The sequence below is a fragment of the Corvus cornix genome, chromosome 3, assembly GCF_000738735.6.
Source record: "Corvus cornix cornix isolate S_Up_H32 chromosome 3, ASM73873v5, whole genome shotgun sequence".
Lineage (NCBI taxonomy): Eukaryota > Metazoa > Chordata > Aves > Passeriformes > Corvidae > Corvus > Corvus cornix.
The window spans coordinates 36,186,821-36,638,412 of NC_047056.1; the positions used below are offsets into that span (position 1 = coordinate 36,186,821).

The 451,592-nt window shown below is 38.7% G+C and overlaps 3 protein-coding genes and 2 long non-coding RNA genes across 22 annotated transcripts; 4 read left to right on the forward strand and 1 right to left on the reverse strand.

The window, feature by feature from the left end:
• The first annotated feature begins 18,627 nt into the window (after positions 1-18,627).
• TTC27 (tetratricopeptide repeat domain 27) lies at positions 18,628-132,720 on the forward strand. 2 transcript variants are annotated; one of them, XM_039569466.1, is made up of 20 exons: positions 18,628-18,856; positions 21,604-21,781; positions 27,188-27,317; positions 34,985-35,125; positions 37,814-37,916; positions 40,200-40,364; positions 44,446-44,582; positions 48,916-49,028; positions 53,209-53,275; positions 78,966-79,079; positions 101,003-101,098; positions 103,198-103,320; positions 109,550-109,777; positions 112,984-113,082; positions 114,703-114,755; positions 118,780-118,945; positions 125,009-125,206; positions 128,618-128,729; positions 129,328-129,428; positions 132,473-132,720. In XM_039569466.1, the coding sequence occupies exons 1-20, from the start codon at positions 18,769-18,771 to the stop codon at positions 132,593-132,595; spliced, it is 2,535 nt and encodes an 844-aa protein (XP_039425400.1). In that variant the 5' UTR covers positions 18,628-18,768; the 3' UTR covers positions 132,596-132,720. The 2 variants fall into 2 exon arrangements, with proteins under 2 accessions (XP_039425400.1, XP_010389997.2); XM_010391695.4 differs by lacking the exon at positions 18,628-18,856 and adding an exon at positions 20,867-20,887.
• Positions 132,721-157,717: 24,997 nt separating this feature from the next.
• Positions 157,718-179,531, forward strand: LOC104684366. Its single transcript, XR_002043723.1, has 3 exons — positions 157,718-158,176; positions 164,672-164,751; positions 178,696-179,531. It is a non-coding gene; the product is annotated as an uncharacterized LOC104684366 (long non-coding RNA).
• Positions 179,532-182,940: 3,409 nt separating this feature from the next.
• Positions 182,941-374,933, forward strand: LTBP1 (latent transforming growth factor beta binding protein 1). Of its 7 annotated transcripts, none has more exons than XM_039568825.1 (33): positions 182,941-183,937; positions 184,340-184,410; positions 198,705-198,993; positions 232,369-232,544; positions 251,239-251,406; positions 268,949-269,173; positions 272,456-272,733; positions 283,708-283,810; positions 289,804-289,875; positions 304,355-304,477; positions 306,055-306,219; positions 309,139-309,372; positions 310,263-310,285; positions 311,284-311,386; positions 311,967-312,062; positions 314,114-314,239; positions 315,376-315,501; positions 316,151-316,273; positions 319,000-319,119; positions 323,263-323,385; positions 325,410-325,532; positions 330,258-330,380; positions 332,893-333,018; positions 339,452-339,577; positions 341,780-341,923; positions 351,636-351,818; positions 353,128-353,214; positions 355,550-355,678; positions 357,000-357,140; positions 359,468-359,638; positions 369,085-369,207; positions 372,474-372,623; positions 373,897-374,933. In XM_039568825.1, exons 1-33 carry the CDS (start codon positions 183,477-183,479, stop codon positions 374,064-374,066), a joined length of 5,001 nt encoding a protein of 1,666 aa, XP_039424759.1. In that variant the 5' UTR covers positions 182,941-183,476; the 3' UTR covers positions 374,067-374,933. The 7 variants fall into 7 exon arrangements, with proteins under 7 accessions (XP_039424759.1, XP_039424761.1, XP_039424762.1 ...); XM_039568827.1 differs by having other exon boundaries at positions 309,304-309,372; positions 311,964-312,062; XM_039568828.1 differs by having other exon boundaries at positions 272,687-272,733; positions 311,964-312,062.
• LOC109143543 lies at positions 351,303-376,079 on the reverse strand. Its single transcript, XR_002043790.1, has 4 exons — positions 376,027-376,079; positions 366,619-366,706; positions 351,995-352,028; positions 351,303-351,475 (listed from the first exon to the last, which is right to left on the reverse strand). It is a non-coding gene; the product is annotated as an uncharacterized LOC109143543 (long non-coding RNA).
• Positions 376,080-388,317: 12,238 nt separating this feature from the next.
• On the forward strand, positions 388,318-444,521 carry RASGRP3 (RAS guanyl releasing protein 3). 11 transcript variants are annotated; one of them, XM_010391674.4, is made up of 20 exons: positions 388,318-388,511; positions 407,359-407,421; positions 408,086-408,245; positions 408,358-408,455; positions 415,696-415,888; positions 417,372-417,474; positions 418,116-418,178; positions 419,346-419,477; positions 420,472-420,619; positions 422,156-422,329; positions 422,749-422,865; positions 423,152-423,427; positions 429,092-429,169; positions 432,967-433,083; positions 435,267-435,382; positions 436,158-436,305; positions 439,800-439,836; positions 442,275-442,400; positions 442,912-443,276; positions 443,779-444,521. In XM_010391674.4, exons 5-20 carry the CDS (start codon positions 415,819-415,821, stop codon positions 443,785-443,787), a joined length of 2,079 nt encoding a protein of 692 aa, XP_010389976.1. In that variant the 5' UTR covers positions 388,318-388,511; positions 407,359-407,421; positions 408,086-408,245; positions 408,358-408,455; positions 415,696-415,818; the 3' UTR covers positions 443,788-444,521. The 11 variants fall into 11 exon arrangements, with proteins under 11 accessions (XP_010389976.1, XP_010389978.1, XP_010389982.1 ...); XM_019281306.3 differs by lacking the exon at positions 388,318-388,511 and adding an exon at positions 395,338-395,475; XM_010391675.4 differs by lacking the exon at positions 388,318-388,511 and adding an exon at positions 400,007-400,108.
• The last annotated feature ends 7,071 nt before the right edge of the window (positions 444,522-451,592 follow it).

The window sequence follows — 451,592 nt, forward strand, 5'->3', positions numbered from 1 at the left end:
AGCACAATTTTTGAAACTCAGGGCTTCATGTTCACCATTTGTACAGGCACATAGAGTTGAACACATAAATTCTTTAAACTGAAATTAGCTTTGCATCTCATTTGGCTGTGTGCATAAGAATCTTCAAACAATGAAGCAGTAGTACAAAAGAGAAATAGAATTTTACTTCTTCCCCTCCAAAAGCAAGCAACCTTGTCTGAATTACAGCCTATACCTTAACCAAAATGCAACCGTTTTCTGATATCCTGCAGCAGCCTGGTAGAACAAATATATGTATATGGCATCATGGAAAAGGGAAGGATTGGGACCAAACCTAGAAGTCAAAGCTCTCACTCCCCATTTCTCTCTGTAAGACTTCAAGTCAAGCTCTGGAAGAAATTACCAATTTTGGTTTGGCTCAAACTTTTTTTTTTTTTTCTATTTGCTCTTTTTTATTTCTTTGGTGAAAACATGAACAACAAACTGGGGAAACAGCTGAAAATCTGTTTCACTGAGCTTTAATACCTCCTCCTTGCTGTAGCCACGTAGCCATGTATAACCACAGCCCTGCTGGGTGAGGCAGAGCAGTTCTCTTTCCACACAGCTGATCTAATCCAAGGTGTGCAACAGCCCACACAGAACAGCTGCAATGAAAAAGCAAGTCCCCTTTAAAACATCTATTTCCTGTACAGATAAAATGGAAGGTTGGATATCCCCTCAGCATTTATCCTGTTCTTAAAATGGGTCCCACAGGGCTGTGGCTCTTTCAGCTTCCCAGTCAGCAACTTTAAAGCCAGGTTTTTGTACGTAAGACTTTTATATCTTAACTCAGAAATCAGACACCCTGAAGAAACAAATACCATCATGCAGAACACCTACTTTGGGCAAAAGAGAATTAACACTCAAAAGTATGGATTTGTTCATTATTTGTTTCTTTTCATGTTCAAATTATGCTTCAATGCCTGACTCTAAAGCAGAAGCAATTTTTTGGGGCAGTTTATTTCTGTAAAATGTAAAATTTCTGTACAATGTTAAGCACAATGGTTAACACAAATGTTTTAATTACCCATTTCATCCTGAAGCAGAGCACACAGCCATGTGACGTGGCCTGACTTGACCTAGCTTCCACTGGGGTGGTCTCCAGCACTCCAGAGCTGAGCTGCCAGCTGAGCTCTGGTGCTCATCTGACGCTGCCATCGCTGCGACAGTGTCGTCCTCAACCTGACAGGAAGCTGCCTGAACAAAGAGACACCTGTCAGGAACTGCAGCCTCCAAGGAATGCACAGGGCAGTGTGGATGGAAGCAAGGCAGGAGGGTAGGGTGTTGAGACCTCTCATTTTCAGAGGCAGTGACCTGTTCGGCCAGCTCAGCTGCTCATGTAAGTGAAGCCTCAGCTCTTCTGCCTGGCCAGTTTTCAAACTTACCTCATAACTTTCAGTTTCCTTCTCTGTTTAAAAAAAAAAAGAATTAAAAATCTGTGTATATATTTTAATAGATCCTTAAACTAATTTGATTTATTACAGAAAGACAGTTTCTTGGTGAATTCAACCTAATTCTTTTACCAGTCATGTTTATTGATTTTTATTCAGCTTGATTAGCTCACCAATTTTAAATTCCTCTAGATGGACTCTGAAATACATTTTTGGGGTAAGGCATATCATTAGCATGGCCCTGCACCGGGAAAACCTCAGTACACAGTATAGGGAAAAAAAAACCCCAAACCAAAACCAAACCAAAACCAACCAACCAACCAACCAAAAAAACCCCAAAATCAAACAAATATCACCAGTAAAGCCTCCTGAATACACACAGAAAATAAACAAAAATCTTTTTCCATACTTCTGCATGCTGTCCAGGAATCCTACTGCCTCCCACATCACACATCAAAATAAAAACCAACCACCTTGGGGACAATAAATCTTATTTTCCCCTTTTCCTTCTGTTCTCACCCTCATAAAGGGAGACTGTATTTCCATAGTAGTACTTGCGTGCCAGCTCACTGATCATGACAGGAAAGCAAAATCAAATGAAATAACCCTGCCTTGTTCTGATAAGTATGACACAGTCTCTAGTCTTCTGATGAGCTTCATTAATTTGTCAATACTGATACAGGGGAAAGAAAATAGATTCCTGTGCAGTGTCAAGGGGTTAATCTATAGCTGCATACTGGTTCCCTGGCATCTTGGAGGATGCCACCTTAAATGAGAACAATCCTTGGCAGCAATCAGTCAGGATCTGGGTGGTATAATCTATACCTCTGACTCTCAAGAGATTCAAAATAGAATCAGATATAAAAAAAAAATTGACTCAATTATGAATTCCTCCCACTAAAGCATTTTAAACTCAAACACTGTATTCTCAAGTGCTGTTTCCCTGCATGACTCCCTTTATCAACTCATAGACTTATCCCATTCACTTATCTTGCTCTCACTGCAAAAACTACTATCATCTTTTCCAAAGTTTGCATTGTTCTTTCCCTTCTATATTCTCCCTGCTCATGCAATGCTTGACTTCTGTCTTTTAAAAAATGCTCTCTTCTGGTAATGTGAGGCCCTTCATTCCAGGCTATTTAATTAGTGTTTAGGACCAAACTTATATTTGGATGCCCAATTCTCTTAACTCATACAGGATTTCCTAGGTTAACAGTAAAATCTTCACCATTTTTTCCTAAAATGGCACCCTAAATGTGTTCCATCTGCATTATTATTCAAGATCTTCACCTTTCTGCCCCTTTTAAGAAGAAAATATAAAATGGAGTTCAGTAACTGAAACAATTATTTGATTCAGCAATATGTTAATGTCACATTTAAATGTTAATGACAGCAGTAACATAAATGAAGAAAAATGTATGCACACATTCTCCATATTGCATTGAGCGTAGGAACAGACTGTAGCTGTCAACTTTGTGTTTAGTTTAAGAAAACTGAGTAGTCAAACTTTTGTACTCCTTGACGTTGATAAAGGTGGTATGGGTTTTAAAGTAATACTGAGGCCTCTTACCCTCTAAACTCATGCTAAAAGCTGACAAATTAAACCTGCCAGCTATGGATATATTGAATTCCCTCTAATTCCCTCAACCTACTACATGCAGAAATCAATTACGTTTATTTTTTTAAATCTTTGTATATATGTCTCTCTCTAATAATTTCTGCCAGGTGCACTACCATAAGCCAAAGAGTAACATTAAGCAATTTGCAACTGTTCTATGCAGCATTTGCTGAAGTAAAATTTCTCTTTTCTCTGTTTTTGACATCCCAGTGACTGCACTGCAGAATTGCTCTAACCACTGCACTTAGAGGTGACAACATGCCGAGATCTTATTTAAGTTCTGCAAGGGCACCATCTGCCCTGGTTTTGAGCTATGAGGCTGAAATGCTCTTTATTCCAAGACAAATAGGAGGTGTTTTAGGGAAAAGGATGTAAATTTTGTGAGGGAAGAAGGAACATAGACTAGGTTTCGTTTGCTTGAAAAATTCTATTGCACTCCAAAGAAATAAAGCAGACTTCAAAGGAGTGTTTTGGTCAACCACTGAACCTGTTGTCCCAGTACTTAACCTCTACCAGCAGAGCTGCCACAATTTACATGGAGGTTCTTCCCAAATGTGATTCTCAGCATAAAATGCTACCTTTAATATTTGTTTTCCTTGTCCGTAACAGCAGTGTATCAGACCTTTTATATGTCCACCTTTTCCCCTTATTCATCACCTCCGGAACAAGGCACTAGAGTTTTTAATACACATGTAGGTAAACTGGTACTGCAACATTCATTTCCATTGCCTGTTTACCTTTTCCTCCACAAACACATTCATCTATCTTTCACACTGCATTATGGACAAACTAAAACAAAAGCCTTCCAGGCTTGTCTGCAATGCCACTTCTCAGCACTCTTCTTTTCATCCTTTTCCAGGATCTACCATGACAGCTCCTGCAATGTCCTGATTGTAAATACATGGAGGGTTTGCAGCAATTTCCGATATTTATGTAGCACTCAGATCTTTTCATTAAAAAGATAAAATCTGACAAGATGCAGCTGTTTACACAGCTGACTTATGAAAAGATTGTTTTCTCTGCCTTTTACTACATCAGCTCTCCACAGCATCTCCAAGTGTATCTTGTAACAACTCTTGCCACCTTAAACACTTAAAGAGCTCCCATCAGGACCCCCGGTGCACTGATAGGCCTTGGCCTGAACAAGCCTGACAGCCCCACCTGGGGCTTCCATATACCCCTCTTCCTGCAGGCTCAGAAGCAGTATTTAAACCCAGCCAACACAGCCTGGGACTATTACTCTTGAGCTGAGCTGAGTTAGTGTTGGTTTCTGGCTGTGTTACAGCCATGGGTTCTGTTGAACTGACCCCCTGGGCTGGCTTGACCTTGGACCTGGTGAGTTTTTGTAATGATCTTGACTTGGTTGGACTTGTCTGTGGGTCTGCCTTGCTCAGCCACTGTGGGCAGTGGGCCCTGGCTGTGGGGGACATGGCCCAGCCCTGCCAGCTCTGTCCCCAGCATCTCCTTTCCCACCTCACCAGCCTTAAGGAACAGCCAGCACTTACTGCTGCCTGCCAGCCCCATAGCAAGGACTGCTACCCAAGTCTTCTGTTGTGGTTAAGATTTCTGGTCCTTATTTTAATATGGGTCATTAAAAATTATGAAATTACTTCCCAAGCAATGAGTTAGCAAAGCAGTTTGATTGCAGAGCTGAAATCAGACTTTCCCTGGAACTGACAAACCTCTATGCTGTGTTTGCACACTGAGTGGAATAGCAGGATCTATCAGAGGCACAACCCTAATATGAACAAATAACAACACAGCTTTGGAAATTCAAAAAGAAAGGACCACATCCTTCATTCATACGGGCTTAAAAATTGAGCTCACGCTGGTGGCACTGAACTGCACTGTCAACATCAGAGAAAAAACTGTCACTGTCTTCTTACATGGACTGAATGCAGATGAATCACATTTAAGATAAATCATTCTTGGTTTTATTTCATCCTGTGGCTTCATCCAAGCTGCTCACAGCTTGAAGATTATCCTGTGCTGAACTTGCCAAATTTCTCACATTTGAATCTACTGGCTGCCACAATTATACGTAAAACCAGTGTCCTGCACCATGAGCAGTATTTGTCAGAGACATCTTTTGCCTCTTAACTAGTCATTTCAATAATAAGGATGAGGTTCATTTGCAAAAACCATAAGAGAATTCAAAGGCAGATATTCTACCTGAGAAATCTGTAAAATGTTCCAAGAGCAGGTATCTAACTACAATAGAACTGGAGCATGAAGTGTTCCAGTTCTCCATGAAGTGCACTGGAGTGCTGAAAAAAACCCCTGCAGGCTGCTGCTGCATTAGCCTTAACATTGGTTTTATTTAAACTGCGATTATATTTTACTCCATCTTCTTGAAAAAGTTACAAATTACAGAAGCAGTGAATTCACTCATGTCTAGGGAAACTATGAAGACTGCAGAAGTACTGGGAGGTCATTATTTCCAAGAGCTGATCCTTTCTCTGTGTCTCAGACTATTCTTCTCTCTTGAATTAGATTCCCTGCTCATATATGTATTTGAATGTATCTTGCTTTTATTTTTAGTGTCTAGATAAACTCATTAGGATGACAAAAAAACCAAAAGAGGGATATCTGGGTTTGGGTTTTTTTGAAAAAAGAAAAACAAGTCACCTAACTCACATTTTAGTCATATTTTGCAAATGGTTTTTCTATGAAGCCTCAAGAGACTGTGGAGTTTTCCACAGTATATCTTTTTTTGCAGTTATTTTTGGCCATGGTTGATGCTTTTTACTGTACAAAGGACAAGGAAAAGAAAAGCCTGGCTGGCCCCAAGTTCTTGGTGGGCTCTTTCAGAAGTACTCAGTGTCACCTAGAATCATTCTTGCCAGCTACAAACTGATTTAGGAGTTGTGCAAGTTTTGCAGCTGAAGAGTGGCAACATCTTATGCTTTATAATTTGCTTTAGGGGGGTTTTTACAGAAAAGCAACAACACAAAATATTTTATACTTGAATTCCACTATCACCATAGCTCTGATGCCTGGGAGAAAGTTTTGTAAATAAATGTTTGAAGGAAAATCCTTTAAACGTGGTTATTTCTGATTGGCTTTAATCTGTTACCATTGCTTCTAAAAAGAAAATTCTAACCTGAGTCATTCAGAGACTGAAGCCTTGCTCTCTCCATCAGCATTTTAAAAACTGTGACTTGTTACATAGTGAGAAACAGGAATGCCTTTCTTAAAGAAGCTCTGTTCCAGGATTTCACAGCTGTGTTTCTGGGTCCAAACGAAGCATTAAATGTGAGAGGGAAGCAGCCAGTGCTGTTGCAACTGGGAACTGCCATGAAGGTGCCCCTGTGGTAGCACTAAATTTTGATTTCATTGAAATATACAGAACTTAATGGCAATATCCAGCTGTCCTTTGCAGAGGCAGGTGTCGTGAGGGTGTTTTATGGGACTATTTCATTTTTTCCCAATTTTTTATTTAAATGATAAACTGCAAGATCACAGATAATGCTACATGTCTTACTCATACACCCCTATTAAGTCCTGTTGCCAATCAATAGTATTTCAGTAATAATATATTGCATCCCCAGTGAAATTAAAAGATGCCGAAAGAAAATCATTGTCAACTTTGCAATCTAAAGATTTTGGCAAATCTGACTCAACAGATAAAATGTCAAGCCTTTCTCTTTCATCTCTCCCTCTCACATTTTCACTTTAGCTAGTATTTTTTTAGAATTTTTTTTTTAGGACTGTGATAGTAACCTGTAGCAAAGCATTCCCCATGTTAGAATGCTTGGAGTGTATTGACAGTGATTAACACCACAGCCACGAAGACAGGAGAACTTTACAAAGAAAATCACTGTACACCAGAATCATCTTCCTCTTCTTCCCCAGAAAACATCAGCATGAGTTATAGAAACAAATTCTGGTTTAGAACTGGAATGTGGCTATTTTAAGCTGCACATTTTTATTGATGAAAAGAAGACTTACATGTAAGCTGGTTGTGAAATAAAGTCATATCACTAACTGCAATGCAGGACAATGAATGATGACAGTGGCTTGCGTTGCCACTGGCAGCAGAATTTAGCTGAGATGTAACATGGATGCCATGACACAGGAAAAACAGTGATAGGTCTAAGGATAAAAAGCCCCTGTGTTATGCAAAGAGAATTTAAGAGACAGAAAAATTTACTGGGAAAAGTAAACAGTTTCCAAGTTTGTGTGCTGTAAGCAGTAATGTAAAGGATAATGGTGACACAACTAAAACAGGAGTTTTGCATACTGAAGGGTTGGTGAGGCGTGGCCTCCAACTGATTTGTGCCTCAGCTGACTGCAGACTACAACTGAAGCTTTTTCTGCTCTTAGGGCATTTAATGTTCCCCTCTCCCACACCCCTCATACCCTCCCAAGGCTGAGTTCTCTATTACATAATAATACAAAAGTTTTCATGCAGGATCAAAACTATGACTGTTATCTTTCTCTTCTCCTTATCTATCCAGCTTTTTCACAAACCTAGAAAAAACTTAATAATCTCAGAGACAAGTTATGCCTCTGTTTGTGTTTGGCTGAACGATGCCAGTGCCTTCTGAGTGTATTAACGGAGGGCAGTCACTGAGACAAGGCTGCATAGACTGGTTTTCCCTAGGAAATCAGGCTAATAAGGACAGTACTAAAGGGGTTGGAGAACTTCTTTTGCCCCCTTATGTAAAGTGTTCTGTTTATTTTCAGTCACGTGTAGGAGTAAGATGTTGGTATTATCCCATTATTAGGGTTGGTTAATATATTTTTATGTGTCACCATCATCCAATAGACTCTGAAGTCTACTGCCTATTTATTTAGGCAGTGAGTCTGAACACTCTTAGTACAAGCTTCTGGCAGAACTTTTTCCTGGAGGCTAAATGGCATCTTTCCAAATTGGATGCTGGCAGAGATTTTGGCTGTGCTTAGACCTGTGGGATTTACTTCTTTTTGTATTTCTAAGTCATTAAGCAACAATAAAATCTTTATGATATCTAATGTATTGAATTTTACAACCATTGTTCTAGTAGTATGATGATAAAATTAATTTCTAATGTCTTTTAAATTTTGCTATCATGTGCTGTATTAGCTTCCAATTTATGCATCAACAATCACCCGGCTTTATACAGTGACAACAGGTCCTCTGTACATTCTGGGTGTGGGACTGTCCAAATTCAACAAATAATGCTAGGGAAAAAGAATTACATTTACAGGTGACAAAAAATTAAATTTTCAGTCCCAGAGTTCAAAAGCCAGCTAGTGAAATAAGCTTCTCATCTTCCTCTCCCCAGTGCCACTTGTGCAAGTCTGGAGCAGTTTAAAAGATTCTGCATTTGGAATTTGTCTGAAGTTACTTTAAAATGTTTTAAAATGAACTATTTAAATTAACTATTTTACATATCTAAATCAGATATGTACTATATAATAAACATGAAGCTTCCCTGTGCTTAGGCCTATGCACTTCAGTGCAGAGACAGAATGCAGAGTTTGGAATCTCTGAACACTCAGCCATTAAAGAAAACAGGGGACACATTCAGAACTCGGTTCATTTGTCAACCTGACAGCAGATGGAAGATTTCGGCACACGAAATATAGGAGCATCTGGCTATGAAGGATATTTAAGACCTTACCTATTGATCTCTTTCATCTGTTTAAATTAATTCAAGATGCCAAAAAATGGTGATTAAAGATCCCATGCGTATAAAGCTCAAATCCCAATAAGCAGTAAGAAGATAATATAAATACTACAAAACAAAACCAGCAGCAGAGCTCCCAGCTAAGTGATTATAAACCTGGAAACACCAGAAACTTGACTGCCAGAAATGGAGGACAGTATGGCTTATTAACTGAGAGAGACACACACACAGAAAATGCATTTTGTTACTTTGCCAAGAAGGTCTTTAAGGAAAAAAATCATTGCAAGGAAAGGTAAGGAACTAGAAGAAGGGGGAAAACACAATTAAAACCAAAAAGAGACAATATTGCTTACAAATACAGGCAGGTGTAACTTCTCTAACAAGGACCAGTAGGCTCTGCAAAACTCAAGTTGCACGTAATAAATACCTGTAGCAGATTCCTTTAAGTTCAGAAATTTAGCAAGTAATTCATTTAAATAAGAAATGTTCAAGACCAGATTGGATGGGGTCCTGAGCAACCTGGTCTAGTGCAAGATGTCCCTGCCTGTGGTCATGGGGTTTAAACTCAATGATCTTTAAGGTCCTTTCCAACACAAACCATTCTAAGTTAGAAATTGGAGGGCTTCACAACATAACAAACACATATTGCTACACTAACTAGGTGACTTAGAGATAAAACCCTTATCTTACCCTTATTTATTTTTAAGAGAGTGGGACAAAAGTCAAGTCCCCAACACCACCTCTGTTCTTCCAGAAACAACTGAACTATAGCAAGGGCATTATCTTTATCCTGTGCCTTTGTTACCTTTTTGGTACTAGCAGGAATTTTGTGGCTTGAAAATGAGATGTAAATAGAACTAGCTATTATTCTATGTCAGGAGCAGAGAGATGACATTAGAGGAGAATCCATCCACACTAGAAGCCAGACTAAATTAAGTCCTGACCTGTAACACACTGTGATGCTATCAGAATCTGGCTCCATACCAGCCAGTCTCAATGTTGACTCCGCAAACTAAATTCAACTATTAAAAAGTGTATTTATCTACAGAAAAGAAGGAAAGCAACACACAATGGTTGCTTACATTGCTAAGTTTATAGAAGAGTAATAAAGCATTATTTCAGTGGATGAAACACCATTAAGATTGAATAATACATAACTGTGAAAAAAAACCACCGAGAAAAAGCAGCAGCCATTTCCAATCAAAGCTTTAATTCTGCCTGGTCTTTCTAAGGTCATGGAGGTGTCATTCCCACAATGAGACTTACTACTCATTTTAGGGCTCTGCCTGGTTGCAGAGAGGGGACTGAGATAACAAGCTAAAACAGCAGAGGAAGATGAGCAGGAAAGGTTCATTTTTGTTGTTGGGGTCTTTTTGTGAAGCATTTGACTAAATGCTTTGAATAATTTTTCTAAAAACATTAAAAAGGCTTACAGTATGATTGAGCAGCACTGCAAATGGGACACAGTTTTAAGTCTATTTATCAGATCACAACCATCCACGACAGATCTTGTTCCCCTTTTCGTGACTACAACTTCAATGGAGCAGACCAGGAAAGGTCTGTACTGATGGAAGTTATGCCAGCAGATTCTGTACAACATGTATTTCATCGTCATAAAATATGAATGCAGCCATCTCATATCATGGGGATTCATGGCTCAAAGAAAAACTTCAGAGGAGACAAAATCACAAGGAAAAACCTTCATTCGGAGATCACTTAGGCAAAGCTTGCAGCTTCAGAAGACCACAAAAGTCCGAGTGTGTGCTGAACATTGTGTGTCTTTTTTATAGCAACTTTTACAAATGGGAAGATTATTATGAATTCCTCTAAGACTTCTCTTTATTGACTCAACACCATCATAACTCTTTTTTTTCACAAGCTAGTTCATAAAGAAAATATCAGAATTTGACGAAGAAAAGAGAGAACCTGAGAGTTACTGATTAACAGGAAAGAAATAAGCTAAGAAATGTAAGAGAACCTTCTGTTTCCCTAACTCTTTATCCATTGTCAGAAAAACACCAAAACAAATACACCTGTTCCTAAGGGTCAAGAAATCGAAATTTATTTGTTTCTGAGCACAGATCCTGTGATGACACATTAACTGGAAATTTCCTCAATGAAATTATCATACTTCATTTCAGCAATTAAAAAAATTAATCATTAAAATGTAATGCATAAATGAAAAATATATTTCATCACTTCAACAAAGCTCTGTGTGAAAGAGAATTTACAAATAGATTCTAAAAAGGATTATTTGACAATAAAGGAAAAATTATCTGCATTGAAGGTTGAAAAGACATGTGAGCATCCAGCATGGGAATGATGAATCTATAGCTCAGCCTTAGAATTACTGCCAACTCCAAAGGAAAATTTGAATAAAATAACCTAAGCTTCAATTTCCTGGGTAAGAAGAGTCAAGGCATGGCTTCATTAAGTTGAAAAGGTCTGGACAGGAAGGTCTAAGAACACTGCCAAGACACAGGTAGCTGCAGAGACCCAACACATATTTCTAAGAAAGGATGCTTTTATTCAGGAGGGCACTTGATTATGCCTCTCTGCCCTGACCTCTCCTCAACTTGTGAGGGCTTATCAATTTTCAGAAGCAAATCCTGTAGGACTTTTGCCAGACATTAAGTCATATGCTCTTAGCCCAAGTGTGCTGACAAGAATTTGGCGGTAATACTAACATTCACCTGAAAAGTCCTTCTGAAAAATGCAGCGAGTGACAATTCTAGTGACTTTGTGGAAGGACAGATCACCCACTATGTCACCAAGGTTATAGAGGATGACAAGCATATGAAGAGGGGGAAAAAATCATCACAATTTCTGGAAAAAGGATGTATTGAGTTCCCTTCCCCCTGCCCTCAGCATAAATTTGGAGATCTGCCCTGAAAACACAGTGCCTCATCCACATCCAGAGAGATTAGAAGGACATACAGTCAGTGAAGGATCTACTCTTTGTGTGCCACTCCTGGTTCACTTAATCTAGGACTGATGTATGGTGGCAAAAATCACAGAATATGTATCAGTTCATCCCAGGCTGGATAGTTCTGATCTGAGTGGAACTCAATAAAAAGAATTCATAGCACTGACTGATCATCTTATTTTAGAAAGGCTTTTCTTTTGGTGGCTGTATGCAAGATTGTTTTATAAGGATTAGCATCTTTATTCTAAAGGGTTTAGATGTTACATCTGTAAAGGGCAGGCACGTACAAACAGTTCAAATCGCCATTCTGCTTGTGTTATCCTCTTGTGTGTTGACATTGGAAGGAATTCAGCTATAGCAAAGACCCCAGAAGTAGTAGGTAGGATTTTATATTCCTTTTCCATTTGGAGGAGCGAATACTTGCTTCTAATAGAGCAATAAATGACCTACTGCACCTGCAAAACAGCGCCTGTCTTCTTGAAGAAGGGAAGCTCCACTGTAGATGTCTGTTAGGACAAAAACTTCATTGGGAGGAGAAAACAAAAATGTGCCAACCGAAATTGCTACAAGGGAGAGACAGCAGTTCTTTCCCAGCTGGGATGTCAGGATGCAATGAGAATGAGTCATTATGATGCAGTTCTGTGATTCAGACAATTCAAAGCCACTCTGGGATGTCAGGCCACCAACATATTTGTGCTCTGTGTGAATCCATATAAAGATAAAAGTATCCTCCAGCTCTTAATAGAGTCTCTACTCCTACGTCTCTAGCAACTTTCTCATAAGTTTTTTTTACATTTTCTTTTCTAAATTTGTTACCACAAATCTGGACTTACACAACTTTTGCGCCTTAGTAAAATATCTGTATTTGTTTTACATCACTCTTTATCAGGAAACCTAGAGGTACTATACAGTGTAAAAGAGCCTTAGGCAATTCAGACAAATAGCCTAAGACTCAGAGCAGATAAGGACTAAAAACCAGAACTGTCTTGTTGTTAATAATTTTTTTTACTCATAAAGCTGAACAAGAAGAGCTCTTCCTCTGAGATACAACATAAATCTAAAGCAAGTGCTTTTCTTTCAGGTGAACAGGTTGAATATTTTCCTTACCCTCCTGCTCTAGCATGATCATAACATCCTGCAGCTTATTTTGTGGCAGAACAAAATTAACCTGTAGACATGGGCTAATCCCTTACTATTATCTATTTTCATTAATGATTGCTACAGTCAGTCTTTGAACAGAATGGATGTATAAATAGATCAGCAGAGTTCAGGCACACAGTAGGTATAAAAAGTGCTTTCTCATCATACGCATTTCTAGTCTGCTCTCTTGTCATAAGCCTTCCAGAATGTTCCTAAACTCACAATATCAGAAAGAAGAAAGAATTTCCTGCAGCCACAAAAATAAGGCATAATTCTGCTGCTCAAAACAGTTGGAAAACCTACAGGAATTTATTTTCATCCTACTAGCCACAAGAAACCTGGAAGAGGATTGGAATATGATACCACTCACTTTACCATAGGATCTGAAAGATTGTACAGAAGTTACCAGTGAAAGTCAAAGCCTGATTTTATTGATACCAAGAGTTTTGCCAGTGGAAAGTAAGAGATTGTGAATGACACAGATTTCCTAATGTTTGTGGAGTCTAATGATTAACAACTGCAAGATGAATGAAAAATAACTTGAGTGCTGGTAGTACACAGAAAATTTGTTAGACTTGAAGAATCCTTTGGACAACTTCAAGGACTGTAAAAGAATGGATTGATTTCTTCCAGCTCTCTGGAAGCCTGCTCAGAACACGTCAGAGTTTCTCCTTTGGGCAGTCAGGAGAAGTAAAGAGCTCAGCAGAAGCAGTTCATGAAGGACAGGGAAATGAGTCATCCTAATCCACTGAAATGATCTCATCAATCCTTCACTGTGTCAAGTTATAAATATATAGTAAATATTGACAAGCGTGTTGAGGCAGGTTTTGAAAGAGAACATTTATCTTATTGTTGTTCTTGCCAGGACAGATAATCCTCAAAGAAGCTAGTAATTTCAAAGATTTAGGGAGAAACTCATTATGGAGAATATGAGAAATCATTTCAGGGAAGATTTTTGGTTGCTGAAGGACATTGAGATCTACTGTAGTTTTAAGTGTGAATATTCTTTTTCCATCTACTTCCCCTCCACCATAATCTAGTTATTTATTTTACTAGAACCTTTTTCTTTGCAACTTCTAACATTTGCAGTCAGTTTTGCCTACCTCAAACTTTGGAGGACCAACAGCATCCACAGTGATGTCCTGTATTGTCCAATTTTATATTTGAAATTACCATAAAACATTAACTTCTCATAAATATTGCACAAGTGATTATCTAGATTAAATTCACTACAACAATTGGATTTCTGTCTTTTCCAGGCAATTCCAGAATTTGAGGCCTCCTGCCTTAACACTTGGTTCTCAGAAGTTCTATTCCTCTATTATTGTAATTCTATCACACTGCAGAGCTATAATGAATTTTTACTTATACAAATTCAAGCTGTGATGGCAAAAAGTACTTCTCTGACATACAGGGCACCACACTCCCAATCACTAAACACCTCCTCATCCAAAATACGCATTTCAGAAAAGTGCAGAAAATACAGGAACAAACATTTTTGTGCCTGTATTCACAAAAAGAGAAATTGCACCTCGTTTGCTTAGAAGTCCAAGCTAAGGGACATTTTCCAAATAGAAAACATCAAACTTGGTACTTGTGCTCTTTGGCAAAGCTGTAAGTAAAGGGAAGTTTTTAGGGTAATACTCTTCTCATCAAGCAGAATGTTCTTTGTTATGTTACTCTCATTACAAATTACCACAGAGTATTTAAGCTAATACCACTGTTAAAGTTAAATCCTTCATGCTAATTACTTAGAAGAATTGTACTGGAAGGTACATTGTAACATCTAAGTTTGGTGACTATTCTGTAGATCTAAAAGAATCCTGGAATCCAATTTGCATAAAATGCATTAGTGTCTAATCATGTAACAACTGAGCTCATGTTTTTAACAATCTAAGACAGAAAGATGAAGAGAATTGCTTGCTATATTCTTATAAAAATAGTTACAAACCCATAGCTGGTATTTTCTGCTGAAACGCATGGAATATTCTGTAATTAACATGACATCCCATATTTCATCCACAGAACTCACCAAATCTTACATATAAACCAGGAATGACCAATGGCCCTTATTCCCTAAGTCATGCACCAAATGTTACTGAAGTCAAAAGTCACAGAGATGCCCCAAATTTTGGAGGCCCAACATAAAAAGCATCACTGTGAGTGATTTTCAAGCACAATTGGAGCTGACTATCCAAGAGCTTCACTGTTCCCTGGTGAAAGACAATACATTAAGGATTCAGCTGGGATCTCCAGATACGGAACTCATCACCCCTCCACTGTTTGCTGCCTGTCACCATCAGTGTTTCTGATGAACCCACCACTCTCATGCCAACACGGTCCCACAGGGATGTCCCAGCAGGAGCCACCATGACCGGTTGTGACACAAATGCATTCCAAGAGCCAGAACTATCCACTCTTTTATTCAATGCGAGATAATCTCAAAAACATATTTCTGCTTACAGCTAACCAAGCACACTCTATGTTCAAAAATATAACCATGTTTGTGGGTGCACTGAAGAGATTAAAATTATCATGGAGCTTCAATAAAATATTCTATCAGTTTCAGCTAAAATTTCTGTTCAGTGTAGTGTGGCTGGAAGCAATTTTGTTTGGCTTTCTTTCTCCGGACTAACAAAGAGAATCCAATTAATGAGAGCCATTTAATATTTTTTTAAATCTCATTTTAAATCCTTCTCTCCTTTTGAAGCTAGCAAAGACAGAAAATGTTGCTTTAAAAAAAATAAGACATCATAAGATAATGATTCTGTATGAGCTCATATAAGAAGGGATTAAATACTTTGCAAACTTGGGCAGATATTACATGCTTATTTAATGAAAGAGTAATTTCCGAATTCTTTTGTTGAACAGTAAATTGAATTATTTCCACATAAGCTTTGGTTTCTTCATCTGCAAACTCACAGATATTATGTAGTTGAGGCAGAGCAAATTTCTGCTAACCAAGTAATCAGTTTTTAAAAGCTCAGATGAGATATGTTCTGATGTGACAAAAAAGGAGAAAAAAGAAGGAACAGAACAACATTTGCAAAATGGTCAGCAGATATTTATTCACGGACATCAGGAATGACAATAGATTTTCTACTAAATGGCTAAATTTTAGAAAAACTAACCTATTAAGAGTGGGAAGACTGCACCTCAAATATTACAGCTGTATTTTACAGACAGTATATATTTACGGGAGACGTACTTCCTCTTTGTCTAGTCATTTACTGATCCTGGATACCATACAAAAAGAGATACAGTAATATTAATAGGTAGTATTTTCCAAATCATTAATGAAGATTAATGTCAGCTTCTAGAAGAGTTGCCACAATACTAGAGAAGAGCTGTCCTGGGTTATTTACAACTGGCCATGTTCTTTGTTGTACATTCCCAAAGAGTGGTTGGAATCACTCTTTCTTTTCTTGTTGTGCAGTGGCCTACACTAACTCTCCCTGTTACTGCTTTATAAAGTTGTAAGTAAGAGAAGAATTTCCTGGCCTCTATTATTTTAGCACATTTGAAGAGCAGCTTTTCTACCTCCACTTCACTGACTGTCCAGTGACTGCATTCTTTGGGGTTTGGTGAAGAAAGAGCATAAGTTGGCCAAGTGGTCAGAGAGACTCAAGGGATGCAGAGCTGCTTGATGAGTGCAGTGAAGCAACTACAGTCCATGTCAAGCGTCACATCCGTCCCTGTGCCTGAGATATCCTGCTAGGAGGTTGTAACAGCTGTGTAATAATTGCCATTCTTCTGCCCTTGTCACCCTGAGACTACAAGTCTAAGTTTATTTTTAAATTGCAAATGTAACTGGAAAAGCAGTAGATATGCTGGGAGCCTTCTGAGGGACCCCATCCTCCTTACAGTGAGGGCCTGGTATTAACTCTCAGCAAAAGTCAAGAACATAGTTTGAACATTTAGCTGATGTCTGTTGGGAGCCACCAAGCTTCCAAGGAACTTGAAGTTTCTGATACTGTAACTAAGATGATGTAACCTTAAATATGATGAATCATGAAGAGGTTAGTGGGATATAGCTTGACTGAACTTACAGACCCCAAGCAAGAAAAACTGATAGAATTCCCTAATACAAGTCCTGCATCTCCCCTCTTCTCACCAGATGCATCAAATATGCTCCTTAGAATTGCAGAAGTTTGGTTGCACAATCCTGCAAATTTTCATCCTGGTATACCAATGAGCCGGATTTTCTTCGACAATTCCTCCCCTTTCCCCACTCCTCAAATAGCAAATCAACTATGGCTCAAAAATGGCACACAACACAATTGATTCTTTCCTCAGCAGTACCAGAGACCCGGCAAACAGAATTGAGGTTCCGTTTAAAAATCAGGTAACAGCAGCTTTTACAAACAGCAGCTCACAAATCTATGTTATTATTAATTATTTGAAGCTTACAGAATCTTTTTTTTTACAGGTAGCAGGGTTTTTTGGTAGTCCACAAGGAGATCATCTGTTTCAAAATGCTTTAGGAAAAAAACCCCTGCAACAGAAGACAAATACTGCATCAATACAGCAGCACAGGTATCTTGTAAGGTGATATTAAATATGCTAGCTCAGATACCACGGTAGCACGCTTCATATGGACAGTTTTCTTACACTCTCAGAAAAAAGTTAATGCTGAAGGTTATTCTCTGAAAACTCTTGTAACAGAAATTTTGATTATCTACTTCCTGCTTTGAAATAATAAGCAGCATTATGCTAAAATCTTGAATATGCACTACACAGCCCTGCAAAGACTTTTTTCCCCTTGAGCCATCTGGCAGAAGATATCCTTAGATGCAAACAAAACATACTGGTTTTTTTGAGAAATAAATGCATCTTCTTCAAATAATTTAGGGAAGCAAACTTAAGCAGCAGATTTCAGCAAGTCTGTGGCAATGGACAAACATCCCAAACTATCTTTTACATCAGCAGTAACAATCAGTCCAGTGCCAGGGAGGAGTGCACTAATTCCTGCCAGGGGTACTCCTGCCACATACCTTCTGCAGCTTCTAGATGCTCCTAGAACTGAACTGCAAGGGTAAAACCCCGCACATTGGGGGAACCAGCAGAGGTGAGAAAGACAGCAAAATATTCCTTCCTTTTAATAAGGAATTGTATTTAGCAACTATTTATTCACAGAAAATGTTACTTTACTGGTTTTCCTGAAAATAAGAAGCACAAAATCTCATAATAGGAATTTTAATTTTAATATTATCAACATTGTGTTCGGACAAGTGCTGAAATTGATGCGGGATAGACCAAAGCATGGTCCTGACCTGCCTGCCCTGAGGGCTGGGCACCTCAGCCTGCACCTCCCCGGGATCCCAGAGGGTTCTCCACAGAGGACATACACATATCTGAAGAGTGGCACCGGAAAGTGCCAAGAGGATGGAGCCAGGCTGTGCTCGGAGGTGCTGAGCCGCAATAGGACAGAAGGCAATGGGCAGAAACTGATGCACAGGAAGCTCCACCTGAACATGAGGAAGAACTTCTTTACTGTGTGGGCACTGGAACAAATTCCCCAGAGAGGCTGTGGAGTCTCCCTGACTGGAGCTATTCCAGAACCGTCCGGATGCAATCCTGTGCCATGTGCTTTGGGATGACCCTGCTCGAGCAAGGAGGTCGGACGATGGAGGTTGGACCAGCTGATACACTGTGGTCCCTTCTAACCTGACCCCTTCGATGATTTTCCACAGGCAATCGCCCAGACAGACTCCATATGGATACGTACGCGTGCCTGCGTCTATAACCCCACTACTTTACAAGCTGTTGCCGGGGGGTGAGCGCCTGCCCCGGAGCACGAAGAGATCTCCCCGGCCGTGCCCGCCCTGGCCGCGCTCCGGCTCCCCTCACGCCATCGGCGGCACCCGGCGGGGCGGGGCCAGCGCGGGCTCCCGGCGTGCCCCGCGCTGCTGTCATGGCGGCTCCCTGCGGCCGCTGCCCGCACATGGGCTGAGGGCTCGCGCCGGCAGCGCGCGCGTCTCTGTGGGCGCGGGGGTCGCGGCCCCGAGCGAGGCGGCGGCGGTGGCTGTGGGGAGCGGGGCGGGCCCGGGCGGCGGGACCATGCTGGCCCTGGAGCGCGCCCTGCTGAGGGGCTTCCTCAGCGCCGCGGAGTCCCTGGAGTGGAAGCAGGGCGAAGTCGCGGCCGCAGGTGAGGGGAGGTCCCCGCTCGTTGTGCGTGTCCGGAGCCACCGCACTGAGCCGGGGCCGCGGCTGACGGCTCACTCCCCTCGCGGGCGTGTTCATCCTTGGCGCCTTGTCTGCTCCTCACCGAACTCGCGGGGGAGGCCGTGGGCTTGTCAGGCTGGAGGAGCGGGAGCGGCACTGCCGGCAGGGCTGAGGCGACAGGAGCGGCCGGGGCTCCGCAGGGTTCCGTGGTCGCTCTCGGTGCGAGCGGCGGAGGCTGCGGCCGCAGCGGTGCCCGTGCCGGCAGCCGCCCCGCCGCCCGCCTCATGCGGCACTCGGGAGGCTCGGGAGCACCGGGCTCCCTCCGGCTGCCTCTCGTGTGAAGGGCTGCCTGCCTGCTGGAACCTGGCAGTGAGGTGAAACGCGCCCTTGGAGCAAAACATGGGAAGGAAGAGTCTGGCATGAGCTGCTTGTTCTATATTTATTAGTTATGCGGTCACAGTTGCTTGAGGGATCAATGGAAAATAGTCTCTTGAGGGGACTTGGTTAGACCCAGCTTTCCTGCAGGGGAACGCAGCAGCTTTTAAAATGTAAACTTTGTCATGTGAAGGTACTTCCATATTTCAGGCAGGCTGAAAAGTACAGTTGTGCTCAAGTCATGTGCCATGTTGTAGCATATTGAAAATCTCATTTATTCTTACCTAAGCACATACTGAATTTTGGAAAAGAACCATACAGTGCTAATCAGCTCTTATTTCCTTATGTGACATTTCATTTGACCTTAATCATTGTACTGCCCAGGAATGATAGCTGATGTGACTGACATCTGTCACATCTGTCTTTTCAACGAGAGTTGTGTATGCTGTTTGTGTTGTGGGGTTTTGCTGATTGCTTTTTTTTGTCGGGTTGTTTTTTTAGGTTTGGTTTGTTTTGAGGCACTTTAAGTAGTGTGCTGCTATAAGATGTGGGGGAAACTTGTTGAGGAAAGGCATCTTGCGGTAGAGATGGAAAAGGGTGGGGTTTGTGATGATTCTTAGTCATCATTTACATGGGCCCTTCCTATTGATGATCCTGAAAATAAATTTAAAAGCTGTGTCCTATAAAAAGCTATACACAGAATCAAAAGCAGATTTTATGTGCTTACAGTTATGTTACTGGAAACAGAAGAACCTCAATATTCTTCATTCATCATCACGTGTCCTCACAGCCCATAGTTATTCTACCAATTACAGCATTGCCTGTCTGGCTAATTATAATCCAATATAAAGAAGTTGTCATTTGGTGAGAGAAAGTGTCTCCAAAGTATAGATTGGAGAAAGTCTCTTGTTATTTCTATTCTCTGTGAGGGTATGATGTCAGCAGCATTGTGGAACAACTGCTATTCTTTTGTATATGTCATTCCAGGTACAGCTTACAGTGTTTTTTAAATAATACACAGCACACATTATTTCTTATATCATTCAGTAGATCATTGTGGAGAACAGAAGTAAACCTTGGTTGACAGCGTGGTGCAGAGACATTAGAATGAATGAGTCTCTGTCACCTATTCCTACAGTCATCCATTGCTGTTAGTGAAGCAATGTTCACTTGTTCACCCTCGGTGTTCCTGTATTTCTGAAATTTAAAATACTTGTTTAGCTGGATGAGCTTGGGGTTGGTATTCAGATCACTTCTTTGCACAGCTGCTGCTTGTGTGGATTCATGGCTGTGCCAGTGTTAAATTGGCTATCTCGGCTACTGATATTAGTGCAGCTACAGTAACACTGTAACAGGGAGCTGCAGCCCCAGGTGGAATCACACATTAATAGTAAGGCACTTATCCTATGCATTTCCTCAGCTGCACCATTACCCACACCTGCATCATCTAGTCAGAGACCAGTTTAGTACATCTGCATGAGTTGCAGCCACAGCTGCAGGGTAGGCAGATAATGGTTTTGCTCAAGAATAGCAGGTTTTAACATGGTCAGATTGTTCCAACAGCTGCTGTATTGATTGCATGGTAGCATATCTGAAGATAGCTCCTGTGAATAAAGTTGTAGCCCGGGTCAAGAACTTGGTGAGTCTGAAGCTTCTTAGAAATAAGTGTATAGCATTTCTTGTGTTCCCTTTGTCTTGAAATGAGGCTTAAGTCATGGGTCTAAATCCATCTTAGTAGTTACTCCTTAGAATCTGCTCCATATGCAGGCTTTTCATTGAGATAATATAGTCGCCATAGGAAATAATGCTTCTGTAAAGATAAAATCTCATTGCCCATTGTTTGTGGGTATTTTAAACATGTAAATAAAGGACTGAGCAGTTTCTGCAGTTTTGCATAAGACTTTATTCACTGAATTCTGCAAATACTGAATCACTTTTATGTGTTTCATTTCCCCCAGATCGGTTCTCTAGTCTGTGAAATTTTTGTCTTATCTATAGGATTTACTGTTCATTTAAAATGTTTTGGAGGAAGAAAACCCTCTTGTTATAATTGATGTATTTTGAAAGGCCATCCATTTATTTTTCCTGAAATTTCAGTGCAAGTTTTTGTTCTACATTCATCTGGTCATTTGTGTTTTACTGTAACTTTAATACAGATTATTTTGAATGGACACCTGCTAGTGCTGCTCTTGAGTTTCAGTGCAACTGTACTTTCCCTGCAGTGTAAATGAAGATGCATTCTTTAAAAGGGGAGTGGCATATATTTTTGTTTGAATAGGTGTAATAGGTCTTGAAAGACAAAATTGTTTCAAAGTTGACACTCATTTCTGTGTTGGTTTTTTTTTTCTCTTCCAGAAAGTGGATCATTATTGCAGTTGATGTTTGATGGGAAATACGAGGCAATATTTTCAAATTCAGCCATTCAGAATGTTTTCAGTGCATCTCCTGTGACGGAAGAGAACATTGACACTTATTTGGAGAAACAGATTCTAGCATACCTGGATTGTTCTGCAGAGATTGATAACGTGGAAAGGTGGAAATTATTATTTATTATATGGAAGATTAATAGAGGCCATGTTTGATTTTTACAAAAAGCACTTAAAAATGTATAATTTGTGTAGGGCCTTCAAAATCCTTGCACTGACAGGAAAGCAGAAAACAAATTTCTTGGGTTATCCCCCCCCAATCCCTTGGGCATCTATTCATTACTATCCAGTGAAAGAAACAATGATGTTGTGATATGGGGGTTTATTGAAAACATTAGCTTTATTTACAGTGATTACCTCAGAAGCTGCTGGTATAAAGGAGCCACAAATGTAAATTCATGTTGCCATATATCATCAAACAATTAACAATTTTCTCTCTGAAATGTTGTATTACATTTATGTGGCTACTTGAAGTACTACATAATGTTACTGTCCAAGCAATGCCTGTATTTCTAAGTCTGACTTATAATAAGTTCTACTCCTGTTAATGTAAAAACGAGTAAGGTGTTACTCATGGGTGCTGTTCATCAATTAATTATTTTCTTCCCAAGACTTTCTCTGATAGAGTCTCTCTTAATTGTACTGTATATGCTAATTTTTGCTGTTAAGGAGCCTGAATTTACTGTTTACAGTTTGCTGTGTAAGTGATGAACAGACTGAAATCTGACATGCTAGGGAGAGTAGAAGCAGAAAACTATATGTGTGTTGTGTATATATATATTGATACTGCAAAAGGTGAAAAAGTTTTGCCAAAAGAAGACTAAAAGATAAGAGATGATAAAGGTTAAAAAATAAAAGTAAGAGGAAAGTAATTGGTACCAGTTAGTGTTGGCAGAGTACAAATATGTGTTTTGGTATGACAGACATAAACTTAAGAGTTTTTGCTAAAATATCAGAGTAAAAAAATAGTTGGCATGTTTGAAAAACTGAGCTGAGATTTGTTCGTGATCATAGTGTGTCAAAAACTCATCTTGTGGTGTGGTACACAATACAGTGCACTCCTGCTTTCTGAGTTGGAGTGTTCAGAGGTTTTCCCTGTGCATGGTTTTCACTAGGTGTTTCTTGTTTGGTTGTTTTTTTTTTCCCCCCTTACTTTGTTGTGCTATTACTGTTAAATACTAGCTGGAGAAATTTTTCAATATTTCTATATTCTGTCACCTTGCAGTAGTTTGAATAATGTGACAAGGAAAGAAAAATCAGGACTTGAAACAGACTCAGTCATGATCTTAATTACTGCTTCAAATATGTGTTGCTGCCTTTATAAGCCACTGAGCTTCTTGAAGGTAATCATAATCTATATCAGTGGAACTTTATACGTATCCTGTTAGAGTGCACTCCCACTGCACACAGCAAAGGAATTTGTTTCTTGGCTGCTCACGCTCCAGCTCTTTGGTCTGAGGTTTTTCTTGTTCACTCTGCAGCTTTGGGCTGCATTAGAAGCCCCCTTGCCAGAAGATATGGAGGCAGATCTGCAATATTTAGCCTTTCAGAAGTTGACAGAGGGCTTTCTGCCCAAAATTACAGACTGAAGTTTTATTCAAAATAAAAGCAGAGTCTTCAAAACCTATCAGTGTCTGCCAGAAACAGTTTTATTTGCAGCAGTCAAGTGAATTTTTCAAGCTCCATTAGTAATAATTTAAGAAGTTTTGGGGGCTGAGGGAAGTAAGTTGTGACTTTCTCTTGCAGAAAAATCTCTACTGAAGTTGCTTGTCTGAAAGACAGATCATTCCCTGTTTTAGGTAGGCGCTGCACAGCACTTTGATCTGTACTCTCTTGGTCTCTGGTGACTTCCTGAGTTAAAATGTGTCACAGTTATTTTTCCTACCTGCAGGCCCTGTGTCCTGTGAAGGCCTTATGGAAGGAACAAATGTAACTTTTGCATCCAGACTTTGCATTGCTTATGATGAAACTGCTTGGTTTTTTTTTTTTTTTTGATGCCTAAAATGTAATTTTCTTTTTCCACTGAGTGATTCAAAGGGAGTACAGCAAACCTTTCAAGTTCTAGCCCAGAAAATTCAGTAAGACACTGATTTTCTCGTGACTTTTTGTAGATGGGATAAATTAAAATAATTTTTTTTCTTGAACTGAAAGTTGTAATTCTGGAGATTTAAAAACACAGTAGGAATTGAATTCAATTGGAAACAGAAAGTTGGATAATGTGAATCTTATTCTTTTTGCACAATATAAACAGTGCAAAGTATGTTTTTTTGATAGTGTTAAAAGAACTCTTAAGGAGTTCTTTTTCTGACGCTAAAACTGAGCAGCTTGAGGGCAAAACAGCTCAAAATTTGAATCTAGACTGTAATTTCTTTGGACATAGCCTGTAACTTTTTCCACTTTCAAATCCATGGTTCTGTAAGGAAAATGATTTAGCATCATTTTAAAATTTGGTGCTACTTTTTATATCCTTTTAACTGATTGACTTCTTTTCCTTGCCCCAGACACGTTTTCGCTATGGCACTTTTAGCCTTTATGGCTTAAAACTTAAGCATCCTTATAATAAATGTGTTGGATAGGAGATCTTTTCTTTTGCTTTTTTCCTGCTATTGCTACTCAGTTCAATGCTTAACAGCTATTTTCTGTAGAAAATGTAGCTTCATGGCTGTATTTTAATCAGCAAAATTTGGAGGATGAAGCAATAGGATATGTGTTAACCATGTAGAGGGGAAATGCCTTTTTTGTTTTTTTCCTGAGCCCCGTATGAAGGAGGTGCATTCCTTGCCTGACCTACAGTTTGCTTCAAAAGACTGGAAGGAGATAATGTGCAGGTTCCAAAACCTAAAGAAATAAGGAAATGAGCTCTAACATTTTGGTTTTTGTTGAGCATGTATTTACTACTTTTACCTTATTCAACATATAAATGAATACCAAACTTGTCAAGAGAAATCCATACAATAAAACTTGTTATGATTTCCCAACCTGAGCACTGTATGGTATTTCTGGTATTTCTCATGGAGCATCTGATGGTTGGTTAACTGGTGTGCTATATGTAATGAAAAATGAAAATGAAGAAATTCTTGCTGTGTCTGCAGCTTGCTTTGGTGTTTGTGAATTGAAAAAAATAGCAAAGTTAGACTTTGAATAGCTTTGGCTATTCTTCTGTAATTTCTGGCATCACTAAAAAGAACAGAAACCTGTAACCTCTAAAGCATAAGCTGGTTATTGAATATTTTTTTCTTTTATTTTGTTTGTAAATGCTAGATTATATGCACATCTCTTTTTTTTTTTTTTTTAAATACAAATGCACCATTATTCTTTATTTTTGAGGAAGATTTGATACAGCAATAAGAGTATTAGAGTATATATAAGCACATGATTCTGCATCATGAAGAACAATTAGACTCGGTGTAAAAAGTGTTAAAAAAAAGGGAGCAAAACCCCCATTCACATAGAGGAAGGAAAAACAAGATGAGTGGATACAGACATATATCTAAGGATAAATGCAAAATAAATTACATAGGTCACCATAGCAAGGGGAATATTTGCAGCAGTCTCTGTTGCTTTTCAGGGAGCCTTTGGGAGGTGAGCATCTGCAGGTCTGCATTGTAAGTGTGAAGGGCAGTCAGGGAGGCAGAATTAATTTTCTTGGAAAAAAGAATAGGGGATAGGCAAGGAAGGGTCAGCATTTGTGGGGATTACAGCTTGAAATTGGTTTTCTGATACAGAGTGAGTGATAAGGAGACTGGGAGTTGGTCATGAATCTGAAAATGGGGGGAAAAAAAATTTGGTGGTGACAAATTGAACAGTGGAAAAACAGTATCCCAGCCAAAGTAATGGATTTGGTTATCAGTTGTTCCAGAGTCGTTCTGCATGGATAAAACTGTGTCTCTTCAAGCAAGTTTGCCTACAGATAGATACCAGTAATATTAAAATAAATAAATAAAATGTTACTAGCAGGAACAGTGTAAATGATAAAATAATGAAAATTATCTTCAAAAGACTAGAGTACATGTATCAAACCACAGTGCTTGATTGACTGTTCTGTGTTACCTTTCAGAAGCTTTGAAGCATAATTTATCATGGGAGAAAAATTAGGAAATATATACCAATGTGGATATTTTGCGTGTAATGGTAATAATTTTGTATACGATAATTGTTAGTGCTTTGTGTTCTTGAGTTATTTGGAAGTTTAATGGTAATCTTGGATATATTTTCATATTTCCTAGTAGATAGTTACTGGCTGAATAATGATAGCCAGTAAGTGTTACCTTGTTTTGTTTGACAAGAACTCTTTATGCCAGTCCTTGTTCTCTAACTCCCCTGAAGGATGATTTTGGTTTTTTGGTTTTTTTTCTTTTCAATTAAATGTTCCCCACCCCTGCTTTCTTATTGTTCTACATCTTTTGTCGCATTCTTGCCCACCAGCTGCTTGTTTGTGTGTGGCTTTTCTATTTTACTTTGGTTTTTAAGGGGTTGTGTAACAATTCATCCTTTTGTTTCAATTGGAAGGCTCTTCCATCTCTAAGTTTCTGTTTTACAGAAAGAAATGACTAGGTTTTTCTGTTTCAGTTATGCTCCTTAACATACCAGTGTTTATATCAAAGCTGCACAATAAAAATGCTAACTTTTTGTAGTTAGGAGGCCTGTTCTCTATGTGATAGGGCCGTTGTCGATAAGGTTCTAAGTCATTAAGGTATTATAAAACAAACCAGAAGTTTGTATATAAATCTTAAAAGTCTACACCTGTTAAATGGACCATTAAATTCTGAGAGATTGTGCCCTGCCTTCTTGGAGACCACATAGATTATTTGTGTGCTAAAGAAATCATAGTAATGTAAAATGAGCTTAGTCTTGTAGATAAAGAAAATTTTGCCATACCTGGTTTCAGAAATGAAACAAAGTCTCTTAATTTCATCTTTCAATAAATTACTATTATTTAAAATAAAAACCATGATAAAATAGGTATTATTTACTGCCAAAGTATCTGAACCAACTTGGAGGTAGTATTCTGAACTTTTTTGATTTCAATTGATTTTTTTATCAGAGGGAGTGAAAATAAACAAGTATGTTGAAACAAAAATAAGCTTGCTCTTTTGGAACATATACTAATGTGGTATTTTTTCTGTGAAAATGCTGAGATTTAGATGTATTATAAGAAAATAAAATAACCATGCAATAGGCAAATATTGGATTACCTGCATCCTTTGCTGATCTTCTGATCTCTGATAGTTATGTACAGCCTTAAATTGTGAAATATGTGAACTAAATCTGCTTCCAGAATGTTTGGCATTAGTTACAACCTTTATAAACAAACATGTTTCCAAGACTTCTAGTTTCCCATGGGCATTCTTGAATATTCCATTCATTGTATCTTCCTCACAGAAGAGTGATTTTTTTTTTTCTTTCTTTAAAGCTGAGGGTTTTGAGCTAGCACAAGATTTAATCAGCTCTTGTAGCCTTAAGTGAAAATATAATATGTTGCTAATTGCTGTTCTTATCTATCTACATTGCAGGCAGAGGCTGATGTTTCTGCTTGGTGTGGGCAGTTTGCAGCTCTTTGTTCAAAGCAATTGGACTGGGCCTCCTGTTCAGTTAAAGCTTCAGGATTTTTTGCCACCTGCATTGTTACAGAAATTCCATGAGGTACGTTTGGATTCTAATAAGCCGTCCTTTTATTGTCACTGCTTTTCACAAATAGCCATAACACGCGTGTCAGAGAAGGCACATCTGCAAGGTGGGGTGCTAGAAGGAATTGCCTTAATCATCGATCCTACTGGCCGCTATTGCAACATCTTCAGTTATATCAGCAGTGTCCTAAAAGTAGTTACTGTTTCTCTACCTGAGATATTTCCTGCTGGAAATGTTGGGTTTGAATGGAGAAGATATCTTTAATATAGGCGAGCATTTACTCAAAGGGCATTTGCAATCAATAAACTTTTTATGTGTTTATTTTGGGATGCATTCTTAGCTGGATCAAAGAAAGATGTTTATAAATGGCTTAGAAATTTCCCTCCTTAGGGAAAGGTAGAAGTTGCATATCTTACAAATAGCAGAGTGTTTGGCAGATGCTAACAGTAGATTTGGATGCTCAGTATCCTGTTAGGCTCCTGAATGCCAAGTGAGCTGAGGTAATATTAGTACAAAAATGCTAATTTAAATAGAGCTTTTGGAAGCAGAAGGGAATGTAGGAGATGAAACTGAGGACTGTCAGTTTTATTTATTTTGTCATTGTTTTATGTAGATGACTAGTTAACACCCTAACGTCTTTTAGTGAGATGTGTGTATTGTTTCTCATGGCAGTACCGAAGTCCAGAGTCTCATCACCTGTGGTTCAGCACAGCTTCCTGACTTTTCTTTCAGGGTTAAAGCTGTGGTAAAATACTGACTACTGCAGCATGTCAGTGAAGAATGTATCAGTAGTCTCTGCTAATGCTAAATCTGTACACGAGTTTGAATTTAGAATTTCCCTAAGAATAAGGTATGGACCATGAGCAATGTAAATGCTGTAAACTGTGAAATGAGGGAAAGTTTGAGTATATGAAAAGTTCCATGTAAAACTGTTGGCTCTGCTGCCTAATTGTGGCATGTTTTCCACAATTCATTAAGTCCTGCCTTAGGTTCATTTGCAAGGTTGTATTTCTGAATAACTAATTCAGATACAGTATTGCTCCTGGTTTTTAAATAGATATTTATAAATTTGTTTTATCTTTTATACACAGTGTGTATATATAGGCTTCTTTTTCTCTTGATTTTTGATACTTGAAATACAAATCTCATCTTCTGATGACTAAATAAGTAACAGTGGAAATCAAGTGTACTAAACCTTCTAGGGTGTGAAATGAGTTAGCAGGAATTTTGAAGTGTGCTACCTCTGAGGAGAAAAGGAGTTCATTTTGCCTTTATATATAGTAAAAATAATAAAACCTAATATCATTCATTCTCTTTATATTTTTTTATAATATTTAATATTACAATATTGAAATATTCTTACAAATTTTGGGTTCTGTTTATTGGAGAATTCTATATTCTATGTTAGTGTGTATGCAGAGGTTGCAGTCTAATGCAGTCTGCAGCCCAAGGTGATGCTCATAGGATTGCTGTCACTGACAGAGTTCAGAGACCTGGAAAATACTGTGTTCATAATTTCTATTAACCATTTAATAAAATCATAAAATGGTTTTGCTTGGATGGGACTTCAAAGATCACCCAGTTCCAACCCCGTGGCCATGGGCAGGGACATCTTCCACTAGACCAGGTTGTTCAGAGTGCCATTCAACCTGGCCTTGAACATTTCCAGGGATGGGGTATCCACAGCTTCTCTGGGCAACCTGCTCCAGTGCCACACCACTCTCACATCAAAGAATTTCTTTGCCTAAACCTACTCCCTGTCTGTTTTAAGCCACTCTCCCTTGTCCTGTCACTACATGCCCTTGTAAATAGTCTTGCTCCATCTTTCTTGTAGGTCCCCTTCAGGTACTGGAAGGCCACAATTAGGTCGCCCTGAATCCTTCTTTTTTCCAGGCAATTTCATGTATTGTCTGGAAGAATGAGATACTAATTCCCTGTTGAGTAAGGAAATACATGATCTCCTGTTTAGTTTCTGTTATATTTCTGCAGTGGCTGTGAATGTGATGCTTTGAAATATGTTTGCTTATGCAGGGGTGGTATTGCAGAAACTAAACTGGCAAGAGGTTGTAAAGGAAAACAGACTTGAACATACTTTATTTCTAATGAGTGCTCCATCAGACTTCCATATTGCTTCAAGGTTTAGCTATTTATGTATTCAGGGAGAAGTTTGCCTTTATTTCTATTACTGCTATTTGTATTGTCTTCTGGCATGTTAATGTTTTGGTTTTTTTTTTTCCAAGAGCACTACGTGCTTATGTGCTAAAATACAATATCCAGTTCTCTTCTTTATTAGTCTTAATTCAAAAGGTTTTGAATGATGTTTTGAATTATCTTTATGTACTTTTCATTCCAAGGATTCTTGGTATATAAACACTGTAAAAATGAACATCTCAAAAAAGTGACGTTTCTGTGATTTTTTTCAATCCAACTTTCCTCTCTTGCATATGCAGATATTCAGAAAAAGTGGGTTAAAAATGGAATTCTTAACTTTCTCCATCTGTTGTAACCTTCCATATTCTGTCATCAAGACCGATACAATCCATTTTTAAACAGATCTTCCATTTTTCAGGTTTTCAGACGGAAACGATTTTTTCCCACATCAACATTAAAAAAGTTAGGTCTTTCTGTTTCTTTTAGCCTGCTCTAAGTAATGTCACTAAATTTCAGCATTACAATGTCTCATGTATTTCAGAAATATTTAAAAAACTGTTACTCTTATTTTCAGAACACTTTATTGGATTAGTCTTTGTTTTCAGGGTATGTAACTGCTGCCATTTCTGTCCTTGGAAAGTTTCACCTCTGGATCAGTGATCTGCTCCCAGATAACTTCTTTTCTTGCAAGTGCAGTAAGGCTGCATGAGACTATAATTAGTTCTAGTGAAGAATAAATAAAATAGCCTCTTTAAGATGAGTTGCTAGTAGGGGGCCTCTTGGATGTCTTCCATGAATAATATTTATGACTATGTGTGTATTATTTCCCTTTCCTCAGATTGATTCCCGCCTTCTCTCTAAATTATGGTTGCATTCATGTACTCTATTAAGATTTAGTTTCATGTCCTGCAGAACTGGCTTGTGATTTTCAGAGTTCACTCAAAAGCATTTTAGTTATTAGATGTATTTCACTTTTCTAAAATAACTGTGAGACTTTACCACACCAGTTAATAGTCTGATTGATACTACACTGAGTTTTTTTAATGAGTGAATGTGGTGAAGGAAGATTAAAAATTACTGAATTCTGGTTAAAATGGATTAGCAGTTCTTGTTTTGAACTTGCTGGGGTTAGACTAAAACGTTACTAATAAGCTCAGTGCTTATAATAAGTGGCTTATAGGAATGGGCTCCTTGTGTCTTAAAAGAATTGTCTCCTTGCATGTAAGGGAATAAAAGGTACAAAACTGTTGAAGTTGGAGCATATTTATTCTGCCTTAGGTTTCAGAGTTTCTATGTATTACTTCATACAATTGAGCTTAGTATTTTCAGTGGATGAACTGGAAAAAAATGTGTAGTACTACTAATGAAGACCACTGATGATTAAGAATGTTGTGAGGACAAGCTGCTTGTTGCTTTATTTATCTGATTTCATATTCACAAGTGGAGTATATCTGGTAACAGTGAGAAACTCCATCTGGAAGATCTCAATCTGTTATTTGATAATACATGTAAATAACGGGTAGGAATCCTCCAAATGCATGTATCAACAGTTCCTGCTCTTCTTTTTGTAGCTTCCAGGCTGATCCCAAAGGATAAGTTTTGGAATGCATTTGAATAATTTGTTTTCCTTATGTTTTTATTACTCCTTCTTTTATGCATTATTTGATCCTTTTCTGGAAGAGACTGAAATATTGCCACATTTCCATTGGCATCTATAGCCATGTTCATAATTAATATGAAAAACACCAGTGCACTATGTAGCACTACTGTCTCAAATCCAGTATGTTTCCTTGGTCTTGTTAATTCAATCTGTTGTGAATTCCTTTTTTCAGGCCCAGATGCTTGACTTCCATTAGCATGAACTAGCTAGGAAGAAAAAACTCTGTGCTTGACCAGAAAGATATAGGTATTGAAAATTATGCAGATTTCTCCCTCTTGTGGGGAATGTAAGGATGGATGATAAAGGCTAAATATGGAGGCAGAGTCTTGTAAGCAAAGATAGTCTGCTAAAGTAGCCTCCAGTCTTGTCCTGCATTCCCTTTCTATGAATATAGAAAAGAAGGGGGAATCTTAATGCAGTCACTTGAAAAATCCTCTCTTAATAGCGAAGCAAAGTCACTCTTGTAGCGTATATGAACAAGAGTTTTCATAACCAAAGTACTTCTACATGTAGCGCTCTCAGGCAAGACTTGCTTGCACTCGCTCACCTTGATTATCTTCAGTCTGGACCTCAGCTCTCCATAGGTTACCTGTTGCTGATTTGGTTTGTAAAACTGGAGACAGCTTCCTCTGTAACCTTACCTCCTTTGCAGAAAGTGGAAGAGAAAAGCAGTTACAAACAAAAGCAGTTCTTCCATCACCTTAAAGTCTAAAGAGTGAATTCTGTTTTCAAGGACCAAACCCTTGGCAGATAACCTCAGTAGATCCGCTGTTAATCTGGAAGATACATCACCTTAGCTTTGCTAAATGACAAATTGTTGTGCAGTAGTCTTTTGTATTTTTTTAAATATTAGAAGCCCAGTATATATGGCTTAGCAGCCGCATGCAGCAGCTTCCCAAAGTGATAATTTGTTTGTCCCCACCCCACCTTCGCTTCCATTTAATCAAGTCTTCCTGAGCCTTTAATCTGGCTTTGTCTACTTCTTTATGTCTGCACTTAGCTTTTTATATATAGAGGAAGGACCCCCAAGACAGAAGGAGTTGATGAAATGCTACAAAGGCCAGAGTGGTTCTCAATACAAAAGTAAAAGCCTGCTGAATGCTCACTTTGCTTCTAGTCAATATCATTAGCAAGAAAAGAACAGTAATTCCCTAAACTAAAATTCTCATACAATCTATTTTTAAGCTATTGAATGTGAATGCAGAAACTTTTTTCTGATTTTTGTCATTACTCAGGTGGCACCAGTTTTGCTGGGAAATACTTTTGAAATACTGTGAAAATTGAAATACCCAAGGGTACTGTCCAGCTTGCAGTTGATTTAGGGCTTTAGTAGTAGTAACTTAAAAGTAGCCATTAAATTACTGTTTGGAAGTTGAATACAGAAACAGCTGTGCTTCAGAGATTAAAAAATATGGAACTAGGGTGAATTGAGCTTCATGTGTGTATTCAGTCAATGGATGGTCAAACAGAACCCTTGCAGGTCCAGCAGAAACTGGATGACTACAGTGATTGCTCTGCATATGTTCACAAAGTAGTTATCTAGTATATGTTTCTGTGCTATAAGAAAATTACTTCTGAATAAAATAATTATACTTTTTGATGTCAACTTTGATGAAGAATAGAAAGACTCAGGTCTCCAGTAACCCAGGTTTACTAGGTCAGGAGCATTACCTTAGCAAGTCTTGGGTTGTGGCTGTTTTGAGATACGTGAAATTTTTGAGCTACAAGATAGGTTCAACCCATTATATATTTAGGTGTTTAAACACAAGAACACAAGCTCAGAATTTCTTTTTGCTCTTAGCCAATGTTCTAAAGATTTTGGTGGACTTTGATTCTTAACTTTGCAGTCCTTGAAGCTGTAACACTTAGACGTCTACCTCTTACTTGTAGCTGTTCTCTCATCTTAAAGATTACCTCAGGGCAGTGAATTCTGCATGGATAATGCAGTCTTAGAGCATAAGCTGCAAAAATGTGTATGTTGGTTTAGACTTTCTCAGCTGAAGGTAAAGGATGTCTGCTTTTCTGTGTGGGATTTGTTTCATGAGAAAGGACATGGATTTGTTAAAATAGAAGATAGCAGTTTTTTGGCTCTGAGACTTTTTGGCTTCTTTTCAAGGCTGTAATATGTCATCAACTTTCCCTTCTTCCTCCCTCATTATTTGTTAATGTTACATTAGCAGGACTGGGTTTTGTAGTGAAAGGACTTGAAATGTGAAGTTGAGATTAATTTGTTTCTACAGTGCTTAAACAAGTATAGATAACTAAAGCATTGCAAGGCTGTTCTTGAAAAAGGTTTTAAAACGAATCTCCTTTGCTTTCCCATTTAGTATTTTAAGTGTGGTCTACTTTGATTATAGAAAGAATCAAAAACATGCAGATGGCGAAAAAGTTTACATTAAACTGAGAATTGTATTGAGTGTCCCACTATGTGTGTGTATGTGTGTATTTGAAAAATTAATCTTTAGAAGTACTGATTGATGACTTTCCCCTCTCAGAGTCACAGATGTTGATAAGGGTCTTCCTTTCTGAATGGCCAGAGATGCGACAGATCTGGTATATTTCCAGCTGGCAGTTTCTTTCCTTTATTCTCAAGTGGTTTGTCAGACTGTTATGATCATCGCTTTCCACAGTGCGATTGAAATGACTGCAGTGATGTCATACAAGAATTCCCCTTTGTCCCAAAACATTGTCTGCAAAGTAGATATATTTTCAATGCTAATGCAAACTAAAAAATCCCTTGGTAAACCAGAATAAACTTGAAGATTACTCTGTTATTAAAAAGCAATCTAGGGGATTCATGTAGCTTAACAATTTTTGTCTTCAGTGTAACCTGTTGATACAGGTATTGCAAAGAGTTTCAAATAACTCAGGAATTATGTTATTTGTTTAGTTTAAAAAGCTGAAATATGACTCAAATAATTTACATCTTGGTTGTGTAGACTGATTAAGAATCTTCCGCAGGCAAGTGACTTCAATGCAAGCTGTCATTTAACTTTCTCTTCTGCTTTTTCCCTTCCATTCCCTTTTATTGCCCCTTTTATACCAACTGAAAACTAAAACCCTGGGGTTTTGTTCACTAAAGAAATCTGCCATATGAGAACCAGGAGTAGACTGATGAATGGATATCTCCCTGAGCCTGAAGATAAACTGCTTGAATGCTTTCATTGCAGTAAAAGGGAGGGGAGAATAGGTGACTGTCAGATGACAGTCACCACTGAGAGAGTCCCTGGAGAGCTACCTCAAGGCTCTTAAGTAAAAGAGTTAGTATAGAGAACATCATATGGGAGTATATCCAAAGCAGGGAGAGGTTTTTATTTGTCAGACAAAGGGAATAATGGCTCTAATATTGCTGCTCTGATGCCACTCCAACAGGAAGCTCCCTCTGGGGAAAGAAAATGATAACACATACTGACATCACTGCAGGAATATCTAGTGTATTTCGGTGCTGCAGGATTAATTTAATTATAAAATTGTTTTGTTTCTGTAACTGCAAATTGAATGGCATGGATTTACCAGAAGCTTTTCTCCTTAGATCACGGGAAGGATTATATTACTGGAATGTGGGGATAGTTGACTGGATGACACATTCATTTCAGGTGGGAGGAAATCAGTGTCTTGCAGATCATGTTGATGTGGTGTATCAGGACAGCAAGAAACAGTGCAGAATTTACCATGATTTGCTAAAAGGTTGAGGCTCCAAGAGACTGAGGTTTTGGCTTTATTTTGGTTTTGTTTTTTGGTTTTTTTTTTTTTTTTTAATGTTTTGAGCAGACTTTTTCCTTAGATATTTTTCTTGTTCTATATTACATTATTTTTTAATAAACTTAAGTTTCCTGAAACTTGTCTTCTTTTCTTTTTTTCCTTTTTTTAGTCAAAAATGCTGCATGCAACTATTCTGAAGATGCTGGTTCTAGATGGTGAATCAGTCTATACCTTGACTTCTCATCCTATTTTGCTGCTTTTAGCCAGGGTAATTCTTGTGAATTCAAGACACAAACTCACATCTCTCCAGGTAAGAAATATGTGACTAGTGACTGACTACCAGCTACTCCTTAATTGGTTCTCTCATTCTTTTCTTCATACCTCATTGAATGATTCTAACTTCCATTTCTTTTTCTATAGCTCTGAGGTTCTTCTCTCTAAGAAACAGTTAGGACAAAAGGATTGCAATTATTCACAAGTATCTTCTTCTTAAAGATAAGCTATACTCACTGTCTTCCCCAAAAGAGAGGAAAAGTGTCTTCATTAGCTGGAAAATTAGAAAATTTAATACAACCAGCTTTTTAAAGATACGTACTTTGTGGTATTTGTCAGGGGGTAGCTGGGAATGCTCTATAATGCAGCTTACATATCCTATATCCTTTTTAACAAGCTTTTGGGTACTGTTAACCATTACTGTATGAATTCTAAGTCTAAATCTCTGTTGTGTATGCGTGTTAAAAATAAGAAGACATGATGAAGTGCTTCTTAGAGGGTCTCTACCTCCCAGTTCAGCAGCAGCATGGTTGGTAGCAGGGCTCTCTGGAAGTGGGGGACTTTTAACAGCAGCAACTTCTCTTTATTGAATTCCAGCTGAACAGAATTTGGCTAGAGATCAAAATGCCACATGGCCTCTCTTTATGCTTGGCTGACAACATCCATTCCCAGCTGGGTCTTTGTATGAGTGATGAATTAAACTGTGTGGGAGATGCTGGCTGTACTGCATTTCTGGAAGCCAAGTTCTTCCATCGTTTTCCCTGTTATTCACAGATGAGTGCTGTTGAATTTCAGCAACTGGGTCAGTCAGGGAAACAGAAAATGTACCTGGTGTAGAGAATTCCCCTGCTACCTCCCCTGAGAATGTCATAATGGGGGGCTTTATTCTACGCAATTGAGGTTCAATTATTTGTGGCTACATAAAGTTTGAATAGTAGTTCAAAGGTAACAAGTGATAGCAACTACTTTCATCAACAGGTTGGTGTAGCAATTAAAGCTTGCCATTCTTTTTGCTTTCAGGTTGATTCAAAGGTGGCCTCTTAATACTTTGGCTGCTTTAATAGTAGTGCATATAAATTTAAAACAAGGTAAAATACTTCAAAATATATTATCTAAAGCATTAATAAAGCCCGGTATGCTATTTTACATGGAAGAGTAAATGCTTAAAAATCATCCGCAAGTTTTCAACTTGGCTCCCAAAACACTGCTGATAGAATATTGTACACAGCTCAGGTGGCTTATCTGAAACTTTAAAAATACATTCTCACTGATTCTAGCATTTCTGAGTGGTAAGCATAAGGCCTCAGGAAATTGTATAATTAAACTGGATACTCAGTTGTGTGGGAAAATTAATACTTCGTGGTATAAAGCTAAAGTCAAGTAACTTGAAACTTCTTATTTAAATTGCCTTTAGGTTTCTAAATAAATGATAAAATGTTGGGATCTGACCTCTTTCACAAAGCCTGTGTGCCTTACTCTGTCCAGCTTGATATCAAAAGTCATCTTTCATTGCTCTTAGAAATTGATGCTATTATTCTTTTTGATGGCTCCTTTCTAGGGACATTAGAGTCAGCTCCATGTAATTGTTTTAGATGTTTGTGCTTGAATACTGCACAGCCCTTAGGTCAGTCTGATGGAAGGATACCTGCATAAAAAGTTCAGAAGATGGGTGCCTCTAAAGCACTCAAACATCTTTCATAGAAAGTGATTGGTGTGCTAGCAGCACCAGAATAAATAGCAATCGTTAGAGCCTCTGTAGAGGTGTGCTCTACATTCACGGTTTATTATCTTAAGTATAATTTTGAGACTAGAGTATTAAAATTAACTTTTTCACATATTTTCACCTGTTGCAGTTAGAGAGAGGGCTAAGAGACTGGGAAACTTACTCTGTGTGTACATGGCTTTCTAAAATCAGGTATTTCCTGGGCTGTGGTTCAGCTCTACCTGCTGTAGAGTGAATGTTTAGTTCAGTAACATCTTTGCCCTTCTGACGTTCAACATACAGACATTAGGACTTTCAATTGTGATTGTAATGTGTTCTCAAGAGCAATTCTGCTCCTATTCTGCCTCTCTCAGGCTCCTATATACTGCCACCTGAAGAAATAAAAAAGGTCAAACAGAACAGGAAAAAATGCATAGAAGGGTGACGATGGATGGTCAGAAATACTGAATGGCTTCCATACAAATCGTAACTAAATAGTTTAGGACTCTTCAGGCCAGAAAGTTTGCTGAAGAATGAGATCATAGCTTTCTATTAAAATAATCTATGTGACACAAAAGAAGATAAGTAGGAAACAGCTGGACTTTGGGTTTTGGTTTTATTTTGGTCCTTTTCTGTTAAAAGAGTTAGGAGCTATGAAATCAAAGTAGCAAGTGGCTGCTCCAAAGTAAGTGCATGCAAGTATTGTTTTTTTCTGCTGTTCACAGCATTTCTTACCAGATGGTGGTACTAAAGATTTGCAGGGTTCAAAGAGCAGTTAGCGAAATTAACAGGGAGAAAATCCATCAAACTCTTGGAGCACTGTAGAGCTGCCTGGATATGTTCGTCTTTATGCTAGGTTATGGTTGTTTTTTTAATAAAACAGCTATTTTGGACAGGCTTGTACTTTTTAGACTCTAGAATTGAAAATTCTAGACTACAAAATCTGTATTTTAAAGCCACTTTCCTTTTTTTCTTAATGCTCTGTACTTGTTACGAACTTGAAGCATCTATATTTTCTTTTAGACGTTACCTTGGTGGACTCTAAGATGTGTAAATATTCACCAGCAGTTGTTGGAGGAGAGATCACCTGAGCTATTTACTCTGGCCCAGACCTGTATAAAACAAGGTATATTTCTAATTACTTGTTTTATTGGCTTGCAGCATCACTTTTAAGATAGCACAGGGGAGAGGCATTTGTAGTCATAACTGCTATAATGCTTATCAGACACTCAAATAACTGCAAAGACTAGAGAGGGAACAGAATTTCACTTAAGTTGGCATGGACTTGTAAGGCACATGCTATTTTTCAGCCTCTAAGATGAAAATGTGAGCGTGGACAAAGTTTTTTTTGACAGTGACTTGTTTTGAGATTCTTGGATATGGTTCTCAGAAATAGATGATGTAAAGTACACCTGAATCTGTAGTGAGTTTTTTTCTGGCAGTTTTTGCTGCCTGGTGCCTCTTAACAGTTTGTTTATTTTCTCATTGAGGCCATCTGGTATTTCAAACAAGTACCTTCATATTCCATAAAATAAATACTTTTAAACCTTTTAAATTGTCTTTGAGTAGGGCTTGAGTAACCCACTTGTCTACATCAAGTTCTCAAGAAAACTTTGTGTTAGTTACTAGAGAAGAAGACCTTCAAATTCAGGAAAAATTGCATTTTTCTCAAGTGTTAGGTCAATATCATCACTTGAATAGAAGACAGCTGCAGTGATTCCCTGCTGTTCTGTGGCAGCCATTATGCAAAACCAATGGGACTCAGTGCAGTTTCCCATCCATTTGGCTGTGTACCAAGCATGGTACGGGGTGCCAGAAGGATGTCATAAGTTTGGGACATCAGTGCTTCTGGACCGCTATGTCAGTACTAGTAATGATGTGAGGCTTTTCCCCAAAGGTCCTTGAAGTCTCAAAGTGCCTAAGCTTATCAAGCACTGTGAGTAAATGATATTTAGGTAGTGGTAACACCGCTTCTCAATGTGTCACTTGAGTTCATCATATGGCTTTAGCACAAGTAATCTTGTATTCAGCTCATTGAAACTTGTTAGCTATGGAAAAATCAAGTTGTAATGCACAATTGAAGACTATAACCTGATTTATTTTTTCCTTTGAAACTGTATCAGTGTCACTCAGATCAAAAGTTGCATTTTTGTGTGTTTTCCAAGTGTAACTGCATGTCCAGTATTTTGTAGGCTTGAATATTTTTAAGTTACTAGTTTGTAGTTTTCTTTAAAAAATCTCTAAATCTCATCTTTGAAAAAGTTGTTGCTAGGCAAGATTTATCTAAGCAAATTTTGATTTAGTGAAGTAAAAAATTTGTGTAAAAACTATGTTCAGACTTAGCAGCTTTCTGTATTAAGTGAAAGGTTTTGAGGATTAACAAGCACTGACAAAAAAAAAAAGCCTAGGAGGTTTAAACAGTAAAGTCTATTCGTGCTAGAGCTGACAGCCAGTCTCTAAATTCGAGTCAGAGAAAGTGTTTAAAAAATCCTTGATGATACCACTTTTTCATATAGTAAGACTTTTTAACACCATTAATAAAGCTTATTTGAGAAATTAAGCATCCATTAAGGAACACAGCATCAGTGCTATAACTGGGTAACCAGTCCTTTTTAAGTACTGTGATGCTGTGAGCTTTTTTGGAATTCTTATTATCTAAATATTTTTGCAAAATGCAGAAATAAAGCGTGAAGCAAAAAACCCACTTCCATTTAAGAATGATCGGCATGAACCATTTTCAATGTAATAGTCTGTATTTGCAGGAATGTTCTCTGTAACTTACTGTACTTTGATAGAACTTAAATACATAAGAAATAAAAATGCTTTTATGCTGAGTGAAAAAATGTCAAGTCTTCTTTCCTGAAGGCTTCAGATCTGTTCACAAAAGTATTTTCTCCTGTTCAGATGGAGAACGTGATCTTTATCATTCAGCAAATCAGTAATTATTTAAAAAAACACACAAAAACTCAACACGCAAACAAAAAGCAACCAAACAGAAAATGTCGTAAGAATCCTAAAGCACCATTCAATACTCGATCTGCTGTTGAAACTTCCATTTGAAGCTTACTATTTAAGGGGTGGGCATTAGCTCAATATTTTGTTCTTATGTTCCTTAGAAGGTCCAATACAATCATAGTTGTTTCTTCTCTGCAGAAGTGATATTTCCCAGTTCAGCTTTGCTGTAAAATGTAAGCAAAGACTGACCTTTTCTTTATTCTAGTAGCAATCCTTAGGTCTAAAACTTGCAAAACGCTTTAAATCACATACATCTTTTATATACTGTCAGTGAATTTTTAAATGTGTGAAGTGTAAAGAACAACAGACTTTCCCTCATGATATTTTAAATGTATTTTTAAAATACCATTCTCCTGGACTACAGTCTCATTTTTTTCTTTTTCTTAATTTGCAGTGACAGAAGCAGAAGCATTGTTCACAGGTGGTGAAAGCTGGCACTTAGCAGTTCAGTTCCATCTTGAGTCTGCCTATACATTTTTGTTTTACTATGAATATAAAAAAGCTAAACACTGTTTCAATATGGCTAAAGACATAACAAAACTGCAGATTAACCTTACAGGTAAGTTTTGCTTGTAAAGTCTACGAGGATGATTGGTTGGACGAAACTAACCTATGGCTTGTTGGGGGTGTTTTTGACATATCCAAGTAATAAAAAACTGTACTTTGCAAAAGCTTGGTGTTTAACAGGTAGGTCTTATTTGTCTTGCAGGAATTAGTATTGCTTGGAAGAGAAGTATGACATCAAGTTAAAAAATTATTCCTAAATGGGTATTTGAGGAGTTGGGGCATTATAATCCTTCTTTCTTGTGTTTCATGTCAAATTCTAGGTCTAGTTGCATCTGCTGGTGTCATGATGAATATTTTTTGTTTTGTTTTGTTTGCTTGGAGACACTTATAAAAGAGTCTGCATGATGATTTGATGCAGTCTTTCCCCTTTTGTGCCACTAGCCTAGATCTACTCTGTGGAAATAGCTTTAAGAAGTCACTCCTAGGACTGGTATTACCACAGGAAATAAGAAGGGAAGTCAAATTTCTGATGAACAGAAATCCCAGGGATTCAATCCCTATGGAGACTTTATAATTATCCTTTCAGAACCTGTTCGTTGGCATCAGGAAGATCAGATTGCTGCACTTACAACTATACATGGATAGATATGGATCTATGGTCTAGCTGGTCCTGCTAGGTAATCAAAATGACATAAAATCACACCTTTTCTGTGTGAGAACTTATGATTGTACCTGAGTAGAAATGCAAAAAATCTTTATCTAGTTTTTTTTCTGTAGACTTATTAGTGGAAAGCGCTAAGGAACTGAAACTTACAGCTTCCTTACTTGTTAACATCACTGTATTTCACAAGGCTCATGTTCCTTCATACCTAGGTTGGAGCTGCAGCTAATCCTGTTCATACCATTAATCAGTTTAATAATTTATTAAAAAATGCCTAAGACATCAGCAGCAAAAAAACCCCCTAAAACACACAAAAACCCAAACAAAAACCCAAAGAAACACAAACTCTTAACAAATTATGTGGAACTCCATGCTCATTTATTCAAAGCTTACTTTGAAAGATCTGTAATGGAAATCTTGTGGCCTAATGCTTTTGTTTAACTATGATTGATTATATTCAATGGTATCTACTTAAAACATGGTAGTTTATATCTGAAGGAAATCTATACATTTCAATTGGTCCTACCCTTTTTTTCCTGTATGCAACACAATCTGTGCATGTGGTGTGTTCCAAGTGTGGCCTTTATAGCCAACTTGGTATTATAAAGTACTTCTCTTTAAAATTAGTCAAAATTGTTCTTGTTTTTTTAATAAAAACATCAATATCTATGATGGTACTCTAGCTATAAAAATGCAATTAACTGAGAACAAGTAAAATCAAAGAGACAGGTGGTTGGTTATGCACTGATAGTCTTCATGTTGGATTTTTTTTTTTCCTTTAAAGGAGATCTTCAGATTTTGGATTAATAATTTCCTTAAATCTAATTTAGAAAAAACCCTTCTTGTTTGGAGGAGAAAAAAAAAAAGATTGGATGCAGTAGAATTATTTATATTTTTTATTGCCAAGAGGTTATGATAGTCCCAGAGAAAGATTGTGGTGATACAGCATCTCAGAAAAAAACCCCAATGTTTTGTTCCTAAATGTTCTGTGGTTTATCTCCATAAATCTATTAGCATAGCTATGTCTAACCTGAAGGCAAATGAACTGAACGTGTGGGAATTGTTGGCATTCTAGACAAACTCATTTGACGTGCATGTTTGGGCTAAATGGGAGGAATGTTACATCATCAAAAAAGACTTCAGTTTAATGTAAAAATTCAATCTCTAGCAAAGACATTTTTAAGGCTTTTGGGAGGAATTTCCTTTTTAGGAAAGGATTTTGAGAGGTTTATGTGCATTAATGTTTGTAATCCTTACTAGCTGAGTATTGTATTACAGCATGGAAATAGATATTGTTCTTAAAACAGATTTTAGGACCAATGTTTTCCAAAGTTATTTCAGTAATGTGTGACAAAATTATACTTGGTTTGTGTACTTTTTTTAAGTCCCATTAATCCAAGTATGTATTGTGTTCATCTTTTATTAAAAAGCATCATTATGTCCCTCACAATGAGTCATAACCATCAATAACTCTACAAAACGATTTCCAGTAAAAGAGAACACCGTGATCCTTCTTGCATATAAATTTAGTGAATTGAAGGGTAGTAATCCAAAATAAGTTTAAGATCAACAGATCTAGAGGATTAATAATGCTGAACTCTGAGATCTGTTTATTCTTTTCATGCCCAGTAACGTATCTCCGGGAACTTTTGATATGAAACAGAAAGTTTTTGTGTAGATTCCTTTTACTTTGTGAGGATATACCATGGAACCACAGAATGTTAAGGGTTGAAAGGGACAACCTTAAAGATCAAGGACAGTGACACTTCCCAGTACAGCAGGTTTCTCAAGGCCTTATCCAGCCTGGCCTTGAACACTGCCATACATGGTGATATAAACCAACCAAATTTTTTCTCAGCTTTAACACATGTGATACATATTTTTCAAGTAAAAATAGTGTTTTGTCCCTGTAATAGTAAGGAATTCTTAGGTTTAAAAATGGGATGGGAGGTGTGTGCATATGAGAGCATAAACAAATCACAATTTCTGAGTGGTAGTAAGCAATTTTTTGGAATCCAGAATAAGTTTGCAGTGTTTCCTTCAGCTGTTTAGGCAGTAAGACATAACAGGAAGTGAATTACAGCATAGTGATTTTCAGGCAATATTAAAATAGAGAATTGAAGGCTACTATGTAAAATTAGTATGAATCTTTAGCCAGTATTTCTCTCTGTGTCTCTTCTCTGCAGTGTGCTGTGTGATTTTTAAAGTGATATTTTTAGAACCTTTTTCATTTCTTCATAAACTCTTAATACAGGGCTTTTCCACTAAAAGGGGTAATTGGCAGAAAAGGAGAAATCAGTTTAATTTCTGGCTTCCCTACTCATCTCTTTCCACTTTCAGGAGGAAAAATGGGTGACTGCTATTTCAGTGCCTCTGCCGGATGATCCTTACGGACAGTGGCCTCATCTTCAGGCCTTTGTCACATGAGCACTCAATCATCTTTACTTCAAAGATTTTATATACTGAAAGTTTTTCAAAATTATCATGAAAATAAGACCTTTACGTGATCTTAATTAGTTCTGCAAAAGCAGCAGTGGATTATCTCTCTTCCATTTCACACTGTCTGAGCATTGTATCACAGTAATAATGAACAAGCAAACCTCCAAATTTTATAGAGTAATCTTTAGCTCCATAATCTTTAGCTCCTCTGGTTAGGATTCTGTTATTTAAAGTTACTGTCCTGAAATTAAGTTTTTATTTCTCTGATTGCATTTTGCAAACAAGTTGCTAACAGAGGAAGAACAGACACGTTTTTCCTTACAATTTGGTATAAATGTCAGTTACCCCTTTAAAAACTAATCGAAATTGCCAGTGAGTACCATAAAGAACTGAAGAAACAACACTGAGAGGAATTTCATGTTGGGCATTCTGAATATTGGTTAATTCATTATACAGCCTTCACTGGTTTGCGGTGTCACTCACTCCCAATATAACTTTTACAGTATCTTACATGCTGTATTCTGGTAACATCATGTCCGTGATCCTTCTTTAAAGACCTAACTCCTCAAATGAAGATTTGAAATATTTAAAATGATGGCCTGTAAGATATTATGGGGTTTTCATTTGCCTAAATGTCTCCGTGTAGTCACTAACTTCTAGCAGGCGAATTGAACAATTGTTTCTGGTTTATTGCTTGGGAATAAGCAGGGAACTGATGAAACTTGATGACTATGAGTTTTCAGTATGCTGGGTTATGGGGAATTTAACTAAAATCAGCTTTGCAAGACCTATATAGCTGTGTTTGTGTGTTTGTAACGTGTATTACTTTGTATGTCTCAGCTGGCAGTGAGAACACATGTAGTTCACTGCAAAGAGATCAAGCAGAGTTAAACCACTGCTAAATTTCATAGGTTAATTCTCAATGTATTTCTTCATTTTGTCTGTTTGTTTTTTTTTTTTTTTTAGCAGCTCTCTAGTATGTGATTTGATTACTGGTTTTTAGTGTTCATTAATATAAACATATTTTCTGTAGGTGCTTTGGGGAAGAGAACTCGATTTCAAGAAAAATACATTGCACAGCTTATTTTGGATGTCCAAAGACCAGATGAATTCCTCCTTCCTCACAGTGAACTAAGTCCAGCTCCAACACCTCTAGAAAGCTTAACAATAGTATGTATCTTAGAAGAATTGCTTTAATTTTTTAAAATGAAAGTGTTCTGAAGCTTTTGTTGGGTGTTTGCTAGGGAAAAGTGTGTTGTGCCTAGAGAAACTTAGCTGAGGTTTTTGAAAGTTTTTGGAAGAGCTGTGGGGCAGTAATTTGCCTAATATTAAAGGGCATGGGGTAGAACAACATATGAATGTCTGCAAGACAGATGTGGCTACTCAACTAAGAACATGTTTGCAAATATGATCTTCTACAGTTCATGCATTCATTTTTAGTGACTAAGAATGATGGAGCTAGGAAAACAGGTGAGAGGCAGATTTTCAAAATAGCCTGCAAGGCATCACAGGATTGCACAAGGATTGCACAGATTCCTACAGACTGACAGACGTATTCAGTTACAGTGCAAAGATAGGAAATTACTCTACTTATTCCTATGGCATGAATGATATGAGTTGGTCCTACTGATCTTAAGGGTGTGCATGATGACTTCAATTATAAATTGCTGGAGAATCACTGAATTGACTTGGAATGATATTTTTCCTTCCTAAGGAGATATAAAGTTATTTGAACTTGCTAAAGAAGCCAGAGATAAATTGAGGCATGAAGTATAAACTTTCGATCATAAAGTAGGAAAGCCTTTATTAAAAAATGTTGTGCCTTGATAGACTTCCTGGTCAAGCAGGGATCTTAAGCAAAAAAATTGTCACTACTTCTCTATTTCTAAATTGAATGCATAAATATCTTTAATAAAAAAAAATCTAGACTAATCTAGATTTTTTTTTTTGTCTGCCTGTTAGCATGTCCTTGGTGTTGCATTTGATTTGATGAAATGAGATTGATTACACGTGTCACGACTTAGGCTTGTGATAGCACTACATACACCAACCCTTATAGGATAGTGAGAGCTCAGGGAGGCTGCCTGGTGAATGTCACAGTTAGTTATAGTCTTCAGTTACAACTTATTTAGAACTAAATGATGGCATGCACTGTTCTCAGAGTTCCTAACTGGGATATTGTATGAGTGTTTTTTCCCAGTTATTCACAACTTTCTGAAGCATTTGCCTTTCTAGTCTATTTCTGATAAGGACTTTAGTTTGGAATAAAATTATTTCATCATTTCAATAAAAATGGCTACACTGGCTTAGGCTGTAGGTATAACTCAGAATTAAATATTTTATCCTTGCTAATCAAATACTACTCATATGTGCTTTCAGTGAACAGACACAGAGCTTCTCATGTAAGTTTAGCAGAGAATTTAGAAAGAAATAAGGGTAATTAAAACCTTTAAAAATCAGGCAGTCAGGCTTGATGTGATCCATACTGTCCTACTAAAATTTTACTGAGTGTAGCTTGAAAATAGTGCTAGAGAAAGTAAACATATCTATGCTTTTGGAAAAGTAGAAAGGTGATGCTAGAAACAAGAGGTTTTGGCTACAGGGAAGGAGTTGTGTTTTGTGCAAATCTGAGTGCCTGTGTCATGTAATTCTGTAGTAAGTTACTCAGGCTCCTCATTAAAGAAAGTGAGGCTTTCTGTCCCCACAGTCTACTTCTCAAAAAAAAAAAAAAAATTTAAAAAATCAGTACTTTTTATTTCTGCATCTTCTCTGTGTCAAATTTTAGAAAATCTTGTAGTAAAACCATGTGCTGCTTTGAGGAAAACCGGAGGTATTTCAAGTTCAGACATTTTATTAATTTGTGTGAGTGTTCTGCTACAGGTATTAGACCAGGTTTGACTAAGTATATTCTTCAATTTGTGTGTGCATTGAATTACAAGTTAAAGGGTTTTGGCTTTTTTCTCTTTTCCAAGCATGTTTTTATTGATAATGTGGTATCAAAATACAACTTAGTAATGTAGTTTGTCAGTGCAATGTAATTAACTTTAGCAGTGAATCCTAGTGATTCTTTTGCCAGGTCTGGTTTCAAATTTGTTGGCTTTGAGTGTATCTTGAAGTTATTTTAGCTAAAATTGGAGTTAATGCTATTTTTCTTCTGCCAAAAACTACCAATGACATCCCTGCATCCCTGTCTAAGTTTAGGGAGGATACTTGTTGTATCTTGTATACTTTTAAAAGACTATCCATGGCAAATACATAGAAGTTAAGTCTTCAAGAGGTGCTGAGAATCTCCACAGAATTAACATATGCATATGGAAAGCTAAATTGTAATAGGGAATTTCTCTTCCAGTTCTCTCCTGAGTTGTTATTTTACATTTGCCATTTGCAGATAAAGGAAAATGCTCCATTTGTCTCAAGATAGGATTTATCCTGGATGAGCAGAAAATTTCCTAAGAAAATTATAAATTCTGACAGTTTGGATAAAGGCCAATTTGAGACTGCTCCCGCCTAATGTTCATCTCCTGTTTTGGGGTGCTTACTTCTATGATATTAGAGTTTTCCCCTTAGTCTTGTTCAGTAGGAAGACTGAACAAGTTATTTTGCAATTAAGCAGAGAGTAATTTAATTCAATTAAAATAGAATCAAAATAATAATGTGTCTGACAGTTGGATTGGTAGCTGTGCTGGTTTCTGGTCAAGGGCTTCATCTTTCCCTCTGGTGCTGAGCAATTATGTTATCTCAGGTGGCGCTAGAGGCAAAACTATTCACATTTCAAAATAAGTATTTAAGGCTGTAAATTCAAAACGTTGCTCCCAGGTCAGTTTCTATGAAAGGAAAGCCTCAGGCTTGAGGTCATGCATAAAGACCCTTGATATGAAGTGATATGTTTAAATAGTTTGATTAGTTTTTAAAAATTCAGAGCTGTTTTTATATTTTGGGGGAATGTGGAAGTTCTTTTTATATCTAGGAATGGAAGTCATGCTTTAAAGCTCTGGCGTATGGTTGCAGTACAGTTCAGTTGATCAATATTCACAGTGAAGCTAAAGTAATTAGTACTATTTATACAAGTTAGATTTTAAAAATTATGTAGGCCTGAAGGTGGAAATTTTAACTAATTGCCATATTAATTAATTTGTAATTTATGTTACACATAATGAAGTATCATTATACTAGTTCTAAAATAATTTTCCACTGAAGTGGTAGATAATCCTTGCATAGTCTAATGTAGGAAGAGAAGAAAATTATGGTATTGAGTTTGACTTTAAAACTGCGAATATATTCTTTATCCACTTCAAATAAAAAAAGCTTGTTTTCTTCACATTCTCTGTCAAATCAGTTTCCTTTCATTTATGTAGTGATAAAATACTGGTGATGAATGCAGATAACCCACTTCAAAGCATTCCTGTTTGCTCTTTGTTCTTCTGTGGACCTTCATTTTGACCTTGCCAACGGAAGATATGAATGAGAAACAGCTACTACTGGGACACTGAAGGGAAATTAATAGGAAATTTGAAAAACTGTTAATATAAATCCATTATCTGTTTTTAATAGATTGTAAATACTACTACTGGTAACTAAGAACCAGTGGTATGATAATTGGTTTCAGGACCAATTGTTTTGGTTTGGGTTTGTTTTTCAAGGGAAGAAGTAGTATTACAGCTTTGCTTACAGCCAAGGAAATCTTTTGTTGTTTTCAAACAAACAAAAATTCTATGCACATAGTAATTTACATGTCTCAGCCATAGATTATATTTTCATCTTCAAGTTAAATGGTGGACAGTGAGCTCTTTAAATAAAAAAAATTTAAAAAAAATTTTTTTAAAAATGGACTCTTTAAATAAAAAGCATGTTCCAGAGGAAATGTTATGGAAAATCACAAGTAGTTGTCTGGGAACAAACGTTTTCAGAATGTGCTGGCTCAGTGAAGTCTTTCCAGTCTGCGTTTTTTTTGGGTTTTTTTTCAATTTACCAAGCTCCTTTTACCAAAAAAAAAAAAAGTCCCTGTAAGGAATTTACCTTTACTGCCAGAAGTCATACTTTACATGGTTGGGTTTTGCTGCTACTTAAACAGAAATCCATAAATTCCCAGAGGTCTAAGGTGCCTAGCCTGAGCACTGCATTAGTGACCATAACACTAATCTGTTTCAGTTGTCTGTATGTGTGTAAGAGAGGATGAAATGGTTCATAATTCTATGAGCAACAATTTGAAAAGGGAAGCTGCCTTCAGCCCTTATTTAAATAGGAAGTTGATATTAGGTAGCCTTAAAGTTGCTCTGAATGCTGTTTCTCATGCACAAGAAACTATATTTGTAGCAAAAGTGTTTTGGGTGATAATTCCTTGTACTGTCTTCATTAGTTAGTTATTCTGTCGTAACGGTAAATTGCTTTCCATGGTGAGTTTCTGTAATGGTAGTATTATCCTTTTCTGAAGAACTCTATATTTTTTCCTATTTTGAAGGCATAATTCTATCTACTTTAAAATATTCTTTTTCTCTTCCCACAGAATTATGATTTAAATGATGACACAGTGCTTAATGAGATAAAATTAGCAGATGCTGATCAGTACCAGGTACCTGATTTGTGCGCAGAAGAGCTTGCTGTAATCCTTGGAATATGGTGAGTTAGCTTATGGTTACTTCAAAAAAAACCCCAAACAAGCAACTGTATGAATCACTGTGACAATGAAATAATGAAATGGTGAGTTGATGGGACTTTTTTCCTTCTTTATTATATAGTCTGGCTAAAAGGCTAAAAGATTTGCATTATACACAGATAGCATTTCAATTATTTCAGAGTGAACATTAGTGTCCAGTTCAAAATTTCAGCAATATTTCTTTAATAGCTGTGTTGTTTTATCTTTAAAAAGCTTTATACTCCTTGTGCTTCAGGTTAATTACATTTCAAGTGTCAGCTGGCATAAGCTATCATGCAGTGATAGCACTTTGGTAAATTTTGGAAGCATACTTCAGAATCTGCAATTGCCAGCTGTCTGTGGGGATCAACCATCAGGCAATACACTGCTCTGCTATTCAGTGACATGGGAATACTTGTCCGTTGGTAGCTAAAAGCTATAGTATGAAGTCCTTGTGGTTTTGCACCTCATTTTTTTTCCCCCCAGCTTTTAGAAATTATTTGCTACATGGGTTTTGGAAATAGCGTAGAAGAACAAAAATCAGCTTGAAATCTAAGGATCAGAAGGTATGGCATGTGGAAGTATAGTATAGTCAGTTGGTGAGTTTGATGCAGTGTTCATCACTCACTCTCAAAGTGCTTTTCTGGTCTGTGAGTTGCAAAATGATGGAATCTATTTGATCCAGTTTGAGGACCATATAGCGAACAATGGGTTGACATAAATTCTTAGCTCACTCACTTTTAGTCTTTCACACACTGCCTCAAGCAAAGGAAAGCTTTTCCCTTCCTGAGGACCATTTTTGTGAGGACTTCATTTCTTAACACAGCGTCGTCTTAGGTTCAGATTATATAATCCTTCCTGTTCCCTCCATTCTGAAGGAAATTTTAAATTGCCTATTGCTCTTTTTTCTTTTCTTTTTTTTTTTAAGCGTGCAGTTTGAGTTCTACATTGGCTGGCTGCACAGTAGGTTTCTTGATCACAGTGTTTGACTTTGAAATCACCACTGTCATGTTCTGAACAGTGGCTAGGAACCATATTGGCTGCCAGTTGTGTGTATATATGAGTTTGGCAGGATTCAAGGCAAGACAAAACTAAAGACAGCTGACTAAACAAAATTCAGTGTTGCTTCCCTATAGGAATGGCAAATGCCATTCAGTGGGTGGGATAACATTAATCATCTGAAGCTGTCTTGGTCAGCGACAGAGACAAGATTTGATATCCAGCCACTGCAGAAAGGATGATGTAGTAGGATGCCAGCTTTGAGAATTATTCTTCTTGTAACCGAGTAGAGTTTAGGCTTGGATTGTTGGCTGTACCCTTGGTGTCCATACCACCTATTGGTATGTCAGTTTGTGGGAAGCATAGACATGTTAAATTTATCATTGGCTTTTAAGCTAAACGTTCTTCTCAAGCCTTGGCTATAGCAGATTTTGTGGTTTTCTTTCATGCATGAGGACTGCAGTTCTGGAGGGTAAATGTTTCATTTCATAATTATTAAGTTAGCTGTAGAATTCCTGTAAGCTGTTTTATTTTTAATAGCTTTAGTGATGTTCTTTAACAATTTTCAGCTTTCAAAATCAGTTCTTGAAACAGAAGTAGGTAGTCATAATCCAAAAAGCGATACTTTGTTTTGCCACTAATTGTACTGTTTCAAATATGGCTCACTGAGTCCCAAAGTATACAACTCGTTAGTTAAGCTGGATACTTTATCTATTAAGCTGTCAAGGTAGACCTGATTAATCAGATTTAAGAATTGATTGTAATCTATTGACAACTAACTTCTGCTGATTTACTAGACAATACTTTTTTCTGGCGCACAGTACATCTTACTCCAAGGTTCTGTTTTATCTGTCTAAAGAATGTCTGTTTCTCATTGTTTTCTTTCCCTCTTTTGTTTCAATAAACTTCTTAAGACAAGATTCAAGAGTGGACAGAAAATACATCACAAAACTGAATGATGTGATGATTAGTGACTTCTCTTCATATTGTTATGAAAAGATCCCTCATCATAGGTCTTACACAGTAGATCCTGAATTCCTCTCAGATTTCAGCTCCTGAAATTCTCTGGGATGAACCAGTTAATCTGTCCTTGAAACCAGAACAGATACAGGTCATAGAAATGAAATTTCCATAAAGTAGTCTGACAAGAACTAACACTGTCATTAGAAATGCTTAAAACCAGGGTATAACTCGATTCTAGATTCAGATTCAAATTATAGCTTTAAATTTGATTTGATTCAGTATGGAAAATAATTAAAACAATTTACTTGTTCTCCTGTCTTTCAAGACTTACATTTCTGTACTTATTTGTCTTCAAGCTTTGTAAATGGATGTGGCAGAAATGGAAATCAGAGATCTATTTTAGCACTGTTTTGATCTGGAAGAGCTGCATCTATGTGCTTCAAAAAGCTGTGACAAAAATTGATCTAGAGTAAGAAGAGGATTAATCTTTTCTGCTTGAATCAATGTATTTTTAGGATGATGAAAAATAAGTTCCACTTTTGTCAAAATTTAACTGTGCCTTGGTTAACCTGTGCTTTTCAAAAGCCGTGGTCATGTCATTTAGCATTCTGGTTGCCTGACTGCTGTTGAGTTGATACAATACTAGAACTTTTCTTGCTGCCTTTTTTTCCTCTTTGTTTTTGGTCGTCTCCCTCCCCCCATTGCTATTGTTTACCTGAAGTCACATTTGTATTAGTGACCAGTGTTTAGTGACTTGCCTTGACTACATCAAGCCAACTAGAAGTCTTTCTGCTAGCAGCTGACATTAGATATGGAAAAAAGTAACTGAAGCAGTGAAATCCTTTATTACTTTCCTGTTTGCATGAAAATGTTCACAAGGAAGGGAAGAAACAGTGACATATATATATATATATAAAGAATGTCTTTCCTAGCCATGTTGTCTAAACCTTTGAAAACACCAACAGCATAGCGGTTTGGGTTTTTTTTTTTAATGTGGGGAGGTGAGGGAAAATATATTGAAGCAATAGTTAATAAACTTTTCTTTATGTCCTTATGGCCATACTCATATAGCTTGCTGAAATATCAGCATAAATGGTGTGAAGTGTGTATGGAACCTCCATCATGGGAACAGACTACATAACCATCTGTCTGAAGTTAGAGGTTTGTAGTGCAGGAAGAAGAGTTGGAAGACTCTCAAGTCTTCTTCTAGAAATTGTTTTGAGTAGTCTGTGTGCATTCAAGTAGAAGAAATCATGCGTGAATAACGAGGCAAAGTCTTGTCTCCAAAGTAAGTTACGTAATGTAGAGAGCGTAATTTCAGTCTGTAACCTATTACCACAGTAAGTATCTTTGCAATTTTAGCCTAGAATATGAAGCCTGCTGCAGAATTTAGTGTGATAAATTTGGGCTTATGTATACAGCCATTATATGGGTTTGGTGATGATCCATCATCTGTGGTACAGTTTAGGATATATTTTCACTTGGTATCTTTGGTTTTAACAGGGAGCTTGAATTACAGCTTTTCTTGGTTTTTGTGCAATTTGGTGCTGTCTCTTTGTAGTATGTTTGAAAGTGTTGGGGAGCTGTTGTCTAAGGAGAACATGCATCCACACAGAGTTGTAAGCCATATTTCTTTATCATCTCTGTAAGCATATCCAACTCTGAATAAAATAATTTTAATTCTCACCTCTGCGTATTCTTCTGGTTTTCCCCCTGTGAATACTTCAAGGTCATGGTAATGCTGGTCAGTGAGAGATGGACTAATGTGATCATATGTCTTGAGTGACTAGAAAGAGGGTGTTTGTCTGAGATTACCCTTCAGCACTTCTTGAGCATTAGTAGTTTTTTGCTTTGCAGAATCTGCATTCAATTAGTTATAGGATTTAAACTTGAAACAGATCTCTGTAAAAACAAACAATGGATTTAAAACTTTTTAGGATTTGTGAAATTGTTATTCCCATAAGCTTAAACCAAGTAAGACATTTCACTTGAGGATGGTATTGCAAAGGTTCTTATAAAATACTTGGTCCCCTAAACAGTTCTTTATTTCTGTGACTGTTTCTAGGTCTAGGTCATTTTCTGCACATACCATACTCCCATTTTTCATTTCCAGAAGATTTCTGCAAGTTTGAAAAATGTGTTCTGAATAATGTAATTCTAACGATGAAATCAGCATTGTTTTATTTTTTTTTCTCTTTACAGTATAGACTTCCAAAAGAACAATCCAATACACAAATTAACTGAAGAGGAACTTCTGGCTTTTACTTCAGTAAGTAACTTACCTGGCATTCTTAGTAAACATGTTTTCACGTAATATTTAAGTACCAAGCAGTAACCTGTCAGTCACACTAACCAGGAAATTTCACCACAAAACACACAGAAATTTTTGCGTTTTTAAGCTTTATTCACTGTGTGAATTATAACGTAATATGCAACTGTATAATTCTACAGCAAACTCCTCTTGGGACACTAGTGGTAAAAGTGTTTCTCTTTAAAAAATGTTCAAGAGGAGTTCTAAAGAAATTTCAGCTTTATACTCTCCGATTTATTCAGTCTGTATCAGATGTTCTGCTTTTACACGTTTCTTCCCAATTCGGTGGCTGATTTGCTCCAGAACAAATCTGTAACTTCAAATGAAGCTTTGAAAATTCTCAGTATTTTTTTATGTAATTTTTTTTTTTACTTAAGACTAAACACAATTTGCTTCTTCCTTGATCTTTTCTGCTTTTGTGGGGTTTTTAACATTAATTTAGGTGGGAGGGTGTAGGATGAAAGGCTTGTCATTATGTTCTCTTTCTTGCTTACTTTCCGCAATGTTAGGCTTAAGTTCAGGTTCAGTAAAGACAGCTTGCTCTCCTACCCAAGCCTTGCAGTCCGAGACTGTGTTGCTGTAGTAGTGTCATCTGAAAAAGTACGTTGTCGGATCTCAGCAAAAACCCCTTTGATTTCACTTGAGCTAGAATCTTGAGCTGGACTAAGAACAGTAACCTAAGGTTAACTATGGTAATGTTTAGCTGAGGGTTTTTTGTAAAAGGAGATTCTATCTGTAAAAAAGATAATCCTAATCTTACTAGACAAATGTGAAATAGGTTGGTTTAAAAGTAATGTTTGTTTAGGTCCCTCTGCTAATACAGTACGTGTAAGAGGGCATGCATGAGGGAACTGAGTGAATTGCTGTAAAACAGTTTGGGTTTTGTAGGTTTTCTCTTCGTTACTACAATGATTATAGTGATACAATTTCTCATTTTGTGAAGTATTTTGTTTTGAACTACAGTTTTGTTCTGGCCTTGGGCATTTTTTTTGTCTCCCAAAAGGTAGGAATAGAGAATAGAAAAAAGTTGAAATGTAGAAAAAATGAGGCTGTCCACTCTCCTTTCTTATTGTAGTCATTGAAGTATCCAGTAAGAATATTAAAGAATGATGACCATTAAAGGAGAACAAAAGATTACAGAAATAATAAATACATGCAAAGTAAGGAAATATACACATAGAAAAAGCCTGCAGCAGTGACACCAAACTGATGTACTGAGTACTATAAGCTTTTTTTAAAAATGCTGAAACTATGAGAGTACAATTTTTCCCGCAAAAGTAACGTTAATACAAATGTATGAAGTTTCAAGATGTGCATGTAATTTCATTAAAACAAACCCTGCCATTTTGTTGTTAAAATAATGTTAAAGCAGCCTATAAAACTGTAGAAATAGGGTTTTCTGTGAAAACTCAGAATCTTCCTTCTCTTATTTCCAAACTCCTTGGACTATTTTGTATAGCCTTTGCTTCAGTCTCCTCACTACCCACTATTGTTCACATCATTCTTGAGTGGAAAAGCAGCCATTATATATCTGAATCTTGCAAGTTCTCCATATATTCTATCATTTTAATATTAAATGGAGTGATATTCTGATAATAGAACATCTTTAACAAAATTGACCCAACTCCTTTAGAGGTGTCCTTTCTAGAATAATGAAAGTAGGTGTGAGGTTTAACTTTTAACACGTGAGTTTTCCAACATTTAAGTATTTTTAAAGTTTTACAGCAGGTTAGAAGAAGTCAAGGTAGCTTGTGCACTAGGGAAGAAAGATAATCAGCCTTCCTGTCATCCTTTATCTGACATTGCTTGACAGATAATATTACCTGTTACATCAGATGTAAGCGATCTGTTGGGTGGATTCTTCATCATGATGGGAAAATTAAACTGCATTTTTCTGCCATCTAGTGGCTGATCCCTCAAAAATCACAGGACAGCTGATTAACTTATTCTTTAATTATTTTACTGCATTGACTATGGGGAGCTTATGTTTTCATTCATTTATTTATTTATATTTTTATAGACTTATTAAGTCAGCTGTGGCTTGCTTCACACTTGTAAGATCAGCAGCCACTATCAGGTTAGATCTCCAGAGAAACAGCTGAGAGATCTGTGTAGGCTTCCCTATCACTTTGTGCTCAGAGTAGTAAAAAAGAAGATGGCAATATGATGGCAATAGATGAACAGAAATGTAGATCTCACTGCAATCCAAAATTTATTGAACAGCAGTGACATAAAGAAGTAGCTGGTAGTCTAAACATTAGAGTAAATAATAATAATTTTTGGTATCAGAGTAGTGTTCTTTAAACTTTTGCTTAATGTTTCCAAGTTAATTGGATGTAGGGACATAGTTGAATCTTAGAATTATTTTGACCTATGCTCCCAAGACATAAACAAGAACAAGTATGAACTGTAATAACACCATCCCAGATCTTTCCTGGAAGCCAAAACCAGGAATCAAGATATTAGCTTACATGAGTTCTTTTCAATAAATGTACCTTTTGTGGTATTTGCATCTGACCTAAAATTGTGAATAGTCACTGCAGAATTTCATGATGAAATCTCTGAGCTCTTTTGTATCTTAGATCTGAGTCACTGAGGCAAATCCATCACTGCTCCCTGGCAGTAGGAATGTTCTGTGTCCATGTTAACACAGGCTTAGTTCCTACAGTGACTGCTAGGAACTAATTTAGTGAGTAAATTAAATGGCACCGTAGCTGTTATCACTTGTATTTAAGGTATTTACCAAGCTTTGGTGCTGCCAAAACAGTAGGCAAATGAGCACTATATCAATGCTGCTCTAGTAATTTCTTTAGCATCAAACTGCTCTGTGTGTGTGTGTGTGTGTGAGCAGGCATCTTCTCAGCCTACATGTGGATTCCTAAATCTGCAGGCTGGTTAGATGGTTGTCATGCATTCATCTGATATCTTCTGAAATTCTTGTTTCCTCAAAAAAGCACGGCATTTCAAGTTATCTTAGGAAACTTGAAAAATTACAAGGCATTTTTAATTAATCTGTGGATCATCAAGAGATCCTCTTGCTTTGGACACCGCAAAATAAATGCGTGTGACATGCAGTTTCTCTTGAGCAGAGAGAATAAAGATCTAGGTAGTATGAGAGGGAGAGGATGATCAATTTGAACTCAAGTAGATGATGTTGTCCTGCCTTGTACTAGGTGCAGTTTGGAAAACTGACATTCTAAACTCCCTTTTATATCTGTAAAAGTTGAAAATTACTGGATCTGTAAGAGATATCTGTATATCTATATCTGTATCTATTAACATAGCTTATAATACTAAAAATAACACTATTAATTCACTGCTTGGCAACTGCAGTCAATTACAAAAGGATTGCTGCTTTTCATTTACTAAAGTCACTTGGAAATAGTTGCTATTGTCCTAAAAGCACCATCTTTTGTAACTAAGAGTTGCTTTCTTAGTTGTGAGGTGTGTATGTAGTTCCATTGGCTGGGATAGCAGCTCTTGTAACAAGAATTTGGACTTAAATTTTGAGGTATTCTAGTCAAATCTCTTTACCCATCAGCATAATATTTCAACTTTTGAGATGTTTATCCTTAAGTGAAATTAGATGCACTTGATTTTTTTTTCTGCTTATAGTTCAGTTGTTGATGCAGTACCTTTACATGAGAAGTAATGTAGCTTGCATTCTACATTATAGCATAAGACTAAAGACAAAATAAAGCATTACTTTTTGAGGGGGATTAAATGTTATTTTACTCATGCTTAATAGTGTAGGGAAAAAATCATAATTTTTAAAAATTAATTTTATTATGGTAAGCACTTGGTCTCCGAAGAAAGCTAAGATATTTTTTAGAAATCAAGCATCACAAAATTCTCTTCGGAGACACAGTTATACAGTTGGTCTTTGGTGAACTTTCTGATTACCTAACTGAATATTGCATTCGAAAGCCATTTTTAAGAGAGGGAAGGTAGGACAGTAAACCAGTAGTGAGATTCAGTGCTTCTCTGGTAAAATTGCTGGTTTCTTCCTTTCGGTAAAACTTTCCCCCAGAGCTTTCTGTAGGATGTAGGAACTAGACAATGCAAGAAACCAAAGAACTAAATCAATGCTGCTTTTACATTGAGATTTTGTTGCTTAGTTTTCTCCCAGGTCCCCAAGTTAGTTTTACAATGCCTAATGTGCTTCCTTGCCTTCTTTAATTTCAGTGGTTTGTTTTCAATGTAAAAATACAATTGTGAAGTTCTGCTGTATTTTATATTGGTCAGCAGTTTTTCCCTAGAACTACACAAGTACTTCACTGAGCTGTAAATCAGTGGCCAAAATACTTCTTTTAGAAAAAAAATCCTTTTAGGAAATGAGCAAAAGTAAGCCTTAAAATAATTTCCATTAAATATTTGGGTTTTGCATTATTTCTAATAGGTAATACAGTTCAGACAGTATACCAAAGAGGAGATGAAATGAGCAACAGTGCTATGTAAGTGTACATGATATTTAAAAAAAAAAAAATTACACTTAAAGCTTTATAAAGATGTTTGTGATGTGAACATAAATTTTAGAACAGGGGACTGCAAACACATGAAACATTTGTTTAAGAACTGATAAATATTCCTTTATGTTATAATTTTAATATTACACAGTTCTTGCAGAGAAATAGGGGAAATATTAAATACTGGATGGTGTTGCATTTTTCTGTTTCCTTTTTTTAAAAAAAGACTAATAAGATTAGACTGCAAAACAAATTCTTAGAGCTTCATAGAAAGCTTATGCTATAGCTTGTATTTTACATACTGGGGAAACAGTTCATTGTTTCGTAGTCTAATATGACACTCCAACAAATATCCAAGGTTAAGGAGCTGCATCTGGTCCTTAAAATTACCCATTCCATCTGTCAAAGCCATTGAACAGTCCAGGAGAAATTTTTTTTGTGGTAAATGTGCAGTTAGCCCACTGTGGGAGAATATTACTTTTTTCCTTTATTAGTGTGTTATGATCAAGGGACATTGAGTGGCAGCAACAGTACTAACCTGTAGGGGACTGAGAAGAGAAAGTATCCAGAAACTGTGAAGGAGAAGCCTTGCTTTCTGCATCCCATATCTTAGCCCCATGTTTGTATCCTTTGGAATCTGTGGAAGATTAGAAGGAAGATAAAAGGGACCATGGAAAATTTAGTTGCTTTGGTTTTTTATAATTCTAAGGCTTCACAGGATTTATGGAGAGTAGAACAGTCAGTTTTTTTATTAAGTGGTGAAAGAGGGAAAAGGAAGCTCTCGCAATTCTTCGGTCTGTGGACACTTTGAACAGGTGAGGATATCTTTCTTAAAGAGGGAAAAACCCCAGTGTAGTAACTTGTATTTTGCTTGGACCACAAAAGTGAAGTTATTTACCCTCTTCTAACAGAAATAATGTATCATTCTGAAATTGTTCCAGTAATACTGTGAGGGATACCAAGGTCTGATCGAGGACTTGGAGAATGTGTAAGGAGTCTGCAAAATCTAAGGAATACTATGTATTCCAAAGATAAACCAGATGGGAATGCTTTTCCCCCGTGTTGAGCTACTGATTCCATAAGAGACTGTTCTTACTAAGGAATTTTAGAGTGGTTGGATATATATTTTTTTTTTCCTGAGGTGGGCATTAATTGAGTGCAATAGAAGCTAATGTTGTATGGTACCTTTGAAAATCACAGTGAAGAACTACAGTGCACATTTTATTGAGTGTGTGTGTGTATGAATATGCATATATGAATACTTTTTCTGCTTTTCACTGTTCGAAGGGGGCTTTGGGAGGAGGGAGTGGAAGGTGGAAATGGAAATGCTTTGTTTTTCTCATCTTTTCTATGGCATTTGCGATATTAATGTGTAACTAGGGAGCAATCAAATCACGGCATACAATATTTTTAATGTTAAGCCTTCCTATCAAAACTCTATAAAACTAACATGCCAATTTGGTTTCTAAAGAGAAGTTGTTTATATAGCTTAAATAAGAGCAGTGCATTTTTCTCTGCTGAGAAAATGGCTGCAGTTTTTTCATGTTATATAAGCAGCAAGAGTATTGAAAAGCTCATTAAGAGTGCCATGTGTCTCTACTGCTGTAACTTTTGTGGCTTTATAAAAAGTTTCTTTCACTTCTTTTCTAAGCTGTGTTGCCCATTTTGAATAGCCTCTGTTGGTTACAAGATTATAACACTGTAAAGGCTTTATCTCGGCAAAGCCCTGCTAGTTACTAGTGAGACTTTTTTTTAAGTAAATGAATTCAAAGCTATTCTTTTTTTTTCTTTCATTTTTTTTTTCTTCTAAAGACTTTTATTCAAAAGTCTGAATCATTTTGCAGGAATGTCAGGATCTAAAGACTTGCTAATTTAACGCATGTATGTGTTCTGGCCCATCACACAGTACTGGCGAATCAGATTGAGTGTAGCAAAAGAGAAGCTGCCTCTTTCTGCTGCATGTGCAAAGATTCGACTGGATCTCTTGGAAGCTTATTCACAGAGTGTCTGGTACTTGGGTTTGCAATGTTTTGTGGGTAGGAGACTGGCCTGCTGTTGTCAATTATGTTTGCTGCTGTTGTGTGCGTTTAGAAGTGTTAGGGTAAAGTAACCGTGTGCTGTAGTACATGTGTTGCAGGGCAGGGGTGAAGCTTGCATTCCATTCCAAAACTGGGATTAAGTAACAGTCTGTCTGAAGTTGGTTTATTTTACAAAGTATCAGATTTCAACATAATTGACACTTTTATCCCTTTCAACTTTGTTCTCCTCTGTGGTCTGCATTCTTCCCTCAGTCCATGGGATCCACAGCTCTGCTTGCATCATATCTTGCAAGAGATGATTCCTGATTTATTGTGTGCCTTTCTGAGCAAGAAATTTGGGATAGCCTTTCCTTTCGAGCATAGTGTGCTCTTTTGTATAATCTGTACAGAATTACTCAAGAAATAGATTTTAGTGGGCTCACTGAAACTGCAGTGGTAAAAGAACATGAAAATCATGTTTAAATATTGATAGATTTTTTTGCCTGTCTAAGGGTTTGAGAAGTTAAGCAGGCAAATTTGATGACAGTTAATAACATTTTTTCCCACAGCAGCCTTTCTTCTCCCCCTCCTCTTTCCTCTTTATCTATCAGCAGCTCACTTATTTTTTTCTAGCAGCCTCTCTGACAGCCAGTTGACATGTCCCAGGCTTCCCTTCCCCCTCTCATGTCCTTCACCAGTTATAACTATTATAATTTACTTCAGCAAGAAAGATTTCATTGCAACAAGAAGGTGAAATTAAACCCCCTATTCAACAAAATGCTGTCTGAGGTATCATCTGAAGGAAATAAGACGTTCTCGCTACTCTGTCTGATGCTTAGTAACCCCTTTTTGATGATGTTATGATGATTAGTTCACATGTTATCAGTACTAGCAGTCACTTTCTTTAGTGACTTATATTCTGATCTGACTGTTTGGCTGGACAAGGCGCTGATGAACTAAACAAGGAGTAGAGCCAAACCTCCCTTTTTCAAAGTAAATTTTTTGTTGTTTTACAGTATATGAGGAAGAATTATTCTTAAAATTTATATAGCTATTGTAATGTCTTGCCCTCATCTTCTCTACCTACCTAAATATCATCCCTTCATTTGTTTTCTTCCAAACCCAGTACTTCAAATATTACTCAAATCTTGCTTGTTTCATAGCATCTGAAAAAATAAAGGTGGTTGAATTCTAGTTTGCTAGTGTCTAAGCAGCTTGAGTTTAATTTTCTCTGATGATATCATGTCTGTGTTTCAGCTGGAAGTAGGACATTTTTCGTATCAGTACACCAAACAATCTTTATGGTCTATGTTAAAGATGAAATACAGAACAAGTAATGATTTTTTTGACTTAGTACACCTTAGGATAGGTTTGACTACAATGTTATAGTTGTTGATTGCAGTCATGAAATACGTGTTTTTTCTTCCCTCCCGAGGTGTCTGAAATGTGCAAATCTGATACTCATTGATTCATTTCTCATGAGTAAAATGTCTCTGTCCTGTTGTTCTTGGTTTTTTTGGATGTCAGTTCTGGCTATTCTATTCTAGCTGCTTTGGGAAAAGTATATATGAACTTGATAAGCAATAAATCTATCTTACCCCATTTCTGCACGACTTTCTTTTTCTATTTCCCCAAAATGGCTCCAATGATTCTTCCTTTCTTTAATTTTTTTTTCTCTTTGGTCTTCTGTCCTTTTGAAGTTTTAGGTAGCCAATCTATGGAAAGGATTTCTAATTAGTATTTTCTTTTGTACATTTATTGACAGACAGTTCAAGGTTTTTGAGGAAAAAAATGTTTAATCAAGTTCTAAGTCTATAAACCATGGACTTTTGAAAGGAGATGTAATTGAGAAAGATTTGGAGTAACTATTTTTGAAAAACTTTCCAAAGAAACACTTACAGCTTAGATTCATGGAAATACTCCTTTACTTGCTTAGCTGTCCTCATTTGAGTAAATCCTGTTGTGTTAAGCAGTGATCCTGGTTATGGTTTTGTACATTGTCCTGCCCTTGTATGAGGAATTAGTTGGCTTCAGTATGTTGTGGAAAAACACGGTGTCCTCTAGGTTGCAGAATGACCAAGATTAAGCAGCTCTGATTCTGGTATTTCTACAATATTTCCTTTCCTTCCTTTTATCAGAAGCAGCACATTTAAATAGAAAAATGGAATTTTAATGTGCTGTTGGCCAGAAAGTAAGATGTTATGGTTAAATTAATCTGTGAAACATTTAAATACATCTGTATGGAGGGTGTATGTACATTTATTTTACATGTATTTATAGAATGCTTGAATTAAAGTACTGATCACATATTATATGGCTAAAGGGGGGAAGCTTTTATTCTTGCCAGTAGAGCCCCATTACTCAGCTGTTGGTTTTTTGGTTTTTTTTCCAGAAATAGATTTTTATTGGTATAATTTACATGCCAGTAAAGCAAAGTGTTCTTTTTAGTACTTATTTGTAACATCAAATATGCAGGAAAACTTTGTAAGGTAATTCACATGAAGTGTTTGTGACCCTTATGAAAAGTAATTTCCAGTTATGCAAATACATGAATAAGAGAGGTTCATATTCTGTTCATGAAGGTTAGCCCGTTGCATCAGGAAATAGAAGCAATGCCAGTTCATTTAGTGGACTGTTCAAGCAATGTGTGATCATAAATGAATCTCATGATTACTGTGAGAACTTTCAGACTTTTTTTCTGGTATAATTTATATGCCTAGCATATGGCATATATGATAATATGGTATAACAAATACTTTTGACATGTTTGGATTGGCTGCATTAATCATAGCAAGTAGAGCTGTTAGTTATGAAGACTATTCAAATAAAGGCCAATAAAATGTTTAAAAGCATCATGTTCTGCATGTTTCAATTTGCAAAAATGTTTTAAAATATTTATGCTATTTAATGTTTTTCTCTCTGAGAAGCTGAGATTTGAGGCCTTTTCTGAACTGAAATAAAATCATCACTAGGTATTAGTTGACATATTTTGACATTTTGAGATTTTGCTGTCTTGTCTATATTATCCTTAAGCATGTCTCGCATTAATTAAATTGGAACTTGGGCTTTTTTCTTTCTTGAAAGACTTCATGTCTTGTGTCAGCTAGATTTTCTTAAGTACATTTGTCAGAATACATGGGCCAACACATTCTCCAATGAATTCTGTCTAGTCTAGACAGAAGATGAGAGAGAAGATACTTTTTACAGATTTCTATAAATAGACTGTGAAAGATTTTTCTGTGCTGTAAGATTAGATGTTTGATTTCATCATTGCAACACTAGGAGAGGGAAAGCATATGCATTGGGTATTGTACCTAATTTGGTTTTTTTATTGTTTGCTAGAAATGATGTTTTCTTTGCTTATTAGTTTAATACATATCTGTCAAAGCCTTACAGTTTTGGAATAAAGGGATGAAATATGTTTAGAAAATTGTTTTGTTTTTGAACAGCTTGCATGGTCTGAAGCTCTTAATAGCTAAGTAGTGAGAGTCAAAAAGCAAGCAGGACATTTAGTGGCTGGGGTAAGGATACAGTTCTCATCTTACAGCTTATTGTGCAAGAACTGCAGTGTGTGTCTTTGTGTCTGTATATTCTGTGTCTTTTCCTTATCTATAGTAGGCACGTGTTTATTTCTGTATGTTGTAGCTCTAATAAAGCTGGGAAGATGCAAACCATAGAGGTACATAACTAAAAAGATTGGCTCTTTTGTTTGTCAAAGTAAAATGTCTTGTAGCTTCTTCAGACTAGATACAAGGTGGAAATTTTTTGTGAAGATGGTGGTGAAGCACTGGAACAAGTTGCCCAGAGATGTGGTAGATGCCCCATCCCTGGAAGCATTCAAGGTGAGATTGAATGAGGCTGTGGCCAACCTGATCGAGTTGAAGATATCCCTGATCATTGCAGGGAGATTGGACTAGATGGCCTTTAAGAGTCACTGCCAACCCAACCCATTCTATGATTCTTCATCCAAATTTCGTAGTGATTTTAATAACTGGTGTGGTTTCTGTGCATAATACAACTGATCAAACGCTAGACTATTGTGTTTGAGTCTTAATCCATTACAGCTCATGCTTCTAACTTCTTTCAAGTCAAAGCACATCCCAGACATTGCCATTTGTCTCGAATAAATATTCAGATTATAGCTTCTCTCTGCACAACTCTGTCAGATTTAGGAATGTTATTCGCTTTTGCCCACCAAGACAGGATTTTCTTTTGTGCTCTCCAGCAGTCTCTCACTCTTCCCCCCCACTAGTATTAGTCACTAGTGCTTGTGTCAGCTTCCCTTTTTGTTTACTCATCCATGCCATGTTCCTCTCAGCCCTTCTTTGTCAGCGCTTGCCTCTTGTTTATCTTTCACTCTTGCTCTCATCTTCCCTAATTCCTTTCTTGCTAATGTATTGGTGACTATTTTTATTCCATTCTTTCCTCACTTTTGGTTACTGCTTAAGGAGTGAGTTGTCTTTCAGGACTATTGTGTCTTCAGTCTCTGAAAGGAAGGTGGCAGCTTTGTTTTGCTCCTGGAAACTAAACTTTGGCACATAAGGTTTAAAGCCAGGGTGCCGGTGGCCTCCAGCATCTTGATGCTTTTGCATGTGAGAGCAGTAGCTCTTTAAAGAGACAAAATATTTCTGCTGGTGAAGTCAGGAAGGAATTGAATGAAACCAGAAATCAAGTGTCTTTTAATGAGCATTGAGACTTGCTAATATGCTCTTTCTGGGGAAACTAGTGAGGCCATCCTAGGAGTTTCACTGAAATTGTCAAACTCCAGCCATCTCCTAGCCCCTTAGCCCACCAAGCAGTAAGTGAGGCATGCCTCTTGCATTATCACGTTACATTACCTGTGAACACCAAGTATTGCGGTATGTAGGCTGCTGAACCATGGAGACCATGGTAGGCAGAATTCCTGTGGTGGATGCTGGCATCCAAAACGGGGGAAAACCAGGTAGAGACACTCTCTGTAGACCCCTGCCTGGCATTGTGTGGTTTTTTCTTTTGCTGTGTCTGACTGTTCTACAGACAGCTGTTCTTACAGACTGAAGGTTGGGAGGGTGTTTTATAGAAAATCTGTAATTTGTTATGACATAGGTGAATAATAAAGTCAGTGACAGCCTTACTATAAATCACTGGTCTAGACATGTAATTATTCCTGAATTTTTTTGACTGTTCCTGTTACAGAAAATAATGTGGTAGCTGATTTTTACTAATGAATATCATTATAGGATGGCTTCACAAATGGAACATATGCATTTTACAATGTAAATCTGTATGCAACTGTTATTCTTCTCGTGCCATTGACTAATGTTAAACTTAAGAAATTATGAAAACATTTAAATTGGTTCTTTCCAGGAAGATAATCATTTGTTGCCTTTTAGTGAGGCTGTGAAGGGCACTTTTTTTTGAGGCTTCATTGTTTTGTGTAATTTTTATGGTTGTACTCCAAATCTGTCTGAGAATGAGTATTTTTTCTACCCTATATTCTCTTCCTGCAAAAGATTCTCAGTCAAGGTATTTAAAGGATAATTATTGTAAATGGATATTTGTCCTGAAGTTATCATTGTAGAATTAAAGATAAAAGTTGCTGTCAGAGTACAAGTCTATGTGGCATCAGATAACAACAGTATATAAAGCAGCATTCTTCCAGAGGCTGTTGATAGACCAGATAAACAGGACGTATCACTGGCAATGTATGAGAAAAACACGTAGTGGTGAGCTCATAAATGCAAGTAGGCAGGCAGAACAGACTAATCCCACCACCCTTGGTCAGTTGCATAAGGATGCAGGATCTGTCATTTCCAGTGGTCCAGAGTTTTGGAAGCAGTGAATTTGCCCTGAAAACTTAACACAAGCAAAGTAGAAAAAAGCAAATGGGTATCTTAATGTGTAGTTTTACCTGGATTTTGCTGAGTAAGAACTACTACTTGGAAAAAAAAAAAAAAAATTGACCAATCTGAAGAAAGTATTGAAAAGTCGTGGATTTTGTTTGTAGCCACAGGCAGCAGTAACAAATGGAAACATTAAAAGTCATAACTGTCTCCTGGAAGAATAAATTTCTATCAGCAGAGGATGAGTTAACCTATAGCACTGTCTGTTCCAAAAATGCGCTTTGTCAGAGGAGAGGCAAGGCTGAAGGGGGGTAGAGCATGAAGGGCAGAGGATTTAAGAGCCTACTGTGGTAGTTTGCAAGGGGAGTACGACATATTTCTTCTCCCACATGGCCAATTCCAACAAGTTAGAAAATATCCTCCACTGACACAGTTTTTCTAAATTTCAGCCTTTTTTTCAGTCATTTGCTTTGTTTGTCTTGAGACTAAATAGATTGCAAGTCCTCAGATAGTGTGTACCACTGCATACAGTCCTGAAATTATCTATTTTTAATATATGATATCTGACTGTTGTCAAACCAGATTCACTGTTTTACTACCTGTGCAGAGGAAAAAAAAAAAAAAAGAAAGGTGCTGTTCTCTGTTTTCAGGATATAACCTCAAAATCACATGATGTGTTGAGAATCTTGGCACAAATGGTGAAATTCCCGAGGCTTAGCAGTTAAAATGAGAAATTTGCTGTTGTTTAATAACTAGGGAAATCCTTATCATTGGTACCAAAGAATTAAAGTCTAGTCTTTTGTATCCAAAATTGTGATTTATTGCTATTGAGATTGGGCCTTAGGAAATGAATGCAGTACATTGATGTGGTGTGGAAGTCTGTACTTATGCTGTTTCAGGAGTAAGTCCAAACCACAGACCTGAAAAAAACAATGCTACTACAGTCAAATCTGGCTGAAGTTGTTTTCAGCATAACACAGAATAAGTGATGTGTTTGGCACAACAGAACAAGTGTCAGTTGTATGGCTGGGCTCCATTCTAAGTGAAAATAGGAGCCATATCTTATGTGGTTTACCTTTCACTAGTCCTTGAAAGCTGATTCCTTCAAATAAAACAGTATCTTCTTTTTTTCATGACGTTTCCTTTTCTTCTCTATTTTCTTCCTTCTGCTAAAAAAACAATTGAGAACCTCCAAGGAAAGCTCACTTCTGAACTTAAATAGTCTCTTAAAATGAAAAGAAAAAAGCAAACCAAAATACAACCCAAAAAACAGATTAGGCAACAGCATAAAAAATATTCTTCTTCTATATCTTCCATGAGGATACAATATGTATACCACTTGGAGTCATAAGAGAGTGTTAAGCTCTTAAAAGCCAACTAAATATCAGCCCACCAATGCCTGTTAATGTGGAAGAAAACTTATATAATTCTGTACATCCAGGATACATCTGCAATTTGGTTGTATAAGTAGAACTGAACTAATTTGATTGATAATATCTTTGTACTGTTATTAGAAAGTAGAAAATCCTAAGGGGAGAAAAGTATTGAAATCTAGCCAGACCTGATCCAAGTTGATTTTTTCATTGTGTCGAAAATGGCGTTAATTTGTAATATTTGTTTCTTCCATACCTTTCTCTGCAAGTTACGTACCTGCATGAATGCAAGTTAAGTCACAGACTGCATTATATAGAAGCAAAGAATCATGTTTATAGCTTACTATAAGTTTCCATACTTTTTATTACATTTTTATTCCATGCAGGCGAATATGAGCTTGCTTTTTTGTGTTTGTTACATTAAAATCCATGCGAAGCTTCGAGTCTTTCGTTTCCACTGAAAATTCTCCAGTAAGCGTAAATCTTGTACTCCTCTCACACAGCTCTTTTTGTGGAACATATGAGACTTCCTGTGAAAGGGAAGATTTCTCTAGTGCTCTAGTTTTCTTTGACCTTCTTCCCTGTGAATTTTATCACAGGGGGGACACTGGGCTGTCATTTCACTTTTATCTGCAGATCTACATTTAGAGCTAGTTGGAAAGACAATCATCACGTGCTTGTGTTTCATCTACTTCTGACTAGAGATCTGTTTCCAGTATCCCAATGTCCATGTCAGAGGACCCCCCTATCATTTAATTTTTTTACTACGCACAATATTTTGGTGTTTCTTAGTTGCAAGGTTATGGCATGAGATGGATTTTTCAAGAGAAAACTTAGGAACATCCAACTTAAAAGCTGAAGAAGCTCTTGATGTGTATTCAGAAAATGTAAAGACTATAACAGGAAGAAGGAACAGCTATGGCAGTTCATATGTTTGGATATGAACCTTGTTCTAACAGTGCTTAACCATTTCCCTTTATAGTTCTGAACAGTGTAGTTGGGGAGAAGGAGACTGAGTTGTTTTGATTGGTATTCTGCATGTGAGGAAGTGTACATGGAAGCAGAGGGAGGGAAAAATAAAGATGCAACCTTTCATGGAACAACATATTTAGATCAGTTAGTAAAAGCAGCACATATAGACCTTTTGTAGGATTCTTTTTGCTCCATTTCTTCAAAAATAAAATTCACTGAAGAGGCAAAATGGACTAGAGATGATTCAGGTTTCAAATGTGATGGTGATGGAAAATGCAAAGATGAGTTGGATATTCTCCTGACAAATGTTACTTAGAAGAACTGAGACCAAGGGTAAGGCAGCCTCATTTTACCTGAATATTGCCTATGTTTCCTTTGTTAAAGAAAACAAATAGAACAAGCTGTAAAGTCTGAGGATATTTTCTCTTGGGAAGTTATCCTTTTTCCCCATCAATTCTTTCAACTGTATTGTCAGCTGACAGTGCTGAATTTGAGTATTGACAACAAAGGAAAAGGTTGCTGGTGAATATGAAGCAGTGTTGATCTATTGCTGAGAAGAGACTGTGTTGGGTTTTTCCAGCCACAATTGCTTTCTTTTAAGGGGAGGTAGAAGAGATGGCTAAAGAAAGATAATGAAGTGTATTGCTATTTCTAATAGATAGTAACAAGTATCTTTGAGCAGATAGTAGAACTAGCTTCCAAGCTTTCCTGCCTGTTTGTTTTTTTTTTATTTCTTGAAATTATAGATACTACAGAAGTGGTACAATAGCCAGCACAGTTTCCAAGCTGATCTAGCATACATAATTGCCTAGAAGCAATTGTCCCTTTGCAAGGTAGATATCAGAAGGAGTAAGAGTTACTGCTTAAAATGAGTGCCATGGAGGGGAAATATATTTAGAATGATCTATTTAGAATATGATGATACCTGTGGGTGGATGTTATCAAGACCTACCCATTTGCTACAGAACACTATTTGAGTGGGGTAGAAAAAGCTGTGGAAAATACAGTTGAAGTGAAATTACGTTAGTCTTCATGTATTGGGATAGTTTTTAAGTCTTCTGAGAAGAAAATTTGTTCCAGTCTTGCCTTCGAACTTTTGAATTGATTGAGCCAGCTACAAAATAACTCTTATATTGTATTTAATGTACCTTCAGATGTGATAAATTCCAGATACGATAAATTTCAGAGAGAGAGTCTGTCACTTGCAGACTAAGATTAAATGAGACACTTGAGAACATTAAATTGCCTTTTGGTAAGTGTGATATAATTGCCACTCTATTGAGTTTAGCATTCATTTCTAGATCAGAGTAGTATAGTGTAAATAAGTAACTGTTTACCTAAGAGGTTTCTAGCATTTTGCCTTATAAAGTGTGTATGGACAATAGGAAAACTGAAAAAAGTAACCAGTATGTGTGTGTGTACACATATGTTTTCTTTTAAAGCACTCATAATTAATATTTTACTCCAATTCCATTAAATGATCCAAGCTTCTGAAATTACGTATATGGAAAAATCTCAAGCACATTGAAGTATGTAGCAATGCAAGAAAAAAATAAAAATACTTTCTTCTTGTTTTAGTAGTCCAAGTCAACAAAAGGTACTCTGTATTTACAATGATGTAATGTTATAATTTGAGTGCTGAGGCTAGCAGACAAGACTAGACAAAGTGAATTTTAAAAATGCCATTCTAATTAAACTAGTCCCTTGTGCAGATCACTGATGGTGTTTTGGCCTTGCTCTTGACTTTTTAACACCAAGAGGTATTTCTAATGGCTATGGTTAAGAGCTTTAAGCCCAGCTCTGCTAATGATCAGCTAACACCTGTTGTGGTGAAAAGCTATTTTAGTTGAACAGTCCCAGGATTAGTTTTATAGACCAAAATAAACCCCTGTCATATAGTTGAGTGAATAGCTTTAGATTTTGGGAAAAATATGCTGAATGTGTGGTCTAAACCTACTGAAATATATGGAATATTAAAGCAGTACCGGAAAATGGCACCGTGCAAATGCTGATGTCTCGGCCAGTGCAGGAAAGTAAATTGTCTCCTCTGTCACTTTAATACTTTCAGGATTTCTGCCTGTCTCTCTGGTTTCCCTAACTGACTGTCAGACAATTTTATAAATCCTGGTAACTTGAAGAGGCCTTAAAAAAAACACAGGTGATCACATGATTGACTCTGTAGCATGCTGTCATGATGTAACAACTCACTGAAACACTGAGAGACCTAATAAACAAAAATACAGAACTTCTGCTAATGCACTTCTTACAGGCTCAAGCATTGCTTTCTTTTTTTGTTGTTACAGTGCAAAGGTCTTGGCATAATGCTCTAAAGGTGCCATGTAGAATTTATATTAGATGCTGTTAGGCAAGAAAGTATTTAAGACCCAACCAAGTAATAACACATTCTCCTCATGCAACACTGAAAAAGAAACACTAACACAGGACTTGGAATAATGCCTTATAAATGAAAATGTGTAGTTTACGGGTGGGTTCGGTTGGGACGGAGACGGAGACGAGAGATCTCTATAGGCAGGTCTTGGGACACATGGGGTTTATTGTAAAAGGCGTGGGTATTGGGGCACTGCTCAGAGCTGCCAGACTCAGCTCTGAGCAGGCCCAAGAGAGCAAGAGAATAAACGGGTGAGAGAGAGAGAGAGAGAGTGTAAGAGTAGAAGTGGAAGTAGAAGTGAGGAAGGAATGGAATGGAATTGTCTGAAGTCCTGGTTACAATACAATAAATCATCTTCTGTACTGAATATTCTAATTGTCACTAACCAATCTAATACAAGATACAAATCCTATAGCATTTACATACAGCCTATAAGAGTTCTTATATTACCATAGAGTGTTACATCTTAACTTCTAAAAACTACTCTTTGGACCCCTTCTGCTGAGCTAGTAGGGTCTGCTCTGACCCTTGGACCTGCTTGCAAGCAGAGGGTATTGTTCAATCAAGAGGGGATTACCTTCAGTCGGCCATACCATTGTTTTCCAGTTGTTCAGTAACTAAGACTTGGTATTTCAAAAGTGGCTTTCATTTCAATGTTGCCTGTAGTTTTCATATTCCCAAAATCTTTTGTCAGGCAATCATATTTACAAGGCTTTCCTGTTTCATCTTCCCCAACAAAAATGTAATGGAAATATAATTAATTTGAAGTGTATAATGCAAGTTGTCACGTTTGCAAAGAAAAAAATGTAAATTATCCTTGTCTTGCTAGTTTTGCCCTCAGACTGTTAAATCAGTAGTAATCTATAACTCCAAAGACTTTGCATATTGTTGGTTTTTAAGTTATAGTTGTCAAAGTCATATGGAAAAAGATGCTTTTGATTGCTACCTAAAGTTACTGTCCATTTCACAGAAAAAGGCAGAAATTTTTAAGACAGTTGCTCATATGTTGATGTAGATACACTTCTAATTTGCAGGATTAGTTGATAATATTTTGATTTTTTCTGGTCCAAAACTCTGTTACAATGACTGGAAGTGTAGGACAGATTTCCATGTTTAGTGAAAGTATGAAATTAAACAGATGTGTCAAGGCATATACAGCACAGGTTTTGATAGTTGTTAAAACATACCAACAGGGCCTTTGATGTTTGTTTGATATCTGAGCAATTCTTTTTACCTTTAGGAGGAAAGATGTAGTACAAAAGGAGTACAGTACACACTGATGTGAATACTCCTTCCATTTAGATTTTTTTTTTTAAATAGGAAAAAAAAACAACCAAAAACCAGCCTGCAAAGTCTGTTGGCTAGTCCATGCTAGGAAGTAGATTTTCTGCATAAATTAGACTATCTTTTCTTCTCTCCCTTTCTGCTTGCCACTGAGCATATCCATTGTCATAGTATTTATGGAAGCCTTGCATTCTTAAGGTATAAAAATATTATTGTCCTTGTTTGTGTCCCGTATCTTGTTTGTGTTGCTCTTCAAGGACATAATTATGCCAAATAGGGTTAGAATTCATCAGATTGAAACAAGAATCATCTGGAGTGAAATCCTAATGTAATTTTTTTCTTGTTGGGCCTTAGAAAATATGAAGGTGTTCATAGCTAATAAAATGAGACTGGAGAATATACAGCCTAATCGCTTGTGCCTAAAGCAATCCTAATGTTTCTAGAAATTATTTATCTGAAGGTTTGCTGTCAAGCAAATTAACAGATGCCCCAAATTTGTTTTTTTCACATTAGTATGTGGTATCCAATTACTGACACATGCAATCAAATATTTCTTGTTCATAATACTTAGAAAGGTGAGGAATTTATAGGTGCTCAAATTGCCATCCTGTGCAGTGGTGCAGATTCCAAAATTATTATTTGGGAATGTTGTCTGCAATGCCAGTGATTATGGATGACAGAAGCTGAAAAGAGAGGATGGTTTGAAATAATTTACTTCATCATCCTATTTCTTTGTTCCCAAGTTAACCACTGTTGTTTGTTTAGAGCTATCATGTACTCATGATGTTTTGTACAAATCAGGGATTGTACTGCAGATTCCATGAGGAGAAGCAATAAAGTCAGTAGGCTTGAATTCAATATGTTGTGTTTTGTTGCTACTGCTTCCAATTTACTGTCCAAGAGGAAATCTTTGTCTGTCAGATTATATTTTAATTTTGAACCTAAAGTGAAGTTGTCATGCATTAAGGTGATACTCTCAGAGAAATGAAAAATACTTTTAAAATATTTATTTATTTATTTATTTAAGTATGGAAGAATGGAGTTGTTTCTGTCTGAACTTCAGATTATTCAGTTTCAATAAAATGATTTATGAAAACACTGGAGGAGCTCCCCTTTTAGTATGAAAAAAACAACCTCTCTGAGCTAAGCCTTTGGGATGAATCAGATGGGTGTTTACAGATGCACATTTTAGTTTAAGGGTTCCATTTCAATGCAATTACATAAAAATACATATAGAGGTTTACATACAATAATTATATATCATTGCACATAACAGGGAAGTCTTGGGGCTAGCATTGAACTAAGGATAGTGGTGTATCAAAGACAAAAAACTTTTTATTGTAATTATTATTCAATGTCCTGCAATTTTGAATGCATTTTTAGATTTATTGGAAATTTCATTTCTGAGTATAAAGAGCATATGTACTGTGATAATTGCAAAATACAAACTTTTAATTTAAATATAGATACAAGGAGATAATAATTCCTTTAGCTGGTTGCTAAGCAGTTTTTTGCATTAAAATATTTATATTCGCCAGTAAAACAGCATTCTGTGCTTAAAAGCAATCCTTTGACACATACATTAAATCAGCTTAAACATCAAATACTACTTCTTGTCCATTAAATATGCCTATTTAGAAAACAGTAATGAATTTTAGTTGTTTATTTGTTTGAGGGTTTGTGTATATGCATAGTTATTACAGTTTCCTCTTAATTTGTGGTCACCGAAGGATTGGTAAACTGTTGAGTGTTGTAATAAGAATAAAAGCACTGCTAGGATGAATTTAAGCTCTGTGAAACCTCAGTGTCGTACGTTTGCTAGTAATGCTATATAATCAAATATTCTTTTGATTCCTATTTATTTTAAAATCTTTGGGATGGGCATGTACAGGAGGATAGGTATGTATACTTGATTTGAACAGAGCTGCTTGATCTGTTTGAGCAAACAGGAAATTTTTACATGTTTCTACACTAAGCAGAAAAGCCAAAAGTGGTTATACTGACTGGCTTGTTTTGTTGCCAAGCCATGGTTCTGCTGCTTAATTGCAACTAGAAATTTAGTATTTTTCTTGCCCTCTTGATACTTGCGCTTTTCACTAAAACATAAAAAGTGCACTGGTGTTGGAAACCACTTAGTCACAAATGTACTTTATTTTACCTTATAGGGTTCTAACAGAATTATTGTTTAAAGTTACAAATCCCATTTCTACCAGATGCTGCCAGTACTACTGCAAATCATCTGTGTTCGAGCTTGATTAGTAGAGGAGTTAATATTTTAAGGACTTTGCTCAAAATTTCTATAATTTTTGTTTCCCTCTGGACATTGGATTGCCTTAATCTTTCTTAGGCAATTAAAAATAGTTTCATAAAGTTCATGTAGCTACTTTCCAGGGCAGAGATTTCTGTACATACTTTTTTCCATAAATGCAAGGAGTATGTTTTATGAAATGCTATTCTGTTGAAAATACGTAGATTTAATGTAAGGAAATTTTTCCACAATAACGTGGCATCTTTCAGGTTTGATTATTTTTAATTTTATTTCATTTTGCTTTTTTGGTAACCAGTTTAGTGCTAGGACAAATTTCCAAAAAAATTCCAATTAAAGAAATGTCATTTGAACATGACTTTTTAGAAGAAAAGCATTACTTATACAGAAACTTGAAAGATTATTTGGATGAGAATAACATGTGGAAAACAAATCACATTCTCCCTAGTATCATACTGATTCTCTCCTCTTGTTCTCAGGACTGAATTCCACAGAAGTTTTTATGTCAATGAATTCTTTGCTGTGTACATAAAAACAAATTAAGCACTTGTTAAGTTAGCTTTTGGTAATACAGTCCTTCACCAGAGATTAACAGATATGTATACAGGGCAAATGCACCTTTTCCTATTCATGCCTCAGTCACATCTCCAGTTAGTGGGTTTTTTATGTACTCACCGGACTATTCTGCAGGATATAGAATGTGGAAAAGAGGCCATGGTATTGCCTCATTTTACAGAGAAGAATGAGTTATAAGGTTGCCATTTTGCCTTTGGATGTGTTGAAAAATAAGGGTTTCATGTTAATTGTCTGAATGAATTACTGAAAATCATCAAATAAAGATATACGTGGTTATATGAAGCAAGACTACTGATAAGTAGACATGAAGTAATCCACCTGAGTAATTTGAAAATCTTAACGTGTGGTTTTTTGGAAAAGCAAACAACAAAGCTCCTGAAGTATGTTAACTGAAATGGATAATATAAGGGAACTAAAGAGGAGTATTTTTTCTTTTTTTTCCTCTAAATCTCCCCCAGTGTTTTGTGCTTGTTTGTTTGTAACTTAAAATATGTTAGCAAATAACCTGAGCTGGATCTAAACTAAGGGTCATATCTTTGGAGGGATGACAGAGAAACAGAGCAATCCTCAGGGTGCCTCATGCCTGTGACTTCAGTTAAGTAATTTCACCACATCCTGGCAATTTGGCCAATAAGCAGAATATTTTTGGTTCACTGATGGACTGATGTGCAAATTCTTGGGAATTCCACAACTGGTTGCAATTAAAATTGCTCAGTTTGCAAGTCCACTTTCAGATGATAGCTCCATCATAGCAGTCATAGTACTCTGCTAGGCTACTGATAGTTTATCAGTGAGCAAGCTTCAGGAGTAAAAGAATAGGCTTACTGCCTAGATGTATCATAAGGAAAAATAAGAAAACATCAAAATTATTTAGAGAAATTATTTAGAGCTGCAGTTAACAAGAATCATCTTTACCTGGTCCAGGTTTTCTAGCATGTCTAATAAGCCTAGGTAAGGTCTTCCTGACTTCAGTGTTGGGAAGAATTCTTATAGGAATTCCAACTTCTTAAAATAGTAGATGTAGAAAGGTGGAAGAGTCGCTCTGACCAATCTATACCTTCTATAAGTCATGACCTACTGATACAATTCTTTCTCTGTTTGCCTGACAGAAAGCTGTAAGAGTGATCAGTGTGTGTTTCACACTTAGGTTAAATTCTGAATAATGAGGCTGAATCATTCATTAATGGTACCTGATTTTTGGGTTTGACAGAAATCTGTGGCTGAGTTTGATCTGGGTGTCATTACTACTGTGCACCTATCTGTCTCACAATTCAGGTGTTACTTGGAATCATAGAATGGTTTGGGTTGATAGGGACCTTAAAGGCCATCTTGTTCCAACTGCCCAGCCATGGGCAGGGACACCTTCCACTAGGCCAGGTTGCTCAAAGCCTCTTCCAACTTGGCCTGGAATACATCCAGGGACAGGGCATCGATAACTTCATTGAGCAATCTGGAACGGGTTGACTGGAGAAGAAGTTTTGTTCTTACATAGTTATGGGGATACTCTAAGTGTTGTACAATAATGGACTACTTTGTTAAGACTTGCAGCATCATCTTGTTTCATTTGAATATCATATAAGGAAGATATATTGAATTAAGTGTTCTGGTTTGTATAATACTTTGGTCATCTCCTTTTTTACATGTTGATATGATGGGAGAGGATGATATTGTTTGTAGGAAAAAATGTGTGGAAGAATTGGAGAAATGAGTTTTCCCATGTGAAAATATTCTATTCTGTGCAGAACATATTGCATAACCTTATTTCCTTTCATTTCTTCTCACCCTGTCTAATCTTCCTGTGTTTCTTTCCCTTTATTTTATTGTTCTTGCCCTAAAGTAAGAACAAAGATGAGTTGTGAAGATTTTCCATAGTGGTTTTGTTTCAGAATTATTTTGTTAATTTTCTTAGCTGCCTTTGGTGCAATATAATGAACTTTCAAGTATGTTCGCAAAACCTGCATGATCTTGATTACCTTTTTTTTTTGCCCCAGTTGTTTTATTTTAACCTATAATCCTATTAATAGAGTCTAGATTTAGCTCCAGGTGAAAATATAAAGCTTTGGATCTTATGAGAAAGTATTTATTACCTGGAGTATTTGGACATTTTGGGTACAAGATTAAAGCTTGCTTAATAGTTATGGTTACATATTCTGAAACTATTCTTTACAGCCTTTAAGTATAAACAATTGTGCCCTTTATGCATGTATTATTTTGTTTCTGTAGTGCTTTAAACGTTGTAATTAGGCAATGAAAAGGTGAGCATTTGAATTCTGGCACAGGACTGTGAGCTCTGTACAAGTATACAATTACATATGCTTCTTAAATAAAAACTAGGTCTGCTTCTCATTGTCTTGTGCATTTGCAATGCTTTTTTTGTATCAATAAAACTGTTGGAACTTTTAAATTTTTCTTCTGTAATTTTACAGCAGGTATACCTTTCATTTTGTTTCATGAATACCTTTAAAAAGCAGGATCATTATTCAAAATACGACTTGTCATTACTCCTGCAGAGGAGTGAAATGTAATTACCTCTGCTTGTCTTCCATCCTGTTTCTCTTTGGATTGCCTCCCTCCCTCCCTCCCTAGGAGACTTTATACACAGCTCATGCAGCATGCTCGCTTCAGTCACTGCTTAGGTGGTGGTGTGGGAGGTACACACAGAGACAGAGGAGAGGCTCTCTTGGGCCACCAGTTCTCCTGCAGAGCTGGATGGTGTGGACACAGAAGCTTCATGCTCTGCCCTCTTTGGGCCACTTGCTAAGGTGAACCAATGAGAGGACAAGGACTCTGCTGCTGGACAAGGGCAGTAATTGGACCTGAAAATATCTTTAGGAGCGTTATTAACCAAGGCTTTTAGTTGTCATTGTTCTTTTGCAAAATAAATACTAGTATCTACCACCAGGTAGCACAGAAAAAAACCCCTTGAAGTAAAAAATTAAATAGTATGACAGAAAACTAATAGTGGAGAAAATGGGGGAAAGGGTAACCTTTTGGACACCAATGTCCTGTGCTAGGCATGCCTTGCTTTTTGTGTTTGTCTTAAGACCAAACAAAAATAGATATTTGACTGAAGTTTGATGAAACAGGAGAGATGAGCTCTTGGAACTAGGACATATATTAGTTAACAGATTTAGTGATTATGGATGGTAAAAGGGCACTTGAAAGTCTAGGGAATAGAGAACATTGTGATTGTGTTCCCTGATTCCAGGTCCTCAGAACGTAGAGGACAGTATAGAAGCCTTTGGTTGCCTCTTAATCTAATACTGAGTAGCAGTCAGGAAAGAGTTGGTGCAGAGATTCTTGGCCACAAAGAGTGGGATTAGTTGAAGTGTTTGGCTGTAAGGCATTCATACTGCCTTCATTTATGTTTTTATTTGCTGTTGCCTCTCTTCCTATTGTAGTTTTGTTTGGAGGAAATTTTTTTTAGATAGCTTCTTTCTGCTTCCTTTCCTTTGAAAACACTAGGGAAAACAAAAACAGATTACAACATGACAGAAACTTGTCAGGCATTAAACACAAACCACGAGCAAAGTATGCTTTTTAATGCTTTGGGAGATCTTTGAGAGGAAAGAACAAAACTACTGGGGCTTTTTTTTCAGTCTACAAATATCTATGGACAAATATATTTTCTCAGAGAAGATGGATTGTATTTTCAGTGTCAATAAAATTAGCAAGGAAGCTTTCCTGCTGTCTCACTTTTCAGAAATGGTATATTCTGTCTAAAACCATACTGGAAAGAGTCCAGGCAGTCTGTAAATTATTAAGAGATATCAAAACTGTTTTGGCTGCATGTCTTCTATTGGACTTCCCTGAAAATCAGTGGTTGGAGACTGGCCCTGTGTTCCTGGCATCAGTGCAGCATGTTCCAAATGACAACTTAAAATGATTTTAGGAAAGCTGCTTACATAGATTATTCCATATTCTCTATACATCTTCTGAAGTCAAAAATTCTTCCTGCTATTCTCAAGTCACGGCAAGTTCTCGATTAATTAATATTCTTCAGATTCTTAGCAAATTCAACATTTTTCATGTGGAAGTGCTGTTAACGTGAGCATCAGGGCACCTTGCATATGAGAAGAGGCCAAGAGAGAACTGTATTTGTTCAGCCTTGAGAAGTAGGATCCCTGCTGCTGTCTACAACTACCCAGTATGCAGGTGTGGAGAGGGCTGAGCCAGTCAGCCCAGGATCAAATTCTTTGTTTTCCTTTGATTCTGAGTAGCCATTTTATTTGTGCAGTTTGGTCAATGCACCATATGGATGCATAGCTGAGAAGGAGAAAGTGGTTTTGAAGGCCACTTTTTATGTTGAAAATAGATTAAGGTAATTTGTACAGCCCTCAGTTCATCAAATAAGTCCTACAGCCACATATTTGACTTTCAGACTAGGAAACAGCATTCATGCTTGAGACCACTGTTAAAAACTTTACTGTCTTCAGTGTCTTTAAAAGTGAAGTAATGACAAAATGTTCTTTTTCTCTGCAGTGCTTGCTCTCCCAGCCAAAGTTCTGGGCCATTCAGACATCAGCGTTACTCCTTCGGACCAAACTGGAGAGAGGAAGTACTCGCAGAATGGAACGGGCAATGAAGCAGACTCAGGTAAGATTTCTGAGCTGCTGTATTATGTATAATGTGTGTGTGTGTGTGTGTGTGTGTATATATATAATCAAATACAAACAGGCAGGAGTTAGGAGGTTCTGCAGTTCCTCCCTGCAAACTGTACAAGATAATTTTCTAATTTTTTCTCTAAATTAGATGTATAAACCACAAATCCTTCTGTATCTGCTAGTCCTGAGATAAGCTTATTACATACAAGTAATGAATCATCACTTTCAAAAACATAACAAGTTTTGGAAGATTGAAATTAAAATCTGGTTTTGTACCTCGACTTTCTGACTTACAGTCTGAGGAGTATATGTAGATGTTCCTGAATATCAAGCTGCTACTGCTATCAAATTTTTTAGTATTTTTTTTCTCAAGTAAATCATCTCTATTAAACACTGAAACTTGTAAGTAGTCATTGGTATTGTGAGAACAGGAAAACACATTTGTGAATAAAGCAGCAATTTCAATTTACCATTTTGATGTGACATTTGGTAATTAGTATTTTTATTGCAAGTTTGAGGCAGTGATTAAATAATCTCACTCCAGACAAAGAGAAGACTGTTTTTTCAAATACAAAAGAAGAAATGTTAAAATCCTGAAATGCACCATCTAATAAGATTTCTTTTAAAAATAAATTTTTCAAAAGAAAGGTCCGTAGGCTACATCAAGATTCTTGTAGATTCTTTTTTACCTTCATCTTACAGTTTTGTTAGCCCTTTGTCATCTTCGTACAACTAAGTCTTGTTGTCACGCATGAACAGCAGGCATTTGTTTGTGTCCGTCAGGCAACAGTCCTGCTGGCTAAAACAGCCAGGAATGTAAAAAATTATTATTATGCTGCTATGTATTTAAATCCTGAAAAGCTGATATTTCATTTAAAATCATTATGACACATGGGTCTTTGAAGGAGTACATCTTGGATGCACTGCTGCATTTTTCTTTTGCTGATGAAGACATGGAGTTGCTGTAGTGGAATTTCCTGTGGTCATTAGGAGACTGTCAGGGAAGCCAGGATTCCAAATCTGGGAGATGTAGAATCTGACAGCACTTGGGAAGCGATCTCAGGATCCCTGATGCCCCAAGCCATAAAACAGTTGGAGTGCCTCCAACATTTTTGTCTAGCTTGATTAAACCTGAGTACTGGGAATTGTTATATTAGACAGTTTGACAGTCTCATGACAGAAGCCTTCATGAAGGGGTTCTCTTAGCAAGAACATTCTCTTAGAAAGACTTCTTGTGCTGTAACTGCAGTAATGCAAAGGATTTGATTAGCATGGGCTGTGATATTTTGGGAGATGACCCCACAGTAGACATAGACTCTGAGGTTTTAAATACTACCTTTCATCTTAGTATGTTTATATTTTCTTTCATTAAACTTTCTAGTTATTTGGATATAATTGCATATTTGTGTTGATCTGATGGTAACAAGCTCAGTTTCCAAAAATAGTTAAAAGTTGTTTAATGATTTATACATCCTAAATTAATCAAATAACTTGAATAACTTTCCATTTAAGGTTTTCATTCCTGAGTTCCATCAGATCAGAATTTTTTTAATGTCATTGTCTCTAACAGTTCTAAGAAGGCATCAGAAAGCATATGATGAATTATGCTATTTTCATACATAGCACAAGTCATTTTTGATATATCATTTTCATGAAGATGCTGATGTATAATTTTCATTAAGATGCCAAAGAATGAGTGAATTCTGCAGCTGTTTATCAGTAGAAAATGGAGTTCAAACCCACAGAATTTTCATACAAATGGATTTGATAGGTCCTTGTTTTACAATTTCGTTATTTACTAGTTCAGGTTGCTGTAGTTACGGAAGATTAAGGGAGGAGGTGTTAAATGCAATTGCAATATCAATCTTTTTAAGGAATTACAAAAATTCTTGTAAAACATCTTGAGTAAGACATGGTAAACTAAATCTTCTACGTTACTTGAGAGTTGTTTGAAAAGTGCATGAGCCATTATAGGCTCTGACTTAGTGATGCTGGGACTCTCCTGTCTTATTCTACTGTAATTTTTCTTCCTTTCCCCATTTCCACCCTCACCTGCTTCTGTGCTGGCTCTGCAGCTGATAAACATCTTTTTTAATGAATGTTGCTGAGTAGGCATATGCTGCTTTTCAGCTCTATAGCAAACCCAGCTACACTGTTGGTTTGTCAAAGAAAGCATTTTTCAGCTGTCTTTTTTTGTAGGACTGGCTATGTCTGTTTACATTATTTTAATTACTTGAAAATATTTGTAGCTCTTTTTGAAATGAGGGCATATTGGTTAAATTTAACTGCCAGACTCCAAATATTAAATATATCCCTACTTTATGCCAAACAGTTTTTATAAATTTTTTAAGTCTTTTTTTTTTCTAATTGGAAGACTTCAAGAGGAATTGAAATGATCATTTTCAAACCTTTTTCTGATTATTTTAAAAATCTGAACTATAGATAATGTAGTCTTTGGAACAATTTTTAAAATTATCATTCTGGGTACTCTGGATTGTAGTTTAGCTAGTAGCTAACTGCAAGTGAGGAGGAGATGCTTCTTTCCTTAACTTTTTTCTGGATGCTGCAGGTTGTCTCTGTCCAGTTTTTGCTTAAATGATGTTTGGATCTGCAAAACTAAGGTTAAAGATTTCTAAAGCCAGTACTTTTTTCAACCATTTTTCTAAGAAAAGGAAACAGTGTTTGAAAGCGAAACCGGTTATTTTACATTCCACTAGAATATTTAGTCATGACCAGTGTAACATATAGAGAAGTGCAGATCAAGGTACTGCCAACTAAAATGTGTCTCTGGATACAATATGATTTTTTTAAAGTTGTGTGATTGTTTTTCTTCCATTTGGTTGAAGGTCAAGAAGGGTGAGAAGTACTAGGGTGGAAAGAAAAGTGGGAGGGAGAAAACAGGAACAAATGGGGGTAGGTTTTTGATAAATAGCTTTCCTCATAACCAGAAACCTGCTATTTCTCCATCAGTTTGGGGATCTTCACCTACCTTTTATTGTAAGAAAGTAATTCAGAAACTATTAATAGTGGAAAATGGGTTGGACTAAGCTGTTAAGCCACAAATTACTACTGAAAGTGCAGTCAGAGCTCAAGTAACAGGATGGGAGAGAAAAAAAGGAAGTTTGAGTGGTCTAGGAGCTATGAAAAAAAGAGAAAAGTGAGGGGTGATCTAAGAAAGAACCCATAAGAATAAAAACAACCACCCACAACCAAACACACCAGTTCAAAACACAGGGAGTATCATCCCACTGTAGTTTCTTGATCTATGAAATAAGTTTACTCTTCCATTTCGGCGGATTTGAAAATGTTTTTAAGAATGAAGCAAAATGAATTCAAATGCCATCCTTTGCACAAAGGATGGTGGGGTAGAAACACGACCATCATTTACTGCTGTATTATGCCAGCGGTGAAAGATGTGAAGCTGCCATGTGCCTGGTACTCCAGCAGCCTGCTCAGGTTTATCCTACCTGGGATATCCTGGGTGTATCCTACCCTAACCTGGGTGGTTACACTGGCTACCTCTACATTTGCAGCTGTTACCAGCTTGTTATGGGCCCCTTTTCTGACTGTGTTTTCTGCTGCTCGTTACACCTGGTGACAGCATGCCTGCAAGCTGATGGCTTGGCTTTCCTAGCACGTCGTACAACATGTGCAGTATTTCATATGGTTCCCTCTTGCTTGCTTTTCTTGGCAGTAAAGGAATTTGCCTGTTGGGGCAGAGAAATGTGTCTTGAAAAGGGTGTTTTAATAAGACTTCAGGAGAGCTGGGAGCAGACTAGTAATATTATAGGCTAATCATTATGCCTAAGATTGAAAGGTCACATGAGATCTTGTTTTATATCCTTAGTCATACACAGATGTATGTGGTTGGGAATTCTGTCAACTACCCTTTAATTTGCACTTAAATAATACTTCAGAGTGTCATTTTCTCTCTAATGGTTTTCTGTGTGTATGAAAAAGGGAAATAATTTTTTTTTGTTTAAATTGTTCATACTATAGAAACATGCTAGTTGGTCTTAAGTTCTTCCAAATCTGAAAAAAAGTTATGTACATCTGTAGAAAGGAAAGACTGATAGAGGTCCAACAGAGCTTGTGTCTTAAGCTCTATAGCTTGAACACAAATTTGCTGGTTTTTTATTTTCACATTGATGGTCTTTGAATGGTTATGCAAGAAAGTTTTGTCATTTATCATAGAAATATATCCTTTTTATTTTCAAAACTAAACGGTCACTTCCTTGCCAAATAGCTTGCTCTGCTTTTCTATACTTGGTGGTTGTTCTACATTGGACAAATTCAACATTTAAGTTAAGAGTTCAAAAAGGAGAGGGGAGCAGTCTTCCTCCCAAAAGGCTCATCTAGAGAGGTTTGAGGTGAACAGATTTTTCCCTGTTCTTTTGCTTCTCAAGTCATACATCTTTCTGATCAGGCCTCTCAAACCACAGTCGGAGCAATAGAGAGAGACATGTAGCATAACCAAGGGAATGACAGCACCTGTCTGTTCAGCAAAACCATTAGATCCCTGTACTAGGAGTTCCTGTTTCTGTTCTTTAACCCCCTCTTGTACTCTAGGAGTACATTAAATAAGATTTTAATAGTTGCTTTTAGTTGTGGATGGAATGGGGGAGGGGAGGAAAGAGGAGAAAAATTGTTATTAAATTTGTTTCACAGGAAGTTGAAAGTTCTAGTGGAAAGTTACTGGGATATGAGGTATACTGGAGAACTGAGGGAGATATAAATCACTTCCTTCAGGAGGGTAGTAAGTGGATGACAGCCCTCTTCTATCCTGTGGAGATCCTGCACTGATATCCCAGTAGTTCTTAACAAATATGAATTGTATTTATTATTAGAACACATGTTCCAAAAAGTGTTTAAAAAGATGAGAAAAGCCAGGTGTCTTATAAAACCATTCCTTTCTGAATTCTATACAAGATCACAAAGGTCTCCAGAACACTAGAAATAAACCTTATTACTTCAGAAAGCAATCTCAAAAGAGAGTGACCTCTTGGTGATAGTTACGGTTTCAGTCTCAAGGCACACATTTCCAGAACATACTTCATTTTGCTTAAGCAGATGATATATTTGACAGAAGATGTTACATGACACAACTGAGTCTGGGGATACACCAAACTCGTTAGCACACTTCAAAATAATTAATGTGGTGGTGCTTGACTCCTTCTGTTTTTCTTCCTCTATGCAATTATGAGTTGGAAGGGACAGGGAGGAAGGAGAGCCAGAGATCCAGTGTCCAAGAGTTATTCAGGAGTAACTGAAGGGGTTTTGTACCACTGGCAAAAAAGAGAATATTGAGTAGTTTAATTTTCCAGGTAATGATTTCTGGCTAGAAGTTTTCTACTGCATTCTTGGTTTTGCCAGTTTGGATCAGTGCTGTCAGCTAGTATGGGGAAAAGAATGAAACCATTCTTTCTGTGCTAAAGTTTCTTCATATTTTCTCAACTACTTTTGAGGTACAAACCTTTTTGCTTATTTGACGATTATGTTCAACACCTGAGCTGTTCCACTTCTAGTGTCGATGCACTTTCTGAAAGAAGCCAAAAATACAAAGCCTCCATTTTTTCCCAGATGTTTCCCATTGAGTCTTAGTTCTGAAGACTTTTCTCCCTTCAGACTGTCTTCACTCAGTATGACGACATGTTGAAAGGTGGTGATAGGAGAATCCTTAAGCCATATTGAGCAGTAATACTACACTTTTTTTATAGACAAAGTGAAGACAGGAAGTTGCAAAAAAAATACGAATACCAGGACAAATACCAGGATTCACATCATTCTGCCTAAGCTTTGCTCTGGAAGGCATAAACATTATAAGCTCCACTTCAACAAACTAAACAATTAAAACAATTAGTTCTATAGAGCGGATGGCCTGAAGGAGACACTATTCCTATCTATTGCTAAATTGAATAGATGAAGACATACAGCTGTTGCTAAATTTGAATAGCTGAATCTTTACAGCTTTATGTCATAAGTATCATTACAGATCTGGAGACAGGTATCTCAAGGTGAGCTAACAAATCATATTTTGCCCTGTACTGGCAGACTGACTGACTGTCCAGCACATGTGCCAGGTACTACAAACCAGACTCTGCCTTATCTCAAGGCAGTTGTCTGCTTCTCCATATTGTAATTCAACTTGAATTTAACGGTGATAGTTGTTCTTCTTACTTCTTTCTCCATTCTTGTCCTTACTTTCCCCTTTAGTGAAAAACAGAAAGCAGAGCTGATGCAAGAGGTCTTTGGATCTATTTTTCAGCGCTGACTGCTGTTGTGTCTTCCCCCAGAGCAAACTGATTTGGGAAATACAAAAGCAGTGTAACCACAACAGCTTGGAACTTAACCACAGGCGTACTATTTTGAAGCATATGCAGTTCCTCTGTGGGTTTTGCACCCTATGCAAAGTGTTTTATACCTGCTGTTCATCAGTGGCAGTACAACACTAGGTAGCTGCTACAAGTTATATATACAAGCTGCGGTTGTCTTCCATGGGGACCCTCACCTATGATTGCATGAAACACGTGTCTACTGTTTTCGGGGCAGATGGATACAGCTATATTGACCTGTGACAACAATGTCATGTCAACTGATAGGGAGGGAAGGGGGAACCTGCAATGCAGATCTCCATGAGAGAGGGACTACAGTTACTTCTCCTGTTCATGACTGATACAAAGACAGTTTAAAGCTGAAGTCAGCCAGATGTATTTGGCATTTGAGACTGCAGAGTAAGAAAGATTATGATGCTGCACTGCCGGCAAATAACCTGCAATACCAAAAAAAGGGGCAAGATGCATGTCTGAAAATGAGGATGTTTTTCTCCAGGGGCCAAATAGTCGAGCCTGTATCTGGACTAATTTTTAATGTAGTGCTATTATGTTGGATGATATCAGTATTCTTGCTTTTGCAACAGAAAGTGAGTGGTCTGGTTTTAAATCCACCCTTCATCAAGTAAACTTGTAAATCTGGCTTCTTCTACAGACTTTAGGGTAAGTTCTGCTTACATCTTTTGATAAATTGTAAAAGTTAATGTAGTCAACAGGTGAAACAGCTTTTTCTTTGAAAACAAAAACATCCAAGAAGGTATACTTGCTTGATAAGGATAATGCAATAACTATAAAATTATATTTCATGTAAGTAACATACATAAAAAATAAGTGTAAATGGCATAAAGAAGATAAAATATACCTAGTACTTTTCTGAAGATTTTGTGCTCTCTAAGTGGAGGCTTAAGTCATTAACATTGAAACCCATATCCTGAGCACTGGCACTCAGTAACTTTGGGTTCAATATTTGTCCAGAAATCATCATTTTGAAAGTCAGTAATGCTGCTGTGCTGCTGGAGACCTCATGTGTTTTGCCATGCTTCTTTAGGTGGTAGTGTTTGATAGTGTTTGACTACAGTAAAACGTTTCAAATGGCAGTTGCATCAGGATGCTCGAATTGCCTGGTATGCTGCTTGGCTTTCTGTTTCAAACAAAAAGGAAGTCTTACGTCAGATGGTCATGAATCCAGTTATCTCCTGCCCATGACCTTGACCTCTTTTGTGCTAATTTTGATATCAAAATGCTTTGTGTTTCATTTGGGATTGTTCAACTCATTTCCTCTTATGTGCTTTTCTTCCCCACCCACTGCAAGAGCCCTATTATAAAGAAATTGAAGGGTTTTTTTAGTAAAATGACTGTGAACAACCAAAGTGAATACTGTTTCTTAGTTGGCTTGTATTGTTTTCAAAGTGAAACACACATTGGCAGGATCTGATACAGTGAACCAAAACATGTACATAAAAAATCTACTGTGTGACTCACTTCAGAAAAAATACCAATATGCACAGTTCCTGCATGCTAATCAACTCCTGCCCCGGCATACTTCCTTAAAACCACCGACATCATCTTGCATCTTAAAAGTTCACCTTGAGTTAGGCAAAAAAAAAGTTTTATTGGTCATCCAGTGCCTGAAGTTCTGTATAGAAGCCTTACAAGTTTTTTGCCTTCTCTCTTTCCTGCCATCAGAGTGATTGTATAGGTAAAACAGGTACATTAGATTCAAGAGCTAATCTCTTCCTCAATAGTTTTTAAATTTGAAGCAACTGGGATGTGAGTAACTTTGGGTGTTGATCTTGCTTAAACATGTAGGGGATATTTAGGGAATAAGTTTAAAGTGAAGAATTAATTTGTTTGCCTGGAGACAAGGTAGTAATGGGTGGGGAAGAATGAATTACCAGAATATCATAAAGAAAAAGGATTGGGAAAGGTGGTATAGGCAGTAGTTTTCCAGTCTTCCGCCATATAAAATAGAAAAATTATACAGCTTTAACTGGTATACCAAAGAATCAGACTGAAAAACCTCTTAGATAAAAGGTCTGCTAGAGATAGACAGTTAAACAAGTGTAATTTTTCTAAATGCTTACCTTTGGAAAGAAGATTAACAAGAAGTGATAAATGTTTTTTTTTCTTATAGACTAGGAAGTCTAGTCTAGCTGAATTGTTAAATGTTGAATGCTTAAAAATGTTAGTATCTTTATTCAATATCTCTATTGATGGTGCAGTCATTACCTGTAGAACAGCAAAGTTTAAAGTTCAAGTGATAACACTGTTAGAACTAGAGTAAGAAAACCTGATATATTCAATTAATATTTATATATTTCATTACAAAATGTTTTAAACTACAGTTATAATCAGTAATCTCAACTAATATACCAGCAGGACACGTTTAGATGCTGAGGTTAAAGGACAATAGTATGCATGATCTGGTAAAAATCTGGAGTATCTGGAATTGAGAGTATGTTGAAAGAGCAAACCAGCCTTCAGTAGCTGCCAGGCAGGTGCAAAGGTGTTTTTTCTTTCATAGCTTAAGACCTAATTCATTCAGAATTGAGAAACTCCTGGGAGCTGATAGGACAAAAAGGCATGTTTTTTGTGTTTACCCTATAAAATTAGGACTAAAACCCTAAGATATATTACTTTTAATGTGTAATCAGAACCTAAGATACCTATAAGAAAAGGGAAAATTGTAAATGCAAAACTCATTTTGATAGTTGTCTTTTCGTTACAAGGCCTGTAATTTTGTTTCATTTGGATTGTAATGTACATTTGCTTTATTTGCTAATCACACTTCCATTTCCATCTAAAAAAAGTCTTAAAACAGTGGCAAGTTAACTTCTTTATTTAGGACATTAGAAATGCCAGTCATCATACTCTTAACATTTAAACCTAAAAAAAACAAACAGGAATTCTATGCTAAAGATAGAGTTGTCTTAAACATCTTTACATTGAATCCTTCTGGACTAAAAGAAATATAGAAATAAGGCTATGTATAATTGAAGGACAGTCTGATTCTCATTGCTGATGAAAATTCATCCTTCTTTTAAAGGAAGATAAGATGCAAATTAAAAAACAAACCAAACCAACCAAACAACAACAGAACCCAGATAAATGAAACAAACAAAACCCCACCAAAACACTAAGTGCATTGGTTATTGTGGTTCCAGAAGTTCCAGGACCATGGTGAACTGTACTGAAAAACAGAGGATGAATTCAGTCTTTAATTCAGAATCATGCATGTAGTAGATAGCGGCTTCTTCTTTAATGAAATAATGTGAAGATGTGCAACAACAATTACTGGGAAATAACACAATAACAATGAGACAAATGTTATTGATAGAAGTGTTTGTGTCTGTGTATATTTTAATATTTTGAAAGTGATCCAGCATTGTTCTGAAAAATCCTTTCATTAGAAGGGATTTTAGTGCTGCTTTACCCATTGCAGGAAATGAGACTAGAGACTGCTTTTAGTTTTAAAAGAATTAAAAGTGAATGAATATAGAAATACTGGTTCTCTAATATTTGCAAAAGTCGGACTAGGTAATGAGTCAAAGCCAACTTAGTAAGTCCCAATAACTAGTGGTCCTTGGTCCTGCCCATATATATTCACTCAGTAAAGAAGGAATGAACAGTCTGTCCATAGGACTTTTCGTTTCTCTGGATACAGAAAAAGTATTTTACTTCCTCAGGTCAGCATACAAGCTGTGATTTTAAGGGAAGCCAATGCATTTATTGCCAAAGGAGATTTTCAGTGGGAAATCTGATAAAAACTGAAAAGAATTACTCTCAGGTGTTGAGGGGCAAGAAAGTGTTTGTAGAGACAAACAAGGGTAGAGTTTCAGCACAGTACATCAGAAACATTTTACTTTTGTTATGCAGTCAACACCCAGGATAATCAAGGAGAATTCTTTAGAAAATTTGTTTCTTGTACACCATTAAGAGTAAGATATCAGCAGATCAGTTCCTGCAGCAAAACTATGATGTATGAGATGTAGAGATCTGTAATTTTTGACCTAGAGAATATGAATTCACAGGAAGTGGGATGAAGGGATTTGTAAAAAAGGTCATTAAACTGGTGACAAATCTGTGTGAGATAACTACAGAAATAGTGATGGAAAATAATACTTGAGGAAAAGATAGAGTAGAAAAGAATGGACTATTGTGTAATTAATAAGGGGAAATGTTATTTTTCTGGTTTAGGTTAAATGATTGTATCATTTACAAAAATAAGAACTAGTTTCATGTGAAATGAAAGTGTTGATGCATTTAAATTAGTTTGTAACTGTGATGGAGTAGTGGAGAGTGAGGACTGCTTTTTCTGATAGATGTTTCTGCTGAAAGAATTTCCATCATGCTGAGGGCTTCACTTTCCAGTAAGTTACAAGGAGGGTTGGGTTGTTAAAAAACCTTTTTAATATGGTGTTTCCTGTGGTTTCTAAATGTTTGGATATAGAAAATCTGGAGAATCTAGTGTGTAAAGAATCAATTGATTGGAAACTATTATATTAGAGACAAACTTTGCAGCAGTGTGTGCTAGATGTAGCTTCTAACCAGAGAACTGATTTTTCTGGCCTAATTCAACTCATTTAGTTCCTCTTACAGTTTTAGTTATGAATTGAGGAATATATTTGGCTTCTGAACTTTGAAACTGATACAAGGACCATTGATTCAAATAATCACTCAAGACTGGTATATGGAGAGTTTTATAATCACAGAATCACAGACTATGCTGAGTTGGAAGGGACCCACAAGGATCATCAAGTCCCACTCCTGGACCATCCCCAAGAGTTGCACCATGTGCCCTAGAGCATTGTCCAAGTGCTTCTTGAACTCTGCCAGGCTTGGTGCTGAGACCACTTCCCTGGGGGGCCCAGTCTGGTGTCCAGCCACCCTCTGAGTATGATAAGATAATGGTTCTTTTCAATATTTCTATTTACTTTTGCAGTTACCCATTTTCTTCACAGTATTGCTGTCTTGTCTGAATATTGTAAATGATAGCACTGTGATTTTGTGATAAGACTTGGGCATTTTGACAGATGTGGAAATGTTTTTGTAAGCAGTATGACCTTCCATGCCAGAACTAGATTTTTAAATGGCATAAATACTATTGTTTGTAGCTGTTATGCACATTGCCGTGCTATACCTGCCCATTTTTCCAGATACAGGTTTGTGAAAACATTGAAGTTGCCTAGAAATAGAAACACGTAGTAAATGATTCTACCACAAAACACTTCTGCTTTTTTTCTGTTTTCCCCTGTGTGAAATGCAGGCAGGCCAAGGTCATTAATAATGTGGCAGGTTCAGACACTTAAAAGGTCAAAAATGCCAAATTATAGTGTGATCTTTAACTATTTCAGGAGCTCCCAAGCTGCACGTTGCCATTTTCTCTGGTCTTCCCTCTGGCTCTCCAGAAAGGGTATGGGCTGAGGGTTGAATGAATGGCCAGAAGCCCAGCAGACTCCTGGGCTTATGTTCTTCTCTCCCCTGGAAAAAATATGGTAGCAGGAAGTAGGTGGTGGGAGCTGCTGGTGAAAGAGTTAATTTGTCCTTCAGTACTCTGCCTCTGGCTCAGGTTAGGGTATCTCAAGTAAAACAGGGGTAGCTCAAAGCGAAGTGCATCTGTTCCTTTGGCAGCAACGTGCTATCCCTTCTGCAGATGTGCAAGAAAATTGCCTCCAGTGCAAGAGTGGTACCAGTAGAACTTGCAGCTGATGGTCCTCAGTTAAGCAATTGAAGGCTGTTAACAGATTAAAGGATGTACATGTTATACTGGCTGTCCGTTTGTTTCTACAGTCCATGGCTTTGTTGGGCAAGGTTTTTTGTATGGTAAGTCCAGTTGCTCTTCTGTGAAGTAACAGAAGATTCTTTGTTGTCCAGTCTCTATCCATCAACCAGTTTGGTGTGAGTGACCAGGACAGACCATAAAACTTTGTCCAGCTGACTGAAAATTTTTGATTTGGTCTAGTTTTTTTGATTGGTTGTGTGCCAAACAGGTTATATAGTTGTGGAAAGAACTGTGATTTTGTGGATTCTTCTATTTGAATATGTCATACAATCAGGCATGGAACATTTAATGCATTTAGAGTGTTTTCATTTTCACTGGAAATTGAACTCATTTCAAACCAGTTGTTACTGAAGATGTTTATTTTTCCTCTTTGGTGAGTAGATCAGTCACTAGCAGAGAGTGATAGGGGGTTTGTTTGCTTTTCCCTGATGTATAGAGAGCTTTCCAGGAGCATGTGAAGAACTGGATTGGATGTCTTTCATGAAAATACATATATTGAAAACAGATTTCTTTACATGTGACTGCTTTCTTTGGGATAGCTAAAGTTTAAACGCTTTGCCCATGTGTCATATTTCTAATGTACTTACCATCATACACTGTATGGTTGCTGGGTCAGGCTCAGCTACTGGAAGAATGTTTATTTCCTGCCAAGTAATTTTTCAACAGAAACTACTGGGTATCAGTCAAGGTTTCACTGTATAGGGAAGCTATTCTTAGGAAAATTTTCTTTTTTTCTTGTAAGAAGGGAAAACAATGGGTGTCCTGAGATATTGTCTGAGACATTCTGGCTTGATTCAGGACAAAAGAGGCTGAACTTCTTGTCTGTCTTTTCCCTTAATACTCCTGTCCCGTCCACCAAATAAGTAAAGATGTTCTTGAAGTTTTGAAATGAGTGAAAACACTTGAAAAACAGATAACTGTGAAAGAGCACTTTGTGGGTGGAAAAAACCCCATGATAAATTGGCTGTTTCTATTACTGAAAAAAGAGCATCTGGCAGTCAGAGCAGCAGAATTTCTATGATTTCAGGTTATGGGTATCTAGATAAGACTAGACATTGTTTTCTTTCCTCTTTCCAGGTATCTTAGTACCATGAAAGAATTACTCTTGGTGCGACTTCACCAAAAACAAATGCACATGCACCAAAACAGTTACATGAATACACTGCATTTTATTTTGTGCTGTGTTTTTTCCTTTTGTTATTCTATAGAAATAGTTATTTCTATTTGTGTAGCAGAATACCATCCAGTCTCTACCTTGGGTAGGAGGAAGCTATAAATGTTTGCACGCTTGCAATTAGTAACAAGGCCTTAAGAACTTTTCCTCTGAAATTCTTTTTTTTAAGTATTTGTTGTTTCAGAAATGACCATCTAATTCCTAAGTTCTAGATTTTTTTGGCCATATATAAATGGTTTTTTTTGATATTTATTTCTAGTATGTTTACTTATGTTTTATATTAAAGCTTGAGTGAGGCTTTTTTTTGCTATTTACAGACACTTCTTTTTTAATTGCTTGTGTATAAATACATTATTGCACAATTTACTATAAGCAAAATGCAAATATCTTCTGTATGGTAGGTAAACTCAAGTCTACCAGAAATAGAAAAGTACAGGATATTTCTGATAGATTATTCTTTGTGAGCAGGGTGTTCCAGTTGGAATACAGGTTAGATCAAATGGGTCATAGTTATGTAAGTTTATTATTATACCCAAACTAACAATTATATACTGCATAGAGAAATTATTAAATTAAAGGGTTTAGCTTGACTATCCCCTTCCTTTCCTGGCTTTTCTGAGGAACAACTGCATCTCTCAAAGAATGTATCTGTTGTATATTACAAAACACAAGTGTTTGATGTAACTAACTCTCTATAACAATGTATTGTAATGCCTGATGGGGGTGGGGAGGAAAAATTTCACCAAAACAGAGGTTTCTGGTGCAAGAACAGTCAGATCTTTATTAAAGGCTACAAGCAAGTTCCTTCTTCGCCGCAAAATTGACACAAGCTTTGTTTAAAAACAAAAAAAGTTTATTTGCTTATGCTTTTAAAAGGAATAACAACCTTAAATGCATCAAACTTGAATCATGTTAGGAAATTCTCTAGGTGTAATCTGTCTTGGAGAGAATACTGCCTTATTCTCAGGTTGATATCAAGTGCTGACAGCGAAATCAACCCTGTGTACAGATGTCACAGAGAAAGCTGTCCTGAAAAAGCTTCTATTGGCAGTCCTCTCAGCCTAGAAACTTTAAGCTTTTAAGTATTTGATGAGGAATTGTTGGTGCCAAGGAGTGTCTTTAGCTGTTTAAGTGGGGAGAAGGAAAAAGGAGATAGCAAAGGAGAACCCATGTTCCTTATGCATACTCAGTACTATTGGTACTTACGCCTTTGAGAGCTGGAGCATCTTAATTGAAGAATCCATCAAAATAAGCTAATAGAACATTACTGTGGGGTGGATCCAGTACCAGAAGACCTTTTGTTTTTACAGATCAAAGAGATTTCTCCATTTAGTCTATGGTGGGAGGGAGAAATAAGTGAAGTATTAGTTGGGGAATTAGTCTGCTGTTTAAAAAGGGATTACTCTAATTTAAGAGAACATGCTTAGAAAATTTTTGTTTTCATTTCAGTTAAAGGAAATCAGTGTTTTTCCTTCTGCGTGTAAAGCTGCTAGAAACTGGGACCATTTTCAATTTGTGGACCCAGGAATAACCTGGGTCAGTGAACACTGTGTTTTCTTTTAATGTAGTGATTGCATACTATCAAGAATGATTTTACCAAATCATTGAGCAAAGTAGTTAAAACACTTCCTTCAATGCAAACAGACTTAATTTGTAAACATGCATCCTAAAGTCTTCTACTTGAACATTTCAGTTAATTTTGTTTCAAGTTGCATTACCTTGTTAGTAGTTTCTCTCTGTGAAGCATCCTGACATCTTGGCAGTTTCTGTGTTCCAGACACCCTGTAGCCTTTCATTTGCAATACAAAGTAGGCAGTCAGTGCTATACAACATGGTAAAGTTAGCTTTCACAAATTTTAAACCAATTATTAGTTCCTAGGGAGTGGTGTGATACACAGTCATCTAGTTGGTTTAAATATATGCACCCGTTGAGGTCAATCCTAACAAGCAATAGTTTGACTGGAAGAATGACTGAGAGGGTGAATTTGCAGAGTGAGCAAAACCACAAGTCTTCAAGGCTACAAGATTTTAATGAATCCAAGACTTGTATTTTAATGAGGTGTAAAAAAGAGGCAATATCTTTGTCCTTTTAAGCACTGAACTTCTGCAGACTTCTCACAGAACATTTTTATACTCCTGAGAATGTGAATAATATGAAATCTCCAGTAAGTCGTGGTCTTCAGTTTAGCATCTTTGCACAGTGTAAGAAGCAGTCTTTTTTGAGTTTCCATGAATTACAAATCACAATTTATAATAGTGATCACTGTCATAAATTTTCTTCGAGTATTTAATGTCATAATTCCACTTGGAAAATTAGATAAATGAGTGGGAGGTTTCTTCTGGATGTTGAAATGCATCCTTGCTTAATGGTTTTTGCTGTGTTTTGATGCCTTAGTTCTTAACTATTCAGAGATTGTTTGTTTAACAGAAATACACAATTTGTGAGCTTTGAAAAGGATAGCTCATTATTTCCTTTAAGTCATTTTAGTTTCCAAGCAACGAAGTTCTGTCTGAACTGTCAAAATGCTGTTTTGAATAATGGTTGAATGTAACATGACCCAATGATGTGGTTTTATATCTATTTCTCTAGTGATAAAATTGGCAATCAATAAAGTAATCACTATTTTGTCATAGTCTCTGTCATGAAGTTTGGACTAGACCAGAAATTATTCTCTCCTATTAAGCAAAACTTTACTGCATTGTTATATGAAAACTTGGAATAGTTTCATCATTTCTGGCATTGCTTCACTGGTAGTTTAAGTTTGACCATTGGATTTTAGAAGTCTGCATATGTCTCAGTTTGTCTTGGTGGTCTTGGTTACAGGAGCTTTTGGGTTGACAAAGAGCTGTTGAAATAAGAGTGTTGTTTGAAATGGAAATAGGGGGTTAATGCTTTTTTAAAGTAAGATTATCAAAGGAGTGTAACTCAAGATCTAATTACATGTCCACAAGGTACTAAAATAGTTATGGTACTAGAAAAGCTTGGAATACCTAATTCAGAGGAAAGAAAATTTCAAAAATTCTAATTATTTTGCATATTTACTTATCTCTATTTGTCACCTGTTTTCTAACATGTATACAGTTTCTAAATTTTAGATACCAAATATATGTATGTTCTTCAGGGAGAATGCAGCTTTTATTAGTAATGTTCTGTATTTATGTTTTATTGTGTACACTATTGTGGAACAAGGCTGCAACAGTTACTGCTGTAATACATCCCAAATTACTTTGACTGTAGTTCTTTCTTATGCAGCATTTTTCAGGCTTCATTGTTAGAAAATGTGATTTGGTAGAGGACAAGTTGAAAAACAATAAAGCAAATTAATGTTTTGAAACTTCAAGAATTACGTAGGTTTTCTGTTAAACAAGTATTTTAACATCATTGCCTCCAAAAATAAATATTATAAAGCATTTAGAATTAAGTCTTAAATTGTGCGAAAGTTGGAATTAATTTATCAGTGAATCTCTGGAAGTTTTATGGAAGTCTGTACATATTACAGGGTCCACAAGAACTTAGTGTTCCATAAGCTTAAAAAAATGACCACTTTTTGTTTCATAAAATCTAAGCAGTAGAAAAAGTTTGTGAGACCGACTTCCGTGGTAGGAAATCAAAGGAGCTTTTTGATGATGAATTTTCCTATTCATTCATAACGTTTGAAGTAAGCTTATGAATAAATAAGAACTATGTAATTCCACAATCAGAGTTACACATGTAGGTGCTGTTATTTTTACAAAGCTTTCCTTTGTAAAGGATATTAAATTTCCTATGTAAATAACATAGGTGAGCTCAGTTCAGTTTCAGCTATACACCTGCTAAGTTCTTAGAAACCATAGTAGTGATGAGATAGCAGGATTGTTTTCCTTGCAGATGTACTTCCGTGTCTTGCCCCCTTTGTGTCCAGACACCTTTCTTCCAAGCAGCTGAACAATTCCAAATGTGTCATCGTGCCATCAGGCACTTCTGTGCCTGACACAAAGCCATGATCCACCAGGCAGTCCCACAGCTCGTGTCCATACTTTGGTACTTTAAAAGGTGTATAGGTAGCTAAGGGAACAGCTAGAATACAGGAGCAGTAGAGTTGTGACATCAACTTGCTGCTTGTAAATCATCCAGAGGTAATGTACAGAAGTGGAAGAAGCACAAGTAAAATGGAAGTGATTATCTAAGCAGAGCATGGAGAGGTCAGGGCAATTTATGGGATTTTCAGGAGTCTTCAGGTTTGGGAGAAATTGAAGAAAAAGAACCCTAGAATTACAAGAACATAATGAAAAGCGTGTCTGGAGTTTCTCTGTTAGAAAAGACTAAAAGGCACTTTCCCATTCATCCAATCAAGCTAAATCCAAGTCAAATATGATGAAAACATGTGAGAAGCTTAGAGGTGTTAGAGAAGGGACAAGATAATGCCACAGTCGTGGCCGGGATTAGGTGACGAACAAACATTGTGGTTTATGGCTGGGGTGAGCATTCACGTAGAGAGGACTTCATGGGTGGACCATCACCACTGGAGTCCTAGAGGTATTAACTAGGGATTGATTCTGGCAGTCTGACAAGATTTCTAGACTGAGAAGCAGAAGTCTAGGAAAAACTTATCTAATGTTCCTGCCTATAAAATCATAAATAAAGAGGAATATCAAGTGTACCAGAATAAATCAAAGGGTATGAGGGAATATAAGAAGGGTGGAGATAGCAGTACTGATAAATGCATAGCAAATAGTCAAGTACTAACATTGTAAAGACTAACTTTTTTGAATAGGGTGTGGTTGGTGGAAAACAGCTGGATGACTGGTTAGCAGTGGGACAAGACAGGAAAGCAAAATAAACAAGCTGTGGCGATTAACACTGTCTGTGAAGCAAGCTGTTGCACAGATGAAGGAAATCTGGTGGAACAATTGTGACTGGAATGCTAAAACTGGAAATGGTCTTGTTGGAAAAGATAGGTAAAGGAAAAAGTGGTGCCGTCGCACTGTGTGATACTGATATAAAAACTTGGGAAGAAGTGAGATGAAATTGCATGGATAAAATGGAGATGTTTTATTTGGGCCAGCAATATTAAATTTGGATATGAATAGTTGTATCTGCAGTGCTTTGAGGTGGGAGATCCAGATGGAATTAAGTAGTTGCTGCACAAACAAGGTGTTACGCTGTTTCCAGTAAGTTTTTGACAAGTATTGAATATCCTGCTCTTTTCAAAGGACAGGAATTTAAGGCTTTTTAGTTTGGTTGCAGGGGGATTTTTCGCCTAAGTAAGCTTGGATCAGGACATCCTTCAGGTGGAATGGATGGGAAAAAATGTTTGCATATAGGTAGTATTACATAGTACGAGGCATTTTTAAAAGCAAGTAAACTATTTAATCTGGAATAGAGAGGTTAAGAATAAAAAGAAGGTTTTCCATTTATTTACTTTAGATGCAAAAAGATATCTGAAGATTATATTTTAACAAAAGGAACAAATCTTTGAGGGAGGGATTTCAGACGAGTTGGATGAATAACAAATTTAAAAGCTGTACTGTAAGTAGGCTGAGAAATCAAACAGCATAATGTTGTGGAAAAATGACAACTCAGAAACTGTAAGGGTGTAATAGTATTTCCAGAGATCAGTCACGGAGATAAGGTCTGGCTAAAAAGAAAGAAATCTCTAACTCAGCCATTGAAGATAAGGACGGTAAAACATGTGGAGTGGATGAAGAGACTGAAATTTGGTCGGGCTCAAAGATCAAAGCTGATATTTTATCATGAGGACTTTAGTGATGTTGCACATATGTTGAACATAGAAGCAAAGCTAGAATATACGATGGGAATGAACATAGGAAAATGATGTCCAGGGTGGGAAAAGTCCTTTACAAGCTTCATGTACTCGAGTCATGGATAATTACCAGCTGAGATTGATTAGAAAAGTGATTAGACTGAGGTTGATAAGTAAAGTAATAAAAGCTCTACTGTGATCATTTCAAATTAACATAATGTGCTCATCCCAAACAGGCTACTTATTGTACTACTTAATCTCAGAGCAGAGACTGGGGTGTGAGGTGGGGAGAATGAATTGTAGTTTCTAGAGCTGTCTTTTCCTGCTGTCATGTGGCAATAGTGTCATCTTTGCTCATGATATGAAATTCCATCAAAATTATCTGGTTTTGTTGTTTCCAGACTGGATTAATGTGTCTCTGGACTGTGTTTTTTGACTTTAGAACTCACTGCTATGACAGCTCTAGCCTTGGGAAAAGGATGTGTTATGTGGCGGGAGAGTAACCTGTTAACGTTTTTAAATGTGGGCTGTGAAAGAACTCACATAATTTAGAATTATGAATTTTAATTGGTTTCTGCTCTATTTATATTTAACAACTTCCAAGGCAGGAATTTGAGTCTCAAGTTAAAATAAGGCCCAAAATCTTGAATCTGACTGTCTTGCAAGTATTCTGTGTTTACATAGGTTTTTTTATTACAGCGTATTTATGTTGAAGGTTATTCATGAGATAGAGTGCTCACTTGACAGTGCACACTTATTGATTTTATTGATTTCTTGTTCTATGATCTGATATCTATTAGATATTAGCTGTGCAATAGTGTTGGGATTCTCATTTTCTTGCTGTTATACAACCCAAATTTTCTTTCTTCTGGCATTATTCAGAAACATAGAATTCAAAGTTGGAGTAACTTATTTTCTGTACTTCAGTAGTAGGCAGAACTATCAGAGCTTATTTTTCCAATGTATTAAAGAATGCATTAACCGTGGGGTTTTAGGACTTTTAAGTTCATTGCCATTTACTCTTCTTAAGGAATATGTAATTTTCATGTGCTCTACCTACATTTTCAGTTTTTGTTAGAACTCTGAACCAAGTACAGTATTGGTTTTGGGAAGGGGGAGAATTCTACTTGTTAACAATCATATGCTCCTCTAACATGTCACTTACATTAGGTTTTTCTGCTTGTGAAGTGTAGAAAAGATATGGCCACACATTTTAAAATAAAATATGTTCTTCTGAAAAAATATTTTCCTATGTATTTCAGTTTTTCTCTTGGAACAATAGAAATTAAAAAGGGGTGACAAAAATCTAAAAAAAGAAAAAAACTATTTTGATTCACTTAAAACATTTCTTGCCTTTCGTCTCCTGTTCTCAAAAGAATTATTTTGCAGGGCATATTTAGGATTTTCATGCTTTGCTAAGGCTTAGAGCAATTATTATTTTTAAGTTTTTCAACTGTATTTTACTACTGTGTCTGGTATTGTAAAATGAGTACCCAAGGAATTGGGCAATTTTTTGGTTTAATTTTTATTACAACAGAGTATAGAAAAATGTGCTTCAGCATTGCATTAGAACATTTCAGCAGAACTAAAACAGCAAATAGAATTTGTTGTATAGTTTATGTTCAAGTAAATTCTAAAATTAAATAATACTACTTTAAAAGCTTTATTTTCATCTGACTCTTTTGGATTGCCTGAAACTGTGTAAAGGAATGCAGTTTTATTAGTCTGTCATTTTCCTTACTACAAATACACCTCAGCCATTTGCTTGGCACAGATGTCTGGATAATCTGTAGGAACAGGCCTCTGGAGAAAATTTTATGAAAAAGAATGTGAATAAGATGAAATATTAGTATTTAAAATTAAGAGGTTAAGCATCAACTTAGAGCCTAAATTATTGCTGCATGTTGTGATTTCTTTTCTTATTAAAAGAATGAAGCCACTTAGTAAATCCCATTAACATCAATAGCAGTTACAAGATGCTTAGCAGTTTGAATCACAGAATTGATTTTATGCAGCTGTCAGTTGCATTATTAATACAGATTGGGTAACCAACAGATGGGTTTAGAAAGAGAGAGAAAGAAGTGATCCTATCCATTTTTTCCTTTTGAGTTCATTTTCAGAAAGCTGAAAAAATTCTGACCTGCATTGCGCCTTGTGTAAATCTTTGACTGAGTTACAAGTGAGACTTCAATAGGTGAATCATGTGAAAACAAGTAATTTAGTATTCCCTTATATATACTCTGGCCTTAAATTTGCTACTTAATGGTGACTGGCATTTGAAGAGAGTTTATCCCTTATCTTAAAACTTGTAATGACCTTTTTGTCTATAGCCTCTTTTAATATTGTATTTTTCTTGCTATTGAATTTTGATTTAAATAACTTTGTAGTGGATTTTCAGAGAAAAAAATGGTGTAGTTTTTCTCTGTGAAAGTTACCATTCTCTTTCAAAGGGCTTCAGAAGAAAATATTTCAACAATCCAAAGCTGCACCAAAAGAAAAAGATAAATAGCCTGAATTGAATTGTATGCCAAGTCACAATAATTTATTCTGTATTAGAACTGTTTCCAAAACCATGGTCCACTATAATATGTTTGTCTTTCTCTTTTTAATAAGAAATGTCATGCCTAAAGCACATCAATTCTGTCTTAGAGGAGAAAACTGGCTAAGGACTGAAATGCATTAGGCAGAGTCACTTTAATAGTTGGTGCAGTTTTACTCTGCAAGTGTTCGCTTGGGATTGTAAATTTGATTCTTATTCCTGGTATTGATTATAATTTCTCCATTATGCCAAAAATGCCTTAAAGTCTGAATGCTTTGAATTTATGGGGGGTTTAGGTTGATTGAGTCTAAGTAAATACTAAATCCAGATATACTTTGCACTTACAGGCGCTTGCAGACCAGTTTGAAAATGCAAATACATCAGTATCTGAACGCATGAAGATTTTCTACTGTTGTCAGGTGCCTCCACATTGGGCCATACAGGTATGAAACAATTCCATTTCAATCTTTACTTAAAAGTCTGTGGTGGTTATTTTTGATGTTGCATCACTCCATAGTCAAGTGAGTGTGATGTGACCTGGAGTTGAAACACTGTAGAAATAAAGACATAACCTGACATACGCCAGGTTTTTCTGGAGAGAAGTCAAGTTCTACAGTGCTTTGCTTTCAGATGTCTTGTTCTGTCATGGACAGGAGTAATTGCTTATTAGTGCAATTCTTCTTTACTTTCCTTTTTCCTCCAGTAAAAAGCAGACTAAAGTTTGCAAGCTTCAAACATATGTCCTATTAAAATAAACTTCCTGCTGTCTTACTTTTTATTACTGGTTTGCTTATGCTACTGTTACTTGCATCTTTCTTGTCTTTTAAAGTTCACTTTGGGAAGTTGATCATGGTGAAATCAGCCAGGTTGGGAATCAACAGCACACTGAAGAGCTGAGAAAGCTTTTCTTTTGAGACTCTTTTACTAGTACTGACAGGATTTTTTTTACTAGTACTGACAGGATTTTTTTTTTATACCCATAACTGCACTGTTCATCTTGATTTTCTACAACAGAAATCTACACACTAAAGTCTTATGATGCTGTATTTAAAAAACTTGAAAAAATTGTTTACATTGCATACTCCAAAGGTATTCATGTTGGTTTACTTTTAATGGTGTTTTACTCCTTTTTGATTTCTAGTTTCACTGCATGTTGTTTTAACCAACCATATCTTCTTCGAGCATTCTCAAGTTTTTTCTACATAACCTTTCAACAGGCAGTATAACTATCAAGTGTGGTTTTCATTTCCAGTTGTCAGAGTGGCATTTTCAATCCAAGCCAGTTTTCTAAGCCAAAGATAGAAATGCTTAAATAGGGATTTGTAATGAAAGATGACTGCAATCTTCTAGTCGTAGTAGTGAAGACACATTGCATATATAAATTTTACCAAATATAACTGAGCAAATTTAATTAAACATTAATGAGATTTAGTTTTAGACAATGGCAAATGTTTTTTTCCTAAGTGATTAGCATCAAGCTAACAAAGAGGTTTTCAGAGTTTGTTGCATATTTATTTATATCAAAGAGTTGTAGCCAGATGTTAATATTTTTTTTACTACTAGTCTATTCCCCTCTAGTAACTCCTTGGATTTGTAACCGATACTGAACCCAAACCAATAAAGATAGGTTCATGACATAGGTAGAAAATTTCAGGGGGTCCATTCAGGATCACCAAGCCCACTGCAGAGGTTAACTGTATGGGGTCTTACAGCATAAGTTGCTGTCTTTACACAGAATGCTCCTGTTTATTTTTGCAAACCTAACTCTCTCACACATGGTAAGTTACCCTTTCTTCAAAGGTTTAAACCTATTCGCAATTTTAGTCTTCTCTTAAAAAATACAGACCAAAGATAACTTTTCAAAGTCATGAAAACATGCAGTGTTTGTTTTTGACTTGAACATATTGCTCTTTTATTCTCATTAGTACACTGAAATAATAGCTGAATTTGAAATAACAAAGAGGCTGACTGAACTGTGAGGAAAACTCAACTAGGGAGTTGAACCTAAACTCAAATCCAATATTGATTTGGGTGAAAACTAACACCCTTTTGCAGTCGCTGTTTGGGACAGCGATTTCTCACAACTACTGAATAGAATTGTATCAGAGCCTTTCTCTCTATCTTTGTTTCTCCACAGGTACAGATTACTGTGACAAATCATTGCTAGAAGGGGCTTTAATTCCCTGCTTTGGCCTCTGTTTCCCACTCGGTATTCCCAACATCCTGCTGCAGCTGTTCTCCAGCCGCATGGGCCTCATTTAAGGGCTGGAAATTCATCTCTGTCGATTCGTTCTTGCCATGTCCATTTCTATTTTTGTATTATATTGTTAAATTGTTCAAAGCACAACAACTGTTATTTAGTTGGTGGGGGTTTTTTGAGGTGTATATACTGTTTGAGGTTCCAACCTGAAGTTTCAGGAGAATAATTGCATATTATCTCTCTGCTTCTTGTTGGTGTCAGAAATGCCTCTTACATATTTTTAACATGTAGACATTATTTGCTTACCTACTTTCAATTACCTGGAATTTTTTGTTTTTCCAGCGTCAGCTTGCAAACTTACTCTTTGAGCTGGGGTGCACCAGCTCTGCCTTACAAATATTTGAGGAGCTGGAAATGTGGGAAGATGCAGTAATCTGCTATGAAAGAGCAGGACAACATGGAAAGGTAAGAAAAATGTTTTATATAGCTGAGATCCCATCTTGAAATAGGATCTGAAGGGGGAAGGACTGTCTGTCTTTAGCTGGCAAATCACTAATGACACTCACTTTTACATGGGTGTCATCACAGCTAAGTCTACTGAAGAAAAATGGATACATGGCATAAGAGCTTGCCATAACCTGTGAATGCTAAAAAAATTGACTTCGAGTAAAATAGCCACATGAAATAGAAGTTGGTAAATAAGAAGCACCTTGAGATGCAAGAAGGTTGTGATAGTGATTCTTGAAAATATTCAAGGATAATTAAATTAACTTCTATGGATAGACAGCAAGGTGTAATGTGGCATTTCAAGAAAGCTGTAGCAGTTTTTCATGATGAAGTCCTGAAACTGTCTGGAGGGGATATTAATTTTCTTTCCCACTTGATTTTAAACTTTTAGCTGTAGTTTTTTTAAAACACTTTAAATAGAGTAACATCAGTGTTTGATGTATTTAATTACTAATGTTAACATATTCAAATTACAGAATCAAACACTTGAAACAAGAAGTGGTGTAAGATTAAAAGGCTTTGCTTGTTAACTCTGTGTTGATGTTTTCCTAACTTCTCCATCATTTCTTTAGCGCTGCTACCACTGTGTGTGATCAGCTCCAAAGACAATTAAAAGCCATCACCTAACTCTGTGTATCAGTGACATAACTTTTCAAAATTGCTGATAACAGGCTACATTAGCCTTCCTATTGTTGATTATTTTGCTTTTACTATTAGAGCAATGGTAGGAAGAATTTAGAAAATCGTATGTGGAAGCAATGCCTACTTGTATGTAACTTTAGATGGGTTCTCTTTCTGGTGCAAACTCTCACACAGGCTGTAACAGGAACTTACGCTATCAAGCAGTGTTTTCAGAATTTATATAGATTTCAGAAGTATTCCATTTCAGACAAAAATAGGTTTTTTTTCTTTTCTTCCCTTCCTTCCCCTCTGTTTGGTATATGGTAGCGTTAAATATATGAATGTACATGTGCCTTTACAACACCATAAGCACAAAGACTATGCTCTAACATAATTTAAGCTTAATGAATAGAGATATATAGTTTCAACTGATGGAAAAAAACCAGAATGTCTCATACTTCCATGTTTTTTTCTAATTGTCATGCACCAAAGCCTAGATTTTGTTCATTATAATCTGACAGATATGTCTTGCTCGCAAATTCTGTGCCACATTATGCATGCCTTGGGGGTAGTATGCTAATATCACAATCTTCTCAGTACAGTGGAGAAATAGAGGTCAGTATTTTCCATTTCCTGGAAATGCATTCTGTCCTAGTTACATTCACAACCTGCCCTTGGGGAGTTATGAAAATGGCACTCAGAGAATAGGACAGGATATCTGACACAGGAAACTGCTTAGAAATGCTTTCAGAATGAGGGATTGTGCTGTGCTTTGAAAAACAGAAAATGCTGTGTAAGTATGAAATAACAGTAGTGCTGGAAAAAAGCTAGCTTTGGACCAAAAAAGACAGAAAATTAGAAACATGTAGTTGTGCACCAAGGGGAATGAATATTTCTGCTCTTTATTGTAAAATGTTCTGAGTGTGAACTGCTTATATTTACCAAAAGTGTTCTGATGTTTTTAAACATGGTAGTTGTTCTTGTAGTAATGCATGAAAATCTACCAGAGTATGTATGTATGCATGTATGTATGTTGGCCACTGGATAATCATGTCATTAATGATCTTAGCATATATCTGTGCAAAACAACAAACTTCTGTGTGTTTTTCAGTCACAAATGCTTTTATATAGAAAACCTGAATTTAAATCCTGAAAAATCTAATAAAACTGCCAAATATCAGTAATACCAATGTGTTTGATGAGTACTTGCACATCAAAGTAATACCTTCTTTCATCCTACTTTGGAATTATCTGCTGATAAAGAAACAGAGCATGTAGATAAGACCATGTGAAGGTCCACATTATGCTGTTAGAAAATACATAATCCATTTGGTTATAACTGGGCCATGTAGCTGTAGATATTTTGCAGAGTAAGATGTTACTAACATTTAACAAACTTTTTTTGAGGATTTGTTACTGTTACTAGATATGGCTCTACATTTGTTTTATAAGCTGAACAAAATTAGTAGAAATTAGTATTATAATATGAGTCAACAGAAGAGTAATAGACTGCCAAGCAGTGAGCCAAATGGCGCAGAACAAGGAGAAAAAGGTATTATAAAACCTGAATGCAGTATGCTGATAGTTGCTGTGGCTTTCTCACTGAAGTGTTTTACTCACTGTATTGCTTTAACAGACTTGGTTGCAAAAGGAGGCATCTCCATGTATGTAGTGAGAACTGGTGTTGAAAAGTGTCCTTCTCCCTTCATTTAACTGTGAGAAGGACCCAGAAATCTCAAGAGTATTATTAACATCAGACAACCTTATCTGGTTAAGGTGTAAGATGTCTCTTCCACCTAAAAATGGTACTATTTCCATGCTAAAAGAAAGAGTGAACCAGAGATGTGACTTTCCAGTTTTTCCACTCGGAAGTGTGGCCTTTCTCCCTTGCAAGAACTCTACAGCACAGTAGCTGCTGATCTTTGATAGATTATAATGAGATCTGCCATTTGGCATCAGATGGGTATTCCATTTTACAGCAACCTGTTTTCAGCCCTATCTCTGTTCCATCATCTCATCAGAGAATAAAGCATGATACAGAGTCTGGTTTTAGACCGACATACCCCAGCAATCCACGTTCTACAGGGTTATTTTTCTTGTCATGGCATGACACAGATACCTCAAAACATTTGAGTGAGGAAACACAATTATGGTGAAAAAGCCCAACTTAAAAGTCAGGTATGGCTTCCCAGATGTGAAGCAGTACTGTACTGATTAGTGCACGAGCTCATTCGAGAACTTGATTCAATTCCGTTATATATAGTAACAGCTGTAGAAGGCAGGTGAGCACTCCTGCATGTGGTTACTAAGCTAAGAAAGAGGAGTAAATGTCTCGCCCAAGGTCTTGCATGAAATTACAGGGAAGATGAAATGAAAAGCAAAGAGCTTTCCATTTCTCTTAATGCCTTTTTCCATGCTCCTCTGTTCTGCTTTTTCATGCTACTTCTCTGGTAGCCAAGCAAATTATGTGCAAGCAGAAAAATGAAGACTTTTTAGGAAATAGTTTGAGCTAGCAAAGGAATGAATTGTAAAATAATAGAACTGGTAGATCAGTGAAAAGTGAGGGTAATAGGATCTTTTTGGAAATAGATAAATTAAGAGCATGGGAATGGCAAGTGGAAGTTTAGTGTTGGGAAGAGATGCAGAATGAATCTTAAACTTGGTTTCCAGGAATCTGTGTAGTGAGTAATGCAAAGGCACCACCTTTTGTTTAAACCAGACCTCCCTTTACTGATTGGGGATTTTTGTGACATGTTGCCTGTTTAATTTAATCCCATACCACCCATAGTAGTCCAGAAGGCAAGATAAGAGCCTAAATCTTTCTTGTGTTTAAATCAGCTGACTTTTGAGATGAGTATTGAATTCCATCCCTTCTGGTGCAGACTGTGCTGTGAAAAAGCAGTGTTGTTATAAATGCACCTGATTCAGTCAATGAGGGTTATACAGCTTCTTTTTTTTAGTTATAATTTAATTAATAATTTTCATATCAAATCTTATTAAATTTAGATATAACTTTTAGTTATAAAACATGCAAATTAATAATTAATATCTATTTAATGGGTAAGAATAAATCTCTAGTGGCTGTATTTCTTTTACATATATTATGTCCACTGTGTGAAAAATGTTTCTTGATAATACTTGTTGTTAAGAAAAGACTTGTTTTTGCAGAAGCAGGGTTCTTATGAAAGATTAAATGTGGTTTTTTGAAAATATTTTACCACAAAGTTAGGAGAAAGGATTCTTCTTTTTCTTTCTTCCCCCCCCCCAAATCCTAGGCAAAATGAGAAATCCAGTTTTAAAGTATTTTCTGGTTTTGTAGAAGACAGATATTTTGATAACACAGGGGTTTTCTTTTAGTTTGATCTTTGTACTAGACTTTAAAGATTTAAGCAATAAAAATGTTTGCAACATGCTAGAGAGGTGATCAGATAGCTGGTCAGATGAAGAAAAAGTCAGACTTCTGCTTATTTAATTCTCTCTTTTATCTGCTTATTTAATTCTCTCTTTTATCTGTGTGCTGAAATACTTACATTTGCAGTGAATTCTTGTAAGCTTAGACCAGAACATGATGCTTTTATGCTCTTAAATGTGAAATACCATTAGTGAGTGGTTGTCTTTCTAATCTAAGCATTGCCACAGGATAGCAGTCTGAGCTTGGGAGTGCCCTGCAGAGGAAGTGGTGAAGAAGCAGCTTGCAATGCACTTTTCACTCTACATCTCCTTACACAGCTACATTTCAATCTTCTTTCTTTATCTGAACAGGAAAAAAACCCCACCTTATCTCTTGGTGTCTGATGTGGTTACTGCAAAAATGAAACACTCAGCTCTCTCTGCTCTAGAAGAGAAAAATCTTCTTTAATATCTTAGTATGTTACAGCAACTAATGGAGGCGGTTAAGTGGAAGTAAACTGCACTTTAACCAAATCCCTGGAAGCCAGGCTGGCTAGGGTTTTTATTAACCTGGTCTCATGGAAGGCGTCCCTGCTTGAGACAAGGGGGCTGGAACTAGATGATATTCAAATTCCATTCCAAACTAAACCATTCTATGATTCTGTAAGTACGGTCTTCTAGTTAGGCAAGATTTTTCTAGTGCTTTGGCTGGGCTAATTCTAATTGTTAAAGAAAGTTTCTTTGGCTTTTTTTAGAGAACTGTTCCACAGGCACTTAAAAACTCTTGCCATCAAGTTATTTTCCTAATATTTAGTCACCAATTTTCTTCTTAATGGGATTCTGTTTTTGCTAATTTTAAGATTCTTCTAGAAATCTAAACCCTTCTTCTTTGAAGAACTTTTGCACTTCAAATATTTGTAGACTTTACTGTTACTTTACAAAAATAATAGCAAGAATGAGATGCTGAAATTGCTATGCATTAGATATTTCGAAACAAGGTAAACCAGCCATTTTTCTAAAGATGATTTTCAGATAGGTTTGATGAATTTTACTGATTGGAGTAAAAAACTTTTCTTCTCTAAAGATCATCTGAAGGTCACAATAAGCAATTCTTACACAAGAAAAGCAGTAATAATTTAAATGCAGAGATGATGTCAGGGTTCCTTTTAGGTAAACGAGCTATGATAGAAGAATGACTAGAGTTACAATGTCAAACTTTAACTCTGTGCAAGGCTGTGCTGGATCTTTCTTGATTCAGATGGTTCAAGTAGGTCTTTTCTAAGAGAAAAATTATACTGATCTGAATTGTGTATGTTGCATTTTTGCAGTGAGGGACCTAGGTAACAGTTCAGTCTGAACAACAGATCGTATGTCCAGTGTATTTATCTTTTCAAAAAGCCCCAAAAAGCAGACTATCTCATGTTTAAGCAAGAGACAATAATTTTATTGTTAGAGCAAAGATAGTGGCCCTGAGAAAAATAGCTTTTGAAAGTTAGTTACAGCCTATAATAGATGTCTGGGAGACACAGCTTGTGTCTTCTTTTTCATAAAGCTGTATATATTTTGAATATATTTTATTTCAAACATTTATATAAATTTATAATTTCTGCATCTTATGTAAAAGCATAGCATTTCCACAACCAACAGTATGAAAGTCAATGTGTCTTCAGATGTAATAGAGTGGAAATCACTGTTTTCAGAAAAGAGCAATTAGAGAAAAGGGAGTGAGAGTCATTGCAAGAGTACTTACTAGGACATGTAAAACATTACAAACTTCTAGGATTGCAGATACCTTAATGGTGCTGCTACTGCATTGCTGGGAATTAGGTGTTGGTTTGATGTCCAGGACTGATGTTTGTTCTTGGGACAGAATACATACCTAAGACATGAAAAAAGGAGTAAGCTGCTTCTTGTTTTCATGGTTTAATTTTCTTTGGTGTGTTAAACCAAAAGCCACCATATTATGTTGAAGTATATTTTTTTAAAAAATCAGTTTGGAACTAGATTCTTTCTAGACTTTATCTTTGATGCTGTGTTGGATGAAGATACCGTTTCTTCACTAGCCCTGGTTCTTAATCTTCAGCTGATGATTGCAAGGTGCTAAAGCAGTGTTTGTTTAGGTAGGTAATTAACTGAAAATAAATAGTCTTCTTATGTGTTGGTTGCTCTTTAACAGGCGGAAGAAATACTCAGGCGGGAGTTAGAGAAGAAGGAAACACCATCATTATACTGTTTGCTTGGTGATGTTCTTAAAGACCACCAGTATTACGACAAGGCCTGGGAGCTCTCCAGGCACCGCAGCGCCCGCGCCCAGCGCTCCAAAGGCCTCCTCCATCTCCGCAACCGGGAATTCAGGGAATGTGTGGAGTGCTTTGAACGTTCAGTACAGATCAACCCTATGCAGGTTGGGAAATTATGCACATACGCTTTGGTTTTAGTTCGTGTGTTCAGTTTTGAATGATGATGCTTTTTAAAAAGACAGTTCTGGGCACAGTTGTCAAAATAACAGTTTATTAGTATTTGTAGCAAATTTTTCACCATGTACTTGGAAGCCTGGCTAAAAATGGTAGCATGAAATGAAGACATCCTTTTGCATCCAGGTCCTTGCATGCAGCTATATCTTTGCCTGTAGAGGTCTTTTATTTCAAAGAGATGAAGCCACTACAAAGAAGTAAGTACCATCAAATAAATGAGGAACAAGGTATAAAGCAAAACAGTTACAAGAAGAATGCAGATTTAATGAAAGTATCCCTTTGCCCTGTCTGAGTTTGCCCTGGCTTTTAGTTACAAACTCTGATCTCTGTATTTCACAGAAATGTTTTTCGAGTGTTCTGCTCTGTCCTGTTCTGGAGTCACTGAGAAGCACTGTGTTACACTTGTGATGACAGTAGCTCCTATTACAACAATGCATCAAAACTGAAACCACATTGAAAACAGTTCTCTTGATGAGGCTGGTTTCTCTTGCTGATCTTTCTGCAGACAACTTTTGCAATCTTGTTTCAGTTTCTCAGCCATTATATCCCATCCCAATAAGGTTCACCCTGTGGAAGGTCTTGAGAAGTTAAAACAGCTTTGTGGTTGTTTATAAATTGTGCTCCTCATAGCCATTTCTAGGTCCATGTAAAAGCAGGGTATTCCTCCTTCCTGCCCCCCAACAAACACTGCTGAAGTTCCACATGACTAGCTGGGCTTTTGCTTTAAAAAAATTTTAAAGGCCTCCAGCCTTTCAACTCATTTATCATGAAGCTTTTTTTGTATTTTGCTGACTTATTTTATTCCAATGAATCAGAGTCCTATTCTTATTCAAATGAGCTCCAGATAACTTATAAACATCTTTAGAATGGAAAATAAAATGACCAAAAATGCCAGCAAAATATATATTACTTAGATAGGAATTTTATTGAAACAAAGAGGATTTCCAGGTAATAAAGGGTTTCAGGAGATGGCCTGTAGGGCTCAAAACTGAGAAATATTCTGCTGAAATGCTTTTTTATTTTGTATCCTATCCAAAGGAAGTTTAGAATAAAAGGAAATCCAAGAAAAATAGGCCAGTCCATATAGGAAAGTGAACATTTCCTCCTCTTGTTGCTTAGGAAGCACTTTTTAAGATTCAGTTGAATTGTTTCAAACAAACAGATTGAACAGATAGGTGGTACAGATTGACATAACTTCTAAATTCTGTCTGTATTCTATGACTACAGAAATGAATTGTTTCCTATTCCAGGGTGTCTGTGGGTAAAAAGCAGAATGGAAATTGATTCTAAATGCAAGGAAAATATTAATTAATTAATTAACTTGTTCCCAGAATTGTGAATAATTTATCAGGTAAACAAGACTCCCTGTTACAAAGAAATTCTAATTTTTTTGTGGTTATTAGAAACCTTTTTGAAGGGAGAGATTTTTAGACTGCAGCAAGTGATTCCCCAAAATTTGTAATGAATAAAACCATTCTCTCTCAACCCTCCTTAAATCTCGTGTTCTTTTTAGCCATCTGGTCAAATTTGGTTGAGACCTCTGGGGTAGGTGTTTGCTGTATAAGCCAATCACTGAATTAGTCTTTGGGGAATCCACAAATAAAAGAAAGCCTTGCAGTTCAAATGTACCTGAAACTCGTGTTCATTAGCACTGCTGCTCACAGAATTACTTGTTCTAGTACACAACTAGTGGATGACAGATGCACCTCTCTTGTACTTTCACTTTGAGCATCTTTCAAGGCTTGACAGACAATTTTAGAGATCAAAGAGCTCACAGAGTCAGTTCTCCAGTGGACAAAGTCCGCACAAATTCAGAAGTGAGACTGTGCTGCTGTTACTCATCAGAGTTATAAGACATGCAGTGATTGTTTTACTCTCACCCTTTACAGAAGCACTGTTTAACTTGTATTCTGGGCTATATTATGGGAACTAACCCTCAATTTCATAAAGTTAAAGCACATTGTTAAGGGCATTGTCCACATGCCTATTAAACACTCGACAGCCTTGGGGCTTCAACCACCTCTAGGAAGACTTGTTCCAGTGTCTGAGAAACCTCTAGGTAAAGGAAAGCTTTCTAATGTCCAATCTAAACCTCAACTGGTGCAGCTTTCTACCATTCCCACACATCACACCACTGGACAGCAGTGAGCCCTGGAAGCCAAGAGGGCAGCACATCCTGGGATGCATCAAACACAGCAAAACCAGCAGCTCAAAAGAGGTGATTATCCTGCTGTCTGCAGTTCTCACCTTGAGCACTGCGTGCAGTTCTGAGCCCCACATTTTAAGAAGGATGTGAAGGTTCTTGAAAGCATCCAAAGGAGGGCTGCAAAGCTGGAGAAAGGGCTGACTGGAAGGAACATCCTGAGAGGAGCAGCTGAGGACTTTAAGCTTGTCTAATTTGGAGAAAAGGAATTTGAGGCATGACCTTATTGCTCTCTGCATCTCCCTGAGGAGTGGAGAAGGGAAGTGCTGAGCTCTCCTCCCTGGTTGAATCTGTATGGATGAGTGGTACTTGGTTGTAACAACTAAAGACTTTAAATGCAAGATTACTGAACTGGTGAAGTTCTGGTCTCTGTGCAAAGCATTATTTAAGTACATTTTTATGTCTAAACATTGTGATAGAAACTCGAGAAGGTTGATATTCTGGCAAGTAGAAAGAGTTGGAATTTTGAATTGTTCATGCTTCGGTCATTTGAGATGGTTTTCATGATGTTTTTTGTGAAAATGTGATTACCTTGAAAAACATTTTCTAGTGTTTATCATTTGACCTAATTGTAATAGTATAAAGTGAATGTGGATTTTTCACAAGTTAAAGCAAAATATGCAAACCTCTAAATAGCTATCCCCTTCTTCTGTGAATGAAAATGGACTGTTAAAAAGCACTTCACAAATGGTTAAGTGGTCTTCATGTAGTCAACACCTTTGTTTATCCATATTTATTAAAACATTGAACCTACAGTTTTTCTCTAATCAGCATATAGGATATTATTTTTTCCAGTACAATACTATTATAGCTGAAGACAGGTAAAAATTGACAAGAGTTGTGTGTTTGTTCATCCAGGCCAATTTTTTTTTTTTTTTTTTTTTGCGCCAAAATATCCATGTTTATATGTAACCATTCATTTTTTCTCTCCAGCTAGGGGTATGGTTTTCCTTGGGCTGTGCATACATTGCTTTAGAAGGCTACGAAGGTGCTGCCAAAGCATTTCAGCGCTGTGTGACATTGGAACCAGATGTATGTACTTTTGAACAAATGATTCAGATGGCTTATCTAAAAGCAGCATGGATGTTTTCATTATAAACAAGCAAAGCAATAATGAAAAACTTGTTTAACCTTAGCCCTTTGAATAAATTAAACTTGTGCATGAAGGCTATATTTTTGTTGTGAGGCATCATAAAAATACTTACCCAGTACTTAACTTTGTCCAAATGTGAGTGTGTGAATATTAAAATAAATTTGAAAAATTTCTTTATGCTAGATTGTGAGGAGAACTAAAAAGAGATAAAACAAAAATTAAATTAAAATATTTAGTCCTCTAAGTAATCGAATTCTCCTGAAAAAAAAAGAAAGTCAAGTTCATGTATGACAAGTACATTTGTAACGGTGTAGTTCAGGAGCACAGGGAGAATGGAGCTTAGCCATTTTTTCAGGATGCAGGGCATGCATGTGTACAATACTGTTGTTTGAATGTGCATTGAGGCAGTGGAGCTGAATTACCTGAGGAATACACTGACAATACTTTTGCCAGAAGGCCTGACTGTCAGATTGTTGCTTGCTTAGAGTTAATGCCATCTACTCAATAGAAACTATTGTTATTAATTCTTTTCTCTGGGGGAAAAGAATGAGAAAGCAATGAGAGGTGACAGAGGATTCTTTTTTCTTTTGTAATAAAAGGCAATAACTTCCTTGGGAAAAAAAATGTTTATAACAGACAACCTTGTATTTAAATGGAATTCTTACTTTATATATTGGGTTTTTGTTGTTGTTCAGTACAGTAAATTTACTTCCAAGTAGATACTAAAACTGGGTTCACTTATCTCTCTAGGGCCTGTATTTAATTGTATTTATATGACCAAGCCACCTGACTTCTCAATGGGTTACGTGGTGGGTTTTTTATGAGTAAAAGGCACTGGACTGGCTCTCAGTTGGAGACAAAACCTATCTTTATACATGTGCAGCTGTAGCAATGTAGTGACCATTTTCATGAATTAAGTCTCAGAAAGGTTTCCCAGCATGAGTTAAACGCTCCTTAAGCCTGAGAATAGCCTCAGTACCACAGTACATTTCATTGCAGTGCTCAGATCCTGTTCTTCAAATCATTTCTAGTTGTCACTTTGCTGAATTCAGTGGTGGGGCTTCACATTTACAGCAGTGTCAGGCAAAGGGCAGGAATCATCTCTGCACATCTCTGCTGGTTTTACCTGTGGTGCTTTAGGGGACATCAGATCCTTTCTGTCCAGTAACAGAGAGTGGTGCAGGTTAAGTAGCTTCCAACTAGTGAGAAGTGATGAGCTGCTGGGAACACTGACCTTTCCAGCCATCCCAGCTAGGTCCTAGAAGGCAATGCTGAGACTGAAGGCAAGAGCTGACTTAGTGTATTGCAACCACAAGGCAATTAATTGGTATTTGTATACCTGGTTGTTGCTGATTTAGTCAAATATTTATGTATTTCAATTTTAATATAATAATTTCTATTTCAATGTAATATTTTAACTGCCATGTAGAACATATGTTTCAATATGTCTGATTAGCAAAATCAATGATGTTTGGCAGTAGTTTCACCTATGCATTTTTATCAAGTAAGCACAATGTAAGTGAATAAATTTTTTGGTACTTCTCCTTTTATCATTCCAGAATGCTGAGGCCTGGAACAATTTATCAACTGCTTATATCAGATTAAAACAGAAGTAAGTACTTCAAAAGAATTAGAAGATATTTCTTCCAAAACAAATAATTGTGATTTCCTTTTTTTTGACATTGAGGTTTTTATTATTATAATGTGCTTAACTCAGATTTTATAATCCTTAGCCCTTCAGTTCTCTCTCCCAGGTTGCATCACTGGGAACTATTTATTTTATTTTACAGGAAATAATTTTGTAACCTTTATACAAGTAGCAGCCTCTCTCTACACTTTTTTCTTCTTGGACGCATTTTTGATGTAGTAAGTACTATCAGTGCAAAACATTCATAATAAAGATGAATAATAAAAACTACTTTGACCATGAAGTTAAGAACATAGGTCCATTTCAAGCAAACAATGTATTCAGACCTATGTAATTTCATAGTATATTATCCTTGGTAGATCTAAGGGAAAACCAGACAGTTTGGTTTTTATATACCAAAGCAGGTGGAAATCTGCACACATGCTAGCTACCTTGTTCTTTTCCCTCAAAACTAATTCATACAAGAAGCTTTGACCTAAGTGGACCGCCACTCTTATTTTGTATTTCGTATTTCAACTCAATGTAATAAAAGTTTACCTGGAAGAATTTAATATTTAAGAATTTTCACATTATAACTTATCACCAAAGAATGAAACAGAATAAGAATGAAAAAGAAGATAATTTATTTTTAAAAACCTTTCTCAAAATTTGGCATCAGTTTATATGGTTACATAGTCAGGAGGCAAAGTGAAAAAAGGGAGAAAGAATAATAAACTTGCACAAAAGTAGAAATTTATAAACATACATGGGAAAAGTGGGAAGTAATATAGACTCAGGAGATTGATATGGCAATGGGAACAGGAGGGAGGAGAAGATAAAAGTGTTAAAATAACTACACAGGGCTAAAAAGTAATAGAAATCAAGAGCTGGTTTTAGCTTTTCAGTAGTTCCTTCAATCTTCAGCAGTGCCTTGAGTATGCGCAATTCATGTTAGAGTTGCTCTTTCTTTTCCATACAGTTCAAAATGTCAGATGCTCAGTGTACTGGCTTACGCTTGTTTCATAAAAGCATTTTTAGTCAAAATAATTTTCTGTCTGTTAATCTGCTACAAAGCTGAGAAACTACTGAGTGATTCGTTCCAGTTTACTGGTTGAATTTTATAATTGTTAATCTACTCTTGCAATCTAATACGCTAAGTACATACAAAACTTGTAACTTATTTGATATGGTAGTAAAAGCAATAAATGGGGGCATGTTTCTGAGCTTTTTTCCCCACAGGAATCATGTGAGATAGGACTCTATGTACAGTAAATTTTAAATGAATATTATGTGCTGATAGCCAAGTGTGGCCTGTACTTGCTGTGGAATAGCAACTTCTTTGATTATTTGTGTAGTCACTTATAGATCAAGACTGTGTGTGAGCTAGTTTAGCTCTCTGTTAAAACAGAAAATATCTATAGCAGTACACTTTAGAATAATTTGTGTGGGGATACATAAATTCTTATTTTTTAAGCCTGCCAGAAGAAAAAAAAATTAAATGGAGTGAGGATTTTAAAAAAGGAAAACAAAAGATATTTAAGTAAATAGTTTTCTTTCACACCCTCAAAAAAAGATCCAGCTTTACTCCAACCAGGCTTTTAATTCAGGCCCACTCATAGATTGTGCATTTGGCCAAGGCTTGGCAGGGTCTCACACAACAGACAAATAAAACATGAGTACATTTTTTTGAAAAGGGTATGCAAGCAACTTGCTAACACCCAAAGGACAGGGGGTTTGTAGGTTTTTGGGGTTGTTTGCTTTTTAAGACTCCACAAGTTTTATATATTCTGAATTTCCTCCAGAAAAATTAATTGTGATGAAAACAGACTCTATGCTTTGGTTTACCAGAAAACTACTCTGTGTGCCAGGAGGTCTTTGAAGTCTAGGTTTTAGATTTCTCAGAACAAGCTGGGACTGGCCCTCTGTCCTTTGTATGAAAGACTCCTGGTTTCCAAGACCAGATAACACATTGATACTGCCTGCTGTTTCCTGTCTGGGAATGAATTGACTTAACTGGTTAAGGATACTCCATTGTTACATGATTGGTTAAATACACTGGGGATTTGTTTTGAGAATCTAGAGGATTTTATTACATAGCAAGAGTGGTGATTTGTGGAATACTATTTCTATCCCATCCTTTTGGTATCTTGACTACATTTCACATTTCCATCTTATTGGCATCTGCCCTCCTGGTAACTTCCTAATTTTCAGGAAGATGGGGGAGATGATAGAGACTAACCTTAGAGATGTTGAAGAGCAGTTGTGGAAACAATACGTGGGTCAGGCAGAGCATCTTCCAGCCTGTCAGAGAGCTGTGGCAGATCCCAACTTCCATTGTAGCAAAATCCACAGAAGGAACAGGACTGTGTCCTTTGCTAATTTAATCTAGCAAAACCAGGGTCTGAAATCCCTTAGTGAGATTGTTAACAGTGGAGGAAACTCAACTGTTGGTACATTTGCCCACCAGCATCACATCTATCAATATATCAGAAGACGGAGGAAAGGGGAGTGGACATGGGAAGCTCCTTCATGTGGAGTGTTCTGCTGTAGCTATGCCAAATGACCTGTTCTCCTTAAATAATTTTGCTCTATCAGTCCACTCTCTTTGTGTGTATTTGATAACTCTTTTAATATCATGGCCTTAGATTGGCAGTTGTTCACATTTTTCCCTGACCAAGCTATTTCAGACTTTTAATGGCCTGATCAACTATTTAGATATTACAATGTCTTTGCTGGGATATTTACACTCTCTTGGACTCTCTTTTTGAAACTCAACCAACAATTTCTTTGGGCTGTCTTTCTTTAGAGAAAGCACTTTTAACAACTTACTCAAGCAAAAGAGAGGAAGTGAATTGCAAATTTTGGTACCAGGCCACCTTTATATGGTATTTATTAAGAAGAGATGTATTGTCATGTCTTCCCAAAGAAGATTTTTTTACCAGCCTAGGAAAGCTCTGTTTCAAGTCTTAATTTAAATAAATCCATTCCTTTGTGTTTTTTTTACATATCATGACTGTCCAACTGAGAGTACACTTCAGTCTCTTAGAAAGAACTGTATCATTCCAATTCTCTAGCAGAGCTATTTTGAAGTTTCAAATTTATTGCAACTTCTGGTAGTATGTTTAAGGCTTTAAACAGTAAGCTCACAAACCTTACCAACATATTCTTCAGATGGCATTTTCTTATCAGAGGATGCCATTACTGCTCTCCTTTGGTGAGGGAATAGTCAAGAATTGCCTGCACTGGATGAATATGAAAAAATGAAAATGCTTTGTAACTTGATGATGATTTTATAGGAATTGTGCTGTCCACCTTTATTCCATAACACTTTCTCCAGTCACTCTGAGGTGGGTCCTCGGGCAGCATCTTTGAAGAAGGACCCTAGTAGTGTTTGGGGCCGCTCTGACACATTTTTACTGAGCAGCACAGCGTCAGGGAGCAGAGAGTAAACCTTCCAGCTGATCTAAGGACAAAACTGGTTGAAAATGATGGGTTTCTGTGCCCTGGATATGCATGTTTGCCGTGTACAAATGTTTAAAGTAAATCACAAAAAGCTGTCAAGTAACCTTCCTCTTGTGTGATTAAATAAGTTAAAACCATTCTGCATCTGTCATGAACTCAGTGATTTTTAATTTTTTAATGTATGTTACAACTGCAGCATGAGTAAGATTGTTTTCTCATGGTTCCAGTTAAAAATTTGGAAAGGACAATAGTGACAGAGATGGTACAATTATGATAAATTTTTGTAAAAAAAACCAGTTACGAGAGCTAAGAAAAGTTACCTAGTTCAAACTACAGAGCATACTGTTGTGTATGAACTAATACAAAATAGTTTGCAAGAGAGATTAAGGGATTATCAGCATTGTAAATTACCAACAATAGCTTTTACATCGCACTGTGTTCTAAATGTGATTTTTTAAATAAGCAGGTTTTTAGTTGATACCATGCCAACTGATTTAATGTAGAAATCTTCTGTAACAATTTCTATTATTCTTTTATTATTGATTAGGGTCAAAGCATTTCGAACCCTCCAAGAGGCTCTCAAGTGCAACTATGAGCACTGGCAAATATGGGAGAACTATCTTCTCACCAGTACAGATGTTGGAGAGTTTTCAGAAGCAATTAAAGCTTATCACCGGCTCATGGACTTAAGAGAAAAGTACAAGGATACACAGGTAGGGAAGTTTTCATATTTAGTCATCCTATACGTTCACTGATTTTTCTTCTGAGACAGAGAAATTGCTGATAGCTGCTGGTAGTGGTATCAGTAATCATAGTGCACATGGCAATGAAGTTATAGAGGCAAGTGATTTAAGTTTTGGCGATTTGGACTGTCAGAATAAATATTTAAAATGAAACTGGACAAAGCTGAAAACCTTTGCATCCATATTGCATCAGTCTTTGTGAAAGGACACACATGAGCCTTGCAGTTTTAAGACCTATTTTTATATAAAATGCAGTGCATAACCCCATCTTTCTGTATTGTTCCTGCATAGCTTGGTATCAGAAATAATATAAATTATGTAGTTTAAAGAAAGGGAAGCTTTTATCATGTGTTGGAAAATGCTACAAATGAGCCTTTGAAAGTAAATTGAATGCATTATAGTCATAATATTGATTCTTAATAAACCAGACCAAAGAAAAATAAAAGAGGTATTTTGCTCATGTCTCACTGAAGTTCAGTTAAGTTCAGTTAAATTTTGTGTTTGTAAATGTGTGCTCTGGACAAAAACTAGAGAAGCTGCCTTAACAGCTTCAGCTAGGATGTTACCTTGCCTGAAACCAGTTTCTGATCCAGGCAGGGTTCTGTACACTCAGTGAAAATAGCAAGGTGAATCTGAAAGGCAAGCCAAAGAATCTCTCAAGGGGAGCAGTAAAACACCTCCAAGAGCCTTTGCAAAATTAGCAGATCTGGTTGAAGAGCTTATGAGCTCTTCGGGAGATTGTGTAGTACCAGGGTAAGAGGAACCAGCTGCTGCTGCTCACGTGTCCCAGGAGTATGTTTCGTTTCTTGTCCCATAAAAAGATAAAAAGTAGCTTTCCTGGATCTCGGGAATTTAAGTCCATTGGTGAGGAGAGAGAGCAGATAGAATTAGTTATGATTGTGGAAACATCTCATGTTCATGGGGGGCAGGAATGTTAAATACTTTTTTCACATTACTTTTTAATAACAGATTGTACGTGAGTGCAATGCTTATTACTAGTAAAGCCAGTCATGCACAGGATAACATTCTGTATTAATAAATTCTTTTAGATTTGATATAGCTAAACATCAAAAGGTCTCAAACTCTCTCGGCACTTAAGAGTGTCTATGGAAAATTGTGTTATATGTGGTAAAGATTAGTGTGTTTGGAAGCTAGAATATTGTAGTACTGGTGGGGCCTGTCATGGAGCATCTTGTAGATGGTTGGCTTTTTTCAATGAATTTTTTTCTCAATTGCAACTTAAAATAGCATTTTTAGGGGTGGTCTACTGTATTGTTTTAAACAGAATGACAGCTGACCAGGAATAGAAGTTTCTATGTATATTTGCCCATTTGAGATGTGTGGAGATGATACAGACTCCTATTACTGTTATTTGTCAAATTTTATGTAGTATATTTATATATATTTATAGCATTTGGGGATATTGCTTGTATTAAATTTCTATTTTTTTGCATAACTTCTTTCATCTTGTTCTCATACAACTTTTATAACTTTTACAGATGTATATATGCTATCTTCCTTTAATTCTTTTTGCATCTTAATTTTAACTTTGGCTTCTGATATGTGAAGTGTTTTATGGTTTCATTGTAACTTCTAATACAGTTGCCTCAATTAGAAGGATTTTACTAGTTGCCAAGAAAAACCTCAGAGCCTGATTAAAGAGTTCAGGCTTGAAACAATTATCTTACAAGGAAGAGAAGAGTATTTCTGTAGCAAAACAAAAAAGCAGATAGAAATAAAAGCTTCTGCTGAAATTGTTTACAAAGTTCACCATTAATTGGTGAGCCTCTCCTTTTTTCCAGCTGGACTGTTTTAAATAGGGATGATCTATAACCATCTTGTGCAATTGTATTTTAACAATGTGAAATCATGAACATGAGTGAATGAAAACATACACCATTGTTTCCATTCAACATAGTATGATCTTCTCTCAGGTTATATTTAGTATTTATAGTCATTGTAGATTTTAATTGATAGACTACTAAGCTACATGTCATAGTGGTGAGAAACAAGGTAGGAATTAAAAAAAAAAATGCACAGGACTGGAAGAAACAAGCTGAGTCATTGATTCCATTCTTTGTGAAAACCATCTGCTTTTAGCATAATCATTGTTGCAGAATACCCCTTGTGAGACTGAACGTATCGATTACAAGTATGCAATTGAATATACAATTTGAAATGCCCTTGATTTCTGTAGTTACATCAGACTTCTAAATTTTATTTCAGAATAGTATGAAGTCATATTTTTAAATCACTGATTTCTTCTAATAATAGTAAAGCATTCAGATTCTTCTTGGTGATTTCTGTTAGTCCATTGTTGTCCTTTGTGCCAGTCTTCTGAGTATAGAACACAGATTTGGGAAATTTTGCTTCTGTTCTTTTCTAGTTATTTAATGATGTCATCCCTGTGGCAAAGGTTCTGAGATCATGATATCATGAAGCTTGAAGATATGTATGCACAGATTCTGCAGATATAACTGAACCAGGAAGAGCTAAAGGGCTTTTTATAAATGAGCAACAATGCAGTAAAAGATAACAGCAAAGGGCAGTTTAAAAAGTCTCAGTTTGCTAGCGTTTGTATGTAAATGTTGAAAGCATACGTTCTTACTTTCCCTCCTGGTTCTTAAGATTCTTCACATTTCCATGCATCTTTTAATGTTCACAAAGCTGAGAAATATACCTGGAAAACCTTTGATATACGTGTTATGTAATAAAATATAAAGGCTCACTGAATTATCCATAGTTTCCACTAGTAAATCAGTCACTAAAAGGTATCCAAGGAGAAAGCCTAACCTTTTATAATCATTAATTTGGTCTCTGAATTATTGTATGACCTAGTAAATGTACCTGGAACTGCTGATTGTACTACTTTCCATCGCATGCGTGCTCATGGAGGCAATCAACCTTTTTTACTTGGAATGTTGTGGTCTTTTGAATGACAAAGGTATTTTGTGGTTGGAAAAGCTGTTTAGATACACTGTTTCCAGAAACCCTATCTTCATTATGTGCTGTCAAAGATTATGAATACAGAAGTATGGAAAAAGGGTTCCACTTTGCAGTTCTGTGCTATTGAGATTCTAGCAAAGTTTTTCTGGTACCCTTTCCATCAAGTAACATCCTCATTTCAGCAGTTCGTGTTGCCAGACCATTTCTAACAAAAGGCCACAAGGGCATGTTCCAAGGGGATTTTGAAAAGTGAGGTTAGGAATTAATAATTTCTGGAGCTCTACTTCAATTAAGTAGCTCACTAATGACAATTGTCTTAAAATCCTAAATTTGGAAGGGGAATAGGGAGAGCTCACAGACTGCAGATTCGTCATTTTGGATCTGGTATCTGAGGGTTCTCTTCTTTCTTGAGCACTGTCAAATTTGATTAGTATTAGTGAAGCATCTGAAAATGGTTTGACCAAGAGAATTTTTATATGAAAAGAGTTGTTTGGAGAACAATTGTGAAATGAGATTAACTGATGAAAATCGCAGCATTTATAAATTACTTGGTTTATTTCTAAGGTTTTGTCTCACGGTGTCTTTTGTTCAGTTTGTGGTAAACACATTATTCACAAAAGCAATGGAGAAGGAGGAATGCAGATGGTGTGATGTCATACTAAACATGAACTCTGTTCATATGGAGCCTAGTTCATTAAAAGAGGCATGAAAAAAACCAACCAACCAACCAACCAACCAACCAAAAAAATCCTCTACTGCTTGTTTGGGATCTTGGATCAACAGAGCATTGCTGTAGTAGTTTAGTATGTGTGGCAGTTTAAAATCTCTCAAAGATACAAATTTTAACACTTATGGTAACCTAAAATGCAAAGCTCTGCTACACTGCTAATACTTTTTGATAATTAGCACAATTCACTTGCAGTTTGAAATAACTTTATTTAACAAGTGTACACAACCAAGTAGCATTAATGATTCATTACTGTTTAATGGACCCTTTAATCCAGGTCTTGATGCTAGTTTCATTTTACAAAGTTTACATGATGGATTACAAAAAAAGGAAATTGATTATTATGATAAAAGTATAAGCAAACCAGGACTCTATGGGAATAGGGGTAATTTTACAGTTGCTACATCCTACTGACTAAGTAAACTTTTTTTCATCTACAAACAAAATGTTATTGGCTTTAAAATTTTGATGATTATATCTGATATTCACATGAACTAACATTTTGGACTTCAAGTAACAGTTTTGTTACACTGAGAAATCGATTGAGAAGTCATACATGTATGTATGAATCCTTAGGACCAATTCTAGTTCCTTGTCAAAAGCGAACATAGTTTAGTGTTTCTTCTTGCACCTCTTAGTTTTTTTGTTACAGTGCTTTAGTAATGGAAGTATCAACTCTTGCTGGTGCTTTTCTAGCAAATCTTTATGGAAGACCTGGTTAATGATGGCCTTTGATGCCTTATATTCCAAATCATGGATATAACATGAATTTCAGAATTTTCAGACTATTAATAGTTGATCATATTTTCTGGTGTCTTAAGTGACTCTTAAGAGATCTTGGAAAGAAGGAACTGACAGTTTGTCATACCATTTTATAAGGAATATAAGCTACTGCTATGGTTTTGGGGCAGACAAGAGGGGAGCTGTTTAACTTATGTTCGGATGTTACTATGATATCATTAATTCTGAAAAGATACCAGGTAAGAGTATATTTGTTTTTGCTTCTTCTGTTACTTAGATTTATTTAATAAAATTATCAGCCATTTTAATTGATTTGGGTTGTTCTGCTAAAAATTTTCTGTATCTGATAAAACTCATTATTTTTTGGGATGCATTTTAATTGAGTTATTCACTATAAGAAAAGTTATTTTAGGAAAGCGACATATCACTAATGCTAAACTGGGTGTGGTTTTATTCTAAATGTAATATACTTTGATACTGTCATAATTTTTGCATTAATTTCTGCATCTTGATTTGTGAGGATGCATCCCATTCTACGTTTAGTAGAGCAGTGATGTATTTGTAATGTTTGTAGCTATTCACAAGTCATCTTTGAAGTTAGCTTTATTACTATCTTGATACTAATACTGCTATGAGTGTGGTTTCATTGTAAGTGTTAGTTTCACATGGGCAAAAATGTTGAAGCATTGAGGTTGCCAAATGACAGGCCACAAGTTAGGAAGTACCAGCATGAAGGTGTTTGTGCGACAACTGGCCTGTCTTGAATGCAAGCCTTATGAAACTTCCATTTTGTTTTCATCCTTTTTTCTTCCCCAGTCTCTGTCTCATGCACTGCACAGAACAGGTATTACTCTCTTGATAATCCACAGCTTTTCTGGGGTTTATTTTCTTCTAATTTATCATATGATATACTGCCTTGATTTACATTTGCTGTTTCTCATTTTGCTGAAGAGAAACTGAGGCAAAATGACACTATTTTCTAGCTTTCAGTGTCCAGTTTGGGACAAAAAGACTGGTATGATATAGCATTTCTTACATGCAAAACCAAGCTCCCACCAGCAGCTGCACATGCTCAGCATTTCTGCAGGTCAGATCCCACATTCTCAAGCCAGTGATTCGAAAAGCATGGCCACTAATGAGTACTTGTAGAAGAGTTTGATGGAATTGATTTGACTAGTAATTCACCAGAAGTGCATTAAAAACAGAGATTCCCAAGGTGGTATTCCAGTGCCTTCCAGTTTCCATCTTATGCACTGTACATCTTTCTGCGGGTTGTTAAATAGAGGTCCTGTAACAACTGTGTCTTCCATTACCTGAATTTATTTGGCTCAGCCTTTTTACTGATCTTTTTATAACTGTATTATAAGGTGAAAATACCTGTAAGATACTGCCACAGTTTCCTTTACCCAGATTTCTCTCCTAGATTTTTGGCCTTCTTACGTTTATCAACATAGAATCTTATAGATGAGGTTTAAATCAGTTGAATTACTCCATGTATTTCTTAGTAAATTCTGTACTTGTCATATGGTACAATCATTAATAGAGATCAGGTATTACACATAACATTATATATACTGACATTGATTTGAGCTGAAATAAAAACTCTTTGCTTTTATAAGGTGCTGGCTATTCTAGTCAGAGCAGTAGTGGATGGTCTGGCAGATCGTGCTGGAGAGGTATCAAGTGGATTGAAGGGGAAGCTGCAAGAGCTCTTGGGCAGAGTCACCTCACGAGTGACAAATGATGGGGCAATCTGGAGACTTTATGCCCAACTTTATGGAAATGGAGAGAATGACAGTGGTGAAGATATTGAAAAGGTAAAAACTATAGTGCTACAGTAGAACATGCCCTTGTTCCAGACCTGTTTTGCTTTAGTGTTTTTATAAGCTCTTTGTCTTTTCTTCATGTTTCTACAGCACACATTTTTGTTACAACAGGAGCAAGATGTTTTATGTCAGTTTTCTTGGACTTGAAAAAAAAAATCTCTTTTTTTTACCAGTGTTTCCTTTTAAAACATCCTATCACAGCATATATGTATTGTCCTGAATTTGTATTCTGAAACTTTTCTTGGCAACAATCTAATGTCTATAATCAAATGGTGGTGTGGGTTTTGGCTTTGTTTTTAATTGAAATCTTTGCTTCTGAAGATAGGATATTGCAGCTTCTGAAAAAAAATTCATCTTGAAGGCATGATCCAGTAGTGGCATAAGCCATCTATGTTCTTTGCAATCACTAAGGGAAAATGCACTTAAAATAATCTATACCGCAGTCAGAGTACCCAGAGTAGAAATGTTTTGTCCTTAATTAGCTTAAAATGAAATCGAATAATGCTATTTAATTCTTAGTCTGTTGAACCATTGGTTTCTCTTCACTTGTCACTTGTTTTGCTATGTTAACTTCCATTTCTTGTCCTTATCACTTCCCAAGGAATTAAGTTGATTGCATTTCCAGAATAACCATTCTGCACTGCTAGAAGTGTTTACTTTGTTGGATGCTGGAGTGTGCTTTGCATTTGATATTAGATTTCAAAAAGTTCAAATAGCCATGCACACTTCAAAAATAGTTATGGGTTATCATCTTCACCGAAGTTGAAAATACACAAGGTCAGCATTCAGTATGTGTTCGCTAATGGGGGTGTGCCTTTGGCCTGGGCAAAAAATTCCTGTCTGGAGGATTGCTTGATGTCAAGTAAGGAAGATGGTTAGGCCTACAAATTGTATTCCTGTGCGCTTAAATTTATAATCATTTGTGCCTTGCTCATTGTCTCCTTGTGCTCTGCCCTGTGAAGAGCCTTGTTTAGTCATTGCTGGTGTTCAATATACCTCCAATGCCTCCCTTTTGTCTTCCTTATTTTTCTTTGCAGCTGAACAGTAAAAGGGATTTGGCCTATTTAGAATGCAGAAATACAGACACTGCAATATCCTGTATTATATCCTCAAATTCTTACTCAGACATGCAAAGCAGCAGAGGCCCTGTCTATACTATGAATGTAATTATTTCAGAATCTGGTTACAGCACGGTATTTTTTACTAACCCAGTTAAAAACATGGTTTCAATTTGTAGAGTAGACAGTACTTTAACTGTGTTTCTTCATCAGACTGGTTATGGAACACACTTACAGTCTAGCTTGCCCTGCAAGATGGAATGATCTTTATAAATACTTAAGGTATGCTTACATGTGTATCCAAATATCTTGGTATGACAGTACCATAGATACAGATCATAAAAGAGCGAAACTGCCTACAGCCACAGCATATATTAATTGACACGGTAAAAATTAATTTGCAATACACCAAATAATCACTGATTTCTGATATCATATTATGAAGTAAAAATGATAAAATCAGTATTTATTGGCTTTACTGCCACAAGCACCATCACGGGTCAGTCAGATATTCAGTGAATATAGCTGTATGCATAGAAAAATTCTAGATGTATAGTTTCCCACCCACAGTTACTAGGCAAAAGGTCAATGAGTTCTAAAAGGGCATTATTTACTATACTGTGGCATCAAAGGGCAAAGAGATGGGAACAGACCTTTAAAAGTATCACATACCTCCTTACAAATGTAGGGTTTGACCATTACTCCATATTCTTCCATTCCACACCTTATTTAATGCAGGTTTAATTATATGTAACCAATTTTGTTCCTAACATTGCATTTGAAAGAACAATCTTGTATGTCTGGCTATTGTTAAAGGGTGGCTTGGTTGCTGGGGTTTTTTTACTTTTCTGTTCTGCTGATACATCTGATGCCACATGAATCACTAGAGTCTACAGTTATAATTCACAACAGTGCTTTGTGAATTGAATCAAAGTCAGACAAGGTTTGCAAGTTAGGAGTGTAAAACTACTGAAGTGTTGGGTTTGTGGTTCTGTTTTGGGTTTTTTTTCTTTAGCTTAGCATATATTTACTCTCACACTTCAATATATCTGAACTGCCACCTCATTCAGTACTTCCTTCTTCCCTATACTGAATGCAGTCCAGTTCACAACTTTCCCTCTGAGGAATCTTTCCAGCCTTCAAGTTTCCTGCTGATCCATCCCAGGCTATGAATCCCTTCTGTTCCTTGACTTTCCCCAGCTCATAACTGTTTCCTTTGAGGATAAATCCAGGTTCCAGAAGTGCAAACAAACAGCCCACAAGACTTTGAATTCTTTCCCCTCCTTGACATCTGTCAGCAAAACCCCCCTAATTTGCTGCTGTGACTCAGACACATGCAGACTGAAATCAGACTGCTGTAAAAACTGTTGTTCCTTCTCTTGGAAATTCTTGCCTGTGCTTGCCAGAACTACTACCAGTTATAACCTAGGTTATTATGAAAAAAAAATTAATTAATTCTGGTTTGACTTAAGATCCCTTTACTGCCGTTTACAGCAGCATGAGCAGTTCAGACACCTGTGCCATAGTGATTGGAACTCTGGTGGGAGAGAGAAGGTGGAAGTTTCTGGGGTGACAACCCCCAAATTGAGAAGTCTTTACTGTGCTCATGTATATGTACCACACTGAAATTTTTAAATTCTTTTATATAATACTTAAACTCTTTAAAAAGATAACTGGAGAGTTGTCATTGAACCAAGCCATGTAACTTCTGGCATGTGTTTGTTTCATGTTTTTGATGCTGTAGAAAGAAAACAAAATTCAAAAGCAAGAACTCATTTCTTCTGATAAAATTTTCTTTCTTCTTTTTTTTTTTTCCCTTAATGGGACCCTCCTTCCATATTGTCTACATTTTTTTCTTGTTCACACTGAGAACCAGAGCAGTACGGCGACTAATAGCTACATCTGTAAAATGCGTATTTCCCAAGATTACATATACAAGAAGAAAGCTTTCATGTATTCAGTTACAATATTTTTTTAGATACAAAATTTGCTGTTCGAAGTGTGAATGCAAGTATTTTTCTCTTTTTCATGTGCATTTAATTGTGATGACTTGGCAAACATGGGTCACATCCATCAGTCTAGACAGATTTTTAAAAGATAAAAATTACACACGTGTTACTTTATATGCTTCTCATACTTGAGCTGCAAGTGAAGTGAAGAACATCTGTGTTACAGCTGGCGCTTACCATTGCAGAGAAGGACACTACTCCAACTCACAGGAAATCAAGTATAGTAAAGATAGATTCATTTTCTGGATTGACCACTAATTTCATAGATACTTAAAACTAAATTAGTTTCCTAGTTGGTTTTCTGACATACTAACAATTTTTTTTCCTTCTTGCAGTCACTGCAGTATCTCACTAAGGCACATAAATGTGAAATTCAGTCAAGTGATTGGGAAAAAGATGTTTCTTCTTTTAAGGAAGTGGTGAAAGGAGCCATAGAGATTGCACATGGTATGTTCTACCTGAAAAGAACCTTTATTTTTCATGAAGAGCATAACAAATATTTATTAAGCTTAGTGGCAAAATAATATTCTACTTTACCTATTGTATTTATTCCTACTACTAGGAGTCCTGTAAGAGAGTATCATCCTGATACTGCATACAAAAATATACTTGGAATGAGGCAGAAATTGTGTAGGGTGAGTCAGTAAATGTATGACTGGTAAACATGGAATCAATTAATTTCATGATCTAGCAACTTCATAATGCAAGTGAAAATGCATCTGCAGTTCATCTCAGTCCTGAGATCATCACATACATTGTTTGATTGAGTGTGCCAGTCAGGGAATGAATGAAACTTAGTAAGATTATTCCCTGTTCTGTGATATTTATGTTATATTTATTAAGAGGAATACAGATACCTGTTGAGTTTAGAGTTACCTTCTCAAAATTACTTGGCTTTGTTTTTTCTTTGTGTTTCTTTCTGGGGATATTACATTTAAAATTGTGGAGGGTATCAAGATCTTTAATTAAATGTTTTTTGTTCAAAGATTATTGCTGGAGTGGTAATGCTTTTTTGTTTTGGGGTCCTTCTGTGTTTGGATTCTAGTGGCTATAAAATGCAGCAAGAACAAATCTAATCATCAGGAAGCTTTGCAGATACTTTCTTCAGCTCGGCTCAACTTACGTGGCTTGTCATCCAAGGCAAAGGTAGGAATGTTTGAAAGGTAGGGAATTTTGTTTGAAAGCTAGGAATCTTTGTTCTGTTGCCAGAATTTCTCTGTTTTGAATCAATTATAGATCAAATAATACCTGCCTGTCTCACTGCATCATCAGGTAGATATTCATCTCTATGCTGTTAAGGATTCGTTTTAAGTAAACTTTTATTTCCTTTCTTCCTGCTAGGCTTTGATTGCAATACTAGTCTAAGAGCCAGCACTGACATTTTGGAGTAAGGTAGAATTTTACTTGAAATGTTGGGCAAACAGATTTGAATGTTTGAAAGCAGTCAGTCATTTCAAAGACCTGTTTTTAATGTGAGTAGTCATGGGAGAAACTGGGCAGTTTCAGAAAGAATAGATCTAAACCTGCAGAAAGGACCAAAATGTGTCAGGATTGCTTTGCATCACTTGGAGTGTTTTCAAAAGAGTTATTTATTAACAGACAGAACTAATTTTTAATCTGGTTTTTTTTTTTGTGGATACCCTACCAATCCAGATATTAATTACTTGAAAAAGTCATCATATATGAATCACACATTTTCTCTTAAAATATACATCTTGGCTTAAAGAGGGATTCTTCCTGCCTGTGAAGGGGAGTTAGCAATTGTGAATCACAGAGCTTAAGTTTTATAATGTGTGCTTGTGCTACAAAGTGTTGATTCATCATCAGTATGCTGAACTTGGCTCACTTAAGTCCTTTAATTTTAAGGATAAAAGCCTAGGAAAGTTGCATAAGCAAACACAAGCTGGATCTGTAACTCTGCATTTAGATACAGGCATAGGGAAGACTTCGGAATGTGTTGAAAAAAGGGACAATATATGTTTTGCTGTTAGCCACAAAATATGATTTTTTCCCTTTAAAAACGGTGCATAGACTGAGTATTGCTGTAGAGAAAGCACTAAATGGCATAAATTATATGAATACGAGTACAGGTAGTTTATATTATGAAAGATCATGCAATATGTGAAAAATTAAGAATGTATTAGTCTAGTAAACTATATTTTCATTTCCAAAGGCATTAATTAAATGAACATCTATATTATTGGCAGCTAATGGTTTTACGATACTTCTGAAAAAACAATCATATTAGCAGTGAAGCATTTTATGTGAACTCACTGGTTTTGCATCCCTTCCAAGATGCTGTCTTATTTTTAATTTGAAGTCATATTGAATTTTCAAAGTGTGTTGTAGTTTAAAAACTCAGTCATCTTCTGTCGGATCCTATGCACAAACAGTTTAGCACTGTTTATACCTGTCCAAGCTTGACTACATCTCATTTTGCTGCTCTGTGAGTCATTATTAGTGTGGGATTCTTTTTTTCATTTTTAATTTCAACTGAAAAAAGCACTTTAAAAGTGGCCTAAGAGCACACTCACTAGTTAAGATTTCAGAAGGAATAAAAGATCAGTGAAAATGACTTTTAAAAGATAAAATTCCAAAATTTCGTAGTCAGGACATGCAATTGGAACAACTAAGTAGAACAGGTGAAACAATGTCTGGGATCTCCATCTCTTGATGCTTGAGCTCCTGTGTTGTGCCAGACTCACTAAGCACCCACAATCTGCTGAAGACTGCAGCTCAGAGATGCGCTGCTACTGGGCTCTTTTCTGTACAGAGCCTGGTGGGCAGTCACATACTATGGCAAATAGCACAGTGGGCTCTCTTCTGCTCCTTGCCCCAATGCCTCATTCAGATCTGGAAGGTAGGGTCTGAAAAAGAGAAATGTTCTGGAGATGCATTGTAAAAGCATGAAATATGAGCACTGTTTTGGGGAAGCATGGGACACAAAGCCCAAAGAATGATGGTGCTTGAAACTTCCCCATGCTGTCTCTAGTTGAATAGATTTCTCTAATTGTGTGTGGGAAAAAAAAAAAAAAGAGTGAGCAAATAATTATATCATCCTGATTTATTTAGCTGTCTTACCAGAAAGAACCAAACGTTTCTGTCACTCTCCCACTGTGATGTTTTTGGGCTGGAAGTCAGAGAAGTTTCTGTACTTGTGGCATGAACATGTTCCTATTTTTGTGTAAGATGCTCTTTATTTCAGTGACAACATTGTTTTGAGGCACACTGAATACCTTGGTTCAAGCCTTTTAAGTACATTTTTGTTTATATACATATCTGTATTGTCCCATTTTGTTTTATGATATAATGATGTACAGATGTACTCCAGAGCAACTTTTGTTTTCTCAGTTTGTTTTTGTCTCTAAATGTAGGCTTTGTGTTTGTGTCAAATGAAGTGTGAATCACTCTCCCATTACATAATGAAGGGAAAACATATGTTTGGGTGTCCCCCCTTCCCCATATTTCTGTGTAGTGGTACCTCACACAGCCTCAGCATTAAATAGATGAAGATTATGATTGCTCACGAGTTAGCTGCGCTTTTTTGTTTGTTTCTGGTAATGTCTTAAGGTCTTTAAGAACAATCTATTGTTATTACTCTGTAGTGTTTTGTTTTCTCTGGTATAACTTAATTACAGGTGAATGCCTCCATCCATGCATGTCTTGACATCAAATGTTAAAAAATATTTATTTGAGGTTTTGGAGAAAATGAAGCAACAGAATATGACACTGGGGAAAATGGCCATTCAAATTCACAACTAATTTATCAGCAGGTGGGCTTATAAACTGCAGTGACAGAATGTGAGATGCTCTTCTAATTTGAGTTTCGTGAAACAGCCCTTTACTTTCAATGGAATTGGGAGTCAGCGTAGGCAGGCAGGTCAGAGCAGAAACCCCACGTCCACAGGAGGATTTGACCCTTTTGGCACAATATCATGTGTGTGGCACAGATTTCAGGTCTATATGCAGGATATGTGTCTATATGTGTATGTGCATAACTTCTGCTTATTAGCCACAGAATGGCCTTTTCTTAGAGAGAGATACTATTATAGTTTACAAAAATATGAAAAGCAGTATAGAGATCATGAGCTTCCTGTATTTTGTCTTGATCCTGAAACAGAGAAACTGTATGTATCTTTTAAAGGTATTTATTTATAAAGTACTTACAATTATTTCTTTTTGTTATGCAGCAACTTTTCATAGATGTGACAAGTAATGAGGTTCACAGTGAGATAGCTGATGAGGTGACAGCTATGGACAACATGATTGCTGAACTTCAGGAGCTGAGCAACCAGCTGAGAGACCAGTGTTGACATATGGACCAAATTTCGGGACAGGATGACAATAATGACATGTTTCTTTTGCCACCGCTTTTGCTGATGAAATGGTAACAATTCTCAGGCAACAATACTCTCAATAAACACTTTTCTGTACAGTGCTGTTCTTGTGGTCAGCTTTTTTCAGAGTTCAGGCTGCCTTTTAAGATTCTTTCTTACCTGGTCCCGCTGTCTTACAAAGTTGCGTGTTTTGGTTCTTCAGCCCCAGATTTTCTGGAAGAGATGTTTGTAAGGTGATTATGGAGGATTAGTTCTGCCTGCTTGCATCCACCTTAGTGCTGGGATGCTGGAAGATGCCCCACCCAGGTGGGGGAGCAGGGGATGTGCTGCTCTGGAGGAGATGGAGAAGCAGGCAGCAGAGGTGGGAGCTGAGCCCAGCCTATTTCCCATTTTAACTCAGTGTTAATTGCTTACAGGGTGGGAGTGAGGTCCTGAGAGCAAGAATTTAGTATTTTTTGTTCTTCAGGTAATACAGTTAAAGTAGAAGGCTGTTTGTTGCATTAGGATATGCAAACAGTTATTACTTAAAGCAGTATTGGTTTATCCCATATACATAACTTGTGTCCCATGGGCAATAGACTGGTACTTAATTTGGGCCTTTTATAGGCAAGGGGATTTCCCTCACCGAGGCAGCAATAAAGCTGCAGTCTAATCTAAAGTGCTTACATCTGACTAGACCAGGTGAGTTATTTTCATCTAGACTATTTTGCATGGTTTTCTTTTTCAGCATCTTTGCTACTGCTCTTCTTAAAGTAAGATTTTTTTCAGGGATTTCCAAAAACCTGTGTGAAATAATTCCCTCACTTATGGTGAGGTTTTGGCTTGCTCTTCCCTATGAGAATGATGTGGTTATCTGTGTTCTGGGTTTGTACAGTCTGTGGTATGATCTATTGCTGAATGGTAAGAATTTTCTCCCTGAAGAGAAAAGCCAGAAGGTACAAGTAGACCAAACAATTATTTAGATTTGAAGCAGCAGTACCTGCACATTATTTTGGTGCATGAAGCGGTAAACCATCTTGACACCTTTGTAAAGCTGCATATCTTTGTAAAGCTTCTTGGAATGGAGAATAAATTATTTGGTGACAGTATTTAAACATGAGGTTCCCACAGAAATTGCCATCTTAGCAATCGGTTTACCTGCTAGTGAAGCTGGCTCCAAAACACCTCTTTGCTGAAATTCCCCAGAAAGAGAGGAGACATTAAAGTTTTTGCAGAGGGAATTTGCTTTAGCTGCTCCCATTTTCCTCATACAGGACTCCTCAGGTGGAGGAGTCCACCTGACTGAAAGAAAAAAAAAGGCTGAGAGTTTTGTGATAGAATAGCACCACTACCATCTCTTTGACATGCCATTATGTTTTGATATGACTTAACCTTATTCACTAAGGAGAAGAAAATATCTTTAAAACTATTATTTTGTTCCTAGCACTAAGTTTTATTAGGAAGAAAGGGTTTAGGTGTTGAATAGTTTAGTGGCAGAAAAATCTTCAATTTTTATAGTAATCTTATGGCAAATTTTAAACCAGAATTATATCCCATGATTACCTTGAAAACATGAGATTTGAATTCTGTTGTCTTGATTTAAAAGACAATAATTCTGTTGAGTCTACCTGAGACACATTCATAGCTGCAGTTTGGCAGTGCAGAACATGAAGCCAGATTCATTTTTGTGTAACAGTTTCTGCCTAGCTTTTAAAAAAGATAGATGGGAAGTTAACACTTCATGTGGAATATTAGAAAAGTCTGTGAAAAAGCCTTTAAGTCCTTTTCCCTTTGATTTTGTTCTTTTGAAAATTCTTTTTGTTTCTATGCCTAAGCTGGTCAAGTGAAAAAGTCATTCTGCTCTTTCAGTGTCTCTTCCTTACAGTGCTTCGCCACAGATCTTTTCTCCATTTGAGCCTCCCTGTTTTAGCAGATGCATGGAATGTAAGCAGCTTTGTCTTTCACCTAATACAGGGAAAGCCTAGTGTCCACAGACAGGGTGTTCCTGAAGAGTGGGATAATTAGTGTTATGACAGAACATCAGTTTTCCTGTTGAAATTAATGTAAGAGAGGGCAGATGTCTGCAGAGACTTATAAATACACAAATATGTACAGGCAAGATACATGGTGTGGAAGATGGCAAGGCAGGAGCTGATGCATCATGAAGGTGTCTGGCTTTTCAGAGCAGATAATGATGCCAGAAGACCTCAGCCACTTTATCCATGAGGCCAAACACCTGATGTAAACCTCTCTACCAGATATGTACTTGCTACCTCTTTTTTTGTATTGGTGGTGTTTTCATCTTCCTCAGGTACAAGGTGAGCCCATACTGTTTCTTTGGAGATCATGACAGGCCTTTTAAAACTTTCCATACACAAAAACCATGTCAGTTTTGTATGGTACTGATTTTCTGTGTTCATGCCAGGAGCATTTGCTTCAGACTAGCTTTAGGAGACCATTTGTCATGAAGACAATACTTCTATAAAAGCTCTGGCTGTCAAAGAAAACTGGCTAGTATTGAAAGGGAAAGAATCATTTCCTAAACAGACTTCAGACTTTTCAGATCTCCATCTTATGGGGAGTGTCTGTCCTCTTACTTGGATCACTCTCATGACAACTGCAGAATCCCTGAGAGTTTAGCAAAACCGGACAGTGCTTTCCTTATACAGTTGTCGCATCTGCAAAAACCTCTGTAACACCTCTGTTATTTTCAAGAGCTCTATGTACAGCACATGCTACAGATTATTAATCAGTGTAGCATGGACTTGATTAGGCAGTATGTTGCAGGAATGGCTTACAGTTCACAGCAGAACTTAAGGTACTTTCTGATCTTTTTTGTCTTTTTGACTTTAGAAATGTTGGTGTTTCCCCCTTTTGACATCTGTCTGCCATTAGAGTTAATTTGGTGTGACATGGAGGTAAAACAGATGAGTCTCTACCAACCCAGACAGGGAAAGCAACTGTCTCAGAGTTTTGAAGATGAGTATAAAGCCAGGAAGTATGACGTATGAAAAAGAATTAATTTCTGTGGCCTAAAAGGGTGTGTTATTATGTCTTTGACCTAATATGGTTCAGCCTATGATGTATTTTCAGCCCCCAGTGGTTAGAACCCAGGAAAGATCTTCTGATTCACCCAGAGGGACATGTTGGGCTGGGTGTGGTATTAAAAGGTTTTTTGGGGTTGGGACATTACTCATGAGCTGAAGTGAATGTTCTTAGGGCTGGTGAGGCCACACTGACTCAGGCAGGTCACCCCTAGTACAGGCCAGTAAATGTGTTCCATGTCACATTGTCCTCGGTGTTCCTTCCACCACACTGACCGGTACATTCAGAAGGGCAGGCAGCTCTCATCCCATCATTCATGCAGAGCTCTGTATTAAAACTAACTTTGGAAAGAAATAAAGCTTTGAATAATTTTTCAGTTCTAAAAATGATGTATGGTTTATATCAAATATTTGCAAGTTCGGCTTTCGGATGTGTATGTACATTGGTTAAAACTACGCCTCTTCTTTTCAAAGTAAATTAGACAAAAAAAAACCCAGGTATTAATTTTATTCTGCTTTAGAGAAACTGTAAAGTCTCTTTGAAATTATTTTGACTTAGGTCTTCTGTTCAGTAATTTTGTCTCAGTATCAGTGACTGACAGTACAGATGGACATAATGTATTTCAAGAGATAAAAGGAAGCTAAACAAACTCATGCTATTTCCAGAGGGATACAAATTAAAATAATACACAACTACCTAATTTTTTCTTCATCTGTGTTCATGCAGAGCTCTGTACCAGAAGTACAAAATAGGGAGAAGGTAACAGCTGATAGGGCACAACTTGGATTCTCTGAACTTAAAAATAAACTGGAATTTGATAGGAAATACCTTACTCTAAAAAAGAAAAAATTGCCATCAACAATTGTATGGAGTTGTTTTCAGTGTGATTACTCAAACCAAGTGCTTTGTGTTTCAAAAATTATTTCAAGAAATTAATTTAATTATTTTTGTTTATATTCTGTCTATATATTTGTAGGCACATATTTATACATGTATAAACATGCACATATACATGTATGTAGAATCTTGTGTCTGACACAGAAACAGTTGTTAGTTCTGAAGGTGTAAGAGGTACAATTACAAAAAGGTACATTTCATGAAAGCTGTATGCATTACAGAGACTGAAAATCAGACCAGATGTAGGAAAGCCATTCCTGTACATTTTACATTACGTGTTTCAGGCATAAGACTGGCAAGTAAGGTGAATTTCACAAGTGAATGGCAATAAAATATTCATGTTTATACAAAACCCGTTTTAATACTGCAGTAGGGAAAGTTTTTGCAGCATTCAGGAGTACTTAAAAATAGATAGATTTCAATCAACCCCGTAGCTTATTCAGGCATGTGCTCAAATATAGTAGCTGCATTCATTAGACAAACATTTCTACTAATCCTTCAGCCACACTAATAAAAGAGTTATCCTTTATGGGCTGAGTGTAGTAGCACAGGGTTCTCTTTTTAACTATTAACATCCTTCAAAGACCAAGGTCTGATCATTATTAGTGACAGTATTTGGTTTTCAGCAAATGAGTTGAAACTCCGTAACTCTTAACAGCATGTTGTACTGAAAATGGAGACAACCTTGCTTTTGGGAGCAGCTTATATACTGTAGTTGAAGTGGATTGGTTTCTGCTCTTTAAACAAAGAAAGCCATCAGAGAGCAGCAGCTGTCTTGTTGGGCATTTTGGTTTGGTTTGTTTTACTATTTTTATAGCATTTGTCCTTTCACTCACACTTTTGCACTTTTCACTTTCTTTTGCACTTTTGATTCCATTATTAAAGCAAGAAAAGTAAGTTTGTGGATGCAGGCTCTCTTCACTGAACAACGCAAGGATGCCAAGTCAAGTAATCGCTGCTCTTCTCTGCTGGGTTAGATGAAAGACCTATTACAAATTTAATCCGCTAATACTGATATAAACCTAAAATGGGCCTCTGCAACAACAGAGTGGTTTAGGATGAAAAATCTGTGTTAAGTAACTCTGCTTTCTTTATAGAACTGTTTTCCAAGTTAACCTAAGTATGAATGTTCATTTTTCTGTTTCCAGTTTACTCTGACCTGAATGTTTTCTCAGAACACACCAAGAACCTTTTAATCACCAGTGATGTCATATGTCCCCTCTCAATTTTTTTTCCTATTTATTTTAAACTTCAGTGACCTGTGAGTCAACTACAAGAGTTCTTGGCCAAAAATGAGTGTAACAAACCAGGCAAAGAAGTACCAGCCAAGAGCCATGCAATGAAAAACTGGGATTAACAGCATGAAGATCTTCAAAACTGCAGGTTAGCCTATTAATGACATCACTGCTGAAGTGAAGCAGCTACATTTTTTAAGTTGCTTTTAGAAGTTAACCCCTACAATTCAGCTCTTTTCCACTGTCATCTCCAAGTGAGCATCATATTCTTTCTGTGTTAAGTGCAATCATTCCATCCACTTCCAAGGATTTTTCCTGCTTAGTTTTCAGTTTCTGCTCACTGGAATGGTGATTTACAAGCACAGAAACTACCTTTGTGTTTCTTTCTCCACCCTCTCTGGCACAGACTTGACTTGCCCATCTTTGTGATTTCTCAGCCCTCTGCCAGTTTTGTGACCTTTGGTCCCTAGAAAAGCACCCCTAATTTTTATAGTTCCTTGTGTGCTTCTGCCTCACAGCAATTTCATTTTGTCCCTTTCCAGCAGTACTATCCCACCATCCCCTCCCTGTAATCTCTCTTCCCTGCTTCTTTAAGGTTTGTCTATGAGGACTTGACAGCAAAGATGCTAGCAAGGACCTTAAGATTGCAACTAGGGTCAAGAGTAGCTGGCAACAGCATGAAAAATTGAATTTGTAGCGAGATGAGAGTTATTTGAAGAAGTGGGAAAAGGGCATTTTCCCCTCTGTCTTGGCTGAGCCCCTTGGGGATGAGACAGAAGGCAAGGACCTTTCTGTTACAGGGAGTAATGAGCACCTTGAGTGTTTGCCAGAAAACTCAGACTGTAGAGGAAGAACAGCAGCCCAGGGATGGTGATGATCGTCCCTGTGGAACTGCTGAAATGAGGAAAAAAAGATTAGCACTCTTGATCAGACAGGAAGGCACAAGTCTTTCCTTAGCAAAAGTTGGAGCAGTAAATAGGCAGACCATACACTGCCAGAGGGAGATGGCAGACCAACCAGAAGTGACAGATGCTGCTGGAGAGAAGAGTAAGCCACGGTTTGGCAATAGCCCAAAGTTAAAAGAACCAACTTTCAGGCACAAATACCAGCGTACTGCAGGACTTGTAACAGCCCATGTGGTCTGAGGGATTGTCTGTTTGGGAATGCTCCAGAGGTACCTGCAATTTTTTTACTTGGTTTTTTTTGTAGCAGTCCATCTTCCATGGTTCAGGTTTTGCTATCGGCAATGCTATCACCTCATGTTCATAGAGATTTTTAATTTGACTGTAAATTCTATGCAGTCCTAAAGCCAGACATAGTGAACACAGTGTCAATCAGTCTGCATTTTCTGTTTGCATGTGAAAAACAGGCAAGTAGTTCACAAGCCGGACAAGCTACGGGAATCAGATGATTTTTTGTAAGCTTAACTTACTGTCATGCTAAGCAGAGGGGGGGTTTTTGTAGCTGAAGTATGTCTTGCATTTGGTCTGTACTTCACAAGGGCTTTTACTGCTGTAGTAATCTCTAAGAAAGCTGGTACGTGAGCAAAGCCAGTTGTAAAGAATCGATGTAGAATAACTTACACAGTTTCAAATAGAACTTTAAATTGAGTCCTATGGAGTTTATAAATTAATGGAGGAATGAGAAGAAAGTAACTGGCCTGTGGAAACAATGTGAGAAGTGAAGTCCATAAAATGAAATGAAGCAGTGATAGTACCGAGGATGCACAGTGTTGTGACACCGTTCAGAGGTGGCACAGGCAGTGAGATGCTTGCTGCTGCCTTCACGTGCTGCTTCACTGCAGAAAGAGTTATCAAATGTAATTCAGATTCTGGTATGTTCCTGATCAGAACTGTAGCAAACTTCTGGCAAGCTATTCATCAGGAAGATTGGCAACTGAGGTAAGTAGTATTTTTCCAAGTTCCCTGAACATCTTGGACAAAGATTCAATCTCCTGAGGTTAAGCCTTTGCTTATCCTGTTTCCTCAGTATCTTGTGTCTATTACACTCTTGAGTGCCTCACACTCTTGGACAAAACCAAGAGTTTTCTGCTTTGATTGGGTTACTACAACTACCTAACTTACTGCAGGTATTGCAGACCACTCTTTGAACACAAAAGTACACACGTTTCTTATTTGTTAGTGGTCCTCCCTCCACCTTGAGGCAAAGCAAAGCAATCTGGAATGTTCTGCTTCCCGAGGTGACATGTCTGGAACTGTGGAGGTTTTTTTTCCTAGTTTATCATTTGTGCATGTGAATGCTCCCACCTGCTCATGCAGTGTTTGTGTGCCTGCTGCATAATATCACTGACTATAACCAAGTCTCTTGTGGATATCATGGGAGCTTTTGATTTATGCTCTTTCAAGCATTCTGCCTGAGGCTAAATTTTAGTTTCTGGTTAAGGTTTTATTATTTCCATGAGGTTTAACTGAATGAAAAAGATACCAGTTTTGTGAATACCGTGGTGAGGTGATTTGTTCGTCGGTTTGGTTTCTAAAAGGAAAGTTTTGCAATTTTTTTTTTTCTAAAAGCAGTTGAACCCTATGTTGTTTTGCTGGCAATGCCTTTAGGTGAGTGATCACTTTGATGCTATGTGGGGAAGCTCAGGGAGCTGAGCCAAGGAACTTTGGAAGGTATTTAAATCTTTTCTGGTCATTTTCTTATACATTCATACTAGAACTTATTTTGCACATTGCAAATGATTTTTGTTTTTCATACAAGTCTATTTCTTGTGAAAGTATTGGGAAAGCAGTGAAGGTAGCTTACTGTGACAACAGTGAACACAACTGGGATACGTTGTCACATCCTGCCTGCACGTGTTTTGGATATAGTGCAGATATGCTCACCTTCCAAGTCATAAATCCAAAGGAAAACCTGATATCCTCCTTTATGCTGCTGCTCTAATGATATTTCTACAACAAGTTTCTGCATCAGTGAAAACAAATGGGGTTTGTATTATGGGATGGCAAGGTAGTATCTGTGCAGACAAGCAATTGCATTTGAGTTGTTTCAAGCATTCATGCCTTGATTTATTGTCACTGAAATTTAATCTAGGGTGTTTTGGTTTTTTTCTTTGGACTTTCTCTGTGAGAGTTCTAGTGAAAATATTGCATCACCACTTCAGGAATGGACCAGCAGTGTTATTTTGATCTGTCAAATGCAGAGGCCATGAACTTCCCCTGAGAAACTCAGTGAAACAGCCTTTCTACTCACTTCAGGATTTATAGTGTAAAGAATGCTTCCTAAAACTGAGGCCTCACAGTTTAAAACAGTAGCTCTCACAACTTGTTCCGCATGTGAGCCTGATTTGTTTGCATATTCTTGTTGGATGCAGTGGAGAAAAGTTACCTCTGTGTGTAGATTTATCAGGACAAATCCCAGCAGTATAGTAAGAATAGTATCCTTGAAAAAGTAATGGTTCTTCAAATTTTTTTAAACGTAGTCTTGTCAGACCCTAAACATGCCTTTCTGCAGGTTTAAATGTGTTAAGGCTTTGTGAGTATTTCAAAACCTGTTTGGAAAAATAATTAAAAATAAAAAGTAGAGATTTAAGAGGAAAATATCTGAAATAATACTGGACATTTTAAACATATAAAATCCCCACACCAGTCATGTGTCTATTTGACAGAAGCTTAAAAATAACGTTGGCTCTAATGCTTGGCAAAATAGTGTATGTGTGAGGGCACGTATGTGTGCGGGTTTGTGCCTTTTAAAGGCAAACAATGCTAACGTGTCTTTACAAATTACTGTCCTGTTTGCACTTGGTACCATCAGTGATCTCAGAACAACTCTGGAGATGGTATTTAATTGTGGCAGAATGAGGGCATGGGTATAAAATAGTTTTGTAAGTCTCACTGTAGCAAATACTGATTGTAGTGCAGCCATGGGGTGGCAGGGCTTAGGAAATGGGGGTTGGAAGATCTCAGGGCTCAGCTCTGTGCCTGGGGTTGGAAGGGATGATATAGCAATGCTCTCACTAAGAATCCCAGTTAAGAGAGATTTGAATTATTCTTCTGATTTTTCTCATTTATGAACAAAATCTAGGTAAGAATATGCACACACTCTCCTTGTCCCTATTTGCTTTTTTTGCCTCTAAGCCACAGTAGCAGTAAAATCTCCATGGGCTATTGTCAGAACCATGCAAGGAACAAGATGCCCACCTTTCCAGGCATCAGTCTTTTCCTTTGCCTCCCAGCACTTTGATGCCCAAGAAAGGCATCAAGCTATAAGTGTGTGTTGTTGACAGCAGGGGACATGCAGAGCTGTTCTTGCTTTTCTTTGCTCTTTCTTTTACTTGTGGCTTTTGCCACCAAATTCTTCCTTCTAAGGACCCATAAGAGACAGATGATGGCCTCCCGTTTTCCTATTTATCTTTTCTTCTCTTCCCTGGACTCTGAGAGGGGCCTTATAGGAAGGAATAACAGCTTTATCTGCAGTCACAGGAAGGGGATCTTTGACACCCTGCTCCCTCCAGCATCATGGGAACACCCTCTGAGTAGTGCAAGTTTTGCAGCTGCTGTTTCTGTTGCTTCTTCCTTGCCTTCAGTCAGCACCTCACACATTATTAGCCTTCCTTGCTGCAACTCATTAACAGCTATCTTGTTTTCAGGATGCTCCTTGAGAGGCTGTGTACCTCCCCAGAACCCTCCTTTCTCCCACAGCATGGATTTTCTGGAATCAGGCTCTCTCCAGGTCCTAGTGCTCCAGCGTAGTCTCTTAAGAGGAACCCAGAGGTTTCACAGGCCGGGTTTGGACAGAAAGTCCCTGGCAGACTTGGCCACTCCCTGTTAACTCTTGAGTTAGCAAAGGTAATACAAATGGCTCAAGGAAGAGAATGGGAGTGCAGAGACTTCTGATTCTTTCTCTTGGCTTCTCTCAAATGAAAGGGAGATTGGAATTGGGTTTTCTCCTTGAAGTGTAAAGTGAAGTGCCTCTGTGCCTTAAGGGATACTCAAGCAATGTGAAGGGGGAAAAAAGGCAATATTTCCTTATGCACTCATAAAATCTTAGAAATGGAAAAATACAGCTGTTGTTTAGTCACTGAGGTTCAGGCAGCAAGCTGAGATCTCACTCATGGCTGGGATCCCCCAGGGATGGGCACTGCACACATCCAAAGCAGTCCCTGTTGCAAGAGCTGGGAATTAGAGTAACGTGTGGTAGGATGTCAGCCTGCTCCATGAGGGCATGGCAGAGCTCATGTCCACACAGAGAAACACTTCTCTCTCCCAAACAAGATGGGACTCAACTGCCTATTGAGAATGGTCAATGGCCCATCTTAATGTCCAAACTTGAACTGTGCCTACATAATGCTTGGAAGAGAGCTAGCTGGCCTCAGCCAAAACCATGCCAGAGGCCATTCAACCAATTCAGCTGGGTGGGTGACTGGGGTGGGTCTGTGCTCAGACACTGTTAGTTTGACCAGTCTAGACACAGCTGAAGAATACACTTCCTACTCCAGGAAAATCACAGCCCAAGGATTGCCAAATAGACAGAGGAATAAGAACGTTGGTCTCTAGTACATTCATTTTATGCACAGATTTACTGTGAACTCCTGCGAGCAGCTGGAGGAGATGTGAGGTAAGGCCTTGTAAAAAGCAAAGGGCTTTGGAGGTGACCTCAGAGCCATTGGTTTTAAATGTAGTTATACATATGGAAGGTGTCCCACAAGTGACCTTGGGGAGCTGACAAAGAGAAGCTTGTTGCCCTGACAGAAAAATAAGCCACAGATGGAAGAAGTAGTAGATAACAGCAGTCTTGGCAAGAAAACATAAAAGAGGACAAGACTGAATTAAGCCAGACTTGAAGGTTTTAGTCTTCAAATGACTGATAAGGGAGAATAATTAAACAGGAGAGGGTAAATAGATGGGAACCATAAAATAATCAAACTTGCTAGTGAGCAGTAACCACTGAAATTAACTACTTTCTTCTGCCCCTGAAGAAGGATTTTTTATCTTCTGCATTCATTTAGTCAGCTCCTATCTCCACCTTAGTTATTTTTATATATTGCACTTTCTGAGAATATAGCAGATGGTGAATATAGCAGATGTAACTTCTATATACAGTCAAAGAACATGCATATATCTATGCAGCTGCACAGAACATATATTAATGGCTCAAATATCTTTAGAGAAATATAACCGTAAAAGGGTTTAATTTGTAGGAAGAAATAGAATTCCAAAATTCATGCATGCCTGCAGTCCCCCATGTGCTATATTCCAGCTGCAGCTGACAGCACTGATGGGACAGCCAGGCCATAGCTGTCTGCTTTGTAAAGAACCTGCAAATTTAACAGCAGATGGACCCATCCTATGGCTGACTGGCAAGGGAAGGTATAGCTGTTGTTTTCTGTAACCCCATTTTATGTGTCCCTGGTCATGGAGCAAAACCTTGTGATGGGCACGCTGCCACTGTTTCTGTCAGTCTGTCCACATCCGTACACAGAAATGAAGAGGTATGTAAACTTTGACCCTCTGGAATATTTCCCTGTCTCCCCCTTGACACTGGCATATTACTGTCTGAGCTATAGGAAAGGTGTTGGGAAATAAATCCCAGTCCCTACTCTTAGCTGCATCTAGTGGGGCACTTTCAACACCACGTGGAAGATTTCATTTTAACTGACCTTCAGGCATGACTTATTTTTGTGCTCTAAGTATTTTTAAGATGGGCCCAGAGGAACTAACTCCTAAATAATTCAAGTGATGAGAGTGGAGGAGGACACATGCTGTTGCCGTTTCCAATAGCTTTGAAGGGTTTGGAAAGTCCCTGTGTGGAGTTTTCAGCTTGGGAGAGAATTTTCTAAATGTAGAAGGCCTGAGCCATGAAGTAGTCTTTGTTGCCAAAGACTGAGTGAGAGAAAGAGATTGGATTTTGGCATGTCACACCTTCCCTGTCCAACCTCGTGCAGCTGATGGCACCCAGCAAGGGTCACTGTAACTCAGGTGTGGTGCACTCTGGCTTCCAGAGCTACAGGGAGTTTGTGTGTGTTGTTTGTGGCCATGCACTGGGGGTGAGAGCCTGTATGGGAAGATAGAAAACAGTCAACTTCCCACTTTAAGTATGGTGATACTTGCAAATAAACTGGAGTGTAGGCTCCACTGTAGGCTGGAGCAGGTTTTTTGGTGGCACCAGGGTCCCTCCATCCCAGCTGAGAAGTGGAAGCTCCAGGCTAGAAGCGTGACCGAGCAGGTGCTTCTCTGCCATGGCTGTGTGCGCGGCAGGTCACCTGCCCTGGAGCTGCTCAGTCGGAACAGTCAAGCTGGGGAAGCTGCTCTTCACCTCTTCCCACATGGTGTCTCTGGTGTTTCTTCTGTGTAGGTTGGCCATCCATGTCACACATAGAAAGGATGCAGACGCTCACGAATGCTGAATGTCTTCCGGCAGCCTGCTCTCAGTGGGATTATGCTTGGAGCAATTGCATAAGGGAGGGCTACGAGACTGAATAGTTTGGATAGTCTCCAAATCTGACTAGTCTCAAGCTAGTAAGCAAAATAAATATACTCCAGAAGTCACCCTCTTGGCTTTTTTCTTTCTGGGGAGTAAGGAAAGGATCTGAATCAGGGCTCTATGGTGCATGGGCAGGGTATTTAAATGATGTTTCTCCTCTCAGTAGGAGTGTGGGAGGTTAAGCTTTCTTGGAGAAAAAGCAGCAAAATAATAAAGACAAGGACTGCTGGGTAAATTGATAACTGGTAGTGGCTACAACCTAATTACTGTGTCTACATATCTAATTAGCTCTTTTCATCTTTTTTTCTGAGTTTTTTTTGCTTAATCACTGCTATTACTTGTAAACAATAATTTTATAAGGTGTGAAATTCCTATACTGCTGTGTTTATCATGATTCCTGACCTTACACCCCAGGGGAAGGGTGTAGTCAGCTTGGTATAAGCAATCCTGTGCCAGATGCGGGGTGGTTCATAATAAGAAATGTTATTTACAGAGATGGGAGGAGAGGGGGGAATCAGAGGATCAAGGTCCCAGATAGGCTGGAATGTGCAGGATCAGATATCTGCATTAGAGCACTTAATGCCTTAATTCGTGTTTCACGGGATGCCGGACTCTTGTGGATCATTCCTGTTTTCAATGAGTATGTGCCTACATATAGCTATTTCCATGCCAGTCATAGCCCTTGTTTATGTCACTAACAGACCTCATCACATTTGACTGTGTTATTTTTACATAACAACTAAATCAGTGGAGGACCATGGAATATGCACTGTACAAATTCTGAAATCAGCTTGAATGTATGCATCAACATGATTTTAAAAATAGTGAAGGGACCTAGAGTAGTGATACTTAGTTGCCGCAGAGTTTAGGTGGTGAGGACTCTGGTGTTAGTTAACCATTTAAAAGCACAGAATCATTTAGGTTGGAAAAGACCCTTAAGATCATCGAGTCCAACCATTAATCCAGCACTGCCAAGTCCACCACTAAATCATGTCCCTAATAAATGCCCTGTCTGCACATCTATTAAATACCTCCAGGGCTGGTGACTCAACCACTGAGCTACAGACAAAGATTGATTAGGGAACATATCAATGAAATTCACAGAAGGTACTAGAAAAAGGAAACAATGTAAAATAATTGCAAAATGGCTTGATGCATGATCTGTAAACACTGAAGAGAGGCATGTATATATCATCTCAGAATCTGTAATTGTCTGGGATTCAAGAGAGCCATGGTAAAATCCCTTATCTAAACATCTCCATTCAATGGAAAATTGCATTTAATTGAAGCAGTACCAGTCAGCTCTGCACAGGACATGGAAACTTTCTCGTGGGGCAGAGCATTCTGTGAGGCAGAGAATAGTTATGGCATGCCAAGCTGGAATAAATAAGCAGGTATTTATTTCATTAGAGAATGCTCATTGTCTTCCTACTATCAGTGTTTCTCGTAGCTCATCTGGTGCTCTGTTACCTCCTGCATTCTGTTACTGCTTCAGTCACTTAAAACCTGGGTGGAGAGAACTGAAAGTTGGATATGAAAAAGTTGTGTCAAGACATACAAAGCAGCTCTCATGGTAAGGGAATAAACTGGAAATGGTGGAGGTAGCAAACTGAATCAACTTTCAAGGTGCAAAGAGAAAGATTATGGGGATTTTACTTAAAAAGGGACAGGAGAAACAAAGAGGATTTAAAAGAGTAAAGAGAAAGACTTTATTTGAGTGAGGCTTAAGAAGGGTAAGGAAAATATTAATCTACAGAAGTTTTAATCTGGCTACAGCCATGAAGTGTTTTCCTGTCAACCTACTACTGGGAACAACATAGACAAGGGACTAAACTGAGGAACTTTTGATCCATATTTATGTGACTGCAGACCTTCACAGTCTATACTTTCTTTGTGAAGAAAAATGAAAAAGTATAAGAAAGAGATGAAAAAATAAGAGGTGTGAGAAAATTAGTAAATCTTTCAAGCAATTGCTCTCCAGAGCAGTGGATGGATCTCTCTCCATTTCATGTGTGGGACTGTGGTCACATTCACCCTCTCTGTTTTCTGAGGCTTTTGAGCTGGAGTCCGGTGAGGTTTATGGTGGTTGTCCGCTAGGTCTGAGGTGAATTTGGGTTGTTTTTCTTCAAAGTCTGTAGCTTGCTTCCTGAAACAGACCTGAAAATTGTAAACCAGTATATATCCATACTAACAGACTGCCAGGGAAGAAGGCATCTGAACCTTACTTTTTCAGACTGGTGACACTGGAGAGCAGAAAAGATTCAATTCTTTGACCCTGGCCCAAGTCTCCAGGTTGTTTTTGAGAATGCTGGTGCAATCACAATAGCAGAAAATTTCCAGGATGTTGAGGGTATTTTGTGTGTGTGTATGTGTGAAATCCAGAATTTGAAGGAGAGATTATTACAGTTTTGTAACTTGCTTTAATGTTTGAAGAGTGCCGATTATCAAGAATACAGAGGGAGTTTTGTGACTAAATTTCCTTCTCTCCCAAAGTGAGAATTTCAAGAAGCAAAAAAAGTATACTCACAGCCCTTGATTAGAAGTAAAATTGTTAAAGATTTTGTATACCTCATTTCTGACTTGACCAGCTATGAGACATCAAAATAGACTTGTGGGTTTTTATCTGTGTTTTCAAAGTTTGCTCTCTGATAATTAATCTTGTTTCAGATGTTTTGGCATGCAAAACCACTGCTGAAAATTTAGGACACTATATTCTGCTAAAAAGAAAATTCTGAACAGCTTGCTTCCCACTGGCCCTCCCCTCCCCCACCCATGTTCTGCTAAGATTTACTTGTTAAAAATCAGGCATTATGTGTTGGAAAAGTAGGCAAGTAGTTTAAATTGTTCATTCTTTGTTTTTTCTCAGTAGATTTGTGTCATGGTTTGTTTGTGCAAATATTTGCTCAACTCCTGTGTGTTTCATAGGTCACCAGTTTGTCTTGCTATTGATGGCAGTGAGACTGTACATTTTGGTGAGTTAGGTACACAACTTATAGCTTAATAAACAGAAGCACTTAGTGAAAAAGGAAAAAAAATCCAGACTTGCACATGCCTACAGTACAGTGCTTTTCTTCAGAAATCCTGGAATAGCCATTTTGTTAAACAAGTAATTTTGTGGCAGCAGAACTAATGAAGCCTGGTTTCCTATAGTTTTTTGTCTCATGGGTGATTGACTTTCACTATCTAAGAGGATGTGAGCCCCAGGCAAAGCTTTTCCCATCAGTGGGGTGTTTATATAAGGGCTTTCTCCCATGAGGCTTCTCTCATATCTTGAACTCACAACTGCAAGTTTTCTCAGAGCCAGGACTCTGATAGCATCTCTACCCATCTGTCTATTTTCAGGAAGAAAAAGGAGGAATTTGGCTATCTTTCATGAGTCTACCAGTGTTAGAAGCTGGTTGGAAATATATTTAAGAAATTAGTGGAATGAATATGCAGGTGAACACAAAATGAATGATCACATAGCCTCCAATTTTGTAGGAAATTCTATGGAAAATGACTTGGGCATAACAAGATGCAGTACTGCAGTGACTATCGGAGATATTTTGTGTGCTTGAAAACCCTGGTTCAAAGTTTTTCCCATAAGAAAACGCAGATTTGATGATTTATTTCCAGGTTTTCAATGTTGTGTGCACAACAGCAGATGTGTAGTGTGCTTCCAAAATTGTGCTTTTGTCTTTTTCTTTTGGTGAGTCCATACAGCTACCACCATCAGCTGTTGATTAACTATGCTCTTTAATCCAAATTTCATAGTTTTTCACTTCAGAACAGAAGATTTTCATTTCTACTACAAAAGCCTGTGCTGGCAAATGTTAAGTCTAATCTTTCAGTTTTCACGACTGCACACTCATTCATAATTGTGTAAGTAATTAACCAGTCAAATGCAAAGTATGCACTATTATTTTTTTAAGAACTATGTTCTTCAGTGCAGTCCACTGAAACAACTTCTAGCACTTCATGTATATATTTGGATGGTAAAGGCAAAGTCATAAAGAGATAGCCCTAGTGCAGCCAGGATACAGCAATGCCTATATTAAACTCAGTGAAGTAAAATTCTAGTGTGTATCCTTTGATGCTCTGCCTCAGTGATGCAATACAAATGTACATTTTAATGGTGCTTTTATAGTACTTGAACTCTTGGCTATATTGAAATGCAGTTTTTCAATCTTGATGTTTTTGGAACATGTTGAGATGTAATATGCGTGGTTTTTATAGATCCCAGAGAGACCTCCCTCAAACTTTTCTTTTACCCACTCACAAAAAATCGTCCCTTGTTTGGGTGCTAGGGAACCCTTGTGAATTAGTCACAGGCAGTGAGGTAAGAAGTGGAGTTTGAGCTAGCTGTCTATATTTTAACTAAATGAGAAACTCCGGATTCTCACTAGACAGATTCTTAGGTTTGGAATTTACTTCTTCTTAGAGTCTGAACTGCCGGAAATTTCCTGACTTCTTTTAAATTACTTGTATTTTTGTGAGAGGGTCCCATGCAATTTTAAGAACTGCTGGGGAAATAAACTGCTTACAGTATCTAGAACTTTTTGGTCATCCATTTCCAGAGACTTCAGAGAGGTATTACTAGCACCATTTCACATATGGGGAACCTGAGGCACAGAGAATTGAAGTGACTTGCCCCAGATCATGGAGCAAGTAAGAAACAGAACTGGAGTTAGAGACTTGTGCTTCTGCATTGTGCCACATCCATTCAGACACATACTGCAGCCATCAGGAGAGAAGAAGACATGTCACATGCTAGCAGTGAATAGCAGAGATTTTGACCTTCAGAAATGGCAAGCACTTCACCTGTGTGGTTCATAAAACAGAGTGTCTGAAGAGTAGACAGAGCTGGAGATTGGCACCTTATGAAATTCAGACAGCTTGCACCAGTGTGCTGGCAAGGGGAAGCTGGTATGTCTGCCTGTACTAGGAGGAGACACTCATGGCTGAGTCAGTCTTCATGTGATTTCTTCTCTCACTCAATGAAAGAATACTTTTCAGGGTACAGAATGTGGTTGTACTGTTTTCTTCAGTCCTCAGCTGTGATGGTGGCTCTCATGAGAGAAGTAATTACCCTTCCTTTCCTTCTGTGCAGACACCTCATATTTTGTTAGATACTGTCTGGTCTCATATTTTACTAGATGAGCCATCTCGTCATCTTAATCAGAACCTAAACAAGCTCATTTTGTCCATGTGTACCACAGTAGGAGCCTGGGCAGGACATACCAAATTTTGGACTTCTGCCCTGTCTTACCTGTGTAACCAGAGGTGGAGAAGTATTTGTGCTCTTCTTCCTACCTCCAATGCCTCAAATCACAGCTTTTCAGCAGCTAGAGGGTGAACATATCTGATAGTTTTCTTGCCTCACTCACAGGCTTCCTCAGACAGAGAGGGAGGCAAGCAGCAGAATAACAGCTTTACATATTCTTCTGCAAAAGGGTAGGAACAGCCAGAAACTATAGTGGGGAATGATGAGAAACTCCAGACAGAGAAACTCAATTCTGGTATATTTTTAAGTGATTCTTTTTTGCTTAGGGCATTCAGAATGCTGGTGGCACCCATTATATAACACGGTCACAGCATAGGAACTGAAATGTGAACTCCAAACAAACAGTAGAGGAGGAGATCTGTTTACATCTGTTTTAAAGGAGAGCACTGTAAACATAACACTGAAATCTTCCTGTGGAATTTTCTTAACATCAGTGAAGGGTAAGTCTGTATAAGGAATGTTGCCCAACAACAGCTCCTACTTTAACATGTCCCCAAGTCCTAAAGCTGTGTACCATTGTTTTGTGCTGGTGAACCATCTTGTCTGTGTACTCTATTCTTTTTTTCCACTAACAACCCAAACTGTGGGCCATGGGAGATCAAGACGAGGTTTTCATTTCATTCAGAACTCTGGAATCCAGCCCACTGGAACTTGTATCTTTTGAAGCTCTAATAATTAACATGCCTGCATTCCTTAAGCTGCAGCACTCACCAAAATGTACTTCCTGCAGAGCTGAATGAAGGCAAGGACATTGTCTGACCAGCAGGCAGAAAAACATGGCAAACCTTCCTGGAAGGATTCCTGCTGGTTTGGGGTTGATTGAAGAAGAGGATTCACCTGAGCTGGGAATGGCCAGACGGCTCCTGGCTCCTTTACAAATACAGGAGGTATGTGTGATGTGGCTCTCTTTAGTCCTCTTTTTTTAACTTATCTAAGAAACTGGCTATTTCTCACCCCAGGGCTCTGCTTACTGTAGAGATGCTCTGTGTCCCTGTTAATCCAAATTTGGAAGCAGATTTAAGAGATTTCTCTTGGTCCCCCCAAAAAGCTGTGATTTCTACCAACTCTTGTGAGGATATGACTTCTTTTCCCAGACCCCTTCCTCTGTCATGGGAAAGGAGGCCAAGTGAGGCCCTAACAGTGACCTAACAAAGACTGGCTTCTGAATCAGCTCCTGGATCAGCAGAAATCACTTGGAAATTGCAAAGGGAAGTGAGTGTCAATAGGTAATGTTTCACACACAATATGTGGCTGAAAGAAGTACCCGCAGTCCTCTGCTGAAGTGCCAAGGAATCCATTTGGCCTTTCAGTACGGCACAATCCTTGCTGACTATCATCCACATGTGATGTCTTGGGGTCTGTAGTGTGACCATGACACACAGTTTACCTCATTTAGACTTTTCTCAAACTATGATCTCAGAAAAGTTACGAAGTCCACTCCCTGTCCCAAGGAAGGATCAGTTAAACCAACATCACTTTGTCATAGAGATCTGTCTGGTCTGTTCTTAAATACCGCCCATAATGAGCTCTCCAGACAAACTCACCGATGTTTTGTTTCCTTTTTTGTTGGAGGACTCCTTTCCCCAAATTTCTTGTACTGCAAATGAGCTTATTGCTTCTTATCCTGTCTACACTGGACCTGGAAAATAGTTAGTTCCTCTCCTTTTCTTTTTGCAGCCTTACACACCAAAGATTTTTCTCAAGTTATCAGCCCTTTTCTCTAAACAACTTGTTTATTCTGTCTTTCCCTGTATGTCAGGTTTTCTGAACCTCAGCTCAGTTTCCATTGCTCCCCTCAGGGCTATCTCCATTTGGCTCCATCTGTGAAGTGCGGAGTCCAAATGGGGCAGAGTACTTCAGCTGAGCTCTTTCCCATGCTGAGAAGGGAAAGCATCTAACCTTTCTATGTGTTTCACAGTCCTACCAGCATTTGCCATTCCATCACTTAGGCCAACAAATATTCCCCAATTTGAGGGTGAAGCAGAAATCTCTAACCCATAAGCAAAGTAGGTACTCAAACATCACATTTTGGATACTGTTGGCTCCAGGTGGACTGGTAGCTGAATCCACAGAGGGCTCTTACTTGGCTCCCCTTCTTTCTTTTCTGTCTGCTCAGAAAGGGTGACAAGGTGTGGCTTGCCAGGGCAGGCTGCCAACAGCTGAAATTTCCTGTACAGCTGTAGAAATAAATAACTATTGAGCATGCCTGGTTCCCATCACACCCTTTCCCTGGCTCTGCTTTGCCCTTTCTAGCTGAAGTATCCTGCTCTGCCTATCTGCTTGTGCAGGGAGGCACCTAGGATTGCAGAGTACACTCCTGGTCTCTTCCATCTCTCTTCTCATGCCCCCCTTTGTTTTTGGAAGGACACAGATCACATCTGTGGGATGTTTGGTGCTGTATGGCTAGTGCCCCCCACTCTTGATATGCTGGGCTTTTTCTGGGATGACCTGCTCAGAACCACAAAAGCTGTGGCTCGGCTACATCTATGGGGCTTCACAACACCAGAGGTGGCCTTTCCCCTGTCATCTTAACTAATTAAAACCATAAGGAAAGTGATGGAACAATTGCCTGTCCATGCTGTAGATGCTATCAGAGACGAATTCCATAGCAACTGATTGCAAATATCCAGTGACTGATGATGCAAATATGCCATGATTTACTCTCACCATGGGCTTTATTTAGGTACCTAATGTCAGTCTGTGGTACCCTACACAATCTTTGAAAAGCAACTTTTATAACTATTCTTTGCTGTAATGAAAACCAGAATTCTTTCAGGAACTGAACAATAAAATTGTTGGGAATTTGTTTTTCTAGCTAAACTTCCAGTGACAAAATATTTAAGGCATATAGTGCAATTGGCTTTCATCTGAGAGATGGCATGGATGATGTCAGGGTATAAAGTGTACATTATTCTTTCTATATACAATTTTGTATTATATAAGTAAACATCTTTTAAAATATATATTAGGAAGTCTTTCAGTCAAAACAAATACTCTGTTCTGTGTGTTTGCAGAATCTAAGGATCTACTCTTTCTGCCTTTTTATTTTAAATCTCTGTGGCTTGAACTTGATTTTCTAAGTTTCCGTAAGACTGTCCAAATTGGTTTGCTCTTAGAGCCATATTTTAAAGTTTATTTTCAATTTCTCTTGCAGTCTATCTAGTATTTATCAGTTCCAGGAAAAATCTTGACAGAGAGACTGGGTCATTTTTCAATTCAGTGTGTTTTTAGTGGCTTTTTAGTCCTTATAGATACAGCATAATTCTATATTGTTTAGTTTGCAGATGAGAACTTCACTTACAAGAAAAGAAGGTAGAGACACAGAATTCCAACAGCAAACCAAAGCCATAACAATGTAATGAAATAATGTGAATATAATTGTAATGAAGTTACTGCATGAGATTTATGGCATGTGTGATTAGCTGTCCAGCTCTTTTTAGGAGGCAGAGCTGGAGACCCATTGTGGGACCTGCTCACAGGACATGACATAGGGATAATGGCTTCTGGGTTGAAGTGCCTGGCAGTAGTAGAACTCCAGGCCCTCTCCTTAATTAGTGTGCGAGTGGAAATGGCAGCAGTGGTTCTCAGGAGGCAAAGGCAATATTTTCTATGGAATTAGCAGGCAGCCTGCATGGCACCTGCAGGCGGCCATTTGGTGTGTAGCGGGTTGGGACTACACAAACACTTCCATCTTAAAAAAATTTTTTTAAATATATCAGTCACTCTACAGAAAATAGTTCTGGGCAGCAATGTTACTGAGGTCTAATACATAGCTTTATGTCTTGTGGGTAGATCTTGTCGAATCTACAATGCAAAAGCCAACCGAACCTGTCCCAGACCTAGGATTCTCACAAAGTTTTGCATTCACTGATGTCTAAAACTGTTGTCATTTTCCAGTGGAGCTTCTCCTCATTTCAGTTTAACAGCCTTGTGGAATTGAATACATTTGACATCCCTGTTCCTTTAAAAGGTGATTGAAGTTGGCTGTGTCCATAGAAGTTATTAGGGGAAGACACATATCATGATTACACCTTTTCAGCATCTTAGGAAACTAGGCCAAGAATAATAATGATTTGAGATTGCTGAATAAAATACTGAATCACATCAGGATCTTTTTGGATATGAACTCTCCAGGTTTGCCAGGATCTTGTTTGGAAAATGAATTATGCATTTTAGGGGTTCTCTGTAAAGTCAGTTGTCTGCAGATTCCTTCATTGGACAGATCTTTACCTTCTGCTCTTCCCCATATGAAGGACAGGTGATGAAAAAAGATATGCATTAACTTGTTTAGATTGTAGGAAGTCAAAGGGGAAATGGGTTCAGATGGTTTATCTGCATCGAGCATTATATAACAGAATGTTTTATGTCCCATGTCAGAGAGCTGATTCACTATTTGTAAAATTAACTGTAGGATTTTACTTTTTCAAATACTAAGTAAATCCTTAACACAGTAAGCAATGCCTGCAGACATGTTTAGCACATGCTCCCCTTGAAGTATCTGTTAATTGCTGAAATAAGTCACCCGAATATCTTTGGAAAAAGATGCTTAATTGCCTTTCAGAATAAAACCAAAGTTAAGCAATTAAAAAATTCTTTGTACTATCTTACAATGAATGCATAAAAACCTGGGTTGCATCTGAAGTAGACAAAAATATGTAGTAGTTTAAGCAGATCTTTTGGGGAAAGTTAGTTTTTTTTTTATTTCATGTCCTTCCCTCTCTTCCCTCACTCTGCCCCCTCTCCCCCCTAAAAAAATCCCCATAAAGTCAAGAAAATAGAAAGTGGAACAAATACTAAAAAACAGGAGCATGTTTTCAAAATTACAAAATTTTAATAGTCTGAAAACAATAGGTTGGAGAACTCTTCCAAATAGCTTTCTGGCACTCTGATCACAGGTCAAAGAACTAGGAGATTTTAAAGCCAGGAGAGGCTTTATAAATATTATAAATATTCATCTCTTTCAGCTTTCATTATAGGACAAACCATAGAATTTCACCCTGAAGTACTTGGTTTGTGCCTAGAACATTTGAGCCAGGTGTGAAAAATTTCAGTATTGACACAAAGTTGAAGTAAATGCTGCATTTCCTCACAGTAGAAATTTGTGTGCTTTACCATTTGAACTTATCTAAATTTGTTTTGTAGCCATGGGATCTTGTTATGTCATTATGTCCAGCATTAAAGCATCTGTGTTTATAATGTGAACACCAGTGCCTGCACTGAGGTGAGGATATCAGCTCAGCAAAATGAGATTAACACCAAAATGTGTGTCACAAGTTCAGAGTGCATGAACATTTTTCCAAAAGCTAAAGTATCTCATGAATCCTGCAAGTGGGGGATCTGTTGAGTTACCAGCAACAGAGGTGAAAGATCACGTTTTAGTACCAATTACTGATTTCCCATGTGCCTCTCCTTAATGATAATATTCCATGAGAGACTGTGATTTAACATAGCCACCACAACTGACACGTAAGAGCTACATCTAAGGAGAGAGAAAACAGGGGTTCAGCTGTTTGTCTCCTCTCTCCAGAGATGAGAGAGCTGACAGAGACCAAGTATGTCTGGTCACTTCTATCACCAGAAACATGATCTGCCATTTTTGCCGGGGTTATGAAGGTAACTAACATGATTCTGTATCTTCCATGGTTGAAAATATGTTTTGAAAAATATGCTTGATATTTCTTTTCTCCCTTCTAGCATACAGAGTCAGCATAAATGTGAAGTCTTAGATAAGCAACAAAGTTTGGTGAAAATTCTCCTTCTAGAAAGAGGGAAAAGGCAGAAAAATATTCAAGAAATAATTATAGTGACATTTTGATTTTAAAGCTTAGGATATCGGAGGACATCAATGATTTTCAAATACTGCAATTAAAAACTTTTGGCACACAGAATTCATTAATATTTTCTTTGTGAAGCCTCCAGTTGATTGTCTCTAGTACTTTGCCATTTTAATTTTCATGGTGTGCTTCTTGGGGCTGTCCTGTGCAGGACCAAGAGCTGGACTTGATGAATCCTTGTGGATCTCTTCCAACTCAGAACATTCTGTGATTCTGTAATTTGTACTGTTTGTATTATAAACAGGAATGTAAGGTACTTTTCAGATGAAAAAGCAGAATCTGTGCCCTAAAGGCATGGTTTGACAGGTTTTCACCAAACATTCACAGAGTTGTTGCTAAGCTTCTCTGAAGGTGAGTATTTACTGGTAAACAGTGTTTGCTGAATACTACTGTCTTCCATGTTCAGGCGAGTTCATTCCATGAACTGAACCCCCATTATAAATAGTAGAAAAATAATAGTAGAAATGGCAGCCTTCAAAAGACAGAATATTTAAATTATATGCATCTTTTACCTTCCTCTCATCCTTCCATCAAACTCTAAGTACACATATTCATTTTCTTTTGTCTTAAATACTCTCATGAAACACAGTTAGTCTTTACAGAATAATTGCTGTGTTTGTTTGGGTTTTATTCATAGATGTGATGCAGTGGCAGTCATGTCAGTAAAAAAGCATCAAAATTTCCTACTGCAGGCAGAGACCCGCACACAGTGACTAAACTGGATTTGTCCAAACTTCTGCCTTTTCATTCTTTCTCAAATGCTTTGTGGGGAAGTTGTTTGTGCTCTGACAAGCAAACTATTGTGTTTGTTTGTTTGTTTGTTTGCTTTTAAGCGTTAGGTATTTTAAAAAGTTCATTTTTTATGCTCCAGTGACTACCCAAATTGCTACTATCCGTTAGTATTTGCCTGGAGGATTAGGACAAACATTTAGAATAAAGTGCCCAGTGTATCTCTTTGATTATTACAGAACTACCACATGAAGTATTATTTGGTGGCAATTTTATGATGTGCCTAAGTGGAATAAAATGTCAATTTTATTAAAAAAAGAATGCACCCAAGGACAGTGCAATGGGACCCTGATACAAAGGTTTTGCAATAGGACACATTCTCATGAAGTGATTTAGTGTCTCAGCTGGGACTTAACTCCCAAGGAGAATTCCAGAATTGTCACTTACTGACACTGGTTTATTTTCAGTGGAGAATGCTGACTTCTCAGAAAAGGAGGAGGGGCAAGAACCATCTCATTTGTTTTATCCCTGTGTTTGGTGGGTCAGGGCAAAGTTATTTGGGGGCAATTGTGCTGCATTCCTTGTCAGATACTCATTCCTCAAGTGCTGAGCAGGGCATTTTAGTGCTTTCACTTAGGCTAGTTAAAAATAATAAATTGTATCAGAGGCTAGGACATGCATTTTATATGTCTCTTGTAAACCTTGCAGTCAAAAATCTCCATGAGCTGTGCAAATGTGCTGCAATCCTGTTAACATCTGGCAAGCAGCAAACGGGGAAAAAAAAACAGTTGAAAAAGAAAAAATCTTTACCATAATATTGCAAGGCAAGTTTTTAACTAGCTAGGGGTTTTTTTTCCCCCCTTATTTTGTATAGACCTGAAGTGACCAGCAATTTCTTAGAAAATATGCTGCTTCCACTGACAATTGTGGTTACAGTGTAACTTCAACTACTGGACTGTCTTGTTTGAAATGAATTGTCATTGCTGCATTTTGGAAAACAGCTCTTGAGCCTGATGGGAGAGGTGCAAGCTTGCAGCACTGTGTGTGTACATGTCTGCAGTCAGCACGTGACAGTAGAAGATGTAAAGATGAATGACTCCTTGAATTTCAAGCAACATGGAATGTAAATCAGGTAAGTCACAGGCAGAAACACTCATTTCTTGAGAGCCATGTCAAAACTGGAAACCATTTGAGTTCTAATTAATGAAATGAGAATAGCCACTTTCGGCATTATTTTCCCAGAGGAAGATGTTTTAAATGATAAAACATGTGTTATGGCTGCTGTTCCTGTCCATGTATACACATACATAGGCACAGAGGAAACTGATCCATTTCTTCTGTTTTTAAGTCATACTTAAGAAAAATACAAATTCTAATTTATAAACCAGGCAAGTTTCTTTATGATAAATCAAACTTAGAGTTAAAACATACTTTGAAATTTTTCAATTTTATCTTTTTGAGAGAAGATATCCATGCTTCATGCTCAGAAAATTCAGATATCATTGAAGTGCACTTTCTCCTATGATAGAAAAGACTTTCCAGGTGGATGATCCATTGCTTCTCAGGAGCTCTGAAGATTGTCAGTACCTATTTTACTTACATGTGTTTGTCTCCCTGGTACCCAGAACTACCCAATCCTTTCTTTTCAGTTAATTAATGTTTAACTTTAAGCTCAGCATGAGTATGGCAGGGCTCAGGCTGGACACTTCTTGAGGCCTGTGCACACCCCCATGTGTGGTAACACACTGACTCTAACAGGAGTGCAGGTGGGTATTGCTGGCATCCTAACTCACCTATCAGTGTGTAAAGTCTATGACAATTTCTTTTTATATAGCAGTACTTTCTCATGATTTTGAAAGAATTTACTAACAACATGGAGATCAATTAATAGCATTTTAAAAGTAATAAAATTGCTAAAAGTGACGGGCAAGATGTTTCTTGCATCATTACTTGAAGGGGGTCCACAGAATGGGGGATGATTTTGGTTTCTCCATCTGCATTGTCTTCCCTTTTCAGCCCAGCAGACAGACTCTCTTGCTGCACAGGGATGGCAGAACTCATGAATTTTGGGGGGGAGTGCAGGAAAGTTTGGGCAGAAGGGCAAAAGAAGAAGGAATGGAGACTGAAAGAGAGTGAGCATTATTTCCACTGCCTCAATGCTCCGTGAGACAGGAGCTGTTTTGAGAGGATCCAAGGTCCTTGAAGATGTCTGACTTCTCTAAAGGCTGCTGAGAAAGAAAGGCAGAAATAGAGAAGACCTGCACATCCCTACCTAATGGAATGTCTGACACTGATGTTGGGGGAATGTCTCAATTTCGAGTCTCCCTTAGCTTTAAAACCCTAGAAACTCCAGTTGAGGGGCATTAGGGTTTATGGCTTTTGGTGCAGGTAAGCTCCAAACTAAACTCCAACTAAGTAAGCCACTTGGGTATGTAAATGAGATCCTTCTTCCTTGAAGGTGAACATGTAACTAAACACTGATGAATCAGGAGCTAAATTATCATAAAATTAGTCAGTGATGCTCTTGTTTCACTGGAATGGCATGTGGTATGAGCAGTTTGATGTATATTGTGATACCCTGAGTGACCCAGGGACCGGAACTGTTTGGAGTCAAGTCCTTAGAGTCAACTGCAGAGCTTAAAGTAGCAAAGTGCAACAAAAGCATTTGGGAGTTGCAGTTCTTGGAAGAAAGCACTCTCCAGTGTGTCTGTGCTTAGGCAGTTTCTTCTTTCTTTTCCCTCACCATCCACTGGGTTCTGCTGTGATAACTGTGAGGCATCACTGTCCTTCATTGCCTGCTGCCTCTGCAGAGCTTTCTGAGCACTGAGATCAGGCAGGTATATCTGTGTCAAGTTGCAAAATATGGGGGAGTTAAATCAGGACATTCTAAAGATCTTAACAGATGCCAAGCAGCCATACTCAGAATTGCCAACACCTTTATTTTTATCTTACTCAGTTTGTTTTCAAGCTTGAACATTTGTGTACACTAAGATTAGAACTATTTGCATGCCGGGTTCCAGAGTTCAGTTATTTTTGAGTTAACTCCATAATTTTTTTTTTTTAAAGTGTGTGGCATTTGATCAGGAGAAGAAAGGGGGATGATTTTATTTTAAGCAGAAATAAAAGACACTTTTTCTTTCAAAATGGTTAATTAAACAAAGAAAAGGCAAAGCTATGCATGGACATCAAGCACAAAAAAGAAGGTGGTATTCTCTGGTGACTTCCTCTCTTCTCCAAAGGTAAAAATTAATCTAATTTCTAGATCCATGACAGCTAGTCCTTATAGCCACTATGGGATGTCTGCTATACAAAGAACCTGCAGCGCTTCAAGGGAAGTTATGGCCTAATGCAACTAGTGCCCCATGCTTGTATACCACCATTTATCTATTTTTTTTTCTAGTTTTCCAGTTCCCAGATAGATTGAAGTACATTTGAATCAAATATCCTACCAAACTCTTCTGATATGTAAGATATTTAAGGGGTAGATTCCATATGTCTTGCAGTTAACATCTGCTTGCAGATGTAGGTTATGTGTTTGTGCATGTGAAAACAGGGCTTTCCACTCAACTAATAGATTGCTTAATAAGACTACTGATGGCATAATCTATCTTTATAAAGTCCAGTGGCTATGAATTCTTCTTAGGGCTAATCCTGAATTTATAGCGTTTTTATGTATGAAAGTCAGAAATGGGAAGAAATGTTCTGCAGTTTCAGGAGAGCAGTACAGCCACTCACTGTGGCTGCTACTGTGTTAGGCTGGCTGCAGTTACAGCCAAGCCACTGCAGAAAAGGGGCTCTGTTTCTATTTGATTATTAAAAGCAGTGGTCCAGATGCAACATCTGGCTCAGGAAATCCCTAAACTCCTGATTGTCGGAAACACAGAGGATATTAAGGGAGGGGGGGGTGTGGAGAGGGAATCACTCTGCATGCACCCTGTTCTTATATTCTTTTCCTAAGCATCTGCCTTTGTCTGCTGTCAAAGGCAGGATATTGGGCTGGATGGACCTTTCATCTACCCTGGGATGGCAGTTTTCCCTGTTTGGGGGGTGGAGTGGGCTGTGGCTGTGAAAACCCATCATCCAGGATCTGACAATCCCAAACGTGACTTTCCTCTCCTGCCTAAACCTTTATGGCTGTAGTGCTTCATCTGCTTTCCCCAAATCCTGCTCAGAGCAGTAGTGCAGCATAGAAGGAGGGAAAGAGCTGGCCCCCTCCTCAAGGGCTGTGTATTATTATGTATTTATTTTGGCTTGGATGGAGATTTTTTTTTTCATTTCCTCTCTGAACAGGGAATTCAGAAAAGTGACATCATTTTTAATCCCTGACAGTTTATGGGCTTTGAAAAAGATTCTGGATAATACTGAGCAATTAAGATGCCATTTTAATAGTTCTTTCAAGTGAAATCAAGTGAGTAATTAAATAAAATTGAATGAGGACCATGTCAGGCCACCCACAAGCTCTCATATCCGCTACAAATAGATGAATAAGTTAGAGTGTGGGACAAATGCTGTGTCTAAGTGGTCCTATTTATGCGTTATTGGATGACTCTAGGAATGAGGCTTTAAGCTGGAAGATTTGTTTCCTTTGAACAATGTTTCCAAGCAAGAACATGCAAGATTGTCAATTGCTATTCAAACAGCAGTAACTTTCCCATCTTTTTAAATTTTTTTGTGGTAGTGTTAATGCCATTGTTTTGTATCAATGGTCTGCAATAAAAGTCACAGAACATAAACAGGATTTTTTGCATTAAATGCTGGATTAGAATTTCTGCTGCCTAGTTATTAGTATGATGATATATGAATGCTTTTTGAAAGTTGCTTTAGACTGCAAGCATGGGGTATGGCATTAAGCATGGTTTGCATTCATTCTACACAGATAAAAAAAGCAAAGTGCAGACAAAGGGAAAATAAGTACTTTTGAGATATACAGTACAGTAACTAAGTAGGTACTGAAAAATGGTATCTCTCAGTTGTAGATCAGTTCATTTTCTTAGGGTGAAAAAACCTTTTAGGCTTTTCCAATCTTACATGTTAAATTTTGTGCTAGGATTTCTGACCATAATTAGAATTATTAACTGTAAACTGTATTTCTGAAGTCTATTCTTTGTACTGTGACTGGGATACCTAACCCTGTCTTAGATCTACACAAAATATTGAAATTTTAAATTAAGACAGATATTAATATCATGACATATGATAAGAGCCTTGAAAATTGAGTTGCATCTACAGCATTGTTTTTACTGAAATGCACATGGGGGAGGCAGCGGTTTAAAACAACAGCCAAAATAATCCCATTGTATTTCACATACAGATTCACAGAAAAACTCATCTTTTTCCTAAAGAATTTCCTCTGTAGGATACCTTCTGAGCACAGCTGATGGAGTGGGTACCAGATAGCATTCCATATTCACCCCACATGAACTTGTTTTCCCTTCATCTCAGGGCATGGGTCATTACTCCATGTCTGTAGGTGCTACTCTGGTACAAATCATACTTGCTGTTTTCTTTCTCTCCTAAAACATGCTTTTCTGGTTTTACTTTAAGTTTGGGACAATACAGGCCCCCTCTGGTGGTCAAAATATCTTCTGTACATTTCTCCAGTATTTCACTCTAAAGATGTTTTGCTGAGGGGCCAAAATGTCTGCTTTACATTTTAAAGTAATACGACCATTGTTAGTTCATTTTTCTAAGAAAACCACCGGAATGAGCCAAAACTGGAGGAGAAAAATGCGTAGGAGAGGTGTTCCAGTGTGTGTCAGGTCCCAGGAATGTGGTCAGTGACACTGATGGGCGCACACAGAGAGTAGCTGCAAAGTTCATTGCACCAACTCTCCCCGCCCAGCTGGCGCTCGGGAGTAGGGATGGTGCTGGAATGCCAGGGCTGGGTCTGCTGCTGGAGGCAAGACAGTGCCTTAGGGAGAAATGGGAAACCAAATGTTACTGCTGAGGAAAAATACCTGTTTAATTTCACTGGCTGCTCTTTCTCTGATCACTGGAAACCACAGGCATACTGGATGTGGCATGCTGAGGTACAAAATATAGGTACAATGTTGAGGTACAATATATAGGTTGATTTACTAGTTTCAATGGCTCCCCTTAATTTGGTAGAGTTGCACTAAAAACATTTGGACTTACAAGAGGGTTATGATATGCAACATTTAAATTTAGAGGAAGACTCTTCTAATCACTAATATGTTTGCATGTGAAAAAGTGGTATTTCCTTTTGCTGTTGTGTTGGTGTTGTCCTCTGTGGCAAGGTATTTCAGCAGCATCTGATTTCCTGGAGGCTGAGACAGTTTCTGAAACTGCTGGGGAAATCAAACAATGTTTGAAATCACGATGGCATCTTTAAAAGCAACTATCATCTGTGTCATCAGGAAGATAATCCCAATGGCTATCCCAAATCAGGCTCAACAGACACTAGACAGGGCTTCTCCTTCCCTTCTGAATCTGGCTGATTCTCACACATTGCACAAGCTTCCACTGGCATTTCTTAGCCTGTTCCCTAAGCCCTGGACTTGACTTTCTGTCTGCTGCCTCCCAGCAGCCACACATACCATCCGCCACTCAAAGGATAAAAGAGTCCTGTCAACACAACAGCTGACCAAGAAAAGGAGTAATTCACCAATGTGTTTATTCACTGAAGAACACTCGATCAATTCTATCAATGGTGACAAGGAGGATTTAACAGGAACATACAATAATTCTGTTGTTGTTTTAAAATCCCACTAGCCACAATAATGGCTGCTGAAGCACTTATCATTCTCGTGTGATTCCTATTAGCCTATTCTTAAGGAAGCCAAGGAAGAGGGATTGTGCTGTTTCATAAAAATACATTTAATGCAAGTGTTGGTTCCCAGAATCCCCTGCTTTTCTTCATCTGCTAGTAGCTCTTCTGCATACCTCTGGACTGCAAAAAAATCACTCTGTGCTTTAATCCACTGTGATGTTTTAAAACTGCTAGCAGGGGTCATCCTGGCCAAAGGCTTCTGAATGGGGAGGTGGGGGTGGTTCTGTACTAAGTCTGAAGGCCCTGCACAATTTGCTAGTAGGTTCGTACTGTCAGTAGCTGTGTGCTGCCATCAGAAAAGAGATGAGCTGCCAGAGTAGCTGGACTGCTTAGAGTTTCAGGTATGGGGTTTTTATTCAGGTTTATTAATTCCTATGTCATAAATAGATATTTCCCAAGTAGAAAGTTAGAAATGGGCATGAAATTTTTTATTAGTTCTTTTCAATGTAGGATTAAGAAAATAATATTTTTAATGAGATTTCTCTTAGTTATACAGCTACAGCCGTTTACCATATGAATAAGCAATACTTGCTCACAGGGTTGTGAGGAGGATAATCACTTTAAGAAACAAAATGAAAATGAGTTTATAGCTGCTTTGAACTTTCTTTTTCAAAATTTCAAATGCTGGATTACATTCAAAAATTGTTTTTTCACCTTAAGAAATGAAGACACTATTCATATTCAACCTTCAGAGTCCTTCTCCTTTACTGAATTGAAACAGTTGTTATCAAAGTCTTGTTCCTGTATTAAACTCTGAATTCAGTCCTTGACCTTCTTTTTGATGAGTGAAATAGTCAGAATTCATGGGCTTTCTCATAGCTGATGTTTATTTTCCAGGGAACTAATTAGCAGTGCTCGAGCTACATGAAATGGAAGTGTTAAGGTGCAACTCAGGACTGTGCATGGTTATAGAAAAGGTGAGTGACCAACCCATCTTCTATCATGGTCTTCTTTCATCTTCCATGCGGTGAGCAGTGGGACTCCTGGGGCACCAATTTTGTGTTCTACTGACTGTTCCTGGAATTCCCCTTTGCTGGCTTTTGTTCAAACAGTGATTTTGGTACAGGGTTTATAGGATAAGGAAGATTGGTCATGTCCACGTTAAATGCTCTTGTGGCTTTTCTCTGAAGTTACTATAATTTATCAGCATCCCTTTTGAACTGCAGGCACTAGGCCAGGACAGTATTCCAGCAGTATTTGCTCCGGTCGGCGTGCAGACATACGATATCCGTCCTACTGGATACGTCCCTGGGTATCTGCTCATGTATCCAAGAACAGCATTGTCTCTTTTAGCAGCATGTCACACTGGGAGCTCCTGTTCAGCTGACAAAGCAGCATGACTCCAGTATGTTTCCAGCGACCTACGGCTCATGAAAGAGATCCCTTTTTTTCCTAACTTCAGTTAATCATGAAGGGAAACAAGATTACATTGAGGTCTTTTTAACCTTTTTTTTTTTCCCTGGGGACTAGCTTCATTCCTGTGCCCCAGAAACAAAGACCTTAGGTATGAATGGCTAGATGGCTGAAAAGATCCATTCTCTTTCTTTGTTCAGGCAATATACAACAGATGCCAGCAAAGGTATTGAAAGAACTTTTGGTATGGGCATATGCATTCCTCTGAGTGGGTGCTTGCATGCAAGAAAGTTTATATAATTATGATAGTAAAAGCTGATATTGCATACTATCCTTGCTGCAAACTACTAATTAAAGATGAACAGGACTACCCTATTTATCCTATTGCTGGTACTGAGAGCTGCTCCAAAATACTATTCCAAAGATCAGTGAAAAAAAATGCTAAGAAAAATACAGTATGCAAGTGAGTAGTGGGCAGGCATAAAGAGTGTGTATATCCAAGCTGCTGTGAGGTTCCTAATTACTGTAAGACAGTGTGTTCATGTGACAGAATCCGGCTGGGATTCTCCATCCATCTTCCTCATTACTACTGTTGGCAGCTCCCCAGGCTCCTGCCAGGGAAATCCAGCCCCAAGGTGCTGTGTGCAACCTGAACATCAGAGGCTGCTAAGGATGGCAGGTCACAATCAAGGGACAGAAAGAATTAAGTAAGGAATTTCACAGCCACACATGAGGGTGGTGCTGAGGAAGAGGGGATAGAGACAAAAAGGATTTTTCAATAGAAGTGCCCAGTTTACTAGCAAGATGAGCTGAGGGCAGAAAATGAAGTTGAGTTGAGCTGGTAGATCTAAACAAAACAAGGCAGGAGCTGGGCTGTGACATAGGCATGAACCTCCATAGCAGCAAGCAAACGAAGGCAGAAGCATGCGCAGGCTTCATTGCTTTATTGCTTCGTAGTGCTGTGTACTTGGCAAGCTCCTGACTCACCCTCTGCCAGAGGATTTTCCTGGCTAAAACAGTCTGCTGGCAGATGCTCCCCCACCTCAGACCCAGAGATACCATCTCCCAAACAGCCCTGTGACTAAGAGGAGGCTGACTGTATTATTGTTAGGGTATCCTGAAAAATATAGATAGGAACGCTGGTTGCAGGAAGAGCTTTGAACGTTGCCATGCTCGCAGGAACAGAGTGCTTTAGTGTGTGAGGTCACTCACAGTGAGATTTGCCCTTAAAGATGGGGCTTACTTCAAACCATCAATCTGTAATACCAAGGTAGGAAAAAGTAAAACAAAACTCCCTATTAAAGCAACATTTGGAAAGCATCCTCTTCAAGGCCTTCATGGGCTCAGGACACTGCAGGCTGCAGTACCCCAGCTGTGGTGTGCACTGGTGGGCACTCAGAGACATTGTATGTGGCTTTTCAGGCCAGGCAGAACCCCTGCCTTGGTAGAGACAGCTTTTCCCAGCCAAAATGGCAGGACTGCTCTCTTTCTGTCTGCCTGTCCCATATTTCAGGGCACTGGAATATCATATGGTACTAAGGGGATTATGTCATGTCTTCCCCCTTCCTCCTGCCTGCTTCCTACCCTTAAGTTCACTTGATTAATATTTCTATTGTATATTTTAATCAGTACAATCCTGGCTGCAGGCTACCTTCCCCTGTTCCTGGCCTCTTTAAATCACAGCCGTTTATATAATCTATATTATTTTAAAATGTTCATTGTGCAAGGACATTTTAGGATTTGTAATGTTTAGCTTGCTGTGATGTTTGCACAGGACCTGCCCGTGACATACATTCAGCATATACCAGTTTGTGGTGGCAGGCTGCCAAAACTACCCTGCCTCTTATCACCTCTTCCCCTTACAGTTTGTTAGATTCCTGGCAAATGCTGCCACAGGTGTTAATGCAGTGAGAACCTACCTGTATCTGTTCCTTAACACCTATCCTGTGCTGTGCCAAACATGGCACAGCAGAATCTGAGAATACTGACTAGCCCAGTGAACTGGAGTAGAGGTTTCCATCTCTCAGGAGGGGTGCAAAGAGGGGCTCATGTACCCAGAGGGGTTTGCCAGCCACTCAAGGCGAGAAGTGCCTCCAGCGACTCTCTGCTGCTATAAACTCTGAACTTCTACAGCAGCCTGAGCCATACTGGTGGGTGCAGGCTTTAGCAAGCCCACTGACCAAGTTCACTCTGCTCTTGACTATCTGTAATGCAAGTACCTATGGAGAGGTACCAGCGGTAAAGCAATCATGACAATTATGTCATTTCACAGTGTCAACCTAAGCATGCAGTGACAGAGGCAGATCTCAAAAGAGAGTGACCTCTGGCAGTGAAAAAAAGAAAAAGCAACAGTGAGCAGCTGGGAGGGTGCCCAGAAGCTTCAGTCTCTGACCCAGTTCAGCTGTAGATACAGCAACACACCCAGGCAAAGCCTCATTACCATCTTTATAAATTTCTGCAATATCTGGGTGTTATCTGAAGGTTTGCCTTGAGCATGCCCATGAAGTCTGAGCCTCAGCTGAGTTGGGCTGTAGAATATACAGGGGAAAGTAACAATGCTTCTTTTTAAGAAACCGATATCAGCATCTGAAATAAGTCACTGTGCTTGGCTTAGCCAAACCAAATTCCTGGTGTCTGGAGTTTTGTCTCTCTGGTTGATAGCAGGATTAGATACAATATGCATGAATATACTGCGCAACCATGCAAAACCAAATAGTGCCGCAAAGTTAATTGTGGTTTAATTAATACAGTCTGCTGCTCCATGCTCCACCAAGTTTTTGATTATTTGTCCATCTTTAGATTTTCAACAAAGCATTCCTGCACTGTTGGATGCCTTCAGAAAAAGAAGAGAAAAATGTATCTTCCTTTCTATTTTGGAAGTTTGGCTTGTTTTCAAGCCATTTTATTCAATAAAATAAATTTTTTTGGTTTATTAACAACACATTTGGCATGTCCATTTTTCAGGACTTTTTTAAGATTCTAAATTTTTGTGAATTTCAAAGTGAAGAACATGAAATATTTTTTACACGTGGCATAAAAAATTAAAGCCATTTCAAACCATGTTTTAGTTAAGGACATAAACATGTTCCTGAAATATTAAATTTACTTGTAAATTGAACAATTTCAATTTCATGTCTCAAACTCCAGCTTTTAAAAACATATCTATCTTAACTACAAGGGGGTACTTCTGCCCACTCGCAACATTTGACACTGGGTATTTTTTTCTTCATGGTTATTTGGTGTAAAAGGCTAAAAATAAAAGCATATTGTTCTGAGCATTGTGGACAACTTTTCCAGACAGGGAAAACTGAGGGTTTTATGACTTAGGAAAGCAGTGTTCCCAGAGGGCTGGTCTGCTTTTTTTTCCACTCTTCCCTTTAGGATTTTCTGAAAACATTTCACTTACTGTTGGCTCTGCAGTACATTTATAGTCTCATATTTTTAGGTTTACCACGCACAGAGAGGTGCCACAGCACACTCCTGTACGATCACCCACTCAGACGTGACCAAAGATTCAAACTGGTGGAGGGGCCTGGTTTTGGTTTTCCCCTTCCCAACCACTAGGAACAAATTTGCTCTGTGCTTAGAATGGGTTGAGTGTTCAGTCCCATGAAGGGGCAGCAGCCCTGGCAAGAAGAGGAGCCCATGGAGGTGCCTGCTCCAGCCCGGGCTGTCCTCTCGTCCAGCTCCCAGGGCTATGCCCCAGCCAAAAGCCCGCGCCCTCCCATCATTTCCCAAAGCAAAAGCTAAGCAGAAGCAGTGCAGTAAGGTTTGAAAGGGTGAAACACGCCTTTGTCTGCTCCCTTGTCATCCTGAACAGCTGGGTTAGAGCTGCACACAGCCCACGGCCATGAATGGCAATATTAACTTTAAAAAGAAAATCCTCGTTTTGATTGGCTGAGCCAGCTGTCTGATGGCACAGCTTTCCAGCAACTTAGAATTTCTTTGTAATTAGGGAATTATTGCAAAATAGGGAACAATAACATTATTTGAAGACTGATACTTAAACTGGGATAGCCAAATTTACCTTCTAGTTGTATCTAAATTAATAATCTAATTTTGAAAGGAAATCAGAACCTAACAGCTGTTGGTGACTTTTCTTAAACTGTTTTAGAAAGAGTCAGATTATGATTCTTTTGAGCATTTGGACACTTGATAGCCTATTCTTAGAGTATACTTCTGTTCGTTGTTAATTTTAATTTTTTTACCTGGCAGTTTAACTAGTAAATGTACAAATGACTTAAAACTTAAGCCACATAAAAAGTATTTTGTTTTCAACAGAGGAGTCCAGTGTGAATTTCATGTTCAACACATGAGCCAGGATGTGACTAATTGTCAAGTAACTCTATGTCAATATTTCATGGGTTTTTTAACTGATAAGCTTCACTGTCAGACTAAACATTCTAGTATTTGGTGTTTTCTAAAATGTTATTGAAGTGTGTTTTCTCTAGTACATCTAGTTATTAAAGTCTTAATTCCACATTATTTAAATATTTTGTTAAGGCTATGTTATTTAAATGGCTTTGTAAGGCTAAAGCTTATTTATTTAACTGATAAATCTATTCATGTAGTTAATAATTCTTAAACATCCCACCTTTTTTAGTGGTTTAGACATTGTCTACACCTCTGCAAAAGAAATTTATATTAACAATCACAAGGTATTAGGAAGTACACTGGATATAAAGTCCTGTATAAACATAGAAGTTGTTGTTAATCCGTAAGTGATGTGCTAATAGACTTGCAGGTAACTTGACATACATGTTATCCACTCAGGACAAGCCTGAACTTTGCTAAGGTGGAAAGAAAATTCTCACAGAGAAAGCACGGAGTCGGTACAAAGTGGTGGTGCATAAATGGAGGCTGGAAATTAAAAGAGCGTGTCAGCTTTACAAAGAAGTGGTGGGGCAATGAAAATGAGGCTATGAAAATGACATTGGTATGCCTGTGCCCCATGGCTGACTGGGTTGCTCCTAACAGTAAGGACTGCACTGCTGGCTGCCTCACCCTGGGATCTTGCTTTATGGTCCATCATGTTCTTGTGTAATGAAAGGGGCTGGCTTCCTGTCCTGTTAAGCTTCCATTTACCTGGGCATGGTACTCAGGAGAACTGGACTATAATTCTGTGAATGTTTCCAGCACAGGGCAGGAAAACAGACAGACATAAGAGTGGAAAAGTGTTAAGACTGCAAAGCTCAGGCATCTTCGTATTCCACCTCCTCGAATTTAAAAGGATGCCTAAGCAATGCTTATGTTCTTTGCTGGATCAAAACTTCCATGTACGAGGTGCAGCGTGTCCCTCCTCTTCTTCCCTGAATGTATTTTCACTGTCCTGGAAGTTTCTGCTATGTTTCCCCTTCTCCTTTCACAGTTTCCCCTTCACGTTCCCTCTGATCTCATGCCACCAACATTTCCAAGGCTGCGTGTCTCTCCCCTCTGTGTTTCTGCTGCTCCCTGTAAGATGGGAGCAGGCTGTGTTTGGGTGCAGAAGATGCGCTGTGCCTGGGGCTGTGGCAGAGGGGGGCTCCCACATTTCAGGCTGAGCCCCCACCCCCAAAACACGACCAGTCATGCCTGTGAGACACAGGAACCCTGTGGGGCCTTCAGCCCTGTAAATGGCTGCACACTTGAAGTCCACTGTGTCTAATTAAACCCTTTTCCAGCACACCAGAGGATAAAAACAAGTAATATCCATCATCCTTTTGCCACCCAAACTGCTGTGTGCATTAGAAAGTCCAGTGTTGGCCTTGCTTTCCTTGACTTTTCCCCTGTGTAAAACGGGGGTACAGCTGTGCCAGTGTTTTGAAGTCTATAAATTAAAAGTGTTGCGTAGGTGTGAGTATTATTAGCTGCTTAATAGAACTAGACAGTGTTACAAATGAACCTGAGACAATGAGCCATGGCAGTGTCAGCTTAAACCCAGATAAGCTGACATTTTTGCTGAGAACTACTGAAGTACAAGAAAAAAAAATTGCCATAGCATTCCTGTAACTCCATTAAAATTCCTGTCTACCTGAGTCAAATGCAGCAGAGACCAAGGCTGAAAAGATCGCTTTTTGTCTCGCATTTTTTCAATGTCTCTTTCCAAAAAATGTAATTTTGAACAGCTAAGCACCTTTTCTTTGTCTTTGAGCCTCACAGAGATTTCCTGACAGGTTAGTGCATCCTAGCATACTACTGGCAGCTGTGTACTCAGTGCCTTTGTCCCACACAGGTGCTTTCCTTGAGTCAGGATGACAAAATCAGTTTTGGACACCAGGAAAGCAGAAGTATGATTTGCCATCAAGAAATAATCTTGGAATGAATGCGTCACCAAAATCTTTCTGTCTCACAACTGCTCACTGAGAGTTGCCATATGCAAAAGTGACTGGACCGTGATCCATGCAGAGTTATGGAGGGGAAATTTGTGAGGAAAAGCTGGGAAAACATGTGGGATTTTCCAAATGACCTTTTCTGGGTTCAGGAGCACCGAGCTGTGCGTGTTTATACAGTGTACATCACAACTGCAACCAGCACAGGGAACTGTCTTCTAACAGGGACAAAGGTAGGGGTTTTTCTTCGCTACTTTGCACTGTTACTTTTTGGTACCGTCCCCCGACCTCTTTTCCTCTGACTCAACACCTCATAAGGTGCTTGGTTGACTTGCTGGTTTATGACAATGAAACTGGTATATATAATTGAGAGATTTTTCTTAGCCTTTTTTATTTTTTTGTCTGTGTTCCACCTGCCACTTCTGAATTCACAGGCTACTACAGCATTTCCACTGAATTTCAAAGATTTTTCCCCACGTGCCAGTTAGTTGTGCCTAAGATTTAATTTGAAGATTTTTTTTTTTGAGTATAATAAGTTAACAGCTAATTAATAAATAATACACTGAATACGTTTCTATTGTATCTAGAGAGGTAATGTGGTATAAAAAAAAACCCCAACTGTACTGATTTTTCCTAAAGAACTTGGAAACAAAACAGTGTAGCCATTGTATTTCAAATATTAGAGTAATTGTTCAGTACGTGTGGTGCAACCCTGAATTTCTATGTCAGAACATGGTGCCAACTCTGAGTTTATGTAAATTGTGGTACTATGGGCATGCACATGTTTAAACAAGTGCTTTCCTATCTCCAGGTTATACAGGCATATTTCTGTATATGGTTTGGAAAAGCCAGACAACACTCTAAAGTGATAAAAGGGAACCTAAACCATGTGCTCGGCTTTCACACCATTGTACTTTTCAAACAAAGCAAAACCTGCTATGGGACTTGGATTTTTCCTCTAAGTACATTAGCATGTCTTATATATAAATCCTAATGAAGTTTATTCTTGTATACTTTAAAACATGTAGGTAGAAGAGACCTAGTAAAACAAGGAGATAAACAGAGAATAATTAATTGCCTGCAGTTGAAAGTGTTTTGTGCCATAGTTTCTGTTACTTCAGTATGCTCATAATCCTGTGACTTTAAGCATCTCTAAATTACAGGTTTATGCAGCCAAAATATTAGTGTAACTCCTTTTGGACTCAACAGGCTACCTTGTGGCTTAACCTACTACTGAAGGTCAGGAGAGTATCATTCATCTTCCACAACGCCTAGACATCGCCAGCTACACTTCTGGACGTATCCTGGAAAATGAAACTGTGAAAACATTCCAAGCAGTTCAATGGGATTATTATCTTTGACAAGATTCTCTTGACAATACACAAACCTTTGTGCACATATCACCATAATATGCAATAAAACTCAAAGGTCCCCCTTGGGACTGCTTTGCTTGCTGTGCACGGTATTTTGGATGGGCTGGCAATATGGGATTCAACACTACAGGGAAAACTAATTCATGGGTTTTCACCCACACTTGCAGTTTAAGCATTCATTGTTATTTTGAACGTTATTGTCTTACTTTTGAAGAAAGGTTTCTCATGTACCCTCCTAACATAACACCTAGCCCTGGAAGATTCTAATTACTGTACTGTACATCCCTGTTTGGATCAAATAGATTATTCTCTGAGTCAGTGCTTCTGGTTTAGTAAGTCACAAAAGTAAAAACATTTTCTTATTTATAGTTCTTGCTGGAATTATGCTGTGGAAACAATGGTTGTATATAATAGTTAAGATGCTGTGCAAGACTAGTTGATTACAAGATCAGACAGTACGCTCAGACCATTAGGTTTTCCCCAATATAAGAACCCTTAGTCAAATTAGAAGTGGACCTTAACAGGCAGTGCTAGTCCTTGAAACCAGGTTCTGTGTCCTCCACCACACTGCTGCTGGTTTGTGTCTAAGCCTTGTACCCTGGAGTGCTGCGAGGAATGACCACATGCCAATGGCATAATTTCATGACTGAGACACGATCAGAAAGTATAAGAAAAGAAGAGCATCTCACTGACTGAAAAACATCAGGATGATTAGGGGCTGCTTTAGAAATCAACAATGTGAGAAGGTAAGCATGATGTTTTGATCAGAGAACCAGACCTAGGAAAAACAGCAAGAAGAATAAGAGAGTAAAGAAAACTGCAGAAGGAAAGGAGAAGAAAGTTTGGTTTGTTACTGCATAGGGCTTTTATTCTCATTAGTATTAGGGGTTAGTATTGTTTTCAGCTATGAAGGATAATTTAGATTATGCTGATCTTGTATCACTGAGACAAGGAGCTGGACAGATTCTGCAGAAGAGATGTGTGTGACTCATGGAAAGAGTAACTAGTGAAGAACTTGCTCAACTTGAACTCTTGCTTACAGGGATTTTATTTACCCCTGGGGGAGGGTGAAGTTTTCCAGTTTGGCATAGAGCTAAACTACTTTACCAGTGAGAGAGAACTTGAAGCCTCCTTTGCTGAGAAGATAAGCTTTCATGATACAGCCTAACATGTACTGATGATTATTGCACAACCAGAGAGGAAAAAGATGCCTTAAAGCACGGGGTTTTTAGCTGTGAAAACTAGCTAATGGAGTATTCAACACGTGTACCTAACTAGATGGTCACATTAACTTTTTCATTCAATACATGAGACAAATCATCCAACATTTATTTACAGCAGGCACACTTAACAAAAAAGAAGGAAAAATGCTCCCTGCTTTAAGGATCCCTAGTAGCTCTTTCAACAATATGATACCCATATTCTCCTTCACAAAATGCTCCTTAGAGAATTCACTGAAAACTATTTTTTGATTTTTATTTGTAATGTGAATAGTAATCTACCTGCCTGGTGACATCATTATGGGCACTTTAAAAAAATTAGCTGTGGAAACATTTGGGAAGAGTTATATTTAAGAAAATTACTTGCTAAAGAGGTTTGTTTAGTTTAAACACAAATTCAGCCTTAGCTCATCTGTACAAACAAGTTTTAAAAGAAAGGAGAAAAAAAACCCACTTCCCTGATGTGCTGATCAGAACTCTTAATAGCAACCTTAAACATGCATAAGTTAAGAAAACTCCCCAGTTTCTCCAGAACAGGGCAGAACTTAATCCTCAGGCACAGCCTGCCTGAAAACTTGGAGACCACAGAGATGAGATGAGATTTGGATGCGGATTCCAAACAAACACTTTTAATAGGTGAGTTATAAATATGGATCCTCTTCTTTTTTTCCCCTTTACAAACCCTACATCAAATTGTGAGGAAATACTTAAACTGCTTTTGTGAATATTTTGTTCAGCATAACTATTTGTAAAAAGACTTCGTTCTACCTATTGGTGTTGTCAAGTCACTGAGATACTCTCTGCAATAAAAACAAATCTTAAATTCTTTCAGAAGGAAAAAGCCCACCTCACTTTAAGACTAAGAAAGCCTAAGAAAAGGTAGCAGGTGTGAAAGTTCAATTTATCGGCCCTATCTTTGAGAAGAGCTAAATCAATTAGTATAAATCTGTTTTAGTCTTTGAAAGATACATGATAACAGATGACAAGAGAAGACTGAAGAACTGTATAATTTTGGCTTGGAAAAGCTGCTTTAAATACTGAAACACTGAAGATGAAAATGTCAGTACTTGATGAGCTGAACTGTAAAGAATCACAAGAGATTCCTGCAGACCTGAAAACATTATGTATTGTATCTTTCACGAAACTGGCAAACACTCAAAAAAACCACTGGTGCTTTTGCCAGTCAGTGCTAAGGACTTACATATGGTCTTCGTTCAGGTTTTCTTGACTGGAGAGGCTTTCTCTCAATTTAAATTGTTGGCAGTCATAATTTCTGATTTTCATAATTGCAGTTGCCTTTAAATCAACTCTGGAAATCATCAAACTTTCAGTCCTGGAGCAGAATCCTGATCCTTGTCAGCCATGGCTACAACCCCACAGAAAATGAGGGGCAACACTGGCTAGTTCAGCTCTGAAGGAGTATAGGTACCACTTGATTTTAGGTCAGAGATGGACATCAATGTGCTTTGAAAAGGAGCAGACAAGAAGCTTATGTGCAGAGGTGGATCATTCCCTTTGTCTTCAGATTACATCTTTTCAGTTCAAGATTGTACATACACTGATTAGTCAAAACTGTGGTCCTAGAAAATGCTACACTTGTTTTGGAAGAAAAGGATAGGAATCTGCTTATTTTTCTTTTTCCTTTTTTTTTTCCCCCAGAAAATTTTAAACTTTAATATGAACAAAGCTAGCAAATTCATCTACACTAGGATCCTGAATCTAGAGAACTTTAATTTTTTGTATGCTGCTGGCTAAAAGTTGACAGAAGGAAAATGAGAAAATGAGAAAACGAGGCTACATGACCTGAAACTTCATGCTCCAAATGCCTGCTTTCCTGGATGACCCTGTTCTGGACAGATAATGGTTCTACTCTCTCCAGTCCAACTACATGTGACTCAAACAAGAATCACTCACAGACAGGCTATTTAGCACTGAGGCACATCCTCCAGACTTTTTTTTCAGCTAGGAATGCTGATGTGTAGAGCTGACAGACTCTCTGCTTGCTGCTCGTATGCGCTGCCTGTGACACTATGCTGCCCTGCAGATGTGTGTATTCTAACAAACCAGCCTGCAGATGTGCAGCGTTGGGGCCCGCTTGCCTTTGGGCGCTAAAGGCTTGCGAAGAAGAGACATCAGCCGAGACAGGGAGACAGCGCCGGGCCGGAGCCCCGCTGGGAGAAGCAGGGGAGCGGCCGCCTGGAGCAGGGAGTGAAGGCTGCCCCTCAGGTGGGCTCCGGTGCCAGCAGAGGAGCTGCGGTCCGTGACTCAGCGGCTGGCCCGCACGGGAATGTCTGCGAGCAGCACGGTGGCGTGCCCATGCTGGGGACGCACCACAAGCCCTCTACTGTTTAGATTCATCTGCTACTGCTTTAGGGAAGCGTGGTAAACTACGATGGCAGGTTTGAAACAATCTGACAGTCATAGAGGCTTATTTTAAATACAGCTATTAAGGGAGGATAAAAAGTTATGATTTTCATAATCATGCTTTTTTTTTTCTTAGGCTCAGGTGAACGCTGCAGAACTGACTACAATCTGAGAAAGATTGTATTCAAGTAGTCACTCACATCACCTTGATTTGGCTAATTAGAGACCATGTTTTGATTATCTGGTGCCGTCAGCCCCTACCAGGCCCTCCTCGGCTAAGCCTCTTTGCTATAAGGCCAGACTGAATCTGTATTTTCTAAATACAGGTGCTGGGCTGATGTGTCCCTCTACAGTACTATTATGTTACAGCCTGCCTGGTGGCAAGATCTGTTCAGACTGTGCCTGGTGTCATCTGTGAGCCCAGGTGTTTAGCCTTTTCCTGGGGTCTGCTTCATCCCTTCTGGCATATCCTAGCTCTTCCAGCCCTCAATCTCCTTCCCACGTGTAGCCTACACCAGGAAGTCGTCTACATTATTACCCTGCAGGCTTGCTTTCTTGAAACGGGTTTCTGACCCACCCAAAATGGGCAGCAGCTGTGCCTGTTTCCACCTGAGGCTGCTTGTTAGGCATGATGCCACACCTCATCACAGATGCATATGGTAACTGAGGGCAGAGGGGACCCTCAGAGGTCCTCCTGCTCAGACCAGGGTCAGTGTGCAAGCATCCTGATGAATAACACAGACACACTGCAGACTGACATTAAACATCTCTGCAGACACATTTAGCTATTGGAGGAAAAGTGATGGAAATGAAAGCCCAGCATGTTATTGCCTACCTACTTTAAAAACTAAAAAAAAAAAAAAAAAAAAAAAAAAAAAAAAAAAAGCTTGTAATTTTCATTCCATCACCTTCCACCACAAACCTTGAAAGAGCAGCAGACAGAGAACCTATACACACACTCCCCACCTATAACATTGGTGTGCTGGGAGCTGCTCCAAGCGCATCATTAGAAGTAGTATTCTGCCCTTTTTTAAATTCAGAGACGCAGGGTCTGCTGCTCCGGGTGCCCAGCTGGTCTTGAAACAATTGTTTACCTTGACAGTCAAGCTCAGGTACTAAGTAGGGCTCAGTACTTTGTGACAGGCAAAGGAAGGTTAAACTGGACAGTAGATACCCAAGCTGTCCACCCAACATCATCCCAAGCTATGGCTAAAGGGGGAGACCAAACACAGACAAGGCTGTGAAAACATTACCTTTCAGGTTATTCAGCAGCTGCTGCAGGGGTAATCATGGCTGGTGTTCCCATGAGCCAGGGCTCCTCTTTTCATAGTTACCACTTTTGTCTGCTTCACTTCCACTTATGCTGATTTGCTGGTCTGCCTAGATTATGCACAATTATGAAAACTTTAAGACATTCAGAAGCAGCTTTATTTTACGCAGACTCTCTTTCCTTCAGCTTTCATAAGTCTGAGCAGCACACAGTGCAGGGTCCACTGCTGAAGTTTATTTTTGTATAGGTTAGTATTCTTGGCATACGACATAGTCACGCTGTGAGAGTTTTCAAATATCAGTTATAATATTTACTTTGCTTTTGTGAAGAATATGTTAGTTTAAACATGTCTTCTCCTAAGGTAAAGTGAAATAATTGTATGTAATTTCTTATTTTTGTGGTCCTTTCCACCTAATTTCCTCTGCAGTTTATTTATTTTCAGTGTACACGGGATTGTAAAAAGAAACAAACAATTGCAAGGAATGGTGTAATAAAAAAGTTCCATAGATATTTTAATTGTTTTGTAGACAAGATATATTTATTTCCTTGAGGGGAAGAATAATTGCAACAGCACAGTGTGGAGATTTTCATATCTTGAAAAAAATCTTGTATTTCTGAATCAGTTATTTTCTGTATGTGAGGATGACTGTGAAACTGCCAAATATTCTAGAAGGGATTTCTGCTTGTTCGGAAAAATGGAATTCAGGACTATAAAAATCCACACAACTTCTTTTACCACAGCTACTGTCAGCAACTTATAAAGAAGTCTACTCCTACTTGCCTTAAGTGTATTTTGCTGGATATGGTGGTGGTCAGTAGCGACAGACTGGCCTCAGGCTTTTGCCAAACGGATCCAGCTTTCAGTGTGACTTAATGCAAGAAAAAAGAGTCCTAATCTCATTTGGTAGCAGTACGAGTGGGAATGATGACCCCTACTCCCACTATCATTACTTTGTTTTCTTTTCCCATCCAGACTTGTGGCTTTGGAATATCTGCATGCTCATCTGTCTGCTTCAGAAACTGAGTGCCACACAGGATCTGTACTGCTCCAAGATACGAATTCACATCATGGACCAAGCTTATCATAAAAGTTCCTTTGCCCCTGAAAAGCTAGTCTGCTTCAGGACCGCATGACTCCAGTCAGAAGAGCCGTCAGGATTTATCACCCAGCCTGTGTGTACAGTGCTAATGCAGCAGAGCCCTGATTCCAGTGGCAGTGGGAGAGTGGCTTTGGGAGATCTTTCAGAGAACGTGCTGGGGAAGGCACATTCATGCATCTTGGATTCAGCAAATCCAAGGAGGGGGAGGCAGAAAGCTGGTTACCCAAGGTAACATAGTGTGAGTCTGGAATTACTGGGATGTGCCAAGTATGGTCATTAGAGATCTCCAAATCACAAGGAAGGTCACCAGCAGCAAATGGGTACAGCAAAGCTAAGCTGCTTCCCCCCAAAGCCTCACACATCCATCCAGACCTAGTCTGACTGAGTTCCTTGGAAGTGGATGTAAGTGCCTGCATGAATAGAGTGAGCAAGACTTGTCCTTTTGTGAAATATTATTGATGATATTTATACTCTGGTAATACTCAGGAACAGCTGAGGCCTCAGGATATTAGTGCAAACTGTAGAGTAATTACAGTTTCTGCCTGAAAGAACAAACAACAATCAGGGTTCTGTTCTGAAAAACAGCATGCAGAAATGATGCTGGTATCTACATGGTCTTACTTGGCAAATCAGGTATGTATTCAGAGTCACGTGTGCCATATACTTTAGTGACATAATAAACACCAATTACTTCTTTTTCCTACTCTGATCACAGTGAGACTAAGCTGTTACGTTTTGTTCAAAAGAAATACTCTTCAAATTAGTGTCATGTTACCTGTACAGAGCTATGGCTAAAGGTATAATTTAGCCTGCAAAATACAGGACTTTTTTGCAGATGATTGCATAGTACAGAAAAGGAAAAGAGCAAATACAGCTCTCCAGCTGATTCTCATCTTACAGGAAATTATAGACTGCTTTTCCTCCTTTAGCTCAAAAGAAGTTTGGAGTAATATTACTGAAGCTAATGGAGCTACAGTACTGTAAAAGTTCTCTTCTATAGCCAAAATTGAGGTTAAACACAGCATTCAGCATTGTCAAATTCTAATGTTAAATGGGAGCTCCCAACCCAGCTTTCCTTACAGGCCAAGGCTTGCTGCCTGGTGGATCTACAAGATCACCAGAGCCATTTACTGGCCCTGCAGCTGGACACATCAGGCACTGCCAATCATCAACTTACTGCCTGGCTAATGAGGACATTGTGCCACAGGGAGATATGGTGGCACTGTGATGCATAAGGCTGGCTCGGTGATCACCGTGCTCAGATGACTTCACCCTCAGCATAACTGTACATCCTCACTGAAGGTCCTGCAAAGGTCCCAGTGTTGCCCTGTGAGCCTACGCCCCAAACATATCCTCCATGTGACACGGGGTAACAGTCATTTGATGAAAAGAATGGTGGAGATCTGAGTGCTGCCAGCTTTGACAGCTCAAAACAACAGTCCTTCCTCATTCAACTCATAGGAGCGACCCCAAAGTCATAAGTCTTGAGCAAAAACATACACAGCAGTTTAGTTCTTCCTTTTATTTTGGTTTAAATAATGCTATTTTGGTTCTTCTTGTAGATACGCTCTCAAACTGGCTTCTCCCCTATCCATTAAGCCTTTAAACCTTGAAGCAATCCTGCCATCTCATCAGGCAGCAATTCTGCCTCCTGCATCTGTCCTGCTCCCAGTCTTCTAGCGAGTTCTGCCCTTCTCAGCCTCACCCTCACCCTTACAGCAGAGCATCCAGAGGTCTGCCCCTCTGGTGGGTGGTGTACAGACTAAGGAGCTTTATATTTCCTTACGTCCACCCTTTAGTCACAAACCACAGGGGACAAGAACAGAAACAGTGCAAACTGCTTTCCCAACTCTTCTTCAAAAGAGAGGTGTGCCTGAAAGGGGGTGTGAGATATTAATTCCTGTTTGTCACTGCTAACTCAAATCAGAGTCTTTTCCACAGGAGGTGGGGAGACAGCCAGAGCAGGTTCCCCACAAGCAGTGACACCATTTACTAAAGAATCCTCAGAACTTTAGTAGCCACCTGACTTGATTTTAAAAGGCCAGCATCTGGCTGTTTGGTGCTGGATGCACTTTTTGTCCTTTGGAAGCAGAAACTTCTACATGTGAAGAAATTTTGAGCTGAGCTTTAGTCTGCAATGGTGGTTCACTGAAGTTCTCTTTTAGCTGTTAAAACTTCTGTGGCCAACCTGATGTGTTACTGCAGCCAAACCTGGTCCCTAACATCCGAGACCCTCCAGACTTGTGGAGGAGGAGGAGGGGGAGGGACGGAGGAACCAAAACCAGATAGCAGACAAATGGAAAAGCGTGGATTTCCTTCCTGGAGGGAAAAAAAAAAAAGAGAGAACACTGAAAATCAGATCTGCCATGTAAATTTGTGAGGAGTGCTTGACCTCTAGCAATTAATTTCATTTTTCAATTTTTCAAGAATGTTTTTATACCTTGATGATTCTGTGCAAGGCATCCACCTTTGTGAATATATTTCCCTTGAGGTTCCTTACCATTTGCTGTACAGTAGCCAGTAAAACACCACATTTGCCCCCTGCTTGACATGACTTAAACCTCACGTTTCTTAAAAGCAACTGGCTTCTGCTGTGGAATGATGCAGTTTTTGCCCTCTGTTCAACAAACCCAGCCACACACGGAGTTGTGATCTCATTCTGGAAAACTTCTGAAGGAGAGCAGCCTTGTGCAGAGCAACAATCCTGAGTAGCACATCAGTTTCTCTCTACTTACTCAGTCCTCACCTCCCCACACTGGTTTCAAGGTATTTTTCTGTTCCCTAAATACTGTAAAAACACTTAGCATAGTTGGAATTCACAATAATTAGCCTTTGGAAGGCTGAACAGTTCACTTGCTGGGAAAGCCTTCCAAGTTAAAAAGACAATAGATGTATATGTTTGCTACGAGAAGAGACAGTGGTCTCACATTTAACTTACCAGTTAACTTCAAACTGGGGCTCTGAAACTTTTAGGCTTTATCTCAGTTTTTCTCTGAAGCATCAAAGAGTTTCATTCTCATTTAACCCTCTGTGGATTTAGAATACCCAACTACTTGTGGCATTTTCTTTTCAAGCTCTGGGTTTTAATTCAGACCCCTGGAGGCACAAAAAGCAGAAGCCTTTAACATTGATGTGGATCCCTTACAATGTAGCTATAGCAAGCTCCAATCTCTCATCTATTTAAAACATCTATGTATTTTTGAGCAGTTTTAAATAGATGAGAACTAAGGAGGAAGGGACCATTGTGCTCCTTGCTTACACATAGCTCTTGCCTAGAATTGAGTCAATGTAAAACCCTCCTGCACCCCTTGCCGGCTGTATAGCTGTGCCAAGAGCATTGAAGAGCAAAATCTCGTCAGTTTGGAGCCAGGGTCAGTGTCCTTAACGCTTTGGAAAAGAGCAGAGAAGAACCCTGGGAGGAAGACCTGAATTCCAAGCTATTGGATTTGCAAACTGATTCTCCACGAAGTTTCTTGGAAAGAACTCGGACACATCAGCTTCTGAGTGTTTTAAAAGATGTAACCTTTGGGTTATTTTGTGAACTTTGTTTTTTTGTTTACAGTGCTAGAGGGTGAGATTGGTTAAGACCCACTGGAGAAAAATGTGGGAAGTTTTGCTTATATGTTAATTACCAGTGTACAATTGTGGTTTGTATTTCATTCTTTAATAATATATACTGCTTTACGAACATAAAGAAAAACAATGAAGAACATGGTCCCTCCTAATCCTGCTTTCTGCTAAGAGCAACCTCTGGCTCTCATTAGGCTGAGACGGTGGAATGTGCTTTCCTCGAGTTCCCACCTACAGAGTGAAGCACGTATACTACGCTTTTGGGGCTTTAAAGCCTCACCTCTATTAAAGTAGAACAGAAAGGCTCAGCTATTATCAAAGTACAGGTACGCTGCCCGAACCGCTCGGGCAGCTCTGCGGGCTGGGTCCCTGGCAGAAGGCAAGCCGGCGCCCCTAGCTTCAAACAGGTATTTTCGAGGCTCCCTTAGGGGCGCAGGCTCCGAGGCCGGGACGCCGCGGCCGCCCCGCGCCCCGTCCGCGGTCACCTGGCCCCGGCCGGGCCCCCTCCCCGCGCCCGGGAGCGCCCCTGACGTCACGGCGGCCCCAGATTGGCTGCGCGGGGCCGGCACCGGGGCAGGGGCTCCCTCCGCCCGCCCCCTCCCCTCCGCACACGCTCGCTCGCAGGGAAACCCTTAAAGAGGGGCTTCGGAGCAGCCCGCACCGACTCAAGGGCCATTTCCTACACACGCACGCAGACCCCTGGCAGCTCCGGCAACCGAGACATCTGCTCTCCATTGCGACCACCCCCCTCCAGCAAACACCCTTCCCCTGCTGCTCCTCCTCCCTTCCCGCTCCGGCTCGCAGCTCGGCTCGCACCCGCCGCTTCCTTTCTTCCAACAATGTTTTCCTGCTCCACGGGGCGAAGTGTTTGCTGAACTTTCCTAACAGTTTGGGGGGTGGGCGGGAGGATCCTGAGGCTTTTTTTCCTTCTTCCCCCCGCCCGGACCAGGTTGGGGGGCAGCGAGCGGAGGAGGGATCCGCGCCCCGGGCGCAGGTCGCACACACGCGCGTCCTTTGGCGGAGAGGAAGCCCTTGCACCACGGGTCCGCGAACTTCTCCGGCTGCAGGGGCTCCCGCTCTGGAAATGGGTCGGATCAGACGGTGCTTCCTCCTCCTCCTCCTCCTCGCTGCCTGTGCACTTTTGTCACCAGGGCTCGCAGCCTCCGAAAAGGGCAGGCTAAGGAGGATCACGTACGTCCTGCAGCCCGGCCGGGGGGGCTCCTCTGGCAGCCGGCAGCAGCGCCCGACCCTCCTCGGGGGGGAGCAGCAGCAGCAGCGCACGTTCAATGTGCAGCTGAACACGCGCTACGGCGGCGGCAGCGGCCCCCTGGAGCGGACCCGGCGGATGAGCAAGCCGGGCAGCGCGGGCGTCCAGCTCCGCTTGGGCCCCTCCGGCCAGGTCCACCCCAACTCCGCCGCTCACGCCTCCTCCTTCGTCAAGCCGGCCCGCTTCGGCCCGCGGCCCAAAGCGCCGCCGGGCCCCCACGGCAACAGCAGCGCCGCCCTGCCCCTCCGCCAGAAGCACCAGCTGCCGCCGCTGCCGGGGTAAGGCGCCCTCCCATCCCGCACGCCCCCGCTGTACCACCGCAGCTCCCGAGCACCTCCAGCATCTCCGTCGCGGCCGCTGTTGTCCCCTCGGGGGGGGGGGGGGGGGCGGGCTCCGGGGGCACCGCGGCGTTACCTGCCCGGTCCCGGTACCCGACTGGACGCACCCCCGCCGCGGGCACCGAACGCCCGCGGTTCTTCGCCGTCTCCCCGCGGCACCTGAGGCCGGGCCCGGGGCCAGCTCCCCCCCATCCCAGGAGTCGCGGCGGGCCCCGCGCCCGGCGAGGCGTCGAGTTTAATCGGGAGGTTTAATTCTTCCCGCCTTTTGTCTCCCTGGCCTGGCTCGGGATGGGGAGCGGGGATACCCCGCCGGACACTGGTCCTTGTTTGCTGTTCCCGCAGGGTCAATGTGTGCGGGGGACAGTGCTGCCACGGCTGGAGCAAGGCCACGGGCTCCCAGCGGTGCATCAAACGTGAGTAGCCGTGCGGTCCGGGAGGGGGGTGTGGTAGAAGATGTGGTGGGACCCGAGGGGACCGCGCTGGCACCTGGTGGTGGATGCTGCGTTCGTCTGTGGGCAAAGAGGTGCTGGCTGAGCTACGGAACCCACAGGACAGATCTAACACTCTTTCCGTCCTTAAATCCCTCCTTCCTAACCTTAACCTTCGGTAAAAGATGAATAGTGCCTCATATTTATTCTCGGCGCAGGTGGTGACATTTTTGGAGAGAGCTTTGTGGAGCCATTGTGTGTGTGAACATCCCCTCCCCATCAGTGCTTGGTTTTTAGGAGTTTTTAGAATGGAGGACTTAACAGGGTAAAGAGTCTACCAGAGGAGCACAGGTGGGGAGCAAGGAATCGCCGTTTACTCAAACTCTCCCTTCACCACGTAGCCCATGTGAGTGATCCCATGCTTAGGGCATAGAATTTTTGAACCACTGAACAACGTGAAAGAAGTTGGTTTGGTGACAGTGCTGTAGAGTGATGTACCTTTACTGGGATAATTAGAAACACAAAGTATGTGCATAAAATAACACTCATCGAGTCAATCCTGCTATACGCTGGTTGTCCTTTGTAATGGGAAAGTGGAAGAATTTCTGCTACTTTAGGCAAGATTCGGTATGATTGCAAATGGCTAAACTGGAGTGATGTCATGAGGTCAGGAAAGACTGGAGTGGCATAGCTCTTCAGGAAACCCCTGTGAGTATCAGTGAGATTGGGCAGATCTTGGAATATTGCTGTAGTTCAGCAGGACAGATTACTGCCCCTGAGAGAGTTGGAGTTAAACAATGCTTTCAAGAGTTTTTTTTTTTTAGTGGCTTTTGTCCCTGTGTGGGATTTTTCACAATAGGGAGAGCAATCACTTTTGTAATCATGACTAAGGTCAAGTACCTTTGACCTGCATGGACCTGTTGCTAAGAAGCAAAGACTTTATGACAGTAGTTAAAGACAAAACTTCACGATTTCCCTACCAACCTAGATGTGTATTTAACGTACTCTCATAAGTTAACATTTTCAAATACATGCTGCTGTGTTAGGTTAGTCACTTTTTATACTTAACACCTTACAAGTACTAGAATGATTTCCTTCAGTTTACAGTGGTATTTTGAGGCTAATTGCAGAGCTTAATAAACACCTACCTTAGCTTAAAGCCTAATCAAAATGAAAAAAACCTCTTAGTAATTTCAGGAGATTAAGTGAAAAATGTATTGTAATTGTGCTTTTTTCAACCAATTTTATTTTCACTATTTTGAACAAATCCCAAATAATGTTCGTTTTTTATGGCTTTTTCTCTGTCTTCTAGTGACTTTCATTTCCAGGTTAGTTTTCTGTTTGTAAATTAAGTAATTTTCTTTGCTTTTTGTCCTTTAAGTTTTGTCGTCTTCACTTTTCTGATTATCATTCATCTTACCTTCAGTAAGGACTAAGACAATTGGAGTTTTGTGGGTTAGCTTTGTTGAATTTAATTTAAATCCATAAATTACTTGGTTAGCTCATACAGTTACTGTAGGAATGGAGTAGCAGAGACAGAGTTAAAGAAAGGTCAGGGAGAAAATCCCCCCACCTTTCTCATTTTGTGCCTCTGATATTAGGCTCTTCTAAATATTTTTACTCCCTGCTCTGATGCTTCTCTGATTCCTTCTAGCAGTGGAGGAATACACTTGGCTTGGATTTTCTCAGTTTCACCCCTCTCTTGGCAGGCCAAGGGAAGCACTAAATGTATTGAAGTTGTCTGTTTTGTAACTTAGGCTAAACCATGAGATAGCATTGACTTGATTCAGCTATGGAAGATTAGTCTCACAGTCATAAAAGCCAGATAACACCTTTTCTGGAAGTTCCTGATGTTCCTTTCAGAAGAAAAGAAACCCTATAACTGAACAACAGTTAACCCCTTTGTTTCCTGTAAAATTAAGTGATTTTTTAAAATTCAGATAGGGGGCTCCGTTGGTTTTGAGTTGCTGTTGCAGCAGTGGATTAACTGTGCCACAGATGCTGGCACACCTGAGCTGACTTGATACAAAGTCACTTTGGTTGTGTCAGGCTTTATTAGCTCAGGCTCAGTGTCACTTTAATAAGCTATTTAGTCTCTAGGGCCAGATTCTATCCTTTTGCATGGTGCAAAGCCTGAGCTAATAAACCCCAGACCCATACTGCCTCTTTCCAGAGCCAACTTCCATTTGTCTGCATCGTGCTTCCAGAACCAGAGTGCTGAGAGCCAGCTCTGATCAGCGAGCTTTATTAGCTCAGGTGTAAGCCCAGGCTGGAACAAGCAGCATGTGTTTCTGCTCTGCTGCACCTGTGTGAATAAGCCTGCCTGGAACCCGCAGGCAGAGAGGTGAAGGGCAGAGGTATGGCCTTGCAGCCAGGCTGCCTTCCCTTCCCTTTGCCCTGCGTGGTGGTGGTTGCTAGCCCTGCTTTCTCGCGCCTGAGGCTGCCGTTCCCTCGGGTGGCTTCCGTGCGGGCGGGGGGCGGTCTGGCTGGGAGCAGTGGCAGCCACGTCGCTTTCCTCTCAGTAGCAGCAACAGCGGGTGTTTGAAGTGGGTCAGAGGGCAGCATCTGTACAGAGGAGGCAAGGGAACTTTTTCAAGTCCTTTTTTAAAAATTTTAGTCTGAAGCTGAACTGCCTGTTGTGTTTACATTTATTTATATTGTCTTGGAAGCCTGATAGTCCTCAGAAGGTGAGCTTCTGTCTCTCTGTAAACTGTATGAGAGTGCCTACCATATCCAATTTAGGCACGTAGGGTTTTCCCCACTTTGTCCCTAATATTTCAGTTTTATATTGTAAAGTTTTAAGAACTTTTTCAGACTCAGTGTGACTTAAATTATGCAGAGCTGCATCATTCTAATTAAAAAGATGAAGTGATAACACTCAGTGTAAAAGTATTCAGAATTGCTTTATGCTGGCCATATGATGCCTAACAATCAAAACCAACCTTTTTGAAGCTTTCAGAACCTCCACCTTTGGGTAAAGACAGAGGTGGGAAAAATTGAACCACAGCAGTAAACATATTGGAAAGTTAGAAGCACGTGAAAGGGTTTAGGACAAGGATTGTCTTCCAGTCATAGTTATCATAGGTTATAATCTGTGCAAGTGCAGTAATAAGATACCACCAAGGCTGGAGACAGCCTTGTTAGTACTTGTTGCATAACAGAGCTTTATAGAAACATTAATTAGCGCTGTAACATGTCTGTAAGGCAAGTAAAGCTGAGAGTGTGGGGTTTTTATTATTTCATTTATGGAAATTAAACCATAGGTTAAATGTGGTCTTGGACAAGTTATAACAACTGTCAGGAAGGCCTGTGCTGGAAATCACGAGTTCCCACCACCCAACAGCGTGTTCATCCCATTGAAATACTACTAAATTTCTGTTAGTTTAAACTACTTCTACAAAATATACTCTGCTGTTTGTTTTGTTTTGGTTTGCCTAATGGTACAAGGAGCTGTTTTTCATGTTGGGAATGTAAGAGAAAATTACCTATTGTATGTAGAATCTGATATCTTAAAAAGATAAGTGAGAAGAACTGCCTTGTAATATAAACCCCATGTAAAATGCATAATATGTTTTGTCTGGAGTATTAATAGCAGTTGTTTGTGAGTGTTCTCAATGTAAACTGGGTGGTTAAAAAAATGGGAAGGAGACAGCTGGCAGTTTTTAATGGCATGAGCTCCTTACTACGAAGATGTAAGAAAGGCTCACAGTGCAAAGAGGTGAGGAAGTGGATTTTGCAGGAACACATTTAGAGTAAATTTCCTATAGAGAGAGAAATTGCTGTCTGTGTAGAATCCAGGTATGCCATCATTGTCAATTAAGATAAAAATGGTCTTAAGTCTTTCTTAGCTGAAGGTGTTGTGTGTGTGCATGCAAGTATTCCATGCATAGGCGTAGGAGTAGTATTTTGGTGATGGAACTGGACTGAATTCTAGGAGTTTGGTCACATATGAACTGTCATGTGCTTGGGCACCTTGGGAAGGTCATTAGAAATGAGAAAACAGTCTGTTTTCTTTTTTCTTTGTATTAAAAGATTATTTTGCTAATTCTCTTTTAAAAAAGCGTGCCTGACTTAACATTAAATAAAGATGTTATTGAGGGTTAATTTATCTTTCAGAATAAGAAAATACACAGCAGTAGATGCTTGCTACTGTAGAGGCAGGAGACCAGAAAGCTGTGTAAATACTTGCCCTGAGGAAGGGTCCCCTTTGTTCATTTTATGAATCTGCTTGTCCTCTGCTTGTGTACTGCTGTTCAGTTTGAGCCACCTCCTTTCTAAACTTTCAGAGCTCTAGTTCTTGCTGTGACTGAGTTAGTATGCTACAGCTCTGTGTCTCCTTCAGGACATGGGCACTTGACAGCATGACCAGTGATTCTAGATCACCTGGATGGAGTGTGCCCCAGGTTGCTTCCAGCTTGCACTTCTGAATTTCTTGGGGAAGGTGAGAGAAAGGTTGCATGTTTAGGCCTTGTTCTGAAATAGGGTTAGGATCCAGATCTGGAAACTTAGAAGCATACATGAGTCCTCCAGTTTAGACATAAAACTCCATATCACTAAATGCTGTAGTATTGGTTGCTCAGAATCTACTCTTTTTCTGTCTTCTGTTCAGCTCTTAGAAATGGTGGTATCCAGGAGGGCTGTACTTTTGATCATTGGAACTGAGCACTTCAAATGTTTGCAGCTGTGCTTCTTGGAGGTTTTCTGGTCACAACCAGTTCCTGAGGCTTGTGCTTAAACCGTTTTGTGCCTTTGAGTTTTACCAAATTCTATTTATTTACATAGTGTATACAAAGCCTAACTATAACATACTGTCCCCAAATGTTGTTTCTTTTCATTCTAAGACCATAATCTCAGTAAAAGCAGTATCAATCTCCTTCAAATTATGTCTAAATCAAAATTTAATGTCAGAATTTTAAAGGGACAAACTGCTTTGACCCCATGTGACTGACCTATACATTAGTCCTTTTTAATCTCTCCTTTGATGTGGTTTTTAAACAATTCAGAATTGAAAAACTGAAAGCTTGAGAAGCTTGGTTTTGCCTTTGCTGTGCTTGCTACTGTAATATGTAAATAAAACTTTCGAATTTCATGTACAGGAAATAGATGGGCTTTTGTAGTGGGAAAGGACTCTTGTTAGCCCTTGATGGTAATTCTACTCTGCTTTATTTTTCACTTACTGCCCTTGGGAGGGGGGTAGAATGACAGGGTCCAAATTCTTGTTGTCTTTGTCTGCATTAGCAAGCAGCGTGGAGCTGATCTATAGACAAAACCCTTTGGGTCTGATGACCTGAGGCCCACGGTATGTGTGTTTCAGGGCTTAGTGTTTTATTTTGGACAAGGTGTAGTCTGGTCTTGTGGAATGAGTGCCAGTATGAGGCTGAGTGCTTCTTGGAGTGCTCATGTTTTGAGTTTAGCTTTTTATTACTTAGACATATTTTTTTTCTTTACATCTCAAAAGAAATAGAGTGCACATACCTAAAGATGGTCCGACAACACAAACCAAACCTCTGTAAGTGCAACTGGCATGACAGCTTCAAGAGAGGCTGACCTGAATCAGCAGTAATGCAGACTTTGAGCACAATGTCTGTCCCCTGGCCATGGTTGGCAGCCAACCTCCCTCCTGTGAGATGAGGCTGTAAAAGAGCTGTGAGAAGATGGGGGAGCTGTTAACTGCTGCCTGCTGTACACATGTGACCATGCCATGTGCCATTCCCTCATTTTGGTGAGGAAACTTAAGTCCACAATTAGTATGAAGTGAAACCTACCCAGCCTTTTCTTTGTGAGACACTTGGGACTTCACTGGAAACAAGCTTAAAATGGTACATAGTCTGTTTCATACAAATATTGCAAGTGTGTATAGAATTAAGACAGAACAAAATAAAAAAATGAGAACCTTAAAAGAAGCTTGTCAAGATGTTGTGCTCCCACACTGGAGCAGATGACAGATTGATAGTGAACTTGTTCAGCTCACTGTGGCAGTTAGTGTTAACAAAAGAAGCAGGACCTGCAGTAAAGTTGTTGTAAATCTACAGTGGATGAAAAGTCCTGAATGCTTCCCTTCTAAATAGAGAATCAGAAGGAACACAGAAAACGGAGGTGTTTGGGGTTCTTTTCCTCCTCCCTTTCAGTTTGTTGGCTGGTTTTTTTCAGTGTGTAATGTGGAAGTGGAGTAGAAAGCTGTGTAGGTGCCAGGGAAAGCTGTGGTTCATCCATCAATTGTGCACTGTCTGGTTCTGCACATGTGCAGGAACAAAATTTTGTACTGACAGTGAAGTGATACTTTACAGTACTAGTCTTGCACCTCTCTTCTTATGGCCACTCTTCCTGAGCATGGAGAGGGGAATAGCTGGGAGGGGGCATGCTCCCATCTCCTTCCTCTCCTGTGAAGTGAGAGAGCAGGGAAAAGTGTGTGTATGGGATCAGTGGGCTTCCCAACCTTTGGAAAAGTGGGGCTGTAATGAGGGGTGGGGTTCTGCTCCATGAGGCCTTGAGAAGAAGAGTGCAGCCTTCACCATGAAGGGCTGCTTGTGCTGACTGATCCTGCCTTAAAGCAAGCTTGGATTGCCTGGGAGCTATAGGAGTTGTGGAGGGTGGATGAAGAGAGGCACACACCTCCTTCAGCTGCCTCCTTGCTCAAATTCTGCAGTACTGGGTGTTAGCAGATTATTGATGGTTCAGGTTGTCAAGTCAGTCCCTGTTCTGTAACTGATATGTAAGTTGTTAGACCGATACTGGGTTGGGTTTGAAGTTTCTTTTTTAGTTGAATTTTTGTTTTGCCTGTAAAAGCAGCAGTACTTGTGTAGCCTAATTTATTCCTAGAAAATAAATCCTGTGCATTGACTATAGAAAGAAAGCAAATCTTTTGCATTTCTCCACATCTGTGACTGCACACAGAGGGGGAACAAGCATTTTACATGTTAGTAAGGCAAGATGTTCATTTAAATACAGAGCTAAAAATAGGGCTGCTTGGGCATGTTCTTTTTTTTTGTGAAGTGCAGATAGTAATCCCTGCATACAGGGAGTTTTTTGTGTCCTATGGCAAGATTTGCTTTTTTTTATAATTTAGATCAGGTTTTTATTATCTCTAGGTGGCAGTTTAGGCCTGGGTTTTCAGAGAAGCTCAACCGAATTGTGAGCGATTATTGAGAGTTGGTTAGATTTAGGGAAAACTTTATTGTACTTAGTGTTTTGCTTACTCTATTGTGATTAATAGTTTTTTCTCCAGTCTTTCTCTTTTTTGTAACACTTCAGTTGTCTGAATCCTGCATCCAGTTAAGTATTTCCAGTTGCCTTTTTACTGAGCTTGTCTTAGTTTGTTCAGTGTCCTGCATATTTATTATGATAACAAAATGAGTAAGCACTGTACTGATAAATGTTAAGAGAATTAAAAGGAGTGCATACTTGAGTGCTAACCACTCCATCAGAGAAAATAGTGTGTATCATGTGAATCTGGTGGTTTCCTTGGCTTTGTCCATTCTGTAGTGAATGATTTTTATCTTTATTTGTTGGCACTGGAATGATAAAGGGATTTGTAGCATGTGAAATGTTTGTATTGTCAGAATATGCGTAGTTATGGTCTGCTATAATTAAATACTTTAAAATGTCTCTCAGATTGTATAGTCTTAACTATTTATATTATGTAAACTCCAGTAAACACAACATGACTGAAAATGCCAAGTATCATACAGTGTGTTATATTCTTGTTACTGATAGAATAATGCATCCTTTTGCTGAAGCTAAGCTTTTGAAGTGTTTGAGTACAGCAGCTATTCAATTCTGGTGAGTCTTGGCATTTAGAGATTATACTATGAAGATACATAGAAAATAATATTAATAAAGTACTTTATGTTGCCATTAGGCTAGGAGAGAAACTGGGGTTTTTTGTGTGTTTGTTTTAAAAGAAGTAAGTATGCTAAAAGCATTGTGTTTTGTTTCCCTCCCTTCCTGGAGGTCATGTTTACATGCCAGTGTGGGAACGAATCTGATGGTTTGAAGTGGACAGCAAAGAATTCCAACACATGCTTTCATTGGAAGCATATTTAGGGAAAGAATTCCTTAAGACCATATAGTTACGATAAAAAAAAGTTCCTGTGTAGAAAGACACAGATGGTTGTAATACTACCTCCATTAGTAGTGTAGAGGACACACAGGTTTTCTGCAGTTAATGTAATTTCTTAGGATTATATAAGGTAATTTCTTTTTTTTTTTTTTTTTTTTTTTTTTAAATGGAATGGTCTTACAACAAGGTTGTATCACCCTTGGTTGCAAATTCCTCTCTTCCCCTTCTCAGTGAATATTTAGAATTATTGGATGTATTTCTGTTAAACTTTTCAATTTTTGAAACCTCTTTGGTGTGAGATACTCAGAGAACTAGCTTCCCAGAAAAGCATTAGCTTCAGTTAGCTTTTGCTGTTGCATCCTCAGTCTGGACAATGACTTAATACTTAAAATGGTATCCAGAATAAAAGCATAAAATTAAGTTGTGAGCTAAGCAGTAGGGTAATTTGTAGAACAGGAAATTCTAAAAAACATTGCTCTTCTTCAGGATGTCAGCACCATATTCAGATTTTTCCGAGGGAAGCTGGAATATGCCTCCTTCCTTTCAGAACCCACAGCTTGTTGCCTTCCAAGGAAAGCACTTCACTGCTTTTCTTCTGGAATCGGTGGGGGATCATCACTCTGTCTTTCAACCCAGCAGGAGTTAAAGGTGCCTTTGTATGACAGCTTTTTGTTTAGGATGCGCACTCAACCAAGATGAGCTTTGGTTTCCTTGTGTGCTTGAGGAATAAAAATCTTGAATTAATGAAATAAAGCAGTATTTGTTATGCCTTTAACAGTATTCCTATGTTGCATGTAAAGGAAGTTGAACATTGCACCCTCAGCACAGATGTATCTATGTCATGGTGTTGGTTTTTCCCCTTTCTGTAAATTGATGCCTGCATCATTTCTCAACCGTTTTATGCTGGAATCTGAAACAGCTCTATACTTAAAATCCTCTTTCCAACTGCTGTATTTTCTATTATTTGCCCTCCAGCATGTATTGTGCCCAACAGGATTTATGCACTCCTGTGGGAGAAGTTTATATACTGTGCCAATGTGCACTGTGATGAAATTTGTCGGAAGTCAGTGCATTCTGTTTAAACTGGTGCTGGACTACTATGTGTGCTCAAGAGGAGGAAAAAAAAGATAAATTTGAGGTGGAAAAAGAAAGAAATCAGGTGGATGGGTGCATTAGAAATAGCATAATACAACACTGTTGTAGTGTAATTGTGTCGAAGTATTAGAAATGCAGGAATGACATTGAAAAATGTTTGTGGACATTTAAGTACAAACCAACAGCAGTTGCTTGTTAAAGGAAATGCTTAATGGTGGAGCCAGGGCTAAAAGGCTAGAAACTTGGGTGCAGGAAACTTCTGGGACATTCAAATTCTTTTACTGTGAGTTTCTCACTGCAAAATACATTTTTGTGAATTTCTATTATCCACAGGGAAATAAACTTGTAAATAAGGTGTTACTTTTGAAGAAGTTAAAATAAGTGATTAGCATAGGAATGAGATTGTAATGATCTTAATCCAAGAATTAGCATTAGTTTAATATTAATTTATTACACACATTTTTAGGACAAGTGGAGTCAGTTATATTTGTGTTTTGATTCATTTGAAGGGACAAAAGAGAAGTTTTAATCTAAACTCCTTCCATGCATGACAATGTTTTATGCTTACTGATTCCAGATAATAAATTATGCTGAATTTATAAAGTATTAAAACAAATACATTCTGTATATATAGAAGTTTTAAAATATTTATGTGTTTTGAAATTATTATGAACTTTTTATTTTAGGTCTTGCTTCTGCAAATATTTCTGTACACTTTAACTGTAATGACATGAACACATGGACTGAAAAGTGTGTATGTATAGATCAGTCCCAAACCAACATAGGATGTTTTGGAAGGGGTGTGTTTAAACCTAGTGGTAATATTAATTTACCCTTGCTTTCTGAAAGAATGTCACAAATACAACCATACCAGGCCTGATATGCATTTGTCAAACCCAGTAGTAGTCTGCCTGAGAGAGTGGTGAGCAGTAGTTGATTAGGGAAAGATGCATCAAAAGGATGAGCATTTTGTGATGGGCTTTTTGTGATTTAAGTACTTCCAAAGCAAATGTGTCACTGTGGCTTTATTTTTAGTAGATACAGATTGCATGGTCTTAAAACACAAAACTGATGCAAAAGAATTCTTGTTCCTTCCTCTCTGTGTTGGGTCTGGCTGAGCTGGAGCTCCTTTTCCCATTGGAGCCCTCAGAGCGCTGTGCTTTGCGTTGGTACCTAGAAAGGTGTTGGTAACACTCCAGGGTTTTGGCTATTGCTGAGCAGTGCTGGCACAGCACCAGTGATGTCTCTCAACATTCCCCCCCTCCATCAATAGGCTGGGGGTGGGCAAGATCCTGGGAGGGAACACAACTGGGACAGCTGATCCAAAGTGTCCAAAGGGATATTCCATACCATATGACATCAGGTCAGATAGAAAAGCTAAGGAAAGGTGAAGAAACAGAGGGCATTTGTTACTTACAGTATTTGCCTTCTGGTGCACCCCCTACACACGTTGAAGCCCCGCTTCCTGGGAAGTGGCTGAACATGGCTTGCTGATGGGAAGTAAAGAATAAACCTGTTTTTTTTTCTTCTCTTTACTTGTGCGCATGCAAGCTTTTGCTTTAGTAAACTGCCTTATCTCAACCTACGAGTTGTTTTCAATCTTATTTTCTTTCCCCTGTCTATCTGGGGACTGATAGAACAGCATAGTGAACATCTGGCATCCAGCCAAGGTCAAGCTCACCATAAATCACACTTCTGGAAAATGAGGGAAGGTTGGTTATATTGTCTGTGCCTGGCCTTTCAGTGTGGCCAACTTCCATGGCACAGTAAGTTTTGGATGTTGAAGCGAAGTGGCTCAAAGAGCAGATCATTCAACCTCTGACAGAAAAATCTATTGAGACTTACTAAATGCAAAACCAGCACTCCTGCTCAGGAAGTTGCTGAGCCTCTAATTCTTAAAAGCTGTAGTGATATAAACTTCTATTGTGTCTCACCCTGTCCTTAAACATCCACTTTAGTAATGGAGGGGGAAGACTGTTCTAAGTGGATCTTTAATCTGACCACAAAGCTTAGTCTCATTATTTTGCATCTTTGCCAAGCTCCGTTTTGAATTTCCAGTCATGACCTCCTCGAATTGAATAGGACCAAGGCAATTGCCTTTAACAGCAGTATATTGGCCTGCTTTTCAGTTTTGTACTTAATACTTCCACGCTTCAGTTTTTGGAAGCGTAGCTTTATGGAAAATACTGGTGTTTTCAGTTTTATGGGCCATTATTGTTGTCTTCAAACAAAATAATTAGGTCATTCATTTGGCACACTACAGCTGTCTTGGACATTTTAGAAACTAAACTGCTGTATTATGGCAATTAAAATGTTCATTTTAATTCTTTCCTAAAAACGTGATCTTTTATCCAGTTTTGTGATCTTCTATTACGCAACGTTGATGAAGGACTTCAGTCAAAGGGTTCCTTGCTGTGAAGATCTAATGGATGGGGTTTTCAACCTGTTGTCACCGTTGTTTTATAACTTAAGTGCTGGATCTCCTGAGGTTTGTTTTGTTAAAGGCCAGTTAGAGTAAGGCAGTTTGTTTTGCTGCAGAGCATTTGCTTCATGTACATGTAATATGTGTACAAACTTCCAGGGTTTACGTTGCTGTCAGTGAAGTAAGAATATTCAAGTCTGTGTGGGCAAAAAAGGTGAGGTAATTTCGAAACAGGTTCTGTTTTCAGCTTTATAGTTTTAAATTCACTGCTACCTTCTCTTTAATAAGTAGAAACTCAAGCTTTCATAGGCTTCTGAAGCACAACTTTGGTTCTTAACTACAGGAAAAAGAGTTGCAGATTTTTCAGGGTTGTCTTTTGTGTATGTATACATTGTTACGTCACTTTTGGTAGGAGGTATGCTGTGATCAGCGTCCTAGTAGAGTGGATATTTTGTCATACTGACTTTCGGTGTGGTCTTGTTAGCTTTCTTCTGTGTTGAGTCATCAGTTTTTAAATAACTTCTCGAGAAACTTAGTGGTTACTACAGGTGCATGTCCATAAACCTCCAGAAATACATTTTCAGTATGAATGTTTTTTTAATGTAAAAATGGGACTTCTGAAAGCCTTGCTTTTTTTTTTAAGAATTTTTTTGAGATGCTTTTCTAAAGCACTCTCAGCTGTGCCCAAATTCTTTACTGTGATTTTTGCACATTTCCTACAGATGACCCAGGTGATGGCATCACTCTTCTGGTCTTAAGAGTCTCTCCAAAGCCAGTGAAATTCAATTAGAATTTTAGGCTCCTGAATTTATTTGCCAAGATATTATTTATTTCAGTCATGTGCATATAAATGAGCTTTCACTGTTTCTAGCAAAATCTAAGTTTTAGAAATAAGGCACAACGAAGACTTGGCTCGTATATTACAGCACATGCTTGTTGCAAATTCCTTCTCAAGTTTACAGTGAAAATGGTCTTCAGTCTTCCAGCAGTCAAAGACAAGACCGAGTCTCAAAAATAAACAAATAGAAGTGAGCAAATGATTATTTTTGTGTTGTCAGGGAGATGCATAATATGCAAATAAGGTAGCCTAGCTAAGTTTTATTGAAAAGAAGGTAAGTTTCACATGGAGGGGAAAGTATATGTGAGAAAAACCCCATGGAAAACTCAGGTTTAAGTTGTAGGGCAATTCTGGTGCCTTGTGCAGTTGGTGTATATGATACATCTGCCAGCTGACAAACTAGTCCTCCAAACTAACACAGTCCCATCCTAATGAGTTAATTAATATATAGTCTTGGGCATTTAATTTATTTTTATGTATAGAAGTATGTATTAGAACTTGACTGAAGTGTCAAGTACTCTAATTTATTTGGACAAGGGTTGTGGACTGACTTTAAATAATATAGTTGTGCAGTTGGATGTATCTGTATATGGTGCAGAATCCCGTGTTATAGTTTAAAATATGATCTTACCTATTCTAGTAAAAAAATTATCACCTGGCATATAATTTTGTCAATTTTAAAGGATCTTTAACAATATTAAAAATATGCTTAGTTTGTAGGAGCAAAGTAGCTCAGCCGTGGGTTTTTTTTTTTTTTATACATGCTTCATTGTGTGCCATCTTTAATGTGATTAATGAAGAATTTATTTTGTTGGCTATCCCAGAATCCTATTTTAATGTTAAATTCTGTCCTTTGGATTAGAGAATTAATTTGTTTTGCCATCTTTGTGATGTAAATTTAAGCATCCAGAATAAATCCTCAAATCAGACATGCCTTTGCAGTATTGTGTATATATATGATCAGCAATTGCTTTTGCTTTTTTCCCCCCCTCCATTTTTTTGATGGCATATGCTGCTTCTCCAAGTTTCTTGTTCATTCAGAGTGGAATTGATCCTGCAGTACTAGGTCTACAAGCTGGGTGTTGAAGCTAGGCTGGTTATTCAGACTCCCTCTGTAGTCACTAGATAGAGCAACACAAAGCAGTGTAATAAATCCTCTCTGAAGGCAAATTGTATTTTGAAGAATCTGATCCCTTTTTACTGATGATACAAAGAACGTATGGAAGCTGGTCTGGGATAATCACAAGCACTTGTTTGTTTCTTCCTAGGTGTAGCAATGTCTTTGTAGCAGCAGTTCACGTCTCTTGCGTTGTTACAGTGGGGCTGCTGCAGGGAGTGTCATTTGGGTTTTAGATGGGGAAGAGTTGAATTGCTTCATGCTTCTCTGCATCATTTTGGTGATCTATAATGTGACAGTAGGGATTCATTCTAGGTACCTATGCAGCATATGTACATTTTACTACTGTAAAATGAATCCCAGCCTGGATCTGTACAATTCTATAATCTGTGTAATACTGTTTCATTGGATGCAGTTTGGGTGGTTAAAGTATGAGGAGGAGGAATACTGAGAAGAAAGGAGGAAGATTTGAAATAATGCTATATTTCTTGATTTAACTAGTGCATTTCCTATTGTTTAGGTTGAACATTTTACTTTTTGAAGCTGTTCAAATGTTGTACATGTCTGTTGTGCAAGAAATCAGTAAAAGCTATACCAATTTGCATATTATCTTTTGTGGAGCTTAGCAATATTGCTTTCTCGTACTCCAATTAACATTAACAATTAATACCTTTTTTTATTGTGGGGAGGGTTTGCATTTTCCTTTACGCTTTGTTTCAAAGGTACTTTTTAAAATGTCTTTTCTTAGCTAACTGTGCACCGCCGTGCCAAAATGGAGGGATGTGCCTGCGACCTCAGCTTTGTGTGTGTAAACCAGGAACAAAAGGTAATTCCTGTGAGGATACAGTTGTGCAAGACACATCTTCCACTGGAGGCCGGAGCCCTGTTGTTCCCCCATGGCCCATACCCCAGCAGGCTGCCCAGCAGTCCTTCTCTCAGAAGGTGCAGGTCCCACCAAAGGTTGGCCCTATGACTCAGATGGCATTCACAATCAAGCAGAAGCCTCCTGTTGGGTTAACTCAGCAAATGCAACCACAGTAAGTGTTTTCTTTATTTTCAAAGAAGTCCAGTATGTTAGATTTATAAAAAGTTGTTCCTTGCAAGTGTTTTGAAAAAATTGTATTTGGAAACTTTCAGAGATTTTTTTAAAACAGCTTCTTGTTTTCACAGTAAGATTTCAGTGGATGTTTAGACTTCTATTACTTATGAGCTGGATTTCCTTACCTGAACAGAATATCCCATAATATCAGTCAACTTCTGTTTTCCTTAGAGTATTACTGCTGTACTAATTTTGGAGGAATTATTCTTAATTTACACTGGTCACCTTTTGAGTTTAGCCTAGAACAGAGTCTGACATGTATTGAATGAGCTTTGGCGGATCGATGTTTGTCCCTGCTGGGTCCCTCATGGACACGCTCAGGTGGCTCTGCCAGCACCTGCGCGTGCACACGATGTCACCTTCACAGGTGGTTGTGCACAGCCGCTCACACCCACAGTCTGTGCATGAACTGGAGACAGAGAGGCGAGAGGGGCTCTCTGATTGCAATTCCGAGGTGTTTAATGGCAACACACCTGAAGGGTGGCAGAGGTGAGAAGAACCCAGAACTGAAAGCCCGCACTGGTTTTATCCCAAGAGCTCCCAAAGGTGGGCAGAGCATCCAAAACCAATGGTCTGAGGGCTAGGGGGCAGAGGCAAGGTTGAGTGAGTTAACAGGGGCCAATGGGAAAAGGAATGGGAGGGGGAGAGGGCCAGAAGGATCTAGACAAAGGGAGAACTTTCTAGCACAGTGTTGTAGGGAGAGACCACTTTTAGGGTAACTTGGGAGGCGTAAAGTGGACTTAGCCACCACAACGTCTCCCCCTAATTTACTCTAGAAGAAGGCCTCCCCCTATTACTTGGAACTAACTAAGGTGAGAACTGTTCTTCCCCTTTCTATGAGCAAGGAAAGGATATTTTGGTTTTAACAGTGGCGGTCCAGGGTTGTGGCAGTATTTCAAACAATGAACGGATGGCAGAACATCCAGAAACACCTGCAAAGCCTCTGGAGGGAGGCAACCCCTCCCCTGAGTTCCCAATGTCCCAACAAGTCCCGAGTTCCTTCAGCGGTGCTGGGTGCGGTGGGCCTTTCTGGGCTACTGAGGCTGCTATTTCCATGCTCTTATCAGCCACAGCATCCATAGCCACAGCAGTCTCTCTGTGTAGTTGCTCAGGTTAAGGACATCTAGGAGACGGCAGGGTGACAGGTGTCAGGTTCCATGGGGGAGTTGGGGCTGGTGTCTCTGTAAGGGTCTCAAGCAAAGTTGTTAAGGATCATGGCAAGATTACTGAAAGGTCAAATCACTCGAGAATACCTGAAACTGGAAAAGTTCATTCTCCCTTTATCAATTTCCCTTTTCCATCCCCCTTTTCAAAACAGGAAGGTACATATGGGGTATAGGAAGAGTAAGGGATTGTTTGGGCGGGGAAACCATAAGGGAAGGGGTCAGAGGGATTCAGGGGGATTTTAAACCGAAACAGTCTGGAGGGGCTGCAAATTAGATGTTCGGTTGCCTGTCACTTTGTGTTGATGTCGCCTCCAGGCGGCACTAGTCTCATCTTTGGCTGATTCAGTGTCAGGGTTATCTGCATTTTTTTCATGTATCTTCAGGGGCTGTTGGTGGTGGTCCAAGGTAGGGCTTGATATTCTTTCCCGGCACCCATTTCAAACCTGCAACAGACATGGAATTCTGACACCTTGAGTAACTGAGGAGAGTAAGATTTGGTGCTTGTGTTCTGTTCTGGTTTCTTGTATTTGCATTATGTTTTCTCTTTTAATATAAGTATGCATGGCTGTGCTACTTCTGCTTGTTTGTGTTTGAGGTTCAGGATTGTATCTGACTGCTATAAGCAGCAAGGAAACACCCATCTTGTTGGAGAATTTTTTCTCTGTCTCTTTAGTAGCTGGTGACTTAGCCAGTCTTTGATATTCTTTCTCTGAGCTTTAAGTACTTAATGTGAGTCTGAAATTTCTCTAATTCTACTCTTGTTTTTATTGATGGGTCCAACCTTAGTTTGTTTCAAGACCCCATTTGATATGGGGGGAAGGAGGTGCACAGCAGGGTGTCAATCAAGTTGAATGTGAAGTTTTAGGTGTTTGCAGCTACTGCTGTCCTTCCACTTTCAGGTGAAGTCAGTGACAAAAAGTGTTTCTGTCCTGTTACAGGTGTTGCTTTTGGAGAGCTGTAAGGAGGGTGTAGTCTGTCTTGCTTCTAGTCTCCAGAGCAAGATAATCAGGGCTAGGAAATAAATTGTGTTTTCCTGTGTTCGAACCTGTAAAAATGAATGTGGAAGGGTGTTGTGTGATTATAGAGTTCTGCACCTGAGTAGTCATACTCCAACAACAAAGTTCATCCTGCCACTTCCTTTCCAAAGCTGCATCTGAGAACAGAGATCATTGGATATTGCCAATGCTACTATTTGTTGTCTCATAACATCTTTATCAGGTTTTTTCCCTCCTAAACCCTTCTAATTCTTTGTACTGTTGTCCTTGTTCATCTAACTGTGGATCCACAAGCTAAACTAGGTTCCTACGTGTCTTGTGTAATAAGAAGAGAAGTTAACCTGAGTTCCCTTGGAGTGCTAAGCCCTAAGCCAGTATGTTCTTTGAGAAAGATAGAAGGTAGAGCAGTGGGGGCTTTAGGTACAAATACATCCACAGTCTTGAAGGACAGAGAAATTGCTACACAATTTTAGTATTTCATAGTACTCTGAGTCCAGTTTCATTCCTATCAGCAAAGCAAGGGTTATTGGAGTGACTAATATGAAGGGGAAATTTCCAGTAAAATCATCGGGCTTTTTTCATCTTCCTTCCTACTATGACAGTTGTTGGGCTATGATGCTCAAAGTATTTCTAGAGGATACCTACAGCATTTCATGCTTCACGAAAATTTCTTTACCTGCTTGCATGAGATATCATCACAGATGTAGAGGAAGCAACTTCAGACTGACAAGACCAGTCATCTGTTATGTGCTATCCAAAGTGCCTCTGCATGCTTCCATATGCAGTGGGCTTTGTTGTTCCTGTGGCCCTTCTCAGCCTAAGGATTTTCTCCTAACTCTGTAGAGAGACTTTTTCAGGTAGATATAACTGTTATTCTGTGAGATCACATTAAGGTAAATCTATTTCAGTCAGCTTAATATTGGCATGGGAAAATGGAAAACTGAGTCTCTGGATTCATGAGAATGCCTGCCTACAACCTTGGCAGGAGCCAGGTGTAGGAGCTGGAGATGGAAAGGACATGGACTGTTTCACAAACCAAAGCAGTTGTATCAAGTGCAGCAGAAGGTGGATGTTTAGATACAGCTGTTGAAATGAGTGCCACTGATAGTTCCCATGGATGACTATTAGGACAATTTACAGGGCTGGAAGATCCTTCTGAGGTCACGTCTCTAACATTGACAGGGAGTAGACAGGCTAGTTCCTGTTTCATTTCCTCTTTGAATACCTTGTATCTTGTATGTTGTGTGAGGCTGCCCAGATGCTTTTGGAATTGCTTTTTCTTTTACCACGCCTAGAAGGTGGAGTCATCCATTGTCAGTGTAGTTGGTGTGCCGATCTGGACACTGCTGCTGTGCAGTCAAGGACTGAACTGGTGAGATCTGGGTCAGAACCCAACCTGGGACACCTAAATTAGCTCCTAGAGGGAGCTTGCCTATACAGAGCTTCTGTTTTGCCATCCTCTATCAATTTTTTTCTGTTTTGTATAGGAATGCAACTTTTCCAACTTCAGTCATCAAGATGTGTTCATCCATGTTTTCTTAGGATCATGGTGGCGATGGTATTTAGGACAGCAGGGAATTAATTTATTTCTTTCCAGGTATCTTTTTTTTGAAGAATAAGGTGCTGAACAGAAGGAAAGCTGAAGAGAGATTAATTTCCTGGAATATCCTGAGTTCAGCAAGTCTGTCATAGCTCTGCTCTGAAGATGGATATACCGTCAGGTACAAGGTCTCATCTCGGAAAAACGTTAGCAGAAGGTATAGATGGCTGTAATTGAAAACAAGTGGTGTTTCAGAAACAAAAATCTGCTTCTTACTGGAACCTGTAGGGAATTCTGATCTCAGTAACAGGCATGCTTTGTGGGCCTGAATTCCTGTGATAGCTCTCCAGTAACTCTGGGTGTTCCTTTCACATCTCGTGTTCTTACTTGTTGGCAACAGGATAGCTCCAACAGCTTGATTTTGTGCATTTACCATCTGTGTGAGTAGAACTTTTTTTTTTTAAAGGGACCTTTCTAGTACAGTTTTGGAAGTGGTCACCAGAAGGAGTACAGCATCAACCAGCTGGAGCTCAATAATACACTGAAGTGTCACAGCATTGCTTCTTCAGCCTCTTTTGGAGGCAGCTGGTGATGAAATGTGGAAGTCTGCTTTAATGTTGGACAAAGCAAAGCTCATCAAAGGAGTGGCGAACACACAGACTTCAGGTGACATATTTGGACTTACTGGTGTGTCTTATGTGCCCAGAAATCTTTGCTGAGAGGTCCCCTCCAAACCTATGTTCCTGGTTCACTGGGTCTAGTCTCATGCTATTACAGGCAGATGTATTGCCTGCTAATTTTAGTAAACCTATCAACTGGTGTCTTAAAGCTGTTTTTAACTTCTGTTCAAAGATATAGTTTAAACTGGAAAAAATACTACTTTTTCCCAATTTTAACTAGTTGGTGGCATATCAGTGTGAATTAGACTGAAAAAAAATGTGCCTGAGAGAAGAACTGGACATGCTGTTGTGACCCTACTGAAACTGACAATATTGGACAGTCATAACTGAAAATAGAATACATTCTTTGTATAATATATAATAGTAAGTTAAATGTTTACATATATATTTAAAATCTATAGAGATTATTGACTTTCTATTGTACAAACTCCTGTGGGCTGAGGATTACTGTAAAGTATAAGAGACTGCTCTTTTGGCTATTTCCTGTCTTGCATACTAGTTCTTTTTTGTACCTTTGACTGCGTGTAATTTATTTTTTTGAACTTCTGGTTGTAAGATTGGTTAATATGATGATGTGTCAGGTGATAGTCTAAAAAAGGTTGTAGACAGGCTTTTTGAAGGTTAGTAGCTAGTGCAAAAGTCTAGAGGACATATTTTTTTACCACTGTTATGACAGTTTTGTACTAAAGATTTACAGAGCAAGTGAAACTCTCTACTTACAAGAGCCCTGCACTTGAACTTAATTGTGAGGTCTGTTTGAAAATACTTTATGGAAGCTCTTGATAATATTGAACTTTTGTCCAAAAAGATTTTGACTTTTTTTTTTAAGGAAGCTTTTTAAGGAAAGGAGGGATAAAACTTAGGTTGAAAGTATAAAGCAATCTGGTCCAACCCTTCGCTTATAGCAGGATCACTATAAGAGGCTGCTCTGGGCTTTGTGTGGTTGAGCTTTGAATACTTTCAAGATTGCAAGGTTGGAGATCTCCGGTATTTGTGCACTTCTGTTGCAGTGTTTGACCACCCTCAGGAAAAAAAGAGTATTGAAATTTCCACTGTTGCACGTTTATTGTTACCCTGTGTTTTTTTGCTGTATGCCTCTTAAGAAGCCTGGCTCAGTCTCCTCTACAGGTTCTCAAGAGGCAGTTGTAGGTAGCAATATCATCCCCTTGAGCTGTGGTTTTTTTTTTTAGAGCTGGGAAGTCTTTCTCCTCATATGCTGTGTGTTCCAGTCCCTGACAATCTTGGTGGCCCTCTGCTGGCCTTGCTCCACTGTGCTGGTGTCTTTCTTGATTTGGGGAGTCCAAAACTGGTCACCATGTTTGAGATGCAGTCTCACAGGTGCCTGATGGAGGGAGTAATCATTCTCTTGACCTGTATGGCTATGCTGCTGCTAACGCAGCCCTGTCTATGACTGGCATTCTTCACATGCAGATACGCTGCCTGACATGTGTTCACCTCATCCACTAGGACCCCCACATTTTGTAGGGCTGCTTTCCAGCCATTTTGGTGCCAAATCTACACTCTTGCACAGAGTTGCTGTATTGCTCTTTGTGTTCGCCTTTGAACTCTGCAAGCCCATTTCTCTGGCCTGTCAAAATTCCTCAGGCTTCAGTGTAACAACCATTCCTCCATATTGGAAGTGTGTATACTTGCTAAGACTGTATTTTTCCCCTTCTCCAGGTCATCAAGCAAGTCATTGAACAATATTGATCCAGTATTGATCTCTAAGAAAAAAAATAGTCACTTAATCTCCTATGAATTGGATTTCCTATCACTGAATACCACCTATTCAGACACAGTTTTTGCACCCAGTTGTAGTGGTCCATATTTCATCAGCTTTTACATAAAGAGACGACTGTGTCAAACACCTCACTTAAAATCCAGGTTAAAAAGATTGATCATGCTCCTTCATGCACTGAGCTAGTCATCTCATCATAAAAGTCAAACAAAATCCAACAAACAAACCAAAAATCTTTAATTCAATCTAAAAACTAGAAAGCATTTGACTTCCTGGCTGCTGAAACTTTTAGTTCAGTTGGTTTTCTGTTGGTGATGCTCTTTCCCTTCGAAGCCAGGAACTTGTGTGATACACTGCATTCTTTCTTCAGGAGAGGAAATCATATGTTCTCTTGGTCTACACAGAGGAGCTGGAAGCAACTGGAGTGTAGTTCCAGTGATGATATCTTGGAAAGTATTACTTTCGATTCTAGGCTAAATATTCCATATTAGTATTTTTAAATCTGATTTTTCCTTTTCTTAGGCACATGCATGTATTTTTGCTCAGAGCCAATACACCTAAGTACTTTGTGTACTTGAGGGTGTTGAGCCAGCCATGACTATGCTATTAAGATACAACCATGGATTGTTACCTGGTGCTTCAGAGCTTTGGTCTGTAAGTCATGGACTAGTATTTCTGCCCGTCTAGAGCCCAGTGACATAGATGTTTGAGCTTGTATTAGCACCATGTGCTTCGCAACACTGGGGTGTTGACTGTTCACAGACTTAAAAATTTAGCTGCAGTGGTCAGAGGTGAGATTTTTCCAGCAGTTCTTGAGCTTACTGCTTTGTGTCAGGGAGATGAAAAACTGGCATTCTGTCTGCAGGTTACGCTGATGACTGCATCCCTTCAGTATAGATTTCTAACTTGTAATGAGCTCAGGGTATGCTTGTTTTAGGTTTGCTAGTGGAAGGTGGCTCCAGGGAGAATCAGGAAAACAACTTTCCCATTGTGAGCTATTTGGGGTGGATTCTGAGATGCCTTTTGCACACTGCTTTCAGTGAGAGACTTGTTGCAAGGTAACAGTGTACCCTATTAGCCATCAGGTTATTCATGTTCTTCCTAATAGACTTGTAAAGAGTTTCTGCAGACCAGTTATCCATATGATCCTGTAAGGCACATTCCTCTTGAGAATGTCAACATACACTTCCCTCTCACAATCCCAGGAACATCAATAAACTCCATGAGGTAAAGTTAACTTTTAATTAACTTGTCATTAAGTTTGAGGGTTTTTTGAGTGCTACTGGAATATGCTTATGCTCCTGTATGTCAGTACAGCAAAAAGAGACAGTGATTTAGGCATATTCCATGTGTGTGGAAATAATCATCTTGCTTTCAAGGCACTGCTTTTCAGGAAAGAAAATCGCCTCCAAACTGTACTGGTGCTGTTAGCTTAGTTGAAAAGCAGACAGTAAGCCATCATTTCAAGTGGTAGCATTTTTAAGGTTTTTTTTTTTAGCTTGAAAACGTGTGCCTGACCATTCAGTTCACAGTGTTTCAATGAGTAGGGAGGCTTTGAATGCTTTAATGATGCTTTAACATTTGTTACTGTTTTGCAATGTGCTATATTCTCTTCCAAAGTGGCTTTTTCAGGTTGTGGTTTGTTTTTTTGGTTTGGTTTGCTTTTTTTCTCTGTAACTATTGGAACTTTTACTATTTATCATCAAACAATTCTTTCAGGAGATGTTGGGAAACTATCGGAAGAACTTCTTTCCAGGGGCTTGCTGGGGCTGAAGGAGAACAGCTTTTCTTGGAAAGCATGACAGTGTGTTTTCACTTTCACAGAGATACATTTGTATTGTTGAAGTTTGGTTTGATATATTGCTGTTGTGTCATTCAGAACCTTGCTATTAAAACGGTTTCTCTGTTAGCAAGTGTTTTTGATTGTAAAACAATTATGCAGCAATTTTATATTTAACTGAGTCTTTTTAGCCAAACAGATAAAAGTAACCCATTCAGGTTACTCTAAACAAACTACTGTGCAACAGTAATGATTATGGGATGTGGCTGAAATCAAAACAACGTTGCAAATAGCTATTTTCCTTGCAGAAAATGGGAATAGTTTTCATGTGATTTTTCATTCCCTTCTTTAGAGCTGTGAATAGATCTCAGTAACTTGATCTGGAAAACTGTCTCGTGTCAGTTTCAGTCCTGTCAAATCCAGTACCTTTAACTTTCAAAGGAAGAAAAGCAAAGAATAGGTTTTATTACTGATTTCGGGTATAAAAATGTGATTTAGCAATATTCTGTCTTTATAAAAATCTGTGTGTCTTGGTTTAATGTTGTAATGATCAAATGATAACTGAACCAGGGACATTTTCCTCTGTTTCAGGTATTTTGAACTTGAAAATGTATGTAGATGTCTTTGGTCACTGTGTCAGAAATCTTGCTGAATATTGGATCTAAAGTCCTGTAAAATAATACTAGCTGCACCTATTAGCTGATTTTTGTGTCTTGCGTATCAATATAACTTTTGGTATTGTCTTAATTTCCAGTTGCTATTGAGTCTCCATTGTTAGTAACCTTATTAAATAGATAACAAAGACACAAAGAACCCCTTTTCAGGGGATTTACTTGGTCTTAACATTTTGCTAGTGTAGCAGATAACTAGATGGACTAAGAATCTTCATTAAGATGATGTGGACTGGCCTTAGATAAAGGCAGATGTATCTTCAGGGTTGGGCCTGTCAGATTAATTACAAATGCCTCACTGATTTCATTGTTACAAATAGCCTGTTCTGTTCATGATTTAGGGACCCTAAGAGACATATTTCATCTCCAGTGAGCTTACTTTCTTCAGTGCTAGAGTCCAAGTACTTCACTGAGAAGCAGTTTCCACTTTACCTGAGCTCCATAATGGTTGTATGCTGTGTATCCTTGTACTTTGATCAATTTTGCCCAGGAATCCAAAATTACTGTTTTATACAATGTGTAATCAGTTGCTGATCTAACCACTTCTAAGGTTTATTACTCACATCATCTTGTGCTAAAGTTTAGAGTTTACTGTTCATCAATATCTGTTGAGACTGATAGTTCTTTTTGTGTGAATGTAACTGGTGAAGAACACTAGGCAAATGGAGAAGGTGGGCTCTTCTCCTGATGTTATTGTTCAAATATATATTGAGACTTTGTAACCAGCCAGCACTCTATTAGAGGGCCTCTGCAGTAAATCCTTGTTTCCCTCTTTATCAAGTTTTCCCTAAATTATCCCATAGCCTTAGAGAGCAGGGCTGGAGGACGGGAAGGTGAACTGTCGGCTAACTGCAGTGTGCAGCATGGTGGTGTTTCTCAAGAAGAGTGTGCAGGTGTGCTCAAAAGTTTTGGAGGTGATTGAATCATGACTACTTGACTTTGAGTTAAGCAACTTCCTACACTAAGCAAAGGACCTACTTTTATTCAGAAATGACTTTTCTTATGTGATATATTAGGAAAATAAATATTATTTGGAGTAATAGCTCAACTAAGCATTGTAATTACTGAAGAGAATTTCTCTGTGCTTGAAAACATAACAAAGCATCATTTCTGACGCTGAGACATGGAGCTTGTAGAACAAATAAAGTATCTGCAATAAGCCAGTGTTTGCTACAGCCCTATTTTTTTACTAAGGTAATCTATAGCTTTGAAAATATCTCCTTCAGATATGTACAGGAAAAAAATATTTTCTGATAGGCTTTATCTATTGTAATAATTTTTTTTTTAAGTACTGTCTTTAAAACTTACCATGCGGCTGGGGGGACAGACTTTATTAAAGTCTCTAACCCCACTGGAGGATATTAAAAGGAATTCTTTGTTTGGATGCTATAAGAAATGATGTTTCAGGCTTGTCAGGGATTTTATAAGTGTTCTTATAGAAAAGACTGCTTTTGGATGTTCCATGGGCTGGTTTTGTATTTTTTGTTTCATTAAAAAAACAACTGAAGATGCAGTTCTGTACGTTCTATGTCAAGAAAAGGGATTCTGTTAAAAGGAGATAGGCAATATTAGTACATACTATTATGTCATTGGGCAGTAGGTGGCAAGCTTTGCTTTTCCTTCTACTTAGGGTTTATTTTAGTTTTGCAGAATGCCAGAATTTTTAGAGGAGTGGTTTAAATTCACTGGATTATGTCATTTATTGGCAGCACATTTTTTTTTAACAATCTCTTTTGTTCATTGTGGATAATTGTCTTGCTGTTGAATACTGAAGGAAAGCTTCTTTTCAAATGACAGAGGGATGCAAATCAAGAAATGTGAGCTCTGTTGTATTGTCTCATGACTTCTGTGGGCAGATTACTAATACACATTATAAAAATGAGGTGAAGTCACAGGCAACCTGAAATTATTTGGGATCTTCCTGTTCAACTTCTGTTGTGGACCACAGTATAGCTAGGGGCAAGGGGGGACAACACCGTCTTTTAACACAGTATTTTCCCATATTATCTCTATCCCTGTAGCTAATAAATCTAAAGAAAAAAATAATAGAATAGTTATTTGTCTTTCTTATGATGTGTCATATCCTATTCTGGTCTGTGTGCTCACATCCTCCCCTCCATTCCCCCATGAATTGCTGTAGCTGTCCTCACAAACTCAGCCTGCTCCGCTGATGTGTAGCCTTCAGCACGGGGACAATAAAACAGCAGCAGCAAATTGTCCAGCTGAAACTAAGGTTGTGTAGAGAGGGCAATGCTTGAGTGCTTGCCTTTAGAAACTTTCTGTTGGGGGTGACTGTTAATAACCCTTCTCTGCTCAGACTTCTTGTCCAGAGCAAATGACCTGGCAGCTGATGAATTAGTGATCAGCTCTGTACTTTACCAAGGATACCAGGGTTGTAGAACCTCTACTCCTTTGCAGTTCATCTCAGCTGTTTTCCAGCTTAGACATTCTCTGCCGTTCTCTAGAACAATTTTTACCCATTAGCCAAGTTAATTCTTTGAGTTTCCTCATAATGAATGTGTTAGAGTTCTTCTTGCTTTGCTATTGAAGTTTTGGGCAAGTTTGTTCTGGATTAAAAAATTTTCACGTCTCTCATTCTCAGTCACTCCATCCTGTGTGCACTTTATAATAATTTCTCTGAGGAAGATCAGCTGTCTTGGATATCCTTGATCCCAAACATCAGCATATTCATTCAATTATGTCATTCTAGAAATTCTGAAACAGAAATTAACATTTTCTCCGTACTATGTCAGGGCATTCTGCATAGGGGGGTCTCCTTATGTACATAGAGGCTCCATATGAATTTACATTTTCACTGGTGAAGCTTTCTGTCCTCACACAATTCCTAATGAAGATCAGAAGTGTTGTGGGACTGGTAATGCAGATCTGAGGTGTCAGTTGAAGGCATGGTTAATTTCATTGCTGCAGGAACACTAGGCTAAAAGGATCTTTGGCATCAATTATTGGTAAATTGAGACCAGTGTTTTGAGATTCTGATACTGTGGTTAGCTCTCACTTCTGTAGTCTTTGGCAGTGCTGTGATCTATGTGTGCTAGAACAAAAACTGGTTCAAAGGTAGTTACTCATCTCTTTGTGCTGCCAGGCACTGAGTCAGCCCTCAAGAACACCTCTATTCATCATTCTAGGGAAATGTAGTCATCAGGCTGCAGGAGCTGAAGTCACTGCTTATTTCAAAGGGCTGGTCTCCCTCAGGATTGGGATCATTTGTGTTGGCAGCAAAGACGATGATTTTTTGATGGCAATAGTGTCAGTCTTGGTGTCCTTTTTGAACACTGCTGGTGTACACTTCAGTGCTAATCCATTAAGCTAACAGATAATTTGTAGTTACCTCTGTTGGATTGAGTGCTTGATATTAATTGGGTTGTAGTAGACCTGGGTCTAAAGACCATGGCCTTAAGTGTGGTGTGAAAGGCAAAAACCCTGTGACTATTACAAAACGGGCTAATCGTTTTATTGATCTTGTTAGCTCTCAGTGGTGTGAGGAGTGGGCAGATCGTTATGGCAAACTGCCTTGAGTGAAGCCTTTGGTGTTCTGGTGGACAAAGTCCAGTCTGTTCTAATGACTTGTTTGTAAGACCTTTAAAATGTGAACATTTGCGATTTCTACTACACCTGTTTGAGTTGAAATCTTTGGGGTTGCAAGTATCCACTTTACTTCTGTTGAGAGTCCCACACAGATTCTTTCAATGGACTGAACCCAGATGGCATCCGGCCATGTCAAGTACTGTGCATATGCTGTAAACTTGTGTCCACCAGAAAAGCAGAGATATCTTGGAAAGAATGTTAAAACTATAAAGTATCACCACTGGAGCTGCAGTCCTATACCTCAAATTATTGTTGTTCCTGACATGATGTAGACTACCTTTGCGTGAACATCTTGTTTTATCCACACTTTAGCTATCCTCTAGGTAAGTGACCATGTCACAAACAGCTGTTACAGGATATTCAGGGTTTTCATTAGTATCTTTGACAGGAAAAGTATTCTCAGAAATTAAATCTTTTTGATACAGAGACTTAAATTATAGGGAGCCAACAGGGGTCTCAAGCCAGTCAGAACTTACTCCAGACAAGAGAAAACTATTCTGTGTGATGGCAACAGCCAGTTGGCTGATGGGTTTTTTGTGGCTATGTGACATCGCTTTCCTGAGTAAAGCTTTGGTGCAAGAAAAGGGTGGTCACTGTTGGAGTACTAGCAGGGAAACTGTCACCTGGCTATGTTGTACAATTTCCACTACTAATTTCATCTTGAGTGTGAGGGAAGGATCAATGAAATGCTTGTAGGAGAATCCTCCACCCCTTCCCCTGTCATTCATGACTCATCTGTCAGGAAGCCAAAACAGACAACCTTCATTGCAGTAAGAGAGAGAAAACGGCTCTGTCAAGGTTACAGTCCCTCTCTAAGAGCTTACTGTGTTTGATTAACCTCTCCAGGCACTGTGCATGAATTGTAAACTATGCAGAAAACCTGTGTTCCACATGAATAGTAAGGAAAGTTAATGCACATCTAATTTTGGTGTAATTTTGTTGTTGTTGAAAGTTACTGTATTCTTCTCTATTGGGTTTTGTTCTGCCCAGAGTACTAGAAAATAGGTAGAATCTTGTTTAACTTCTACAAGTTTTGTGTCAGAATTATCTGGTCTAATCACCTATTAGTGTTGCCTGACTGTCTGTTTTGCCACCTTCTCTTGTGCTTCAATCTGAAACAGATCCTGAGAATCCCTCATGGAGAAAGTCATAAGGACCTTTTTAAGTGCGTTTTTGAGCTTAGATGAGAAGAATTAATTGGGACCATCTTCTTTGGTCTTTTCTTCTGTGTGCATTCCTTTAATACACTTCTTAATTGGGTCTAAAGACTTTTGGATAGTTTTTCAGTTCATTAACTTTTTTAAACTAGCTTCCGTTTTATCTTCATTCTTCTGTTTTGGAGCTATAAACTGCTGTAGAGAATATTTGGCTTTTTTCCTCATCAACGGTGATAACTCTGTTTTGCTCACTCTTGAAGCATCTCTTCAGTGGTAGTATCTGAATTGGATCCTGTACACAGGTTAGGCCAAACCAACATTTTATTTTCTTCTTCTGCATTCCTGAATGAGCTGATCCCTGAAGATGATGTTAATTACATCTAAAAATTTTGGTTTAGTGTTGTCCTGTTGCTTTGGGAGGTAACTGAAACTTCATACTTTCTACCTTTAGTGATACGATAGCTGTCACCATCTTAGCAACTAATAACATAGTCCTAATGCTGTGTTTTCTCTCCTTTTTATTGAAATTACAGATCACAGAGATGCTCTCTTAGTGACTGATATGGTTAACTTGCTGATATAATTTGACAGGCTACTCTTTGAGAAGTAGCATCACTCCTTCACAAGGTGATCTGTTTCATATCCAGGATAGTACATGGATTTTTCCCAGTCCTACCATTAGTTTTGCTTTCCTGAGATATGAATGGTTCCTTCCTGGTAAGTCTGGTCATTCTTTCTCAGTTCTATTTCTTGAACTTATAATGCTTCATGTAGAAGCACAGATACTTCTGATTCAGTTGCCTCCTCTGTTAAAAAGCACACTGTTTTAAAAGCTTTCAGTTTTTTCTGTTTCTCACTGTTACTTGTTTGTTACCAACTCTTGCTTTGTTTACTTGAGTGTGCTGACTTGACTAAAAGTTGACTGCATCATTCAGAGCTGTATACTTTCCTTCCCAATTTCTGATTTAAAAATTCTCCTATGGTACTTGTCAGTTCCATCAAGCTTTAAATGGAGTTTTGTCTTCCATAGAGTATTCTCTGTTCCAGTTTCTGACAACTCTGAAGTCCCCTATGTTTATACCATTTTCTGAGCCGTGCACTGAAACTGTCAACCTCTCTGGCACCTTGTTTGTGCAGGCTTAGCAAAAAGTGTTAAATTTTAGTGCATGAGACAAATGTGCTGTCATTTGGCACTTTCCCAGAATCCCAGAACGGTTTGGTTTGCAAGGGGCCTCTAAAGACCGTCTTCTTCCAACTTCCCTGTCATAGACAGGGAGGCTTTCACTAGAACAGGTTGCTCAAAGCCCTGGCCTTGAACTCTTCTAGAAATGGGGCATCCACAACTTTTCTGGGCAACCAGTTATGCTGCCTCACCACCCTCGTCATAAAAAGTTGTTCTTTATGTCCCTCTTGCAGTTCAGTTGCCCCCTGCCCTTTCAATAGCTAAGATCGTGATAACCCGTAAGAAGTAAATGCCTCTATATAATATACATGATTCCAAAATATTTTATAACACAATGTGTTACAAATATCAGGTTCTTAAGAAGCAGTCTAAAGTCGTGGTAGGGGGAACAGTCAACCAAGATCTAAACTTACATGCTGCAGTCAGTACTTCTGTTTTTACATCAGCTTCCTAGTTATAAAATATACAGTCTTAATATGTTTGCTTTTTTTGAAAAAAATTGCACTGTGATTTTACACGTTCCCAACAGGATACTGCTCAACTGCTTTCTGAACCACACTCCCAGATTGCTTTGGAGTAAAGTTAATATGTTGGTAATCTTCAGCAATTGCCTCTGGACAGCAATATCTGAGTCTAGAATCCCTTTAGCTTTAATCACTTTTTAAAGTACTTTTAGGATGTAACAGTTTTTGGGAGCTTAAAGTTCTTACCTTTGTGTGGGTTTTACATTGGGAGAGCTCTTTCCTTGGACCATTTTGTATTTTATAACCTTTGTGTGCTTCTGGAAAAGGTAGCAAACAGATGTAAACTGTGTTAAACTGATGAATAATCTGATCTTAAATCCTACTATGATATGGATTCTGGTGTAGTTTCAGCATGGTGGACAAGGATAGTTGTAGAATTGATGCCACTGCCAAATTAATAACAACAGTGAGGCAGAACTATGTATATTTATATACTGGAGTAAAAGCTCTGGTGTCTGTCTTGCTTCCTAAACTGGAACCTCAAAGCTCCAAAGTAAAGGACAACTGCTGGTCACCATAGTCCCAGCTGTGCCTCCTCACTGCTTCGAACAGCTTCTGTTGTTATTATATAATGCCTGTTCGGGTATTCCAGCTGTTGCACACATGCAGATCCTTAAGAAGAAGCCAACTCCCCCTCATTTCCCCTTTTGCTATTCCAGTGGCTTATAGCGGCTTTTCACTACAGAGTACTCTTTGCATGCTGAAGAATTTTCCTTCAGTTGTACCCTGGAGGGCTGTATCTATAAACTTTTTTTGTTCTGATGTTCTATTTAGAAATCCAGTGAATTCCTAAATTGGATTGTCTTTTGATGTGCTTCTGGAAGTGATATTAGAAATAAATATAACCCACAGCTGTACACTCAGAACATTTGTAATGGGAATTCAGGTGAGGAAGACTGAAGAGCTTGAGATTGTAAAAGGAAAAACAGGTGTATAAATTCAGCGATGTAATTATTTTTTTCCCTTTCCCTTTTTCCTTTCCTCCCATTCATTACCAATTTCCACTATAAGTGAAAGAGTAGAGGAGAACTGGTAATTCTATGTGCTCCTGGTAAAGGAGATCATTTTGGGGCAATTCTAGAGTAGTCATTTTGTTAGTCCGTTCTATAACAGTCTCCTTGAAGGGATGGCATCACATATGTTTTTCAGGGTCCCATTAGAGAAGGGAGACACACAGTCTTCCTATTCAGCCAAGTGAGAGGAAGTCTCACCCAGGCTTACTCTCCCTGAGGTGAATTGAAGTCGATGGAAACCCTGAGTTCTGTTAAGTTACGCACTATCGGGGTTGCTCTGTACAGGGTAGCAGCAGTTGTCATGTGTTGTCGTGTACTGTGATGCTTTTTCTATATGGTGCATAGTTTATTCATACCAGGATGAGACTCTATATCTGCTATCTGCTTAATTGATATTTACTGGTATTGTGTTGACATTGTTGAAAATGAAGCAAATACTTACAAAAATTACTTGGGGGAGTTCTGGTGACAAATTTCCACTTTGAGGTGTTTGTTACGCTCTTGGAGCTCCTCTTCTTTAATTCCCACTGTTTGTAGTGACCATGTGACCTGTATGATCCTTGCACTGTAATTTTTACATTGCTGGGTATTTCTGAAGTGTTTCCCATGGCAAGATTGGAATCCAGGTTGAGATGTCTAAGGCTTATACTCTGTTACAAGTAATATAATGAAAAAGGTAAGTGCATTATCTACTGTTCTTTTTTATTTTAACACTACCTGTCTTTTAAAAAAGTTTAAAGCAGCAGCTGCTGCTGATTACTGTACTTTTTTCTAACTACTTTTAAGCAGCTCTTTCTGAGAACAGCCATTTTAAAGTTATTCATGGTAAACAAGGTCGTTCTAAGAAATGATAAGAGCTTACAATTGTTTAAAAAGTAGCTATGGAAACTAGATGATTCTCAATTTAATACGAACATTCAGTGCTTTCATTGGCTGTGTTCCCTTCTTAAAACTGACATGCTTCACAGGCACTCTACAACATTCCTAATTAATTTAATTTTCTTTAAATGGACAAAATATTCATCCTGATTAAGATATGCTAGAGTTTTAAAACATAAGACTGCTGTTTGCTTAGCTTTTTGTTTGTTTTTTTAAGTCATAAATAGAATCTTTTTTCTCTTTTAAGCTGGAAATATCTGGTTAAAGAAACTTTTCTTTTTGGAACAAGGCTGAGAGTGCCAAATTACAGCTTTAAGCCATTTAAGACAAAAGACTTGTCTCATGTATGTTACAAAACATGTCCTGAAGGCTACAGGAGTTGTGTACCTAGACTTGAAGGTGCAGAGTTTAGTGGGCATAACTTCCAGTTTCTTAGATTACATTATTTACATTGCATCTCTAACACAAATGGTTAAACAGTACAATTTTACTTAGATAATGGTATTTTAAAAAATACTTGAGTAGTTATTTTCTCATTAAAGAGAGGGGACAGGGGGAGATTTTTCCAATTTAAAAGTCTGAAACCAAAGAGTCAATAAAAGCTGCTGATTGCCACACATTTCTCTGTTAAGTCTGTGGCAGCTGCGCTGTTCTAGATAGAAAATACTGTGGGAAGGCTTGTTAAATGTTTCTGTTTCTATGAGTTAGTTTTTGATGCTGAGAGGGGTAGATCATAAGCTCTGTGCATATTTGTTGTCAGGTTTATTGACATGTCGGATTTGGTGTGGCTCTCCTAGGTTTGTGTCTCTTGATTATATTTGTGAAGTTCTAAAATACCAGTGACTCACATCAGAAGGAGTTGCTGTTCTGATTCAACATCCTCCCGGTGCATAGGGTTGTAGTCATTGAAAATGGTTTTATTAACTTTCCTAACTGTTTAGAAAACAGTATGCATGTGTTCTTAAAATCTTCTTGGCATGGTAGTGCTTGCTAGAAGAGGCTTATTTGTCAACTTTTAACATGCTTGACACAAGCTTCCGGAACTATTTCTGCTGTACTCTTAAACACACGCTATGAGGAGCCATAGCTGGTTTTGGCTGGGGCTATAAAACTCACATAGTTTTAGCTTGTTGAACTACTAATTGCAGTGATTGTCTTCTGAAAAGATATATAATTTTAATTGTCAGACTTGTTACAGAGAATTGAAGAAGTAATATGTGCCTCTATTGTAAAATACAAATGTCAGCTCTTGGCTTTTCTGATCCTTTCTGCTTCTCTTCCTCCCATCCCCTCCTATGTTACTGGGGGAAAAACCAAATGAAACAAAGAAAACCCAGTATCCTGTATAGTTTAAATCCATTGTAGTTGTTGTGCGCTATATTTATTGCAGTTGTTTTTTAAGTTGTTTTCTTATTTAGTAAAATTTTTGTAGTTTGCATGCAGTACTCTGTGTGTCAGCTTCATACAGAATGTTTTGGCATTCACAGGAGCTGTAGTTAAAAACACAAGTTCTTAAGTCTACTAGGCAGGAAAAGTAGATGTGGCTGGAAGTGAAGCCGAAATTTTACCCTTTGGCATGTTGTTATAAAATACTGTTCTTTTTATCACTGTGTGTTATTTCAGAGTTTTTAATAATATGCAGAGCCTCATACAGCACAGAACAAGAGCAACTTGTAAGAATTACAGCAATTCGTGGTGTGAGCTACAGAACAGAGAACATGAACAAATTTAAGGGTACTTTGAAAATCAAAATATTCTCAACATCCAGCTGATTAATTGTAGTAAGTTGTTGCTGTGTGTCCTGTAGTTTGAAAATGGGTGTTTTTTCAGGTGCTTGGTGGATTTTATCTTCATGTCTTTCAAGGAAGAGAGTTGAGATATTTCTTGGCTAATTGTTAAGTACATTTGTGCTGTATCAAGAGTTCAGCTGAACTGAAAAAAGCTGCTCTTTGAGAACAAGTATGCACAGGAGATATTTTGGTGTAACTAGATTGCTTTAATTGTGAAAACAAGACTTTACTATAACAGTTTCTATTTCCATGTATGTAGAACTATGTGTATGAGATAAAACTTTGCAGAAACTAAGAAAAGCAGCAGGCTGTAAGGATTATAAAAGATCAGCTAGTCAGCTCTGCTCGTGAACATCCAAAGCCAAATAACAGATGTATACCCTGGCTCCTGTGTGGGGTTTTTTTGCTTTTTTTCCCCCCTCCCAACCTCGTGTTTCACTTCCAGCCCTCAGTTCCAGTTTATTCTGTTGTGAGGCTAATACTGGCACCAGAGGATCGTCATCTGCCTACTAATAGTATCTGTAGTTGCCTATCATTATCCTGAGTGGGGTAGTTGGGCAAACCATCTCTGTGTGTAGGATGCTCCTGGTATCTCCCCATTGCTGGAGGAAGTGGACTCTTGTACCAATCCGTTTCTGGGTATCTCCCCTGGAATGCAGGCTGCGGGTTTAGAAAGCGCCTGTGGGTGAGTCAGCCATGTCCCACCTAAGAATGGGAGCCAATCTCAACGTGTCAGGCTGCAGGAGAGATTGCAGGACTTTGGTCACTTCTAGTCAGCTGGAAGGGCAGAACCAGGGCCTTGATCATTCCAGCCTCTTGTCTGTGGCTGTGCATAGTGGAGCTGAGTGTTTGCTGGTTGGTCATGTATGTGATCAGCCAAGAGAATGAAGGCATTTGAACAAGCTGAGTCCAAAGTAGAGTTTAAAGTACTGGAGATGAGTAGTAACTGCTCCATCTTTCACTCTTTGTTCAAAAGTAGTGTGTGAAGCCCAGGGATTCCAAACAGCTATGTCTTCATCATTAAGTCCTGTATAGGAGTAGGTATCGATGGTATTTATTGCTGGAGTTTCTAAAAGTAGCACTGAGCAGTAAGTCCTGCCAAAGAGCTCAAAAAGTGTTGAGAAATACTAGGCAATTACAGGAACATTCAAGTGCTGGAAACAGGAAGAATGTGCTCAGCATCATCGTGATTCAAATTAGTGAAGTGGCCTGGGAATGTGTAGTGTCGGTTTTGTAGCAGTATCCAGCGTTTTTTGGAATTCTGGTTGCTTTACCAAGGTAGAGCCTCATACAGCACAGAACAAGAGCAGCTTGTAAGAATTACAGTAACTCATGGTATGAGCTACAGAACAGAGAGCATGAACAAATTTAAGGGTACTTTGAAAATCAAAATATTTTCAACATCCAGCCGATCATGCAGAAGCAACATGTCTCTTTGGCAGGAATGCCAGTTTCCAAAAGTTCAGAGGAACAAGTTCAGCCAGGCTGCTGAGGTTGTGTGATTCACAAACCAGCTGGCACCAAAAAATAGGATGTTTCCAAAACACAGGCTATTATCAGTGGTCCTGAGATGGTACTATTTTACTTTTATTCCTACCACGACAAATTACCTCAGTAGATCTTGTTTGCAAGTTGTCTATATTTTAGTATGTTCATAAGGTGGTTCGATTAGTTTTGTGATTCAGCATGCATTAGCCTATGTAAATACTGTGAACAGTATTTCTGTTTGGTTTGGCAGGAAGTTGTCCCTGTCAATCATAGTATTTGAAAATAGAAGTTCTGATCTGGTTTATAATTAAGATACCTCATTTAGTAACAGAATAATTTTATCGTTTTCTATAGAGCCCAAAATATGGCCACATTAAGGACGGTTTTTCAGTTTGGTTAAAACCATGTTTTAATGTTCAGAATTTTGTAATAGAATTTTACAGGGTGATGCTGTACTTAAATTTTTCAAGTTAATAAACCTAGATATAACACCTGGTCTTTCAAATTATACCACAAACCAAAGAGTTTTTAGAGGTGAATTGTACATATGAACTTTTTCTTCATGAAAGGTGCATAACTGCTTGCCTTTTTCTTTTATTTGCCCCCTAGAAGAATAAAAAGCATAAATAGTATGTAATGAAAACATTTTTTAAAAATAATTAGGAAATAGTTACTTTCAGTTTTTAAATTTATTTTTATGTTTCTGTGTTACTGTGATGATTTAGCAGCTTTAACAAATTCAAATATTATGAAATATATATTGATGGTATACTTTAATTAGATGTGCTTATTTTGTAGTTCATTATGCATTCAGTTCCCTAGCTAAATAGTGTATTATTTCCAGAAGTGGAAAAAGCAGTCTGCTTTTTCTGGTTTGCTGAGCAGTCACTGGATGTTTTAAGATAATTTAAATTAGTTTAATATATTTAGGAGTTCAAGCATGTATTTCTTTGAAGTCATTAACGAGGAAAGAAAAAGAACTTTAGCAGACAATTTCAATAACGAAGCACGCAAATCAAAAGAATGTGAGGAGAAGATTCTAAATTGAGCCCTAAGGATGCAATTTCAAACACTTCACAACCTGTCCTTTTTATAGTTTAGACTTGTTGGAATGACAGTATTCAGCGTATGTTTAAAAACTGTCCCTTATGCAACAGGGAGAAAAAGGAGTAAGTATTGTGAAATGTGGTTTACTGTTATGCCTGTGTATAACATGAGCCTCTAAGTCACAAGCTTCAGCAAGTTAAAATATATGCCTAGTGTATTGTACCAAAACTGAGGACTGGGACAGTATCAGAAAGAAGGAATGTATTGAATTACATTTTCTCAAAATTTACTCTGAAAAAAATTTCATATAAAAAAGCCTGCAGCTTAGTTCTAAGGAGATCAAAATTTTACATGTAGAGAAAGAAGCAAAGTGAATTTTTGAGGAGAAATCGGAGACATCCTTAAAAACCAGAGGAATGCTTCACAGACTTCAAATTTACCAACTGCAAATAGGAAAACAAGCTATTCCTAGACCTCTGGAATGTAGTCTGGGCTTTTGGTCACAGTATTTTATTTTATTTAAAAGTAGGCAAAGTGGTTTGGAGTAGGAGATCCAAGTTCCTCCAGACATTGTTGGTTCAGCCGTATGTCAGAAATTCTTCATAGCTGCTTTCTTGCGAGCTGAATTTGAATTGTAGGTGGACTTACTTTTATAATAATGAATTAGATTGCTTTCACATACTTCATCCCTGTGTTGATCATGGGCTGAAGTCCAGGATACAGTGTTCTTTAAGTTGTTTGCATTTCACTGCCTTCCAGGGTGACAAATGTGGGTTTCAGGAGCTAGAGTTAGGAACCACAAGGAATCTCTACTTTGGCATTCCGAGGCAGGGTAAAGACCACTGAAAGTCCACGATGCAAAGTTGTGTTTCACAAGTAACGAAGCCCTGGAACGGCCAGTAATGAAATAAATGAGGGTTCTGCTGTTGACTTCAGTGAAATCAGGATTTTATGCTAGTGTCTGGGAAAACAGCTTGTAGGAAAACCAGTTTAACTGTTTGGTTTTCTTTTGCTGATGTACCAAGCAGTGTACCAACCTTTCATTGTTAAAAACTTGGCAGTATCTTATTAGGCGGTCATGTAGATCTTTGTTCCAGATAGGGAAGTGGAGAAAAGAAAAAATGTGTGCCTACTCTATGCAAACTTCTCTGTCTCTGGAGCAAGCTGTATGGCTCAGTAGAGCAGTATCAGTAGGAAAATTGAGAATTTAATGCAGTTTAACTTTTGTCCTTGACCTCAGTGCACTAGGAAATCTTACCTTTTACTTAATTATTTTAGAAATAAAGCTAGGGCATAATTATGATATTAATTATAATTACAGCATTTGTTGGGCTCATTAGCAGTGGAGGGGTGAGGCACTACTGAATTGAAATCTACACTCACTTTTCGCCCTGTAATTTTTGCTGAAAATCATGAACATTTCTCAGACAAAAATATTACTGTCTTTGTATTATCTAGGTTTGCTTTCTGAAAAATTATTTTAACACAGTTTTCAAGCAACCAGTCTTTTTATAGCAGGATTAAATTAAGCAAGTAAATGAGGAAAACCAGCCTATTTTTAAATCTAGATTCCTTGCATGTTGTTTTTAGATTTTCTAGCTGTATGAAATGTTGTAGTGATCTATATATGCCAAGAGTTACTGTTGATGTACTAAGCTTATTTTTTCTTTCTTTAATGTCTGAAAGTAAAAGGTATATATTGTATCTCTCCTGATTCTGGGACACTAAGCCAATGTAGAAATATTCCTAAAGTGCTCCTATTAAGCCTTAAAGTGATTGCTCATGTAACTAAAATTTACCATAGCTGGTCTCCGTTATTGAACAAGCTTGATAATCTGATAAACAGCATTGTGGTGGAGGTTGATTATTTTTATGATATCTGTAATGGAAGTATAAATAAAGCATGTTGATTTTTGTTAATCTGTTGTCAAGGTTCTTTGTCAAGGTTCTCTCTGCAGAGGAATTTCTTAGGTTACAACAGTGAATAAATGCTTTATTAGTTCTGTTAGCTTTAGTCTGTTCTTTGGCTTTGCTGAAGTGACCCTTTTACATCAGGAATCTTGTACTGACACAAAAAGAATGTAGACACAAACATGCTGTTTCTCTGGATGTTATTTTTCTGAAAATGCATGATGATTGGACACATAGTTATAATGCATGCGTTTACTATCTTAATTAATTAGAAAATACTTTTCTGTGTAATGTTATGTTCAAATTATTTGTGTATATATGTCACAAGATTTTGGAAGCTCCTTAGCTCCATAATTAGACTCCTGGTAAGTGTAACTGCTTGCTGCTGTCCCCCCTTTCTCTGGTTCTGCCCACAAATGGAAGCATTCCATTTTGGTGATGACTTAATATGAAGGACAGTCTTTATTGCTCAATTTTGTGGTATGAAGAAATAGATCATATGATTTTTTTAATCTAGTTCAGCTAAGAAGGTAATCATACATTTAAAAACTTAAATGTTAAAAGTATTCTTGGCCTAATGCAAATACTATTTCTACATCCAAAACTTTTCACCACTCATCTTTTCACCCTCTGGGGTACAGCACAACATGTACTTCTGTCCTTGTCATGCATCACTTCCAGACTTCCCAGATCTGGCAAGAAGCATGCTATTGTTTCACCACTTCAATTTAGGTGACTGCTGTGGAGAACTTGGGTAAACTTTGGGGTTTGGGTTTTTTCTGACCCTCCATTGCTAAATTTTGTGGTGTAACTTAGGAAGAGCAGTCCCCAGGGTGTTTCAGGGAGTGTACCCTGTAGCCAGTACAGACGGTCAGAGTTTCTTGCTGCTCATTTCATATACCAGAAGGAGCTTCTGCTGATGAATACACATACTGAAGTTGGAGTCTGGGTTTAATCTTGAAATTTTAAAGGCTTGCTCATCCTAAATTATGGTTCATGTCAAGTAAATTTAGAAAGCCTTCAGTAGATATGTTTAAGCTTCTGAATGTGCAGCAACCATTTTCCCATTCAAACACGAACACATAATTTGTTCTCCTGTGAGCACTTCTTGTGTATAGTACTTGGGCAAAGTCAGTATTGTATACATCTGCTAGTAATTGCTTATGTAAGAAATCAGTATGTGTTATTGAGGGATAAAGCGCTCCAACTTGCACACCTGCCACTTCCTTAGCAGGAGAAAAATAAGGTCTGTTTGCATTTTTTATGATATTAGGAAACTGATATCCTTAAGCATGAGGATTTCTGACTTTTCAGTGATCTCAGTCAAATTTGAGGTGTGCTCATCAACTGTTTACACTGGGATTCTTGAGAGCAATAATGATCAATTATATCTTGTCATAGTTCTGATTATTGAGAGCAATAATGATCAATTATATCTTGTCATAGTTCTGATTATGCAATATGTGGAAAAAGTATTTATTTTTTTAGCTTAGAACTTACTGCAGTTAATTTTTAATTTAGAGTTAGTTTGTGTTTTTCTGTCATATATTCCCTAAGGAGTTTCCTCTGGAACCAGAGTTTGGTTTTCCCCTGCCTGGGTGCTTTCTGGAGACTCATAGCTTTGTGAATATTAGTGCCTTTAAAAGCTTTCCTTGTTATTTTCCCTCAGCTCTTTGCACCTCAGTAATGCTTTGAGTTTTATCTTTTAATCCAATTTTGTTCGCTGGCAACTTTCACGGGCCGATGTGAGATGAGAGTCTCTTGGTTGTTTGGCTGCAGTTGGCATAGACATCAGTTATGTGTGTGACACGTTGTGGTTGCTTGTGATGCACATTTTCATGTTTATCAGTGCTCAATTTCACCTCCAGTCCAGGTACTCAGAGTCCTTGTCTCTTCCTGTCTAGCCACCATTAATTTTCTTGGGGTTTTGTGTCTTTTCCTACTTGTACATAGGTCTAATTTATAAAAAAGTTGTAAACCTATGATGTATTCTTTTATATCTGGCTCCTTCTGAGAAACTCTGTCTATATCAGCAAGATCATACTTCTAAAACATTTTCTAGACATAGCAAGCAGTAGTGAGAAAACGTTTTTTGCTAATCCGTCTGCATCTTTGCAAAAACTTGATGGGGTAGTTACTTGCTCTTTCCATTTATGTTTTTCATGAATTAATCTGTCAGGATACCAAGGATAGGCCAAGGTTTTTGGTTCTTTACTAGCATTTTTACTTTTATTTAGGTATTATATTCCTAAATTACAGATTTCTGCTTAATTCAGCCAAGGGCGTAAGTGTATTCCCAGAGAGAATTTATCCTGTGTAAATATATAATTGCTAGTCTGGAAGACAAAATAATAACTGAGGGTTTTCTGAACTACTGTAACAAAATTACATATATTTTTAAATTACTTGTTTGCCTGAAGTGAGGTATTATCAAACCATGTATATGTTAGTAGACTTCAAAAAGATACAATTAATTTATATTCAAGAAAATGAATCTGTTATGTTCCAGATATTTGCCCATTCTAAGTTTGCAACACTATTTTATAATTTAAGATTTCTTAGTAGTCTCTTGTAATACAAATCTTCAAAGCTTTTTTTCAAATTTCAAATAAATTACATCAACCTACTGGGCTCTTTGTCTCCTGTTTTTTTTAACATGCTCAAGAATTTAAGTAGATTAGTAATGCGTGGTTTTGCTTTGCAGCAGCTGTGCTCGCTTGCCTTTATTGTATAACATCCATTGTGGGAGTTTGTTTCTATTTTTAGTTGTCATTTCAGCATGCTTTTCTAATACCAAAGTCTGTCTCATGGGTCGACAGATTAGAAATGATCACTAGTTAATATGTCTTTATCTGAGTAATTTTTTTTATTATGCAGTGTCAGTGTAACATGCCACTAGTACTATGGAAACAAAAGCAATTTTTCTGTAGAAAATGTAATGTAAAAAAGGAAAGGGAAAAACATACATGAATTTACTGAAGATGATGTATTGAACTGACACAGTGCTGTGGTTAAGTAAATCTGCTACTAACTAGTGAATTTCATCTTGACTCAGTGGTGCAATATGTAGTGGATGCTTAAAGGTCAATTTCTTAATGCAAGTGTTGGTGATATTAGCAGCCACTCTTTAAAAGCTGAGTTTGATCCTGACAAAATATCTTACCTGACTGTAGTATTATCAATGTAGCATCCTGGAAAACAACAACAAGGAACCACAAAACAAAGAGTTAACCAATAAAAGTAGAGGAACAAGAACAAGTCAGCCACACATATAGGTTTTCTGTTGTGGAGATTTTTCTTTTTTTGCCTCCTTGAACTTTACTGGTAAGAGGTGTCTGGAAAGTTGAAGATGTATGTATAGCTGGAAATCTATATAAAATAATCCAGATGTCAAATTAGTTAATCTGGATTTGTGAAAAGCTTAATTGGTTAAGTGTTAGTGAAAGTATGCATGAGGTAACAAATAATTTGTAACTCCTAGTTGTTCATTTGGTGCATGGTGAAAAGGGAGGTTTGTGAATTGCTGTTACTGTGAGACTTAGGCGCAGCTGGTTTGTGTTCATCATTGCCTCAGATTTTTCTAGCCTTCATGCATACTGTTTCTTTAATGGTGGTTTAGGATACTTGAAGAATACTTAAGACAGTATAAGAAGGTTTTTAAAAATTTGCATAACTTGTATCTTGAAGGCACTCTGGGAATAGGGTGGGGTACACTTTCTGTGCTTAAATTAATGAAAAGATGTAGTAGGCAAGCTTTCCTTTTTTTCACTGCTATAATTACTATTTATAATTTAAGTATTTTACAGAAGGAATATTCTTCAAATTTAATCTTTGAATGCTGTATTACATGAGGAATGCTTGCCTGCTCTTGCATAACTTGCAAGAATTGTAGCTTCCTTCAGGTTGTGTGACTGAGAACCTGTATTGTTGCTCTGTATCTGAATATTTAGCCAACAGATACATTTCTTTTGCCTTAAGAGATCTTTGTGCTTTTTGACATCTAGGAAACGAATCACTGCTTATGATTCTGAAAAACTCAGTATTTCTTTAGAAATCTGGAATAATGTTCGTAATTTACGCGTTTCAGTTTGTGCTGTTTGTGAAAGATGAAATGTATCAATGGAGTCATAGTTGTGCTGTTTTCAGATGGTTTTGTTTCACAGAGCTCTAGTTCAGCTCTTACACCAGGTTATGATGGCGAATTCAGTTGAGTCTGCAAATACAGGGCTGTCTTTATTAGCAAATACTTAAGAGTTAGATAATCCCTGAAAGTGTCTTGGACAGGGCTGTTACCACAGAAATTATATATAAGATGGGCAAAACTGGTACTTGTGGATAAAAGTTAACGTTTCACATTTCTGTGTGAACCTTTATAAACAGCTTTGAATTCCTTTTGCCCTTTTTTATCTTGGTGTAGATTAAATATTTCTTTATTAAGATTTGTATTTGTTGTATTACCTTATTTACAAACCAAATCAACTTGATGATCAAATAAGATTTTTTCTATATTATAAATAACATTCTAACTCTTTAAGGTGGTAAAAAAAGTAGGAATTAATAACTTGATGGTGTTATTTGAAAACTAATTAATCTTACCAAGCTACTGTCTTTGCAAAATTTGCCTTGGGATAAATGTAGTGCAAAGATATAAATCAAGGCAGTTTTATAATGAAGATATTAATGCAACATTGTGGGGTTGTTATTATAGGATGTGCAGGTCTCAGTGCTTGTTTTGCAGTGTTTGCACTGTGTTTCAGGGACAGGACTTTGAAATATGCATTAAAAATATATATTTGCTCGTAAAATCAATTTTGTGCAGAACTTTTGCAATGATGAAAATAAAGAAAAGCTGAATGCTTCTCTTTCATCTCTTGCTACTGATAGGACTTTGTGAAATAGGCCATCCTTGCTTAATGATGGGTATGATCATGTAAAGGCCTTTGGAGAGATCCCATCTGTTCATCATCAGCTGAGAAGTTAAACTTTTTCATGTACCTTTAAAAAAAAAAAAATCTATCAGAAGCAGTGGAAGGAGGAAACAGCTGGTAAAGGTCAGGCTGAACTAGCAACTGAATTTTGACAATTTATGTGGTGGGGGGTAGGGGTTAGTTCTATTCTAATGCCTTTTGAACTGGCCTGCATATTTCCTTTACTATCTCATGGTTCTAGAAAATACTGGTTTTCTTCTTCTCATTTTGATTTTTCATTGTGACTTTGGGAGGAGGTAATGAAGGAGTTAATTTGTACTCTTGCATGAAGCAACAGTGTTAACAATTCATATTTTCTCAAGTGTTGTTAGCTAGGAGCCAAGCATGGGAGCATCAGACTTAAAGAAAATAAAATAAAGAAAGCAACCTGCGTGAGATTTGTCTTAGTTTAGTCTAGACAGTACTTTTCATGCCAAATGTTGTCGATATCGTTTCTGCTTGCCAGAGTTACTCTGATACATCACATTCTTTTGTTGGTTTATCAAGCAAGAGAGCTTTCTTTTGCATGATAGTTGGCTGAAAATGTTTCTTCCTCCTCTGTAGTGCTCTTGTAACCTTATTAGCATGTATCATATTGTTTGTTTGTTGAAGGTGCAGTTAGACATTTGTTTATCTGCCTGGTGTACACTTCAGCAGTGGAAAAGTTTTGTCAAGTTTATTAGGTTAATGGCAGTTATACACCAAGATGATCAAAACTGAGCATAAGTATGTAAGAAAAAGGGTCTAGACGAGTCTTAACTTTGATTTCGTGTGATTATTGTAAGCATATACCTTGGTGATATAGATTAGGTGATTTAGTCTGCATTGAAACAAAAATTATCAACTTGCACATCACAAGGAGGTGTTTCCTTTTAAAGAACTGGTTTGCTAAAGTTTACAGCTGTCCTGTGTAGTATTGAGTAAACCACTCTTGGAAAACAAAGCTGTCTTAGCACTAATTCATTAACATTAATATTTAACGCAAACTAAATTAAGGAAGAGAATTATAATACCTGAGAAGGAAGGGGCAACTTTTGTAAATTCTAGTGGTTAAGCTTTCAGTCTCCAATGTATGGCATTCATAATTTTGGTATGGCATGGTGTGGTGTTGGGTTTTTTAAATGATTTTTAAAATTTTTATTGTAATTTCAAGTGTTACAATGGACTTTTGTAGGCTAACAGTTGGGCTTCAGTGTGGCTGGATGTGTGGCAATATAAAAGGTAATAATAAAAGTAAAAGGATCTAATACTAACAAAGTAGGCCTTGTTGAACACGTGGAGGTTGGGGCAGCCTTGGCTACAGTGACCATGAGATTGTGCAGTTCAGTATCTTTCATGAATGAAGAGAAGCAGCAATTAAGATTGCAACCGTGTGGATTTCCAGAGAGCTAACTTTAGCCTATTCAGGGACTTTCTTGGATGAATATCATTGGAATGTGCCTGAAAGGAAGAAGGATCCAAGACAGCTGGTTAATATTCAAGGATGACTTTTTTCAGGCTCAAAAATGATGCATCCTGATGAGCATACAGTTGAGCAAAGTGGGCAAGAGGCCTGCGTGGATTAACACAGAACTCCTGTCAATACTCAAGCACAAGTGAGAGATACACAGGAGAAGGAAGCAGGGACAGAAGACTTAAAACATAGAGATGTTGTCCGAGTGTGCAGAAATGCAACAAGGAAGGCTGAGGCCCATCTGGAGTTAAAAACCTGGCCAAGGATATCAAGTACAGCAAGTAGCTACATCAATAACAAATGGAAAATGAAGGAAAATCTGGGCCTGTTATTAAATGGAGTGGGGACTCTGGTAACAGAGAATGCAAAGAAGGCAGAATTACTGAATGCCTTCTGTCCATCAGTCTTCACTGACAAGACCAGCACTTAGGAATGTCTGACCTAGGAGACCAAGGAAAAGGAATGGTGGAAGGAAGATTTTTGCTTCATCAAGGAGGATTGGGTTAGAGATCACCTAGGCAAATTTGAGATCTGCAAGTCCATGGGCTGTGATGGGATGCATCCATGAGGGCTGAGAGAGATGGCAGACATCATAGCTAGGCCACTCATGGTCATCTTTGAAAGGTCATGGCAGTCAGAAGAGGTGCTTGAGGACTAGAGGAAAGCAAAATGTCACCCCAGTCTTCAAAAAGGGCAAGAAGGAGTACCCAGGCAACTACTGCCTCACCTCTATTTCTGGAAATTGAGGCTTGTTCTGGAGGCCATCTTCAAGTGGAAGACCAGAAAGTGACCAGGAATAGTCAGCATGGATTCACCAAAGGTAAATCATGCTCTACCAACCCAATTGTCTTCTAAAGTGACAAAACTACCTGGATGCATGAGGGGAGAAGAGTGAATGTTTTCTACCTTGATTTCACCATGCCCTTTGACAGTGTCTCTCACAGCATCCTTGTAGGCAAACATGGGATGTGCAGACTGGAGGAGTGGACAGTGAGGTGCTTTGAGAACTGGCTGAACGGCAGAAGACTTGACCAGGTCTCTCATATTGCTCACTCATTCATCAGTGACTTGGATGAAGGGGCAGATGCCTCCTCAGCAAGTTCACTGATGACACAAAGCTGGGAGGAGCAGCTGATACCCCAGAGTGCTGTGCAGAAGGATCTTGACAGGTTGGAGGATGAGCAGAGAGAAGAACTGTCTGAAGTTCAACAAAGGCAAATGCAGGGTCCTGCACCAGCACAGGCTGGGGACCAGTCTGCTGTGAAGCAGCTCTGGGAAGAAGGGCCTGGGGGTCCTGGTGGACAGCAAGGCATCCATGAGCCAGTAGTGTGTCCTGGTGGCCAAGAAGGTCTGTGGTGTCCTGGACTGTGTTAGGAAGAGCATTTCCAGCCCCTCTACTCTTCCCTGGTGAGGCACATCTGGAATGCTGTGTCCAGTTGTGGGCTACTCAGGAGAAGAGAGACATGGAGCTCCTGGGAGTGGGTCTACTAATCAGAGATCATTATGAAGACCCTGCTTGAGCAGAGGGGTTGACCCCACCAGTGGTCCCTTCCAATCTTGAGCATTCTGGGATTCTGTAATGCTTTACAACTTGTTATAACCTTAACAAAAAACAGTCAGCCACTTAAATGGCAGCATTTGTATCTAGTATTTTGATCTCTGTTGTATATTCAGTATAGACACTCTTTTATGGCCAAAACGAGAAGTGGATGTCCTTATGGATAGGCATCAAATGAGGTCTGTTAGAAAAAAGAGGTTGTGCAGGAGTGATTGCAGTGACTCCTCAAAGACAGGAAATTCATATGTAAGCAGTTGTGAAGGCAATGACTTCAGCTTTATCTCAGGCTGAGGGTTTCCTGGCGATACTTCTTATCAAACTGTGTTGAGTTCCAAGCCTGACCTCCAATGCCAGTGAAGCCTCTCTTTTGATCTTCTTGTAGGAACTCTAAAAACAATGTAGAAAATACAGTATTCTCTCTTAGTCTGGCAAAAGGACTTTTACGGAATGTAATGAGACTGTGTAAGTGCTGTATTAGAAAAATCGACTTGGAGACAGCCTGAGCAGTTATGTTTCTGTTCTACATAGGAGGCTTAGAATGTCACTATTAATGAATGCTTTTGTTAACTTGGATCAATTTGAGAAAAAGAGCATCTGTGTGGGACAAAACTCCATTGTTTGTTCTAACCACAAATCCATTGGCTACAGCAGTTACTAAGCATCTTGAATAACATGACCAAGGAGTTAGGCATTGCTTTGGAGATAGGGGCTGGCTCAGGCTCCACATATCAGAGAACAATGCAGTAGTCATACAAGTTCTCAGCTGAAGCTCTGCAGTCTCACCACTGTGGGGAAGTGCTGCTCAGCTCTCCTTTATGATATAGGGTTCATGACTTATTCTCAGAGGACAGTTATTTACCCTGCAGAACTGTGGCTCCAAGGGATGATTGTTACGAATCCCGTAACTTTTTCTCCCATTTTTTCCATTTTTGAAGGCTGAACTAGTTACTTTATTCTCAGCTGAGAATAAAGTGAGAGAGGCTTGCAGCATCCCACTCTATATGCCTTAATTTGAGCAAAGGACAATGTAGTCCTGATAGCCACTGCTATTAGGTTAGTAATTGATACTACTCTTCATGGAGTGTGTCTCTTTACAGTCTGATCTGCAGTAGCTACAACTACCACATTATTAGTAGGTTTGTTACTTGAAAATGTGCTATTACTTGCTATGCAGTGAGATTTTCCAGCCTCAGGGCCCCAAAGAACCTTGCAGTTTCATTGCATGTAGCTAAGAGCTGCCCAGTCTGCCGCCTTGTTTATTGCTGGAAGAGTGAAGGCCGGTTTGTTAATGAAGAAATGATTCCTGATGGTCACTGAATAACCATGGGCTTTTTGATAGGGATGGGAGGGAATTGTTATTGAAACTTGGCAAGGCCTTGTGCAGTGAGAAGCTGAGGTCATAGGGAAGAACCAACCATATGAGGAAGAACTAGCAGTGAGTGAATCTGTGAACTTGAAGGAATCTTCTTGTTTGACAGGAGGGGAAATAGTTTTACTGTTAAGGGAAGCCATGTGGTTATGGGACGTTTGTCAGAGATGTTCAGTAGTGCAGGAAAAGAGAAAGTGGGTGGGCAAAGTAATGCAACTCTGGGACATAAAACTTGTAAGGAGGTGGGAAACAGGCTGAAAAAGGGGAAGAGGAGCAGTGCTTTGCTCTGTAGCTAGAGGAATATGGTTAAGAAGGAAATGGTTTCTGGGACTAGAGGGGGAAAATCAGCTGGGTTTTGGTTCTACTTAATATACCTTGTACAAAATGACAGTTGTAAGAAATGGAATAAGGTTTGAATGCATCACTGCTTCTCTGACCAGTCTGGAAAGCTCTGTGTGTTAAGAAATTTGATCTTCAACTGATGATTTTGATCAGGGCTTTTCCCTGTTCCTCCCTGTTTTCTGAGCTGTCCATGATATTTCTCTTTCCATGTCAAAAACAAAGTTGTGTAATCTCTGTAGTCTTTCTTTGTTAGGAGTTTGTTGAGCTGACACGACAGTGAGGGTGCTAAATGCATGGAAAATCAGGTGCTTACTTGTAAGGTAGTAGGTTTCCCAAACTGTATTTTGAGAATTTGGAGTACAGTTGAATTTATCTTCAATCTTTTTACAAGTAGTTTCTAAGTCTAATTTATTAATTCTTACATTATTCTGTCTTTTCCATCTCTTTCCAAAACAGGATGATACCCCTTTCATCTCAGACACTAATGATGAATCTTCATCATGGCCAAACACAGGAATATGTGATTAAGCCCAAATACTATCCAGTAAAAAAAGTGATTTCTGGAGAGCAGTCCACTGAGGGCTCATTACCACTGAGACTGGGCCAGGATCAACCTGCGTCACCTTTGCGATGTGAGTACAACTACAAAAAACATAACTCCTTCTCTCCCCTCACAAAGCCCCCACTCCCCTGTTTTTAAGATCTTGAAATTCTCTGCAGTAACACTTGAAGACAGAGAAAGCTTAAAATAACTATACATGAGAATTCTTAGATTAGCAAATGCTCCAATATTCTGCATTTTGTGGAGAAGCAAAACAGATTTCCTGGATGAAAAAAATATTGAACCTGATTCACTGTTGAAAATTCTGCATTTCTAGGTAATAGTTTTTTCTTCAGAAAAGGGTGCTTTTTGAATGCTTTGCTAGAATGGGCACAACTGTGAGTGTAGTCAGTGTCAGTATGATGGATACACTTTTTGGAAAGCTGGAGTTCAGGATTGTGGTCTCACTGGTGACTGTTTTTCTCTATATTTAATTTATTATGTGTTTATGAACTTCTGCACAGTATGGAGGCTGCCTGAGAGTTTCTGCTTCATATTTATAAAAAAAGATTGTGTAGGTGCCCAGCTTGTGGCCTTGGCTCATGCCCCATTGTGTGCAGAGCTTGAGGACAAGTTTTGGCTTAGAAGATGAAGAGCTTGATGAATTATGGGTTAGGTATTACAGAACGTCTGCTGGCTTGATTTGGAGAAAAGTTCCTGCAGTTGAATAATGGACTGATTAACATTGAGACTTTAAGGTACTTGCAGTCTCCTGACAGACTTCCTTTGCTGTAGCACAAAGAATTATGTTCTGCTGAGGTTTTAGGGAAGAGCCTTTCCTTCTAAATCTTTAAATAGAATTCCTTTGTGTATCTTTGCATTTCTACATTGCACATCTTTATGGTCTGTCAATTTATACTTAAATACAACTCCCTGCTTGCTTTTCTTCAAGTGTAAGTTTGTGGATGGTAAATGAGACTATTGGCTGTAATGGGAACAACAGTGGGCAGCTGGAGGTCTTATCAATTAACACTTTTAGAGTGGTGAAGTATACTCCTTGCAAAGCTCTATCTCCCTTTCTTAGAAGTCTCAGAAAGATTTGGTTTTCTTTTTGTCACACTGTCAACATCAACCAGTAGTCTCTTTTGTAAATAAGATAATACTGCTTTTTTTTCCAGTCAGCCCTCATTTTCCTTCAAATAAAATATTAATGGCCACTGGGACTGGATTGTGTCCCTCTCTTCTGACTCTTACTAGTCAAAGAGTGTACAAGTTCCAGGTTGTATAGTTCTCCAGTATTTGGAGTGACTGTTCCAGGTTGGATGGCAGCCAAAAAAGTCTTTCCTCTTACCCCCATTTTTCAGGCTGTTTGAGTCATTCTCTGTTCAATACGCTTGGTATTACTTACAAGTATCAAGCTGCCAGTAAATGGATGGATTCTGTGAGTTGGTTTTTTTTTTTTCTATGGTAGCATAAGGAGATGACTCTATGCAGCTGCAAGACAAAGGAGCCAGTGCTTCTAGCTCTTTCTAGCTTATTTGAGCTCCCCCTGTTAATTACAGTGCTCGGAGGGACATGACTAGGAGAAGGAAAACCAAGAGCTGAAGACAAGAGTGTTTTTTATCAAATTCTAAGAAGCCCCTTAGTGAGCAGTACATTAGTAAAACATTGTACCCTAATTGAAAAGCTTATGATTCCTGAAACAGCCAGAGGACAAGTAGTAAAAAGAGTTTTTATGGCCTGATAAGGTCAGCCATGACTTAAGTGTTGACACAGAGGTAAAATGAAGGCTATTTGGATGGTGTCTAAATTTCTGATTCTGAGCTCTCTGGCAGCCTCAAAAACAGTCCCATTACCTGTTTTGTCTCTTTTCTACATCTGTGAGGTGGGAGTCAGTGATAGCAACTTCTGATGAAGCAGTTTAGATATGTGCTAGTACAGAGCTGTATGTTGTTAGAGTCTAGGATTGTGTATTTGTAGCTTGAACAGGAGACCTACAGCTTGGCCAGCCGTATCTGTTTGGGGTTTCTGGTTTCTGGAGGTGCTGGAATGAACTTGAAGGTTAGAAGACAACTTGTTTTCATAAAAATTGAGTGCTAAATTTCAAGTGTCAGTATTTTAATGTTAGGGATGTTTGAATTAACTACAGTGAGGTAAGATTAGGATGTGAAGCTTCATGTCAGGTGTTCTGTGATAACCACAAATATGCAGTTCCTAGTCCTTTTTTGAACAGAGATGGACTCTGGGAATTAGTTCATGCTTATGGCAAGGTTGGAGTTCATTGTCTAGTTAATTTATGACAGTGGCTGATGACCTCATGGTATTTTGTTATTGCTCTTAAATGTATAATCTTAATGGGAGAGCCTCTTACTTCATTGAACAAAGGAATTGGTAGTGGCCATGTGGAGATACTTGAAAAGGAAGAGGGAGAAAATGTAGGAGTTTTATTAAAAAGCAAAAACCAGAAAGTTAGTACCGAATGCTTCACATTTGTTTTATGCTAACATTAAATAACATTTTTTACAGATGAGAAGAAATATTAGCTGGGTAAAACTTGGTAGCATTGCCCAAGAGTTCATAGTTATCAATTAACATGGAGTGCAAAGCTACTCATTTTATTGGGTTTTTATGGGTTTTCTATGCATTTTACTTCAAAGTATTAACCCTGTGCCAGAGTTTAGCAACCGTGAAAAATGTACTCCATAGAATAAACTTATTTCTCTAGCTGTGGCTGCAATTGGTTTTGATTTTTTTGGACTTGTATAGATTGTTTCAATCCAGTGACATGAAATGGGTAGTCTTGAAACTGGAAAAAGTGTTAGTCTTTTGTTACCTTTAGAGACAGGTCTGTCCTGGCAGCAACAAATGAGATGTGGGGGACTGGTACACTGGGAAGAAAACTGCCAAACTTGACCAGGTGCTTCTGAGCATCTTCTGATTTATGGAAAGTCAGTCATGTTTAAATGCCCCATTGCAGTGTTGTCAGATGAGCTTTTGGAGATACTGACATAAAAACCATTAAGTTAAATCACATTAAACATTTTTCTTTTAAAATTAATTCAAGATTCCTTCTGGAATGTTTACTCTGGTGTACTTGTAAGCCATTCATTTCTCTGATAATGTTCAGAACATGCAGTATAGAGCTCTTATTAAAGACAGCAAATAGTCTATTATTTTTTGGCTTTTAAGCTGAATTTTACTGTAAGGTTATATATCACATCATCAGAGCTTGAAAATTCAGTAAGCCATTGGGGTTGCAATAATAGCATTTAAAGTCACCCTGGAATGTGAAATTGAGTTACCTGCCAGTAGCCACTTATACAACCAAGTGTTTTGAACTTTTGTCCTGTGGGATACAAGCCATCTCCCAAGTCTAGATAGTGTAAGGAGTCATAAAGCTTGCATAAAAATTGTAATTTCTTAGTGCTAAATTTGTGATTCTCATTTATTGTGCCTAATAGCTGAGGCAGTTAAAATTGTTCAGAGTGATTTTTAAGAAATCTTGTTTTTTTCTAAAAACAAATCAAAGCAAAACCCCACCCTGAAAACAATGTTAAAGGTCTTAGACGTTGTTTTGCATTCACTGACTCATTCACATTTTCAGAATAGTCACAGTTTTATGCCATAATTCTATCTCCTTAAGACTTGCATTGTAATACAGTTTAATTTATATATCTGTATATTGCTTTTTTTCAAAGGAATCATACCACATTCAGTATAGGAGAGAAAAATCAGGACCCATAAATATGGTGGTGTGTACCTTTAATGTGCTTGGTTTTAGAGCTGAAATGCTACTCTGCATGCTTCTAAATCATCTGTTAAAGATATTACACTGTAAAGCATCTCTCTGATTCTATTTAATCAATATGCTGTTATATTTAAGCTACTGCAAATTAGTCTTCGGCTATCTTTGTGTTGTATTAGCAAATACTTAAGGAAAAGGCTTTGGACATTCAGAGCCTTCTCAAGCAAATGGAAATATCTCCTGTTGGATAGGCTGACAGCTGCAGACCAATTATAAATATGGTTTTGTACCAGTAGGAGGACTGAATATATAGTGATAAAAATAAGCTTGCAGTGGAATTGATACGATCAGCAAATAAAAACTGAAACTAATGACATGATGTGAATCTCAACATTTGTCATGTAAACATCAAAAATACCTTAACATGTAGGTGAGGGCAGCCAAATGTGACTCTTATAAGCCGATATATGTCTTATATAAGCTCACCATGAACTCTGAGTGATTCTCAAGGGATGCCTTGCTTGCTTAAAAATACATACTGTCACACTTGACCTATAATCTGCCAAAATATTTAGAACCTCAGAGTTAAAAATTCTCTAATAGTATTAATGGCACCAGCAGAGAAATTTCAACTATGCAATTCTGTTTGCAACCTGGTAGTCTATAAAACAGTAGGAAGATCTTTTTAGTAATTCAGGTACATCTACCTCAGACATTTCCCACTACTGTCTTAATGGGACTGTTAAATAGTAACCACTAGTCATCTGAGCATGAATCCTCTAAATGAGTGCTTATCTCCCTGGCTTTGTAAATGCAGTGCTGAAGAAAATTAGTTAAAGGAATTCTGTGCTGTTTCTATTGGTCCAAAATGTATATGATAAGAATTCTTAACAGAGTGTAGTCTTTCTGGAATTCCTTTCAACACAGTTATTGTGAGAACTGCTTATTAGAGCAGCAAAGGCTAGGAAGTTCTCCGTTTCACTCTAGCCACTTCTGGTGCAATGTGCACTTAAATACACACTTCATTTTCCAGCCTGAGATAGCTGAGGGCTAGTGTTTAGTGGCATTGCGCATTTTGCCCATTGAGCTGAAAATAGTGAAATTTCTGTTTCTGAAATTAGTTGTCTGGTGTTGCCTGCATGTGTAGGACTATTCTGTACACCCTCTCACCAGGCTACAGTTCCCCCTAAGTGCAATGATGATGCCACCAATTCCCTGTTCTAGAGGCACACTGAGAAAATGTATTAATTAATGTGTGAGGTGACCACAGAATGCACTGAAAGCAGAAGAAAAACTCAAGAGTGCTTTACCTACAACTAGAATGGTATTATGTGACGTAAATAAGGCATGTGTTTGTATAATGAAGTCATCCCGAGAAGGAAGAAGGGAGGATAATGAAGAAGGGAGGATAAGAAAGAAACTGAGACTCATCTCTCTATTCAGGAAGATATGAGAAGTAATGTGAATTTTGCAATTGAAGTTACATGTTAAGTTGATAAAGTCAAGTATTACGGAAAACTTCTTTCTTTTAGGTAGATGGGGTTTTTTTGGTCTTCACCAAAATTCTTTATAAAATTCATTAAGGAGAACTTGTCTCTCTATTTTAGGTAGTAAATGAGAACATGTCTTGAATTTAAGTAGTACAGGTTATATAAGGTTTAGTGAAATCGGGCTTGCAGCACCCTACTGTGGCTTAGTTGTGTGTGTTGTAGCTAGAAGTTGGACAAATATGCGTGCATGGCTTTTGGACTCTTAGGATCTGCACATGGTTCTGTGGACAGCTCTTAAATTCATGTGTAAAGATGAAGATGAAAGAATATGAAAGTCATGTAACTTCTCTAACTATGGATACATTGTATTGCATAATATTTTACATAAGTTTATGCACATGAAATAAGCTTAATGTGGAAGAAAATGTCCCAGCACTTAGCGCTGTGATGTGCAGAATACTCTGTTACAAATTTGAGGTAACAATAGCTTTCCTATATTGGCAGCACAATACAGTGGTAATTTAGTGAAGCCCTCTGTAGCTTATATGTAACTACACATGCTGGCTTCACCGATGACTTCATAGGTTGATTTGAGCAAAACCCAGGTGTCACTTTGAAACTCCAATTTAAACTATTTTTGTGGAATTGCACCATTTTGACTTCACTAAGTGACACTTACTTCATAATAATAGTATTTCCCCACCAGGAAGTATGGGTAAACAGCTGTAAAAGCCATAAATGTTTTAACTGCTTAAAAAAGTGCACACAGAAATGTGACGTGTTCCATATAAATGCATCTGTATGATTTGACATGCTACCCAAGAGGAACTTTAGAGGAAAGTCGCTCTCAGGTCTTCACTGGGTCAGATACTCTTTCCTCCATTCTTGACATTTCTTTGTGGAACTTCCTTCATGAACAGCAAAATAATTCTCTCACTGGCTTGTCTTAACTAGATCATTGCATTGTGATCCTTGTAACTTCTGCCTATCAATGTATTTATGGATATTAGAGTTAAACAGTGGTAATGTTCCCAACTAGAAGTTTTGGGAAATTTGGAGATAAGGGAGGATGTTAAGGCTACACTCCGTAGAAAGTATAGCCAGCAGAATGAGGTGGGTGAAAACTGAATGAACAGTTAGAAGACTAAGAGTAAGAAATAACTGAAAAATTACAACATACTCTATTTGGAGGGAATGTAGAGTCAAATTCGCTTTAGTGACTCATGGCAACTCCATTCATGTGTTGATGCTAAAATTGCACATAATCAAATGCAGGGGAATGGGGTAAGTGTATAAATGTTGGGGACTTTTTTGTTTTGTGTTCTCAAATGCACGTGTGTTCAAAGCCTGTGCTCCCATTCAAGAGGCAGAAGGGATTTTTCAGGGACATTCTAAAAAGTTTAAGAAAAAATTTTGGTGCTGTCAGCATCAGTGTCGAACAGCACTGGGGCTTTTTTGAAGAACAATTTTAGTGTGAATCATCCTTTTCCTCTCTCCCATTTAAGAGCATTATTCTTCCTGCTATTGAACAGCATGGCAATTCATAACAGCCATTTAAAGTTTACTTTTGATTCCAGCAGGACTTGGAAGTAACAGGCTAAATTTTAGGTGTAGATTAAGTGGGTTACCTAGATTCACATTAATGCAGCTAACTCTACCAAACCAAGCAGCACATTTACTTTGCCTCAAATAATAGAGTGACAAATTCTGAAAAAGTAACTAACAAATGAATGCAGTTTATTTAGCAATTATAAAAGACCATGGAGTTCTTTGAAAACCTCGGAGATGGAATAGCTCTGTATAAATACAAACTATTTCACTCAATATACTGTTGCTGTAAGCATTCTAACAATACCCGTGCTAAGCTGTCTTCGTGATTGTTTACATGTCCATAAAGGGCTCACAACTGAGGGGCCAGAAAATCAGCACCCCCCCCCAAAATGTACTGTATCTTTCTCTTTGGCCTCTGAAAAGATTTTATGGCACTGAGCTCACCAGAAAATAAATGTCTGCCTGACAGGCAAAGGCTGCTGGTGCTTTTGTAGAAACTATTTTAAATGTTGCATTCACCTAAAAATGAGTTATCATCTCCATGCTTTAAAATACGGAGACAGAGACTGATATACAGCAGAATGAGGAAGAATGTTGGAAAAACCAATTGGTGATCTGGCAAACTGAATTAAAATCAGTTCAAAGCATGTAATTGCTGGGGGAAAATGCAGACTGAGACAGATGCATCTCAACTTCTGTGATGAAAGAGTATTGGCTCCAAAACCAAAAATTTCTCAAGAAGAAAAGAAGAGGCTTTCCAGAAAATTCTGTAGGGAAAAGCCTCTGTGATGTTTAAAATATGTTCATTTAGGTGGATATAGAGACCTACTGAACCCACACAATTAAACATTAGAAGTCCCTTAGCCTGGCTAACTCCAGAGTTGCTGTGATACAAGTCTTTGATACCAAGAATTGATTCTGATTGTTCCAAGCAGCTGAGTCTGGTTTTCTTCATAGGAGATGTGAAAGTGCTCTTCTGTCAGTGCCATTGCCTATGGCAGAAGGAATGAACCAATGTTGACAAATAAAATTACTGCAAGAAGGTTCATACCCTGTGAAACGGAGATTTCAGAATCAGTTATATCCTTATGTCTGTTGTCATTTTTTCCCCTCTTCAGAAAATTAGAAGAAAAAAAGAGATCTTGGCTTCATGTGCTGCTGAGAGAGATGATTTTTAATGGTGATTCAGCATGCAGAGGCGGCTGTATTCATTTATAACTTAATTCCATGATGTCCTGTCCTTTGTCACTGTTTACAGTTTGTTGACTTCCTGAGTGCTTTTTGGTTGTTTCCTTTTGGGAAATTAAATGTCAAGTGGATATACTTTAGTAAGGTAATATTAATTTAATTTTTATTCCGTATTCTTCCTAGAAATGATAAACATTGACTCTTGCAGTTTAGACTTTTTTCTCATTTGAGGGAGTTGCATATGTTGGGAGGGGGAAATGCTATTTATTTTCTCGAGAAGTAATGTTCTTCCAACTTAAGACTTGTAATACTATTGTCTAATATTTGTATTATTATTGTGAAAGAAGCCTAAATAATAACCTTAGGCAAAAGGCATAATTTCAGATGAATACATAATTTCAGGTGGGAATGAGTCTCATTCCCAGTATATAAAGACCAAATTCAGACCTTCTTGTGAAAAGAGTGAAAAAGTCCTGTTGAGAAAGTGGACAGTGGCATTGTATTTAGCTGATAATACTAAAGCTCCTGTATGGCTGTAAGTTTGTGTAAAATGTTGACTTCATTATCAGAGTGTGCCAGCTTCCATCAGTGGAAAATTGCTTGTGGTGGGCTGTGAAGTTACTGCTGCTTCACTTACAGCCAAGATGAGGATTGTGTTGAATAACTGTGCCTTAGATGTATGTTCGTGTCAAAATGCATCTCTTGGGCCTTTGTTACCATGTCCCTCAAGTGAGAGATCCAGGTATGCTTAGGTACCTAAGAAGCTGGATAATTTGAATGGAAGCTTAAAAAGGCTTGTTCACCTGAATGCTGTGATGGATTGCTTACAGCTGGAGTAGCATCCAGCCCCAAACCTGAAGCACAGATGTGAACTCAAGCATGAGACACTTGAAGAGCTTGAAGTTCTGTTTCAGGACAAGTGCTTCACTCTGAAAAACACAGGCCATCTGGGTTCTAATATTTTGCACAATTCATGTTTGAAATTGAAGCTGAAGTGCTGAAGCACTTGATTGAAATTGAAGCTGAAGTGCTGAAGCACTTGACTGCCTTAGAAGTACTATCCTTAGAAGTACAGCCAGCTAAACTCCTGCAGGATTAAGCTCCCCAAGGACGGCTGAGGCAGTAGTAGTGGTGTCTGGAACCCAGCTGTTGTGAAGTCACACCGTTCTTCAAAGAAATGTGTCTGAGCCCTAAACTAAGCAGTCTTGAACTAAGGGTTTGAACTAAGCAGTCTTAGGACATCAGCATTACCTCTGAATGGGTTGGGCACGCTCCTGTTCAGTGTGCTGGTTAGGCTGCTTGCTCCATGCAATTAACTTCTCTCATCTCTCGGAAAAGAGACCTAGGACCGATAAGTGGTATAACTCGAGGCTAAAGTTCAGCTCTTTAGCATCATAACCATTTGTGGATCTAGTTTAAATGTAATATCTTTAAACCAAATAAATTCAATACAGAGTAAAAGAACTAACAGCCCAATAAGTTTATTGAAATGAGCTGAGGCCCTTCCATCAGACATCAAACCACACTGCAGTCTCTAATTTGTTTGGGTTGGTACCTTTTTCTGGATCATTCTCAACTATGTAAAGGGGATTGATAGTTACATTTGTCATTGCCATGGAGAATGGCTGTAGTTTAAGATAGGATGCTCATTGCCTGAGGACTGCATATAAAGAATCTTGGTAGTGATAAAAAAAGATAAGGAAGACAAAAGGTGATTGTTAAAACCTGCTGACAGAGATCTCAGATTTCAAATCTGTGCCTGATTTGTATGTTATGGGTTTCCACAGGACAGAAATGATTGTAATTTCTGTGAATTCCTCTGACTTGCTCTAAAAAGGCTGTGCCAGTGAGAGAATTTATCAGCAAAGGGCTTGTGGCATGTAAACATAGCTCATTTTAAACAATCTCAGCAGTCATGCCTGCATATGCTCCTTTGGCACTTTTAAGTGAAGCCATCCATAGAAAACACAAGAAACCTGTGTTGCAGACAGTAGAGAGCTTGTTGGAATTTGTCAAAATTAATAAAGGAAACCTACTTGAATGAAACAAGTGTTGCTATAGTAAATGACTTCAAACAGTACATTGTTCACACTCCTCTCTATTTTAAACTGAGATTATCAGAATTGAAGAGTGGGTTATTTGCCTCTCCTAGAATATACTACTAAAAATTTTAGTATGTTTTGGAGGGTGGTGGAGGTGGTGATGAGAAAGACAGTGGAATTCTCTCTGTTCAATTCTGTGACAGGGAGCAAGGAAGAGATTGTATCCCTGTGATAATTAGGAAGGAAAAAGACTTTTCCAGATATCTTCTTTTAAGTTACCTTCTTCTGTATCCTGGAAGCATCAAATTTTCTGGATGATTTATTTTCCTGTTTGTCAAGTGTGGTGAAGAAGCAAGTAGGGCTTAAAAAGAGGATAGAGAAACAGGAGCACAATAGAAGCAGGAAGTCTGAGAGCTCAGTTCTGACTGCAGGGAGCAGATTGTGGTAGGAGCTTCTAAGCAAGAGAGAAGGGGGAAATGATGTGAAGATGTGGTAACATGGCTAATCAGAAATAGGTGTATAGAGAAGTGTTTGTAATAGCAATAGTGGCAATAAGAATGGCAACAAAAATATCAATACATATCCCCCTTCAGTTACTGTCATTGGGTAGTTGGAACATGTTTTGCTTTTTTGGAAGCATTTTAGTCTGCATCAAGACAGTAGAACTGCGTACTTGAAAAGTGATGAAATATCAGAGGTTAAGCTGCATTAACTAATGAAATACATGTAACATCATACAAATGCAAGAAATAACAAAAATAACAAAAAGTAGAAGGAGTGCTAAAGTAATTATATTTCAATAATGTGTTCCTAGCTGTCTAGACATGTTAAATCAAGTACAGCTTGCCATACTGTCATCTTGCTCAAAATGTTTGACTGGGTGGATGTGCACACGTACACCTTGCCTCATGCAGAGCTGGGGGGGTGTACTTTTAAGCATTAGAGAAGATGTTGGGTCTCAGATGAAATAAATCTGGATCATCTTACTTTTTATTTTGTCGGCATGTCTAATTTCTCCCAATGCTTGTGAAAAGAGAGCTGGGTGTGAGGTGTACTAGGGAACAGTAACAAAGTTTCTGGAAAGAGCAAAGATGCACTGCCTTACCTGAAGGTAGGCATTGTATATTGAAGCCAAAAATCAAATTACTCAGCAGCTGTGCCTTGCCTTTATTGAATCCATGTAGTTCTCAGACTTGTTTGTGCTTGTGGCTGTTACAGAAAGAATAAGACTCATATTCTGCATGATTTTTAGATGGGCGAGGTTTGAATCTAGGAGATTTTACTCCTATGCTCAGAGCAGAGTAAGGGCTGAATTCAGTCCTGCTAAGGTTGTGCAGAGGGTGTTCCAGATTTGTTTTACTGGGATGATATCTGTATCAACAGATCAGGAAGGGATTTGGGAGATGTCTGCCCCTTTGGCCTAGCCTGCAGATTGGTTCTGGGTATGAAGTATCAGTTAGTGCACTGTTGGGAGAGGAAAATAAATTAAACTCATAGAAGCATTTTATGTAAAGCTGTATTAAGTAATTCTGCTGCTTTCCCACCATTGATCAGACCTCAGCTGCAGTATAGTGTGGTTTTGGACAGGGTGTTTGAAGGAAGATGAGGACCAAGTGAGTGGTATCAAAAGAAAAACAAAGAAGATGGAGATCTGCAAAATACGGCCTGTTTGACTGAAAATGTTTAGATGATTTTGGTCTGGCTGAAATGAGACTGAGGGAGATTGATGGCAGTGGTCTTCAAGTATGTTAGAAAATGATGGCAGTGGTCTTCAAGTATGTTAGAAAATGACCCACAGAGGAATAATATTTTGTTAAAGTTTGCTGTAGATAAAGCAGGGCAGTAGTTCGCTTAAGTTGCTACAGGGGAAATGTAGGTTGAGTATTAGGAATACTTTTATAATAAGAGAGGCTGAAGTGCTGGAATAAATTCTTCAGGGAGGCTGTGAAATCTGCATAATAGAAGGGGTTTGAGGATAGTCTGGACAAACCTTTTGTTTGATGTTGCTGTTTTATCCTGGGAAGATGAAGAGAGAGGAGATTAAGTGATCTCTCAGAATCTCTTTCAGCCCTTTCTGTGCCTTGTAAAGCCTGTATTTCTCTCAATCTGTAATCAAAAATTTAGGGAAGATCTGCCTCTGGCCTAGATGTCAATCTAGTGTGTCTTTATATCTCTTTTTTGTTTTCTTTTTTCCTGTCTTTTTTTTCCCTTTTTTTTCTTTTCTTCTTTAGCTCCTAGCAATTTAAATCTTCTAGGTGGTGCTGTTTCTAAGTTGTATGACAGCTAAGTTCAACTTGTTCTGATCTTTGGGAACTAGGTTTTTGTGTTGATTGGTTGGTTGGGGTTTTTTTTTCTTTTGTTTTAAATCGATGACTAAGTGATGACAAGACAACTTCCTCAGATATTGTCAAAAGTGTAAAAAGGTCATTTGACAATAGTTCTAAGAGCTTAACTATCTTACTTGTGTGGTTGATTTTCATACAATGTCATCTTTCCTTTTAGCTGAACAAGCATATCTAGTGTAAGGATTGAACCAGGTGGACTGGTAAAATAACTGGGAGACTTTTTTTTTAGGAAATAAGTCATTTCCTTCTGCTTCTTTCCTTTTTTTTGTGTGTGTGTCAGCATTTAGCTAAGAAAAAAAGAGGACGTTGGTCATCTGAGAATTTAAAATGTTGAATCTATTAGCTGTTTAAAAGCTAACTGGGTTTGATTTGAGAAGATCTAATTTTAAATGCTCTCCCCCCATGCATTATGGTTATAATTTGAAAATGTGAAATAGCCTGAGATAATCTGTTCTCATTGGGGAGAGAATGTAATTTAAAAATAGAATCTTCAGGTCTGATGACACTCTGTAGATACACATCTGAAAACACACTAGGATCATTGCAGAAGTAGATTGTCATGAAAAGAAAGTAATGTATATCATTAGTGGAGGTACTAATGGAATGTCTATAGTTCTGTTAGTTCTGTTTCCTCAGGAGATTTGCCTCAGGATATATGTCATAAATGAAGGTATTGGGAAAAAAAAAAGCAAAACAACGAGAACAACAACAACCTCCCAAAACTGGCCTCTTAAAATAGTTCTAGAAATGTTTGTACGAGGAATATGGGAGACGTACGCATAAGCTACACTGTGTACTCAGCTGGTAGAAGCCACTGCTTGTTTGTTTTTTTATTTATTGTGAATCCTTTTGATTAGATCACTGTGAAGCACAAAACCATCACCCAATAACATTAATATTTTTGACACATTAAAATATTTTATTCTCTTTGCCCTGCTTGACCTCTGTAGTTATCTATTTAACTGAATACCAGTCCTGCTTTCACTAGTGTTGCTAGCCCATTGTCTTCCCACAAAACAGGGACATACCACAAATCATCTGAGCTCCACTGCAGCTATTGAATACTGTCAGAATGTTCTGCTGTGAGAGCAGCCATAAACCCAAGGAAAAAAAGCGTGTTTATAGAAATTCTTCTAGAAAGAAACAAAGTCTGAGTTGCATTACACAGGGACTCGGGAGGTTGAGGAGGAATCCTTCCCCTCATACAATTCTTTCCAGGCATGGCTGTGTAAGCTATTGTGACCACCTGGACATAAAATGTGCCACCTGCTGTCTTGACTAATTCACCTTTTTTGCTAATGCAGGGGAAAAAAAAAAATTGTCGTAATGAACAGTGGGGACAGAAAGGGTTCTGTGAAGAAATCCTTTTGCTTACATTTTCCATTTCTCCTGCAGTTGTTGCTAAATCATAAATTTATCACAGCAGGAGTTTTCTGTGTTTGTGATATTATATCATAGTGACTTACGGAGATGGAAAGAAAATCACATACATAGAGTGCCAACTTTTAACTAAAATCTCATCACTTTACCCAGACATCTTTCTTTTTTTAATCTGGCTCAAGAGTTTTATAGATTTTGGAAATTATGGGTACATTCTTCCGCTGATCTCTTTTGACAAATGTATCATGGAGTTCTTAAGTGTAAGTGAGCCTGGACTATGAGGCAGGATGATGGTGCTGTTGGCTGAATCTCATTGTGAATTTGCTGTCTAGCTGAGGGATGAAGCTTTATCCAGTATTAGTCATCTTGATTGTCCTGTCTTTATTAAAACAACAATCTGAATCTATCTCTAGTTTGGCCATTTTTTTCAGTAACTTTGCTATTTATTTGGTGTTTGCATCTTCTACTTTTGTTTTTTTTCATTAGGCTCATTTGTTTATCTGGTCTCATATTTGTATTTCTTCAGTCTGGTGTTATACTTAGGAGCATAGTGAGGTGTTTCATTTCCACGTTTAAAATTGGTCTAGAAGAGTTTGATATATTTCTGTCTATGTATAGGAAAAAATTATTCCAGGTGTGTTGCTGTAGCACTATCAGTTTTTTTCCAAATATGAATTTGAGGTAATCCAAGTTGCAGATTTTGTCATGCCTATGTCACAGTGGCATCATCAGTAGAGGTTCTGGAGTTTAAAGCAAATACTCTGTATGCCTCCTTAAAAATATGCTGTCCTTTAATATGAGCTAGTCCAAAGTCAAAAGAGGTCAAGGCTATGGCAGTATTGGTCTTTTCCTAGCATGAAATTGTGGGCTTTAGCATTAATACTGCAAAATCAGGTACTGAAGAACAATTTCTTATTTAGACTTGAATTTTCCTCTTTGGAGAAGAGGAGGGAAAAAAAATACCGAAGAGGAGATTCAAGGAAGTCCAAGGGTCTAAACTTGAAGTTTCTGCTAAAATCTTCCTTTCAGGAGAAGAGCTTGTGGTCGTTTTTTCAATTTGAATCTGCATGTATTAAGCTCACTGTTAAGGTCCCTAAGCCTCAGAATCTGTGAAGATAGTACTGTCTACTTCTCTGCAACTGCAGAAAAGAATGAGTAACATCTCTGTGTTGAGTCACCTCCTCAAACACTGATCAGTTTTTAGCTCAGAGGCTCAGAGCTTTGTATCCATCCTAAATGTCTCCAGAAGAATTGAAGTTAAAAGCTGTGGCACGCTAGGGAAGGAGAACAAACTAAGTGTGGTTATAGTTTTCATAAACCTAAGAAAGATGGAGAAAATCTTCCTATGAAGATTTTCTAAAGAATATGAAGATGTCTTATTTCTGTCTCTTTGCAACTATCAAAATAGGAATATGTGAGAATTTATTTTATAGCAAAATAACTAGCATACAGCTAGATAAACACATCATGTGATGGTTGACCAACCAGCTGGCAGGTCAAGCACAAAGGGTTGTAGTAAATGAGGTTAGATCAGGCTGGTGATGGGTCACTAGTGGGTGTCTATAGGGCTACATTCTAGGGTCAGTGCTCTTCAATGCAGTTTTGGGTGCCACAGTATAAGAAGCCAATAGAGCTATTGAACAATGTCCAAAGAAGGGCTATGAAAATAGGAGCGGCCTTGAGGGGAAGCCATTAGAAGAGTGGCTGAGGTCACTTGGTCTGTTCAGACTGGAGAAGAGGAGACTGAGGGCAGACCCCCAAGCAGACCCCCAAGCAGACCCCCATGCAACTTCCTCATGAGGGGAAGGAGAAGGGGCAGGCACTGATCTCTGCTCTATGGTGACCAGTGACAGGACGTGAGGGAATGGCCTGCAGTTGTGCCAGGGGAGGTTTAGGTTGGATATTAGGAAAAGCCCAGAGGGTGGTTGGGTCCTGGAACAGGCTCCCCAGGTAAGTGGTCACGGCATCAAGCCTGACAGAGCTCGGGAAGTGTTTGGACAGTGCTCTCAGGGCCCATGGTGTGGCACTTGGGTTGGTCCTGTGTGGGACCAGGAGTTGGACTCTGTGTAAATACCTTCTAACTCAGGATATTCTATGAAAAACTTTGGTGAATAATGATTTGAATATTTGTAGGGGTAGAGCTTGCGTCATGTTTTTAAGACTTCTTCCCTGAAAAGTTTAATTTAAATATTCCTTCAGGGATACTCTTTAGCTCTTTGGATACTGATCTGTGTTTTTGAAAGTACTTCTAGACCACTATTACTCCCAAACTTAGATATACTAATATTTTCTCATCCAAAAGTGTTGAAAGGCAAATTTTACAATTTCTGTTGAGTCTCATACTAAGGCATCTCTTTTACTGAAATAATTGTGCTACAGGATTTTCTGGTAAAATCTAAACTATGTGATAAAAATTATTTTTAAGTTTTTGTTGTGAACGTTATGCACAAGATTTACTGCAGCTCAGCACTCAACAACATAGTACAGAATACTGTGAGGGAGAATTAAACAATTGTTTAGTTTCATCTTTACTGACTGTTTCAAAAGCATTACTATGGGTCTGATGCTGGGTGTGCAAATAATCTATTGCACTTTAAGTTGGGTCATGTTCAGAAGAGCCGCTCGGGCTCACGAACAGCACGATTTATTGAATGCAACGCATATGGATGGTTCTTTTGGATTGCTGGTGCCAAATGCATTAACTGCAGAGTAGCTGTATGTAACACTAACAACACTATTGTATTCATGAGCTTCATGTCCCGGGTCAACACTCAGCAGAGCTGAGGACACAAGACTTACCAAAAAGTGTCCCTTCATGGGGGGTGAGGACAACAAACCTGTCGCTCCCTCCTTGCACAGTTTCACGTCAAATTCTCACCTCCTGGGTAGATAGAAAATTGGGGTGCTTTTTATAACTTATTAGTCACTGTTGTGCCAGCTGCTGTGGTGGGACTATGGTCAAACTTTCTGCTCTTGCTGGACACATTGTACAGACTATTTCTTGGTAGGAAGTGTATTTGGTTTGTACGGAACATCTCTGGGTGTCAGGTGGAAGAATCAGACCACATGGCCTCCGCTTTTGCTTTTCTCCATGTTCCTGCCCGATGCCAGGGCAACACAAACCATGTGACCTCCATCCAGTTTCAGTATTTGCATTGTGAGCTGCATCACATATTGTGCTCTGCATTTTCTTCATTTCCAACACTGACAAAGTCAAATTATTTATTTTTTTTAGCTAAGCCAAAAAGCTTGTCTGGATCCCCCAATACTCATTTCTATAGTGTAGGCAGAACCAACTTTAGTGACTCGACTACCATGTTTTTTTAATTAGATCACATCCTAAAGGAAAAATATTGCTAAAATGTCTGAAAATATAAAATGGACTCTTTTCTAGGAAAAAATATATATAAAACTATGCAAGTAATATGCAAAGATGGCAGTATTGCTTGTGAAGCTGTGCTTAAAAAAAGCAAAGCTTAGAAGTTCTACCCTCAGCAGTTCACAGGTCACTTATACCTGTTTATTCGTTAAGGTGTATTCATTTTTGTAAGAAATGCTTGGCATCCAAGAATCCAAGATGTCTTCTAAATCCCCTAAAATTGCAATATTAGCCTTTGATGGAAATAATTTTATTCTTGTCTGGGCTCTGCCTTTTCTAATAATTGTTTAGGGAGAATAAGGTGGGAGCATCTGTACTACAGCTGCTGTTCAAATAGAGCAATGCCTGTACTGTAGACAAAACAATTGGCACAATTGCTTTAATTTACTTCTTTATGAAGAGCCAGAAATAAGGAGGCCTTATATTCTTTCGATATTGGAAGATTTTTGAGATTTTCTTGATATTTTCAAAAAAAAGTTCATCTGGAGGGTGTTTCATGAACTAGGTTAGGCAACTGTCCAGCAACTTTTTTATTTCTATGACATGAGGAAGAAGGAGATTCTTCTCTTTTTGTGCGTCATTTCTTGGCATTGTTAGGTTTGATATGAAAGTATTTATTAATAGTTTCCACAAAGATGCTATGATGTATTTACAAGAACTTGCTGAATTTATTAGTAGTATGCAGAAAACAAATTGTTTTCTTTTTAAATAATTGTAAATGGAATCTGTTCTTTTCCCTGTTTTTCCCTAATAAGTAGTTTTAATACAATTTTTGTCTTCAACTGTTAGATATAGAATCAAATACATCTGGTTTTAAATACAATTCTGTAACAAGAAATTCTTACAACTAGCTTAATTTCAAATTTGTGCTTGTGCAGTCTTTATTGCATGCAAATTTTTTAAAATGACTACAGGGAAGTATATAAAAAAAGAGAATCCAGCAATTTTTTTGTCTTTGATCTCAGTGTTTTAAAGCACTGATAATTCCTCACCCTTTTCTCTGAGCGTTTTATTACTAAAACAAAGGCTGACAGCAGAGCTCAGTCTATAATATGTAAATTCTTGTGGAAAAATAGTGCCAAAAAACTGTGAAGAAAAAATGGGTCCAGGTGTCTGCGTCACAAGGTTTGACCACTTCAGACTGGGGTGCCAGGAGATTTGAGACAGATGTTTTCAGACATGCCGCATGCCTAAAACATTTCCAGGGGTCGAGCTACAAATAGTGACTTAATAAGTTCAGAAACAGGAAAAGTATGTAGGAGTACACAAGAGTTTATTCACCTCTAGGTGCACACCCAGCCTCTTTACATTGCATCTGCCTGTCAGGGTTGGCTATTTAAGCTGTCATGCCCTTGGTATTGCTCTTTGTCTGCCTGTGAATAAAGTGCAGCATTGTGATTACTAATCCCACTCCAGTGACTTGACTTTAAATGTGGTTTTGGAGCGGATCCCGGAGTTCTGTTTGCTAAGCTTCCTACTCCTGTTTCAGAGACACCACTGGAGATCTATGAGAGAGAGCACTGCAGACTGCCCTCCTCCTGTAGACCTGTCGCCTTCCCCCCCCCCCCCCGCGCCTTTTTTTTTTCCCAAAAACTTTTTGAAGGAAATCAATGGATACCAAAGTGATCTGTTTATTTTTCTTTTTTTCTTTGCCTCCGCTGACAGTGGGAAATCACACTGGTCGCATCAAGGTGGTCTTTACACCCAGCATCTGTAAAGTAACTTGTACCAAAGGCAACTGTCAGAACAACTGTGAGAAGGGAAATACAACCACCCTCATCAGTGAAAACGGCCATGCTGCTGACACTCTGACAGCCACTAACTTCCGAGTAGGTAAGTACCCTGAAACTGCATTTGTCCTTAGCTGTCCTCTCTTGACTAACAGAGGGAGGAGATGTTTTGTTATTAATACCAGTTGTGCATCTGTTACTCTTTGTTTGGAGGGCTCTGCTGAGCAGGAACCATTTTGTTAGACAAGCTTTCTGGTGTCCTTCGGAAATGTTCCCAAAAGTTCCTTTTGTGTCAGAGAAAAAAAGCTCCCATATTTTTCATGTGAATTTTCAGCTGCAGGGATGCAGCTTAAATTTTTGGTAAAATTCCTCCCTCAAAGTTTGTGTTAATAAACAGGGAAAATGACAGATTACACAAAAAGTTGTGTTTCCTCTTTTTTACTTGTTTAATATGTATCAAATGCACGTAAAATCTAGGGAACAGCTAACAGTGACTCGGTCTTCAAAAATTTGTTCGGCAGTTCCTTGGAGCTACAATCCTTTTTAAGCATGCATCAGCTTAAAACTTTTCTTACTGCTGAAAGTAAATGAGATTTCATATTTGGCATTTTTAGAAAATGAAATAATGTTAAGTCTAATTAAAGTTATAGAAGCCAGTAATGTCTTTGTTAATGTTTGTTCTTTCTGCTTGCTCAGTAAGAGTATCAACAGTATGCCAAACTAAACCCTGCAACTGTTTGTTGAAACAAATCCTGAAAGCTACCTAGGATAATGATTAGCATATTTTAACTGTATACTATATAGGCATTTGTGTGCAAGTATTTGCCTTGTTAGTTAAGATGTACAGATGTATGGGTACATACCTAAGCACTTCAAATTTGTCATTTCACATTATGATACCCTGAACTGCTCTTGGAAAGTAATTTTGTAGTTATCCTGAAAATATCATAGTACTGTTTTCTGAAAAAAGAACCTTAATTATTTTGCAGATTTCTAGTCAAAGAATGCCAAATATGAACACTGTAATTTTAGTCTCTGTCTAGAATAAACCCAGAGTTCAGGCAGTGCTGAGGCTGGCCAATATTGCCGTTTTTCAAGTGCAGTGTATTTCATGCTCTGAGGGTGAGGGGGAAAAGCCGTTCCAAATTATTTTTCTTTTCTTCTGGACAGATGATACATAGAGTTCCCTCTTTTAACACTCCTACTAGACTGTCAGACTCTGTGTGAAAGCCCTTGAAGTTACTAACTCATTCCTTCATAGTATGCATGTTTGTAAAAATGTATGTTTTGGACTAATAGTAAAACCAGTGTTTTAAAACAAGAATAGAGCAAATTTTGGAGTTGGTTTGTGGTTGTTTGGAGGCACAAAAAAAAAGAAAAGTATTTTGTAAGGGAATGGTAAATCTAATACTTTAAAATCTGTGTTCACTGCCAATGCAGATTTTTACCAATGTTTTGGCAAGAACCCCAGCTAAGTAAGTTTTTTGCGTAATTTTCTGACTAGCATGAAAGGATAGGGTTATTCTTCCCCCCTTTCATTTGACCTAATTTTTCTATTGAAATTATGAAATGCTGAGAACGGGCAGTCATGTAATTTGTCTGCTATGTAAATCTGTGCTGTAACATGACCTTCTCTCGAATACTTGAAAACTTGGAGAGTGGAAATTGACCTGTGAAGACGTGTTCCACACCTTCCTTCCTGGCCTCAGTCCACGCAGCTCTGATTCACTGGGTACAGTGGGCTGCTAGAAACATTCAACAAAAGCAGCCTGTAATAGTATTTGATGGAAAGATAAGGGAGTGTTATGTTTAAAAATGTATAAAAGCAAGTTGCTACACATGGATAAGGATTTTTAACCTGCCTGTTAGCTATCTTCACTACTACATTTAAAAGACACAAAGCATTTACCACAGCTCTAGGTATTGTTGTTTTCAAAGAAGAGTAAGAAGGTCTGAACTAGCACTTAAAGGCTCTCCAATTAAAAACAAAAATGCTGGGTGAACTTCTTAATAACTAGAGAAGAGGGATCCTACACCTGTAAATCAAATTCTTTCACCAGTCACAGTTTTCAGGAGCTTCGAAATCAGAAATTAAAATATATATTACTGAAATAATTTTTTATATCTGTTCTCTAGTGCCTTTCACTAGCTTAGACTTGTCCTGATGTCTCCTGCTACATAAAGCAGAAGTAATTTGTCTCTTCCAAGATCATTAATTTTTGTTATATTTTTAACAACTGAATTATGTTTAACTTGTGCTTTTTGCTTTCAAGTCCCTGCTTTAGCTTCTTTACTTACTGTTAATCCAAAATGTGTGGAAATTCTTATGTAGATGACTTGATATTTAGAAATGCAACCATGAAACAGAATGTCATGTCACAAAATATGTATTTAAAGCAATAAGCAGCACTTTTTCAGCATGTTTTTTAAAAATATTTTCTCTTCCTAAAACCAGAGGAGATAGTCACATGCCCTATTTGGAAAAGTTTTAAATAGATTTTTGTAGCAGGAACAGCATTCTAGTACACGAGGCTGAATTTAGGTTCTCAGAGACAGATTAGTTAGAAATCACTTTACTTTGTTCTTAATAATAAATTATTTCTAATAATGACCCAGAGTAAATTTTTTTTGTTTCTTTTCAATTTTGTGCTGAATTTTGTAAACACTGCATTTTCAAAGAGAATAAATCGCAATACCTGCATTACAGTTACTCAAGCTTTGTCATTGATTATTTCAGATTCTTAAAAAGTGCTCAGTTTGTCAATTCAGCTGAAGCTTGATAGCAGTGAGCTCAGGCAAGGAACAGATCCGATTTCCTGAAAATTTTATACAATATGGATAAGCCATTAAAAATAAAAACCCACAACAAGGGACAGACTGGGGGGAATGGTGCTTTTCAGGTAGCTGAGATCTTTGGCTGTGGTGAGGAATAGCTCCTAGCACACCAGTTGAAGGTGATGAAAGCTTGGTATTTAAAAGGAAGGACCTCTTTGACTGCCAGGCTGCTTCAGTGAAACTTTGGGGATTTTTGCAGTTTCATTTTGTGAATGGGATGTGTTGCAGTTAAACTAACCAACCTCTAATATTTCATTGGCTTGGAGAATGAAAGCATTTAATCTGAGTGGAAACTTCTGCTGAATAGATGAATCTCATTATTCTGTTGGATTGATGCATGTGCAGTTTGTATGGTATTTCAGTCCTGATATATCTACAGAGGCTTGTAAAACAGGGTTGATACGGGTGCATGGGAAAGGATGGGAACAGAGTAGCACAGAAGGTTTCCGTCTCTTTCACTGTTGAAGTTACTCAGTGAAGTGTCCTGTTTCTACTCAAAATTAGTCCATTTTCCAATTTTGAAATGAATTATCTTCCTGTTAAGAGTGGGAGGACAATGACTAATTTGTAACTGTAAAATGAAGCAATAAGGAATCAGTAAATGCCCAAATTAATATTTTAATGCTTTTCTATTTTTCTTCCACTACTGTATATATATATTTAATTATAGATTTACATTCTATTGTTTCCCATGGAATCTGTGCGTCATTAATTCAACAGGAATGACAGAACTTAGTAAAGGAAGCAGTCATTTAATACTTAGGTTCATATTCACTGTTCATTTGCAGCTCCACATCTCATTTAAAGTGGTTCATTCAAACAGTTATAAATGAGAAGTCAAAGTTCCATGCTAGTCAGTGAAAGTGCATATCTTTCTGTAGAAATTTTGTGTCTGAGCACTTGGCAGTATCTGTGTCAAATAAGGAAACAGAATGGTAGAATTATAGAAAGGTTTGGCTTGGAAGGGACCTTAAAGATGATTTACTTCCAACCCGCAGCCATGGGCAGGGACACCTTCTTCTAGACCAGGTTGCTTAGAGCCCCATCCAGCCTGGACTTGAGCACCTCCAGGGTTGGGGCATCTACAGCTTCTCTGGGCAACCTGTGCCAGTGCCTCACCACCCTCACAGTAAAGAATTTCTTCCCCATATCTAATCTAAATCTACGCTCTTTCAGTTTAAAGCCCCTCCCCCCCTTGTCCTGTCCATGCCCATGTAAAATGTCCCTCGCCAGCTTTCTTGCAGGCCCCCTTTAGGGGAGGCTGGAAGGCTGCTATAAGGTCACCTTGGAGCCTTCTCCAGGTGAACGTGGTGTCTTAAGTAAAAATGTATCTGATCCTTCTTATTTAATCATAAATTTTGAAATTTTCAGCATGGATCACAGTGACCTGGATATTCTGTACCCTGTTACAATAATGCTGAAATTATGTTGCCTCTTGAATTTTGGCACTTTTCCTACTGGAATTTTCTATCAAAAATTTTTCCAGCTTTACTGTGTTGACTCTGTATAAATGTTTTTAGATAATTGAGGTTGTCCAGAAGTTTCCAATTACGTATAGACAGAAACTTCCAAGAAGCAGCAGAAGCATTTTGCTCAAATTTTATTTGGTCTTCTTCTGAAAGCAATGAAAATTTGACCAATATATTTTAAAACAATAGGTTATTCAAAGGAAATTTAGTAAGAAGACTCACTATGTAATTATTATTCTAGCATAATTTCCTATCTAGCAAAGAGTTTAGAAAGCATAACTATTTAGAATTGCAAAAATTTAAGGCAGTTATTTTACAAAATGTGGATAGAATTCCTGAACCTATGTGACCATGAATTACTGTTAGTGTTGTAGGAGTTAGCATTGCTTTTTATTCAAGCACTTCAGGTATTATCAAAGAAGAGTGTTGGTTAAAAATGTCAATTACCTGCAAGCAAGGCAGCCTGTTGGCAAGCCAGCCAACTGCCTTTATCTGTAGATTACGTATGAAGTCCAAGAGAAGTGATTGGTGTTTCCTTGCTACCATTTAGTATGTATTAAAGCTGTCATTTCTTTGCTCCCTATGATACATTCTGCACATGTCCTACCACATTGGTGAGGAACTGTAAGACTATGACATTTGAGGTGGATTTTTTAGTAACCTTTTGATGAACAGGCATGTAAATAGTATTGGTGACATGATGGCATGTAAAGGCATATAAAAGACCAACATCTTGTGGAGTATTTGTGTAGATTTTTAAGACTTTACAGTCACAGTCTCTTCTGGCAGCTTGTGAGGTACATACTGTACAGTTTTTTACCCATTATATTTTACCCTTTTGTTTTACTGGGTTTAGTAAGAGTTGCTAGAAAGGTAACATGTTAGAAGAGATGCTTTCTTCTCTGTTTTGAAGTGGTGTTTGCTATTTGGTTAATGGTGTCAGCCTGTGTAGGTAACCCATCATGTATGACCTATGTAACTCTGCCCAGAACACTATTCCTGTGGCTCCATCTGAGACTTAGCAGATGAACACGTGGAGGATTTAAAATAATTGCTAGCACATGTCACGCAGAGATTTTTTAAATTCTTTTTGGTAACATAAGTGAGAAGTGATTTTATTTTAATGTTTTAAAAAAATCTCTGCTTTTCAACTTTATATGTTCCATCAGACAACCTAATTGAAGAGAAGCTTATTTCTGGAATAACTACTTAGCTCAAGAACAGCATATGGTAATTCACAGTTTGCTTTTAGTAGTATATTCTCTGTGGGTAAGAATGAAGTGTTACTTTGAAATAGCCTTGCGTTTTGCGCTTGAACTTGCAAATATGAAGAAGCTGTGATGCAAGAACCTTGCTATTCCTTTAGTATTATCACTTTTGTCCTTTTCTGTCCTTCTCTGGTAGTTACCTTGCAGCCTTATTTGGTAAAAGATTTGTTCTTGTAGTAATTATAATTTGTGCATTGTCAGACTTCGTTGGTTTATGCTTTTTTGCTGCCAAATGAAATATTATTTCCTTTAACAGACACGTGAAAATTTCAGAATTCTTGGACAACTTGGCTAAAATAATAACTTTTTAAACTTTCTGCAACAGTAGTTCAAAGAAGTTGGTCAGTCTGTCAGTGTGTGTGTCTCAGGAAAAAATACTAAGAAAAGGACATTGGGATTTATCCACTGCTTTATCTGGTAATTTGAAATTTAATCTGTACAGATGATGACTATGATAGAAATATTCATGCAGCAACATCATAATAGCTGTAGCAAAATGAAGGCCAAGTATTTTTCCTCAGACAGTGAACTGAGTAGCTAAAATAAAAAGGACAGATAACAGCAGGACTATTATTATGAATTCTTCTTTGCCGTATGGAAGATACTGGGGAAAAAAGGTATTTCCTAGCCTGAAGAGCCAATGCAAAATGATTTGGGAGGAACCACTTATGACCATCAATTCAAAAGACATTTCTTTCTTCCAGTCCCCCTTTCTTCTATAAATAAATTTGAGCTGACAGCAGGATGAATTAATTTACTTACAGTCCAGGTAGTGTAGTATAGGCTTTTCTAATCTGAAATACTAGTGGACTACAATTTCATCCTGTAATGTAAGTGTACAATTCTATAGACTGAGCAAAGATCAGGGTTTTAATGCATTTTCAATTATGGGCCTCCAATGCTCAAATTACAAAGAAAAATTGTATTTTAAGGATTTTGTTAGTTTTGATATCCACATCTGTTCAGAAAGAATGATTTCTTTCCCCCATGTATTTATCAGAACTTGCCATCAACAAATAGTTCTGGTTTCTACCATGGAGCTTACAGCATCTGTGAGCTGTTTCTTCATAATCTTAAAATAATTATTCAAAATTGACATCTTTACCTCAGATTCCAGTGGAGGCCAGACGCTAATTTAAAAAAAAGAGATTGTTCAGTCACATGATTTTAATGAGGTTGAACTCATACAAACCTGTTAGCAACTCATTTCCACTCCCTTGCTCACCTTAAAGACTTCAGACCATCACCATGAAGCAAAAGTCCATCTGCTCTCAAAGTACTCCCCAAACCGTCTGTTACAGAGAACACAGTTTTTGGATGTGCAGTCATAGGAAAAACCACAAATGGAAATGGTACAAAATCCACACCTGCAGTCATTCAAAAACACATGGAGTATGTTTCTCTCAAAGTTAAAGCAAAACAGAACACAAAGTTAAAATGCATAATGTTTTATTTTACTGTATATGGTTTTAATTTATAGGGATTAGTTTATGTACATCTGACTTGAAGTACTGTAAAAAGAGAACTGAGAGTGCATTTATTTGAATGATTACATTGTTGCATATTCAAATAAACACAATACCTTGTACAGCTGTAATTTTGTTATTGCTAAACTAAATGTCTTTGCACATACCTCACTGAAGATCAAGTGTATACCAACTTTGGCTTAGAAAAGACGTTGCCTCTAAAGAGTAAGAAAGAGCAAGAAAAAAGTTGCCTCTAAAGAAGAAGAAAGAGTCTGAAAATTTTCTCTACATGTTGAAATATGGCATATATCATTAATAGATTTCTTAGCAAATGGGTTTGTATTTAATGTGTCCTTCTGGGCCTAGCACAGTCAAAAGGAAGCAAGCAGCTACCACTGCTCTGTTGATCACAGTCTTTCCCCATTCAGCCTTTCTACTGTTTGTTCTGGTTTTTTATTCTGCTCCAGATAATTCTCATCCTGTGTAGTCTGTATAGCCTTCATCTATCCATTCCACCTGTAATTAGCTCTTAGATTTGAGTATCACTGTAATTGAGAGTCCTGTTTTGTAGTGTAGAGGCTCTGGGATTCCTGGATTTTTCTTTTGGAACATGAACTTTATCTTTGTTATGTAGGCACTTAAATTCAGTGAGTTTTCTATGTGTCCATAAAAACCTGTTAAGAGGGTGAACCATGAACTTTCAACCAGGGATTTATGAATGTGAATCAAATTGAAGTCTATGGGAGCTGTAAACTTTTTTTCTGTTAATCTCTTGCAAAGTCTTGAGGGATGCTAGTCAATGAATAGAAGGAAAATTAGGTATTTGCTGATTGCACAGGAAGAGGATTGAGTTTTAAGAAACCGAACAGAGTATTTCTCATCTGTATTTTACTCATCCAAATAATTTATTCATTTCTCATTTTGGTTGTATTTTCAGTTTAATTTAAAGAGAATAAGATGAGCTATTAAATCAAAATTTTATATTGGATGTTACTCAGATATTTCAAGTTTAGGGAAACTTTTAGCAACTGTTCATCTCATAATTTAGGAATGAGTTCTTTGACTTCTCCCTGAGAGGGACTGCCTTTATCAATAGGATGTATAGGGCAGTGGTCTCCAAACTTTTTTGATTGCACATTCCTATCAATAAAATACTTTTGAACACTCTCCCTCATGTATATATTTATAAATTACATACACGTACTACTGTATGTATCATCTGTTTGTACATTATAAACCATAGACAAAATAGAAAGTAAAAATGCATGAGAAAAAGACTAAGTGAACTCTATTGAAAATTTATTTTATTTATTAATGGTACAGAACATATTTCTTTCCTGCATCCCAGTACATTTTCTGGCACACTGTGTGGGATGAGCACACCCTGCTTTGGAAACTGCTGGTATAGGTAACCAGGGGAGACCAGCTTCATAACATACGCTGTAATACTACCTTTCTATAGTTAATATGAGTCCATTGCATCTCTCTTATTTATTATTTGAATATCTTAAACTCAGCCTGTTAGATGCTATATATGTAGTGCTAGAACACCTTACTCAGACCAGCATTGTCATGTGAAGCTTCTCAATGAGGTTGTACACAGCTCAGGGGAATTTGGTGCATGGTTAAGTTGCTTGGAACTGGACACGACCAGGCAGAGCATTGATTGTGTTTTAGGTTTACAAAGCTTGTGCAACAATTTATACAGCTATTATGGTTATAAGAACCACCATGTGTGGTGAAGTTGTGTATTTTTAATGAATTTCCAACTGTACATTCTCTGCGGAGTAATCTTTATTCTTCCTATTCACTAGCAGTGATTCTGCTCCTTTCCTCCTTCAGAACTCCAGGATTTGAGTTTCTAGGTTTTCACTGGTCTCCTATGACCTAATTTATTACTCAAACTCTGAACAACATCCATCCCATTCTCACATTGTGTCACCTCCTCAAGGTCAACTCCCTAGAAAACTTTCCAATTTCTTGTGATGTAGTCAGTGCCAGCAAATCATAGCATATGTTTTTTAACTATTCCATGAACATTTGGATTATGAGCTATTATCTGTATGTTAATGAATATCCAATTTAAAGAATCTAGTCCTACTTTGTTCTTCTTGTAGATGTTTTTACTCCAAAAAGAGCACTGCAGTAATGTTACAATAATGAGAGAGCAGTCTCCTGATGTTTGGAAATTTTTGTCATGACTACAGTTTCTGTGGCTTTTCTTTTTCTATTTTAAACATCATTTTATCATTCGAGGATGTCTTGTGGTATGATGGGATGCAGTAGATCAATGTTTATAGACCATTTGGATCTAAGTTTGGGTGTTCATCTGGCTCACGAAATCATACTGAGATACCTCAGTCAAGAACCTAGTAGTAAATGGGTGATGAGATGCACCCATATGGCAAGTTGGCCTGTGGATGTCCTTACTGGCCTGCTGGGTGAGCCTCTCTTCAGTGACAGACCAGAAAACCTCAGGTAACAGCACTCCTAACTTGTGTTGTTCAAGCAGGCACAAAAGGTTAAATGGGAATGAATCTCAGCTGTTGTGGTTTAACCCCAGCCGGCAATTACCATGCAGCCTCTCACTTCCTCATCAGCAGGACTGGGGAGAGAATGGGGACGATAAAAGTGGGAAAACTCATGGGTTGAGATAGAGACAATTTAATAGAGAAAGCAAAAAGCCATGCATGCAAGCAAAGTAAAACTAGGAATTAATTCAGTGCTTCCCATGGGCAGGGAGGTGTTCAGCCATTCCCAGGAGATCAAGGCCCCATCACATGTAGTGGTGACTTGGGAAGATGAACACCATCACTGAGAATGTCCCTCCCTTCCTCCTTCTTCCCCCCCAGCTTTATATAATGAGCATGATGTCCTATGGTCTGGAATACCCCTTTGGTCAGCTGGGGTCACCTTTCCTGGCTCTGTCTCCTCTTGATTTCCTGTGCATCCCCAGCCTCTTTGCCAGTGTGGAAGTGCACAAAGAAGAAAAGGCCTTGGCTCTGTGTAAGCCCTGCTCAGCAACAACAAAAACCTCTCTACGTTATCAGCACTGTGTTCAGCACAAACCCAAAACACAGCTGCATACCAGCCACTGTGAAGAAGATTAAGTCTACCCCAGCTGAAACCAGCACATCATCTTAAATATCTATTATTCAGTTGCCAGAAACAGTAAGGATGCTGATGTCCCTGGCCAGTGTCAGCTTTATTACTTCTGTGGTCTTCACAGCCTTTGCATAACAGAGGCATGCCCAATGGCTTAAACGTTTCTCAGAACATTCTGCTGCTTTATCTGATGTAACCAAGTAGTTAGATGTCTATGCTAGTGGGTGTTACTCTATGCAAGAGTCCAGTACGTTTTCTGGAAATAGCCTAATAGCAGAACAGGTGTCAGAGCAGAGAATCAGTTCACTGACTTCTTCAGATTGTAACAGTGCATGAGCAATGACAGCCTAGTGTGATTGTGGTCAAATTACTCATTAATCCTGTTGTCCTGAAAGGTGGGTAGGGCTCCTCAGCTGGCACCTGAAGGGAAGAGTATAGTCTGGAAGGATCCTGTAGCAATAAAGATGCTTGCTTTTCATTGTTACCTGTCCTTCTGTTGAATTCTTGTTCTATTGAAGGCAGGTATGTTTCAATAACATTAATAAATACTTGTTAGCATTACATGTGCTCAGGCACATGAAACACTATACAGAAGGGTAAGTCTTAAAAAAGCTGGGAACATAGGAAGGTAGTTTTTGTCTGACACTGTACATCTTGACTTCACCATTCCCACTTTGATGAGGGCAATTAAGAAGTTATTCAGGACTGCTTAAATTGATACCTATAATGTCTTTCTTTATACTGCAGCATGCTTGTTTTAAACAAGGGTGTTAATTTGTTGCACTTACAAAGCCAGCTTTTCCTAGTTATTTTATTTCAGAGGAAAATAAATATCAATGCACTAGAAATCCAAAGAAATGTCTGGAGTAGCTTTTTTGTATGTGTTAGCATTGTTATCAGAGGTCTGACACTGGCCATTTGTAAGGCATTAATTCCCGATAAACAGTAAAAGGTGGGTTTTTGTTTTTTGTGGTATACTGAGTCTAAGCCTAACTGTTGTGGTATACTCAGTATATCAGGGCGATAAATTCAAATAAAGTCAATAGATTCGCCACCTACGATCAGGGTAGGAGTGACTCAGATGATTCCTTACCTAGCTTCCAAAAATAGTGTCTGAATCATCTCAGATATTGAGAATATTAGAAGCAGAGTTAGCAAAGATTGACTATGCATCATATCTGTTAGTAAAAATCCTCCTGTCAATCATTTTGCAGCTACCATAACTTTTACTATACCCTTTCTATATTGACTAAGCACAGCATTAGGTGACTTTCCATGGCACAGCATACACTTTATTTTTCTGATAGCATTTGAATATTCTGTTTCTCATCCATCCTGTTCTTTCCAGATTGTAACACTAGGAGTTTTATTGGCAGCTGTTGGTCAGATGGTGCTCATTTAAGTCACGTACACACAGACGTATGTTGCATTTGGCATGTCTGAGGATAGGTGACTTATCACATGAGTTTGGAAGGATGTGATACAGGGCCAATGAGACTCCCATCCCACTGGGAACCACAATGAGAGATGAGTGAAATACCTGGGGACATGTTTGATGTCTCTTGGTTGACTCTGTGTACGCATCTTCGAGTTGTCAACATCCAGCTTTTCTTCCTGAGCTGTTTTAAAGTACTGAGTTTAAAACTGAGGAAAACAGATGATTAGTACAGTGAAATAATCTAGTGCATGTTCATTCTGGATTTCTTGCTGATCATGATGCTCGCTCAACAAATATATATTTCTCTGTAACATATTGAAGCCTTGCCCTTTATGATCTGAACTTGCTACCCCCAAATTTCAGTATCAGGATGTTCCATAGCTGACAGTGTAGCCTCCAATAGCTCCAGAAAACATGCATGATCCAGACGGGAATAACACCACAAAGCTTGCTTATTTTGGCTGTAATTTGGTTTGCTTAGCTGGTTAAATAGCGATATTTACGATCCCATTCCCAAGTGGGGGTGCATTTAAAGATCCCTTGATAATAATAGTTTAAAAATATAAGGCAAATTCTAATGAAGTCAGTAACCATGTTAAATTACAATAGCTGAGAGCCCAATTTAGTAGCTGCATATTTTTTTATCATAGGTTTAGGTTTTGAGCTAGGTTCCTGTTTGAAAATTTTCCCTGCAGTGTTGCAGATTTTACCTCTTTCCAGAAGAAACATCTCAAGTGCCTTCACTAACATGTTCACATAAGTAGGCCAGTCACAGGAGCTGGGTGTCACTTCACTGTTTTCAGTGATGAGCAGAAAAAATCACTCTTACATCTGGTGCTGGAGCTCTTGCTATCAGATCTACTTTTTAAAATTGTGTTTTGTTGTTGCAATGGAATATTTATATTAAAAGTTGTCAAAATACAAACATTAGGATAAATTCAGAGGTGGATGCAGAGGTATTATACTATTAACACCACTTAAAGATTTTATTTTCTCCCTTTGCTTCCCAAAGCACAAGTTTGCGATATCAAGATTATCTGAATGTTACTAAAGTAACCAAATAGTTAATTTATTTTTTTGTTTGCAACTTCTTTACATATTTACATATTTTTTACATTGCAACTTCTTCTGAATTGCAGCCAGGAATCTGAAGAGAAAAGAGTTTAGGATGAATTAGTTAGAAAGTTGAGGTGCCACAAGTAAGATGTAGGGGAAAAAAAGTAGGGAAGAGTCTAAACCAGAGGGATAGCATCACTACTGTAGTTCATGCTTCTGTGCCTTTTATAAGTTACTGTTAGAGTTTCTGCAATTAGAATGTAGAAATAAGTCTAGAGCAATTGTGCAGATCCATGTGTGCCACCTCTGGGTTTCAGCTTTTACCTAAAACGTGTGGTGTTTCAGAGCACTATATTAAAAGAATATTGCATATGGCAGTGCATGTGCATTCAGCACAGTGAATGCCATCCCTGCTTTCCTGTGACAGTTTGTGCTTGGTAGATCTGCGTGCTAGTCCCTGTGCTTTCTGTGTGCTTAGTAACAGGGTGGATGAAAGATGCCCAAACAGCTGGGGGGCATGTAGTAATGCTGGATAACTATAGTAACTCAGAGACAAAATTAATCTGCTCTTTGTGATGCATCCAGTGGAAATACTGTTATCTAAATGAGCAGTTCAAGGTTTTCCTTGGCAAGTCTGTTGGTGTAATTGAATAGTGCTTACGCTTGAATTGTTGATAGTACCTGAGTAGAAAAGGCAAAGAGTGGTGAGGGAAACTCAAATGTTCCCTGAGGTGTAAAAGAAAAGGAATTTGGAGACTCAGATGAGGAACATTTCAAAACCCATCTTCGTTTTCTCTAACACTGGTTACAGGAAGGGAGTTTCCATCCATCCTAAGGGTTTTGTTTGGGTAAGCATGGGCTATTTTTTGAGGATTAAGAGGATTGAGGTGCTTGGAATTTGTTTTGTTACACATGGTTTTGATTAAATGAAAACATTTGGACTTGATTAAATTAGTTTATCTGGAGCTGTTCAAGGTTGTTTGAGTATTGGAAACAAATTAGATTATGTAATTACATGAACAAACTGTATTTATCAGTGGTTTCCTAGCTGCTTTGTTGATGATTTCATGCCCTGTACTAGTGTTTCCAACCCATAGCTGTGGCAGCTTTATTGGACTTCATCTTGCAAATGTTCTTTTTCTATGCATTGAGCTTTTCAGAGACTCCCTGTGGGGGCATCTTGATGCACCTCTCTGCTTACCTCATTTCTGTGATACCCACCGAGCTCTGCCAGACTGGGAAGTGTTAAGGCTTTTGAATGCCAGAGGAATCAAAGCTTGTTATTACCAGTTAAATGCCCAAGGATGGGAAGAATACTTAAAATGTTTGTATTTTCTTACATCTGTCTCCACATTTCTAAAGGATGTGTGTTCATTTATAGTAAAAAATAATTAGGTTTGTTCAATCATATATTGGCTGTTCCTTAAGAAACCATTGAGAGATTTAGTTTGCAGTAGACCCGAGTGAGGAATTCGTTGCCTTTCTCAGATCCATTAATACTTTCTTTGCTTTGTTTGTAAGATACCCACACATGTGAACTGAAATTTCTTCTAATCTTACACAGACCTATCTTCACATTTTTATCGAGGTCTGAGCCAGAGGGTTTCACTCCACAATGGATTTTGTTTCTTTTATTTTTTCTTCTCATAGGAAATGGTAACAGCCCAATGAGAATCAGGCTCCAGTGCACACTTTTTCTGAATGCCAGTTGAGAACTTAAGTGCAAACCCAGCATCTTCAAATGGTCTCTCCCAAAAAGCATGGATCTGTTTTTTGTCAGGAATGTCCCCTATGCCTCTGGCAGTATTCTACCATTCTGTTTAGGTTCTTCAGCCTCAATGACAAAACAAAGCAAAAAACTTACATGAGAGGTTGAGCTGTTTAAACATACCCTGGCTTTATGTCCTGTTTCTGTCTTAAGTGGTCATTTCCCCAGGGCTCCTTGGTCTTTGTTAAACAGAAGTTCCCAGAACCTTTGTCAAGGAAAAGCAGTGTTTCCTTCCTCTGCCTTTTTGAAGGCTTACGCTCCTCCAGCTCACTTTTCTCAAATGGTCTGTGTGTAATTCCAGTTCTGATGAAGTTGTGGGCCTGTGATTTCCAGCACCAGTGTCATAATCAAATGCAGCCTCTACTCTTGGCCATAAACTACCTGAGGAAATAATGCAACAAGAGTATGGGCTGCTTACACCTATTTAAAATAATCAGGAATTTTATTTCAATGTGGTGTGGGGTTTTTTCTTTATCTTTTATTTGTGTTTTGTTTTGAGGGGGTTTTTCTAAGTTCTCATAATATTTGCCATTTGAGATTGTCAAGTTTTCAGTTTAGCCTGGAGATTGCATCCTATTTGTTTTTACATGGCTGAGTTGAACTTACAGTTGTATATTTCACAATTTAAAATTTTTATTACAGAACTTTATATTCTCAGAATAGATTTCATGTATTCTCACTTAAACTTCCTTCCTCATACATTAGGCCAGAGATGTAAATCAGTTGCCAGTTAACTGAGTGATTTGCACCACATGATAATATGTGAAGCTTGGAATTGTTATTTCCTGTTATGTTTAAATACTGAGGCATTAAAAATTCTTAATTATTTACCTCATACTAGACCTTTTAGTGTCATTTGTTTACACTTATTTGCACAAGTTATTTGTGTGGATGTCCAAAGCAAACAGTTATGAGAAGGAACATGAACTACTTCTTATCTATTGGCATCTTCCTTCCCAGTATTTTTAGCACAAACTTTTTGCTTGAAAACAAAGCTTTTCACGTGCCCATTCATTCATTACCTACCAGATTCCTGCAGGAGAGGAACACGTGAAAAGTGCCTGGTGGTGCAGCTACCCATGGAACTTGGCCTTCTGCATGTCAATTGCTTTATAGGAACAGTAGCATAGAAAAAAAAAATTATTTTGGTGGAAATACTGGATATATTTATGTTGTTTAAAAGGTGGATTTTGCACATTACCTTGTTGCCTTAACCCTGGAGATAGGGGGAAGAAAATCTATAAGATAGATGTCTTGCACTCAAGGAATTCCACAGTAAAACTGTTTTTGTTTGCCTTTGTTTCACTGTATTTCTTTCAAACACCAAACTACTCCCCCCTTAATGCTATTTCACACTGTTTCATTGTGTGATTTTACTTTGCAAGAAAACCACCTTAGTGTTCAGCCTTGCTCAGGCACATCTTTAAAAGCACTAAAATTCTTTCTATGTTTTCTGTATTACAGTGCAGTCAGTTGTTTGTGGCTGCTCAGGAAGAAACGGTACCAGAGAGAGAGACAGATGTTTGTCATGTTTTAGTTACTGCTGTGGTCAACCCCCCTTCATTTTGCTCTGAAGTAACAGCAGTTCTGTAAGGATGTCTTTTATACACTCAGATGAAGTCCCAACAAAGGTTAAGACCCAAAAAAAATAAGCTTGTGCTGTCACGAGTAGCCTTCCAAGGTTGACTAGGACCACTAGCACAATGCTACAGCTTGAAGTACTTTCAGTCAGTTTATATTAAATGAAAATATAAGATAAGACAAGAAAAATATTAAATATACTTTTGCAGAGCACAGTGAAAAAACAGTTCTGGCAGTTTGCATTGTGCGTGGACCTATCCGGCAATCAGGCTTTGGCATTCCAGACCCTGTCCGTGCAGTGTGAGGGTGCTCTGTGACGAGCTGGGCTGAGTGCATTGTTTCTTGAGCGTGTTTCCTGGGCCAAGGGAATTACACAGCTGAGTTGGAACTCCTTGGGCTGCTGAGTGTCTTACTTTGTGCATCACACAACACACGGGTTCCTTTTCCAACACTGGCCTTCTATGGTATTCATAATAGTAATAGCCTGTGGTTGTCCAGAGGTCACAGCAATTTGAATAATGAGCTTTACGTTCTTAATTACCTTGCATTATCTACAGTTTGTCATTTTTATTGTAATTCATTACAGACCAAGCAATGCCAATCCAGGAAAATGCCATGATTATGTGAAGGTTTTTATTTTTTTAAGTCAGAATCTTATCCTAAATCTGACAAATGGATACTGAACACTACTTGTCAAATACTATTTGATTCCTGACAAAAACGACCTTTGTTTGTCTTGAACTGAAACTTACGGAATTTTTCCTGTTGTTTTCACATCATTTAGTTCTTGAAAATTCTGACAGCTCATTTACATTGTGAATGATTATAAAATCCTACATCTTTAGAAAGTGCTGAACCATGCCTATTACTGCATGTATCTCTGAATTGAGAAATATTTTTCATTTGATGTTGACATTTTTCATGTTTCATCTGATAATTTATATTGCTGTACACGTGCAAGCGCTACCTGGCACAGAAATAATTACCCTTGTCTTTATATTGGAGTTACAAGGTTTTAATGCTTTGGAGTTTGTCTATGAAATTATTTCAGTAGAATCTCTTGATATTTTTATCATCTTCATGGGTGGATACATACTAGCTTCTTTTATCTGAGAAATAAATGTTGAGCAAAAATCTAGGTCCTCTGCAAGAAATAGTTTTCTAGAGAACAACCAAGGCTTAAAGTCAAAATGAAATATTTGTCCCCACTACTTTCTATTCTCTTGTGAGTTTTTTCCCAGTCTCCCAGGGAAGGGTAAGTGGTCCAGGATTTTCGGAAACAGGAGGCTGACAAATAACAGTATCTATACCAAAGTGTGAATAAGAAGTGGAGCCAGACACCATATTAATTAAGAGTCTTGCTTAATAGCATAATGAAATAAAATGGCTGGGATATCTAAGGGAAGAATGTGCTTACTGTGTTTGTCATGGAGAGAAGATGTGAACGAGGCAAAGGTCAGAGATCACAAGGAGGGAAAGGAAAGTGGTTCTACCACAAGGTGGTTGAAAGTGCATGTCAGATGGATAGTCAGTCCTCGGATGTCCAAATGAAGGACAAAGCTCTCCAGCCCTATTCCTTTCCTCTTCAACTTGTGTGTGATATGTGGCCAGATAATACTGAAGTCATTAACAAAATGTTTATTTCTGTTTTCATTTCAGTTATTTGCCACCTTCCATGCATGAATGGAGGCCAGTGTAGTTCTAGAGATAAATGCCAGTGCCCTCCTAATTACACTGGTAAACTTTGTCAGATTCCCGTGCAGACTGCTGGTTCTCCAAAGCTCTACCATCACCCGCAACAGGTGAACAAGGCTGTAGGATCTCAAGTTATCCACTCCACTCATACTTTACCACTGACAATGTCTGGACAGCAAGGTGTAAAAGGTAACGTCTTTCTTGATAGATATTTTTAACTTGTTGATTTTAACAAACTATTTTGGGTATTCAACCAGTAATAATAGTGCTACATCTACATGTATCAAATATTGACACCACAACTTGAATGTCACCAGAATGTCTAGAACATATTTTGCTCAATATCTGAAATAATAAGAAATAACAGTGTTATTGAAAAGACTTTATAGGTAAATTTACTTTGCTTTATGGCGGAATTTAAGGCAGATTGCAGAGTCGAGGGATAATGCAGGGGGTTTCTTCCAGAAGTGTAGACCTGTTCAAAAAGATAACAGTTGTGGTTGAACAGATTCCATAAATTGCAGTATACCTAGACAGAGAGTTGCAAGTGATTCCATGGTTACTAGTGGAGGGAAGAGACCATGCTTTTCAACATTAAAAAAAAAATAAATCTAATATAAAACTAAAAATACAAGCCATGTTTATCTTACACGATTTGGTGGAGTCTTATAAGTTAATTTTGTGGTGAACTTTTAGTGTAGATAGGCCATGGTGTGATTCACTTAAATAGACTTCTCTTAAGGAATTCACTTAAATTCCTTCCAGGTCAAATAACAGTATCATTAAGAAAAAGAATTTTAAAAAGTAAAGTAGGGTTTTCCTACTGCCAATGCTGTGAAGAGGACAGAGGATAAGAAGAAAGGAAACCTGTAAAGTTAATCAAATTTTCCCAGTCAAAGAAAGTTTATTCAGCTTCAGATCTCTGTTTCCCCTAATACTTTTGTTGTGAGGTGAAAACTTCTGATGACTTTGAAGAGAAGTGTTGAATTTATTTCTTATGTGTCCTATGACTCTAGCTAGGATTTTATCTGGGTGAGGTCTTGTCTATATGGAGTGACCCCTGCAATTCAGATTCTCAACACATGACCTAATGTGAATTTTGTTTGCTTGTTTGAATTGCCAGATTGATTTTTGGTCAAGGGTAATTTTACAGTTATCTCTCCAAGGTTGGTATCTCTGAATAAAAAGAAAATATATAGGGGAAGGTGTGAGGAGGCTCAGTTTCTGGCAAAGAGTTTCTGAATAACTTTGCTAAAACAGGCCGAACTATTTAGATATTTGCGATAAATATAATCTAAGGTAGTAATTCTGTATTCAGAAAGGGACATAGCTGTGAAGGAACTGTTGACAGTATCCTGGAAATGCAGTATTTTGTTAGTACTTTTGAGTATCTCTTCCATCTGAAGAAGAGGATATAATTACCTAAACATTTAGCAGAGCAGCAGTTTATTTCTGTGCCTATGTAATTCCAGATGAAATAATTATAGATGATACAGTGGACCACCACCCCCAAATTTATAAGACACAGTTATTCTTCAGATTTAGAGTTCCTCTCTTAAAGTGCACAATAGGTTTCCCATTGCTAAAGAGTCTGACCTCTTGAATATTTTTTTCCTGACCTTCAAATCCTCATAGGAATCATTAGCAGTCACAATGCCTTTTCTTCTCTTTCCATGTCCAAATGAGGATGTTGGATGTTGAGAGACGAATATTTCATTTCTTTAAAGGAAAGAATAAAACAATTCATCCTGAAATGGCTGGCAGGAATAAAAATGAGCACATCTTGGCAGTGATCCAAGACCTGGAGAGGATTGTGATAATAGTACTGCATGGGAGAATCCAGCCTAAATTTTACACTTTCAGCATCTGAACATCTCTGGATGGACTGAGACACTAAAGCAGAGCAATTCAGTGATTTCTTTTGAAAACTAAGAATTTTTTTAGATTTAGCAGCTAGAGAAACTAGTTGAAGGGGTCCCTCTTCATACATAAAAATGCTGGGGTGAGTTTTGTTCTTTTTACAGACAGACTGTGCAGTCTTGTCTTGGGCTGCAAACCCAGTCCAACAGCCTGAGAAGGACCTTAACTGCTTCTGCTTGTAACACTGAATCTTTCCTCTGTGGGTTTGCCTTTAGCAGACCTCACATAGCATACATTTTGGTTGTAGATTGTTCAGCTACAGGCAACATCTTGGCCCTGCAGCCATAATTTGCTGACTTTCTACCATTTTATTCCTGATGTTTCTGTCTGAGTATGAAATGCAGTCAGTGTAAAAATAAGTCTATTTCTTTTAAGGAATTCCTATATGAGACCAGTTAATATTGATAATGTGCCTAGAGAAATGAAAATAATGTCAAAAACCAAAAGCACTTTCTCCAAAATATTATAATTTTAAAGTAGCTCAAATAAATGAAATACGCCTCCTGAGCAGTGGAGCTGAAAATGCCTAATCAAGTTCCAAAGAATAGGTCAAACTCCGGGAGACAAAGAGACAATCCAGAAGTCTCAACAATCCAGTGTGCATCATAGAGAAAGCTGTGTCAAAAGATACTTGTTGGTTCTTGGTGTTTGGAAGGGGTCTTACCTCTGATGGATTGTCTGGCCTCAAGTAGCCTGTGCACTACTCGCTGACAAGAGAGGCCCAGCTAGACAAAGCAAATGCTAACTTAGTTATGCAGCTTACAAACTGTACAGCTTGTTACACACCTCTCCTCCCTGCCCACCCCAATAATAATAATTTATGTCTTCAAAGGGCGTTTTGTGTTCCAGTGAAAAGTGGCTTAAGGGTCACAAGCAGTTCTGTGCAGATTGCGTTGGCTGGAGGATCTCAGTCTACATACCCAGACTTAAAGCTACAACCATATTTAAAAACGGAAGTGTCTGAATATCATTTCCTCCCTCTTTATCTGCCAAACCCTGAATTCAAAGTTCAACAAAGGGAGTGGTGATTTTAGATGGTTGAGATGCTGGCAACTCTTGCAGGGGCAAACTTAGGACTTGGCAGGTATATAAAGGTCAAGGGATGAAATCTGAAGCTTTTTCTGTGTTCCAGAGAAAGATGATGGATCTGAAAAAGAAAATGAAGCTTAATATATATCCAAAAATAACCCAGTAGAGTTTGAGTTCTGGATCTTTGAATGGGATTCTTATTACACAGTATGACCACAAATATTAATGTCATACCAGCCAATTTGGACATCCATGTTTATCTAGCAGTCTTTACAATCCTATAATGTTGTTCTTTCCTACATGAAGATTTTTCATTTTCTTGCTTTGTTAATGAGACTCTATGTGTTCTTTAAGCCTTCCCTCTAACCCCCAAATTTGGGCCTCATTTATATTTCAGTCACTTTAAGGCACTCTGTAAAAATTCTATGTACGAAAAAGAAATGTTTTAGAGGTGCCTAAGATATCTTTTTCACATATTTTATTACCAATTTCTCTTATGTGTTTTTCCTTCAATTATTTTAGTGAAGTTCCCTCCTAACATAGTGAATATCCATGTGAAACATCCCCCTGAAGCCTCAGTTCAGATCCATCAAGTGTCGAGAATTGACAGCACAGCAACAGGACAAAAAGCGAAAGTACCTCAGCCAGTACATCCACAGGTCTCTTACCAAGGTCTTCCGTATCAGAAGACCCAGAAGGGACATACAACTTACACAAATCAACAACCCATTCCTCATATGTTTCCTGTTTCAGTTAAAACTCAGCTTGGGCGCTGCTTTCAGGAGACTGTTGGGACACAGGTAAGAAATGTTTGCTAAGGCTTGTGAGACAGGTAGCTTTAAAAAAAAATTTAAAATCCAACAATTGGAGGGAAAGGACATATTCGACATTCTTTTCTGCAAAAAAATTACTTTGAGAATGTAAAATTTTTATAAAATAACATTTCTCTGAACCTCTTTGTCCTTCAAGCTAATGTCTTTATTTTCAATGGACCTGGGTACCTGAAATTTTGATTTCAATTAATTTATCCATAGCTTTTTTTTTCCTCATGGAAATTCCTATGCCACAGCTTTGTGTTATACAGTACTTTAGGCTAATGTTTTGAATCTGTTGTAATGTGACCACTGAATGGGGTAGAAAAATCATGAAAGCCAACTGAGTGTTGGCTAGAAACCTTAGTTCAGTTAAAAATAATATGTTCACATCATGTTTTACATATGATTATTCAGAATTATGTATCTTCTTTCAATCCTAAAAGCATTTTAATAGCAACACATTTTTATATTTGCATATACCCAGACTTGATAAGGATATGTGAAAAGATTGTTAAGAAGTCAGTAAAACCCTGTTATTTATTGCTTATTACCCTTCTGAAATTTGACTTTTCAGATCAAATGTCTTTAAGGTGAATGCATGTCTCAGACTGAAATACTGTTTGAGGTTTCAGGAGAAATCACTCATTTTGGGATGTGATGTTAGAGAATAAGTATGTTGTTTTTCAGGCTAAAAAATACTTAATAACTCTATCACTGAAGATTTGAATTTCAAGTTTATCACAAAGGCTGCTTTGCTTCTGGTCCTTCCAGTAATACGTGCTCAAAGTTAGCCAATTTTCAAGCATCAAAAATTGTATATATTTCCAGTATATTTCACAAATGCTTGTTAGATGTTGGCAGCAAAATTATCCAAAGATGTCTCCAGCACAGAGCATGGTCTGCCTTCCCCTCAAAGGGACATCACCCATCATTACCGAGATGCAGGACTGGAGAAAAATTCCCTTTACAAGTGTTTCTTCTGGCCATTTCTTCCAGCTGTCAGTGAATTTTTTAAAGGCTCTGTGTGCAACCCCTGCCTTCCCCCCCCCATAGTTGTCAGATCCTAAGGTACTGAACTCCTCCTGTCATGGGCAGAATGTTGAACTTGAAATCAAAGTGCCTTAGTCTCAGTCACCTGCCATCTCTAAGGAATTGACATGAGGATGCTTAAAAGTAATTCATTCTGAAAAATGTAAGGGAAGAAGTTAATTTAAATGTCATCACACGCCAAGAGAAGACCAGGGTTAAGTTTCAATGTGGAACATTAGAGGCTAGGATTCACAAATTGTTGAATGGTTGATTTGGGATCTACAGTCTAATTTACACTGGTGAGTTCTTCGTGCTTGTCTGTGTCAAGAATAGTAAAACCTTCAATGCTTTTTTCAACAAGTGTTGAAGCACATGGTCAAATGAAAGGTCATGGATTTTACATGAAAAAATTAAGCGGGGCCTGTGCCAAACAACCATTTCTCTCTATTTCCTAAAAATGAGTAATATAAAAAGCATTGCATCATAATGTGCAATCCTAAAAATCTGGAAATAAGTGTGATAATAATAGTTGTTTATTATTTTTTTGTATTTCTCTTTGTACTCATATATAAAGGAATACAAAATTAATTTCTTGGTCTTAGACCTGGCAGTGAGTGCTCTTTTATCTCCTACCTCTCATGCTTAATCAGTTTCCTGTGTGTTCTTTCTGCCACATTCATGAGTGAGGTATTTTGAAAGACATACTGAGACTTTGTGTCCTATGCATGCCCCTCACATTACAATGATTTTAAATCTAAAGGTTACTCATTGCTCTCTGGAAGACAGTAATGTGCTCCTTTTAAGGGGGGAGAAAAGGGAACATAAGCTTGCATTACCCTCATGTCTGACTTGGAATCCTACTAAATGCTTAATCACCAATTTTTATAACTTTTTTTTTCAGTATTGCCCTTGAAAAATGTGTCTTTGCAGTGCTCTCAAGAAAGGGTAGTGCCTCCTAGTTCAGAATAGTGTGTGTTCTCAGTTTTTACAGATTTCATTGATCAGTGTCAATCCTGAAGAAGAGCATAGTAAGGATTTCAGAGGCCTTCTGTTAATTGTTCAATTTAATTGGAGTTGTAGAAGGCATTTTGTAGAGCATTCTTTTAAGGCTTTGCCATAAATATAGATCTAAGTGACTCATTCACCTTTCAAATTTGAATCTGAAATGTTATTTTTTTTCCTGCAGTCAGTCAATGCATATTCTTTCTTTTTATGGTAAATATGCCTTAAACTGCGAAAGACAGCTTTTTTTTTAAACTGCTTAATAGATCTATTCTAAAAGAATTAGCGTTTCAGTTTCTTTCATATTTGCTTTGCTATATCTGGGGATTCTCTTTATTTGTTCAGATGAGATACTAAAATGAGCTTTCCCGATTAGTAGCAATGTGTAGCTATTAGTAGCAAGTCCTTTCTGGAATTGAATGCTGCATAATTTTGATATCCATACTTCATTAAACAATCATCAGTGTTTATACATTTTTTTGCAGGGTGGACTGTGTATTTGGCTTCAGAAATGTTTTATTAAATATCCTGGGATCCTGAGATGACTTTACTGTCTGTAGAGCAGATTGGTGGAAGGATTTGTGTGTGGCCTCTTGTAGACAAGTCAACTAAGTTAATAAGGCTTTGCTGAACATACTTTTGGTCCACGCTAAAATTAGCAGACAGGATTAAAACAGTATCAGACTCTCTTTTGTGGTTTTGTGTGCATGTGTAACCTCTACCATTCTATGTTTCTCTCCATCCCTTGTTCTCTTCTTCTTCTTCCTTGAATTTCAACTGCTCTTCAATTACAGGTCTTTTGATTTTAGTGCTTTGAGGTTTTTTTCATACTTTTCTGTGGAATACTTTTCATCTCCCAGCACATTCTTCCTTGCCTCACCTTAGTTAAATTCCCTTAATGTATCTCATTCAAAAACAGTAGGATACTCAAATTCCAGGGCAGAGAGAGTGCGTTTTCTGCAGTGAATTTCCAAGCGAGTGCATACTGTTTCAGTTAGCAACTGGAGCCACCTTGAACTGAAGCTCAGAGGACATTGTGGCACTGATAGTTGAAGAACCTGGTCATATTGTCAGGCCTACAATCACTTTTCATTAATGACATATGAATTCTTTCAGACCACCTCTTCTCTTAGGTGCCTATAGTAACATAAGTGACTGTAACCACAGGCAGCAACTGTGAGGACAGGCTAGTAAAAGGTGTATGAAAATATGTCAGTCCACCAGCTCAGGACAGGGGGAGTGAGAGGGGCAAGAGGAATGAATTTTCGTAGTTTAATAAGACTAGATAAACAAAGGCATACATTTTCATAAATACATTTACACATGTATGTATATGTTGCTTAACTGTGGTTGTTTTCTGAAGTGTCCTCAGCACTGTGAAGTGGAAAGATAACTACAAGAGTAGTATTACTGTTTGAATTTTTAAATAGTATTATAGGGAGCAAACAGTGTTTTGGATGGCTCTGTTTTGTTCTCAAGTCAATTCACTTTTCCTGGCTGCCTCTCTTTTCTCTGAGTGGAACGCTTAGCAATTATTTCTCCTCTGGGAGATGTTAATGGTGGTTGCTCCAGGACAGCTTATCACGTTACATGATAGCTCACTAGGATACGTCCCATGCAAAAGTTGTGGTTCATCATACTCCTTCCTAGTACCACAAGGATTTTTGCAGAGTATGTCATAAACCAAACAGTTAATCTGCAGGCCAGAAACTTGCTATTGACATAAAGATATAGGAAACAAACCTTTACCTAAACTTGCAGATTGCTATATAGAAAATTACATGGAGGAAATAGAGACTTGAAGTTGGGAAATAGACATAATGGAAGCAGTAGGATAAAATTCCAATTAAGATGCAGAACAGTAAATTTCTGGAGACTACTCTATGTTACGATGCCTTCAAAAGCTGGAGACTGGGCATAGTGTCCTGCAAAATATTTTACAGCCATGTCGTCCTTTATTTCTGAAATCCAAGGAGTTGGTCATCTTAGACCACTGATTCACTAAGTCCTAGTCAGAAAGCAAGCAAATAAGGAAGATTTTGTTTCTCTTCTTTAATTCCTCCTCTTCAGATGATTTTCATTTTAATTCTAATAAAAATGCCTTTATTATGACACAGAATATCTTGTTATTTCCCAAAATACTTTACAGCGTCAGTGGTGTACCTAGTAAAGATTGTGTTGGTATTCTTGAGTCCTGTTGATCTTGCATATAATTTCTTTGCATTTAAATCAAGAAAAGAATGCACTTATCTACTGTCTGTCAAAATTCATATAAAGGTAATTAAGCACTACTTTTTCCACCCCTTAGGATCACTTTGAAGTGTTTACTAAGTATATTCAAGTGTTTTCCTATGGTTACTGCATTGCAGTATTATCGCTTGAAAAAGTGGGGGTTTTTTCCCAAAATTGTTTGGATCTCTTCTTCCCTTCAATAAAAATTGTGGTATTTTTTGCAAAACAGTAAGAAATTGGAGAAGCTGATATTTCAAAAAATTCATCTAAATCATGCTCTTTCTGTCTAGATTCACATGTAATGCTGTTCTCTTCAGCAGCTATTTTTGGGTGCTAGATTTACCGAAGGAGACTTCTAGTGATCTCAGCATCTGTAGTTTAAAAACAAAAAAAAGAGTTGTTATTCTGTAGAGAGATACTGAAGTTGCTTACCTTAATGAAGGGAACACATCGCAAAATGTCCAGAAGAGAAGCTGGCTATGAAGTCCTGTCTGCCTATGTTTGTTCATTCCTCCTCATGTAACTGCTGAGAGGATCATCTCTGAAATGATCACTGCAAGAATTTTAGAAATACTGTCTTCTGATCCCCCCTTTTTCTTGTGGTATTTTAAATTCAAGTCAGTACCAGGTTGCCATATTGGGTATACATTCTGTTCCTCACTTGTCAGTGGTTTGCTATATGATGCTTTGTGCTTCCCTTGCAAAATGCTTAAAAAGGTGTGGCACAAAAGATCCATACTTGTTACAGCTCTGTTCAAAAGGATGCCTGAATTGGGGCTGTTTTGGTATTGTGAAGTGAAATTTGGTGGATTATAATGATACTTTGGAAAATCATATTGAAGAAAATCACAATATTACATCTATAGCAAACAATAGAAGCATATTTTGATAGATGAATGGTTTTAATTGAGCTAAATAACATTAATGGTGAACACTAGGAAAGATTTTTGAAAATTATAAGGGTTGTCCATATTTCAGTGCAATCAAAACTCTCACGTATGTGTTCAAATGTGTTTCAAATGCCGCTTAGTATGTCTGATCAACAGATATTAGTTAATCAACGTCTTGAGCGGGATACATTTGGAGATAGTTTATTTAATACTTTGTTTCAGTAATGTCTTTTACAGGAAACACTTGTTTTGGTTTGAGCAACACCCTGTCAAACAAACTGCTGTCAAACTTACTAGAATACAAAATAAAGCCAAGTGATAGGTGGCAGCTGGAAAAGGTCAGAAATTATCAACATCATATCATGGTCAAGATTCTGACTGCAAATCATTAAGCATTTACTTCATTCAGACAAGTGCACACACTGATCAGCTACTTAACTTTGAGAATATACATAAAGTTTTTAGAAACTGGACTTAGATAATTGGTGAGTTTTTCATGATGGGAAATATTAAACAAATGCATCAAAGTTTTTGAGTTAGAAATCAGAACGGCAAAATATGTTGATTGCCCTTAATGCCTAACCTAACATATTGATACTACTGTATGCAATATGATCATAGTGTGTGTAGTGTGGAGGTGATGACAGTAGTAACATGCCTGTTGAAGTTATTCATTCAACTGTATAAGCATCCCTGTCGAACTTCGTATTTAAGAAAACATTTCCTGTGGAGGTAAATTTCAGGTATTTTCTTTTTTTGACAGCTGTATGAAATGAACTTCGTATTTATCTTCTTTAGGCAGGAGAAATGATACAATTTTGTGCTTCATCTGGTACTTTTTCTCTTAGAGCACTTTTAAAACCTCTTTTCTTTAGAATAGTCTTAAAAATACCATCTCATAAAATAAAATAACTGTCTGGAATTCCTTGAAGCTCATGGTTTGGCTTCTGAAGTTCTTAAACAAATAGACTGTCAGAAATTGGTGTGGATTCATTTCCAGGATTAATGCTTCATTCGCAATAGTTTCTTTGCAAGATCAATACTCTGAAATATCAGAAGATTAAAAATGTATCAGATACCAAAAACACCAAACATTGTTTTAATTACTCAAATAGAAGAAAGCTGGATAATTTTTACTTGCTTATGAAGAATGTTCTGCTTAAGCCAAAACAAATTCTTTACCAGTTCTTCTAGAAAGTCTGGAAGTATTTAAGTTTCTCTCTTCTGCTTATGAGACAATGCCTGTTAGTGAGCCAGTGCTACATGGGATAACACTCTTCATTTGTAACAACCTGTCATTCAGCTGGTCAGTGAGCTAATTAAGTATGTCTGTTAATTGTTTCTGTAATACAGTTTATTAAGTTTGAGGTTTCTTGCTCTGTTTGTCGTGCCTATAGGAAAAAAAAGAAGCAACAATCCAAGGTCTGTGCCTGTTGAATGGTTTACAGAAAGTTAAACAGTGTATCCATTCACTTCTGCTATTGTGGTATGTGAAATGCAGTCTTTTGAGCTGAATCCCAGAGTCATTAGCTATTAGCTCAGGCAAAGCACCTATCAATTTCAATCATAGTTAATCATGTGACACTCCTTTATTTATGCCTGTACTGTGGTTTTAGCTAACAGCTTGTGACAGGGATTTGTAGATGGGTCATGCAGGAGTGGGAGTCCCAGGAAACCTTGTGGTCCCTTGGTCAGAATCCTCTGCGGCTGCCCTGAGAGTAATTGCTCCCTACTGCACTTTATAGGGAGCGGAATAAATTCCCCCTACTGTCTTAGCAGATGAATTTCAAGGATATAATCCTTCCTTTTCCTTGGCATTGGAAAACACATGAAGCGGTGGTGGCAATACACAGTTTAGCACTCCAGGACTGTGGAGATCGGGCAGAGGCTTGAGTCTGGACAAAGTAACAAAGAGGTGATGTGGCTTGGGGTGGCTTTTGTGCACCAGCACAGGGTCAGCCAGAATTTCAGTCTTCCAGTGGGAATATTCAGTACTTCCTTCAGTTATATAAAATATTGGCATAGGAGCCCAGGCACGCATGGGGAAAAATATGTGGATTCGAAACAATACTTTCAGTGTCTCTGAGTGCTTTACCCAGGAAGGACTTTGTTTTATAGCAGTACCATGTGTGCATCATACTGCTGCTACTGCTGAGCCTCTTTCAGCACAGTTGAGCTCTTTTATACCAAACCTTCATGACTTCTTTGCCTTCTGAACCAGTAAGACTTATTTCCATATTATAAGCTCATGACAGAGATATCATTCATGAAAATCTGTACTCTTTTCCAGGAGCCCTCAGGAATACAGACTAGATTAGTTAAAAATATGTGTAGATGATGGATAGGAAAGTGTAAACCTAAGCTTAGGGAATGGCATTATCTTCATGCACAGTCAAGCATGCCTGTGTTTAGCTTTCCTGCTTATTTTAGGCTCATGTGTGTATGTGTTAGAGTTGTGTTGAATGGTGAAACAAACTAAAAAATAGTTATGAATTCCTCCAAGTGACTTTTCCAGTCACTTGTGACTCAGAGGCTGAAAAAAACTATCTGAAGTTCAACTAATGAGTTCTTCTTGGTAGTAAGATGCGGGTAAGACTTTTGAAGTGGAGAGGAATTACCTACCTGTAGAAATAGAGCTTCAGTTCATCGATGCTTAAGGTTGCAGAAAGAAGGGAGCATCTTAAGAAAATGTAGCTGGCTAGGGAACAGTTTGTGCAGTGCCATGAATGTTTAGAGTATCTGAAGCACTGCTTCAGATACTGCTCTGAAGTACCAGAGAAATCAGGGTTTAGTAGCCACAGAAGAACTCTGTTTCTGCTTGAATTAGGACTTTGCAGAGCAGTCATGTTTTGTGATGAATAGCTCCAAAATTACACAGATCTTCAGGCAATAGGAGCCCCATGTGGGAGTTGCTTTTTCTTGTTGCCCAGTTTCTACAATGATCTGGATGTTAACCAAATTATCATTGATTCTTCAAGCTTTAATTCGCCATAGAGGCAGAGGGAGCAGCAGCTTTAATCATTGCCAGTTTTTACTGACGGGACTGCAAACCACAGTTGCCAGATGACTCAGATTTTGGCATCCTTATTTTTGCTCATGGTTTTTATATGGAAATTTGAAAAAGTTACGACCACAGAGATCATGATTTTCAGTAGAGTGCAAATGCTGTAGCACCACACCTAAACTATAAGCAGGCTTTAGTCCATCTTCCTCCTTCTTGCCTCCTTGCTTTTTTGCCTTCTTGTTTTTTAGCTTGTTACTATTAAATGACACCTTTTCTATTTTGGGGAAAAAGGAAAAAAAAAAAGGGGGCCAGTTCATGATGGCATGTTGGCTCTCATGTTAGTGGAATCTTGCCTTGACACACGCGAGCTCCTGGGATGTGTCCTTGAGGTTTTGACCTTGAAGAGAAACAGTGGGTGTTAGGTAATATGCCTCACTGCCCAAATGCTCCATTTCTGAGATCATAAGGGGAGGTGCAACACCAGCTTTGATTCCTCCCATTTCTCTTCAGAGAGTGGAGAGTTGTAAAACCAAGGTACAGTGTGGGGAGAAGAGTTGAGTGCAAAATGCAGCAGCTGACTCTTGATAACAGCCACAGCATATGACTTTAGTGAGTGGCTTCTCTGTCTTTGAAGAAGCTCTAGGAAAGAGGTTAAGCATCTGTGACTATAAAGCAAAACTTGGTAGCTGTGGTTATAAAGTCAAATGGTCCTTCCTGGAGCATGCCTGCCTGGGATGCAGGTTGAGAAAACCAGCATTGTATAAAGGTGTAACATGAACTCTCTAAGGTTTTAGAGTAGCCACATGGAGGAGGCATTATGAGTACTCTCCAGTTGGAAGATTTTGTTAGCTTCTGGGAACTGCAGCACAATCTATGTATCCTCTAGCTAGGGGCAGTTGAAAGAGCTTATTTTGGTTTTGAAAACAGCTGAGCTGCTACAGCAGAATTAAATGCCCATTTATGCATCTTGATGGTATCTCTGAAGTATCAGGCTGGGAGTTGCTTAAGGAAGCACAACTCAGCGGACTCTGATCAGGAATAGTCAGCCTTGTGCTAATCCTACCAGTGCCTAAGCCAGGGGAGTGCAAGACAGCTGAAAGACATGCATTCACCTAGGGTAAGCCTGGGCCTGTATCTAAAAGGTGGGACTTGCTGAGATACCTCAGTGTTTTAACACAGCCAAATACCATCCAGGCAAGGACTATTTCTCATCTCTTGCAACATAGGAAAATTTGTCACCAGGCCCACTCCAGACAGTAATGTGGAAGTAGATTCCTAAAGTTGCACAATAATGGAGCAGTTTGTTTGAACCTGTTTGGCCACTCTGTTCTTTTTGCTGTTCATGTGTCACACCAAACTGAGGCTCAAAGCACAGGGGGTGCTAACCTGTATATGGGTGGTGTGTGGAGGCACACCATAGCCATGCCAAGTTGCCCTGGTGCTAGAAACTTGGATGTATGTGGCTGGCTGTCACCAATCTGGAGGACGCTTCGGACTTCCCACACATCCCTTGACATAGATCTAAGCTTCAGGTGCTGCAAGTGCTGAGCTGTTGCAGGTTGCACGTTACAGTCTGGTGTTTAAATAGTGAACTGCTGCTGCTGCTTTTAATTTGTTGAGATACTTCAGGAGGTGTCTGGGGAGTATCTGTGAAAAAGGGACAGAGAAAATGTCTGGGATCATGCCTTGCTGGCCCTCCCCGTGTAGAGAGGACCCTCTGATGAGTCAGAACCCTTGTGGGGTAGCTTGCTATCCTGTTAGTAGTCACACTGTAAAGCTACACAGGGTAACTCTACTTTAGAAATATCATTGGCTCATGTGTCACAGTATGATTAAGAGCACATTGGAAAAATTTTGGGAAAGTTGGAGGAAGCTGTCAGTGCCTGTGCATTCAGCATGCAGTTGCACTGCGGAGTGACTGGGTTACCAGCTAAGTGAAAGCAACCACAGGGCCGCAGCCTGTGGCATAGGACGAGCCAGCTGTCTTGAGCTGAAAGCTATGTGGCAGTGAACATTTGGGTCAGAGGTTTATACTCTGTCAGAACACAGAGTTAGATTAGGGGAAGTCTATTCACGCCATACTGAGGATTCACACTTCAGCACATTTGAATTGTTTGCTGCAGTACCTATTTATATCACATTTGCTTTGAAAGTCTTACTAAGTACAGCTGTTGTGAACTTCTCCTGTGCTTTGTACATTCCACTTGATACTTAACTGGCAGGTTTAGATGTTTGGGGGTTTTTTTAGTATCTGCATCTCAAATACATTTAAGCTTTCTTTACCATTTAAAATGGAAGAAAATTGCAAAAGTCAAGAATATAACTAATATGTTGTAAGCTTCCAAATATTGCTATTCATATTATTATATTGCACAGTAAGTATGTTATTGATTGGGGGGAAATGAAAATTGACCTCAGAAATTATAAGGTGTTTGAGATAATTCATATAGCTTTTGAAAAAGTGGACAAGCATGTTTTTATGATGAAAAAGATAGGTGCCAATGGTGAGTTACTACCTTAGAAATATACTCACTCATTCCTATGACAAACTGTTTTCTTCTGGCTTTTTCTACTTCTTTTCAATTAAACATGGGGGAAGATAATACTGTCACTTAATTTACTCATGCCTGTCTAGAGAGCCTCAGCAATGAGTGGGTACCATTTAAGTTCAGTTAAGAGTTCCATTGAATCTTCAGTGTCTCAGCAAGGGGTTGATCCAAAACGACTGAAAAAGAACGTTGTACTGGAAGTGAGTGTTGTACAATATCACTAACCAGAGTATTTTTTACCTGACTATTTCAGTGTGGCAAAGCACTTCCTGGTCTTTCCAAACAAGAAGACTGCTGTGGAACTGTGGGTACTTCCTGGGGTTTTAACAAATGCCAGAAATGTCCCAAGAAGCCATGTAAGTGCTATTTTATTGTTATTCTCGTGGCTTTTTCCCCTCAAGTAGTGTTTTCCCTTTTCTCAGAGGGGAAAAAAAGCAAAAAACCAAAGGAACCTAGCAGAACAAATGTGCTATGATTTGATTAGGGATAGGTTGTAGAAACTGGAATTCCCCCACATGCCAGCAGAGTTACAATATGCAGGCACTTGGTGCAGCCAGCAAAGTTGACGTCGCTGGGTTTTTTCCCCTGTTTCTTCCTCCTTTGAGTCAGTGATGGACTGTTGCATTTACTCAGTTCAGGAAGAGTAATCACATTGAATCATCTTGCCTTTTCCAGTTGGACTTACTTTTTTTTTAAGTTTGCACAGAAATCTTAAATTATAGAGGCGCCAGTTTCTGCTTGGAGAGAATGCAATGACCTCTCGGGACTGCAGATGAAATTTCAAGTTTGGAGCCAAGGTCTTCCAAGCTCTAAACTGTCAGTTGGTTTTTTTTCCTCTGCTTTTGAAATATCTCCCCCAATGATTAGACAACAAAGACTTTCTTCACCATTTTATTATGATTTGACATCATATTATAATGAGAAAGGAATTTTGAATTATTTGCATGATCGGTGAGGATGATCTCTTAAACTTTTTGTGAATGACATTATTGTTGCACAGGAATAGTAATACTTCTGTGTCATGTCGTATTTTCGGCATTAAATGAAAGATGGGAAAAGATAATGTAATCTCTGTTTTGCAGATGGAGTGGACCGGCATTTACTGGGCCAAAAATAGGTCATTAAATTGCAGCCATTCTTACCTAGTTCTTCTAGGACCCTGTTATTCAGATAGCAGTGCTGGAAACATGTTCAGTGTTTGATTTTTTGGAAATATGCATTTCTCTGCTAGTCTTAATGTGGATGTAAATACAATTCCAGCAGAAAATCTGCTATTACTCCTATTTCTCGACTTCTCCTTCCATAGGAGACTGATATAAATTTATGCTGACTCAGTGTGATTTGCTAGTTTCTGAAACAATTTGTGCATTGGAGTATGTTTATCTTCTGATGTGCTTTAGAAGGAGAGCCTCCTTCGGTGTTCGAAGGTCATAGTTAATAAGACTGAGGTATCTGTTTTATTCCTGTAGCATGTAAACACAATTTCTAAAAGGAGCATACGTTCCAACCATATGAAATCTAACAAAGGCAAGTGCCAGATTCTGCATCTGGCCCTGGCCAGCCCAGGATGTATGCACAGACTGGGGAGTGAGAGGCTGGAGAGCGATGCCAGTCAGAAGGCTGACCATGAGCCAGCAGTGCCCTGGCAGCCAGGAGGGCCAACCCTGTCCTGGGGGGCATCAAGCACAGCATTGCCAGCTGGGCAAGGGAGGGGATTGTCCTGCTCTGCTCTGCACTGGGGCAGCCTCACCTCAAGTGCTGGGGGCAGCTTTGTGCGACACAAAGTAAGAAATATAAAGCTCTTAGAGAGTGTCCAAAGGAGGGCAATGAGGATGGTGAAGGGCCTTGAGGGGAAGCTGTATGAGGAGCAGCTGAGGGCACTTGGTTTGCTCATCCTGGAGAAGAGGAGATCTCATTGAGGTGAGATCTCCTTGCAGTTACAACTTCCTCGTAAGGGGAAGAGGAGGGGCACGTGCTGATCTCTTCTCTCTGTGGTGACCAGTGACAGGACCTGAGGGAATGGCCTGAAGTTGTGTCAGGGAGATTTAGGCTGGATGTTAGGAAGAGGTTCTTCACCCAGGATGAAGATGGATGGCTGGGCACCGGAACAGGCTCCCCAGGGAAGTGGTCACAGCACCAGCCTGACAGAGTTCAGGAAGTGTTCGGACAATGCAGTTGAATTACAACTGAAAGTCTAGTTCATCAGAAGCATATTGACAAGTGAAGTGTTGCTTTTTTGAATGTAGGCATGCTATGAGAAAAATCACAAAAAAGCCTGAAATGTGCTTCAGCCGAAAATTGGGTGGAACTACTAATACAAATTTTTGGTGCCTGGTTTGAAGGGAAGCTCACTTGTTAGTTCTTCATAGTTCAGGTAAAATACTGATTGTCTCAGCCTGGAATCCACAGATATGTAGATCAGGCAGCTGCTTAATGTTACAGTGCTCAGCACAGTGTTACGAGCAAGCAAACAGGGAAGCTGTGACAAACCATGTCTGAAATTCTGATCCATAGATGCTTCCTAAGCAGGTGCAGAGAAACGCTTGAACTCACCTAAAAACCTCTCCTGAAAGGAAGTCCACCACCCTTTTCTCAAAGCACTGAGTAGAAATAATTTATTTAAATGTTAATGAGGTGAGCAGTGTCGTTTTGTTGTAAAGGCTTAATGGCTAGCACACTTGCTCAAGATGGGACACTTCAGAGGTCCTTTGTCTGCCAGAATAATTTCTAATCTACATTTTATACCTATGAGGAGATGCCCTAACCCATAAAATGTAGAAACAATTCTTGGAACAGTTCTAGGAACCCAGTCTCTTTCCCAGATTCCTTAATTACTTACAGTATGAGTCATGCTCACTCCCGCTTTCTGGCTCAATTTGGAGTTGTTTTCTGGAATGTAACTGCACGATTTCAGGAAGAGACAGAGAATGGTGCCACTTGGAATATTCCTCTCCTTCTGATTAAAGCATTCCTGGAAAGTAAGGATTTGTGTCTCCTAGACGTAATAGGATACATTTCTCATCTTTCTAGGTGGGAGTTCTCACTTTACATTAGTGTTTTATGAAAGGAGGAGGAGAAGGATGCACTATCTGTTTTATCCAGATTAAAATACAGTGTCATTATATCAAGAGTGTGATTTGGTAGGTGTATGCTTCAAGAGTATTCATTGGATCTGTCAAGAAGCTTTAGTAGCAGTGTATGTATTTTCTCTAGGCTACATTTGATTTAGGAATGATTCTAAGTATGATGCTATTTAATCAGGCCATGTCTTATGGCAATTCTGCATGGATAGAAATGGTGAATTTTTAGATTTTTTAAGAACTGAATGTAATACATTTGGTGTGTTGCACATGTTTAAGTGATCTTACAGCATCTTAAAATTTTATAGATGTTCAGTTTGAACTTAGGCACAAAACTTGAACCCCCAAAATCTGTTCTGGATCTGGGTCAAAGTATCTTTTGGGCATAGGTGTCAAACTAAGCCAAACTAAGCCTGACAGTATCAAAGTGTTATGGTTCTGTAGAGTAAACAATTTCCAAATATAAATGTAAATTTATTAGAAGATTTAATGAAAGTCTGGAATGGAAGCTGAAGGATTTATATTCATCAAGTATTTTTATTTTTACAACACTGGGAATGCTTCAGTGGTAAAAAGAGTATGCATATGTATTTATATATATAAATTTATATGATACTGGATGGAAAAACTTGGGAGTTGAGTAGATAATTAGTAAGTTGTCAGTTAAGTGATATCTGTGCTGGTGTCTCAACAGGTGAAGTTAGTCCCACATTCTTATATAATTTTGACATGTTCTGATATTTCACTAAATTAGTATTACCCTTTTTATTGTAGTTGTTTTGGAAGCAAACAGACCTCCTTTTGCTTGTATGGTTTTATGCCTCGTAAACTTAAGGTGGACCTGTTTTTATAATAATATGTAATCAGGTCGTGATCTTCTGCATAACCCACTTCAGCAAAATATTTAAGCATATACTTCAGTGTCACTAGGAGGCACTTCTCTCTTCAATCAACTACTTAAGGACATGAATAAGTTTGTGTATGTCTTGCTCCCATTGTCTTACAGAGGGCTCAGTCATCTTTGTAAAGACTTGAGTGTTTTGGGTAACAGCCACTGCTCAGTCAGGGCTTCTGCCCTGTTGCAAATGTAAGTGCCTTGGCCTGAGACAGCTGCCATGTCTGTAAGTTTGTGGGTTATTCAGTATTACTGAAAACCAAAAGAAGTTTTGGAACAGATCAACATTTGTGAGGGCTTCTAACAGAAGACAACTTTGAAGAAGAAGGGTCTTTCAGTGTTATGTGGGAAATGTTGTGATTGGTCAGGCTTCTCGCTAACTTAGTAATTACAAACAGGTTGTTTAGGTGAGTAAAGGGTAAGTAATGCCAGACTCCATCCAGCTCCCACATGGATCACAAGCCATCACTGAACAAGCTGCTTCTCTACTGTAACTTGCTTACATTTCTGCTCTTTGTAAAAGGAAGAAAACAGCTGCTAGTAAGCTGCCATTTCCTGTTCCTTGTGGGAGTAGGAGGATGAGGAAGGAGGGAGAGGTTAAAATCTCTGACCTCAGTCCACCACTGCACTTTCTAGAGCAGCTGAGTCACCCTGGAAGGGAAAATGTGTTGCAGCACTGGAAAAGACCTGGCATAGGTTATGGGCTGGTCTCCATCTACAACTGGAAGTTGTTTTCATTCAGCAGGCTGCACTGCAGGGTACCATTCCTGCCCACAGAAAGTTACAGAGACTCTCTTGGTTTTAGTGTGAATGAAATCAGGTCAGTAATGGCAAACACAGATCAGATGGGACATAATGAGTGCATTATGAGTTTGATTCTGCCAACATGAGTACTAGTAGTTTCATTGACACTTTTCGGGATCAGAAGTAGACTAATGCATTGTGCTTTTGAAAGTCTCTTTAAATTTCAGCTGGTTTTAATATTAACATTGTGAAAAGACTGAAAAATCTGCCTTGGAAGCTAAATGTGTAGCTGCCACTTTATTAGAGAGACAAAATTTCAAGTTGTAATTTGTGTTAAAATGGTTGTAGTCAGTGTAAAGATGGAGAAGTATGTGTTCAGAGCTGTAATAACATTGTTGCTGTATTTTTACTGTGTTTAACCATTTTTCCCATTATGCAATGTCTAAGGAGAATCTTAATGTTTTATTTAAGCATTTATTTTAAATAATTCACTGAAATTTGAAATAAAACTATCTCGCTCCAAAGCCTGCTACTCAAGTTCAACACTTAAATTTTTCCAAATAATAGGCAAAGCTTTACAACTAGTTAAAATAATTATCTTGTTTTCTTTTTTTTTTTCCCCCCACCATTACAGTCAACCAGGTGCCAGTTTTAAACTAAGCTGCAGGGATAAATTTGCGAATCAGGCATTATTTGAAGTGAAGCCAATCAACAGCAGTATGTTATTCAGTTGTTCTGTCTTATTTGACAGTTTACATACAGTAAAGATGGAAACTCATGAATCTGGTGGGTTTTGGGGGTGATTTTTGTCTGTTGAACATTTGGAACGCTTTTTAGATGAAACAAAAGATCTGACAAAATACAAGCTATCTCCGTTGTAACACTCAAATTATGAAAAACTCTCTTGACTCTTATTAAAAGCTTTTATGTGATCATAGTGCCAAAAATTTAGTCCTATATGCTTAACAAAGTACTGGGCTTTGCCAAGAAATTAGCTTTTAGTGCATAACCATACAATGAAGTTACTGCTCTCATTTATGATAAAGAGTTTTCTGTAGTCTGAAAAGCAACCTTAAGTGGAGGAAAAAACAATTAATAGAAATAAAGAGCTAGTTAATCGAACTCTTTCTAGTTTGGCAAAATTCAATTCAGTCTTTATTTTGCAGTGTTGTTATATCTGTGACTGTTTACACTGATCAGCCAGTAAGTGAAGTGAAGCTTAGTATTCTAAAATTCAACAGCTCTGTTAGGGAAATCCCAAATGTTTCCATAATGAATCTTCAACTTTATCTTTTTCAAATGTGGTATTTATAGCTGGTTTGCAAGAGTAAATATCTGAATATTTCAGAACATACAGGATGAAAGATGTCCTGATTTCAACAATTTGTTTTGTTTTGTTTTTTAACACAAATTTGACTGGATAACCAAAGACTTAAGTGGTACACACATTGAAAGAGATGGAACTAAGGTTACCTGCACAATCTTTAATTTTAATTTCTTTGTCTTTTTTGCTTAACCATTCATCACAAAACCTTATAATTTTTTTAATATAGTTCTATAATAATTTTGCTGTCAGGCTCTGTAAGCATGTGAATTAGCAGTATTTAACTGATGTAAATTTTTTTTTCAGCTTACCATGGATACGGTCCTATGATGGAATGCCCACAAGGCTACAAGAGGATCAATGCTACATTTTGTCAAGGTATGATAGTACCCACAATTGATTGTGTTTATTTTGAGTACTGGCATTCTGTGACAATTTCTTTGATATTGATGATTTAGATGAATCAGTCCAGTTCATTTATTTATATTTGGGAAAAAATCTTGAGACTACTTTTGACTCTTTCCAAATATTGGCAACTCTGTAAGAGTGGCTCTTTTCCTCCAGGGAAAATAACTTCTGAAACTTTTATGTATACTCTCCTTTTCTTTGATGATTTATAAAGATGACTTCATACGGATTCTTTTACTTGGTTTTTGTGTAGAAATACATTGTTTTGTCAGTTTTTTTGCTAAACAGTGAATCTGCAGACATATTCAGTTAAGTCAGATGAAACTAGCAATACAGAATAATTTTTGTAATCATGAAAGTGTAGAGCAATCAGAGAACAATTTTTTTGGACTCAAGAGGTTAGGCACAACAGTACTGAGAAAAGCCAGGTAATGTCCCTGGCAAGTGGAGATGAAAAGCATGAATAACTGGCTGCTGTGTAAAGAAGTGACCCACCTACTTCCAGAATGTGCATAGTGCAGGTGAGGATGTATGGAGTTAGACACGGCCTGGTTGTGTTACTCCGAGATTATTATCGCCTGGCAATAAATATAGAAGTTATCAAAACATACAGGACTGTGGGGTCTGCATGACCATGCAGCTACAAAGCAAGGCTTGGGACATTTGGATTCTCCTGGTCTATAGCATCTCTGACAAAGCTGAAGAGATGACCACAGGCAAATGCTCATTCTTTCTGTGTATCTTGGAGCACTGCACAGAGGTGCCAGATGAGGATATAGCAGAAAGCCTAATTGCTTGTCTGACTTGTTTGGCACAGCACAAGTAAACAAGAAAAAGGAACTCTGAGAAGATGTAAGCAATCTTGCAGTAGTGTTCTGGAGAGGGATTTGGGAAGGAAGGGAAAAACGAGTTCAAGTGAAGCTGATACTGCTGTGGCCAGGTTTCTTAATCACTGTTGTTATTTCAAAGGTAAAAGAGGTCCCAAAAAACAGTAGTGGTGGTGGAGAGCTGGATAAAATGAAAGAATAATTCATGTTAAAGGATAAATGTAGGCATTTTAGACATAAATTTAATCTTATTTAACTAAAAACTTTCACTTTGCATGTTAATGAGGGAATGTACAATAGCCAGTTGCATAAAGAAATTATTTACCCACCAAAATAATAAAGTTCGTTGAGCACTAAACACAAACATCATGCTGGTTCACTGCTGAGGGAGATGTGAGCTGCTGTCTGCAAGTTTAGCCACCTGAGCCTATCTGCTGCTCAGGTCTCTACCTAGTGGTTTACTAGCTTGCAGGGTAGGGGCGTTTGGAGGACTGGATGGCTTAAAAAAGTAAATGGAGGAGAGCTGCCAATTGCACCTCAAGAGCTTGTTCCCTGATCTACAGTGAAAGACTGTAGAGTCCTTTTAATAAATAAAAGGGATGGGGAGATGTTGATGGCAATTTACTAATGAGGACTGCAAGGTGAAAAGGTGAGGGAGGTACGTGTGAGATGTCAATGGGCAGCCTTTTTATGCCTCAAACATGCAGGTGATGTATGTATTTCAACAAGATGGTTCCAGCTGTTTTGAAAGAGATTGTCTTTTTCCACATATCAGTCATGAGGTTTTTCAGAGTCTGCAAAAGAGAGGTTTTCTAACTTTCAGCACAGAAGTGTCTAGAAGATGCTATAATGTGTTAGTGCCATCATGCATCCCTCTGAGCTTGATCCAGAAGAGACAGGAGCTTTTGATATCTTCAGCAGTTTTGTGTATACCCCACAGAATACACAATGGTTTCAGACAGCAGCAACCCAGCACGCATTTAAAGGCGAGTAGGGCATTCAGTTCAAGAGGTTGAACCCAGGTGTTGGCAAACCTTATTTCATGGAAACGAAGATCCTTAATCAGGGGTTATAGACAGTTAGAAATGGTCTGGTGCTTGTGAAGGTTGCCAGAAATAGGCCAGGAAGTTGTTTCACTGAGCGGTGGCAGGCTGATAGAGAGAGAGAGAACATATGTATCTGGGTAGGAGTGTAAGAGGGAGCTAAGTACTGCCAGTACAGAAATAGATCTGTATGTGGTAGGCTAATCATTGGGGTTTGCACCGGATTTTGATAATTTTTCCTCTGACACAGTTTTGTACTACATAACTAAAACTGCAAGAAATATGAGGCTTTAAATAATTTGTTTTATACTTCTGTCACTATCTCAGAAGAGAGTGAGCTGTAGACTCTAAATATAACTTGCAGTTGATACATGGAAATTTATAATGTAGTGTTTAATCATGAAATGATAGTAAGATTATCTTACCAGACTGTTTATGAATTTGGGATGGGGACAATCTCTTAACTTTCTGGAGAGGGATGAGGTAGTAGCTGTTGGAGGTTCCCGTTATTGCTTTATTGAGGCTTGAATGGCTTCTCTGTAATTTGCTCAATAAGACACTCCAACAAGGAGATACAGATGGGAGAAGGAACATGAAACAAAGCCACGATGGAATCTAGTCCTATTGAAGTCAGTAACAAGATTACCATTTTCTTTCAGAGGGTCAGGATTTTGACCTCTGTTTGAATGTTCTTCAGGAAAGCTAGTTTCATATGTGAAAGCTGCTGGCAGGGTGCATTTCAGCCCTGAAATGGTTATTAGCATGTGTTTCTCAATGGGTCAGCCAAAAGTGTCCTGTTTGTTTATCTGAAGCAGACATGCTTTCCTATAAGAGAGGAGGACAGGGCTAATGAAGAAAGAGCTGACCGTATCACTAACAGAGACAGCAGTACATGTCAAGAGAAAACTGTTTAAGCTGCTGGCGTGGGAGTATTCATATTCCTTTAAGAATCCTTACAATTAAATTGGGAGTAGAACAGCATGTCCATATGCAAGTGTACATTTTAATTAGATTATTCTTTGCTGAAAGGGTATGCATGCTGTGTCCGTGCTTAGAAAGGGCCAGGGTTGCCAGACCAAATAGTAATGAGGATATGTTTCTGAATCCCTGCCTACAGCTAAAAGAGATTGGTTTTTTCACCTCTGTGTTGTCCAACTTTCACTGCCTTTGAAAACTCAGGCCTAAAAGCCTAATTAACCTTTTGTTCTACTTTGGTTTTGCAGTCAAAAGTCTACATAGGCTTCAGAAACTAAGGAATATTAGTGTGATTAATAACCAGATCATTATTTTTTTCCTTTCAAGTGAGTGAATTAATGTAATGAAGCATTCTTCTCTCTAATGTGTAAGTAGGACCACAAAGAACCATCTGTGGGTATGTTAATTCAAACAGTTTAGCATAATTACTATCAAGAAAGCTTTTTCCCTCCTCAGTAATTATCTTTTCAATGGGGTGATTTATTACATGTACACACATGGATGCCCTAAGGCTGTCATTAGAGCCAAAATACAGCTTATCAGTGTTGCAAGTTCTTTGTCAGAATCCACATGCTATGCTAATTTCTGGTTCCCTGCTTAGAGTTATACTTACTGTTTCCTTAGTCTGCTAGTGGTTTTCTTGGAAAACTGAAATAGAATGGAAAAAACAGCTGGTGAAAAGGTTGGATTCATTTTTCAGGAAACTTAACATATTGCCAACAGAGCACTTTAGAAATCTTATCTTGAAGAACTGGAAAAATACCTGAACACTTGTTGTTTTGCAATGAAGTAAGAAGTGCATGGAAGTTCTTGGAAAGCCCCTATATTCTTAAAATTAAATGTTTATGAACTTTCAGAAACTAGTACTTGTATGTTGATAGATCAAATTCTATAATCATGTGCTCTGGAGACTTGAAGCACTTTTCCCTTGGTTTCATCATGTTTTAAGATAAATTTTGAAGGTATATTCTTCCCTCCTACATTTGTCCCTAAAATAAAGTAATAAATTTGTTTTCTCTGCATGTTGTATATTTATTTCACTACTTTTAAATAATAAAAGAGCTTCCTTAATAAGAAATGCTGTTTAATGTTACTTAGTTACTAAGTCAACAACCATCTTTCAAAGAACTTCTTTCATGATGATCACAGTGAGAATTAAATATATCTCCAGAAATTGGGCTGGGTTGCTGTTTGGACACTGATTATGTGTTTGAGAAGTGTGGCTCTGCAAACTTTCATTCCAGTAAATTCCACGCAAAAGCACAAAACGAGTTGGACTGATTTCTTCTGCTGCTGTTCTCTTAGCTCACAGAAATCAGTGCGTCGTTTCTTAGAATAAGCAGCTGTTTTTTCTGTAATTTTAAAAAACATTGCAGTAGTTTAATTAACAATGAAACCTTGTTTTTTGTTTCTTTTACCTCCCATTCTCGCTAATCCAAGTTATTATTGAAACAATCAACTATAATGGAGGCAGTAAAATCTGGATATTGTATTTTTCTTAGAGGATATTAATAGTGGTTAATGTACCTATAGCAGAAACAGTTGGAACAGTATTTTCTGTGGTGTTAATAGGTAATTGATTGTAATTGGTTTTCATGAAGAGAATAAAAATTGATGCCTGCATATTGAGTCAATTTGGAGATCATTCAGTCAGATGGCACTCCCAGTGAAGCCTAACTTACCAGAATGTGTCAAATTTTCACAATTGACATATTGGCATAAATTATATATTCCAGTCTAAATTTGCAGTATGATTTATTATGCGTATTAAAGCACTTACAGTATGAAAACATCTATCAAGGCAGATATTACTAAATAACATTTGATGACTGACCTCTAGGATATTCTTAATTAAGATGTTGCCTAAATACTTTGGCAAATTCTAGTTAGTATATAATTGATCGAGAAGGCTTTCTTTGCTTAAATGCAGTGAAGTGTTTTAAGGGTGCGTGGGTCTTACTGAAAGAGAAGTCATTCTCTTTGCATCAGAAGGAGGTAAATATTTTCCACTTAGTTTTATTGCTTAGTAGTTTAAACAAAGTCAGTCAGTTTTTAATAAGCATAGAGATAGGATTTGAGAGCTAACTGTAAAAGTCCCCTTTCAGAAATTTATCTTTCCACAGTTCTTAGGCCTATGATCAGCTGTTAAGATTGCTTGTGTCCTCCAGCACCAGACACTTGGGACAGAGGGGGTGAGATGGGCTGCAGTATTTTTCTAGCCACAAGTTTATTCTGAGTATTTCAGTGAAGTTACCAGGGCTGTGGTGGTCTGACTAGAAGTCCTTGCTTCTACAAGTTCCTGTTCTTGGTCCAAATTTTATAAGAATCTTCCAGATGCCATGACTGTCCTAGCTGAAAGCAGTTGCATATTTAGTTTTCATACCTTGTTATATGTTGTCTTAAAAATTGTGAAATTATATGTTGTTTTCCTCTAGTGCACGTAATGTCACTTTGAAAATCTGAATTGTTCATTGTTTTTTGAGTCATATTAATTCATGTAATCAAAAATCACCTGCCAAATTTGTAACATAGCAAACTCAGTGATACAAGTGAGATCTATGGTTTCAAAAGAGGAATTTTTTTTTAAGTAATACTCAATCACTTAACATTCTTCAAACTTATTTATGAAAATTTTAAATGCCTTTTAGTTACTTCAACATAAAATAGTGATAAAATCAAACCCTGATCCCATTTTGGTAGTGGAACCTATAGTTTCAAAGCTATCAGTGCTCCTGGAAAGAAATTTGACTGCATTATTTACATCAATAGTAGCAATGGTTTCTTTCAAAAAACAAATTAAAGACTATTTTTGTTTGTATTTGCATTGTTCTAAATTCTTGCAGTAAACACTGACCTTTCTGAATTCAGACTGCTTTTCTTGAGTAAGAATGTCTTCTCTAAAATGAATAGATAGATTTAAATAATGTAATATCAGAAGACTGCACAACACATTAATCAACATGTATGGTTGGTTGTAGAATTTTAAGATAATACTTAGATATGGTTAAAATTTCCAAGCTGTGATGATTTTGATGAGCATAAATTCAATGTGCTAAGCTGGGAATTGAAAGAATGAATTAAATTTTATAAGAGTGTTTCAAATTCCTGTGTGTCTGTGACCAAATATGGGCATTGCTCCCTATCTGAAAAGGGTAGGCAGTAGACTTGCTCAGTGTGTCCGAATGGCTTACTAGGCTGAAGGCAGAGAAGACAGCTTTACACCACCTCAGTGTTTCTGCATTAGGCCAGCTGGGCCTGGGTGGTCTGAGAAGCTGTTGTAATGGTTAACACAGCCAAAACACAGTGAACCTCTCTTAGTCTTACAGCTGGAAGCTGCTGAAGGGAAACACTGCAGAGCTGATACTCCAACATCAGCTTTTGTGGGGTGCTCTGTGGCAGAGCAGTTCTCTGCTGATCAGTAGTCCTTCTGCACCACTTTGCTTGGCTGTAGCAGCCATCACCTTCAGGTTGTGTTGGCCTGTTAGTGCGTAGAACAGAAGCAGGCTGTGAAGCATTTCCATATTTGCTTGCTGAAGCATCTAGTAAGGTATTTCAGTAAAAGGGGAAATTAAAGGAGCTTTATGATGTAGTAAATAACTCGGCATGTTTTACAGTAACCAAGCAAAGCATATTCTTTCAACAGTAAGTGACAGGTACAGATGTCGTTTTAAGCAGGCACAGGAATTTTTCCTAGGATCTGATGTTTACACTTAGCATCGTTTGTTATTCTTGGATAAAGGATACTCAGTCTGCATTACAATGTCATTAATCCTGGAATAAAGCTGAAATTATTCACTTCCTGGATGTGATTGAATTAGGTATACCATTGCTCCAGGAAATGTGAGAGAAGTTGCCCATAGGTTTCCAGTAAAGAACCAAAGTAATGTTGAACAGCAGCTAATGCAGTCACAAACACTGTTTTAATTTAATTTAAAAGCCAGTGTAGAATTGGAGAATGCAAGCAGAATATTGGAAGTTAAGACCTTCTGCAACATGTCCTCCCCTCCAGCACTGAGTTCTGTGCATTGTCATTCAGTTGAGAAAGATTCTACTGCATTCTACCTTTCTGCACATAAATACCTCTACATCAGCAAGAGGGAGACCTTCCATTGGGTGTGAAATTTAAGTACCTTAGGACAGAATTTGAAGTTTTGATTGATGCATTTCTTTTTCAGTCATTGTGATTCTCCAGTGTGCAGTGTATGTAAGAGAGCTGAACAAGTAAATCTGTACTTGAGGAAATACAGGTGGAGATGTTGAAAAATCACTGGAGGTTTTGATCTTTAACAGTAACAGATAAGGGTCAGGTTGTTTTTCAGAAGCTTTCTGCATTTTTTTATTTCTTCTGGAGTATTCAGTCCTTCTCTAAATCACAGTTATTAGAAGAAAATAGGTGTTATTAACTGTTGCCTGCACTTAGACGGAACGACATTTACTTTAGTATTGTGATACTCAGCCCGTGCAAGTGTCTATGTGTGGTCATGAGTAAAAACTTCATCTAATTGTGTTAAATATATGTGGACCAAGATTCTGGTAAAATGCTTTGGGGTATTTCTAATGTGAAACCTTGATGGTTGCCTTACAGTGGACAAAAATCCAAATAAAATTTCTTTGTGAACATTGATAAAAAGTAAGCAGAAAAAAACTTGAACAAAGTAAATTTTCTTTTTGTTATCTGAGTTACTCATTCATTTCCATCTTCTATCTGCTAATAATGGATGTAAAGTTCTTTGAAGATGAATCTGCTTTTGGACTTAGTAAAGCTGTGTAATTGTCATGGTTTATAGCAAGTTCAATGTTACTGTGTGCTTACTTGTTTAAATGAACACCATCTTACGTTGTTCCCACTTTCCTCCCTTGCTTCTTTGGTTTTGAGGGTCGGTTTTTTGTTGGCTTTTTTTTTTTATGTCACAAAGATAGTACTGTGTTCGTAGTCCTACTCTCCACATGAGCAGATGGGCATTCAGTTAGAAAATGGCTGTTACAGCTTGCTTTTTTTCACCAGGAAATTCGGTGGCAGTGAGTCATTAACACATTGCGTTTTCTGAGAGTAGGCTGACCTGACACCCAGAAGACCTATAAAAATGTGTGGGAAGGTATCAAACGCCAACTGTTGTTGTTAAGAGAGCCTGTTTTAAGTTCTCCTCTGTGGGAAGATTGTGGGATAGATTAGCAGCAGTTTGGTTACAGTGTCTGAGTTATTTGAAGCTGGGAGCACAGTGGTGGCTCTGGATAGTGTGGTGGTTGACCTCACCATATATCAAGCTTAGAAAAGGGTCTAGGAGGAGCTGAGGCATAGCAGACTTGTGAGAAATGAGACAACTCTTAAAAAGATAAATTTATTGAAAACAGAAAAATTGAAAAATTACAGAAATTAGAAAAATATAAAAATTTGGGATCCTATGGCTCAGTAGATGGTATGCCCCAGGAGCACAGGGATTTGAGATCTTCTGGCTGAGACAGCACTAGACCTCAGGTAGGGAAAAAGAACTTGCAGTGCTGGGTTGACTTTAAAAAAATTACTAAAAGCCCCTTAAAAGGGGTAAGGCTTTGAGTGCCCCAGCACCGACGTCTCCAACAGCTGGTCTGGAGAGAGCAAGAGGGGAAAAGAGACCCCCCTCTCCGCTTCGTCCTTTTTATAGTTTTTGCTCCGCCCCCAGTCTGCCCACAGCCCGCCCCTTCGGTTTAAAGTGATTGGTGCTTTCCCTTTGATAGATCATCCCTGTCCACTAATGGCTCATCATTATCGGGGGGGGAGGGGGGGGTATCAGTTTGAGATAAGGGAATACAATGGCATCATTAAAATTCAGGTCTTCAGGTTGCCATGGAGCTTGCCTGCGGAGTAATGGCTTTGTGGCTAAAAATAGCTGCTGGCTATTAAGACTGGGTGGGTTTTGGCCTCGGAATCAGAATGCAAGTCCAACACATCTCAAAACACTTGTAAAAGTATACAGTAAACACAGGAAAGGTAACTCTTATGGTGTATAGGTGGTTTGAAGTTTGAGAAGGGGCAAGTTAGTGATTTTTAACTGGGAAAATTTTAACTGGAAGGGTGCAACTCTCTTAATAAACTACTTTAAACAATTGAAAACACTGATAATGGAACTGGATTTTTGTACATGGGCTGATGGGTTAATTGTAACATTCCATTTAAAAATAATTAACTCAAATTTAATTAATTAAAGCACTTAATATGCAAAGACCAAGCACAAATAGGGATTTCATGTATGACAGACTCATCTGTACAGTGCTGCAGCATCACTGTTAAGACCCTGGTTGTGGCAAAGCTTCTGTGTATTTGGATGAACTTGTGAGAGCAGAGTTACCAATGGGGCCGCTGGGATGGTGTCTTGGGGTGACTTGATGTTGTATTCCCTATCGCTGCACTATGCCCAGAAATTAGTATATATACCTTTCTATGCCTTTAAACTGAGCCTGAGAGGGGAGAGAGGAAAGTGTACTTTTTCAAAGCAGTTTGTTTTCATGCTCCAAGGACACAGAGATAAAACTGGTCTGCTTCTGCAGCGGTGGGAGCGGGAGGAAGCAGCTTGCTTTCCAGCCAGTTTTTGGCTTTCTTTTTCTCTGGAGAGGCAGAGACAGAGAGTTGAACTTTTGTTTTCCTGGGACTTGTTTTTTTTCCCTTTTTTCTCTTCTGGACTGTTTCAACATCAGAATACATCGGGAAGAATTTCCACCGAGGCCTTGACCCTGTAGGTGGGCCCACCACCCCGTCCCAGCTCCAAGGAGGGAGAGAGAGAGACTACTGAAGGACTCTGAAATTTTCCCAGGTTTTCTCTCTACAGCAAGAGGTTTCATTATTTAGCATTAGTATCTTTTTTCCTGTGTATTTGTTAAATAAATAGTTGTTATCTCTTTCACTTTCCTTCGAGGAAAAAGTTTTTTTTCCCGAACCTGGTGCGGGAGGGGTGGTTTGTAACCTGCCTTCTCTCAGAGGATGTATTCCTAAATTTGGCCAAACTGGCACAGATGGCATGTGGCTTCCACTGCCATCTCAATAGATCGTGAGTCAAACTTTCATGGAGATGGACTATCACATCTAGGGGTACAGTATACCAAGGACCAGTTCCACGTATTTGGTGTGTATAATACTAAAGGGTAAAAGCAAGGGTCAGGCTGTCAGTCAGTGCAGAACTGACAGTGCTTCTTTCATGCCAGTGGGGTTATACCCATTTACTACCACTGAGAAAGGGTCAAGTCATTCATATTATCAAACACCAACTATTAAAAAATTAATGCTTTATTTACCAGTTCTGTAAAAATTATAAATAGCAGTGCTTACTGTAAGAGTTCTTGATGGAACCATGTGAGGTGCTATGTGCAATATCTCCTTGTTTGAATTCTCTTTTTTTCTGTATCACTAGCGCAGAGGCTTTTTACCAATGGAACTTCATTACTCTCGCTTTTCTCAAAAACTGAAATTCTGTATTGAATTGGTCTTTGGAAAGCTTTATTTTCATATGTGTGGTTTTGTAGTACTGCTACCTAGCCCCTTAGTATTTCCTCTGTGTAGATGAAGGCATTTGGTCAAATTACTCCTCAAGTATGCCATCAGTTCATACTTGTACACAGGACATTATTCAGACATTTTTCTCTAGTTTTTACAGTGAAGCAAATGAATTCTTATTCCTGTACTAATGTAAAATTGAAATATTTTTATGTCCATATACAAGAAATAGAGGGCTAAAAAGAAAAAAAAAGTCTGCTAATCTTGAATTACATTTCCTTTCCAGCTGCCTGAAAAAGTTGATTCCAGGGCAATTTGCACAGCTGGGCAGGCTGGCAGGTGGTAGGAAACATTTTGGATAGGTGGCCTTTTACCACAGTCTGAAATGAAGTAGGTAGTAAATCTGGGAGGAATTTTTTTTTTCTGCTCAAGGTGTTAAATAAACACTATTCTTACATGTACATATGTTTCTTTATAAAATTTGAGGGTTTGGGGGGTTTTTTTGATCAGCTTCTGGCTTGTTTCTGTGGAATCCCTAGACAAGCTTGTGTAATTCAGCATAGGGCATCAGCTCAGTAATTCTATGAGCTCATTGAGTAGACATGACCAGGAAAGGAGGCATTAAAATACACTATAATTAAGTCATGCTGAGGACACTGGAACATGCACAGTGAAGTTAACTTTAAAAATTGGACAAATTTAGCAAGAGGAACATCTGTATCAGGAACTCTAGAAGGAATGTTAGTTGGTATTTACATATACAAAAGCTGGTACTTAAATGTAGAAGTGCCCACATTAAATAGCAATAGCAGAGCTCATGTGAATGGGGGATTATGTTTTTAAATACAAGACATACAAGAACAGTTCATCTGTGAAGAGATTGAATACAGGGGCAGTAATGACAGCATCTGTGAATGATTCCTGTAGGATAGTTGAATGATTTGGAAAGAAGGATGACTGTGTATTCATGAATTATAGGAAGATCCTATGTATCCACAAATCAGCCACTCTAGTAAATGATGCCTTGGAACATTCATACTTTTAATATTCAAATAATAAAGTTTATCCATATATAGATTTTAAATATTCCTTAAAATGAAGGTGGATGCAAACAATGAGTAAAGGTATCATCTAATAAATGAAGAATGCATCATTAATCATTTTTAACACTGAAAATACAAATGCACTTATGTTAAGCTGTGTAATTACTTACCTTCATTAAATACATGTAGAAGGGTAGAATTATCCTCCTAGATAGAAAGAAAAAGTGCCATCCATTTCATGCTAACATATAAGTAAATAGCAATGTGTTTTAATGGTTAGCAAACAAGAGACTTAGTCTTTCCTTGAAAATAAGAATTACAAAATCCAAGTCAAATTGCCATTTTTTAAAATAAGCAGTCCTCTTTGCTGATGTAAAACTTAAATGCTATTTTCACTAGACAAAGCATTTCTGTTAATTCTAATTCCAGAAAAAGTCACCAAAAAAGTGATATGTTATGTATGTTGCTTGGCAGATGTCTTCCATTTTCCTCCAGTGGTATAGGTTAATTTTGCTATAAAGAAAAATGTGTACTTAGAATTTGGAAAGGCAGAAATTTGTTTAAAAATGTCTGGCTATTACAATGTAGGGAGTAGAGAAATTATTTTCATTATGTATATCGATTTCTCCTGTGTTTTTCCTCTTCCTCCAAAAACCGTATGTGGTTTTTACACGTAAGTGTGCATGTAATTTGTGTTTGTGTAACTGTGTTGAGGATTTTCATTTTGAAATGAACCCATATATTGACATTTTTCCTGTACTCAAGGTAAAAGATCTCTTGTTATTATTTCTGACACCAGAGACAATGCTTTATCAAAGCAAGTAGAATCATTTTGTGGTTTAGCATTTGAAGACTGATCTGACAACCCAAATTGCCAACAGGTAGAAAATTCAATAGAGGGTTCTTGAGTGTTCCAGTATTTTCTTTGTATTAGCTTCTAGATATTGCAGAGTCCTTTTTTCCATCAGGTCCTAGTGGGGACTAATTTTAGAAAATGGAGCGTTAGTAATATGTCCTTTCCTCCCAACAACTGTACAACAGCACCACTATGTTTCTACTTAGAGATGTTTCAATAATGTCTTTAGTTTGCTAACTGTTAAGATTTAAGTTCATTTCTTTAATACACACAAATCATAATGGTATTGAAATAGTGATAATCTTCCCTCTGGGACTAGTTGGAACTGTGTAGGTGCCTTCGATCATATTTTGAGATTGAGGGTAAAAGAAAGAAGCTAGTCTGATGAAAAAACATAAGAAACTGGTAAAATTCAAGTGCATGCATAAAAGTCTGGCTTAATAAATATTCTGTATTGATGCAATCCTTAAATAAGATACTCCTGTTCTTATATGGGATGTCATCCCGCTTAAACATTGGATGCGACAAATGTAGACTGCTGTACAAAACTATTTCGGCGGTTTTTCTGCTCTTATACCATTCTCCTTTTTAAATAGTCCACTCCCTCTGAGGTCAGAAAGTCATGTAGTCTGGGAATTTCACTTGAAAATTCCTTTGAGGCAGAGCTGATCCTTTGTAATTCGTGTGGTTTCCATCACATTTCATCCAAAGTTCTAGGATATAAATTACTACTCTTTGTCACATGTAGCTAAGTGCATAGAAGTGAACTTTATCCAGGTGGTGTCAAGATACTATATTAGGTATAGCACTGGAAGAGCTGAGGGATAAGCTCAACACTGAGTATTTGGAAAAAAATGTGGCTGATATGGCAACTGCCAGAGTCTGCTGTACTGTGCACTTTTGTGTCATGGGACAGGTAGCCAAACTTATGAAGAAAAATGAAGAAGGAATCTTTCTGTAGGTTTCCAAATGCAAACTTCAGCACATCTGTTATATTTTGTATATTCAACCTCTTACCCTCAGTGATGGCGTTGCATTAGGAAGCAACATACAATGAGGTCAAATAAAATTAGGTTGGTTTTATAAAAGCCAAAAGGAAAGATAATAAATATTGTATATTTTAGATAAATTATCACTAATACCTGATTTTCAAAGAGCTAGCTGGAATTTCTGACTTCCATGTGAAGTTTGTTTACTCAGCAAGGTAGGTGTTTTTTCCTAGCCTTAAGGATAGAGAGGGAAAGTCTTACGGAAAAATAATACCCATAAATATTTTAAAGTAGATATATTTTAATGTACTTACTCCATTTTTCTGAAAGAGGACACTTCACAATTTATGACAGATAATTATGGATTAGACAGTTTTTTAATTTTTATTTTTGTTACTGTTTTAAGGTTTGGATTATCAGTGCAAACTATGTTGTTGCTGTCCCGTGAAACAAAAAACTAGTTTGGCTGGCATAGTTACAGATGGTCTCCAGATGATTGTTAAACAGGTTCTGTTTTTAAGAGTAAGTGAACTACAGATGCAACCATGAGGGTGATATAGACCTGAGACCCAATGCTTGGGGCATGGGAGGATGATTCAGTCAGACCGTGAAAGCAACACTTGCACAGGTGGCCTCGTAACAGCAAGCTTTATCAAAGCAGTTCACAGAATCACAGAACACGCTGAGTTGGAAGGGACATACAAATTGTGTTGCCATAGCTGCAATTCTTTTCATGTCAGGTGTGTTCTGTGCTCCCTGCAGCATATTCTTGCCATCAGGTTCTTTGGGCTACAGAGGATATTTTTGCATTGTGCTGCTTTCAGCGTAATGAACCATTGAGCACTATTAAACATAAATACTAATAAAAACTGTATTAAATGTGGCAAGCAGCGTTCCACCCCCTGTAAAATATTCATTGGTTAAAACTTGTCTCTGTGAATGTTCTCGTGAGCTGTGTTGAACTGTGCAAGCAATCTAGTCAGGAGAAGAGGGATTGATAAGCCAGTCAAAGTGTATTTGTTTTTCTAATTCAGAGTACTTGAGAATGATGTATAAATGTAATTTTGTTTCTATTATGTTCTCAACAGTGTTTTAAAAGGTTATAAATCACATGTTAATATGGGGAAAAGTGTTGATTTGAGTGTTAACTTGTAACAGTTCTCCTTCATATTTTAAAAAAAAGTGAGAACTTCTGAAGAAAGAAGTATTAATACATGTTTCAGCATCTGATTGTTTTCAATTTTCCCACAGATATCAATGAGTGTCAGTTACAGGGAGTATGCCCTAATGGTGAGTGCTTGAATACCATGGGCAGCTACAGATGTACCTGCAAAATGGGATTTGTGCCAGATCCTACCCTCTCAAGATGCATACGTAAGTAATACTGCTAATTAAAGTACCAAGTTAGATAGTTAATTTCAGATGAAGATTTATTTGATTGGGCCCAACTATTCTAATCTGTCACCTTTTTTTTTTTTTTTTTTTTTGTCTCCAACTCATATTCTCAGTTTATTCACTCTATTTAGTCAGTCTCAGTGCTCATGCCTCTTTTCTGTTTCTTTGTCCCAGAAAGCTTGGTCTCCACCAGTGGCTACCCAGGATCCTTGCCATCTTTTCCTGATTTTCTTGTTTTCTTGTCACCAAATCTTCAACACCATATCCAGCCTCCACATATACTCAGTCCTTTTCAGTATCCTGGAGTTTCCTTTTTTTTTTTTTTGCTCCTCTCTCTGCTGATTTCCCAGCCAAAATTATCTTTGTGTCCTGCTCTCCCCTTTTCCACCTCTGCAGCTTTGATCTGGATAGTCCATTAATAAACATTTAACCCAGTATGGTCTTTAGCACATTTTCCTTCCCATTAAGAAGAATTCAAATTTAAGAAAGAATTAGGGGCAAGAAAAGACTGTGAATGACATCAATGCAAATATTTCCCTCTATTAGTTAGCTTTTACTTTGGTTGCGATCACTTACCTCTGCAAGAAGAGAAGAGAGTGTAAAGAACAACTAAATTTTTCACTTTATATTTTTTTTGTGAAGAATATGTACAACTGAAAAATATCTATAATCCTCAGTTCTTTCTCTGAGCTATCTTTACATTTATCAAATATAGTCTCAAGTCATAGGTGAGTTCTTTTTTTTTTCCCAGTGTAACAATTTTATGGTACTAGTTAATGACACTTAATTACTGAGAAAGTTTCTCAGCAGTTTGAAGAACTTCATACTGCTTTTCAGTTGAACACCAGAAGAGAGGAGTTGGTTGTTGTGTTTTGTTTTTGCTTTTACATGTCATGTTGAAAATCAGGTAGTCTTTGTATTTTTTGAGTTATGTGAACATGTTACCCAGAACTGTTAAATGTATGTTAATGTGTATGCATAAATTAGAAAGCTGGATGGGTCTTAGCTTTCTGTTACCTCATATTAATCATAGCTTATGGCCTTTGGCTCTTCCACATTAAAACTAAGCATATCAAAATGCGAATATGTAGTTGTCTCTTTTATTAAAAAAAAGTGTCATGTATGGTACTTAATGCTTTTGCAGTCTTACTGACATAGCCTGCTTATAGATCGATGTTCCATTGGCTTTGTAGCTTGACACAACTGTGTAGTGCCAGTGACTGATCTTCAGCTGCTGTGTACAAGAGAGAGAGATGATTCTCACTCTTCATTGTGGCAGCATGGCAACTGCTGGTTTTGAATTTACTTTTGTTGTTGTTGTTGTTTTTCTTTTAAATACTTCTTATCCTTGGTCTAGGGTAAGTTGGAATTCAGGAGTGTCAATGCAAAATAAGATTTTTTTTTAATGTTGTGATTCTCATCTGAGATAGGTGTTTGAAATAAAACTTCTGCAGACAGAATATTAATCCATTTAAGTGATGTTGGAAATCTAGGGCTGTTTTGCTGTTTCGCTTTTCCTGTGAACAGTACCATCCTCTCTTCCACTTTCATTGCAGCTGATAACCCTGTAGCTGAAGAGAAAGGACCCTGCTACCGGTTTGTTAGTGCAGGAAAGCAATGCATGCATCCTCTTTCTGTTCAGCTCAGCAAGCAGCTTTGCTGTTGCAGTGTTGGCAAAGCCTGGGGCCCACACTGTGAGAAGTGTCCACTCCCAGGAACAGGTAAGAACTTCCCACTAAAAATACAAGCTCTTGCCCCCATCCCCCTAAATTTTTTATGCATGTTTTCAAAAAAAAAAAAAAAAACAAAAAAAAAAACCAACAAACCAACCACCAGAGTACATACTATAGATACAGGAAAAGTAACCCAAAATTTATTTAATACTCTTCAGTTGTTAAAGGCTCTGGTGAAAGGATGGCAGCTTTTGAGAATTTGGTTACAGAACAACATGGAATATAGTTTGTATTACAGTTAGTAGGATATGCATGGTAATTTCTCTGCCTTCTCACCTTCCTTCATATCTTTACCATCCATTTTGAGGAATGTGCTGAAGAGAGAATTCTTAGCAATAAACTAGTAGTTAAACTTTTCATGCCATTTTTCACTTAAACAATTCCTTACTTGATACATAAAGCTCTCTTGTATTATCAGTGTTCCATTGGAGTTCTGCTGTTATTTAAATATATAAGGACTTCAAAAATATCAGCTTGTTTGGTCACCACTCTCACTTTGGCTGGTTATAGATTAAGACACCAAAAATTATAGATACTGATCACTGTTTTCAAGTACTTTTTATTCCCTGATGTTGCTTAAAACTTAAATGCCTATGGAATCTTCAGGCAAAATCAATTTAATGTTCTCTTTGTTTCCAAATGTAAGGTCAAATTAATCTGTTTTAGAAGCATCATTGCTTGTTGTAATATACATGGTGTCCAGTCTGTTGAGTATTTGTAGTGACAATGCATTGTGCTTACTTGAAGCTGCTGCTGCAGATGTCACTGTCATGATGCAGGTCATGTATTTCTCTGAAATATTTTATAAAGATTTACATTTTCAAACCAGCTGGCTGCTTTGGGAAATCCACAGCTGGTATCAGAGACATGATGAGAGCAGCAGATTCCTTAAGTTGGACTTAAAGAAGTGAAAGTGACCAACAGTTTTGAGCATTTCAATGGATTTTTAAAGCCACTGTTTCCTGCAAGACCATTGGGTCACTAGATCATTGATCAAGATTTTAAAACTCCAGTTCACTTTTGGATAAATAACATTTCCATGGCTTTTTAATGGAGAAAAGATACATTCTCATGAGATGACTTGCAATTTAAGTGCAGGTGTTTTACATCTGTGAGAATATTGCATGAGGCTTTATGCCTAATAGTGTGTATGCTGGAGCACAGAATACATCCTTATGTTGACTGCTATCTGGTCACAAAAAATATATCAAGTATCATATGGAATTGGTTGCTTTAGTGATTTTTTTTCTTAATGAAAAGGCTTCAGAGAGAAAGTCTGAGAGTTAAAAATTCTGATGAGCTTTTCCCATTTAATGACTACTTGCATGATTTAAAAACATGTTCCTTTCTGTAACAGGTTAAATTCATAATGTTTCAGAGTTTTCTATGAAAAATGTGTGAAAGTGGGATACTCCAGAATGGGGTAATGTATTTACTGCAGCATCCCATGTTAGTATAAAAGTCATTGAAGTAAAAAGCTTATTAAATATTTGTAGAAAGTAAACTATCTCCTAAAGAAACACTGATAGAGCAGATTTGTATGCCCAGGTGTTGAGAGCTCTTATCAGAGCTGTGGTAGAGTAAGACTCACATTTCTACCTTTCATTTGAGAGAATACAACCTGAAGCGAGATTTCCTGCATCCTAAGTATGCATCTGAAGGGACAGACATCAAATTTTCTATCTTACTCCTTTGACCAGAATTCCCACCCTCATTTGGCTGTTTTATAGCAAGTTTTGATATCAGATATTCCAGCAAAAAGTATTTCATTATCCTGAATCCACTCAATTTAATTAGTTTGACTCTTCATATTTTCAAAGACATCATTAAAACACATTGTGCAATTAATGCATGCTGTGATTTAATGTATAATTTAACTCATCTGTGGAGTGCTTTTAGCTAGTACTTTGTGCTTTTATTTTAGATGCTAATTCATTTTAAAACCCTGATGTGTTCAAAGCAGAATTTGTGAACTTAGCAATGCCCCACTTGGCACACCCCTTAGGCCTCTGTAAGAATTCCCACATGGGAGACTAAATTTATTTCACCCCAACATGGCTTTACCTAGAGCAATAAGGACAAAGAAACACTGTTCCCTCAAGACTCCTGAAAGTCTTCCTGACCCTGACAGGAGCATGAGTATTCTCTTTGGTGGGGAGGAAGACTGATTTGTATTTCTTTCTCATTTTACTCTTCCAGCAGAACTGCAAACCATGATGCTTTTATAGATCACCTGTAGAGATCAGAGCAAGTGCTGTTGCCTTTCATTAATTTTTTCTGTAGCAGCTTTATAAATGAGATTATTTCCCCTCTCTTCCAGTAGTGATTTGGCTTTTTATGATCCTCATCTTGTATTTAGCCAGCCTTTTTCAATTCAGTGGAATTTGGATCTGGACTGGTATGAGGCCTCTGATGTAGTCAGGTGGGATCCTGTGGATCAGTGTTGTTACTGGTTGGTAGTGTTGTGCTCCTCTAGTACAGGGCTGGTGAGCTTTTTTTTCTTTGATTTCTACAAAAAAGAGAATGATAGCAACAGTGGTCTTCATTCATTATGCAGTATAGATGATAAAGACAATTTGCATATTTAAATTAATACTTAGAAAGGATATACTGTTTGAAGGGAATTAATTTTAAGAAATATCTTGATATAATGACAGATAATCATAACTGAAGAAAAATGGTAAACTGGAGGGGAAGCCTCCTGGGAAAAACAGCCAGAACATGCTTTTGGGAGAATGCTCAGTCATATTAGCATGCAATGCATAGCTTCTCTTTAAGAAGTTTTTTGTTAAAATGTATATACAGTATGAGATTAAATTTCTTAGTGGTAGTCATTATATTTTCCACTATGTCAACATATTGCACTTTTAGACTCCTAAAAGGAATATTTTCCCATCCCAAATCTAGCTGCTTTTAAGGAAATCTGCCCTGGTGGAATGGGTTATACGGTTTCTGGCCCTCACAGAAACAAGCTATATCATCACCCTGCAGTTAGAGTACAGCCACCTGTCATTGGCAAGACCCCGATTACTCAACCTGTTGCTAAAGGTACTTCTCCTCCACCTCTCCCAGCAAAGGAAGAGCCAGTGGAGGCACTGACCTTCTCACAGAAAAGTGAGACTGAGATGGCTGTACAAGAAGGTGAGAGTGGGAAAATTTAGTCTTTGTCTATTTCTGTGCATGTGTCTTCCATGGTTTGTGTCTTTGCGAGGCAGCTGCGGACAGTGCAGGGCCCAGAGGCGTCACTCCCCACAGCAGAGCGTCCGTGTTGCCAAGGGGATTGCTTCACGTGGTTCACTTCTCACATGTTGGGTGGAGGTCCTACCAGATGCTGAGACCATGGAAGGAGAATGAGACTGCTTTAAACTCAATAATTTTTATGATCAGAAAATAGTACATATTTGTTGTAAGACTTAAAAAAAATTATCAATCAAATATATATATTTATGAATTCTAAAAAGGAAAGCTGCAATGGAAAATAAAACCTTATATTAAATTCCTACCATGCCTTCCCAGAAAAAAAGTCATATTTGTGGAGGAAAAAATCCCAAACCACTCTTGCTTGTCTAAAGAAAAGACAAATTTTAAAACTTGATGGTTTGGTTTTTTTTACAATAAATCCTTGAAAATTTGTTAGTGGTAGGTTATATATCCTTATGATATTAATTTACCTTTAAAATATTTACAAATGTTGATATTCCTTGTAAGGAATCGAAAAGGTTTCATCAGTGAGTTAGTAACCTGTGAGTTTGTCAAATTGTTTCTGAGGAAGCAGGTAAACAATTGAGAAACCTACAAGGCAGCTGCATACTGAATAAAGAAACATTAGACAGTGTGTAGAATCTTGATCTGGTTTCAGGTTAGTTTTTACACTTGCTTCAGGAACATTATTTCAGGTTTGCACTATTTTGGAATGAGGTTTGAGCCTGAATTTTTTGTGTCATGGCAACAACAACTTTCAAATGTGATAAAATATATAATAAAATGTTTTGTGAAAACTGATTAATTCTCTTTTTTCTTTCTGGTTTTAGTGGCAACAGCAGCTCCTGATCAGGTAAAACATGATGTAATTTATCTGGGAATTAGAATGCAGACCATGTGTACAAGATGGGAAAAAGATAACTGAAAGGATTTAGAATTTATAATGAACAAACAAATCTGTGGACTACTGTTCAAACCATGAGGCAAAAAGAACTTGTGCTGTTATTATATACAACAACAGGCAGGTAGTGAGGTACAAGAAAGAGATTACTTTAACCTGTCTTAGAGGCATTTGTTGGAGGTTCTGGTATATATTGCTCTATCCCATTCTGGAGATTGTGTTTTAAAGAGGATACTGAAAAATGCAGAGGGTATGAAGAAGAGACACAGATACTGACAGCTAGAGAAAATAAATCTGAGAGAAACATTATGAAGCTTTGAGAAGCATTTGTGACACCTGCTTATGAGACTAGTATTAGTGCCTAAGTTAATTTCATTGTTTGTTTAGGATGTCTTTTATTCGTTGGAGAAGAGCAAGTGTGTATCTGTGTGAAGTCCCCCATTCTGGAGGTTTCAGGTTCTCTGTGCTGAAGATAATGGGATTTATTGTGAATAACTGCAGCTGTACTCCATTTCATTTTCCTAAGGATGTACAAGCATCTAACATTTCTATGAAAATAAGATGATGGGTTCAATAGCTAAGAAGGACTCTTTCACAGTGGTCAGAGACCTAGATGAGATTGTATACTTTTGTGTGATACTGAACTGCATTTAAATGCTATTTGTAAGCAATTAAAGACCAGAGAATGGGAGAATTATGGAGGGACAAAGCCAAAGATAAAATTAGAAGCTCCAGGAAAAGACTGCTTCAAGTAAAATCAATGTTAAATTGTTTGCCATTGTGGAAACATAGTATTCCATGTTCATTCAGGTTTAAATTGGTGGTGATTAATGATCTGCTATCAAAAGCCATTCGTGAGAATTTTATCAGTGTGTCAAGCCAGGAGTTTGTGGGTAGCTATGAATTAAGGCAATGTTTTCAGAATGTTATTTTTTTTATCATTCTTCTAGGAATTAGCTTCCATTGATCAAGAAAAGCAGCCTTATCTAGAGCCTGGGCAGCCTCAGCTTTCTCCTGGAATTTCAACAATTAACCTGCATCCAAAGTTTCCAGGTAACTTATTTTGGCTTTTCTTTCAATGTGAGAGAGTGCTTACAATTCTTAAAAGAACAGGAAAGTAACAATTCTAACAGAGGTTAATGAAAAGCTTCAGAAGCAACCTCTCCATGATCAAAAAAAAATAATGGAAGCAGAAGTGGGAGGAATTGAGATGTTGGCATTGGCTTGGTGACTTGTTGAGGAGATAAAGACATATTTTAAGAAAAAGTGATATCTTGGATTATGTGCTTGAGAATTTTAATGTCAGCAGAGGTGAAGCCTTGTACTCCTGTCAAGAGCAAACTGTGCTTGGGTGACTCCTTGTAGATTTATGCATAACTTTTGCTGCAAAAATTTTACAACTGTGTTTGCTTCCTTTAGTTCAGTGTTTTTTTCACAAGCACTAGAATGATGAAAACTCCAATTATACTGATTTTTTTCTACTCTACGTCAAAGCAGAATAAACTAATTAAATTTTCCTTGGTGCCTGACTTATTCAGTATCATGTGTGAATGCTTTAAGGGCTGGGGTTTTTTGAATGCTTTAAGGTGGTTTTTTTGGATGTGATTGATTTCCATTCCATGTCGCACAGTAGTGATTGAGAAAACATCCCCTCCTTTGCCTGTTGAAGTGGCTCCTGAAGTCTCTACTTCAAGTGCAAGTCAAGTTATTGCACCTACTCAAGTTACAGGTATTATACTTCTTTTTTTAGAACTACAATAAATTAAGAAATGACTGAGTTCTTGACGCTGTTGTTCCGAGCTGTTGCTGAATTACCGTAGTGAAGAAAACATGGTTGTAGAACAGAAGGAATACTCTAGAGAGAGCAAGTACAGAACAGCACAGCAATGAGGCTACTGCCAAGAGAGCCAGGACCAGGTCCTTCCAGGATGTACCTGCCATTTTTGTGCCCACGAAAAAAGGATAGAATATAAAATTAATAATTCCATCTCAGATTCAGTTCTGGACTTTCTTTGCAGATCTGCAAGGAAAGTCTAGAACTGAAAACTTCTTGGATACAAGTCAGGTTGTTAGACAGTCTACATGTGTATTCGTGAAGTATACATGAGCATATTCATTGAGGGATGTAGACTTCCTGGGATGTAGATCAGAATGTTCTACAAAAAGCAGGTGAGAAGTTACTGTAAGATCTATTTTGAAATTTTCTTTTGATGTTTGTGTTTCGTCCTTTTTTGATGTGTTAAAGTATTCTCGTCTACATCTATGTGTCAAGAAGTGAAAATAACAGAAATGCAAGTAATGCACCTGTCAGCTGAAATTTGCCTAAATGACAGCTGTGTCCAAAAGACATGAAAATTTCTTTTGCTGTGCATTTACAAACAAAAAGGTGAACGTAGTATATTTAGTACATGAGAGCATTACACTGTCTCATTGGTTAGAATGAACCAGAATGAACACAGACTTTGAAGTGCTTGCAATATCCTAGTAAATCATGTAAGATGCATTCTTTTATTTGGTAGAGATATTTAGGCCTACAAAGAGGTTTCCATTCAGAGGGAGAAATTTCACATACTTTAATAAAAAATAAACTCTTCAAAATGGTTTTCCTTCATGCAGGAATGGATTTTTGAGTTGATGCAATGCACACAGGGTCTAAATCACCCAGTTGTTTGTACAATTCTGTCTGCAGTTAAATTCTCCTGAATGTACTGTGAGAGTAGAGAAAGTATCCTGTCCTTCTGTGAGCATTCAACTGCTTCCTTTGGTATGCTGTAGTTACAGTTCACCAATCCCATAGGAAGGTGTGTCTAGTGGTGATCATCAAACTAGAACTTGGAAGTAAGCTCTTCTGTGACTGTGCCCCTTCTGCCAGCCAGCTCCCAGCTTCCTTACAGGCAGACAAAGTTACCCTGCTGGGAACTCACATCAGTTAGTAAAAAGAAAATGGTTGTTTTCCATGTTCTGTTTTTTATTTCCTCTGGAAAATTAGTATAACTAGAAATTGCTGTGTACTATAAATCAATATGTTGTTCAGATATTTAAGAGATAGTAAAGTACAAGTGCAGTAAGATTTGTAGGACAAAATCCTGAACGTGATTTAAAAAACTGAATGCAGTTCAAGTTGAGAAGTTTTTGAGTGCCTTATTTCTGTACCTTAAGATTTAGTTAAATTTAAATGTGACCTGTTTCTAAGTGATCCAGATAAATAGTTCTTCTTTACAAATAGTTTTTTCTTTTTCAGGAATTACAATTCCATACTGCAGCGTAACCTTAGTTTGTTGCAACTGGACACAGTCATTAGCATTTCTGCAGTAACACATATAGTTCAGGAATTTCTAAAACTACTGTAAGGTTTCAGCCTCCAATGCTGCCCGTGTCTGAATCTCCTTATCTTACAAAATACATCCAAGCCATTAATAGATGAGTATTCTGTAAATCAGAATACCCACTGTAATCAGAAACTCACACAGTTATTTTCTTAATGTGCAATGCAAAGGTTGAGCCATATATTTTTTTTTTATTCTATATTATCTTCATTTCACTTTAAATTTTATGTACTGATTTATAGATCTTGGATGGGACATAAGGTTATGTCACTAGGAAGAGCCTAGATGGTTTCTAGATTCTTCCAGATAAGGTATCCATTACAGAAACTCAGGAGTCACAAACTTGATTTCCACTTGTTTTCAGGCCTGAGCTTTCTACTTGGATTACAGAATACTGTGCACTTACTGGACTATGTGAGAGAATTTAACCTCAAATTTCTTTTTGTTTGCTTAGAAATCAACGAATGTACAGTTAATCCTGATATCTGTGGAGCAGGACACTGTGTTAATTTGCCTGTGGGATACACTTGCATCTGCTACGAGGGGTACAAACTTAATGATCAGCAGACGAAGTGCACTGGTATGAAACAATACTTTCAAAAATCTGAAATAACCATGCTATGAAATTCTTGAAATGTAGAATCTGGTTAGAGGAAATACCTAAAGAGCAGTCTGAAGTTCTTTCCTATGTTGAATCCTTCCAAACTACAAGCTAGTATTTTTATGCCAAATAAAATTTGCGAGGTAGTCTCTAATATAGCCTTTCAGCTGCCCTGAAATGAGTGTGAATTTAACTAAATGGAATGAAAGCCTTTCCCATTGTGATGTGAGAGAAAAAGTGATTAGACAGACCATCTTCTCTCAGCTGTATATCAGGTATCTAAAAGACTGCTAGGGAGAAATACATTTCTGTTTGGAAAAAGAATGAATTTGTTTCTCACAGTGATTTACCCAGCTACCAGCTCTGCAGCTGGACTAAGTCCAGGCATTTTTTTAGGTCATTCCTTTCAGCCTGCTACTGAAAAGAGAAAGTATATCATAAACAACTGAGAAGCACAGTAAGAGATCTGCAAAGCGAGGTCTTCATCCCCTTCTAAGCTAGTAAATTCTAGAACAGACGCCTCTGTTGAACATGAGGCAGGGCACAGATGGGTTCTGCATGAGCCATTTCAGATTTGGAAGCAGCTGTATCGGTATCTTTTCTTCATTCAGAGCATACGGGTTCCTCGGTAACTTGGATCAGAAAGGGTGTATTGTGTCGACAGCTTATATGCTGTAAAACCTTCATGCCACCAAAGCTCAGCAGCTTCACGCTGTAACACATGCTATCAGGTGCAACTACAGTATTCAAAAGTAAATCACACAACACAGCCAAGTGGCAATTTAGAATCCCTTTATTTCATCCAAATTTTATTAATGTTCCATGCTTGCAGCTTGTGCTCATGTTGCACGCAGTGTAGGGGTTTGAAATGTAATCATGTCACGTTCTTCAGGCCAATGCAATATTCTTACAGTCTAAGCCAATAGGAGCATTTTTCTCCAACCAAAACTATTTAATGCATCTTTTTTGCATCTCTGAGAGAAAAAAGATACACCTTTTCAAATATTTAAAATAGTTACAAGATCAGTCCTTTCAAATGTGTGGCATAGAATGCACAAAAAGAATCAAAACTAAATATGTTATTCTATAGTCTTATGTTTTCATTTCTTTTATAGATATCAATGAGTGTAATCAGGCACCACATCTCTGTTCCCTTGGACGCTGTGAAAATACAGAAGGAAGTTTCCTATGTATTTGCCAAGCTGGATTCATGGCCAGTGAAGATGGAACTGACTGCGTTGGTAATAACTAGTCTCCTTTCTAGAAAATAAGAAGATAAAAAAGCATATCTAAACCCTCCTAAATTCCCCTTTTCAGCTTTTTTTTCTCAATGTCAGTGGTACTGGACTGGTGTCTGGAAGTATATTTAACTGTCTCTCACCAGGCATTGTGGTAAGGAAAACACCTGAGTAGCTGGTATTCCTCTTCAAATGTTTGTTTGTTGAAAAACAAGAATTTTTTCAGTACTGTCCTTGTTTAGGAAAACTGCCATTTAGTAAAAACACCTGTTGTGTGAAATACAAATATTCAACACTCTTTCAATGAGTAGAAGCTGGAACAAACCATATTTTAAAATACAGCTGCAAACAGTCACAGACTTCACAAAGCAACACAAACAGCTTGAAGGGGCTGTGGTCCACCTTAGGTTAGTGCTGGCCTGGGCACTGCATACATGCAGCAACACATGTTTGCAGCCAGAGGGGTGCTCACAGGCCACCTTCCTATACCCTGGTTGTTTCTCAAACTCATTCTCTCTGTGCAGTGAGGTGGCTTGCAAACAGCTTCAAAAATCCAAACTTAGAGTTTCGTTAAAGCAGAGTTTTGAGGAGATGCAAGCATTCAGAAATACTTTGATGGTGAAGCAGCTTCTCTTCTCTTTGTCATCTGCAGATTTTGATGAATGTTCAAGACCTCATACTTGTGGAGAAGGCTTTTGTATAAACACTCTTGGCTCATACAGATGTGAATATTGTGACAGTGGATACCAAATGAACAGGAGAGGGGAATGTGGAGGTAGGTTTGGACTCTTCACAGTGGCGATGATGAAGTGAAGTCACCATTTATTGATAGCACAAAACCAGTGCCAAACTACTCCTGTTTGGAATGATTAACATCCCCTGCTATTCAAGAGAGGCTTAGCGCTGCAGCTTGAGCTGCAAAGGGACAAATCCCAGGGGGTGCAATCTTAAACAAGAAGCCTTTGTGAGTACTCTTCATCTTTGTCGTTATTTGGTGTCTGGAACGGCAATTCAATTCCTATTATTTAAACTTAAGATGATGCAAAGGAGTTTCCCCACTGTGTACAGAGCCATCTTGGGACAGCCATTTTATCGTCTCTTGCCATGGAATCACTTAACTTCATTGTTAGTCCTTACCTGCATACCAAGTTTCTGTTAAAAAAAAGTTGTCGTTTTTCCTATATTATAAAAGGTAGCAAATGATAGGTTGCCTTTTCAGTATCTCTATCTAGCAGACATTTCATGCTGCAGGAGATCCTGGGACATGTGACCTTCAAAGCTTCACATTATTTTTTAATGTGATATTTTTGCCTTTTTTCCTGGTATTTTTTTCATTTTCAACTTGAATTGTGAAATAAAAACCACAAGAAATCATTTAATTTTAAATGATTCCTCTTCCATTTTTTGTATTTATTTAGCTGTTTCACTACTCTTACAACTAGTCTTTGCAAATCTTCTCTGTGAGTAGGAAGTCTGTGATTCAGTTAGGCTAGAAATCAGGCCATTACAGTACATCAAATTTGTTATTAACTTGTATTTTAAATAGTGTGGTGGTAGTCCTCTATAATTTAACTTAACAATATGTAATTTCTGAAACCAAGTTTTTTGTTGAAAGTTATTTAAGGTTGCATAAGGGAAAAAAACCTTCCTATACTAAATCCATCAAACCAAGGAAATTACACATTCAGGGCATCATTTCACCATGTCATTACACCTTCATAGTATGATCACCCTACTGACAGGTTTCTGATTCCGCAAAAAACTTCCTTCCACCTCCTCCACAGTTCAGAGACAAAGGCAAGAGTCATCCAAGCTGCACACAACATTCACAGTTCACTTGCACTTCCTCACCCTATCTTCATTCTGCCTTCAAGCTATATTCACATAAGCTCTGTCATGGGCTTAGCTAGGGGAATGTAAAGAGTGCATATATGCTGTTGTAGTCTGTTGTTTATGTAGAACAGTGTTATAGTCATAGCTGAATATCATTGCATAGGATGAAGAATTCTTATAGAATCTTCTTGGGATTTGTTTTTAAGCTTTGCAGCATTTAGACTTTATTTTGACTGAAAATTTCTGTATGAAGTACATAATTCATGTTGTATGTTTTGAGGGCAGACACAATCCAGACAGGTCTGAGAAGAGATTACAGTAGAAATGGATTTTCTTGTAATTAAGAAAAAATCTCACAGCAGTTTCATGAGAAACTTCTGCAGGTCTGCATCGTAGCAGCTGAAGAAGCCTATTGCTGTTTTATGAGAAAGTATTCTAAGCTGGACAATTGTGATTCTATGAAAAATTGTTATTTGCCCACATCCAGTGAGTTGTTCGGAGCTGGGATGTTCAATTCTCTCAAGTTTGGAGCATTTTCCAGTTAAATTAAAAGTGTTGGGAGCTACTTCTGTGAGCTTGTTCTCAAAACTAGGAGTGAATTTCCTCCCTACGATCTGTGCTCAAGTAGCAGTCCTTAACTGCAGAACACAAAACTGCAAGGCCTGGGGCAGGAAAAGGATGGGAGCTTAGGAAGCTGAGTTCAGAGGTGACTGACAGTTTAATTAGGTCTGTGCACTGCATGAAGCAAGTATTTCATGGGAAAGATTGTAGTTATTGTGTAATTAAAGACCATAATATGAAATGATCTCACACATGGGAGCAGACTGCAAGGAAGCTGCCTACACAGTTTTAATTCCAGCATCTTCTGATCATTGGTCACTTGACAGCAACTTGTCTTTGAATGTTGTTTTTTGTCTGCAGTCTCCTCTAGATTGCATATGTTGCATGTATTATGGATTTCCTTGGTGCTGGAAGAAGTTGTTCTTCCTCAGAGCCTGAACATGAGTTCCATGACTTTTTCAGGACCTATCTCTTCTTGTCATGGGTAAACTAGGACCTTGCCTGATGCAGAAAGTCCCTCTATCACCCTAAACATTGCCAGCCTCAGTGATGTGGCTTGTGCCTTCTTTCAGACAAAAGTAACTTCTTGCTTCATGTAAGCATCTTTGATTCTAATTCACACAATTACATTTTTAGTCCCCATAGCACTTATATAACTCTGCAACATTGGAGAATACCAAATTGCGCTTTGCTTTTGGAAGCCAGAGTTTCAATTTTACTATTGTTGCAATGATCTTCCAAAATCTGACTATAGGAGGAATCTCAGGCACTTCAATATGGTAAAGGAGTAACATAAGGAAAGTTTTTCTTACCTATCATAGCCAGAAATCTGACACGGTGTGTATTCTGGAAGACCTACCAAAGATTTGTAGTGTAACAGAGAATTCAGATTCAGTTGCATGTGTTATGAGCTACTGTATTTCTCGGAGATGCCCCTTTGCTGGTACAAATCTGTGTGAACTTGTTCATTCCTGTGTCTCTAACAGATAAAGTATGCAACTCTTTAAATGCTTTAGTATCACAGGAGGAGAGTCAGAGTAACCAGATTATTGTTCAGTGTTCTATTACGGCTTTGACCAGTATTTCCTTTTATCTTCTCTTTTGAAGACATCGATGAATGCCTGACTCCAACCACCTGTCCAGATGCACAGTGCCTTAATGCTCCTGGCTCTTACCAGTGCATTCCTTGCAGAGTGGGCTTCAGAGGCTGGAATGGACAGTGCCATGGTATGTTTAGTACTCTTTGTCTCTCTGGTTATAGTTCTTCTGAGCTGTATTTCATATTCAATCAGTGTTACAACCTGATGACAGCACGTTGCCCTGGGTCCTCATTTCATTCAAGAATAACTGAAAATAACTGAAAATACGAGATTTTTGAAATTCTTTTATGTTCTCAGGCACAGTATATATGAGGAAATCTTGTCTTACTGTAGATAAATGAGCACTGAATCTAGACTACAAACAGCATAATTATGAACTACGAAACAAAATTCTTGAAATAGAAAATATGGAACAGAAAGGGGGTGTATTGTCAGTGAAATACTAGTAGGCTGTTGTTTGGAAATGGAAAGACAAGTGAGTGCTAATACATCAGTGTGACTCACGGGTTTTTCAGTAGGATATGGGACTTTGCTCATGGAGCATATTAATAAAACTCCTAAATTATCTGTACTTCTAGCAAAACATTATCATATCTTAAAGCCTCTTGTCTCACTTTAGGTTAAGGTTTTAGGACAGATTTCTCGCATTTTATTTTTGTCTATTTGTTTTTAAATGTTAGATTAATTTTTTTTTTTCAAGATCAGTTTTGGTTATTTGAGATATAGGTAAGAAAGAGCAAATTATTCCATTGCGCAAAAAGAAATAACTTTTGCAGTTTCGAGTGCCACTTTTCAGGACACTACCAGAAACTTAAATTTAGCATCAGTTGTGAAGAATCTGCTATATGTTGTGAATATTCCTGCCCACTCCATGTAGCACATGCCCTGTAATTTGTGATTGTTGGAATAACCATGTTACCTAAACAGCTGTACCATAACCTACATCGAGGGGCTGCTTGCATTACTGTTGTAGGGCAGATTGTCAGTGTACTTCCATAGCTTATTTTGTAATGGCTCCCCGTTCTGTGATTTGGTTCAGTTCACAAAGCAGTCTAAGAGCAGTGTTTGGTGGAAACAGCTCTGGAGACTGGGATCTGCTGTGCTCCAACTGCAAATGTGCTGCTGATCTATGGATCAAGATTAGAGCCAGGTTGCAGTGAAGCAATGGTGTGGCTGTCAGAACCTCACCACCAGTTTTGCTGTGCAGATTACACTGTTTTCAACCATCCTGTTTTCTGAAGAAGTCAAACTGTCTGAACCGATCTGCCATGTCATAGCTGCATATTTGGTCTTGTCATTTGACTTGCTGTGGAGGAATGTATTTCTCAGGTAATTTCATGGATTTTAATGGAGTTGTAGCAGGCTATGAAATGTTCACAACAAATTAATGGGTTTCACTTTGCACAAATTACTCCACATTCATCTTTGTTTCATTCCTTCCCACCTTCCTGGATTACTGGTGCCCTTGCAAAGAATGTGGCATATGTACTCTGTTAGAACTCTCTTACTTAACTCCTTTTTTTTTTTTTTTGCAAAGTGTTGGCTTAATTTTGCCTTCTTTCCCAATATTAAGCTTTATTTCTGTACCTATTTATGAAAATAGCCTGGTTGAAAATTCCCTGGCATAACTTTCAGTTGTTTCATTCTTGCTAACCAGGTTAGTAGGAGGGAAATGTGAGAAGTCAGTGCTTTTCTCAGAACTAAGTCATGTAAGGGATATATCTTGGTTTCAAGTGATAATTTTTTTCCTTGTATTACTACATGTAGTTTCCCTTTTTTCCTTTGTTTTATGAAATGTTCTAAGCCTAGACATTCTTACTCACTTCATTAGTGATGTGATCAGTCCATTTTATGTTTATCCTAGGCTTACATCATGTTGGAAATGAGCCATATACAAATTAGAAAATTTAGAAAAAGCAGGCAATTTGTCATAAATCTATAGTTCTGCAATATGGCACAGTTTAAATACACCAAAAAGGAAAGTATTTCCCATTGTCTGTGAAGGGTATTTAAATCCATTGTTCCATAAATTCGTTGTTTCTCCTATTAGTTTGGGTCAGTTGCGGCTCTTCTGCTTTTCCACAGTGCAGTCCTCAGTATTTTTTTTACCTCACTTCATTCCTCCGTCTGCACTTTATGGCATAGAAAATCTAGTGTAACAATGATGCAGATAGATCTTTGATGCCATTTATATTGTAATCTTCCAGGATTTAAAGCCAGGAACATGGCCACTTCTGTTTCATTAAGGCAAGTCAATCAGTTCACTTCAAATTTGGGTAGACTACACTTAACTGGAGTTTAGGTGGGAATGTTCAGTGCATATTGGAAGAAATGGAAAAGGACACCTGCACAGCCTGCCTCCTCATTGTCTTGAAATTACCACTGTCCCAGGTCCTTCAATGCATTCATGTTGTACAGGAACAAAATATCTGAAATGATTCATTGGGCTTTAAGTTTACTTTCAAGCACTGATTTATTTTTATTCCATTTTTCTCTCTGCACATTTGCACATTCAAATAATGTCATATATCATGATGTATCTAGAGCACACTTCTGTGTGTTGATAAATTTAAAAAAACAGGTCGACAAAACTTTCTAGATCCTAACCACTTCATCCTTGTGATTATCACTGGGGTGGATTTTGAAGCTCCATGGTTAAGTATCAATATTCAGCTTGTACAGTTTTAAGGATCCTGTTAGAAGATATTAAAACTAATACAGAAGTCAGCAGAGCTAATCCAAATACCTCTAGCCCTGCTGTAGGTAGCATCAACAGAATCAGTTCTAGCTCTGGATTTCATCTCAGAAGATTTAATTTCTGTTCCTGGTTTTTCTGCTGGCTTTATGGGGAAGACTCTTGATCTTTGAGTCCCATCCAAAAATCAGACATAGTATTCCAAGTTTCTTTGTCAAGAAGCTTGGAGATGACAATGAATGTATAAGAAGCAGTTTTGTTGTTCAGTTGGAAATTTGTATGCCCAAATTGGGTTCTCTGTGTTTGGACAGATTCTTTCTTCAATTAGAGCATTGACCATATACATTGAGAGCAAAGATTGTGTTTTGTAGAGCAAGCACATTTTGCAACAGTAGAACAGCTGGGAAATAAGCCTTGGAGACAGGAATAAGTAGTAACACCTACTGAATGGCATAGCACAGCACCTGTGGATCTGTGCTGTCGTCTCTGGGAGGATGTCACTTCGTCTGCTTGGCCAGGCTGCAGCATCTTATTTACATCTTATTTACAGAGCTAGAGGCTCAAGTGAGGAACCAAGAGTTGTAGGTCATTTGGAATATGGACAGTGGTGATTTCATTTACGTCTGGGGAAAGATGAGCTTTGTCAAAGGCAGGTGGTACAGGAGCTTGTAAAGAGCCATGTGTGTAAGTACATGTGAGGAGAAGTTACTGCACGTATTCCCATAGCTAGTAAGAGTTATGATGGTGGTGATTTAAAGATGTCTAATCTTCTTCCAGCTCTCCATGTGCTACAGCTGCCTAAATACAAGTGCGTCAAATAATTAGCACTTCTTTATGTTGATGGGTTTTGTGTGCTTTGTGGTGGCAAAAGACAGGATAATTGGGAATAATATGATTTCTGGCATATAGAAACAAACAAAGCATAGTTCTTTTCCTGCATCAGTGAAGCTAAAAAAATACAGCTTTTTCCATAAAAACAGGGACATGTGCTGACTACTGCAACCCCAAAATAAAGAAATAAAATTTGAAAACTAAAATGATTTTTTTTTTTCTAAAGTGAAAACCACTGTGAGGAGAAAAACAGTAACTGTTATTTTAGAATACAGAATTAATTCCGGCTGGATTTGTTATATATGTTATTTTTATGCTTGCTTTTTGCTTTGTAGATTTATACCAATTGCATTCAGAAGAAATTCTTGAAAATTAGTGTTAAGTAGCAACACAGCAATTTTCATGTTGGCTAAAGAAAGTGGCCCATCTAGTTAATATCCTTCTTTCAGAGAAGGATGAAAGTAGATGTCTGTGGGATAGCTTATAGAAAAAAAAGCCACTTTCAAGTTCTTCAAAAGAAAGGATGGTTTGTGACTAGGAAGAGAGATTTTGCATAATCCAGTGGAGTTCCTTGTTGAGTATGTAGAGTAGCCTTACAAAGGGACCTGCATGAAGTGCTGAAATCCCATTGAAATTCCTCACGAATAATAACCAAGCTTATGATGTAATGTGAATATATTCCCAAGCTCAACTGAAAGGTGGTTGTACCCCAGTTAATTTCTTGCGCTTTCTTTCTGTTCACAGATATAAATGAATGTCAGTATGGCAATCTCTGTACAAATGGACATTGTGAAAATACAGAGGGATCCTTCAGGTGTATTTGTGCCCAGGGTTTCAAACTCTCTGCATCAAAGGATCAGTGTGAAGGTAAGAAAGAATACAATTAAAATTCATAAGGTTGCACTTAACTTTTAGATAATATTTTTCATCTTTTTTTTTTTTTCATTTTGCTTTTAATGGAGAAACAACAAATATACAACACTGATGCTAAAAACCCCAAAATTTAAGAATATGTATTTCCCTTTTATGGCTTCTGTGATCACACTGTAGATTTTGACATGTGTTATAAAGCCAGTCAAGAACATGTAGTAATATTTACATTGCTAAACTGGAATTTTTGCAAAATCCTTGGCATATCTGGCATTTTGGAGGTTTAGGGACAGTGGCTTTTGCTTTTCTTTCTTTTTTTTTTTTTTCTACCATGTGGGTGAGTGGAATCAAAAAACCCGTGCTGTTAACACTGCCTGCACTGGTGTCACTGTATTTCCAGTAGTGCATTGAGAGAGAGAGAGCTTGGTGTTGTATTCTAGGAACAGTACCTGTACCTCCAAAGTGTCAGTTTCCACATTTCTTCCACATCTAAAATTCCTATCAGGACTGCTCCAGTGGAACAAAATTGGGTCTTAAGTTAGAGTGAAGAAGTCTGAGGGAGAACCTAGACTGTGTACAGGAGGAAAGAATATTCCTCTCCTTAACTAGAAGGCACTTAAAACTTCTTCCTAAAGGTGAAAATCTGGGACAGTGTCTCTAGGCTGTGGAAGCACAGAGAAACCTACATGTTTCTTATGTTGGGTTTCCCTCTTTTTCCGTTCCCTCACCCTTCCCTAAGTGTCTCTGTACAGCACTGAACACTTTCAGACTTCTGAGTGCTAAAAATAATGCAGTAAAACTAAATGATTGTTCATATAAATTTGTCAGGAAGTTTGAAACAAAACATCAGTGTAAGTTAAGTGTCTTGAGTGAGTTAAATATGCTGTTCAGGACACACAGCAGACTGATCTTGGGGAAAATATGTAGACAAAATTTGACTGCTTCCTCTGAGCCTTTCATGGAAAAGAGCCCTTGCCAAGCCTAGCTGGCATGTGCAGACTGTTCTTCTTAAAGTGCACCCTTCTAAAGTAAGGACCCGTACACATGCCCAGCTGCTTCGTGCAGCCCCACAGATTTCAGTGATCCTTAAATTCTAAACTTCTGTGGTTGCAGGGAACCGTTACTTAGGAGGTCAGACTGTACAGCCATAACACAGACCTGAAAAACCTCATTGAGTAACATTCTGCTGTTTGAACTGAAGTGTATTTCCAGAAACACATTCAGCTTTGCCAAAATGCTAAAAGTGACCAAGAACTCACCAAGTCAATTTAAATACTGCTTCTTAATGAATACTTTTTATACAACAGAGAGAAAATAGGCTTCCTAGCTCAAACAAGGCATGTGCTATGTTCTGAATTCAAGGTGTCACTCCCCTCCAATACTTTGAGTTTTCCATAGGAAAATTTAAGTTTTATGTTCAAATCCATCTGTTAGCTCAGTTTGACCCCAGTTAATGAGAACTGAAGCGCAGAGGGATTAGCAGTGTTGTGGAAGCAAAGAGACATTTCCCCACAGTTAGATGATTAATACTGTTACAAGTCAAGAATTTTAAGGAGCCTTAACGTACAGCTTAATAGGGGAACAGCCTGTCAGTGTGCATCTGAAAACCACACCCTGTTAAAGGTGGTGATCCTGCTGGAAAGTATTTTGTGGGTTTTGCTGACTCACTGGAGTGGCTGACTTGTTACCTCTGCCAGATGTAACAGAAACAAAAGCAGCTCTCAGGCAGCATGTGTGTGTATTTGTGAGTCTGTGTGTACCCAATTGTGCATTGAGGGATAAATTGACATTATAGGAGAGAATGTTGAACACAGTCATCTCAAGGAAAACACACAGTCTGCAGTTTCATATAATTTTATGCATTATAATGACTGTCTGTATTTAATAAATACAAACAAGTTAAGCAGTACTGGATATTGACACTGTGCTTTGCTGTTCTGTTCAGGCTTGGTCTTTGCACCATTTGATGAGTAATTGGTATTTTCAGATGTGTAACACTTTCGCTGTCTCTGCTGCTGCAGATATTAACGAATGCCATCAGCGATCAGTCTGTACGAATGGGCGCTGCAGGAACACAGAAGGATCTTTCAGATGCATCTGTAGCCAAGGCTACACATTATCATCTACTGGAGATCAGTGTGAAGGTAAGCTGAGGGACTTAGCTACTGATTAATTTTTTTTCAATAAGGTCTTGAGTATTGCAGCTATAGGCATGAACTTTTTTAAGAATGGAGCAGAAATATATGTTGCCTCTTTTTCTCTACACTGCTAACCATTCATTCCCACCAACACAACCACATATTTAATGGTTCTTAGAAATAGTCCCTGTCATCTTTCCACATACAAAAAATCAGGACACGTGTTTCCAGCAGTAAGATTGGAAGACCAGTTCACGTTATTACCGAAAACAAGTCAGCCTTTCCAAACCTTGTTGTTTAAGTTCTGACACAGAGGCTCTGTATTACAAAGCTTCTGCCAGAATACACTGTTCTCATGGGGGCCTGCTAGTTAAAGCTTCTCCAGCTGGTTTTGGGAACCTGCAGCCAGCCACCACAGTCACACATGTGCACTGGCAAGAGAAAGTATTTAGTAGACTACAAGTTCCAAGGGGATCTGCTGGAGCTCACAGCTTGCACGGTCTCAAAAGGCAGTCTAGGTACTGAGCTTATAAAAATAAAAGTAAGAAGTGAGAGATGTACACTAAATGTACAGAGAAATGCTGTGTTAGAGAAAAAAATCCTCTTATCTCTCAAGTAGAACAATTCATTGTCCAGTAATTGGCAAACTGATGTTTTTCTAATGAAGCATTTCAAAGCTATTCCCTCTTCTCTGTTGTTGGCTGTACCATCTGATATGGTACATCTGCTGCGCTACTCATGGTCACCTTGAAAATGTAAGATTGCTTCCTAGCAAGCTCCAGGAAAGATTGTACCTCAATTGCTTTCTTATCTCACGCTAGCAGGGAGAAGTAGCTCTCAGTTAAGGTCTCACTGTACAGGTGGCATTAGCTCATAAAAGCTTTTCAGTCTCTGGTGTGCTTTCTGTAGCTGCTGATACCATGCAAGAATCTGCTTACTGCTGTTCTACCAAATAGTGTTCTGCTGCTAGGTTATCTTCCACATAGCACTTGGAAGGCAGTCCTCACCTTCTCCCTCACAACAATAGGTCAGGAGTCCTCCTCTTCAAGTGATCCAGGAAGAAGAGCAGTTCCCCCTGGGCCAACCAAATGCTGTTTTCTCAAGACAAACCTGTAACAGACTTTGTCAGCAGTGATTATACTGGATTGTCCACATTCAATGAGTGACAGCATCTCTTGAAGTTCTCACCAACAAGGAATAAGGATATCTTTTAAAATCTCCTCAGCACACCGATACTCTTTGGTCCTGAGCTATTTGGAGAATATGTTCATGGAAGAACTTAACACAATCTTCTCATGATTCGTGCTGAGTACCGACATCACTTGCATCAGCTTCAAGAAATGTGGGTTGATGATCCAATGCACTAGAAATTTGAGTCAAAGAAATTTGCTCTCATCTGGCTTCAAGATCTTCATGAATTGCAGCAGATGCAGAGATACTTTGTCAAGAATCAGGGAAAAATGTGGTGTAAAGGATCACAGGTCCTTCCTGACTCCCAAAGGCAGAACAGATAATATGGTATCGTTCCTGATAACTACTGTAACTTGCTCTGAGTAGGCTTCAGATGAGATTTCAAACTTCTCATCAGACTGCTTTGGTGCATTTCATACAGCCCAAGAAGTCATGGTAGCTGTTGCAGCTCTCCATTACCTGGCCTGTCAAGATAGGTCCATGCTTTATCTTCCACTCTTTCTTTATCCTGCTCAAAGGCAGTTTTCAAGACAAAATACTTTCAGACACTTTCAAGGCAAAAGAAGAGGGATTGAATCAAACAAGGAAAAAGGGCAAAACCACTCCTTTACCCCAGGATCTTTGTCTTATTTAAAAGTCTGCAACCAAATTTACAGCTTCTCTACCCAGTGACAGAGGGGTTAATTTCTGTAGACATAGTTTGTTCACTGAAGACTTCTGTAAATATGGCAAGTCCTGCACAAAATAATTAGTCTCTTGAAGTGGAAGTAGTTCTTCTGTGCTTTCATTATATCCCTTCAAAATTTTCTGAAGTACAGGATATTACAGACTGCTTTTTGCACCTTGGAAACTAAAGAGTAAATCACCTGAAGAAGACATCCAGTGTTTCTCCACATAATGGTCTCTGATTTTTGGATTAGCCTATTTACCTCAATGTTTTCTAACACTTCACAGAGAAAGCAGGAAAGAGATGACAAAAAACTGTGGGTATAGCACAGCACAGTTGTCTGGAAAGAACAAAGTGGTTCAGATTCTGTCCAGTTTCTTGAAGAGCCAGGTATGGACATTTGTCACATCAGAGGATACCCAAAAAATGTATGATGCTGTAAAACCAATGTAATTAGCAAACCACTTGAAAGAAATGTGTTTGTTTAATTAGGATTTCTTCTGGTTCAGAAGTTTTCTTAAAGATGTTATATGTGAGAAGCAGTTTGCTGTTTTGATCATTATAACTTGTGCAAACTTCTAGGGGTATTGCAGAATTTGGCAGAATTATGCTGTGCAACTGCATAACTCTGCAACTCCCTGGCTGAAGTTTTTGTCTGGAAGCCTTTGTGCGGTATTTTACTTGTTTAAGAAAAAAAGTTATTTGCAAATAACTTGTATACATCGATGTATACAAGTATACATGCAGTATGTCTTCAAGATACACACCCACATGCATGTTTGTCTTCTGCCTTGGTCTCTCATTCAGCATCTTGTTCTTGAGATGAAGTGACACTGAGACTTTCTGCTCATTGTCACCCTGAATAAGAGGGAACACAAAGTGTGAGGGCACCTGTGAGGCCTTGTCTTAACCAACAGGGAGTGGGAATATGCACCAGTGGGACTTGCGTACAGACTGTACATCTCAAAGAACCTGGGTTACTGGAAGAAAGTCTAAAGTGTAAGAGTCTCCAGTGTTCTAGAGTTTTCAGAGATTTTGCTAGCCAAAATGTTCAAGACGTGTGTGTAAAGGGTGGTAAAAAGCACTGAATGTCTCAAGCATGATTTACTGCCTCTGATTTTTCTGGGGATTCTCATGCAGCACTCATAGGATCTATGAAGACCTGCATCAGAGAAAGGGAGGTTTGCATCCTATATGGAAAATAATGCATTTTGACTGAATTTGGCAGAAGACACCTTCGTGTTGTGAGACTTGGCATTAACTTAGCACAAGGGAGTCATTAATTTTTCTCCTGCTTCTAGTCAAAATTAATTGCTTTTTAAATAAGCCACACTTTATTTCGTAGTTGAAAATGGTTATAAAACATGTGGTTATCTAAAGGTCACAACTTTGTCAACATTAAGTGCAATTTTATCTTAAATAACATTCATTTATGTAAGAAAGCTATCCCTATTTCTTACTTATGTTAAATAGATTAAATCCCAAGGAGAGTGATATAGCGTGGGCTTTCCAAAGATAAATGTAGAAATGAGGTCATGTCCTCTTTTTAATTACAGTTGTTATTCATTCCTCCAGCACAGGAAAAAGTTACAATTCTAATCAGCTAAAATCCATACTTAAGAAATCAGAATAATCAAAGATACTGGGAAAAGTCTTTGATTACTGTTTTTCAAAGGAAACTAACTACATTATCAAAGCAATAGACTTGGTAGATTATTAGGTAGGGCTCTGTGGAGGCAGAGGGAAGTTGCTTATGAGACAGCCTTTTTTATTTGACTCTCTTACTTTCTGTTGCTTTTAAAACTTAGAGTTACAGTCACCAAATACCTTGTGATCTTTAGCTGTAATGAAACCAAAACTGCATAATATCACTGGAATGTCGGCACTTGCTGACTTAATCCTCTACCCCAAGTAGCTGTACTCTGTTTCCTCCATTGGACCTTAAGCCTTTTGAAAGACAATGGGAAGAAAATACTTTAGATGGAGACAATGCCAGTGCCCTCTTCTTGAAATATTTGATTACCTCGTGTCTAGTTTGTGTCCTGAAACTTTCCCTGCTGTGTGTCAGCCATTTATCCCATGGATATCAAGACACCAGGGCAGAGTGTACAGGCCTGAGGCTTGATGCTGAACGTGGTGTATCAGCAGCTGGGAAACAAGATCCTGCGTGCCTGGACTCTGGAGCTGGATTTATGGCTTGAGTGCAGCACTGTGCAAAAGCAACCATTCAGCTTCATGAGCCAGCTGCTAAATAAGCCTGTGAAATGGCTGTATTGCATCTCAAGAACTGCATGAAAAGCCACACATTAGCACAGCAGTGCACATAGTGTGGTCCCTGTCCTACGAGCCTCTTGGCCACGTGGCTGTTGTGTGAGCAGTCTCCACAGGCACATCCTGCCTAGTGTGACACACCAGCTATGCTTGGGCTTGCCCGCTCTCAGGGGACGTCTGAGTCAGGTCACTTCCAGCTCAGGGATCTCTGTGTGGTGGTTTAAACATGCCCAAAGATGATTTTTTTAGATTTGCACTAGTAGGTGTATTTGTGTCTGTCTTCTAAATGTACAGCAGCTTGGATTTCTTTTTAACTGCATTACTGTTAAGATGTGCTTTTGTGAGAGATGCAGATGGTACATGAGTCATATCTACTAGGAATAAATCACATACAAATTCAAATTTCAAAGCCCTCTAGAAATATGAGAAGTTTGATGACATGATGAAAGGAAAATAACAAAGAATCAATGCTAAGGCATAGTAAACTTGATTTCCATGCATGTACCACAGTTGCTTCAAGTTATGTTAGTATCAAAGTATCACTATTAAAAGTTTCATCAGTTTTGACATCATCTAATAATTCAGTTGCCTTTTAATTTCAGATGTTGATGAATGCCTTCAAGACAGCAATGTTTGCCTAAGAGGAAGCTGCATAAATACTGAAGGGTCTTACAAATGCACTTGTCCGGATGGTTTCCAGCAGATAGCGAATAGGGGATGTCAAGGTATGAAATAGGTGTAAAAAAATACCTGGATCATTATTATAAATGTGCAAGTTTGTAAGTGTAACTTGTGATAGTCACAGAACATGTTAAGGAAGAGAAACTCATTTATCATTTGTAGTACTTTCTTACTCTTCTCATTTTCTATTCTCATTCATTCTGTTCTCTCTGTAAATACATGCTGAGAAATGATTTCAAAAGGCTGAAGTCTCAGCCTTCATAACTTGAAAGAGAATCTATGTTAGAACTAACAGAGATACAGCACTGCTCTTCTCCCAAATCCTGGAAAATTTTTTTTGACAGAACATTCCATGTGTTGTGAATCAGGGATGAAACAAGAGCAGCATTGTTAGCATCAAGTCACATTAGATATCACCCCTAAAACACTTGCAGGGCTTTGTGGAGGGTGGGTGGGAAGGAAGAGAATGTGTTATCTGAGACTGAGTCAGCATTGCCAAACCCAGAAAAACACTTCCCAGGTTTTCGTTCTGAATGATCCCATCTTCATGTTGTCGCGACACCCAGACATGCCTCATCACTCCCTTTTGCTCTCCATTTTTATGAGACAGAAACCATGGTATTAGAACTGGAAAGTGATAGCATGTTCATGTTCTAAATGGCTGAAGGACCAGAACACTGGACTTTGCTTTGGCTGCTCTCTTGTGCACAGTTTAGACTTGAGCTGAGAAACTGTATTCCAGCTGATCCACATTGAAGATCTTTTGCAGCAAACAGTAAATTCACTGTAAAAGTTCTGAGTATTCTGTGTGACTGCTTTCTAATTCAAAAAAATGTTGCATTCAGCATACAGAAGTGCTGTATTAGACCTTGCTTTAGCAGATAAAAGAGAAGTGATCACAAGCTAAAATCAATGCCAGCTTTGATACCCTGCTATTCTCTTCACTTTGCCATCTGAAGCAGTAGATATATGCCTCATGTTTTAAATGGATAAACATAACAAAACTGAAAGCACTTATGAGCCAACTAAGGGACAGACAGTACAGACAGAGAGCTATTGAATTAAACTGGCAAATTTATCACAGAGTGCAGTGTCTACAAGTTGAATCTGGACTAGACTAGAAGTTAGGGATATGCGTTTTGGTAAGGAGAAAGTTGAAAAGAGTCCAAAACATGAGAAACTGCAGTTTGCTCTTTCAGACATATTATACTCTATTTCCCCAACACTGGTAGTTTTGTTTTCCTGTCTTTTAATACATCATTCTACCTTGTATAATCAGCTGGTTCGGTTTCCAGTATTTTTCTGGCAGTTTTAAGACAGCTAATTCTTGAGTACAGTATGAGAATGTACAATACTGTCCTTGTCATTGTTGATCTCCCACCATTCCCAACTTTCAGAGGGCTTCAGGAAGTAGTTGATGGTTCGCATTTGCTATGAATTCAGAGAAAGCTTTACATATGTAGGTGTTGTGTTAAGCACAGTGCACTGACTTTTCCTTAGGCACTTCATGCAGATACAAAGTCCCCAAGCTGCCTGCCTCTTTTCTTTCCTCCTATGGCCATGATTTCAGGACACTGGTTGGAAGGTTTACACACAGGCTAGAATCAGTTTGTATCTAAAGAAAATTATATAATGGATGTCATGGTCTTGAGATGATGATATTGAAATCATAATTTCTCTAGAATATCAAAATTGCTGTCTACTTTGATATATTCTGGGTGGCTATAAGCAACAAAAGGTACAGTTAAAAATGAGAAATTCTAGTGTTGGGATAATGGATGAGTGAGCCTCATGGGTAAGTTTTGTTTGTAAATTTGTGTTTGATCTCAGCATGGTACTGAATGCTTCTTAATAGATTTTCTGAAAGCAAAATACAAAAGTGCAATTACAATGTTGTAGTACCTTAATGAAAGAATGCAGTCCTTAAGTTCTGAGGGCAGATTTGGTTGCTAACATGAGACATCAATCAAAAGGAAATATTTGTTTTTCAAATTCACAAGTTTGAAAAATGCTTTCTAAGTTTAAAATAGTACCCAACAAAACAGACAGTGATGACAAGCTCTTACACAGCAACCTCATGGGATCATTCCCACTCCCCACCAGCAAAAAAAGAGAGCATTTGGCTTTGAATTACAAAAAAATCAACCTTCTGGGAAGGATGCAGCTCTGAACCTGCTAGTAACATGTGGAGTCAGATGCCCAAGTTGACCAGTGTGCAGCAGTGAAAAAGCAGTGAGATGGAGCTGTCTGAGAATTCCTCTAACACAGAAGAAATGTTGGCTAGGATGGCACTTATGCTGATATCTCACAAATCACTCTCTGCTCATCCTTGTCACAGAGTGATATAGCAAGAGTATGATGCAGCAGAACATAATGACATCTTTACAGAGTTTAAGAATGATCCCAGGAGATTTGGTGACTCTGGAAGATGAGCTCGTTCACACAGCTATTTACATAGCTGGTGGAAATAAAAGCCGCTTTTAATATTAATTGAATTAAGGCTTAGTATTAAGGCTGTGATGATTTGCAAAGCTCTTAATGTGTCTGTGCTTTCAGATATCAATGAATGTGAGAGATCTGACCTCTGTTCACCACACGGAGAGTGTCTAAACACGGATGGTTCCTACCAGTGCATATGTGAGCGAGGCTTTTCTGTGTCTGCAGATGGCCGAACGTGCGAAGGTGAGGCAAGTTATAATAACCCATTCCCATTGATTTGTTGCTATTAGGAGGGTGAGAAAAGTAGTCAGTCAGTCACTACTAATTCTAAAATCTGCCACTTAAGGGCCTGTATTTTTTTTCTCATAAATAGATGACGTCCAAAGTGTGTTTGGAACTCAAGCTCCTGATAAGTTTCTGTGAGTAAGATACACATGAATATTTAGGATTATCTAATTTGAAGCTTAAGTGCATTATCAGCAAGCCTGGGCTGCCTGAATGTTCTCATTGCTGTGTGGAAGACAACAGAGCTTTGCACGTCCAAACTTTTTTGAAAAACAGAATGGTAACTCCAGTGAGAAGTTGTAGTGAAGTGCAGTATTTTTATTACAGCATTTCAGGCATTTTGAAACTACAGAAATGGAGTAAATAGCAGTAATCAGATCTTTACAGCAACATCAAGCAGGAGCCTGGAATTTAGGGTAACTAGGTTTTTTATGTTACTATATCATGAGAGTATATCCTGTTGCTAATGGTGTACACACGTTTGCTAGTGATGCTGCTCTCCTGCACTGAATTTAAAACAGGACACTTGTGCTCAATGAGACCAAGAAGGTATGCAGCTTTGTGTAGTCAGTGATGCTGATAGAAAATAAACACTCCCCTAACTGCATTAAGAATGGCTGTTCTTATGGGTGAGAGGAGCGTTCAAGACAAGAAGTCTTGTGTGAAAAGTACAGAAGAGGAAAAAATTAAATGGTAGTATTTCAGCAGGGTACATGCCGAGGAGAAGCACGGAGCAGATGATAGCTCGGTGTTAGAACCTATGGATAGTGGATCTCAAGCATCCAAGAAGTAAGCAACTGTTCTCTCTCCCAAATTATAGGCCAGTAAATCCATATGTGATTGGTTACAGGCCAGCTCTTCTCATAGTTCACTTAGGATAGTGAAAACATTTGTCCTTTGGCGGATGAGGTCAGAGACTCAAGACTGAAACTTGTCTCTGACTGTTCCATTTACTCTCCCTGCTTATAGCAGAGAAAAACCAGCATTACAGCTTTATTATTCAAGCTGGCATATAACCAGTCATGTATTTAGTAATGTGATCTCTCGTGAAATGAAATACACTGCTGGCAGGAGCACTGTTATGCTGATGTAAGGGAGTAAGTGCTGTACATTTAGATATAGCATAACATCAAGCACACCATTTTTGGTTTAATTATTATTGATAACTATAAAACATTCTGGAGTGTTTTTTAGTGCTTTTTTCTCTCTAAAATTTTACTTCATTTGTAACCATGGTGTAAGTTGAAAGACCCATTCTCTTACTGCCAAGACAGAAGCCTGGTCAAGTGGGCTAGAGAGAGCAAATCTGAGTAACTCCATGATTGATGGAGGAGGCGACATTTTATGATTTGAAGTAATGGGGATAATTCCAAAGCATGTTCATGGACTCTTTCATCGGCATGTATACATTTCACCCAGTGTTCAGGAAGGATATGGCTACATATCTTCAAGTTCTCTGCAAGAAAAGTAGTAGCAGGTGTTTTGCCTCACTGTTGAGCATAGCTATAAAAAAAAAAAAAAAAAAAAAAAAGTGGCCAGAGAAGAATGCAGCCATCTCTTTGTAGAAACCAAACACTTTATTTCAAATCAAAGCTAGAAGAACACTTATCAACCTTGTGAATTCAAACTCCCAGAAATTAAAAAAAGCAGAATCAAAAAGGAACACAACTTCAAAAAAAAAAATTCCAAAGTCATTGGCATCTAATGTTAGGAGATGTACCAGAAACAATGACCTCCTCTGCATCTCTGACAGTTAATAAAGTAGCACAGTTTCCAGGGAAAGGTTGCTATCATATATGATGAAGTAATACAAAGTTAATCTCCATTAGAACAAAAAAGCCAAACTTACTAAATAGAAAAAGATGAAGTCACAAGATCTTATTTCCAGGATTGTGACTAGTTTTGGAACTTTTTAATGAAGAATAAAACAAGTACAAAACCAGTTGAGCATGCTTCACAAGTAATTGGTGTTGTGTATGGAATACAGATCAGACTTTATATTCAGCACTTGGAAAGTATTTTAATAACTTGGCGAAGCAAGGGTACTTCTAGTCTCTGAAGCAGCAGCACTCCTTTTCCACCACAATTAGTTTCTCCATTCTGTCATTTTAATAAAAACAACTCCAGAGCTTTGAAAAAACTTATTTTAACGGAGCACTGATGGCATCAGTGCTAATATTTGTAGTGGTGTTAGTTTCATGCTAAAAGGCAAGATAAAACAAAAGGAATGAGTGACATTCCAGGTGCTGAGAAAGGATGTGCCTTCCAGCCGCAGGAGCTACTGTTCTTTACGCTAAGTGCCTCTGTGAATTTACTTCTAGTTAAGTGAGTGATAATAACTATTTATACCGTCAGAGGAAGAACCTGAGAAAATTTTCCTGGGTTCACACACCTCTCTGTACCTGGGGAGCAGATTTTCTGCATCTCTAGACATTTTGTTATGAGTTTGACTTGGTTTTTTTTTAAAGTTTGAAACAACAGCATAAAACATTTAAGAACCTCATGTGATTCAGTTCTGGTATGGAGTTTTTGTGGCCATCGGCCAAAGTAAACTGAACAGCTGTGGAAACTGTGTCTTCTTCCAAGGTGTAGACAAACTTTTGTCGCAGCAGTGACATTCCACTGCAGCCTTGCCCCAGGCTCAGCAGTTTGACTGTGCCAGGCTCTCTGAACGGAAGGCTCTCAGAGTGCTCGTTAGTTCCTTGTTGAGCTTTCTGGGGTTCATGTAAAGATGATGTTTTACCCAGCTGGCTGCTAATCAACTATGTTGGCAAAACCTCAAGTTCTCTGATGCTTAAGTCAATACCCTGCCTCAAGCACCTCTTCTGTCTCCATGTCCCATCCCATATGTCTCTCACTGGCTTCTCTCTGCTGCAACAGGCACTCCCAAAAAAATTACACATCCCGCCAGAGCTATCCAACCTTTGCTTCTTCCTTTTATGTATGCATGTTATGGGTAGCCCTGGAAGTTTCAGAATCAGAGCTCTGCTTCCCTAATGACTTTACAGACCTATCCTAGGAACCAGTTCCTCTTCCAGACATTTTGCATTGTAAATAGATTTCAGTGAGATTTAAGTTATCATGCTTGAGGTTGAGGTTGCCTTCATCTTGTTCAGGTTGTCAGAAAACAGGAACACAGTGTTGAACTGCACGGGAGTGTGCATGAGTGCACATGTTTTGCCTTTTGATTAAAGCAGGCAGCACTGATTCATGGATTCTAAAACAGGCTGAATTACAGAGAACTGCTTTAGTCACTCTATAGACATAGGATATATTAGTTTCATATTTAGTTTTTTCCCCCTGACTTTGTTTCTATGTAGCAAGAGAACTGCCGATTACAAGCATCACTCTTTACGGGGTGATTAAAGAAACAAATGTCCTTTCCGGCTATAAAAAAGAGTCCTTTGAGTGAACTGTCTAGACAAGGAAAAATATTTGGTGCTTGGACCTTCTCTGTAATATCCCATGCACTGAAAGATGTTCAGACTGTACTTCTTAGAAACAAAACTGTCTTCTGTAGCTGTGTTATACACTGAATTAGGACACTTGCTGAAATCACAGGTTTTGTTTCTACAGCTTTTTAGTCAATGACCTTGTTTTACCTATGAAGAGCTAGCTGCATGAACCATTCCCCTGTTTCCTTTAACATTTAGGTTTTAAGCAAGAGAAGTTTTGTTATTTGGGTAATTCTAAAATCTCCAGTTGTAGTTTCTTCTGTGTAGGTTTTTAACAAAGTCACTGTCCTGTGGCTCAGGAACTTTTTGTTATTTAACCATAGCTGTTCACTGAAAACACAAGCACTGTGTGTTTTTGTCTGTTGTCTGAAATTCCTGGCTGTCAGTCCACCATTGTTTACTCATTTTTAATTCATTTTCTTAACAGAGTTTTCTGATTAAGAGACAGAGTATTCAGTTGTTTTATTAGATATGTGAAACTCTGCTGATCACATGAGACTATTAATATCAGTTATGTTATGCAGAGACAGTGCATAGCAGCAAAAAGGAGGGACCAGGAAAACACCACTGTAAAGACTTTTTATTGTCTTCCTCCTGGTAACTCCATATGCATCTTTCTATAATTCTGTCACTTGAGTGGGGACTCGAAAATGAAAAGGTGTAAAAGGTAGTTCTTGACCTCTGACAGTCTTTAATACAGATAAGTTGCTTATTCACATTCTTGAATTAATTCTGCTAGGAAAGGTTTGTGGTAGGTTTCAATTAGTTCAACATCCAGAAACCATCCAAATTTTCATATTCAATTCCTTGAGAATAAGCATACTGGCTATTGTATTCTTTGCCAAATACAATAGCCCTTTCTAACATAAATTCCTTGAGTATTTTTCCTTTGTTTAATAAATCAAGATGTAAAGACTATTAAAATCTTTACTGCAAAACTTAAAACCAAATAAATTTTTCTGCCAGTTCCATCTGCCAGTACTTTCTTTATAATTGTCAATTATACTCATATATGTCCCCTAGATTTTGGTGTGTGTAGTACATACAGGTTTTGTATGCATTTCGTATGTAGGCTGAAGATTGTTAACTGGTCAGTTCAGTAGAAGTGAATTTTCCATCACTTAAACATCCTAGAGTGAAATGACATGTCTTTCTGAGAAAAATGTTAAAATTTCACCGTTTATTCCATTGGTACAGAAATTGCCAGAGACAGGTTTTTAGCCTTTTAAAAGGCTCTAGATAGACTCTTCTGGCCTTAAAAGTCTACATGCGATTCCAAACCTGTTTAGAACCCACCATAGCACACAGGAAAAGCTGGTTTTCAAGACCCCAAAAATACCTCTCCCTGAGGCATGCAGAGCTTGTGTGAATGAATTTGAGCACTTGGGGAAAAAGAGGGCAGCAGAAGAGGTAACAAGTGTGGATGGTAATGACATGCTGCTCAAATTTTGATAGCTTGGTGGGCTGTGACCACATGGTTCAAAGACCAAGAGTTCCCTTTCAGCTGAGCATAAAACACAATTTAAAAGCAAAAAAGTCCTTGCTTGGTGAGCACTGTCAGGATAGGAATGCAGTGCATCTTTGCTGACTTCTGAAGTTTTTTGTTTGACACAGCTGTGAAGAGCTGGAGGAGTAGGCAGGACTACCTTTGAGCCCTACTCTGTTCTTGAAGGAAGACACCAAACAGCAGTGCTGCTCACCTGTTCAGAGAAGCCTTCTCTGTGGCACTGCAGGATTCAGTCTCAGCAGTTCTTTAGTTCAGGGAGTGCCAAAGGCTTTCACTGGAGGTAGAATGATGGTAGGCTCCATCACATGAAGGGCTACCAAAATGTGCAGAATTAATGATAGTAACAAGTACTCAGATAAATCAAGAGCAAATCACTTTATTCCCCATTTAAAATGTAATTATCCCTTGAGGAAATGTGCAGAAGGAAAGCAGACAGCAGCCTTACTTAACATCATAATGTTTTTTAGGAAAGAAATACAGCAATAATTTCTCTGCTTCAGACTGCAGAGAAATTTAGAAGGCAGAAAGTACTAATCCTAGCATCCTGGTAGGTTCACAGTTTCAGCTAATGGTCTTCCTCCTGAAAAGCACCCCATGACATCTTTAATGACCACATATGGCCATGGCTTTGGGTCTAGGTCTTACTTTGAGTGGAGATAAAAGAATGCATTCCTAGCACTTGTTATACACTTACAGAAATAAATCGCAATCTGCCACAAGCAGCTCTGCTTCTTTATAATTCGAGGGGCAGCTGAGTCAAAGAACAGACTTACACATGCCGGTGACTTACTTGTAAGGCCAGCAAACCAAAACTGGAACTACAAATGAAAAGGCCAGTGCAGAAAACATTCCAGCATTGGAATTACTTTGTGTACCTGAGTAAGATGACTTGTATGTGTAGATTTACAGGATTAAAGACAAAAGGCTCAGTCCACAGATATTTACCACTTACACTATGGAATTGTGATCTGTGCTGAGAGCCAGAATGAGATCTGTGCATCACTTCTGCACAGGGGATGTAGCCATAACCTTGAACTCTTTTTGTAGGCACAGTGAGTTCCGTTTCTCTCATGTTGTTGACTGTATAATACTACACTGGAAGAATCTGTAAGTCAGTCAGAGATTAGTTAAACTATGCCTTAGTCTGTGCTATGTAGCATCATGCTGTGGTTGGCAAGTTTGGTGAAACAAATGGGTGCAGGCAGTTGACCATTGCTGACATATCTACTGAAAAACTAACACTGAAACAATTTCTTAAATTGTTCATGTGCTTACCTTAATTTTTGTCCTTATGTTCCTTCCCAATATGTTGAGAGACATAGCTGCATCTGTTTGCAGAATGGCCCATCTGTGGGTTTTCTGCGCTCTTCATGAATGTCTGCCTTTGGCTGTCACTCAGCCTGTCTGATGTCAAAATTCTTCCTTGCAGATGTGGATGAATGTACGAATGGCACGGTATGTGGCAGTCACGGGTTCTGTGAAAATATGGATGGCTCCTACCGCTGCCTCTGTTACCAAGGCTACCAGGACACACAGGATGGGCAAGGGTGTACAGGTGAGTTCATAGGTGCAAGTAGTCACTGCTGCAAAGTTCAAGTGAGCAATAACAGCACTCCAACAAACTCATTTCTCATTTTTGTTTTCTGTCAGTTTTTATTAAAGTTATGCCACCTACTACTAAAATAGGGTTGAGCTCTTCTTCACTCACTGAACCTTGTGCCAGATGGAAACTTTACTGTGTATCTATTTGATGAAAACTTGTTATTAGGACAAACGAAAGCCAACAGCAAATTAAGCCGAGCCACTTATTTTATTTCTTTTAAAAAACCCAAGAAACCTCCCTGTTTCTGCATGTCAGGACCATTCACAAATATAATAGAATGAGTTTAATACTGTAGCCTATTTAGGTGCTACATCTCTTTAGTCTCTTAGCTGAGTAACCAGGACCCTGCACTACCCCCTGCAGGAAATAACTTCTGGAATGTGGTGCAGCCAGGCTGAATTAGATGGCACCTCCCTAGGCATATTGTGTTTAAACAGGTTTTAACATTAGCTTCCAGCTCCAGGAAAGACACCCATTGCCATGAAATGATGTGGGATTTTTGTAGATATGTAAATACTGCACATTTCTTTTGTGACTAATAGGTTTCCAGATCTGTTTAATAGTGATGGCTGGAGAACCATCTGAAGCAGCACAAGTTTGTAACATAAAATTAATACCAGATCAAGGAAAGGTATTCATTAAGCAATTTCTTCAAGCCAGACGCAGGATGAAACACATTTACCGGTAACAGAGACCTAAATGGAATACCAAACGGAGAGGAGGAACTAAAAGTTTTACAGAGTGTTTGTATGCATTTTCTAATATATTAAATAGTTTTGTTACAAAATTCTTTGTGCCACTTGGCACTTACTTTGCATACCAAGGTGTGTTTTGTCATACAGTGACTTTTCATGGATGAAAACAATTGAAGCAAAGAAAGTAAAAAAAAAAAAAAGGGGGGGGGGAAGGAAAGGATGGTGTGAAACTAAATTTAATTTTGAGTTCCCAGTGAAGTAATTCTGAACCATGAAATAATGCTTTTTTTTCTTTTCTTGTATAAAAATATATAGTATAAAATACTCTTATAAATTTTGAAGCCAGTTTTCAACCAAAAGAATTTCAGGAAAAAGTAAGTTTCTAGTTCCTGACTAGGCAATGTTCCCCAAAAAGACTTATTCCTTGTGACAAGAACCCAGTAAAAACAAAAATCTAAATACATATTTTAAATGCTGAGCAAACTTTAAGTTAAAATCCATATTTGTATAAAAATATATAAAAATCAACATTTATTCAGAAGACTAGATTTTGGTAGGCAACAAATTATTCCTACACTCAATTATAGGAATTTCTGAATTGTGATACAGAAATTACTATTTCTGATACTAATCTGCATGATTTCTGTCTACTAATGAGATTCTCTCATTAGTAGACAAAGTAGATTTTCAAATGTCAACTTTAGCAACCAAAAAGAAAGTCAAGTAAAGTGATCCTTGTAGTATTTGGTAATCCTTGTTTAAGCAACAGACAAGTCTTCTATCAAAAAAGCATTTCAGGGTAGGCTAGTTAGCAGGTGTATGGAATCCGGGTTAAAAATATGTGGATTTTTTTGGAGAGAGGAATTTTGCAGTGTTCAGTGGGGGTCCCTGGGTGACCTGGGCATAACTTCTGTGGGTCCCAGAGCAGCCTGTGAGTCCATGTATATGATAGGCATATGGTAGCAGTGGGGCCAGGGAATTCACTGTTTAGTGGTTGTTTACAAGGAAAATGGTATTTTGGGGAGGAAAATTAATTCTCTTTTTTGTGGTGCAGTCTGAATCACGCCATAACCTTTTCATTTTGCTCCTTGAGTTTAGTGAAAGTTTGATAATAAAGTTAAGAAAACAAATTAAATTACTCTGAATCTTAAATCCCAAGAAGAGAATACACAGAAAAAACAAGTATTTAACAATGAGAAACACCAAAAAACTGTGTTCTGGTCTCCAAGCAGCACCTAATCAGCACTTACAGTCTATAAACTGTACTGCAATTTTCAGGGGTCTTTATTTCAAAGGACTTAATACTTGTTTATGAATCCACTTAGGTATTACTGAGTTTTTAATCCTTCCCCAGAGATCACATCTGTAATCTGGCAGACAATATTGGCACAGATACAGGAGATAAAAGAACAATCAGTAATGGGTCTCAGTTGATTTATGTTTCGGATTTTTTCCCCAGATGTGAATGAATGTGAAATGTTGAGTGGAGTATGTGGCGAAGCCCTCTGTGAAAATGTTGATGGTTCTTTCCTGTGTCTGTGCTCTGATGAAAACCAGGAGTATGATCCAATGACCGGACAGTGTCGCTTCCGTACCTCACCAGGTAAAACACCAGCAGATTTTTGCATGCTTGCCGTGATTTCAACTGCACACATAACCATTGGAAGGGCAAAGTTGGTTGAAGTATTGGTGTTGCTCTAACTACAACAGGAAAATTTGAAACTTTGTCATTGTCTTGAAAGTGTGTGCATGAGAGGAGGTTTTTCTAGGATGGAATATGAATCATTATATCATCCAGTGAATCATTAGTGAAAATATAGCAGAAGCACCTTCAAAATGTTATACATCAACAGACTTGGCAGTAATATTGAGCAATTACCACAGTTAAGAGTAAACAGTCTTGTTTGCTGTGCTGTAACAATGAAATGTGATATGGAATCAAGCCTTATGACCTGAATTATTTTGGGTTTTGTTCAAACTTTTACAAACACCCATTAATATGCTTGGACAATGTTTAAGGGAGCATATTATTAAAACCAGAAGTTGTATTTAGTTGTTGTGGATTCACCCCAGATGGCAACCAAGCCCCACGCAGCCACTCACTCACTCCCCCACCAGCAGGACTGGGGAGAGAAATGAAGAGTAAAAGCTGGAAAGCTCATGGGTTGAGATAAAGACAGATTAATAGGGAAAGCAAAAGCCACACACACATGCAAAACAAAACAAGGAATTAATTCACTGCTTCCCATGAGCAAGCAGGTGTTCAGCCATCTCCAGGACAGCAGGGCCCCATCATGTGTCACAGTGACTTGGGAAGACAAAAGCCATCCCTCCAAACATCCCCCTCCTGCTCCTTCCCCTCATTTTATATACCGAGCATGATGTCATATGGTCTGGAATATCCTTTTGGTCAGTTTGGGTTGCCTGTCCTGGCTGTGTCTCCTCCCAACCTCCCATGCACCCCCAACTTCCTCACCAGCATGACAGAACAAAAAGCAGAAAAGGCCTTGTCTCTGTGTAAGCCCTGCTCAGCAATAACGAAAACATCTCGATGTTATCAACCCTGTGCTCAGCACAAACCAAAACCACAGCCCTATACCAGCCGCTGTGAAGAACTCTATACCAGCCAAAATCAGCACAGTAGTGATATCTTGTTATCATTATCTAGAATTAACCTAAATCCTAAGAGAAGGTTGTTGGGAAAGCAAAAACCCAAACCACTAAATTGTTGTTAGTCTACCTCTGTTGTTAATCTACCTCTGTTGTCAGTCACTCTTGAAGTGTCCTTGCCTGGTTTACTCCTGTTTTTCCTACTAGTCCATTGTACTGGATTTGTGAGCTTCTCTTACAGTGTTTTGAGTGTTGAAAATACTACTGGAAATGCACTAACTGAAAATTAGTTTAGAACTCTTAAACCTGCCTCCACATTTCTGCACTGATCCAGTTTGGAGAAAGGATCAGGCCCACAATAAGGAAGAACAGAGTACAAGAAATGAAAGTATTTGCTTGCACAGCGTTTTTTACCCTCCAGAATGAAAATCTTGGTATTTTTTTCTTGTTTTGTTCTTACACTGCAGGCTGATCTAGCTTCTGGACAGCCTTAGAGGAACTGGCTGTAGTGCCAAGGTACTGACTTTACAGCTTCCAGGTTGTGGCTATTTTCTCCTATCACTTCATGGTCTCGCAGACTTGTAAAGAGGGTTGAAATATCCATGACGTAATTGTCACAAGTATTTAGATCACTGAATGTAGCACTCAGCAGCACTGAAGAAGTTGCCTGTGAAATATCATTAACAGCTGATTGATAAATGTTTCAGGCCTGTGAGGAGGTAGTACTCAGGGGAATTCAGATAGCTGATAAAAGAAAACCAGAACTAAAAAATTAGCAGAGGACCTGAGCCATGTAAAAAGAACTCACGTCCAAGGGACATTTGAGGACATACCCTAACGTTACTGTGGGGAGGAAGGGGATGAAGACCACAGTGTGACCGATAGTACTGTCAACAGATGGATACTCTGCTGTCAGTACTAACTCCATTATGCTGTCGGCAGTGAGCACAGCTTTGCTGTGATCAGTCCGGAAAGTAACTATTGTCCCTTCCCCTCCAGGCTTCATCAGGCCCTAACAAAAACACATGCTTCACCTTTGTCTCTTCTCTGATAAGATCATCAAGATCTCTTATAGGAGACCAGAAGGACCTAGTGAGAACTACTTTACACCATCTGGTCTTGAACTAGAATAAGGCAAAATGGCAGTACTTGGAACAGGGACCTTACTATTCTCTTTTCTTCCAAAGTAAAAGGGGAAAAGACTGTTGTTAGTTCTCTTAATTATTGCTGTAAAGAATGCTGCAATAGCCACACATTCTCTCTGGATTTGACAAGCCACGTACTCAAGTCAGGCGTGGTGCTTCCAGAGGTCCCGTGGTGCATATGGACATCATCTGTCAGCATTAGTTTGCACCATGCCTATGAAAGGCAGAACTTAAAAGCCAGAAAGGAAGAACTTAATCTGCGTTATCCTGTTGCAGATATTGACAGTTCAGCCTGGTTTACTCAGCTCTTGTTTATTTCTCATTCTGTATTTTTGTGCACATAAAGAAGTCTTTGTCCACCTTGTACAAAGTGCAAGTAGGTGATGTTTGTTCAAATGTTACTTTAATTTGGGACCTTTGTTCTATGTGGTTAAAGGTTGTTAGATTTGTGGAGTGCTGTGTGTTCACACTTTACTTGCCCTTAGGGCTCTTGAGACTTCCTTTTATTTAGATTTCACTTGCTGGAAATTTGTCTATTGTTAGCTGTGTCTTGAAACAGTCCTCCCAGTGTACGTATCAGGAATTCAAGCCCGTATTGTCACTTTCCAGTCAAAAAACCCAAAAAAATGCAAAAAATTGTGCAAGGCTTGATTGTCCCATTCCCCTCTTGTCTGCCCTGCCATTCATAAAATGCAGGAAATGTTTCAGAAGGAAGAAAAGATAAAGGAGGAAAGAACTTTATTCTGTAGGAGATGAAAATCTGCTGTTCCATACATCTTTGTGCCTAAGAGAAAAAAAATGCATGCTATCGGTTGAAGTCTTCTCATTTATTCTTTTAACGAACTATATAAAGCCATTTGTGATTAGTTTCTAGCAAGTGCCAAGCTCGATGCAGTTCAAGTAATAATCTATGTAATTGTGGTATTAGTTGTTGCATGTTGTAGTATACATTTAAACTACTGATATGGACTAATATACTACTAACATGTCTCATGATGTTGAATCCAGAAGCTATAATAGATAGTGTGTATTTGAGGGTTATAACAGGTATGACTTGGGGTGGCATGCCAAAAGTTGAAATATTTCAATACCAAAGCTTGCAGAGATACAACATCATTGGCATAAGGGAAACCTGGTGTGATGAAACTGTGCCTGGAGTGCCACGTTGGATGGTTACAGGCTCTGCAGGCAAGGCAGGTGAGGCAGGGAGGTGGAGTATGTAATGGAGGGCCTGGGATGTATGGAGCTTACGTTTGGTAATGGTATGGTTGAAAGTCTCTGGGTAAGGATTAAGGGACAAACAACATGGATGTCATCGTGGGAGTCTGCTATAGACCACCTAGCCAGGACAATGACACTGATGAATTGTTCCTTGAGGAACTAATGGAAACCTCCAAATCAACTTCCCTTGTCCTTTGGGGGGACTTCAACTTGCCAGATGTTAACTGGGAGCAACAAACAGCCAGCACAAACAGATCCAGAAGATTGCTAAAACACCAGGATGCTAACTTCATGGTACAGGTACTAAGGGAGCCCACTGGGAAAGATGCACTTTTTGATTTGTTGCTTATTAACAAAGAGGGTCTCATGAGTGAGGTGGTGATTGATGGCTGTCTTGGAGACAGAGACCATGAAGCAATCAAGTTTAAAATCTGGTGACAAGAGGAAACTGCCAGCCTCCACTCTTAAGATACGAGGATAGCACACTTCAGGCTTCTCAGGGAGCTAGTTAGCAAGGTCCCCTGAGAAAATGCTTTTGAAGGTGCTGAGGTCCATTCAGTGATGGTTACTTTTTAAGCACCACTTCCTAGGAGCACACGAGCAGGCAAAATCAGTCCCCCCTGCACCTAACCAACCACCAGCACAAAATTTGAGGCTGCCAAGTAACAGTTTATAAATTTGATCCAAAAGGTTCCTTAAGGCTAAAAATTTGGTGCATGAGTACAGATTCTAGATTTCCTAAACATTACAGGCTTTCTAATTGTTAAGCCTTAAAAGGAATCTTCATATTTGTATTGTTTTTTATATCAATATGTGCATGGTTTTCCAAGATAAAACATGATCTGAATTTCAGTTGTCTATGGACAAAGTCTTAGCTCTAAGTTTTAAATGTGCATCACTTGCACTAATCCCTGAATTGTACATATGCATGTATATGTATATGCATGGTACACACACGTTAGGTGTTGTAGCTTGTCACATATGGAGTCAATTGAGAAATCCAAGCAAGTACACCTTGACAATAGGCACTTACCAATATGTTTTTACTGTATTTTTGAAAATTAGTTTCTGAAAATGTGTTACTCAAGCTGTTTGCTCTGGGTCATCTGAGTCTTTGTTGAGTTTTTAGAAGTCATGAAGTTACAAGGACTATTTTTCATTTTTTAGCCACCAGCTTTCTGATTGTACCTGTGAGTAAGTGGTTTTGGTACACTGATGCAGTATTTAAGATCCCATCAGTTCTATGTTTTGTTTTTTTCAGATCACAGTTGTTAACAGGACACTATTTAGGCAAATATTTCATTGTATGCTGAAGTCTAAGCATATGCTAACCCATATTGTCCACTGAATCTTATATTACTGATGCATGTTTTTGCATCAAACATATGCTGAAGCATATTGTTGGATCAAGGTTATGCTAACATATATAAATCTATTTCTAGTAAATACTTCAGAATCCAATCTAGGAGCAACTATACAGAATTTCTCTCATAGGCTGTTAATAGTTATATCAAAAATGTGGTAATATTATTTTCCTTTACTAGCATGCGTTAGGTAGAGAGATGTTTTACATTTTATAACAAAAAACAGAGCAATGATACAAAAAATAATTTTCTGTCATATTTTGTCAACATACTTAGTGAAATCACTTTCAAAGCCAGCCTGTTTACTAAATGGTTAATAACCTATGAGAGAGAAATTATAAACTTGTAGACATAGATTGGTCTTGGTTAAAAAAACAAAAAGAGAAAGGTTTGTATCTCATTTGCTTTCCAAACATTTTCATGACGCCTTCTTGACTAACCCTCACTTACAGCTGTGTAAACAACAGCCATTTAAGCTGCTGAACAGATAATGGGAGGAGAAACCAACTTGTATGTAAAATGGGAGTAAACAAGGACATGATGAGACTGTCTCCCCTTCCTCTGATAAACAGCATGAAAATGGCCATGCTTTCTCTTCTGATGAAGATTTGGCTTTGATTCAGTTAGACAGATGGCAAATGGCCAAGGAAAGTGTATGAATTGGTGACTGAAGTACTGCTCTCTCACCTTGGAATGGGAGATTTAGTTCAGCTGTGTTCCTGACATGATAGTCTTAATATAGTTCCTATTGGATAGCAACTGATACCACAAAACCACCTCAGTTGATGAAATTCAACACACTATGGAAAATCGTAATTATCAGATGAGGGTTGACCACAGGCTAAACTAACAAAGCTGAAATAAGCACCCAGCTGGGTGTATCCTTTAATGTACAATTTAGTTATATTGGCAAAAATGCAAAGCTTGTAGGTGGCAACATTATACTAAATTTGAATGGAGGTGTCTGCCAGCCCTTCAGCCTCCCACAACTGAAATCACTTTTCTGAGGAAATCAGAAATAAATCCAATTGTCTGTGTCTAATTAGAAACCAAAAGAACTGTTACACATGTTCATGCTATTGAAGTGCGATAGTAGGCAATCCATACTGGCATTTTTAAACCTGCTTTTCTCCAAACGGATCTAGTATTTGCATGCCCAGTAAAGTTGCCTTGCTCCATCTGCTTTGGGGAACGTGGCTGGGCAGTGATAATAGGATTGAAGTAGCAAGAGCTGGAGTTCATTTAATTCCTTTAGCATTTGTTGGACATCAGTATCTTCTAGTTCCCCCTCACAAACACTTTTTAAGTGGGATCTTAGAACCATTGTTTAGGTTGCAGAAGATCATCTAGACCAACCCTTAACCCAGCACTGCCATTTTCACCACTAAACCATGTCTCCAAGTGCCACATCAACACATTTTTTGAACATTTCCAAGGATGGTGACCTGAGCACTTTTCCTGGGCAGCCCATTCCAATGCTTGACCACCCTTTCTGTGAAGAAATTTCTCCTGCTATCCAATCTAAACCTTCTCTGGAGCAACTTGAGGCCATTTCCTCTCATCCTTTCACTTGAGACATGGCAGAAAAGGCCATCCCTCACCTCACTACAGTGTTTCAGGCAGTTGTAGAGTGTTAAGGCCTCCCCTGAGCCTCCTTTTTCCAGGTTTAACACCCCCAGCTCCCTCAGCCACTTCTCACAAGACTTGTGCTCCAGAACTCCCCCAGCTCCATTGCCCTTCTCTGGGCTTGCTCCTGCACCTCAATGTCCTTCTTGTACTGAAAGACCTAAAACTGAGCACAGGATTTGAGGAGCAGCCTGACCAGTACCAAGAAGGAGTATCTCTACCCTGGTCCTGCTGGCCACACTGTTGCTGATACAGGCCAGGATGTCATTGGCCTTCTTGGCCCCGAGCACATGCTGGATCATGTTCAGCCGGCCATCAACCAGCACCCCCGGGTTCTTTTCCTCTGGGCAGCTTTCCAGCCACTCTGCCCCCAGCCTGTAGCACTGCCTGGGGTTGTTGTTGCCCAAGTGCAGGACCCAGAATTTTTCCTTCTTGAACCTCATACAACTGGCCTCAGCCCATCAATCCAGCCTGTCCAGATCCCTCTGCACTCCAGCAGATCAACGTTTCCACCCAACTTGGTGACCTACTGCAAAGTGACTGCAGGTGCCCTCGATGCCCCTTGATAAACGTATTGAACAGGACCAGCCCCAATACAGAGCCCAGGGGAACACCAGTGGTGACTGCTGCCAGCTGGATTTAGATCCATTCACTACCACTCTCTGGGCCTGGCCATCCAGCCAGTTTTTTACCTGGATTCTCCTTCCTGTTATATATAGATGCGTTTGTATATATATATATATATATATATATGCTTTCTTATATTTGCTTATCTCCCACGAACTGGGACCTCCCTAGTTAGACAGGATTGCAGTGAATGATGGAAAGTGCCTTGGTGAGTATTTCTGCCAGCTCCCTTAGTACTTGAGGTGGATCCCATCCAGCCCCATAGACCTGTGAGTGTCTACATGGCACAGCAGGTCATTAACCATTTCTTCCTGGACTGTGGGGCTTCATTTTGCTTCCCATCTCTGTCTTCCAGTTCAAGGGCTAGGTACCCTGAGGATAACTTGTCTCGCTAATAAGGACTGAGGCCAAATAGGCATTAAGTACCTGAGTCTTTTCATTATTCTTTGTCACTATGTTTTTTCCCTGCATCCAGTAAAGGATTTGTAAAAACATGTTTTGTTGTCTTTAACAGAAGTAGCTAGATTAAATTCTAGTTGGTCATGAGCTGTTCTAATTTTCTCTCTGCACGACCTGACATTCTCATAGTCCTCCTTGCCTTTTGTTTCAAAGGTGATTCTTTTTTTTCCCAAGTTCCAGCCAAAGCAGTCTGTTCAGGCAGGCTGGTTATCTTCCCTCGTGTCTCATCTTTCAGCACATAGGGGTGGCTTGCCTTTGCACATTTAAGATTTTCTTCTTAAAGTACATCCAGCCATCCTAGGCTCTTTTGCCCTTCAGGACTGCTGCCTTAGGGAGTCTCTCAACCAGTCACCTAAAGAGGTGAAAGTCTGCCCTCTGGAAGTCTAAGGTGGCAGATCTACTGGCACCCCTCCTTACTTTTGAAGAATCGCAATCACTATAATTTTCTAATAGCTTTGCCCAAGACATCCTCTGACCATCACATCACTCGCCAGCCCTTCTCTGTTCACAAACAGCAAGTCTGGTGGGGCACCTCCCGTGGTGGCTTCCTCACCAGGTATGTCAGGAAGTTCTCTTCACACACTCCACGAATCTCCTAGACTGCTTCCCCTCTGCTGTCTTGTATTTCTAGCAGACGTCTGATATGCTGAAGTCTGCCAGAACAATAAGGGCCAGGGATTGCAAGACTTGTCCCAACTGCTTCCAGAATATTTCATCTGCCTCTCCATCCTGGCTGGGTGCTCTATAACAGACTCCCACCAGGATACCTGCCTTGTTGGCCGTGCTCCTGATTCTTACCCATAAGCACTCAACCCTACTGTCATCATTGTTCATCTCCAGACAGCTGAGACCCTTCCTAACACACAGGGCTACTCCACCACCTGTCTTCCCTTGCCTATCCCTTCCCAAGAGTTTAGAACCATCCTTTGCAGTGCTCCAGCTGTGCAGGTCATCCCACCGTGTCTCTGTGGTAGCAACTCAGTTACAGTTTTCCTACTGCACCATGAAACCAACATTTGCTGCAGTAGCATCTTGAAATGCACTGTCACTCTATAAAATAGAGGGTCTGGTTCCTGCTTCAATAGCTGTATTTCTTGAGAAATGTCTCAAGGCTGGCTTATTGTACAAGAGCCTGGACAGAAATTAATGAAATCTCGAAGAATGAAAAATCAGCCAACATGCAATAATTTTAATAGGTTTCTTGTGAGTTAAACATTTGTTAAGTACCAAGCATAAAGAATTTCTCTAGATAAAAATGAAGTTAACTAGTTGCCTCAAGATTTATTTATCTCAAGTTCCTTAATAAAGTTTTGGGTTTGATTAATAAATGTGGGCGCATGTAGATTCGGAACTTGGTTACTTTACTGATGGCCTGCGAAAAGTTTCCCATATTGGTCAAGTGTGAATAACAATTTTTTGTGTTAGTTCGCACTTCTGAGCCCTTGATGATAATTTTTGTGAAGTGAAATGTTACGTACACAGAGTTCTGTGAACACAGAAGCTTTAAATAGCTATTTCTTTTCAAAATCACTTTTTGGTGTACTTTAGGAGTGCCTTGCTTTAGAAAGATCTTTGACTATTAATACGGTCTTTTATTGGATCTGTGGGACAGACTATTTTGCCTCCAGTCCATATAAATATTGTGAGAGGACCCACTCAGTGCTTAAGGCAATAAATTTGCCTTCTTGGCTGGATGCCTATTTTAAAGTAAAACACAGAGTCAGTTAACTTGACATCTGCATTATATTCCTCTGCTTACCATGGAGTCAGTAAGTTACTTTTGCAAAAATCATAAAGGGCTTTATATTCGAATATGTAGCATGCTTTTTTACCAGAGAAATAAAAGGGGGCTGTAAATGCTCATTCTTTTGAAAACTGGGTCTTTACATTTCATGCCTTAGCTCCTTTATCTGAAAAAAGGAGGTTGTAATGTTTGCTTACCTCTATGAAGAACTTTTGGATTCATATGTGAAGAGCATCGTGTCAATAGCTGGGCATGGCCGTTAGATAGCGGAACATGAGAGCAGGTGCTTCATGCATTGCTTGAAAATGATAGAAGTGCAAATTGGAGGAATCCTTTTATGGTCAAGTTGGAGAACAGGTCTGAAAAAGTGAAAGGAAAGTTATCAACTCTCATCATTCATTCTAAATATTCAACCAAATTTGTAGTTAACCATTTTCTTCTCTACTCTTCTGATCTCCTGTAAAAGTGACTAATTTCATGTGTCATCTTGTGTGGTTTATGTTTTCTTTTCTGCCTTAGAATTGCCAGTAGAGGTTGATCAACAGGAAGATGGAAAGAAGGAGTGCTACTACAATCTGAATGATGCTAATTTCTGTGACAACGTGCTTACATCCAATGTAACCAAACAAGAATGCTGCTGTACCTTGGGTGCTGGTTGGGGTGATAACTGTGAAATCTTCCCATGTCCTGTCATTGGAAGTGGTAAGAGGAGGCCTTCTGTCCCTTTGCAAGCTTTTGAAGCATTGTGTTTATGTTAACAGAGTGTGCTTTGCCTTTAGAGAAGGCTTGCCCATTGAATCCCATATTCTGTAGTATTTAGTCATGACTTATCCATAGGAGCCCTCCACAGAGGAAAGAGTGGTAAGAATAATTCATACCTGGTGTAAATCCATTGGCTTCTGTGCAGTTGCCCTAGGGTTAAAAAGAGCCTGTTACTGAATAATGTTAGCTCCAACTGATTTTAAGCAAATATGGATTCTCACAAAAGCTTTTTCCAGATGCTATGGTAACATGTTAGATTTTTTCCACAAGCTGGAAAACAAAGGTAACCATGACAACATTTTAAAGTCTGCAGCTATTTTTTGTAACACTATTTCTACAGCACTGCAACTTACTGATATATATTATGACATTAGTTTTACATTTTGCAACTTACTGAACAATTCAGTTAATAATGTTGTCTGTAGACCATTGTTTAACCTCTAAGTATTAAATTAGACAAACATAGCCATGTGATATTTGTCACAAATTTTGAAAATAGTACTTGAAACATAAACATAAATGGCTGAAATTCAGAATCCAGATGGAAAAAATCACATAAGAGAGAACACGTGTGAACTTTCTGAGATTAAATGCTAAAGATTACTTTTCACACAAATACATCATCACGTTTAATTCCTGTTTTAACTGTACCTTATAATTGGTGAAATTGAAATGAAATGCATAATGAAAAAGGGGCCTCTCTGCTTGGATAAGTTTGATTTTGTATAGTCTCCAAGACACTTGAAATAATTTCTCTCTGTAATGCACACCATGTTCTCCTGTTGCAGTCAATTAGTGTTTTTCCTGTATGAGGACTGAAGAATGTGGACAGGGGTTTGTATCTCAGTCGGGGTATGCCTAGATTACAGCTTGCAGCATAGCTCAGAGAGGCCCATGCTAGCTTTAATTAAGATAATTTGGCTACCGGTATTGTTATAACTGCAGTGCACCATGAAACCTAGTAAGGACTACATTCTCCTGCCAAAGAGCAAGAAAAATTAGTTTGCCTGGAGCTCTGTGATGCTGTGGGCACCCTAGCTAGGTTTGTGAAAGCTAGCTCTGCAAACTGAGAGCAGGGGAAAGTCAGGCTGTGGCATTTAACATCCCCCATTAAGCTAAAGGTGTGTATGATTGCCTGATAGATGCAAATAAGGCAGATATCTCAAAGTACCCTGAAACACATGTAACACTACGTATGTGAATACCTTTTTCTTAACAACATAATTTTTTTGTTTTCTCTCTCTCCCAGCTGAATTTACTGATTTGTGTCCTGAAGGAAAAGGTTTCATTCCCTCTGGAGAATCATCTTACGGGCTTCTTGCTCAGAATTACAAAGGTCAGTACTGACATGTATTAAGTTTAATTATTTCAGAAGTTCTGGTAGTTGATTGACTAGAAATGTGAGCCAGGAATGTAAACATACTAATTCAAATTTTATTAGGTGATAAAAACAGTTTGTAGTATGAAACATTACTGAAAAGCATCATTTTACAGATTGTTAAGAATGTCAATTACACAGTCTCTGTAATATTCTGGTTTAATTTCTGCTGTGAGAATAGGTGCTGAGACCACAAACCACAAATACTCGTTTACATATGGAATACAATGCCAGTTTAAATTTGTAAATATATGTATGGGGAGTTGGAAGAGAGGAGAGAGTTCTGTTAAACATTTGGCCTCTAAGGGAGAATGAATATAAAAACTGAAGAGAAGTTCAGCAATGATATTTTCATTACAGAACCTCATGGAATAATTACTGGTGGTAGTTCAGTGGTAGTAGAGGAATCAGTGTCATAGAAGTTGGAGGATGTTGGTGGGAGGGACCTGGCATCACCAAGAAGGAAAAGTGAGATCAGCAAAATTTCTTTTGAGGTTTCAGAAGTAGCCATCAATATTAATAATTTGTAAGACTGTCACAGAGCTCATCTTAAAGTCTCTGAGAGTATTTTTGTTCAGGGATTGTTTGAGGGTGGTGTTTATCTTTGCAGATCTAAGATTTCTGTGTATATTCACAGTGGGGGTTTGGAAGTTGCTGTGTGTACAGCATGTCCAAATGCGTCTCAGATAAAATCTGTGTTGTTTTGTGCTACCTCAGGGTAGATAATATCTCTAGCTGCTATAAATACTGAAATGTGGAAATAGTTCATCTGGAAGTATCTTCCACAAATCCCTGCCATAGTAAGGCTTTTTCTGTTTTCAGTAAATTTATGTTGTAAAACCTTAGGAATGCCACAAAGGACAAACACTAAATAGATAAATAACTTTTACTAATGTGCTGTTTTCGTAATGTGATCTTTCTCTGTTACACTAACTTCAGTGTTACTGTTGCTTTTCTCCACAAGCTTTTGCTTGTAAGAGCAATTCCTGTTTTCTTATTGGAATTATCTGTCAGAAGTGAATAGCCTGCTAGCCTTCCTTGGCTTTGCTTCCAGGCTTTCCCATTTTTCTCCAGACACAAATCCATGTTCCACAGGAAAAAGACAGATGTGTACATGACATTTCTTATTAATCTTTGCATTGTTCTTGCTGCTAAACAGTCAAAATATTTAATGTTTATAGCCACTAAGTGGCTGGAAGAGTGGCTGTGAAAATAAATTGTTTTCTAGATCTTCCAGTTCTTCTGGAAAAAGGAATGATTCACCTTTAAAACTACTGTATAGCTGGAAATTACAGCTTTGGGATAAAATCTGTGTTGCCCCAGAATAAATGGGGAGTAAATATATAGAATACAGTGGATTAAAACAATTGGTATTGAGAGAAGAATGACCTACTTTAAGTTGTGCTTTTTATTGCCATTTTTACTACCAACCTAGCTTTAACAGACTATTCTAAGTAGGTCTAGCAAATGAAAAGTAGGCTGGAAAAAAGGAAGTGAATAGAATTCCAACAGTAACAAATACATAAATACAAGACTGGGAAAAAATGCGTACAACTGTGAAAAGCTATATATGAGCTGGCATATATTTTCTGTGAAACCTCCCTGAAAACATTTAGCCTCATTTGAAAGTGTGGTAGATTCTCTTTGTCAGCCATCACTACTTCTATAGTGTTTGCCGCCCTGTGTTCGGCAACTGACACAGTTGGTCCTATGTGGGGGAAGGCTGCACTGAAGCTGTGCTTTGAAAAACAAAGCCATGAGCAGTGCAGATAGGAAAACTTCCTGCTGTGCACAGCAGAGTCACCAAACTCTATGCAAAGAGAAGAGCAGTCACAGAATCCATCCATAAGCATAGCTGCTTAGTTAGTCTTGTGATCAGGTGGTGTGCTTAAATTAGATCCATGGTGGGAATACCTTTCAGTAAAGCAAATTATGTGGGAAAATACAGGCCATATTGTTCATCTGTTTTGCTTGCAGCCAAGAGCAATGTGATACCAAAGGAAAGAAAGGGAAACAGCAGATTATTGCAGTCTCTCTGTGCCACGGGACTTAATTCTGACAAGGGGAAGTAACAGTCCACCAAGTCTTCCTTTTCCATTCTGGCTACATTGCCTCTTCCACACCAGTTGTCTGAGGGTTTTGGTTTTTTCCTGTGGATATCTGTGCTCCTGGGACTTTCTGTTTAAACTGAAGTTTGATTGAACAGAGAAGTGTGTAGGATTTATTCCATCTTTCTTCTCTATGTGGCATCATAGTAACAATGGTAACACAGCCTTTAATGTTTTCTCCCCAGATGCTGATGAATGTCAACTCTTTGGACAAGAAATCTGTAAAAATGGCTTCTGTTTGAATACACAGCCAGGTTATGAGTGCTACTGCAAACAAGGCACATACTATGACCCTGTTAAGCTCCAGTGCTTTGGTAAGTTTATTTAAAGTGGTCTTGTCACTATAATGGTATGCAGATGGGCAAAAGAAGCAGACTTGTACAGCAGGATTCCCATCAGAACTGTGGCATTCCCAGTAAGGGGAGAAACACTGGGCCTCTGAACTCCTGTAGCAGCTTTGTGAGATGCATTGGGTCATTTCCCTTCCTTCTGCTTGGCTGAGCAGCAATTCTGGATGACATAGCTGTGGCATGTAGAGCAGGGTTTGCTTTATTTTCCTCCTTTTACAGTAAATTACTCCCAGGAGTTTGCATCTCCAGCAGCCCTTTGTGCTCCTTTGAGCGCATAGTCAAGAGCTGGTGCCAGCCTTAATGCAGGCAGCACAAAGCGATCAGAGGGGGCTCCCTCCTTATATGCACACTGCTGCTTCACTCTGCCAAGGTACAATTTAGCCTTCTGTTCTTTGTATGTGGGGTGAGCAGTGAAAACCTGTATGTTGAAGCTCACCTTTCATTGGGTAAGTGTTCTGGGTTTACTATATTAAATCAAATTAACACAGATTATTTTTTGTTTTGTTTCAAGGGCAGACATTTTCCACAAGGAGTTAATATGCAATGTGAAATTACAATTGAGGTCATTGATAAGCTCATTTTAGCCTGCACAACCTTGTACTCCTTTGGTTCTGGTATTCAACTGAAAATTACTCAGGACTATGACCCTGGCTTTTGCTTTGTAAGCAGAGAACTATGTATAATGTGCAGAATAGCATAATGAAAGGAAGTAATTTTTGCAACTGCAATAAGAGAGCCTTTCACCTTGGGATTCTATGATTGTTCTTTACAAAGGGTGGGACTTTTGCTGATTAAATGTAATTTATCTGAAATGGCCTGCTCTTCCCTTTGAGCTAAATTTCAGCTTTTGCTTTCCAAGACAAACTAAGAAATATAATTGCCATGGCTACGTAAGGTGATCCCTTCTTCTGACAAGCTCATGAAGAATCACTAAGAGTATGCCCACCTCTAATGCCCGCTGGTACTGTCCTAAAGGGAGACGAATGTGGGAAGCAGTGGCAGCTATGCTGGCACTCCAACCCCCCCCAGCAAGCCTCCTCATCCTCCCTAGTACTCCTCCCTACTAGCTCCCTAATACTTGAGGATCAGAGGTTAGCATCCTTCAGATGTCTGAACTTCTCCTTGAGCACAGACGGGATTTTGTTGCCAGCAATGGGTATTTGTGGTACTTAACAGAAGGCATGCAGGGAAGTCTGCTCCTAACATAGGAAAATATAAACATAGATTAACACAATGCAAATACTTTGTGCTGGCTCTCCTTGATACATTTCCTTCCATTTTAAAGACACGGATGAATGTCAGGACCCAAACAGCTGTATTGATGGCCAGTGCATAAACACAGAAGGATCTTACAACTGTTTCTGTACACACCCAATGGTTTTGGACGCAACAGAAAAGCGATGCATCAGACCAGCAGATTCGAGTGGTATGATCCGTTATACATATTACTGAAGTGAGTACACCTCTACGAGGTGCTGCTGACATGGCTACAGACCTGAAGTCTAAGCTTAGACTGGGTCATCCTTGGATGAGCCTGCTCTTCTGGAGGATTTTGGAAGGCAATGCTTGGACCATCGTCTGTTGATCCAGAAGGCATTGTGATGTAGAACTCCACAGTTTCCACTTTGCCTATACAGACAGGATATTGCTGGAAGTATTGTGAGATTAGGCTCGGGCTGAGGAGTCTTCAGCCAGTTCACCAGCTCTGCATCTGCCTTGTCCAGCCTTGTAGGTAATGAGGCACAGCCCGCTTGCTGTCTCAGTAAGGCTGGGGTTTGGCTGCAGGCTAAGTCTCAAGATTCAGTTCTACCAAAGTAAAATAAAAACAGGAATGACAGGATATAGGAGAAAATAGCTAAAATTGTATGTGTGCTTTCAATTGATTAACATTGAAGGTGCATTGAGCTCACAGTTTCAAGCTGCGGGCTTCAACATCACAGTTGAAGTAATGTTTTTGTGTGTTATTTTAATTTCAGAAGACACTGATTTCAGAAAAAAATGTTAGATATTATGAAATTCTTAGAAATGTCTCAGAAATCCAGAGCATTATGCAGTGTGCACAGCTTTGTCTATGCCACTCATGTTTTCAAAAAAATTGTTACAATGGGTTTGATTTAATGCTGGCACTGTATAGCCATAAATCCAGACCTCTGGTTCCTGCAACTTGCAGTGAATTTTCCTGAGATGCTTCTATGGAAGTAAATAGGAATATAGACTGAATGTGTGCTTTAGCCACTCCAAGTTATAAGGCTGATACTTTTGAGGAGTAATGTGGTCATCCTGTTGCCTGGAACTGTGAAAGAACCACAGCATTTCTGTTGTTCAATCTTCAGTTAAACAAACCAAGAGCAGGATTGTCCTTTTGGTTCATCTCAGATGTGAAAAGAATACAAGGGCCCAAAGGGTCTTCTGTCGTGAGGCATTCGGGCTGACACGGCAATGATCATCTTGGCCAGCACAAAGCACTCAAGCCTTGTACTGCTACTGGCAATGTCCCCCTCACGCAGAGGGGAAAGGGGCAGGCTGGTTCCTTTGCTGCCAGCAGAGTTTGGAGTTTGTTGCAGAGACCCACTGCTGCTTTTCACTGCGTGTTCTGGCAAGCTCTTAGAATAGGTATCTAAATGGTGATCACCTTCATGCTTTCAGAACTCAGTTTTACTCTTGAGCAAGGTTTCAGTTCCGTACTCACCCATGCATAATGTAAAAATGCACAGACAATAGAAGAATAGATAGAACATAAATAGAAATGCACAGACAAAACAGAACCTCGGTTTGTGACAACACTTATTTTTCACTCTGTGTTGGAACAAAATCAAAACCTTGCAGATGTCTTCACAAAACAATTGTACTGAGATTTTTACATTCCAAGTAGAAGACTAAGTTTACAGTTCCTCTCCTTCCAATCAGCAGTGATCAGAACTTGCTGCAACTGGGAATGGTTTCTTCTGAAATCTGTGTTGAAACTATTATGCCTCTGAAATATTCCAGCCTTGACAAAAATACAGATTTTTGTTAATGTTCCTAAGAATGTGACAGTAGTTCACAGCAGTATTCTGTCTCTAACAATAGCTGTAAGTGGATGATTAGAGACCAGGAGGGCAGATAAACAATACTTCTCTTCACCCTCCCCAGCACTCTCTCAGCCTCCAGCTATTTTCAGCTCAGGGGATTTCCTGAGACTGATGTAGTTTGTCTGTTTAGTTAATGGGACTCTCTCTTCCAAGTATTTGTCCAGTCTCCCAGGGAGCCCATGTAAAATTTTTTGTTCAGCTCTGCCCTAGTTGTAAAAGTTCGTTCAGATGCCATTGACAGCAATATAAGAAAAGCAAAATAACAACTTTTAAAGATCCATTATGTGGATGGAGTTCTCCAAACATTCACCTCTGTCCCAAAGCTGGTTTTTGTCAAGCTCTGTTAACTTCCATGGGAGCCGAGCTGAATCAGTGTTAAGTGTTCAGCAATGACTATGATTTAGAAAGATTTATTTCTTGGGTGTCCAACCCAATGTGCTTTTAAATTGGCCTAATGTGACAACTCAGAACCTTTCAAGATTTTTGCAAAGCTGAACATTCAAGTGATGAGCCACCTCAGGCACTTAAAAAAGTCATGACTTCTAAGCTTAAATTTGTATTCAGTGAAGTCTGTAAAGCTAAGTTATTCTTCTAATCTAAGTTAATAAAATTTTTCAGTATGCCAGTGTCTTATTTAAATAACAGTGCTGTGATTATTACCTTATCCTGTCTTCTCCATCAGAACAAACTGAAGAAGCTGAGGTCTACCAGGACCTTTGCTGGCAGCACCTAAGTGACGATTTTGTCTGTAGTCGACCACTGGTGGGAAAGCAGACCACGTACACGGAGTGCTGCTGCCTGTACGGTGAAGCCTGGGGCATGCAGTGCGCACTGTGTCCCATGAAGGAGTCAGGTGAGGAAATGTGTGTGTCGGCTCTTGGAATGAAATCTGAAATACTTCATCACTTTAATCCCTTGCATTTGTACCTGCGCCAATAACATAAGAACAAAAAACCCCTAGCCCCTCAAGTTAAGGGAAATGGGTTACCAATAAGGACTGAAGAATTTCCACGGAATATAATTTAGCGTTAAAAAGAAAGCTGACAGTCGTATTTTTAAAATACTATATTTTGTTTACGTGTCTGGAAATCAGATGCTGTTCCATGACATTTCAGGTAAAGGTGCTATTTGTGGTGACTACAAAAGCTAGATGGATACAGAGAGAAGTGTCATTGACACACAGATTTATTTCTGGGGACTGGAGAAGGGGCCAGGGGAAGCAGCATGGGTATATGTCATGCTCTGCCTGAGATACATCAGCCCTGGTATACACAGTCTGGTACAATACTAACTTCTTCCCCCTTGTATAAACTATTCCAATGCCTGGTTTGGATGTGGCTTTCTTACTATGTGTCTTTCAGTAACATGTCTTCCCATGTAGGAATACCATCCTGCACTGGTAAAGCATTTTACTGTGCACATTCCTGGATTTTCTCTTGGGCCTGTGTTACTCCAATGATAATGTTATGGCTAAAGCAATACATGTTTTACTTGTAGCAAAAAAACAGGAATTAAAAAACTACACAGAGAAGCTCAGTGAAGCATCAATGTGGTTGTTTCTGTCTGCTTGGGTTTTATGCTTTTATAGTTTACTTGCAATGTCCCTGAACCTGTTCTTAGATATCTTTACTTGTTTGAGTTTGCTTTGGAAATGCAGCAACTGAAAAAAAACCACCTGATTTTGATGATGTTGGCTGGAGTAACTGCTGGCTGATGCTTACCCCAGAAAGAGACTGAAGAAGAAAAACAGGGCATGACAGCAGCTTGATTTATAAGATACGGAAATCTCTGAAATGTCTTTGTCAGAACAAATCTTGTATGAGGGCATCAAAACTGCTAGAATAACAAATGCAATGGAAGAAATGTAATTGTAAGAAATATACAGGGTAATAGCTAATAGCAAGAATCATTGCTGTGACCTGCAACTCCTCAGGTGGAAAGATGGAGCAGATTAAAGGAGTTTTGCTTTGTACAAAGTTCATTGCATGGTGAGAGTGACCCATGTGTGTCGTGCAAGCATGCAATCCTGAGAGAGGGAGGAAAAGCTGTTCCTGTTAGAGGGAGTTCAGTTAGGTACAAGATTTACTTCTGGAGATTTCTAGCTAGTTACAATTAAAGCAGGATAAATCTGCAAAGGAAGAGAGAAGGACCACCAACATAGTCAGGGGAAGAGAACCTGCCTCACAAGGGAAGATGAAAAATTCCAAACATAGATGCAGAACAAAGGCTGCAAATTCTAAGACTCTCCACTACAGCACAATTATGCAGAATTCCCAGGAACTTTTTAATTAAATGAAAGTGCTGATATGAGGAAGAATTGGAACAATTTCAGTCTGAAAATGTTAGACGTATTCTGATCATTAAGAACACAGGATTCTGGAGCCTCAATCCTGTGCCAACAGTGGGATGCAAATCCCCACTAGCTGTATGAAGAAAATAGGGAAATTCATTAAAAAAATTACATGGAGGTTCCCAATGGATAACATCCTAAACATCGGTTGGATGATCCTTAGTCAAAGCTGAAGAGCATTACGTTGGATAATAAAATCTTTCTCCCTCCAGACATGAGATAACTTTTATGTAATGTTTCATTTGCATTGAGAGGTATCTGCTTTAACTGAAAGTATGAGGCATACTTTGATCCTAAATATTTTAAATTATCCTTATAGATTGGAACATAGCTAAAAATAAAAGCATATTGAATGTTTATTATGTCAGAATAAACATACCAGCTCACATTTCTTAGCGGAGATGGTATGTGCTCATTTGTCCTCACACACATGTGCACTCACCCACACAGAAACCTGGAAGCCTTTCTCTGCATTCAGGAACGTTTACCAAGAAAAATTTAAAGCTGACTGAACTGAATAAATGATTCATTTGACATGTCTAAAGTCTGTAGCACTTAAAGTGATATCATTGGCTCAAGAGAGTGCTTTCACACCTCCAGGCCAGCAGGTCACAGGTTCAAGTCCTGGCTGGGGAACCTGGAATTTCTCCATTTTTAAATACTTAGGTATTGTGTTGGCCGGGTTTACCACTGAAGGTGTTTGCTTATTTCCCCAGTTAGGGGCTTTCTGGAGATTTGTAGCACATGTTAAAGAAGACCTGGCAGTGTGAAAAGCATTATCACCACAAGACTATCACCATGAAATGGGTTGGATCATAGGATAGATCTGTGGTTTCCTTTTACTTTGTTTATGTTCCCATTGTATTTGAAGATCTAGTCAGCACCCTTAGAAAGAAGGAATTACAGGCCTACCACCATAAGTGATACTTTGCAAGTCCCTTCTAAAGATATTAATGCTTTAATAAAAATAACCTCTAGCTTTTTTAACCCAACTTGTTTTTAAAGTGCTTCCATTTTTCATTACAAAATTTAAATATCCCGTTCAAGTAGGAACCAGCATAAAACCTGTGGGAAGATAGAGCATTTTTGTAAGAATTTATCCATATTAAGCAAAAATAAATACAATCTTAAATCAGCGTGAAAACAGAACTTACATGGTTGCTACAATTTCTAAAAATTACTAATCAGTGCTTAGTTAAACAAACCCCACTGAAATGACTCCAAACATTCAGAGACTGAAACAAAAATAAGTAGCACTTGTTGATATTGCAACTCAACAGCAGCACCTTAACAATAGTAGTAAGACAGATGATGATTTTGATGACAACATTGAGGAACAAACTCAAAATATTAGTTCAAAGTCCTGATCACAACACTGCAAATGTACTGTAGTGCAATGCTTGAGTACATCTGACTCATGCAAACAAAGGATGTAATTGTTTTCAATTACATTGGTTCTAACATTATAATCTTAGGATATCATATTGCGGACAAAAACTTTCACAGGTTGCATCCAGTACCAAAATGTCAGCTACTGAGGTGTAACCTCTCTGAGCTCATGGTGGCATTAATCTGTACTTGCCCAAAGAACAGTAATAACAGTTTAGTAATTATTCTTTAAAAACTTCTGTGTTACTGAGGTTTGTCATTGGCAATCTGTAGTAATTGACCAGCTGAAGAAAATTAGAAAATTGGATACTTTTGGTTTAGATAACAATAGCAAAACATCCTTTCTTCATTGCACCTACCCAAAAAAGTACACATTGGATGACGTGTCTTCAGAAGTTCTGCTTCCTTGGTCAATTTACTGTTAGTGCCTAACAGCCCAACTCTCTCCATCCAGAGTCCGTGGTCTAGTAGCAGGTAGCAGAACAGGCACCAATAGGTTTAGCAGCTGGGTCAAAGCCTCCATGCCAGAAAACAGAGCAACTGGCCCAGACTGAAAAAATCTGAAATCTAAAATAAAGCCTCAAGATAACTTGAACATGTAGGACCTGAACTATAAACCTTCTGAGACTCCAGAAGCTCCTGGGAGACCCTTATGGTACTGAAGTGGATTTTAGACAAGATGTATGGTTACATGAAATTTGAAGGGAGGAGATAGAACTAACAGCTAGAAAACATTGAGTAAGGTGGTGTGCTGGGGTTAGCATTTAATTTACAGAGACTGCCTATTTTTGTATTTGTAAAATGATCTTTTTGAGGTTATTGCAGTGCAGTACCACTTTTGCTTCAGTAACACCTTAACATGGTGGTAAGGTGGTATGAGGAGCCCCTGAAACAAAGATGTCAGTCAGTTAAGGAGGGTACTTTCTCTTCTGTAGCTGGCTGCCTGGAGAAGCTTTCATATAGAAAAACAGGGTGAGGTAGGTCTGGGACTCTGCAGCTTTAGCAGATGTTTTAATAACTATTGAGAGTGGGGGTACATTCCTACATATATAACTTAGACCTTTTTGTTGGTGTGAGTGCTAAGGCAATGTCATGAACACATCCTTAGGCAACTGTAAAAGGCACCAGCATTCAGTTTATCAGCCTGCTTATTTGTGTATCCTTATAAATACATTTTCTATTCTAAGTTTTAAATTCTATTACTTTGTGGGATTTTATGGAACCACAGCAGAAAAGACAATGGTGGATCTCCAGTCAGTAGATACTTCGCATATTCTGTGGTATTAGAACTGCTGTTCATGTTGTATTTGAAGTTTATCTTCCACCTTAGCATTTGCAAAGCCCATGCTAAGGGAACACTGAGAGTAGTGTGAATCACCTGGGGTGTTGTATAACGTAGGATTTCTCTTGGACAATTTCATATCATGTTTTTTATATAGAAACCCACATCAGTGCTGGTCCTGCCAGTTTCTTCTTCCGTCAGGAAAGCTAAATTAGCACCCTGAGCAATATATTCCCCTGACCTGTCTGAGATACGTGCTTTACGATGAGATTCTGTCTTAGAAGTGGTTATGTCTTTTCATGGACTAAAAATCGACAGTGAATAACTAATTCTAATGTAGACCCTCAGTAATGCCTACATGGAGTTGAATTCTGCCCATTTCTGGCAGAACAGATTGTTTGGATTGCATTTTTGTTGCAAAGGAACTCTGTGTATCCTTTGTAAACATTATGAGCTAGTTCTGGGCTGAGCTTCCATATTATGAGAACACTGTGTTCCCTTTAAGTTCTGGCTAATGTCACTCATGAGGATCTGGAAGTACAGGGAAAACCCATGTGTGTAAAGGATGAGTTTTCATCTGTCCTTTCGAGATGGTAAAGATCAGCAGGCACTGGATTCATTTCTGGAGATCATTTTCTCATGGATGGCAGTGTGCCTCCTTCCTTTGTGGTTAGTCCTCTGGTCAAATGGATTGTGTCCTCTGGGCTTAAAATATTGCACTGATTGGGCCTTGAATATTCAAATTCTTGTGTTTGGCTGTGTAGATTTTTGGCTGATTTCATTTCTGTTCATGGAGATTTTCAGTGCTTTTTCTGAAGGTTAGGAGAGACATGCAGAATTGCTTTGGCTAAAGGGTTTTTCTCACAGAACCTCACATTCCGAGTGTGCATTGAAATCAGCAAGGAGTCAGAAGCCATGTGCAAAATTGTCAGAAACAACCTGACTTCTACTACAACTTTTAACTATCTATTTGGAGCAAAAGGAGAGGGAAGGTAATTTTAGGAAACTTGAGCAGCATTAGTAGAGGAACAAAAGGTCAGTACCAAGAGGTATTGAGATAATCAATTTGGTAATTATTTCAGTTTAGGAAGAGCTTTACATCCACTGTGAATCTTTTTCAGGGATTTCATTTAGAGTATGTCCATGAGAGGATATGAACATCCTTTTTAACTAATGAAAAATAACCTTTAAGATGTAGGATAGATGTGAATGCTATTCACTGCAAACCTTAGCATCTATCCATGGGCAATGTCAATGAAATTATCTAAATTGTCAAATAGCACAATCTAAATACAGAGCAGAAATACCTCTAGCTTTGGTTCACAGATGATGCAATTTCCTGAGACAGCATAAACTTAACCAATTTAGACTGATGTCCAGAACCTCTGGTGAAACTGTTGCAATCTTAAATAATTTGATGGATCTGGCTTGGTTTCTTAGTTTTGGCTTCTTTTGTATGTCTGTGTGATAGTGACAGTTCTGAAGAGCTGGAACAGAAATAAAGCTTTCTTTATGGGCAGGAGCTGGACTGGCTGTGGTGTAGTTGTTTCATGGTTGTGTCAGGAAAAGCTTTTTGTATAATATTTTGCTTTAAATAAATGAATTGTGAAATTATATTTCTGACTGGAGAATTTAGGATTTTTAGGCCTCTGGGTACAAGTAAGGCCCACATGGGCTTGCTCAGTTACGGCTAGATATGCAAATCAAATGCACATTTACGCAGCTGCATTTTTGCTAACAAGCACCTAAAAGCCAGTCAGTCCATCCCATTATATTGTGTTGTCTCTGTCAGCCGAGTTTTCGTCACCAATTACAGCTAACATCTGTGCCAGTACACATGTGTGTCTAGATGTAATCCCCTAACACTTGTTTAATATGCAATACATCTGACTTTAAAAGTGTCCTTTACATTTTTGGAAGCATACATCAGATTCCTTTTATAATAGCCACCCTTAGTTATACAACAAGCTGTCTCTATGCTTCATTTGCAAGCTATGAAGAAAACTTAGAAACACATGGACCAATGTAGACTAAACTATATTAAAAACAAAGTACTTTTTTTCCTCTTGAACTGTAGTTGTATTGTCCCTGATCACAGCCAGGAGATGAGTGAGCAGGAAAAACAAACCAATATAGAAAAAGGTTTCTTCATTCATTGTGAATTATAGAAAAATTTCTTTCAACTTTACTTGAAAGATTCTTTTCAAAGTGAGCATTAATTTCTGTGACAACTAAAATGTTTCTGTCATTCAGGGGTAGTTCCACATTCTGTCTCGGTCTCTACCCCTTCACTGCCTTCTTGATCTCTGTCTCCTGTTGCCATCTCCCCAGGGCAATTTCATGCTGTTCTTCCATTTGAATACTTACCTGCAAGTTTCTGTGCACCAGTCATGCTTTCACCCACAAATCTTACAGCACTCTGTTCATTTAGTTCCCTCCCCTAGAAGACTGGGACCAGCACACATCATAGTGGTCCAAAATACATTATCTTAAATTGAACTGTAGGAACATAGCATAGCAAGGGAAAAAGTTTAAAACAACAGAAAGTGTCATTGCTGTAACTTGTTCTGTCCTCCACAGGGGCATTCTGATGGGTTCGTTTCTGTCAGGGATCCAAGTCTCAAGTCTACCTTATTTCAAAACACCAGTTCTCATGATCTTTCCAGAATGTGGCCCCCTGTACACCTTTCAGTCTTTGTACTCTCTGCCCACATTTTTCTTCCCTGTGGGAGAGAAAAAAAGAAAAAGAAAAAAAAAAAAGGAGAAAGAAAGCTGAGAAAGGTGAAACAGATAACTTACCAGAATAACTTACCACTGTTATTGGTCCTGAATTTCTACTGTTGGTTTCTTAGGTGAGTTGCTGTTTCTCCCCTTAGGTTTATTGCCTGAGCACCTAGTGACTGAATCAACACATTATAAAAAAGAGATTCAGTCTACACTACTTGGACGGCTAAACAGAACATACAGTATTAAGAGAGTATTATAGGTAATTATAGGTATAAGACCTAAAAATGCAGACATTCAGAACTTGATTTTCGACGGACCAGTGGGGCAGGAAACAAGTTTCTATTGTCAACATTTCTTTAGTCTTTTTTAGATATTAAACAACTTTTCATTGGCAAACATGCAGTATAAAATGGTCTTGCACAATTGTCAAACTATGCAACTCTCATGTACATGAGAGTTCCAGGTCTACAGATTTTCAGAAGTTCCAACTGCTTCCTTCAGAACTAAAACATGGTTTATACTACCAGTATCACTAATGGAAAATTAGCACTGAGTAATCTGGGAAGCCAATGTCCAGGTTCTGTTCAGTCCTTCCCGTCACATCCCATTCATGTGGAAGAGGCAGTGATCCCTAAGACCTGCTTGTCTTATCCCTTTGCCTTTCACTGACTGTTTTCATGTGGTGGTTTCTTCCACACAGGCCAGATGAATTAGTATTTTGTGGTAGAACACAGATTTCCTTTGCCAAGAACATTTGTGGGCATCTGTGAGAAAGTGCTTTTACTATTCTCCACGGCTTTCCTGTGTGTACCTATGAGTGAAGGAGTCCCTCTGAGATGATAACCTGTCCCCATGCATGGATGTTAATCTGGGATTAGATGTGGGGAAGAAAGAATGGGGTGGTTTTGGTCCTATGTCTGCTCTTAAAACTATGCTCATTATCACAGTATCTCAGTGGGAAGCTGTGCAGTCAGGGATGTAAGTAGCATTTTCTGTATGTCATTTATTTTGCCATGCTGGCTTTGTTTGCTGTGCCCTGGGATGTTCCTCTTGGGCAGTGTACTTTGTTCTCTGGGAGAGGAGAGTGTTGCTTGAATATTATTACTGTATATAAATATATTTTGGAGGACATACCTCAAAGGAAACCACTTCAGTCTTGCAGCAGAATGTGATGGGATTTACAATAATTTGTAAGTTCTCTGGGGAGTTCATGCTGCAGACTTGGACTGGCAGCCATGGCAGCTCTGGATGTGCACGGACACGCGTTGCCTGTACTGCAACGTCTTGTGCTCTCAGAGGGCCGAGTTGTTGACCATAGAACTCAAACAGACTTTTTGAACACTTTGGGTTTTTTTCAGTACAAAATAAAATCGTTCCAGGTGGAGGAGATACTACCTGTAAAAATAAAATTACAGTGCTGGACAGCAAGTGGGGCTGTGCTCTGCACTGTCTAGAGGCAGTCTGGACTTACCCAACTATTTGCTGTCTGGGACAGTTCTACACAGCATGAGGTTTCTGGCTCTGTAACCATCTGCAATTCTTGGATTTTGTATCTGCTTAGGGAGGGCTTTTTTCCCCTCCCTCTCTTTTGGTGGTTTTTCTTTCCTGTCCTTTCTCTGCCTGATTCTCAGAACACCAGGCAATCTTCACAGAACCAGATGCTAAATAGACTATAGGAACAGTAAAGGAGAACCTGGGTTGCTGTATTTTAACAATATTTCTATTTTCAAATCAATTGTATTGTATGTGTTTTAGTAAAGGGTAGTAGAAACAGAGTTGACACAATTTTTGATTTATAAAAGAATCAAACTCTGCATAAGCAGTTCAAACATGGACTCTGACACCTAAAATGAAGAGTTGCTTTTGTCTCAGCTTGTGTAGTCTGGCTATTACAGGCACAAAATCAGATGTAACTATTTCTCCTGTGTGTTTTCCCATGCCCTTTGAGTTTCACAACCAAGGAAACTTTGAACAGCACTCATAATTTTAAGCCTGTGGGTTGAAGATACAGTTTGTAGATAAGTGTGGGCTATTTTAAAAAGTATTTTCCACTCTGATTTCTGCAGGTCGGCTGATAGTGCCAGAAATACTGGCTGTACCTGCCCCAATTTCCTTCCTTTGGGGAGGCTTCTGCTAGCAGCCATGATGGTCTGGGATAGCTTTTGTTCCACAGAATGAGGAGTGTAAACAGAGATAGCCATGGAGAGAAGTGCATTAGCAGTGGGATACACAGCATCCCTCTGCTCTTGCTTCCCATACAGACCACAAGAACCTGACCTATAACTTTTTGTACAGTTATTGACTCAAATCTATCCCTGGTGTTATCCCCATTATGACTTAATAGTATATATTTGGCTCATTAACATTTTAATGACATTCTTCTTGAAGAGAGAATGCTTTCTGGAAATTTTCTTTTCTGCAGATTTATGGTGTTTCTAGGAAGATAAGTTTATTTCCAGCAAATATGAACCACAGCTCACTGGGACTAATGTAATGCAGCCTGTGTTACGAGTGTGTTTACTTTTATATCTTATTTTCTTTCCCCCCTCAGAGGATTACGCCCAGCTGTGCAACATTCCTGTTCCAGGATCTCGGCGGCCATATGGACAGGATGCTTTAGTTGACTTCGAGGAGCACTACACTCCAGAAACTAATCCATACTTTGTTGAAGACCGTAAGTGGGATTCTCTGTAATATAAGAGACTGGAAATGAGATTTTAACTTCAGTTGTTTTCCTGTAGCTGGTTTCATTCTTCTCTTTGCTTCTGGATAATGTGGCCTGTTTATGTTTTAGTTATTCCTATGACACTACCTTGCAGTCAGGTGTTCCAGTTCAAGAGCCAGGTTTGTATGAGAGTCCAGTTGGGCTTGGAGTACAATTAATTTTTAATCTAGTGAAACAGTTTGTGCCAAGTGTACTAAATTTGTGTTTACCAACACTTTTACAGCTCAAGGTCAAAAGGATTGCCAATTTTCCTTCTCACAAATTGATTTTCCTTTGGAGCATTGGACAGATTTCTCCAGAGTGTGTTTAATTTTAAAGGAAAAAAAAAATTCATCCTTCCGTGATTTCCCAGCAGAACTTGTATGGGTGAAATGAGAGCATGCAAGTCATTCTTTCTCAACAGAGAAAATGTACAGCATAGTGTGATCAGAGAATACACGTATGTATGGACTTCAGGCTGGATGCTATTGCCTGCCAGGCAGGGTGTGAGGGATTGTACACGGCATCTTGGTTGTGCCTGAGGAATATCAGGGCCCTTTATGTTGGGTCTGGCCCAGCTCACTGTTAAGACTTGTGGGAGAGGAATGCTTACAGATTTCAGCATCTTCCTCAAAATCAGGCACCCTGTACAGGTCCAGAGTATTTTATCACAGTTTTAGAGAAGGAAAGTGGAAGTATCAGAAGGAGCTGGTAACTTCTTGTGCTTTACATATATATGGCCTGCAAGTTGCCACTATGCTCTTCCCCAGTCAGTGTTACTGAGTGTTGATGTTCAACTGAAGTGTCACACAGCTGAAAACTACTGGTTACACAAGGAAAAACCCAGAAGGATGATGGCTAAGCAATGTTAATGTACTGTTAATCTGGAAAGAAGCATTTCACAAGGTATATAACTTAGTGGTAAATAAATACTATGAAATGTGGAAAGTTTTGAATCCACAGCTGAGACCACTTCATAGAATGTCTTCAGTGGGAAGGGACCTTAAAGATCATCTAGTTCCAACCTCTTAGAGACAGAGGCTTAAGAGCTCGTGGCTCTTACTCCCATCGTATCGCTGAATCAGATGGGGCATCCTGTTTAGGGCATTAGAGACTTCAAGATCACAATCCTGCTGCAGGTTGTGTGAGGAATACAACAGTACGTCCCATCCCATGGCCGGGCCATGTACCTTCAGTGTAATATTTGTCACTATGCAATCAGTTTCTACAGAAGCAAATACATGCCTTAGAATTACAATACAGGTCCCATCAAGCTGTTTTGAAGTAGAGTATATTTTGTGGAGTAGAACTTGCTGTAAGTGATAAATATTTCAGTTTTAGCTAGTTAAAATTACAACATACTGTATTTATGACGGAGAGAGGGAGTGTACATATGTTTATTCACATGCGTATATACCTACATATAAACTATATGTCTAATAATTATGTCTTGTCTTTATTTTAAAAATATCTGTATATTTGGGGAGACACCTTTCCCTTTCTTGGCACTGTTTCCTAAATTATAAAAAGTCTTTAGTTTAAAGGTCTCTCCTGAGCCCTCTGCAAGCTCTGTCAGAAGACTCTAGCAAGTAATGAAACTTGGTTACCTACATCATGACAGTGCTCAATATCTTCAATACTATTGCACTGATAAGTGATTTACAAGGCTCGTGAAAAAGACTGCAGTGTTTCCCATTTAATACACACTTGTACACATCCTGTGTATTATGTATGTTCTTGAGATGTGACATCCGTCAGCAAATACTTACTTCACATTACGTGTTCAGTGTCTCCAGAATCTACTCAGTGTATTACTGACCAGCTTGACCCTTACTGAGAAGCCCACCATGCTAGAAAATCCAGGATAGGGGAACAATATTTGTAGTCAAAAGAGGGGGAGTGGAAATGGCAGCATGGAAGTTAAATGGAGGATGATATGGAAAGGGCAGAATAGAAAAGGAAAAAGCAGGTCAATAGAAAAGAAGGCCTCAAGGACCAAGACAGGGTGGAGTAAATAAGAAAAGACAAGAGAAAGAAACATAAGGAAGGGAGAAAATCATATTCCTAGTAGCTTAGCAAATACATGTATCACAGCTGTTGCAATTAATCAGTAAACAGTTTTTCAATAAGTTGATGGCTTGTTGGTGGAGCTACTACCTGTTACAGGACAGATGGGGAGATACATCCTACTCTATTACGCTCCAGCTCCAATTCCCCTCTATATATTCATTGTGCTGTTAAACTTATGACTCAAATAGTCTCAGCTTTTTCCACAGAAGTCTTTTTGATGTGATGGGCTGCCATCTGCAGTCCTGTTACATCACTGCTCCATGAGCAGGAAGCTGGTGAAAAAAACCTTAGAACCTACAGGAGTTGTTCAGTCCTAGACACAATCTCTGAACATGTAAAAACGTAAAATAACTTTGTAAGTATAAATCCTTCCTTATATATAAAAGCATAACTGTCACAAAAGCCCTAAGGCAAGGAGCACAAAAAGCATTGTACAAACCACTGAATACAAAGACAGCTCTTTGTGTAAGAGGTGAAAAACTAAAAAGCTCAACTCTTTGAGCTTTGACTGCTCACCATCTAGAATTATGACAAGAAGCAATTGGTAGATTATGGGTATTTGTACTGGCACCAGTCACTGAAGCACAAGCCAAAGGGTTGTTAACAAAAAACCACAACAGGAAAGCAGTCTCTGATTTCTTCTTATTTTCCTTTTGGCAGCTGGGATTGATTTTTTTTTAATATGTTTTCTTCTGGATAAACTATAATGCATCTCTTACCCCTCTACACACACACACACCTTATTTTTCTAGAATAGTTTTAAGAAAGTTTTATCCCAGATTGCACAACCACTTGTTTCCTTAAAGGCTGATACACGTAACAATTGAAATAAAAGGCGCTATTTAGAAAACACCAACTTACTCTTTAAAAAAATAAGCAATGAAATTATGGAGTTTCCATTACTACAAAAAAAAATCACAGATTTTTAACACAAACTAAAACTTAAGAGTTAACCAAGTTATTTAGTTTCCATCTTGAAACATATCACAGCACTTTTCTGGTACATTTAAAACTCCAGATGGTACAGCTCTGCTAAAGCTGACCTATTTTCTGCAAAGTCACATTCCAGCAAACTTCTGAGAGAATTTCAGACTCTCACTATATATTTGGGTATACTGATTCAATAGCTTTGTAACTTACTTGTTTGTAATTCTTTCTCCTCCCAGGTTTCCTGAACAGCTTTGAGGAGCTACAAGCAGAGGAATGTGGTATTCTGAATGGATGTGAAAACGGCCGATGTGTAAGAGTCCAGGAGGGCTACACCTGTGACTGCTTTGATGGTTATCACCTGGACATGGCCAAAATGACTTGTGTTGGTGAGGATAGCATATCACCTGTTACATCACCTGTTATGTCCTGTTAGGTTGTCAGTTTACTCAGTCACTTGACCTAAGGAGGCCTCGAACAAAGGGGTTAGATAGAGATGATCACCTGAATTGTATTAAAGATGCCAGCTTTGTCTTACTCACTGCAAAGGCCAGTAATTATTGTTACAAAAATATCTTGGTGTTCCTCAGTTCATCTTGGTCATTGCAGGTGTGTTCAGTTAAGAGAGTAGAGGTGAACGGACACATATTGGTGGAATGAAGCTTAAACTTATATCAAGAATTTAACTCTTAATATACAGACCAAATGTTTTTCAAAGGCTTTGGTAAGCTAGGAGGATGGAACTGGATGCAGAGCAGAAGAGTGATTTTAGGAGTGGATTTTTAGAGTGGATTTTTAGAGTGGATTGAGAGTGATTGCCTAAATATGCAGATAACCACCTGGTGAAGTTTGGACCCTGGTTTTCAATGATTTCAACAGTCAACAGACTCAGCTATTTCTCTCACTCTCAAACTAGTAAATCTGCATATTTACTAACCATGATATCTGTATCTTCAATTAAAACAAATGAACATGGGAACAGCAAGTGTCAGTGAGAAGATGAAGCAAAACAACCACCCCTCAGTGTAGAAGCCTAGTAAAAATAGTGATTATTTCAGTTTAAGGTCTGCACTAACCTTGTTTAGCATTATGCTTCATGACACACAGCTGAGATCTCCCAGCTCTATGACAAGCCTATGCACCTTGTAGTCTTCAGGACTTTATGGCAAGCTGGCCTCCTTAGCCAAGATGGTAGCTGCTGTGTATGTCAAGCCAATGCTGCATGATGTTGAGTGCAGGTAGTTTGCTCTTCATGACTATTCAGTTGACAACACCAGCAGCTCCTAAGGTATTCAGTTGTGTAAAGTGCATATATTATGCTAAGAACTTCGCGCTTCTTTCTTAAAAGTCACTTTTCAGTCATCAGATAAACACCTCTAAGTTGTTGCTTAATTTTGTTGTGCAGCTAGACTGAGTTTGGACTTGGTAATCTAACTCTTCAAAGCCCTTTAATACCCTATTGATTTCCTATGATAACTTCTACCTCTTCCCAATTCAACTTTTAGAGCTTTTGACCCAGCCTAATTCCACCCAATTGGAACTGAAAATAAAGTTCTCAGGGCATTTGTACAGATTGTTCTAGTCCTAACAATGCTGGAAATAAATGAGTATTACCTACACACCAGACTTAAGTACATGTCTTTTGATACCTCCTTTTTGCAGATGTGAATGAGTGCAACGAGCTGAACAACAGGATGTCTCTCTGCAAGAATGCCAAATGCATCAACACGGAAGGGTCGTACAAGTGTTTGTGTCTCCCTGGGTACGTGCCTTCAGACAAGCCAAACTACTGCACACCACTGAACTCAGAACTAGATAGTGAACTGGAGTAGAGGAAAATCTCCATATCCTAAGCCCATATACTCTGCACTGTATAAAGAAAAGGAAGAAAAGTATTTAACTTGAGAAGGCACCAGAGTAGCAAACGAAAGGGGAGAAAAGGGTTAAAATGTGTCAAAGGTGAGACGTGATGGGTTGGTTGTGTATCAGCTTCACTGAAGTGACAGACCAAATGTACACATTGCTCTGTATGAAAGAAACAATCAAGTATATAGTGTGTTCATAAAAAAAAAATCTTTGAAAATAATCAAAAACAGTGCTGTTATTTTAAACAGAAGAGCTTTGGTTTTTTTGTTTTGTTTTGGATTTTTTTTTTACTATTGCTTGATTAATTTGGCATTTAAATAGTGATGGAAATGTTTTATATTACTATGTCATTCTTTTGATTGTTCATTTCCTTGTCTACTGTTTCTTTTCAGACCTTTTTTTCTGATCAGTACAAATTCTATGATACAGATATTCTTAGTCCATTTTGTAAGAACTGTTACACAGGGTGATGCTCCTCCTTCTCTGGAACATTGGTCAGTGACTTTTTTTTAATTTGCTAGTTGTCTGCCCTGTGGAGCAGGCACCATTTGTTTTCAAATGTTTATATACCTTGGCGAAAAGTCCTTATATTCATTTTGTATCCTGTATGGTTGTTACTGCACTTAAAGTCTTTAGAACCTTTCTTGCCAAGTTCAAAGCTGCTAGTGGACAACATTGGATTCCTTTTGTACATTAAACGAAAAGATTTTAGCTCACATCTCTATTGTAATGTGTAAATTGAACACAAGAGAGATCTTGTATGATTACCCTAACATATTAAAGCTGTATATTAAAACTCAATAAAATCACCTTTTTTTAGAAAAAAAGCGCTATTTACTTATTGTGGCTTCTTTTCCCCCCTCCTTCATTTTCTTTTTGTGTTTGTTTTACAAGAATCAACCCTCAGGTGTTTACAGTACTAGATTTAATTTACATTACAACAGTCTTAGGGAGTTGTCTGGCTGGTCTTTCCTTCTCATGCTGTTTTAATAAGACCAGAATCTGAATTAGTTAATGCCTGAAGTTAGGCTTCCAGGGGGAAGATTTCAAACACAGACCTACAGAAACTGTTTGACTTGGAAGCTGATTCCCATGGAATTTTTCTTCTTTCCTGGTTTAGGCATGTTTCCCACTGAATCTGCAAATAAGACTCTACAGTATGATGGCCTGGTTTTCAGAAATACTGAAGAGAAGGGGGAGAATTTCCTTTTCCTGATGAACTATACTTTCCCATCAGCTCTTATTTTTCAGTGGAAGGAGAGAAAGAGATTAGGAGACTGACAGATGTTTCACTTTGACCTTCTCCAGGGTGAAAGAGTTTATTTCAGAAATCCTGAAACAGGTCCTTTTGCTATTTTTCAAATAAAATGTTTTGCTGTGTCTTTGAGACCTGCCCTGCATTAAAAGGAGAAGGATAACTTGAGATTTTTTTAAGTGAGTCAAATTCAGTCCAATTGTCAAAAAAATTAGGTTATTATTTCTCATTTCACCAAAACAAAAAAAGAAATATTGTTTTGATTCTGAATAAAATTTATTTTCCAATATTCAGGTCAGCCACTGAACTACAAATATCATAAATTGTATCCCTTTCAGTTCTGTACCCTACAGTAGATCTTACTAAAGTCCATGTGACTGTAACTGTGCAGAAGCATTTCCTTCCCAGGACCCTTCTCTCTGTCTGCTGGAACCTGACACTAGGACAAGTAGAGATACTGTTAAAATGCAATAAAACATTCTCAGTAAAACTCTGGGAAGAGGGATCTTTAGGGAGGAGATTCTTTATGAAGTGCCCAACTTTCTTGACTTTTCTAGAATTAGGCAGGAGAGGGTGGAGGGCCAGTCACTCTTCCAGTCAAAAAGAGGTAGATTACAAACACTCGAGCTGGTCTATAATTACACACACACAAAAAAATAATTCTTGCTTACCTGCTGTGGTTAAGGAAAAAGGAAGGACGGTCTAGTCTTGTTAGTGAATGCTGTAACTAAAGAGCTCCTAGTTGTCCTGCTTAAGGTTAATCCTATGATCTTAATAAAGAGCAAGGTCACAGTTACAACCTTTCACTGGGTTCAGGATGAGCCCTGGGCTGCTTTCAGCCACCATGAAAATTCATAGACGAGACAGTGCTCTCCTGACTCCGACCTGCTTCTGCTTCAGAAACCAGCTGTGTCCATCTCTGTAAGATAGCCTAGGCCCCAAGCTGCCACTGCAACTGTCACCCAAGCCTCAGATTTTCAGCATCCCAGTACTCCATCAATCCATACACAGGTAGCACCCATTTGCAGGTGTGAGTGCCAGGACAGGCTGACAGATGCAGATGCATTGGCACAACTGCTGCCAGACTAAATGTTTGGCATGTTAAATGTCCATGCTCTCAGCAGGGAGGATTAGTTGGGTCATTTGTCTCTAGCTCTTCATCAAAGTTTGCAGACCTCAGATTGTGCTGGCCTTTTGATCTAGTTTGCCTTATAGACATGGTTGAAATTGGTCACAGCGTTGAAAGCTACGAGTAAGTTCAGAGTCATGGCTTATGCTGGCTCTGGTTCCATAGAAAACAAACCCCCACAGCAAACCTAAACCATCAGTTTCTGTTGGCAGCAATTCACAAAAAAGATTTTGGTGTGTCAGCCATCTTCCATCTCCCCTACCTAATTCAAGAGGGCAGCAGATGACCCAAGTCCTGAATGAAGTTTGAAACATTCTGCTGGTTCAGTAGCCATGTCCTCATTACGCTTCTATCAATCACAGACACTGTGTAAGCAGGCAGCAGACTTTGTGCGTGCTCGTGCCTTTCCCTTCTACCTCTTTGTACCTCTAATATGCCTTAAAACACATGCAGGGAGCCAAAAGTAGACCAAGCAGCATAAATCCCACTTACGTCCCAGTGCTTAGTATTCCACATTGCCTGGCTCCAGGCCTTCAGAAATGCTTTGACAAAGGAACCACAATTGAAGGAATTAAGTTAAATTCAGCCTCTGGAGCCCACCTACTTTGCCCCAGTGTAGCAAGGCTGGTTCTGTCATTTCACCTGAAAAGCTGCAGGGCTTAGGAACACAATTTTGATTCATAGTTGAACAAACATTTTCTTAACATGATTAAGTCAAGGGATTGGACACGCTGGGTGTAGCCATTTTACTTGTTACAAGAGCTGTGGTTTAGGTGAGAGTCCTCAAAATACAGAAACCACCACGTACAATTCCATGATTCAAGTTTCTGAGTACAGCAGAATCTGGAACTGATTATAATTTATACCAAATGGCACCAATACTTTATACATCCATATGGATCCTCTAAAAAAAATCAGTCCTTTTTCAGGCAGACATTTCCTTGCTACAAAAAATAAAATTGCTGACATGGTAGAACTGAATTCTGCTAGTTCCCTTTTAATGCTCCTGTGTTAATGACAATGAAGTTAGCTAGAGTTACGTGCATTTCAGCTAGAAAGAGATTTGCTATGAACAGATACTTTCATGTTGGGATGCTATTCAGTGAAAAAATTAGCCAGTGTTAAAACTATCGAAGTGAACACTAACATTCCTTGGGAAAAGACTCTCACAGCTGGACAGATCGTTTGGGTCCAAGAGACAGAACTCAAAGTCATGACAAATATTCAGCTAGTCAGTGGCAACTGACACACTCAAGTAAATTCCTGACTGAGAGACGTCCTAAAATGCTGAAGGCACCGAAGGGGTTGTCATAACCTATTAGCTCACACTGATCATTACCCTCATGTAGGTTGAATCTGAGTTTGGCAGGAGAGTACCTCCTGGCTTTGGCACTTTCTTAATTCCTCAAAAAGAAAGGTAACAGACCCAATTAGGGCATGTCACAGGCCTGATCTGCGCAGCAATTAAACCACAGTGCATTCCTTCAAATTGCATGGCAAACTTAGAAACCCTGCTGCTCTAGAAGACACTGCAGTATTGTTCTTTTAACAATGCCACCCACTTCAAAGGGCAGTTTGTGCTTGCTGGGGCCTCTTTTAGCACCAAGCAGGCCAAGGGAGTTATTAAGGAGCCATTCAAGCAAAGAAGGGGTGAATTGCTGTGTGTAACAGAAGCTACTGTTCACTTCTGAGATCATGACTGGTGTAGTCACTGCCCCTGGAGGTGTTTAAGGAATGACTGGATGTGCTACTCAGTGCCATGGTACAGTTCACATAGTGGTGTTTGACCATAGGTTGGACTCAATGATCTCAGAAGTCTTTTTCAACCTGATTGATTCTGTGATTCTGTGATTATTTGTTATTTCTGTAGCTTTTTCTATCAGAAGGTGTGAAATTTACTTAGGGAAGCTGAAATGATGTGTCCAAAACAGAAGCAGAATAACTGAGTGAATGAGGAAAATCAGCCACCTGCTGAAGGCTTCTCAATGAGTGACAATGTCACCTTGTGAGAGTAAGTGACTGCTACAGGACTGGGCTACTGTCACTACTTTCCTGTGAGGAATAAGCTCACACAACAGAAGATCTTGAACCCAAACACCACCCCACCCTTCACCAACCTGTGCCATTTCAGTGCCCATGTGCCAACAAGAGAACATGTAATGAAACAGGATTATCCTGTGACAACCTGAATTAATAAGTGACTTTACTACCTCGTGGGGGAAGAATCCTTATGTGAGATAGGACTGCTCCCCTTCTTCTCCCACACCTGAACATGTGCTGGGTGCACTTTGGAGGAAACAGAGTACCAACCTGCTCAGCCCACATCAGGAGAATCCCATCCAGAAGGAGCAGTATGCACAATGTGCACTGCTGCTTGCAATTAACCCCTGTGTTCTTGAAGAGTTAAGTGGCAACCTCAGGGAGAAGGGAAGTTCTGCAGTTTTTGTCCTGACAAAAGACACAGAGGAGGGAGGAAATTAGGATATTCTTATTTTATTCAACACTGACTTTCCCTTCCCCTCAAGTCACACACTGCTTTGCCACACACTGCTTTCCATTAGCTCTGAACCAAGGAGGATGGAGAGGATAACGCTAGCCAGCATGGAAAATTTCTACGTGACAATTTCAGCATCACCTCCAATCCCTATCTACTCAGGCTGCCAGGATCCATTCTGAGCTGCATTTTTCCAAAGCACTCCATATTGATTTAGCTCTCCTCCCACTGAAACCTGTGGCACCTACATGGATTCCAGTGGGAGCAGGGAAAAGGCTGTGCCAAGCCCTTTTGAAAAAAATCCCACCATGTGTGTTTAATGAGGAATGTCTTTGGCAGAAAAGTTTTGAGTGCAGCTAAGCAGATTTTTTATTTCTTTCACATTAAAAGTTCGATTTCTGCCACTTCTCATCCAGGCAGTAGCTGCCTGGAAGAGTGGGTAAGACCTGTTCCAAAACCCCCAGCAGGATATTGTCTGTTTTCACCTAAAACTGAATGAAACTTTACTGTTGTCAGGGCAGTCTGTGTAACTTTGTGAGTGGGCACCATTCTCAGGATCCACACCTGTCCTTCTTGCTGCAGGCAGCCATCCAGCTCAGCTGTGGCCACAGGGTCATCCCCCACTTTCTGTTCCATTTGATACCCCTTTCCAGGGGCAGTCTTCACTGAAATCCCGCTTTTGCTGTTTTGCCTCCAGTACATCCTGTCATTTGCTCATGATCCAAAGCTTCAGCATCCCATATATCCCATCCTTCCTGTTCATTGGCATTGGAGGCCACAAAGTAGTTTTCAGTCTCTAAATAAAGATTTGGCATGTGGTGAAATTGATAGTTACTATCCGGTACTCAGGAAAACCTTCCGCCAAGGTAAACTGATCATTGCCCTCACAGTCATCCCTCTCCTCACAGGAATAGAAGCCACCACCACAAGTAACAAAACTACTCAGAGAGATGTGACATGACCTTTGTCCCTCTTTTACCTTAAGCAAGAAATTTCAACCATGCCTTTAGCAATGAATGTGTTCTTTGGCCTGCAGCATCACCAAACTGAGCTGAACAGCAAACATGGAATAAGGAAGTTTCAAAAATAAGACAGGAAAGGGAAATCCTTTGCTTTGCACAATAGTGAGCTGAATGAACATGGAATTTTCATTCACATTTGCTCATGATTAGACTTTTTTTTTTATTTTAAGAAAATTATTATTTTTAAATTTCCTTAGGCTGCTAAGGAGAAAAAAAGGAGCTACATTGACTGAATTACTGATTGTGATGTTGGTTCATTGTAGCACATTGAATATAAACCAAAGCAGATGATAGGGAGCTTTTGAGGGTTTCACTGTTGAGTTCATAGTGCATTCAGACATATATTTTAATTTCACATCTGCTAATAGTTCTGGTATTGGGTTATTCCACCAGAAGGCAGCAATAACTATTTTTAGCCAAAATGGCCCTTACCTCATCCAGTAAAATTCGAGTGTTTGCTAAAAATTTTATATTTGAGTGTTTGCTAAAAACATTACATCTACCACATACGAGACCTAACAAAACACTTGCAAATGTGTACCCCAAGGATGATAGTCTAGGAGAATCTGACATTAGGGGTATTTTCCCCGGCTAAATACCTAACTCAAAGCAGGTCCTAGAGACTCAGGAGCATCCAGGACTCAAGGGCAAGGACTTCAAGCAAGAGCCTCTTGCAAATGATCTACCAGTCTCCAGGGCAGGCCAAACAAAAGGGCCCTGCAGTGTCTCTCTCACACTCTGATTCCCTTGTACTTCTAACGTCTCTGGTTTGGTTCAGTGTGATTTCCACTGTCATCTCTTCATTCTTCTGTACATTATCTGTTAATATGCATATTGTCCCACCTAATTTTGGTGCACTCAGCTGACTTCAGTGACTCACACAGGGAGTGGCTCTGTTCCCAGTTTGTAAAGAATCACAGCAATTTTCTAACACTTCAAAATTTAAAAAACTAAAATAATTTAAAATGCAAGGAATGAAGTGTCTAAAACTTATTGAAAGAGATCTAGCAACCCTAGAGATATTTGCTAGTTATAACTTCTTTTCTGTGTTTCAAACCAAGTAATATCTCACTGAACCCTTCCAACTCCCCTGCTGGTAACAACACATGGACTGAAATGCAATTAAAAGGCAAATTTTAAGAGTCAAAACAAACTTTTTAAACTCTAGGTTTCAAGAGTTAAGTCGTATTCATATAAATCATTTTATTGTAGGGTCATAAATGGAATGGAGTGTCATCAGCTTGCAAAATCTATTAATTTTATAATTAATAAGTATTAATAAAATCTAATAGAATTCTGCCATTGTACAACCAGCAGAAGATCTGAGTCTGACACCTGCTGTTCAATAACTGGACATAAATTTAAACAAATATTATAAAGGCTTGGAGATACCGTAGGAGAGATGAAGCCCTTACGGTTTGTTTGGGCTGAACACTGCAGGAAAGAGGGGTGCTCCGAGGGAAGCTGCTGTTGGCGGGTTTGAACAGCAAAGTTACTTTCTGTCCTCCTGACTTGTCACTAGAGGTCAGCGCAGCACCTGCAGTGCCACGCTGCCCTCCTTTCAGGAATGTTAAGCCCCAGCTCCTAGAGGCAAACAGTGGTCTTAAGAAATAGATCCAAGGTAATAGAATCTGTTTCTGCAACAGGAGAAACGGGAAGCCCCGGGAAAAGAAGAGCGCAGCTGAAACCGAAAAGCCTGAGCCCAAAATCGGCATAAAAGCGCGCGAGAGGCTGGAAGTTTCCCGCAGAGCGATGAAGTGTAGCTGTTGCTATTTTTAAAGCAACCATTAGCCTGAGGTAGAAGTTGCCACCTAACAAGTCCAGCTGACTAACGCTCTGAGGGCTCTTCCTGATGCATGAAAAATAAACTCTTTAATCTCCCTGCATAACAAAATTCCTATCCCAGGCTGAGAACAGCTGGTCTAACTAATGTAAATCTAGCTCATACATGCAGGACAAGGAGATAGGGAAAGCATTAACTGCTCTGGAACAATTCCTAAATAAAAAAAGAAACAGACACTCGTCTTCCCAACATAACAAAACAGATATCCACTGTGATCCTTGGTGTCACGGAATAAACCTCATGGTTCGGGACTCTCTCTGTGTGCCATTAGTCCTGCCCCCGGGGGCTCTCAAGGGCCCTATAACAGCCAGGACCAGCCAGGAGGTGACAGCTATCACAGCACCTGACAGGAATTGCGGTGGAGCAGCTCTTCCTCTTCCTTTTAGAAGAGGAGACTGCAGCAATCAGCTGCTCTCAAGACAGGTGCAAGTGAGAGAGATTTGGCACTGAAGAAATGTCACCTTGTGGCAGGCAAATTAGTCACCTCCCCTCCTCGTGTGTGTTCTGGTAGGATTTCTGGTGTTCAACTCACCACTGTAGCAGAAAAGCACGCTTGTCGGCATGACTCAGACCCAACTAAGAATTCCACAGCAATACCCCAAAAAAGCCATTTAGAACAGGCTGCCCTAACTCAAATTGCAGCAAAGAGGCTTGGGCTGCAATCTTTCCATAAACTCACACAATGGCATTTAGCACAACTTAACCTAACCTGTCTCCTCTGTTGTGGTAGATACAGGAAATCAACACCTTGAAATCCAGAAATGTTTGGTTAGCATTTGGTTATACCTCTTGGCATAGTGGCAAAGGAAATCACAGGAGAATAAATTCATACTGACATATGGGGGAAGAAACTCATCTCGGTCAATGAATTACAGCAAAGTGAAACTTGTGTAAAAAAGACTCCATAACCCAAACAAAAAGCAGAAAGATTTTAGCCATTTTAAAATATTTTCTTCCCTAATCTACACCTGAGTCTGAGGATAAGTAAAATGATGTACACACAGCTTCTAGCAACCATGAAGAAGTCAACCGATTCCTGTAGGAAGTATTTTTCTAGGGATGCATTATTGCTCTTTCTTTAGTACATTATTGCTCTTTCTTTAGTACATTATATACAAAGGAGGAAAAAAAATGTCACTGCTATGTGTTTTCTCACTTTTTTTCCTTGGAAACTTCAATTCTAAAAGACACACATTATAATAAATGCAAGAGTAAAGAAGATAAAACATCTAAAGTCTGAAGTGCAGGAGTGCATTGCCTGAGGTCATCTACCCATTACTAATACCTTTGAGTCATAGTGCTTGGGAGTCAAAAACAGGCACCTTGCTGAGTCAAGTGCTGTAAAAAAGGCTTTCTCTCAACAGAGGTATCAAATGAGAAAATAAGATGGATAGAGGTGGAAAAAGTATACAAATAAATGAGATAATACTAGTAACAGTGAGAGCAGCTGCCCACTCTGTACAAAGATGGGATGCCATCAGAAATGGGGATGGCATCCTGAGCAGTCAGGAGAGCAGAGACACCACCCACAAAGATGGGTATTACCAGCAGAACCTGTTTGAGATAATTTCTGACAGTCCAAGAACTTGTTGAAATTTTATGTAGCCCCTTTTACTTTCCTGCAACAAAACACCACCTGCTGCCCTGCAGCAACAGTGTTGACATTTTTGCAGGATGGTGGCACAAAGGAGAGTTTTGCCAAATCGTGTGGTAATGTGGCAGTTGTTTGTAGCAGCTTCTCACAAGGGGTAGAGAAAACACATGGGTGCTTACACGACAATTTTACAAGTGGAAACAACATGAAATTGTGAGCTGTCTGGAAGTAAACCAAATTACACATACCCTGAGCAGGACAGAAGTAGCACGCAAAGAACGTGAATATAAAGATGTGACTGAAAAGGGAACAGGAGAAACACAACATACAAATAAAAAGAAGAAAAATATTGAAAGGAGAAACAACAAACAGCATAAGCTTTCCAAATAAAAGTATTACTTCCTGTGAGACCTTTGGCAAATTACTCTATTTCCTCATCAATACCATGGAGATAGTATTTCAGGCTGTCACAACACCCCTAAAAGCTTTAAACTCCTGGTTGTTTGTAGAGAAATCAGTCACAGAGAAAATGGTGGGGATGTACAGAAGGTTTGGACCTTAAGAACTTCAACATTCTGTAAATGAAGTTTTAACTTTAATCTTCACTGCTATGCTGCCATCAGCTTTAAGGCATGTTCTATAAGGCACAGAATAAAAAATATGCATTCTGTTTTGGTAAGCAAGCAGGTGAAAAACAAATTAGACTTCTATTTGTGGTCTCCCTTCAAGACCACACAACCAATCAAAAGTGCAGAGAGACAGATGATGGCATAAGGAATCACAGCCCCCAGCTGTGCTAAACTCATGGGGCCACGAACACACTGGGCAGACCATCAGTCTTCTGCTTGTATGTTGACCCACAGCCTGAGTCTGACCTGAAGTTTTCCCTTCTTTTTTTTAAGATCACCATGAACAATTCTTCAGCCTGCCCCATGGCTGGAAGCAGCAGATCTGTTGGTATGTGTCTGTGTTTTGATGACTTGCTTGACCGGCAGAGAGAAGAAAACCAATAAATCTTCTATAAAGTGAACATAAGCTACAATTAGAAAGGCACTTAAACTCACAGCTCCTCAACTGCCATAAACTGGCACAGATACATTAAAACCAATTGGCAGGAATCCTCAGACAGCTCAAATCAGTGTCACTCCACTGAAACTGATGAAGCAACCCCAATTTGTAGAAGTTAGGGATCTGGCCCACAGCCTGCATTGCAGTCCAGAAAGACCATCTGTGTTTAACAGAATCAGAAATCAAAAGGAAAGTCCTTATAATTTACTCAATATTACTGAGACAAGTGATTTTCATGGTGTTAAGTCAGGTAGACTAAACAAGAGCTACAGAAGATAAAAACTAGTTCTTTGTTTCTTCCTCTGTATAGTTTTACCAGGAAAAGTTACGTAATTTCTTGCAACATATTCCACAAGGAAATCAAATGTGAATGCAAAAAAGAGACAACTGAGGGGGTAAGAGAGACAGGAATAACACAATAAGGAATTCAAGACACTTAATGAATTACAGGCACTAAAGTGTGCTTCCCTGCTCATGCTGAATTGATGTCAAACCCATTCCCACTGATGTCAGTGGAAAGAGTGACATTACACAATGCTGCTCAGCAGCCCAAGGGAGGGGCAACAAAAAAGCAGAGGAGAAGGTTCAGGTAGTTCAGCTTTTCATTTTGGAAGCTTTTCTAAAAAACTTCCATATTCAAATTTCATGGGAATTTGGATACCACTTTTACCATTCTAATTGTGAAAAGCCAGATGCAGAGCTAAAACTAACACGGTAATCAGCACTAGCAGGGGGAAGCATATCAACGATTCTGAATTCATGTTTTGTGGCTCAGTGGTAGAAATCAGTATTATTTGTGCAAAGCCCCTCTGGGGTGTCCAGCAAAAAGCAGTGCTTTTTTCATGCTGCCATGTGATAGCTCAGTCTTAAGTTTTCTGCGGTGAGGAATTCATGATTCTCTTTACTTTGAAGAAGTTGCATCTGCACACAGGAACTCACTGAAAATAAAGAGGTTTTTTATGTCTGTAACACATGCACACACATGCTATATTTTCAGGGCACAGAATGTAAATGAACTGTGAAGACAAGATGCTTTGAATTCCAGGGGACCAGGCACATCCCCACAAATTCTGGGCACCACAGTGTTACCCTGTATCTGTTTGTGCAGCCATTGTTTGTCTTACAGACTAATGCATAAGGATGAGTAAAAATGAGACCATCAGAGAAAAAACAACTCTTCTGCTTTGAAGAAAAATGGGAAAAATTCACTGCTCTTTACAAGCATATGCCCTCAGCAACAGTTTTTCTCCCTGCTCCAAGCTCTCTTGTGGCTCTACCAGCTACCTGATCAATTCCCAGGAGGAAGTTTGTAGTGAAAACTCTGAAGATCTCTTTCAAGACAGACTCTCCTCAAGACTGGAATGGTAAAGTGGGATTGAGAAATTTACACACTGAGTGAGAATTTTTTCCAGTGTGCAAAGTCAGAATGACTGGGGAGAGCAACTCTGCTTTAACCTTGCATTCTATTTTTTATGTTTAGGGATGTTTTGAATGACACTGAGAAAATATGTGTGTGGTTTTGAAAGAAAGACTACCCACAAAATCAGTGCAAGCAGGCTCATGGAATTGTGCTCTACTGGCACGGTGCTGACACAAGGCAAGCAGCTCTTCCAGACTAAGCCTCTCCAGGGCTCTGGCAGTGCTTGGTGCTAACAGCACACAGAGAATGTGTGATGCAAATTCAAGTCTGTAACCACTAGTAACTCACTGAGAGGATTTAAGATTTCAACTAAACTACATTTGAATAAAGGTATGCGCAAGTGCATTACTGCTAAGCAGCTTTGCATTTCGGTGCTGTTACACTGTGGAGACCGACTTTGCAGAAATAAAGTAAGACCTATTCCACAGCTGTTCAATCAACTTTTACACCTTGCCAATCCTTTGGCCTCGATCTGAGGTCCAAAAGAGCCAGAAAGACTGCAGCATGCCCTCAGTCATCTCCATGACAGAGTCTTCTAAGCAAAATCTGCTTCCATGTTTCAACTGAAGTCTGTATTTGATCCACTGATCATTACAAATTAGTTAATTATATTATAATAGACATTTGTATTAGAGAATTATATTTCTCTTTATCAGGTTTGTAGTACATGATCTGCAAAGATCAACTTCTTTCTAAGGCTTCATACTGTCTCCTAAATATGAGTATTAACACAAGAAAAAATACCATAAATATCATAACTTTCAGGTCCTTCTACAAATTAAATTCTTGATTTTGAAAGGAGTTTTGATTGGAGCATTCCATTTTATTAAAAAAAGCACTTTCAAGGAAAACCTTGGTCTAGAGTTATTATTAATTCCCAAAATATCAACAACAGTGTTTATTCACACACCCTCTGTATGTCTCTTTTTTTTTCATAAACAATCGCATTCTTGTCATGGCAGGTAGGATCTTTGCAAAGTTCTCAACAAGGCAGACACTTTCCTGAAGAAGATTCTTATGTAAACTGTTCTGGCATCATGTAGTCTACCTAATGTTAACACAGATTAACTAGTTCTTATATAAAACACCATTCTGGCTGACAATCATGATCATTGCCTACATAATGTCTGAAACAAAAGGTTTAACGTTCTCCAAATTCCTTAAGTGCCACAGGTCCTTAACTCTCACCACTTTCAGTGTGACCCACAGTGTGTATTTCAGATACAAATCTTAAACAGAATAAAGATTTTTCATCTACATAACGGCTATCTTTCAAGGCCCTACCTTCCCACTAAAATAATCACCAATCCCAAGCCATGCATTAGAGTCTTCAGTAAACACACTGCTATTCTAACAGGAGACTACCACTGTAAAAAGCAGCAGAAAGGATTTTTTACAGCAATTAACTTAATTTGCATAAAGCAAAGGAAAGGCGTGTACCCTTGACAATAGAAAATGTAGGGATGGGGCAAAGAAATAGAGACAGATAAATAACATATTATATTCCCTTCCTAATTGAGGATAATGTGAAAATTGTTCATTTCTTTTTCCAAGCGTGAGAGAGCCTTAGAAGCTTGATATTTTTAAAACCACTAAGCTGAAAATAATTAAATTGGAAGTTCTGATTTTAAAAAAAGTACATTAAAATAATTCTTTTACTCAAATTAATTCATGGAACATATTTGAGGATTTCAACAAAGTTGCTATTCGAGAGCTATAGATGCACAGTCATCTTCATTGAATACATGCACAGCAATTCTGTTTCCCTGCATGTAAACACACTTAGTTTGCTTAAACACTTCAAGTCTTCAGGATAAGTTCCACTGAAGAAAGTACTCAGACAAAATGAAGATGCATAGACTTTAAACATCATTCTTAACATGGAAGATTTGCACCTCCTGTAGGACATATTTTGTCTTCTTAAAGCTTGTTAGCCACCGTTGTGCTCTTTTCGAAGCCAAAAAAAATTCCTTATTTCAAGAATTCAAATATTTAATCAAAATTAAATACTTAAAGAAGTAGTAATTACTCAAGAGGCTAAGGCCTATTGCTACTGTGTCTCCTCATTTGTTTTGTGGAGTGAAAAAGATGACATCCTAGCATGTTTCTGAACAATGTTTTCCTCATGCAAAGAGAACTGTGTCTGCAGACCAACTCCTACCAAATTCTTTTACTTACATTGACAGGGGAGGACAAAACCTCCTAAGATCTTTCCTTTGTTTAAATGCATTTCCTGCCTTCCTTACTGCTATAGACTGTGTTGTGACAGGCCTATTTATAGTCCAAAGAAAGGAAAAAGCACCACTGGAGGCAGGAAAACTAAGTTGGGAAAGAATAGAAGGAAGTGTGGCTGCCATTCAGCCAAACAATCTAGAACTAATTGAGCTCAAAGGAGCCCCAGTCTCAGTGAAGCTGTTGGGAGTGAACAGAGCACTGCTTCTCTCTCCAGGGCCCTGCCAGGGCTGCCAAGTGGGAGAGTCATGTGCAGGACACTGTTGGGAGCAAATAACCTCAGCATCTCAATACTCTGAGAAGAACTCTTTCAAAAAAGGAGCATGATGAAAGTTAGGTACCTATCAAATTAAGGTAAGTGCTTCCTTCTGGCATTCCTGCTTGCTGCATGCTCTACATCTTTCCAGGTGTGGCCAATCTGGTAAACGAAAAAGGAGTGAGTTTTGGACAAGGAATGGCATCTGACTTTTAGATAAAGGTTTGATTTTTAGATAAAGAAATCTGAATTCACTTATGGATTACTCAGAACTTTTCTTAAGCAAAAGAAGCCTTTGCCATAAATCCATACCATAACTTTGCTCTTTTCCTGACTTGTGTCATGTCCATCTTATAAACTGTGATTAAGTACTAGAGAAATGTTATGGTAAACGTATGCCCCAAAGGAACATACGATGTCGACTCTGCATTCGTTTAAAAATATAGATTTACAGAGAGACAGAGGGAGGGAGGGAGAAGTATATGAAATATATATTTATACAAGATGTGTTAATATGGAACATATAAACATATCAAAATTTCAATAATGGAAGTTTTGTGATAATTTAGTCCTATGATGTACATTTGAAGGTAGGAACTTTGCCTGAATGAAAGCACCTGAAAGTTTCTGGTGTTTAAGAATTTATTATGACGAGTAATTTGTGTGTGTGTGCATGCATATACACAAAAATATACTACATATAGATGTCAAATCAAAATATTCATTGTTGCTTGCATTGCAATACTACATGTTGCCATTCTGAAGTCTAATTTAAACTGAAAGTAGAATATGAGTGGAAATTTCTAATCTGCTCGTTTTCAGATACTATAAATAATATTATACTATCATGACTGTGTAAAAAGCTCTATTTTAAGATAGATCAGTGTACAGACCATATTAATTCACTGAGTTACAATCAACAAGACAGACTTTTAAGATGGAAAAATTTTTTAAGATTGTGTTTGATTTCTTCGATTCCGAGCACGTCCTTTGCACTTCTAACAAAGGAAATGCTGTTGTGATTTGCAGGCAGCAGAATAGAAGCTGTAGACTAATAGATTCAGGTTTTCATCAGGCAAATTTTATCTCCTTTGAAAGATCGATGAGAATAACTTTTGTATTAGTCTCATTTGTGTTAACACATTACCTCCAAGCATATGCTGTTCAGATTATTCATTTGTTATTCAGATGTTGTCTAGGATTAGCGGTTTATGCTAAAAAGCTGCCGGTGAGTAAAAAGGAAGTGTGATGTGTTGTTATTCTACTGTATCCCCGTAGGATGCTATTATGTTTAGAGTCTGCTATTGTGAAGATAGCAAGGCAGGATGTCATCCATGTAGGTGAAAAGCCACGATAGGGCAACTGTAAACAGCAGCAGTCAGCTGAAAATCTGATCCAGGGAGGTGCCAAGCGTAATTCCAATGAAGCAGATGTTAGCCAGTGCTCATGGAAAGGATCAGGCCTTTCTTTGTCTGATTTCAAAATACTCAGCCTTTACAGTAATTCTCAGTTCTAGGTGATTATAAGCCTGGTCTTGTGAAGAATAAAATGGCAGCAAAACTAAAAGCTTGTACAGATATTTGTAAGAAAAAGCTCTTTCGACTGCAATTTGAGTAACTAGTGCAGCATGCTCTCATGCAGGTAACATTCCTTGCTTTCAACTTCAGTAACTGATTCCCCTGTACAAAGACTAAGCAGAAACAGAAAAAAAAGTGTTTTAATTTAAAAATTTAAAAAGCATTGCAATTTCTGGTGTTGAATAAATACAATAATTTCCATGAGATGTCAGTTGAACAGCGACTGCAATACAACTAAGCAGTACACATTGTATCAGATTTATTCAGGTCAGCAGCACTCACCACATTATTCTAAACCTTGGTACCACTGCATGAATATAGAAAAACAGAAACCTTTCCTTAGCTATAAGGAAAAGATCCTTTACAAATCAGCCAGTTATATTGTAATTATACAGGAAAAGGTGTTCAAAAAATGTTCTGATGCACTTTCACATTTGTCCTTGGAAAAAATACTATAGATGGTACTTAGATATTGCCTAATTAATACTCTTAATAAACACACATATAAAGATTTGTTTCTAAACTGCAAGAGTTCACATGGCCACGAGCTCAAAGTTTGCAAACTGAGGGCTTTCTCCTGAAGATACAATCATTAGAAAAAATTCTTCACAGATAGAGTGGTTCAGCATTGGAATGGGCTGCCCAGGGAAGTGGTTGAGTCACCATCCCTGGAGGTGTTTAAAAAAGGCTTGATGAGGTACTTAGTGCCATGGTTTAGCTGATAAGGTAATGAATGATAGGTCACAGGTTGGACTCGATGATCTCAAAAGTCTTTTCCAACCTCGTTTATTCTGTGATTCTGTGATTTCAGAAGGCCTTCGAATGAAATTTACACCCCAGCACCTTATAAAATCTTACCACCTGCTAGGGTCTAACTACTCTGCAGGAGAGTCTTTCTACATAAACACTTCTGAGTGTTCACAAGTACTAACAGGGCTGCAATTATTAAAGCTCCAAGCTAAAAATTAAATACGAGAACTTGATATACCAGAAGGAAGTTGAGGTTCACATGCTTCCTACACTGGCATTATTTTGCCAGGTAATTAAAGAGGTTTAGGATTGTCAGACAAATACCTCAGTCAGCTGCCACTACTGTGTGGGCAGTTCAGATTTCTGGTTCCAGGAAAGCTGACTGACTTGAAGAAAAATCATATGACTTAAAAAATAATGCACTTTGAGTGACAAGTCATGCCATGCTTTCCTGCAAAGCTAGTTCAGGTTTAGTAAGATTATTCCTCATGCAATTAAGTCCTTCTTCCACTATACCAGACACTCTTACAAGGAAGCTTTGTTCTCCGAGTCACAGTCAGGCCCACTAACGTTATAAGAAAAAAAAGAGCAGAGAATTACAAGTGTTTGGAGCAGTCAGCGCAAGATTTTTTGAGAACACATGTACAGTCTATAGTAGTCTCACTCAAAAAACAGAACTGGGGAAGAGGGACCACAAAAAGAAACCAGTTAAAACACATTAAGAAATCAACATTCAGTATTGGACAGCATCAAAATAGTTCTACAAAGAGAAGCAGCTGTTCAACACAACAGAAATATTAGTGTTAAAAAATAATTTCTTTGATAATCTCTAAAACATCCAGCTCATAACTTTGTGCTGAATAACATCCTGATTGGTGAAAATGTTTATGCAGGTGCTTTAATTGAAGCATATGGGTAGTCTCGTTGTTTTCAAGCAAAATTATTTCAACAGGCTGATAAAATTTAGAGCCTGGTAGAGTCATTAGATCATTAGATGAGCACAGCATGTTAATTTTACCATTTCTCTTATCCAAAACCCAAAGGCTTTCCTGCTTACAACAGAGCAGTATGGATGTAGTATGTTCAAGATAAAAGTTTAAGGGGAAGATCGCAATGTTCTACACACGAGTAGCAACCCACAACAGTGAGAATTGTTCAGGTTGACACAAATCCTTTAGCTCAAATGGGAATTAAATGTTGCACAGGCTTTGTACCAACTTACTGCACAAGGGTGAAGGTCAATGTGTGCATGGAAGATGGAGTGTTTCTCCCAGAAGTCTCTGTGCTATCAGAAAAAGCATTTGCTTGCTTTCCTACTCTTCTAGCAGACTAGGAAAGTACTGTTGCATAAACAAGGATAAAAAAAAAAGCTTCTTTAAAATCAATCTTTATGCCAAAGTGCAGCTATATTTTTTAATCTTCTCTGAGGTTTCCCTTCCTGACCCCCTGTCTAGTAATGGTTGCAGACCCGTTTATCACAATGGTCCCCACAGACTCTGTGGACCCAAGCAATTGCACAGGGCAAAACAGAGCCCTGCTCTAACAGTTCTGTAGTGCAGCACTACACAGCCCCAGGAGAATGGAAATGTAGTTCACTTGAGTTAGAAAGAACAAAAATTAATGTGTACCAACATCTCTGTTTAGACAGTTAGCATTCTTAGAATCCTTTATATTCTAACACGCCTTGTTTTTCCAGCATAGTGTTCCACTGTTATTTTGGGTTATTACCGTACCACAATTATCGTAGAAGGCTGGAGGCAAAGACAAATCTTCAAAGATCAGATCATTATTAAAGGAAAAAGGAAAACCAAATTCAATCTCAATTGAACTACAAAATGCACTTCATAACTTCAAAAATGGGAACAGGCAAGGGAGAAAAGTGGATTAATGATGACCTTTTCCGAGCTGCTTGATCTTCCTCCCAGTCATGGCTAGTCTCTTCTTTCTCTCTTAAAACAAGGGACCTTCATACTGCCTTCGTATACTGCTGTGGTTTTATACTGAAACACAGCCCATATGGAATTCTGGATGCAGCACATCACCCTAGCATAGTTCTATTCATTCACATATATTCTATTAGAGATAACTGTCTTAAGCAATAATTAAAAGCAGAAAAAAGATAAAAGAGCAGGATAATGTCTTCATACCACTAAAAGAAATGGAATTGGAACTAACAACAGAGAAGGGCCCAGAATAAAACAAGTATAATAAATCCAGCAGTTATATATAGAGACCTTGGCCCCAAGGGGCTCTGTCATAGAAAAATATTAAGTGTTGTGACTATAATAAGCAAATCTCCTCTCAACTAATGAGCATGGAAGCAATAGCCTCTCTCTTGTCTTTGCACTGAATACTTCATACATGGCATGAAGGCAGAGATGGATGCAAACTCACTCAGAGTAAACTGGGAGCATGAACCCTGAGACATTTGCAGCAGATCTCAGACAGGCTGCTGCATAACAGTTTGACTGATAAGCATGCTGTGTGCTGGACTAAGTGGAGATCCTGCCTGACAGTTCTATCAGGGTAGGCATTTGTGATCCATACCTCATTTTACAGTGCATGAAAGTGCTACTGTTCATAAGGGAGCAGTGCATTAATTTTTAGTATTTTGACAGAAACAGTTTTAAAAAGTCAGTATTTTCCTAGGGAGAGGAAGGAAATAGGCTTGGTTTCTTGCTCTTTACTGGGTCTGTTTCTAGACTCCATTGTTTCTACTCTTGTAATAATGCAAATGGACTATGTCATGCTGCAACGTGGAATGTGTTGCTTTAAGTTAATACTTAGATACTCAGCATCAGCCTGTGCTGCATCACTGAGGAAAGACTGACTTACCAAACCAAGAGCCACTATGACATCAGTGGTGACAATATGTTTATCAAAATTAATATAGTGAATAAAACATTTGTCACTATTTATGTGTAATGCAAATGTGGCAGATGACATTTTCTCTGATGTAAAATTTAGGTGAAAAACATTCTCAGAAATGCATTATACAAGACAAAGTTGACAGCAGTTGAACTTACAATAGGAGAGACAGTAAAATGCAGAAAGGTACTTTCAGTAAAACAGAAACAAATGCATTTTAAAACATATGCTCACTGAATTGGAAACTTTCTGTGCAACTATAATTTCATTTGAAGTCTGAGAGAGAATGTCATGAAGAACTCTGAAAAAACCCCTGATGTCATACTCTTGGTTACTTATATTCATTTGCACCAGCTGTGGGAAGAAAACATCCTTACTGGAGATTTTTAAATGGTAAAGGAGCTACAGATTAGCTCAAACTTACCAGATGCAGAAAAGACAACAGCAACTGAGAGCTGCTGTACATTCAACAACACTGAATGTTACAGCATTGCATCCTTGTTCAGCACATCACTCACAATGAGGATGGCTGGAGAACAAATCTTCCATCTAGACTGTATTGGGAAAAAACCCCTTTATGACAGATGTGCTTTCGTGCTACTGTATCTAAGTCTAGAATTACAGCAAAACACTCTTCAAGGTCTGCTTCTGAAATGAGCATATCCACCCTGTGGAATATAATTATTCAATTTAGTTGGTAATAGACAATGAAGAACTTTTGTTGCTTTCGCTTTTTGGGGTTTTTTGTAAACAATAATGGGTCTATTGTCACTGCTATAGAAGATGTCCTTAGTGCCTGCAATGACTGCATGGCACGATTTCGCCCTATCTCTTAGCCAGCCCCCTTTAGTATTCACAGTGCAGAACAACTTATATTTCTCATTCCACCTCTGTACTCCAAGGTGAAACAGAACCAAGCAAAGCGAACTGGAAATAGTGAACAGTGTTCTTACAATAATAGTAAAAATTTCAATAATTGAAATTTCTTACACATGTCTATATAAGGAAGAAACTATAAATTTCCAGGTTCTCTGTGAATAGCTTGGGCTTTGGGAAGGAGGGAATAAGTGTGAGAAGGGTTGGTCTCATGGATGCATTTTGGGGTTTTTTGAGTACGTTTGAATACAGAAAAGATAAGACCAGCAGCCCCTATTTTTCATGCCAAATTTGTAATCCCTAAAATCTAGTATCTGCCTATACTACTTTAAAGAAAATATTACTCAAGTTAAGACACAGTTACCATTAACCTGCAGCTGAGAGTGCACAGGATTTCCACAAGCCAGAGCACAGTTCCAAGCTAGACATCAAGAGGAAAGAAGGAAAAGGAGGGAGGTCCTACTGGTAATGTACAAAAGGCTGCCTTCCACCTTTATCATTAAGCTTCATCCTTCTGCCTCCCATCTCTACCTCCTGGATCCTCTCTCCTTTACTCTTACAGGTCTGTGCTTCACAGTTGGATGATGTTCATCCAACAAGATGATCATCATAAGTCCCTTCAAATGGAAATATTCTATTCTATTCTATTCTATTCTATTCTATTCTATTCTCTGTCCTATCCCTTCCATTCCAGGCATACTGCTTCTGGGTTTTCCACTAAGCAGATCAAGTGCTTAGGAGAAAACTAGGAGCCATCCAAAAGTGGTGGGAAGACAGCCTAGAGGACAAGCAAGAGCCGCTCTGGAACACGGCATGAGAAGTACTGAGGGCACACACCACTGGCAGAGTGCCTTAATTCCCAGAGAATTCAGGAGTCACGGTAACAAGTGAAAACCTTTGTCAGAGGCTTACAGCTGGGCTGAATGTTTACTGGGTCAACAAAAAAATCCCCCACTGCCTGCCATGATGCAACTGAGCTGTCAAAAAGCAGGTCTGTACTTCATAGACCAGAACTATTACTGTTTTTCTACTTGAAAGAAATGTTTAACAGAGCACAATAATTTTTTTCCCTCCATTATTTCTGACAATGGAATTATCAGATGTTTTAGCTTAATTCACAAACTCCAAATTTCACATGGGTAGACAGGATATCAAACTTCCATTTAAATCATTATTTTCTCATATACTTAAATCACTGTGCATTGTTTTCCAATGAAAAGCAACCAGCAGCCTTGACTCTAAGCATTGCTATGGGCTCCCCCTGACATTTGATGATACAAAAGAAGGACTGATTTCAAGTGTCATACCCAGGGATGCCCTAATTTGATAACTTATCCTCTCAACTCTTACTTTCTTAGAGATAACGTGACTACTGGGTGCATCCTTGGGCACAAAAGGGGAGGTACACCAGGCATTTGCAGTACTTCTATGCCCCCTAGAGCATTACACTGAAGAACCTGGAACTGGCTTCGATTGCTAGGGATGTAATATAGCCTATAGATGTTTAAAACTGATTTAATGCAATGCAAGGTTGAGAGCCTTATATACAAAATTTCCTCTCTGTTATGCCCCTCATATGTCCCTTAGCTGGAAGCTTTGTGTAAGAGCTGTTGGACTATTTATAGCAGCCCCTTTAATCGCACTTAGGTATTTATAAAACATCCTGTCTAGTGAAGGCTTCCATGGTTTGCTTTCATTCACTTCAGCTGATAGTGAAGGCTATATAATATCTGGGGCAGTGAAGTAGACCAGCAAACCAAGCAGTTTGTCTGTTGAGTTCCATATATTCTAAAAGGCTGAAGCTGAAGAGTGGTGCAGCCATTTAGTAAACAAATGTGGCAACACAGATTTACAGTTAGTATAACCTGACATTTATGTCCACTGAAAGTCTGACATCCTGTTCCATAAATTCCAGAAGAACATGTTAACAGAAAGGTGACATTTTCAGGCAACCCACAAAACAGATGTCCATAACTGCCATATGCAGAAAATAACTCTACAGTTCAAAATTCTCCACAGTATCAAAGCAGTGATGTTGAGATAAGCTCTCTATCAGTGATCAATTTCTAAATTAAAACACCTACAGTTAATTAAATGACACATAAACAAGACATAGCCAAATATGTCTTTAAAAAACTAAGAAAAACAACAGTTAAAAAGAAGCCATGAAATAAAGCCTTTCCTGTAATAAGGAGAGGCTCTGGATCCATTTATCCAGCATCAATAAAAGCCAAAACCTTCCTGATAATCCAAACCAAAATGGACAACTGTTCCATTCTTCAGTTCCTTGAGGCTATTCTAAAAGCTATCCATACTATCTGACATTTAAAATTTTACCTTACATGCACACATCCCTATCACAATTCAGTGCTAACTGTACTTTTTTTGTTGGTGTTCCTTTTCCAGATTTCTCATGTTTCATTTCAGCATGTTTGAGAAATCTGTGTTCATCTCTCAGTTTTTATTTGAGGCATTAATCATAGAATCTTTTGAGTTGGAAGGGACCCACAGGGATCATCAAGTCCTGCTCAAAAATGAATGTCCATAGACAAAGATGTACCCTTTTCAATCCAGTCTTCATTTGTTTTCTCAACACAAAGACAAGGCAGAATACTGTTGTGTTCCAAACAGCAAAGCTTTTGTCATACTTAAGATGCTATCTGATAGGTGTAAGAACACAACCCTTAATTTATTGTATCTGCCTTAACTACCTGATCTTCTTTTGTATGTTGGTATTTGTTTAAAAAAAACAGGAAACAATAGGAAAAAATAAAAACCTCCCCAAAATTTTTAAGACCTTTATTTTCAGGAACTACACCCAAATTATTTCTCTGTTCTGTTTCTCTGTTCTGTTTTAATGACTTAAAACCATCTAGCATGAGGATAGATAAACTTTTTCCCACATAAACCACAGTTTATTCCAGTTTTTACTGAGCCATAAAAAAAAATTATTTGTCTACTCATTTCAGAAAGTACAAAGGCTCCTTTTCTTTTAGGGAGCATATACCAAGCTGTTTGTGGAATGTTGCCATTCAGTCATTATCATCAAATTACGTTCCTGTGTGGAGCATGACTACCAAAAAAGACAGCTATTCAGTGCAGAGTGATGACATTGTGCTATTTCAAATGGCCCAGGTACTACCAGTATTTAATCAATTATATTAATGGGTCCTGATAAATGTAAAAGAGTGCGGTTGATGTTGCATAGTCAGAGAAACAGACAAAGTAATAAAAACGGTCTTTGTGGACAAATACATTATTGTGGAACACATTTCGATCATGTTTTCTTCAGTATCAACAGGGAGTAATTTTGTACAAAGTTATAAAGAAAATTATGAGTAATTTTAAAGCTGCATGTAAAGTTCTGTTACCCTTGATCTCAGTGCGTTTTAGGGGAAATGAAATGGCATTTCCCAAGGATAACTCATCTGGTCAATGGTCCATGCCCTAAAGCACAGTGAGTGCTTTCTCCTTTCTCTGAGCAAAGCCAGGTGTTTACACCCAGCTCTGTGAGCAGCCGTCCATGGCCAGGGTCTGCTGGAACTTCCAACTCAGTTCTGCCAGGGCAGCTCTCCCTCCCTTTTTGAAATTGCCATCCCTCCTGTGCCCTAAATTTAAATGGACTCATTCGTCATGGGCTTATTTCTCATTTTTAAATTCATAGTTTTTACAGCCTCCTTTTTTAAAACCTCCTCAGCAGCTGTGCAGGCCCCTGGGTCACAGAGCCCCATGCTCTGGGACACTCTCTTGGGAGCCTCCCAGGACAACATGAGGAGCAGCTTGCTGAGGTGTTGCCCAGCCTGACTGTTCACCGGGACACACCTGCAGCAAATATTCCCTATTTCCCAGGCCTTCCTCCTCCCTCTGCACTGACCCCCTTACTCATGCCAAGCAGAGGCTGGGCCTCATGCAAAGCTCAAGCCCTTTGAGCAGGAACCCCCACCTGGGGGCTCCTTCACTACCCAGGCTGGGACAAGAGCCGCTCCACAAGATGGGTACACCCATGCCTGGCCGGCTTGAGAGAGCTCCTTCAAGGCAGGAGGTGTGTTTTCTGAAAACTTGTTTCCCTGGAGTCCTGAGAAGCAGGAGATGCTCACAAAGGCAGGCGTGAGTAATTAGCACAAGGGCTTCTTCCCTGCTCCAGGCTATGCTGGCAGCACTGGTGGCTGCATGGTTTTGTACCCATGTGCTGTTTTATATAATATGAAGAGTTGGGTAAGGTCAAAGGAAGCAACCCGAGTTACCCTTTCTCACTGCAGACCTCATCCTCAGGGATTTGCTGGCATTCATTGGATTCTGACAAATGTGCCAGCTAGATATGCTATTATATTTTAACAATTTTGACAACAGCCGCCTGGCTCTGAGAAATTCCTTGAATTTGTTCATATCTCAAATGCTGCACTATCTACTGGTGCAGTTTGTATTTCAGAAAAATGCCCTATAGTGCCCTTGTAATCCAATGAGACTGTGCAGTCTTCTGGGATCTGGATTGCTTACCAAACATCAAAATACCATTACCACATCCTATACTGAGGTATGGCAATTTCCTGTGTCCTGTCAGTCTTTCCAATTTAAGGTACCACCAGATTTCAGCACAGTGTATCCTATATGTGGGACGGGAATTAAAGAAATTCAGAAAATGATGTTTTGCACCTCACCCTCAAAATACCATTGACTGTATGCCTTTGTCCTTAAATACCTAAATATCTTTAAATGTGTGACCAAGCTAAAGGGAATTAAGTGTAAAGTCTCAGTTGAATTTCAGTAATGTATGACTACATATCACCCTGGAAAATTCCATCAAAACCTGTTCCTTTCTTGACTTCACTGTTTCTCCTTCATTTGTCCTACATCAGGGAACATGGGGATAAGAATGGCTTTTTTTGCTGTCTCGGTTTAGACTGATAGTCCTCACCTCAAAGGGTCTATCTCAGTCTGACTATACAATGTCTGGCAAAATGCAGCCCCACGATCCATGATGTAAAAATGCCAGATGCCAGAATTTAAATGATCTCCAGTGTTAATAAAGTACTCATCACTCTACTGTCCAAACACAAAAGATTGTAATGTTACACTTAAGATCAACTAATCCCCAAAAGTGCCATTGCTCATGTATTTTGCATGATCAGTGGAGTGGCCTGGTGTTAAAGACACTATGAGCACAGCAGTATTTTATATTTTCCTGTTCCTGTTTAAATTCCTATATTAAAACACAGCGAAGTGTGAAGTCAGAAAAAAACCTGAAGAGATCAGCAGAGATGTGTTTAACTTTCCACTTGTGCTGCCCCTACTGTCGATTAAGGCTTATCTACTGTTTGGTGTTAGTAATTTGGAAAAAAAACCCAACAGAAAACCAGAAGTTATGGAGCACATAGCACCGCATTCCAGTCAAATGCTTTAGCCAAGACTGCTGTTATGAAAAGGATTTTCTAATAGGGGGAATAATGATCTTCAGATTCTAACCTCCTGGCACAGCAGTGAGATTTATCAGGAGGGACATGTGACTAGTTAAGACACACAGCCCCAGCTTGAAGGAAACAGCTGCTCATTTCATGCTTTAGCACTTGGCAGCTGGACAAGGAAGGGTGATGTTTGTGTTGAATACCTCTACAGAGCTAAGTACAGTAAGTGATTTTCCCTGTTTCTGATTTTTTTTCCTAAACTGTCACTGTTTTCCTATTTTCATCCTAGACCTTTCATAAAAACACTTGAAAGGGTGAGGTGTGTTTTTGAAACTTCATTGATAAGCAGTCATTCATGCTCGGATTGCCTGTATTTTTCTGACCTGTGATTAACAACGGCATTGTTTTTGCTCTTGCGGGAATAAGGCAGGTACGGTGTTTTGCCCTCATGCTAGCCAGGAAGGGATTATGCTGCTTATTTACTCAGATGATGGAGTGAGGAGGCTGTTTAGGAAGACTGTATTTTCCTTTCTCTGTAGACTTAGTCAATAGGTAGTGATGCAACTTGAGTATAGAGAAATTTCAGTGTTTGGCTTAAAAGTACTAGTGTAAGGAATTGACAGAGATACACCCTCAAAACAATGTGATCAATCTGAACAAAATTTCTTCTGACTGGTTACTTTCTGGGGGTGAATGCAGAGATCTTTTTGAAAGGAAAAGGTAGAAGCAGAGAAGTACAGGAAGACTGAAGATGTACTGATAAAGATATTATTGAGTCATTCGGGATAATAATGCGTAATTAGATTGTGAAGATTGAAAAAATCCTCCCTAAAAAACAGTGAATGAGTCTTCTAAATACCTCCAAGTTCCTAATTATTTATTTTTGGGTACTTGCATGTTTTGTGATTTTGCTTCATGAATGATTGATGTTCCTGTCAGATAATTTTTGACTCTTACGGTCTGAAGTTTTCTTTTAAAACCAGACTATAGGATATATAAAAAGGAACTTTTGATCAATTATTTACATAGAGATGAATCAGGTTTCTTTGGAGGAAGACTTAGGAGGAATGGGAACAGATGAATGAGTGATGGATCTTGATATGTAGTAAGACTAAGGTGCTTTGGGGAAAGTTAATGAGGGGCAGAAGTGGAGAGCAGTGGGGTCCTGTTGAGGAAAGTCTAAGAGTAAACACTGACAGGTTGCATGCAGTCTCTCCTTTAAAGGTAGGGAGAATAAACTTTGCAAAGATTTCTCACATAAAAAAGTGAGACATTATTTCTCCTTGAAGACTTTTACTTTTCTTTTTAACCATAGCTTTGACATTGGAAATTTTATCAGAAAATGTCAATCGGTTTCAATTGTGCACAAAACCAGAAGTTTGTGTGGCTTCCTGCCTGTTTGTGTCTCCAAGGGTAGACTGCCTTTGAACCAAGAACTGAAGTGCTCTCAGCACACCGCAGCCCTCCCATAGGGATACCGTGGAACACCGTGAATGGAGCAGGCCTATGGGTCCTGAGGTACCTGGTGGTGCGCCAGGAGCCCCTGGTCCCCTGGGAACCTTGGCTGCAATGGGCCCCCTCCAGCCTGTCCACATCTCCATTCCATGTTCCATGTGGGGCAGGGAGAATAACTTGTCTCCTGTTGCTTTTTATTCTGATCTCAGAATAAATTTATTTTTTTCCAGAAATTGAAGACTTTTAGAAGGAATTCTGGTTTTTGAGTAAGACTATGCCATCGTGTGTTTGTTTCCAGACACTGTATTTTGTATTTGCAATGAGTGTTCTCTGTTAAGCAAACTGTCCAGGTCTGTTGAAGGACCAAGTTTTAAACCTAAGTTAAACCCCAAATCCACCAGAAAATAGATGTGAGCTCAGTCCATACCTGCTGTAACTTCTTCCCTGCTTCTCTACAACCACTGTGCCAGTATTGGTGCAGAAGGTTGATGTAAAGCCATATGGCTCTGCACCAGCTGGACTGTGAGCCAACTATATGTGCCTCTTTTGCAGCTGATTTTCTTCTCAGGCAGCCCTGGGAATTAAGGGTAATATAAAAGAGACAAAATTATGATTACAAAGTAAACTTCAGATAACTGCACTGCTGAGCTCACCTTCAGATAATAATGTCTGAAAACATGTTCTTATAGTGGTAACTTGAATTGGCTCAAAGAAATGTGGTGGGAGAGCTCAGTTTTGTGCCTCTATACTATTGGTTATTAAGATAATTTACAATCAAGGAGTATAACTCATCACTTGGATCTGCAAAGTTTAAGATAAAAATCCCTGCTTTATTTACAGCTTCCCACTGTCATTTCTGTATCTGATTCTGAACTTAATTCAAGACTCATTACTAGATTTTTTAATTCTCTGTACACAAAATGAAGAAAACTTGATCAACATCACAAGATTCTCAAGACTATAATTGATTCAATCCTTATCACTAACCCATTTTGGTAAGAGTACTTACTGTTAAACACAGACAGTGTACTTTGAGAAATAAGTGCAGTAGTCAGGCTCTCCTCACTTTTCGGCTTTTCTCATGAATTCTAACTGCAACATCTGTCACTGCAGCATCAGTCATGGAACACCACTGGGGCACACACTGGTTTTGCACTTGAGCAGAAAACACAACCTCTGTACCACCACCCTTTTATATTATAATATCCTAGTCTCCTAAAAACCAGTGCTCAGCTTTTTGAATATACACCCCCATTATTATGTTCACGTAAGTCAAGGCAGGTGTGCATAGGCATGAAGCACATTAATTAAATTTCAGATTTTTGTTCAGAGAAGTGCTCTGCCCTTGCATTTCCCCTTGATGCGTCTTTAGAAAGCCCAATACGTAACTGAAAGCTCATCCTGGATTTCTTTTTATTACATTGTACAGGAGATTGGGTAACAGTGGGGACATTGCTGTCCTTGTGCAGAAGCTCAGCGCATACCATTGTCACTGACAGTGTCATAAGGTTCCTGTTAAATCTTTTCCCTTTACTCTGAGGAAATGATCAGGGCAGCCTGGCATCTGAATGGGTATATTTCTGCTCTATATCAAAACATCTAGCTGAGGAGCAGCTGCAGTTGTGCTAGACCCTCTCCCTAGTTGAAAATGCCATTGTACCAAGGAGCCACTCCCAGGATGTTCCTGAATAAAGAGAGGAAACTACTTTTAAAAATACTGTAAGGGTATTTGTGTGGTTTTCTTTTTTCCCTAAGCCGTCCAGGCCTGGCTGCAATACATTTGTACAGGTACTCTACACAACTTGCTCTGAGTGTTTTTTGTTAACATATTTATGGTATATTCACTTTTCACTGCTGAAGTTGATAAATGTGTTTTCATGTTGACCCTTTCTTACAAGTGAGAAATAAGAATATTTTATACCTAAGAGTTTGAATCAAAAGCCTGCAACAAATTCTCAGGACTTTTGGTTTTTGCTCTTCATCGCTTTTCTCTGTGCTTTTTCTATTCAATGGGAATAGCCAGTGCAGTAGTACCTTTTCATTAATAGGTTTTCTTATTGGTACAACATATCTAAAAACCACCTGACCACCAGAATAGAGGTATTGTGACAGGGGGTGGGGGGGAGAGCTTTCCTCTTGTAATGAATGTAAAAGAATATCAGCTGCAAGCACCAGCAACATCAACAAAACAGATTTGGTGAGTCCAGATCAGATACAAAGACTAATCCTGCAAATACATAGGTATTTGCTGAGCTGAATTCATGAGAGATCCCATCAGAAAGCTCAGCTAACCTCTAAGTGTGTATGAGGTCAGAATCAACATGTGGGTGTGTGGAAATACCCACAGGACTGATGTTTACAGCTCAGCAGAAAATACAATTACTCCTGAGAACTGCTTTGGTTGTTTTGGTGGCCATCTGCTGTCTCACTTCTCTGAAAAACTGCTCCCCTTTACCACATTCAAAGAAGTGAAATGGTTTGACTCTCTCTATAGAGTACTCTCCCACCTGTGATTTATGCATATGCTCTTTACTAACGATCTGGAGTTTCTCGGGCAAGGGGAAAAGGCTTCAGCATCTCAAGAACCTGCCAGGCATAATAATATGTGCAAAATTAGTGAGACCCGAGCTATTATTGTTCAGATACTTCATATATTTAGCTCCTGCAAGGAGAAAATAACTGTATCATCTTAAATTAACACAAATTTAACATTAGTGATTCAGCATCATATGTCTGCTTTGGACTAGCACAAAAGTCATACCAAGCTTAATATGCAGTAGCTGAGATACACATATTGATATTACGTGTTATATGTATTAACACATTTCCATATATAACTCCTTCCACTCCTGTTAAAACTGCCTCTCTTTTCAACCCCTTCTATGGAAACCTGCTCTGCTCAGAGCAGTGATGGGCTTGTGCGAGGGGGTCTGGAGTGCAGGTGTGTGCAGGAGCAGGATCTTTGAGATGAACAAGGATTTTCCATTATTTTTGAAGCATATTTTGCTCCCCATGGCTGAAACAGATTGAAGATTTTCAATGTAGAAATCAGTCTTAGAGAGTAGAATTTAAGTAAGCCATACATGATATGGTCAAACAGACTGAACACGGCTTGTATGGGGGGGTATTTGCATGCTTGCTAGACATGTTGATAAGGCTGCCTTTGACACGTGACCAAAGGTTGCATATATTCTTTGTTGTAATGCTGTGTTCTTGGTCATGTTCTTTAGAAAGATGTAATGTTTCTCCAGCTTAAACTCTGGTCTCAACAAATTGAATTCCCTTAATCTGAAGTAGCATTAGTACAGATAGGCTTCTATTCATAACCCATACTTCACTTAGGTCCACCCAATCCATAATCTTGGTGCTGGTTCATGTGGCACACATTGGTAAATTGTTTGTTTTGCATCAACGCGTTGTTTGAGCCCAGAGCTTGTTTGGAAATTTCTGGTGTTGCTAGTGGGAAGTAAAAAAACCCCCAGCTTGTGCAAGTACAGAATTGATTACCAGTGGGGAAAATTACATCTGAAAAAGTTTGCTGAATTAGGGCTTGAGTCAACTCACTGTCTGGATATTTGTGATTTTTGTCATCCACATCAGAATAGCCATGACATTCCAGTCTTATCACACCGTTCATGAAATAGCTTCCTTAAAAGACTAATAATAATCTCCTCTGCTAAAGATGTCTTGCCTACTTTAGCTTGCTTACTCATGTTCTGCTTTGCTGAATTCATGAACACATACTTCCTGGAACAGCTGCCACCCTTCCTAAAACTCTTGGTTTCCAGGCCCTGCCCTAATGACTGTCTGTATATTTTTATCTAAAGTAGGAATTGGGGAAGGAACTAGGATTCACTTTTTTTCCCCTCTTCTTGAGTGAGTGCTCTTCCCCTTAAATGACACAGTCATGCTCTTGCTTGCTCGCTCTCTGCAGACCACAAAAACTTCATTATTTCCTGTAATATGGAATTACACCGAGATTCTGAGGATGGTAAATCTCCTCTATAGTCTCAGCAAGACAGTGTGAGATCTGCAATCCTTCCATTAACAGGAAGAGTTGATCCTGTATCTCTCATAGCTTTAAGGAGTGTTCAGAGCTCTTGGAAAAAGAACTTGGGCATCATGACTGCACCTGTGTAGTGTGGGATTGACATGTTAGGTGTGACTAAAGGATGCTTAACACAGACAAGGCGGAGGACTTTTGCAAGTACATAGCCCAAAAGGATTTAGGAGCGACCTAAGTAGGGAGCTTCTTGATGTTACTGATTCAGACTTTAATACTGAAAGTGCAGAAAGAGGTTACAAGCTCTAGGCAGTCACCTTCTGGGCTGAGGAGGTGAGAAGTGAGAGACCAGGTTGAGAAACATACCCCTGGAGTCAGGCTGTAGGAGTAAAAAGGATCCAGGATTTAGGCTCTTAATCCTTCTTTTGGATCTAGTTCTCAGCTCATATTGCAGAACTAAAATAAGAGACGTGATTTTCAGATTAATGTATCTTAAGCAAAGGCCCATTTGCAATTTGCTTTGTGTCTGTGTTTCCTTCTCCTTTTTGAATTCTTGAACTGATTTAATGACATTGAAATAGAAATTGGTGTAAGATTTAACTTGAGTATGGTTATCTGGTATACTAGTGCTTATAGAAATATAATTTGCTCCTGTAAGTAAGCTAGAAAAGGACTGAGCTGTTCTGAAAACCTGACTGCAATAGCAGCCAGTCTTTCAATGCTAAATACTGGGGAAGAAAAACAAGTCCCTAAGTCTCTAAATCAGCTTTTAAATCAAGATCTTCCCAACCCCTTTACCCTTTAATTTCTTGTCATTACTTGACCACATTTTTCACTTGATACTAGCTTTACTACATAGCCACAGGATTTTTTTTTTTTTACTATTGTTGAGGTTTAGCAGATACATAAAGAAATTCTGGTAAGGTCCTGAAATTTGATAATTATATGCTAAGGAGTAAAGATTTACGGGTGTTCTCTATAAATACAAAACAAACAGGTTTGGATGAATTTAATAGTCTTTCAAGTTGCTTGGGATGGTCCAAACTGGCTACTGCAAAGTTGTTATACTAACAATTAACTGACAGGGTTTTATCTACAGAGACAAAAGTGTACTGGGTGCAGTATGTGATTCTCAGCTGTTACAACTACAGCAACTGCTCTAGTTGCTTTTCAGATAGTGGTGAATCTTTAGCATACATGAGGTTTAAAGAATTACAGTGTTGTATCTTAAGACATGAGCTTTGCAAACATAACCAACTGGTTTTGATAAGCTTTGTTTTTCTGAAGTCCTATGGTAGCAGTGTGTTCTGTGGCTGTGGAAGTGGGATATTTGTGTAGCTGCAGTCCTGTCTTAAATATTCTTTCATACAATAAATATATAACTGCCAAAATAATCTTAGCAAAATAAAGACCAAAGTTGCTTGTTTGAAGTATTACTTATTAAAGCAGGAACTCTAAGATGCTTTTCCTCTTTTTTTTTTTTTTGAGAGTTTTTTTACACTGCTCCTTCCCCTTTTTCAAGTTGTCTTGCTGTTCTGTATATTTTCACATATAGCACACTCTTACATGAGTCTCTTTTTAAAGAAGGCATTTAATTTGTTGGCTGCAAGCTGTCTTATTGTTAGGAAGGTATGTGATTATTAATAAAACTCACTCTGTTCCAAGAGCTTGGATATAGAAATATAGGAACTGTGGTGACGCTGTTCTCATATCCTGTACTCTGTAGACTTCTTGTATCATAAACAGTTTTAGAGGTTTGCTGCGTCTTCATGTTTGTACTAACCAGCGTATGTTTCTCAGTAGATTGCTTGGTGAGGAAACAAAGTTGTCAGCTCACTGATGGTTGCTTTGTTACCTCTGAAAAAAAAGTATAAAATCTAGTCAGACACAATAAAACCAGCAAATAATCTCTTTACTGCTCTTCTCTGTTGGAGGCTTAGTGTTTAAAAAAACTCTGAACTGGCCCAAGAAGCACTGTATGCCTGTGTTTAAAATACTCTCTTTGCATCATTAGGAATCTGAAGCTGCCATTGTTTCACCCATCTTCCCAAGGGAATCTCAGAAATTATAACTAGAGGTGAGAAACTGCTTATACATTTTGATGTCCAGCATCTGCTGACAGAATTCCAAAAAGAAAGATACTGGATCTCTCCTGAGCTCCTGGCTGTGTTTCTACTCTACCAGCCTCTTTCTTGCAGGCCTGTTTGCCTGTGAGTCGTGAGACGCTGGTGACTTCTGCAGCTGTGAAACCATAGCACCACCCGGGACAAGCATCCCTGCTTGGTGTGAGTGTGGAGGAGACTGCAATTTGCATGAACTCCAAGGGTCACGCAGCAGGTCTGGCTACTGCCATGAGTGTCTGTCACTGTCTCCTTGCATACCATTTTAATTTGCATTCTCTCCCTAAAGAGCAACAGCTCCCCAATGAATGGGCAGCTGCCACCAGGGAGTGAGAAGGGTTGCTGGCCATTAGCAACTGGTCCAGCCTCCCTCCTTGTCTGGGACCTATTAACAGGTCTGTGGGGAAATAGCAGTTACGTGTGAACCATTTTCTACATTCATCAAAGGGAAAACAAAGGATTATCCGATTACAAATGCACCATAACAGCCAAATGAGCAAAAGGAGCCAAAGCTTTGTCCTGCCCTCTGTCCTTTTAACTCTGTCTTGCTCCATCTCAGACATCCAGTTTCCCATTACTTAAGTCTCTGAAACCCTCTTCCTGCCTTTATTGTTTTGCCAGTTGCTGCCTTCAATTTACTGCACTGATAAGGACTTCCCAGGCTGTAAATACGTGGTTGAGATATTTCTGAAGCCAACCTAGGTTTTGATTGTAGTCACAGGAGGAAAAGTCAGCAACAAAACTGCTCTCACTACACACGGAGGCCACTCCTCACACTAGGGTAGGTATGGATTGTGAATTTGTGAGGGAATACAGGGCATAAAAGGACTGAAGAAGAAAAATGAGCATGCACTTAACTGCCCCTTTTCACATGGTGATACCTGTGCTTCTAGTAGATGCAAAGTCACTGCAGTTCCTCAGTTTGGGAAAGGCCAGAAACCAGAAAGAGTGAGAAATCAAGTATGATCATCTCTGCTGGAAATGATAGCAGGTAAGTTGGAGGTGTTGAATTCTCCTCACTGGTATCTGTGACTGCAGATAATAATTTTGTCTTACCTTGATACAACATAGCTGCAGAGATGGCCAGTGGAAGAGGGGGAGTGTTTTAAAATGTTACTTTTTGGGACACTTAGCTATAATCTCTACTGTCTTGGTGACCAGCACAAGCCTGTGGGGCTTGGCGGGCTTGAAAAGCACCCCATGTGTCTGCAATCCCTGCGGCATCATTACAAAGAGTGGCACAGACGTTTGCAGTGTGGCTGTCTCCCAGTGCGGGGCCCAGAAAGTACTATTCCATGAGTAGTTAGTCTACAGTGGGAAATAACTGGAGATTACAGAATGATATGGAGTGAAAAAGCTTCTTCCAAGTGAAACATTGATTTAGAAGCTATGGGTTCATTAGCTAAGAACTTGATACCCAACTTACTGGATTTTTATACAAGTTACATGCTCTTGTGAGTCCTCTTTGACTTAAAATTGATTGAAAAGTTGTGTGAAACTGAAAGCAGTGCTGACTTCTAAAACTGTCATAACTCTTGGAATATTTAACAGCTTGAAAGAAGTCTCTATCCAGGGACCATGCTACTATGGAAAAATTTTGGCTTAGTAAAAAATAAGATATAACAAGCACTGTGGTAGATCTTCAAGCTGAACGTACGAGAAAGTCTAGGCAGATAGGGCCTAGGTTTTCTTAGTAATCTAATTAATAAATGTGATTTTTCTAGCTTGTCCTTAAGAGAATATAGATGGCTAAGGTAAGCAGTAATAAAATACTAAAATGTTTTGTAACAGATATATGGTAATATATATTCTGGGAGCTTGTCTTTCAGAACTGAAGGGTTGATTACCTCCCCAGATGTTTTTTAAAATAACTAAAAAAATTGGTTTTTACTTGGGCTTGACCAGCCTCATTAGGCATGTAACAGTGTAACCAGTTGTGAATATATGCTGATAAAATGTATTTTAACCCTGACTTGACTAGGCTAAAAAAGCAGACTTACTCTTGAAAGATGCTCTATTCAAGTCTGTGAATAGCAGAGGTAATTGCCAAGAGTTCCTCAGAAGGCCTACAGACAGTAGGATGGCTTGTAGAAGGTATTGATGGTGTCTTGCTTGGCTTCTGAAAAAAGATCAAGTTAGAGTATGTAAAACTCTTACTGCTGTTGCTGTCCTCTCCCTCAGTGCTGGACATATCTGATGTGTCTGAAGCACAAAGATTCTCAGAAGAGCTGCATCCCCTGGTGTCACATATGTTAATCAAATCTCTGATATCGATAATGTGATTTTACTTTACTGGAAATAACGAAATAGTTTTTGTGAAAAATCTACTGAGAAGTATGGCTGGAAGTTTTCCTTCTTTTGAAAGTAATCTAAAGTCTTCCTTAGCTCTCCCTTTTAACCTGATGCATTCTGGGCAACTGTACTACCTTGACCCATGGAAAGCGGAAGATGTCATCAGCATAGTATATGGAACAAACCAGATTTTACTGCCATGTATTAGCTGGAGTTAAAATTACAGAGGCAAATGCCAGCAAAGGAAATACAGGAAACAAATATAGAAGTGGATGGGATAAACCTAAAATATGGTAGATAACCGGTTCCATAGAATGCTAGTGTTGCAATTGGGAATGAAACCTTCATTGCTTTTACAAATCCAGTTACTAAGTTATCCATTATTTTAGGCGGATTTTAAGGGAGAAAACCTTGAGGTGGTGGTGGTGGAGGTGTTACATTGTCTCTGAAGTCATCTCGGTTATATTTCACAGAAAGAATCCTAAACAAAATGTTGTCTAAGCACCTCAAGCCTTAATCAAGTGATTTCCTGATTACTGAAAGTATTTGGTTGTGTGACTGTCCATTGGCATTCCTCATGATTTCTGTAAGCTTCTCTTTTATCTTAGGTCAGCATGTATTGTACTCCATATGCTAATTTATGAACTTGTACAAGACACCATGTGGCTCTCAACTAACAGCTGGGTAGTCCATGTGAGTGGATGCATATATCCACTTGGTCTCTTACCTGTGGCTGTATTAATTCAACTTCTGTTCCCATAGAAGAGGTCTAGGGCTTGAAATGGCTTTTAATACGTTTCTATGTTAATTGGGTGACTTGTGAAAGTCAGTATTAAGCTTAGCGGAGCCTTCCCTCAAAATTAAGCATAATAAAACATATTTTGAGAATTTGTAACTTGAATACTTTGGTGTTAAGGCACAAGTGTTCATTCCTTAGAGACCATACTGGATGTAAATAGCAAGGTTTTGGCAGCAGAGAGTCTGCAGGCATGGCCTCTGTGGGAGGGGGCCAGGGGCTGCCCTGTGTCAACCACAGCCACTTCCAGTTGTCTTTGCAAGGGACCCCATGCAGCTGAGCCCACCAGCCAAGCTGATGGCACCTCTGTAAAAACTTATTTAAGAAAAGGCAAACAGTTCTGAGGAGGGGGAAACACAGGAATGCATAGGAGGAAGGAAGAAGAGAGAGAATAATGAAGTCAGAGGACAAGGAAGTGCTCTGTGGCAGAGCAGGTACTTCCCTGAAGAGACTCTGGCCCACTGATATGTTCAAGGCAGAGCAACTGCACCTCTGAAGGGACTGTGACCCGCAGAGAACCCATGCTGGAGCATAGGACAAGAGTGAGAAGGGAGCAGCAGTGGAGAGAAACTGAGTACCGACCCTGACCTCATGCACTGCTGCTTGTCTCGCCAAAGGATTGGCTTTAGCCAGCCACCAGCAGCGTATGCTTATCCATCCCCCTGCCCTGTCCTCTTTTCAAACACAGACTTCCCACTCTGTTGTTCAGTGTCTTTTGAAGTTCCCCTTTGATCCAAAAAAAGAGCGAATCAAAGCAATAGGGTGCAGACAGCTGATGTGGTTTATTGTGTAACTACTATCTGAAGGTATGCAGCAAAGGTGAATGAGTACTGGGAAGTCAGATGAGCCCAAGACTCCCATACTTCATTTTCATTCCTCTCCTGCCTGCAGCAATCTCTCTCTTGTTCTGTGTCCTTGCTCTACACAACAAACGTCACTGGTAAACCAGATGTGCCATCCTGTAGCCAGCTGCATGTGATGGCTGAGGTCATGGGCTGGGCAGAAGCAGTGGCATTAGGCTGCCTGACAGCCCAGCATCTCTGCCTTGTCCCGCCTAGCACGGCTTCTGCCTGTGTCACACGCTGGAGAAACCTGACCCCGTGTCACTTGCTCAGAGTTTCCTAGGAATAGACTTGTGTGTACTGTAATAAATAAACTGGTACTGACCAGCTACAAGAAATACTTAACTGCTGGGAGAGAGTAAACTCCAGGAATCACACAGCAGGCAACCTAAGCTGTGTTGATTTGAGCCCAAACTGATGTCTTGATTGCACCTGTGTAGGCAAAGGTGCAGTCCCAGCTGGGATTCTTATTATGTAATTGTAGTATGTATTAGTGTAGTGTATTAGGTAATTGCACTAATATGTGTGGGGACTAGTAAGAAGAAAGAGCCTCCACTACATCTACAGGGCAGCAGATGACCTCTGTCCTGAAGAGCTTGCCCTGGATACAATTAAGACAGAATAATGGAAAAAGTTGTATCAAGGGAAGGTACCCTTAAGCTTTCTCATGAGACTCATGTTTTTTTCCTCAGCTTCTTTTTCTGTATACTGCTACTTATTGGATTTCCCTGTTGAGCTGCTCACACCTAGCACTCCTTCAGCAGCAAGGTGGAAGCTGTTTAATGCAAGCATTCACTGACGTATTGTGTAGGCTTGGAGGAGGGAGGATGAGGGGAGGTCTGGCTTACTTAAAACCCGAAGACTGTCCTAATCTTGTAAAGAATATGAGTCTTCTGTATGCAGGCCTCTGGAAAGTTTGTGGATAAACTGAGACCCATAGAGGTGCCTCTGTATCAAGGTGGGACTCTTTGTATGTGCATCTATTTATTGTCTTTAAGTAGAAGGAAAGTAGCCCACTTTTAATAAATGGGGGAAATGCTAGAGGTACATTTACTTTGGCCTGGCTAAAAAGCTGCTTGAATTTAATTTAGCTGAATAAATATTACCCTGTATATAAAATTTAAGCCTATTTAAAACTGACTGTAACTGATATAACTTGCTTGAAATCCACGAGAGACAGCCCACACAGGGATTTGTACAGGCAAGACATTTCAACATTATTTAAACTGCCATAGGTTGTAGGTGTGGACCTCCCCTTGGCAGCCTCCAGCAGTAGAAGTGATGCCTTTTGGTATTACTAATGGCAGTAGCCAGCATTTAAAACTTCGCTTCATGCTGCCCACCCTGTTCACACCATTTGGTGCTTTTGCATAACTACAAGTTTGCTGGCAGGGTATCCTGTTTCTTCTAAACACTAATGGATTGCACCTGACCACAACTGTCTCAAGAGCTCACAGCCTACATACTTGTTTTAAGTAATCTATCTAGACAGTCCACAATAGCACCATCTCAAGACTTCCAAAATGTTGATCACAAAATGCAATTACACTGCAAGAAAATACTAAGGAAACCCATCTGCTGAAAACAGCTGTGTGTATGTGGCAGTCAGGGTGATGGCAGGACTTGGAAGGATTTCTATGTTTTGTAGTTCAGTCCATGGCAAACTTCTAGCCTCTGAGCATATCACTGCAGATGTTTCTGCTTTCTCCCTAAGGAGGAAGTACACATCCCATGATAGAAATATTTCATGAAATAAAGTATGACATGCCTGATACAATGGCTTGGTTCATAGGGATATCACAGTTGTTTCTATTGCCTAAAAGAAGGAGGTCCCTTAGGAAAAGCTATTGTCTTTGAGGGAGTGCTAAGGTCTATGTTTTTGGTATTGCTGCTGTTGCAGTCTTCACCCATTCCTGATTATCCCCTGAAACCCCTTCCCACCATGTGGTGGGTTTCCAGCAGGGGAGACTGTAATTCCAAGTGGACTGATAAGGAAATGCGAATGGGTGACTGTGGAGGATTGTGTGCCTCCTGTGTCCTTAATAGCCTATGTTAATCACAGTAAACTCAATAAGGTTTATAATTCCATTATAAAGCAAAAATTTATTTATTTGTTTCTTTATAGTGTGCAATCATTCCCTGAAACTGCTGGATGGCAATAAGGTGCTTAAGTGTTACACTGGGAAGCAGCAGCTGGGGGCAGAGATTCTCAAAGTTATCTTTATTTGGAAGTCCAACTGCACTTCTGGCAATCAATTTTTTAATAACAGCCACATCTTTCAAATGTTTTTAATTATTTATATGTAGAAAAACTCTGCTATGATTTTATTGTATTTTAAATTTTGTGTCCTTCTTGCACTGAACCATTGACAGAATATAGTTTATTTAATTTATGTAGATGAAATTTAGAGTGGTATTTTACTCATCCATCCCTATGGGTGCTGATGTGTGGTTGGATACCATTGTGGCATGGTCATGGACAAGCCCTTTGTTCTTTTAGCAGAACAGCAGTGCTTAATCACACAAATAATGATGTAATGGTTGTGGGTTTTGGAGTCCGCAGTCAAGAGATGTGATATCAGGTTTTGGCTCAGACCCAGTCAGCCAGTTCTTCACTTGGTGGAAAAGTTTTATTCTTCTTTAAGCATCATTATTATAATAATTCTCTGACCTTTAGAGGTCAGATAGGCTGTTTGGGAGGACAGCACTGTAATGTCAGGATCTAGGTGTCTGCCACTTAAGCAGTTGTAAAATTGAAGAAAAACCCCAAACCTTCAATTTTACCCAGGGCATTATTTGTTAATTACTGTATGGCTGCTTTTATACTGCTGTCAGTGGAAGACAAAGATGATACTCTCCTATGCTTTATATTATGGAGGATGGGAATACCAACAAAACTGAAAAGCCAGATCCTACATTTCATGCTTGGCGATTTCTAGGGTTAGACAGAAAATGCCATAACTTTTCCCCATTTAATTTTTGAAGAGCTGACTAAAAAATATTTTGAAATGGCAAATTATTTTATTTTTCTCCTCTTGAAAGAAACCTAAGTCAGATGAATTTGGAAGAGCTAGATAGCTGACTTTGCAAAAATCACACCAGTTCTTTAAGCACTTAGAGAAGGATTTGGGGGATGGTCAAAAAGGACAAACATGCCCAAAGTGGGATTCAAGCAAAAGTTAAGTGTACACACTTGTGCACTTAGAACTTGAAAAACACTGCACAGCTGCTGGCTAACTCTGAAAGTAAATCAAGCAAATGCTCTGCTTACTTTTTTAGACTTTAAATACATAAACAGTCTTGGGAAGAAAGACTGACCCTAGGGTAACCATGGCTCATGTGGCCTGACCAGCAGGTTAGAGAGCCACGCATCTCTGCATTCTCTGGTTCACTTGACACAGCTTTGGGTTTGGTGATAGTCCAGCTCTAGCATGAAGGGTTGAGGCTGCCCAGTCCATCCCCAGAGCCAACCCTTAGGACACCACCTGCTACACAGGCTTGAAGCCAAGGACCACTGTATACCCACCTCCCCCTTTTTCTTAAGTGCGTGCTCTGTTTACGGCTGTGGAAAAGGATTAGTTTCTCCTCAATTTGTTGCAAGTAGTGATGCAACACTACTTCTTCTGTTCTTTAAATATAACCTTTAAAATAACTTCCAAAAGCTTGCAAACAGGGAATTCAGTGCATCTTCAGGTAAATGAATATTTGATATTTAAATGAATAGTAGAAGTATAATAAAATCCAGAAGTTTCTTTATGTGTTCAGCTTTCTGTGACTGCCCAGCTACTGTGGGAAGATTTATTTTATTTTAAAAAGCTGATCTTAAGGTCCTTTGAAAAATTGCCTCCTAGTTTAATGTTTGCTATGAACTTCATTAAACATTTTATGTGGTCTGTGCCAATTAAGACCATTAGTATTATCACAAGCCAGTAACCTCAGGGGAAAAAAATGGTTATGCTTAAAAACATAAAAGCAGTGTTATTAACAAAAAGTGACTTATCAAGTGTAAATAGAATGACTTGAACAAAATGTGCGTCATTGTACATGCAGGCCCTCATTTACCATCTGGTTTCTGTTTTATGACCCTTTCTGTGGATTTATTTTGTGCTAGTGGACAAACAATTGGACAATGCTTAGAAACACAAGCTGGAATGAAGGGAAAGCTTATGGCAATCTTTCATATGCTCTGTGTCATGTGGGGAAAAAGCAGTTTATAGGAAAGACGAGTTGAACTGTAAGCATTGCATCCTGACAATTCTTCCGTACAGTCATATAATTATGATTTCTTTTACTTTCTTCAGATTTTCATTGAAGTCCAGCTAAGAATGCAACCAACAATATAAAGTGAAAAAGCTGGGCATCTGAAGAAGCATCCTTCTACTTGGTGAAAATGTGTCTTATTTTTTGACAACGATTAAAAGACAATGGGGTCAAACACTCTTGGAAAGGCTGCAACATTAGATGAGCTTTTGAACACTTGTATTGAAATGTTTGGTATGCTCTTTCAATATTTTATTTTGTTGTTATTGAAATTAATCTTTTAATATAAGTCCTGCTGTTCTCTGGTTTAGCCAGTCTTTCTCTTGTCTAAGGACATTCCTGTTCTCTAAAATTTTCCATGTTTCAGTTTGGCCCAGAATCATGCAAGCCAGAATTTTAATCATATGCTTACTGTATTAAATTTTCTTAATACAGATAATACACAATTGTGGGCATGGTAGTTTTTAAAATGCTGGCCTTTACCAAGAGAAATGTTTAGATGAATTATTCAAGGAGTTATTTCTGGCGTTGATCTTTGTCTTGAGTGGTTACACAGCTGTGGTTTTGACCAGTCATTTTTTTAAAGGTTTTCCAAATCATCATGCAATAATTGGCAAGTATATGACCTAATGCTCATGTAATCTTTTTACTCTTATTAAAATGAGATGTACCAGGTCTGAGGGAAAGAAGTGATAAAAAAGACCTTGATCCATAACACCATTAATCATGACATATATCACATTGCAGTCAAATGAGTTCATGGGCAGGCTTAAATGTTTTCAAATGGGGCTTTGATTCACAAGGCTACATTTAGATTCTCTTGAGATGCAGGACAGCTTTTGATTGGAATGAAGTACTAATTTTTTTTTTGCCATGTGGGGAGAAACAAGTGTCTAAAGGTGAGAGAGACTGAACAATCAATGGATGGACAAACCTTGCTACCAGCTGCAGTGAATCCCACACATCTGTTTCTGTAGACCACCATCAAACGTTTTGTTCTACAACTTCATTAAAGTATTAGCAGAGCCCTCACACTTGTTGTCTGTTGGAAATAGTGTCTCCTCTTGTATACACACTCTCTTACCAAGCACAGTCCGTGTGTGGCTCCTGTTTTGTACATCATATCATCTACTGTCTTCTAAAAAAGTGACAGACAGAATAATCTAACATTGCAGATGTTGGGGAAGACTGATTGTCAGCCAGCCTGCCAGGGAATGACTCTTTGTGTAGTTTCAGTGGCTACACTGCAAAGACACAAGGGTCTCTGTTAGGCAGCTGGAGATGCGACCTCGGCCACAGATGGGAGATGTTCCTTTAACATTGAATTCCTTGAAGCAGATCATTTATTATTAACTTAACTGCTAACTTAAAGCTATAAAGCTGCAACAAAATAAATACTGGAAGTAGTTGTACATAAATCATCTTCCCACCCTCTTGATGTGCAAAGTTTAGCACAGTGGTGCCCATGCCCTGGTTTTTTAGCTATGGCCTGTTATCTGCACTGGTTTGGGTTTTTTCCTCAGTTTTAATAACTGTCACTGCATTCTACCAATAGTTACTCTTCAAGGGGCATTTTTGTGCTCCGGTGCTCTTTCCTACCTCGTTGGTAGATAACGAACCAACATTTCCACTTTTGATCTTTTCTATCTGACTCTGCTTGAAGAATAAAAGCTCCCCTCTGTTATGATGGGGTTAATTCAGTGTTTCTCCTTTGCAGATCACAAAGGAAACCAGTGCTCCAGCCATTTGCCAAGAACCTTCCTTTTAATGCACCGGTGGTATCTGCCTTCAACAGAGCTGGCTGGCAAGCTTCTGTCCACATATCCTTTCACAAAGTGCTGCAAATTGGCATTACAGTGTCAAAACCAGGTTGTTTTCCTGACTGCTTGTAAAAATGTGCCAATTAATTAGTGACAAACAAGGTTTAGAGGTAAATTTTTCTTCAGTCTACAAAGTGGAAGTTTGTGAGCTTCTTTATTCTCACATTAAGTCTTTGTGGGCTTTTTCGATATGTACAAGAATACTGACTTTACATCAACCTTGAATAAGTGCAAATATGAGGCAAAGATAATTTTTCAAGTGTATCACAGCAGGTTGGCCTTTGAGTACTATAAATTTTCAGTGATATCTAAACATCTATATGTCATTTTTATCTCTTAATTCAGTAATCGTAAGTATTATCACATTTGGCTAGCCAGAGCTGGCAAGAGACCTTTCAGCAGAATATTCAGAATTGGAGAATAGTGGCATTTTTGATAGGGGAAAAAAAGTGCAAACCAGGAAATAGTCTCTGTCCCCTATGATGTTGTGAAAGTGAATGAAATATCGGAAGCATAATGTGGTTATCTCTAGAAGAAAAGTTTGATACTTTTTTAAATTCAGCTGGTCTAGTATCCATCTCCAGTGAATAAAAACATCATTGCTGAATCAAGGCACACAAAGCTTTCTTTAGCTGACCTACTTATAGAGATGCCGATGGGGAGAACTGCAATGAATTCAGATTGAAAATCTGTTACTTCATGAGGTAAATGCACTTCTGGTCCTCTAGCATTTTGGTTTTATGGTTCTGTTAATACTATCAATGTAATTTTGTTTGGGTTTTTTTTACTTGATCTCCATTCGACAGTGAAGAGTGAATTTCTGTGTGTTGAAAACAATTAAGTTGAACCATCCAGCTTTTAAGACACTTAGTTGCATCGAGCTAAAAGGGTGACTGAAAACTTGGGTTACAATTTATCTGGGTCATGACTGTTACGATTTATCAGCCTCTCAGAGGGAGACTACTTGAGTACCAGACAGAGGAGAGACATTTTACTTCCAGGTGTAACTTAGTGTAGGAGAGGAAGATTGACTCCGGGCTCTAGACTTCAGTTCATGCAATCCCTACATAATTTATGGTGACAGGAGTGTGTTAGTGATGCAAAAGCTGCTACAGGTTGGGAGTGTTCCAAATCTTGCACCAACTGCTCTGACCTTGTTTCCATGGGAAAGCTTTCATGTGTTGGGCTGTTCTTACGTAGGAACATTTCCCTGTAAAAGAGAAAGCATGAATTTTTAAGTAATTATGATGTAACCTGCTTCACTCAAACAAATGTTTTTTCCTCCTTCCTCTGGATGAAGTTATATCACTGAGAAGAAAGGTGAGGGGGGTTACTGAAGGCTGGACTGATAAAGCCTTTTCCACTCCCCCTTACATAGAGGAGGAGGCTTATATGGTTTACATGTAACCTTACGTGGCTTACATCTGCTTTACACAGTTATTGTGGTAGAACTGCCGCTCAAATTCACATTTGCATTTTCATTGAGAAGTCTTTTCTGAGCAGACCAAGTTGTCTCACTTGGACAGGGACCAAGTGCAAGTGTTATTTGGGTGTCCCGGCAGCCTGAGTCAGGACACCACGTGTGTGCCTTCTGTGAGTGTCGCCTGAGACATCACTTTAATTTTACATTTCAATAGAATACTGCTTTGTTGTGCTGTTGTGAGTTAAGCAAAGAAAATTAAAAGATAAAGTGGCTTTTGCCACTTCAGTGTCACAAATAATTACAGAAGTAACAGGCTGAGGTAGTTCACTCTCTCTGTCTAAAGAACAGTGGATCTGAAAAAAGTCCTATTAAAAAGATATATGTAAAATATATGCAGCCACTGAATGTTATACCTGAGTCTCTCTTAACTGCTGTCTGTGGATTTCAGATACTGGATTTTGGAATTTCCTGCAGAATTTAACTTGGATCTTGGGCTGATTCGTTTGACTGAAGAGTTTCAAGAAGTAGCCAGCCAGCTTGGATATGAGGATCACATCCATCTTATTGATATCTCCAGCATGTAAGAATGTCATGAGCTGCAACATCTTAGTGTCTGGAACAGCAGAATTCTAGTTCTGTACAAAGTATAAAAATATTAAGGGCTGTCTTGATCTTGAGAGAGCAAAAAAAGCACTTGCAAATCATCTTTAAATTTGAAGCTACTAAAAATTTGAAGTTATAGTTACACAATAAAGAGAAGATTCCTATCTTTAAGTTTTTCATATAAACAGGAGATAAATTATTTTTCTGGCAAAGCAAGTGCCAATTAAGTGATTAGTATTACTTTTTTTTCCTATACATTTTCATACAGAATAACAAGCAATGTAGTGACTGGAATGCTGTGTAAATCTTAGATCTTCTTGGAGAAGCTTTCTTGTCCTCTCACCAGTAATCTCTTAGTTTTTTGTAATATTTTCTATTATTTAACTGGAGAATTTTTAGCATTCACATTTGTAGTTGCATCGCATCAAAATTATTACAGCTACTATTTCCTTGACAAGCTGAAATGAAAGTTACCTTTTAAACATCACCAGACATGCTTTTGCATCTCATTTGATATTGTAGATTTTCTTTTAAAATATGGCACATGCACGGTATTCAGCTGCTTCTGTTGGTCCATTACTCCAGGGACCTGTGCACTTACAGAGGAAGAATTAATCCTTGATGTTATTCAAGTGTGTTTTTATTCTGTATCAGAATTTGTTGTGAACTGGATTTCTTGTATTTCCAAAGCATCTTTAATTATGGCTTCCTGTATCATGGGGAAGAATACGTTGTCCTTTTGTTGTGATAGAAACCTGCTATTATTTATCACTTGTTGTAGTGCATCCAAAACTCCTCTCTTCTGTTCTGCTCTTGAACATGTCGTATTCTAAGTGTTTGTTATGTGCTGGATGTCACAGACCAGAAGGCTCCTGGTCCTTCTATGGTCAATTTTACATGATACATTCCAGCTGTGGCCTATACTGACATAGACCCAAACAGAATTGACACTTATACCTATTCTGTTGCAGTCCTTCCTATGACTGGATGAGAAGAGTTACACAGAGGAAGAAGATTTCCAAGAAAGGAAAAGCCTGCCTGCTGTTTGACCATCTGGAGCCCATTGAGCTAGCTGAGCATCTCACTTTTTTGGAGCATAAATCATTTAGGAGAATTTCTGTAAGAAGCCCACAACTTTGTTGCTTGCATTAGGAGCCTGTCTTTAAAGAGTGTTCACATGGTTTCACATTTATGAATTTTTTTCTCAATATTTCAGTGTAGTAAATCTTTATACTCTCTCGTGTGATATACATAGCCATGCACTTCCTTGACCTTTTTCATGTCTGATGATTTTTGGCACTGAGGGAAATTCAGTTGCTTCTTTTCGCAGAGGATTGTACAAGGACTAGAGGCAAAAGTGGTTGAAAACTAAAGTTGAAGCTAAAACAAAGCAAATGAGTAAGACAAATGCCAAAAGAAATGCTGATTTCTGCTGGCAAATATCCACATGAAAGGGTCACATGCCATTACTGTATCAGGTGGCAAATGGAAGCAGTAAGTTACTAAGATGAAAAATGAGACCTTTTTTTCAAGTGTTTAGGAGCATGAGAGAAATCAAACTCCCAAACTAAGAAAAATATCTGAGTTTTTTTGTTTGTTTCAAGAGAGGAAGGAAAAAGAGATTAACGAGGAGCTGAGACCAGTCTAAATAGAATCACTTTTGATGTCACTTAATAATGTTCAAAGGTTAATTACTCTAGACTTCAAATCATGGGAAAACACCCTACTGTGATCTGTGCAATGCTAACCTCAAAGTAGGAGAGAAGGACAAGAAAAAAGGCATGGATTTCTAATTAGACTTAAGATGCATTTGAATTCCTTTGGGGATTCCAGAAAGAAAACTCAAACCTGCAATGAATTTTCTTTTTTTTTTTCCTTGCTGTTTCTAACTGAATTTTCCTATCACAAATGATTCTCTGCAACCAGTGAGAGTTAACCAATCTTGTACTACTTGTTCTCTCAAAGATAAGTAATTGTAGAATATGATTAGTCTGAATTCTGTCTTTGGTTTTACCTGTTTAAAGAAAAATGGGGAAGAAGGAAGGGCAGTGTTAACTATAACAAAAAAAATTAAAATTATCTGAACACTGAAATACTGTTTATCTGCAGCTAGGAGACAAGAATCTGTTGTGTTAGAGTATAAGCCCTCGTATGTTTTTCTAGCAGGCTGGTTTTGATCAGCTAAGATCCAGAAACCCATCTTGTCTGGCATTGCTAGCAGCTCTATACACAAGCTAAAGTTATGCCATTAGTTACTGAAAACCTTCCTTTAAGGGACAGCTGAAGAATGTTTTTCAAACATTTAAGGAAGTTTAATTTTTGGGATCCTATAGAGTACTATGGCTTGAGGGTGTCAAATGAAACTACACAGAATAAAATGTGTTGAGTAAATTACGGGAAAGATGGAAGTAGCAATCACACTTATCATGCAGGCTTCTATATTTCCTGACACACAAACAAGCTGTAAGTTGACATTTAAAGAAAAGCCAAACCAAAACAACAGCAAAAAACTTTTAACGAAGAGCTGTTGTGCAGACCCTGAATCATGGTCACTTTCTAAACAAGAGGAGCTTTAAAAAGAAAAAAAAGCACTGACGTTTCAATTTGATTCTTCAGTTGTCCACTGTTTTACTGAAAGAGCCTTTTCTCTGTTAGTTCACAGACTACCAAAGCTATGTGATCCATGGCTGCTTGGAGAACAATCCTACTTTGGAGAGATCTATTGCTTTATTTAATGGCATCTCTAAATGGGTCCAACTCATGGTTCTCAGCAAACCGACACCCCAGCAAAGAGCAGAAGTAATCACAAAGTTTATCAATGTTGCACAGGTAAGTCTCACTGATGACTTTTTTTCTTTCCATACTAAGCAGGAATATAGATGGAGATTGCAGTAAACAAATCAGGTGATGCTATTTGTGTTATTTCCTCAGTGAATAGCCTGTTCAACATCACTGGAGGTTATTTGATCAGATGTGGTGTGCCTGCATTTTTTAACTAGCAGACATAACTATATAATAATTTTTCTTTGTTGTATTCCAGTTGGCAACTGTCATTATTGTGTGTTTCTTCTGGAGCTAAGTTAATTAAAAAATGAAATGCTGAACCATTCTGTTATGTGCCCTGGTTTAGTGATTTCTGCTTTAGCCATGATGGTTTGTCTCCCTTAACTTGCTGTGTGTGTGACATTGAAGAGCTGCTAGTTGTATTTCATTAACTTTTAATTATACATGGTTAATCTCTCCTGCAGAAGCTCCTTCACCTCCAGAACTTCAACACGCTGATGGCAGTTGTGGGAGGTCTAAGCCACAGCTCTATTTCTCGCCTGAAAGAGACTCATTCTCATCTGTCTTCGGAAGTCACAAAGGTATGGTGGACTCCAGAACATAGACATATTGAGCTGAACATCACCTCTTTGAGGTCTGATGGGTTCTGCAGTGCAGGTGTCTCACCAGCACAATACTTGGATCATGGCAGGGCATCCTGAAAGGCATTCCTCTCAGTGGAGCAGGATGAGCTCACAGAGATCCTCTGGCTGATTGCCTGTGCCAGAGAGGAAATTAATGGTGTCGACACCCTGACAAGAGTTGTGCTCAGATTAAGGAAATGCTATGAATGCTTTCACAGAGACTTGCTTCTCTGGCTATTTGTAGGACTGGAACGAAATGACAGAGCTGGTCTCTTCCAATGGAAACTACTGCAACTACCGCAAGGCTTTTGCTGACTGTGTTGGCTTCAAAATTCCTATTTTAGGAGTCCATTTGAAAGACTTGATTGCTGTCCATGTCATTTTTCCTGATTGGATAGATGAGAACAAAGTTAACATAGTGAAAATGCAGCAGCTTTCCATCACCTTGAGTGAGCTGGTTTCCCTGCAAACTGCTTCTCATCATTTAGAGCCTAATTTGGATTTAATTAACCTGCTAACCGTAAGTATTGAGCATGTTTCAGTTCACTGCTGTGGTTCAAATGTTGAGTGTCAGTAGGAATATTCATATCTATAAAGTTAAGTGTATACCATCTCAGTTTTGAAAAAGAAAAGGGAAAAAGTACAAAACAGAAACAAGTTCACGTGAGGTGTTAAGAAAGTCAAAGAGAGTTTTGCTACAGTGGTTTGTGATGCTGGAAGCAGCAACTGGACTGTTATAAATCACCTGTTTTAAGAATGACAGATGGAGGGCTGTATTTATGTTAGGAGAAGTAAAAACTCAGTTCTGACTACTTAGAATGGAGGCTTATGTCTCCTGTGGAACGATTGGGTGACATGCTGGCATGGACACATGAGAAATTCCAGCTTGAGGACCATTACACTCTTGCTCCCCTGTGCTTTCCATGTGACACAGTACCCTTCCTATCCAGTAAATAAAAATGTGATGGATTTACACTAAGACTGATCAGGTACAGAGCTTTACACTAAGGAAGCTGACAAATATGACCCTGAGCTTGGAGCTACCAAGCTGGTGTGGATATACCTACGACTTCATTGTAATGAGGACTGGGGACGTTTGGGGGAATAGGAACACCTTCAGTTGTGCCCTGTGTAGAACAACTTGGGAACAAGTCTTAATCCTGGTTAGTGGGACAGGAAAGAGAAGGCACCAGATGTTGACCACTGCAACAATCCTTTAACTTATGTTTTGAACTATGAAGGCAGATATTTATTATCTTGTTTTGTTTTTGTAGGGACTGAGAGTTGCTTTCTTGTGACTCTCTTTCCCTTCCTGGTCATTTCTTACAAGCTTGGCTTTGAATAGGGGGAAGTGGAACCTCAGGCTTTAGGGAACTGAGCAATAAAAAAGTGAGTCCAAAAGGGTAGAAATTAGACAATGTGAAGTGAGAGATGGAAGCTGAACTGCTGCTACCCCTTTCATTAGCTGCTCTCTCTTCTTGGTGACAACCTGTTTTCCAAAAGGAGGAGAATGCTAAAGATTTTTTGAAGACCTTTCAGGTCTTCATATATTCATCATTGTATCAGCCTGATCTCACACAGTGTATCTGGTTTTCTTTTTTTAGAAAATATTTTCCTTGTTTTCTTTGTTTTCAGCAAAATGACAGGGATTTTATTTGTATTTTTGTATTTATTTCAGTGTGTTTCATTTACAAGGAGAAGTAATTGAGTACATGATGGGTACTTTCTCACCTATGATACTCTGATGCATTCATTCATAATAAAACTCTGCTGATTTTGATACAGTTGAACCAATCTGATTGTAAAAAATGAAGTTGTATTCTGCAATGTTGATTCCAGACCTGATCAAGGGTTACAAATAACTTCTGCTTTTTTTTACCTGTTAGCATGATTCTATGGTAGTACCTTTATGTGATGATGGAGACAGCCCATCTAGGCTGTTTATCTAGGTAGACAGGTGTAGGTATCCTAAAACCTTTCCAGGGCAATTGTGTCTTCACATTAGTCACTGGAAGTGTAGCTGTGGATCAAGTACATTTGATAGTGTGGGAGTATCAATTTAAAATGGTGACTTCTGAAAAGGGAAAAACCAACAAATTTCTACAAAATGTTCCTGGACCAGAATTTTGGTACATACCATAATATGAATATTCTCATTTTTCTTCCCATGTGTAGATTGTGTCCTCATCTGTGTATATGAATACAATACTTGTTTGTTTGTTTGTTTGTTTTACACTAGTCTCTTAAATAGTAATGATGGACTTGCATTGTAGATTAATTGTTTCTTTCTATCTTTTTGTTAATAAGAAAGTTTTAAATTATTGGTTGGGTTCAGAGAAATAGGAGAAGAAAAGGATTGAAACCCAAAACTGACAAGAGCTGATGACTAAAAATAGTTGACCTTGCTATGTGCAAATGGTCTTTTAGCAGATTTAGCCTCCCTTGCTGCCTATGTCATCTTCAGTTTTCAGAGCGTGAAAAATTAACCATTCCTTTTATTGCTAGGTCTTATCTCTCTGATGTCAACTGTAAAAATTTTCCCCATCTTTGCCTTATTTAGAGAAACTCCCTTTCAAATCTAGTAAATGTACCTAAATGTGTAGAATGCTTTTCAATTGTGTGTGAATTGGCTGACCCAACTGTTTCTTCACTTCTGCTGTTTTCCCATTGAGCACCTTCTATCTGGGCATGCTTTTAGTAGGTGTCTTGTCCTGATAAGCAATGTGTAAATCTCTTGCCTGGCCTCTCTCCCTTTCAGTGTTGCCTTTTACCCCACACTTAGCAAGTGCTAACAGCCTGGCCTGTGCTTGTTTGACAAGTAAATCACTGGGTACTGGTTTGCTAGTCTAACAACTTGCACAACAAGATAATATTAGCATTTCGTGGGCATGTGGGAATATGGCCTGGTTTTTCTCAGTGGTAGAGTCCTATTTGCTCTAAGGGAGCTGATACCTTTCAAGTGGCATAGAAATGGTGATGTCTGGGGAGACTTTGATTGGAGCTATAAAGTGAGAGCTTGGGTTAAAATCTTGGGTGAGAGGTGGGTAGTAGACTTCAGGCCACCTGCTCGAGGGGCTTACAGGCATTTTTAAGATGCTATTGTGAGTATAGAACAAAAGACCCTTGATTTCAGTGGTAGCTGCTGAATGGTCAACAGTTTGGCAAGTTCTTCTCTTGCCTTAAATGTCTGCACGCAAACTTGGAATTCTGCCTTCCCCCCCATCCCCACACCCCTCCACCCCACCTCATCTTGTTGTAAGCATAAAAAATCAGCTTCTAGCTCACAGAATTTTAGCTTTGAACAAGCAGCTGAAAGAAGCCAGCATTTTGCATGGAAGTTAGCCTGCCACAAATAAGGGAAAGGTCTGCTGTATGGACAGCAAAGACACATGCCAGGTTTACTGGCATAGGAGACTGCAAAAGCTGAGCGGGATGCAAGTCCTGCCTTGTGTTGTGTAAATGAGTCTGAGTTACATGGGCAAGCGAAGTAAATGTATTACAGTTCAGCTGCCAGTGAGCCAGAGTACGTTACATGAAGATGGACTCACTTCTTAGTGCATGATTGCTCTTAGTTTGTGATTATTCCTCTTTTCCTGACTTACTGGCCACACTTGCTCCACCCTCACTGACTTTGTACCCAGTGCTGTACCGCTCCCTGGAATCCAAAACTTGGAGCTAAGTAGTGAAAGAGGACCTAAACACAAGCTTGGCAGTGCAGCAGAGAGGAAAAACAGCTCTAAAGACAGTTTTGCCATTAGAAAACTTACATTTGCTAAGGATGCTTAAGGGATTTCCTTACCTGCTGTGCAGTATTTCCACACTGGTTTGTTTTTTTTACACAATGCGAATAAAAACCTGTAGGTAAATATTTCATCACTTTCTGTGGATTGGAAGTGGATCTCAGTTTCTCAACTAGACCACAGTGTATTTATATGAACCGTGTTAGAACTTATTTGGTGCCACCATTTTACCCTCGTTATTTTTATGTCTCAACATCTATTTATCTAACCTGTTCTGAGACTATATGCAAATGACTGGAAAGTCCCAGTCTAGAGAAGAGAATGAGAATTACCTAAACAATCAAACTGAAAGTCACCCCCCAACTTGTGTTCAGTAAGTTCCACTTAGAGAAAAAAAGTAAGTCATGCGTTTCTGATCACTCCCCTACCCTTCTCAATCCCCCTCCAAATTGCTCAGAAAAAAAATAGGACAGCAATGATAGTAAAATTAGAATAGAAAATGCCACTCACTATAAAGGTTATTCTAGGAAAACTCTTATTGCACTTTATTTGTCAGAGCAAAACTGTAAATAAAATATAAAATGAATGTTTATATAACTGCATGGTCATCACGCTTGTAATTTTTGTGCTAATGCATGAAACTTCTGAACTAGACAACACCTTCTTCTTTGTGTGCTTACACACTGTGCCTAATGAAGTTACAACCACTGCTTAAGACAAGGTCATATAATTCAGGGAGGGAGAGATACAATCTTGCTCAATAAATACTAGTACATTTCCACTCCCAAATCCACACCCTGTTCATCTGGCCTGCTGAGAAAACTGTGCTCTTTCATAGGAACCAGACAACACCTTTTGAACTACCAATTCTTCTCTCACTCCCTGTCTGACCTGATAATATCATGCGCTCCAACTGAGTGCTTTTTATTTTATGCCACCAAGGAACCTCAGAGTACAGTCACTGAATATCTCACCATATGAATAATATTTATTACAGCACCTATTGGTTCCATGTTGTCTTTAGGACAAGCCCTTACCTAACACTCTGACAGCAGCATGCTGGCTGGTAAAGGAACCTGCAGGATGCACATCCTTTCACTGTGCCCTTAACCAAATTACAAAGTGCAAAAATCAGCAGTGTTTCAGCTAGACAAAATGAATAATGTCATCTCCAGACTTCTCTAAAGCCATGTGTTTGCTTTGGGAGCCTGTTTTGGGAAAGGGCACAACTTCTGTCTTATTCATTGCACAAAATTCTGCCTAAGAGAGGGTGGTTCCCAGAGGTGGTTCTGCAGTAGGTGTCACTGATCCTGCTTGTTACTTACTTGGCATTTCAAATTCCCTAAAAATAACCTTCTGTCACAGTAGTTTAGTCAGTAGTAATTCTATCTGTCTGCTCGGGAACATTCTTTTAACTCAGCTTAACTGGGGATTTACAAGGTGGAGGATAACTTCAAATCATGTCAATTCTCCAAAGCAAATTAATGTAGAAACATGACCACAGGAAACATGCTGTGTTTGTTTCCTCTCATTGCAAAACATTAGCTATAGTGTTGATTACCTTTCTCCTTCATCACTCCAAAAGAGGAGGAATTTACTGCAGACATGGATCAGTGCGAGACCCCAGCTGCCAAAGTAAAACCAGATTCATCCTACTTTACACATATTTATGTACCTTCTCTTTTTCTCAATAAATACTCTAGGGAAAAGAATGAGAACATGAAAGAAAAATCTTTCACTTATCTAGAAACAAAGCTGAAAGGCAATTTGCCTTACTTGCTAAGAGGTGATCAGGAGCAAGCCAAGCTGGGCTAAACTGAGATTGCTCTTGATGGAGCACTTTGCTGCAACAGTGGTGGCAAAGCCAGCCTGCCTCTCCCAGGCCTCTGTCTGCCCAGGGCTTTCCAGAGAGGTGTTTGCTGCATGGACTGATCTCTGTAGAAGAGCTGTGCTACTATGGCCATTCTTGAGGAACAAAATTTGACCAGAATAAAATCTGAAGTCCTTCCAGCCTAGCCCCACTATGACTTCTTTCCTGAAGCTTTTGTATTTACCAGATTGTTTTGCTGAGGTCTCTAACAAGCACTGAGCTGCTAGAAGAAAGTGTGTTTGTGTAAGGGTGGTCTTTGGAGCCAATGTCCCTCTTTGCATGAGGTCAGCATGCAGCACCGCTCACCCCTGGGCTCAGGATGAGGGTTGTGCCAGCCCCCAAGTGCAGTGCCTGACGTGAGCAGCAGCAGCGTGTGCTCACCAGCCTGGCTTGTGTTTGCTCTGTGGAAGTCTGCTTTTCCAGAAGGTGCACATGGCTTTGGCATGTCTCCTGAACTCAGAGTAGCAAAATGTTGTATTTACTTTCAGTGGGGAGGTGTATCTCTGCTTACAAGCCTGTCATATCCAATCCAGTCTAATAAATATTACTGTGTTCCGTTCTTTCTTATATGTAGCTGTCCTTGGACCTTTACCACACTGAGGATGATATCTACAAGCTCTCACTGGTGCTGGAGCCAAGGAACTCCAAATCTGTACGTCATCTTTTACTGTGTTTTGACATATTGCTTTTTTTGTCTTCATGCAGTTGATTAAATATTTAAATGACAGTTAATGTGTTTCCTTATTCATACGTACATAAAGATTTTTAGTGTTACATTTGTGTAGAAGACACAGTCACTATTTATAGGTTTTAGTGCGTATTGGGAGATATAAATATTGGAACACACTTCACAGTTCGTTATTTTTCAACAAAACCTCTGCAAGTCCTGGAAAACAAAGTTCTGCTTTAGATATATATCCTTTGTAAGTTTATATCAATTATTTATTGCATGACCCTTAGTTGATTTTCTGGATGCTGGTGTAGTTATATAAAGCAACACAGAATTAAAAGATTTGTTTAAGGCAAGGTAAATAATTACTGTAGTATTTTAAAACTGTTTGCTTAGGTATAATTGGCTGTATCTTGGGCTCTCAAGCAATGTTTAAACAGATGAGAATAGATATTACTCTTTATTTGGTTATGTGCAACTAAAGATAATGCTGCGTTCATGCATTTTTCTTTATTTTTTGGAAGTCAGAGGATACAGATAAATCTCACAATTAATAGTTGAATTTCACTTAAAGTATCACTCTTTCCTCTGCTGCCAAAGGCTGGGGACTCCACTTTCCCCTGAGCATTTCTTCAGTGTATTAACATTCTCATTACCTTTAATACCCAATCTGTGATGCTCTCAGGCTGAGCCCTCTCAAGTCTGACAGCAGCAGAAGATGAGGGTGGCTGGAAGTGTTTTGCAGGGTGTGAGAGCAGAGTCCAGGAGTCTGAGATTATGCATTCCAGTGCTTTTTAAGATTTTGAAACATTCTTAAAAGCAAGCAAGGAAGCAGAGCCCTTTAATTTCCAAGTATAAGGCTTCTCTGGGGTTTAAAATAGTTAATCACTCTTGGAGACCAGTTTGAGGACCATGTGTGTGTGTTCCCAATGATGTATTATGAACATTGATAAGGAAACTAATGAATATTTTTACAGTCAACAGTAGCTCAGCTTGCACATTTGAAATTTCATTACTGAGTCTCCAGTGCTTGTTGGATACAATTTGACCACAACAGTTGCTGTTTATTTCAGTCATTCTGGGTCCCTCATGCTCTCATTACTGCCAGCAAAGTTGAAATGCTACAGCCCTATGCTGTGGAAGGACTAATGGACCGCTACTGTAAATGAAGAAAATTATCACATTGCTGCTTTGATCCCCAGCCCGAGCTTTAAGCAGAACAAAAGCAATATAAACAGTGCTGTGAAGTTTAACAGCACCCAGCAATTGTGGGACACTTTTGCATAAGGATCGATGGATAGCCAGTGACATTGAGCTATTGCTGCACCCTGATGGGTAAAAAGCTGCAGCTGAATCGACAGAAGCTGGATTATTTGAAGCTTACTTCTCTTTGATGGAGTGCCAAAACACACAGGCTGTATTAGAGGGGAAAGAATCTGTAGAGTTTTCGTATGTGGAAAAATTTGTCAAAGGCAACATGACAGCATAGTTATATCATTCCAACTGCTCCTCGATTTGTTGTTATATGGGTACCACTCCCATGCAGGTGCACTACGGAGGAAGTGCCTCATGCTGCTGCAATCATTTTCTAGGCAAAAGTGGAGCTGATCTGTTAGCATATGAGTCTGCTGTCAACAGGGACTTGAGCAAGACTTTCCTTCTGCTAAAACTGGGAGGAGACTCTTCAGTCAGTATAGCAGCCTAAGAAAACACTGAGGAATGGCCACCAGCTGTAGTATAGCACCTCCTTGTCACTGCTTTTCCCCATCCATTAGTGATCTTCTTGCTGGGAGTTTTTGCTAATACAGCTGTTGTCTAGATCTGCCTGGTGCAATTATGCCACTGATGATGCACTTAGGTAATTTTTTTTGCTTTTCAGTAGAATTCATTTCAATGCCAAAATACATAGATGTTCACAAACATCTGAAAATGCTTTCTCAGTCTACAATACCATGGTCCCTGTGCTGGTGAAATAACTGGGAGATACCATCTGAATCACAAACTGCATGACCAGAAACAGTGTTTTGGAATGTTTAATAAATTCAACTTGGTAGTCTCTGGACAACTTTTCCCCATAGGATGCATTTCAAATACATAAATAAAATCATGGTTTTTCCTTTGAGTCTATGAGTGAAATAGAAGGAACAAATATTTCCCTTTGGCTAGTAGTCAGTAACATGAATTTTCATTGCAACTTGCCAAAAAAGCCATTGAAATTGAATGAGGCTTCAAATGAAATAGCCCAGAAGAAAGAGGAAGGCTCCAGTGGATTCAGTCTCTTTCTGTCACTGTGTCCTCAGACCAGCAGGTGTTAAAAGCTCTCCATGAGGTCTTGTTAGTCTAGCACCACACTGAACCTTTTAATACAGATGCTTTGAGCCAGTGCTTTTGGGAGATAGAGCTGGACGTCCAGGTTCACCGTACTTCTAATTGGAATTTAATTTTGTTGATATAGAGATGTTTTCCTCCCAAACTTACTTGTGTACATTTGTACGGGTCAAAATCTATTGAGGCATTGATAAAAGCTGTTCTAACAGTTGAAAAAGGAAAAGCCAGTTTAATCAAGCAACCCACTAACAAATCCATTTTTTCTTTTCCAACCAAACACAAAATATGATCCTGTGACCATTTCTCATCTCAATGTCAAAGTCCTCAACATCACTGTTTTACGCAGTGATACGTGTAACATCTTTACATGTCTTAATTGTCTCCCTTTGAAGTCACACCAATTTAGAGTGGGACAGATGAGACCCAGATTCTTTGTTCATCAGCTAACACAGGGGCTTTCTGAGACTGTGGACCCTTTCCCTTCTGATCCAAAACACACTGGATTTTTTCTGCTTGACACTGCTTCACCTGCTAGATGTCCAGCGGCAGATGCAGGGAAAGGCCAGTATGTCTTACAGCATTTTTCATGCTAACTGGTTATTTTTGAATCCTTACCTGAAAATGTATTCAGGTTTGTCCTATATTTTCTACCTGAAGAATCTGAGCTGCATTCCAGAGCTACTCCCACTGTGTAGTGGTGTGGAGGGAGTCAGGCTGTGAGCTCCATGCATCCAGTGAGCTGTCAGCTATTGTTTTGTCAAGACCAAGATGTTTTTAGAATAAAATAGTCTGGCTGGTGTTATCTGCAGAGAAAGTCAAAGATTAGCCCCTATCTACTCAAGCTGCCTAGAGGAATCAAGCTGTACATCCTGGCACATCTCAGCTGGAAACCAGTGGGGTTGCTGAGCACAATTCTTCCCCTGCTTCTGCATCCTGCTGTCTTGCTGGTGCTGCACAGAGCAGGAGTATGAACTTACTCAGGTTGTGGCAGTCCCTCACGTGGCTCCTGAGCACGGTCCCTCCAGCAGGGATCTGGGACAGACTGTGTTGTGCTGGAGAGTTCCTCAGAGGTTTTACTGAGGAGCAAAGCAGGTTTCTGGGCTTACCCATTTCTGATGCCCGCTGTGTTCACAGACCTTCCTTCCCTCTCCCTTCAAGTCTCATAGCTGTTGAACCCTCTGGAGTTGTCAGTGAGGACAGACTGCTCGGGCTTGCTTCTGAGCTCCCTGGGTGGTGGCAGTGCAGCTGCAAGGTGCCACAGAGAGCCCAACTGATTCTGTTAGTGAAGACAGGCAGCCCTTTAAAGCCCTGCCTGATGTTTTACTAAGCACGTCTTTACGGGTACTCCAGTAGTTTGTGGTTGTAGCTGTGACATTTCGAGCCACTTCTAATGGGAAATTCAGCTTCTTAATTCAGATTTGAAAATCCTTGTGTTCTGATCCATCTCTCAGCAGCCCACCTCCCCGACCACCCCCAACAAGCCAGTAGTGCCACTGGAGTGGGCATCTGGAGTGGTACCTAAACCTGACCCTACCGTCATTAACAAGCACATACGGAAACTGGTGGATGTAAGTACTTGGAATATTACACTGGTCTAAGAGGATGATAGCTTTGATATTTTCATCATTATAATTAATTTCAAGGTTATCATGAGATTGTTATGGTTGGGTTGAATTTCAGACATATGATAACAAATTTGAGCTGTTACTGATACCTTCAGAAATATTTATTTTATTCCTGCAATCAGCAATGGGATTAGTAAATAGGTTTTTGGGTACAAAGGAGGAGACTTTCAGGAGCATCCAAAACCTGCCTCCTGTTTAATAGGTTTGTCTAGCAAATATAAATTCAGCAGGCGAAGTTGAGGTTTTGCAGCTCTAGCCACAAAATTCATGTCTGGTAACAGAGAGCTGAAAAGAAAGCTTCTCAGAAACAAGGTCTCACACATTAATAGGTCCAATGAACTTTTCTGGAAACAGCCTCTGGTTTTCAGCTTGCTGTTATTTTACTGTCCAGAGCATGTCATGTTATGGTAAAGACAGCACTGTCTTGGTGTCACTTTTAAAATGTGGACATGAGGTCATGCAGAATTATAGCTGGGATCTTCTAGCTTCCGTTTGGAAGGTGAAGTGTTGTGCTAGGTAATGTAAACAAAACTAAACACCTCCAGATTCCTTTGGAGACAGAACATTTCCTTCTGCTTTCTACAAATTAATAAGTAAGTCTGGGAGGAGCTATTAAATTCTGGCCTTGTCTGTGCTACAGATTGTTAATTGGGGTTATGTTGTTAAGATAACCTAAACAAAGTCTTCAGTTCTCTCACTCAGACTTCAAGTATATCTTGTAGTTTACTTTTCGTACAAGCCCTTTTTTTAAAAAAAATTCACTCTTCTTCTAATGTGGGATGCCAGAAATGCACACAATGTTCCTGATTTGCTTTTTTCAGTGCCGTATGTGTTGATAAAAATAACTCCACATCCAAACCTCTCTTTGATAGCTTGTTTAAATAGGAAGTCTGTCACAATTCCTTAATCTTTCCAGAATGTGCTCAGTGGGAGTTTATGTTTGTTTCTATGGTTGAGGGAGTTGCAGTCCCCAATTCCACAATTTTGGCCTGCTTCAGGACGTATGCTTGAGGATTAAAACATGGTTTAGGGCTTTTATGAATACAGCTTACTAGAAGGCTCACACCACTCTGCACAGCTGTTTTCACTTTGCCAATACTTGTTATTTACTAGTTGCTTTGAGTTGTGCTTATAGGCACTGTATTTATTACAAAAAGTGTTGAATACTATTTGGTTTTGTGTTTTGGTTCCTTCTTTATGATGTTTTTTGAGGTCTGCCAGTCATCGGTTACAGCCATTTGATAGAAATGGGTTTCATCAGGTTCTTGTTAAAACAAGAGCAATACCAACATCTTTCAGGGGTCTCGGTATACTAATTTAATGTCTTTATCAACAACATTTTAATCTAATGAAGGGGTCTGTACTTCATTATGTGCATCTCAGATAGTTATGTTGACTTTGACACTCGTGTTTTCCCATCAGCATCATACATAGCTTTAACACCCCTTGCACTTCTCTGCAAACAGCTGGACAAAATATAGTAACTCCTTAGCAGCTGAGGAGGGCACCCATCACCTTTTAAATTTGAAATTTGATCCCATGTCTGTTTTTGCTTAGCAGTGGATTGGGGTGGGCTGATGGATGGGAATGGTTGTTAGACACAAAGAGCTCATGATCGGGGTGTCAAAATATTAGTAAACAAATGAGATTGAAGCAGTACTGTAGCAGAGTAGAGGTGACCAGCTAAATGAGAAATGAAGCCAAAACCATCTGAAACAGTCGTGGGAAAGCTGCTGTTGGTTTTATTTCTTCCCTTTTTTCATGTTTAAAAAGTGTACTTAATGAAGCAAAGAGAATATGTCATCACATGGGACAGAATTTTAGTGACATTTCCAACAAAGAAGAAAAGTAAAGCAAGAATAATTATGTGTGAAGAGGTGTGGAGGATCATCACTAGATAAGTGCTGATGTTAAGTTTTCTTTAAAAATTAGCCATTTTTCCCATAGAGTCCAATAATATGCATATTGAAATACCAAGTAAAAATAAAAAGGAATAAACCAGATGCAACAGAGCATCTGAATAGCTGAATAGAAAATTAAGTTACATGTCATTATAATGTTGAAGAGGCCTCTATAGATTCAGGATAGTCTAGATAATAGTACAATAATCTCTTTTTTTTCCCCAGTCTGTCTTTAGGAACTATGATCACGACCATGATGGTTATATTTCTCAGGAAGACTTTGAAAGTATAGCTGCCAACTTCCCCTTTTTGGACTCTTTCTGTGTGCTGGACAAAGACCAGTAAGCTTGGAATTTCTTTGTGGTGGTTTTTTTCTTTTCCTATATTTAAAAATTCAGAAAATACAAATATTGAAGGAACAGTGTCTCCCAAGTTTCTTGTGTCTGACAAGATTACCAACAGCTGAATCTGTTATCATTTAAATTCTTATACTGTAGTCAGTATAAGAAGTCTACCCGGGTTGGAGTCCTGCTTTACCTGACTCTTTGAAAATCATTTATGTAATAGCTTAATGAGGAATTCCTGCTGGGACTGAGTCAAAACCCTGAAGTACTGTCAAATTACAGGGGAGGTGCTCTATCCAGACCAAGCATCAGACCGGTGGAACAAATAAGTTGTGTACAGCACTGGGGAAATGAGTGCATGTAGCAGAGAGGGGGTAACAAATATTCTAGAAGGTATATAAAACATATATTTCCTAGCCAGCTGGGCTTGATGATTCTTCTTGTCCAGAATCTCTTTGGCTGTGAAGGCTGGTGGTCAGCCAGAGGAATGTTTTGTGTGAGCAGTAAGTCAAGTTCCTTCATTTAATGGCCTGGTCTGTGTTCTGATACCACTAACAGGTGAGATAACAAGGTTCATGCTGCAAGTTCAGTGTTATTGTTTAAAGGAAGATTAGAATCACAACTGCTGTAAGGGTTTTTTCCTTCCAGGACTTTTTCAGCTCTTTCAAAGGATGTGCTTTGTGTGCTGCATGCTTTCTGCAATGAGAAAACCCCAAATTTTTCAGTGCCATGAGCAGTGACAGATCTACTCTACTTTTTATTTCCTTTACAGAGATGGTCTTATAAGCAAAGAAGAAATGATGGCTTACTTTCTAAGAGCTAAGTCACAGTTTCAGTGTAAAATGGGACCAGGGTTTATCCATAACTTTCAGGAAATGACCTATCTTAAACCAACTTTCTGCGAGCACTGTGCAGGATTTGTAAGTATGATTTTAATACCAGCATATCTTAAAAACAACTTTTACCCTTTAATGGATATGGGGTGAAACTGGCTCCATACATTGCTAAAGTCTCTTGGCCAAATAATATCTCATGGCATTCAGAAGCACAAAACTTTTACTCACATTGTAACTGTGCAATCCAGTTTTGATTTAGTGGTTTCTGAAAACAGGCATTTGTGAGAATTTCTTGGGGGGGGGGGACAAAATTACATTAGCTAAAGGATATTAGAGACTATATGAATGGTTTTACTTGGTTTATCTTAAGTTCTTTAATTTGGCTTGATTTCCCATGAAAACAAGCTTGGAGGAAAATAGATGTCTGGAACAGAGGATGTAGATGAGGCAAAAGTCGTTCTTTCTCAGGAAGTTGCACATGGCAACATAGATATGTTCATAATTCTCTGAATGGCTATAACAGCCCTAATTTTTTCTCTATTAAATTAATAGATCTTCTAATTTGGTAAAGAAACCAAAAGTGCTTCCAGCAGTTCTGTACAATAAGAATTTTTTGAATTTATTAGATGGGAGTTTTATAATTTGCTTTTTCTCTCAGCCGCAACTTACCAGATGTCACTTATTAGAGTGCTCTCTACATATCTGGGAAAGGATTGGTTTTGTGGACATTTGAGTTGCTTGTGAACCTCTAAGTTTTCCACTTCAACCCAAATATAGTAAAGAATAAATAATTACTATGATATAAAAGTTGCTTTAATGGACACACTTGGCTGAAATCAAATGTCCACATTTAGACAGCTGAAGCAGTAAGGGCAGAGGCCCATGTCCTCTGCTTGCATGTGGCCCACATAACCAGCTGTAAACCCAGCCCCTGTCCCTGCACACCAGAGCAGATACGCCTCTGCACTCTGGGGTGACTTTATTCCAGGATCTTTTCCACTAAAATGGTTGAAAGTAGCAATAACAGCACTACTAAGCACAAAAACGTGCCTCCATTCAGACACACTCTGGTGTTCCTACCCTAGTCCATGCTCCATCTTCCACTCAGTTCTTTTGCGACGTGTCAGTTTTGTTCAGATGCTTGAAGTCCCTATGGCAACCACTGCCGCTGACTAACGCCGTGGGGGAGAAGGAATTCCGCCTATTTCCGCTAGAAGTGCAAAAGCTTTGGAGGCGACATGGTCAGTACTGACGTAGGAGCGTGCTGGTGGGCTCCCGAGCTGACAGCTCCAGCAGACCCACGGGGCAGGGACAGCCACCAGCCAGAGCGTGTTGTTCCAGGCTGCCTTGGGAAGACGTCATTGCGTTTGTGACAGTGCAGGTTTGGAAGGCTTCCACAGCAAAGCAAGGCCCGAGGACTGCCCCAAAACGTCCTCTCCAGCAGATATTTTTCTCCTGCATCAATTTTCTAATCGGCCATTGTTAGATTTTTCACGTCTCCCTGATTACATCCAGTGCAGGAATACAAATGAGTAAAAGGTTGTACAGGAAATGGAAATAAGGTCATTTTTCCTGTCAGCTCACTGAAGTCATTGGCATTGTTCTGTGGATGAGTTGGACTGATAGGACAGGAACCAACTACAGAATCTGCTGCATATTTGTTCTGCATTTCAGTGCTACTCATCCACGGGTGGAAACCTAATTTCAAACTGATGCACTGATTCACAGTCAAAATAATGTGCACTGACCATGCAGCAGGATGAATTGACATGACAGTACAATGCACACAGTTATTAAAATGATACAAACTTTGAAGGTCAAGCTAAGACTTAATGCCATTAGCAGCACAAAGTTGATATGCCCATGGCCAGTCACAGTTCCATCCCACAGCTTGAGCTGCACCACGTGGCAGGGTAGGTGACAGGCCATCCTGTTAAGCTTTATAATCTGAATTTGCACAGATCCTCTTACCTTGGAGCTGGCTCAAGACAGCTTTGCAGCAAAGCTGTGTCAGACACATTCAAAGCTTTAGGTCAGAATTCATGACATGACACTTCAGCTAAGCTTTCCCTGCGGTGTGTAACCACAACAGTGGTGCCAAATTTGAGTGGGAGGAAGGTACAGAGATAAGGTGAGGAGTGAGGAGAAAGGACTTCAGTGGGAATAGATTAGAGCTTAAAAGAAATAAGTAACAATCCATGTCTCTTACAGTGATCCTGTGAAAGAGATCTGGGAAAATAGGTCATTGCTGCTCTTTTAAGAGGGACTGGGGTGCTCCACTGTTGCTTCCTGAGCACAGCAACTGCATTCACTGTGCACATATGCAGCATTAGCAAAAGAATAAGCAGCAGGCCTTCTATGGACCCAGGTTCCACTGTTGTCCTTTCTGTTCTTTTTTTCACCATTCTTCTACCTTGGCTAATCTATTTTTGCTCTCTCCAGACCCCCGTTTTTCCTTGCTATTTCTTTCGTGCAGTGAGTGGGATGTTTTTCTCATCCAGAATCTTTCCATTCTGTTTACTTTACTCTTTCCTTTGTATTCTGAATGTTCATCATCTCTTCTCTTTAAACTGTTCCTTAATGACCATATTCACCCTCCACTCTCTTGTGCATGGATACTTACAAATCTGGTGAGGAGCCACATGCAGTTTCAGCTGCCTGGATGTGTTCACCCTCCCTTCATGAGGTGAATGAGTTCAGGAAAAATAAACACCAGAGTCCCCAGTTTTATTCCTTTTATGCTATGGAGTTAGAAAAATTGCCCCTTCCTCTCACTGCTTCTCAGAGTGGAAATGCTTGTTTTTATAAAGCTATGGCTGTAGATACAGTGCTTCTGCATATATAGAAAACAATTTGCTAGGGAGTTTCCCTGTTTCCAAGCAATCCTGCTCACGTGGCAGTGAAAGCTTCCCAAAAGTGGGACCACACACACTGGCCCTCTGAAGTTTAGCATTTGGTAGTTCTAAGTGTATGTCAACAAGAACAGCTTCTGAGGAAAGGCTAAGGTGGAATCTAGTGGCTTTTCTGCCTGTTTCATTCTTCAACTATTTGGGGTTTTTTGGGTTTTTTTAAGGTGGGAAAAGGCAGGTGCACAGATCAGATTGCTATGGCTAGGTGTGCTGGAAACCAGTACAGGAACCAAGAACCTAGTTTTTATCTCGAGTGGTGTTTTCTTCTGCTGTGTTTGAACATTATGGATCAGTGATGTATTTGGAAAATGGATGTACACAGGAAATTCTCCTGCAGATAACACTAAGGGAGCCCAGAAGCAGAATGTGCTCTGCTGCTTTCACAAAGCTTGATACGATGGCAATTTTTCACCCGTACCTGGAAGCAAATGTTGTCTGTCTCTCTCCTTCTCTGGTAGTCCCATTACTGCTAGTAAGTAGCAGAAGTAAGGGAGAAGGTACACAAGTCTTATCACAATTAGAGGGGGAGGTCTGCCTGACAGGAAGGGTGTTAAGAGCAGTTGTATCCTGTTTGTGCTTTTGTAGCCATTGGTACTTCCTCATTGTGACCTTGTTTTCCTTCCAGCTTTCTTTTCTGATTCCTTGATGTTCTTTTGTCTTTCTTTGCAGCTCTGGGGTATAATCAAACAAGGCTACAAATGCAAAGGTAAATAAATATTACAAGGATTTTTTTTCAAGCTATGGGTTTTGGGTTTTAGTACAAGTCAGTCAACCATACCTTTAACTAAAATGGCATATGTTCAAACACATCTTGCATCTACATTTGGTATTGTCCATGAGCACTGACTACTGGTACACTCTGAAGTCTCCCTGCATTAGAGAAAATACCACCCAGGAGGAACACACATATTCTGTGAGATAAAGGTCCAAAGCAGCCCCTGACTCCATGAGCTGTCACTTTCTACCAGTAAAGACCTTGTAAATTGGAAAACCAAGTGTTCTTATCCTAACACTGAGACACATCCTGAAATATATCCCCTGAGACTCAGGCCAGGAAAAAGTCTGCTGGCAACACTGTTTGTCATGTACATCCATGTGCCTGTAGTGAAGCCTATTTGCAATTTAATAGTGGCTGAGCTAGAAATACAGAAATATTTAATTCCTAGACTGCCCAGCAGATCTCCTTGCAAGATCTTCTTCAGACATTCAACTTATAAAAAATCCTAGAGTTCTTACATCCCTCCCCTTTGCCTTCATAAAATACTTAATTTCTTATGCAGTGCTTGCACTATATTAAGCAGGTCAGAGGAAAAGGGACATTGTAGTGGTCCTTATTGGCTTTACAATCCTGGACCTATTTATTTCTCAAACAGCCCAACTCTGGCTGAAGCGCACTGTTGATTTTCACAGCTGTAGCTGCATCTCAGTTATTCACAGGGGAACATTCACATTTGTACTCTTTTTCCCCTAGTCTTACACTGACTCCAAGGAGAAGGACAAAGAATTCACAGTATTTTTGTTTAGGATACACCATATTCCTGTCTCTCTCCAGCCAAAACCTCTCTTCCTCAGAGAGGGATGGGGGAAATGTCCATGGCTAAATCAACATATGTAATTCAGATATTCTTGATTACTGTCATCTTAGAAGCTTTGAAAGGGCTGGTTGCAGTTTATAGTTTTACTGGTAGGATGAGGGAAGGAAGGTAAGGTTTTGTCACACCAACCTGTAAACTCAATTTGAGATCTGAAAGTTGAGCTCCTGTCCTGCATCGCTGCCTGTAGCAGTGGCCCAGTGGGGACTGAGCGCAAGTGTTTCTGTAAAGTCAAAGTTACAGGCAATGAGGCATGAAAGCAAGAGAGCAGAGCTGCTCTCTCAGATCCTACAGTGATCAAGAAGTGTGAGGGTGCCTGCCTTTTGTTGCAGCAGCTACTGGCTGCTCTGTGTTCCAGCTTCACTGGATTGTGACACCCACTAGGGATGAATTCTGCCTTTGAGCACAGAGCTGTCATCCTCTGAACCTCTGACACAGCAGGGGGAGGGAGGGAGTTCCTCCTTTCAGGGCTGCTGCCTACCCCAACACTGTGGGAAATGAGCTAAAAGCTAGACTGCCTGGTCTGCAAGTGGTAGGAGTTCTTCACTTCAAGAGAGATCTTCAGTGTATCTGAGGGAGAGTGCTACCCTTGAGGCAGAGAAAACCAGAGCTGGGCATATATTGCTGTATTAGTCATATGATCAAGGTGGCGGCCGAAACCAGAACTCTCACCCATCATGCCAGAGCTGCTGCCCTGAGCAGAGTGGTTCTTATAGCAGAGTTAAAAATGCAGCACCCTGGCAATGCTTGCCTAGAACAAAATGCTGGGCTATGGAACAGCAACAAAGAAACAAGGGAGATGGGAATTTTCAAACAATGGAAAAGTACACAGAGGAGAGAGAGATTGTGTTTGGGGCACATCCTCCACTCTTCAGCCCTTTCTTACAGATAAGATCCATACTCCAGCCACACTTCAGATAAATGCACCTAGCAATGATGTATCCATAGTGATGCAGATCCTAGCAGAGGCTTGGAGTGCAAGTACTCAGCAAGTCTCATCTGGGTGGATGATACACTTCCACAGAGTTCATTCATGTGCTCATGTTGCTTACTGAGCTACTTAGACTAGTTTTAACCTACAGTAGTCTGCACTGACATCCAGCAGTCCTTCCAGAGGCTTAGGATATGGGTGCTCTGGTGTCTTCTAACCAAATATGTTTACTATAATGGGCCCTGCTGGGTGAAATAAAAGCCAGCCAAATAAATAATGCCCCCTCTCGGGGCAGAAGTTTTACGCATGGCATACACAGGATCATATCAGTAATTCCACATCTCTTCCTTGAGACCATTTTATTATTAAAATATCATCTTACTTCTTCTCTTCTCCTGCCATTTTTCTATTAATGGCTGTCATGGAAATTATCCTTTTTTTTTTTTTTTTTGTAATGCCCTTCACACCAAATGATCCATTTCTGTGACTCCCTTCACACCTTCTGTCAAACTGTTTGTTCCTTCAAAGTCCTTCCTTGGTATCTGCCTGCTAATAGCCCTGAGGGATTACCAGATAGTTGTGGCTTTCCTTTTGATGACTTGACAATTTCTCTCTTTACAGATTGTGGTGCCAACTGTCACAAGCAATGCAGAGACCTGCTTGTGCTGGCATGCAGGAAATTTTCCAGAGGAACCTCAGTAGGCAGCAACCACGGGTCTCTGCCTAGCAGTCCATCTCTGCCTCCAGGTGAGGGCAGTTTTCCTCCTATTTTAAACCATTTCTGGAATCCTCTCTAATGGCCAGTGTCCTTGCTGCCATTTTTAATTTTTCCTTTGTATCAACACACAGAGCAGCACCTCTACTTTTCACTGCTCTATGGCATGTGTTCAGTCCTCAGATTACAACATCCTTTTCTCCAGTGATGGCCTTTGTGTCCCATCTAAGGCTCACTATCCTCCTCACTGGCACCCCTATCCCAGCTGAAAAGAAATGAAATTGTACTTCTCCTTTTTTGTCACTTAGGGGGAAGGAGACATCGGGCACAATTCTAGCACTGCCTTACTCCCTGAGCATGGTGAGAGAATAAAATCTGTGCACACAGCATCAGAAACAGTTTCCGAGCAGCATAAAGATACTGATAATTATACCACTGCTGCATACAAGGGGTTACCTCCCCACCCTCCCCCAGGCTTGTTACCTTCTTGTAAAGACCTTGAAATAGAATACTTAAATGAAACAATTCCACCTTCTCTTTCAGTCCAAGATGAAGTATTTGAATTTCCCAGTGTTGCTGCAGAACACCAGGACCTTGATGGCAGAGCTATCACCCTCGTCACTGGCTCTTCACGAAAAATTTCCGTGCGGCTGCAGCGGGTGACCACCAGCCAAGCAACGCAGACAGAGCCACTCTGGCATGAGCCAGGCTGGAATGATTCAGGTTCCCATACTTTCCCCAAAATGAAGTCGAAATTCCACGGAAAAGCTGGGAAGAACAAAGGCTTTGCAAAGTGGGAGAATGAAAAGCCCAGCATGCAGGCTGATGTAGAGCTAGAAGCCGAGGCCCCACAAGTTATACAGGATCACAACAGGATAGAAACCCTCCCAGAAAGACAAGAATCTGAGGTGAGTTCCAAAAGAAGCCAAGACAGTTTAAAATCTGCTCCAGTCTGAAGTCTCATAAGGTTATTTTATTAATTTCAAGATGCTTTTTCATTCAAATTTGTCATTGCTTCTTGCACAAGAGTTACTTTCAGAAGAATGTTAAATCATCCACAGATCCCTGTTTTCTACACTGCAATACACATTTACTGTGATGCTGTAACTGGCATTTTGGGTTTTGGTGTCAGTATGGGCTTTTTAGCAGTTGGGTACTTCTCATTTTGAAAATTATTAAAATAACCTGGTGGATATCTGGCCACTTTCTGTGCTGTTGTACCCTTGCACTGCACAGTTCAGGGCTCTGTGTTAGACTCACAACAATTAGCATTCTGAAAAATACAGGAGTCCAGGCTGAGGCAGGATATTGGTCTGTTACTGTCACCCATAAAGTTTATACTTCCAAAGCCTCATGCTTTTATTGACCATCTCTGCCAGCATGTAAATGCCTATTTTCTTCTGCTTACAGGATAGCTGATTGCTCACCCTGAAGCACAGAAAACTGAAGATGACAACTACAGCAAGTGTTGAGGGACTGTCACAGACCACATCTGGCCATAACAACTGTACCCATACCTCATCCTTTTAAACCCAACCAGTGCCCTGTTTCCTTAGCTGAAAGGTGTTATAAGGCACTATTTATTTTCTCACGAGTAAGCCATTTAGATGAACATTGCACAGATACAGCAGAACGGATCTCTGTGCTCAGTGTTTTCTTTTGTATGACTTCTGTGGAAACTTCCTCTACATGCCAGTGAGGATATATTTGGCCTTCTCTAAATGCACTGCATCATTTTGGTATGTCTGCCAGCAACAACAATGGTGAGGACAGAAGCCAAGCATCTAAGTTTGTTCGATAACACTCCTTTACCGAGGCTTGTAATGATCATTTAAAGAAAGAAGTAGGTATGTGTGTTGATTAAATCTCAAACAAAAATCTCTCACAAAGTCCTCTATACTGAAATTCTTTGCACAGATGGGGTTTTGAATTCTGGCTGTGTTTACATTGCTACGGTGAACGTACTGGTGTTCAGCACAGTGATACCAGTTCCCAGACTGGTGATCCTTCAAACAGGCAGCAGCTGGCTGAGACTGAAGGAATTCCAAGACACTCTGTGTTTGTCTGGTTACAGCACAATGGAGAAGGGTCATCTTTGCCAGGACTGATTATGGTAACATTAGCATGCAATAAACACTTCAGTTTTAAGTGTGTGTGTGTGTGTGTGTGTGTGTGTCTGTGTCTGTGTATATATGTGGATGTGATACTTTTCTCTGGTTAGCAAGCTGTACACGTTAAGACTAAATGTTCTGAAGAGCAATCTCCAAATTAGCAGTTTGCTAATGTAGGACATAGCACCTGAATCTATAATGGTCCAGCTTGAAGTTGCATTTTGCAGAAGCTTTAAGTTATTGAAAGAGCACAGCCCTCATCTGAAAAAAAGAGAGAAAAACAAAACACCACAAAGCTCAAAGCTGAAAGACTGGCACAGCTGTTAGTCTTTTTACCCCATCTCCCCACTAAAACAGGGGCATGTGTGTGTAGCACACACTCTGACTTAAAGCCACCCAGTTATAAGATGTCCTACAAAATTCAAGTTATTGCACCCTTCAACATGTTATAAGCCTTCAAGATGAGAGTAATTTCATGGACCTCCCTAACACAAAACTGACAGCTGCACTCCTCTGTGGTAATTTGACTGTAAACTGCACTGGGACTACATGGTGCCTGCCCAGGTTTGCATCTTGCATCCTGCAGGTTTGTTTTCCAACACAGCCAGTAGCAATAGTAAATCTGTGGAGATAAAAAACATTTAAAAAAAAACCAACATTCTCTTTATCGTTGTAAGCTCAAGAGAAATAAGCACTGCATGAGCAGAGGTTTCCAAACTAGGATGAGGGCCAGAAGCACACTTCACTCTTACTGCTGTGGGCAGAGAACAAGCATTAGCAAAAACACGGTCTTTATTTCCTGTGGTGGGTCAGGTGACGGGTCACAGCCGGCTGACCGCACAGCTACCGTTACGGCGCACGGCTTGCACACAATGAAAATGATGTGGTGGGGAATTTGAATAGAGAAATTTGGTTATGATCCAGGCTGTTGATGGATCTGTTGAGATAAGCCTCTTAACGCTTTATAAATGAAATGTTCATGAGCAACTTCATTCTTAACATCACATAGTTTTGACCAGCATCTAGTCTGTAGACCTCAGCTGATTTCTTGCAGGCTTTTAAAAGTTATTTGTAGCTCTTGACTTACTCATCTCATCAATAAACCTCTTGCAAGCCAGGTAGCTTCAGTCAGTTTTACACATACCTCAGCAGCAGTTGCAGATCAAGTATAGTCTGCAGGCTCACACAGATGATCCTGCTAAGCAAAATATTGCAGCCTCCAAGGAGAATCATAAAACCATTAAGGTTGGAAAAGACCGCTGTTGTCATCAAGTCCAACCTTTGACCAATCACCTTGTCAACTAAACCATGGCACTAAATGCCACAAACCAGTTGGTTCTTCAACACCTCCAAGGATGGTGACTCCACCACCTCCCTGGGCAGTCCATTCCAATGCTTAACCCTCCTATCCATGAAGAAATTTCTCCTGAAATTCTTCCTGAAATTGAGATGGAATAGGTGAAATTTCACCTGCTACAGCTGGAAACCCTTTGCTTCAGGCATTTAAGGAAGGGGAACACAGAGTGCATTGTTGGCAGTAAGCATTCATGGCCATTGAAAAACAAGAAAGACCTGGGTAGAAATGCAGCTGCTTTTTTTCTCACACACACACCCCTCACTGCCCAAAAAGGAATAGATTTATAATAATTTATTAAAAAAGCATTCACCAGCTGTTTACAGAATGTGGATCTACTAGTTCCACAACAAGGATCTGAGTAGGGAGAGCTGACAGGGCTTGAACAAACATTTTAAGAAGTCCCATGGGGAGGCCTGAATATACAAAATGTTAAAAATCTTTTTCTCTTCTTATTTCAAGTGGACATCTTTTTCTGAACAGGGGAAAGACTTTTCTTCACAAAAACAATTTTAGTTCCCCAATCTAGGCAAAGGAACAAAGAGTTTCTTGTTCGCCCTAACTTAACAAAATGCAGAAAGCATCAGCCATCAGAGCTCCTGCCTGAGCTATGTGTCTTTTCTGGTCTTGGTGAAATCCTGCCTGCTAGAAGTACAGCAATTCCAGGAGAGTGTCCAGGAGAAAGTGCGTCATAATGACAAGAACGCTGGATTAATGAAGTAGCTAAAGGCAGACACAATCCCAAATGATGTTGGATACTTCCACCCCATCCATTCTCTCCTGTCTCGGGATCTTTTAAAAAACATGGGGGGAGACTGAGGGATTGTTTAAAACACAAACTCCCCAAAACACCACACAGTGGAAAGGGAAGATTATGTCAAACCTTATTTACAGCTTGCTCTGCAAATGCCAAAGAATACAAGCAATAAGAGTAGGTGAAAAATGCAAGTGCTTGGATAGACCCTGTAAGAGATTATTTAGCTGTTTGAGCCAAACCCACTAGGACTTTCTGTGCTTGTGTAAAACTTCTGCAAAGCCTCATGTTGCACATAAGGGAGCTTCAGCTTTGCTTCCAACTTTACGGAGTAGCCCTGAGTGCTTCTCAAGGAGTCAGGGGGACATCTGGCTCCCTCAGAGTGAAATGCAAAGTCAGGTTTGAACTACAGCTCTCTCCTCTGCTCTAAATGTCCCCCAAGTCTCATCCTCCTCTGTCCCCCACCCCCAGTCTTACCCAGCTTTACAAAGAAACATCTTCCTAGGCAGAAGCTATCTTCTCAGAGGCACCTTCCTCAGGCAGGTGAAGTCTTGGGCAGGGGCAGGGAGAATATGCTTGCTGACCAGAACTAGTCTGAAGCATGGATTTTCCCCAGCTGGGAAAGGTGAGCCGTTTTCTTTTTAGTACAGCAGGTGAGCTGAGATGCAGAGCAAGTTTAGGGGCAGCCATTGCCTAAAATTTTACACTTTTCAAAAATGAAACAGCCTGTCACCTCTGTGGACTGTTGCTCAAGGACTCCTCTATGAAGTCAAAGTGAAAGCATGCCCTATGCAGCCCCTCATAGGAAGCCTGGAAGCCTTTGGCTGAGATAGCCTGAGCCGCCACAGGAGGATCCTTGCAGCCTTGGACACCAGTTCTAGAAGCTTTAGGCATCTGTATGGGAAATAGCTGCATATGAAAGATCCTGGACACAGGCTAGAAAAAAATTAATAAAACAAAACAAAAAAACAAACCACAAGAAACAACCAACCCAAAAAACCCCAAATCAAAACAAACCCCACCAAAACCAGAGAACAAATAACAAGACAGACAAAAAATAAATGCAGGAAGAAGCACACTAAGAGACCTCTTTCTCTATGTGACACCAAAAATGGAAGGGGATCCCAATGGACACCAAAAGGGGGGAGGTGGGGAAGGAAGGACTGAATGCAAATTTTGTGGACACAGTAGGCAGGAGAAACAAGGGTTTGTTTGTTTCATGACCATTATAGCTCAAAAAAAAAATCTGATCAAGGTTTGCTTCATTCAGCATCCACCTGCTAACTGATGAACGTCCATACAGCACAAAAAATAGCTCCAAGTACTTCTCAAGAGAGCCTTGACAAAAGAGGCGGCTCACCCAGGGTCATTGCAGAAATGGATGCAACTTTGGAAAAATGTTTTATTAGCACTGATCTGAACTGGATTTTCAAAATAAGCATTACAGCCAACAGGCTAAACTCGTTGGAAAATCTGTGTGCTGTTTACAGCTGCTGAAAATCTGGTCCTAGGAGACAGAAAAGCCATCAGCAAAAGGCTACTGCTGGGGCAGTATGAAATTTAGCCAAAAAGTCTGTTTTTTCCATGAATAGAGCTAATGCCGGAAAGTTTGAAGAGTCCTTATCACCTTCATCTCTGCTTCATGTGTGAAAACGAGTTACGACCTTCCACCTGCCCACAGCATAGGCAGACTCCCTCTTTCTTTGGTTTTACAATAGTGTTTTCCTACTTTTTGTACTTGTTTTTCTCTCCTCTGTTGTGGGAAAGACCCACGTGGACAAGAGGGGAAATTACTGGACAATAAAGGGGAAACAATGACACTGACAGCAGTCAGAGCTGTAAAAAGCACAAAGTAAACACAATGGAAAAATATTTTTTCCCTTCTACCCTTGTTTGTTGAGCCATTAGAGGTGTGACTTATTTTCGGCCAAAGAGGGGAGAAGGCAATGTTTACAGCTGGTAATAGCACTTGCTTTTTCAGATTGTGTCCCTTTGAAAAGTCGTAACCTGAAACAAGCAAGCACACGAGTACTTTGAGAGCCTACACAGGGGAAACACCCTGGTGTACTGCTCTTCAATCTCAACACTGCTGTGCCTCTAACCTAAGGGCTTGCTAGGAGGCTGATAAAGCAAACCTGGAGTTCAGCATGAGCTGGCTTGTTTGGGACTGCTAAATCACGCTCAACACCTTGAAAATGCACTGATACATCTGCACCATTCCTGTTATCCAGGGAAATCAGAAGTTCCGAGAGAGCAGCATCACAAGCCTGACAGTCAACAACAGCTGGACTCCCTACTGCAGTCTAAATATGGCAGAACTAAGACTAAATCATGTGCAATAAACAGGTATTTGAGGGCTTTTGTTTGCATGTGTTCATTAACCTAACAGGGAGCTGAATTAACTTCTAGTACCGTACGAATTGACACAAGCCTTTTGGACACCCAGAAGTCATCAGATCCTAGTGAGAATCCTTATTCACTGCATTCTTCCCACTTCAGCAGTTTAATTTTCATTTCCTAGGTGCATAACCCGTTACAGGGAATACTCCTACACCACAGGACTTTTCAAGCTCCAACCACTTCTCATAACTACCTACTGTCATGAATCTTGCTTCCCTTCTCCCCAGTCCTATCTTAGATACTTGACTGGTAAGCCTCTAGGTTCTAAGTGAGCCTGAGGTTGGCTGAGGCACTTGCCATTTTCCTCAATTCAGATGCAAGTAAGAGTTTCATGGAGACACACAGCCAAAGCCTTAAAGTAGGTTACCTACCTGCTCTGGCTGAGAAGCCTAATCCATAGCTTGAGGAGCCCCTCTGGGGCCACCAGCCATCATGGTACATCACCATGGAACTGCACACTTCAGGATTTTGGCTGCTGAAGGAAGGGAATCTCATCAAGCAAGAGATTACCAGCCAACTAAAGAGAAAACTACTCAGGGAACAGCTGCAAGCCAAAAGGCTTTCTGGGGTGAATGATGCATGGTACAAGCTCAGCTTGATCCACTTTCCCTTGCTGTGGTACTCCTTTACACACAGTAAGAAACAAATTTTATCTCTTCCTTAGACCTGCAAGGAAAACCCACCTGTGACTACAGTGCATATGGATCATGGTATTCCAAGTCACGTAGTAATGCACCCAATGTGGGAAGCAAGTGTGTCCCCCGCTCCACACAGTTGTTACTGCACAGTGACAATGCTTGAGAGACAGTGCTCCTAACAGAAGGAATGGAAGGGCAATGCAAGTGAAGCCTTTAGGAAACGAAAGCTGCTAGAGAAAAAAGGCAGAGGGGAAAAAACAGAACAAGATGCCTACAGCTTGTGGGAGAAGAGTGGCAAGAACAGGAAGGTCAAGAGGAAGAACACTGTTCCCCTTGCTTGCTTACTTAATTGCCTTAATCTGCTGGAGTTCTGCTTTTGATCACGATGCACAATGAAATCAAGCACGTGTATCCAATCCACCACAGTCTACTAACATCCACAAGCCATCCCTCCTCTCCCAGCTTCTCTTTAAGAGATTCCTCCCAGTGCAGCAGTGCAGGAATCATGTTTGGAAAACAGTAAATATCAGAGCATCATACAGAGAATAACAAAGCAGTGGCTGTTTGCTTTCATTTATCAAAGCCGCTCTCTCCACATATACAAAGATTGTTTTCTCTGGGGAACAAAGAAGTCACAGCACACTAGGAGGAAACAATAGAGTAAGGAAAAACAACAACAGCTGGCAAAAGCAAAGTGTTTTCTTTCCTGTTGGAAGAGTAAAGCCTCCTGTTTTTGCCTTCTGATTTTTTTTCAGCTTTCCCCCTCAAACAGCAATAAATTGGGACTTGGCATACCCTAAGTCCTGGAAGAGGGAGGAGAAGAAGCAACATATTTCAATGAGAAAAAGCTATCTGGGAGGAGGAAGGGGAAGCTCCTACCCCACCCCAGCATCAATTCACCATGTCACAGTGTGCAAAGGTGAGACTATGCACTGCAGCAACAGCTATAGCCTTGCAGAGGAACTGGCAGCTCTGGCCCAGAAAGCAACCTCTAAAGGCTCTGATGTAACTCAAGTAAGGGCTCTCTGAAGAGCCTCCTGAGTTCCTTCTGGCTAGGAACAAGTTTACAGCACTCTAATGCACTGACAGAAAACACCAGCCTCTTTGCAGTGAGGAGTGTGAAGAAAAGCAGAAGCTGTCAACTTGAAGATACTACACTCCCAGCAAAAGGCTCTTAAAATTTGTCAATCTCTTTACATTTGCTAATCCAGGACTGACCCCACTGTAGGAACCTTAATTCTTTTAAAAAACCCCACAAATTATTTTTGCATGAATACAGGTAGTCACCAGCTAATGCTCACGACAAGGTATTACCCTTCCACAAGGGAGATACCTTCTCTGGAGAATGCTGCTGTAAGAAACCATCAATACACCTTTGTGAAGCAGCAACATTCCGTTTTAGAGATCAGTAATTTGAACGGTATTAGGCAGAGATAGATCTGTATCAGTGATCCTCAAAGATCTGGATTCAATACAGAAAGTTTTTCCCTCGTCAGGCTTGTTAAATTTGTCTGAAACACTAAAGGAGAAAAGCCATTAAGTCAGATTCCCAAGCGCCTTTCACAGGGACCTTTGCTTCCAAACCCATGAATCACTAGCAGCATCTAGTGGCCACAATAAATGAAACAGGTCGACTGTGGAATGAAATACAGGCGAATCAGTTCTAACGAGGTTTATCAGCCTATTTACATGACTACCTCGAATTAGAGCAACACTGGCATTACAGAGATTCTCTCAGATACTCGTGCTATTACTGTAACCCAAGGAACTCCTCCTGCCTGCATCAATCTGGATTCAGCCCCAAGGACAAAACAAGTAGACTGCCATCAGCACAGCCTCCTACAGTGATCTGAGCACAGTAGCAGGAACCTGCATTTCCACAAGGCTGGAGAGCATCAGGAAAGTACCCAGAAGCAGCATACCTAGTTCACATGGCATGCAGGAGCATAACCTGGGAGACAGGTGCT

Coding starts and splice junctions, on each gene's coding strand:
- TTC27 (XM_039569466.1), top strand. CDS start 18,769: ATGCTGGCCCTGGAGCGCGCCCTGCTGAGGGGCTTCCTCAGCGCCGCG. Junction 118,946..125,008: donor AAAAGTACAAGGATACACAG/GTAGGGAAGTTT, acceptor TGCTTTTATAAG/GTGCTGGCTATTCTAGTCAG. Junction 129,429..132,472: donor GCTTGTCATCCAAGGCAAAG/GTAGGAATGTTT, acceptor TTTGTTATGCAG/CAACTTTTCATAGATGTGAC.
- LTBP1 (XM_039568824.1), top strand. CDS start 183,477: ATGGGTCGGATCAGACGGTGCTTCCTCCTCCTCCTCCTCCTCGCTGCC. Junction 269,174..272,455: donor TGGACAGCAAGGTGTAAAAG/GTAACGTCTTTC, acceptor CAATTATTTTAG/TGAAGTTCCCTCCTAACATA. Junction 319,120..323,262: donor CTGGAATGGACAGTGCCATG/GTATGTTTAGTA, acceptor TTCTGTTCACAG/ATATAAATGAATGTCAGTAT.
- RASGRP3 (XM_010391674.4), top strand. CDS start 415,819: ATGGGGTCAAACACTCTTGGAAAGGCTGCAACATTAGATGAGCTTTTG. Junction 422,330..422,748: donor AGTTTATCAATGTTGCACAG/GTAAGTCTCACT, acceptor TCTCTCCTGCAG/AAGCTCCTTCACCTCCAGAA. Junction 423,428..429,091: donor ATTTAATTAACCTGCTAACC/GTAAGTATTGAG, acceptor TCTTATATGTAG/CTGTCCTTGGACCTTTACCA.